Source organism: Zosterops lateralis (assembly GCF_965231275.1).
Source record: "Zosterops lateralis genome assembly, chromosome: 4".
Taxonomy (NCBI): Eukaryota; Metazoa; Chordata; class Aves; order Passeriformes; family Zosteropidae; genus Zosterops; species Zosterops lateralis.
Genome location: NC_139765.1, coordinates 12,482,832 through 13,059,547, shown reverse-complemented (window position 1 = coordinate 13,059,547; position 576,716 = coordinate 12,482,832). Strand labels below are relative to the sequence as shown.

Below are 576,716 nucleotides of genomic sequence, written 5' to 3'. Positions count from 1 at the left end.
AAATGTATATAAGCCTATTGGAGTCAGATAATAAAGAGCTTTCCATGATTCACCAAGCTGCTGCCTGCTGTCCTCTGTGAGGCTCCACTCCCACGTCACAACATGTTGCCCCTCTAAAGGGCAGGGGTAACATGTTTCTAAGTGCTGTATGCACATCTTTGTCCAAAATTTTTCTCTGTATCTGCTTAAGAGGGGAATTCTGGGAGCACTCTTCCTCCTCAGGGGCTGCAGGGGCACAGTTTGACCTCAGGCTCTGCAGAGCTGCAGCAGGTACTGCAGGGCCCTCACTGCTGCAGTGCACCTGGGACAAGAGCATCACACACGAGCACAAGGAGCGGACAGGTATCCAACCCTTCTGCTGCTTCGTTTCTTCCACTCCTTTAGGCACCTGTCCTGCTGTGTCCTCCCTGCTGCTGGAGAAGCATCACTGCCAAATGATGCCTTAAGTTTCAGCTTTCATATTTTTAGATGCTGTGCTGCCTAGGGATGTAGTTCTGAGCTTCATATTAAGTGCTGGTAAGCTCTCTTTGCAGAGTAGGGAGACAAAACAAATCCTTTTCCTGCTGGAGACCAAGGACATTTTTCAGGCCCAAAAGCACAAACAATGGTGGGCTGGAGGGAGGAAGAAGAAGGATGAGACCTCACAGCCTGAAGCTGCAATTAGACAATTAAACCCCAATACGCAAATGGACCAAAACTTATAAAAATATAAGACCTCATGACTAGTTAACCATTTTGTGACCATTCTTTCTTGGGTGTAGCCCTGGCCAGGCCCTGTCCTGCCCAGGGTGTATACTAAAGGCCTTTCAATAAATCCCTACTTTATTCTCCAGCTCTGTCCAGTCTCTGTTTCAGGTCAGCTTTCCCAAGGCATCAGTTTCACTTCCACAGCAAGTCCTTGAGTCAAAAATAGAACAGCCCCACGTGGCACCTGATGCCTCTCTTGATGTTGCTGTGCTCAGGACATCTCCCAAGCTGGTGTTCAAAACCAGGTGTTCCTTGCAACACCTGGGATCCTGGAAGGCAGGTCCCTTCCAGCTCAGCATGTTCTGTGATCCTGTGATTAATTAGCATTTAGGAGAGCCTCTTGCCAGCAGGTTCTCTGCAGCCACAGGCTATTTTCCACAGGAATATATGTGGGCTGTAAAGTATCTTGTGAGCTGGAGTCCAGCACTGTAAGTATTTAATTACTCTCAATGGTTTTACAGCCTGGGGCAGGCTTGTGGCTAGCTACACTGGTGTGGGAGGGCCTGAGAAACCTAGAGATATTGCATTTAAATGGAAGCAGTCCTTCCCTCACTTTTAAAATAGGTACATCTAACAAAGCATTTCAAGCGTTTCAAACTACATCTCCAGAACTGCAAACACACCCACATCCACTGGATGCTCACTTTGAGTCTTTATCAGAATAAACCTGAAATAAATCATATTTTATTACCTGACGAGTCACACAGTATAGCAAAATGTGTCAACTCCTCTCAGTCATTTCCCATAGCCATTAACATGTATATTACACACATACACATATAAATGCATGTATAAACACCCATACATACAAATTTCACTTTATTGTTGCTCTTAGAGCAGGTACAGTTGCACATGAGTAAACCCTGACTTAAATATAGGAATTAACTTCTCTGACAGTTTCTTGGGAAGTTCAGAAATATTTTTTTCCATAGCTCTTCTCTACAAGGCATAAATAGGATAAAAAAAAAAAAAAAAAAAAAAGAGCTGGTCTTGGCCAGACAAGCAACTCCCTTTGCCAAACTGTTTAACCTTTTCTCTTCATCCACCAGGATCCTCCTTTTCTTTCTCCAGGATCATTGCAACAGAAACTATTTCAAGCACACCCACTTAAATGGTTTGCAAAGTCCTCACAGTTGTCTGTGAAGGTGCTAATGTTGAAGGCAAATAGATTTTTTTTTCTCATTGAAATGGACTCAAAGAGTCACTTACTCTGTCTCAACTGGAAAAAAAATCATACCAGGAATGGGCAGAGAGAAGGGAGAAAAAGAAGAGAGGCCACTTTTTAAAATCTAATCCTTGGACCAGGAAATCAGGGTGGACACAGGGCTGCACCTCTGCTTGGCAAGCTCTGCTTTGACCCTGAATATGGATAAAACACACTTCATGTTACAAGCATATATTTTTATTTCAGGGGGCTGGGCTTGGTTTGGTTGATCCGATTTTTCTTCTTTCAGCTTCTTTCCAAGAATGCTGCAAGCCCACAAACTGACTTTTCAATCACTTTTTTGTGCTCTCCTCATTGAGGGTAACAGGATTGTGGAAAAGGCTGCTGACAACTGTTGTATTGCTGAGCCAAACCTATTCATGCCAAGATAGATTTGTTCATTTCTTCTCCCCCTCCTTCTTCTCCCAATATTCTCCTCTCTCAGACTTTTAATTGCAGAAAAGCAATGATGCAAATGAACAGAGCCTCAGTATGACCATATGCACATCACCCCCAGTTGCTGGATCCTGCAGAACAGCAGTTAATTTTGTGTGTTGTATTTTATGTCACACTTATTAGCCTGAAGTGCAGTAATGCATGTTTCCATTCACAGGAGAACCTCTTCTGAATAACAAGGCCATGAATGGGTAAAAATAAAAGTATATTCCATGTGCCAGGGACCATGCTAATTAGCAGACTTGGAAATCTCTGTCAAACACTATAAAATGTTATACTGTTTATATAAATGTTTAATAATGGAAATGATAACAAACTGAGTGGGGATGGCTTGGGGAAAACAGTCATTTGAGCAGTTTTCTGAGCATAAGTGTTGAAACAAAAAAAGAGTCTTTCAAGTCAATGTTCAATCTGGCTGACACATTTGAGTAAAGGCTTGTCCCAGTCGGCAGTTTAGCACACTCTAACAGGTACAGCAGAAACACTGTGAGCTTGGTCTCTTTTGGGGCCACAGACCCTACTTCCCAGAGGGATCAGCAGCCCCTGCACTGCAGCAGGGAGACAGCAGGCTCCAAAAGTGCCTTTTCAGCCTCGGTGCTGCTGATGGACACAGGACACTGTCCACCTCCCCAGGCATTGCTCTGAAACAAGAGCAGCAGATCAGGGAATTAAGAGCAGGATACAACAGCAGCAAAGCCTGCACACACTGACAAGGCTTCCAAAATCTCAGGTACAGTCTTATGGTTTGCCTTTTTTTAAACACTGGCAGGTAAGTACATGTTTTGATTTAAAAATATGATGAATACAAGTATTTTGACAAATGAAACTAAAATAGATTTCATTCCAGACAAACGAACTGCAGTGCTCATAAATAAGGATAAGGTGATAGGAACATCCTGCTCCCCAGTCCTAAAGGCGCTTTTCAGAAATACACCATTACTTCACCTCTTTCAAGTGGCACATCTGGGATGACCTCAGCAGCAGAGCTCCACTGACTGCAGCTCTGCTGAGTACCAGGTAGAAGTAATCTTGCCCCAGGCAGGGCTTTTTCATTATTGAACAATTTTTAGACTGTAATATTTAACATGTAAAACTTCTTCACTTGAAACTCCAAAGTCAAAATGAGAGTTTTGCACTAAACCAAAAGCAATTACATAATTCTTATGTACACACACAATAAATCCAAAACTCTCTGCTTTGGGGGAATGTCTAAGTTCTAAACATAAATGAAGGACAGCAGGCTTTCCTCTGGCACCATTTCCACTTTTAAAGCCCAAACTAATGCTGTAGACATGAGTATAGCAGAAAGCAAAGGATCTTGTAGCTCCTTGTGATCCCAAAAAGCTCCCTGACCAGCCAGCAGGTTGTGCCAGCATTCCTCAGCTGCAGGGATGAGGAGCTGCCCCCGCTCAGGCGTGAGCTGTCAGCGACTTTTACCTCCTGACTTGACTCCTTAGAGTCAAGACCCTTCCTCACAGCCCACTTTAGACAACTTCCCCACAAATCACTGAGCATTTTTGCTAAACGCAGTCCCAGCAAGACCTGTTTGGGGGGGAAACCCTTGCTCCCCACACTAGGTAGAGGAGAGCGTTTCACACAGTGGAGCACAGCTTCCAGGAGCCCATGGATGCTCTGAGAGTTTGCTCTTTTAAACACTGACAGCAGATACAAAATGCAGCTGGATCTGTCCTCAGGAAAGCTGAGACCAGAGAGCCTGCCCCATCACCTCCTATCCCCAGGAACAGATCTCAGCATGGGGAACAGCACGGGGGCTGCAGCCTTGGAAAGCAATAAGGAAATGAGTTACAGCAGCAAAGACCCCACCTCATCCCAAACTCTGCTCGTCACTGTGGCTCAGAAAGCCTGTTCTCTTGAGACACATGGGAAAGGTTATGGTGGAGAATTAGGGATCTCTCTTGATCCCTTTTCCCTGTGCTTTTTCAAAGCTGCATCCTGCTCAGGTTTTCCTGAGCCCTGGTCTATGGCTCACAAACCACAGTACATGGGGGAGGTGATTTGGTAGCTCAGTGACCTGTTCACATCCTCGCCTCCTACCATAAACTGAAAGAAATGTATAAATAGAAGTATTTGAAGGACAGACTCAGGAGGCTTCCCCAGGGTTGGAAACCAACATTCAGCTCTCCTGGAGTGCCTCATACACAGGGCTATTAGGACCAGCTGAATCCCAGGACTAATGATGGATTATGTCTGTGCTTTCCTCCAAAGCAGGCAAAGCATCGGAAAATGGAAATCTGAATCTTGACTGTCTCGCTGCAGTCAGCAAAGTGAGATCTGTCATAGAACTGACAGGAAATGGGGTATTAGCAGGGGGAAAATAAATGGAAGACATGTCCTTCAGCTTGGCCCCCTTTCAGGGGAACTGTAGGTTCTTTGCTTTGGTCTCTAGGTGAGCTTTAAACCTCTTGTTTGTGGCTGCTTCTTTAGGCTCAGCGTAGCTCAGCATCTCTGAGTTGCTACAGAGCCAAATGCCTGCAAATTTTGGGATTTTGCCTTCTAGTGCACCACTGTGTCCATGTTCCTGACTCAGGATCTGCATCTTTTGTTCAAACACCTATTATAACTAATTTTGGGAACATTTTATTTTTGTCTCTTCAGCATAAAGTGTTGTGGTTTGAAAGCAAAATGAATGAGAGGCTCCAAGTCAGAGATATAATTTAATAAGAAGAAAGGTAAAAAAGTAAAAGTAAAATAAAATAAATACAATAACACAAAGGATCACTGACAGAGTCAGAATACAACCTGAGCAGGATGGTGGAAGCAGTCCAGGTGAGGTGCTCTTCCTGAAGCAGTGATCCTGTAGAAAGGTCTGGGAGCTCTGGTCCTCTGGGAATCCAGTGGATAAGTGCTCTTGCACTGTCCCAAATCCCAGCTTATATCCAGGTGAGAATGCTTGGCTCCTCCCCCTGGGCAGAGCATCTCACAATAGCATGAGAAGTGTGAAATGGGTCCTTGATGGCCCATTAACAGAGATAACCCCTGGAGGGAGTTACCTGTGACTCATGGGCAAGTCGTTAATGGGCCATTAGCAGGAGACACCCCAAAAGTCATTAGCAGAAAACACCCCAAAGGCGTTAATGGGCCATTAGCAAAAGAGCAGGGGGCTTGGGAAAACACTAGGCCACCTGGTTTCAACACTTCATAAAGATGGTGATAGAATAAATACTTTGTGTACATCCTACACTACAACCCAGGACATAAAGTTATTCAATTAAATATAAAATGAGCATTTATTGCCACACAATTGGAGTATTTTTCCTTCATCATGTAGTTGGTTCCTTGGCCCATTAAAATGTGAATTCCATTAATTCCATATAATTTTTCCCCTCTATTTTGCTTGATTTATTTCAAAGTGCTCTATGAAAGATACTAACATCATGATTTCCATTCTTCACTGCCTACCTCAAGCACAGAATTGCTGCATACAGATTTCAAAAGACTCTGTTTCTTACTGAGTCCTGGTCCACCACAAAATAGTTCACAATTTCCTTTATTTTCATCACTGACAACTGTTTATTATTTCTCTGATTCCCACTGTACAGAGACCAGAAAGGACTCACTTGTTCTGGCAATAAAAAGGGCTCTTGAAGTGATCCCACAGCGTAATAATACACTGGTGGGTTTAGTACCTCTTTTTAAAGCCAGACCTAAATTTTAAGTCATAACTCATCTGTCAGTTTCTTTAAAACATCCTAGGGATAAAGAGAACAGTTTAGGCTTACAATACAATAGACTTGAGGAGTTTGGATCTGTAAATCTGAAGGAGAAAAAGAGAATAGAAGAAGAGTATCCAACCCCAGTATTGTGTGGTGAAGATATCCCACAGAGATATGTAAAAATTGAAGCATACAATTATTAATACTTTTCAAAGACGTGCTAAGATATACTTAATGACCATTTTTAAAGTACTTGGAAACCCTCAGAATGCAAATGAACCTAAATGCAAGACAGCAAATGGCGTACAACAAAATCCTGAGGAACAGAAAAGTAGGCGCCTCTAAAAAATACAAAGGAAAATATTACAAGAAACCAAAGTTGGATAAATCTTTAGTCCAGACACTCTAACCTTCTCTGTCCAGATGCATTAGATTATGAAACCTCTTCAGAGAGTTTATTTTTACTATGCTTCCAGCCCCTTTCTCCCATGTCTTAAAACCACATAGCTGCGTGCTCTGTGTTATCAGATCTGCTCTATTAGCAGTTAAGTCCGCCTGCACACCCCTCAGACAGGAAATCCCTTGCAGGGGTGCAGTGTGTGCTGGCAGCCAGAGGCAGCAGGGCTGGAAGCACAGTTGGATCCTTGTCACCTCAGCGCATCCACGGAATGTGACGGAGCGAAAACTGCGGCTATGGACGGTCCCGAGGGAGGACGAGGCCTCCTCGAGCTACCACAGCACAAATAATTAACAAACAACAACACCAAGGGCCCAGCTTTTTCCCCAGTAGGCCAAGAGCTGCTTCATGGGCAGAATTTGTTGCCTTTCCTGTTCAATGAACAGCCTGGGCACTGGAATAGCCTTGGGGTGTACTGCTTTCCACAGCCCATCAGGCAATGTCTCCGTATTCCCACTGCTCCCATGGCCTCAATTGTGCCAGTGGATGATGGAGCTTTGAGGGAGCAGCACAGTCTCAGACAAAGTTGGGGACTCACACGTTGACCAGGGCAGCCCCAGGCCCACAAAACTGCTCTGGGGCAAGGGCAAGACAAGAAATGACACTGACAGAACTCTGTTTCTGAAAACCACTCCCTCCCTTCCCCCAAGGGGAAGAAAAGCCGTGTGTTGACAACTGGCCCAAAGCTTTCCTCACGGAGATGCACTAAATAAGAAGGGTTTTAATGCCAGGTTGCTTGCAGAAGATTGCAAACCACAGAGCTAGAAGCCAAAAGGTGAAAGGCTGATGTCTCCTGAGTCCAAGAGTGCCTGAACCTGGTGTTTGTCCACTCCTGCAGCCATCTAAATGTCACAACAACAGCTTCCTTCTGCATCTTCATGTTCTTTTGCCATGAGCTGCAGATAGAAAGGGCTGGAAAAATGACCATGGAGGCTGGGGCAAAACTCAGCAAGGTGCAAAGAAGGTGAAGATATCCGAGCAATCCAAGGCAGAAGATTCCTGCTTAGTTTATAGAGTTCTGTTACGACTACAAAAGGCAATGCCCTTCTAAAAAGAGACTGTAATTAGCTCAAAAGCTGACAAGTACCAGAGATAAGTGTGAAAATAAAGCTCTTTACTGAGAAAAGCAAGATTCATAACTCACACACTGTGCAGGTAGTTGGCTCCTCTGCTAGAATTCAGCCCATGAAATTCACTTCCTGCCAATCTCAATTGTGCTGCTGCCCCTCGAGAAGTGCCAGCTGGAAGCTGAGACAGTTTTGCAGATAACATTACTTGGTTGCCACCAAACTCCAGTGGCTGTTTTATGTATTTACTCACTTAATTCAAGGTTAAACCAGCTAACTCTAGGACAAAAACCCTTCAGCAAGTGCTTGCCACATGTGAGACTGACAGCAGCTAACTGCACGGATGGAAAGACAATCAGTCTTCATTTTAACACTGTGCTAGTGGATGACAGCCACAGCTGTTCTGGGTAAGGCAGACTATACAGAGCACAGAATGCAGCCCACTGCAGGGAGAGACAGACCTGAACCAGATCTCCACAGAACCAGTTTTCTTCTCTTTCTGGGGGTGGGAGATCATCACCTAAAACTCAGATCTCCACCTGGGCTTCAGATCACGTTCAGTGAGAGGCAGACTAATTTTTTAAAATCTTATTTTCAGTCTGGAAAGGCCAGGGAGAATTTCACGAGATCAGTTTGTCTCAGTATTTTTTTTTTTTTCAATTTTAGCTGACCACATGAGTACAAACATATGAAGGCTCAGCAAAATCAGAACTGAATCCATATCTTAAACCTGGCTGTGTGTTGCCACTGAATTTTAACATCTCCTGGTCCAAGACCCTACCCTTGAAAGCTTTACTTTTTTCTGAAGGCCACAGTTATCATCCACTTAACTGGAGGGGCTGATGGGGAAATGGGGAAAAAAAATATCTAAACTTTTGCAGTTTATCAATGGAATGATTTCCATCTAGTTTGTACTATTAAAAATCTGGAGTAACTCCCTTTAAATCAAAGGAGGAGCACCAGGACAAGCTGCCAAAAGGAGTTATCAGATGGAAGATAAATTCAAGTTCCCCTAATTCAATGTCATCTTTATGTTTTCCTTTAAGACAAATTCTGGCTATTAAAATTCCATTAATTCTGAATTACTTAGATAGAAGGAATGGAAGAAACCTTCAGGTGTCCTAATGTGGCATTACTGACGCACAAAGAAATACTAATTCTAATCTCTTTTAGCAGATGTGAGCCAGGATAAAATGCTCTTCTGATTAAAGTCTTCCCCCTGAAAATTCTGGCTCGGACATGGGCCATCAGAAAGGCCTTGCTGAGGAACTATTTACAGGGAATCGTCAGCATTATTTTAAGGGAGTTCCTCAGTGGATATGGAGAGCAGCTTTGTTTCCAGTGTGTTGGTGGTCTCTGTAAAATTCCTTCAGAAAACTTCTCCTTCCTTTGGGACGTGCAAAAATTCATTGGTGAGATCAGCAGCATTCAATGAAGAGTGGCAAAGACAGACCAAGACTTACTTCAAGAGACTGCAAATCCATCTCTAGATTCAGAAAAGACTGAGCTGCTGATTCATGTTCAAGCGTAAACTGGGAAATTTAATCAGAGTCCTTCCATAATATTTATTTTTTTTTCTGTGAGATACCACAAACAAAAAGGGATACAGTGAAGTCAGCACATGTGACTCAGAAGGGGAACCTTGCAGAGTGGGAGTTTGGGCTGTGAGGCAACAGGTCATACAAACTGAGCTATCCCTGAACCACCCTGGATTTGCAGGACACCAATGCTGAAGAACAGATGTGCACTATTTTTTGCTTTAACGTGCAAGCCTGTGCAACACAGGTCAGGCTAGAAGAGAATGAAGGCTACTGTTTTGTGGGTAAGAAAAAGTAAAAAGTAGAATGAGGAAAGACAAGATTCAAGTTAAATTTTTAATAAGGAGCATTTAGAAGCATCTTCTGAAAAGCCAGTGAATCTTTAATGCAAAAATTGCTTCGAAAAGGCAATTATCCCAAAAAGAAATTACTCTGCTCTGCAGAGGGACAAAATTTAATAATTAAAGTGCACACTGAGAGATTTTACTGCTATTTTAAGTACTTTCCTAGTTCAGCCCAACTATGAAGATTCAATTGTTGCCTCCCTTACATAATGCCAGCAGGCAGTTCAAGCTAAACCTCGTGTAAACCAGGTTGTTGTAGAAATGTGACTGCCTTTGGCAGTCACAGATAGAAGCAGATTCTCTGGGAAGATGAGGGAGACTGTTTTTAGAGAGAATGATGTAAAGAAGTAACTTTTAAAAATAAAACCACCCAGGTAATCTACAGGATGAAGGCATTAGCGTGATGTAAACCCAGTTGCCTCACATTTCCTGATCTCAGGGCTTCACTTGCCATCTTTCAAGGGGCAGAGGGCCTGGCTATCTGTGGGGATGGTAACATGATGGTACCTAGAAAGAGATACTTCATTTGCAGTCTCAAAAACAAACAAATAGCAATGGAAGAGCCAAGAATCCAACACAGTGACCCCTCCTTCTCTTAGTCCTTTCACATGGCTCTCCTGAAGGTGTTAATAGACTATAAACATGTGCCTTAACATCCTCTTCTCCCTTATGGAATGACCTGGGGTAGGATGCCCTGGTAACATGCTGGAAAAGGAACTGACATTCATGCATGACAGAAGGATGCAGTGCAAGTACTCCTGACTCACCCAAGAGCGCTGCTGCACAGGCAGGAGGTGCAAAACAGCACCCACCGAGCCAATCAATGCCAAATATCACAGAGCTTTCCTGATGCATCCATGTTTCTGCTTGTTCCCCCCGCTCCTCTCATTCTGCCTCATCTGTGAGAGGGAAACCTAAGACCAAATGGCAGCAGAGGTTTGTGACTGGTGTAGAAAGCACTGAATGTATCTCAAATGGGACATTTTCAACCTAGCACGTGCCTGAAACAAGAAAAATGAGGGGTGCAGAGGTAATGCTGAATTTTAACTACAGCAAAGTGCCTCTAGGGCAGCAGAGGCTTCCAGACAGCACTGGGGACTCTCTGGCCCCTCAGGATATGGAGGAAAGAGGCTGAATTTATATATCTGTCCATGTAGACAAGGCCAGAAAGACTCCACAGCCGAGGATCTGCAAGGTTCTCTTAGGGTACAAGAGCTAAAAAACCTAATAGATGAAAAAACCCTAATAACTAAACTCCCTTTCCCTTCTCTGACTTGCAGGGTCCATTATGCTTCCAAAATTGCAGTAGAAATAGCTTCAGTTATATGCTCCAGTCCTTTTTTAAGTAATAAAAAAAAAGGTAATGCGATCTTGAAAATATATTTACAGTTGACCAAACTGAAAAATACTGTTCACATGTCCAGGCTTCTTTCCTTTCCCTTCTCCTTCCCCTGTCCTCCTTTTTACTTACATGTCCTACACAAATATCCATTCAATGCTGAAAATTCAGGAGGCTTTTCACTTATGCAGAAAAGAAGATTCATTGCTGTGCTTAGAGAGTGTTTTTGTGGTGATGTATTTTATTTTTGACAGTTTTGGTTTTTTTCACAGATGTTCAGTAAAGGGTTGCTGAGCATGACCATGGCTGTCCAAAGATTGGTGTCCATGTAAGATTTAACCAGCAGCAGTGAGAGCTCTAGGATTTTTTTCTGAGACATTCATAAGGTTGGTTGGACCTCTCAGGCTGCACCAGAATTCTGCAGTCCTCTCTAAACCTACTTATGAAACTTAAAAACCTTATGTTTATTTGAAATACAATTCAGTGCGTTCAGAAATTGAGGTAACTTTTCCTGTTCTCTCATCTGCTCAGCACAGTTCAGGTTGAGTGAAAAAGGACTGAGGAGAAGGAAAATATGTTTATTTTTAGCTGCATGTGACTGAGATGGTACTGCAAGAGAAATCAGAAAGACATACCAGGGGAACATATCAGGGAGTCATTTCTCCAAAATTTGGTGATTAAATCCAGGCAAGCAGACTTGTCCCCCACAAAAGGAGGGTGGAAGGAAGATCAAGAAAAAGAGCAAGACTGTCTGGAACCACAAGCAGCTGGTTTCCATTCCCTGAGGAAGAAGAAGCCACCCTAAGGGTGGCTCTAGGGGAGGGTCTGAAGTGGTGTAGTGGCTGTCAGTGCAAGAGTGAGAGGGGAGAGTGCTGCTAAAACACACTGTGGTTGCCATATCTGAGGCATCTTGTTTCCCTGACATCTGATTCTCAAATAGAAACCATCAAAAACATTGGAAACAAATGCAGAATAGATAGGGAACTGAAAGCAAACACTGAAGAAAAGCTTTAAATAGGAGAAAGAAAAATACTGAAGAGCACAAGAGTACACCTGTATTAACAAAAGACAGCAGCAATCATGTAGTTTCACACCATTTTCTCCACAAGGATTTTAGTTAAATTGCATTTGGTTTTGCTTTAGTCCGTGCTTTAAATTAATTCCAATCTTGCCAAGTATTTTTATCTTGTTTATTGAAGCAACCCACAACCCCAAAGCAGGGGAAAGCTGAGCAGATCAGTAATTAAAAGGAAAGGTGTATACTTGGGGCTAGACAGTGCCTGGAGGAGTAGACTCAGGTTGAAACTGTCTGCAGAAAGGAAGAGCAGAAGTGAGCTGACATTGTTTTGGACAATAGGTATAACCCAAGATGATCTGGAGCCAGTAGTAGAACCTCCTGCTGTGTACAGTAGGGTCAGGATTTCACTTTTTTGTTTTCAATATTGAGGGTTTTTTCCCACATACTGACATGGTGCTTCCTTCCCCTTAACGGTGAGTTGTTACACATCCTAACCTTCATTTTCGGCCACTATATAGCAAAGCAGCACTCTCAGAGCAGTGATATCAACGGCAAAAGAGAAAAACTCCCTGACAGCAGCTGGGCAGGGTCTGGGAGACTCCCAGCCATGGAAAGAATTCCTCTCTACAGGCAGCACTGGCAGGGCTTGTGCCACATCGAGCTGCAACTGGGCTTGTGCAAATCCCTGGCAGTACTGACCAAAAGGGACACCCAGATTCAGGTTCTGTCCCTGTTCCTGCTCCTTCTGAAAGCCAGATCAGCTGCTGCCCTCGCAGACAGGGAGTTAAGCCCGAGCTGTGCCTTCAGGAGAGCCACAAGCCACCAAGGCTTGTCACAAGTCAGCACGGTGAGCTGTCAGGCTCCAGGAGATTTCCCAGGGAAGAGAGGAGGGCAGGGGTGGCCTTCAGGCATCGCAGATTTCCCCATTCCCTCCAGCCAGGAGGAACAATCAGGACGTGCCACTGTTTCCCCTCTCACCCTGCACCTCAAAGCCCCTCTCAAGAGGGAAATCCTGCTCCTCACACCCAGAGCACATCTGTGCAAAGCACTGGGAGTGCAGGGAGGGGTCTGGGGCTGCCTCAGCTCCTGCAGATCTCTGGGGAAGGGGAAATGCTCCCATCCTCTCAGGGACAAGCCCACAGAGCGCTCCAATTAAATGTAAGTTGTTAAATTACTCCCATAGCTGGCCCTGCATTCTTCCCCCCTCAGCTCTCTGGGTATTGTTTAGCAGCCATCAGATAATTAAGCACAAAGGCTAAGATAATATAATTTGAATAACAGCTAATGAAACACGCTGCAATTATTTCTGAATGTGTTATCTGTCTTCCCTCTCTCACATGGTAACTGCAATTGCCTCTCACAGAAATCTCCAGGCAGGTGACTATACACCACAAGTGCACACTCTTCAATTCCATCTCTCCTTCTCCCACCCCAAAACCTCTCAATTCTCCTCTCATTCCCTCTGTCAGAGGGGATTTCTGCCCGTGTCTCCACACAGAGTCCAATCCCTGTGAGAGCAGCCTCTTCTTGCTCCCCTCTCACTTCCATTCCACACCTGCCCTGTACCACTGCGTGGGACTGATCAAATTTTGCATAGGAAATCCCTATGAGAAAGGAAAAGGAGAAAATATTAGGAAGCAGGAGCTGCCACTCTCACCTCATAATCTGTGGACATGCAGAAGAAGCAAAGCTGGCTCAAGGATTTATGGGAAGCAGCACAATTTGCTGCCTTAAGGATGAGGATGTGATCACAGAAGCCCATGGTCTCACACTTTTGTTCCCAGCCTTTTCCTTCAAGGATGCAGCAGCTCCAAAAAAATTCTGTGGGTAAAATCCCCTTTGCTGAAGCACCTGCACTCTTGTGCAAAGACAACAGTCCTTCCCCTGAAAAGGAGCTGTGATTTATAACTGCACTCCTGAATTTTTCACTGAATTTAATTTGAGCTCAGTGTGATAAAATCCTTGCCCACCGAGACAACAACATAATTTACAAAATATAACTTGGGTGTTTATTTATAACAGCTTCAAAAATGTTTCACCCACAGCTTTGTGGCTTGTCTGGCAAAATGAGGACTTGACCAGCTGGAAAAGGAATTATCAGGAAGCTCAGTATCAAACCACCTTCCTGATCTGCTTAAGGTATTCAAATATATTACTGATAGGAGTAATATATTTGAAGTAAAAGTTTGGACAGGTAACATGGGAACCATCAGCACAATAAACTAATCTCCAACCTGTCTGGATGCAGAGGGGTCGAGAAACACCCAGGAGAGGGTGATGTCCAGTGCCAGTTCAGTGGAAAGGCTGTGCTGTAAAAAAAGCAGGGACAGCACTGAGAGTTGCTGTGCTCGACACTTTCAAAAAGCAGGAGATGTTGCAGATACAATCCCAGCAAAAGAAAGTCACAGATCAGGGCAGAGTATTTTTAACTGAGCTTCTAAGTTATATTTGTGGGAGCTTTTTTTCTTTGGTGATGCCTTTTTTTTTTTTTTTTTTTTTTTTTTTTTTTTTTTTTTTTTTTTCTCCCAGAACTTACTACTCTCTAGAAGGCAAGAGAAGTGGGAAGTGTAGTAAGAGTGGTGGGAGAATGACAGGAGGCAGAAAGAACTGACATAAATTTCTGCTATCATCCTTGGAAACACAGGAGAGACTGACTGAAAAAGTAGTTGAATTTAAATGAGAGGTTATGTTGTAAGCTGACAACTCTAAAACAGAGTAGGAAGCATATCTGGAACTCCATATGAAGCAGAAGGGTTTAATTCTGTAGTATCCACTTTATTGGACTCTGCTGGGTCTCAAGTTCCAGCATGATCTACAGTTTATGTGGAGCTGTTAGATCCATCTTTATAGAGAGTTACCACCTGGTCTCCAGTCAATTGCCTGCAGTAAATGAAAGTATTGACAAAGGCTTCACTAGCCCTAGTTTCCTAGTACTTGACAGTATGTCAGGAAGGCATTTCTATTCCCATAAAGTGAATTTAGAACTGCTTGGATAATAAAGATTACATTTGAGCAATGGGCTCTCACAGGATGCAAGAGGATTCCATAGCACACACAGTCCAAATGATGGGATAATATCCCAAGTAATATAAAACAAAAGAGGGCCCACATGTCTGTGGTGTTTTGCTACAGGACCCTGAGAAACAGTTCTGGACAGATTCACAAACTCCCTAAAAAGCAGCTCAGTGTTCCCCTCCAAAACCATTCACTCAAGTGGAGAGAAAACTGTGCCTTGAGACTATAAACGCAGTCAAAAGCAGCAGAGTTTTCCACAAGGACTGCAAAATCAACCCATCCCAACCCCTTCCACATGTGGAAAATGACATATCTGTAAGCTGAATGGAGCAGTGGGACAATGTCCTGAGGAAGAGAGTTACCTTGGATGGATCTCAGTCAGCTGAAAAACAATCTGACCAGAGGGAAGGAACTGGCTTGGAGAGTCATCAGAAGTAAAACCTGGTTTACAGGAAGTTTGCAGGAAGCACGAGCTCATTGGGTGGTGCAAAATAATAAACCACAAATAATAAACCAGGTCTGCTAGAAGAAGGTATTGGGTGTGATAAATGCTCTCCAGGATCTCTACAACACTTGATGCCTTGTTCCTGCTGCCCTGTGCTGGAGCAAGGAATGAAACTGTGGATTTTTCCAGGCTAATCTGATACCTCTAGTGCACATTTGAAAAAAGCAATTGCCATTCATTAAAAAATGTTGTATCTTAACACTCACTTTTCAGTGTAAAGCAAAATTCAGAAAGTTATAATGTTAATACATTTCAAGTGGTCAAAAAAAAAAAAAAAAAAATCAACCTTCCTAGGCCACCACATCTGCATTATCAGCATCTCCTGCAATCTTCCTGGCTCTCCACCACCCAGCTCCCAAAGGCAAACCCTGGTCACACCTGGGATGCAAAGCATGCCAAGGATATACATTTAGAAGCTTCAAAGGAAAATGAAAGAGGTCCTAAGATGAAATAGAAACCCTTAAGAATGGATAATACATGCATAAAAAGCTGATAATTCACTGACTAGATAATTGGTTTCATTAAAAGATAAATATCCCTCTCTCCTAATGACATTACTGTTGATATTACTCCATTGTGTTGTGGTTTGAAAGCAAAATGAATGAGAGGCTCCAAGTCAGAGATATAATTTAATAAAAAAGAAAGGTAAAAAAGTAAAAGTAAAATAAAATAAATACAATAACACAAAGGATCACTGACAGAATCAGAATACAACCCGAGCAGGATGGTGGAAGCAGTCCAGATGAGGTGCTCTTCCTGAAGCAGTGATCCTGTAGAAAGGTCTGGGAGCTCTGGTCCTCTGGGAATCCAGTGGGTAAGTGCTCTTGCACTGTCCCACATACCAGCTTATATCCAGGTGAGAATGCTTGGCTCCTCCCCCTGGGCAGAGCATCTCACAAATAGCATAAGGAGTGTGAAGTGGGTCCTTGATGGCCCATTAAACAGAGATAACCCCTGGAGGGAGTTACCTGTGACTCATGGGCAAGTCGTTAATGGGCCATTAGCAGAAGACACCCCAAAGGCCATTAGCAGAAGAGGCAGGGGGCTTGGGAAAACACTAGCCCACCTGGTTTCAATGGTTCATGAAGATGGTGATAGAATAAATACTTTGTGTACATCCTACACTGCAACCCAGGACACATTGATAACATCCAGTCTAACACAACCCCTTTTTACAACTTCAGAGTCACTTTCTGCTTTCCAAAAGAGCCTCTGCCTTGAAGAAAGATCAAAGAACCTTGTTCGTGACCTGAGCTCTTCAGTGATCAGCCAGGATTTTCAGCATGGCCCCTAAGTGATAGATAGCTACATCCCATCACAATGAACTAGAAAAATAAACTGCATCAGAAAGAATAAGTGTTCAAAAATGGGCACATGTTTAAAAAGAATGGAAAGGCAAGAGTGTAAAATATTTATTTCCATGCTGCAATAACACTAGGCAGGAAAAATGGCTGAAAACCATTTCTTTATTTTATTTCCTAACTTCTCAAGTGGTGTGAAAAATCACTCCACTTCGGAAAAGAGCCCAAGATGTGCAGGCCATGGAATATTTTGGGAGAAGAATCCAAGCAGACCAATGTGTGTCTATGGAATTTTAAAGTCAAAGAAGAATACTTGTGATATCATGAACATATCAACTATTTTCAATACTGGGCAAATAGTAACTCTATTTTCATGAGATATGTTTTCTCTGCTATTATAAAAGGGGGATTACACCATAGTAATATGATATTCTCTTTATAACTACAATTGATCCTCCTTTTATCATAACTGAAAAATTATCTGTAATAAAAACATACACGATCTGTCTCTCGTGCATTAAGAAAGCTCGTTCACAATCATAATTTGAATCATAATTTAAATTGCACTCCTCCAGAAGATGGCTTTTTTGAGGGAGGTGAGCCAGCCCCAGGCAGAGAGCAGAACACACAGCACATACACAGAATTTTTATATCCATATTCTCCTGGACTCAAAACCCTGTGAGGAAAACAAGGCAGTACCCAGGGGCAGCATTTCATTCTGAAGGAGACTGACAGTCACAAGGCTGTGTTATCATCTTAACTGACTCTCCCAACTGAAAGTTTCCAGAAAGCTCACACAATACACCCTGGATTGACAGCTGCTGGGATGATGGACAGGAAAGGAGAAAGTCTCAATTCCAGTGCTGCAGAGCTGGGTACCTTTGCTACTTTGGGTGCACAAGAGCCCATAACAAAAGGTATTCTTCTTAACCACACTCCAAAGTCTCCCCTGATCAATACAAATATTTCCTCTGCTTTTACACAGCAACAACAGGACTAAAATGTGAGCTCAGTCTGTATTTTGTAAGGTGCTTGCTTTTCCTGAGGTTTTTTTCCCCCTCTTTTTCATCCCTATAAGAAAGCCTCCCAGCCTAATTCAGCCCTTATGTTTCCTGTCCTAAATTCATGCTTGACATGTTTCAAGATGAAGACATTAGTGCAGTGAGAGTGGAATTAGCATGGCTACATTATCATCAAATAATAACTTGATCAACATATGAGATAACCTAAAACCTAACTCATCTCCAGCCACAGAGGCTTGTGCTGTATTCTGTACAAACATTCGTGCCCCTCCAGCTGCTGAAGGATTGAATAATCACCAGAAAAGGCACATTTGCAAAAAGTTGGTTTCAGAAGCATCCTACAGCTTCTGGTTGTTGCAGCACTACTGCAGGTTGACCAGAAATCTGGTGTGCTCCAAGTTTGAATATTTTTGAAATGATCAGGATGTTCCAAGATTCCCACCCAAGAAGCCCCATGGGCCATTCCCAGCCTTTGCATAATTTAAGCAATCCACCTGCTGCACAGCCATTTCCTCGGCTCCAGAGCAGTACAGACACAGATGTGACATTTTCCTGCCAGAGCAGCCCTGTTTGGGGACAGTGTGGAGGCTGCCACACTCACTGCAGTTATCCTGCCCATGAAGTTCAGCAAAAAAAAAGGTTAGGCAGCAAAAAATTCCAGCAATTCTTTCTCCCAGTTACAATAAACTTGCTTCCAATCTGTTGTCCATCCGTTGCTAATTTCATTATCATTTTACACATGTTAATGAGACACATGCTGGTCACATGACCACCCCTTTCCCTCTGGGGCCTAATGAATTCTATATCATGAATAATTAAAGGCAGTTTGTTTTGGCATACAAATTCATTAGTGCTTTAATATAAAAAGGCACAAAAGGGGAATTAATGTTTCATGACAACTAAAATACCCCTTTCTGCTAAAAATGTGGTCACATTAAGACCATTAATTTGTGGAAGTTTTTTTTCTAATTAAGTCAGAATTTAAAGATCTCCAGACCACACCACTACAGAATAGCTGAGTATTTAAGAAGTGATAGTGTGCAGCTTTTGGCAGATTTTTTCCAGATCCCATAATGTTTCCTGATGCTCTGGCATGACTGACATGGGTTTCTTCCCCTATGAGAGCAGAGATTTCTCGACCTGCAACAATTCACTACCAACATTTGAAGAGGAAGCTGTAGCTTTCAGTTTGAATGCCACATCAAACAAGCTGATAAGGCTGTCATTTTTTATTTTTAAGCTGTAATTCAAGTGCAGACTTATATGGGTACAGCAAGAATCTCTTTTCATGGCATCTAAGAAATCAGCTGGGCTTCTCAGATTTTTCAGAGGAAAACAGAAAAGTGAGAAGTTCAACTGGAAATTTTTTGGTTTAGGTGCAGATGGTGACATTGCTTTTTTAACCTTTTCATGCCTGCTATGAGGACTTTTTAATATTCTTCTAAGGCATGGCACCCTTTGCTGGGACACACCCTGGTAACACTGTCAGCATTCTGCCAGCCCAACACACAATGATCAGCCCAAGTAGTTTGGATATGAACAACCCTGCAGCAAAGAGTGGCCAAAATTCAGCCTGACATATGACTGCAAAATGAGGAAAATGAGAAAGACTCAGATATTTTCCACGGAAATCAGGTGTAAAACCTAAATTTTTGGATTTTTTTCCCCTTATATACTCTTGAAGTGGACATCAATTCTGCAGCTTTGCTGGCCTTGAATTATAGGTATTTTAGCATTTTCAGAGAAACACAGAACCAGTGGGACTGAAAGGCACCTTAGAAGACCAGTGGTGAGGCCATATGTTCCCAGCCCTTGCCAGTCACCTGGAAGTGCTGAAGCACCAAAGTGGTTTAGGATATGGTTTTTGAAAGCATGAGCAGTGACAAGTTTTTGATACAGCTTTATGAAGACATACATTGTTGTTCAGTTTTAAAAGAGCCCTCATAACTGCTCTCCACAAAATTCAAATGCCTTCATACTCTGCACTGAGCAGATTAAATTTGGAAGGCTGGATTCAAGTGTGCAAGGCTTGTCCTTTGCTACCTCAGTAAAACATTACCTGGTTCTCACTGAATTCTGGCCTCATTCAAGGAAGGTTCAGCACTTTCAGGCCAGCAGCTGGGTTTTCCCTGGGCTCCCTGCACCCTGAGTGTCCTTGGATGTCTCTCCTGCCTATTTTCCCCCTGGGGCATTGGGACTGCTGCAGGATCATCCCTCTTTTGCTGTAGCGCCACTTGTAGAACAAGGAGGCTGGAAGAAGTGGCTCCCCACTTCAACCCAGGACAAACAAAACATAAAATCCTGGGTGACAAGAGTAGCAATAGAGGAAGCAATATAGGACAGAACTGAAGAAAGCTCTGACCTCTTCAGCTGGGGATAAGAGATCTTTGGGCATGAAGGCTGGAAATGGTATCAAAGCACATTAGGGAAAACTGCATCACCTTTTGTTTATTGAGGAAAAAATAAGGGTGGGTGAAGTTAACACTGAGTGCTCTAAGTAAAGTCAATACACATCTATCTTGGACTAGAATTCCCACAGAAGGATCCAGGTCCTGCCAGTAAATCTCATCTATCTAAAAGAAAACTGATGTAACTATGTTACAGCACAGAGCACGCCCTAACTTTGGCCAGCTATCCTAAAAGAAGCCACTCAGATTCCCTTTCATGGACAGTAGTGAAAAATATGGCCTGACCCTAATCCCAATTTTTCTCTTTATAAATGGAGGGAGGGAGAGAGAAAAAAAAAAAAAAAAAAATCAGAATAATCAATCACTAAATTGTCCCATTGACTGTAAAGGAAAAGAGGATGAATACCTAAAATATAATTGGTCTAGATTAAGTGAGAAATATTTTACTAACAACCACTCTAGAACCACTCTGTACTTTCATTTCCTTTTACTGTTTGGTTTCCCACCAAAATCACAGCATAAAGTTTGAAAACATGTTTTTAAATGATGGTATAACTTATGTAGAATCATGCATTCCCTAGCTACTTGTATGGTAAACTGTGAACAGAAAAGAATAAATTAATACTTTTGGACATACTGAGGAAAACAGAAATTAAGTTGAAACACAGAAAAAGCATCAAAATGTTCAGAGAAAAATTCTGCTACTTAAAAGTAACAGAAAATGGATGATAATGTTCAAGTCATATATTACTTACATAGCACAGAGGGACTGTGAAAATCAAGATGCTATTGGGATGTGCATAATAAATAAATAGAAGAGAGAACTTATAAAAAAACCCAAACAGCAATCACTTTAGGAAGTAAATGCAGTAAGCAAAAAAAGAATTGTCAGAAGCCTTTAATGGAATCTTTTACCTTATGCAAGTCCTTAGATATAAACCCTGATCTCTCAGTAAGTGCAAAGGAGACAGAAAGAAAAAGGCAGAGTAAAATAATCAGGTGGCCAGAGAAATAAAACTTTCAGACTTTTACATTTCTTATAATGGAAGAAAAAATCAGCTACCAAGTGGGGCTTGTGTCATGGAGGATGTGAATCCAGAGACAGAAATATTTGCTGTCAGTGTCCTCAGTGAGGACATTATGTTGGTCCTGCACACAGAGCAGCTGCCAATGAGCCTGAGCTAATTTTCACATCTGCAGTGGAAAGCCACAAATGCCAACAGGAGAGCAGGGACCCTGAACAGAAGACAAATTCAAGGTCATCCAAGTAGCAGAGCAGAAATAGTAAAGCTAAAATCCCTCATCTATTGACCAGCTCATCCACAAGGTTTATTTAATTGATAAACACTTAACACCTATGAAGTACATGCTAATGCACTGGTTTGTGAATTAATGAACCAGGGCATTCCTCTGGATAGACTCAGAACAAGCTGGCTGAGGTTCTTAAGCCACGATGGTTTTCTATGATTCATGTGCCAGATGCCTGTACTGTCAGGCCAGGTAATCTTGCTGGTTCTTTGGGCTTTTAAAAGCCTCATGTCTTTTGCATGGTGGCAATTTGTCATTTCTGAGAATCAACCTTTTTCTTTCCCATTTCTGATTCTGTGTAGCTGTTTAGCTCTGTTTTGGCTCAATACCTCATGGCCTTGCTTTGCTCAGATTTTTTTCTCTAATAAAAAAGCATCATTTTCAATAATGTACTATGTGCAGTTAGGGAGAGTGGTGCTGTACTGCAGTTTGTCTTTCAGATTTTGGTGTGGGTTTCTTTACATGCTTCTCTAAGCCTTTGCCTGCATGGATTTTAATTCAGCAAAGCTGAGAGCAGAGGGGCAGAATCCCCTCCCTCGACCTGCTTTCGGTGCAGCTTCCTGGAGTCCTTCAGAGCTCCTTCTGTATCCATGGATTTAAAGCTGCTGTGGAGAGGGAGGAAAGGCAAAATATTGCCCCACAACGTCAGAGATGGTACCTCCATCCTCACTCCTGTGCCAGATGTGGAAAATCTCCCAAGCACTCTTCTCAGCTCAGAGCACCAGCACCAGTCAGGACACATTGCCAGATGCAGAAAGTTTTAAGGCCAACTGATGGTGCTGGAAATGCTCCTGTTCTAATCTCAATTTAAATTAGTAACTAGAGGCAACACACTGGGAGCTTTTCTAATCTGCTTCCTGAAGAAGTAAATCGAATCCCAAATAAAATATTCAGCATTTGGAGGCTGAGCAGAGAATGCTGCGAGTCTGAGCATAGCCCTTAATGTGCACTGAGGAAGTATTTTTCCTAAGATACCAGAAGTGTTGGCAGCTCATTTTGGTAACACGTCCAGTTTTATTTGTTTTAGAATCTCTGCTCCTCTGGGGGCATGCAAAACGATCTGGGGTGCTCTGAGGAATTTCACCTCTACCTCTCTTTACCCTTGCACTTCTCTTCCTTTTGATCTATTGCTACCCACTGCCCAGGGCTGACTTATTTGCTTTTGTGCAAGCCACTATCTGATCCATTCTCTGCTATCCTGATGGTCAGAACCACCCTTCCCACCAAACTGCTGATATTGTGACAGGTTCTAAGTCAACACTTCATCAGCCAGGAGCTTTTATCAGCAGGAGAGAGGAACCTCAGCACTGACAGCCCTGGCCAGAAAAGATGTTTTTATTCTTGGCGTCTTGCAGCATCTTTAACAAAGCTGGCAGTGACTGCTGAAAACCTGCCAGGTAGATTTGCCCAGAAGAAGGAAATGGGATGTGGTAGGGTGTGGTGGTGAGGGGAAAAGAACATTTCAGAGCATATTCCCATTTTCTCACACATGTTTCTCACCCCTTAACTTGGGAAAGGAGAGACATTACTTTGAGGGGCGTGTCCCATCCAAATAAACAAGACAATGGGAACAGACCAAAGGGATCCATCAGCCTTGTAAAAACCACCTCTTTTCCAAGTCTGGCTTGACAGATCAACACAATACTTAGGAGGGCACAACCCTTGCCTGAATCAACACTCTGCTAAGCTTGTAGAAAGAACAAAATGAATTGTGCAGAAATGAAGGTTCACACAGAAGGTCTGGGTTTCATACCAAGATCTTCTGCTCACCAGCTGCACAGCTTCAGATACATATTTGTAATGCTCCATGCAAGTAACGCCAGAACACCTGCAAGATTAAAGCTCTATGATAGCCAAAAACCACAGGCTCAGCTCCAGTAAAGACCAAAATATAGAAGTGAAGTCTAAAGACCATCACCTACTTACTGAAACTCAGTAATGCTGAGACAAAAATCTATTAGACTTAAGAGGACGTATTCATACAACCATTAATTTCAGCTCCTGTTCAGTAAAATGTGAAGAAAAACTGCCTTCTCTCCTGGATACTGTAAAGTACAATGTTTTAACATTTGTCAAGTACTTTCTGGCCACAGGCATCAAGAAGTGCTGCTTTGGGTACTACGTCTATTCTGCAAGTCAAAATAGTTGGCTGCCTCTGCCAGAGTGGCTAAATTTCTTTGAGTTAAGTAAAAGCAACCATGAAAATTAAAATGGAAAACCAAGCTAGAGACTTACTTCAGGTGGGAAAAGAAATACAATCTTTTCAAGAAGATCAAAACCATCTTTGTAAAAAAAACCAACAAAAAAGCCTACAAACAAAAAACCAAACCTGCTCCTGATGCTGAAACATTTCCCTGAATTCCCTGGTTATAGCTGGTAGATTTACGGAAATACTTGGGAAAACAGCTGCTGTTGGTACTATTGACTGGACAAGACAAAAGGATGAAGGGCTGAACCACAAACCTTTTTGATGTGTTCTCCATGGCAAGGATGGCAGCCAAAGAAGTTTCCATAAAAGTCATTGAAGTTTTTCAATATTTATCACCACAGGGAAACTAAAACTAAATCTAGAGGTTGTTTTAGGTACAGAGCTAATTTCTTTAAATCCTGTGAAGTTTGTAGAACCCGGCACATCAAACACAGGCTTTGAGTTTATACTCTCTCTAGTCTCTCTGTGGAGATCCTCCATCTTTCTCCATCCATGCAGAAAAACCAATCATTGAACCAGTTACAATAAGGTTCTTTCTGACACTGACCCAGCAGAACTTTGTTCTGTGAAGGGAAGACTGTTCTATGTCTTTGCTTCTGGAAAATCCTTCCTCATGTACCACTTGCTCTTCAAGCCAAGGGCAGTAACATGAATTACAGCCATGGTTAGGCCATGGTTGTGCCTGTTCTGTAAAGTACTCCTAGTTTCTCAAATAGAAGGGATCAGGTCCAAAGGACACAGCTATTTACAGAACACCTTCTGCAGTTCCTAGTGGGCATGGTCATGGATTCAAACCCAATTAGCCAGACTTGGACCCAATTAGCACATCACATGTCATCCATGCTAGTCATCCTCTTTGCCTGTACTGTACCAAGGCAATTATGCCCAAAATCAGAGTTTGCTGATTCTGTTTCAAAACAACCCCATCAGGGACCAGCCAAGCTTGTGTTATTGTTTCCAGCCCAGGAGATGTCAGCATTTCAGAGAGGGTATCAAGAGCATCAGCTGTGAGTGCCTGCATTCCTGTGCCAGACTTGTTCTTTAATGTACCACACAAAAAACAGGGACATTCCAAGGATTTCACAAAGCCCTTCACAGAGGCCACATTTACATGTAAGGCAACTGAAAGTTTTGAATAATTTAGTTCACATCCCTGGGGATAAACCTATGGAAAGGGTCCAGGACCTGACTGTGCAGAGGCTGGGGAGGGTGGCTGCAGTGTCCGCATAGGGGTGAGTGACTCCTGGCCTGGCTGGTGGCATGTCAGTTCCCAGTGCCACCTTGCAGAGCACACTCGGTCACTGGCCTCTGTTGAGAGGAGCAAGGCAAAAGGACAGCTCTTTGAGAAAGAGAGGGAAAACACTCCACGAAAGAGGACGGAATGGAGTAATTAGCTTCTTCCTCTGCAGCCTCCAGCAGGCTGCCAAGCCTGGCTGCCGCGAGCCAGGCGGACAAAAGGCTTTTTCAGCTGTCACACGTTCCACAGCCTCAGCCAGGGACAGCAGCCACGTCCTCGTGCCTTTCAGGGATTTGCACACATGTGCTGCTCTGTCTGCAGGCCAAGGAAAAGCAGCCTTAGCCCTTACCAGACGTACAGATACAAAATGCTCCTTGCAGTGCTGCTGGCACTCAGTATATTGTTACCCTGATTTATTTCTGTTGAAAGAGAAGCCAGAGTTTCCTCCTGCGGAGGCTTTCCGTGATAGAAATAAGGGGCAGTCTGTGTCCTAGAGACCTTAATTCAGTGCTAAAATTTACATTTTGTCCTCACCCTTTGCCATCATTTCTGGATGTAGGCACTTGAATAGAAGGAAGCCAAAGGTACTGATATTGTGCTTCACGTATTTAATTTCCTAGGAACCAAGCGGTGAGTGTTGCTTATGCAACCTTAAAATGAAAGTGTGTTTCAGGAACAGACTGTCCTTTTTTGTGTTTATTCTGCTCAGAAAAAAACCCTCAATGACATTTAAAAGGATTCACCCAACAGCAAGATGGTTTTCCACCAGGACTACTGGAACATGAGTTTCTTTTCTGTCCATGTGCATATCTGTGTTTCTCACTGACACTCATGGGAGCCGTAGTTTTCAGCCATGTGCAGAGGCAACAAGGACAAATTAGCATAAAATTAACGTGCCCTACCTCTGATTGTAATCCACAAGAGGAAAATGACAAACCCCTACTCCCTCTCCAAACACTGACTAGATCCATGAGCCTGGCTTCATGTAACAGCAAGTTAAATGCCTGAGACCAATTGGGATATCAGACATTATAGCAATAGAGATTATTAATTGGATGATTTGTAAAATTCAGTGACTCATTGTCAGGGTGTCCCTCACAATACCAGTCAACTTATAAAATTCAGATGCAATTACATGCTAGCTGAATACATTTGCCTTATTTCACTATACTGTATATTGAACTTTCCCTTTCGTGTTTGCATAACAAATCTGAATGGAGCTTTTTATTGCATTCACACTTGGTTGATTGCTTTTGGTTATTTTATAGCATGTTATAGGGCAAAGGAGAAAAAACAAAGGTTTTATTGCAAAATTGTAAAACAAAACTAAATGCGAATGCCTGCTCTAGAGAGGTGATGAAGATACTTCATGTTAACTCAGAGGTACCACTTTTTATCACTGACATGTAATTGCTGATTATATTATTGTTATTATTTTGGGGGATGTCTCAGTACCAGAACATAGAATAAATAATGGTTCCTCAGTTTTATTTGTTGCAGATACAAGTGCCATGGGGAGGCAGACACAGCTGCAGGAACACCCTGAGACTTGTCCACAGAATTTTTGAAAGGAAACTTTCCTAGTGGCAGAAAGATAATACAGAGCCTGAGCAGGGAGTCAGCCTCCCACCAGCCCTGCAGAGCTTGAGTGGGTCTTACACAGCTCAGATGTGGTGGTAACTCTGAGGTGGGGTGAATTCTCACCTTCTAATTTCTGTTCCCAAAATGCCACACAGACAGAAGTGCATGAGGAAAGAAAGATTCGGGGATTTTCACTCTTGCAAAACAAGGGTGAAAGACCTGCTCTTTACTGAGTGTCAGACAGATCTTTCAAAGCCTTTTGGGATACCATGAATTAACAAACCCCAAATATACAATGGGAAAAAACCCAAACAACATTAAAACATCTCTCTTCCACCTCCCCCTCAATAAAAGCTGTCACAGTAAAATGCAGAATAAAGAAGGTATCAGTAGTAAAACGTTACACTTGAAAACACAGAAGTCTTGCACAAACAAGAAAACAGAAGAAAGTCTTATACAATGATAATAAGGTTGGGGGAAAAGATAATCTTAAAGAACCACTGAATAAAGACATAAAAGCTGATATAAACATTTTCAAGCATACGAAGAATAAGGAATGTGAAAGGCAATCTAGAGAACCACTAGGTGAAGAAATAGAGAACAATATGAAACTGGTACATTAGAAGCAATCCACAATCCCACAGCCCAGGTGAAGGTTCTGTCTGCAAGTGTTCAGTATTTGGTAATGTGAAAAACAGGCTAAAAGAAGGACTAGTGCATTTCTTCTCACCTTCTGGCAAGGTGCGATTTAGAGATTCTCTAAAGTAAACTTGCATCTGCATCTCCTCAGATTGACACACCTTTATTATATATCCTAGTCACCTTTTCTCCAGAATGAAAGCAACAAGGATGAGGAAAAGTATGCAAAGTGTGAGGATGAGGGATTCTTCAAGTAGAGAAAGAAAAAATTGGCCCATGGGCTGCTGGCAGAGAGGTCTATACAGACCCAGGTAGGATGGAGATAAACAAGCGATGATTAATCACTCACTGTTGCTTAGAATGCAAGAAGTAGGGAGCACTTGAAAAAAAGTAGCACATACATATTTCATAAGAAAGGAAAGGCAGTGAATTTTGAAGCCATGCACAGACTGGGGAACTCACTGCTACAGGACATGCAGATTTACAAGTGTTAACAGGTTCCACAAAGACTCACAAAAGAAAAGCCTGTCAATGACTAATAACCATCAAAGGCTCTGCTTCTCCAGAAAGTCCCAAAAGCCAGAGACAGCTAAAAGCAATAAACTTGTGCCTGGGGAGGTTTGTCTTTATGTACTCTGGGTTTACCGTTTTTTCCCCTAAACGACTACTACTGATGCTGGGCAGGAGAGCTCCTTGGCCTTCCCCAGATTCACATGGCAGTAAGACTGTGCCATTAAAACACACATTAATAAAGATCATGTTATGAAATGAGCCTGTGCTCATAGCTAGGTTATAACTAAGTCTCAGGCTCTGGTGCCTACATTCCAACTTTCATGCACCTATAAATATTAAAACACCAAACAGTGCACTTGAATTTGCAAAATGCAGGCTCATCACCATTCCAGTACCACGTTCTCTGACAAAACTAATTTATTTGCTCATCAGCCCATATTTTTTTCAAGTCCAGTATAAACTATCATTCCATTGTTCCAAACTAGCCCTAATCTCCATATGCAGCTCTCAGTTTTATACAGATGCTAATTACTATAACTGGAGGGCAAATCAGCACAATATGACCAAATAAATAAATTTGCTGAACACATAAAAGAAAACCCCCCACAACCCCGTCCTTGTTGGTTCTCCAGAATCACAGCTGTACAGTGTTAATACTGTACTCATGATCTTAATAGAAAATAATCCCTTGAAAATTAATTGCCACTAGACATTAATAAGCACTTTGTTAATTAAGCCAGTAAGCCAATTAGGCCCAAGGTGAACTCGAGGGCAATCAACTCTATAAACAGTGTGAGCTAAGTCTTAGAAGTACACCCTAATTTTTAAAAAGCTTGTTTTTGGAGACTGGATAGCTTGTGGGATTGCTCATTACAGAACAAAGCAACTGCCCAAAGGCAACCCAGGTCAGGAGCAGCCAAGAGCCACCATCACCCAGCAGCTTATCTGTGTCCTCAGAGCAGCTGGTCTAGACCTCATTTGAGACCTTACCAACTTGTAATTAATAGCGTCTCTAAGTAAACCAAATGAGAAACCCAGCAAAAAACAATTCAAAAGTGCCTCCTGGGAAAGAGCCTAAGCTGTAAGGCAGGGCAGGGTGTAGAGAGAGTAATTTACATTTGATTCCCTTTGACTACGGGTAAGCATCAGGCAGCTATCCCTGCCCTTTCTGCTAGGCTTTCACAGACCACGGGACGTTCACAAAAACTGCACAGAAATGGCTCAAGCCTTTCTAAGGAGATGCAAATATTTAGCAGCTCTCCCACCTCCAAAAGGCAGCATTGCATGGCCTTTTTTCTTATTCACTGTCCAGCAGCAGAGACAGCCCAAGGAGAAGTGCAGATACCTTAAAACCTTCATTTCTGCCTTTACATTACAGCTCAGAGGAGCAGATCCTTTCCTGACTTCTCATTCCTGAGGAGAACCTGTGTTTCTCAACACACTGCAAACAGGAAAGCTGTTAGGGAAGAACCTTGCTAAAATCACTCCTCTGTGGGCATGGCTGAAGTTCTCCCCAGGGCAGTGGTCACTGCCCCAAACCTGCCACAATTCAAGAAGCATTGAGTAGTGTGACTCTTGGGGCTCTGCTGTTTGGGGAGCTGGACTTAACAATCCCTGTAGGTTCCTTCCAGATCAGGATATTCTATGATTCCGTGATTTTTCTCCTCCTCCAATCCTCCTGTTCTGTGTTTTTTTGTTCTGTCTCTTCACAGGTCTCAGCAAGTTCAAATATTTCAAGCCAAAAGCATCCAACTTCCCCTTCTCTGCTTAAGTGAAAAGAGTTTGTCCATAGAGTGAATTTGGCACAGAATTGGAGAAAACTAATTTGTTTCTCTAATTGATTCTGTCTGAAAAAAGATGCCATTAGTCCTTGCACATCTGTTGGCATTGAAAAATGTGCAGTGTTTTGAATGTTTGTCCTGAGGTCTTGCAGGGTGGGGACTCAGCTCTACAATCACCTTCTCATCTGTTTTTTCCAGCAGTGTATGGACACTGAACCCACCAAACTGGAGGAATAGTGCCACTCCTCCCACTCTTTCCAGGGCTAGCCATTCCTTGTTACTCCACCTTTCCCATCACAAGCTTGGACTGCACAGTAACTTGTATGAGAAAGTAACACATGCGGCTAAAAGGTCTTAAAATTCACAGGATGCAAATGAGCAGACAATTATTCTGTGCATAATAATGAGCTGCTAAGTTGGAACATGTTCAGATATACAGTAAGTCTCTGTAATAATTTTTATTAATTTTTAAGAATGCTGCATCATCTCATCTGAAGCCAAATACATTAATATTTGCATTAATTAGTGCTCATAATACAGTATATCTTTTGAGTTTTGCTGCAGTCATTTGACTCTTTCCTTACATTGACTTACTAAAAAGGATCACCTTGATGAAGGGGGTTTAGGGAATTTTTTTCAGCCTGGTGAAAAATATTTTCCTGGAATAGTGGTCAGCTTTCTGCCTTCCTTTATCTTGTCTTTTTTTTCTGAGTGTTGGTTGTTTCCGGTTGGCTTTGGGGGTTTTTTTGTGTCTCTTCCTGCCTTAGTAGAATATGGGGATAATGATGTAGGCTTGACTATGCATATAAATTGAATAATTTGCAATAATGCTTTAAAGTGCCACCGGGATGGAATTCAAAAGGCTGTTTGCAGAAACAATTGCTTTTTTAAAAATTAATTTCTGAAGAGTAAATGTAGAAAATGGTGAGATGGCTCAGGGGATTGAAAATGGCAGAGAGATTTTCATCTCCTGGTCACTGCTTCAGATCCTAATCAGGCTGAAGAGCAACTAGAAAATATTACTGTGAGAAAAATACTTCGGGTCTGTGCAAATTTCAACAGAATAATCTGTGCTGAGGTTATGAATGAGATTGGTGTTCACTGAAAATAATAGCAGAGGGTCAATTCTACTACATATTTTAGAGAGGTTTGGGTTTTTTAAAGTCATTCTACTGATGGAATATAAATCTGTATTTTTTTTCATATAGCAATCATTTAATCACAGATATTGTAAAGCAAAACAGAATTCACATCCTTGGCCATAGGTAGAACTGGTTACGCTTCCTCAGGGTAGATAATGTATTATCATGATAGTAATCATGTGTGTCAAGTTGGTTATGTAAAAGGAGAAGACAAAAGGCATTTAAACCACTTAAATCAGACTGGAAGAAAAAGAAAATTATTTTTTCAGGATGGGGTGATGGCTCAGTGATTTTAAGAATCTCATGCAGTTTAAGATAAATGCACAATCACTTTACACTTTCCATCTATTTGTAAAAAGACATCAACAACCCATTTTCCTACATAAAACTGCCAAATATGTATATGTATTTCAGGCTGATGATTTCTGGTAAGGACCAGAACTAACCCTGGAAGTTTTAAAATTATCCACCTGGATTTCTGGTTGATCAGACACCAGGTTCATCCCTTCCACAGAAAGAATCAGATGTTTCACTAGAAGCAGGTTTGCCTGAGGATGGGAGGACACCTATTTGGATGGATAGGAGTGACAAACCATCACCTCAGCTCCACAATTAAACCCTGTGCTAATTTCCAAAGTTCCTTGCAAGCAGATTTAAAACATCTCCAGGAGCATGCACTTCAACATTCCCTAAGGTGCCTAGCAAGTTTCTCAAGAATGTAGTTATTGGCTTCTGACAATATCTATGGTATCTTAAGAGATTTCCAAACAGAAAAGGAGGAGCAGCCTGTGGCCTGAAGAGTAAACACTGAAGATTGAAAGGATGTGATGGCTGAGTGTTGAAAAGCTGCCAGCAGCAGCTTTCTAGCAGTGCAGGCACTATGAGTAGCTACTCCAATGTCAACACAGAAAAGGGTTAGAGAGTTGGTTTGATTTCAAGCTTGAACAAACCTGCTCCTAGAGTTATTCACCTAACTGTGGATATCTGCCTGCTCATTTCCCATACACATGTTCATCCTGAGGATGCAACTTTGGGGTGCCGATGAGGCAGCAGCCTCATGGAACAAGAATGTGAACATGTGAAAATGGATTAGCCTTCTAGAAAGGGCTGAGATAACTGGGTTGACCTTGAATTACATGAGATCTAGCTCTGAGCAAAGCCAGCACAATCCCAAGCACTGCTCTGTGGAAGGTGGATGTGGATGTACAGCCTTGTCGACCCACTGCTGCACACTAAGATGAAAGAGATGGTGGGGGAAACAATCACTGTCATTTCTTTCTAGAGAGGATATTTGCCTCTGCTGCTTCTGAGGGCAGCAAAGTCTTTTACATCAGCTTCATAAGGCACTTAAAAAGCAAGTTCCAGAGGCACAGGGCCTGGCTGCTGAGCACAGTCCTATCACTGGAGCTGATCTTTCTCCTGTGGGAACAGCAACGGGACATGAAAAGAACAGCAGAGGGTCAACTTTACTGTGGCTGTGACCACCCTCTGATACAGCAGTGCTCTGCTCCAAAGGTGGTTGAGCAAACAGAGAAACACATCTCTGCTCAGAGGCAGGCAGCAGAGAAGAGCTCAGTGATCTTTGCTGGATGCCCTTCACGATCAGGCAGTGAAACATTGTGTGTTTAATCATGGTGAAGGATAATAGAGAGCAGAGAACCAGGGAGGCAGCTCAGCTAACTCCAGGCATGCTCTGTTAAACCCTATATGATATAAAAATGGTTTATAGCCCATGCAGCATACTTCCCTTGGATAAGGACCATCGCACACTGAAATTAAAAGCAATTAGTGTCCCTTAAGTGCTTGAAGAGAATTGTTTTTACAAAGTGTTTCCTTCAATCTTTAGGGGGAAAAAAACATACAGGAAAAAGCATTTTTATGCAGAATGGCATTTGTTTACAACTAACGCCCTAAGAGATTAGAACTGGCTTTCAGACCTGTTATTACAGCTACAAAAAAGTTGCTGTTAAACTCCCATTGAGGCTGACTGATAGGTCCACTATGTGTGAATGTAAAACACATTGTTTCAGGATGCTACAGCATGTCCACATGTGCAGCATGGCACTTTTTATAAAACACTGGAATGCTCAGGAATTTCATGTTGTCTATTAACAAACTCCTTCCCCCACAGCCATCACAGACTTTGATTCAGCCAAACCCCACTATTTCATCCTCTGCTTTATTTGGTGATTAATCTGAAGGACTGATTTCCATACTAACATTTGAACTAGCAGCTTGATGCTGGGAACAAAATGGCCTACATTTTGAAACCCAAAGAATGGATGTTGTACTTTATTTTTGAGCTATTAGTTTAGCAACTTAGAAAACATCCATCAAAAGCCACAGACATTAAACAAAATTAAGAAATTAAATACAACTTAATAAAAACAAAAACACTGATAGATCCCCAGTCCTCATTAAACCTCACATCACCCCTGTAAAACTATGTCCTCAGACAAAGAGTGAAAAAGTACTGAAATTTCTTTGCCTTGTTTTTAATGCTTTATTAGTTTAGACTCAATCACAAATTGCAAGATTTATGACCAAATGCTCCAGTGCTGTATAACAATGTCTTGTAATGCTCTACTCTGACAGAAACAATTTCTAATTGCTGTGCTGTAAAACACTGCCCAAGAGCTGCAAAGAATGGAGCTGGACATCATCTTTCAAGGCTTTTCTCCAATCACAGTAACATTTACTGATCTTTAAAACTGTTCAACAGCCAGAAGATTCTCCAAGGTTAAACCTTCGGAGCTAGCCATGAAATAACAGAAATTAGCATTTCTATAAATGGCTCTAGGTTTGCCAGCATGGGAAATTGTACTTAATTACAAAATATCTCAAGGGCAGGTGTAATGATGTTTACTTTACTGTAAATAAACGTGCTTCAGCTTCATCTGATCAGCTTAGAAGCTTGTCTGATCACTGAGCCTGCTGTTGAGGAAGGCAATGCAGCTGCCAAGTGTGATGAGGCTTTTGAAGAAGCACACAGAGTCACAGTGTGGTCGAGAGGAGCCTGAGAGTTTGAATCTCCCACTTTTCCCCTCCAGGACACCATTGGCTGTGCCCAGGCTGCTCTCCAGGTGCTGGTCACCTCACTCCCCAGTAAGTGACAGGGCAAATGCCATCTCCCCTTGTCATCTGTTTTGCTATGTATAACCCTCATCACCCTTTTAAAACTTTCCACCCAACATCTAACTTTGATCTTGCCGTCTGCAGTTTCAGCTGTTAGTTTTTGCCTCACCAAGAGAAATACATCCACGTGTGCTTCTTTAGAATTGCCTTTACACAGAAATATCCATCTCAGGGCTTTGTGACTACAGCACTCTCTAATCTCCTAAACACTCCTTTGCCTCCTTCACACTACTGTGATTGAAGAGAACCCATTAGCTGAGTGCACACACAAATAAAGACAAGAAGAAAGGAAGAATTATAAGTACAATATCAAGCAGCATATGGCAAACCCATTTATGTCTTTCTACAGCATGTCAGGCACTGAATGGGACTCATTCCTCGGAGTCATTGTTGGCAGTGTGGAGACTACCTCGGTGGTAATGCCTGGAATACTGAGTGCCCTGGGACTAATTGCATATTTGATATTCATGTGACAAATTAATTAGCTGCTTATTTCCAATGAATGGCCTGGATTCAAAGAAAGCTGTCAGAGGTAAGGTATGGGAGATACACACATGTTAAAAATAGCTCCTGTGGGGTGTGTGTGTGTAAATATATATATGTATCAGCCTGCTACTACAATCATTTAATTTAGCTTTGGCCTCAGCCACGAGTTGCCTGGAGACTCGCTAATAACAGAAGCATTCAAGATACTTTTTCTTTTGTGTCCCCTTGCCTTTTTGAATAGATGTGTTTTACACCTTTAGCCTTGATGTAAAATACATAGAAAAGCTCTTAAACACGGCTTTCATTTATGAAAAACCTAATCTAAATAATGGATGAGATTAAAAAAAAAAAAAAAGAACTATGACTTTAAACTAGTGTAGGACTAAAACTGATCCTAGTTTTAGTCTTACTGGTGTGATTTAGCTGCCAGTATCTTCTAAGGATTTTACTCAGAATTAGCTCATCTGAAAGAGGATTACTAGTCCCAAAAATGAACTAAGATCTTATAATTTCATAAAGTAATAGCCAGGTAAAGGACAGATTTTATTAATATTCTCACCCATGCAAAAAAAATGCAGTTGCACTGTCTTGTTCCTGGTGAACACAGATGCAAGACAGACTGGTCAGCCTCTGCCAACCCAAAAAGAACAATCACAAACATTTTACTTTATATACAAAACCCTGTTGCAAAAAGATACAGAAGCTTAAAACTACCTAGGTTTTATTACTGCTGAAACCTGCTGATTTAGCAAGTGTTCTTGCAGATGAGACTCCACCACTGTTACCTACATTTGTCTTGTAGTACCTGCAGTTCACACCCTAGGGTGGTCACACCTCCAGGTTTGAGATTAGAGGTGAGGAAAGGTTAGGAATTCCACCCAGGAAAGGAGTTTGAGATATTAAATATGAAATTGTTTCAGTTGGAAAGGGGAAGATGTGGTCCCCTGAGGGACTACTGTGGACTGAAGTTTTCAGGTGATAGAAAGAAGTACTTTCAAAGACTTTTTCTTGAAAGAGGAATATTTCATCCTGAAAATGTGTCAGTAGAATACATCAAGATGGCATTGAGCATAGGCTTTTCCCTCTATAACTGATTTTCTGCACCACTGGTATAATTTCACAAAATATTTCAAGTTCAGATGTAATCTTTTCGCCATTCGAAAATATTCCTGGGACAGTTTTTCCCCAGCCCTGCCTGCCTGCATCACTGATGAGCTCTGTACTGCCTGCTATGGCTTCTCTTGGCTCCCACAGAGGAGGGAAACACTGAATGGAATAGCACACCTGGACTTCAGCTGTGCTGCTTTGTGAGGACCTGAAAACAGCTGGAAACATTTGCAATGCTTAAAAATACCTCTGAAACACGAAAGTATGGAGGCAGGAAAGAATAAAAACTAGTCTAGCTCTGCTCTGGCAGCCCTGGCTTCCCTGTTATGGATATTTTACACCAAATCCAGCAAACCATGTATGCGTGCAGGCCTAAATGTTGTCCTAACACCCAGCAACCTGATGTGCTCAAAGCAGAGGACACATGAAGAATAGAAAGTAGCTGCCAGAATCTCCTCAGTGTGCATGGATAGGAAGATGTCCTCAGAGCTGTGTCCCCAGGAAAATCCCCCTTGCACAATTCCCAAACTGTCAGGGAATATTACCTGGGCTAAGTGCCTTTCCCAGTGTTTAAACACATCCAAATGAAATAAAGATCGTTGTCACCACAACAAAGAGGAATTGTCAGCTCCATCTCCTGCCTCCCAGCCTCCAGGATGTGGGGAAGTGTAGGAAGTCTCACATCAAAGCAAAACCAATCCTACAGCTATTCCACCTTCTGAGAAGGATCAAAACACGAGAGGAGGAGGAAGGCAAAGGGATGCCATAAAATTACACTGACCGAAGGTCTCAAATATGAGAGAGGAAGTACAACCTCAGGTGTGAGGTCTGTGCTTTTGTTTGTGGGCAAAAAAAAGAGAAAAAACCCAACACACAACAAAAAAGCACCCCAAACATATTCACGACGTTAACTAAATCTTAAATTACATAGTTTAAATACTTTTTAAGGAGAACAAAGTTGAAAACAAAGGATTACTGATTATCTTTTTATCTCATTAAAGCTGCATCAATGATATACATTTTACTTCAGAAAATAGTTCCTCTCAAACTGATTATATTTGAGCACTTTTGTATGAAGTTCCTAGCTGCAGATATATTTGTCTTCAGCATTTACCAGGTGCAGTCAAAGAAAAGAAGAATTATTGGCTTCTGCCTCCTGTAGTAGTTTTACATTATATGAAAGCAGAAATCAACTTAGCCTTCACAAAACCCTCAGTCCAAACTCAGGGATTGGGGTTTTTCAAATTGTTAATCTACAGGTTGCTAAAATCAAAATATTATTCTATATTCATTGTTTGAGAATTATCTTTAGATTCTTATTTTCTTAATTTTTTTTAAATAGCAAATTAATATGCACAATATCTTTGTACATAGAGTGAATTTTTAAAACAATAATAAAACCACAAGGCTTCCCCAGAACATTAAATTGCATGACTAAGCACGGCAACATCCAAAGGATTGAATTTCAGGCTGTGCTCATATTTTAACTGAGCTTTCCCCTCTCTTCAGCAAGAATTACAGGATAGTGTCACAACCTGCTTTGGCATATAGGGACTGCTCGGCATTTGAGTGGTTTACAAACGACATTTAAACTCTAATCTTGAATATATAACTTGAAAGTTTCATTTCTTGTAGCCCTGGCCTCCACAAACACAAGTTCCACTCTATTCTTTGAAGTATAGGTGGCTCAATTCTTAAATCAGGGAGGCAGCAGAGTGGGTTTGGGTTGTTTTAATTTTTGTAACATTCCCAAAAGTCCCCTCTGATCACCTCCTCTTCTCTCCCAGCACAGCACCTACAGCACCTGCATAGGTAACAATTGTTCTGTATGTGGGAGGGGGAATCCCAACACTGAAATAAGCACAGATCAGGCCAGGAATGAAACAACAACTAGCAGAGCTCCACAAAGTCACATCACATTCTCTGTTTGATGAGCACCAAGCACAGAACAAAAGTGAAACCAACTCTTCTCCAGGGACTTGAGTCATCTGTGCAAGGAATGCTTGACTGGGAGCTTTGTGTTTCCATAAAAGCTAATAATGATGTCAGGAAGTTCTAAGAAATGTTTGGGAGAAGTCTTTCTGGCGAAAGAAATCCGTTATTGTCCAAAGATAGACTAATCCCATGGCACACACGAACAAAATAGGATTTTAGTATCTTTTATAAAATATCCTCCAACAGCATTTTCTGTTGTTGGTACTCTCCCAGATGCTTTCTCTGAACCAGAACTACATGAAACCTCTGCTCTTGCTAAAATCACAAGGACAGACCTGAAGTTTTTCTCTCTTTTGCAGTGTGTATCTACACTTTGGGCAGTGAGGTCTGTGAGGCAGAGAGGATCAGATGAGGCTTTGCAAAGAGACCCTGGATTATCATTATGATGTTTTTCTCTAATACAAGTAGATTTCCTGTGTAGCCCCATTTGTGCTGTCACCCCCCTGTCCTCATCAGTGTGAATAAAGCTGCTGTGTTACTCTATTACTCATGTACAGGGTTTTGTGACAGGCAGTCAATCAGTAGGTTATCCAGAAATAGCATAAACCATTCATTTTTGAGAAGGCAGAAACACAAAACAATGTTGCAGATATTGGCCAACTTTTTCTTTCTTTATATAATTTTTCCTAGTATTCTTTTCTTACTTTATTAAATACACTAATAAAAGTAACCTAGCCTCTTGTCAAATATATTGCTTTTATTATGCCAAGCAGAGAAATCAGCCCTTTTTACTTTTCCACTTTCCAACATCTTCATCTCCTAATTAATACACAAATCAGGGACAGAGACTGGTACGTCCAAAATAAAGCCAAAAAGTGGTTCCCATATTCAAACATCTGACAAAAAGGAGATTTGACACTCTGCTCAATGCACGTTTTTGGGTTTGTTACTTTTCAGGTGCTGACAGTAAATGCCACAGAACTCAGTTTTAATCAGCTCAATCTCCCATTATCAGTGTGAGCTCTGAGCAATTATATCTCATTTATCCCTGGAAAGCTGTGGGGCTACTGATTTCCAAAGGGGAACTTGTGGGGGAATGGTTTTTTGTGGACAGCTCTTTTGGAGGATTGGACTCAGTAGCAGAGGAAACAGGGGCCAGGACTAGAATTGTTTTTTTCTCCCACAGGAATTTTTTCTGAAATGTCCCTGCTAAAAGCACACACCTCATAATTTGCTCGCTACAGCAGGACTGTGTTCAGAGATAATGTCAGTGGCCACAAGAGCTGTGGGATTTGTTCAAGCTGAATGTGGAGAATTGGAAGATTTTTTATTTTTTTTTTGCAGTGTTGCTCTCCTCTCGAATCACCAAACTGGGTTATTTTCCACTATATTTACATCTATCAATCCATACTATAATTTGAACTGCTAAAATGAGGAGATCCTTAGGGCACAGACAGACTTGACATTGTTCAGCTCGATATCTTGGCTAATGAGCCAGGCTCCATGATATTCCAAATATACAAGTGCATAAATCAAAGTATTTTTTTCCTATTAGACAAAATCCAGTAAGCAAGTATGAAGAAGCACAGAAATATGGACAACCAGTGGCCCAGAGAATGAGTAGTTTAGCTGTGGAGGACTCGGTGCTCTGCTGGTTCTCACAGAGGATGGGAATGCAAGCATGCTTTTCCTAAGGGATGCACATGTGTATCTATAAATTCATATATGTGCACCTATAAATTCATATATGTGCACAAAAATAAACCTCCTAGACAAAAGGCAGCTACCTGGTGGATGTAACACTGACAGATACTACAGACCTTCTGCTTCTCCTCTGAAGAAGCAGGAACACCCAGGGTGCTCCTGCAGGGGCAGATCAAATGCTCCATGATTCAGGGACAAGGCTGTCCCTCTCCTCAATGGGACTATGAGGCAAAACTCCAACAAAAATATGAAAGAAATGGCTCCAAAGCCATTTCTGCCCAATGCAACCTACACTGAACTCCCTGTGACTCTGTGTGAGCCCCTGTAAGCATCATGGTGTTTTTCAGTGCTTGTACTGGCTGTTTTCCACCACAGTTCATTCAATACTTCAAATTACCAATGCAATAAAATCTGTTCGAGCAGCTTAAATGCCCACCTCAAACACATCTTTTAAAAACATAGGATTTCTACATAAACCCCTCCAACACATCCTGAAGTGAGGCGTAAGAAATGATCCAGTGATACAGATATGACATTCCTACCTCCCTAGGAACAGCTGTATGAAAGCCTGAAGGAACTTTTCTGGGAAAACACGGGAACTGTTACAGGGTATAAGCCTTTCCTTAGGCCTAAAGAAACTCACAGCACTAAAAATATTGTGAATAAATTCATGCCACTTTCATGGCCTCACTGGGACCCATTCAGCAGAGCCTGAGTCACAGTCACGGTGATTTCCAGGAGTTCTTCGCAGGATATCGGCGTGAGTGGGCTCAGAAAACTGAGTCACAGCTGAGTCACAGCTCCCAGCGGGTCAGGGGAACTGCCTTACCCCGGCAAGGAGCCCTTCCAGAGAGGGATCATTAACAAACAGCTATTCACACCTCCTATCTGAGCCATCGAGTCCGAGGGAAAAAGGACAGGGGCGAGTTTAATGTTCATTTTGTATGCAATCAAAGAAGAGTTAAAGAGGCACCTAAGGGGATGTCGCCAGATGCTAAACTCGATCTCACACACTACCCTGGTGATGATTTCACAAGCAGCAAATCTGTGGTTCTTGGACTGTCAGCCTTATCCTACTCCTGTTTATACCCCTCAACCAGCCCACATTAACCACCCCAACCTTTATGTTCAGTCACAGACACATAAAGGGTGGACACCTGGGTGGATTTTTATCATCTCACCTGTGCTACCCTTCAGCCTGTGCTGAGTGTTTTAACCAATGTCAGCGCACAAATCCACACCACTAAATCAAAACCTAATACAAATATATGGCCTGGGAGCCTAAGAAATACATCTTATGGCTGAAACTGCTGCTTAGCAGAGTTTACTGTTTCAGAAGAAAGCTTTCCTCTTTCCCCTGCTATCATGAGGTGGCATCCCGGGTATCTCAGCCACTTCCCTGCCTCTCAAAACAGGGAAAGTCTGTCTTGGCAAAGCAAGAGTGGTAACTGCTGAGTATTCCTACCCATCCCTTTTACTCACATTTTTGGTGATGCAAGTGTCTAGAAATTAAACATGAATATTGCATGAGCAAGCCAACATTTCAGAATCAGACCAACTGGTCCATGCAAACCTATTTGTCTTTGGCTTATGTGTTAACTATTAATAACCAAATTAACTATTAATATTATGTGTTAACTATTAATAACCAAATACACATATGGAAAAAGTCTAATAAAATAAAATCACTTGTTAAATCCACTAACTTAAGACCTCTATCAACCTGTGCTAAGTCCACTTTTTGTTAATCATGCACTTTTATTTTTTGCTCCTGGTCTAAAAATGGTATCTTTTTTTTCCCCCCAATACCTGAAAATATTGGTCTAGTTGGAAAAACAAAAATTGGGGATTCTTTTTTTCCAGGAACTTGCTGAGCTTTCCTGCTCATGGCTCTGATAAAGAACTATGTGCAACAAGCAGCGTGTGTTAAAATGTTAGCCTCAATAAGTTTCATTGAGAGTTTTTTTTAATAGTCTGTTGCCCTTTAGAATTGTTTTTGTCCTACATAAATAGGATCTGTGAAGGATTTTGAAACTTTAAGCATTCAAAACAAAAAGAAGAGTACAAGTGAGAGCTGCAGGATGTGAAAACTGCAGTAAAATCCCAGCAGCAATTATCTCCTCTCAATCATCATTGGAAAACAAAGAATTTTGTTTATGCACATATATATTTTTATATATAAAAAATTTGCATACACACACATCCCCCACAACTTTTATTATTATCACTGTCCTTTAAAATGTGATGCAAATGAATGCAAATTGCTGTTGTCTTCTAAGCACAGTAAAATAAACAGAACAAACAAATTATCAGAGGCTGTAAACGCTGCCTGCACAGAAAGAACAAATACATTTGTCAATAAATACAAAATTTTGTCTAAACTACAAAATAGTCACTATTTGAAGTTTTTTATCCATTTTTACCAATTCAGACACCTCTTGGAATGTGGATTCTTGTGAAACAAGCAATGTGAGAGTTAGATTTGCAGAACTAGGATGATTCCACTGTTTGCTGAGGTTGCTTAAGCTGCCACTGGGTGAGTTTTGTTCCTGAACTGGAGAAGGTCAAAATGTTTGGGAAGTGGGAAAAGTAGCGGTCAAACATACAAAGGAAAACTGAGAATTCATTTTGCCAGCATATGTGGAAACTGTATAAATCCTGCTTCTAAATTTGCTTTATGTGATTTCTCACACTGGTTGGATTTGATTGCTGAACAAAATATTAAAGGGTCAGAGGAGGATGAAAGCATAAATCTGTGTTTGCTCCCAGAAATTTGAGATCAGCACCACTGGAGTCTGGATGAGACTTTCTAAAGCACAGGGAGGTCCCTCCACCAACTTCAGTGCGTTTGAGGTCAAATCTTTCTGGAATACAAATGTTAAAGACTGCCCAATTAAATACAAACACTCTTCCTTGGGGCAACTCCACAAATCTGCTATTTACATAACGTGGCAAAGGCTGAGCCAGTTTTGCTTATCTGCATCAGCAGATTGTCCCTTCCTCCTGACAGAAAAGTGCTTGATACAGCCAGCATTAAACAAAAGCCACTTAAACCTAATTATGTGTTCAAGAAGATAACTGGGACAGTGAGGCTGAAGGAGTTTCTTGGGAAGGTGATTTGTACTCATAAGAAGTCTGGTAAACCCAAGCACACTTTGGCATTTTCCTTTCTCATGACCAGGCATTAAAATTACACCACCAGATTTGCGAGTTAAAGAAAGCTAGTGTTAAAAAATAACTACATTTTCTATAGGATAAATTAATTTAATGCTGTGCCAAATCAATTTGGTTTCCAATGCGATGTTTGGATGGAAACTTATAACAGGCTTTTGAAAAAGCAAAGTTGTGCAGACTTCCCTCCCTATGTGCTCCTTGTACAGCCTTTAGTGTGAACATGTATTGATCAATAGCTGGTCTGGCTGAGATGCTAGAACAGGATAAATTATTATGCTTACTGTAGTTAACTGCATTTCAATAATGCGATATAAACCACAGTGATAAATGGAAAGGATTTTCCCAGTTTTTAAGTTCCGGTGAAAATAAGGAACCACTCCCAGCAGCATCCTACACAAGTTCCGCTGTAGTTTCATCCCAGATTCCTGTGTGAGCTCCTAATGCTGCAATCTGCCTTGGAAGGAAGTACGTTTGGAAGTGTCTGCTCTCTTAATAGATGACAATATAAACAATGTCTATATACATCAATCAATATAATCTTCTCCTTTACACAGGTCATATGCAACAGTATCATACCCTGCTGCCTACAAGAGAAGGCAGCAGAGCACAATTCACAGAAGAAAATCTCTATTTTTCCATTATAAGAGTTGTGTTAGTTCCTATATTAACTTACAAAGAATACACTAGATGGGATCCATACATTTTTATACAGATCAAGGGCTAATAATAGGAAAAGTGCTATCTTAAACCTAATAATAATAATTTTCCTAAAAATAGGAAAAGTGCTTTTCTTAAAGTATATCTTTTTCTAGACATCATCAGTTAAACTGATCCCTAGGCAGATCAAAAGCCACAGCAGAAGGTAGTTTGGGACCTATTTTTGTAGCATAGATGCCAACATCGTAAGATTTTTCAGGACCAGAAGTGGCTAAACTGTGTCTCCTTGCCAGAATGGAGGGTAAACTATTTACCTAAACCAAGGAGCTCTTGTGAGTATTCTTTCAAAACCAAAACCAAGACCCATTGGCATCACAGAGTAGAGTAAGTTCTCAGCACCAGATCTACAGCCCATGTAAAAATCAGCCCCGGAGCCTCAAGCTCCCCTTCTGTTCCTAGAGTGTGAGACAAAGGAAACAAGAGGATTTAGACAAACACACTGACAAAATGCAGAGTATTTCTAATGCAGTGTCAAAATGCAGGGTATTTCTAATACTCACACACACAGAGGCATATGAGCTGTACATGCAGCAACCCATGTGTGCATAAAGCAAAACACAACTGGTGATTCCAGGCTCTCACTCTTTGCTGCTGGGACAGCATTTAGGAAGCTCCCAGGAAGACCCAATACAGAGTCCCTATGGAAAGGGCTGGACTGTTGGGAAACACTCTGGATACACTATTAAAACTCCTGCTTACACATGCAAGACCTTGGCCTAGCTCTCCAAGTGTTTATACTCTTCAAAGTGGGTTTCTAAGAGCAAGTGCAAGCTTATCTTCCATCATTTGCCCTACTAAGACACAACCTGGTCATGGAGACAAGAAAAGACTTTGCCACCTTCTTCAGGAACTCAGTTACCAAATTAACTGGTGCCTTCCAGGGGAGCACAGGTCATCCCCTTCCACAGAGGCAGCAGAACCATCTCCCCAAGCCCACAGTGCATTCATGACCAGGTCTTTAAAAGCTTGAGCTGTAACTGCATTTTCTAAAACACCCTGGTTCTGATTGATGGGGAAGAGCCCAAGTCACACACACAGCTCACAGCCTAGTTAACCCATCTGCCCTCGTACTGAGATTCATCCTGAAGATCTCACTGCAACTCTGGCTGCCCATTAACCCCTGCCCAAAAGCCCCGCGGGGTGCAAGGAGACTCCTCACACCCCACCCTGTGGCAGGAAGGTTGTGGGAAGTGCAGCAGCAAGGCTGGAGACCAGATCACCCCCGTGTCTATCTGCCACTGCAGCAACAACAGCAGTGTTATCGTGCTGGGGGTTTGCTTTGCATGATATCTGGAGGGAAAAGGGTGGGGATTACTAATTCTCTTTTAATCAGAAGCAGAGTTAAGACATCACTGCTCCAGCAGCATCTGAAAGTGCATCCAGCACGTGGTTTGGAGCAGAAAAGCCTGAGGGTGAAAACAGGACTGCACTTCCATCATTGCTGGGCTGTCCTGAGGAACTCAATGCTGTAGCAACCCCCAAGCAAATCTTTGGGTTATATTGAGATTAAGAGGACATTTGACTCTACACCAATACATACAAACCAACAGCTTGACCCTTCCTTCTCTCTGAGTGACTCACACACGAATATGTATCAAAACCTAAGCAATTCATTAGCAAATGAAACAGTGCCTAGAATAGCACTTCGGAGGCATAGCAGGGACTCCGCTGACAGCAAAAAAATAATGTTGTATTTTTCTACACAAACCCCATCCATGAGGTAAAGGAAAAGCAGGCAAATCAGTCCAATCACTGAGCTACTTGTCAAAACACATCTACTTGTTTCTTCACAAGAGAGCAGGTAGAGTTGAGTGGAAGCAATACGGATTCATCAGTTCCACCTCAGGAGGTGTTTGGCAGTGCAGCCATAAAGTTCTGCAGGACAACAACGCTACCATGTATTTCAGAGAAGAGTCTGTGGGTACTGGCATCAGCTTTGACACTGAAAGCAGAAACAGCAACCTGGCTGAGGTCGGAAATAAGCTAACTTCATGTCTCTTGGTCTCCTCATCCACAGGTTGTCCTTGCTGCACCATCCACATTTTCCCAGATTGTTCTCTCCCTTTCCCTTCTCCAATAAGTCTCACTTGCACAGGCTATCAGTGAGCAATTCATACAATCTCTTCCCACCCAGGGCCACATTCCCTTTCCTTGGGATGACTCCCCAGCTGGGGAACCCCACAACACTCTCTTTTTGTTCTTCCACTTCTGCCTTACAAACCAGACCAGCTCTGCTTGGCAGGCTGCCTTACAGGACTGTGGGCAGGGGGGAAGATTCAGGCAGATTTGTGCATATGCCACTTTTTCTGAAGCTGAGGTAAGTTTTTCCTCAGGTTTTTAAGCCCTATGGCTCAGCCAGCTTTAGGTTTGGTTTCCTCCCATCAGCCTTGAGACAGATCTTACAAAGGCAAATCAGAGCTGCTTCTACTATTGTATTTTTTATTGTGACATCAAAAGATAACTAGATTGTGACAGGGGGGCCCTGTTCTCCCATGTCCGGAGTCACCAATTGTTACCCCTGCACTTTGAGGGGTAACAAGTGGGGTAAGAAGTTGCGACATGGGTGTGGACACTTAGAGAGGACAGCAGGCAGCAGCAGGGTCAGACATGGAAGACTCTTTATTATCTGACTCCAATTCTACTTACATACATTTTGTACAGAGGGTCAAGATTGGCCCAAGGAGGCTACAACCTCCTCACCTGATTGGTCACTTTTACTTACAATCAAGTTCTCTCTCAGAGAACAACTACGCAAAACATACAGATAAGTTCTAAGAATACAATATTGTTTACGTGAAGCAGGGTGAGAATCAGGCTGCAAAGGTTCAAACACTTGAAAGAAAGAAATGCAGGGGCGACATCTCACCCTTTTACCTTTAAAAAAAAGAAAAAAGGAAAAAAGAAAATGAACATAGTTCAATTTCTGTTCCCATGGGAGGACCATCACAGTGATCCCCTGTGTCACTGACATCAGAATGATCTCTCAGTGTTTCCTCCACTGTTGACTTTCATACAGACACAGTTTCTTGCTTTTCACATTGCAGGGTTAGTGAAATTCTGTGGCACCTGTAAGGTGCTCAATGACATGCAAAGTCTTTGCCAATTAAATTTGTGGGGTTTCACCCTGCATTTCCCCGTTTTTGTTTTGAAGAACCAGGCCTCTGTGGCACAACAAAAGTTCTTCAGCAAATGGAACAAAACAACATTGCTGACTCCCTTTAAAATTGAACAACCCAACTGCTGTGCCATGTCGGCCACAGAAATTAAATCTGTGACTAAATGAAAAGGTTTCTGGAAAATCTGTGGAAATGCCATGATAGCAGCCTCAGTACAACCAAATGGGCTGCCCATCCTCAGGGGCTTCCAAAACTTGCCCCTCAAAACCATCCTTCCAAGCAACACTGGCCTACCTCGTCCTCCCCAAACCTTCTGTAAAGACAGTGGGTTCTTGCACAAACTTTGGACTATTTTTGGGCCGCAAAAAAAAAAAAAAATCCAAAGGATTTTTGCCACTCGCAACAGCTCATGGCTCCAGAGCATTTGGCAGAAAAACACTGCTTGCAAAGCTCCAATCAAATTCCTCCCACAATACTGAGAGTATGAATTTTACAAAAATCTGTACCCATCAAATTCGCAAGCATTGTTGCCTGCATTTATCAATCGAGCAATGAGCTCAAACAAAAATGATTGATTGCCATTTTTGTGGTTGAAATCGAGCAATTAGCACAAACAAAAAAAATTTTTGATTGTTTGTTTGTTTTTTCAAACAATATTTTTGCCGCCTTGTGGCAGATGGGCAAAAATGACCCATTCCAGAATGTGCAAGGAATTGGACATTCATCAGCCAGTGATACCTGCAGGATACAAATGAATCACAGAAAATAATCATCCAGATTCACAATTGAGGATTGGCTTTCTGGAGATCTTATAAAAACCTCCAGTCCCAGAGTTCTGTTTCGATGCAGAACACAGGAACTTCCCTGGACCAGGATCCTGGTCCAACAGCTCCCAAACCAAGTCACGAAGGGCGACAAATGGATCTTGAAAGACAGTCCATTCCAGCTGCCAAGCAGCAAAGGAGAAAATTGCAATGTCCATTCCAAATCGTTCCAGGACAGTCTCTGATCAGAGCAACAGTCCAGTGAAATCGAGGCAGTTCAGTAACTTCAGAGCAACTGCCTTCTCACCACCGACTCTTTGTCCTGTGAAAAGAACTCAAACACAAATTAAACAATTCTGGTCCCTTCAGGGACACTGACAGGGAGAGGTGGGTGTGGGACTGAACTTTCCCAACAGACCTCCATCGGCTGTGGAGATTGGGAAGACTCTTCTGTCCGAGCACACTTCCTCTTTGCACCCCACTGCCCGTTTGACGGAGGCTGGCCTGTCACATGGATTGCCTTACAAACATTTGCCATGTGACCCAGCCGTCCACACCTTCCACAAAGAAACAAAGGAGTGATTCCTCTTTTTTGCACTCTCGTTCTTTGTTTCTTGCTGGCCTGAGCATTAGTCTTGCCGACCTGAGCATTAGATGAGGCATCATGCACCTCTGAATCCTGTCCCGTGTGCTTCACAGAGACAGGGGTGAGAGCTTTTCTCACCGCACCTGCAGAGCTGGGGAATCCATCCCTGCCCTGCAGGGGGTGCCGTGCTGACCCACGGCTGCCCACAGCATCAGCCTCGGTTGGGACATCATCCGAGACTGAGGGGAATCCTGCATCCCGGGATCCTCTGCAGCAGGGGAACATCCGCTTGTGGCCAGCTGTGCCACGCTGTTCCTTTAAAATGAACAGCGCAGAGCCCGCAGTCGCCTTCAGCTCATCGGCAGCTGCCCTCGCTTCGCTGCTCCTGCTCAGCGTGGGGGGGGATTGCAGCACTGGGGGGGTAGGTGTCCCTCAGCGTCGCTTTCGGACCGGTGGCCACTGCCTGCTGCACGGACTGGGTGGGCCACATTGCCCGCCCCGGGCTGGCCCCGCCACTTCTCTGGGGCCACCCCGTCCCACGTGGGCTTGGCGGCCCCCCCTGCGCGGACTGGGCAGGCTTCATTGCCCGCCCCGGGCTGGCCCCTTCACTCCTTGGGGCTGCTCCACTCCGCCCTGCATGGACTGGGCAGGCCCCCGCCCCTGCTTTGGTGGGGCACTCGGCTTCTTGCCAAACTGCACTGAACTGCGCATCCTCTGCAAGTCCCCACCGCGGGGATCCAGGGCTGCCCTGCCCGGCGCCCAGGAACGGCGCAGCCTCGCGCTGTCCTGCTGCACGGAATATCTTATTGAAATTCCACAGTGCGGACAGTCCGCGAAAACCACCCCGCCTCCCCCGATCCAAGAGCGCTCTCGGCACTTCCAAGGCCAGGAAAGCACGGGGGGGGAAAGTGAGGGAGGCGATCTTTCACCTCTGCTGCCGCTTCTGAGGCTCAGAACTTGGGGGGGCTGATCCCGTGAGGCTTTTGCAAGCCCCAAATTTCTGCCACCGCTTCTGCGGCTCAGGACTCAGAGAGGGGTGTCACTCCGGTCCCGCAGGGCTCTGGCTAGCCCTGAATTTCTGCCGCCGCTTTTGCGGCTTGGGACTTGGAGGCGCTGATGGCGCTGGTCCCGCAGGGCTCTGGCTGGCCCCGAATTCTCCCCCACTCCATCACCGATGAGGCGTGGGTGGGGAAGGGGTCTGCTCTGCAGACTCCGTGCCCACCTGAGCAGGTGCGCTAAGGACAGGCAAGCTTCCCGCCACGCTGCTGCATTTCCAAGGAGCGGGGGTCAGTTTTTCTCCACCATCTTCCCTGGCACTCAGCCCGATGAGGCTGGAGCCGTCCTCAGAGCTGGAAGGCTGCAATTTATGCAGAACCTTCTCCACCCTGTTCCAGGTCGCTATGAGTTCCAATAGCTTTGCACTGCGATCTGCAAAGAAAACCTGGAACAGATGTTCACCCAGCGATTTCCACTCTGCTATACAAAAAACTTTTTGAAGGCTGCAAAAAACCCCATGAGTTCTTGCATAATAGAACAATTTCTGGAGAGCATCTCCAGGAAAGGAGACTTCTCTCCAGAGGACCTCAAGGCAAAGGTCCACCATGAGGGTTTCCTCATCTGAGGAGGGTTTGGAGACCATTATCTCTTACCACGATTACCTCAGGCAGAGCAGCTGCAGTCTCTCACTGGGCACAGAGGTCCACCAGTGTGCAGTTCAGACACGCAGTTGGAGGTCACCAGTGTGACCTGTTCTCCCACGTCAGGGGTCCGTTCTGACACGGAGTGGTCACCAGTTGTGATCCAGACATGAAGGGGTCACCAGATGTGACGGGGGACCCTGTTCTCACACGTCTGGGGTCACCAATTGTTACCCCCGCACTTTGAGAGGTAACAAGTTGTGACGTGGGTGTGGACCCTTAGAGAGGACAGCAGGCAGCAGCAGGGTCAAACATGGAAGACTCTTTATTATCTGACTCCAATTCTACTTACACACATTTTGTACAGAGGGCCAAGATTGGCCCAAGGAAGCTACAACCTCCTGACCTGATTGGTCACTTTTACTTACAATCAAGTTCTCTCTCAGAGAACAACTATGCAAAAAACATACAGATAAGTTCTAAGAATACAATACTGTTTACATGAAGCAGGGTGAGAATCAGGCTGCAAAGGTTCAAACACTTGAAAGCAAGAAATGCAGGGGCGACACTAGATCCCTGATGAAACTGCCTGGTTAAGTATTTTCCCTGTGGCATTGCATTTTCTAGGTTTGTTCTAATGGCATGAATCAAATATTGATTAAAAGAGGATATCCACCTGAAATGAAAACATACAGATGTATAAATATTCACACACTAATAAACATGCAGTGGGTATAAATCAGTCAGCAGGTCTGATGCCAAGAAGGTGAGTGTGAGTGTGTAATAGAGATTCTGTGTAGCCTGGATTGGACAGGGGTTGTGCAAGGACACTGAGGATTCATCCAGCCTGGACTTATTTAGCTATTGACATTAAGGATGCTCCAATAAAAGCACCTAGGCCAGAACCTACTGTACAAAATAAGCCTGTGAATTAATTTACACCCTCTCCCATGCTAACAAGCAAAAGTCACATCACTCACAGGCTTTGTCTAAAGGCAGTTTAGGTTAGAAAAAGGTTGGGCTAAAACCAAAGTACAAAGATGATGGATATAAACATAAGCCAGAATGAAACCAGCAGAGAGGTACCTGTAGGGACTGAAAACTCTCCAAATCCTTTCATCTCAGGCTACATCACAAAACTTCAGACATGAATTTATTCTGCCAGTAAATTTTAAAATATTCACAAGCATTTGTGGGATTAGGGCCTCAGAAAATCAAGATAAGGAATTGATGTAATTCATAATGTAATGCCACCAAGGAGCATGGTGCCATCAGCCATCGGGTCAGTGCAATGTGCTCAGCATATGATTCACTGAACAATAACCTAATCATATTTTATCACAGTGAGCTAGCTAAGGCTGGAAAAGAATAATTACATATTCTGCTACCAACCACCAACTCATAAATTACCACAATTATTGGATTAACTTTGCTTCGAGCCCTGAGAATTTTTTTCTTGCTTCCAACACTAGGGAGAAGAGGATGAACTAGTGTTAAAGAAGGAGGGAAAATAGGTATTAAACTCTACTCCAGTCATTAATAACTAACTGCAGGCAGACCTCTGGATACTGGTTTGACTGACTCTCTGGAAAGAGAAATGTAACCTGGAAAGGCCATTTGAACAAGTGGGAGGTGTACTTTGAGCATATATTTTTGGGAAAGGACACACTGTGCCACCAGACTGCTAAACCTTTGTAGAAAAGCCAAGTCAAGGAGCAATATTGAGTTCATTTAGTATGGCATGTAGGAAAAGGCTCAGCTAGGGATCCAGTCAAGGACCCAAAAGGCCTGTCCATAGCCCTATTTCAACAGCTTAATCCCCCCTGATAGTCCAAATTGCTTTGCCAAGAGGTTAATCACTCAGTTTTCAGTATAATGTGTAAGACTAGAGACTTTGACATATCCCAGGATTAGGCCCAGTAAAACTGATATTACTCAAAGGAAAAAAAAAAAATAAAAGAGCTCATTTCAATGTAAGTATAGAGATGTGAGCAATTGCTGTATTTATGTAAGGAGCATAAAAGGGAAAATTTCCTGGCAGTAGGAACTGTGATAGCTTAACTAGCACATGAAAAGAAAAAATCAGAACCCGCTTATAATGGATGCTTTGCATGCTCAGTCATACCTCTGGTCCAGCAGCATATATCTGCACACATTAAAGACAAACAGAGTGTGGTGGGAGCTGTGGGAGGTTGGTAAAAGCAACTGTCAGAGACATTTCAGGCACATTGTGGTTCTAGTTCTTGGCAAATCAAAATTCTCAGAGGAGAAGTGGTGAAACCTGGCTGATACAAATCAATAGGTAATTGGGATATTCTCATGGACTCACAGCAGAAACCTTGGCTGCAGAAAAATGTTGACTTCCAAGTCCATGGCACCCACTTCATAAAGCTTAATTTTTCATAGATGCAGAATGAAAGAAAATTAGACCATGAGAGACTTCTTATGCAAAGTAAACACACTCATTAGTGAAAGAGAGATTTATTACTATTCTAAGAGATTTATAGCTATTCTAAAAGAAACCAAAGAAAAAAGCACCACCAAACTGCAGGACACACCTACCATATCTCCACAAGTGGGAAGAGTTCCTATAGATTGTCACTGTGAGCCAGATAAAAATGGAAACCATGGGCAAAACCACTGAGCTCTGGTCCAGGTGAAAGGCAGCTGCACACTCTGGCATGTGCAAAGCCTGAATCTGGACTGGGGAAAGAATCCAAAGCCAAAACAGGCTGGTTTTACCCTAATGGATGTTGTGGCCAGCTCTTATTGAGAAGCAGAGGGACAAAACTGCACGAGCTATGTAATGCTGGGGCCAGGGAGGTGTACAGGTATAAAGAAGCAGTAGGAGGGCACAAAACCACCTCTCATGTACAACACTACCAGCAAGTTTTGTCTCCAAGATCAAAGACTTCACCTCTTTAATCTCTCACAGCCCAAACTCCAATGTGTTCATGAGGGGAGGCAGCCCCTCTGAGGCTCAGCTGGGAAGCAGGGATCTGGAATGGATTGCAAACCAAGATTTGTTGCTTGTCAACAATTCTGACATTATCCAGTACTTGCTTTGTAAATCCAAACCTGTCTCAAACAGACACTTGTTTGCTTCAGTGAAAGACAGTTTCTGGTTTTTATCCACCTTTGTTTATTTACAGTAGACATCCTGACCATCAACTTCTCCTCATAATGGGAAAAAACCAACAAGACAAACTAACAGAACAACAGGCTTTGGACAAAAAGGGACCATGGTATTCACTGACAATAGAAATGGAGTAAGCTGCATTTCAAAGGGGTAGCTGATACGACAAGAGACAGCACAGAGTGTGTTTTTCAGCTCTGACAGTGTGGAGACTTACAAAGGAAAAAAAAAAACAACACAAAATCAAAGTGCCTTTCCATACATTATCAGAAAGAGTAAACATATTAGCGCTGCTAATTTTAATTGCAAATAAAACAAACATCCCCAGGAAAAGTCCATTACTGTCATTGTTTTCCTAACTGCAGAGAAAAAACCACACATTTTGGGACTGAAGGGACAGAAAAGACAACATTCCCTCCTAGGACTGGGGATAACAGGGCTCCACAAGAAACTGCTGCCTCCCACCAACCTGCTGAGTGTGGATGCTTCTAGGTGGCAATGCCCAAAGGCAGGGCTGGAAAACACAAATCAGACTAATTTCCCAGTCTTCTTTAGGATTTACTGCAATGGAAAATAGAAACACAGAGATCCTGCTCTTCACTATGCCCACCTTCCCTTCAGGAAAGAAAAAAAAGGATAGGACTCTTCAGTATCAGCTTTAGTGAAACTAAAAAAAAAAAAAAAAAAAAAAAAAAAAAAAAAAAAGAGTTCTCTTTTACTTAATTTCTCCCTCATGGGTGGGAGAAATCAAGTGCAAGCCTATATAGTAATCAGTGGTGGTCCTTACTCAGTACTTGTTTGGGACACAAACCATAGGAAAGTGTTTTAGGAGACAGGACAAACATTCAATCACCTTTGGCTTAAAATAAATGAAAAAGAATGTGAGGGGAAAAGACCCAAAGAAACAAATAACATAACAGCCAGAAAAAACAGCCAGAAAAGAGCAAATCCATATTTAAACAGGAGTGACAGAGTCTAGCACCAACATTTGTATCAAATGCTTCATAAGCACATCAGGGAGTACATGCCCCTGCAGAGGGGATGGAGAACTTGATGTGGGAGAGAGGGAGGTGGAGACAGATCCAAGGGTCTCAGGGGTCTAGTGGAAGCTGCAAAGGCTGCCTGGGATGCTCAGATGGCACCACTGGCCAGGCTGGGCTCTTTGGGTGCAGTGAAGTTTTAAATAGAACGTGACTTGCCAGAGTCAGATTATAGTTGAATATTCTTTCCTTCCTCCCCTCTTCTTGCATAAAACCTTTCTCCTTGACTGGGCAGGGGGAGAGGGAGAGAGAGAACTCACAACTGGAGCAGCTATGTCGTGGAGTTTACAATTTCACATGGAACAGGCTTGCTCAGGATTGCAGCTGTAACATCCAAACTCGTCCTCCTCCCTGGTAAAGTCTAAACAACGGCTTGATGCAGCTCAGGAGCGCAGAGAAAGGGCCATGCCTCAGAGCCATTTGGGGAACAGTTGCTTTGCTTTGTCATAACAGCACAGGGACAAGATGTTCTCCACAGAGTCTCCTAAATCTGCCTTATTTCCAACTAATTCTGCACATATACAAACAGCCTATTGAAATTTGAGGGGAATGTGAAGCCATATTTGTTACAGTACAACATCTGTCTCTTTGAAATTTATGGGCAAGGATGGTAAACTGTTTAAAAAAAGGTTGCCAGTTGAAAGCCCCTGTAACAGCCTTAGTCCAAATCACTTCAGCCTCTTCTCACCTCTGACCTCTCCTTAGTAAAGTAACATAGTGCCTCCTTTTACAGCCCTTTGCAAACTAAACATAGTAAGTGCCATAAAGGATAAGAATCATTATAACTATTTTATTCCCTGTTAAAGTCCAGAATACAGGTATTTATATTAAAGACTGTAAAATACACATGTCATTGAAAAATGAGATGTGGCCAAGAGGATGTAAATCATAAATGCCTGTGCAAAGACAACACAGATTTTAGGGTTACGCAATTTACCCTCAGCTCCAGTTGCCTGCCTGAGGGATAGTATGAACAATTGGCACAGTACCTCAGGGCCACTGTGAAAAATATGCTGGAGAAGTTCTCTACCCACACATCCTCCCCTCTGATCTGATCCACTCCAAACTCTTTCTCAGCTTGGATCTATCACTTACATTGCTAGGGACAGGATGAATAAGAGCAGGGAGTAAAGTGCTACCATTTCTTTGACAGAGAAATGTCTATACAGACCTTAGGATGTAAAACCTCCTCAATTTAAGACTGAAGATAAATTTCACATACCTTGTTTTTAAAAAAGTCAAGGTATTATGCAATTATGCTATTTAATCATAGAACAGTTTGGGTTGAAAGGGACCTTAGAGCCCAACCAGTTCCAACTCCCTGCACGGGCAGGGACACCTGCCGCTATCCCAGCTTGCTCAGAGCCCTGTCCACCTTGGCCTTGGACACTGCCAGGGACGGGGCAGCCACGGCTGCTCTGGGCAACCTGTGCCAGAACCTCACCACCCTCACAGGGAAGAAATTCTTCCATATATCTAACCTAAATTTCCCCTCTTTCACTTTGAACCCATTATACCTTGTCCCCTCATTCCAGTTTCTGATGAAGAGCCCCTTCAGATACTGGAAGGTTGCTATGAGGCCTCCACACAAACTTTTCTTCTCAAAAGTAAACAGCCCCAACTTTCTCAGCCTGTCTTCATTGGGAAAGCGCAGAAATGGTATTATAATCTCTATTTAGAACCTCATTTTCAGTCCTAATTTTCAGAGGACCTTTAAAGTCAGATTTACCATTCTACCCTATTTGTAGAAACACAATTTTTCTAAGCACATGCTTGAAATATAGTAGAGAAGCTATAAATCAAACACCCCTAGGTGGGACTATGCCCCTGCACATCTACATCCCATAGCCTGGGAACTGCCCCTTTCTGGAGAACCTCCTGAATTTCCTGCCCATTCTGCCTTTGAAGATGAGGACAAAGGCAGAACAACACAAAAGGGAGGAAAGCTGATTTGAAAGTGCAGCTCTCTCCTTTCTGGGACCTGCTTGGCTGTGTGTCTTTTGTAGATGGCTCTGCTCAAGCACCATGATTTCCCTCACACTTCCACCTTCACAGGCTGTGTAGTGCTTTGTCCTCCCAGCCAGGCAGCAGCCTTTCCAAACAAACCCCTATTATTTCATGGGGTAAGTGAAACAGCTCATCTCATTTTCCATTGGGGATGAAAAGTAAAGGCTGCTGCTTATGCACCACACTTACCAGACCTTACATAACTGACAAAGACTGCCCTGGCTCTGGCTGAAAGGGAGCTGGGAGAAATCATCTGGCTGGGAGGAATTATCTATTATAAATAAATCACATGCGGGCACACAAAGAGCAGTTCTCACCCAGACTAAACACTTTTCTCCAAGTGAAGTATCTGCTTTGTGCTCTGTGAACAGGAAAATCACATGGCCCACACTTCAGATCAAAATGCTCTGCAGTAAAGGAGACAGGATAATCACTTACTCCAACTATCACAGCCAAAGCCTTGAAAATTCACCCAGTGGCTGAATTGGAATCTGCTCATGGACTTGGACATGAACAGAACAGGGTTTTGCAAAGGATCTTTTATGCTGTCTGTGCTTCATTTTGAAGGGCTCATTCACTCCAAATTATCTCACCACCATCGTGGAAGTTGCTATACAGCAGTCTCTGCAGCACACAAGGATCCCGATCCAGCACATGAATCCCACTGCAGCCAGAGGAGAGCTCCTCTCAGGATACTGAGGGTGCTCCTCAGCACTGTGACCCCTCCCACCTGGGCTGCCTATGAACTGTAGGAGGGACTAAACTCCTGTCAATTTCACCACTGTGATTTTACTGAAGCAGCATCAATTTGGCAGTGTCGACAAGAAGGAAATCCAACTGGCCACACAAGTTCCTTCCTACAGCCACACTCCATGGCACCATGTTTCAGCAGCTTGCTGCAAGCTCTTCCTGCAGGTTCACCTCCTGATTGTCAGCACAACATTTAATAATCATCCCACCACCTGCTAACTGGGTCCCTTACAAAGGACAGGTGCTTTTGGGTACAATCCACTCCACAGGTACAGAGATACACTAAGGAAAGGTTAGGTACAGTATGGCAGGGTTGCTATTTTAAATAAGTGTTGTTTAAGGAAAGAAATTCTTCATTGGAAGCCACAAGACTGCACCAAATGCACATATTTTAGCAGTCCATCAGCATTCCCCCCTCTCATGTGCCACCATTTCTACAACTCAAGGAATCAGCATCTTGGAGAAGTGTTTTAAATAGGGATCCAAAGAGAACGCACTGTATGGGGAAGAGTTTTCAACACACAGCCATAAGCCCTCCCATCTCCTCTGGGCACTTCTAAGCAAATAAAACCCAAAAGCAAGGAGCTGAAACCTCATTTTAACTTTTCCTTGTGACCATGTCATCCCAGGAAAAGTGAAGTTCTCTGGAAACAACTTTTTTCCACGCAAGCAGCTTTCAGAAATTAGTCACAAAGGCAACAGTGGTGTGATGGGAGCCATAAGGCCAAGCCTGTGCTAAGCAACCCTGAATTCCAGACCAGGGCTTTTGGTGAGCCAAGAGTTCTCTGCAAAGATGTTTTCAGGAAGAAAAGCCTCTAGGCAGGCAATGGGAAGGCTTTCCAAGAACTCAGGCACACTTTCAGTGACTGTTAACCTTATTGAGACATTACACTGAATTTTGCTGTGATTGTTACTGCTCTAACTTTGTGAGGACAAAATACACATTACAGTGTTATCCAGACCACATGAGTGTTTATCACTGTATTTTTATCTCTGAATTGCCTGGAGGAAAAAAAAAGAAAAAAAGAATCCTAGAAACAATAAAACAATACCCACCACGACTCAAGGAGGAAAGGGAAATAAGAGACATATTAGTATAAAAGGATATAATCTTTAAAACAAATGGCTTTATACATATAAAAAACATTTAGAAGCTTGAACAAGTAACAATATTCAAGTCAATGCTCAAAGCCATTTGGTTTCTATTTCTGTGTCCCCTCCTGTGGTGGAGAGGGTTTGCACTCCTGGCTATCAGTGTCTGATGCAGCCTCATTTCTAGACCATAGAGACATTTGGGATTTTATCATATATATTGGATCTTTACCCCAAATTAACTACTTGAAGTTGTTGGTTTCCGTCCTGGTGATAAAGCAGCCACAAAAATGGTGCCTAATGTTACTTCTTTAAACTAATTTACACTTGATTTAAAGTAACTCCAATTGTCATCATAATTACCTTGTTTGATGAAGGTCATGCTAATTATTAACTTCTTATCATCTTTAATTTCTTTCATTTCCTTAAGTACGGTGATGCCCTCATCTCTTTAAACACACTCTGGGATTTGCAGCCATAATTTCCCCTCACCTTCTCTAAAAGGCAATTTTACTGTCATTTTCAACATATTGGTCAGCTCAGGGGTCAGAAGAGAGACAAGCTGTTCTACTTGGAAGTAGTTAAATTGAAAAACTGCCTGAAGTTGAACTGCCAGGAGATGAATCAAAGAGATGCTGCTGCTCCTGGGGTAAATGTTACGGGTATTCCCTTCCTTGTAAATCAGGTACCCTACAAACAGTAGGTGCTAAAGGGATTGAAATATTTGATGGTGTCACAAAGTCCATTTTCCAACCCAAGCACCATGAGTGCCTCGTAGATTTTTTTTTTTTAAGTGGGGAAAGAGTAATGGAAAGTCCTCAACAAGAGTACAAGGAGAGGAGTTTACTAGGGGAAAGAAAAACAAAACAGCAGCTGGGGGGGTACTCTGACCCTTTTCTTCTTTGGTCTTTGCTGGGAAATTCCCCCTTTTATCATCCTCCATCGTGGAAGGAAGCAGAAGGAAGTTTTTGCTGGTCTCTTTTACCTTTTGCCCAGCTGCTGCTCCCATGACCCATTGATTTGTTCCTCGTGCAGCAGATGCCAGTCAGGTAAAAATGGAATATTTATCTCTGCTAGGCTTTATCTGAAAAATCTCATCAAACTCTGCCTTTCAGTAGGTGGCAAGGAAAAAACAGCTTCTCTTTCAAAAGTCACATTTCCATGCAGGATTTGGCTTTCCCTCTGCTATGTCCTCAGAAAATGTTGGGGTTTGTGACTGTTATGGCCTGGAAGGATTTTCAGTTCAGTTGCATGGACCAGATTCAATGCAGCAGCTGTTTCACATTGTCCAAATGGTGTTTAAAAAAAGAAAACAAGCAAATGAGTTACACTGATTTTACTTTATCATCACTTTGTATTAGTGGAGAAACAAAATTCATCTTGGAGGAGAGATATACAATGGAAAGGATGGGGAAAAGAATAGTTCAATAGCCGAATTGATAAAATGTGTCTGGGGGGGGTCTTTGTTGACTAAATATTTTTTTTCAGTCTGAAACAAAGTCTGCATTTCATTTTCATGTTTGCAAAACTTTTTGCCCAGTTTCAATTTTGAAAAAGCATTTTTTTTCACATAAAAGTGTTTCACTTTTAAAAATTTTTCACTTTTAAAAATCTTTCCAAATTTTTTTTTTGCCTCTAAAACAATTCTTACATCCCAGCCCAAGAAAAAAATCAGTTTTGAGCTAGACCCATAATCAGAAATGTTTGCAAAAATTCTGAAATGTGTAGCCTGAATTCCCTAGAAAGTGTCGCTTGTTCAACAAGAAAGAAACATTAGAAGAGAAGTGTCCTGGGATAAGTCTGAAACACAAAAACTGTGATTACCACAGAACCATTAGACTGGCAGGGATGGATTTAACTATTAAGTGAATATTACACAGAGTTTTTATTAGGCTGGCTATTTCTTTGTGCCCAGGGAAAACCAGGATACACAATCAATAAGGGAGATTTCAATGTCTTCTGAAATATATAAGGCAGGACCTGAACAAAAATGTCCCAGCACTGCTGGCAGCAACAATAGCTATTTATTTTGTAATGTTTTAAAAAAGGTGTCCAAGTAACTAAAAGCAGAGGACAAGATGAAAATGTGAGTGGCTGTAAATAGCAAACATCAGGAAATTGGCAACCACAGCATCTGAGGTAGCAGCCTTTATAAAGTGTTGGGAAATGAGGATGTAATGTCAGAGTTTATGGAATTATAATGCTCATTGCAAAGACTCAGTCCTTTCACAGCAATCTCTATATAGAAGGTGTCAACCACAGACTTAATTTTTAAGAGGACTAGATGATCATAGATCATGCTATTAGTTTACATTTTTCCAAAGACTTAGGCCCTCAAGAAAAGCACTGGGACCGACAGAGCCAGAAAGCAAACATCTTCCTCCCTTCCCTGAGGCTACCTACTGCAGCAATAAGCTGCTGCTGCTGCTGCAACCTAAGCAGAATTCCCTGCCTGTTATACCCTCCTCCCAGCTTTATGTTCAAGCTGCTCACATGGCACAAGTGCTATTTTATTACCTCATGGCTGCAGTGAGCTAAAAAAGACCAAGAATGGCTGCACAGATCAACCTTGCCCAGATCCTGGCTGCATCCTGCCTCAGCCTGCAGGGAGCTGCCTGTTCCCAAATGATTCTCACAATAAATGGGATTCTGTCCCCATTAATGATGTCCCCATCCTGAAGCAGGCATGTGTCACCTCACCCAGGAGCATCCCAGTAAGTGAAGGAAGACCTACCTCTGCTAATATCTCCAAAGTCAGGCAAAAGAAGAAAGGAGACTCCAAGAAAGATGGAGAGAGACAGTTTGCAAGCACCTGGACTGATGGGACAATGAGGAATGGCTTCACACAGACTGGATTGGATATTAGGAAAAATTCTTGACTATGAGAGTGGTGAAGCACTGGCATAGGTTGCTCTGAGAGCTGTGCCCCATTCCTAGCAGTTGTCAAGGCCACGTTGGATGGGGCTTAGAGCAACCTGGGATGGGGGAAAGCATCTCTGCCTGTGGAACTGGATGGCCTTTAAAGTCCCTTCCCACCCAAACCATTCCAGGATTCTACAGCTGGGTCAGACAGCACCACAAGACCCCTGTGCAGTTTTATTGGGCTGGCCACTGCTGGAATAGCCCTCACAGACCTTACATAAAACAACCACTGTCCGTATTGGAACACACAAATTGGTCACTGCCTCAGGCACAACACTGGATTTCCTATTCACACCCACAAAGGATTTAACTGAGGTCAATATTCACAATCACAAACAGTCTAACCCATCCAGCAGCTAAACTGAGAGCCCCAGGGCAAATCTGAGGGGTGTCAGCCCTGCTGGAACCCAGTGACACAGCATTCATCAGCCCCCAGAGCACAGATCACAATTCACCAGTAAGGAAACAAGATTCCTAAGTAATTGCATTAAGTGCAAATCATTTAAGAGATCAGATAATGCCTTGGCTGCTACTTTGCAATGCCAATGTTACCTTATTCATTTGCATTTTCAAAGCAATACATTCCTATTTAATGAATTACCAGATATTTCTCATCAAAATGAGTAAGGAAATTACAGTGGAGATTTTTTTCTTTATTATTTTATCGGGTTGGCAATATCAGAAGAGATAATGCAATGTTCCCTGGCACCATAAAATATTCAGCATTGTGAATAAAGTTCTTGATAAAAGAGCAGCAGAAAGCAGCATTTCATTAGGGCCCAATATTTTCAAACGACATGCTTTTAAATGATTTAATTTAAAAATTAAATCACACTTGAATCATTTGATTACTGTTTAATAACAATACATAATTCATATCTTTAAAAAATCAGATTCTGCTCTCTGTGGCTATATATATATAAGAAAAGGATTAATGATTAGAAATTTTCCCCTCCAACCAATTCTGATACTGCATCTTATCCTGGATAGTTCCTTTCTCAAGTTGCATCAAGGAGCAAGTCAGCCCTGGGCAACCAGAAAAAGTCAGAAAAATTGAAGGATGCTTTAAAACTGCCCTCTGTTTCCCTCCCTCTCATTCTTTATATAAAGTTCATCTGATGGCCACAAATGTGATATTTTAACCTATATTGAAAATAATTATTTTTCTTGTTTTTTGGGCACAGGAAAGATGAGCAGGTGGTGGGAAAAAGAGAAATATTTGGCACTCAAAGTAGACCAAGATGTTGACCCCTTGGTGCCTGTTTCCCAGAGGTAAGGAAGTGTCAGGTTTGCTTCTAAGAGCCATCCCAAGATTTCTGTCACACCCCTTCAAAGGGCAATTTGTACTCCTACATTATACTTAAAGCCAATCCAAAGCAGAGTGCTATGTGAAGAGTTTTTCTGATAAAATTTCATACAAAGTTTTGAAGTACCACCACCTTAAACAGAAAATAAACCCTGGATTTGTTATTTTCCCTCTACCAAAAAGCTGTCTCTTTTTTTCTCAGATTTCTAAAACTAAACAAGGAAAAAAAATGAGTGCTGGGAAAAGCAAGAGAAAAATATGATAAAAAATAAGAAGCTTGGTGTGAGTGGAAGAAATTTTTTTGAAAGTCCAGGTAGTTTCTAATGAAGAGAAAAATTAGAAAAACTCTCATGAATATTTTTGTTGGGAGGGATGATGATACATCCCCCCATTCAATCCTAGCAAACAAAAGCTGAACCACTTTTATCTGGATTAAATGAGACTAATTAAATTTTCTTTTGGACAGACATCGCCATCTTAATCTCCCCACCTGGAAGCTTCAGCAATATTTCATCTTTTAGAGGTAAAACCAGTACAGAACTTCAGAGCTCCCACCAAAGGGAACAACTCTCCCAAACCACATAATGCAGAAGCAGCTCTGCCTCCAGGCACTCCATAATAAGCATTGTTAAATATTAGCCAGCCAGGATTGTATAAAACCTCACATATTTCCTCCCCCCAACACTGAACTAAGCCATCTGTAATTCTGCAACTCCAAGTACAACTTGCCTCTCCTGCAGATGAACTAAAAGATTTGGTCTATATTCAGACCACCTGCCTCACAGTTAAATCTCTGTCCAGAAAAGTGCATAAACCTGTAGGGAAAAGCTGTCCCACAAAATAAAAACACATGCAACGAGCATTACTCAGCAGGCTGTCAAATCACAACAAATGCTTGGGAAGGGTTATGATTTAATCTACTACTTGTAAACACAGGCAGGCATTGAAAACATTGTAAACTCAAAGAATGAAATTTAATGCAAGCCTTTGACTGAAGGAGCTTCAGGCCACTGGGGATATTTGAAGACTAACGTCACCCACTCTCTTCAGCTTTTACAGCTGCTTGCTCTATACATTTAATCACATTTCTGGAAAAACTGAAAAGCACTAAATGGGATATATGCTATGCATTGCAGGCTTTCTTTCCCCTCCCTTCATAGAAAACAGCTTCTAGAGTTCAGTAGATGTGGGCTAATTTATGCCACTCAGGGTTCAGACTTTTCATACTTCTCTACCCAGAACACAATTGTACATTTAGAGAAGCTTTGTGCCATGTTATAAGCTCTTTAATTAATCAAAGTTTCTGATCTAGTCTCTTTATACTCTCCACTTGGGAACATTTTTTATGAAGGAAACATCATTTTACCTGGCTCCATATGATATTTAATTCTGCTTCTCAAATATCAGGTAATCTCATAAAGGCACACTGCTCGTAAGTGTTCCCTCCTCTCGTTTAATTAATTTTTAATGTTCAAAAAATTGCAGTTTTCAAAGAAGCCAATTAAAATGATTCATCCAAAAAAAAAAAATCCCCAGCAAATGCCCTTTCAGGATGACTCAACTGCTTGTATTTATCATATTTGCTCAAGTCAATGAGGGGAAACTATTTTTGAAGTTGGAAGACAGAGTTACGAAACAGAAAGGGGATTTATAACAAAACAGCCACGTTGCTCAGCATTTTTCCATCCAGGAGAAAGTAGCCAAGGCGTGACATCCAAATTACAAAGAAAGCTGAGGGATCACTGAGAAGGCAATAAGTAAGGACATAGATATGCAGGAGCCATAAGAGTGAGATAGGGCAAAGATTTATCAGTGTTTTGATACCTCCCCAGGCAAGTTGAGAGTAGGAAGTTTTCCTCATATATCCATCCGTATTAACCCTTTCTATAGCTTCTCTGGGACAGATGCTCACACTGACTCCTACTCTGCCTCAGGCACTGCAAAATCAAGTCCCCCTTGAGGCCATATCCTTTTTTTTCCTTCAAGGGCAAAAAGCACTGGGGGAAAAATGCCTGATTTAGGAAGTTCTTGGGTTGTGTCTTTCTTCTCCTTGCCATTTATTTCATCCCTCCTCCCCTTCCTTAGTCATTTTTAAAAATAGGATTGTCTGCTTGTACAGTTGTGCAGTTAATTGTAGCTAAGCAAGTGTGTGATAAGGATGCACTTGATGAAGGGGTTCCCTGAAGGTCAGCTAAACATGGTCCATATAAAACAACTCTGCACCCATGTGAATCCCTATAAAGTTAATCCAAGCAAACAGAGGTCATTTTAAATATCCAGACCTTGGCCAAAATCATGGGGTTGCACTGATTCAGTGCCAGCTTCAGGCAAAGCTTCCACCCTACTGAGTGATCAAACTCAGTTCTGGCATTTTCACCGTGTCTCCTTAAACACTCATCCCCTCAGTCTTCAAAGGGATGCCCAGAACAGAACTGAAAACAATCCCCAAAACTGCCATACATCCAATCTACAACCAGCAACTTGAATCCTTATATTTAGTAGAGAATAACTGCATTTTTATAGGCGCCTTTGGAACAGTAGGTTATCAAAAATCACTAGTGAAATCTTTCATTTGTGGTGGACTTGTTAGAATAAAATTACAGCACTACCTCTTCATAAAGAAAAAGCCCTAATATGTCTATGTAATTCCCCAAAGATAATAGGTAAAAATAGCTTAATGAGAAAGGAGTGACAGACACCAAAGGAAGGGTCACCTTCAAGGGAATGATTGGGACTGGCAGAGTCATCACAGTGAAAGACTAAGAGTGAACATCCTTTGCTAGTGGAAAACTAAAACACCTCACATGATGTCAATTCTTTTGAGCAAGCCAGCAAATCATGCTCCCCAAGAATTTACACCTACATGGCAATAAGTAGATTATAGCACATGACTAAACAGGACAAAATATCATGAAATGCTAAAAAGAACCTGCTGGAGACAGGAAAACAAAAGTCCAGATTTGTTTAGAAGAACAACAGTTCACTACTTCATTATCTCAAAGAGAAAGTGCAGCTAAGAAGATTCCATGTAGTGAAAGCTGAAAAAAGTCCATTGCACAAGGATGAAAGCAACCAAAGTCTTTTGAATTATTTAAAAAATATATCACTGATAAGTTCTTCTAGAGCAACATGCAGCAGATCTAATTCCAAGGTCTTTGTGAAGAAAACTAAGTGAATGCTCACTGCATTCATCATTATTTCTTCATCATTTTAAACAAGAACATCAAGTTAGTAAAGGCTGGAAGAATTAGTTTGGTTACTATGCACAACCATGGCAAAGTCTCTTAAGATTTGGTGTATGGCTAACAAGCTTTTTGGTCCTTATTTACTTCATAGTAACTTTTAGAAGAAAAAAGAACTTTATACTTAGCACATATTCAGGTGCAGAGCCTGGTACTATGCCAATGAAGTGAAAATAAGCCTTATTTTCCACAGCAAATGTTGTTAGTAAGCATTAAATTATCCTCTTAATTAATCAATTATTTTAATTGGAGTATGGATGTCAAATATCTTGGTGCTCATTAATATTCTACTTTTTAAATAAGTACCACTGTAAGGAAAGTAGAATTCAGTGGGGCACTGGAGTCATCAGAAGTATTTTCTAAATATAGGTATAGCTGCCACCTAAGTGGCCAAATTCCTACGTCAGTTCTAGCAGCATGATCCAAGATAGATCTGTAAGCTAAATATAGAAAGAGTGAAAAGAAATAATAGGAATGAGTAGGCTGCAATAAAGGTGGAAAGGGAAAGTGGCACAGCCATCCTTGAAGTGTCCAGTTCTCCTATAGTTTACTGAATGGGATATGTCAGGGAGGGGACCAGGTATGCAGTGCTGTTTTGTAAGTCATATATTCTCAAAGAAACCACATTCTTATAATGCACATCTATATAATAGGTGCTAACATGCAAAGGAAATATCTTCAGCAGCTGGACTTGAATGATCTTTGTGGGTCTCTTCCCAACTCAATCAATTCTATGATCATTTCATTTTTAGGTCCTCTCAGAGCTAAAGAATAGCACATAAAATACATAAGTGACAAAACACACAAATTCTCTGCAGTTTTGTAAGTCTATGAGAATTAAAGAGTAGATTTTTCCCCCTACACTTTTTTCCTCTAGTGTTGGCAATAGTTCCAAGATGGGAGCAGAGTCATCCACCTGGAAAAAAAAAAAAAAAAAGAAAAGGCTATTTTTTTCCCCTTATCCCAAGCTGTTATGATGTAGTTGCATTAAAACAAATCTAGAGGGATTTCAGGAGGGCCAGAGAGGATGAGGCGTAAACAGCCACCCTGTGATACAGCATCAGCACAAACCAACTGGGAACTAGGCAGGAAACCTGAGATGTACTTTTGGGATCTCATAAGTAACTGGCAGGCAAAAAGGACAACAGGTTTCTCAGCAGTTTATATCCAAGTGCTCATAATCTCTCTAGCTGTGTGTGTATTTAGCCTTCTAGTGGAAATTAGGAAATGCAGAAAGCTCCAATAATACGCATCCCAGTGCTTCATCACAGTACAAAATCCTAGGAAACCACTTGTGACAAACTGAGAGCTCAGGTACAGAGCAGCAGAAGCTGCCAATAACAGCACATCACAGGAAGATAAGAGACCATGAGAATCTCCAGAGATGCCTCACTCCCACACTCGAGCATTTCTGTGCACGTTGCCCACATGCCAGGAAGATATTTATTACCCATGTCACAGAAGTTGGCAGAAGTACCTCACAGCCTTTGGCAATCTGTAAATCTCTCCTTTGAACAAGAGTTGAGAGCAAAAATTAAGCTAAAACCTTGAAAGGATTAGAATTATTTCATTAATAATTCTAGGTCTGAATTTCAAAGTTAGTTCCAAACCTGAACTTCCCACTCTACCCATACTGGGAGTGCTTGGATTTCATGTTTCAAAGTCTAATTAGAAAACATGTTTGCTGTCCCATGGAATACCTATCACTTTGAGATTGCACTTCTGTGGCATCTGGCAAGAGGGAAGGAAAAAGGGAATATATCAATTTCAATTTCGAAGATTCAAGTATTTTGGTTCTGAGTACAAACTTGAAGATATTATCTTTTCCAATGATGTGCATTGTACAGTCATGTGAAGTCTCTCACAGTTAGTCAGCTCCTGACACACATTTGTTTTAGAGAAGCAGCAGCAGAGAAATCAGGGAATGAGAACTCCAGTGCTGCAGACACACTGCTTTACAAAACTGAGCATCAGGCAGGGTGAGAAATGAGAGCTGGTGTCACACACAAACCACTGACTGCTTATGGGGTCTACTCACGCCTTTCTGGCTCAATTTTAAAATTCAGAACCAGGTGCCAGTCTTAAACTCACTAACCTTTCCCCACCCGGCTCAATTGGACACTTTTTCCATTCTATACTAACTCAGCAACAGCCTCACTCACAGACACCTGCCCAAGAGCTGGTTTTTACCCATCAAGATATAAGAGTTGGTCCCCATATATTTTCCATTCATGAATTCATTATGCACACATATATATTACACAATGAATAGAGAACAGTTGAATCTGGATAATCTTTAAGGTCCCTTCCAATCCAAACCATTCTCTGACTCTGTAATTTTAAATGCAGTTTTCTTTCACAGTCTCCTGACAAGGTTGTGTGGCACTGGTACAGGAACAGTGATCAAGAGCTTGAAGCAAGCACCACAGAAATAATCTGTGGGAAATTCCCCATGAACTGGAGCCCATGGACTGCTCTGGACTCAGTCCTTATCAAAGACATCCCCATGGTGCTACACAAACAACACACAACTGTGTGGACAGCAGCCTGGTTACTAACAGAAAGCACAGAGAAATACTGCTGGGATTAACATAGCACAGGATAAAAGTCAGCTCCATTTCCTATCAAAGTCTTGATGCTATTTTGGATAACCTTTCTGACAGAAACTCTCCATTTCACAAGCCAACAGCAGACAACTACTTGCTGACTTGCTTCCTCACACACTAGCACCTGGCCACAACAGGAAAAACCCCAGCACGACCAGGCATGTCAGCAGCTTTGGGGACACAACACATTTTAGGACCTGTCCTAGTGCACACTGTCCAGTCAGACTCTCCCAATCAGCTCTGCAGACTCAAAGGAAAGCCTCCAAAACACTCATCATCCCCTCCTGGCACTCTGCAGCGCAGGATCTTTCATCTTCCTTTGGGCCAAGGTGTCAGTCACCACATGGACACTTAGTACAGCTGTGTCCAGGAGCTTCCTATCCCTCAATAAAGGGCACACCTGCAACACTAAGCACACCCTCAGCTGCCAGTGTGACTCCAGGAAAAGGTGTTTGTTTTAGTGGATCAGCTGGCACATGCCCAAACCCCAAGTAACATTCAGCAGCACCATTTTCCTGTGATGAAGCACCTGTAGATCCCAAAGTGCACAAAAAGAGACACTCTTTCCAGTTGCTGAGCTATCCCAGACAGTTACTGAGGCATAGGCAAGGGGAATATCTGAGATTATACCTCAGATTCCCCACCCCTCCTCCAACAACCAGGCATCACCATCCTCTTCATCTCTCAGCTACTGAAAGTTGGCACAGAAACATTTATTAGTGTGTGTGTGTGTGTGTGTGTATAGAGGCTCTGCCAAAGAAAAAATAGTGAACATAGCATATTTTTCTTGGCTCTGTATTTTGCTTACGTATATGTGTCTTCTTTATCTCTGATCTACAGATGCTCAGGACAGACAAGCTAATAGAGGAACTGTCTCCAAACTAATCCTGAGCTATCAAGATACACAACACAGAAAGGCTTGCAAGCTGCAGAAGAAATCATGCTAAGAAAGCAGGACTCTGTCCACAGTGGGGGCAAGAGTTGTCTGCATTTTATTTACAGCTTCTGCATCTGCTTTACAGGGCAGGAAAATAACTGTTCCCAGTGCTAAAACCCTCAAAGAAGATAAAACCTGTACTGCTGGCTTTTGTTTTTCTTTATAGATCAACTGCTGTAATGCTCCTTATTTAAATAAATTAAAATGGGAAAAAAGGTGAGGTTTCAAATAGAACTGAATGAACAAAGCACACAGCAGCCCCTGTAATCCCTCCTGCTGGAACTGCAATTTCTTTTTGTAAGAGAGAACTATGTGCATGTGTTTCCACATGAGCTATGCTGGCTGTCCTCACTTACAGGACTTGGCAAAGCATTGCCAAGGAAATACTGAAAGATAAAACTGCTCTGGCCTCTTGGTCCCCTGAGCTGTGTTGGCTGGCAGGACAACTTACAGATGCTGCTGGAAGGCAGCAGGCTTGGCACTGCCCTCCCATACTGTCCCCAGCTTGTCAGGAGGCTGAACACAGGTACATGCTCATGGCAACACTCCAGGCTTGCCAGGAGTTTGTCAGCTGCAGGACATCCCTGCATGGAGCTCCTTGGAAAGGGTTCCTTCAGGAGGCTACTTGTAGATCCAAACAGGGCCTTGCACTGCTGCTTCTTCTAGAAGTAAAGTGTTGAAGCAATAATTTACTAAATGTATCACACACACATTTATAGCTGTGTTGCCTGACCTCACAAGCCATGGGGGGGGGGGGGGGGGGGGGGGGGGCAGGGGGAAAGGAATAAAATCTTATTCTTTTCTTGGGAACAAGTAAAAGGTCAGTTGTCTTATCAAATTTCATCCCTTAATAATACGCCTCTTTCCTCAAGGAAATTTCTAATTGTTCCTCAATAATTTCAATCTTTGGCTTCTGCAACATTACTGAGTAATTATGCTTTAAATTTTAGGAGCTCCTTCAGGGAAGAGTCCCTAGTTTGCTCTGAAGAAATCCTGAGTAACCCAGACAAGAAGAGACTCTTATCATGCATCACTTGCCATTGAAATGCATGACAAACACCAGACTGACTGTGAAGACAGCACATGTGCAATGACACTACTGCCACTTGTGATGTTTCTCTCACAGCACAGGGAAAGGTTTGGATGATACATTGGTTAACAAAATTCATCACTTCTAGACAAAAGTCTCCTGATATCAAATTTGATTTTTTGGGGGGCCTCTGGCTCCACAAGTTCATCTTCTCCCTTACACATCAGCACCTACACTCCTCTACTCTACAGAGTCTAAACCCTGCAACCAAAGGAGAATTCGTGGGCTCAGCAACCACAAACAAGCACACCCCTCATCATCTCTTCTGTCTTTTTAGAGAGAGAGAATTTAGACTTATTGCATATCTCTGCCAAAGCCTTATCTCAGCTAAGAGCCCAGCACTCACAAAGCAAAGACAAGTACTCATTCTACAAATAGCCACACACTCAAGGGCTCCAATTCAGTGGAATACCACAAGCTGAGCTAAATAGTAAAATTACTTAAGTGTTGAGCTATTGGAAGAACTCTGTACAAGGCAAGAGTTTACAAGATGTAGTTTAATGTCTAATAAGATATCACAGCAAGTTATATCTGGTATTTTGCAGGCACTGTGTTGCAGAAATCTCTCTTTACTATTAAATTCAAAATTGTAAATAGGAGAAAATAATTTTTTTAAAGCAGAATAAGACTCCTGTGGTTGCCTGTCACAAGGATGCAACAGAGAGGTGTATGATCTGCAAAACAATTGATTAATTTTGCCCAGCAGTCAACTTTAATTATAGGACAGCCTTAAGACTAATATCAAATCCTTACTAGGCAGACTCTGGATAATCACAGGCTGTGTTCTGGGAGTTCTGCCTCTGCAGCAATGGGGACAGGAGCCATTTGAATGTCTCTCCTTTACATGTAGTACATGCCTATTTCACTGCCATGTAGGAGGTGCGGGGCTGCTGAACCTCGTGCATCTCTCCTGCCCTCCCACAGCTGAGCACTCGCTCTTTGAGGGAGCTCCTGAGGCTGAACAGCCACAGGCAGCAGAGGAGCTGGGTGGGAAGAGGTTAAACAGTCTACCCAAAGCTGGGGCTGTGGACACATTCCACGTTTGCTGCCAGCCCACTCCCCAGTGCCCACACTGATGCCTCCAGAAATTGCCTCCTTTCAACTGAATGATTTGACATTTATGCAAAACATGTGCTTGCCTTACCTGTAGGCACTTTCTGGTACATGGAAAGTTTTCTTCTTTGGAGAAGGCAGACTGGCCTTGTTCCAGCTCAGCATCCCCTGCTCCTCAGCCCCTTTGCTGCAAGAGCCCACTCACTGCCTCTGCACATGGACAACGCACACATCACAAGGATCTTAAATGTCAGTGCACATCTTTCGTAAGGACTTTCAGGCAAATTTATGATTAAAAGTAGATATTCAAGCAGAAGATGAATCTATTATGTCCTCAGGCTCCTTAAGTCATGATCCATATTTATAATGCAAGGCTAAGGCTTCTGTTGAATAATTACATCTTTTGCCTGCCCATTCTTCCCTCCCACCCCCATATGTACACACACAAATGCATATATAACATTTAAAGTGAGCAATTATTCAACACAAAGGCAGAATATCCTTGAATATGTGCATGCTAGAGAGGGAGCTTAATTCTGTAATTGTCATGCAAGGTCTGCAGTAGCAAACCTTGTTGAGATTAAAACACCTTACTCAGCACAAATAAAGGTGAGAACAGCATATTCCAAAGGGGCTGGAGCACACCATGACTAATGAATCTCAAGACTGTAGTAGCCACAATCATTCCAACTCCAACACTTTCCTTCCAAGCAGGAGTCTCTGATTTGAAGTTCCTGAACTTCTTACTTGGTCAGTTCTTCAGAGTAGAAGATGATGCTTTATAAATGAATGAAAGGCACTTTAAGACATTAGGCCAGCCACTGAATTCAGAAATCATACAAAAACTCCCCAACAGTATCACAGACATTGCTTTTCAACTAATGTTGGTCTCCCATCTCTTATTTGAGGTAATCTTTCTAAGCAACAAGCACTGCCACTGGCTGACTTGAAGTCAGAAGTTTGGTTAGAAGGAGCATTTTCACCAGTATTCTAGAAACATAAGCTTGTATTTCTTTCTGCACCCTTCTCAGAACAGCAGATTTCATTACAGAAGGAGGAGAGTACAGGTATCACTAAAAAGGATTCCACACAACCAAACACACAAGAACTGCATTCAATACAGCTGGGAAATGCAGCTTTTACACACAAGTATGTGTACATGCACATACATGCAGGCAAACACTTCTAATTCATCAGAAAATCAGAAGATTTTTCACTTAATTGAACACTCTCCATTTTTAGTAATCCAGTTCTGGAAGTGGAAATGCTGTCAGCAGCCTCGAAGTAATGTGCTGCAAACAAAAATGTTTCTTGACAGGATCCCATCTTGCCAAAAACTTTATTAAAAAATTCCTAGCAGGTCTCATCACTCTTTGTACCTCCCCTAGAATTTGCCCTCCAATACACAAAAGGAGCAGAAAGTGCTAGGAGCCTGCACACAGCATTGTCTCATGGGATCCACTAAACCAAGAACAACTTCCATGGCAAATTTATCACCACAGACCTAGTCCCAGGTAATCAGTGTCAATGAAATGCATTTAGCTAACTGGGATTACTCCCATGACATTATTTTAACATCCAATTCCCTTAGTCAGGCACAAATATAAATCACAGTGACACTGGTCCACTGAAGAAAAAAGTCACAGCTGCAAGCAACAATGGGTGTCACATATTCTGGGGGTTGGCAGAGCCAGACAAGAACACCTCCCATGGAGCTGACTATTTAAAAATTAAGTTCTTCAGCTCTGAGCAGGTCATTGAGACATCACTCAAAACAGAAGTATGGGAAATACTTCCCATAAAAGTGATATTACATTGCCAGACAGCAGGGGTGGGGGATTGTGAACAGGAATGGCAGAGCATTGTTGAAGAAGCTACTGACTTCTTGCTTTATTCATATCATCCCTCAAAAAGACAAATGGAAAATATTTCCTGCCTTGTCCTCATTGCTTGTGGCTTAGCAGAATCAGTGATTTGTCTTTCTTCTTTTTCCCATCCACCTCCAAAAGAAAGAAAAATCGTTTCCTCCTTTCATAAAGAATTTCACCACACGCCCTGATCAAGAAGCAAGGTGTAACCAAGCTCCCCCTGAGTTGTCTTCCCACCTCCCTTGTCCACAAAGAGAAGAGTAGAAAAACAAAGACTTATTGGTCTTGACCTGCAACAAATTAGCTCAGCTCTGAAACAGATAAAGTCAAGGCTACACCAACAGCCTCTGCAGAGGAAAGAGACAAAAAATTATATTCCTGAGGTTGTAGTCTAATCCCTCCCTGAAAGATCTTTTGCTAGTTCAGAATGGTTCCAATATTCCATCCAAACATTTCTGTCTGCCAGTAGGGCATGCAAGCCACAAAGAGAAGTCAAGCTGCTGAATTTTCACAGGGCAAAGTTAGGCCCCTGGAATTTTTAGTTCCTCACCACTAGAATTTCTATAAACACAGATGGATGGCAACATCCACAGATGGATGTATTGACTTGCTCTGCAATCCCAATACTACTGTGAGGTCTATCCTGCATCACTTCTTAGCACACTGCAGCATCTCACACCAGTGATGTCTCATTTCTACCACTCACTGCAATTGCAGCAGAAGAATTCAGTTCCCAAGCACAATTTAGAAGAAAATCAGCACAAAAAGTAAAAAATTATGTAACTCAGGCTAAATTTCTCATTTATAGTGATGCATTTTGCTGCTGGCAAAAACCCCACAACAAGATGCAGCCACTGTATTCCCATGACATGTGTCCTCTTGCTTAGTCCTAAAGAAGATTGCATTTGTCATCCCATGACACACAGGACATGTACTGTGCATTTCACTGGTTCTGCCAGCTACTCAAGAGTTTTATGCTGCAGGATTCCTTGCTGGTGTACCTCGTTCCTAGAGCATCACTTAAGCCTGCTCTTTATCTGGAGTGGCAGGCACAGGAAGCAGTCCTGCTGAGATACAGAAGAACATCTGCATCTGAGGCTTGCTCCTGCTTTGTCATTATGAATATATAATATCACAGCCCTGAGAAGGAAGGAGGCCAGAGCATCCTTGTAAGTGTGTTTGATGGGGTGGGCAAATCTTGCCTATAATAATAATTAAGAAGCTGATGTACTTATGACACACTAATAATTTTTGGAGACAGTTTAGTAAAAACTGATCTGAAAAGTCAGATCAGGTGGAGTAGAAGCTCACCTTAAAAAGCCAAGGGATGACACCTAACTTACAGTATGCCAAACTGAAGGAAGCAACTGCAAATCATTTCCTAACTTCACCCAGACTACCACGACAAAGCCATTAGCAATGACTGTGGACTCATTCTTGCCAAGGGGCTTGTCTGTGCATTCCACAGCATACCACTGCTCACAAACCAGCTCCATGTTGACTTCACTGTCTGCCAGTGATTTGCTTGGCTGAAATCTCCAGGATAGTCCTCAAAAAAGAGATTTTCCTGTGGTAAAGCCCTGGGCACCCTTGAAGAGGAGCTTCTCCTAAGGATGCCGCTGCTTTTTCCATCTGCTCCTGGGATCCCTGGTGCAACCTTGAACCTCCTGCTTTGCTCTCCACCTGGGGCAGGTGTCTTCACATCAAGTGCCAACCTGGGGGGTGAAAATGCCTGTGGCAGAGCCTCCAGGGGCTGCCAGCACCTTTGGTCTCATCAGGGTGACTCTGCTGCTCTGTGGGGCTCACACAGGCTCTACAAGAGGATGCAGAGGTACACATCCAGAATGATGCCACAGAAGAGTGAAAGCGTACACAGACAACTCACAGAACAGTCACCAGAATTCACATCAGACACCAACTCCTCACTTACATGGGGAGCTGTCAGACCACAAAACAACTGTGACTCTCTGCCACCAAGAGCCAAACCTAGGGCAGGGAAACAAATACAGAGTAGCAGAGATAACCCACACACACCAAGCCTACCAAGTGTCCACATCCTAAAGGAAAGCTTATGACAATTGTAAGGACTGTTTGACTTCAGATTCCAAAATAAAAATTAAATGAAAATAAACTTCAAAAGGTTACAAATGCACCTGGAAAAGTTTTAGCACCTCTTATATTGGCTTATATTTAGTAGCTCAGCTACAATAGAAACAAAGCTCCAAAAACCAGCCTGGGATTTAGGTCTTACAACCAGCTTTTACTCATGAAATATCCAGTTCTCTTCTGGCTGATTAGAGTAACAGGATACCCTGAGAAAGGCTGCTTTTTTATTTCCCGGACTTGACGGAGTCAAAATCATTTCAGAAGTTTTACTGGGATTTCATGCTTCTTCATTAAGTGAGGAGGTGAAATGCCTGTTAAAAAAATGCCCCAGCTACAAAGGAGATGAAACTCCAGTTAAAAAAAAACCTCCAAACTTTTCCCAAGTTATTATTTCAATACTTATATTAAACAATACAAACTGTATTTTGCTTTAGAAGCCTTATGTTTTTTGCCAGGACTGTAGAAAATATGGTTGCCTCCAGAGGCAAGATTTAGAGGAAGAAGAAATCCATTCCAGAGAGCTGATGGGGTTTTTTTGCCATACATCAAAATGTATGCACCTTCTGTGATGCCTACAATGCATTTTTAGCCAAAAACTGATCCAGGTGATGGAGCACACGATGACATTAGACCATCTTTGGGTTATTGCACCACACACTAATGATAGGTCAATATCCTAACCTATCACAGTCCTTTACCCATGAGAACAGCCTTTATCCTAACTCAAAAATAGCCTAACTTCTGATACACTGACTTAGAATGTTCTTCCCTTTGATTTTTAAGTCATTATTGGATTGTTTGGGCAGTTCTGCTCTAAGCACTGCTTCATAAAATTATTTTCCCTGATTCAATTATATATTCACCAAAACAAGCTGAAACATCATTTAGATTCAATTATTTTAGCAATCTATTGCTTCTCAGAGTTGAAAATATTATTTTAAGAGAATCTGAAGCACGAGGTTAGACCATTTTCTGAATCACATCAAGATGCAATCAGAAGACTCAAAGTTAACTTTTGAGAATATCTGGGTAAATCTCACTTGCTCTTTTTATGAGCTTACTCTTCACAATACCATTTAGCTAAAAATGCTCTAATCACTAGAAAAACTTGTCAGTGCAGTTTGTCAAGTTTCCTACAAGTCTCATTTATTTGTCTTAAACAGACATCAGCTAAGTGCCCCAGAGGCCTTCTCCCTGCATGCTGTGTCCTTTTTGCAGCTCCTTTCTTGCTGTGTTAACAAACATCCCCCAGGGAGGTGACTCCTCATCTCCTAAGCCAAAACTCATCAACACCCAGAGGGTTCAGGACAAGGCTCAGATGCATTTCTCAGGACTCACTTCCTTTCCTTGATGCTGGATGCCCCTGGAAGCAGGGATTTGCAGATTTGCAGGGCAAGGATGAAGTTCTGTCTAATCTCTCCTCCAAATGGACAGATTACACTAGAGGTGCCACTGTCTGACCATAAACTGTCTGAGGGGTGTTTCTGAGAGCAGTACAGTGTTTTCCAGGGACATAGTTTTAAAGGTCTGAGTTTGAAGATCTTTGAAACAGAGGGTTTGCTGTCCTTCCACAAGGAACTGCTTCTATATCTGTTCTTAATACACCTCTGCTATGAGGAAAGGCTGAGGGAATTGGGATTGTTCAGCCTGGAGAGGAAAAGGCTTTGGGGTGACCTCATTGTGGCCTTGCAGAGCCTGAAAAGAATCCACAGGAAAGATGGAGAGAGACTCTTGACAAGGGCCTGGAGTGACAGGACAAGGCAGAATGGCTTCTGACAGAGAGAATGTTTAGATGGGATATGAGGAAGAAATTGTTCCCTGTGAGGGTGGTGGAGTCCTGGCACAGGTTGCCCAGAGAAGCTGTGGCTGCCCCATCCCTGGAAATGCCCAAGGCCAGGCTGGATGGGGCTCTGAGCAACCTGGGATAGTGGAGAGTGTCCCTGCCCATGGCAGGGAGCTGGAACTGAATGATCTTTCAGGTCCCTTCCATCCCAAACATTCCATGTTTGTGCAATCAAACACCAGCTCCTGAGACAAAGTGCTGCCCTACTTGCAGGAAAAAAAGAAGAGCAGAACCACCCTGGAAAACACCAAGCACACGAATTTGCAAATGCCACTGGCATCACAGTTCTCTGAACATTCATCCCTTAAGCTGAAGCCCCCACACAGAAAACTAGTGGAAATTAGTACCTTTTTCTTGATACTTTTTCCAATAGCCTCTGCATTAGCCTTTGATTAGCACACCTATATTTTAATAAGTTACTACACCATCCAAGCTGAGCAGTCCAAAGGATCTACCTTTTATTCCTGGGGTTTTTCTAGCAGAAATTCAGGAAGTAGGTGTGCCTCAGCATCACCCTCAGGATGGAGGGAGCTCAGATTGTTCTTTTGAACTCTGGCCTACTCCAGTTGGAACATTTAAACATTTCTCATTAGTGGAAGTCTTATTTCCCAGCTACGAAACAAGCATAATGACATCAGGCTTGATGGGATCCAGGGAGCAGCTTCCTCTGAATTGAGAGTGCAACATGGAGAGACAGCAGCTGGCACTGCTACAGGGCTGCACTTGTAAACATGGGCAGCCAAAACCCTATGATTGTGCAAACATCACATTTCTAGTAAAAATGCATTTTTAAAACAGCACACAAACATTTTTTAGGTGCTGGGAGTACTTCAGGCATTTTTGATGAAGGAGGGGTTTTTTATTATTCAACAAACAGATGCAATAAGCTTGTACCAAGGTTGAGGAAATTATTTCAGTTCTTTTGCCATTTACCTGACTGGATTTTTCTGGGCTGCCAAACATATCTTTGTCTAAAATAAAGATGTTTAATGATCACCTTCTTTGTTTCTACCTTACTCTACAAAAATCCAGTATGTGCAGAACAACACTACTCATGTGGGACTCAATACCCTGAATAGAAAATGTTAGTCCAATAGGCTCAAAAGCTGTTTTTCAGTTCCATTATTGTGTCCAAAGAAACAAACATAACCTCATTTGTTCCACAAATACTAATGTAATTTGGCTTTGATCTTGTCTGGACCAAGATAAAAGGTATCCTTTAAACTATATTCATTAGGGTTTTAACCCACTTTTAAACAGAAGGCAGGTTTTGCACAACCTCATTTAAGCATTTTACACATCTAAATAAGGAGGACAACATCCTCAGCTATCTCCTCCAGAGGATATCTTCACCAGACTAGGGACACCAAGGACAAACATTTTGAACCCTCTGAGCATTTAGGCACCCTCTACAGACAAAGGGAAAATCCTATGGAGGATGAAATTATTCCTCTTAAATTACAACAGGTGTCTGTGAAATGACTTGTCACATTTACCATTCCAATGACTAATGAGAGGACAGAGAAAGCTCCAGGAATTTTAAGTTAGAATCGATTGCTCCCACTGTGTTGGTTACAGAACATAGACACACCTCCATCTAAGGACAACTTGATAACTTTTTAGCAAGCAAATTTAGGATTAAGTCAGTTCTGGCCTTTTAATACAGGCAATTACATACTTGACCAAAGTTGACTTGTCTCCTGCTTCCAGTAGTTGGTCTACACGTTTCAGGAGTTAAACATTAAGACCACGTTCAGTCAAGATTTCCCACCATCACCTCTACCTTCCCTTGCAATACACATGCTGCTTTTAAAAAAAAATTTTGAAAATAGTCCTTTGTTTTGGAGTCTACACAGATGTTTGACACAAGCCAAACAAGCTGCTGGAGTATTAAGAATTTAGATTGCTGAAACAGATGAAGAACAGCCTTTGGCTCTTCCCCTGTGCACTGAAAACTTCAATATTAAGCATTTGACACCAACTGCCTATTGGTACTCTGTCTCCAGAGCCATAGCAAGGCAGAATCCACAGCCTCTTGCTGCTTGGCCCAGTCCTGCATCCTGACCTCAGGCCCAGCACTTTGAGTTAAGCTCAACCTTCACTTGCAGTCATCAATGGATCCTCAAGGACAGAGCTACAAAAGAACTCTGAAATAAATCTAAACTGCACAGTATTTCATCTTTATAGACCATTCCATTGAGGATTCCACATGCAGCATGCCCTACCCATGCACTAATCTGACCAAACCCAGTCTTTTTTTTGAGTTGGGGGGAATAATTACTGTCATTTAATGCAACACAGCCAGGTTTCATACATTTCATAGCTCATCTGTGTCTAGAGATATAAACACTGTGGGCACCCATGTGCAACTACTGAAAAGTTAGGCACGGTGTTTGCATAGATTTATACTGTACCAAAAAATGTATTACACCATTCATGTGTAAAATCTACCAGAAAGCAATTTATTGGAGCAGTAGTCATAAAGAGCAGGGTGTGTCTTATTGCCTCCAGCAAAAGCCTTTTGCCCTCTCCAGCCATGAAAAGGTTGAGTGCCTCCCACATTTTAAATAATTGCTCAATAATCTCCCTTTAAAGCATGTAACTGTATCAGACTTCAACTCCTTTTAAAAGAAAAGAAAAAAAAAAAAAAAAAAAAAAAAAAAAAAAAAAAAAAAAAAAAAAAACCACAACCAAACCCACAATAGTTTTCCCTAAGTCTCCTCTGGGTTATTCTAGGTATGGAAATGCAAGGCAGTTACAGCAGTGTTGCATTTGGAAGCTTTCCAGAACCACGTGTGACTGAAAACACCAGGTTATCTTTTCATAATATCTCCAAGTAAACAGCATTGCCACATCACTCATGCAGTGAATTATGCTCTGAGGCACACAGAAGCAAACGTGCCCATGCAAAACCTCAACTGCAAAAAAAAAAAAAAATCTATGGTTTAATCTGCTCCAAAGGCTCAAACACTCCAACAGCCTCTATTATCCTCCTATTGATCTCACCCTTTTCTGCAGATCCATAAACTTAGCTGACAGACTGGCAACTTGCTGATCCAAGCACTGGCTCTCCTCTTGTTCTTGTTTCAGCATGACTTGGTCAGCGTGTGGCCTCATTTGTAGCTTGTGAAACTGCAATAACTAAACAAACATACGTACATGAGGGACTTGTCAAACAAGGCAGGCTGTAAAATTATCAGAGTGGAAATCAAGTGCCAACATTTATTACATGATGAGCCACACCTCAGCTGGCAACTTTCAGGCCCACAGCTTGATAAAAGGGAAGAAGTGGCTCCAAATTTTCTCTGTATTAGCTCTGACAAAAGTCTCATTAAAATCAAGCCTGGAAAGCATTTAAGGAGTAACACATGGGCACACATTCATTTGGATTTCCCTTAACCCTGCAGTGCATTTTATCAGAAATACTTTCTTTCAGCAATTTAATCCTCCTGATACAGCTCCTAGTTAAACAGTATTAGTACTACATTTCCATTAAAATGCATGAAACTTCTACACATGTAAAATTTATTTCACTTTTGCTTCTTTATCCAGTGCATTTTCCCACGAACACAAGACCTGAGCAGCTTAGTGATTTGTGCTGGTAGTAAAGCAACACACTGAGTATTAATTATGTCAGGTTACAACATTTTCGTCCTTCGTTTTTCAAGAGCAACTGCTAGCCTTGAAGATTTCTAGATTAAGGGCAAGGCCAGAGGAAATTAAGGCAAAGAAAGCAGGTGACAATAAAGTAAGCCTCTCATCAGCCAGGGAATTTGTTCTGCAGGTACAAATGCCACCCAGGGATAGGATGCAGAGGTAGACAGCAAACAAGTGCCAGGGAAGGGAGGAACAGTCCCAAGCAAATCCTTGGGAGGTAAATGGCAACCTAAGAAGAATGCATTTTTCAATTCCAGTCAGCAATACTGCTGGAGGAGTTGCCTGGGATGTTTGCCTTCTACAAATATTTGAGCTGGTAATTATTAATTTTAAGGCTTTTTTCCAACTCTAAGTGTGTGGATACATAGATAACTGAAAAATTACTTTTTAAAGGACTAACCAAACCCATAATACTCAGGCAATGTACCATTCAATTCACAAAAAAGTCTCAAGCCAGTACTGCTAACTTTTCTTTATATAGGTATACAAGCAAATATTAATCTTATTAATATGCTGGCAGTTTAAAAAAGCTTAATTTATTATTTCACCTGTGCAGGGATGATGAATGAAGTCAATGTCAGGCTTAAGAAGAGGGTATTAAGGGAAGGAGGTGGGCCAGGCTTTGCCTTTTCCTCCCAATAGATTAAACATTACACCTCAAATCTTTTGGTTAGAGTAGATTTCTTACAGAATCCTAGAAGTGTTTAGGTTGAAAAAGACCTCCAAGAACATTGAGGCCAGCCATCAACCAAACACTGCCAAGGCCACCACTAAATCATGGCCTCATTATGTCATTTCCAAGTAACATCCCTGCCTAGTTATATCAATTTTGTCCAGTGCTAATTAATGCAGTTAGACGATGACCCAAGAAATAGTAGAGAATCTGGATAACAACAACTCTAGGCTTTGTCTGCATAAACACTTGACCTCAAAAAGCAGAGCATCAGCTGACAAAACCAGGTGGGAAATAACCTTCAGATGTTGAATTCTTCAGACTTAACAGGGCTAGAATCTGAAGGTTTGGACAGTCAGGATTGCCATTGTGAGCACTAGAAACTTGGGGCTTGCTTCAGTTGGAGAAAAAGCACTGCCTGGAAAACAACAGAGCCAGAGCCATAACTGGAGCTGCAGGAACAAATTCAAGGAACACCAGTCCAGCAGCTCCAGAAACAAATTCAGGATAAAGTTAAGTCAGCTTCTTTCTGCTGCATTTTTGTAACTAAAAATAAAATGAGCCCTATTCTCAACTGTCCTACAGTCCCACCATAACATTTTTTCCTCTCCCACCAGAAAACAGATGGAATGGTGAAAAGAAGTGTCAAGGGGACTGTGGATGAATATAATTGCTGTGACTTAACTGGTTCCAAAGAGCCACAGGAACATTGGGGAAATAGAATCACAGAATCACTAGGTTGGAAGAGACCTTCAAGATCATCGAGTCAACTCACCTCAACCAAACCATGGCACCAAGTGCTACATCCAGTCTTTTTTTAAACACATCCAGGGATGCTGACTCCACCACCTCCCTGGGCAGACCATTCCAGTACTTTATCATTCTTTCAATGAAAAGTTTCTTCCTAATATCCAACCTATATTTCCCTTGACACAGGCTTGAGACTGTGTCCTCTTGTTCTGTCAGTGGCTGCCTGGAGAAAGAGACCAACCCCCAGCTGTCTACAACTACCCTTCAGGAAATTGTAGAGAGTGATAAGGTCACCTCTGAGTCTCCTTTTCTCCATGCTAAACAACCCCAGCTCCCTCAGCCATTCCTCACAGGGCTTGTGTTCCCTCACCAGCCTCGTTGCCTCCTCTGGATGTGCTCAAGCATCTCAATGTCCTTCCTAAACCGAGGGCCCAGAACTGGACACAGCACTCAAGGTGTGGCCTCACCAGTGCAGAGTACAGGGGAAGAATGACCTCCCTGCTCCTGCTGGCCACACCATTCCTGATCCAGGCCAGGATCCCACTGGCCCTCTTGGCCACCTGGGCACACCCTGGCTCCTGTTCAGCTGCTGTCACCAGCACCCCCAGGTCCCTTTCCTCCTGGGCACTGTCCAGCCACACTGTCCCCAGTCTATAACGCTGTAGAGGGTTATTGTGGCCAAAGTGCAGGACTCAACCCTTGGACTGATTAAAGTTCATTTTGTTAGACCCTGCCCATCCATCCAAAAGTTCCAGATCTCTCTGCAGAGCCATCCTATCTTCCAAGAGATCGACACACGCTCCCAGCTTAATGTCTGTCCTGGATTTGTGAGATAAGAATGTATTCTATTTGCCATCTGTTGGAGGTGGGGGGCAGTTATCTTATCTCTTCCAAGAACAATGTCTCCCTCCGGGGAGATGTCTCCTGCTAATGGGCCATTAAGTGACTCACTGCATGACTGATAAGGTACATCATCCCATTGTGAGATGCTCCACCCAGAAGGAGAAACCAAGCATTCCTACCTGCATAAAATAAGCTTGGTCTAAGCCATCGGCCCAGTTTTTCTTCACTGGATTCCCAGAGGAGCAGCCATCTTCGCTGGATTCCCAGAGAAGCAGCTTCTTCCCTGCTGGATTCCCAGAGGAGGACCAGGCCCATCTACTCTATCACCAGACCTTCACAGAGAACTATACCCTTCTACAGGATCTCTGCTTCAGCAGCATTTCATCTGCCACTGCAGGAGGCACAGCCACCATCCAACTGGACTTTTACCAACACCCTGACTCCTCAGGGTGTCAGGTTTTCTGACTGTATCAGTAGTTTTGTTTGTACTAATTACATTTGTTGTTCTTTTTTTCTATTTTATTTTTTTCTAGTAAATAACTATTATTCCCATTCCCATACCTTTGCCTGAGAGCTGTTTTTTTTATTTTGAAATTGTGGTAATTCGGAGGGAGGGAGGGGGTTTACCTTTTCCACTTCACAGGAGGCTTTTGCCTTCCTTTACAGACTCCTGTCTTTTCAAACTAAGACAGATCTTGGTGCCCAACGTGGGGCTCGAGGGCATTGAAAGGAAAAAGGGAATAATAGTTCTTAAGTAATCTAATTGTGTGTACTGATATAGAAAGATCTTTGAGTGTCACCATGTGGTCTAGCTTACCTTGGTTTGGGTGGCACGTGATCGTGGCTGTATTTCTCCCATTTGCAGGCCCTTATCTAGATATGGGTCCTATAACTAAGGCTACTGTGGCTGTTATCCAGTTTGGCTTATGGGTTAATAAGGTGAGGAATTCATGGATCTTTAACTTCCTCTGGAAGGCAGGTACATGGATTCAGAGCTATCATACACTAACTGTGTGTTTTTGGGGTTACCTTAATAATGGTACCTATTGTGAAGAAATGACACCAGGGGAGATTTTCTCCCAACCTTTTAACCATCTTTTTGGGTCTGCTCCACCAGTTTTTGAAGGGTTAAGATCCACTCTGAATGCTAATGATGTCATACAATGGGTGGTGTTGTTGATATGCCTGTTATATTTAGCACTCAGAGATAAGGGAAGATTAACATGGAGAACTACCCTGACACCTGCCCCAGAGACTAGAGATGCTGCTGTTCCAGAGCCTGACCCTGCCCCACAGTCTGTCTCAGAAATGAACCACCCAGATTGGGTGGGGGTTCTGGTTAAGGAGATACGTGAGATGAGTCAGATGCTGAAGGAGTGCATTTCCCCAGCTATTGAGAAACCCTCACTTTGCCTTCAAGAGGGACAGCCAAATAGTACAGCAGTGGAACCCACAGGTGTTACAACTGTCCAGGGTCCAGCCGAACCACAAAGGCAGTCACAGCCAGCAGCAGTTGCCCCGGTAGAAACAAGGAGGTCTAAGATGAAAGCTGAGCACCCAGATAAGGATAGGAATGGAGGAACCTCACAACCCACAGGGGAGCCAGAGGTTGCAATCATCACCGAGTCCCTGAGGTACGAAAGTCTCCGTAACCTGCACAAAGACATTGTGCGACGGGGACGTGAGGCTTATACTACCTGGTTACTCCGGGTCTGGGATCCTATGGGTACAGGCGTGCAGCTGGATGGTGGTGAGGCAAGGAACTTGGGACCCTTGACCCAGGACTCAGGTATGAATCAGATTTTTGTAAGGGAGCCAGGGTCTCTTTCTCTCTGGGAGCGGCTTTTAATGAGTGTCAGAGAGAGGTTTGTCCACAGGGAAAGAATGCAGGAGCACCACCATAGGATGCGCTGGAAGACCCTTGAGGAAGGGATCCAACAGCTGAGGGAAGTAGCAATATTGGAGGTACTCTTCGGGAGGGATGGACAGCATGACAATGACCCCGACAAAGTCAGGTGCACAGGGCAAATGCTGTGGAGCCTAGCAAACCTTGGGCCATCTCAATACACCACTTTTATTGCAACAATTGATGCAGATACTAACCGAGAGACCGTGGGTTCTGTTGCCAACAAGCTGAGGAATTATGAGAGCATGATCAATGGCCCAATGCAGGCTCATATCTCAGCTGTGATTAAGGAGTTCAAAGAGGAGATGAGGGAGATGAGGGAGGAGATGAAGAAAGTTAATGCAGCCCCTGTGCGAGTTACAGGCCCCAAATTCAGTGCCCAACATTCCCCAGCTAGAGACAGAGGGTACACCCCAAGGGCCAATTTGTGGTTCTTCCTGCGTGACCATGGGGAAGACATGGGTAGGTGGGATGGGAAACCCACTTCTGTCCTGGCAGCACGGGTGCGTCAGCTCAAAGAGGGAAACTCTAACCGAGGAACTTCCACCAAGGTGAAGGTAGCCTCGACCTCCCATGACCGAGTTGCCGGGTATGATGTGTCAGATCCCCTTGAAGGAACCTCTAGTATGTATGCCCAGGAAGGGAATAATAACCAGTGTTAGAGGTGCCCTGTCTCTAGCCAGGGAGAGGCACGGGAAAACCGGATCTTCTGGACAGTGTGGATCCGATGGCCTGGCACATCAGAGCCACAAAAATATGATGCTTTAGTTGATACTGGTGCGCAGTGTACTTTAATACCATCGGGACAGGTGGGGGCAGAGGCTGTTTCCATTGCTGGTGTGACAGGGGGATCTCAGCAACTGACCCTGGTGGAGGCCGAGGTGAGCCTGACCGGGAAGGAGTGGAAGAAACATTCTATTGTGACCGGCCCAGACGCTCCATGTATTCTAGGCATAGACTTTCTCCGGAACGGCTATTACAAAGACCCAAAGGGACTCAGGTGGGCTTTTGGAATAGCTGCTGTAGAGGCAGAGAACATTAAGCAGTTGAACACCTTGCCTGGATTATCAGAGAACCCGTCTGCAGTAGGACTCCTGAGGGTGGAAGAGCAACGTGTGCCAATTGCGACCTCGACAGTGCACCGCCGGCAATATCGGACAGATCGAGATGCTGTGATCCCCATCCACCGGATGATTCGTGAGCTGGAGAGCCAAGGGGTGGTCAGCAAAACTCACTCACCCTTCAACAGCCCCATCTGGCCTGTGCGCAAATCCGACAGAGAATGGAGATTGACTGTGGACTACCGTGGCTTGAATGAAGTGACTCCACCGCTGAGCGCTGCCGTGCCGGACATGCTGGAACTCCAGTACGAGCTGGAGTCCAAAGCAGCAAAGTGGTATGCCACTATTGACATTGCTAACGTGTTTTTCTCCATTCCTCTGGCAGCAGAATGCAGGCCTCAGTTTGCTTTCACGTGGAGAGGTGTGCAGTACACCTGGAACCGACTGCCCCAGGGGTGGAAACACAGCCCCACCATCTGCCATGGACTGATCCAGACTGCACTGGAAAAGGGTGAGGCTCCAGAACACCTGCAATACATCGATGACATCATTGTGTGGGGGAGCACAGTGGCAGAGGTGTTTGAGAAAGGAGAAAAAATCATCCAGATTCTCCTGAAAGCCGGTTTCGCCATTAAGAAGAGCAAAGTCAAAGGACCTGCCCGAGAGATCCAGTTCCTTGGAGTGAAATGGCAAGATGGACGCCGCCAGATTCCCACTGAGGTCATCAACAAGATCACGGCGATGTCTCCACCGACCAGCAAAAAGGAAACACAAGCTTTCCTGGGTGCCATAGGATTTTGGAGAATGCACATTCCCGAGTATAGCCAGATTGTGAGCCCTCTCTACCTAGTTACCCGCAAGAAGAACGATTTCCACTGGGGCCCTGAACAGCAGCAAGCCTTCACCCAGATCAAGCAGGAGATTGCTCATGCGGTAGCCCTTGGCCCAGTCAGGACGGGACCAGAGGTGAAGAACGTGCTCTACTCTGCAGCCGGGAACAATGGCTTGTCCTGGAGCCTTTGGCAGAAGGTGCCTGGTGAGACTTGAGGCCGACCCTTGGGATTCTGGAGCCGAGGTTACAGAGGGTCCGAAGCCAACTACACCCCAACAGAGAAAGAAATCTTGGCTGCCTATGAAGGAGTTCAAGCCGCCTCGGAGGTGATTGGCACGGAAGCACAACTCCTCCTGGCACCCCGACTCCCGGTGCTGGGCTGGATGTTCAAAGGAAAGGTTCCCACTACCCACCATGCCACTGATGCTACATGGAGCAAATGGATTGCCCTTATCACCCAGCGTGCCCGTATTGGAAATCCGAATCGCCCTGGGATTTTGGAGATAATTACGAACTGGCCGGAAGGTGAAAACTTCGGTCTCACTGATGATGAGGAACAGGAACAAGTGACAAGGGCTGAAGAAGCGCCACCATATAACCAACTACCAGCAGAGGAAACATGCTACGCTCTTTTCACTGACGGTTCTTGTCGCATCGTAGGGATAAACCGAAAGTGGAAAGCAGCCATATGGAGCCCCACACGACAGGTTGCACAGGCTACCGAAGGAGAAGGTGGATCGAGCCAACTCGCTGAGCTCAAGGCTGTTCAGCTGGCCCTGGACATTGCTGAAAGGGAGAAGTGGCCAAGGCTCTACCTTTACACCGATTCGTGGATGGTAGCCAATGCTCTGTGGGGGTGGCTGGGAAGGTGGAGAAAGGCCAACTGGCAGCGCAGAGGAAAACCCATCTGGGCTGCTGATATATGGAAAGACATTGCCTCTCGGGTGGAGAAACTAACAGTGAAAGTCCGTCATGTAGATGCCCATGTCCCCAAAAGTCGGGCTAATGAGGAGCACCGAAACAACGAGCAAGTAGATCAGGCAGCAAGAATAGAGGTGTCAAAGATAGACCTAGATTGGCACCATAAGGGGGAGTTGTTCCTGGCTCGATGGGCCCATGATGCGTCAGGTCATCAGGGCAGAGATGCCACCTACAAGTGGGCACGAGATCGAGGGGTGGACCTAACCATGGACAGCATTTCTCAGGTTATCCATGACTGTGAGACGTGTGCTGCCATCAAACAGGCCAAGCGGGTAAAGCCCCTATGGTATGGTGGACGGTGGTCCAAGTACAAGTATGGGGAGGCCTGGCAGATAGACTACATCACACTGCCCCAGACACGCCAAGGCAAGCGCTACGTGCTGACCATGGTGGAAGCCACCACTGGATGGCTGGAGACCTACCCTGTGCCTCATGCCACCGCCCGGAACACCATCTTAGGCCTGGAAAAGCAAGTCCTGTGGAGACATGGCACCCCTGAGAGAATAGAGTCGGACAACGGAACCCATTTCAAGAACGGCCTTATCAACACCTGGGCCAGAGAACATAGTATCAAATGGATATATCATATTCCCTATCATGCTCCAGCTGCCGGCAAAGTTGAACGGTGCAACGGACTCCTTAAGACCACCCTGAAGGCACTTGGTGGTGGAACTTTTAGAAACTGGGAAATGAACCTGGCAAAAGCAACCTGGATGGTCAACACCCGAGGGTCCATCAATCGAGCTGGTCCTGCCCAGTCTGAACCCGTGCACACAGTAGATGGAGATAAAGTCCCTGTGGTACATATGAAAGGTATTTTAGGAAAAACTGTTTGGATTAATCCCACCTCAGGCAAAGACAAACCCATCCGTGGGATTGTTTTTGCTCAAGGACCTGGTTATACTTGGTGGGTAATGCAGAAAGATGGAGAAACCCGTTGTGTACCACAAGGAAACCTAGTCTTAAGTGAGAAATGGGTGTAAGATTTCATTGTGATGCAGATGGAAATAGAATAAGGGGTGGATAATGTCCTGGATTTGTGAGATAAGAATGTATTCTATTTGCCATCTGTTGGAGGTGGGGGGCAGTTATCTTATCTCTTCCAAGAACAATGTCTCCCTCCGGGGAGATGTCTCCTGCTAATGGGCCATTAAGTGACTCACTGCATGACTGATAAGGTACATCATCCCATTGTGAGATGCTCCACCCAGAAGGAGGAACCAAGCATTCCTACCTGCATAAAATAAGCTTGGTCTAAGCCATCGGCCCAGTTTTTCTTCACTGGATTCCCAGAGGAGCAGCCATCTTCGCTGGATTCCCAGAGAAGCAGCTTCTTCCCTGCTGGATTCCCAGAGGAGGACCAGGCCCATCTACTCTATCACCAGACCTTCACAGAGAACTATACCCTTCTACAGGATCTCTGCTTCAGCAGCATTTCATCTGCCACTGCAGGAGGCACAGCCACCATCCAACTGGACTTTTACCAACACCCTGACTCCTCAGGGTGTCAGGTTTTCTGACTGTATCAGTAGTTTTGTTTGTACTAATTACATTTGTTGTTCTTTTTTTCTATTTTATTTTTTTCTAGTAAATAACTATTATTCCCATTCCCATACCTTTGCCTGAGAGCTGTTTTTTTATTTTGAAATTGTGGTAATTCGGAGGGAGGGAGGGGGTTTACCTTTCCCACTTCACAGGAGGCTTTTGCCTTCCTTTACAGACTCCTGTCTTTTCAAACTAAGACAATGTCATCTGCAAATTCACTAATGAAAGCCTCAATACCCTCATCCTTGTCATCAGTGAAAATATTGAACAGAACTGGTCCCAGCAGAGCCCCCTAAAGGACACCACTGGTGACTGTCCCCAGCTGGATACAGCACCATTCACCACCACTCTGGGCTCAGCTATGCAGCCAGTTCCTAACCCAGCAAAGAGTGCTCCTGTCCAAGCCCTGGGCTGCAGCTTATCCAGGAGAATGCTGTGGGAGACAGTGTCAAAGGCCTTCCTGAAGTCCAAATGGACAACAACCGCAGCCTTTCCTGCATCCACCAGGTGGGTCACCTGGTGGTGAACTCATAAAAGGAGACCAGGTTGGTCAAACACGACCCACCCCTCCTACAGCCATGCTGGCTGGTCTCATACCCTGGCCATCCTGTAAAGTGTGGTGTAACACTTAGAGGATGTAGAGAACAATCAGCTCTGAAATTGCTCTTTGAGCCATGCAAGCTCCTGGGTGTCCCCAGGGGCCACAGCAGATGGTTTAGGACCCTCTTCTGTCCCCTTGGCTCTTATTCCTGCTCCTCATACAAGAGAAGAATGGCAGAATTGGTGGCTTCAAGAGGACAAGACATGACCAGTCATTATATGAGTAGAAACCACACTAAAAATACCAAGGAACAGTTAGTCCCAGTAGGACCCAGGCTTGTGTTCAAACAGTGAATGAAGCTTCAAGTGAATTAAAATATAGTGAGAGATTGAGCATGCAGTCAAACTAGCATTTGTTTAGGACTTACTCTTAGGAGCAGAGGAGAGAAAAAGCACTGAGTGCTGTTTGGGAAAGTCAGCTTTTCCCCAGAAACAGAAAAGGCTACATGTTCTTTGAATGTTTGAATTTCTAGAGATTAGAAATATTTTTGCTGGTAGGTCTACTATTTTGGGGACTGTCTTACCACCAAGGTAAAATAAAAACCACAAATGTCAATATTAAGAGCATCAAAAATACTGAGACTTCCTTTTGTTCTGCAGTCTTGAGAAAGAAAAAAAAAAAAGCCAACAAAACAGGCATTAAAAAAAGACTTCAAATCAAATGATATATGTGTTTGAGAAAAGGTAAGCTGCCTGGGGGGGTTACAGCAACAGTCAACCCAGCCCAAAACATGATCCTGCTGGGTGAAGCCACTCCCAGCTGTGTATCCAGCAGGGATGTGATCACTGCAGAGCATGCAACAGGCTCTAGCTCAAATTAATGGTTTGAGCCAGAGGACCACACACTGTTACCTCTCCTGGAGGAGCTGGCTGTAATAACTGTGGTGCTCACACACCACCTTCATCCTTGCATTTAAAAACACAGGCAAAGTGGGAAGGTGTTATTATTCTTCAATGTCATAGCCAATAAATATTGCAGAGCTCAAAATTAAGGCATGGAGAGAAGCATCTACAGAACATTTTTCTCTCCATTAAAAATAAAGCATTGGTGCTTGTCAGATTTTAATTTACTAAGTCTTTCTCAGTCATGCATCCCGGTCAAAAATTTAAGATATTTTCTGTCTAAAAAGAGTCATTTACTGAACTTTATGAGCAGGAGAAAGCTGTTACTGACTGATTTTAGAAACTAATAAACAGTATTCTAAGTGATAGCCTGCTGGATTTATTGGGGGTGGGAATGTCCGTGGTGTGCAGTCTAGGGAAAAAAAAAGCTAAGTTATAGGAATAAAGTTGCTTATACTGCTGCTTAAAATAAATGAAAAGCCCTCCACAGTGGATCTTCTGCTGCATGCAAGATGTACATCAAGACTCTCCAGTCTTCCAATATTGCAATGGTCTCAGCCATGCCATGACCTGTTACACATCACCTCTGATTGCTTTGCATGATGTAAACTCACTCTGTACAAGGAATGTTACTCACATTAACTAGACAATGTATTTAAGAATTCACAGTTAAAAGCAGGGATGTTGTTGAAACAGCAAAATGAAGAGGAACACCTGGGTTCTGTTCCCATGCAGTACTGACTGAGCTCAAGCCTGCAAATCAAATTTAATCCTTCTCACCAGAATTGCTCTCAGACTTAGTACAGTCATTACGAAAATTAATGCTTCTCTATATAAAAATAAATACACACACATTTAGAGAAGTGAAAATATACATACAACTAAATTGCTTTCAAACCCGGAGCAATAATTTAGTTTTAATGATTAGCTATTGCTATTTAAAATGGAAACCTATACAGTAAATTTGAAACAACTAGCCCAATTCTACAGTTCATTCAAGGAACATTCCACACTAAAAAAAAAAAAAAAAAAAAAAAATAAACACCCCCCCCATGTTTTCTAAACAAGATCTTTGATTACAGAGTCTACCTGAGCTCTATATCTGTCCCTACTAAAATGCAGAGTAACTGATAGGCCCAAAGCAACCTGAAAATCCCAAGAAGGACGTGATCCTAAGAAGAAACTGATGCTGGATCTCTCACTGGGTTTATCTCTATGCTGACAGCTAGAGCTACCATGACAACCATCCCAGGCATAAGGTCCTCCAACACCAGGAGATACTCTCCAGTGATTACTTGATCTGCTATAAAGCCATTTTGTACTCTGAGAGTGCTAAAGAACAGCTTTAATATACTGGTGAATCAGACCGAGAAGCTATTTAGCTGCAGAGAGTACTGGCAAGCACATATAAATTATCTTTTCCCAGAGAAGCACACTCTCAAATTCTCTATTTTCCCCCACACAGAGGGATGCTTTCAATACTCTCTTGGTGGTTATTACACAAAAAGCTCCTGAGCACCATCAGCATTTCAGACAAGCACAAGGGTGATAAAACAAAGGACATAAAACAAAGACAACTCTAATAGACTGCTAGTGTACACATCAATAAAGTCTGTGGATAAGCTCCAAGCTGGCCAAGACCACACTGCTAAGGCTCAAACCAGTCCCAGCACAGCAGGGGAACTGGGTGAGGGATGGCAGAGCTGCTGACCCTTTCCTGGCTTAGGGAGAGGCCACACAGCTCTTCCCACATCTGCTTAGTCCTGTGTTGATAACATCACTGGTTGCTATGGAAGCAAGGCAACTGAACAGCTCGCAGTATGCAGGGCGCATCAAGCACTTCACAGACATCCTTACTAAGAGTTTATGGACTGGAGGAAGCACAGCCCTGGGAGCCTTTCTACCTTAAAGAAAGAAAAAAAAGGAGGTGGGTAGAGGGAGAAAACCTCAAACATGCTTGACCCTCCATTGCAATTCTCAGGGAACTTGAATTGATATCGGGAGTTCTCAGTCCCAGGCTAAGAGGTGGCACAGAGCCTTTCAACCCCAAAACTGCTTCCTGGGCAAGCCCCTGTGTTACTAGGAATGGGCAAACTGCCCCTCCTTTCTGCTTGCCCATCATCATGGCTAATCCTCTCCCCCAAGCAGCCCAGACAACCTTCACCTTGCAGGAAAAGGTGGCTGCAAAGCTCTCTTTTTCCTTGTCACAGGTGTGGTGGAGGGAGATGCTGCTGCTGCTGCACAGTTCACATGTGCCACAGCAGCAAGGGCAACCACACTCCAGAAATGTTCACAGCACCTCCAAAAGGAGCATTTGTCCTGAGTGTTTGCATCCTCAACAAGACCTCAATAAAAAGAAAACCAGCCTGACTTTCAACACCCAGGAAGAATCTACAGCGTCAGCAGTTAAGAGGAAAATATCTCTGCAGGTACGTGGAGTGATTTTGTTCTCCAAGTCCACAAAAGTCAACAAACACAGCACCCTGGGATGCTGTTTTCCAAAGAACTTCTCTTCAGGGGAGAGGGGAAGTGACTCACAAGCTCTGAAGTGTAGAAGCATTTGATATCGGGGACAAGGTACTCTGCAAACCTGAGATATTCTAGAATATGTGGTTTTATTGCAAGGGTCGTGGGTAGAAAGGGCCTTCCCTTCAGCCACCAGCCTCGGCTGAAGGGAAGTCCCAGAGAGAGAACGAGAGAGAGAGCAAGAGAGTAAGCTGGCAAGAAGAGGGGAGAGAGCTAGCGCAACGTGGCAGGAGTCAGAGTGCAGGGGGAAGAGAACAGAGGTAAAAGCAGGGAAAGGAGAGTGAGGTCCAGAGAGAAAGAGCAGAGGAGAGCCAAGAGAGCAGGGACCAGAGAGTGAAGAGGGCAAAGAGAGAAGAGAAGAGGGGCGAAAGGTAGGAGAGCCAAGACAAGAGAGCAGGGACCAGAGAGAGCGAGGTTCTGGTTACAATACATTATATCTCCTTTTCTGATGAATATTCTAATTTACAGTGACCAACCAATACAAGACACAAAACCCTATAGAATCTACATACAGCCTATAAGAACTACTACATTACCATGTGTTATATTTTAAACTCTAAAAACTACTCTTTAGACTTTTCTGTTTTGCTACATTGACCTTTGGATCCCTTAGCCAGCAGAAAGGTATTGTTCAATCAAAAGGGATTCTCCTTCAGCTGGCTAGGCTATTGTCTTTAGGTTATATAGTAACTAAGACTCGGTATCCTACCACTCAAAGTAAGCTTCCATTTCTATCTCAACTACAGGTTTCATATTTTCAGAATCTTTTACTAAGCAATCATATTTATAAGGTTTCCCTGATTAATCTTTCCCAACACTGAAGGAAGGGCCAGGAACAGACAGAGGCTTCAGAGCAAGCAGGCAGCAGGAGTTAAGCAGCTTATTGCTCATGTGTTCCTCACCAGGTACACAGATGTTAACAGCCAGCACCTCCCAGTCCTGCTATTGCTGTATGGTTTTGGCAGCACTCATGCTGACACTGTGTTGGTTACACTACAGGACGTGGAATTCCTGGACTTCTTGCTTAACAGTTACTTTATCTCCTTTACATTAGGTCTGTTTCAGTAAAGTTTTACATTTGGGGTTCCTCATGGCCTGGATAGTAGGGAAACAGTAAAGGTGGGGAATTGCACAAAATTATCACATATGAAGTATATGTCAGCCCAGGGTGAGTTGGGACAGAAATAAAGCAAGTTTCATTTAGAATTAATCAAAGAAATAAAATACCTAATTTTAAAGCCAACAAATCACTATTTCTCATGCATATACAAGCATCTGTTTTCATCCCAGCTCTAAGAGACTCACAAATATATGTATAATTCTGCTTACACAGCATTTTTGACCCCTTGCCACCACAGAGAAGATAAGAAAACATATTCCCCATGAAATGCAGTTCCCTACTGGCACATGTACACTGCCCAGCAAGGAAGCAGTGAGCTCTGAGGAACTCTGGGAGGTCTAGTCCTCACTGCTACAGGCAGAACATCACACTTAAATCCTAGGAGGAAAAACCACACCACAGACTTCACTGGCCCTGCCAGAGCATCCACTGACACAGCTCTTGGTGTCCAAGTCCTAACTCAAGTGCTTTCAGTTACTTACCAAGAAGCGCTTCCAAAGCAATCACTCCCTTTTGTTTGCCCCTCTGGATTCTCATCTTTAGTCTGAGAATGTTTAATGACCCATAGGATATCTTGCAAGCTCTCCCCATTTTTAGGAAACCACTGCATACATTCACTGAGATTAATTAATGGCTTACTGTGGTCTGGACAGTCACCATCAACTGGATTTACATCTTCCACTAATGCACTTTAAACATTTGGAGACTAACTTAGTACCTAAATCTTTACAACAGAGACACTTGGAAAGTGCTGCCAATATTGTCAAGTCAAAGCCAAGATGCAAAGGAAGGTGGGAGAATGGAAAACTCATTTAAAAACAAAAGATACATAAAGACATAAAAGATCTGTCTACTTTTGTTGCCAAATTGCAAATGAGGCCACCCGCTGAGACCGAAAAAGGCAGGCTACTTAAAACCTGTTGCATATTCACCTCCAGTGCACACTATTGCAGGTGACAATTAAGATAGAACAACCTGAAAGCAAAAGAAACACCTTCTTAAGTATAGAAGGGTTTAGATCCTCACATCTTAGCACAGAGCCCATCTCCAGCTATGAGAGAAGAGCTTGCCTGAGGAGGTTCATTCCTTCAGGGCCACCCAGAGGGTCTCTGCCTTTTCCCACTGAAGCAGCTGGTAAGGGCTGACCAAGAGGCCCAAGGGCAGCAGATTATTTTTCCAGCTAATTATGGAAAACCTTCCCCATCACAACAGAGAGATGCTGGTCACACAAATGTTTATTTCCTGAAAGAAGTTCCCTCACTTAAGAAAGCAGGAATCAAACTCCTGTCTCCTACACCAGTGTTACCTAAGAAAATCACTATTTTAAGTTCTTCTAGCTTAACACTCAGACAAACCTAACTGGATCAGAATAAGATGCTCTAGTGGAGAGTGATGAGGAGGAAAAAAGAAAAAGGAATTACTGAGTTGCAGTAACAAACCCATTGGAGTGCAAAACAGCCTCCCAGAGGAAGTCAAAAGCTCTATGTTGTAGATAAGAAGCAGGAATGAATCACTTTTCCTTATACATTTTCTTTGAAGGAGTAATTGGACAAAATTAAAGGGAAAAACAAGACCATAATCCTCCTGAATAATACTGGTAAAGGAATACACTGAGCTACATTATCTTCTGGATAGCAAAGCTACAAGTCACTGACACAGAGAGTGGGTTTAAGTATTTAGAACAAGAAAGAGCCCAAGTCTTACCCAGACTTCTTATGGTCTATCTGGGAATACAGTGGTGTAAACACAAAGTATTAAGTCTTCTTCTTGGAGATCCCTACTAGAAATATTTGGGGTAACATGTTGTTGTAAATATATCCTTCATATATCTCAAGCAGGGTGGGTAAAAGCCCAGGGTTTCCAACTCAGGAGATTATTTATCTTCCAAATATTGAGCATGCCAGTAATTTTGTCAAAGTCAGCTGGGATTACCCCCTAGCTCCAAGCAACACTGCCTTCCAACACCTCTCCAAACCAGAATTATTAGTTCAATAGCCTCATAAACAGAACACACAAAATATCCCCCATAACAGATTTCAAGAAAAATCTGGACAAGTGAAAAAATAATTAATCCATCCATCAGTGGTTTTCAAACACAGTGACCCAGAAACATCTTCTGCCTCAGGAAGGCCCAAAGTAGAAACAAGGAAGGTATTCAAGGGAATTCTTGCTTTAGCCTTTGCTGAGCATCTGCTTCTTGGCAACACCAGGAGAGAGTTCTGACATTTAATTTAATCTGAATCATTAAGCATCTCTCCAACATCTCTGGAAGAATTTATGGTCCATGTACCCTCTCTGCCCATCTCTCTCCATGGTCAGAAACCCTTACAAAAGCACCATGCAACACAAAGTTTGTGTTTCAGCAAACAGGTATTTTCCAACCAGATGTTCTGCTCAATGTGTGCTGACTTGTTCTGGTACAGAAAACAAAAAGCTCATCTTACTCCCATCACCCCTGTACTGATGGTGACAGGTGCCTCATCACAAACACAAGAAGGCAAACTAGAGCTGAACAATAATCAGCAGGCAATAAAGACAAGAAACAGCTGCATTTTCAGATTTTGTGACTAGCAGGGACAAATTAAAAGCAAAGGGGAAAAGGTTACCAGCTCCTGCCAAAATTGAGCCTTCAGCCACATGCCTGGATGGTGAAACACAGGAATAGGACCCTGCTACTTTTTCTTCTCTTCACTATTGCCTAGAGGTACTGGAAGCAGAAAAGATGGGAAATTCAAGAAAAAAACATGTGATTTTTTTTTCCCCATAATGTTTTTATGTCAAATCCTAGGTCTAACAAATAACTACTTATCTCTGACTTGGCTACAGGGGAAAGAAAAAAAAAATCACTTGTTATTCCTCAATGGAGTGCATTTCAATTATTTCTGCACTTCTTTCTTTACTTAACCTCTGTTAAATAAGGTGGATGCAAAGACAGACTATTGCTGAATGGAGCAAATTGACTATGGAAAAGAGAACTCCTTGAATGTTAAAGCCTTTTCATCTTGCTCTTAAGTCAATAATATAATGGAATTAAAAATCAAATGCAAGGTTGGTTTTTCTTTTTTGTTTGTTTGTTTTTTTCCCCTCTTTAAGCTTGCTCCATTCCAAGCTCCAATCAAGTATTTTTATTCAGAATTTCTGCCCTTTCCCTCCATCTCTCATAGGTATTTGACATTCAGGTACCTTCCTCTTCAGAATGAAGGGGGCCTAGTTTACCCCAGTAATAGCAGAGCACAATGGAAGTTAAACTGTATCCAGAACAAAAGAAATACACCCCAAACAAGCATAAAACAAATCTTCACATTTTTATGTTGAAAATAGGTCTAGTCTGTTTATAGTCATTAACACAGGATACACAAACCTATGGGCCTGAGGAGGTGCATCACTTTTGGAAACAGACCTGTGCATTTTTCCTTGCTGCCAGGAACATACTTAGAACAGAAAAAGTCAAACCACCTGGGAAGCAACTTGGGGAATATCCCAAGAGAATTTTGCTGCTTGTCTCATGGGTATTTCATCTCCCTTGCATCAAAGGCAGAGACAGAAGGCTCTTTAAATCACAGCCTCAAGGGTGGATTTCTTTACCTTTAATTTGTCTCACATTTTCCTGCTCTCCCACTTTCACCCCTCTCCTACTTCACACACTTTCCAGACACCTGAGACACTGAATATCCATACCTCTGCCACAAACCGCCCCTGGCGCTACTGTCCCCAGCACAGAGCATCTTTAGAGGCATGAGACAGCCTCAGAGCCATCTCAGCAGAAGTTAAGCAGTAGCAGAGCTTCTCTTCATCTCTGGAAAAAACTCTAGAGAGAATTCAGTGCTTTCTTGCTTCTCTCTCAGTTTAGTTCAATTGTTATGCCCCAGAGGAGCCTGGATGCTGAGGGATTTGCACTGGCAGCTTTCACCTGAAAGCTCAACAGCTCAGCCCAGCAGCAATTCCTTGCCCTCAGCAGCTGCATTGGAGCTGTTCTGGGGCAGCTGGTGCTCAGGCTTGTTGATACACATCCAAAAAAGGCCTTTACAAGTGGTACCCATTAGCGATTTTGCTCGTGGCCCCCACAAGGCCAGGGATTAAGCAGCGTTGGCAGCAGCCTGGTCCCATGGGAGGCCACCCTGCAGGGCAGGACTGAGCTGGAGCATTGAGAGACATTGGTGTTCTGCCTGGCTGTGGATTTAACACAACCTCAGAGCTGTCAAACCACCTCTCACCAGTGCTAAACCCACCTTTCGTGCAGCAGCTGGGAACATGAAATGGAAAAGGTGAATAAGAACTCTCTGGGGAATCCCCAACCTACAGCACTTGTAGGGTGGGCTGAAAACTGCTCCAAAAATCCATGTCACAAGGAAGAGCACACTCAGTGCTGCTTTACATGGCAGAAACTATCACACCTGCAAACACTGCAAGTGCATTCTTGTTTGAACTCACCTTCTCTCATTGTTCCTTTTATTCAGACCTATTTTGTGAGGCTTTCAGGGAGGTGAATTAAAATGCATCAGCAGAAGGAGGCTCCACTTGGGCCTCAGAGGCTGCATGGTATTTATCATCTGACTGCAGACAAGTCTCAGTCTGCCAGCCTGTAACTTCCAAAATACATTTCAAGTGTGCCAGAAATGAGACAAAGCATCACTTATTGCTTAGATAGCTCTCTCTCACTTTAATGAAGGATGAGTTATAGACTGCACCTTCGTGCTACCCGTTACACAACAGCATTTGCCACTCTGCACCCTTTACTATAAATATACCACCCACAGAGATACTACAGACCTAAATCTACTGCCTGGGTCCCTTCACATTAACAACTCAGGAGTTATTTTGTGATGAGGCGTAACTCCAGTGTATGATAATTGCAGACAGGAGTAGAATAATTTTTCCTTTCAACCTATATGACTAGGTTTAGAAATAACATTTCTGGTGTGTTGCTTAGTCTTAACCACTGACTGATTTATAGAACTATTAGTGAATATTTATTAGAAAGTCTAATGGGTCAGTAGTTAAACTAACCTATTAGTAATAGCTTTATAAAAACCCTCTGAATCATATAATCATCTTTTAATTTAAAGACCTTAACACACAGCATTCCTGTACCACTTTACAGATGTAATTACTGCATCACATTACCAAATTCTCAGAAATAACCCCTTTTCCTCTCTTGAGGCAGAATTAATCAGTCAGTGATTTCCTTTCACTCACACACACAAGTGTCCTGGGAAGCATTTTTATCTTCTTACACTGCTTGATATGGTTTGCAATTTCCCATTTTACCTACCTAAATGATCTTTCCACTGAGTATTAGTTTCTCAACAGGTCTGTTTCCAAAAATAAAACCCAAAACACAAGGACCTATTCCTGCCTGTGATGTCAAACAAACAAGTAGGGCTGACCATCATTTCTCAGTCTTTCAGGCATCACATCTGGCTCAGCAGCTTTTAGACATCCCTTGTGGGCAGCAGCCTGGGGTGGCAGAGAGAAGGACCAGCTGCAAACACCAAATGCAAAAATTGACCCTCTCCCAACCCCAGGTGCCCAGCCCCTACCATTAAATTCATGTAGACCTTTTCACACCAGTTTAAACATTTTCAGCCAGTAATTAAACCTGTTTGTACCCCTTTTACTCAGAGGGGAAAAAAAAAATCTACTGCAGACCTGGTGATTCTAGAGGCCTGAATCACACAGCCTAGAGCAGCCACATGGTTCAATGGCACAGAACTGGCTAAAGAAGTTGATGCTTTTTCCTTTCTCCTTCTCAACAAATGCTGTTCCAGCTACCGATTCTTACCCCTGTGCTTATTGTTTACAGCTTCCAAAATCAACAAACTACCAAAGTCAGAAAGAAGCTCAAAACTCCACAAATATCCCTTTTACATTATTAAAAAACACCAAACCAATAGGTCAGTGACACCACATTGGAGCAGGAACATTACAGACTCTCTGCAGGCTGTGCTGTACCTAAGCCCAAACAACCTGGCACCTCTTACCTTTCAGAACTCATCTGAAGACAAGACCCACCTTTTGGGACATACCAGCTCAAGTTTAACAGCACTGTCAGGGCCATCCTTCTTTCTACTCCCCTAAAAGCACCCAAGATCTGATCAAGTTTATGGCAGACCTCTAAACATCTGCTTTGGGGTCAGGACCCACCACTTAAGCTGCACACCATGGTCAGATCAAACAGCACAGGGCAGTGCCCTGGGGTGCTCAGAACAGCACAACAACTGCTCACTGAGTGCTTGCACATTCCCAAGACACAAATACACATCCATTTTCCTCCTGCTCACCATTTACCCTCCTCTTAGGCAGCAAAGACCCGTTTGACAACTTGTCATCTTCACACTTGCTCACAACACTCATTTGGTAAGCACACATTCTGCTCCCTTAGGGATATAAGAACTTGCCGCCAGCCTGGAATTTCAGTAAACACTATTTGCTTATAACTAATCTAATCCCTCCTGCAGCACTAGAACTGCTGACTGCTGCTTCAGAGGAGCTGACATTTACTTGGGAGGCTAATTCACAGCACAGTGAGGTCAACAAGGTCCCTGTAAAGTGGATCAGGCCCCTCATTCCCTACTGCAAGTGCCCTATCATGCCCACAGCAAGCTTGTGTCACTATCACAGGGACACCAGTGTCATTATCTGGATTCAAGAATTATGAATGAGTTTCATAAAAGTCCAAATCCAGATGTTACAAACCCATCAGCCCTGGCAGAGTCATTATTGCAAACCTCTTATGCTGTCACAGAGAGGATGAGAAGGGCGGCACACAAAAAGAGGTGTTCATTCTCTCCTGCTGAGGGGCTTAAGCAGGCTGGCAGCTACAGGAAGCACTGAGGGGTCTCTCCTCTTGGTATTCCACAGGCAGGAGGTGGGATATTCACATGAGAGTCCTCCTCACCCCATTGCAAGAAGACCACAGTGCCTCAAGAGTCTCTACATTTGCTTTAGGTCCCCAGGCTCCAATTCATGCTTGTAACAGAGCATTAAAAGTCTGGGCTTTCTCCAGATCCTGGAAAAGGAGAAACACTTTCTCCTCCTGAAGAGGAATTGGACCTACAGGGGGTGGAGAATGACGACAGACAAACATATCCATCACAGTTGATCACTGCTTTTGGAAAACAATACAGCATCACAAAAGTATCTGTAAATGTTTTAATAAGGCTTCTTTTACACTGAAAAATAAATACTTCTCTTTTTTAAAAATATGGAGTAATATTTTAAATGTTCTGAACTTACCAGGGAAACTGTTGACTTTGGGATTTAATAGCCAATATAATATTAAGTACACATTTGCAGCTCATCAGGAGAAGCATACCCGCTGATCAGAAACATGATGTGAAAGAGGAGTTGCTGATGAACTGTGGTCATTTACCTCCTCAAATTTCCCCACTGACGCACAGCATCAGAGCCCCTGCAAAGAGAGCTGAGGCTGTTTTCCCCAAATCAAATAGCAAGGGAGATGTTATTTGAGAAATTTAACCAACTTGGGAGCATATGCCTTGCAGACTATCCCCAGTGAGGAATTCATTTTACCCACGCCAGAGCTTTGCACCCTGGGATCCCCCTTCATGGCTAAAGCAGAGAATTAAGCTACAATCCCATCAGTTACACATTACTAGAAAAAGAGATACACTGATATTCCTCTTGGAGAAAAAAAACCCAGCCAAATAGTAACTATTCAAGTATAAGTAATTTAACAGATGATTTTATATGAGCAAGTCAAATATGGTTTTCATCTATAGTCATACATGAAAGGAAAAAAAATTGCTGAAATAACCCCAGTTCTATGGTCTGTTGGCAAAAAAAACACATTTGTTTGCAAACAATTTTACTCCACATGATGGTAAGTTTGGACATTAGAAGCAGAGTTTGCAATAATGGTTGTAGCAGTTCTCAGTCCATGACAGATTGGACAAAGGTCTGTAAATTTGGACAATATATAGTCAAAAAACCCCATCCAAACACCACTGGATGCTCCTATTAGAAGAAGAGGGCTCTGATGTATTCTCGACCATCCATCCTCTAATAAACAATCCTTCAAATAATCACAAGGATTTTATGATCTATGAAAAGCTCAGATATCATTACACATTTATGACTTGTAAGTTCTAAAAAAATATGGCAACTGCATGGGGGGCGGGGGGGGGGGGGCACCATAGGCTGCTTAATTGATCCAATGTCTGTTTCTACATCTATTCAATTAAAAAATTTAATTTTTAGTCTGAATTTCTCAGGTTGTTACTTTTGTTCCTTAGGGGAATGAAGCTTAAGCAGCTTATTAACACATCCACACATGTGGATGGGCACACACAGAGTCCCTCTCACCTCCAATAACTTTAGGACTTACTGGCTAATTCCAAAAAGGTTTTATAGGGCAGCAGAAATTAACCTCAGTGCTCAGGCACAGAAGAAAAAAGCAAAATGAATGCCTGTCTGGGGGAAGAACTATCATAATTAGAGAATCAGCTCAGGGGTACAAGACAAAAAACAAAACTAAGTTCTACTGCTGTCCCCATATGTAAATTATGACTGAGGATAAACTTAAGACATGATGAGTTCCTTGTAGGCAGTTATTTAAGGCACTCACTCAAAGGCTTTTTTTTTTTTTTTTTTTTTTTTTTTTTTTTTTGCATTTGTAGATCCTTATACTTTTTCCAGTGGAAGTGCAAATTTGTTTAGGGCACTTAAGCCTGATGATAATTATCTTTTATGACCTCTCAGAAAGAGTTCATGGATCCTCCAAGATTGATGTACTACAAAATTGTAAAATAACTCATCTCATGCAGACTTCTTGCATCTGCAGTTTGGGGCTAGAAGTCTCAGGAACACCCAAATAGATGTGCAGAATTTCCTAACTCTGGTTGAACTAGAAATAGGGCTGAGAAACCTCTTTAATGGTATTTTAGCATTTCTGATCGTGGCTGAAAAAATAAAACTGACAGCAGGAAGCAACCCTTGCTGACATCCTGTACAATTTTTCAAAGAGACATTAAAAATACCTGTGAAAAATTGTGTTTGAAAGCCCTTTCCTATATTTTGACCAGACATCCCAGTGCTCAGCTGTGGGATAGGTTAAAGCAAGGACTTACATTTTTGCAGTTCATCCCCTTCCCAGCTATCCCCAAAAAGTATTATAAGACTGGGCTAAAAAGAGTTCATATTGTGGTCCAATTCCAGTAGCATAGCTCTTCATACACTGGCAGCCCTAATGAAGTCCCTCCTTAAAAAGTCCTGTTTTGATCCCTTATATTTTTGCTAAGCTAAAACCAGAAGAATATAAAGATTTTTTTGGGGCAGCATTTCAAAAAGCAGAATGAATCATTTGTCAGTAACTCTCATTTTGATTTCCTTATTGAGGTTCTTTTGAGGAGAAATAATATTTCAAATGAAGATGTGTCTATTCACATTCAGAGGCATCACTTACTTGATAGCAGAATGGATGCTTTACTAATCAGCTGCTCACATAGGGATCTGAAGAGAAATCCCTGAGAACATGACAAGAATAAGTCAAGGGATGCATGGCTTGGAAAGATAGAATACCCTCCTGGGCCTTCTCAGACTTCTCCAATTTGTGTGTTTTGGAAGATGCATTTTCAGCCATCCTATAAAAAAGATCAACCAATTACTCACATCATTCTTTTGTTTCATTTCTCATACACACACACTTCACTGGTATATTATTTTCACTGGTTTCTGACCAACGCATTTTTGGTGCCATTTTTCAAAAAGGGTGTTGAATAGCAAGAAAATTATAACTATTCTCTTGGACAAGGAAACTGCAAACTATGCTTTATGACAGCATGCTGACCAGTAAGTGCTTTTTCATAAACACAAAACATCCCTCAATCCTGAGATGCATTAACAGAGCTCTGGCTCCCTGAGGACACCTGTGGCCTTAATGGCCTTGCCAGCCTCACCTAGGGGCCCAGAGCATGACTCCCTGTCCATGGGCCAGGACTCCAGCCCTTGCTGGAGCCATGTGCTGGCACACCTGTGTGCAGCCCCACCCTAGGTCCCAAAAAGGCCCCAGGCCTGTGCTGCAGATAATGTTGTTTCTGACCAGCTGACCATTCCAGGCCAGATAAGGTAATTTCTGATGCTGCACACTGGATAATTCTTCCGCCATCACTCAACGTAGCTCCATCTCCAGTCTGGTCTCCTGTTGTTTACACAGGACTCCCCTAGACCTGGTCCACCATCTCACCTTGTTTACGTCTGTCAGTGGATCTTACCAGTGTCACAGAATCATTTAGGCGGGAAAAGACCTCCAGGATCAATGAGTCCAACCTTTGAACAATTTCCACCTGGTCAATTAGATGGTGGCACTGAGTGTCACATCATTTCTTGAGCACCTCCAGGGATGGCAACTCCACCCCGCCCCAAGAAGCCAGTTCCTGACAGCTCTTTCAGTGAAGAAATTCCTCCAGACATCCAACCTCAATCTCCCCTAGTGCAGTTTGGGGCCACATCCTCTTGCCCTGTCACTGATTGCCTGGGAGAAGAGGACAACCTGTTGTCACCAGGTACTGTGACCTGGGTTCTGGGGACAGAGGGTCTTCCACAGTCTCTGTTGGCATCACCCCCATATCCAGCCCCTGTTGGGCTGCTCCATCACATCAGCTCAAGTCAAAACCCACAAGAATTTGTTCTGGCCTGAATTATAAGGTCATGTAGAACACCCAAAACATCTTTTCCCCTGACCTACTTGTGTGCTATGTATGGACACACATCCTGCCTGGCCACATCCAGTGCTATAGCAGGGAAAATGCTGCTCCTTCCAAACAGGCAAGAGAAGAGGTCAGGGACTTGCCTCAAAATACTTCACTGCTGCTTTTAAGGGCCAGCAGTCAGGAGCCAGGAAATACAGCACAAAGAGAGGCAGGTAGGGCACAGGCTACGGAAGTTCAGAGCAGAATTTCACTCCCTGAGTGCTGTCACCAATTAGGGATAAATGAGCAAATGAGCTGGGCAACACAAGACACGCACCAGCATACATGGAATAAGGGTTTTAGAGTGGGGGAAGAAAGAGGAGCTGATGTTTCAAAATATCTGCAGATAGTCAATTATTCATATGCCCTAATGGAGAGGGAAAAAGAGCAATATTTTCAGTTCAGCATCAGCACATACTGAAAGCACTGTGAAAAACCACCAGAGGTGTGAAACAGCTGTCAGTTCATGTGAAAGGCCAAGATTAAACACCTCCCTCACCCAGCAATCTTAGTCTAAGGATAGCAATCATGAATCAGCCACTCAAAACCCTCATAGGGCTTGTTCCAGGAAACTGCCCTTAGCAAGGGCCAGGATGGTTTGGAAATGCACACAGACAAAACCACACCAACAATCTGCCCACAAATGGATATTAATAATCTACAGACTGTACATGCACAGGCAGATTGCTCCAAGCCCCTCTGGATGTGGGGCTGGGAGCACATCCTCCCATTCTGCCCTCTCCAAAGGAGCAAACTGCGCTTACGGAGAGGAAGGAAACCTCCTCATACCTTCTCACAAAGGGCAAGTCCAAGAAAAGCAGGGGTCTATTTACAGTCCTCCAAAGTCCCTCCCTGCCAGATGGTCCCTTAGAGCTCCTTGGTGGGGTACAGCTTAGGGCTGGGATAAGCCCACAGCAGGAAGGAACCAGGGGATTGTGCCAAGTGCCACCAATACAAGACCACACTCTGTGAGGTGCAGATGACCTAATTTTCCATGGAAGATGACATTAAAAGAGAACCATGTGTTTTCAGGTGTGAGGTAAGGAAGAAGGAGATTATTTCTTATGAAAAAAAAAACAAAACAAAAACACAACTAAAACAACAACGCAAAAATAAAAACCAAACAAAAAACCACCAAAAAAATCAACACCAAAAAAACAATCCTGGGAAGTGACCCTAGAAGGTTGTAAAAGATAGAAGCCAAGCTAACAACCCTTTGTTCTTCTGGAAATACCTTCCTCTGCCCATAGCAACAGAACCAGGACCCCACATTACCATTCTAAGTTAAACATGGGCCCTATTGGCTCTCGGGAGGCCAGGATTCAAACTTCTTTGTTTTCATAAAGCAAAAAAATACACGCTTGCAGAAATCACTCTCTTCTGATTCATTTCCTCTGGCATTGTATTGTTAAGTTGCTTAAACAAAATACTCAGTTTTCTCCTCTTCCTCCCCCTTTCCTCTCCTTCAGGGCCACGTTTTCCCCCAGCTGGGAGAAAGTCTAACTTTCTAAATAAGCTGTTACTGTAGCTAATAGCCTAGAGGGAGAAAAGCCCCCTTGTGAACCCTGAAAACGCTGTATATTAACTCTCGTAAAGCAGACAAATGAAAGCAGGAACACATGTTATACATTAGAGGCTCAGATTTTGATGGTAGGCTGCTACAGCCCAACCTTCAATTAATTCTGCCCCTGCTCCCTTGGCTTCTCAGGTTTTCTGAACTTCAGCCATTAAATCCGGGTTTGCATCACTCAGGTCCTGATGGTTTCCTTCTGGGTGGAAGGAAAGAGCTTCTGACCACACAAGTCCCATTCCCACGCTGGCATCTTTAGTATTTCAAGAGATAAATAGAGAGAGTCTTGGGGACTGACTGGTAAAGAACATGGCCATATAGCATTTACTACCACAAAAAAACCCCACTCAGGTTCAGGAGCCGTGCATCTGCTGAAAGGAACCACTGATTTTTAGGCCTGGTTTTAAAAGAGGAACCTGTAATATACCTGTGTTCCTTGTTAGACTCAATTACAAATTGCTGTGGGCAAAAGAGTAGAAAGCAGGAGGAAAAAACATAGCAGTAAATTTACTATACTTTTCAAGTCAACAGAAGAAAAAAAATCTTTCAGTTGCAACCTACTGCTGCCCAAGGAGTAAATATAGATACATGAAAATTATGTAAAACTGTTCAGACTACACCCTTCAACTAATCACCTACAAGTCAGCAGTAGGCTTTCACCCCAGTCCTTAAAAATGCTTTTATCTCTCAGAGCCCTGTCCTGTGCAGCACCTCTTGTTTATAGTTGAAAGGATGGCTTGTCACCACACACAGACACACATACACCAGCCTTAATATTCCATTACTTTTTAAAGAATTATCCACATGCCACCCATCATCTCTGTACAGAGGTGCAAACTACACAGTCTCCTTTTCACAGTAGATTGTGGAAATGTGAAGAGAGGGAAAAAAAAACCAACAAAACAACCACCAAAATAGATGTAGGATTGAATTATAAAAACGACAACAAAAAAAAAGTGGAGGAAAATATTGAGTTGTTAAATAACCTTTCATTCTTGTAAAAACATCTTTGTTTATGCAACAATACCAGATATTATTACTCCAAGAATTATCTTTTAATAACAAGCAATGGTTATTTGTTTTACATAGAAAAAAAATCTATGTGATATTTATTGTTGCTGAAGAGTGGAAACTCCACTGAAAAGCAACTGTGCTCATTACTATGACACACAAATACATATGATATGAATTATATGGAGTAGCTGGCTGAGGTGAATCATTGCTCCTTCCTGCTGCCTCAGAGCTTTAGCTGGGGCTTAACTGCAGGTAACAGTTTATGCTTCAGATGGAAACACTCTTCTGGAGTGAGAGCAAGCACCAGCAGGGATTCAGAGACAGCCAAAATGGTCTGTGTAGTGTCAGAAGCTGATCCCACCCCTGCAAGGAAGGTCTAGGGGGAAAACACTTCTGGAGAGGGCATGCTCAAACTTTCTGGCTGATGAGATTCCCAGAGCTCCTCAACATGTGCTGGGCAGTTACATCATGCAGTCTGGTTCCAGCAGCCTGCTTAACACATCAAGAGCTGCTGTGAGGGGAAAGGAGGCAGAAGAGTGAGCAAACTCCTCATCAGAGTGACCTCAGTTAATACTGCAGCCAAGTCTACGAGGTTTGGATCCAGAACACCTCCCAGCATCCAGATCTAGAGCCCCAGGTGCTGCCATTACAGAATGGGGGGCAGAGGCAAAAAATATGTTTTTTTTTAAAAATCAAGTTTCAGTTCTGACCACGGCCCTCATGCACGAAACACGATATGCTTTTATCTGTATCCATCTCTGCTTGGTACAAGAACAGTTCAGCCAGCAGCACAGGACTTCAGGAAGATTGGCAAAAATCTTCCCCCTTGTGCCAAGGGCAACATTTCTTCCCTGTGGCATTTTCCACCCACACGTTAATTCACCTCACTTCACGTTTGAAAATAAAGAGGAAAAAGCCCCATCATCATTCAATAACAGCAGCAACATGAATTCACCAGGGGAAACAACAAAGGCAGGGGAACACAGGGAGGAAATGTTAACACATGCATAGGAACGGCCAAGAAAACCAACTGATGAAAAGACAGAAAATAAGCAAAGCCTACCCTGCCCTGCTCAACCCCCACCTCCAGCTGCAAACCAGCCTGGACTTTGTGTCAACCTGCTTCAGGTGCCAAAACTTTGTCCTGGCAGCCAACCAGGGGTTTTTGCTCCTCAGGACAGAGGGACAGCAGGGATGGTTAAAGCAGCCATGTTCTGCTCTTCACTTTGCCAGTGCTCCACTGGGCTTGCTGCTAATGGCCACAGTCCCAGTGCACCAGGCTGCTCTTCCTCTCAACTAATTTTGTTTCTGTCACTGGGAACCTTCCATTTCAAAAGGTTTTATCCTCCTCCACAGAGCAAGCACCTTGGATTTGGAGCACCTCCCACCTTGTTGGCACAACCACATCCTTGTTGACACCCATTCCAAGGTGGCAGGCAGTCCCCATCCTGACTCCCCTGAATGTTTCTACTGGGGAAGGATAAAACAACTATGCAGGTCATAAACAGCAGATTTTGTCATCTCAGAACCATACTTCTGCCTCCATGTAGAATGACAGACTCCAGGGACAAAACTGTGGGTTTGAGTTGTATTGTGGAAATGCCAAGAGGGGTGGAGAGGGAGGGGAAAGGGTCAGAGAGAAGTGAAACACCTTATGGAAACAGCCCTGTACTAGTGATGAAAGAAACCCTCTGGCCCTGCCAGAGTCAGCTCCTACCCAAGTCCACAACAGAAGGGGGGATAAAAGAAACAACCACAAAAAAACCCCATTGAACCCAAGCCCACCACCCCCTGCCGTTTTTCTGTGTTCCACTTTCACACACAGTGTATTGCAAAAGACCAATTCCATTTTATCTAGCAGCTTGCAATATTAGTGTTAACAATCTCTTTCCTTCAGATGTGCTGCTTCTTCACTCTGCACACAGCCTGTATCCTGTTCTCATTTGTTTCTACTCTTGAAGGTACCTGGAGTCAAACCAGTTACTGATGAGCACTGGGTTTTACCACAGATGTGGAAGAGCAGAATGAAGGTGTCCTATGTCCAGAAGAGCTGAACTAGTGACTTCCCAGAGCTGTTTATAGTGACAAGACTGCACAGAGGAACACTGAGACTCATCTTGTATCCCCTGTCCAAAGGAAGACTCCAGTACTCTTCTGTCTGCTTTGTTATTCTATGTATACTTTTAATATCCCTGTGTTTGTGCAAGATATTAAATCCAGCAAATGCTGATCACTGCCTTTGCTGCTCCCATTCAGATCGTTAAGTTAGAACTAACGCTCCTAATTTTGGCACTAACACAGCTCCTGTGCCTCTGAGGAGAGGCTGGAGCCTTCTCCTGCATCAGCTCCTTTGCAATGTGTATATAGAAACAGAATTCCTATCTGCCCATTACTAGAAAACAACAGGTTTCCTAATCAACAAGTTCAGCTCTTATCTCACCTTGTGCAATTTTAAGTGTTCTCAAACACAAAACAAACCACACAAGGAACCACCCCAAATCCCCACAGCAGTTACTGACTGAACTCCTACACTAGTCCCATGTGAATGACTACAAAAATGAAAATAAATAAAAGAAAATAGTGCATAAGCAGTGCCAGAGTAAGCTTAAAAGGCAAATGAACTTATTTTAAAATTAAAAGCCATCCCTGGCACAAGACGATCCTAAGAAATATTTACATTTTCTTCCCAGCAGTCTCTTGTTTGTCTACACAAGGAACCAAAGTGACAACCATTACCATTCAAATAACTTATTATTTTAGTTTGCAACCATTCAAGTCAAGGAGCAGCTCACTTTTAGGCAGAAAACAGAGCTATCCTAAATACAGGGCATAAGAATCCACATTGCCCTCTGGCTAAGTCAGTCCCTGCCACACATCCAGGCACAAAGGGAAAGCAAAGCCACTGTTGTTCCCAAGATGTCGATGATGTTTTAAAAACAGCTTACAAAACACTCGTGTGAGGACTTGGGTCAACACAGCTTTCCATGACCTTCATTTCTTGCAGAAGTCATCAATATTCACCTACTAATGAGAACTCATGGCCTCACAAATGGCTTTTCCCTTCCCAGCTGTACTCTAAAACTGTTCTTGCTTGCCCAAAGATAAAAGGATGGAGGGAAATACTCAGGTCTCTAGAGGGCAAAGTCAGAAACCTAAACATAGAACCATTCCTTCTCCTTTTGTTGGACTTTCATTGTCAGTGTCAAGAGTGTCTTATGGATCAGCAAGGTGACCACCAAAACACACACAGGGCTTTTTGTCTTGTGACTTTGATGCCATTCTCTCGAGTGTCTCTCTAATACAAATGCTAATTTATGCTTTGCTTGTTCTTTTTGAATTCATGCACAGGAATTATTTCTCTTGCCAAATTGTTATTTTAGTGGTTTCATCAGAAAAACAAATGCAGACTAAATGGAAAAGTTAACCCTGAGGTTTCAGGAGGAAGCATGGAAAACCTGAATCTGGTAATATTCATTCCTGCTAAAATAGTTCCAAGTACACAGCTTTTGTCATAGAATTTGCAGCTTGAATTAGTGACATTCCAAGGACCTCTCTTTCATTTCCCCTCGACCTCAGGATTTCATTCTTGTATGTCTTCTCTTAAAAACCTCCAAACACCAGTACTACATTATCTGAACTCTTTTCATCCTCTTCCATTGTCTCCCCACCTTCAGCTCCTGTGCCTCAGCTGTAGTAAATCAACTGATCACAACCAAAAATCACAGTAGGGAAGAAATTTTTCTCATTTACCAGAGTGATAAAGGCAGTTTCAGCACTAACACCCCTCAGTCCCATGGGGTGGGAAGTCGTCAGTCCAGGTGGATGCATTCCCACCATGATCACCAGGAACAAGAATTAATATTAAAACACTTTTCAATAACGTAAGTGCTGACAGACCCTTTAATGAAACAGCCCTAGCACTCAGTTTAAATAACAATCTAGCCCTGAAAGCTTACAGCATAAGGCCAACAGCAAGCTCAACAAATCTCAGGTAACTTCTTCACAGAATTTTAAAACGCTTAGCAAACACTAATTAATTAAGCATCACATCACCTTCCAAACTAAATGACTGAATTCACCATGATAATACATTGGATTTTCCTGCCTGCACTTCAGGTTGTTCAAACAATTTGCCTTCTCATTTTCCTCAGAGAGAACACTCGCTCTTCCCTTAGCAACCACTGCAGTCAAATATACTACAAATACAGGGGCCTGGATACATTTTGAATCAATGAGTGAAAGAGGGATTTCCAGCTTTTACCAGCTCTAAGTCCAGCATTATTTTACCCCCACCAGCAGGTGGGCTTCAGGGAAGCGATACTGTGTACTGGCCATAAAGGTCAATCTTTATTGGATGTGGTTAGAACAGAAGATATGCTCCCAAAAAAAGCAGGTTTCTTATCACCCCCCTCACTGTAGCATTAGCTGATAACACAGAGAGGCTGAGAGCACACAGAGAAGATTCCTTTCAAGTGCAGCTGAATAGAATGATCAACTCCATTTGCTAATGGACATTCAGCCTGCTAGATGAGGCTAAAAGTAGTCCAAAAATACATATACTGTGGATTTCAGGTCCTAAGCAACAGCTATTTAGTGCTGCAAGTCAGTTCCTATTAGGCCACTCGATTTATCAAAAGAAATAGAGGCACAAACAACCCGCTCCTGAGAAGAAGAAAGTACTAAGACTCTTTAAGTGCACATTTTAGCAGTGAAGGAACATCAAGGAATCAGAATGGAAGCTTCAGTTTCTTCCTTTCAGACAGCAAGGCACAGAGTAGAAGAGTTTGTTTAAATTCACACAGAGGCAGAGCTGCATACCTAGGGCAGCCACTGGAGCCACAGTTTCCTTAGCTCTTTGAGAACTCCAGGAAAAACATTTAGAGAAGTGCCCTTGGATGAAAGGGCTTGGATCTAGAGAGCAACACTTCCCCCAGACAAATTTCCTCCTTCCTGCATTAAAAGCACATGCACCCCAAGCAAAGCTAAATTCTATACAAATGGCATGTCATCTTGAACTATGGCTTTTCAAAAGATACTCAAAGCTTATTTATATCTTCTTCTTGTAAAGGACTTGTGACAAGTCACCCATGAACAAAATTCAGAAGTGTCAGCACTTGCCCTCCGACACAAGGCAACAGCACCTACTCACTACACAAATACACCTCTGAAAGTAAGTGCACAAAGTACAAGCAACTTTACACTCAGGCAAAATCATTCCATATCTTGTATCACCTGTGTTATTAAAGTATAACAAACTCACAGGGAAAGAATCCAAAAAAACACAGCTTCATATCACAACCGGCCCCAAGGACCAGACAAAAATTCCTGACTCTCTCTACCTCAAAGGCAACACTTGCCTGGCCACGCATAAGGAAGGAAAATTTAACCTCTACCAGGTGCCTCAATAGGTTTAGCAGTTAGGCACAACAACTGAATTTGGGCCAGTCAGCACCAAAGATGGCTTAGCAAGACCTGGTAGTGCAGAGATGCAGCTGACAGAAATTGTGAAGTGAAATTGTGCACTCTGAGGAGTGTCTTGTACCTCAGCATTTGTGTGGCCATTTAAACACTCTAGCAGCATTGCAGCAGTTTAGTTCCATTAGTCTATGCCCATCTGCTTTTGAAGGAAAGTCAGCTCTGGGGCAACAACAAGATCAGGAGGCACTGAAGATGTCTGTTTTAAGGGCAAGATTACTTTTTGGACCTGTAAGCAATAGTCTATTTGAATTTCCACTAGGTGCTGGAGTTGCAGTACTTGGTCCTGTAACTTCTTGGGCTTGATGTTTGGGGAGGGGGATTAAGAGAAATAAACTGATGTTGGTTTTGTTTGTGCGTGTGATTTGGGGTTGGGGGGTTTTTTTAAGCAATCAACTCTAGTGAAAAATGTAAAAAGCACAGCTCACTAGCATTGGGAAGTGGGGGTGGAGCAGGTATTGAAACTTCGTGCGACCAGTGTTTCTTTATCTCTCAGATACCCCGATTCTGGCCTGTCATGGTGGCAAGGGGCAGGGCAAGCAGCTCTGTCACCTTCCTGTGCCCCTGCTTGTCCCAGTGCCTTTTGCACCCCGTGTCGGTGAAAGCAGGATGTCACTCGACAAGGCTTTCCACCCCACCCCTCGGTGAGCCCAGAGCAGCTCTGTTAGCCTGCAGGTTGGTTTCGATGATTTATAAAATAAATGTGCTGCAAAAGCTGCAGTCTTTGCTGTTCTGTTAAAACGCAGCAATTTGTGCAAAGAGACAAAGAGACGAAAGAAAACAAAGTGGGTGCAAACAGACTTAGATCCTCCCTTCTTTGTTTCTTAACAAATCTTCTGGAAGCATTCACTTGGCTGAGAGGAAAATCGTTATTTGCATTAGGACCCTCTTAAGTCACTGCTCCTTTGCTCTGTAAAGATCATGAGCCATTGTTTTCCTGCTCTCTGAAACCAGTGCTGGGGGCAGAGTCCCTACAGTGAATCTGGAGGAGCCTTTTGACTTCCTGGTTCAACTTCTGGCCAGCAAACTACTTGCTGCAGGGTGGCAGCCCCAGTCTAAATTTCTGAAGAAATGTAGGTACACCGAACCTCAATTCAGCAAGGACTCAGTCCTCTCTTACCAGACTCAAGTTCTTCTTTTGGGGAGCAGCAGAGAGACAGTCACAGTATAAACAAGTTGCACATTGTCACTGAAGATTAAAATCTGCTGCTTGTTTAATTTTAATTTTAACGAATGGAAACTTTAGGAATTAAGGAAAAAAAAAAAAAAAAGCACCAAAAAACTATGTAAAATATTAGCCTGAGGATCACAGATTTTGGCCCAAGATCTTTCCCAATTTCAGTGGCATGGTTGAATACACACTACAAAAAGACAGCTGTGTCACATAACACAGCCCATTGCTATATGGAATATCTAACCAAAGGAATGATTCAGATTCTGGAGGTGCTACAGAAGCAAGTAAAGTTTACTTGGTAGGGTTTCTTTAAATCCTTATTATGCTTCTTTTTCTGAAGGGGAAAAGAAAGTGTTCTCAAATGAGACATTTTTCTCAGAAGTCATCTGGTTTCTTCAAACACTTTCAGGAAAACCCTCTGCTTTGTAATAGATAATCATAATTTATCTTCTACTGAGCTCTGCTGTAGGAGAATTTGTTTCTAGCCTTGTTCTTATACAGCAAATAATTCAGAATTCTTCATTTCTGTTATTCTTAAAACCGTCTGTGTACCAAACTAAATTCTTCATTTTCCTGGTACCCCTACCCTTAAGTACTCTTGGTAGGAGGTACAACTGCTTATCCACTCTGTGCCTAGCCCACAAAGCTTAAATATATTTGAAACTCCTTCAAGATTTCTAGGTGAAATGAAACATTGCCATTGTGAAAACAATTTTTTCCAAATGCTGCAGAGAGCCATCACACAGTGAAATTGCTGTTATTGCACACAAGCACCAGGGAATATTCACACCTGATGTCTACAGAAAGCTCAGGATGTGTAGAAATGCCCAGGGTTATGCTGATACTGGATACTTCAACATCCTGCTTGATGTTCTTCGAATCCCAGGACATTCAGCAAACCTGGGGGCAACTCTAGATGACTTATTGGCAAGGAAAAGCTTATGAGTTTCAAGAGGTTTTGCATTTCTATTTTTTTTTTTTTAATAAGTATGCAAAGAACAAAAAAACCAAGGTGTGAGAATTTCATATTTACCTAGAAAAGCACAGTAGGTATAAGGCAACTCCTAGATAAAACTGCTGGTGCCCCAGCCCAGGTCATGGCTGGAGTCTTAAATAAGTGACATTTTTGTACCACACCAGTGTTGTTGATTCTACAGGAGCTGAGCTAAATCCTTCATGTGCCACTCAAACAAAATGCCCCCTGACTCTGGAGCAAAACCTGCTTGGTCAGTGTCTGAAGGATGGAGCCCTGGGGTACATGGTTCACTGCTACTGCCAATTAACTGAGAAAAACATCCCCATCACTGACTGGGTTCCCATTGCATCTTTATTAACCTTTTCAGGCTTTGCCTGTGCCCAGAAGGCTTAACTGAGCTTGGAGAGGCAGTGTGCTAGGCAGGGTCTCAGCAGAGAGAGAGCATCTGTCTGCAGGAGGCAAAAGGCTCCTCAAGGAGCAGGGCAGAAAAAACCCATGCAAGTGTGTTAAGTTCTGCCCTGGGCCCTATCCATCAGAATGTGTTATCTTCCCCTGAACTCAAAGAATAAGGTGGCCAGGTTTATATCCCTCTGTTTCAACTGGAAACTGCTCAGGTCATCAAAGGCCAGCTAGCTGCAATCACAGAAGATACTTTTTACTCAAGCCTACAATATATGCAAAAGGTAAAAATCTTGTTGGCATCCCAGCCTAGAAAAGACAAAAAAAATCACAAATAGAAAGGGTGTAGAAAATTGCTGCATTTCTAAACCCTAATTTTTAAGAATTTGCTTCCAGCCCTGGAGAACTGCCAGGTTGCTTTACAATGCAGTTTTTTCCTTGGTGTTTTGCTTTTCTATTACCAGGTGCTAAACTTGCTGGGGTTCATGCTTGCCTCTCACACAACAATCTTGGATCTTTGAAGTAATGATACCTGCTCTCAGATGTTGTACAAATAACCATGTCGTGTTTGCCAATTACACTCTACTTGTCTGGTGTTAACAAACCATGCAATTTCCAGTTTCCTGCAATAAATTCAAGTATAATTATCTTGTAATCTTGCAGGTAGAAATGTAATTAAACCAGGGAATCATAGTAATAATTACCAGGTAGATACCAAAGACACTGTGCTGATCCCAAATCCTTCTGTATGACGCTAATCATGTCACATGGTATTTGTACTTCTTTGATACTTTCCTTAATATCTCTGAGAACAGCCATGTGAAACTGATTATCTTGTACATTATTAACTGGGGCCTCCGATTTAAATTGACTCTCCAGCTTGCAAGGCAATCACAAATCTTACATGGGACAAAGATGTGACAATTTCATTCCTAGATAACAATGCAAATGTGAGACCAAGCTATGAATAACAATTGGAGTCAATCGCACCAAAGTAGTTTCATGTTAAATTGCATTGCTTGGTGATTTTTCTGAGATAACAGAGATTCCTATGCCCTGCATCAGCTTCCTGTCAGGAAACGTCATCTGCCAAACTTCCTGCTTGCCACAGTGGGGAAGAAGAAGACAATATAACTTTTCCTTTACCGGGATCGTTGCATGGCAATGGACATCTGTGGGGAACTGCTTCCAGCTGGGCAGGAAAAACAGCGAACTAACAGCAAAAAGGGATCAGAAGAGACAAATACAATGAGGAGAACAAGTTCAAACACGTGAAACCTCTGAAAACAATTCACCTGGACACCCCTCCATTTTCTAGCACAGTATGAAACTGAGACCAGCATGACCTTGTGGATGCTCCTGTACTCTCTGAAGACATAGAACAGTTCAAGAAATAATTTGCTTTTTAAAGCCCACAGAAGTATTTGTGTTTTACAGGGGGAAAAAATGAGGATTTCTCAAACATATCCTAAGATACAGCAGTGAACATTCCTAACAGGCAAAGCCAAAAAGTCAGAGTTAGGTGACACACCTCTTGTGGAGGAAGGACAGAAGGTGAAGGCCTAGTGCATCTAAAAGCTTTTGCTCATGAAAATTCAACATAAAGGCAGCAGTTTTGCCTAATTGTTAACAGAAGTTCTGTTGGCTTTTCATCTCCCTGGGGCTCATTCCCACTTCATCTGCTAATATAGCAAGTTATATTGAATTGGTTGTCATCAAAGTTTGCTGATCAGGAACCCAGTCTTTCAAGCTGGCAGCAAGCCTGGAGTATGGATTTGTCACAATAATGAGCAAGGCTGGGATATTTTGAATAAACATGGGGTCCCTCAGTGCAGGGCCAATTTATCAGCTGAATATGAGAAGTGTGGTTATGGGTATTAAATGCCAGAACACTAAAATCTTGGAGATTCCTGAGAACCCTACTGTGAGCCAGCTCCCCTCTTCTGTATGCCTAAGCAACACAGGAGAGATAAAAAAACTAGCTGGCATTTGTATTTCCAAAGCATTTACATTTAATTTAATAATATTTGGCATGCTTTTGGCAAATAAGTTGTGGCGAATTCCAACAAACTCTCTTGTACCTAAGCAAACCTGAGCTCCCAAAGGGGCTGTAATTAAAGGCTGGAGCAAAGTAGAGGCTTACAGGGGAGCAATGGCACAGCCCTGCTGCCCGCTGCTTGTTTGCACTGCTAGGCTGCTGCCTGCACTTCCCACAGGGATAGAGGGCTCCAGGGACAGGGGCAGCTGTAATTGCCCTCTGGGAAGAGGCAGAGGAGGCTCATTCCTTCTTCAGGAGATCCAGACTGGTTGGAAACCTGACAACCAGCTGGATTTTGAGGGCAGCATGGCTGACTCAGGGTCTTGGTAAGAGCTGGCACAGGGCTCTTCAGCTGGCCAGTGGTTCTTGTTCTGTTTCAGCACTGAGAAGGTTGGTTTCTTACCTTCTTCAAGGCATCATGATGTCCTTATTTTGCTGCCTATGCTCTTTTCCTGGCAAAACCCAACAGCATGGAGGCTTCCCTTCAGTCCTTCAGCTTCCACAGGTTTCCTGCCAGCTGCCCTGAGAGAGGCTTCATTGCTCCTCCACCCTGCACAGGCACAAAATCCAACTTTATCCAGTGATGGGCTGGGATTTCTCTCCTGTAAGGACATGTGATTATCCCCTACAAGAAATCCCCCTCAGTCCCTGTGACTGCAGCCAGGCCACAGCTGCATTTATCACCTCGGAGTGCGCGTTCTCAGGGCCCTGGTATGGTTTGGGGAGGACCTGCCTTCAACATGCCTCTGCTTGGCTGAAAGACCTCTCTGTGGAGGGCAGAATGAAATGACAGTCTGTAGGAAACAGTGGGTTGTCCTCTGTAAAAGGCAGCAGAGAACAAAGCTGCTCTGGTACAGGTAATGGTTTTCTCCAGGGTTTTGTCATGGCTGCTGATGGCTTTTCTCCACTGGCCACCAGGGACTGCTTTTTGTCAGGACCCACAAACACCTCATTTTCTAAATGGTTTGAGTGCTGGATGAAGGACTCATCTGCCTGGGGAAAGTGAGGATGTGTGGCCACTTATCAGTCCTAGAGGATAACGCAGCAAAGTTAAGCTACCAGGACAACACCTGCTACCTTCACAGCTCCTCAGCCCTGGCCGTACCATGGCAACTCTGTGTGACGTAAGGTGGGATGTAAGGTCCAGCTCCTCTTTCTCTCCTGACATCACTTTTCTGCAGCCTTCCAGCTCTATGCCCCCTAATGCAGAGCTGCAGACTGGGCTGTGACCATGACAAAGGATGAGACTGCTTAGCTCAGCATAGAGGCTTCTGTGCTGTCCCCAAAGCAGCCCTCTCTTGTTCTTCCTTCCCATGTAGGGAAAAGCTAAGTCCCCCTTGTGCTTCAAAAGCTCACTTATTAAGCTCTCTGAACAGGCACAGCACAAATCCTGCAACATGAACTTTCACTGGTGTGATGCAATCAATTGCTAGCAGTAAGCAGCCAGGCCCAAAGCACATTGTGTTCCCCACAACCATCAAGCAAGAACTACTCTCTGCTGCAAGGTGGAGCCTTGTTTTGCTTTGAACAAAATCCTGCCTCACTTCTAATATGCTACTCTCCAGAGGAGAGAAGGCAGAGCTTCTTCTGATGTAGAACAGCTGCTCCAGCTCATTGATTCATGTGGGATACCCAGAAACCTGCACAATGCTGCTTTGTTGCAGATGCTGTAACACAGCCTGTTAAAAGCAGTCACAACACAACATTAGCACCTCAAAGCCTAGAGAATCAGGGCAGTGTAGAGAGCAGACTGGTAAAACACAGATTGAGAGAGAAACCCCTCTCTGAACAAATGACTTGCAAGGCAGAACATTACATGGAATTATCTTGATGTTTAAATGGAGGCCAGCTGAGATGGAGTGAAGAAAGGTTTTCCCCAGGAACACATGTAATGGATTTTGTTGCATGTGCTGGATCTTCAGCTAATGCTCAGTGATCTCTTGTGAATTAGATGTAAGATGCAAACTTACTCACACCTGAAAAATAAGAATATGGAACAAAACCTATGCCTTCAAGCACAGCCAGCAAGTGCTGCCACCCTGACATCCCTGACTTCAGTGCTGTAGCAAAACACACAAGGAACTGATGCCACTGCCTCATGTATTTGCAGAGAAGGTGAAATTCACCCTTAAGCAGAAGAGTCTGGGTATCACACCTCACTTAAGCCTTCAAAAGACTCTCCAACTGATACACAGAAGTCGATAATGAATTGTAGCCCAAGAGAGCAGAGCATCAATACCAAAATCTTGATCTACCAGCGTTGTTCCTCCAAGGGATCCCCAAAACCCCATGAGGTCAAGAAGCAGCTTTCATTCTTGGCAAGGTGTAGCTGTGAGGATTAGAACATGATGACAAATCTAAATCCTGATGAAAAACTGCCAGAGGCCCATAAGGCTGCCAAAGTACAGCAGGCAGGCTTTCACATAATTGTAAGTCTTCCTTTCTCAAATGCCCAACCTGATTGACCAATTAAAGTGTTTAATTCTCTGAGAAAGAGTCTATCATTAACTGTAATTTGTTCTAGTCTTACCAGTCCTTTCATGGCTGCCTCTGGTGAAAGAACCATTATGTATGATCCCAATCTCCATATTATAATATGGAATTTTTGATAGTTTGGTAGAAATAGGAATTGATTCATAAGGAGAATAATGAATTCATTGCTAGTCCTTTACCAACTACTTAATGACTGTCAAGATATATTAAACATCCTTAGCCCTACACTAGGACCTGAGTTTATTCTTGGCTAACACATCTGACTGTATTATGCACTCAGTGAATTAATGCCAGGTGAAAAATAGTCTCAGCGAAAACACATTTTAGAGTGCTTTATTTCATCATAATATTGACACTGATCATTATAAATGCCTTCCAGACAAGGCAAACAAATAGATAATCTATTGCCATTGAAAAGATTGAGAAAAAACATAACAAAACAAAACACCTGAACAAACAAACAAAACACACTCCTAAATCTAAAAAAAAAAAAAAATTAAAAATATTAAAAATCACGAAACTAATAAACAAAGCCACAAAAACTGAAACCAACCCAGCCCAGCATATCATGTTATCACCATGCTCTACTGGTTATTCTTACCTGAAAGACCCTGACACCATGCCAGGCCCTGTACAAGTTACAGGCACTTTTTAGGCTCTACTACTTGCTAGGGGATTAACAACATAGTATAAACCCACTGATATCTTTAATTTTCTCAATCCTCACTTCCAGGCCATGTCCATGCATCAGTATCATTCCCAAAGTGTACTGACAACTACAGTTAACTTCAAAATAACAGCAGGCATTGCTCAAGGCTCACAACTCCCTGCTCTTACCCAGCCTCTCCTCACAGAACCAGCTGCAAAGATTGAGCCCAGGCTCTGAGAGCACACCAAGCTCTGTATTTCCTGAGCTAGTCAGGGGTTCCCAGGGCTCACAGCTACTCATGGAAAGGTGTCCAAAAAAAAAGCTTAGGATCTTGTCATTGCAATAGGGAGAGCCCAAATGTACAGGAAAATTATTTTTGGAGGCTGTGTGTCTCTTACACCAGCGTTCACTTCCAGCTCTTGCATTTCCAAGGCCCAGGGAGGAGTGCCTGTTACACTACAAAAACATGAATCCATGCTTTGTACTTTTCAAGGAAACAGTAGAGCCAGGCACTGTGGTCCTACAGGGAAGGCCTGTGATGTACAATTACACCACAGAACATTCCCTGGCATGATGTATATTGGCACTGGGAACAACCTGGAGGCTCCTCTGCAATTGTTTGTGAATTCAGCATGAGCTCTCATTATTTGTTATATGCACTGGGTACACACAGTGAGTTAATTCAATAGCAAGGGAGGATGGATGACTGCAGTCCAGATTAGTCTCTCAATACACCTCCAGGATTACTAAATTGTTACCTTTTCTTTTTCTTTTCTCCAGTCCCTTTCAATAGGCTGAGAATGCACACAGGGATCATAAAGTTCATGGATACCTTCACAGACATTTCCTAAGAGAAAAGGAACATGCCCAAACTTCAGAGTCTAAACCAAATAGGAAGCTAAAATTAGCTAAAGAAGCCATTTTCTGAAGGAATTAAGGGACTGAGGAAAACTTTCCTGAGAGCACCTTGGTGTTTTCTGGTGGAAGTGACTGTTGCAGCCAGACAATTGCTCCAGGAAACTCTGCTTGGACCATTACTGTCTTTTCTTGCAGGAGTAGTGCCAACCCCACCCGACCTGCCTCCTGTCTGCTCATGTTCCAACAGGGCACCCTAAAACCACCTCTGGCCTGTGACTTCTTTTCTGGGAGCCAAGCACCTTCCCAGTTCCTAACAACACTGTGGAACCTGGTTCCTCACATTTCTTCTAAGGTCCCACTTCCTCAGGAAAAAACAGCCTCAAATCTGGGCAAAGAACATGTTTTTGTGACTCCCATATACTCATGCAAATCCTTGCAATACATTTTCTGCTGTGGCACCTGGTCTCCCACTGATCATATCAAATTAAACTTATCCTTGCAATTTTTAATGAAATTCATCCATAACCTGGTACAGACACTTGAAGCTTACATTGGTTCAATAAATTAGGAAGAGGGGGAATAACAAGCCTTGGAACCTGCAGAAGATATATGTAGAGATTACCAGTCAAAGAGAAAGGGAAGTCTTTAGTCAATATTCCTGAGGCAAAAGTACTAAGGTGTACATATATTACCATGTATATATCATATTATGTACAATAATGAGCTGGCACAGCTTGCTGGCAAGTCACACTAAAAACACACACGTTGAGAACAGATGTCTCAGTTTTTTGTTGCACTCATCTTTTCCCTGGATCTCCTCACTAACCAGCAACAATCCAAACCCTGTAATCCTTGTAAATTAATACTACTTGCTAAATTAGGGATTATCATATTCAAGATATGTTTTTTACCTAGCTATGGCAGGCTCTATGTCCTACAAAAGCTGCTTGCATATAACAGCAGTGCAAATAGGAAGAAAATATTGGAAATCCAATTATTTAAATCCTGATTCAAATGAGGCTGAGGAAGCCACAGCAATAAATCATCTCAAAGCACAAAACACACTTTTATGGAACACTCAGGGTGGGTAAAGCAGCAGGAGAGAGTATGAAAATAGACCCTTCCTGTGCCCCCAAAGAGGAAATTTATACAACAGGCAAATAGGGTCTAATGTTTACACAGGTCCTGGAGCATGATCCAGTTAAGCCTAACTGCTATTTAAAATGCCCAGTGACTGTTTGTGTTAAAAGGACTCTGATTGCCAAGTGCCATTTCTCTGATGGGAGACAGGAAGGCCTCGGTCACACAATTTACATTTCCTTCTCCTCTGCATCCCTTCTTAAAGGAAGTGTTCAGTAGGCAGCAGCAGAAGAAAGACATATGGTTAATAATAAATTATATTCCTCACAGTCTCAACAGCTTGGCCTGCAGCAGAATCTTTCCAGAGGATGTTTAAAACCAAAGAGCATCAGCACTTTTCTGCAGATATACCATTATCAGGCTGGTTCTCTATTCCAAGGATAAAGACTATTCCCAATATTGGAGGTGTCTTGGGAGCACTGATGAATGTCATTCTTCCTGCAGAGCTCAGTCATGAGAGTGGATGTCAGGGAATAGGACACTTTGGGGCTCTGTCACCAAACCTCATTTATCTGAGCCCCAGATGTCCTCTTTATATGGCAGAAATAAGAGTTAGAGCTGCCCTGAAAGCTTATGAAGGCTAAAAGAAACCTTGGGTAGAACAGATGCTGTTTACAAGAAAATGCCTATTTTTGTATAAACGTTTGGGCTGTTTTTAATAAAAAATCACACAAGACAGACTTTTATTATTATTATTATTTCTCATTTTTGGCAAGGAAAATCCAAAGCTTTTCAATGAAGTCCAAGGGAAAAATAAAAACTATCTTCCTTCCCTAAAGCCTTATTTTAGTTTTGTGGAATAAAGAATCGACAACAATAGGAAAGTAAGTCTTTGACTAACCCTAATGAATCTTACTGGTCATGGAGAAACACTTTGGCTGAAAGGCAGCATTTAAGAGCCAAATGCTGTTATGGATCAGCTCTCTCTTGATAGCACAGCTCTGCTGAAGTCGTGGTCTAGCTGACAGCATCCTGACTTTCACAGGTCACACAGGTGGAGACAAGGTCAAGTTGAGTTGAAAGCACAATAAAGTCCCCCGTTGAACCATTTTTCTCTCACTTACACAGAAAAGTTTAAACTGAGCTGTGTCAAGGTTAAATGACTATTTAGCTTGAGCTAGTGACTCAGACATTAAATCAAATGGAGAGCCTCTGGTACCTAAAATCTTTCTTCGTGATGGTCAAGGAAACCATGTCAGTCCCCTGTTTACTAAATATTTATTCAAACAAAATTCTCACTAGCTTCAGTTTCAGGCACAGGTTCAGGCAGTCTGAAAACATTGATGAACCTGGGGTTATCTTAACAGATCATTAAAACCAGACCAACATCACATTTTAAATCATTTTCCTATTCCAATACACCAAAGTAGCCTTACTAAATGAAACACCACAGCAGCAGCTACAACTACACAACACTAAGAACATCTAGTGCACGTTTGGGCACCCAGCAGCACTGAAAATATATCAGCAGCTCTGGGAAGGAGAGACAAAGGGATCTTCAGAACACAAACACATTTATTTCCTAACACTTTCCCAAAATAGTTCTAATGGATGTGGTGGTCACATATTCTTCCCCCTCAGGGCTTTCATTTGGATTGCCCAGGGTAAGTGATTTTGATAATGTTGCCTTGGCTTTCTGTGGTTGCAAATAGAGCTATTATTTCCAAATGGACTTTCTAAACAACAGTAGAGATGAGAGGCCATCAAACAAACATCTGCTGTGAGCCTTGGGGACGCTGACTGGAAACGGTGTCAGAGGTGTTGCTTGAATAGACAGTCAAGAAAATACCCATTTTGATTAATGTGTACAGGCATTAGTATCAATCATCATTTCCTTCCCAGAAAAAGACCTTGGAAATGCAGCACTTGAACCCAGCTGTAGACACTGCTTTGGACATGTTCATAATGTCTCTTTCAAAACAGAGCTTGCTGGGCTACTTTTCTTGACCTGTCAGGAGAATAGACAATAATCTGAAGTATCCTAAATGCAGCTAATTGCTCTAAACTGTATCTACATGCAGAACAGAAATAAAAGATATATCTCCTTCCCAGTAGAAATTAGCTACAGGAACTATTTATACAGGGGAGAAAAGTGGGTTGGTCATTTGACATAAATCAGTTCCCTTTGGTGTTTGCAAAACAGAGCAAGATCACAACACACGAGCAGACTGAAATTGCAGCTGAATAAATTTATAGACTTGTTTTCATTCATTTTAAAAATAGATTGTAACATCTAAAAGCAATCAACTGATGGTTTTGGTCCACTTCTGTCTAATCAGTGCTTCAATTGATGCATCCCCTAAAAATACTTGAAATTGAAACTGTCAGATGTTAACAATATCTCTTCTTCTGCCATTAGATAATATGCAATCAGTGATTATGGGCAGCAATGAAGCTCCTTAATTCAATGACTACACACCACCTACTTTCTCATTTTGCTGACGGAAGATCCAGCTGTTTCTGGTTTGTATCAATGCTCTTCAAAGATTGGCAAGTATAGCTACAAGACTAAAAATAGGAGTAATTCTGCATCCCACATCAGTCATCCTTTTGCAGCAAAAGAATTTCAGAAAGTTCTCGACTAGACCAGAAAGAATGGGATTTATTTTTAATAAGCACTAGACACTCATGTTGGTAATCACTGGGATATATTTTCTCCTAGTTACAAAAAATAACAACATTACTGGTGGATGAGTTGGCTCTTGGGTTGCTTTGCTTCCAATAAAATTATCCTATACGGAGAAACTTTTATCCTGCTATATCAGTCTTTGAGCCAATACCTGCCTGCAAAGTGTCTTAGAATTTGGTCCCTGGAGACATACAGTTCAGCTGTTTTCTCATCTGCTGTGCTGTGGCCTTTTCTGTGAGGTTATGTTCACTGTAAACATTTAAACTAATAAAGTATATGTGAAACTCAAACCAGAGAGGGCAGATTTGCCTTGAGTGATGCTGGAATCTGTGCCTTTCTTGATGTGAAAGGTGGTGGCATGTACCACATCAAACTCAGGCAATTATTCCTGTTACCAAAGACTGATCCCACCCCATGGATCCCACTGGTGGGAATGGGTGAAGATGAGTTAATGCATGCAGGTGTCAAAAATGATTGCACAGCAAAATCAAGTACTCCTACTTTGAGGATGAAGGACATCATTAACTTAAAAATGCTGCAAAGAACTGTTTGACCACTGAATTCCAAGAGCTGAAGACTCTTTCATCCATGGTGCATGCATGACAATGTTGAACACTGTCTCAACTCAAGGCAGTTTTCTTTAATCACTATTATTTTTAGATGCCTGTAAATATGGGTGTCTTGAAGCAGTGACTGTGATTATTTTATTCATTTATTCTGGGGTTGTGCAATACACTGAGCTCCATTGGTGCATGTGCTCCTAAGTCCCCAAGGCTGTCAGCCTTCCTGGGGTGCAGGTTTACAGTCTGTGCTGTGCCCAAGTCCTTCCCTCTCCTTCTCCCAGCCCTGCCATGCTGTCAAGGCAGCAAGGAAGCAGTGTGGAAAGCTGTGATGTGTTTTGGGGTGGGGGCATCTCCTCGTGTCCTCCCAGCCTCCTCACTGCCATCAACAGAGACCAAAAGGGCTGCAGTCTAGCCTGAGGTACTTTATCTGACTCGTCTCTAATAAATGCCACAGTCCCAACAGCAAATTCTTGCTGAGAACTATTTATGGTCAATTCACAGCCTGAAGAATAAATGCCATTACAAAATTAAAATACTTTTGAATTACAAAGCTGAAGAAACTGTGTTCAGCTTTCAGGGAGACTGCACTAAAAAAAGATGTTGCCTTCATCAACAGGGCCTTTACTTGCAAACTCTTTCAAGGGGAGGAAGCAAAAACAACACCAGCACTGCCCCCAGGGATCTGCTACAGGGTTTACCAGGTCAGCAGGGTCCATAAGATCCCCAGAGCCAGCCCAGGAGCATTAAATTTCCCAGAACTTACTTCTCCCTAGAACTGGCCTCAGTCACTTCTGTGCTGTTGGTTGTCTCTTGTGGTTGGTTTTCTTTCCTTCATCCCTGTTGGGTGTGTATTTACTACAAGGAGCAAATAGTACTGAGCAAGGAATGCACCCCAAAATAAAAAAGAGTCAGTTCAAAATACATTTAAATCTAAGTGCAAGTCACAGGTATCGATTATACTGCCCTTTAAATCTAGCATTGGTTTGTGCATTGTGTGTTCATCTACCACACTGGCACTGGACTAACAGGAACTACTTTCTAGTCTCTGTCCCAGGGACTGAGTGGCACAGAAATACAGGAGAAACCAGCAAAGAAACTGGCCTGTCCCAAACATGGCAGTGTCAACTCACAGAGATTACTACAGCTCAAAGCTCTGGTAAAAACAGAGCTGAAATGACTGAATTTACCATGGCATGGCAAGAGGGCTGTCCCCATGGATAGGTTCTCTTTTAGGGATGAAGTCCCCCCACATGAAGTAAAACCACATTTACTTCTGCTGGAAAGAGATGAATTCTCAGCACTAGGGCAATCAAATGGGAAATTGGTATTTGCTGAATTGGATTGGAGGCCTAAAGTTGCTTTAGCTTTGCCTGCTTCCTTGTTTACCTTTTACAGCAAAGTCCCTCCATCCTAAGCTCAGGTTTTGCCGAGGTCTAGTCCAGATGGATAATCTATATCTGACAGGCACCACTGTGTTCTTCCCTTCCAGCCACATTTGGAGCCTTTACACAGAACCAGATGAAGCTCCCTCTGCTCATTACTTAGCCTTTGCTCAAATGAGATTTTCCTCAATTATTAAACCTGCTTCCCTTTGCCCCTTCCCCATTTGATTATTTTCTATCTTTACGCTCTAGGGAGATTTTCAGAGGTCTTGTTGTGAGGATTACAAAGGCAATAAGCAGATTACAGAAAAGCAGCTTTTTGGTGTACCCAGCATAATACAAATTAGGATTGTTTATAATTTCATTCCCTTATCAGTTATTGCTGTGTGTATGCTGAGGTACTTTGAGGTCTCTAAATAAACTGAGAGGGCCAAAGGTAACTGAACTATTTTAACTGGCACATTAAGGAATACGCTTGCCAAAGAAAAGATCATGTGTACAATGCTTCTAATTAGTAAAGTTCATCTTATTTTTAAATGGAAATGGAAAAAGGAGTGACCTTGGGCAGAATGACACAGGACTTCTGCAGGTCGAATTTATCCATCTGTGAAAAGAGGACTGTGCCTGATTTTGAAGACTCTCTGGTTTCTTTAGGTTTTAAATTCTTCAAAGCAAGGAGTGCCTTCTCACCTAACCCAGCAGAGTGAAAGTCTGGGCTTGATGAAGAAACTGTTCATCTATTGCTAATTAAGAGTAACATTGTTTAATATTTCTCCCTTTATTTGTTGGGAAATTTGCTGCATGCATTCACTTCACAGTGAATCTAATTTAAATTAGATCACCAGGAAGTTCAAAGAATGCAAAACTGGGTATTTTATTTTAGTTTCTTCCACTTTTGCCTTTGTGGCCCCTGCCCAGACCTACCAAGGAATAGACCAGATACTCAGGGAACAGAACCTATTCTGCTAGGATATAGTTCTTCTGACTTCAGGCATTCCTGTTGCTTTTAGACAGCTGCAAAAAGAGAGGGGGAAAATTAAAAATTGATTGCTCTATCATTAAATAAATATATGCTCTAGCATTTGATTGTCTAGCATAAGTGGTCAGGCAGTTATTTATATCACTAAGAACATCAATAACAAGGTGCAGTGCATTGCAATAGGGGTTTGTTAATGAATTGATGAAAAGAAAGTTATTTTTAGGTTGTGAATAGGTCTGAGGAAGTGAGCTCTAAAACTCTCGAGGAGAAAACAAAATTCAATGTGTTCAGGTTTACCAGCATTGAAAGCCATTCCCCCGTCTTCTGATAAAAACACAAGTGTAAATGTCAAGCCAAGCCAGTGATGCCCTCTGATTTCTCTGAAAATGCCTCGATTCTTTCAAAAGAGCACTGGGAGAATAGGCTGAATGACTGACTAACTGGGAGATTGTGCTCTCTGGAAAATCCCAGAGATGGTGTTGAAATTAACTGAATTTCCCCAAAGGCAGAACGAGCAGAGATGCTGGGATCTGCACAACAACAGCTCTGCCTCACTCCAACACCACAACAGGCTCCTTCCCCACATCTGGGGCTTAGGGGAGGAGAGGAATAAGGAAATCCTCCTCTTAGGCTTTTTCCCCCTTGAAACGTGAGCTGATTTTTAAGTGTATGTTCGTGTTTTCCCTCCTTTTCCTCTCCACGTCCTGTTCCCAAGGGCACAGGTATTAGCAGGGACGGCTGCTGAAACCCACACAGCCCTGACCTAGGGAAACATTTTGAGTTGGAAAGGTCAGAATCCATAACCCCTGTGCTGATATCCACCCCCAGAGGCTGCTGCACTTTTTAAAGTCCCTCTCTGAGGAAGGCAGCACCTGGTCCCTGGATAAGGCTTACAAATTACTGTAATTCTGTTTGTGCATTCCTGTGTTCTATAACCTTGCAGCTCATGCTGTCTCATTTCTCTGTGCTGGGGAGGGATGGGAGGTGTTCCTAGGTGAGCCTGGAGACAGCACTGCACACCTGTGGGGTACCTGGGTAAAATATCCACAGGCAGATATGGTTTTTCAATACAAAAATATAAAGAGAGCACACACACCTATATCTTTTAATAATACATGTATCTTCCCCTGACAAGGTGTTTAAGGTTTTACAAAGCAAGTCAGCAATAAGAACATTAAAATATATTCTAATTCAGTCTATTAGAAAGTCTGACTGGGACATTTCCACCCCTGCAGATTTTTCAGGTCTTGTTGAGGACTGCAAGGCTACCTGATGGTGTTTCTAGCAACTGAGACAGGCACCTCATGGTCCTTTCCTTCCAAACTGGCTCAGCATCTCTTCCTGCTCTCAGTGACAGTGACTGGGGTGCAGCCAGGCTGGAGGAGCCTCCCATCACGCCCTGCAGACATTACTTAATACTTGCCCTCTGAAAGCTCCTACAGGTTAAGTCTTCCCGATGCCAGGAATTCTCAGCTGAACACCAACACAGTAATAACCACGTACTCCCCATCCCCGCGGTGAACTCGGGCAGGTTTGTTGTCGGTTGCTAAAGGCAACTCCTGATTGATGGTTTCCAGGAACTTTCCACCAGCAGGGTGGGGCCGCGGCCACGGTCTTTCCAGGGCTCTGCAGACAGGCAGAAGTTATAGGAAAAAAAGAGGGAAACTGGAAGACCAAAAAGGTACCAGAAGTCGTTCAGACTTCTGCCTGTGAGTGGCTTGTAACCGCAGCAGCAGCAAAGACTCTCTGTGGGAGTTTGTAAGTGATACCAGTTGCCTGATATATAACGTAAAAACAAAACAAAAAGTTCATAAAACTTTTTCAGATCCATCCATATTAAACTCGCTACTCACTTTCTCATAAGAAAGTAATCTTGGTGAGACAAATCTCTTTTTAAATATTTATCAGAAGAGAAAGGAAACGGTCTGAAAGAGATTTGCACAAAACCTGTTTATCAGTCCTGGGCATGCGAGCCAATCTATCAGCCCTGCCGTGACTCTGGGAGCAGTTTCCTCTGCCTGGCTCATATACTTCAGAAGATATGGAAGCATTTCTGTGTGCACTTGAAACGTTGTTCTCCAGATTTATTCCTCAAGTATTTTTCTCTAACATGCTTATTTGTCTCTTTTAAAGCCTGCTTTACATTACGTAGTCTCTTTTTGTTCCCTGCAGATGAAAAGCACATGCATTTCCACTCCTCCCTCATTATAAATGCTGCTTTCTGAAGAAAAGCATCTCATGTGTTCTAAAAAAACCATTGTTATTACAAAGTTTTTTAAAATCTGTTGATGACTCATTGGGAACAATAGTTAACAACATTATTTTCCCAGCTTTGCCTTATACCCATTCAATCTTAGATCTTTTTGCCAAAACGGTGCAAACCCCTTCTTGTAGGTGGGGCTGACAGTTCTATTGTTAAGACTGTTCAAGTACATTTACCAAACATTAGATATTTTAGCTAAAATTTCCATGCTGAACATTTACCTAAACCTGAACTACATGGGAAAATCCTAGCCAGAAGTTTCTCTTATCTCTAAGACCAGGACTAGGTTGTATTTTGCCTTGTCAAAATACTCTGGCTATCTTTTTCGGAGAAGCTTTAATGCCCTTAGCCTTTGGAAAAGGAACACGAAATTTGCCTTTGTGAAAGCTTGCCCCAATTTAATGACATTAGGAGGCTTTGAAAAACTGCAGGCACTATTTGGCCAGACCCAGAGACCACACCACTCTGACCTGCTGGGTTTGTTGAAGGGCTCTGGCATTAGAGAATGAGAAGGTCCCTGCCTGGCTCCTTCTCCTGGCCGGGTTGTCTCAGCCCCCTCAGTGTCACTTCTCTCTCTTACAAGGCCCCTTCACACACCTCACTAATCTCACAGAAAGGGACTGGATGAGCTCGGTGCCAGTAGTCAGAGGTAGGTCCAAGGGATGGAAGGCAGGGGGTTGGAACAAGAAGATTTTAAAAGTCTCTTCCAACACAAATCATTCCATGATTCTGTGATTCCTGCTCCTCTAGCCCATGGGGCACCAAAGCAAACAGCAAGCCCTCCTTCCCCCTGCTTTCCCAGGATTTCTCTCCTCCTGAACCACATGAAGAAGGAAGCTACCAGAACTGTACAGCAGTGTGAGGAGCAAGATAAGGAACAAAAAAAAAGAAGATTAGCTTGTGAGATAATACCTGAGGCAGAGAATGGAGATTTGAAGTTTACAGAGGTTACCTGGGGTGTGGAGAAGGAAGCTGGGCATGACATGGGGGTCAGGATGTGGCCTCTGGGACCTCCCTGTGGTTTACAAACCCACCCAAGGTGATGGGAGAACCCAGAGACAACACTTGGCTGAATAACACCCCAAGAATGAAGAGGAGAAGCTGGATACTTCAAACAAGCAGCCAGAAAACTGGTCACTAGAACACATCCCTCTCTGGAGCCTGGAGAAGAAATCAGGAGTCCACTGCATTTCTGCTGTTAGCAAATACCTGCTCCAAAGTGCATCTGGCCTTGCCAGTGGCAAGTTCACAGTCATATTTGGCATCCCATAACCCCAAAGAGAAGAATTGTCTCAGCAGGAGAAGGAGTCACTCTCCTGCTGCTGATGTTCTGTTAGCAAGACTTGGAAGGGAAGAAAGATGTTAATTCAGTGTAAAAATAGGTACTTGAAACTCAGAAAACTCCTGTTCTCAATATAGATAATCTTGCTTCATGTTCCTTATGCATATCACAAGGGTCACCAGAGTAATGGCTTTTTATTTCTGTCCTTGTGACCCTCGGCACACAGACAATGGGTGTGCAACAGGGACCTGTTTGGTCAGGTTTATTTAATGAGGCCATTGCTTTTCTCCAGCAAAAAGAAGTACAAGGTCATGGAAGTAAAGACATGTTCAGAGTGGCTCAGAGAACAAGGGACCAGATAAAGGTTTCAGTGACCGTGTAGCTTTTCCTGGCACTTAAAAAAACCTTCTCTTTTCAGAGCAGAAATGATCTTTTATAATATTAATGTTCAGTCACACCGTTATCCCATACCACCCTATAAGCAATATCCAAAGGTTTGAAAGCAAATTGGACCCCAAATCTGCCAGGTTGGCTGCATGTTCCCAAGATTTCTCTTCATTTAACAGCCATGAAAGGTTGCTTGAACTAAGCCATGGGACCAGCCACTGAAACAAATGAACAGATGAAACAGTTCTCAGGTTCCTGCAGTTCTGCTTACACTGCTAAGTTTCAGCTGTGAATGCCTCAGCATGGCTGTGGACCACAACAACTCAATCACTTTCAAAACTGACCAAAATAGTGAAAATCAAATGGCAGACCTTATCTGAGCAAGCCCAGCAACTTCATATAGGCTACCAAGCACTTTCCAAGAAGGAGCAATGTTGGATCTGTCCTCATTTAGAGTTGATTTTAACCTGTGGTTCAGACTTGAAAGCCTGTTTCATTTTATTAATATTTTCAGATATTTTATCTTGGAGTAATCTGTTTTTTCAAGCGGTAACAATTAACAATTCCTTTCCAGTGCCAAAATGTATCAGTAAACTTGTCTTTTTGCCCGCCAAACCAAACAGAGTAACCCAAACCTCTGGAAAAACAGCCAGGTCAAGTTCTTCAGGTCAACCCGTGGTGAGTTTGGGGCTGAGGGAGAAATCTGACCTGATACACAGAAGAACCTCAAGGTTTTTTTTAGTACTGCCTTCAGGCTGGATGTAGTTTTATGAAACACCTATCCACTGCCCCTCACTTGTGTCCCACACCCCCCGCCTCCCCCCCCATCACTCTGCATCAGAAAGAGCCTTGCTGCTTTCCCAAGTCATAAAATCCTGCTATTGCCCTGGCCTCAGGTGTGACTGCAGTGTGTAAGGATGGTGACAGTGCCCCAGTTGTGGTCAGGCTGGTTGTGCTGCAGGGACAACCCTGAGGCATTGATTTAGAAGAATTAAAGACTGTAGTCAAAATAGATAGTGCTGAGATAATGTAGCTAGGACTTCCCTTTTGCTAACATAAGCCAGACTGAAGGAACTGATAAATCTTGGAAGGAACTGATAAATCAGAGAAGCTGTCAAACTAGGCTTTTGCATCCTGAATAATCAATAGACCCCATGAATACAATACAATCATAAATCAAACAGTCCTGGAAAAAACAGGATTTAGCTGTCATGAACATTAAAGGTTAAAAAGTCAAGGGAGGAAGACCCATCTGACTTCATCATTTTGGGACCCCACCCTATAAAAAAGACCACCGACCCATTTTAAAGAACAAACTACGCATGCTTGGTGGCTTTTTGGGCTAATTACCATACGAAGCGGGGAATGGGAGGTACCAGAGTTATGGATATGCATTTGTAGTTTGTGTATTCAATACTCCTGTACATAAAAGACCCTGTGATGATCTGTAAATTGCGCGTGTGTTTTTGGGAGCTATCCTGCACGCTGCCTGGCCGTCGTAATAAATATACACTTTCTAACTTTGAACTGTTAGAGAGTCTTTGTCCGTCATAGTTGGATATTGGTATTAGATCAATATCCATAGTTTTTTAATAAATCAACCCTTGGCCTGTGATTTTCAGTTCCCATTGTATCCAGCTGGGATATCCCTCAACTTGGAAGAGATTACTGCAGTGTTCTGTCTCTTTGCATCACACAGCTCATCATCACTTCCAGCTGCTGCTCTTTACAGTCCTGCAGTGATTATTTCTCTTACAACCACATCAAGCACAGATCTTTCAGTCCAAACCCCTTCCTCATCGTCTCCCATTCCCTGCTAGGCCTCAGCAAGGCTAACACCTTTTCCCTGCACTGCCTCCCTTCATCACACAGCTCACCAAGTCCCTCCCTCCCGTTTTTCTCAGCCTTTCCCATGCTGTTTTATAGGCTAATATATCATGCTGCAGCTATAATATGCAGAGTAGCATTTCACTGCATAATTCCAGAACTGGGTGCATTCATCTCTTCCCCAGTCACAGCTCAGAAAGCTCCTCTGAACAGATGATTAGTGAGTCAAGAAGTTTATTAGAAGACAAACAACACACCAAGGTAAAAGCCATAAACACAAAACAAATTGCTCATGGCGGTGGTTCCTTCTGATGCCAAGAGGAGTATGACCTTTAAAGCTGTGCTCGATGGCCTGGTCCTGCCTCTCTGTGCTCTCCTCAGGTTGTCATTCTTGTAGGAGGCTTCAATACAGAGTAGAGTTCAGGTTTTTTATAATGTCCCCAAAGACAGAGTGGATCCGCACCTCAGTTTGCACAGGACACTCTGTAACACAATAATGTCACGTTCTGGTGGTCTGGACAAAATGCTTCCCCAGGTTTTCCAAGGTATTCAGCAGGAAACAAGTGTGGAGAGTGTCTCCTCCCCACCATATGTCAATACAAAGTTTTGGTTTTAACATGAGGCTTATACAATGCATAGAGGGCCAACACAAGGTGTGTTCTATCAGGAATACATCACTACCAACACCAAACATTCAAGAGTTGTAAGATAGATCTCAAAACATTATGCAATTGACACTCAAAAAAAAAATTTCAATACTAAACATTTAAAGTTGATGCTTTTCAGCTTTATCTAACCACAAGAACTAGACCCTGACTTCTGTATAATTGTTTGAATGACACCAGGACAAAGGGCTCTAGAGAAAACAATAAATATTTTGAGATATGTCAAAGTTACAGTTTTTAACCTGCAATCTGTGTGTTCAGAGTGTTTTTAAGGGGTCTGCAGTGGGTAACTAAGAAAAGCAAACCCATTTTATGCAGTATTAAATCACTATACAGGAACTGACACTTCCACTGGAAAAAGAAAGGTTTTAAGGTGCTGCAAATTGCAAAAGGTTGAAAAACACATTTCTGGTGATTCTGACTGGAGCTTTCAATTATTCAAGTGTGCAAGGGCCCCAGTTCTACTGAAGTTAACTGGGATTTGTTCTAAATCCCATAGGTACTTCGGAAAGTTCAAACCAGAGTTTCTGGATGAATGGTTCCAACTGCGTACAATGTGCAGAGCTCTGATTTCTTTTTTTTTTTTTTTTTTTTTTTCTTTTTTCTTTTTTTTTTTCTTTTTTATTTTTTTTTTCTGTGTGTGTCCAGTGGAGGTGTAAATTCCTGTGTATAGAATTTAGGCCCATGTATAGCAAAGCAGCATATTTTGATTTCGTTCTGCAGCCCCTTTCCTGACAGTCCCTGAGCCTTGGAATTTCCACACAGGCTGCCTGAGCTTTTATGGTGACTTGCTCCTGTCCTTCAGCTAATATTTCTGGGAGGGATTTCAGGGATCTTTTTTGGCTTGGGAGTAGTTAGTTAAACTGTCAAGGAAATGATGAATGGAATCTGCACCCATGTGTTAGGACAAAGATGCCTTGCAGACATTTCCTCAGATCTCAAGGCATCTGGCTGGGGCTGCCTTATGTCACTAAATACAATAGAAGAATAGTAATGATTAGCAGTTGTATAACAGCAGCACATTTCTCCAAGTTCTTTTTGCTTGGATGTTTATAAAGCTCTGCTGGAAGAGAAACAATAGTTCAAATAGGAAAACTAGGGAAAAGGCGAAGTTCCTTGCTTCAGCCACAAATCCATCTCAAGTCAGTGCCCAACACGCAATTCAGATTCTGTGCTCAGATCAAAACTTTCCAGTGAAGGCAGTTTCTTTTAAAAATGAGGAAAAGATATTTTAGTTTCAAAGCCCGAAGATTTATTGACAGTAGCACTGAAAAAAACTTGTTCAGTTCCTTTAAAAGCTGTCTTACAATTCAGAAATTATGTGTATTAACTTTTCTGGGTGTCTTTCTCACATTAAAAGTTGCTCAAACCAGAAAATGAGCAAGAAGAGTAATAAGGCTCATCCTTAAAAAAGAAAAAGAAAATTAAAAACCTGAAACTGTGCAAAAGGAAAACAAGTGATTCCTGAATTCCAGTGATTTCTTGGTGTTACAGTTTTGCTTAAGGCTAAATCACTCCTTTCAGGGAAACATCCACAGGAAGGGCAAGGTTGTTCACGCTCTGAGTCAGGGTCTGTCACTGTGTTCCTGGGCGAGCTGCCCAAATCCTGCCTCCCTGCTCCTACTGCTCCTGGACAGGGCAGGAGGAGACTTTGTGTCCTGTGCTGTGGGATGATGGAGCCTCGAGTAGATCTTGCATGAAAATGCCTTTGCTCTGGCCTCGGGAGCAAGCCTTTCCTGCCCCACGGCATTCCAGCTCTCAGTTCTAAGTGATGCCCATGTGATTTAGGGGAAAAGCAGATCGCATTCGAGTTTCCCGGGCCCTCTCAGGGGTTAAAAACAGAGAATGTCTGGGGGAAAAGTTTGTGCTGATGGTGCCTGTTAGAAGCCAAAGATCTGGAAATGATTTGTGATCTCAAAACAGGAGATATCAGGTAGGGCACTTAATGCTGAACTTTTAGAGTGTTATTATTAAATCCTGGGACTGACTTAGAATTGCAATAATTAACAAATAATTTCAGCATAAAGCATGGAGTTTTTATAGTCCTTCCCTCTGCCCTGTCCCTGTAGCCCAGTTTGGCATTCACAGGAGGGAAATCGTTGTACACATTTCCTGTCCATGAGAGAAACTCCTCTGGCACTGTGATGCCGTCCCTGCATCCCTGCCAGCCTCCACTCCCAGCCCCAGCCCGGAGCGAGGCACTGGCAGGAGCTTCCCTGCTTACAAAATCCTGCTGACAGGGGCCAAGTCCAAGCCCAGACCAACTTCCAGGGCCTCTCACGCTGCTTTTGCTCTTTCCTTCCCACTCTTAGCCGTGGGTTTTCCATCTTGGTTTGCTGCAGCAACCTCTGCAACTCAGCTTTGATTCTCACCGAGATTTTTTCCCCCTCCTTTTTCTAGTGAACAGGTCTGCTCTGAGTTTCTCAGTGACCTGCAGGGATTATCCCAGGGTGCTGAGTGAGGCTCCAGTTCACATCTGTCACTTTGTCCCTTTGCTGATGCTGGTGCTTCCCGCAGTGTTGTTCCTCCGGTGCTTGTTACACTGAAGCATCTCTCTCCCCAGTCAAGTTTTTAGCCTCAGTGGCTCAATCCCTCGCTGATGGAGTTTGTGTAGCCTTCGGGTCTGACTTCTGAAATTGCTGCTCATGCATTTTTCTTGCTGATATCACATGGGCTGGGAACATCACCGGGCTTCCTCCACCACAGGTGATCCGGGCACCTTTGTATCCCCACGGGGTCATTTTAGCTGCAAAATTCTACGCAGAGATAACTCAGGAAAGAGTTATTTACACTGCAAACCTTCCTGCACGTTTCCTGGCAGGCCGGTTGCTTGATGGGGCATCCACCCAGGCTTTTAGCACATTTTTTTTGTGATTGTGAAAGCTCTCCCGAAGAGGAGCTTTTTATTCGCACATGGCTGGACAGCACTTGGCACATGCTAAGCAGCGTTAGCGGCCGCTCCTAGGATGTGTCGCAGCGTTGCGCGGTAAATAAGATTTGATGCGTTTCATTTTTTTTTCCCGCTGTAGGCTCCACTGCTGTGTCTCTCCACGCCACCTTCCCAAAAGGATTATTGCCACCGCACTGCACCCCTGGTCCGTGAGGAACAGGCAGCTCTATTAACGCAGCTGTCTTGCCGTGTGCTCTTATTAGCTTGGCTCATCACAGCAAGACCTCTACAGCCTCCCTGGAATTTCTGGCAGATACTATCACTTCCTAGGTATAATACATTACCCTTTAATAAATTAGTATGTGCCTAACTTTAATGACCCAGGGAAAAGTAATCTTTAAATTGATGGTATCCTTTTAAAAGAATTTAACCAAAGATAAGTCTTATGTAAATTGTGCAGTGTGTTAGCTATATCCACCTTGAAATGACTGAACAGGCAGCCTCCAGCTTGTGGGAGATGCACATTTTTTAAAGACACAGCATAGAGAACAACAGTTCCAACCTTTCCCTTTCATTGCTCCATACACCATCAGGGGTGTTTGGGCCCACATCCCCTCTCTGGGCTCTTCTGCTGCTGTGTAATTTAAAAAAATGTAATTCTATAGTTTTGTACTGTAAATTCACTCACTGCACAAACAAGCACTGCCCATTTCAGGGCCATAAAACTGCCCTCAGTCCCAGCATGGGACTCACATGAGCCCTGCTCCTGGCACAGTTTGGCCCTGGCTGTGCAGGAAGCTCATTACAGATCCCATTCCACGTACCCACGTAAATTTGTCAACCAGTAACTGGCAGAACGGTGCTTCAGGAACAGAGCATTCACTCACTACGTCTGTTTAGCTCGCTGGAGCCTATGAAGGAGTTTAATTTTTCATACCCTTCATTAAAAGAGACCACAGGGAGGACAAATGAGCAAGCAGAGCCATAAATACATTACAGATGTGTGGAGTTTCCTTTGGGGGCTCAAGTCAGAACTGATTTGGCTGGAGCCGTGTGACACTTGCACTGTGCTGTGGCTGTCGCACAGAGGGATTTCTCCTGTGGCACAGAGGGAAGGGCACGGAGTGTGCAGGCCAAGGCACCTGATTGTGCCCTCAGACTTTTCCAGTGCCAGAGGAGAGCAGAGGTTTCTCTCAACAGCTTTGAAAACTAAGGCTGGTCTGGGGGATTTCTGTGTCTGCACAAATTAGGAAGCTGGAAACACATAAATTCACTTGGCAGGAAGCACAGGGTTTTGCTGACACTCCAGGAGTTTTCTCACACGATACTGAGTGAAAACCATTTCCATCACATTCCCAGGTGATGGCCTGCATTGGCCTGCCATGTAACAAAGCAAAATCGCGACTGCCTGGGCTCCAAAACCACTGCCAAGCCCTGAAGAAAGTAGAGGAGGTGAAATGGGCCCCTTAATTTCCTGAAGACCATTGTGATAATGACACAGAGCCCTCGGAAAAGAAGAGCTATCAGTGTCACACATTGGGCAGGGGCTCTCAGTTCAGGGCACACCTTCACGTCCCTCATCCCCTCAGCTTTTCTCTCACGTATTTACACCGCAGGTCCGTGACCTCTCCCCTTCTTTGGGCCTGTGCCAGGCACAGATGTTTGTCCTGATGTACAATCCCCCCTGTGGGCTGTGTTATAAATGGGCGGAGATAATATTTTTCTCCTTAAAACGCCTTTATTAATCAGCTCTTACAATGGTGGCTCAAGGGGTTTTGGCAGCCCGGTTCGCTCTTGAGGAGGAGGGTCCTTGTCAGCTCTGCAGCAGGAAGTTCAGCAGGGCTGGAGAACTCTTCCCTCGCTGGGAGTGTTCCAAAAGTTCTGAATTCTCTTTCTTTGCTTTGGGCTCTCACTCCTGGTTTGGTACTTTTAAGTTACAGTGAGTTACAAAAACTGGAAAAATCAGTTCCACTGATGCTCTAGGGTACACACGGCTCAGTATTGGTTCTTGTGGGTTTAAATTTTACTTAGGTTTATTTTTATAAGGGGTTTTTGGTGTTAAAAGGGTCTCGAGATGCACCTGGGATTTTTAATTTGCATGTACGGGGTCGCTCTGGGGCACAGGGGTTGCAGAGGCTCCAGCCGCCTCATGGCATGGCTGCGCTTGGGGAGCAGGTGTTTTGGAGGTCTCGATGGTGGCGGGGCTGTGAGGTGGGGACGGAGCGTGGCGGGCTGCTTTCATCGGCTGTGCCACGCCGGAGCGGCGGCGGGAGCGGGTTCTTTTTGGAGCGGGTTCTTTTTGGAGCGGGTTGGTGGTCTGGCGGCCGCCCGGCTGGTTGTGCCACATGGTGGTTTTGCGGGCTTTGGGGTTTTCCACACCAGGCTCGGGCCGGGGCGTGCTGCCGCGGCGGCGGTTTGGCGGCCCGGCGGCGGCCTGGGGACACGGCTCTTCACGGGAGCCCGGGGACGTGCCGTCTCGTCGGCACAGCCGTAGCGGCCGCGGCCGCCCAGGAGCGGTTTGGGAGCTGGGGTCGGTGGTGACCGCGGGAGCACACGGCATTGCTCCAGCAGCAGCGGCAGCAGCAGGGGTCGGGGCTGGGGCGGCCCCGCTCACTCTCGGCTTCCTTGGTGGCTGGGGTCCCCGCGGTGGGCAGTGCCGGGGAGCCAAGTGGGAGCTGTGCGGCACGCTTATCAGCCACGGGGGCTCTCCTGTGGCCTCGGTGGCGGGCGGGCAGGCTTCCCCGGCTCCGGCGGCGGGCGGCAGGAGCACCTGGCCCCGGCAGCGGGCGGCTCGCTCTGGCGTCGGGGGTGGGGGGGTGGGGGCTGGGAGCCGCGGTGCCGGCAGCTGTTTCGCAGCGGGCTTGGCAGCCAATACCACATGGCTGCGGGCGTTCACCTCCCCCTCCCGGCTTTCTGGCACTCACGGCAGGTGAACTCACTTTGGCATCGGGGGGGCTGCGTTTTTTTTTAAAGAGCTCCCTCCTTTTTGCTTACCAAGGTGGCTTCTCGTTGTTACATTACAAAATAAACATTCAAGATATTAATACACTTATTATGTAACAATCAAGGGTTTCAATTCTCCAAATTTCATTTCTTTCAGGCTGTACCTGGTTCAAGGGGCCACGGATCAGGGGAATGACCCACAGGACACCCACAAGGACAACTCTGCCCCAGAACATCCCCTTTGGCCGCAGTCTGTCCGGGCAGGCATCTCCCACGGGATGAACAGCAGCAGCGCTCTTTCACCCACATGGAGAGTAAATACTGATCATGAGAAAACAAATTTAAAAGGAATACTTGCTCAGATTTGAGACATACCCTCCCTCAGTGAAAGTTCATAGTAAATGAGACTCGTCTGAGAACTCAATTTCTTTTTTCATGAAAGAGAGTCCTGAGGGCACTGGGTCTTGTGGGTATCTACAAATTGCTTGCATAAGATGGGGAGGCAATGTGTTTAAAAAAAAAAATCAAAACCATCCCAGGTACTTCACGGTAGCACTTCTGAATTAAAGCATTGATTTTTCAAAGCATTCGGTTTTGTAATTTTTTTCAAGGTTATTATTACTTTGAAGTTTATAAACACTTAATACCGGAAGAGAGAAAAATAGCCCTCATTTATCCCAGAATTATTTAGATCCTTGTTTTCATGATGAGAGTCTTTGGCACAGCTTATGGAAGATGAAATATTCACAAAGTGCAAGGCATAAAGAGGTGCATGACTTTGGCAAACTTTCCCCAAAAGGGATGGGAACATTGTTTTAGGAAGGGTGCCTTTGGATGAAAGAAAAACAAGAAGAAATTATGACGAAAGAAAACAAGAACAGCTTCACAGCAGGATTTAACTGGCAAAACACAAACACCATCATCTTCTTAACCCTCTCACTACTAAGAAACAAAATTCTGTCTAAACCAAATTTTCCTTACAGTCAGCCTGTCCCTCTCTGTGTATTCCAAATAACAATATTTTGTTATTACCCTCCTTCATTTCTCAGTCTACAATAACTATTCTTGAACGCCCCAGATGCCTCTGACTTCATTGCCAGCCTCTAAAATATTCACAGGACCATCTGGAACACCATTTCTCACCTGAATGTAGGCAAGAGCCTCTTTTGAATTGGGAGATCTGCACAGCATCTCTGAGATATGCCCGGATCAGCTGCATTATCTGAGTGCAAAGGGCTTATCATTACTTTACAAGTGGTGTTTGTAGAGCGCTGATAAACAGAATGATTATCTTATAGCAGCTTGGCTCTTCTTTTGTTCCTGTCTTTGGCTGAAAGGCTGGGTAATTAGTTTGAGAAACCCTCTTCTGCTACAATACCTAAAAAGAGTCTTATTCAAGACTTTACAATACCTAAAACGAGAGTATTACCTGTTTTTCAGCTTTCCTTAGCATTTCAAAGCTCACACCTCTGCCGTTTGCACGTACAGGTAGTAGAAAACAAATTAAAACTGACCAGGAACAAAAGATCAGTCCATTGCTTTGTTTAGGCATGACACAAACCCAGTGACATGAAAAAGCAAACAAACAGTAGAAGTCAGGGACAGGTCAGAAAAACAAAGACATTAGAGGTTACTTGTTATTGCTTGAAAGAATAAAAATTGGCCTAAATCAATTTACTGCGTATTTGCAGCTTTCCTGCTTGCCTTTCCTTACGGAGCAGACCCTTGAAAGCAGCTTGGAGCTGTGATTTTACAGCAGAGAAGAAAAATACATCCAGTCAGTGTCAGAGGGCTGTGCCTGCATCACTTACACCTTCCGTGCCCACATTTACATTGAAAGTTTTAGTAAACAAATTAAATTATGTCTATGTGCTGGAAATTTCTACCGTGTCATGTTAACAGATCCCTTTTACAGCTGAATTCCTCAGAAAAACATCAATAATTTAACATTTTTGCTGGGTTTTTACCAACTATATTTGATGGTAATATTTTTCCTGCCATTTAGCATTACAGCTCTTACTCTGTTTTTACACCACTTTCATTCTCATTTGAGGAATTATAATGGTGGGCTGCCTGCCTGACATAAAAGATAAAATAAAAAAAATTGGTACATCAATAATCAGATTTCAAGGAAATTCACTTACATAGCAGACTACCAGGCAAATGTAGGTACTTAAAAAAACAAACAGAGCCATTCTCTCTAAAGCTATTACTTTCTCTCTTCCTCTGCTTCCTCTAATAAGAAATTAAAATCCATCATGTTCAGGTCATTGGAATATTCATCATTCTGTTCACTGGAGGGTCGTGCTTCAGGAGTAGTGGGGAAAAAAATAATGAAACCAGTGCTCATTTTTACTTGGTATACAAAATTAAAGACCAGATGGTCATTGAGTACAAATCATTATAGCTCTTTTTTGAAGCAATGCTGAGAATATGGCCTTGGACCCAAAATTGAAATTACCCTTCTCCAGGCATTATGGTTATAAGTATGGACATTTTCAGAGGTTTTGCAGTTATATTTTCACATAAGAGCACGATATTTTCTCTTGGGCAAAAATAGATTATTGCACACCAGAGCTCCCTCGTGGAGTTACAACTAGGAGAAGGTGCCACTTATTTGCCTTCAACCACCAGCAGACAGCCCCAGAAAGTTCCCTCCCAGCAGGACTCTGCTCCTGCTTCTTGCAGGAATGCCCTAGAGGATCTGTGTGCTCTGTAAGGTGACTTTTTCCCTTTCCTTCCTGCAAAGGGACCTTAGATAACCACCACCATGATGGAATATGAGCAGCAACAATCCCCCTTCTGACATCCTTCTGCAGCTCACCAATCCTTCCCAAGGGAACTGGCTGGGCCAGATTGGGCTTGGTACTCAGCAAAAGAGCAGCTCTAAATAAATAACTGCCCTAAAATACTTCCCTAATATAGAGAAGAGTACATTGCGTTGGGATTATTTACCAGAAAAGGAAATTAGCCTGGCCTGATCTCAGGTTAGGCCTGAGTTTACATCACACTGTTCCACCTATCTGGGACTGGTTTTGGTCCCTACACCACACTCCCGTTGCTCCTGTGGGCATATCCATACCCAAGGCTGGGGGAGAAGCTCTCCCTTGTATCAGGATGCTGGAAAATGCACCTCCCTTCTGCTCTCTGGAGACTGAGTGCTGGCTGTGCAGAAAACAGCTGGTGGGAAGGAATGGCAGCCTCTGCTCTCTCCTGGGCCAGCACACATCAGCTGAGATGTGGGCTACATGGAGGTACAGCCTGGTTGTGACCCCACTGCCATGACTGCTCAGATCCATTCACGCTCCCAGAGGACAAGGAACCAGGGTGTTGCCCAACAAATCTGCAGGACTTGTGGCTTGGGGGAAGAACAGGAGGTATGAAGCAATACTGAGACTCTCCAACCTTGATTCACCACTGCTCCCAACAGATATTAGAAGCCAACACACGTGACTGTTGAAGCTTAATACAGAAAACCCTAATCCAGCAAGGATGTGCACAGATCTGTAAATGAATGCGTGGTGGTGGACGCAGCATCACACAGGCTTACAAGACTTCTGAAGATTTTGGCCTTAAAAAAAAAGACACCATGTAAAAGAAAGAGAAGGGACAAGGAAAACAGAAGGAAGAAAATTTTAAACCCAGTAACAACCAATTGATAATGGAGATATCTGAAACTTAACTTTGCCAATTTCTTTGCTCTTTTTCAGTTTGAAGTAGACAATAAATGAAACCTCTAGAAAACAAAGGGCTCCATGAGGCACAACAACAGGTAAAGCCAGGAAAGAGCTTTTCACAGTTCTGATTTCCAATAACTTACTTGAAAGGTATAGAACTACCCAATTATCCTAAAACAGTCATCCAATTTGTTTCTCTATGGGGAAGCTTGGCTCACTCGGGTCATAAGGATCAGGAAATTAGTTCTTTGTTGAAAGAGGGTATCTTGCCCTCTCACGTTTCCCAACCTACCACAAAAGCACGGAGTGAGACTGGGAAAAAGACTTTATAGGACAACAGGGAAACTGTTTCTGACAAAGAAATGACTCTGCTGAGCTCAGGTTAAATACAGACCTTGCAGAGCAAAGCACCAATTTTTGCTGCAACAGATTTGTAGGACAGCCTAAAATTTCTATCACAAAGTTTCTGGAGGTGCGGTGAACTGTCAGTGTTTATTCCCAAGCTTTTCCAAAAATCCCTGAGAAGTAAAAAACTCTTTTTTTTTTTTTTTTTTTTTTTTTTTTTTTTTTTTCCATGCAAACTTCTTAAGATGGAAACCTCAGCAGCAATACTTTATTCTGTGGCTTTTTTTTTTTTCTTCTCCATTTTAATGTGTGTTTTGAAAGCCCTCTAGGCCTCTATTTGCATCTTCCAAAAGCTTTGGAGATCTGGCCCTAACTCACTTATGAAAATGGGGCTTAAGCTCAGGAACTACTGAAGTGTTTTTGAAATTTTGCACTCTTTGTATTTTAAAATATATTAGCCATGATTTTGCTGCTTCAGGGGACAGGTAATTCCTATAATTTTCAATAGAGATGAAATACTGTGCAGCAGGAAAAAATTGAAGGTCTAGAATTTATTGACAAGGTCAAAATATGAAAGGGGTTTGGTATTCCTTTTTATGTGCATGATAAAAATCTGTGCATAATAGGAAAGCAGGCATGTCTTTTGGCACACCTGCCAGCTTTTCAGAAGAATAACAACAAAACTGACTTATAAACTGAAAGTGAATATAGTTATAAATCTATTTCAATATATTGCTGATGAGCCATCTTACACTGGAAATGATAATTGTCCTAAATCAAAAGCAACAGTACCATGCTAGACCCTGGTTTTTGAATTCCATGGAAGAATATCCTACTATCCTAAAGTTTTGTATCACAGCTGGAGAGAGGGAGGATTCCACTATGTTTTACAGGAAAAACAAAACCAAAACACCCAACCCAAAGAAATATTGGAATTACAAAGGTTTTACAACTTTCCTGTGCATTATAAAAGAATATTCTGAAAAGAATGTCTAAATGTCCTTGATCAGAGAAGGGCACAGATTTCTAGTCACCCAGCAAATTAACTCCTGCATTAAATATTATACCCATTTCAAGGGCATATTTCCAGGTTCCTAAATTAAAATCTTCTCCTTGTCATTCTCTCCCAGTTAAGTCAACTATTTTTATCCCCATGATTGGATTTCTTCTAGGGTGTGAGGTTTTTTTCGCTGCAGAGTCAACTCTTCAAGAGAAGACTTGTTTTAGATAGTTTGATCTTCAGATGGTTTCTCAGTCCTTGCTTGTTGCAATGGTTCTGTCACCATCTAGGTCCTCCAGACAAGAGAGATGCAAGTCCCCACAGAGATATTAATTTGTTTTAGCTGATATCTGGTCACTTTATCAAAGCATATAATTTTCTCTCTTCTGAACTGCTTGAGATTTGTAGTGGTATTTCTTTCCAGGATTCAGCAAAAAGGTGATGCAAAGTACTTGCATGATACTTAACAGGCTGAGCATTTTTGTTGTCATTATGTTCAAATTAAGTATCTGAGGACTGATATATTACCATACAACATTTAGATTTCCTCTTATTTGCATTTTGGTTTCAGAATTGTCAAGGTTCACATCTTTCTTGCTTTTCTTTGTAACTATGGCAACTACAAACTTATTTTTTTCTCTAATGAAAGCCAAGACTCTTATGCAGTGATCTACAGAAGACAAAACTTGAAGAAAAATACTTTAAAAATTATGGTTTACTATCCACCATGTCAGATAACTGTTTTATTGATTTAAACAGGCCTTTAAAAACTGATTTAAGGGTGTTCATCCCAATCTTAGAATCTTACGGAATCTTAGTGCACAAGGGTGTGGTCTGCTAGTAATGTTGCACTCGTCTGTAACATTCCCCAATTTAGACTTCAACATGTTCTCCTAACTTAAGTGAACTGATCTATCTCTGGAGGAAGAAGATGACTTTCTATTAATCAAGAAAAATCAAAGGAAAAAAGCCACTTGTTGATGAACAGACAGAACTAGGCTCACCTGATTCCCATTCCTGTGCAATAAACAGAAGAGCCACACTCATGAATATTGAGTATCTTGCCTGCCAGAACTGTAACTATCCCTGAATATATTCATACTGTGCTTAGGCTGGACCCAGGAACTGGGAGAGTTACTGCTGGTACTGACAACAAAAATAAATTTGCTCTGGCTATTTATTCAAGGCTAATTCCCTAGTTAGTGTGAGTTAACATTCATGGCCAGGTCAGAAGGAAAGGGGAAGAATTTGGTTTGGGATTCTTTTTTGAGCTCATTTGGAGCTCTTCCACAGAGCTGAGTCTTGAAATCTGCAGTCTCTGTGAGTATCCAGAATCTGCTGTGTGAAACAGAAATAGAACCCATTTCCCATCTTAGAATATCTGTCTTTTGAATTTCAACCATTTGAAGACTGAGATTGCATTTTTCTCTATATCAAACACAGCAAATCACTCACACTCAATGCACAGCAAGGCAAGACCTAAAAAACACAGAGGAGAAACAACCAGGAATTATTGCTCCTCAGGCTCCAAGAAATAAATATTAACTGAAAAGAAAAACAAAACTAAGAAGAAAGAGTTTGAAGAATGCACTTAAATTTTAATCTGATGTTTGTTTGCTTCCCCTGAAAATCAGACAGCAACTCTATTTTAAAAGAAACCAGCCTCTTGAAATGTTCATTTCACAGTTAATCAAATACACCACTGGACATAAATTAACCCCACTCCAAATTAGCTTGTTTTTCTGCTTGCTGGGTATCAGTTCAGATTTATTTGCTATGGACCAAATTCAGCAGAGTACTTAAGCACATGCCTAGCTTTGATCATGCAAGCAGTCCCACTGAAACTATTCACATGCTTGGATATATGTACACAGTTAAATAATTTGCTGGATCCAGCCCCACTTTTCCTCAAGAAGGCATTTGCAGAGACAGAGTTTGTTCTGTTCTGACCATGAAGAACTTCCTGCAAACCCGTGACAGTGAAAGCAGCGTTGATCACTTGTAACTGGTCACACAGAGCTGTTTCTGTTCTCAATGAGACGGATTTTATATCTGGATTAAATTCGAAGAGCCCACCGAGACACTGCATTTCTCAAGGTGAAATTATGGTGGCAAGGGCAGTGGTAGATGCTGCTAGATCAAGGAGAGGAGGAAATTAAGGAACCTCATAAACATGCTCTGGTTTTGGTCAAAAAGGCATCATTCTTGGAAAACTTACATAACCAAAAGGCATGTGGGCCTATTTTCTCCTTTCTGTGTTCATTAAGAACATACGTGTAAGGCTCTGCATGTGTGTGGCTGTGTGGTGTAAGGAATTCCCTGTGCAATTAGAATCCTAAGGGTGTCTTACTCCTTTCCTGGGATACTTAAATAAGCCGTGGCAAAGCAGGATCTTTACAGGAAAACTGCTCTCCTACAGATCCGAAAACGTCTCTGTCTAGATCCTCATTACCCTCCTCCAGCAAAGTGTGGAAAAAGGATTGACTGAAGGTGAATGTGACACAAATGATTTGGGATTACATTAAAAGTAACAAAGTTAAGAAGAGATTGGGGTGGGCACCAGGAGTGAAGAATTGTCACAGCAGAGGTACCTCCCACCAGTACAAAGTCCTGCCCCTGGCTGGTACAATTTAGCATCACTCCATAACTTCTTAACCAATTTTCTGGGGAAACAAGGAATCTTGTTATTTCACAAAAGAGCAGCTGGACTGCTATGTTACATAAGAGAGGTATTTGTACAATTTTAGCCCCATTTCATGGCCGGATTTGAGCCCTTTTTGCTTAAATGACCACTGTCATCTAGTGCTAGATGCTGTGCTAGCCTTGGTCAAATTTTTGGTCAAATTTATGCAATCGAAGCAACACTGAAATTCCATTTTCTCTTTTTGCCACCACTTCGCGATCCAAAAGAGTCACATTTTTGAGGTAAAAAATCACTCTTGAAAATGTATTTGATGACTTTTCTGGATGTCCTGTCATATCAAGCTATGCAAAAATTGTTCTGAAAAATTCAGAACAGCTATTTTGAAGTAGCAGAAATGCATTCCCTTTGGTGATTTCATAACCAAATTGCAGAACGGAAGTAGGAAGAAATAAGACATTAGAATATGAAAAATGCCAGTCCTCAGCCAGCAAGTCAAAACACCACAACAACACTGAGCATAAACATTTTATGCCTTGTTGTGCATGTGCTGAACATTCAGAAATCTCTTAATCGTGGCCATTATGAAGGTGACCCTCTATGAAGGGGTGTTTTTCAATCACTAAACTTTCTCAGAGGAAATTACACAGAAAGTGTATAAAAATTATTTGTTGGTCTTGAGAAACTAATTGGTAGGTAAACTTTGAATAGAAAACACGATGTTTGATGTTGTGGCCCCGGTTTTGCTGAACACCTGGAGCGGGCAAACAACACAAACTCAATGACTTACCAAGTACTTGTTTTCAGTAAACCATTAACTCCTTCAAAAAGGCTTTTCTTCTTCTAACAATAATTTCCCAGGTCATATAGCGTCAATAGCTTCCCAGATCATTCACTCGGTTAGAGTCCCCGGGAAGCCTGAATTTTGGCAAAATTTCTTCCTTTAGTTTTACAGCTACTGCTGTGTTTACAGGCTTCATGAAAAACAAAAGGAAGCAGTGGTATATTCTGAGAACAGCAGCCCTCAGGATCTTGACAGGTATATTTGGTTAAATATTTTGCCACAAAGAATCTGCCTAGGGAATGCATCAAGCTTTTAGGATGTTGTCTGACATTTTTGAAAGTCATAGTAAAAAATGCCTAGTGCAAACAAGTCTCATCTAGTAGAATGCAGAATTGGTCACCAGCACCATTTCTTTTTCCTTTTATCCCTCAAGTGTTTTTCTAAAGCTTCTTAAACTGAAGGTGAGTGTGTGCATCTAACTGACCGCAAAAAGCACATGGTCCCCAACAGAATAATCTCATTTTTACAACACCTTCACTTCATGTTGTGCTTAAGGCTGTTCTCACAGACTGCTGAGCACCTCTTCCTGTAAAAGAGGATAAAAAGGCCAAGACAAAGAAATAAAAGTGATAGCCTTCTGAAGACTTTTTCAGCAGGAACTTTGGAGGTGTTCTTACAAAAAATCTGCTTGGCAAAATGAACCCACAAAGAAAGATGTGATCATAACCCAAGGTCCAGATCTACTAGGAATATTTGTACAAACACCCCCAACCCCAAATCTCACAAACATTTATCTGCTTGTATCTAAAACCGAAGTTATGCATGTAGTCTTGAAAATGTCCTCCGTGTAGCACACGCACATTGTTTGTCTGGAAGCAAAACCCTCCATGGACGCAAAGCCCTGCTGTCCTCTGAAGGATCAGGAATTAAAAAAAAACAAAAAACAAACACCTCTGTAAAAACACTTCGGGATGCTCAAAACCGGCAAGAGGAATAGTGATAACACAAACAAGAAAAAAAAGTTCTTTTGATGAGACTCTTCTTGAAGTGAGCAGCGTGTCCTGGGCAGGGCACAGGCAGTTTTGGGAAGGCCACTGGCCCAGGGAAGGGCCGGGAGTGACTGCTGGGGCTGCTGCAGCCGCTGCCACTGAGCGCGGACCCTGCGCCAGCCCTGCGGACGGCGAGAATGCCTGTGCAGCATCACCACAGCGCTCAACTTCAGTTCCACATAGATTCTGGATTGTTTTATATGATCATTTTCCCAAAACTGATTAAAACTTCATACTCAAAACTTTTTGCCCCGAACAGCCGCCTGCAGTCTTTGCTGCCCCGAGGTTTATAACTTTTTTTTCTGCGGGGAATTTTCCATCATCAAAATCCAGATCAGCAACACCACAGAACACTGCCTGCCGGCTTCCCGCATCCCGGTTCAAACAAGTACCAAAGGCATTCTTGTTCCTTCCAGAAACAACAGTGAGGGAAAAAAAAATAAATAAAATCTCGTGGCAAACAAGAGAGTAATGTGAGTTCTCCGGGGCTCGCCCTGCGCTCCGGGAGCGGGGTGTGGAGGGGGCGGGCGGCCCGAGCTGCGGCGGGGCCGGGCCCGGCTCTGAGGGCTCCGAGGGCTCCGCCGGGGCGAGGCCGCGGCGCCGCCGCCTCCCGAGGCCGCCGGGGCGGCGGGGGCGGCTGCGGCTTTAAGAGCTCCCACAATGCCGTGCTGGCGCCCCAGTTCCGTTACATGTCTCCCCCGGTGAAGGGGAGCGGGGAGCGGCAGGAAGGAGGCGGAGGACGCCCGCCCGCCCAGCCCCGCGGCGCGGCGGAGCCGGGGGAGGAGCGGGGCCGCAGCGGGGCAGGGCCGCGCCGAGCCGAGCCCCGGGCCCTGCTCGGGCCGCGCCGCCCCCCGCGGGCAGCGAGGCGGGGCCGGGGCCGCAGGCGCTGCCCGGGAGCCGCCGCGGGACGGGTGGCCCAGAGCCGCTGCCGGCGCGGCCAGCGAGGGGACGGGCGGTAAGTGCCGCTCCCCTGCCCCGCTCCCCTCGTCCCTCGCTCCCTCCCCGGCTCCGCGTCCCCTCTCCGGCAGCTCCCGGCTCGTCCCCGCTGCGGGGATTTGTGACCCTGCCCTGCCTCCTCCTCCCTCGCCAACTTTCCCGTCCCTCTCGCCCGTTTCCCACCTCCCCTCGGATTTTCATGGTTTTTTTTCTTGGTTTCTTTTCCTGTTTTTTGGGAGGGTTTTTTGCGTTTTCGACTCTGCCGTTCCCCCTCTCGCCTCTTCCCAGCCCTCTCGCGCTCGCCCCTGTCCTTTGGCTTCTTCCTTGGCTACTTCCCGGCTTCCTCCGGCTTTTCCTCTCTCCTGGCATTCTGTTTTTCTCCCTTGGGCATCGCGTGGAAAAGTAAGGCATATTTCTCGGTGTCCTTGAGGAAGGGAATTCAAAACCTACTTTTCTTACGCTGGGAAATCTTTGTAGCAGTTTTCTTTCTCCTTCTCTTCCTGTCACCGGAAAGAAAATTAAACCCATTTTTCTCCTTTTCATTTTTTTCCCCCCTTTTGCTACGTGGACAGTTTGTTTTGGTCTTTTTTCTTCTCCCCCTTCTCCGGGCAGTGCCGGTTTTTTCACGATTAATCTCTTTTATTCCTGCCCCAAGCCCTCCCTCTCTCTTCTTCTTTCCCCGTAAGAAGAAAGATTAGAAGACAATGTGTTTTGCCAGCAGGGAATGCATGACAATTTTTTTTTTTTTTTTTTTTTTTTTTTTTTTTTTTTCTCGTGGGGTACTACTGATGAGAAAAGCTTAAGGTAGTACAGTGCGGTAGGACAATACAGAGGCATGAATTTTAAAGGGTAAGGAAATGGATTCTGCCGCTTGGATTCTCCAGCTCTGAAGTGTTGGGGAGGTCTGCTCCAGGGTCTGGTTTGGGCTTGTGCTGGTTCGGTGTGTGCCAGCCTGTTCTCTGTCCTCCAGAATGGTGATTTAAATGCAGTCCTCAACTGCATTTCGGTGTTGCTCGTGCGTTTCGTCAGTGTGGAAAACCAGGAGGCGGGGGAAGGTTACAGATTTCCGTGACCCCTTCGGAATTACACCTGTCACACCTCCCATCCCCGGGCTGCAGGTGTGTCGGAGGTTGACACGTTTAACAAAATCGCTGGAAAGTGCTCACATCCGTGGCTAAAAGCGCTGGCGGGGGTTTAGGAAGTCTGACTCGGACCTGTGAGTTTCTGCCTCAGCTCTAGTCAGTATCACACGTTCAAACTGAGTGTTTGCCGGGCTGTGGAGAGCGAGCAAATCAATTGCCTAATGATTTCTGCGAAGACACCTGTTTAAGGGCTTCCAGGCTCCCAGCTAATTGTGTTTGGGAGCGGTGCGATTGTGTTAAGTGCTGTGAAAGTAAAGGGCTCTGTCTTTTTCAGTAGAGAATATGTAGCTTGTGAATGAACTGTCAACTCCTTTGATTGGAGGTGGTTCGTCTCTCTGTTACAGTGCCTCTTTTGATAGATACCGTGCCAAAAGTCCAAAACACAGTGTGGCTGAACTGCAAATAAAATCAGCCTTATTTTTTTTTTCCTGCTTTCTTTAAAGAAGAGAGAAAATTTAATTTCGGATTAACTTTCTGTTTGATTATATCTCATTGGAAAGCAGGCAAGACATGAAATTGGAAATACTTCTCTGAGTCTTAGAGCAGAAAATTTTTTTGATACTGTGTGAAACGCTGAGGGAACTGAAATGACTGCTTGAGATTCATCATATTTAGTTGTGTGCCCTTTAGGACAGCTGAGAGATAAAAGTACTTCACTTCTTACAGTTAAGTTATCTCTCCATCCTTTCCACCTTCACGACCCCAGCAGCATTTGATCCGTTGTTTGGATAAACCTTGTTTTTAATCTTTCCTGGAGATGAGAAAGTTTGGGGTAGTGGGAAATAGGAGGAGAAAAATACCAGGTCATATTTAGCAAGAAGTTAAAGTGTTTCAAAAGTACTTCGAGCTGTTACTGGAAACACTAGCAACAATTCTGAAGAGCCAAATTAAGTTGATTATTATAACTTCTTAAAATCTGTTTGAGGGAAGCTCTGAAAAGGAATGAAGGAGATTGAGTTGCTGGGAGCACGGAGCTGAACACTGGGGATGGAAGGTTCTGTTCCTGCTTCTGCCATCGCAGGGCAGTGTGACCCCCTGCCTGAGCTGCCTTCCTGCCTGCACCTCCCGGGATACCGAGACTTCCCCGATTCTCTGTGCTTTTTCACATGATTTGTAAGAATAATTGCATGTGAATGTTCAGCTGTGGTTTTGATTGCTGATCAGGTGGTAGTTTGGCTCCTGCTAATACTCTTTCTTGGAAAGTTGTAGGGATCATGAGCATCACCGTTTATTTTGAGTGACATTGGATTTTTACACTGCTGCAGAGGTTTTGAGACTGGAGTTATTTTTATCCCCTGAATACCTCTTACAGTATCAGTGTGTGCTTTTTCTATGGTCCCATAAGTCTGCCTCAAGCTGAATATGAAGCACAGCATTGACCTCTCCGGAAAGAAACTGTTAAATTGAATTACAGGGTGGAAAACTGTCCTGTGGGGACTGGGTTGAGGACCCCCCTCAGCGTGATGCTTGCTGTTCCTGGTAATTTTATTTTGTGAGGTCTTTCATTATGAACTTAGCTTAGTCCACCAGTGTGTTTGCTTTCTAATTTTAGGGTTTTTGCTTGGGTTTTTAAGTCTTTAAGACTTCTATATTGGCATTAAATGTAAATGTTTTAGGGTTTTCTGGGGCTTTTTTGAAAGCCTGAGTTTTCCTGTAATTTTTTTCATGGTGGGGTTGGGACTTTACAGTGTGATGACATTTATTATTATCTCAGTGCTTGCCTTCCTGTAATGTTTGAGACTGGGATACTTTGTAAATGCGAGGCTCTAACCTGTTGCTTGTCTCTCCTCAGTGAAAATGAGACTCGGCTCTGTAGAAAGTTCTTGCTAGACAAGTAGAGGTGTGTTTGTGTGTATGTATGTGCTGTGTGTCTAACTTGCTGTTCTTCTGCATGTGCACATAGCCAGCTCCATGCTTCTGAATCTGGACAGTGAATCTAATTTCAAATCCAGTTTCATAAATAACTAATTCTTCCTACCCTTCCCATTCCCCTTCAAAGTGTGTGGTGATCTCATGCCTTTGACAGGAGTGGTTTTCCTGGCTGATAAGGGGGATGCTCATGTTGTTTTCTCCCATGACTGTTCTGAGGGCTGTGTGTTATCTCTCTCTGTGCTGATAAAGTGTGGGGAGGGGGTTGACTGGTGTGTGTGTGCTGAGCAGTGCCATCCTGCTCCATCTCTCTCCAGTCAGTCACCTGTGAAGTTGAGATCACAGAGCTTGTCCTGCTTGGGAGAGGAAGGTGGGTTGGAGCTGTAGGTACAGGGGTTTGTCACACCTGCCAGGGGAACTGCAGACCTCTCTGGGTTGTTACTTGACTTGGCTCTCTGCAAGCATCTGGTCATCTTTGTGATGGCATAAATACAGAGAGTGTCAGTGTATTGAAGAGGACTGCAGGAGGCAGGGCACTGTGAGCTTTCCACTGGCAGGCGCTTGAGAAATCCGCTTAATTCACCTTTCTGCGTTTGAGTCGCTCCTTAAGGAGGGAGGAATCTGTTTACTTTCTTGTTGTGCTTGGAGAACGGGCTCACCCACAACAGAAGACCCTGTAACGCTTGCTGTAGTGCAGGATTATTGCACAAAAGCATCTCACTGTGCAGCGCTGTGGCTGCGCTCTGTGTTGTATGATAACACATGTTTCTCAGCTGTTGTTGATTCCTCAGTGGCACAGACTTCAAAGGAATGTGCTGAAAGAGAGCTGCAGCCAGGGAAAAACGGGGTTTGTTCCAGTGGCCTGTACCATCCATCTGTTTAAATACTTTGCTGAACTGCTCCAGCGTGTTCAGGCATCCAGTTAGGACTGGCAGGCAATTACACTGGGAGTAGAGCCTGCTGCAGAGACCACCTAGGGGAGGCTTAAGTGCTACCTCCCTTCTGTGGGTCAGAGCCCCCCTGCCCTCCCAGCCAGCCAGGAGAGATAAGGCTCCTCATTTCGGGTATCCTTCAACATGACATTGTCTAATTCCTAATGCTGTTGAGGATTTATTTATTTTTACTCACCATGCTATCTTTAGCACAAGAAGAGAAGAATGGTAATGAGGACAGACGGTCATCTCTGTAGTCTCCTCTGTGTGGGTAGCGAGCTAGGTCTGTACTTTAAATGAGTAAGTATTTATAACTAGATAATTCTTTTTTTGTTGTTCTCAAAACATGTGGTATAGTTCATAAAGAATGATCTGTTGGTCACTTGTGTCTCCAAAGGTAGTGATATGCATTACCGGATTAATTTTAGCTCTAAAACATAAGTAGTGAAGTTACATTGCAGCCAGTTATGTTATGCTCTTTGAAATTAAGTTTGGGGAAACACTTTCACAACTTCATCCATGGTAACTAAAAAATCTCCAGTGTACTGCATTATAATAAAGGAAGATGCTGCCAATTCCAGGTATTATAAGTTACGTTTTTATGTAAATTCCAGTATTGGAGTTTGCTGTGCAAGACAGTCTACACCTGTCGTTGCTGACTGAATTTTCATGTCATGGCCTGTGTGTTCTGTATAGTCCCAGATAGTGGAAGTCAGAGGAAATATTAGTAGAGAGGCTACAAGTAATCCATGGATAACCTGTGAAGATCCCTGAAGTTTTTCTATGTGGGACTGACATTAATTTTGAGGATTGGAATGAGCACTGTAGATAGAGCAATGTGTGTTTCAGCTAAGAGGGTTTAACCTTCTTTGTCAATGGAAAATGCTCATGCGGATGCACTAAGAGGATATTTGAGCTTGGAAAAATTGTGAGGCACTCCAGGATTTGTTTTTCACCTGCAAGCAAGCAGCACAGTTTTAAAGGTGAGCTTGAATGTTGTCCTCTGCTGTGGTATTGCTCTCTCCTTAGTAGTGTGATGTGACATCTGTGCCTTTGAAAGGAGAGTTCTTTCTCCCCATGTTGACAGTCATGATGGTTTCATGGTATTTTGAGATGTAACATTTTAATGCCTTACTACCCCTTTGAGCAGAAAGGGGAGGGAAACTTCTAGAAATGTGTAATGCAACTGGCTTCCAACTTCTGCCCTTGCTCCAGGCTTGACATTGGAGTTTGAATTTATTTACTTGCTTTGAAAGCTGTACTTGGGGTAACCTTGAGTTTTACTTCCCTTACTGCAACAGTACTTGACATTTCCAGCCTGAACCTCACTGTGCCTCTGCATTGTCCAGTTTTAACCTGGCCAGGCTGTCCATGCTTTCTTCGTATTGTGCTCTCCCCAGGAATCTTCGGAGCTGGAACTTCCTTTTGCTTCAAGTGAACTGGAAATATTTTGCCAAAATATTTTTTGGATTCCTGAAGTGTTTGTCAATGTTTCCAAGCTGTTGTTCAAAAGGAGTTTGGAGTATCCGGAAGAACCTTTGGAGACTTTAGGTTTTACTGTCAGTCAGCAGTTCCGTGAGCATGGATAAAGAGAGGCTGTAATTCCACTGGGCAGGCAGATGTTTTGTGTCTGTGCTGAAGGGGAGACAGCGTGGCTTTAGGGGTTGAAGGGTCTGCTATTCTTGTCATTGGGCTGTTTGGAGATCTTCAACAGATTGGATCTGCTTTCTCTCCTCTCCGCTCCTTCCTGCCATGCCTGTGCTGATGGTGATTACCTTCTTCTGAGCAAAGTGGGATTGAGAGCAAAGCATAATTTGCTGCATTCTAAAAGGTAGATATTTGCTTGTCAGTCTGTTTCTTAAATGCTAAATTTGAAGCCATATAAAAGCTTCATGTATCTTGACAATTAGTGACTTTATAGCAATTATCCAGTAGATTAATACTAACATTAATTCTGACTAGTGTGACATTAAGTGAACTTTATAAAGAAATCAGTTTTCCTTGCAAACAGCGGAGAGAGCACTCAATGATGGAAATCCCCCAGTTCCATATTAAATTGCATCTTTTTAGGCACTTAAACACTTGTAAAATCTGTGTCTGTCCTTGTCTTTCTTCTCCCTCTTCTATGTGACATGTAAGGGAAAGTTAAAAGGAACTCATCAGTGCCTGCATGTGTCAGTCTTCCTGGAGAAGAAAGTAGGAAGATGCCACAGCTGATAATATTTAGAAGTTGATATTGGGAATCAAAAGAGCAAATGCTTAAATGTGCCACTGCAGCTGTGTAGTTGGCAATATTAACTAGAAGTTGTACCTGGAATAATAATTCCCATTCGGAGAGAAACATATGGCAGTGGTTGAATGCCCTTGTCTTTGCCCACCAGGAAGTGATTGTGGTGGTTTTTTGATTATTTCTTTTTTTTGAGAACTTGCACTGGACTTCATCTGTGCCTCCAGGTCAATCCATGCATTTTCACTGTTTTCATTGGGAGCAAGGACAGAAACTTTGAATAAGCTGAGTTGGAGACTTTGTATTTTGAGCAGTGGAAGTGGCACAGAGGAGCACAGGAATAACAAAGAACAGTCATGCTGAATACAATGCAGTGTTTTCATGCAGTTAATGGGATTGGAATTGGTAACCTGATACTCCAGAGAGATAACAAAGGCTATTTAGCATACAAGGGAACATAGATTTATATATTTTTAAGGAGTTGGTAGAGTGTAGCAGAATCTTTTGTCAGAACTCATTCTAGTGAACGAGTTCTGGTAGAAAATTACTGAATTAACATGAGTTTATGAAATACCCTGAATAGAAAAGGAATTTTCTTTTTTACTGCTGCTGTTCTTTCACTGCAGTTCTTGTATTTGCTTAGCAGTTTACCTGCTTCCCTCATGTCCTGTGAACTTAGCCTTTGTTTAAAACTGAAATATACCATAAATTGGAAGTCTTTGGGCTTTTTTTCTTCCAAGAATGGAAGAGGGGAACAAAACAAAATGATATGTGCAAAGTTGTCTTAACAAATCGGGTACACTGCTGTTCTCTTATTTCCCAGAAACAGACCAGAAAGCGACCAGCTTGGTCCAGGCTGCAGCAGTGGTACTTGGAGTTAAGCTGTCCTGTGGGAGACCACAGAGAACTCTCTTTAGATGGCTTTTGATGTAGTGAGGATGGACATCTGTAATGGTGATCAGCTGTAAGAAAACCCAGTCTGACCTCATAACTCAAGAATTAAGATAATATTGTACTTTAGGCCTGCTGCTTGCCTCCCTTGTGGTTTTAGTAGAATCAAAGGAACTTGCAGTCCGTGTGGGCAAGGCTGGACCATGAGGGGCACATACCTTCAGGAAGCGGTGTGAGCTGCAGGAGGAGAGCTGGGTGTGAGTTTGCTCTTGGCAAGTTCTGTGTGCCATGGGTTGGTCATTTTTTCAGGCAGAAATTAAGGGAAGAGGATCGCCTTCCTTAGGCAGGGTGTGAGAGAGTCAGGCTCCTGCCAGCAGCCAGAAATTACAATTTAAAAAGTACTCTGGTGGTGGGTTGGGTTTTACTTAAACCCCTAGCAAGACAGAAGGGGGTTTGGGTGTATTAGGAGCTGCTGGTCTTCTGTTTGTAACTCACTGCAAAGCTCCTCATCAGCCTTGGTCACCAACCTGGGCTGGTGGAAGGCCCATGGCAGGGGGTTGGAATGAGATGGTCTTTAGGTCCCTTCCAACCCAGGCTATTCTATGATTCCAGGATTCTGTGTTGGATTTGCAGTATGCCTTTTGACACATGGGGCTCTTTCCCAACCCTTGCTGCTCTCCTGCTGCCATTCTTTTAGCACTTCCTGTTAGTGACTCATACCTGTGCTCCCTGTGCGTGCCTGATGGCACTGCCACCCCTTTCTGCCCTGCCACCAGGCTTCCTAAACACTCCCTCATGATTTTCCAGGTGCCCCTCTAGTTGCAGCACAGCTTTTGCGTTTGGATGGGAGGGAAAGACACCGGCACTTTCCCTTCACATCTCCCAACCACAGAACATTCTTCCAATTCCTCTGCTGCTGAGCTATTTGGAGCAGAGCGAGGGGAATGCTTGCCTTGCTGTTTCCTTGTCTGGGAGTTGGGTTTGACTTGCACGAAGCACCTGTCCTGTTGTGATCCTGACATCCTGTCAGTGCTCATTTCCCTTGCTCCTTCAGAGACGCGTTTTTGTTGCTGGCTGCTCTCTGCCTTAGCCTTCTAGGGAAGCCCAACCAGAAATTTTCTAGAATTCTTCCACTCTCTCCCTCCCCTTGTCCTTCACTGACCTCTAACCACATTTTTGTCTTTCTTGACAAGATGCTTAGTTTCATTTATCAGCTGCTTTTCTCTTCATTCTTCAACTTTGATTGTTTTTCCAGGAGATGCTTAGAAACATTAACCATAACAGATGTGCAGAACAGTCAAATACAGTCACATTCCTTTGTGTTTTGTTTTTTTTTATTGTACTCTAATACTAAAGTGCCTGGGGCAGGTAAGTATTTTTTATGTACACTACTTGTCATGGTGAAAATATCCACCCTCATCACAGGATAAGGAACTGCAGTTGGCTGTATTTTCATATTACAAGATACCAATATTACCAGCTGCAAGAGCCCTGTGTTTCCCTCCCTGAGCACAAACTAGTGTAGTAAGTTCTGACTTTTTTTCAAGTCACTAATGTTTTCTAAATTTGTATTTACACACTGTAAGATAAAAATGTGACATAAATAGAAGGAAATGGCAAATACACTTTCCTGTCTCAGTGTTGTAGCTTCCTAAGTGCTTGACAAATGCTGTTACCTCTAGATAGTATTATTTTGTTCTAAAAAACTTAAATATTGCCTCAACTTTCATAAAAATGTTTGCTTTAATTATGGATAGCAGAGCAGAGGATGACTGGGTTTATCTAAACATGTGCTGCAAGGGTATTTCTGTCCTGGGTTGCAGTGTAGGATGTACACAAAGTATTTATTCTATCACCATCTTCATGAACTGTTGAAACCAGGTGGGCTAGTGTTTTCCCAAGCCCCCTGCCTCTTCTGCTAATGGCCCATTAACGCCTTTGGGGTGTCTTCTGCTAATGACTTTTGGGGTGTCTCCTGCTAATGGCCCATGAGTCACAGGTAACTCCCTCCAGGGGTTATCTCTGTTAATGGGCCATCAAGGACCCATTTCACACTTGTCATGCTATTGTGAGATGCTCCGCCCAGGGGGAGGAGCCAAGCATTCTCACCTGGATATAAGCTGGTATGTGGGACAGTGCAAGGGCACTTATCCACTGGATTCCCAGAGGACCTGAGCTCCCAGACCTTTCTACAGGATCACTGCTTCAGGAAGAGCACCTCACCTAGACTGCTTCCACCATCCTGGTCAGGTTGTATTCTGACTCTGTCAGTGATCCTTTGTGTTATTGTATTTATTTTATTTTACTTTTACCTTTTTACCTTTCTTCTTATTAAATTATATCTCTGACTTGGAGCCTCTCATTCATTTTGCTTTCAAACCACAACAATTTCTTTCCTATTTTGCAGTGCCCAACATGGGGCAAGAGGCACTGAGAAAAGTCAGAACTACAGTTTTGCATTTGAGAAGACACCTGTTTGCTATGATGCTCAACATGCTTACATGTGTCTTATACTTATCTCTCTATATTTTTCCACACATGGGGCACTATCTGCCGGTCTTAATGCTCCTGTATAGACCAGGGTATGGTACCAAAAATTGCCTTATTGGTCTACTACGTCCATTGCTTGATAAACTCTGAGGCAATGAACAGCATTCAAAATATATACCCAGTTTTGGATTCGTGTCCTGGTCTAGGATGCTACATCTGGGGCCTCAACAATCTCACTCAGCCCCTGTGGGGAGGAGTAAAGAATGATTTTTTTTCCAGCTTTTTAGGCACCACACAGCAGTTTTTGAAAATATTGAGTACCCTCTGGATGCCAAGGACAGTATTATGTTATTGTCATCCCTGCTTTCTCTTCTCTGCACAGCCCTTTGTTTTTTCTGCACCATACTTAGTAACAAAACACTACCTGGTGTGATACAGCATGTTCCTAAGGAAGAGAAAGAGGGAAAGAGAAGCAAAGCAACATCATCAGCATCTACACAGACTATTGCAGAGGAGAAAGAAGCCAAAAGTGAATCAACAGTGTCCTCATCTACACAGACCATCGCAGAGGAGAAAGAAGCCAAAAATGAATCAACAGTGTCCGTGTCTACACAGACTGTCACAGAGGAAAACGGAACCAAAGACAAGGCAACAGTGTCCTCATCTACACAGACCACCCCAGAGGGGAAAGAAGCCAAAAGTGAGGCAACAGTGTCCACATCTTCGCAGACTGTCACAGAGGAGAAAGGAACCAAAGGTGCCGTCAGCATCTCCACACAAACCGTTACTGAACTGGAACAACCTAAACCAATAGCATTTGCCACCACTCAGAAGAAGTAGTCAAGGAGCAAATCAGTCTGTGTAGTGACTGACGAGGATGCAGCAGGGCCTTCGCAGCCAGCAGAGGAGACAGAGATAGAGATCATCACTCGCTCTCTATCCCTGGGTGAGTTGCATGACCTACGAAGGGAATTCACCCACCAGACCAACGAGTCCATCCTGACCTGGCTGCTCCGCATCTGGGATGCTGCAGCCAATGACACCATTCTGGATGGAATTGAGGCCAGGCAACTGGGATCGCTGTCCCGGGATGTGGTCATTGACCAGGGGATTGGGAAAACCCAAGAACCTCTCAGCCTCTGGCAGCGACCGCTGACAAGTGTGAAAGACAGATACCTTTGTAAAGAAGACCTCCAAGTGCACCAAGGCAAATGGAGCACAATAGAACAAGGTATCCAACGCCTGAGGGAATTGGCTGTGCTGGAGATCATTTTTTCAGAAAACGAGAGATTTCCTAAAAGCCCAGATGATGTCCAGTGCACATCACGGATGTGGCTGAGACTTGCACGGCTTGGACCAGAGATGCGCTCACGTTACCTGGCAACACTGCAATGGAGGGAAGGTGAGGACAAGGTGGGTGTCTTGGCTAATAAATTAAGAATTTACGAGGACACTGTCACCACCCCAGTTCGCACCCATGTCTCATCTGTGGAAACGCGACTGGCTGAGCAAGTCCGGAGCTTGATTGAAGAAGGCCATCAGAAATTAAAAGAACTTAAAGAAGAAATTTATCATATCTCACCAGAGCCGACGAGAGTCTCTGCCATTAGGAGCAGGCGTCCCCCAGCCAGGGAGAGAGGATACACACCACAAGGTAACCTCTGGTCTTTTCTTCGAGAGCATGGAGAAGACATGAAGAAGTGGGATGGAAAACCCACCTCCTCCTTAGCAGCCCGGGTACGTGAACTGAAAAGAGGAACACCTACCACAAGAAGCCCATCTAGAATCAAGGTTGCCCCAGTCTCTCAGAACTCCAGACAGTACAGGAATGATGATATGACTGATCCTCTGGAAGGGACCTCAGAAACATACATACAGGAGGAGAACAATGTATGCCATGACCAGGAATAGGGGTGCCCTGCCTCTAGCCAGGAAGAGGAAAGGGATAATCGGATCTACTGGACTGTGTGGATCCGATGGCCTGGCACATCTGACCCACAAGAATATACGGCATTGGTTGACACTGGGGCCCAAGATATCATGATGCCATCAAGGTATGTAGGAACAGAATCCATCTCTATTTCTGGGGTGACAGGAGGGTCCCAGGAACTGACTGTATTAGAGGCTAAAGTGAGTTTAACTGAGAACGAGTGGCAAAAACACCCCATTGCAACTGGTCCAGAGGCCCCATGCATTCTCGGCATAGACTATCTCAGGAATGGATATTTCAAAGACCCGAAGGGATATCGCTGGGCTTTTGGGATAGCCGCAGTTGAGAAAGAAAACATCAGACAGTTGAATACTTTGCCTGGTCTCTCAGATGACCCCTCTGCTGTGGACTGCTGAGAGTCGAAGAACAACAGGTACCAACTGCCACAACAACAGTACACCGCCGCCAATACCGCACTGACAGAGACTCTGTGATTCCCATACATGAAATGATCCGTAAACTGGAGAGCCAAGGGGTGGTCAGTAAGACTCATTCACCTTTCAACAGCCCAATATGGCCTGTGCGTAAGTCCAGTGGAGAATGGAGACTAATGGTGGATTACCGTGCTCTGAATGAAGTCACGCCGCCACTGAGCGCTGCTGTGCCAGACATGTTAGAGCTTCAATATGAGCTGGAGTCGAAGGCAGCAAAGTGGTATGCGACCATTGACATTGCCAATGCCTTCTTCTCCATTCCTTTGGCAGCACAGTGCAGGCCCCAGTTTGCTTTCACCTGGAGGGGCGTGCAGTACACCTGGAACCGACTGCCCCAGGCATGGAAACACAGCCCCACCATCTGCCCTGGGCTGATCCAGGCTGCACTGGAGAAAGGTGAGGCTCCGGAACATCTGCAGTACATCAACGACATCATCGTATGGGGGAAGGCCACAGGGGAGGTCTTTGAGAAAGGAGAGAAGATTATCCAAATTCTGTTGAAAGCTGGTTTTGCCATTAAACGAAGTAAGGTTAAGGGACCGGCTCAAGAAATCCAGTTCCTGGGAGTCAAGTGGCAAGATGGACGTCGCCAAATCCCCACAGAGATAATAAACAAGATCACTGCCATGTCCCCACCTACCAACAAGAAGGAAACACAAGCTTTCCTAGGTGCCATAGGCTTCTGGGGGATGCACATTCCTGAGTATAGTCAGATTGTGAGCCCTCTCTATCTGGTTACCCGCAAGAAGAACGATTTCCACTGGGGCCCTGAACAGCAACAAGCCTTTGTTCAGATCAAACAAGAGATTGCTCACGCAGTAGCCCTTGGCCCAGTCAGGACGAGACCAGATGTGAAGAATGTGCTTTACTCTGCAGCCGGGAACAACGGCCTGTCCTGGAGCCTGTGGCAGAAGGTGCCTGGGGAGACTCGAGGCCGACCATTGGGATTCTGGAGCCGAAGTTACAGAGGCTCCGAAGCCAACTACACTCCCACTGAGAAGGAGATCTTGGCCGCCTATGAAGGAGTTCAAGCTGCCTCAGAAGTGATTGGTACTGAAACACAGCTGCTTCTGGCACCCTGATTACCAGTGCTGGGGTGGATGTTTAAAGGAAAGGTTCCCTCCACACATCACGCCACATGGAGCAAATGGATTAATCTCATCACACAGCGCGCCCGTATTGGAAACCCAAATCGCCCTGGGATTCTGGAAGTTATAACAAACTGGCCAGAAGGTGAGAATTTTGGATTATCGTCTGAAGAAGAAGAAAAGCAAGTAACGCATGCCGAGGAAGCCCCACCATACAATGAGCTACCGGAGACTGAAAGACGATATGCTCTCTTCACTGATGGCTCCTGTCGAATTGTAGGCGCTAACCAGAAATGGAAAGCTGCAGTTTGGAGCCCCACACAACAAGTTGCACAGGCTACCGAGGGACAAGGTGGATCGAGTCAGGTTGCAGAGCTTAAAGCTGTCCAGCTGGCTTTGGATATTGCTGAACGAGAGAAATGGCCGAGGCTCTATCTCTACACTGACTCATGGATGGTAGCTAATGCTCTGTGGGGATGGCTGAATCGCTGGAAAAAGGCCAACTGGCAGCGCAGAGGAAAACCCATCTGGGCCGCTGACATTTGGCAGGACATCGCTGCCCGAGTAGAGAGACTGACCGTGAAAGTTCGACACGTGGACGCACACGTACCCAAGAGCCAGGCTAATGAGGAGCATCGCAACAATGAGCAGGTGGACAAAGCTGCCAAGGTGAAAGTATCACAGGTGGATCTGGACTGGCAGCACAAGGGAGAACTGTTCTTAGCTCGTTGGGCCCATGATGCCTCTGGTCATCAAGGAAGAGATGCGACATACCGATGGGCCCGTGACCGAGGGGTGGACCTTACTATGGACAGCATCTCCCAGGTCATCCACAACTGTGAGACCTGTGCTGCAATCAAACAGGCCAAGCGAGTGAAGCCTCTGTGGTATGGTGGACGATGGCTGAAGTACAGGTATGGGGAAGCCTGGCAAATTGACTACATCACCCTTCCCCAAACCTGCCAAAGAAAGCGCTACGTGCTGACCATGGTGGAAGCCACCACTGGATGGCTGGAAACCTACCCTGTGCCTCATGCCACTGCCCAGAACACCATCCTGGGCCTGGAAAAACAAGTCCTGTGGAGACACGGCACCCCCGAGAGAATTGAGTCGGACAATGAGACCCATTTCAAAAACAGCCTTATAAACACCTGGGCCAGAGAACACGGTATTGAATGGATATACCACATTCCTTATCACACATCAGCTGCCGGAAAAGTTGAACGGTGCAATGGACTACTAAAGACTACCCTGAAAGCACTTGGTGGGGGAACCTTCAAGAATTGGGAAATGAACTTAGCCAAAGCTACCTGGATGGTCAACACCCGAGGGTCTATTAATTGAGGTGGTCCTGCCCAGTCTGAACCCTTGCACACAGTGGATGGAGATAAAGTCCCTGCAGTGCATATGAAAGGCATTTTAGGGAAGACTGTTTGGATTAATCCCGCCTCAGGAAAAGGCAGACCCATCCGTGGGATTGTCTTTGCTCAAGGACCTGGTCACACTTGGTGGGTAATGCAGAAAGATGGGGAAACCCATTGTGTACCACAGGGAGACTTAATTTTAAGTGAGAACAGTGTGTAACATTTTATTCTCTATGTGTATGCATATCTTTGTAAGAATGTATTGATTTGGATATGATGTAGATGGTAATAGAATAAGGGGTGGATTATGTCCTGGGTTGCAGTGTAGGATGTACACAAAGTATTTATTCTATCACCATCTTCATGAACTGTTGAAACCAGGTGGGCTAGTGTTTTCCCAAGCCCCCTGCCTCTTCTGTTAATGGCCCATTAACGCCTTTGGGGTGTCTTCTGCTAATGACTTTTGGGGTGTCTCCTGCTAATGACCCATGAGTCACAGGTAACTCCCTCCAGGGGTTATCTCTGTTAATGGGCCATCAAGGACCCATTTCACACTTGTCATGCTATTGTGAGATGCTCCGCCCAGGGGGAGGAGCCAAGCATTCTCACCTGGATATAAGCTGGTATGTGGGACAGTGCAAGGGCACTTATCCACTGGATTCCCAGAGGACCTGAGCTCCCAGACCTTTCTACAGGATCACTGCTTCAGGAAGAGCACCTCACCTGGACTGCTTCCACCATCCTGGTCAGGTTGTATTCTGACTCTGTCAGTGATCCTTTGTGTTATTGTATTTATTTTATTTTACTTTTACCTTTTTACCTTTCTTCTTATTAAATTATATCTCTGACTTGGAGCCTCTCATTCATTTTGCTTTCAAACCACAACAATTTCTTTCCTATTTTGCAGTGCCCTTCATGCTTGTCATTGTAAATGTATATGCAAAAGCCTAAATAATTGGAAATCTATATCCTTCCTGGGCATGGTTTACTTTAATAGTCCACAATGATCTCTGGACAAACTGTATTTTATTTCAAAAGACCTCTATTATCCTCAGCTTGAGCAGTATGAATGACAATAGCATTCAATGTATACACCATTTTTAAGAATACACTTCTTTTTTTTGCTGATGTGGACATAAAGCATGTGGTAGGGTGAAGACAGCTCTGTAATACAGTAGGAAATTAAACAAGAGGGAAGAAGAGGGTATGGCTTCAAGTTTATAGAGGAAGTTTAAATTGGATGTTAGGAAGAAACTGTTTCCTGTGAGGGTGGTGAGGCACTGGAAGAGGTTGCCCAGAGAAGCTCTGGATGCCCCACCCCTGGAGGTGTTCAAGTTTCTCATGAAAAAAAGAATACTTAAATCTCTTGTGATGATAATACAATGTGTAGCTGTAATGTTGAGCCTCTTCATTTTGGGATTTCAAGCACAAGGCAGATGGGAATCTCTGGTCTGATTTTAATATTGGCAGGGGGAGTCATCTGAGTTGCTTCATTTGGAGTTCAAACCTTAGTACAAGATTACAAGATGAACTTCCTTTGGACATTGGACCACTACTGATCAGTGGCTTTTTTCCTGAAAAAATAAAAGTATGGGTACTAGATGAATAATTAGACCTTAAATCAGCAGTTGGTAGATGCATGTCCCATCCTCAGCAGGTGAGACTGTTGGCATTCTCAGGATAATGTCCCTGTAATGAAGTCCAGCTCTGGAACAAGTTCTTGATTAACTTGTACAGCAACATGACAGCCTCTGTTGCACCCTGAAATGCTCCTCAGGCAGGCTGGGATGGCAAAGTCTCTGATGTAGACTGGTGATGGCCAAACAATGCCACCTGAGCCACTCTGTGAGTCACCAGAGTCTCTGTGCTGTGACTGTCACATAACTAAGGAGAAATGCCTGTGAAGGATGTTAAGCTGATTTACCTGGCCCCTTGAGTGGGGTAACAGCAGGCACGTAGCTGGGGCACAGCTTCTCTGCTGGCAAGAAGCTCAAGCAAAGGGAAATGTAAACCGAGGGGTTCTTATGGAATACTGAACTTTTTAAGGGACAAGTATCAAGAAAGGTGTTTTTTTGTTTGTTTGTTTGTTTGTTTTTTTAATGAGAAGAGCTGACTGGAAGAGTCAGATTTGTTACAAGGTAATTGGTGGCACCATTAATTGTTACTGTACTCTGTGGATTCCAGGAGCTGGGAAGGGCGAAAGTGTAATTCAGCAGTTGGTACGCAGATACTGTGTGTCAAATAAACCACTGGCTATTCTTATCTTTTCTTACAGCTTCTACTTTAGTTTTCCTTTAGGATAGTAACTCTAATGCCAGTGCTCCAGTGCTGTTGGAGCATATGGAGCTTTCTGGGAGGGTTTGTATATTCTTCTGATGGAAGTTCAAAACAATCTTGCTGTATAACCACTGTTTTCATTTTGCTGTGTGTTGTGTTCTTCTTCTCCCTGTCTTCTGATTTCTGCAATGTTTTAATAAAGTCAGGCCTGTGCTTGTTGAACTAGGAAAAAGGAAATAACTATAGTGCTCCAACATCGATCTTTTCTACTACACCTGACATTCAAGTAAGACGTTAAATGCAAGGCAAGCCTTGAGTAGTTTGACTTGGTTCATTTTCATAGTCCTTTTCCAAAACATGTGTTTTTGTCATATGATTTCCTGCAGTGAATGTATTCCTGATGTTGAGAATTAATACAGACCTTCAAAAGAGATCAGAAAGTAAAGAATCAGTATTAGTTTAGAAGCTTTTTACTGTTTCTTTTCTTTTTTTTTTTTAATTCATACAGTAGCAAATAGATGGGAGTATCCTTTGAGAAATTCTTTACCACCGTTTCTATTAAAAAGAATAATAGGTTCTATTTTGCTGTGCTGAGCCCATCATGAGGGTTTCTGACGGGTTGCCTTGTACTTCTTAGCACTCTTGAGGTGCAAATGGTTTCTGTTCTTCTTCTGTTCACACTGAACCCCATGGATGTGTTGAGAGATGTTCTTTCTGTGCTTTGTTCATGACTTTATTTCATTAAAGGGAAGGCCAAGCATGTCCTGAAATTCCTGACAGTATTGTTTGCTCTCCTAGTACCTATTTGCTCATTGTCACTAATTTGACAATGTGTGAACCTGAGGCAGAGCTTGACTATGTGGGAATTCGTGATTTGTGCCTGCTTTTACCTCTTAGGAAAATTTCAGGGTTGTTTTGTGTTTTTTTCCTTTCCCATTAACATTTACCAGAGGTAGGTTTTATTTGAAAAGGAAGAAAAAAAAAAAAAAGCCTAAAGTATGGATTTAAGTAGGCCTGTAGAAATGTGTTCCTTTGTCATCTTATGCTATTAAAAGTATACTATATTTAGGAATTAATCTGTTGGTCTTTATGTAAAATGCTCTTACTCATTTAATAAATGCTGAAGCTTATTAGAAGCATTGGAAATATGTGTAGAGAGTGAGGTAAAGAGTGATTGGGAGCAAGTCAATTTGAGCCATCATTCCCTAACAAATATTATGACACAAATCACTTAGATAAGTTTGCTTTTATGTCTTTGCTTATTTGGGTTTGTCTCTGGGAATTTATTTGTATTGTGTCTTGGATGGAGGGGCAGCAAAGCAGTTGTGATGGCTGATACTAAAAACTAGTAGGCAAACTTACCTACATAGATTACTTCTATGAAATTCAAGTTGATTTATTCCGCCTTGTCCCAGGTTGGGAGAAAATGAGTTGCTTTCTTTGAGTTGTCCTCAGAGCTGATACTCCAGCTGCCTGTGTTGATGTAGTCATTTGGGGGTACAACTTGCTTAAAAATGTATTCAGCATCAGTAACAGGGGCTACTTTTTGTACTTTATTAAGAACTCTAGGAATGCATTGGGAAACTCTAATAATTTAGTGTATCTGAACTTCATTAACTGTAGAAGTATTTAAAGAAAGTGATTTAAGATTTGTCACTGGCTTAGGGCTAGTGGGAGGGCTCTGATCTATGTCATTATTAATGACCATATGGAAAAAGAAGGCTTTAATTTTCTAGGGAAGCATCTTTATCCTTTGACTCAGTTTTCAGACTCAGCTGGTGAAAGCAGCCTGATCTGAGTGGAGCACTGGTCTGGCTTTGAGCAGGAGGCTGGGCTCCACCAGCTCCTTCCAGCCTGAAGGGTTCTGGCTTTTGGTTTATTTTCTTTTTCTTTGAGAGGTGTTTGTACCACACAGCCACTGTCAGCTGTAATGGGATTGCCATGCTGATACTGCCAGCAGTTGAGCCAGAGGGGTAAATAAATCCTTGCTTGTAAGTAATTTTTTAAAAACCCTCTTTTTTTGCTTATCTTTACAGCACTTCTATTGGATAAATGCAGAACATGTAGGATTTTCTTTGCATCTTGTTTTCTGGCTGCTGCAGAATCTGTTTAAAGAGGTGGAGTAGGGCATGTTATTACGACCTTCCTCTAAACTGTAGGGTAAGTTCTCAGCTTTCCAGGAGCTGGATTTTTATACGGAATCTACTGATTCTGTACTTGAATGAAGCAGAAAAACAAACTGTGCTTTCGGGAAACTTGTCACAGATGTATAATATATTGAAATTATCCATGAATTACTGAGTTGGAAAGAAAAGCTATAAACATAGCAAATATTAGAGATGATAAAGAAGAGAAGGAAAAAATCTTTTATCCAAAGTACTTCTAACAGAATACAATGTATGCATTTATGTGATTAAACCTTTTATAAGGAGCTGAAAATACAGTTTTTTTCTATAGGAATATTTATGTACGTACTTGAGTAAGGTGATATGGGAAAAATCCATTCCTGATAGTGAATCCACGATTTCAGGGCTGCTTGTTCACACATTAGCTTGCTTTGTGGAAGGAATAGTAGAGTAGGTGCTCCTTTGTGTCTGGACTTGTGTCACAGAAGAGCCTGTTGCCTCCCTGGTGATAACTCTGAGATTTAAGAGAGCCATCCCACCCTGGACCCAATAGGACAAATCAAGCTTTCAGCTGCAAGCTTTGAAGTGAGAGCAGAAGAAGAGATTTTTAATGAAGTTGAAGGGGAATAAGTGATTAATATCCTGTGCTTCACTAGGTGCTACATCACTAAAAATTTTTCTTGAAATTAAATCTTTAATCAAACCATTTTGCTGTCTCTTTATTTGTTGAGTAAGAGTTCCCCTTTGGTTCAAGTACTGTCATATAATTTTTATATAGTTGATGCTGAGAGGTGGCTTGATGTACCTTTTTTGTGGAAATCTGATTTTCTTACTTTCAGTTGAATTTTTTTCTTTTCTGGTAAGGCAATGCTAGAACATGCTATGAAAAAGGGACAAATTAATTAATTCTTCACTATTTTTTTACTTCTAGGTGAAGTAATCTTGATAGAAGGCAATGATAGATGGAATAGAGAGAAATCAAACTTTGCAGGAGTAAGGACACAAAGGAAACTCATTGAGTTGTCACCTGTGCAAAAACTACAGCATCAGTTCTTAGAAATTTTGGCAAATACCTGAATGTCACAGCACGTGCTTAGTTATTTATGTAAAGACACCTGAATTGCAGAATCCTGAGTTTAGGTTAAGAACCAGTACAATAAAAGTTCTTTTAATAGAACTTGCACAGTGCTTCAGGTGAGGTTAAAAGGGAGATGTCAGGACAGTGGTGTGTTCTGGCATCATGTGCTGATTGTTCAGTTATAGTTATCTATGCTAATGATAACTTCTGTTTTCTAAATCAAGATTGGATAGAAATTTGGGGTCACTGTGGTATCTCTCAGGTGATTTCTTGAGAATTATTTTGGTATCTCTTCCTGGTTTTGGTAAATTATAAGACTTGATTTAACTGCTTGCTGGCTTGTCTTAGAAGCTTATGGTATAGCTCCTTAGTTTATCTACTAAAAAGTGATAATCAGTTGGAATTTGAGCATGGGGCTCTGAATATGCACATATTGCACTGATTCTGCAGCCAGTGGCCCAGTGCCAGCTGGGGTGGGCAGAGCTGGAACTGAGCCACTGCTAAACACCTCTGCAGTCACAATCATCTGTGCCATGGGACGCTGCTGTGCAGTGAGCACAGGGGGTTGTCTGCAGGAGTAACACATAAATTGGATTAGAACCAAATTTCTTTTTTGGAGAAAATAGATGGGAGTAGGAAGGTTAATTGCAGTAGGGGCTGTGTCTGTTGGGATGTAGAGCTGCAATGCTTTGGAATGGAAATAAACTCTGTAGCGTTTGGGTGCTGCCAGCCTTACGCCAAGGTGCAGGCTCATGGCCAGAGCTGTTGTAAAAGCAATTGTAGCAGCTCATGTAAGCAGGTCCTGGAGGTCACTGAAGTGGCAGAATGGGACTGGTAAGCCCTAATTACTGACCATGTGTGGGAGTAGGACCTGCTGGATCTTCCAGAGCCTCCTGCAGTGTATCAGCTGCAAACCATAATGTTGATGATACTATGTGGAAATGCGCTGGTGTTACTGGGAGCTTTTCTTTTTTTTTAATAGATGATGTTTGAAGATCTGGGAACTCTGAGCTCATCATGTGTTTCTGTAGCATGCTTTAGCCAACTTTCAGCCATTTGGGTTGGTAGCCTGCTGAAATAAATGGTTTTTTGATGATGTGATTCTCTTAAAGGGATCAGTTGATTAAAGTGTTTCTTTAGGTTCACCGGTCAAGCAACACTTACAAATCCTGTCTTTGTTTGATGGGACTTTAAATAGTAGAGCAACTGTGTACTTGCATCTATCTTTTTGAAAGGGGAAAAAGAAGCTTCCATATTTTCACAGCAATACTTTAAAAATACCAATCATTGCCTATGGAGCTTTTTCTAACTCTATATTTTCATGTGAGAATTTTGCATTTCCTTTGCAGTGACAATTTACAGTGGAAATGCATGTTTATTTTTGGCAATCTTCTCAAAAGAACACAGATTAAGATCTTTGACCTGCAGCTGCTGTAAATGTAAGTCTTTTTGTTCTAAAGCCTTGCAGAGTTGTTCCCTTTTTGTGTTAATTGATTAAAATGTGTGCCGGGTTGGCCCAAGTTCCTCTTGCTAATTGGGTAAAATGAAACCCCAGAATAGAGAGAAAAATCAACTCTAGATCTTCCTTTTGGAGGAAGTTGATTATTATTTTGATGGACTCTTTTTGCCTGTTGTGGGTACATATATATATGTATTTGTGTGTTTTAGCCTCAAGACCCCTCAAGACACTGCACTTCACCAGGTCTGTCTCAATGTTACAGAACAGATGGTTAATTCAAAACCAAGAGTATTAAAGCTGAGTAGCTAAATCTGATCTCCTAAAAACGAGATTGCCAAAACAAGCTGCTGTATTTGATGTAGCTGCTGAATTGGTCTTTTATTTGTTACAAAAGCAAACCTGAGTCTAGTGCCTAAATGCAACGAGGTTGGTAAATTCCAAATTTTTTTCAGCTTTCAGTTTCTTTCTGTAACTTGAAGCAGGAGGTTGCTTACATGTTGTAGGGGTTCTGGAAGAGAAAAAGGCTCATTTCAAATCCATTGTTTTTTCTGGGCTTATCGCCATGGTCCTGGGTTTTTGAAGTAACAGAGACAAATTGCAGCAGTGGAATAAAGCTAACGCCTGTTTTTCACGTGCTGTGATTTGCTTTTTTTCTTCTATTTAGGTGGTCAGTGAAATGAGAAGAAAAGGGCAAATTGTTAGAAGAAATGATTACCCTGTTTACAGGCAAATTCTTTTTCTGGTTGTCAGCAAATAGGATAGATAATTTGAGACAGGTGTTATGCTAGAAGAAACCTTCAGATGTGGAATCCAACCTGCATGCCACAGGTCCTGGTTATCTCTGCACAGGGCCTGATAAATATGTACTGATACAAAAGGGATTTATTTCCTGCATTTACCCTTTTGGATTATTTCTTAGGGACGCCATTTCACACCAACATACTTTCCTAATTTCAAACAAAACATGAGCAGGCTGATGCTCTTTTTATCTCTATTCTTGGGGGTTTAAATATTTACAATTCTTATGTGAGCTGCTGCAAGTCATAGTCACTTTTCAGGAATCTCTGACCTTGCAATCCATTTTCCTGTGGTGGATTCATCTTTAAAAGAGTGCTGTATGTGACTTTGAGGGGGTTATTTTTCACTTATATGATGCTGTAAGATGAGCTCTCACATTTTTAGGACTACTTTTTATTGAATGATAAGGCATGGCACCAAGGTAGTGTGATCATTGTATAAAAGTCAGATACAGCAGCCAAGTTATTTGTGTATGCTTCTGCCTTGATAAATGCCCCAAAGTTAAAAAAAAAAACAAACCAACAAACCAGGCTTCCAAATCTTTATTTGCTTTTGTTTCTTCTTTTAATGTTGAACTCTATGAAAGGTGCCAGGCAAATGGGTACAAACTGAATCCTCCCTTCCCTTTGATTTACACCACAAGTTTTGTGGGTAGAATTGCAATTGCTGCATAAGCATCAGAAATTTTTTATTTTGGGGGGGTAGGCCACTATTTGCCATATTGCTTTACTAGATTGCATTATTTAAATGGTAGGGAAAATCTTGATTGCTGTGGGACTTCTGAGCTTTTCTTGAAAGAATGAGTTTGTTTAGGTCCTTTTTAAATTCTGCTTATTCTCATTAGCCTGGACCCTTTTTTTTTTCAGGGATTTCCAGCTCTGTTAATGCCATCAGCCACATCCTCAGGCTTCTAGAGTGATGGTCTTAAGAGGGGGAGTTAATTTGAAATCTGTTTGCTGATCTGTGGGTTTGGACATGGGTTAGGTGTTCACATCTCAACTTGAAATGTTCCCTTCAAACATGGTGGAAGAAGTGCAGGAAGCAGAGAAGCCTTGGCAAAGCTTGGAGAAAGCACCACATTAGGGAAGAACTTGGCAGAGGCACTGAAGTGTCTGAGAGCAGATGGAGTGTTGTCATCAGCTGCAAAATCAATGTAAATACTTCCAGAAAATTACTCTTCCTCTGCTCTTGCCAAACAGAGAAGGAACAGGAGCCATAAAAACCACTGGCAAATTGTTTTAGCTGCCAGCGAGCACCCTTGCAGTTGGAATTCTCCTTTACAGTGCTGGGCAGCCACTGCTGCAGTAGTGTTGCATTAGTGGTGATGAAATATACTTTTTTTTTTCCTGCCTGGAGATTTACAGTTGGAAAATCCCACAGTTCTGTTGGGAAATTCTGTTGGGTCTTATCAACAATAAAAATGAGAATTTTGTTACTGATTGTGCTGTGTGGCACAACTTCCCTGTTCTGGGTGGCTCAGGATGGGACTGTAAAGCAGCTATTTCATGTGTATTAGCATCACATAACTGGGAACTAGTCTGTCCTCCCAAATGCACAGTTTTGGGATACTGTCGTGTTTATAAATGTGTCTGGCTGGCTGCTGCTGAATTGATGGCTCTGGTGCCTGGTTTAGAAGAGGCTGGCAACTTCTAAATGAAAATGGGGAGCCACAAGTCAGGGTGAGTTACTGGATCACAAATGTGTGTGGCATTTGTGCCTCTCTTGACCTCTTATTACCCAGGAAAATGAATGTCGAATTAAAGTGTGGAAGATGGAGAGTGTTGGGTTTTAAATTCTGAAGTCCCTGTTTGTACTGATCCAAATTCCATTTCCATGGAAACTGGAAGTTTAGTACTCTTGCTTGTCAACTTCAGCTTCTGGCTGGCTTTGGGGAGACTAAAATTGTTCACTTACACTAAACCAGAACTGAGAGTCATGTCAGGATACTATCACCACAGATTTTGTGGAGACTGAGAAATTATAACTATAATTACTTCATGCATTTATTTTCTGAGAGATGCTGAACTTCAGCTGCTTACAGAACAGAAACCTGAATGTTCAGAGCCTGTGGCATGTTATCTAATAGTGGAATTGTCATGTGCATAATGTGTAAGATGGCAGTTTCTGGTGGGGATGGTTTCTTCATTGCTGGTGTGGTTTTGCAGGTGCTGAAGCAAGCCCAGTTTATTTAATTAGCTGACTGCAGTAGTGCAGGTGTCCTCCCTTGCTGTGCACACACCATCTGCAGCAACAACTTTACCCCTAAAGACATCATCAATCCACACTCTTATAAGCAAGCCTGGGGCTCGTCAGGAAGATTTTCTGAGTTCTGGTGCTGTCCTTGCCAGCAAAACAGAGCTGCCAGGCCAGATCTGCCTGGAGTTTGTGCTGACAGAAGGGCTGTGCCAGGCCTGGGAGGGAAGCAGTGGAAGGCTGAACTTTTTTGGAGAGAAACCCTGAAGGACCTGATGGCTCTTCCTGCCTCTGTGTGGAATGGAATTGATGAGATTGTGAGACTCTAAAGAATGTACCATTATGATGTGGAGCTGAGAGCAGAAACCTGCAGTCCTTTGGTCAATCAGTAAGTGTGGGAAGGTAACTTTTCTGCTCTTGAAGTTTGGCTGGTGAAATGAAACTCTTGTTAATAGTTTAGACATACCTTTATCAGTGTTCCACTTTCACTTACAGTTGCTTTGGGAGCATTGAAATCACTGCAACCACTGTTTGAAAGCAAATATTCTTTATGGATTGGTGTTTCTGTGTTTCTGTAACTTTAATGTACAAGAACATGCCACAGTAACAGTATATTGTGTGGGGGGGGAAGCAGTGTTATGTTGGAGACTTGTAACCTGAAATTTTTTCACTTTTTTCTTGGTGTGGAATAGTAGTGTAAAAGTAGTGTAGTAGTGCCGTTGTGGACTATTAACTCTGTATGTTTGGGTGCCAATCCTGCGTGTAGCTTCACCAGAAACACTGATGCAAATTCAGCTTTCATCAGGTGCAATAAACTTCAAGTTCTCTTCTCTGGATCTTAAAATATGGTAGGTAAATAGGACTACTTTTAAAACAAATTTTTTTAAAAAAAACCAAAACCCTAAGCTTTCAGCTTCGTAAATAAGTTATAGCAAATGTGCCATTTTGATTTTGAAAAATGAGTGAGGTGATTCTGAAGCAGTGCCTGAGATCGAAGACATGTCTTCCAAACACTTAAGGAAAATATTGTTTACAGTTAAGAACTTAGATGTAATTTTGTGCATTTTAAGGTTTCTTTTATCTGGCAGAAGTATCAGTTTGATCATTAGTGTATCTTTTCCTCTAAAGATTATAAGGTGAGAAAGATAAGTAGTATCAGGAGTCAAAAGGGAAGATCATTTGATTTGCACATATTCCCATGAGCTGGAATTCACTGTAGATCCATCTTCCTGCCTGCATTTCTTTAATTCTAGCTGCTTTTTTAGGTGCAGTATGGCAGGCTTGTTTAAGGGGAGGAACGTGCAGCATCATTGTTCTGATGGCCTTGTTTATCTCCAGGTAGAAGGTTCCAGGTTCTTTCTAAAATACTCTCCTCTGCTGTGATGGCTGGAATTTGATTGGAATTTGCCAGGATAAACCAGGAGCTGGGAGAAAAAGGCTTGGATTTTTCTTGCAGCACAGATACAGGGTTATGAGAAACAGCCAGAAATGAACATAATTAAATAATTCTGATGCTACCTGTAAAGCCAAGAAATCTTATTTGTTTGTATTAAGAAATTTGCCTTATGTTTGAAAAGTGTTGCCATAATGATAATTTGGCAATGGCTTCTGTTCTCTGTTCCAGCAATCGGTAAGTCTAAAAGCTAAAGACAAGTTCTGAAGAGGTACATGTGCAAGGTAATAAACCTTTACTTAGGGAGAACATTCCCAAACTACCTGCAGCTAAATGCAGGAATGTCAAGTAATCCAGTGGAGCTTCTAATCTTCTTTGAAATGTTACCTGAGGAGGTGCTTTAACATGCAGAAATCCTTTTGTTGTGCTGGTGTTTGTGATCTTGTACATTAATTTAAATGGAGAAATATGAAAACCTGAATGAAACTTGAGCAGAGCTTCTCTTCCCATGTCATGGGTGTTATTTAAAGGATCAACATAGGATATCTGTGTGCCCAGCTGGGCAGTTATTCAGCTGCTTGTTTCATGCCTGGTGCTCAGTTCTCCTAAAATTTCTTCTCACCCCTTATATTGGTCACAGATTTAAAGGAAAAAAAAATAACAATAATAATGGAGAAGATGAGTATTAGTGCATGAAAACCTCATGTGGTGGAAGTGTGTCATTACTGACTAGCTCAAAATCCTGTGAGATTTCATTCTTTTCACAAGTGGGAGTTACCTTATGTTGTTCTCATTGAAAATGGTTTTCTGTCCATGCTGTTTAATGCAGTTAGAGCATAACAGATTTTTTACCAGGGATTTTGTTACCTAGGCTCTCTTCAGTGTATGTAGAAAGCCAAGATGCAGGTAAACAACTTCAGAAATACAGAAAGGCTGAACTCTTGTCCCCCTCCATGTAATATGTATGGATAACAGACATAAAAATAATCACATACAAACAAATAACAAAATCTGTTTTCTGGTGCTAGTAGTCAGTTGTTGATTGCTGCAAGGAGCTTCTTGTCCCACCCAGAATCTTAGAGCTGAGATTCTCATTCACGTCATTCTTGGATGCAGTTTGCTCACCAATAGTTACTCTCCTTCATTATACTCCTTATTTTTAGAAGGCTCAAGGAGTTATGTTGTAATTGAATTACTGTAAAGAGTGTTCTGATCCATTATCTAGCACACACTCAGTCCTCATGAAGTGGCTCTTAATGGCATTAAGAAATAACCTCATTACTACTCAGAATATACGTGTTTTCTCCAGAATTATTGTTTAAAGATGGAAAAAAACCAGCAGCATGTCAGTCTTGTGTTGTAACACAGTTCAGTGAAAAGGGAAGCACTCAGGATGCTCTGGGTTACAGATCATTATGGCCATTCTATGCATAAAATAGGTACAGGCTTGTACTTGAGTGTAACTGATTTTACTTTGTGTGAGGGTTTCATGTACAGTGCTGTGAGCAAAAGCAGACAAAACCTCTCCTCTGATGCCTCTCAAACCCACAGGGATGTTGGTAGGAGCAGATCTGTAGTTATATTTGCTTCCAGAAGAAGATGATGACTTTTAACTCTTGACTTGGAGGAAATGAAGAGCTCCCCTTGCTGATGACAACATCACCTTGGGTTAAAAAACTGGTTTTGACTTGTGACTTAGCTCTAAATCTTTTATTTCTAGGATTTATGTAGACTATAAACCATGCTATAAAAATAGCTTTTGGCCTTTCAACTAATATGCATAAGAAGTCAATTCTGAAGTCCTTAGAATAGTAATTATGGTTGGTTTATGAGCATATGTCTTAAACCGATGGATTTCCCCTACACCCCTTTATGGCAGTGTACACTGAGCATAGTTCCAGGTTTATTTTAGGCAGTATGTATTTAATTAATGTGGTTGGCTGAACACAATTAAACTCTGTGCTCCAAATGATTATTCCTTTTGGAGTCTAAACAGCAATTTGAGATATTGTGTCCTTTGATTTTAATGGGAAACATTCTTAGAGCTTAACAGTGGTATCAAGCCATTGCTCAGTCTGTTGTTTTCCTTCATATCGTGTATAAAAATGGGATTTTCCTTTCTGTAACTGCATTGTAACTTGCCTTTTGGGGTGTTTGGTATCTGCTTTGATTTGGCGCAGCCGTGCTGGTTCTGTATTGGATTTGCATCTGTTGTAGCTCTGAATTGGATTGCACGTGGGTTGCTTCTTGCTGCTGCAAATGGAGATAAAAGATTTGATCTTCCTCTCTCTTACACCAACAACAGCTAAAATAGTCTGAATGATGGTGAACAGATTTTAAGAGGAAATTGTTCCCTGTGAGAGTGATGAGGCCCTGGCACAGGTTGCCCAGAGAAGCTGTGGCTGCCCCATCCCTGGAAGTGTCCAAGGCCAGGTTGGATGGGACTCTGAGCAACTTAGGGTAGTGGAATGGGTTGGAACAAGATGAATTTTGGGGTCTCTTCCAACCCAAAGCACTCTAATTCTAATTGATGTAGTGTACCACAGGCATTCCTATGTGTTTCAGGTTTTCAGGTTAGTTTTGGGTGAGGCTTTTTGTAGCTGTGCATTGTTGCTGTGACTTTAGAGCACCACCTGTTCTGCTTTATACTTATGATGAACTTTCTGAACTCTCCATTCAGTCTAATTCTTGCTTCTTTTTTGATTAAAAAATGCATAAGAGAGGCTTATTTTCCAAATACACAGCTTTGTTTTGATGTATGAGCTTCCAGTTCTAAATGGTGCAATGGAAGCAATTGTTTGCATGGGGAAATGGTGGTTTGGCTGTGTTTTACCCTTCAGGTTTCCCTGTGGGGCTTCCATCTACACCTCAGACTTTATCTATGGCAAAACTGCTGCTGTGGGCAAGGGCTTTTCTAGGACATAGGACACTGCAATATTAAATATTACTGCATTTAAGTTATATTTTTGTTTCAGCTATGCAATAATATCCAATATATGAGACACTCTTACAGTCAAGTGACAGGAGTCTTGCATTTACTGCATTAGTCAAGTAATGTAAACCAATTTCACTTAATGTTAGTGAAACAAGTTTGAAATGGAATAACTTCTAAGTTGGATTGCTACCAGCTTGCTATACTGGCAGAAATGAAATAATTAATTGTTTGTTAATGGCAAACTGTCAAGAAAATGCTGATTCTGATTTTAATGTGCTTCCAAAACTTATTTATTAAGAATTGCATAACAGCATATTGGGATATTAACATTGCAGCTTTGGTGGCTTTGGAGGCTTCACTCTAAAAACTGATTTTTAATTTTTTTAAAATTGTGTTTCCAAGAATGAAACATAAAGAATATGTGGTTTGTGTTATATGGTGAGGTTTTTTAATTGTGAATATGATAGCTTGGTGAAATGTCTTACCTGTATGCACTCTTTTAATGAGTTCTTTTGGAAGTGACTGGACCAATGTTTTTGTCCTATCTTATATCCATCTTAAAAATATTTTGTGTAGCAAAGAAATAATTTCATGGTGCTGCCAGGTCACTTTTAGTAAGATATAGTAATTGCTCTCATATGGGGTATTATGTCCTATGCAAAGTATGTGCAAGGGCAAGAAGGACAAAAATTACTGAAATAAATAGTAGAGAAATACAATTTCTATTTTCAAATTTTTAAAAAAAAGTCCTTTCTAAAATGTAACTGAGAAAAAAGAGCAACAAGAGTGTCTAGTTGTATTAATGTTGGTGGAGTTTTATAATTTTGTTCCTCTGCTCCACATCAAATATAGATAACTCTTGTTACTCTTAATCCTCATCACTGTTGGGCAAGGCTTTAAAAAATTTAGCTCCCTCTGAGGATCAGGGCTAATTAAATTTTCATTCATCTTCTGAAACAAAAAAAGGAGTGTTTCACTCTGCTCTTGCCTTCTGCAGAGAAGGTACCATGAGCATTGGTGCATCCAGTGCCCGGGAACGTGCCACTCTTGGACTGTTTTGCTGAACATCTGGATTTCCAAAGCCTCTCTCCATCACTTGCAAAGTTGTTTCAGGTTGTATAATGCTTTTTTTGTCCTGCTGAACTCCTGTTCTGGCCATTAGTGGCTCTCCCGTTTTCCTGGTGAATGAATGCCTGAAGAACAGAGTGTCTAGCACCAGCACAGTGGGGTGAGGAGATCTTAATTCCTGAAGCACCATGTTTTCCTCGTGCTCTGTCAGATCCCTTTAAGGTTTGGTTCATGGCGTGGCTGTGCTTGGGATTTTTTTTTGTGTGTGTGTGGGTCAGCTATTAGATTTTTCTAGATTTAGATTTTTGTATCAGTTCTAGCAGGCTGTTACTTGTGGTCAGAGAGGGCTTGCTCCTAGAAATGCTGATAGGAGCCTGAGATAAGCAGTGAGTCATGTTTGATTGCTGTGTAGCACAGTGGTGAAAGTCTTGTGTTGCTTTGTTTCATGTTGGTTTTTCCCTTTGTTTCTGAATGCCTCCTGTGAATGTTTGAAAAATCTGATGGAATGCTTTGCCAACCACATTGTTGTAAGCCTCTTGCCAGAATTACTAACTTTCCTGTGATAATCATGTACATACAGAATTATTTTAATAAAACTGCTTAGCTGGCCTCCACATCTCTTCCTTGTTCCCTTGCAGACCTGGACTAACACAAAGAACAAGGAGCTACAGTGTTCCTGAAAGAAGTTTGGCAAAGGAAAATAGTACTAACCTAAGACTGGTAGATTTTGGGAGCAAAATAGGTCTTTTTGATGACAGGTTAGAAGTGCTTTTGCCTGGCACTGTTATCCCATTGCTCTGTGTTTTCTTTAGCATAGAACATCCACAGGGCAAGTCAAGATTAGGTTCTCATAACCAGTTTGTAGAAGGTTTGTTTTGTTTAGAGAACTCCAGGAGTTACCTAATTAGCAGTAGTTTCTGTTGGAAACTGTTATTGGAAATACAGAGAAGTCTCAACACAAGGAGTTGGTGCTGTGGCAGAGAACCAGTCTCCAGTATAGAATTATTTAGCTGTAATTGATCAGGTGAAAAATGAATTATTTTTTGAGCTTCTGTCAGCAAAGAGGATTCTCAATCACTGCAACTGAATTTAATATTGTGTGCAACTGATGTATTATGTTATAAAGAGGTGCTGTGGGTTGATACTTTTTTATGAAGCCGAATAAAATTTTCATTGCTGTAGATGTCTCTTCCAGCTGAAGAGATTGCCTGAACTCAGATGTTGTCCAGTGATTACAAACAGCAATGTCTAGTAAAAATATTTGAATGTGGCTTTTAACTAAAAAATAAAGATGTTGTTAAGATGTACTGAGAAGTGGCCTGTTTTCTCACCATAAAGTGGGATTTTCACTTAGTATTTGGCTAATCTTAGAAACTATGTAAGCGTCCTTTAGCTTTTGATCGTTTTAATGCATAACTATGCTAAGTCAACTGAGTTGGTGTGTTCTTAACATAATACTTAAGGTTTATTGTTAATAACTGAGTGTTCTTTGTGTTTTTTTTCATAAGGCATTAATTCAAAGAGTAAGCTGTGCAGATAGCACTTCATGATGCAGAAAGAAAGCACACAGTAGAAGAGATACAAGCACAGACCACCTGGTGATATTTCTTTCTGCCCAGTGGAATTTTAGGTGCCTATATGGCATTTCCATAAGGAAATACTTGCCTGCTTGAGGGCATCATGGAGGCACTTGAGGTAATTACTGGTTTGTACTGGGTTCTTTGGAGGTTGAATTGTCTTGTGTCCTTGTGGGAATTAGCAAAGAGTGAACAAACCAGGCAAATTCATGGTATGTATGTGTCTTGAGTAAATACAGAAAACTTAGTGAGGATTTTCTTGTTCAGCTCTCAGCTATCCTGTCATGGAATAAATACTTCCAAGACCTGAGCTTTTTTGTTCAGGTGGTTTCATCACTTGGTATCTTCTAAGGCTTTCATTAAGTGGTATGAAACATAAAGGAGAAAAATGGAAGTTTTCCTTCAATAATTTTCAGAGAGGTAGTGCTGTCCTGTAGGTTTGTGATGGAGTTTGGTCACTTGTGCTCACAGTTTGGTTGTTCATGTGTCTCAGCTCTCTGGTGTTGTCATGTACCCACCTGCTGTTTGGATGTAGTAGCAAGAGTATTTTTAAATGAGTTGGCATTAGACTTTTTATAGAAACAAGCTGTGCATCTCTTAGCCTCCAAAAGCCTTTAATTGTTAGTCTTTGTCATTTTCAAAGAAGGTTAAAACATTCTATTCAGCCTTTTTGTTGTATTTGCGGTTTCAAAAGCTGTTCCATTGATTTTGAGTGTTAGTTTCAGGCAATATTTACACTTTGCTATTGACTGTTTTGTAAGGTTAGTGTGTAGGTGGATTCCATTTGCCTTCAGGGAAGAAACTATCCTAGCTAAGGCATTAATTGGCTGTTTCTTGGTTTTCATTGAAATTCTGGAAATTGAAGGTGTGAGAGCTCATCAGAATTGGTGTAATTTGGATGGGATCTGAGTCAGTGTTAACTTAAATCATCTTCAGATCCCAGCATAGGAAGGACAGGGAGCTGCTGGAGCCAGGCCAGAGCAGGGACACCAAGGGCATCAGAGGGATGGAGCAGCTCTGCTGGGAGGAAAGGCTCAGGGAATTGGGATTGTTCAGCCTGGAGAGGAGAAGGCTTTGGGGTGACCTCATTGTGGCCCTGCAGTGCCTGAAGGGAACCCACAGGAAAGATGGAGAGAGACCCTGGACAAGGGGCTGGATCAACAGGACAAGGGGGAATGGCCTCACACTGACAGAAAGAGGAGGTTTAGATTGGCTGTGAGGAAGTTGTTTCCTGTGAGGTGGTGAGGCCCTGGCACAGGTTTCCCAGAGAAGCTGTGGGTGCCCCATCCCTGGAATTGTCCAAGGTCTGGTTGGATGGGGCTCTGAGTAAGCTGGGATAGTGGAAGGTGTCCCGGCCCGTGGCAGAGGGGTTGGGATGGGATGACCTTTAAGGTCCTTTCAATTCCGGGCCATTCTGTGATACTATGAATTAGATTTGTAATACCTTGTAACAAAATGTTTCCAGTTTTGCAAACAATTAGGTGTGGGGAAGAGAAGAATTTATAGAATTGTCTAGATGTAATTGAGAGAAGGGCTTTGATAAAAACACGTGAAAAAAACGGCACTCATCAAAAGAGCCAGACTCACCGTTGTGTATCAGCAGGTCAGGACAGCCTGTTTTTTGCCCACTTGCCTTCAGGTCTCCCTTGACTGCGCAGGACTCTAAAAGGTATCAGTACATCTTTACAACATGTTGGTCTCCTGTGTTTGCAGCTCTTTGGCTTTGAACTGCAGAAGTTTGGGCCTCGCACATGTTGTAACAGTGCTTGGGACCTTTTCAAAGGGAATTCGGGGGTTTGCTGGCCACTGCTCTAAATCAAGAGTGAGACAGTTCCACAGTAGTCTGAAAACAGTGTAACAGACACGATGGGCTTTATTGCTGCTGTTCTTTATCTTGATTCTTTTCCTGTTATTTCTGCTAATGGCAGCAGGATCTCAGTCCTGCTTTTGAACTCTGAAGAAATCTTTCCATTTCGTCTGGCTTGTGTTGAGCACTTAATTTTAGGTAATGAGTCTGAATAGTCCCCTACCAAAACCAAGCAAACAAAGCAAAAGTAAATAAGTAACTGGTTGTTCAGCTGTAAGGAAGGGTCTGGATAAAAGTGTTGACTTCTGCCTTGGTCTGAGTCTGGGGTTAATGTGAAGACTTCATTAGTCAGTTAGGAAAACTTAGCAGGAAATCTTTTTTTTTTTTTTTTTTTTTTTTTTTTTTTTTTTTTTTTTTTTAAGATCTTGTGAAGAAAAAGCTTTGGGAATGTGAAGATTTTCTCTCATTCCACTATTCCAGTGCTTGGAGAGTCTGGTTATGTAGAATCACAGACTGGTTTGGGTTGGAGGGGAGCTTAAAGATCATTTTGGTCTAAATCCCGTGCTGTGGGCAGAGATGCCAATAAGCTTTAAGGTGTTTATTTTCACTTTGCTATACAAGACATTTTTTAACCAGCCCATTATCTTCTTGGTTATGACAAACTTTCTTGTGGTTACTTTCCTTTTTTTATTTGACCTAGTAGATTTGAGACTATCTATTAAAGTAGCTTTTCCTTGTCTCTCATGTCATACCTTGCATCTCACCCACAAAAATGTACATTTTTCAGAGAATTCAAGTACTGACTGATAGGGGTCATGTTTGTATAAGGAAACTTGGTTTTAATGTTCACATTAAAATTAATTATTTACATTTAGCAACCCCATTGGTTTGAGATGTGAGGAGGTGGATTTAACAGTGACAGCACCAGCCTGTGCCATAATTTGAACAGTAGAACAAGACAATAAAATGTTGCTTTCTTCTTGATTAACAGTGACCTTTTAAGTGTTTACGTTGTTGTGTTCCCAATGACAAAAATTAAAATTTGTAGTAGATGAAGCAAGAACTTGTTATATGCCTTTATACTACCGAATAAATAAATAAATTTCAAAGACTTTAATGGCATAAATTGCATTTCCTGGTAGCTGATGATGAGTTGGCCCTTGTATCTCCCAGGTGCTAATTAACTACCAGTAAGTGTCCAACTAGAGATTGTAATTAGTTCTAAAACTGCTGTGCCTTGATCACTTTCTGCAGGGTTTCTCCGAAGTTAAATCTCAAGAGACACAAATGCTGTGGCTTTACTTCCTGCTGTTTGGGAAGGAGGCAGTGGATTGCTGTAGAGGAGTTAACTTCTCTCTCTCTTTCTCATTTGCCTTGCACTTGCACCTGTGTGAGGTCCAAGTGTACTTGGAATTTGTTGCACAGTGGGTTGATTAAATTTCCTTGGACAGAGTGCAGTAAATCCAGCAAAAATCAGCTCTGTGTTTGTCTTCCATTGACTCACGGGTAATTGCAAGGAAAGAAAAAGGATGTTTGGCATCTCTTGACTACATAATGAAGTGGGAGATTAAAGCTCCACATGAAAAGAAATCTGTGATTATATAATAGCATTAGCTGGTGTAAGATGTTTATTTCTTTGGTTAGTAACTGAGAAATGGTATATTATAATCCCAATAATATTTCCTCGCAAGCTCTGGGAGGGGAACGCGATGGCACAGGACAGGGATGTTTGATGAAGGACTGATGGAAGGTACTCATCTGCCCCAAGGACAAATGCTTGTGGAGGAAGCTGGAAACCTGCAAGCTTCCAGGCCTGGCTTTGCTCTCTGCAGGTGCCATCTGTGTTTTTTACAGTCGTGAAATACATAACAGCTGCACACTTCAGTATTTTACCTCTTATTAGCCAGTGTGTGCTTTCAGTTAAAGACATTTGAAGTTCATTAGATGGAAGCTATTTGCAGACACCAAGCTACCTGGAAGAAATTATTTCTTAACAAACTTACTGTATTATTCCTATACTGAAATTGAGTTACTTTTAGGGTGTTTCAACATGAACAAGAAAACAACATGCTGTTGTCCACTTTTCCATATTTCACATACATTAATGAAGTTTTTTTCAAGACATCATCTCAAATAAAGATCTGTTAATATATTGATGGTAATATGAAGTCTCTTTGGCCCTTGAGCACTTTAACTTTGCTTTGTATACAAAGGCAGAACCAAGAGAGGTGGGCTTTTGAGTGCTCTCATGAGTGAAAGTGTTTTGTCTTGGTGATGTCCTTTCCTTCTGGATGAGCATTGGAATGGCCAGGGAGGAATTCACTGGCTGCTTTTATCCTCTCAGCAGTGTAGTTTCATTGGCTCGTGCATGTTGCTGGACTCTTTGTGAGCTTCTGGCTCTTACAAGTGTGGGTTTGATTCCTGACCCAGTTCACTCAGAACTGAGGGGTGCCACGTGGGCCAGGCAGGAAGAATGTTACAATTCAGAATTCTGCTTTCAAGTGTCAGTGGAGCTGTGTGCTTTGGAAACAGGGAAAAGATGAGTTTGTGGAATCAAATGGAAGGCTGCAGCAGTGCACTGCCTGCAAGGTGGTAGTCACAAAAGAAAGCACTGCAGGCCTTTGGAACAGGGGCTGGATTTCTCTGTCACCTGCTAGGTTTTGCTGCTGCCGAAGGCACTGTCTTGAGTGCTTTGCTTTGTCCTGTGCAATTCTAAGAAGTCTGGAATCGAGGTTATTAGCAGTGGGTTATGACTCCTTGCCAAGAAAAGGGTAATTGAAGTTAACCTTTAAACCCTCTGGAAAATCACTGGTTTGGGTGAGAGCTGTCTTGTATTGAAAGGGTTATTTGGAAATGCAGAGTGATGTTGCATGTTCTGCTGATGTTACAGATGAAACTGACTTGACACTGGATATTTTTACTGGTTTGGGTTAATCCTAAACTGAACCAATTCGAATTTACAAACAGTGGCTGTTTAATCCTGATATTTTAATTATTTTATGCTACTGATCTGGGCTCTGCCGACTAACCTACCTTGGTGCTCATACAAAACCAGACTAAATCATAACATGAAGGGATGCAGTGTAAACAACCCAGAGAAGCACAAGAGTTTTTACTTGCAAAGATAGAAGCAGTCTTTCAATATTTTCAAAAATAGAACAGACTCTCAAGAATTGCCTGTAAATTGATGTCATGTGGAAATAGGAATTGTCTGGCAGTGCCTAGAAAGTGGAGCATTGTTTACTCAGGAATTGTAATGTCGACTGTGAGCAAACTGGAGGGGCTGATGGATTCTGGCTGTACTGCAGTCACAGGCTGCATGGTGAGCCACTGCTTTGCCACCAGTGTAGTCATTCTGCTGGCAGGGACACTTACTCAGTGATAAAGGAATCATAAAATCTGAATAGCTTGGGTTGGAAGGACTTTAAAGCTTATCCTGTTCCAACCCTTCTGCTATGGGCAGGGACACATTCCACTATCCCAGCTTGCTCAGAGCCCCAACCATCATGGCCTTGAACATTGCCAGGGATGGGGCAGCCACAGCTCCTCTGGAGATTTATTTTTCATTAGTTCTACATGGTTTTAACTTCACAAATGGAAATAAACCAGCATCTTACTCCATTTTTTTTTCAGTTACTGTTAAATAGACTTATCCTCAAGGAAAGAAATGAAAGCAAATGCCATTGTACTTCTGTTTTTATGTGCTACCCCTTCTGTGTTGCCTAAGTACTTGGATGACTTGCCCAAGTGTACTTTTTCGGAAATGGGCATGCTTAATGACATACATGTTTTAACTTGAATTGTTCCTTTAAAGTGCCTTCCTGTAGTTCTAACCACTAGGATTAATAACAAGAGCTAACCTCCAACACAGACAGGTCAGTGAGTGTGTGAATAGCCAGGCCTAATCCTGATTTCTGCTAAATGCTGCTTGACTGTATTACTCAGTCTCTTGCTCTTTTTCTTTAAATATGCTTTCTCATAAATGCTTTTCTGAGAACCAGTGCAAAATACTTAGTCATAGGTAGGTATGGCAAGAGTTTGCTTGTTTGAAGAATTAGTAGTCAAGTGTGAATTTGTGCAGGTAAGGTAGGAATGTAAAGTAAGGGAGCTGCTCTCTTTAAATCAGAGGGCAGACTTGGGTTGACTGTGAGTGAAAAAGAAGTTTTCAATAACAAAGCAAATTCTTGCCATGACTTTCTCTGTTGTTCTGTTGGATAATTACCTAATGAAGTGAGCCTGACTGTGTAGAACCACAGAGGTGTGGCTAGGGAAGTGTTTTGGGAGTCGTCTGATCAGCAGCTTATTGGAGCCATGGTGCTTCCAGGGCTGCTGAAGGAAGCAGAGGAAAGCATTCCTCCTGTCAGTGAGTGTGATACCTCAGTGCTCCTGTGTTGAAAAAAGTGAAGTCTTCTTGCTGATGAGAAGGGAAACTCCTGGTGTCTGTGCAATTCCCCCGGTATTTTCCAGGCACAGCCACAGGGATGGAGTAGAGTAGGATGTGCAGGCGAGTCTGTGGGTGAGCTGTGACGGTTCTCTGCTGTATCAGCACCCCCTTTTCATCCTGGAGTAATGGTTCCATGGGCTTTAATCACAGGGGTTGCAAAACAAAGTGTTAGTTTGGAGGAAGAGAAAGCAACCTGCTCTGCCTGTGGGTATTCTGTTCTGATGTCCTCTGAGCTCCTGTGCCGGGGCTCTCTTGGCTGTGTTGTTTAAACAAAAAGAAAATAAATCACTTCAAGTGTTTTTTGTCATCTTTGTTGTTTCTCAACAACTGCAACTCTAAAGGCTTAGAAATATATTAAATTAATTCAAGCCTCTTGTTGTTCCTGGAAAGCAAATGCCCTTCACGTACTTGCAAGGAGACAAATGACAGGCAGAACTCTGGAGATCTCAGTCAAGGCTTTTTTTTTACATCAAGCTACTTTATAATTTTAATTTCACTTTTCTTGGTTTATGTGTCAATATGGTTTTTTGTAGCACTTGCTTTTCAACACCACAATAGAGCTTAAAGAACTAGGATACAGTGTTGTGAGCAAATAAGGAGTAGTTTATGGCTGACTTTGAAAATAAGCAGGTGTTTTCTCTTCCTGAGAGGAGCTAAATAGCAGTAACAAAGAAGCTGCTTCTTTCCTGAGATGTAAATGGTGTTGCTTCTGGTAATACAAGGTATGGGATCTAGTGGTACAGTGAAGTCTGGGCTGGACAAGTCCTCTCTCAATTCTCTTTTAGGTGTTGGGTTGTTCAGGGAAGAGAGGCAATGAATGTTTTGGATCTTGTTATGACTGACCACCTTTGACAGTCAAGCAAGGACGTGAACAAGTGGCTGCAGTCAGTGAAGACATGAGGAGCTTGATGCTCTTTATAGTCTCCTAATAATGTGTCTTGTTTGCAGCTTGGATCAGTTTTGTTCCTGCAGGTAAGAGCAGTAGCCAAGGCAGGGCAATACAGATCCTGTTAGTTTGGGAGCACAGGCTGTCTACGACTAGGGTCAGAAAGGGCAGAAGAGTGAGCTGGCAGGAGGGAGAACTGCCTTCTCCTCCTCACTGGTGTGCCCCTAAATTGTCTTGTCAGCATTCTGTTTTCACACCAGATGTGAAGATACCGTCTTGTACCTGCAGAGCTTCATACCACAGACTTGTAAATGAGACTCCAAGCAAGGATACCGCCTGTACTGACTGACTCGTGACAGGCAAGCTCTCCTCTTGCGTGGAGCCAAACACTAGGCCCAGGTTTATTTTTACATGGGTTATTATATAGCTGCTGAAGGATGACTTCTGATGAGAAGATAATTGGGACCATCTGGCCCAGATGTGGTACAAGGCCTCTCTAGCTGGCAGCACTTGATCCTCCTCACCACCCTGTCCAGAGCAAACACCTTTCATCACTACCTCAAGGCATCCACAGATCCAGTTGTACTTCGGATACGATGTTGTATCTTTCTAGGCTGTGGCCTCGAGGCTAATAATTCATAGTGGTGCAGGCTCCAAGCGATATCTGCAGTCTTTCAGAGTTGTCATTGCCTTATAGGAACAGAAGCTAACATCTTGTATTTCCCATTACCCACAAGAACTGACTGAAATGTTCTGACCTTGTTAACATTACAGATGTGTCTCCTTGGAGATAATGACTCAAACTTTCTAAGCTATTCTTTCTGTATTTTTTTTTCTTCATTGTGGCTAATTGTTACTTAATTCAACAAAGACAGAAAGGGATGTAATTTTAAAGGTTTCCTTCTTTTAATCAAGAATGCTGCTTTCCTGTATTTAAAAAAATGCGAACGCCACCTTGCCCCCTCTCCCCTCCCAAAAAATCTGCCCCACTCCAAGTTTTGAAAAGTGAACTTCACACCATTTTTAATGCTCTCTTTGTAAGGTCTTTGTCAGTGTCATAAGCTGCTTTATATTTCCTGAACTTCATTTAAACAGAGGGTTGTTTTTGTTCACATGAATTGAGGAGCAGTTTTGATCACCCAGTAAGCTGTAGACCACCTGTGAAGAAAATAAAACATGATTTAAGGTAAAAAGATTTGTTACCATGCCAATCTTGTTTTCCTTCCATGTGAGTGGAAAGGTCACAGTTGCTTTAGAAGTGTGTGACTGAAAGAGACCACCTGAGTTGGAAAGTAATTTCTTTTTCTTTCTGATCCTCTTCCTGCACTGCAGACTATTGACTAATATAAGTGCAGTCAAAGAAGTTTTGGGAAAAGCCTCCATGGGAACAGATCATCAAAACAGACAGTTTGCATTTCTAGCAGTCCCTCTAATATATGTTTAGTTTGATGAAAGAATGAGCCTGGTTAGGTTTGGGTTTAGTGTTCTTCTCCCCTCTTTCAGAGGAGTGGGAGATTTTTCCACTTGCTGAAAGGGAGTTTCCCACCTACAAGAGGTAGAAATCTTGCTGCTCTCTGTGTTTCCTGCCTCCCACTGTATTTCCTCCTGATCTGAGATGCACATCATCACCATCACCATTTTACCAGTGTGGAGGTGGCAAAACAGATTGATTTGTAGCAGGTTGGTCATCTTGGTACACCTTAAAAAGAAACCTGACCTCTGGAGAAGTCCTTTTTTTGTGACATCTCTTAAAATAAGCTCTTCTTTTGAGCTATTTGTGGCATTTGCATGTCTGCATCTCCTCAGAGCCTTGTGGGAATAGCCCCTCTAATTTTACCTACTTCTGTTAATTATGTTTTCTTTGTAACTTCTGTTTTTTTGTTTTTTGAGACAGTATTGCCAGCAAACCTAGGCAGCAATTTATGCTGTATGCCTGCTAAGATCCAATTAGGCTGGACTCCTTTCTTGTTGGTTTGAGTGACTTCTCTCTATTCCTGTATCTCTTTGCATTTTATGTGAGAATCTCCTTTTACAAGTACAAACTGGAGCTGGGGCTGCAGTGTGAGAACAAAGACCACTTTAGCATTTTCCTTGGGACTTTCATAAAATACATAAAACATCTCCATTAAAATGTCTGGATTGATGAAGGGAAGGGGGGGAAAAAAAGTGCCTTTTCCTCCAGCAGTGGCTTGATTAATGGATTTATTGTTTGTACAGATTTTGTCAGGAAGCCATATGGCTTGAGGAAAACAAAGAGGAAGTGGCTGATGTTGGGAATCTGATTTAATAGGGGTCTCTAAAGACAGAATGTGGCTCTTATCCTTACTCCTTCCCACTCAGTTTGCAGAGTTGTCTGAGAAGAGCTTTAGGGTTTCAGTAGAGCTGCAGATAATGCTGCTCTGTTGCAGTGGAAGTGTCGGTCCCCACTGCTGGATCAGCATTGCGGCCACTCTGTTCTCAGGTTCAGAATCCACTGTTCTTCAGCTTTTATATAAAGTGTCCTGGGGTAATTAACAAACAGCTGTAATTGAAATATTTACTATTTGTGTATTGGCAGTTGATTGGTTTGCAGTAGATGAAGACAACTTTTAGCATCTCAAAACAGAGTTTTCATAGTTTAGGGTGAGATGATTGTTTCTCTCTTCTCTCTCTGCCTCCCCTAGCAAAATTCAAGCATCTGTGCCTCTGGATTAACTAATTCACCATCTATATCCTAAAACCAGATTTATTTTCCTAATCTCACATGTGTAAGTGGGGATTAGTAAGTAACTGGGGCTCAAGCACTGGTGATTTAACCTGATGTGGTGCAGTAGATGAGTGTTCTGCATTTTCTATGACTGTTTGACTCTACTTAGGACTATGGTGGTGAATAAACCTGAGTAGAGAACTTAAAGGAATGTTCTCTAATGGAATGGCAATCAAATATATTAAGGAAGTTTAACAAGCATATCTTCCTTCTGTTAAATTACAGCTTCTCGTCTGAGAGACATAAACTCACCAAAAATTACTCCATTCATTTTAGAGCTAGAGTAGAAGGCTCATGTGAACTGTTAGTAAATGTTAGTGGGTCTACAGAGTGGAAAGCAAAAAACATTGCAAAAAACATCACAAACATATTCTGGCAACCCAGGAATTTAATAAATTAGGTTTGTGAATGAAAGCTGCATATTCAGTCAGTCATGGTGGAAATGATTTGATGTGTGCCTGGGACTTTTGGAGCTCCTGAATGTCCTGTTGTGGACTTTCAGGCCATAATGAGAGGAGCAATTACTCCTGTAGGGCTTTGATGCATCTTCTGCAGACCTCCCTTCTTTCCAGATCTTTAAGAGGTTTTTGTTGTTTCTGAACTCTTATGATGTTCTTATGCTGGAGTTGGTGCTTATTACATCTTTCCATTGCAAAGATATTAGGAGACAAACATTTTGTCTGGACAAAACTCAGTGTCTGACAACAGTGGTAGAGGAGATGCTGAAATACCAGTGGAAAGTTTTTCTGATTTTAGAGGCTTTTTTTCATGCTGCACTCTATAAAGTTCCCGTGTAGAGTTACACATAATAGATAATAGTTACACGTAATAGCCATAATAGATATGTTCCTTTAAAATATTATTCAGTAAATAATATTGGTTGTGAAGACTTAAAAATAACCACATCTCACATGTTCTCCTTGGCTGTGCCATAATATTAGGCAATGTCTGTCACAATGATGCTGTTAAACATTGTTGTAGTAAGCGTGCCTTCCAAGCTGATTATTAGTCTTAATCAGCAGTTTGGGATTTGTTACCTTTTGCCCAGTTTGTTTGTGCATGCATTGCATGTGATTCACTGCTGCGAGGGAGTCAGGGTGTGCAGCTCCAGAGCACTTGGAGGGTTATACATCTGGAAGTGCTCCAGTCTGAGGATTGTTTTCCTTAAAAAGAAAATTGGGAAAGAAGATTATTTCACAATCTCTTGTATTTACAATTTACCAGTGGTAGATGCTCGTGACTACCTAATACAGTGCTTAGGGGTTGGTTTTTTTTTTTTTGAGGGGGTGGTTGTTTTTTTTTTTTTTCTCTAATGTTCTGGAAAGTTGTTGAAATGCTGTTTATCACACTTAGTTATTTATAGCAGGAACATGTCACACCAGGTATAAGAAGCAGCAAATTAAGAGCACTATTCCACATTTCTTTTCAACTAACTTTTCAAAAATAAAATACTGCTTGTGTGTACCAGGCTGTTGTAGATCTACAGGTGCCAGATGAACAGTTTTTTGAAAACATTAAAGGAAGGAGGAGGAATAGAACTTCATCCTCAAGAAGGTTGTTTCACGAATGTATAACAATGTTTCTCTTTTTTTTTTCCTTCTAGGAACTGCCCTCATCAGCAGAGTGGACACTGATGCCTGGAGTAGCAGATTGTACATAAGCAGACATCTGTCTTCATCTGCAAGTAAGAATTTAGCACCAAAACCCTCCAAGAGTTTCCTTGCTCCCTTCTGAAGGTACTTGCACATAAAGCATTCTGAAAACTCTAAAGCTTGAAGAATCACAGAATGGCCTGGGTTGGAGGGGACTTTAAAAGATCATCCTCTTCCACCCCCTGCCATGGGCAGGGACACCTTCCACTATCCCAGGTTGCTCAGAGCCCCATCCAGCCTGGCCCTGAACACTTCCAGCGATGAGGCAACTTCATAAGTTCATCACTCCCCCTTTCTTCCTGAGATGAGAAATTTGAGCAAAATCCCAGTTCCCCTGCTCTGTGCAGCATTTTCTCTAAACAGTTGTGTTCTGGGCAGACCTGCCCTGGCCCTGCTGAGTGTCTCTCTCCTGTGATGTTGTGATCTCCATGGATATGCACCTTCTTGCTGTATAAGAGGGAGGCCCACAGCTAACCTGTCACTGGGAGTGTGGAATGAGAGAATGCTTTTGTCCTTGGCTCCTCTGCTTTCAGATCATTCTGAGCAGCAGATCTTCACTTAAGAAAGAATTTCTTTACTGGAAGGTTTGTCAAGTGTTGGAATGGGGTGCCCAGGGAGGAGGAGTCACCATCCTTGGAGGTGTTCAAGAAACAACTGGTGTTTCCTCTTTGGTTTGGGTGACAAGGTGGTGTTTGATCAAAAGTTGGACTCTGTGATATTGGAGATCTTTTCCAACCTTAATGATTCTGTGGTTCACTGTAACGAGTTATCCCCAGCTTGGCCACTGAGACATTGTCAAAAATAAAAAAAAATTGTCATGAAAAGTAAACAGTTGCAGGTAGTGTTTTTCCTGACAACATGATGCATGCTCAATACAGGAAAAATATCAGAACTTAGGCTAGAATGTATACTTTCAGATTATGCATTGGTTTATTGTTCATATTGGTTTGATTTTTTGAGTCCCCTCTTTTATGATGTAGATGAGGCTGGTGGAGCAAGTGAGAAACTGAGAATGCATCTTCTTCTCTGGCTTGTCACCATTTGCAGGCCTTTGAAGCTGATTTGCCTTTTGTGCATACATCAGCTTCTCAGTGATAGACTGCATAGCAATCACACCACCTTTTCCATTTCTGTGTGTATATTGCCTTTTTACCACTCCTGTTGCAAATGCAGTATTTATAGCTGTGTTGTTGATAACTGAAGCAGCTGAGGGACCAACAGAGCTAAATAAATTTAAATGCTTTGTTCATTTGCCACAGTGACAGCTTGTCTCATGTTGTGTGTATCAGAGGTACAGATAAGGATAAAGGTGCAACAGCTTTATCTTACTGCAGGAAAAGCTGAAGCAAAGCAGCATTGGATGGATACTTCCATTATCCCTAATACAGTGTAGAACTAGTAGAAATATCAATGCACATGTATAAAATGCACTTGTGTTGAAGAGGAGCTTTGCTGAAGGGTGGTCCTTGTGTGTGGATGCATCTGTCCATATGTACAGCACTCAGAATGCTGTGTTAGCTAGAGTCTGGCTTCAGGCTTGTCTTAAGTTGCCTCATATTTGAGAGGTGTTTTGGGTTATTCATTAAAGCACTTTCAGCCCCACATTCCAGGCACCTTATGTGTCTCTTTAATGCACATCAGTGGATTGTTTCTAAAGCAAACATTTCCAGAGCATTAATTGCTGCCTTCAGCCAACAACATCATCTTGCTAAAGGGGTGCAATGGTTTGTGTGGGGAGTGGCACCAGCCATGGGACAGTCCTGCTGGCTGAACCAGCACACAGAATTTAGACACACAGGTCTCATTTTTCCCAGGTGACACTTAGCCACAGCGCATATACATATGTATGTTAACCTAGAACTCCAGGAAGCTTGGAATGTAGTGGTGTTGAGCCAGGTTTTCTTCTGCCAAGTTAAAATATTTAAGGATTTGTTGTTGACTCTATTTTGAATTAATTCCTTTCAGTGGAGCAAGTTTGTGGCCGGCTGCCAGGTGACTGCAGTGTCACTCCTTTATTTGTCACTTTGAAACAAGTCATGTGAGTTACTGTCTCTGAATGATTTTATTGTATGTGAGTAGAAGGTATTTGCCTGCTGGAAATTCATCAGGATGGTGCCTATCCTCGCACGGGGAGAATTAGTTATTTACCTTTGCTTGTTTTGAATAAACCAGTTTGTTTTTTTGCCTTAAGCATCACTAATGTAATTTGTTGTTGTTATGTGACTTTATTTTGCTGTCTGTTTTGGGGCACAAGACAGGGTCAGCTTGTAGTATGTGTTTTATTAAAACTTTTTTTCCCCAGCTGAAATAATGGACTATTAATAGATTTTTGTACATTTAAGAAATAAAAAAAATCAATCCCATTTTTTCCAGTAATAATCAATAAATAAAAGAATGAAGAAAAGGAGCAGAACTTATTCACTCTGGCAGCAAAAGTGGACACCAAATCAGAGCAGTAACTTTGGGAAATATTTCTCATTCAATACTTAAACTTTAAATATGAAAAGCAGAAAAAAATAGATTTTTTTTTTTTGAAGTTCGGAGTAGTTCTGATGCTTTACATTGAAGTCTTAACTATAGTTGACAAAAACATTCTTTTGAGACCCACTTCAGAAGCTTTCACTTGCAGAATGCTACTTCATGTTTCTCTGCATAGTGATATTGCATTTTCTGGGATGTTTGGTAAGCAACAAAACCAGACTTTGTTGGTTTGTGAGCACTGAGACTTAATTTGTATCCTCCAGCTGTTTTGTGGCCTGTGTTTGTCATGGTTGAGATATCTTTGACCTACCTGAGCTGGGCAGATACTTCTGCTGGTTGGGTTTTCTAGCCTCTTCCATGGAACCATGGAAGCAGAGTGCAATTCCTTTTTCATCTGAGTGCCCCAGGTCATGAATCAGAAAATACTTCCTTCATTGAGCTCATGATTTTCTGCCCTTCACCTCTGATTGGTATCCACTGAAAGGCATTAATAGGTGGGAGAAGTTCCTGGATGCTCTCTGAGAGGATTTCTGGCTCAGGGAGGGTTTTGCTCTGACGTGCTGGTGAGTTCTGGGTGAGGTGAGGAATAATCTCAAGGGAAAAGTGCTGCCTCTCAGGTTCTCATTGCGTTTCCTGCCTGTCTTAGCTTTGCTGGGTGCACACCTTTCTCTGGCTGCCTGAGCACTGAGTCACTGCAGGAAAAACCCAAGCTTTCTTTGACAGTGGTATTGCTGGGATCCATGAGTTTTGCTGCATTCTTTGCATTACAAGAGATACTTTTCATTTCTTGTCTCTCTTCCCCACTCCAGAGCTGCACATGGCACAAAGTGCCTCTTGTTTCCTTGCTGTCTGTGTTGCAGTTGTTCAGACTGGTGTGGCAGCAGAGCTGAAATTGAAGATACCATGGCACGTGCATCCATTTCTTTCCTCTTCCTCACTTGGTCGCATTTTTATTATGTGCAGCTTCTTGCTTTCTCATTTGAGGGCTTCTTTTCCTTTACTTTATAGTCCTGTGTAAATATGTCCTTACATAAAGCTTTTATCTTGTATCCACATCTGAATAGTTTCTTTGCATTTGGGGCAGTAGTACTTCGAGTATTTGAAATGCATTTCAGGTTGAATACTTTGAAAGTGTTTCTGAAGAAATACAGTGGTCTCATAGCTGGAAAAAAACCAGCTTCTTCCAGTGTTTTTTTTTAGAGTTGGGATTCATCTTGTGCTTGCCAGCTGAGGGCAAACTGAAAATGGAATGTAAGTGGAGACAAGATGTCTGGAAAGGACTGAAGTATTGATAATAAATGGCAGGGGGGATGGTGTGTGGAAATGCCACTTACATGAAGAGACAGTGGTCCCTGGCTTTTCTGCTTCAAAAATATTTGGTTCCTGAGACATGGGTTGCTGCATCCAAGTCCTGGGTGTTGCAGGCAAACCATTTCCTCCTTCTTTTTCATTAATTTATTAAGCTTTGGCAAGGTTTGCATCCTCTTACTGTAGAACAGTAGAAAAAACAGTTTTGCAGTTCCTATGGACTCAAGTTAAAATTACTTAGTTTGGGTTTTATTAATTTATCAATCACTAGGAAATTCTGCAATATTCTAATCTTCATAGTAGCAAAATGTGGAAGACCTCACCTCATGGGTGTTTAATGATTCACTGTTATTAAACATTTGAGAGAAAAAATGTGCTTATTACCCAATTCAAAAGTTTTCCCACTTTATTTACTGCTGTGTAAACATCAAACTGTAGTTTTTCTTAGTCTGGAACTGTAAAGATAGTATTGTTTTTTGCACTAATTGCCATGCACACTAGTCATTTCTCTCTCTGGCAGGAAAGAAACTCAGCTTTTTGGAGACATGTCATTTTGATACAATCTCTTCTCTTTGTTCTATGTAGGTTCTATGTAGTTCTGTAGACTGCTTCCTACAAAGAATAGTTGCACAATGTTTAAAAATGAAAATTTCTGGGCTTTAAAGAAATAAAGGTTTATATTTTGAATTGGAGTTGTTAAGGAAATATGCTTTAGTATTTGATATTTTGGAGTGAGGAAGAAAAAATAGCAGCTAAATGAAGTCAAATGTATCTCCTTTGTCAGATAGCAAAAATCTTAAAAATACCTACAAGTTAATATTCAGGTTATTCATAACTAAATAGGAAGAGAAATATTAATGCCTGCTCATCTCATTCTGTAAGCCTGGCTTTTTACTTTTATGTATAAGAATTTTATAAAGAATAATTTAGGATTTCTTTCATATAACCTTTGAGGCCTGAGGAGATTCATGTAGTTGGATTTTAATTTAAATGTTATGTTTTGCATATTTTTGTGATTTAAAGCATATCATGAATGCTTTAAATTTTGCGTGTACTATCTTATGATTAGCCCAAACTTTCTATGGGCACTTCCCCTTGAGTTCTTTCCAGAATTTAGGTTGCTTGCTAGGTAATTGTACTTAATTAGCCATTTTTGCCTCCTGATGTTACCTGGTATTTTACATTTCCATAGCTGCATATCAATAAAGATTAGAAATCCCAGCAGCCACTTTTTATTTAAAAAATAAAAAGGCCAGGCTCTTTTTATTAAGCTCCCTCACATAGTTCTAAATCCTAAACCCACTCAGTGCTGCCAGTGGCTCTCCAGACTGCACAGCCTCTCCTCTGTTTCTGTGGAGAAACTAATCCACAGATACAGGGGTGTTTTTAAGTAAGAAAGACCAGGGGAAACGAAAAATGTCCTAATCAGATGTCTTGTTTTTGGTTTGGGTTTTTTTTCTGCTTCCAAAGAGAAATGCAGGCTGAGCTTTGTCCTTCATAAGCAGTGTGATGATAACCCAGAGAGTTCATCACAGCAATTCATGCTGCAGTGCTGAGATGCTGTTTTGTTTAACTTGAGCTCTATGTCAGGAGGGCTTCAGGAAGAATTTCTTCATGGAAATGATAGTCAGGCATTGGAAGACGCTGCCCAGGGAGGTGGTGGGGTCACCATCTCTGGAGATCTTTAAGAAAAGACTGGATGTGGCATGTGGTTGACAAGGTGGTGATCAGTCAGAGGTTGGACTCAATGATCCTGGAGATCTTCTCCAATGTTAATAAATCTGTGTTCTTCAGTACCAGTGTCTGACATCTCAGGCATCTCATAAGTTCAGAAAAAATGGTATGAGATCCACCATGATAGGAGGAATGATGATACAATTCCTTCTGGAGGGACAAGTGTACTGCTAGAAGGGATTGATTACATTGCCCATCTTCTGGGTACTTTGCAGGAGCTCTTTAAAGCAGAACTGAGCTTGTCTTGGCCTCTCTGAAAGGCAGCAGAACCCCCAAAGAGAAGGTGCACCCTGCCCAAGGTGTGGAGGTGAATAGAGTAAGCTCAATCAGCCCAAAAAGCAGTAGGGTCTCAGCTGCTGATCCATTATGTTTTGGTAGGTGCTCTGCAGAAGTGGGTTAAGGGACAGCGTGAAGGAGGATAAAGAGATTTAAACAGTAACTTGGTGGAGTTGCACTTCCATGTGGTGACTCTGGCAAGTGACCTATAAAGAGTTCCCTGTGTATAAATGGATCAAGTGAAGAAAGGGGAGGGCTGCTTTGCCCTGCCTGCATTTGGCAAGTCCAACTCCAGAAGTCTGTCCTGACATCATTGTGCTTGGCAAACAGAGAGGATGGGGTTGCTGAGGGTGCAGTGAGGAGGAAGATGTAGCCATTAGGAGGTGAGATGAAAGCCTGTGACTGCATGGCCAGCAGTGAAAGGCTCTATCTCAGAAATTGCAAAATGTAGATGCTTTCTGAAAATATGGAGGGAAATCAATACATGGAAAGTTGTGTTGGTTTAAAAATTGTTGCCACAGACAAAGAAGGCAGGAGCAGGAAAATGCAAACTTCCCCCCCTTGCCATGTTAAATTTGACCCAACATCTATTTTCCACTGGCATTGCTGGCTGTGACTTCTGTTAATTGCTGTCAGTTTTTTGGCAGAGAATCATGTTTTTCCTGAAGAGCTCTTTGCTGGGTCCTTCTATGAATGCCATATGTGATCTTTATAAGACTTCCAAGGGGAAGTGTATTTAGTATGATGTTCGTATCTGCAGTTCTTGCTCCTCCCAGGGAGTTTTGGAGTTTAGGTGAATTTCAGCAAAACTTACGGAGAATTAGTGGTTTAGAAAGTTTGTAACAGTTTCCCTAAAAATATCAGCTGAATAGAGAACCTAGGCATCCTTACGTCCTGAAGTGAAATTTGCTTCCACATCTTTCTGTGCAGTGTGGCCAGTTGGCCAAAATGGTGTAGGCTTATCTTGGAGCTGCCTGTGGCACTGCCACAGAACTATGGGAATTCAGACTATGGGAATTTCAAACTGAAAGGGAGGGAAATTGTTCCTGGTTAGGCCCTGGCACAAGTTGCTCAGAGAAGCTGTAGCTGCCCTGGAAGTGTCCAGGGCCAGGCTGGATGGGGCTCTGGGCAGCCTGGGATAGTGGAAGGTGTCTCTGCCCATGACAGGGGGATGGGAATGAGATAAACTTTTTCCAGCCCAACCCATTCCATCAGTCCATGAATTAAGTAATGCACTTTTGAGTATTTCAGCCCATAAGCTATTGCTGTGTGTTATGATTACCTTGGATTTTGCTCTAATAAAATTAGCCAAGCTCACAATTGTCAAGAGAGGAGAAATACTTAAGTGATCCAGCTGAGTCCTATAAATAGAGACTAGAAGAAGCAAAGAAGTTCTTTTGTGCCTGGGGAAATATGGAAGTAAGCACAGCCAAGTGTAAATTTTAGAAAGTGATGGGTTCCCCCCACTCATTTATATTGCTTAACTGTTTAAAGGCTCCTCATAGTAATAAGTTCTGTTCTGTCTTGCAGACTTTTCTAAGTTGCCAGGAGAGCAACTTGACATTTCTTAGGTAATGTTTAATGAATAATGTAGCTGCTTACTGAATAAAGCTTTGATATTATAATTTTTTGGAACAGTTATGTTGATTAAGTTGAAAGTGCCTCACCTCATTTCTGTTTCAGAAATTGCATTTCATTAGTGAGATTTTGGTAGTCGTGTCATACCCTTGGCTGTAAACCATTCGCTTAACTGACTTTTAAAACGTCTGTTAATTCAAATTTAAGTAGATTTTAGTTGCAGAATGTATTTTATTTCCTGCATCCTTCAGTGCACACTTGGAAGAGGAGGAAGGGGCTCATTTGTATGCAAGGTACACCACAATATAGAGGAAGATGTTGTGTTTTGGTTCATATCTTGAAATGTAGAAAGTGTAACAAGTTTCTTGATATTTTTTTTTCCCTGAAATTTGCCCTCAGCTCACATTTGAGGTGCAAGGAACACCTCTCTGGCAGCTGGGACTTAGGGTGGCTGTAGTCAAATGACAAAGAAAATGCTGCACGTGGGCTTGACTGAAGTGTAAAGGACAGATTCAGCCCTACAAAACCAAGAGTTAATGCAGGTCTTGCCAAAAGGGAGCAGATGAGCTCATTGCCTCATTAGTGTAAATATTGGCAATTACACACGAATGTCTTCAGTCCCTCAGCTGGGTGTGAGTGTTTGTGGACAAGCCGTGAGGGGAGAGGGGAAGAGTTGAAAGGGTGGGGCTGTGTCTTCCTTGGAACCAGTTTGGTAAATGAGCTATTTTGTCTCCTTTGAAGCTAGGGCATCTCGAGGTCTAAGGCAACTTTGAAGTAAGGTGTGTGTATTGTAGCTTTTGTATAAATATTTCCCCTGCAATGAACTAGCTTCTCTGCTCTTTGTTTTCTTTCACTCCCACACATTACTTAGACCATATTAGAGATGTATAGATGTGACTTCCACCTAATGTTGCTGTTTATTAATAAAGTGGTGTGTAATAAAGCTGTTTTCTCAAATGCACTATATATTTGCTACTAATGAGGAACAAATACTTACACAGCTTAGGAAGACATTACAGTGCAGTAAATGTCTGCCTGTGACTGAGATGATGAATCAGGAGATGTTTATTTAATGCACATGTCTTTTTTTGAGCTGTTTGTCACAGCATTTATAATGCAATGCAGGCTCCTTGGCTAGCGTATCTGGAAAAGGATATTCCTCTGCCACAGAATAAATCCGTCCCAGCTGCTGTCTGAACCTCTGCTGTGCTGCCACCCGCTATCCTGCTCGAGCCAGGCCAGAGCAGGGACACCAAGGGGAGCACAGGGATGGAGCAGCTCTGCTGGGAGGAAAGGCTGAGGGGAATTGGGATTGTTCAGCCTGGAGAGGAGAAGCCTTTGGGGTGACCTCACTTTCAGGCCTTGCAGTGCCTGAAGGGAACCCACAGGAAAGATGGAGAGAGACTCTTGACCTGGAGTCAAGGGCCTGGAGTGACAGGACTAGGTGGAATGGCTCCAAAGTGACAGAGAAGAGGTTTACATTGGCTGTGAGGAAGAAATTGTTTCCTGTGAGGCTGTGGGTGCCCAAAGAAGCTGTGGCTGGCTCATCCCTGGCAGTGTCCAAGGCCAGGCTGGATGGGGCTCAGAAAACCTGCAATAGTGGAAGATGTCCCTGCCCATGGCAGGGCTTGGAATTGGATGGGCTTTAAGGTCCCTTCCAACTCAGACCATTGTGTAATTCTATGATGCAGCCCTTCCTAGAACAGTGGTTGCCAGTGAGGCTTTCCAGGATGAATCCACTCAATCCTGCCTCTCTAGGATTGTAATGTTTCATACTGACAATTTTTTTTAATAGCTAAACTAGAGAGTGAGGAAAAGGAGTGCTTCATGTAAAATGAAGGTGATACTTCAGTCCTAATTCTGAAACAGATTCAGGTTTGGGATTTAGTGAGTAAGCCTGCTTGAATTGAATTGAATTCACACTTGTATCACAGTAAATCTTGTCTCAAGAGCTGAAGAAAGTGCTTCATCAGATATTGTTTTCATTTGCTGGTACATATCTTAAATATGATGCTTTTAAGTTTTGAATTTTTTAAATTTCTGCTTTAAAAACTCTGTGATTGAAATCTAATAGAAGCAAGGATCCTTGGAACTCTAACTTGAGTGCTGTCACCATTTCCAAAAACCCCATGAGTTTTTGTACCACAGGTCCATATGGAGTTCAGATGCTTTTTGTATCTAATCTTAGGGAGAGTATTAATTTCAGAGTTGTTGTTCCTGTTGAATTAAATCAATTTCAAGAGTGTGAAAGCTACTGTTAAAAATGCAAGGTTATGCTCTCAGCAGTGACCAAATACAAAAGAACTTTAGTAAGCCATCTGTTTCCTTGGCTCACCTGCTGGCTTGTTTCCTTTCCAATATTTTGTGGGGATTTGAAAATGTTTTGCAGCACAGTTGGGTCAAGCCTGGTAGCTCCAAAGATACAAAGTGTTATAGGCTGTGATAAGAGTGCTATCACTCCAGCCATCAATCTGTGTTTGTGACAGCTGGTTGGAACTCACTTTCCTATGAAGGCCATGAGCACTTTAGACATGGTTCATAATCTTGAAGGTTTGTAGCTATGTCATCACTTGGATCCCAAGCTGGATGACTGTTTTGTGCTGTGCTGCAGTTAAATCTTTACTAAGTGGTGTGTCTGATTTCTTCAGACTGTCACATGTGATTTAGATTAAAAAACTGTGTAGGAAGATGTCCTAAAAGCTTAACACACTTGCTGAAGTCAGAGATCAGTCTTAGAATTAGAATACTGAAGACAAAAATAAAATTTTCAAAGTGGAAGAATTAGTTCAAGTAATAACTCAATAGTTGCCATTAACAAGAAGTGACAAGAAGTGTGGCTGATTGCTTTACCTCCTCCTATCACTCCTCCACCTCAAAAAACCACCAAGTTAATACCTTCTAGCTAATTCTCACCAATACAAAGAGAAGTGACAATTTGTTTTTTTCTGTGCTCTAAAGATTGCAGCTCAAGGAGAGATTGTGGCTCAGGGAGAGGTCGGGAATGTTCTGTAATTAGGCAAAATACCAGTTGTAGCATTCGTGCTTCAGAACAGTGTTTCTTTCCCTCATTTTTTCCCACCAAATTGTTAGCTGTATTGCAGCAGGAGAAACTGCAGTCCAAGCAGCAGTTTCTGTTCTAGGCAGCTGAGGGTTCCTGGATGGAAATCAACTGGTAATTTGTCTGGGAAACTGTGACTTGGGGAATTTTGGGTTATCCAGAGGCATGATTTTGTGCAGCCTTGGCTGCCAGAAACAACTGCCTGCACGTCAATGCTTGTACAAACTCCTGTGTTGGTGCTGTGCTGTCCTCTCACAGGTGAGGGTGTGTGTGTTTATATATCACTTGAGGCATCAGGATTTTGGCCAGTTTGACACAGATGTCAGACCGTCTTTTGGTCAGTCTCATGGAGCAAAATTCCTTGGTCTTAAACTCTCTCTCAAGCTTGTTCTCAACACTGTCATCTTCATGGTTGTGGGACCTCTGGTTTATTTGCTTCAAGCAGTGCTTATTATCTCAGAGCATTCTTCTGGAATAGCAAAATAACCTCCACGAGGGCTAGTCCCACAAAAAACTCACTGGATGCTACCTCTGAGTAAATACTCTCCTTTTCAAAGAGTCATAGGCTGATTTCAAACCCACAATCTGTTTCTTTCAAATGGAAGTTTTGCCTGCAGAAGACTTTCACTCGATATTTTGGACTTGAACCTGCCTTAAATATTTTTGCCCGTTTACTGACGGGAGGCCTACTGATGCATATCTTGTAGGATATTTCTTCTTCATCAGTCTAGGGGAGGAGGCTTTTTGTTAAATGCTAGGGAGCTTTATTTTTCCAGTATTCAATTCTGTATTTGTAGTTAATTTCATCTGGAACATGTTACTTGGCTCCCTACCAGGATTCTTCTGGTGGGGGAGACCTTCTAATGTATCCTTGTTCATGATCTTCTGGATGGTTTATGAACTCTTTCTGGGTAGCTGGACTGGCTTCTTTGTGCTTGTTTGTTTGGTATTTTCTAATCAAGCCTTACTAGCACTGACTAATTATTCTATTAATGACTTACAGGCAGCTTGTTCCATCCATGCTGTTTGTCCAGGATCCTACCTGGTGTCATAACAGGGAAAAACAAAGAGCACAACTTTTGGCCATAGTGCACAGGGACTGGAAAATAAAGGATAAATGCCAAACTCCAAATGATCTTTGACTATTGCTAATTACAAATGAAAGCAACCTGACTTTCAAGTGTACTGAATAACATGCTGGGGATTTGCTGGGTCTACAGAAAGTCACTGAAACAGTCAAAATTTTGCTGCAGCAGGGTTTTAGCTCTGATTTGAGGTGCATGATGTTTCCAAGCAGTGTGAACCTTCTAAAAAGTAGAAATAAGGTATCTTGATTTTAGCTCTCGTGTTTCCTTTGTGACTTAACGCTTGTGGCAAGCTGTCTTGCAAACATCTGCTTGGAATATTGTTTCTTCTTAAATGCTAGAAAAAAATCCTTTGCACTTAGTCTGATCTGCTTGTCTTCTGTGAAGCTGCAGGCTTTTCTATATTTTGTAAACAACTTGTGGAGAGGTAGCTAAATAGTAGCCCTTATATATGTTATATATATATTTGTGTGTGTATATATGCACATCTATATATATGGTGGCTTCTCTTTATGCTTAAAAAACTGAACAAATATCTGATAGAGTAAGATACCATCAGCCAATTAGGATAAAAGGAGAATTTAGGGAAAATGCTTAATGCATGGTAAACAAGGTAATTGAGGAGGCTTCAGGCAAGGTAATGGAGAAGTGGGGGAAGGAAGTAGCTGTGGAATGCCAGATTTCCAGTGCTTGGTTCCAAGCAGAACTGTGTGGCTGTGGAGCTGATGTCTGACAAACTGGGGAAAAGCTGTGATCACAGGCCTGTTTTGGCTTGTGTGCCTCTCAGTAAATTAGTTTTGCATTCCTATTCCCAGTCATTGCTGAAATAAATTATGCATAAGGTGAACTGGTTTTGACCTTATGGGATTGAGAAACCTGAAGTGAGATTTTTTTTTTTTAATTTTTTTTTTTTTTTTTTTTTTTTTTTTTTTTTTTTTTTTTTTTTACCCCCCAACCCTTCCATTGGCTTCAGAAATAAATTTGCACAGTACTAGAGGTAAGGCTTATTTTGCCTCCTTTAACATAAAAGCCCAATGTGAATTCTGGGCACAGATTTCAGGTCGAAAAAAATACTTGGGGTTGTCAGATGACCCTCAGTGGAGAGACAAATCATTTTTTACTGGTATGAAAGTTAACTAACAGCAAATAAAGGACTGAATACCTACGGAGGCAAACCAAAGGCTAATAAAAAGGTGCTACAGAGTTATATTTGGGAAGCAGAGATAAGCACATGGCCAGAAAATTTTCTGGTTTGCAGACCTCAACTTCTACTACACAATCTTAGAAACCAAACCAGTCCTAGATATATTTTTTCTAAACTTACTATAGATGAGCTTGGCTTAGAAACTCTAGTGGGACACAGTGATTTCAGCACAGAGAGCTTATGATTTCTGATGTGAGTGTATGTTCTTAGTGGCAGGTCGCCAAAGGAATCCTGTGAGCACTTGTGGGGCACATGGAATCCCAGAATCCACAGAGGAAAAGACCTCTGAGATCGTTAAATCCAACCTATAATTGATCCTCCCCTTATCAACTAAACCAGAGCACTGAGGTTCCAGTTGTTCCTTGAACACCTCCAGGAATGGGGACTCCACCTGGGCAGCTCTTTTATTAACACACTCCTTTAATTTAGCCCTGCCTATTGGTCTGAGTGTGCATGTACCACAAATTCTTTATCTTATTTAGTCTATTAAAACGATTTGTCCTGTAAGAAATGAATGGGAATTTTCCCCTGAGCTTGAACTGATTCAAAGGCACTTTGTTCAGATAATTTGCAGCTTTGGTGAATGCTTTCTTCAAACTTGGAAGTGTCAGCAAGTATTTCCTTATTGTATGATGCTTCTCTTTAGGCTTTGGTTTTTTAAAGATGGACTGTAGGAAAACAAATGACCAAACCTGATCTGCACTGAGCAAGGACTGTACATTGTGTGCTGACTGGGGAAAAAATGCATTTGCTGGCTTGCTAAATTGAGATAATACTTTGGATGTTGACAGACAGAAAAACAATTAGAGCTGTCGGATGCTTTGCTGACGTGTGCATTGTCACATGGAGAGACGGCTTGGTTGGTGCCAGAACAGCTGAACTCTTCAACCCTCAGCAAGTTATTAAGTTAATTAATAAAGTTCCTTACAGCTGGGCTTGGAATGTGAGGTCTGTTTATTTGTGAACTGGTCCAAGAATAAATAGTGGAGGTCACTGATGAGGCCTGCGAGGTGTTTTCTTCAGTCACTGCCATGTTACAGGCTGGTAAAAGATTTTCTTCTGCTTCGTTTATTGGTACATTAAAATGGTGTTAACCTGACTGAAGTGTTTCTGTGTTTGTACATGGTTAATGATTGTGGAGATAGAGGTTTTCTTTGAATTACCTAGCTTTATGTGAGAAAATGTTTATCAAAACCTCTTTGGGTTTTCAGGTGCTTGTTCATGTCTCAAAAGACTATTTCTGTATACACTGATATTCCTGAAAGTGATCACTTTTCTATTGAGTGTGCAAATCTATTTGAGATCTGGTTTTACTTACAAATTTTACCTATACTTCTGAACAGGTAGGTTTGAGCAGGGATTTTGGGGGTGTTTGCTGGCCTGACTTTACTTGTTGGTGCTTTTCTGCTAAAGCTCATCCTGTTGATGTGGTGGGACCCCTTTGGCTCTACCTGGTTCTCAGGTTGTTGCTGCTCCAGCCTGTCAGGTGAAGATCTTAAGCAGCCCAGCTGTCCCATTAGGTTTTCTTTTTTTGATTTGGATTTCTCCTTGTTGGTTGGTTTGTAGGTGGTTTTGGGGTGTTTGCTTTCTTTTTAGTTTCTGAGGATTTTTAAGACTTAATCATCATTATTGGTGGTTTGGTTTTTTGTTTCAGTTTTGAGGGAATGTTCTGTCTTTTTAAGACAACCATTTTTGTTGGGTTTGCTATGAAGTTTTTTTGCTTAGTATCACTGCAGTGCCCATGGAGAAACCTAGGAAAAGACATTAGACAAGGTTTGGTTCATCACAGAACCAGCACAGTGCTGGTAGGAGTTTAACAACTTCTACAACACTTTCCGTGATGCATCCCCTTGTTTTAGAGGGAGAGAGAAGCAGTGTGTCTGCTCGTTTTGCTTTCTGGGTTCTGGTACAAAATGCATGGGTTTGTTGGGAATAGAAACTTTTAGCTGCTCCCGCAGGGAGACAAAAATTGGACTCTCATGGATGGCTGTAATTGAAAATGTTTCCCCCTTGTTTTTCTACAGCTCCACCTGATAGAAATTATTGAACAAACACTGAAAGCATCCTTACTAGTCCCTGGAAACATTCAGGCAGCATATCAAGGAACAGGGGCACCTGTTACTAGAAACTGTTATGAGTTTAGTCTGGAGTTGTTTATTTCTCGGGGTGCTCTTTTTGTAACAACTCATAAAATTTTAGGAAATACACTGTAATAAAACTTTGGGTAAGTCTGAAGAAGAAACAGAAATTGTTAAAGCATGAGATGCTGGAATGGAATCATAGAATTATTGAGGTTGGACAAGAACACCAAATCCAACCTGTGCCCAATCCCCACCTTGTCACCCAGCCCAGAGCACTGAGTGCCACATCCAGTCCTTGCTTGGACATCTGCAGGGATGGGGACTCCAAACTTCCCTGTGCAGCCCCTTCCAATGCTTGACAAACATTTCATGATGAAAGTCCTCCAGATATCCAACCTGAACCTCCCCTGGCACAACTTGAGGCTGTTCCCTGGGAACAGAGCCCAACTTGTCCCTGGCTCTCCCCTCCTGTCAGAGAGTTGTGCAGAGCCAGAAGGTTCCCCCTGAGTCTCCTTTTTCTCAGGCTGAGCTCCTTTCCCAGCTCCCTCAGCTGCTTCTCATCAGACTTGTTCTCCTGCCCCTTCCCCAGCTCTGTTCCCTTCCCTGGACATGCTCCAGCCCCTCCATGTCCTTCCTGAAGTGAGAAGCCCAGAACTGGACACTGATTTGAGGTGTGGCCTCACCAGTGCCCATTGCTGACTCAGCCCAGGTGCCACAGACCTTCTTGCTCAGCTGGGCACAGCTGGCTCATGTTCAGCTGCTGCTGACCAGCACTTCCTGTCCTTTTCTGCTGAACACTTTCCAGCCACTCTGCTCCCAAGATGTGTGGATGGGTAGTTCCTGTTGTTGTTTTTAAAGAAATGAGGCTGTGTTGGCTGTCCCACCTGATAAATGTCAAGGTAAAATTATTAACTTTTCAAATTGGTGATTCCTTGCTCTAAACACCAGGATTTCTCTCTGTTCCAGGTACTGTGGAAGTCAGCTGCGTTGTCTCTGGTGCAGCTGCAAGAATGACTTGACTGATTTGCATTCATGGCTCTTGGATGATCTGGTGAACCATGGAGCTCAAAGTATGGGTGGATGGAGTGCAGAGAATCGTGTGTGGGGTCACCGAAGTCACAACATGCCAGGAAGTTGTAATAGCCCTTGCTCAGGCTATTGGTGAGTACTGCCAGGTGGGAAGTGGGGTAAAGCTTTTTTTGTGAAACTAAACCCAGGGGAGGTGGGGCAGCACTGGGTACCAGCAGAGCAGAAAATACTGTGCATAGTGGAATAATCTTGGAGTGTAAACTTGCAACCTTGTGTTTTTCACCTGCCAGAGAGAAAAGAAACATTTTGAAATCTATAACCTTTCCTTCAGTAGAAATTTATTCTCTAAGTAATAATAATTATGCTGCCATTGGTTGTTGTAAATAGAGTCTGGACTAAGGAAGGTGCTAAACTGTCAATATTCTGAGTACCAAAGAAAATATAAAAGCAGTGCAATATAATTGGTTGGCTAATGATGTTCATTGAAATTATACCCTTTGTAAGTATCTTTAGCTATATTGGGAATAGTATAGATCAATGAAATAGATCCTTCAGGGTCTCCTCTGACTCCTGCATGCCACATAACTCACTGCTCATAAAAGGGTAACTTGGAAGTCTCTACACTCTTAGCCCTTTGCTGAACAGTTTAGAAGAGAAAAATAAAATCTTTTAGGCTCCACCAAGGAAAGTCTTGTCAGATATTCCTCAGTGATTAAAGGCATCCTGAATAAGCCTCAGCCTCATCCCATCAGTATTTCCTATGCTGATAGTTGTTATTTGCTAAAATGTTATAATTGGCTTTATATACTATTTAAATTTAGGCATTAAAACCTATGTGTTACCTAAAAATTAATAATTTAAAGGTGAGCTTCTGCATTTTTCAGTATGCCAGATGTTTTTCAAGATTGTATTAGCAGTGTGACTCAATTTGAAAATAATAATTTTCTAATAAAAAGCAAGTTAGGCCTATGAATGGCAACAAGGTATTCTTCCTGTAAGCACAAAATCAGTTTCTCTGAAATTGATGTTTATTTATTTAAATGTTAAACTTCTAAACATAATTTCTATCTACTTATATCTGATGGAGTGGAAGACTGGGACTTACTTATTTTATACTTTAAGAGGATTGAACAAAATGCCAGCATGTGCTTATCATGCTTAGCAAATGCCATTTAAAACTTCATTTAAAAATTGTAGAAAGTCAGTTTGTCTCTCACATCTTGTAGCTGATGTTAAACTGTTAAATGTTTTACTGCTTTAGTTGCAGCTTTTTGTTTAATGGTAATTGGTTCATCAATTGCTTCCATGTCTCATTTTCTGCCTGCAGGTTTTTTGAGAAACAATTCTGCTAGCATGATCATTTTCTATTCATGATTAAGTGATGCATGTTTAGAAATAATAAACTGGTTGTGATACTTTTGTTCTTCACTTTGCTTTCAGTATCCCTTTCATTCTGTTTCCTTTGCCTTCTCCCACAGAAATGTCAGACTCTCAGTTCTAGACAGTAATTTAATGTTCTCCTGTGTAATTTCTCCTTGGGTTTTCTTCTGTATCCTCAGTTATTAGTCTGAACTCTGTAAAGACTCCCTCAGCCTTGGAAATATGCACAGGTTTTGTCAGCTCTGCAGACTTCCTTTTCTGTAACACGTCACCAGTTTGTCTGGGACAGGAGACTCTGCTTCCATGCTGAGATAAATTTCAGCTGCAACCAGAGCCAAATCAAGATAATCCTTTGGAAATTCCATCCCAAGGCAAATACCCTCTCTAGAAAACCCGCAGAACAATTCCCCACCCACTGGGGCAGCTAGGATAATATCAAGCACCATATAAATCAGACCTGTGTGTCTTTGGCAGGGAGAGCTTTCCCAGTCCTCCTGTCAGGCCATTCATCAGGACAGAACCATCTGGCTGCCCCTGTGATTTGGCTGTAGGTCCCAGCTTAGCAGGAGTAATTGTCACTTGAATTTGAATGGCAATCTATGAAAATGGATCACTCTAGCTCTCACCTGACATTTGGTGGTGAAAAGTAGCCAGTCTTAGTTGGCTTCCTCCTCGCTTGGCTCTGATGGGATTTTCCACTTCGCAGTCTGGCTCCTTCAGCAGTCACATAACTTGGCTGCACTCAGGACTATTTTGTCTGTCTGTAAAGCTTGTGAGATGTTCCTTTTGTTTTATTGTGCCTTACAGTTTATTATCAGGTCCTTGACTTAAAGCATACAACACACACAACACAGTCTTCACTGAGCCTGAAATGTGAATTGCAAGGAATATATTATTTTCTTGAAGTGCAGTGTCTGGAATATCTGCAAACTGGCTTGTTTTACAGCCATATCCACTGAGGAAAACACAAGACAAAGATACCTGGATTAAGACATCCATGGTTAAGAAGCTTCTCCTGGACAAATGAAGCTGCCTCTGTTCTAGGCATGTGAAAAATAAAGCTTTGTCCTGTATTTCAAAAATAGGAAAATCAAAATTGGTATAGAGCTGCAGTTAGAAGGCACCTTTGGGCAGTATCCAACTCTGCTGCTCAAAGCAGGGCCAGGCAGAGCAGGTTGCTCAGGACCAGGGGCAGTTGCGTTCTGAATGTGCACAAGTGTGGAGAGCTGACTTGTAGCACTGTTCGCTCACCCTGGCAGTCAGTGTGTTGTCCTTAAATGGAATTTCTTGTATTTTAAAAAGTGCCTTTTGCTGTCACTTGATCAAATGCAGGGCCCTGTCTCCTGATCTCCTGCTGTGATAAAAGCAACAAAAAGGTTTCCATCTATGCACTTTCCAACTCTTCCCCCATGTCATGAAAATTCAGTAACAACTTCTTGAGTATTTTTTGCTTTTTTTTTTTAATGTTCTAGAGGTATTTAGCATAAAAAATCAAGTTATACTGGGCTATGAGACTTTGTAAGAGGTTCTGTCCCTTATAAAGTGTCTAATCCTTTGGCCATGGCATCCTGTCACTTCACTTGCCCGGCTAATGCTCCTTGATTCCTTAGAAATTGGAGCTCTTCCAGTAAAAAAATCTCTCTCTGGGGCTGTACTCCTGATAAATAACATTTGTGTTACCTGTTTTTGCACCGTGAGCTCCTTCCCTTTCTGCTGCCCATCTCATGATTACTGCAGAACAGGAAATGACTACTCAAAGTAGGAATTTTAGGGTTTTTGGTTGGTTGTGCCTTTTTTTTTTTTTTTCTTTTTTTTTAAATTTGTTTGGATTGAAGTTAAATCTCAATCTCAAATGCCCCCTCATTCTTAAAAAAAAAAAGAAAAGAAAAGAAAAAAGAGAGTTGTCTTCTTCGGTGCCCCAACAAAGCTTATTTTTAATAATGTGTATGTAATTTATTGAATGCAAAAGAGAATATCAGTTTGATATAACTTTGGATATTAAAATTGTCTGTATCTGTAACTTAGAAGGAGTTGGAATTGCCTTAGCTGGAGGGCGGGTGGCTGGAATTCTGTTCAAGACAGACATAAAACTATTCAGTTACAAGTTTCCAGAGAGTGAAATCATCTCTCAGTGGGATCTTGAAGAACACTTGATACTACTTTTTATGAGTTTTTATCTAGGTCTGCTTTATTTTCTTTTTAACTTAAGCTGTTTGCAAGTGACAAAGAAGATTCTGCTTTTTAATACAAACAAGAGAAGTAATTGTTTCATTATGAGAAACAAAGCCCTCACCAAAACAAAAATACACCTCAGCACACAGTTTAACTAGAGAACCATGAGTCTTGTTTCAAAAATATTTTTGCCAGGAGAGATGAGCTTCTCCAAGATTCATCCTTGTCTCATTTAAAAATGTGCATTTGATAGTGCATTCTCCACTAAGTTTTCTGTGCGTTCTGTGGAAACCAGAGTGGCTTCATATAAACATTGCTTGGTCATTTTTATTCCTCTTCATAATTTAGACAACTGAAAAAAAGTAAAAACAGAGTTGTCAATGATTTTAAACTTTGTATGTGATGGTTGATGAATCCAGCCAAAGGTCTGTTTTGAATATGTGTGAGCATAGTGACTTCTCTCAAAAAATCATTGTAATAGTGAGGGGAAAAGCAGGTGTATCCTAAAGAAAGTGAGCTAATCATTTTGGCTAATGGTTTAGGCAAATGTACTTTAACTACAGATTTATTTTTTTTAATTGCCTTTAACTGGTTATTCTCCATTCAAATATGAAAAAGAAAAAAATCTTCCAAAGGAATGTGCTGACAAATAGTGCAGTCACAAATATACTTGTCCTGTTTCTTCAGAAGTGCTGCTCTCCCACTACCAACCCCATGAGGATTTTTATTGTAGTTGATGTGATTTCTTTTACCCCTGGAGCCTAGAACACATCTCCTCTACTCAGAATGACATGTTCATTTCCTAGAAAGAGAATATTTCAGTCTAGAGACAAGAAGCATGAATTTCTTACCAAAAGAAACCTCCTTCTCTCCTCCCTGTAATTTTCTGTGGGAAATAATTAAATTGGCAGACTTGCTTTAAATAGTGCTGTGGATTTTGGCCCTTCTGGCTGGAGAATATGAGTGGCAATTCACTGAACAAGAAATACATGTGTCTGTTTTTAAAATTAAACAAATGCAGTCATCAGGGTTCTTTTTTAAAATTATTATTCCAGTTGAGTATTTTTCTTTAAAGATAAATGGAGTGTATTTATTAAAATGTCAGGGCTGTCTCAACCACGTGTTAGAGAGTTTTAAGGCTCAGCCAGAGTTTTATCTGGAAAGATCAAACCACTTGTTTTACAAAACCATGTAAGGACAAGGGGCAATGGCTTCACACTGAGAGAGGAGGTTTAGGTTGGATATTAGGAAGAAATTGTTCCCTGTGAAGGTGATGAGGCCCTGGCACAGGTTGCCCAGAGCAGCTGTGGCTGCCCCATCCCTGGCAGTGTCCAAGGCCAGGCTGGATGGGGCTCTGAGCAACCTGGGATAGTGGAAAGTATCCTTGCTAAGGATCTGCTTAGAATTTGTGATTTTTCTACCCCAACATTTCATTCTCTGCCACTTCAAACAGTGACATTAAGAGGGATAATAAGTACAAAAAAAATCTGCATTTTGTGGTGATCCCATGATGTGATCATATAAACCTTCTGGTTCAGAAATCTGGTGACAGTAACCTCACCGGGAGGGACCTGAGCTCCTGGATGTGTTTTGCCACATGTTGCTGTGCGATCTTAGCCAAACTTGCCCATTGTTTCACCTATTTAGGACACAGCTTTAAAATAAGTGTGGTACCTCGGTGCTTGGACAAAAGGCAGTTGAAAATATGAAGTGATGACTGAGAGCTGTGTTCTGTTGGGTTGTGATAAACTCCTGCATACCCTTTTTTTGAGAGCGAGGATAATAGCAATGAACTAAGGCTTCAGTCCTGGTAAAGACGTGGAGAGATGGCTGTGCCTGGATAAATCAGCAGATTTATCCAGGAGCCTCTGTGGGTATTTCTTCCTAGGACTGGACTCCTCCTCTCACTCTTTATTTTCTTTTGTAGTTCATATCTGTGGTTGCAAAATATAGCATGAATTAAGAAATCTGAGTAATGCAAACTCTAACCTCTATTTTGAATGGGTTTTTGGTTTTTTTTTTTCCTCTTAACCTTGGGTATTTAATGAGTTCCCAGATAGCCAGAATGGTGTCCTCTTTTAATTGCTATGGATTATTAACTTAAGTATCACATAACAAATGAAATGCCAGCTTCATATTTCAAAGATACGGAGTTCAAATCATCCTGTGTTGATTAAAATTGCCAGCAGTTACTTTTCTGTCAGTGCTGTTAAAGATTCAGGAGTTAATGCTGTTGTCCCTTTGGTAAGGCAGAAAATTTGCACCCACATGTTCCACAAGCTGAGTTCTTAGAAGATTTTACCCACATGCAATTATATTTTCTTTGCATTGCCTTGTTAAGGAAGACAGCCTAGGGCTGGAAGGTTGTTTCTGGGAAACCAAATGGGTCAGAAAGCTGTATCCATGTTGTGGAGGGCGTGCATTTTTCAGCGCTCTGGGCAGTCTGGGTTTGGCTTGAGCCAGGTGTTGGCAGGTCTGGCTTTACCTCCACAGAGACCTGTGTGCAGACAGGTGACAGTGTGTTCATTATTTCTTATTATGCCCTGTGATAAGTCTGGGGTGCTCATTCAGATTCAGCTCAAGACTGAGACTAGTGCAACTTTCCTTTCAGTGTGGCTGTCATAAAATGTCTGTCTAAGGTGCAGGCTTTTTTTTTTTTTTTTTTTTTTTTTTTTTTACACCCTAAGACTGTCCAGAGTCCCACATTGCAGGGCAGGCTCTTGGCACAGCTGCTGTGCAGCAGAGGTAATGGGACCCCTGAGGAAAATGGGAGCTAGGAATGTGCCTGCCAGGGAACTTCTCAGGCACTGAGTGCATACTGGCAGTCTCAGGGAAAGAGGAGAAACTGAGAGCAAGACTGTATTGAAGGATTTGAGAGCAAGTCCTGTGAGGAGTGTCTGAAGGAACTGCTGTGAGGGTTCAGCCTGGAGAAAAGGGGGCTCAGGGGAGACCTCCAGGGTCTGCACAACTTCCTGACAGGAGGATGAAGCCTGGGGAATTTGGGCTCTGCTCTCAGGGAACAAGGGACAGGACAAGGGTGAACAGCCTCAAGCTGTGCCAGGGAAGGTTCAGGTTGGACATCAGCAGGAATTTCTTAATGGAAAATGTTGTTAAGCATTGGAAGGGGCTGCTCAGGGAAGTTTGGAGTCCCCATCCCTGCAGGTGTCCAAGCAAGGACTGGATGTGGCACTCAGTGCTCTGGGCTGGATGGCAAGGTGGGCATCAGGCACAGATTGGGCTCAATGATCTTGGAAGTCCTTTCCAGCCTAAATTATTCTATGACCTCTGGTGACAAAGACCTGCTCCTGCCCACCCTCATCCCCTTTTCTAGGGAAGAAGAGGTACCCTCATATTTAAGACTGCTTATCCCTCCACTTTTCCTAGAAATTACAAGACCAGGGCAATGAGTCACCTGCTTGCACTGATTCACTGCTGTACCGTAGAAGGGAATAAGGTGACCTTACCCCTGATAAGTCACTGCTGTGTTAATTAACCAATACAGCCTTGCCCCTGATGAGTAACAGTTATATCCAATAAGTATGAGTGAGATAAAAGAGGGAGTTGGCTAGTAAGAAGAGGATCATCAGGAGGAGAAACCTTGAGGAGCATGGAGAGAATCATGAGGCAGGATCCTGGAGAGAGAATCAATTGCTGCAAGATCAGTCTGGGTCTGCAGTTAGAGCCTGTTGTTGGAACCTACAGTCACAGTCTAGCTGGGTAAAAGCCTGCAGTCAGAGTCTGCAAACTAATATCTGCAGTTTAGCAGGAAATAACCAGCAGTCAGAGGCTGCAAGGGAAACCTACAGTAGGAGCTTGATGCAGCCAGAGTCAGTGAACAGTTGGAGTTAAAATGACTAAGCCATGAGGAAGAGGAATAAACCAGAACCCTTTCTATGCTGTGTTTAACAAGAAGTCTGTGCATTGGCTCTTTTTTACCCTCTGATAAGAGGGCTGCTGCAAAAATGTACATCCTGGATCTGAAGCATGGGAGACACTTAATGGAAAGATGGATCTTGCTTAGTGCTTGGCATATACTTAGCATATATACTTGGCATCTACTTATACGTACATATACGTATTTGTAGCCTGATGGGGAAGATAAGGCACAGATACTTTTTTTTTTTCATGGTGTATAATACTACCTGCATAGCAAAAAAATAACAATAAAAAAGTAGTGCCTGAAATGTTTTGCTTATAGAGTATGATGGACTTCTGGGTGGGAGTAATGGGATGAATCATTTCTGTCCTGATAAAGGGAATTGATGACCTCTCAGGTTACAGTCCTGCCAAGAGTATTGCTGCTGCTGCTTTCCTTTGGAGTTTCATTTTCACTTTTGGCAGCAGAAATGGTTGCTCTGTCTACTGTGTCAGCTGCAAATATTAAAGCATAAAGAGGAGCTTAAAGTGAGTAATGTTGCCCTACTACCTTCATGGAGTATAATTTTAAAATCTGCCTCTCGAGAGTCTAAAAAAATGTTAATTACCTTGTACCTGTATTTCATTAGTTTAATCACTGTTCATTGTGATGGAATCTGTGTTTAAATTAGCAAATTACATCAATCCCAAGCTAAGACTACAGTGGCAGGGCACTTGGGTCCAGAGCTTGTGTTTGGCTGTGCCGCAGAGGCAGATCTAGAACACTGAGTGCAGGCTGCCATTTAATGTCACAGGAAGTTGTTGCAGCATGCTGCAGCGAGGCCTGGGGAGTGACCTGTGCTTTTAGGGCCTGGAGCACACTGCTAAAATGGCTGATGACATTTGATGAAGGGACAGGTCCTCATGTGGTAATCCAACAACTGTTTATTAGCAGGAACAGGGTACAGCATCAAAGGGGTCCAGGGATGAGAACAGAACTGGTTTAAGGGCACAGAGTTAAATAAGGGGGGGAAAGGGGCGGATCTGAGGGTCGGGGGCCAATAGGGATAAAGGAAAATGGTGCAGGGGAGTTGCTGAGAGTTGGGAGAAGCAGTAGGGAAACAGGGGTGGAGCACTGTGGCAAAACTGAGCCAATGGGGGCCAAGGGAAGGAAGAACATTCTAGGGTAAATACATACATGGTAAATGGGGGCTGAACAGGAGTGACCTAAACTAACAGACCAATGAAGAAACAGAACTTATAAGTCATTAACATATTGCTGCAAAGGTGCATGGGAGGGAGGCTTTTCTCTCCCTAACCTAGAGGGGTGTTTCTCCCCATTTGCCCCTGCCTCTCTAGGGCTGGGGCATGAATGCCTTGGTGGCAGGCCCTATGGCCTCCACAGGAAGGTCAGGTTCAAACCACTCATGACAGGTATTTGCAGGCTGTCAGAACATCAACATTCTGGAGTCCATATATTTCCTTCTTTGATGTCTCTTATTAATTTGAAATAAATTATTCTTTTGAAGGTGTTCTTGTATTAATAGAACCTGTGATCAGTTTGTGTGCTTAGGGAGCTGTTAGGTGGAAACTTAACCTATTAACCTTGACACTGCTCTTTGTGCAGATGCAGTGTGCTTTAGGGATGTAAATATGTATCTGCTTCTGTTATTGCTTGTCATTCGCTGTCTGCAAAACAAATACAAGTTCTTGGTGATTGTTTTGAGATGATGATACCATATGGTACATCTAGGGTCTCCATTCTGGGGACCATGTAGTAATCATAGAATGGCCTGGGTTGGAAGGGACCCTAAAGATCATCCCATCCCAGTGCCCTACCATGAGCAGGGACACCTTCCACTATCCCAGGTCGCTCAGGCCTTGGACACTTCAGGGATGGGGCAGCCACAGCTTCTCTGGACAACCTGTGCCAGGGCCTCACCATCCTCACAGGGAACAATTTCTGCCTCATATCCAATCTAAACCTGCTCTCTGTCAGTGTGAAGCCATTGCCCCTGGTCCTGTTGATCCAGCCCCTTGTCCAGAGTCTCTCTCCATCTTTCCTGTGGGTTCCCTTCAGGCACTGCAAGGCCACAATGAGGTCACCCCAAGGCCTTCTCCTCTCCAGGCTGAACAATCCCAATTCCCTGAGCCTTTCCTCCCAGCAGAGCTGCTCCATCCCTCTGATGCCCTTGGTGTCCCTGCTCTGGCCTGGCTCCAGCAGCTCCGTGTCCTTCCTGTGCTGGGCCCAGGGCTGGATGCAGCCCTGCAGGGTAGTCTCAGCAGAATGGAGCAGAACCACCTTTCCCCTGCTGCCCATGAAGTAGCTGGACCTGAAATCGGTTGCAGAGGTTCTGTGCTTTCTCCAGCCCTCGAATTCCTGTTTTCTGAAGAGGAAACCAGAGAACACAGCACTGCTTGTGCTTTTTTGGGTCTGTCTGGATGGTTTTCTCTACAATTCCCATCAATACAAGGCTTTGGTAGAAGTTTTTTTTTTTAAAAAAAAAGTCCAATGTGTTTTAGTTGCAGTTAAAGAAAAGTTTTATTTCAGAAGTTTTAGGGGGATTCACTGCTGAACTGGTCACCGAACCTTCCCTGGAGATACTGCAAATTTTTGGGTGGGATTCAATATAATATTCAGCTGGGTAAAACATACTGTAATTTAAAGAATGCCATACATTGCTGGTACATGGCCATCACCTAAATGTGACTGTAACTTAATTTTTAAAATAATGAAGATGGACTGAGTTCTGCCAGGTGCTGTTTGTGTCCAGAAGCTTGTGGACAGCACACAGGGCAAGAAGCAGCATGCAGGTGTCAAACTGTTCCTTGTCAACAACCGAGGCAAGCTGCTTTCTCCATCTCAGTGGTGGCTGCACATCAAAACCAGCAGTTTGTTATAGGGACGCCTGCATTCTGCCTGTGTTCTGAAATACTCTGTCATTAGTTCTGAATTAACTCATTCACCCTTTCATTTGTGAATTAATCCCTTCTAATGGAGGCAAACATCACAGTTGTGGTTGTCTGGGTATTGTTAATCTGCGTCATGCACAGGCTGAGCACTACTCCTGGGTAATGATCTCAGAAGAGAACAGCTTTGTTTTAGAGCAGTCCTGAGCTCCAGGTGTGGTTGTTGAACTGTGCAAATATTACTTCTACAAAACACTTCCTTTTATGTGGATCTTGATTGCTGAGTTCATTATTTAGGACTGCATGTTGATTTGGAACCCTAAGCTAAGATGAAAATAGTTCTTGGCAAGTCTGTGCTTAATTCTTTAATTCACTTTTGGTCAAGGTTGTTAGAACTTTATTCTCCTCCTCCTTATTTTTTCTTTTTTTTTTTTTTTTTTTTTTTTTTTTTTTTTTTTTTTTTTTTTCTTTTGTCTCCTGTTACATTTCTTTTAAGTAATGAGTTTAATAGCAGAGTGAATAGAAATTGCACTCTGCTCACTCCCCTAGTGATACCTACTCTAGTTCGCAATTTCAGGACTTCTTTGAACTTGACTGATTCTGACACAACGTGAACATTAGTAGCACAACCATGATTACAAGCTGGAAACTTCTAAGATTAAAAAAAACAGAGCAGTGAAGTGCAGCCTTTGTCCTGGTGTATGTTTTTACTTAATTTTTCTTCTCCGGGATTTATTGTTCATATGCTATGGCAAACAGCAGTAGGCTTATTTTTCCTGTGACAACACAAATGCCTACTACAAACTATAAATCTTCATGGATCAATTAGGAATATTGTGAGTTAGCAAAAAGCTCTCACTTTATACCATATGCCTTTATAAACTTGATTTTGAAGAACTTTATTAGAACAAGCCTTAAATCTCTCTGAGAGTGTTAGCCAAGCATGTTAGCATGCTGACAGGTTTGGAGTTTTTTTTCCCCACTTTTTTTCCTCCTTCCCTACCCAGAGTCATTTATTTACACAGCATTTGGGGTGGTGGATTGCTGTTCTCATGCTGCCTGCCTTGTTTTGCTGACTTCCACCAGCCAAATCTTTCACCCCTCACTCACTTGGAAGTGAACATAGGCATTTTGGTCTCTGACTGGGCCAGCCAATCCCTCTGGGATAAGTCATGAGCCAAAGCCACCTGTTCTCCAGGTGGTGCCTCTGCAGACAATTTTTGTTCTTATTCTTTGCTTAAAGAGCTAATTGTGAGAAAATGAGAGCAGAGGAACATTTTCAATGCAGTAGTTGTAGCTCAGGAAGCTCTTCAGAAGGCAGTGTCTGATTTTAGAGGAGTGCACAGTGTATTAATGACCACAATGCAACTTGTTTCCTACAAATCTGAAGTGAGGAGTCCGTGTGAGTGTTGTGACTGGAGGTCAGGGGCAGATCTCCAGCCTGAGATTAGGAAATTTTTGTCCTTTTGAGAGAAGCGTGATGGTTGGGCAGGTAGTGTAAGGTAAGATAACATATCAAATGCATTACCACTGACAACTACGTTTCTTCCAACTACACCCCTCTGTAGTTGCGTATATGACAGGTATTTCAGGCTTTTATGTGCTGAAATAAATCATTTGAATGATCATTTCTCATGAAAATGAATGTACGTAATGCATTAAAGTAGTTAATGATGTTTTTAAGGTTAATGGCAATTGTGGAGCTGTTCAGAAATTCATTAGCATCAAATGCTTTTTAAAGCATTAAACTGCTTTTAAGCAGTTGATCTTCCCCATCTTTTTGTAAATAATGTTGTGGCTTTTAAGTGAGGTTACTTTGGAAGGAGAAACTCTTAGGGAGTGGGAGAATGCTATATTTCAGAGTAGTGAGAGTGCTTAGAAAAATATCCCATAAGGGGAGCTGGAAGAGGAAGACTGCAGAGCTGAAGCTAAGTGTTCTCGATAAAAACACAAATGAAGCCATGAACATAAGTTGTATTGTCAATAGAGTGCTCAGAAAAACTCTCAACACTTAGGAAAGGACTCAAGCTTCTTCTGAAGGCTGGGTTACCCCAGTGGAGATGTGGGAGCCACTGTTACAGACAAGAAGATTGTGCAGGGAGCCTGATTGCTCTTTCGCAGTTTAGGCAGCCTGTACTGCTCTTGTCCCTGTGCTCTCCTCAGTGAAGGTCTGTCACATCAGCAGCGCTATCACAGGCTGTGGCCCAGGCTGGATCAGTGTAAGAGCAAAGTGGAGGGCATCAACAGGGGAACTGAGGCTCTGTCAGTCATGAACAGCTGCCTCTGACTGATGAAAGTTTAACAGCAAGTTTAACACGCTGCCTCCACATTTTTTTGATATTTCTACGTGGCTGTATGAAAGATCTGGGACACCTGTTCTTGTTTTCTTGGTCTAGAGGTTTGCATGCGGTATATTTATGTGGTGGTTACCTACACTGCCGGGTCACTTACTTTATCTTCCCTGTGAGGTGGTGAGGCCCTGGCACAGGGCCCAGAGCAGCTGTGGCTGCCCCATCCCTGGCAGTGTCCAAGGCCAGGCTGGATGTGGCTCTGTGCAGCCGGAGATAGTGGAAGGTGTCCCTGCCCGCGGCAGGCTGTTGTAACTGGGTGATCTTTAGGTCCATTCCAACCCAACCTATTGTGCGATTCCCTGAATCCCAGTCCCTCCCAGCCTGCCGGCAGCCCCGGGCTTGTGCAGTTCCGCCGGTTCTCACGGTGTCAATCCCTCCTCGCTGCTGCCGCTCCCGCCCTGCGCGGAGAGGGTTTAGAGGTGAACTCGGTGATGTGCGGGCACCGTGAGTGAGGCGGCGTGTGCTGCGACAGGCGCAGGTGCGCTGAACCAGCCTGCGGGGGTCGGGAGGGTCCTGTCCCGGGGCTCTCCCGCCGTGTCCCGGGGCTCTCCCGCCGTGTCCCGGGGCTCTCCCGCCGTGTCCCGGGGCTCTCCCGCCGTGTCCCGGGGCTCTCCCGCCGTGTCCCGCTGCCGTTCCTGGCGGGCGGAGCGCGGCGCGGTGGCGCCCCCCCGCGGCCGCTCTGACGCTGTGCTCCCTTGCAGGGCGCACCGGGCGCTACACGCTGATCGAGAAGTGGCGGGACACGGAGCGGCACCTGGCGCCGCACGAGAACCCCATCGTGTCCCTCAACAAGTGGGGACAGTACGCCAGCGACGTGCAGCTGATCCTGCGGCGCACCGGGCCCTCCCTGAGCGAGCGGCCCACGTCGGACAGCGTGGCGCGCATCCCCGAGAGGACTCTGTACCGGCAGAGCTTGCCGCCCCTGGCCAAGCTGAGGCCGCCCGGGGACAAGGCCATGAAGAGGAGGGAGCCGAAAAGGAAATCCCTCACCTTCACTGGCGGCGCCAAGGGGCTCATGGACATCTTTGGGAAGAGCAAGGAATCTGAGTTCAAGCAAAAGGTGCTCAACAACTGTAAAACAACAGCGGATGAGTTGAAGAAACTGATCCACCTCCAGACGGAGAAGCTTCAGTGCATCGAGAAGCAGCTGGAGTCCAATGAAGCCGAGATACGCTACTGGGAGCAAAAGAACAATGCCAGCCTGGAAGAGGAAATCCTCAAACTGGAGCAGAAGATCAAACGGAACGAAGTGGAGATTGAGGAGGAAGAGTTCTGGGAAAACGAGCTGCAGATCGAACAGGAGAATGAAAAGCAGCTGACGGAGCAGCTGCAGGAGATGAGGCAGAGGATCCTGGAGTGCGAGAGCAAGCTCAAGGACTACGTGTCTCAGATCCACAACATGGAGAGTGGCCTCGAAGCAGAGAAGCTGCAGCGGGAAGTACAAGAATCCCAGGTGAATGAAGAAGAAGTCAAGGAAAAGATCGAGAAAGTGAAAGGAGAAATTGATATTCAGGGCCAGCAGAGTCTGAGATTGGAAAATGGCATTAAAGCGGTAGAAAGGTCTTTGGGCCAAGCTACCAAGCGATTACAGGTAAGAATGTCTTTTTATCCATAGCTAGAGAAAATCAAAGGCTGTGACTAATTTCTCTTACACAAATCTGAAGCCCATGAAAGACAACACAAGATAGTTTCCAAAGTGAATCAGGGTAAAAGAGGGGACGTGTTGCTTTCACTTTCAAATTGCATTTCAGTTTGTGTTTTGTTTTTGTTTTTGGTTTTGGTTTCTTTTTTTTAAAGAGCAGACTGTTTTTATTTCACCTGTGTTTAACTTGCTCATTCAAACTGTCTGAGAAGAAAAGCAGTAATTTGCACCATCATAGCCTTTTCTGAGGGTAAACTTCTGATCTTTGCTAGGTTTGTCTGCCACCAAAAGAGATGAATTATAAAGAACAGTCCAAAAGCAGCACCTGGAAAGGTACAGAGCTAAAGTAAAGTACCTGCAACCTTACAGGGCTTTGGTTTTAAAGAACAGCATCCCTCTTTTCCTGGCTGACTCACTGGTGTTCAGGATTTTATTTTTTCTACACCTCAGGCATTTGTGGCACATATGTCAAAAAATAATTCAGTCCCTGTTTCCTTGCTAAAGTTAATGATATCACTTGGAACTTAAAAGAGCATGAAAGAATTAAGGAACTCCAGCTGCTAGCTGGATGAGGTGGAGGAAAGATTGGAGCCCCTGGGATCTTTATGTGCCACATAAGGTAGTCCTAAGATACCACACATCAGTTGGCATTGTGGTTCTTGCTGATTCCCAGGATTCAGAGTTAGTATATTCTGCACCGCTGCAGTGGCATTAAGGTGATTCCACTGTGAATATGTAAAGGGATTTCGTATCCTTACTCCTGCCTTAGAACCATGTCAGTATGAGCTGTTTTTACTAGATGGTGAGGGAGGAAAAAAAAAATAATCTTTTCACCCAAAACAAAATGGATGAAAACTAAGCAATTTTGGCCATGTTTATCTATGCTAAGTTTCCAGACATGCTACACTTACGGATGTGCATGGATAGAAAGCTTCAAGTCCTCTTTATGTGTTTTATCTGTTCTCAGTCACATTTACTGAGGCTATGATGGAGTTCAAAATATTTATGGCTTGGTTCTTTTCATATTCCCATTCCATTCAGATCTTTCAATCTTGTTCTAAACCTAAAGGTGCACAAATCTGGAAGTCCACAAGAAAATAAACTGAGCTCTGCATTATGGAGCTTTGTGGGGGAGAAAATAAATAAGTATTTTATTGCATACCTAAAGATATCTGCTAAAGCAGCCCAACCTCTGTGTTGAATAATAATAGTCCAAGACTGTTGTAATCTATCAGAGCTGTAAGGTTTGCATATCATGACAGAAGTACAGTGAAAGATCCTAAATGATCATCTGTGCTTTGAAAGGGTGGGGAACCAGCCAGGCTTTGGCTTCATTGCACAAAACCCTCACAGAGTGAGAAGGTTCTGGCCAAAAAAGTTTAAATATAAAATGCAAAGGACAAGAAGAGAGAACAATTTTACTCCTTTTAAGATCAGAAGAATTAAATGAGCTGTCCAAGCCATGCTGGACACTTCAGGACGAAGTAAGACTTGGTGCCAGACTGCTGCTCCTTTGATTATTTTTTCAGCATTCACACTATTACCTTTATTTGCTGACATGCCAAAATTTTTCTCAGGTGGTATGAGAAACAGCTGCTAGTCATCTAAGAAGCAATATAAAAATAAAATACATTAAGAAAAACCCAATCAGGGTTTTGGGTTGGACTTAATGATCTCAGAGGTGTTTTCCAACCTAATTGATTCTGTGATTCTAGTAAGTGCTAGTGAGTGTTGACTTGCTTTTTAAATAACAAGATTAAAATACCTTTCAACTCTTCAATTTGCATTTGAGCTTTAAAAATTGGAGGCTTTCTCATCAAAAGGAGAAGCATTAGTTGCCCAACTGTAAAAATGGTCATGAAATGCTGCTTTATTTGCTCAACAGATGATTTCTGTCTCCTGGCAGGACAGGGAACAAGAACTGGAGCAACTGACCAAGGAGCTGCGCCAGGTGAACCTGCAGCAGTTCATCCAGCAAACAGGAACCAAGGTGACGGTGCTGCCAGCAGACCCCATGGAGGTGGAGGCCCCACATGTGGAGCTTGAGAGAGGTGCATCCCTCAGAATGCTTTGGGAGGGAGGGAAGGAGGGAGAAGGGGTGGGCAGTGCCTTTGCTGCTGCTTAATGCTGGCACTCCTACGTGAAGTGAATGCTCTCTTAGCAAAGACATCAGCAAAACACTACGAGAGCACATTGCTGAGTATTTCTTTTCATTCCAAGGGCTTAGCAGGCTCTAAATAAAGAGCAGTGTGTGGAGAACTTCTCTCCCACTGTGCCCGGGCATGCGTTTGTCCCATCAGCAATGCATTAAGCCTGCAGCTTTCAAGAGTGGCCGCCATGGCTGGCTGCCAGCACGGAACGTGACTGTACATCTGACATTGCTGTTCGTCTGGGTTCTTCCTCTTCTGGTGGGGGTGTTGCCAAAGCAGCAAAAGGAATGTGTCTGAATCCCAAGAAATCCCAGACAGCAGCCACACAGGAATAGGAGCCAATCCAGCTGGGCTGCCAGCCATGCAGAAGTCCCGCACAGATGGCTGTTAAGGCGGGTGTGAATTGACTTTGCCCCCAGTGAGATCAGTGCAGCCTGCACGTGCCCACATCTGGATTCACAATTTCCTAGGCAGAACTATGGGAGTATTTTGAATGCGTGTCAGAGCTGCGGCACCAGCACGGTCGCGTGCTTTTTCCAGCACTCTGCTTCCGAGGGACTCTTTACCAGGCTCTTTGTCTTGCCATTCTTTTGTGCTGGGTCTGTCCCTCTGCTCAGAAAACTTTATAACCAAAAGGCACTGGGAGGGCAAGCGGGTTGGGAGAGAGAAAAAGACAACCAGACCTTCAAATGCAGCACTTGTGTGAACTCTTTTAAGTGGGCAGAAAGCTGAAGCATCACCATATAAGTGTGTCTGTGACTGTGTACATGTTTCTCGTGGGAGGGTAATTATTTTGCATGGGTTTCACTCTGTTTTGAAATGAGTAGGAAGTGTGCACCTTAGATCTCCTCACTTCCTAGCCAGGCACTTCAGTAGTTTGTTACATGTGGAATTACTTTTTCTGTATTGCATTAAGCAGGAGGAGGAGAGGTGCGCCCCTACTGATGACTTTTCTAATTGCCCTTTTTCTCATGCAGAGCCAACCTTTCAGTCTGGGTCACTGAAGCGCCCTGGTTCATCGAGGCAACTCCCCAGTAACCTTCGGATCCTACAGAACCCCCTGTCATCTGGTTTTAACCCGGAGGGCATTTACGTATGACAGTACATACCTCTTCTAGAGAGGACCTAGCAAGGTACCCTGGACAAGATACACTTTATTTTATTCTGCCAATGATGAATGGAAGAAGTTTGTCTTGTTCTGGTTTTTTTGTTACACCACCGTGTTAGTTTTTCTTCTTCCTCCAACACCACTTGGAGCCATACCCTGTGCACTGATGCTAAAGAGACAGGAACTGTCTAGATTCATAATTGGCAAGGATGACCTTGCTGTCAACACAGCTTGAGTGCAAAAACCTTTATTGATTTTGCCACTTCAGAAGTGTTTGGGAAAGTATTGTTCCTTGTATAGGCATAAATGGAAGACTGAGGGTGAAGGAAACTATGTATGCAACTTATCTGAGGTTTAATTTATTCCCTTTAGTCAATGGACCTGTGAATGTTGACCTTTTATATTTTTATTTTTAACTTGTGAATTATCACGTATGGCTGTGTGTCAGTCTGACGAGGTGACTTTAATTTGTGTGTACCAACATCCCCCATCTGATCAAGTACAGCAACCTGCAATGCAGAGTTCTGAGGGGTGCTGAACCATTGCAGTGGTTTCTCACCACTAACTTTGTTCATTTCTGTTGTGGGTCATCATATGTCATGTTCCATCCATTGCTACCTTTTAAAGCTTGAAAAGTGAGCTTGTGGGATTTACTTGCTGTTGTATCTGCCTTGAATGAAGCACCTAGTGTTCAAAAGATTCATGGATTTTAAACTTGGCTTGGTAAAAATATTTCCAGCATATGATTGAGGATGCACTAGTTAGACGATATTTTATTATATAGAATGTATATTTGAAATATTTTGCCACATTGTATATGCCTTTTGAGAAAAGAACAATGTAAGAAGTTGTCTTCATATATCTTACCAAAAGAGAGTAGGAGGCTTTCACTGTGTGTGATTTTGTACTTCATTTTTTCCACTAGCCATTACAGTGTTCTTGTTTTGTTACAAATCTTGCTGTTGGAAGGGAAGAAAGACACAATACAAATTAGTATCCAATTCCAGCCTTCCAGAATCCACTCAAGTTTTGTGAAGGGAAGAAACCTGGCAGAGTCCTGTGAAGTCACTAGCAGAGTTCTTATTGATAGGAGTGAGGCCAGGATTTCATTCAGCTCCCTGCTGGACAGTTGGCCCCTTTGAAAGACAGTCACTTAGAAAATGTAAAGTGTCCAAGCAGAAAATTCACAGGTCATTTTTGAAAAATGACATTTGATGGTCATTTTTCATGAAACATATAAAAAGAGAACATTATCACATCTTGATGTTGCTCTAATGCAATCAAAGGTAAGAAAGAATTAGACAAAGAGGGTTTCCTGTAGAAAGTAGCCACTCCCAACTAGCTCATTGGTTCCAGGCTCTAAAGTGGGATTGCTGCAGGGGATACCAGGTTTGTGGAGAAAGGGACTGGCATCAGTGGGACACACTGTAAATGTTGGGGGCTGGCCTCATGGATGAGTTAGGGAAGGGATGGGCTTTCCCTGGTTTGGATTTCCTGTTCTAACAGCAACTCACTGCATCATCCCCACCTTGGAGATCCCCTGGGCATGAGGGGGGACACTGTGCCCTCACTGCAGTGCTGAAGACTTGGGCTTCTCATGTCCTCTTTGGGTCAGGATTTTACCACTGCTAGGAAACTCCAAGCTTTTGGCCACAGAAAAATACTTAACTCCTAGCATCCTCTTGTGTTGATTCACTGATGTGCAGATAAATGTTAATTTAAGTCTCCTTTTCTAAAAAAGGAGCTTCCTGACAAATGGAAGTTTTAAACAATATGGCAGAAGATGAAGGATTCTTGAGTGTTTAATGCATTTTTTTCCTTTCCACTTACTAATGGCATCATATATTCCAAAAATGCTGCTGTATTTAGACTAACAGCAACAGATAAGGCTGTGAATATATAAAGGACCTTTCCAAATGGACTATGAATCTTTACTGTTTAATTTATCAGGGGTTTTTTTTGTTGTTTGGTTGGTTGGTTTGTTTTTTGTCTTTTTTTTTTTTTTTTTTTTTTTTCATCTTCCCTTGTGAGCAAACTGGAAAATGAGATATTCCTACCTGAGGAACCTTTGCAGTGCTCACCCATTTTACTGTTAGTTTATCACAATTCTGTGCTCATGTTTACTGTGCCCATAACTTTGTATTAAAAAAAAAAAAAAAGAATGTGTGTGTGTATATATATATATATATTAAAAAAGTGTAAAATATACATAGTTTGGGGACAATATCTGTCCAAGGTACTTGAGCATATATGCCTTACATTCTGGGTTCAATTCACAGAAATGAAATGGCCCTCTCCAGTGGATATCTTGCATCTTCAGCACCTCTTGATGTTAGAGAACTGAGGCACTCAGCACCTTGCAAAGTCTGGCCCAAATTATGCTGCATGGGGGTGGGGGGAAACAGTCTTGTCCTGAGATGAAGTATTTTTAAGGTAGATCAGCATATTTACCCCAGCTAATGATTTTGTCATATCCTGTGACCGGTCCATCTCCCACAGATGTCAGTTTGAGCTGAATTGGGCTCTTGCATCATAAAACCTGCTCTCTTTCTCTGCCAGGTTATTCTGTAAGAAGGAGAGAGGAGGAAAAGGATTAAAAGGAAGAGTAAGAGCAGCTTTGGAGGGCTTGAATTACATTTTTGTCATAGAATCAAGGGAAGAATTTGGTGTTTGAGTTAAAAAGTAGCACCTGCTGACTGCAGCAGCTGTTGGGCACAGGGGCCAGCCTGGAGCTGGCTCAGGAGTGACCACTGCAGCACCCCTGAGTGGCTCCTCCTTGCCAGGGCTTTGGCACATGTCAAGGTGGCCTGAAAAACGTTGGCAGCTTCAGCCACTTCTGTAGCCGAGAGGCTTTGATATCCAGACCTGCCAGTTGTGAGACACTGACAAATTCCCCTGCCCCCACCATACTCCTCTTGCTTACTGAATTTCACCCAGGCTGAATTTCCGTAGCATTCTCACCCTCTCTGTAAATAAACCAAAAAGAAATGGCATGCCCTTGCATTAAATGTGAATTGACCCACGTGTAACAATTAGAAAAATTCCTCACACTACAGCGTTTAGAGTTCTGCTTCTGATCAACTGCGGAAACTCACTCTTTCTTCACAACTGTATAAAAAGTCCATTTTCAGAAGTGTTCCAAACCTCCTGGGGCATTAGCAGAAAGGAAGCTACACATACTAATTTTAACAAGTGCCATATTATTTACTGGGCAGCATGATAAAAATGGGGTTTTTTTGCTTGCATTAAATAGTTGAATACACAAGCACTATTTTCCAGTGCACAGGGAATTTATATGGAGAACTCCTGTAATTTATTACTAATGGCAATTAACTGTGTTACCTCTCTCATCCATGAGGATACAGTTTATTTTTGCTGGAGATGCTATGTTGTTAGGGGAAAAGAGGGAGGATGACCATTTGAAAAGCCAGTAGGTTAAAGCCAAGGTGAACATTCTGAATGCCTGAGCAAGGGAGAAACGAAGTCCCACTCTGAAAAGTCAGCTCTCAGTATCTTTCTGTGGGACTTAGGTTCCCAAGTGCCTGAATTGCTTCTGGAAATGGCATGTTAGCTTTGAGATTGCTTGCTTTTCTAAACCCTGGCAAGTTCAGAGGAAGTTCTTGAAGAAGAGAACTACCACTACTAGCATTAGCAATATGCAAACATATGAGGTAAGAGGGGAAAAAAGATCCTTTAGTGAAATAAAAATCTCCTCTTGGGGCAGCAGTTGCCTTGTTTTTAGCATGAAGAGTATTGCATTATTTTAGTGGACTGGGATCATATGAGTATGATCAAAGAAACATCAATCCTGTAATTTTTAGTGAGTTACCTTGAAGTATATAAATTCCTGATGTGCATTAACTTGAGTGAAATGGGCCTTAATGAAACATGTAAATAACAAAACTGTATTCAGATATTTTTTTCCAGAAAATAGTCTCTAATGGTCTGTACTGTATTAAAAAAGTGTCAAAGTGTTACTTTAATATTACACCTCCTTTTTTGGTTTGGTTTTTTGTTGTTGTTGTTGTTGGTTTTTTGTTTGTTGTTTGTTTTTTTTTTTTTTTAGAACATTGAAATGTGCATGTTTATTTGTTACAGTATTTTAATGTTTTGGATGAAGGCCATCAGTTGTATGGAGATGACAAAACAATCATTCTGTCTATTTATTCAGTATTGCTGCTTAAAGTTTTCAAAATAAAGCTTTCAATGCCAATATAGTGATTGATTGAAAGCTGTTCTAGCTCTCTTCAGGTGGTTTTTTTTTTCTATGTTTGTAGAAAACTAAATAAGTGAAACTTGGTGTATGAGCTGTTATACCAGCAAAGAATTATTGCAATAATATTGGAAGCTGGGTGTAAGTGTGTGTAGTAAATACCAATGTATGCATGCAGTGAATGTCTTTAGGTCTCTAAGTGGAGTGCTAAAGAATGTTAAATCCTTTGTGGTCTTGCAAGCACTTTACACATGTGACCAAGTACTGGTTAGAGCTTTGTGCTCATGTGTGGTGCTTGTGAGGGCAAAACAAGGGGGTCACAAAGGATCAGCCCAGAGCCCTTTGAACCAGATTGGATTTAAGCACATCCTTGAGTGTTCCACACGTGTTTCTGACTGGGGCCTAAAAAACATGTTCTGATACAAAACCCTTTCAGTTACAGCAAGGATGCCTCAAGTGTAGCTGGTACCGCTGAAAATTGTAGTAGTTCTGAAATGGATCAAGTGTGCCTGCTGTACTTGTGAAGTGTGTCAGAATGCTGAGAGTGTTCACCCTCACCATCACCCCATGAAACTGCTAACTCGAGGTTCTGACTGGAACACTTGAGTTTCTGATGCTTTAACCTAGAGAAGCAACACAAACTGTGAAAACACAAGTGAGCATTTTATTACTGCTCCACTTCAATGCAAGATGAAAATCTGTATTATATGTAACTATATTTTTTGTCATTTAAAAAGCTTCTATTTTTTATTATTCTCATGAATGGTTGACAAAAATACTGGATATGCTCCCATACAATAAATTCCCCTCTGAAACTTTGGGTCTTTACAGTTCATGGTTTGCTGGGATTGCATCGTTCATGTCGCACACATCTCACAACAGAGCTGCTGGGACTGTCACAGAACTGGGCCTGAAGGCAGGGCCAGGGCCAAGATTGGTGTGTCCAGCTCAAACAATTCCAGAAATGGCCCTGTGTTGAGCATTAGGCCACAGGAGCTCTCCTAAATGGTTATTTCCTTGGGGTGTGGGACACACAGCTGGTTGGTGTGAGGGCCTCTGTGGCAGACAAGAGAGCTCCTTTACTGTAAGTGTGCTGTAATCTTAATCAGATAAAGCCCAGGCGCTGCAAAAGGGAAGATGAGCTTGTTTTCAGCCGAAGAACTGTTATTAAAATTAACAGTAACCCTAAAATGACAGAATTGATCAGTGACTCAGGGGAAGTGTAACTTAAAGCAAAGAGGCAGAGGTTCACTTGGAGGTGATCAGGGAGAGGAACTGAATGTAGAGATATTTCCCACAATAAGTGCAGGGTGCTCTGATGCTTCAGGGAGCAGAAAGAAATAAATCTTTGAACAAAGAGTAGAAGGCTTTTTAGGCCAGATTCAGGTGTAGTTACTGTGCTGACACCAAGGCGGGTCTGAAGCTTGCTTGAGATCATTTGAGCTAATCAAGGCTGGGAACTTGATACAGCTGGAGACTTGTGATTTAAGCCATCCAAATGCAGTCCTTAGTCTAATATCCTAACAAATGGATTTTACTAAGCTAACTGGAGCCTAATCTCATTATATGTGAGGAGAAGTGAGCTAACAGTAGTGGCACTGTTGACTGGCAATAGGACAATGCCATGAACTCCACTGAAGCCCTAGCACATGGCACTTTTGTCAGGGCTGTGAAAGTTGTGGAGGCCCTGTGCTCTGAAAGGTGCCCTTTCCTGCTCCTGTGCCAGTCCAGCTGGCTGGATTCTGTGGTAACTAAAGTTTCCCAGCGTGCTCAGCAGAGCCAGGGCTACAGCTGATGGTTCTGATCTTTTGCTTTGCCTTTAAAGAACAAAGTGGTCTATTTGTATGTGGCTACTGCAGCACTAACTAGCTCAGTGTAACTGAACCACTAATGAGTTGCAAAACCAGACCAGATCAATGATCCATTTCATTTAGAAGCCGTACTGAATTCTTCTGCCTGTCATGTCTGTGTCAGCTAAGTAGTATTCCTTTATAACCCAAATGTTTAATGATTGTTTCAATTAAGATGTCTGGTGTCTGAAGTAGGGCACAATGAGCAATGGTCCCCATTATTGCCTTGCTTGAAAATTATATATTTGCTACCTTTGATATTGTAGCTAGTGTTAATGAGTATTTTCTGGGTCAGCCACTGCTTCATCCTTAACTTTCTCCAGAAATACTGGATGGAGACAATCTCAGTTGTTCTATTTTGTTCCCTTTTTCCAGGCGAGTATGTGATGTACTTTTTTCCCCATCCTTTCCAGTGAGCTCTTTGTACTGTCCAGGGCTGACTGGAAAGGAGCCTCTTTGGCATTTGCTAGTGCAACCAAACTGATGCAATCAGAGTTGATAAACTTCCCTGAGCAACCTCACTGCTTGTCTGAGCAATTCAGGCACTGCCAGTGTCCTCATGCCACATCTGGTGGCTCTGTGTTTGCCTCCCTCCTTGCTGAGACACAGGCAGCCCTGGAGCTTCTCCCCCATGGAATCTGAAGTTTGATTTCTAGAGGTTTTTTGGATCTGAATCCCTGGCTGTGGAAAGGCTACAGGGATCTCTGGAAGAGTGAGAGAGTGTCATCACAGTGTCATCACACTTCTGTTCAGACACCTGGAAGCTGATGGAGGTGAAATACCACTACACCAGACATGCTTACTGCTTATAGACATGCTTTGTCTTGTTCTACCCCTCTGCAAAAAGAGGAAGATAGTTGATAATTGGAAGACTTAGCAGGAAAATGCAGCATAAAAGATCTAATATTCAGTCCTGGGTCAAGTTGGAGGAAAGAAAAGTTTTCTATGATTTATTTTTAATGAGCAAAAGTTTGAAGAAAAAGTATTCAGAAGAGCTCCAGCTGGGCTTGTGGCAAGTGTGCTTAAAAACCTCACCTTATCCAATGCAACACAAGTGAGTGCCAATAATTACCTGCCTAGGTATTTTTAAAAGGAGGGCTTTTGATTAAAACAGAAACGAAAAACAACAACAACGAAAAAGGGAGGGTGATGGAAAGATGAGAGTGAGATGTAGACCAAGTAAAACACCTTTAACCTGATTACTATTGGCCCTGAAGTCCCTTCCAGTGCCAGTGTGATGGAAAGTGAATCATGCAGCTTTGGAGCCAGTGACATGGTATCACAGAAGTACCATCAGGAGCTATTGCTAAAATGAAATTCAGGCCAGCCTTTAAGAGGGAAATAACTGGAATTTCTTTGCGGTTGCCTGCGGAGCTTCTCCAAAATTACTACCTGTCACAACTTTTATTGTGTGTATCAAACTGCTGTTCGTGAAATGTTATGTGCTCAGAACAGATGATTTGGCTTTAGCAGTCCCAATCAGCCTGAGGTGAACTTTGATTGATGAGGTGGAACTGGCCCTCCTGGCACACTGAAGGGAAACCCAGAGTGCCAGCTGACCTTTGACAATGTTTTGTTGCTACAACGTTGTCTTAAGCGTTTCCTTGTCCCGGCAGATATGCAGCGTGGCTGCCAAGACTATGACCTGGATTCTCAATTGTCGTGTCACTTGTGTCACACACAAAAACGAGCGTGGAGGAGACAGTGACAGAGCAAATGAGAAAGGCAGCAGTGTCCATTAGCTGTAGGGCTGGGCTGAAAGGCGATGCCGGGGCAGGCACCAGATAATCGGATCTCCTCGGCTGTGCCAACGCTGCAGTTCCCAGCAGGCCCACACGAGAGGGCAGCAGTACATACAGCAGGCACGCACTGCAATGGGAAGCAGGTTTTCTAGGAATACACAGCACGTGGTAGGGAATCGCATACGGCACCCAGCATTCCAACTTCATGTTCTTTCAGAAAGGACGCGGTAATACTGACAAAGAGACGTGTCTTATTCACAGTGTCAGTGTAACTGATGCACAAATGATGCCATTCCTGCAGTTTCTGAGCAGTCCTAGAAGCTTTCTGAAACCTGTACAGATGTGGGTTGAAACATTCCATTTTAGATACTGTCCTTTGCTTGGTGTATTTGCCCATGCCTGGGAAGCTCTTGTTTCATTTCCCAGCTCTGCCACAGATTTCCTGTGAGTGACCTTGGGCAAGCTACTGTAATCCCTGTGGATTGGAGTCCCCCAGCTGTAAGCCTGAGATAATACTGCCTCATCCCCTTTGACTTTGTCTATATATATGGCAGGCCACGTGGGGAACAGTGTCTTGATTCCTATTTGTTTGGCAAACAATGTGGTCCTGAACTTGGCTGTGGCATCCAGATACTGCAGAATGAAGTGCATTTTGTATCCTACCAAGGTATAAGAGGGTGAAAAGAATTCACACAGTGAGAGCAAGATGCAGGTGTGTTGTGGTGAACTGAGGGTTTCTGAAGGTGAATTCTTGCTTAGCTTTATGTAGATTTCTTTTTCTAAAAGGGTAAAAAGGAAAGGCAAGTAAAGGAATAAAACCTCATTTTAACTTATTCTCAACTCTCTTCTTGCAAAGTGCTGCTATTACCAGAGGCAGCCTAAATCCTTTTGCAAGTGCTGCCTGGGAGTGTGTTGTACCTAATCAATAGAAACAATTGACTGAACAGGCTGAAATTTGCTTGGTGGTCCTAAATATTCCAGTGTTTCCACAAGTCTTAGCATGTTCTAGCAATGTGCACCATGACAGGCTGCCATTTCACAGTTTTCCATTCATACCCAAGTGCCCTTTGGTTTTAGTGGCTGAAGAGATAAAGCACACAAGAGTTAGAATTGTATGATGGTGCCATTTTTCGTTGTTTGCCAGCACTCCAAAGTGTTTCTACATGCTCCAAATAAATTTAATTAACTAAAAAACACCTCAGCTGCACTTACACCAGAGTCTTGGCCAGAATGAGCACCTTTCAGCATGTCTGAGTAGAGAGTCCCTACTGCTCAGTTCCGAGGTCAAAGATCATTTAAAGATGTTGCCATCTGAACACATTTCAGTAATAATTAATGCAGCTGCTGGCACCTGACAGGGCAATAAATAATCAGTCCTGCACTACCTTATCTCATGTCCTGCTCAATAAAGTTCTTGCTGCTACTTGTACATTATCTGAGGAACTTTACAGCAGGAGGCATCTACTTCTAGGAACATCTCCCTCATTTGGTGGGAAGAGTGGACTGCTGCCAAGGTGCAGCCACACAGGACATAGATCAGGTGTTGTAAGCAACTGCAAAAGCAGGAGCCTGGACAGTGTGAGTACCTTAACATCTTTGTTCAGTGGCAGAACACAGCCTAAAATTCCCAAAGAAAAGCTACTTTCTTATATGATTGTGACTTATAACAATTATCAAAATCATACAATTTTTATATATGCACCCACACATATATATACGTATATATACACGTATATGTACACACACATAAACATATATGTGTATGTAGTCAACTAATTAGATGTCATTATCCCTTTTATCAGCTTGGGAAAATAAAGCCCAGGGATGTGGAGGGCTTTCCCAGAAGGAGTACAAGCCCTTCATCTCCACGTACTGACTTTTGCACATGGGTCATTTGCTAAAAAGTCTATTCTGACAACACAGAGTTGTCCTGCAATGGTTCAGTCAGGCTGGGGGCCACCTGGCCAAACATTCTGTCTCAAGCTCCATAGAAAGAGCTGGCTGGGCACATGCAGCTCCCTACTACTACCTTTGGTGTGGTGTTACCAAAATAACCTACTTGCAGAAGAAGCTTTCCCTAGCCCTTCAGTCAGAGGTTAAACCTCTTCCTGGTAGCAGAGGACTTACATCCCTTCTAAAGTGAATAATGAGAGCTCTTCAAAAGAGGTGAGACTTATTCTCTCCTTTAGCAACTTTGCACCAGGTTCAACTAATAAAGATTTTAACTTTGAGATCTAATTGGTTAATCTGTTTCAAACTTAAAACTTTGCAAAATCACTGTCTTCATTTACTTCTTTGATTTTAGCATGCTGGTTTCAGCATATGCAGGAGTTCAGCTCCTTGCATGATTTGAGTCTCTTCTGGATTCCTCTTCAGATAACTCTGCCTGGTTATTATATTATTATATTAATGCTTCTCTTGTCAGCCAGAAGCTCACAAGACTCTCCTGCACTGTGGAGATGCCTTCAGTCAAGGAGTCAGGCTTGCATCCTGAAGGCACTGCTGTGTGGGTGCATCAGGAACATCTGGGGAAAGGAGGAGATCCCTCTTCACAGGCTTGTACAAGTAAAGATATGTTGATCTCATCGTGGCCTTGCAGTGCCTGAAGGGGCCCACAGGAAAGATGGAGAGAGACTATTTGCAAGGGCCTGGAGTGACAGAACAAGGGGGAATGGCTTCACACTGACAGAGAGGAGGTTTAGATTGGATATGAGGAAGAAATTGTTCCCTGTGAGGGTGGTGAGGCCCTGGCACAGGGTGTTCAGAGAAGCTGTGGCTGCCCCATCCCTGGCAGTGTCCAAGGCCAGGCTGGACAGGGCTCTGAACAGCCTGGGATAGTGGAAGATGTCCCTGCCCATGGCAGAGGGTGAAACTGGATGATCTTTAAGGTCCTTCCCAACCCAGGGCATTCTGTGATTCTCTTCTATTATGTGACTGTACCCACTAGGGAAAGTGCTAGGGTAGCACTAAACTACCATTATGCTGCCCCAGAGCAGGCAGCTTTGTTCCTGAAGGTACAGGTGGTGATCTCTGTGGAAAATAAAAGTCAGGGACATGCAGTACCTTCCCACTGGTCCTGCCAGGCAGCTGAATTGCCCTCTACTCCTTGGAATGCACTGCCCTGGGGTTACTAAACTCAAGCAAGCCTGTGACATTACTATGTACTTTTCAAAGCAGGTATTGCAGACTCTGCATGTTCAGCAATCATAGCAAACAGCTGGAGTCCTGGAAATACCTCCTGGGCCTGGCAGGACACGGATGGGAGTGTGCTTCCCACGGCTGGCTCCTGGGGCATGGCACACAGATTGCTCTCAAAGGTCATTTTAAATAACTGTATTTACCTCGTCATTTACAACACCACATTTAGCCCCGTGGTCAGTTAGGCTTTTTTCAAAGCCATTTCACGTTTTGCAGACATGGATGTATCTTTATGGTCTTGTTTCTGCACTCTGCAGAGCAAACTGCACTCCAGACACAACCTGTCTGCTGTGCCAAGGAGCAGGAACTCGTGCAGCCCAGGTTCACACAAACACATTTTCCTTTGCAGACAGACCAGGAGTGCCCAGGAGCATTATCTAATGCTGGCAGCTTGATAAGCAAAGATAGCTCCTCCTCTCTCAGAGAACAGAAGTCGAAGGGAACACAGACAGCCTTAACTCTGGCCCTTCTCCACACACATTCTCATACCCTTCAATTACCTCTGTAGCAGCTATGAATGAATTCTTGCTTATTCTACACACTTTTCTAATTTTAAAGCGTATTTTTCCTAGTCATGTTGGTCCATTTGCTTCTACATGATTAATTTCTGACTTTACTCTGGAAAATTAAGTCCTGATAGCAGTGCATTCTACATGACAGACCCTATGTCTGAACCCAGAGTACCTGTAAGAGTCTGCAGCACTGGAGAAAATAAACCCACCTCACACTGATGGTTTCAATTCCCTAACTCTCAGCAGATTCTCCCTGGAACAACAGAGGGCACCACTCCTCACACAAAGTGCTGGAAGAGGAGCAGCCCTGCCTTTGAGTCATGGTTTGGGACCTAGAGTATTTATTTCTCAGTAGGTGATTGGGATTGAATATTCTTCCTCCCAGGAGGTTCACCTCTGCATCTCCTGCTCCCTGTTCCAAAAGCTGCTGTCAGAGACAGGCACACTGTTCCTCTGGTGGATCTTGCCCTACTTTGCACAGAATGATTAAGCAGTTAGTTACTGAGAAATAGCTTTAGCCTGTTTGATTAGAATCTGCACTTGGGGAAGAGGAAACTGCAGTGCCAACTCCTGCTCCTGCTCCCATGAAGATCTGTTTTTATTACAGTGAATTTACAACATAAAATGCATAATCATGCAGCATATCAGGGCCAGAGCCTCATTTTCTCCTCTCAAGGTGGCTGTGTTATCTTTTGATCTTGCTGTTCTGTCCAACAGGTGCCACTGCATCAGTGCTGCCACCACCAACTTTTTTGAAATAAACCTACAAGAGGCTGCAAAGAAAGAGGGAGAGAGACTATTTGGAAGGGCTTGGAGTGACAGAACAAGGGGCAATGGCTTCACACTGACAGAGAGCAGGTTTAGATTAGATATGAGGAAGAAATTGTTCCCTGTGAGGGTGGTGAGGCCCTGGCACAGGTTGCCCAGAGAAGCTGTGGCTGCCCCATCCCTGGAAGTGTCCAAGGCCAGGCTGGATGGGGCTCTGAGCAACCTGGGATAGTGGCAGGTGTCCCTGCCCATGGCGGGGGAGAGGAACTGGATGGTGTTCAAAGTCCCTTCCAACCCAGGCCATTCTATGATTCCATATCACAGTAACAACATTGTTATTTCACAAGAATCTAAGTTTAAAAACAGCCTCTACTAAGGTTTTCCCTGATTTCCCTGATTTATTAACCCTCCAGCTGATGGCCTCAAGGGCTGTAAACCTCCTGGTTCTTATTATTTCCTGTAGAGATTTGGCTCTTACATGCATAAAGTTGCCTTTTGGTTGCTCAATGTGCACCGAGCAAAACTTCTGAATGCCAGGATTCTGAACCCCTTGCAGCCCTTTCTGAGAGGATGGGGAGGTTTAGGTTGGACATTACAGAATCATAGAATGATCTGAGTTGGAAAGAGACCCACAAGGATCATCGAGTCCAACTCCTGTCCCTGCACACACAATCCCTGAGTCACATCATGCGCCCAAGAGTTGTCCAAAACCTCCTGGAGACGTCACATTTGGGACTGTGACCGTCCCTGGGAAACCTGTTCAGTGCTTCTGGAGGAAGACCCTTTTCCTAATATCCACCCTGACAGAGCTCCAGCCGTTCCCTCAGGTGCTGTCCCTGGTCACGCAGAGCAGAGCTCAGGGCCTGCCCCTCCTCTTCCCCTCGTGAGGAAGCTGCAGAACTGCTGTGAGCTCTGACCTCAGTCTGCTCCAGCTGAACAGAACAAGTGCCCTCAGCTGCCTCTCATGTGGCTTCACCTCCAGGCCCTTCATCATCTCTATGTCCCTCCTCTGGCCACAGATTAATCTCTTTCCTACATTGCAGTGACCAAAACTGCACACAATAATCAAGGTGAGACTGCAAAAGTGCAGAGTAGGAACAATTTGTTCGCAGAAATAGTGATCATACATCGGAATGGGCTGCTCAGGGAGGCGGTGAAATCACCGTCCCTGGAGGTGTTTTAGCAAAGGCTGTAGGTCGCACTGGGTGCCACGATCCGGCTGACGCAGTGGTGTTCGGTCACAGGTTGGACTGGGAGATCACACAGGACCCTTCCAGCCTCATTGACCGTGTGACTCTGTCAGAGCAACCCCACCCCGCCCGCCTCAGGGGCGGCCATTCCTGAGGGGGAGTGCGGCCGCGCGGGGGGAGGCGGAGCGCGAGCCGCGCGCCGGCCAATCGCAGCTGCCGCCGCCGCCGGCTCCGCCCACTCCCCCTCCCGCCCACCCCGCAGCGGGCGCGGCCCCGCGCGCACGTGCCGGGCAGCGTGCGCGGCGTTCGCGCGGGCGCGCGCGTGACGGCGGCGGCCTGAGGGGCGGGCGTGCACTTCGGACCGCGGCGGGAACCGGGAGCGCCGGGCGGGGCCGGGGATGGATGGACGGCGGCAGGGGGAGGGGCGGGATCCCCAGGGAACCGGCCGGGGACTCTCCGGTAAATTCGCGGCCAGAGCAGCGGCCCCTTGGCCCCCTGCGGTGCATCCCGGGACGGCCTCGCGCACTGACGGGCCCGGTGTGTGCGCAGGGAGCGCTCCTGCCCCTCGGACAAACCCAGCGGGCACTAGTGGGACAGACCTCCTCTTTTCACAGCATCACAGAAGCGTTTAGGCTGGAAAAATCCTCTGAGATCATCGAGTCCAGCCTACGACCGAAGACCACCGTGTCAAGCAGACCATGGCACTGAGTGCCACATCCAGTCTTTCCTTAAAAACCTGCAGGATAGTGACTCCATCTCCCTGGGCAGCCAGTTCCAGTGTCTGATCACCCATTCAGTGAAAAAAATTTCCCTCATGTCCAACCTAAACCTCCCCCCGTGCAGCTTAAGACTGATGCCCTCTTGTTTCAAGGAAAGCATAAAAAGATTTTTCAACTTTAGTTCTTTTCGAGCCTCTCAGTCCCTTGCAGAACAAGTGAGTTCAACTGACATGTTAAAAGGAGACACTCAGTTTCTCCTACTGGTAGTCCTGCAAATGCTTCTGGAAGTCTTGCTGCCAAGAGAAGATGTGGAATCTCCCTCACTGGAGAGATTCCAGAACCACCTGGATGCAGTCCTGTGCCCTGTGCTCTGGGCTCTGGGATGGTCCTACTGGAGCAGGAAGGTGGGACCAGACGACCCACTGTGGTCCTTTGCAGCCTGACCCATTCTGGGATTCTGTGAAGAGAAGTGCCTTTTTTTTTTTTTTTTTTTTTTTTTTTTTTTTTTTATTTCAGGCTGCCTTATTGCTGCAGAGTCTGCACTTGGTGGTTTGTGACTGTTTTTGATGGACATGCTCTTATTCCAGGTCTTGCATCTGGAACCTAGGGCCCAGCCTTGTGAGCTTTGCTGGAAGCTGTGATCTCCATACCACAGAAAATCTCATTGTAGTTGCTACTCACAGGCTCCAGACCTAAAGCCAATGCAGTGCATTCCAACCGAGTCTATAATTATTAGGCCAATGCAGAGGGGCTTCTGCTCCCACCTAGATGGGCTCCTTTGCAAACAACATCATATATAAGGAAGGCTGTGGACCTGCCTGCCACCCACAGAAGGGCTGGAGCCTTGGCAACCTTCTACAGTGAGAATAGAATCCATTTCAGCATCTGTTGGCTCATCTGGCTCTGCGCTGCGGGTATTAATCCAAACACACTTGGGGAGACAATTTTCTGCCGAGGAAGAAGGTGCCATATTTATGTGGCTCTTTTCCTTAGGTTATTCTCCAGAAATTACTTAGTTATGAGAGTGCCTTGGTCACACCCTCAAAAAACATCTAGCAAAAAGCAAAGTAAAAAACCCAAACAACCGAGAGGGCTTTATGGGGGCAGGAGAAACAACTTCTCTTGATCCCTATGAGCCGGTAGAGCTGCCTTGGATCAAAGTCCCTGCTTGCTGAAACATAAGGGAATCTCTTCTCGCCTGTCCCAGGCACTGCCTCCATCCCCAGGGGCGCGGGGAGGGCGGCGCAGGGAGGGGAATGTTTGCAGCAGCAGCAGCAGCAGCAGGTGCGCTGCCACTGGGTGCCCCGTGAGTTCAGCGAGGCAGAACAGCCTGTCCCAGGCTGGGCAGCTCCCGCAGCCCGCGGCAGCGCCATCATCGAGGCTGCCGTGAATTCAGTGCTTGTGACAGATTGACAGCCCTGCAGGCTGAAATGCTGGAGCCACGGGAAGGATGCAGAGAGTGGAGCAGCTCGCCCTTGCTCACATCCAGCCCACACGTGGCCGGGGCTCACGCAGCTGCTGCTGGCGGCAGGTGAGCCACCGGCTTCTCTCTGTGGCTTCCAGAGAGCTGTGAGCCTGCAGGAGAACCAGAGACAGTCAGCAGAGATTCAGACTTTTCCTGAGTGAAACTGGCTTTAAAAAATCCAAGGCTTCAGAGAGGAAATTTGGTATTTTTGTTACTTTCTTTCTCCAAGGTTGTACTTACATGTTCATTCCTGCAACTAGAAGGCAAAAAACTTCTCCAAGAAGGCAGGGATCACATGATTCCAGGAGCTGAGGTTTGAAGGGAAGAGGAAATGCGTTGCAAGGCCCAGGTTACAGGGCAGGCTAGGAATTTAGAGGTGCTGAAACACACCTTGCACACAGACCCCAGCCTTGCTGGATGTCAGACATTCAGTCTGCCTCTACTGACGTGAAAATCAAACAAACAAGGCCCAAAACACAAACTCAGGACGTACCCCAAGGCCCATTGCGCTCCAGAAAAGGACTCACGTGGCTTAAATGGTAGGTCAGGTCTTTCTCAAGCAGGGCTGTTAGTCAAGTTCTGTAACTGTAACCCTTCCAAATATAAAAATTTCTTGTCCTTCAGTTGGAGGTACAGGATACTGCCTTCCATTGTCTTAACAATCCCAACCATCTTTTTTGATACACTCTAATGGAGCCTGTCATGCCACTGTAATGTACTGGATTATAAAATCTGTTTTCAATGTTTATTGCTTAAGAAACCAAGCTTGCATCACTTATCTTGTGGTTTATGGGACAGCAGAATATGGATTCAAGTGCAAACAGTAAATGTAGCACCTAGTCCTGCACTCTCAGCACTTCCATAAAGGAATGTATATTTCAAGATGGGAAGCTCTTGTCTAGTGTTTCTGTGATTGTTTTTAACCTCAAGAAAATTCAAGACATACAAATTAATTTAGGCTTCAAAAGGATCTGAGGAAGCCTGGAATTTAATAATTAAGGCTGACACTAGGGTCCCTCCTGTCATTTGCCTTTTGCCTCCAGCAGCAGTGGGTTATCAACCTCAATTACAAACCTTTTTTCCCCTGTGTTTGCTTTTGTTAGGCATTGGGATTATCTGAACACACATAATTTGTCTTTATGTTTTATGTCATAAAATGTAATAGATTTCAGTGATGCTGCAGCTTGGCGTGAAGTCATTTGGCACATTTGATTCAAAGCCTAATAAAAACAAGCCTTCCTGTTACTGTACATGGTAAATACTGAAACCGATAAAGCCCTCTAACGATCTAGGTTTATAGCTCAGTGAAACCTAAACCTATTCATATTCCCAAAGGAAAGAAATTTGAAGGAGACCTAAAGCCTTGCCCATGCTCAGGTTTCAAACTGTGCTCTTCAGGAGGGGCACAGATTTTTATGAAGTGCTTGTGGCTCCACCCTTTGTGTTTGTGCCCTGATCTGGCGGGAAGGGCTTTTTGCACTCAGTCAGGCCTTTTCCTTGGCTGGCAGGAGGAGTAGAAACACACCAGCACCTTCATCCCAGCCTAAATGCTGGCCTAACAAGTGTTAAGCTGTTCAAATATGCAGGTCAAAGTTACCAAGGGGAAGGGTTGAGCCCAGCTCACTTTCATTCCAGTGACAGCACAGGGAGCAGAACCAGATCCAAAGACAGATGGAGTCAGACAGAGATTTTTTTCCCCTTTTCCCTACCTAGTAACTTACTTCAGCAGGTAGAGTGGTGCACTGTAGCAGCCTTTGGTCCGTTATTTATGGAAAAAAACATGTTTATGTGTCTACTGGTATTTGTAGATAGCCTGCCTGTATTTCTAATTGGACTTAAATTTACTACAGCTTCCATGTGAAGATGCCTATTTCTCAACATTCCTACTCGAGTAACTTAAAAGAAGTCCTTATTTTTCATCCAATTTATAATTCTTCCTGTATTTTAAGGGATTGATGGAATCAATACGAGTCTTAGGAGCATTTTATTCCATTCCAACTTCATTCCTTGTCAGTGTAGTCACCGGTAGTGGAGAACCAGCAGAGGGAGCACGGAACGTTCCCTTCATCTCTCTCTTACATAATCACTGGCTACGGTTTGAGGGGTTTCTTTAATTTTATTTCCGTGCAAGAATTTTTGCAAGGGAAGGTGATCTACAGCTCTGCTATTCAATCTGTGGAAGTCTTTAGGGTGCTGCATTTCCATCCTAGGAATGATTTGCCTCTATTCCACCACTCTATTCCTCCTTTTCCTCTCCCCCCACCACAAAATACTCGGTTTTCCTAGAGTACTTCCAAGCTGGGACACCCATCATTCATTCCTGCAGAGATTATGATACGTCATTAGATTGTCAGGCAAATCATAAAGTTTGTTCCTTGTGAGGAAAGAGAGCTCCCATGCAGCACCAGGGCTGTCAAGTGTTAACTCTAAAGATTAGTATGTTGGAAAAAGAAGAGAGAAAAAAGTAGATGTCAGGAAGAAACCTGTGTGTTCCACACTTTGCTTCGTGAAATGTGCACATATTAAACAGAGTTTGCCAGAGAGAGTTAAAGGAAGCCCAGCAAATTCAAACTCAGATTAAAAATGTGAATTAAATAATCATCAGCCACACAATCATACAGTTCAAAGCTCAACGCACCAATTATCATGTCTTATCATTGCATTTTTAATTAGTAGACAGCCCCATTTTGTGTATTAAAGTTTTTATTCCTTAGTAAGAATTTTTTAAATCACAAAATAGTGTGGAAATATTTAGATAATAGAATTCATGGAGTGCTGGAAAATACTGAATATAAAGATTGATTTCTAATATATCACATACTAAACTGTTCTAAAACAGCTGGTTTCTTGCAGACAGGATTTATTTTTTTTTAATAATTTAAGACAGCATAAGCTTGTATCAAGCATAAGCATTGTAACAAAAGTGCAACTTTTCCGGCAAATCCTCCCAAAAGATATTTAACTCAAAATATCATTAACACATTTTTTTTTTCTCCCTACAAAAATAGCATGTCAGACATCATTAATTGGATGTATTAACAACTATTTACATACAGCCACTCTGTAGGCTAGTAAGATTTTTTTTTCTTTTTTTTTTTTTCTTTTTTTTTTTTTTTGTAACGTTGTTTAAACACAGCGTTTGAGGCAAACAGTAGCAACAGCAGCAGCAGATGCACCAAACGGACTGACGGACCCCGGACACGCACACACTCCTCGCCAGGCTGTGGTGTCTCACCTCTTACATAACATTCAAGTGAGATTTCTCACAGTGCTACCTTGGCAACAAACTAAAAATATCTAGGCAAGGTCTTGGTTTAAGCCTTATTATAAAAGCTTTATCTGTGTGATTATCTGGCGTCTGGTTTGTCTCCAGAAAGGGAAATCGCGGTATTTGAGCATGGGATGAGGGAAGAACCCATATGGGAAACTTACCCCAAACTGGTTTAATCGTTTCTGATTGCACAGCGAGGTGTTTACCTATGGCCTCCAGTTTGTGTCACTTGGAATTTAGGATAAAATGAGTTCAGGCTGACAAGCTGCTCTGTGTTTTCTTGGGGGAGAGAAGGGGGGTTCTTTTTGTAGTTCAGTGCAGTAACATTCATTTTATACAGCAAGGTTTGGGGTAAAAAAAAATATCTCGGGAACATACTGAATTAAATAAAGATGGGGTGAGAACAAATGCACTTGCCACACCTGTATACCTTAGCCAAAACAAAAAATAAACACAAGGTTATGTAATGGGTCTCACCCTCCTTCCCTTGCACACCCAAAACTTGCTGGAGCCAGCGGCATCCCCGGGTGCTCAAGGCACTGCAGGTTTGGGCTCAGGGCGCATCCTCCATGCTCCGGTTCTCCATAAAGTGCTAGCACAGGTGCTGGGCTCTGCCCTTCTGCCCTCGCCTCGCTCCCCGCCCTCACCCTGAACCCATCCAGGTCTCCCGGACAACAAGTGCAAGTTCCCATGTGGGACTTAGGGACACACTGTATAAACCAAATAAGGTGCCACATTTAATTACTCTATATAAAGAAAAAAAAAGTATCCTTACTATGTTTTCTTCCTTCTTCTTTTTTTTTTTTTTCTTTTGTTTTCCTTATTTATGCATTTATAAAGCCAAACATTAAAAAAATACTGAGTAGCAAATTTTATCCTCGACGGTCCTCTGCGGGGGCCGCTCCGGGAGCTGCCGCCCCGGCAGCGGGATTCCCCCGGGCCGGGCCCGGCACCCGCGCGGCCGCAGCTCCCGGCGATGGCCGGCCCCGGCGGCCCCTGCCCTCCGTAGGGCCCCGGGGCCGCGAGTGCCGGCCCGACGGCCCCTCAGTCCGAGGGCAGGGCAGCGGCGGCGGGGAGCCCCGGGGCGTCTCACGGGCCCTCGGCGCCGGGCTCCTCGGCAGCGGCGGGCTCGGGCTCCTCGCCGGGCTCGGCGGCGGCAGCGAAGGGGTGCGGGAGGTGGGGCGTCGGGGGCAGCCCGGCGGCGGCTGCCGCCACCTTCTCGGCGGGGCCGAGCACGGAGGACAGGCAGGGGAAGGAGGCGGCGGCGGCGGCGGCCGCGTGGGCCGGGATGCCCGGGTAGAGGAGCGGGATGGGGGCGGCGGGGTACAGATACTTCTCCAGGCTGCTTTTATCCAGGAAGGGCTGCATGTAGGCGGCGGCGGCGGCCGAGGGGGAGATGAAGTAGAAGGGCAGGCAGAAAGGGGCCGCCGCCGGCTGTCCGAAGGGGGCCCCGCCGCCGCCCGCCCCCAGGGCCATCAGCGAGCCCAGCAGGGCGGCGTCGGGTCTGACCAGCGCGGCGGCCGCCGCCGCCGCCGCCGCCTCGGCGCCCCGCGGGCCGGCCATGGGGCTCCCGCCGCGGTCCAGCTTCAGCCGCTTGGGCACGGGGGGCGCCTCGTCCCCCGACGGCTCCTGCTTGATGGGCAGCGCGGGCAGCGCTCCGCCGGCCGCCGCCGCGGGGCCGCGCTCGGGCCGCGCCTCGCCCTCCCCGCCGTAGCCGCTGTCCGTGTCCGTGTCGGTCTCGGCGCTGAGCTCGGCGGCGTGAGTCCGCTGGATGACGGGCACGCAGTTAGCCTGGCCCTCCGCCTTGTGGCCCGGCGCGCAGGGGGGGGCGGGCGGGGAGGAAGAGGAGGAGGATCCCTTGTTGAGGGGGCCTGGCGGCGGGGAGAGGAGCTGAGGACCCGGGAGGAACTGCGACGAAATGGAGTGCAGGTGGCCGAGGAGCTGCGCGCATCGCTGCTCGCGGGGGGTCCAGCTCTCGAAGCGGGAGAGGTACTGCAGCACTTCCTTGGCGCACGTCTGAAAGCCCGAGTGGAAGGCGTCCAGATCGGCCTGCACCGGAGACTTCATGGACCGCTCCCCTGCGGGGGAGACCGAGCGGGAACAGCGCTTACCCGAGGCTCCGGCCCGGGGTGCCCCGCTCTGCGCCCCGCGCCCCGCCCGCCCCCCGTGCGCCCCAGCGGCAGTGCCCCCCGGGCCCCGCTTACCATTCTGCAAAGCAATAATCTTCTGGTGCTGCTGCTCCGTTAAGGCTGTCAGCGCTTTCAAGTGCTTCAAAGTCAGTTCCAGCACCACCGCTTTCTCCAGGTGTCCCAGCGTCTGCAAAGGCAAGGGTAGGGGCGGCTTGGCTACCTCCCGGCACGTTTTGGCTACCGCCAAAGGCCGCCTCCGTTAAGTTCGGTGAGAGCGGTCCCCGAGGCGTTAGGGCCGGGACGGGCGGGCAGGGGGCAGCGGGCAGGGGACAGGCAGCCCGGCGTCTCGGGGGCTGCGCCGCGGGCCGGCTATGGGCGCCTGCATCCGCATGGCCATACACGCTCCTGGGCACCTTACCGTCAGTTTCAGATGCTCGGGCAGTAAATCCTTCAGCTGGGCGATGCATTCATTAATCCTGTCTCGCCGTTTCTTTTCTATCAGTCTATGTGGCAGTTTGTACGTTTCCTAATTAGCGAAACCCGGAAAAGCCAAGCGTTATAACGGCAGAGTCCCTCGGAACGCCGATCAAAACCAAAACAAATGTCATGCGGACCGCATGCCGCGCAAATTATCGTCAAGACACCGCTCTCCCAGCCGTGCCAGCTCCCTCGTAAAGCCACTTGCCATTCGGGGGACAAGTTGTGTGCGCAGCCCCCCGGGGGTGCTCTAGGGAGCGAAGCTACGCTGCAAAATTCAGCGAAGCCAAATTAAGCGGTTAAGCGAGAAGAGAGCCCCAGAAACTCACTCTTACCTTGCTCTCGTCCCTCTTCACGCCTCTTTTGGGTTTGCACATATACAGGGCAGGGTAGTCCAGCCTGGAGAAAAACACAAAGATCCAGCATCGGCAAGTGCAGCGACAGCTTGCCCGGCACCTCCTCGGGTGGGCACAGGGGCGCCGAGCGCTCTGCCCGAGGGGCCGGGCAAGGGCTGCCCGGCTCCGCCAGCGGAGGGAGGCGGCGAGCCCCGCGAGCCCCGGGGAGCCGGCGCCGCTCCCAGCGCTTCCCAGCACTTTCTCAGGAAGACGAAACGCCGTCGAGATAGGAGACGGAGATACTGCCCCGGCGCCTTACCCTATAAAATCCCTATGCTCCAGTAGCTGCCTCTCCGGCAAGCGGGAGATTCCTTCATCCATGTCTGGCAGCGGCTGATGTTTCGTCGCTGCTTTTGACTGAGCCTGCGGGATGCTGAGATCAGTCTCGGGAGATCCGCGAGCGACGCTGCGCACATGCAGCCTCCGTCCCCCCTCTCCCGTGCGGCGGCCAAAAGTGTGCGGCGGCTCGTCCCCCCTCCGCCCCGACACCCTCCGAGCGCCGCCGCCGCCGCCGCTCCCCCTGCCCGCCTTCGCCGCGCTCCCCCTGCCCGCCCGCAGCTCCCGCCGCCGCCTGCCCGCGGGGCACGCGCGCCGCCAGCCAGCCCCGCACCCGGCTCACGTGCGGCGCGGGCGGGGGCGGGACCGGGGAGGGGACGGGGGGGTCCCGGGGCCGCCCTGCGAGACAGCGGCTTCCCCCCGTGTTACTGCTGCCGCCGCTGTCATCGTCAGCCTTACCGCCGCGGTGACTGCCGCTCTCGCTGTGGCTTTATGAGTGTTACGATTTTCCTGAATATTAATAATTATGAAATAATTTTACTTTTATTACTGCATTTTTGATTTTTTTTTTTTTTTTTTTAATTTGTATACGGGGAGGAGACCCGCCAGTGGAAAACGTGCCCGGGGGGGGAATGGGGTAATAATCGAGCCCCTGTCTTGGGGGGGCCGGTTAGGGGGTCACGTTCGCCATAGGTTTTCTATAGATTTCTGTAGGATGCGTGGGCACGAACAGGCGCTCACGCGTGTCACACGCGGAGCGCTCCCTGGCCCGCCGCCGCCGTGCCGCAGTTCTCGTCCCCCGGTGCTCCCGCCCGGCCGCCGCTGCTCCCGGCAGCTCTCTCCCGACCTTTGGACGGGAGCCGGATCTGCGTGCAACGCCAGACAGCGGCAGAAGCGCTCCTTCCATACAGACGGACTCACGTATAGAGGCACACGTATATAAAAATATGTCTATCTCTAATGTAAACACATCTGCTGCTGACGCTGCCCTCGGGCAGCCCGCATCCCTGCGGGACGCAGGGGGTGACATTGGCGGAGGATTTGCACCGGTGCAGCGTGAGCGGCCGCAGCAGCCCCGGGACGGGGCGGGGCGGGAACACCCCCCCCCCCCCCCGCCCCCCTGGCCGCGTCCCCGGCCGCGTCCCTGCCCGCCGGGCGCGCCCGCGCAGCCCCCGCTCCCCGCCGGCGGCGGCGGCACCGACAGCCGCCTCCCTAATCCCGTCTCACACTGGTACGAGCACAGGGCCGGCAACGTGGCCCGACCTGCTGCCACATCACTGCCGCCGGCCTGCACCGGGCGGCCCTGCCCCTGCCCTGCCCCCGCTAGCGGGCGGCGGCACCGGGCACCCCCGGCTCGGGCTACCGTGGGCCGTGCCCCTCCAGCCCCGCGCCCCCCGCCCCTCGCCGGGCAGCCCGCCAGGACCCTCCCGCCGGTGTAAGGACGGGATGCCGGTGCCCGAGGGAACGGGACGCTCTTCTCTCCCGTGCCCCGGGCAAAGGCGCTGTCTGTGCGCGCGTGTGTGTCCCCGCGTGTCCCCGCGTGTGCCTGCCCGCCGGCGCGCCATGTGTGGCCCTGCAACGTGCGGGGTGTGCGGCGTGTGCGGGAGCGCAGCGCCCCGGCCCCACGTGCGGGGCGGGGGGAGCGGACACCCCCGGCACCAGCAGCCCCTCTCAGAGCCGGCCTGGCGGGCTTCTCTCCGGTATTCCCGGCGGGAACCGCAGGCGGGAAGCGTCAGCTGAGGCGATCCACAGCGATGTGTTTATCCCCGCCGCCAGAGCTGACCGCTTGCTTTTCATTTGGTTCAGTTTTGCTCCCTCCCTTCCGCGGGCTCCGGCTCCCGGCGGGGCGTGACCTCCAAACCCGGTCTCCCACAGAATCCGGCGGCTGGGGAAGGCGGGGGAATCACCCCAATAAACACCAAACACGCCCCCACCTGCCAAAACAGAGACGGGAAGCTCACATCATTCCTGTCTAACGACCGTGCTTTACAGGTAATCTGGCCAGGAGAGTAACTCGTGATTTGTGTGAGCGGGGGGGTGTGGGGGGGCGGGGGCTGCCGAACCGCGCTGCCCGTCTGTAAAGTGCCAATGAGGTTTTAGGAGCAGCCAAGGCTCTGATGAGGTGTTTGAGGCTCCCGCTTGGCAAGCAGCAAGCAGCACTGTGGGCTTGTACAGCTCTCTCCCTGTTAACTTGGTGGCATTTCTACACTGTCCGTGAAGAAAAAATAAATAACATACATGTGTGCCGTGTGCCTATAGGTTATAGGGATGGGGGTCAGACGGAGAGGCTCGTGGACTGCTACAGAGGTGTGTGGGAGAATCCTCTGCTGGTGAGGAAAGCAAATTGTTACATATATTCATGGAGTCAGAATATTCTGAGTTGAAAGGGACCCGCAAGGATCCTGGAGTCCAGCTCCAGACTCTGCACAGGGGACAATCCTACCAAGTGCCTGAGAGCATTGTCCAAATACTTCTTGAGCTCTGTGAGTCTTGAGGCCGTGGTTACTTTCTGGGGAGCCTGTTCCAGTGCTCAACCACCCTCTGGGGGAAGAACTTTTTCCTACTATCCAACCTAAATCTCCCCTGGAACGTTACCTCGGGTAAGCCTGGACTAAAAAGCAGCTCCCTCAGGAAGGAGGACCACAGACTGCAAGGGAAACTTACTCATCAAGGGCATCATCTGCTGCCCCGAGTCAGTCATCTGTGCTGGACATTTAAAGTAGAGCTCCAGGCTCTCTTGTTAGTCAGTGGAGAGAAACAAGCAGCTTCAGCATGAAATTCCTCTCCTCCTCATTGGACTGGTCCTTGAAAAAGCATCAAGAAAACAGCCCAAGTAAAAGGAGCTTAACCCTGAAATAAAGCACATAGAGACCTTTTGGGGGAGTGCTGACTCTAAGGGAACTTGAACTCTGAAAGAAAAGACAGTTCCCTGCAGGTGATTCCTCCCATGGGCAGGAAAGCAGGGCTTTGCATGGTTTCTGTAACTAACAGACAGGGTGGGGAGCAGGGGGGTGAGCATTTCTGGAGCAACCTTCTTGTGGAACACCTGGAGCATTTCTGGAGCACTTCTTTGCCAGCTTCATCCTCTCTGGAACAACCTGCAGATCTTCAAATTATGGAAAGAATGTCCAGGGTGAGACTCAGCTTCTAGCTGTAGTCCTGATTTTGGGATTTCTCTGGAACCAAGTGGGAACGGAAATTGAAAATTACCAAAGACTCAAAACATGAGCCAGGACAGCTGGAGACTTTGCAAAAGGAGTTCAAGCAACATCTGGAAACTTTCTAAGAGTTTTTTAAGAGGTCACCTGCAGACAAGGATAAAAGACTTCAGTGTCCAGAGAGAATGCAAAATTCTTCTGGAAGATTCCCAATTTAAAGAGGCAGGACGGATCAAAGAGGTGATCAACAGCATGAGTATCATGCAAAATAATGTTTTCCAGAAAATAAGAGGCACAACAAAAGCTTTGGCCAATTTATAAGCCAAGATGAACCACAGCAAAGAGTTAAGAAATTGAGAAAATCAGTGAGAAAAGGAAATAAAAGGCTTGCAGGTTACCACAGGAAAAAACAGCCTCCTGCTGCAGACAAGAGCTGGCCAGCACATAGCCTACCACCAACATCCACCAGCATTTCCAGTCTCTAGGAGGAAGGAATCAGACTACTTGCCCCAGCTCAATCAGTGCAAAAGCCACAATGTTTGAGGAAAATACATCTGAGAGATTTGTTCAGCTCTGTCCATAACCACAGCATGAGGGAATGGCTCTGAAATGGGAGGCCTAGAAGCCAATTTGATGGGGTCAGCTCTTATGTCAGTGAGCACTTGCCTTCAGGAAAAGAGATTAAATTATCTAGTCTGGCTGTATGACTAGAATCAACCACCAAATTAGAGAGAGCTGGTCATCTGTGTGCCACAAAGTGGGGGACGAAGATAATTCAGCTGAAGGATCTGGATTATTTTGGTTGAATAACAAGGTATTCAACCAGGGGAAATTGGACATTGACCTATTCATAGATTTTTTTTTCAGTAAGGGGATGACCAGATGAGATCAGGGAAAAAGGGAAATACAAGCACACAAAACCCTGAGCTGTGTCAGAGAAAAGGTCCTGTAGTCCTGGAGTCCAGGAGGAGATGCTTCAGGAGGAGCAGGCAAAACAGAGCATGGACATAATTCAAGCTCCCAATGCCGGTCTCCCAGATCCTGGTATGCAGGGCAGAGACTTCCTGAACCAGGAATGACATCTCCATGTTTAATGGGAAGCCAAAGATGCCCTAAGAGGCTGAGGAATATGCCAAGTATTTAAATCATGTGCTGCAGCAGAGCATTGGGTTAGGAAGCAGGCAGTGGTGAGAAGGTGGTCGGTCTTGTCAATGCTGCTCTGTGGCTCACATGGGGACAAGAAAAGAGAACTTCCACCTCAGGGAGTACCACACACACCCAATGTATGTAAAGCAAGAGGGATGGGGGCCATGCAAAAACAGAGCTGGGCTCAGAAGCAGAAATAAAATAACCTGAGCGTGGGAAGGTGGTGAGCCAAGACAAGACACAACATGCAGCGAGCCCTTTGTAAAGTTGCAAAATGAGGAAAAGAGGGGAGACCCAGCTAGGGGACAGAGTCAGGGCCGTGTTTTTGTGAAGGACTGGTGCAAAAACCTTACCAGGGGGACACTGGTCACAGCCTAGTATACTTTGGCCGGTCTTAGGCCATGTGAAATGGGTGTTTCAGAGATGGGCCAGTCTCCCAAACCAGCCTGTGGGCTAATGGTGACTGAGCTAATCAGGTTGTAGTGGATAGTGGTGACAGGAGAATGTAGACACTTCCAGACCTGGGAAGGTCAGAAACAAGGCACTGGAGCAGTAAGTGAGGCATGGTGATGTCCTGATAAACACCAGGAACTGTGCCTTATCCCATCAGTTTGGAAATTCCCTTTAAAGGTTTCCAGTGAAGCTAATTGTTTGCAGGTAGCTGAGGACCTGTCCTGCCTTTGGGGAGAGTAAAAAATAAGGGTGACTCTGCTATGAGGTCACTGCCAGCCCTGACCGATGGGAGAGTCTGAAGCCTGCCTAGAATCCTGGGACCTTCAGAGACTCTTCCCCAACAGGTCAGTGAGATCTTGGGTATGTGATACAGAAAGGATCTCCATCTGTCTGCTGGATACCTTCCAGGAGCATCAACCAGGAACAAATAAAATAACCTTCCCCCTAAGCTGCCCCTCTGAAGTCTCTGGAAAGAAGCTCTCTCTGAGCATGAAGGCCCCTTGGATGATGGGTTCAGTTTGGCCAGTCACAAGAGACCTAAAAGCTGTATATGAACAGGCAGAAAAGACAGAAAAAGAAAGATGGGAAAATTGCTTTCTCAGCAAAGGCTGACCTGGCAATTTAATGATGGTTGGGGGCTTATGTAAAGCCCCAGCTGCACTGGAGAGGCTGGTGAGGAAGGTAGGGCACATCATGCCAACAGGAGGCCTTGGATGGCCTCAACCTTCCAAGAGGTCTGTTGTGCTTAGGCTATTTATGGGTACACACCGAGACCTTTGAACGAGTGGTAGGTACATGGACAACATGGCCTGTGATAAGTTCAAGGCTGACAGTCTGTAACTGGTCCCAAAGGAAAGGGAGTTGTTCCAAGAGCAGGTAACTTCAGCCTGCTGCACAAACTGGTGATGGGGAATTTCCAATAAAAAAAGCAAAAGCAAGACTGCCCGGAGCTGGCCTGCTCCCCGGAGCTGCAGGTCCACAGGACTCTGCTCCTGTTACAGGAGGAGATGTTGTTGATTGTAGATGTGCTAACATTGCAAAACCTTGCCTGGGCACAGTGACAGAGGGAGACCATTTCAGAGGCCAGCAGGATGAGATTTAGCAGTTTCCACCTGTGCAATTCCTGCCAGTGGTTAAATTTACTGATGAGCTCTGCTGGTATTTGCACAGGAGGAACAGTGTAATCAGTGTACTGATTTGTACAGGATTGTAGGCCATGAATCCCTGCACTAGCTCATTCTGTGGGATTCCCAAATGCAATTTGCCCAAGTCTTTAGGAAAATGGCAATTTTGCAATTGTACAATTAACTACACCTCTGGTCATAACTGAAATAGCAGGGATGACTAATCCAAGCAGAACGTTTGGGATGTAGTGCAACAGTGTCATAGAGTTGACTCTTCAGAGGGATGAATACAGAGAGGGAGATGTTTCCTCTCAAACCACTTGTAGATGTGCAAATACTCTCAGTTCACTTCAAGAGAACCAAGGAAGGGAAGTGCCAAAGGAGAAATGTGAGCTCCTGAAGGTTCATCACAGCAAGAATGCCAGTAGGACACAGCTAGAAAATGAGCTGGGAAGCTCCACTGCCCTAGAGCGCAATATGCATACATTTGGAGCACAATGGAGTGTTGGATACCAAGGGAAAAGCATTCTGGTCATGGTGGAAAAGTCTGGAGTGAAAGGTCAAATAAGGCATAAAAGTTCTAGTGCACGGAAACAACATATAGAGCACATTGTTAGGTGATGTCTGGAGCAGAAAGTTCTGAGAATATTATTTTAATAGATAGCAAACATTTTAAACCACACTGTGTTTCTGTACATTTCCAACAAGCCTTAGCTAAGCTAAAGGAACAAGTCCTACACTGGTTAAGAATCAGGAAGGATGTAGAAAATGCATGCAGATGAATGCCCCTATTGCAAATAACAGTCCCACAGAAACACAGAGACATCCCATGAAACAGTATCTGACAGACTCATTCCATTAATGGTCTGCATTGCCTGGTGTCCTTGAGTTTCTGTCTGAAGCAGATTCTAAAGGCTGCAGACTATTTCACAAAATGCCCTGGAGCCCGTCTGTTAGGACACCAGTGCCAGATGTCCAAGTGAAAGATGTCTTCTCCCTCCAAGTCCTAGGGGGTATGGGAGGATTGCACAAAGCTTGAGGGGAGAAACTCTGAATCCAGAACTTTTCAGCAGATCTGCAGGGTGGTTGGGATCCCTAAAACAGCTCCATGTGACCACAGCCTGAAGGATTGGTGTGATTTTTTTTTTCAGACTCTTCCAGTCAAGCGTCTTGCTCCTCAGAAATGCCTCAAGTGGTAACACCCAGTATATTCCAGTCCTTTGGGAGGCCCCAGGAGAAGCAAAGCACTTCCTCACCATTTTAATGAAAACTCAAGGCCTTCTGCATGCCTTTTGATGGACTTCTGGGAGAAGAAGAAAGAGTTTTGGGTCATGCATAGAAGCACATGTTCCTTTTTTTTTTAATCAAGTGGAAATCTGGGATATTTTACAGTCTTAGAAGAAACAGTGTGAAAGCTTTTAAAAGGATAAACCTAGAGCAACACTGGTGGATTTGCTGTATAAGGCCATATGGTACTCACCTGGATATTTATGGTGGTTACACACACTACAGTGGGGTCCCAGGCTGTCACAAGGCCCATTAGAAAATGTAGTAGGAAAACAACACACTGGGCAAACAAAACTTGAGGGTTTCACTCCTCTATGTCCTTCCCTCACTGCAAATGGAAAGCTGCAAAAGCTGAGGCTGGAGAAACTGAAGCACAGGTTCCCTTCCTCCCTGCTAGCTCCAAAGGGGCAGAGATTTGCAGCAACACTGAATGCACCTTGAGAACACTCTGGGAGTGGCTGCCTGGGAGGAAATCAAGGAGCAGAAAACTACGAGAAAGGGGAGTGCAAATGTTTTGGATTAGTGATAGGAAAATACCTTCCTGAAGTACACTGTGTAATTACAGTAAATAAGAATGTGTCATTCATCACTTCTTAAATTATTTTCCCTCATTGACAAGATGGTGGGTTTATTAGAGCCTTGTCATTTTGAGCTCCTTCAGAATAAAGGAGGAGGCTGAGAGGTCAAGTGTGGGAGGGAAACCAAGTCCTTCTAAGTCCAAATGCACAAGACAGGCGGGACAGTCTCCCTCTTCTATGAAACAGAAACCATCTCGCTCCAGACTTGGCTGCAGACAGGTGAGTGCGGAGAAGATGTGAGAGAAGTCAGAGGAGAAGCCCAGTGTGTATTTTAGGATACAGGTGCTACTTGGAGGAGGCTGGCTCTGAGCAAAGAGCCTAGCTGCTGTGTGAATCCTCCCGGGTTCTGGTTGGGAAGAGTTGAGCTTTTTAGCTAGAAGGACAGGAGGAAAAATCATGGGATCTGTTAGTGCCTGTCTGCTTCAGTCACTACCCCAGATCTACCTGAAATGTGCAAGCAAGGAGAAGTCCTCTGCATTGTATAAACAGCACTGGACTGGAAAGCCAAAGTATTCCATAGTCATAGGCAGCAACTGTAGTCCAGCCCCAGACCACAAGCAGGACAGCACAGAGCTCAGCACAGACACTCAGGAGAAGGGACAGGCATGTGTGATGATCACTAAAACCCACTGTCCCAGAGGGAAGGGTAAGTCAGCCCTTAGATCCATCCTAGCTTGTCAGGACGTATCCAGGATACCTCTGGACCTTGTACCAGCTGGGAAATACCCCCTCAACCATTGTGCCTGAATTCCCTGCTCTCTCCAGCATGCCCTTTGCTCCCAGACCAGATGGCAGCATGGTCCTGTGTGCTGGCAGTGCTCCCTGGGGTGTGCAGTGCCACAGGGAGCTACCCCATGGTGTGTGGGGCTTTTGCAAATCCTGCTTGCAGGGTCACTTGCCCACAGTGTTATTCACCTCCCCCCCAGTGTTTTAGCACCTCCTCCGAGGCAGGAGCACTGTCTGCGTGCAAGCAGCGGTGGTGGCAGGCCTGGCAAGCCTCCCTTCTTCACAGGGAGACTCTCCTCCCCTCGATGAGCAGGTTTCCAGACAGCTGCCTTTTATGAGGGCAGATTTCAGGAAGGCTCTAAAACGCAGCCTTGTTTAACTCATCTCCCAGTCCTGTGCTCTGTGTCCTGCTGGGGAGGCATTGCATGACCCCTTCCAGCTGCCGGCAGCCAGGCTTTCAACGTGGCAAGGGGCCGGGCTGTGTCTGGGCAAATGTTTTCTTTGTGCGGTCAGAAAGCAGGGCTGGGCAGAGGCGCCGTGCCCGAGGCACATCCTGACAACGAGCCCCTGCCCACCCAGGCCACGCTGGGTCCCGATCTCCCACGTTGATGGCAGGGACAGCGAGGGTGGCAGTGGCCCTGGGTCTTCCCCAGGCACAGTGCTTTTATCTCAGGAGCAGCAGGGGCACTCACCCTGGTGGGAAGGGATGCAGAATGCCGGAAAAAGAGCCCGGGGTGCATCACAGGATGGGGACAGTGCCACCCAAACAGCCCACCTGTGGGATGTGCTGGCACCCACTGCCTCCATGGCTTGGCTTTAGTGTTGGCCCCTGGGCAGAAGGTGGTGTGCAGCAACCCAGCAGGGCCACCAGGGACCCCTGTCCACAGCCAGGCATTGCTGAGGTTGCTGTTCCATCATCCCCCCCCCCCACACACACACACGTGTACACACCTCAAAGCTTTTGAGGGTCCAAATCACATTTGCATAGAAATGCTTTGCATCTGAGACCCCAAGCACAAGCCTGCCATGCCTGCTGGTGGCCTTGGCAAAGAGAAAGGCATTAAATCACCAAACCCAAGGCTTCAGCATGTGGCCATTAAAGCTCATGAATTTATGTCAAAGTTGGAAAAAAGTTTGTGTAATGAAAAGGTCAGTGTTCTGTTTTATTGCCCTTTGCTTCCTTTGCTGCCCTAACAAGGTGTAAGGAGGAAGCCATAGGCTGGAGGGGTGCAGGACTCATGGAAGTGAGTGGATGAGGTGTGACATCCAAGCCAGGCAAAGCAGTGGGTGATGTTCACCCCACCCTCCCACTCAAAGCAGGGCAGGCAGCAGGTCCCCACAAATCTGCTCTGCTGCAAGGAGAAGAAGCCATGCAGCCATTTCAATACTCTCTTTGAACTTTACTTTGTGACTTTTCTAAAACAGCCGTGGCCAAAATTCAGCCTGAGGATCTTGGCACAGGGTCCAGGCCTTTGCAAGGAGGTCTCACTTGTGGGATTTCCTGTATGGTACAAACCACTCTTTAAAACCCCCAGTGCATAGACTTTAGCAAGGCAATAAGACCTTGACCAGCACAGTTTTTTTCCTGAAGATCAGAGGCACTGCAAGGTACAAACACCTGCACCTGCCCTTGGAGCTGAGGTGTGGGAGCTCAGCTGGGCAGAGTCAGGCAAAGCAGGACAATTATCACATCCCCATTCATACTCATCCATGGCAAGGAGATTGGAAATAGATGATTTTTAAGGTCCCTTCCAACTCAGGGCATTCTGTGGTTCCATGATTCCTCTGCCCCACAAACCTGAGGGAGACAAGAAAGCTTAGAATTTTTTATTACCTTCCCATTTTGCAGATTAGCATTATCATTCCTGTTATATTTTTAATTTTAAACACCTTTTTTTGGTGTAGCCAAAACCATTTAGAGGAGTTTCTTGAAGCTCTGCAGAAAAGGGAACAGCAGCTGGGTGTTGGCAAGTGCCTGCAGCAGGACACTGTGTCTCCTTTATGTCTCCATCTTCTGTGAGGCCAGTCCATCCACTCCCTGGTGCACTACTCTCAATAGCTGGGTATTTTAGCCTCCTTTCTGGGGTTGTCCACTGCAAGAGTCCCCTCAAAGCACTTGGATGCAGCTCAGTGGGGCGAAGTCCATGCTGGCAGTTCAAGATCCCCACTGACACCAGCAACGATACCAGAATCAGGCAAATTTCAGATCTGTATCTTCATGCCTGGAGAATTCAGGCCAGATGAGATAAGAAGCAGAGACCTTCTCCGTAGAGGGAGGAAAAAGACCCCAAGATGCCACATTGGTATAAGTCACCCTGCTTTTGCCACTATCCGGCAGCTGGAACCCTGGCAATAGGAGAGCTGGAGGCAGTTTCCAGCCTGGCCATGGTGCCTTAGGGACCTATAATCAAAGTTTTGATTATTAGCGTAACATGGATCATAAAGAGGAAATAGAATGAAATAAAATGAAAGTGCAGCTATCAGCTTCCCTTGAGTTTAGCTTGATCTATTTTAATTTAAATGGAAAACATCACAGAACTTATCTATAACACTCTAAAGCCCTAGTCAGGAACATATTGCCAGCACTAGATAGTGGCATGTTTTAGCAGCTATATGATGGACATAAAGCTCTTTAATACACACGGAAAACCAGACCTCAAATGCTCTGTGAGGAAAATCATTTGGGCCTTGTCAAGAAAGTAGGGAGCTTGGGGCAGGAAAAAATGCGCGGTAGCTGGCACAGAGTCCCAGCGTGTACCTTGGCATCATTTTATCTGTTTCTGGAAGTTCTGAATGGCAAGAATAGAAATCATCCACTGCAAAGGTGCTGTGAGGCAATTTTGTGCACGTGAAGTGGGTCGAAAGGCCCGGGAGCTTTGCCCAGCTGTCACACAATGACCTCAGGCAGGGGGTCATTGCAATGAGCTCCCCATGTCCCCTCACTCAGCAAAATGGCCGGAGGAGCCTCACGCCGCTGCAGTTTGCGCCACCCGTCCTGAGGGCAAAAGCTCTTGGCTTGATGGGCTCCTTCAAGATTGGTTTTATGTTCATAACAGATTGCAAGTGGAATAAAATTCCTCTTCCCCTCAGAAAAGGCTCTGGAGAGGTGTGCAAGGTTTGTCTGCTGGAAATGCACCCTCATGTGGAGCTGGCCCCCAGCTGGCAGGGGCCGTCCCCATGTCCTTGTGCCGCGGCCCTGGGAAGGCAAACCTCTTCCAGCTCCCAGCACACTCGAGTCCCCACTCGATGTGGAAAGCCCCAGGACGGTGCGGAGAGCGCTGCTCCAGTGGCCTGGCACGGATATCAAAGGCAGGTACGTGCCCGTATTTCCCACTCGAGGCAGCTGCGGGACGGCGCCGCTTCCCTCTGCAGGGGGAAGCTCATGCACGGGGCCGGAAGCCATCATGGAACAGGCAGCTCAGGAAGGGGCCAGGGCCAAGATTTTGTTTTTAACCTGTTTCTTGTTTATTTAAACCTTTGAGGAAGCCGAATAAAAGCGGCCAGTGAGCGAGGCGGGCTGTGTTGCAATCGGAGCTGCGTGTGCTGGCCGGGTCCAGCCTGGTGAAGGAGCCTGTGTGACAGTGGACACCGCCTGTCCGGCCCCACAGAGCCCCACAGAGCCAGCAGCGGCTTGCACAGCAGCCAGGCTGCTCACAGAAGGTGTCCTGAGCACATCCAGCAGCAGCTGGTGCTTTGGCTGGCTGCAGGAGAGCTGTGCTGCCTGCCAGGCACTGCCACGGCATCAGGGCGCTGGAGCTGCTGCTGCTGCTGAAGGAGGAATTAGAGGCACAGATGTTTTGCTTATTTTGTGCAGAACAAGTTAAAGTAACTCGTTCCCTTTTGCAGAGAGGCATCACTCCCATACGCCTGATCCCAACTAGTGCTGCCTGTGCCTCAGGGCTTGCTGCTTCCTGCCCCAAGAGCAGGGACGGGCCAGTCCTACAGAGCTTCTGCCCCTCTCTGCAGCACTAAGAGATGTTGCACTGCCACATATTTGATGCTGCAATGGAACAGCAGCAGATTTGCCATGATCGGCCAATTTTTGTTGCAGTTCACATCTCCCTTGCCTCATTCAAGCCCCCCCCCGCCCCCCCGCCTCAGTTCAGGATCCAGGTTTTGCTAAGGGCAAATTCATGTTCCATCAGAGCAATGCTTCCCAGTGAGAGCAGTGGTCCAGGTAAGGGCTGTGAGGGAATGTTTGCCCCCTCTTTCCCATCTGGTCTGGCTGCTACTTCCACTGTCCGCGATCTCACAGTGCACTGTTTTGGGAGAACACTGCTCTGGGAATCCCCAGCTATGTGGAGCTGGCAGCTGGGACCAGGACTGGGATTGCTGGGATAGAATTTGAACCAGAATTTGACTGTAGAACTGGGAGATAAACCCACAATTTCCTATTGCAGAAAATGTCAGGTAGGGGTATCTTGTTGTTTTTAACAGGCAGAGGATTAGTGCCTGTTTGAAGCCATCCTGCTTTTTAAAAGGGTAAATAAAATGTAAAAATTGGATTAAGTAAGAATGTCACCATGGGGAGGGTCTGACTAGCATTTGGGGTCAAAGTACAATATGTGGAATAAAGTGAGAGCATCGTGGGTTTGGATCCTCTAAGTTTCATCAGTAGGAGCTACCTTCACCTCTTAATGTAATTTTAAAAGTACCTATAAGGGGCACTTGGTTTAACCCATTTCAAAGAGCTCTAAGCCAATGTTAGGATGCTTTTCTGAAATGCTCCTTTCCCCTAAGAGAGTAGATGGACATGTCATAATCTAGTTGTAACTGTCCTTCCAAGTTTGCTTAAAAAATAAATGAAGCCATTTCAGAAATTCAGCTGACCAAAAAAACCCAGCTCTGGCCAGTCATTTCAGGCTAAGCTAATACAATTATCATTCTTATCCATATTGTCGTGCAGTTAGTCCCGCTGAGCCTAGCACTCAACTGTCCTGATTTTTCATCATAAATTCTCTTTGTTCCTCTTCAAGTATTCCTCCTGATTAAGGTCTGTGATTTGAGAAACTTAATGTCAGATTTTAAAGTGACAGCTGATTTTTCTTTGAGCGAGTTTGTTTTGTATGGATAAGCTTTTACACAGCATTGACATATTTTTGACTCCTCTTTACCTTTTGGTTTCCTTTGTAGATGCTGTTCTTAATGTCTCTGAAAAGATTGTTGAGCTTGTGCTCTCAGAGACGGTAACAAACCCTCTTGCAGGTGTTGTTGTGCAGCGGGGGGCAGACATGGAATGGAAGCAGGCACCAGGAATGCAAATTCCCGCTGCAATTTAGGTCACATGTCCAAAGGGAATTATAATTCCTCACATGCTTTCTCACGCAGCAGGACACAGGACCAGAGGGAGTGCTGCCTTGGACTGGGCTCTCAGCTCATCTATGCCACTCTCTTCTCTCTGAAGGTGCCCAGTTGCCAAGTCCTGTAAAGCCAGAATGAGAAACACCAGAATGGCCAATCCTAACTTGCTTATAGGAAAATATTTTTCCTAACCCTAGGCATATATCACTTGGCATGTCCCCTGAAGAGCTCTGGTTTATATTCCTTCTGCTTGATTATCTCCAATGAGGTAACCCTGGAGATATCCACAACCTTTATAAATGCCCAAGCATTTTTTTCAGACCTTCTGAGCTCTGCATCTCAGCAATCTCCGGTGGAAGTGAATCCCAATCTTGCAGTGCTCTGCTGAGCACATCCCCATTCCTCCTGCCATTCACTGCTCATTTTTAAAACCAAATCAAGCATTCCCATTCCCATTCCCATTCCCTGGACTCTCTTGCCCCAGCCTCCTTGGGCTTTGCTCTCTGCTCTCTGTCAGGACCACCTTTATTAATATTCTTTTCCATCCCATGATCCGTCTTTGCACAAGAGCTTTCCAGTCCTCTTGAGCAGGAGTCTCTTTGGCCCTTGAGACACAGAATTGCCTGCCCTCCTGGGCATCCCTCTCCCTCCTTTACTGCTTCTCACCAGGACTGCAGATGTGGTATGGATTATTTTGAGGCCTGGGCACAGGGACTTACACTATAGATAAAACTGTGCTGAAATCAGGAGCTGTCTCAGCCAAGTTACTGGTAAGATTTGCTTTTGTTACCCTGATCTGGGCCAAGACCTACAGCAGGGACATCAGCCAGGCAACTCCTTCCTGCAACTTTTATTTCACCCTGGCAAGCCAGACCTCCACCCTCACCTTCCCTGTGCCACTGAGGTCATCGACCTGCCCGTGGCCAAGACTCCTTACACAGCTGCACCAGAGACCTCATTTTGTGTAGGAAAATGTATGTCCATAATCCCTGGTTGGGATCCACAGTGCTGGCAGCGGGCAGTCTGCTTGCAGCCATGCTGGCGGATAGAACAGGTGTAAAGAGCATAAGAGAGGGATTATAAGAGCTACTACAGCTCTCAGAGAGACAAAAAAATGAATCTAGCACAGCCATGGTACTCACATGGCATATGGAGAGCCATCAGAGTGAGGGCCTGACTGGCAGCATCCCTTTGATAATGCCTGTGAGAGCAAAACAGATCCTTCAAGTGTTCCCAGTTCAGCTTTGGGCTGTGGCTGCCCAGAGGAGAGCTCCTGGGCTCTGGACACCAGGCAAAGCCAGCAAGGAGCTGCCAGAAAACACTGCTGTCACTGCAGAGAAGGGCCTCTTGTTGCCCATTTAAACTGCTTATGGATGCCTGAGACAAAAGGCTGTTTTTGTTTTTGCCTTGCAGTTTGAGCTCAAGGTTGGGCACTCCCGGAGCAGTGGATGTCCAAGGGCATGACTCCCCGTGACTGTGCCCATAGAGAGTATCCTGTGCTGGCAGGAGGTGGATGACAGTCACAGATACCACTGACATAATTTTAAGGGTGGGTGAACACACTGCAGCTGGAAAAACACTAAAAAAAATGCCCTTTACACACCTTGTACAGGCAACTGCACTATAGGCAGCTCTGGTAGGGATGTTTGCTTTTCAAGTTACTCAAGACATCCCATTATACAACCCCCTTTTCAGTCAACTAAAGCTTTGCCAAGCATTTTGAGGTGATTTTTTCCATGCTATATGGCTGCCTCTGACATCTTTGAGGGAAAGATCCAGCCAAATGGGCTGCGCCAACACCTGGCACCAAGCACAAGTGGAGAGGGCAGAAGAAACTGTTTTGCACCACATGAAGTGTTTCTGGTGACCTTTTTGCTGAATGGCTTGGGCATAGACTTGCTTTAGAGCAGGGGTTTGAAATTTGGCATGAGGGCTCAGTGTCATGTCAGGGGATTGCCATGGGTGTTTCCACTGCCTCCCATCCTGCACCACCTCCCTGCTGCTGCCAATCTCTGGATTGTCTGAGGTGTCTCACCTGGTACCTCCTGGTTTTAAAGCCCTGCTGATGTGCTATGGGACTGCCAGATAGGCATGAGACCATGGGATTTCTGCCCTTTTGTGATTTGAGAAGCTGCACTCAGAAAGTAGTTAGAAATTATCACAGCTGAATAGTGAATTATTGAGAGCTTTAGAAGTGTCAGGATTGAACTGTCCTGTGCAAATTCAATTCACTGTCCAGAGATAGTTTAAAAGAGATATCTGTTGCTGCTTTCTTCATCCCACACAGCTGGCCTTTCCATCTGAAGTTTCCTGTAGTTTTAGTTACAATATATTAATAACCCCCAACCTTTTGGTGCTTTTTTCAACATAGCTTGAACTGGAAGCTCCATATTTGAAACCAGTTGAGATTTCATAAATGTTGTTGTGTATCCTAAAAGAAATACTCTTCCTTGCCTCTTTTGCAGCAATGACATGGAAGAAATGTTTAGGAGAGGGCCTCACCATTTGCCATCAACTCACCAATTTTTGTCTGGACACCTGAGAATCCCCAGGCTAGCACTGAATGATGGGGCTGAATCACAGGATGGTCAGTGGGTTTTCAGCCACATGGACAACCCATTGTAATTGTCTCTCTCTGTTGTCTCATTGTTGTGTGTGAACTGATTTTTATAAATGACACTGTAACAGTGCTACATGAGCAAGCAACTGAAGTTTAAATTTCCCTAGGCATAGTGTTTCTAATATACAGCTAATAACTCCTCTGCAGCAGAGGAATTAGAGGCATGAGTGACCTTGTTGTAAAGGCACTTGCCTGGGCTCAGATGGCAGGAGGACCATTCCCATCCCTTCCACAGGCTGCCTGTGTGACTTCAGACAGGCCCCAACCCAACTCACCAGGCACATTTAGGGATGCACATCCCACTGGCATTACCTGAAGATAACCTGAGCACCCTGTGGACCTGCTACACTGAGGGTCCTCAAGAGAGCCTTTCTCTCATCATCTGGGCAGCCTCTGTCTCCTCCTACACTGCCAGTTCCCTGCACACCTTGCCAGGCTGGGCACTGAGGTGTGCTGCTTTGCTCTTCTCTTCTCACACCACGGGACTTAGCAAAGAAAGAGGAAGGGCCTGGAGAGAAGGACAAATCCACAACGGCAGAAGGAGATTTTCTGGAGTTAAGGACCATTACCAAATATTAGGAAGCCCATGGGTGCAGTGAGCTGGGATGAACTGGAATGGGGTAGAGGAGAATGCTGCTTCAACACAGGTTCTAAGGAATGGATAATAAGAAATTAATACTAAGAAACACAGAGGATCTCTGGCAGGAGGGAGTGACACAACAGGACAATTGCAACGGGATCTTTGACTCTGCTGTGCTTGTTAGAAGACTGTTCTTTCAGCATTGTTCCATTAACAGTTTCCCTTTCAGTTAGTGCACAGCTCCATGGATCTCAGTTATAACCTGTGGATTCCTGAGGGATTTGTGCAGGTGAGAAGCTTTACTGTCTTAGGCAAGGCCAATTTTGTGGGTAATACTGATGTGGAGCGAGCGGCATTCACAGCTAATTAAAAATGTTACACTTTAAAATAATTTCTGCTAATTACAAAATCTTTAGCAGCCCTATTTTAACTACATTTTCCAATTTCCATGGGGATTTGAACTCTGTTAATTTTGCACTGACTCTCTCTTGGCAGCACTTAGCATATTAAAATGGCCATGAAATTAAAAAAACTTAGCCATTTTTACTTCTCTAGGAATTAATGCTAGCAGGAACAGGAAAGAGTTTAGCTGCAGGAAAAATGTGACTAAATTCAGGCCCCTTCCCCTTTTTTTCCCCCACAAAAGGACATTATGTTATAGAGCTGACTGACCCAGAGGAGCACAGGAGCTGCTGTGATTGCTGCGCCAGGAGGAGGATGCACAGGGAGGATTCCTTGTCCCAAAAGGCTGGACAGTGAGTTGGTGCCAAATGCCATTCTCTTTGTCTCAAAATGAGTCAGTACCTGTCAAAATCAGTACCCTGGTGTTTTAACTCCCACTCTGGGCAGTGGCCACTGAGATGCAGCCATATCAGACACCAAACCAGCATCAGAATGAGCACTAGGCCTCAAGTGTGTTGTTCCCAGGTTCCTGTTCTGCCTCACGAACAACACCGTTTGCCCCTGTAAGACAGAAATGTTCTTTAAAAAGGGTGAAAAAGAAAGGAGGAATGTGACACTTCTCTTTGGAACAAGACAAAGTGCATTTGCAGTGTCCTGACATCGTCACAGCAGCCCAAACACACAAACAACATCACTCTGTGAATTTGCAAGAAAAATGGCTCTGTTATTTAGCAATGAAATCTCCAAATCAGACTCTGACAGTCACTCAGAAAAACGACGTAAACATTCAACACAAGAACAATCAAAAATACATCAGATGTTATTTTTTTTAACTGAGAGAGGAGACTCACATCATTCCACTGAGTGCATGTCTACACAGATCAATGTCAGCTCTTATTCATTTGCTACTTCTAACTATGTGCATTTATTCCTGTTCCTTGGGCTTTAGTCACCTAGCCACTGTGAGGGCTTTGTTCTGCATGCTCTGATGAAAATGAATTCTGGGTCTTTCTCCAGAGCACAGGGCACATCATTTTCTAGTCCTTCATCATCCATACAGCATCCTATGACTGGCCCTGCACACAGCCTTCGCTGGCAGCCTCACTGTCTTCTCTCTCTTTGGAACCAGGCGGTATCCAGGAGAGTTACCACCCTGCCTCCTCCACTGGATTGCCTGTGGACCCTGTGCACATCACGGAATCTTTCCTTGCCTTTTTGAGCCATGGAGCTGCATCAGTCCTGGTGGGATGAGCCTGGCAGCAAGGATTTGTTGTGTTTGCTTTCTCCACTTGTAAACTGAGCATCATAATACTTGCCTAGATCAAAGAGGGTACGGGGAGAATTAAATAATTAATGTATGTAAAGCACTTTGAAAGATGAAAGATGCTATATAAGTACAAAGTATTAACTACCAAAAAAAAAAAAAAAAAAAAAAAAAAGGAAGAAGAAGAAGAAACCAAACTGGTTACTGATGTAAGCCTCTAGTTTATTCTGTAAGAAATGCATGAAATCAAAATAGTTGCCACTAACAAATTAGGAGTTTGATTATGCCAAGCCCTAGCATAGCTAGTCAGGGGACTGACAGCCTTGCCTTCTCCTGTGGCCGAGTTAGGCCATCTGTATGAGCAAGAAGACTCCAAAAGTGTACCTGTAATGGGGATTTGGAAGGGAAGGCCCTTCCTGCATCACTGAATCATCTCAAGCCCCATGTCAAATGGTACAATTCAAAAACTGATGCTGCAGTGCCTTACAACAAGCTGTTCCTTGCTGTTCCTCCCCCTCACTGCTCCAGTGGCCAGAATGGTTCCTAGGCTAAACACACTCATGGCCATTTGTATCCATTTGTCCTTGTGCCAACATTGTTTTAAGTTTAACACAGGATATTTATAGATCAATCGTGTCCTCTCTAACCTCTAATGTTGTTGGGCAGAACCAGGCAATCCCTTCAAGTTTCCTATTTTAATAAGTAAGGTCTGCAGCCCTCACCTTACAAGAGCACCCTTAGTTACAGTTGGTCCTGTCGCAGTTCATCTCTCTCTAATAGAGATGAATAAAGCTGAGTGCAGCCATCTCACAGGGCCCACCAGTACTTGTTCTCCATCACCAATACTTTTCAGTCCCCTCTGAGAAATACCTGATTCATCCTCTCTCACATTTACTTTTTTCTATGGCCGTGCTGTGCTGCCATTTCAAGGCAATCTAGTGACCAGCCAAGGTGCCTGAGAGGTTTTATTTTCCCAGAGAAACTCTGGCCTTTCAGCCTTACGTGCCAAACCTTACATTTGGCACAATTGAATTTTGTCCTATTCCCATTGTTCCCACCCTCGAGGTCACACAGTTCTTCCTGTTTGATAGGCTGGGGCCTCTCTGTATTGACAAGCGCTTGCATGTCTGTGTCATCAGGAAATTTAACCGTGCACTCCTCCCTCTTTTGTGTGACAGAAAAATATGGACTAAAAGCAATCCCCAGGCAGCCCTCAGACAAATCCACCAGCAACTGCCTTCCAGATCTGCTTTCAGTTCATCTTGCTTTCACCTCCTACCCCACTATGCCTCACCTGTCTTGCAGAGATGGTTGAGGTTCTTCTGGAGGGAAAGATGGTGCAAGTCTGTAGGGCTTGCTGGACCCAACCAGTGCTTTGGAAGTGGCTGTGTTCCCTTGGGAACATTGCAAAAGAGAGTCAGACAAGTTGTGAAGCTCTGACATTTCATAACAATGTCAAGCCAGGGAAATATAATACCCAGAGTAACTTGGGACAGGAGGGAATATTCTTCAACATCTGGTGGAGCACATGCAGTAATTCTGGCAGCACAGAGAGCTCTGTGTCCTCAAGAACCCTTTTAAATTACAACATGAAGCCATGTTGGTAGTGCTGCTCAGAGGGAAACTGAGCCCAGGTGGAGGGCAGAGACAAGGGCCAGGGGGCTGTTCCAGAGAAGAGGTGGGCAGAGGCCGAGGGTACCAAATCTGTCACACAGTTCTAGCCCAGACCTCAGGCTTCTGTTTCACCTCAGATGAAGGCCAGGCAGCTTTGGTCATTTGTGGAGATGATTTATAGATGGTTTATATTGATGCTGCAATGCAGAAAGCAATGGGGTGCTGATTTTTGGGACTAACCAGCTCTTTGTGAGACAGAAGATTATGGCCCAGCATCTACTGGGCCCTGTAGTTGCTAAGGCAAGCTCAGGAGGAGACTGGAAAAGATGAACCCCAATATAGCCCTGTCTCCTGTCTCCAGGGAAGATCACGGGGTCCACCTTTGAACCAGCTATGAGGTAAAGGCAAATCTTGACCATGCCAAGGCTAGCAACCAGCTTCAATTGGGCTGAAGAAATCAGCTCTGGCACTCACGTGCTTCAGAGCTCCAAAGATGACTGAGAAAAGCCACCACTTATGGTGGACCCCTTGTTTGGATGAAAGTCACAGCAACTTGCTTTCAAAAGACTGATTTTTCCTCAGAAAATTCCAGCTGCTGTCTTCCAGAGGACCCAAAAGTGTATTTCAGGCAACTGCAGTGCTGTGAGTATGTCAGGCTTTGAAGTACTGCTGGAGCAGTAACACAGTGAGACTGCCTGAGTGCCAGTGTGAGACCTTGAGCCAGCTGCAGAAACAAAGCCCTGAGTGTCTTTGCGTTCCAGAAAGTGCAAGAAATGAGATACGTGTGAATATGTTCCACAAAGTTTGTCCTGGATCTTTGGAGAGAACACCTTATTAGAGCTGCTGGTAGCATTACACCAGCTCAGAAGCAGTTTTTTTCATGTGTCTCTTGAAAATAAGGCCTTTCTAATTTTATTACAAAACATCCACTTGCATGGGACAAGCTGAGCACATTTGGCACCCACTGCTATGAAGCTCCTTCATTTATCCCTCTCATTAATGAAAAGCAAGAGCAGGAGGCCTTGCCCTTCCCTCTGTTGCCCACAATGCCTATGTCCTGGTGTAAAGCCACAGGCAGATTTCCTGGAATTTCTGTATTTGGTTTAAGGCGGCATCTTGAACCCTGCATATGCACGAGGGTGTGTGAATGCATTCCTGTGAGCATAGACATAGAACAGACCTAATGGTTATCCTCAGCAAGAGCATGGCTGAGAGGATTTGCCTCTGTTTAACCAGGTAGTGATTAACACCTGGTGAGAAGATCTAACAGCCATAATATCTCATTAACATATTTTGATAGACGATAACCTCTTCAAATATGCATGGAGGAGAGAAAGGACCAGCTTTGGAAAGGGCACAGAGCATTTGGAAGCTGGTCATCCCTGGTTTTCAGACTCCTTAACCCTGCTCAGGAAGATGCAAAGGTCTCTGGGCTGGTATAAAATACTCACCAGAGCGTGGTGATGTGTAGAGCAAGCTGCAGCACTTAGCTTTGCTTTTGTGTAGCTTCGCAGCCTCTCGCTTCTTCCTTCTCCAGCCCAGTTTTGAGGGACTATCAGTTGTAGCCCTTAAGGATCCTCTCCAGGCCTCATGCAGAAATGTGATAATATATGCCTCCCACCCCAAAGAACCTGCCATAAAAGTAGAAGATGAGGCAGGAACAGTCAGATCATTATGGACAGCTTGAGCACTGTTAAGTTTTATACAGCAGACCCCACACATGTCTGGGCCACCATCTGGATTCAGTGGACCACAGCTGGAGGTGAGGAGCCCCAGGCACAAGACATCTAAGGGAGCTCTAGCAAAAGCAAAGGTCTAGGAATTTAAAATGGTGTAGTACAATCATTTTGGAGACTGCAAGGCACAATTTCTTCCCAAGCTGATTTTTTTTATATGCACAAATTTACTTCATGGTCAGAGACAACAGCGGGAGTAAGGTGGAGTAAGCTGCATTGTTAAATAAGTGGCCTCCAGGGGTGGAGTACAGGAGACATTAAATGACTCCTGTTCTCTATTTCTTTTGACATCTGTCCCCCCAACCAGCTAAACTGTATGCTCTGTACCCTGGTCTTACTCCTCGTGATGCCAAAAGGGCACATGGAGCACATGCATAATACTGTGGGATGGATGGCTCCTCTGGTGGTCACCTGGCACGACCCAGCTCTCACAGCAAAGCCTACAGACACTCAAAAGAACATGAAATGGCCTCAGAAGAGCCTGTCAAAAACAAGCCTTACCTCCAGATGACCTGAGCTTTAAAAGCGGCTGTGGCAGAAGCCAGCCTGGATTGCATGTGTTGGACCCATTTCTAATTTTCCCTTGTTTTTTATACAAATGTGCTTTCAAGAGCTACATCTTGTTATCTGTTGTCAATGGGTATGAGGTTTTAGAAATCACAACTTGACTTTAAACCTCTTTTCAGGGAGAACCTTCCATAATTTGCTTTAATGGGGAACCCCTCCCTCCCAGTCTTTGCACTTGGCCCAGTCTTTGCACTGAGCTTTGGCTACTTGGCAGTGCTTGGCCCAGCCCTGCAGTCCATGGCTTGCTGTGGGGTGAAGGGATCAGGGGAACACAAAGCAAGGGTTAGGCAGGGTCTTGGCTTCTCCTTAGTCCAGACTGGCTTGGAGAGTGGTGATCCTTTGGCCGCCTGTGGCACATTTGGCTCCCTCCCAACTCCAGCTGTCATGCTGGGGGTGGCATCTCTGAGGGCACCCCTGGGGCAGCAGCTTTTTGTGGAGTTGCTCCTTGGGCAAAGGGAGCCAAATGTCCCACAGTACTTGGGGCAACAAGGACAGCCCTGTCCAAGCTTTTGTTCCTTGTTAATTCTGCTGCTCTGGATTTTGTGCTTCAACCCTGCCACTGGCACTTGGCCGGGGTGCTGATGCCTGGGAAAAATATCTGTGTAAATGTGATTATGTGGGAGTGAGCGCCTGTGCGTCTCTGGCAGCCCAACCACGCCAATCCCCCTCTATTTCCAGGGCAAAGATGGCAGTGGGAAAAACATCCCAGCTTTCTGGAGTCCCATGCAGTGCTGTGTGTCCCCAGCCCTGGGAGAAGCAGTAGGAAAGGCTGTGTCACCACAAAGCTGCAGCCCAGACCTCGCCTTTTCCACGCCTGGCGCTGTGCGTGCTCTTTGACTTGTTGTCACCGTCACCCGGGCTGCGCTGCTTTCTGGCAAGGAGAGGAACAAGAACAGGCAATGTTTTACAGAGGATAGTGTCTGGCCATGGAAAAGCTGTGCAACATGACTCATTTTGTGTAAAGGACATGAAATTACAACTGCGTCCCACATGAGAGATGCTAGCTGGGCTTGAATAAAAAAAAAAAAAAAATCCTCATCCAGGAAGGGTATTCAAGCATGTGCTTAATTTAAGAACATACTTAATCAGGGCCTTTGGGCATAAAAGGGTAATGATTATTCTTGTGTTGCTGGGAAAATCCAAGTGACATCCGGAAGATGTATTACTCGAGAAAATGTAGTGTTATTTCAGTGTCCTCATTTAATCTTTCCATTTCCAAAAATGTAATTCTTTTAATTTGTCATTGCTATGAGTTCCTTCACAGCTGTTTTACACTCAATTGTTAATGCCAAGTGGAATCAGCAAACACAATCTGGTTCAGATAATAAGTACGGAAGATCAATCCTGCATCCGTCTCTTTTCTCCATCCCCATTAAACTTCCCAGCATGTAATATATCTGAGTGTGGCTTTGCAGGGACAGCTAGCAAAAGAACCTCTGGTACACCCTATTTAATCATTTAAAATCAACAATATCCCCGCCCAGAATTTTTTCGATGTATTTGACCCTAATTTTCTCTCTAAATAGCCATGTATTGCTGCAGAGATTCAAAATGGTGGGATTCTAAGATGGAGATGCCTTTAATTGTGCAAGGAGCCAAGGCGAGGCTCCCTGTGACCAGGGTAGATGGCAACTAATGTCTTTGTTTTCCTTGGAAAAACTATGTGACACAGCTACTCCAGACCCAACAACTGGGAGAAGGCAACTCTGCTCTACATTGACCACATTTATGGTTTCACACTCAAACCTTTCTGTTACTGCTCAAAAAATGTCCCCTGAGCTGGCCCAGACTTCTCCTGCCTTAAGGACTCTAGGCACCAGCTGGAATTTTCAAAAGGGCTGCAGGGGACCCAAGTGGACATCCCATATATACTGTGTAGGAGATTTTCCACCTGCTGCCCTTGAGCATGGCCTCATTTTTTTAGTTACTTGCTGTACAGCAAAGATATTTAGGCACCTGTTTTACCAGAGATTCTCCAGCCCAGAGATAAACAAGGGCTGTTATTGGCTGTAAGGTAATTTCTTGTACCTTGGGTTAAATCCTGTTCATCCTCCTCAGGCAATTGCTCCCATTGAAACCACTATGAATGTCGGCATGAGTAAAGAAATTGGATTTTGGCCTCTTTGAGAAGACAACAATCATAAATCTAGCTGCCAGCACAAATCCAGGTGCTAAACTAGGGATTTTCCTGGGGGAAAAACCACAGTAAAAATCCATGGGATAGAACCAGGGAAATGGATGGGCATAAAGGAAAATTCTAACTTCTTTTCACTGTAATTATTATTAGGGTAGATGTCAACTTGGCATAATTTAACCATGTGCTCAGCTTTGCCACTGCTTCCTGGTCTGACCTTGGTGATGATCCTTGAACACCCTGTCCTTCTCAGAGCTGTGGTTAAATATAATTGTGTGTGGCTTTGAGAGGCAAGATACACCACAGAGTGCAATTATTGTAAGGATATTTTAAAAAGTGAATGATAGTGACAAAACATCTTGGTGGGAAACTGTGAAAACAGAAACATGCAACATGACTCGAGGAGGATTTTTTTTCCCCAGTTTTTTCACCTCTTGTTTATTTTCCTCTTCCTTTTTGAACAATGCATTATCTTAATCTTGCTCAGTGGATGTAGCACGAGAGTTATGTGTGCAGAAAGCATCTGAAACCACTTTGTTTCTAGTTTTTCTTTCATCCGTTTGGTATTATAAATAACCAAACAGGATATTGCTTAATCCATAAAACAAAGTGACATCATAATTTATTAATACAGAAGACACAGTTCATTGCTGTTAAATGCCATAAAGAGGTGGAAATAGAGTAGTTTCTCAGAAGGCACTGCCAGTGTTTCAGAGGAAATATTTTCTCAATGCTATATCAGCATGTGTAAGATCCTCTCTGAGTACCTCACCATTTTGGCTAATCCCAGCTAAGCTGCTCTGCCACATCCAAAGGCAATTTTGGTGGAGATTTCTCCAGTCTCTGACATCTTCTTTCCACCTGCCCCACTCCTCCTAACGCTTTGCTCCTGCTGTCAGCTTCTATGGGAAAGGAAAAAAACCCTAAACAGCCCCGCGGTGGGGACAGAGCTGGCTGGACCATTTAAGGTTCTCTCACTGGTGTCTGTGGGGCAGCAGCACAAGCCCATGTGTCCTCAGGGCGTCCCTGTGCCAGCGGGGACACGGAGCTGCACGCATGGAGGAGCAATGCTGTACATCAGGCTGTACACACTCGGCCCCGGGCCAGCAAAGCATTTAAGCACCTGTTTACCCCTAAGCTTTTGAGTAATTCCTCTGGCCTGAGCTAAGCACAAGCTTCCCACAGCCTCTCTGCTTCCCCTGGTCTTCTCCTGCAGGATTTGTGCACCGTGGCCTGGCTGAACTCAGGGCTGCAGGCACAGCCCCGGCACGGGACCACTCAGCACCCACCTCTTCTTGCTCTCTCCTCTTCACAGGGCCAGAATTCAGTCTCTGCAGACCCCAGTCCTGCTGGTACCTACATGGGTGAGCCCCTTCAGCATCTGAGAGGCTCTGCCAGGGCTCCCAGCACTGGATTCACCCACAGAGTAGTTTTTGAGTATTTCAGGAGAAATTCCACCACTGCTGTTGCTGTGCTGTCTCCAAGCACCAGCCTGAGTCCACATATGGACGAAGTGCAGTGACCACATGCCCACCATAAGACATCCCTCTCTCCTTTAGGTAACATAAACAATCTTCCTGGTATGGATAACTTGCAGCCCTGGAAACACCCTCAGCAGATGTTTGCTTCACACTCTACCACTGGCTGCCCAGAAGCACCAGTCCTCACTGGCTGGTCCCTGTCTGCTTCATCATAAAAATGCCTAGTTGTGCTTTTGCCACTTTTGGGAAGAGACGGGATTCCTTCTGGCTCCCCAGGACGTTAACTTGTATTTTCATCTGTGTTAATTTCGCACTTCCCATACACGCAATCAGCTCCCTCCCACCGGGACGCACCAATTTGAAGCGGTTCGCCGGGTGTGTGGAATGGGCACGGTGCTGCGTGGGTGCCGCCAGCCACGCTCTGCCTGCCGGTCACCCCCGGGGCAGCCAGGAGCTCCCACCTGCCTGCTCCCTGCACGGGCACTGGAGCCCTCCCGGCTCCCTGGCCGGGGGCATTTCCCTGCGGTTCCCCGGCCGGCAGTGCGGAATTCCTGCCCTGCTGTTTGCGGCTCGTCCCTAAGCCCCAAAGGTGGGCTCACACCTGTGGAGCCGTGTGAGCGCTCACTCCCAGCCCCGTGTGTGTGTGTTTGTGTGTGTGTTTGTGTGTGTGCACAGCCGGCGCCCGCACGTTGGCAGTGCGCTACCCCCCTTGCATCCCCCCCTTCTCCGGGCTATATGTGGCATTTCGAAGCTCTGACAATCTGCTTCCAAATGTTTTCCATATTTGTTCAGCCTCCTTGATTCAAATACCAGGAACAACTCAGCCGGCACAAAGAGAAGCTTTGGGGGCAAGAAAACTCACACCCCCACCGGCGTGCGCACACACACAAGCACGTGAAAGCCCAAACTCCGCCGGAATGGGAAAGGAGGAGAAGAAAGCCCGGCACAGCAAGTCCCCGAATACCCAAAGCCAGACAGGGAATGCACCCGGAGGGGAGAAAAGCGCCGGCTCGACGCAGGAGTCCGCGATGAAGAAGAAGAAGAAGCAGAAGAAAGCCAAGGGGGATCCCAAAACTGGCCAGGAGGAGGAATCCCACACTTGTTGTGGCTGCCGTTTCCCGCTGCTGTTAGCGTTGCTGCAGCTGGCGTTAGGCACCTCTGTAACAGTGCTGGGCTTCCTTATGGCAGGCATCAGTTCCTCTCTGCTAGTCAGAGACACTCCATATTGGGCTGGGATAATTGTAAGCATAAAGTCTGTTTCTCCATAAAGTGCCTTTGCCAGCATTAATGCAAGCTGCATGACGCTCCACTTTAGACTAACCAACTGCATGCACAACACCATTTGAGTTATGCTAACTATAAGTATTCCTGGGATTAAGTGTCTGGCTGTACTTTCCCAAGGAAAACTGCTCCTGCAGAATAACACAGCCTTTCATATTCTCCCCTGCAATACCCAACAGACCTGAAATAAAATACAGGGTTGCTGTTCACTGGATGTACGTATTAGCTTGTGCTTTGCAGTGAACTCCTGCCGGGTGGTGCTGAAAAAAAATGTTAATTTCTTATGCTGCCTACCCTCTTTGCCCATCAAACCATAACCATCAGGTTTTGGAAGTGAGAGCATAACTCTATAACTCGCAACTTTTAGCTGGGCGAGAGGAGCAATGTCTGTCTCCGGAGCTCCCTCGCTGTGCTGTGCTGGAGAACCTCTGGGATTTAACCCTTTTCCTGCTGCTTTTCCTCACTGCACGTGGCCATAGGGAAGGGGATGGCACTGGTGGATGTGGCAGGGACAGGGAGCCCTTCCCAGGGCCTGCTGGTGGCTCCTGCCAAGTCACTTTGGAGTGACACACCAGCCTTACTGTGGGGCTGGGGGGACTGGGCAGAGGGCAGCATCCTGCAGGGTGTAAACCAGAGCCATCCCTGCTGGGGAAGCCTGGGTTATTCCCCAACAGCAGCCACCCCTGCAGAGGTGGGGATGGGGTGTATGGTGCCATCCGTGGTGTGACTCTGCTGGCTGTGGGCTTGGGGACGTGAGGTTTGCCTGTGGAGGGACAGGGCCAGTGATTATGAGACTGGGATAGGCCATGGATATAATTAAGCATGCAGGTTTCTTCTCTAGGCAACAGGTTTCAGGAAAATATGTCCTGAAAATATGCCCTGATGTGTTAGCTCAGTTCTGGGTGTTGTCAGACTCTAAGAATTCCCAGCAAATAAATTCATGTTTAGATACTTGGAGAAAAGATTTCTCAAAGCGCTGAACAGTTATGGGAGCATCTTCTGTGAATGTAATTCATTGTTAGAAGATTATCTGAGCATCTGAACTGATTGGGGTTTGCTGTGTTAATCCTGCTGGGCATCCCTTCAGAGGGTGGAAGGAGCAGGGCCTGAGCTCCCAGAGGAAGAGCTCCTCTGACTCATCTCTTCATGCTTCTCTTCTGACTGAAGCGGTATCCAAGAGTTTAGTGGTGTTTTGTGGAACAAGAGCCTGCCCTTGCTTGGAAGAGGAATTTCCTCTTGGGAGGTTTTGGCTGTTACAAACCAGGGGGGAATACAGATGATAAAATAGCAATATGTGGCATGTTCACTCCTCCTGTTTATTTTGACGATTATTGAGGTCTGATTATGTCTTTTCCAGACAGCACTGTTGCTATCACAGGTTTGAAATAGCTTTTTCACTAGAAAAAACTGGGGAAAGAGTGAGCTGGACTGAACTAATGTACAGCCAGGGATGTAAGAAAAGCCATGAAACAGCCCCTGGCTCATGTGAATGTCATCAGTGCCCAAGCAGCATTCATCTGAGACATTCACAAATGGCTGGCCTCCCTTGGGGAGGCCTGAAACCCCACCAAAGTCGCTGCTTTCTGAAAACAGAGCTCTAACCCCTGTTGTTTTTAGCAGCAGCTGCCAGCAGTAGTGACATTTAGATGCCCACATGAGGCAAAGCTCAGGCACTTTCAGAGCTCCCCCCTGAAAATCAGGAATAACTCTGTGTGTGTGTTCCTGAGCTAATTCCCGACTCGGAGCAAGACTCAGCTTTCAGCTGTGGTTGGTGGTCATGTTTTGCACCCACCAGCCAGGGCAATCCCTGGGGAAATATTTCCTGGGACTGTGGAGTTTTGGTTGATGTTGCAGGGTGCCCTGGCTGTCGGAGGAGCAGTGCAGGCTGTGGGCTGCCCCGTGGGGAAGGGTGACTGCACCTACGCTCTGAGTCACAGGGTGACTCTCACCTGGGAGACTCTGGTGAGATGTTGAGTCACCAGCACACTCGAGTGTGGTTTGATTCCTCCGTGGCTCAAAATGGCTTTTGGTGTCCCTCTGTTTACCCTCAGGGTGATGACAGGGACTGTCTGCTGGGGACACATGGCTGGGCAGGCTCCTGGGCAATCACACTGCTCTCCTGTACCCTCAGCCCAAAGCAGAAGGGAAGGAGGGATCTGGCACCTGATCAGAGGGAAGTGAAAAGGAAACTGGTGCTAGAAAGGAGAGGCTGAAGTGGTGGGGCAGCCCCAGACCTCCCAGTAGCAGAGCTTGTGTGTAGCATTGGCTGTGGTACCACAGGAGCAATGCAAAGCACATCTGAGGGGCAAAATGCAGGAGGTGCCACACGGTGCTGCATTTACTTTGTTCCTGTGCTGTGGTGTCTCCATGGAGGGACTTGGTGCTCACCAGTACATCAGGCAGAGATGGCTAGAAGCTGCTGAGCTGGAAATTCCAGGTGTGCAGTCACAGGGTGCTGCTGGTGAGATGTGTGGGGACTGAGCTGAGGACTGACCTCTGGAGAGCTGGGGAAAACTCTATGAAGGAGAACCCTTGCCTAGGATAGGACCTGCATGTGACTGGATGTCCTGTGGGCTGGTTTTTGGGCTGCATGGAAGGTGTTAGATAGGGGATGACCCATGTGCTGCTCGAGAACAAATCTCATGGCAGAAAGGGACTTCCCAAAACTCATATATTCACACAGAAATGAGCAACAGGACAGAAAGATGTGGTGTAAAATACCAGAGCATATTTGTTTTAGTAGCATCCCACTCAAGTGCTCTTTTTAAAGGACTTGATTAGTATTCTGAATCAAGAACTTAAAAAATCTATTATCGAGACCTTTTTAGCAACATTAGATATAATGGGTGAAGCTCATTCTTGGTGTTACTCCTTTGGAGTTACACCAGGCTGGATTTGACCCCACGGCTGTTAATGCAGGGTGACAGAAAAACGAAGGAAAATTGCTAACGTGTTAAATAGACCCTGATTGATTGAAAGTTGTTTTTTTTTTTTTTTCTTCTTTATTAGTGGCAAAATGGTGACACCATTCCTTGCTGAAAATCAAGTGTTTCAGTGCATTACCATGAATGGAAAGGAACTGTTTTTAGAGGAGCAGTCAGCAGAAAATGCTAGCGAGGAAAACTAGGCAGGGCAGTATGAATTAAATGGGTTCAAAACTTGACTGTGTAGGTTTGTGAGGCTGGAGCAGGCCAGGGATTGGGTTCAGCATCCTGGGGAATAAATGTGGCCAGTGGTCCTCTGACAGGGAGTGGAGGAAGGCTCCAAGCCTGTAGGGCTCCCTCCCCAGAGCATCAGCCCTTGCCTCCTGAGCCCCTGCAGAAGAAAACATTGCAACTTGCATTGCACCAAGAGCATTCCACCATGAAAACCAGTTAAAACCCAGTTAAAACCAAAATGCATTTAGTCCAAAATGCATGGGACATGGGTCAGAAACCAAAGGAAAATTTTATGGACAGAAACCACGGAGCCTGCGGGATTTACCACTTCTGCTTCAGCAACCTATTACCTGTAAAAAGCCTCTCCCCCATTGCTAAGGACAGGCAGATAAATGCAGTTAAAGTAGTGAGAGTAGTATTTGTTTCACTTGCCTGGAGCCAGTTACAGTGAAGGTGCCCAGGTCTGAAGCAGTTGTCCATGAGAGCTGAGCTCTCCAAACTGCAGGCGAGACCCCTGGCAGTCTCTTCCTTCTTGCTGCTTTGCAGGAGCTTGGACAAACTCTTCACAAACCCACTCATGAGTGCAGGGCTTTATTTTTTCCTGTGTCTTGCCACTGGCTTGGCGCATAGCTTTGGGCAAGTTACTTAACCTTGCTAAGACTTTGTTATTTCCCCTGCAAAGTGGGGTTAATAGTGGCCATCAGTCACCCCTTGCTTTGAGATGCTGGGATGAAAAGTGTTGCAGAGACAGTAGATATTAATGGTATCCTTTTCATTCTTTTTCATTAACTTGTGGCCTTTTGACACCAAGAAGAAGTAACGATGTATTTCTCCTTGAAAAACCTACTTTAGATTATTTCCACTGCGATCAAAAGTGGAGAGTATCAGAGTTTTCATGGGCAAGCTCCCTTTTCAGCCCTGTTTTGCAGACTCAGGGAGTTAAGAAAGTTACAGAAGTGCTCATCAGGAATGATTATCCAGGGTGTTTATTATTTCTGTCAGGAAGTTATTTTAAATTTATATGTATAGATGTTCATAAAATTAGGACTTTTAAAAACATTTAAAAAAAATCTGATTCACAAGCAGCTCAAGGCAGCAACTGTGGCTCCAGCTGTCACTGATTTTATTGCAAAAAACACTCCAAAAGATCTGCCATGGGCTGAGCCCCAGCCCAGAAGCTCTGACACTTCTCCCTGCTCCAGCCCTTCTCCATCTCCCCAGGTGTTTCCCCAGGCCAGAGGGTCCCTGAGCTTTACTCAAGGGGTGGCTGCAGCTTGTGGCTTTTTGGCATCAGCACTCAAGTGTTGGCTTCTCTGCCCAGGTGGAGGTGAGGCTGATGTGGGGCTGTGTGGTGCAAAAGGCAGGCAGGCTTTTAACTGAAAAAGCAGCTTAATTGACCTTCATTTACCTGGAGTCAGAAATGTTCATGACTCTATAACTTTTGCTTGTTTTTAGGGAAACAATTTTCAATTTCTAAGAGAAGGTGACTCTTAAAACCTGATGCCATCAAAGTAGCCATCAAAAAGTCATGCAGGCATCCATATTTTTTGGTACAGGCTAGCTTCAATTAGCCATGGGCAAACATCAAAAGGTTTGAGGGAGGACTGCCTTCAAGAAGAGGCTAGTTCTTTCTTAGAGCCATGTGTTGCTAGCACCATAGCAGGACTCTTCAGAACCCTCTGCTGTTAAATCTCATCCTCTTCCAAGAGTAACTATGCATTGGTTAACTGAAATTCACACTTTGGTTTTGCTCAGGTGTAGAGTGGGAAACTTTGATGAGGAGAAATGTTCAAACATTCTGAAGGAATGGTTTGAGAAGGTAGCTGCACACCTGAGGTGTGTCTGATACCTGGACAGGGGCTGGTCTAATCCTGGACTCCTCTGTGACTTAGCCCACAGTTTAAGTGCAGAATTCCTGGCTGGAATTTGTGCAAAAAGCCCAGGTAAAATTTGGAGAGGGATATCAAACAGGTTTCCTTAGCCTGAATAGTCTCATGACGATGGAGGTGGTGGCTTTCATAGTCACAGACACACCTCAAACCATGAGTGGTGTTCATGAGTACTCTCAGCCATGCTGCACTTCTCAGGCTGAAAATCACTGCTGGCTCTGTGAAGCCTTAATTTTGTTTTATTTTTTTGATCCCTCAGGCATTTGTTCAGCCAGGACTGTATTTCTGGTTTAACAGCAGCAATGGACTGCTGCTGCAGCTCCTGGCTGTGTAAGTGATTGTAGCCTTTGCTGGGGGAATTAAATCTTACCTTAGCACAAGTGATGAGCAACTGACCCAAACAGCAAAGATCATTATGGAAAAAAATAGCATTTCATTTGATTGTGGATGCTCTTGCAGGGTTTTGACTTTACAGGATTTAAGAGAAAGTTGTGGGTCTGCCAGGGGGTGTTACTGCATGGCTTGAAGGGACCTAGTAGTAAAAACATCATTATTTTATTCTGTAGGTGGGGCAGGGATGGGCAGTTATTGTGGGGTTTATGGCTGTCAAAACAATGATTTCCTAGATGATGAAGGTCTTTGCCTGCAACCACAATATACATGTTTGTCATTATTATTATTATAGCTATTATTTCTGGAAGTAATTTATATGCAACTAAACTTCCTTAAATTTAACAAGAAGTCTATAAGGGGATAAAAAAAAAAATATTAGGGCATAGTACCTCTGTGTTGCAGACTGGCTTCTTTCACATGTGACTGTGAGACCTGAGCTGACCTGAGGCTGATGAAAGCTGGCAGTGAAAGCTGCCTGCAGCACCCACTTTCATCACAGCTTCCTCAAACCTCATAAAACAAATGAACTTCAGTGCTGCTGTCTGCAACAGCCTGTAGAGATGTCTGGCACCAGAGGTGATCCAAGTTTATAATGGCAAAGCCAACAGGGACAGGTTCTTTTCTGCATCAGAATCTGTGTCCAGTGGGAGTGTTAGATTTGGTAGATAAAGTGGCTTCTCCAAAGGTGTAGATGGGAGCTGAGCCTTGCCATATCTGATACGGTGGAAGAACCATCAAGCCAAGTATCCCCTGTGAGAGAGAGCCAGAAACTCCAGAGATCATTCTTTATCTCTGTCACTAAAAACAGAAAGGTCCCCAGTGTCTCCAAGTGAGCAACTACAAAATAGCTTGTCCATAATGGAAATGTCTTCCTAATTCTATTAACAGCAATTTTCCTCCTGAAGTTTGAGTTCACATTCTTGTTAAATAGCAAGAGACCTCCTGTAGGTTTCAGCAGTGCTGTGGTATTTCAAGGTGCACCTGGGAGAGGTTTTGTCCTGCAGTATGTTTGCTTTCTGCCCCTAAAACTGATAGCAGGAGGTTCTTGCTAACAAAGCTCCCATATAAAGAGCTATACTGTGTCTTTGTGAGTGTTTGCAGCATTTGCTTTGTGATGTGGCACAGACCCAAGATGCTCCTTAGAGCCAGGTTTTTGTCACCTGCCTTCATTTCTTGGTGGATGTTCCCAACCCTCCTGCTTTACCAGACAAGATTTTCAGGATGCTCTGGGTAGGAGGTAGTTTGCTAGAGAAAACCACCTATTCTGCATTTGGGCTAAAATTGTAGCAATAACAAAAGGAAAACCAGTTTCACAAGCATACAAGTGAGAGATGGAGACAGATTAGAGCAATCTGTGGTTTTGAAATCTGTCGGAATAAAGAAAACCACATGAATATGTCAGCGTGCAAAGATAATGAGTGCAAACCACAGCGGAAATTTGTGCCCTACGTGTTCATATTCCCCCTAATTACACACAACCTTCCTCATCCCTGCCACGTGGTGTCCTTGTGCTGCTCACACAACTTGTGCTGAATCCTTGCAGTAGCAGCTGGGATAACGTGACAACAGGTTCCTGCCCTCTTTGGGGTGGGAGCAAGCTGGAAAATTTATTTTAGAAAGAAATTTTGATTGTATCTTAAAAAACCAATAATTCTTAAGTCACTTTTCAGCCCTGAGGTGTTTCTGCCCAATGGGATTAATGTCTACTGCTTCCCCCAAAAAAGAAATACTATTAAAATTTTTGTACAGCCTAAATATTGAAGTTCTTCAGCCAGTGTTAATAAATAGCTGTTCTCCTGGGTTGTGAACTAGGAGGATTTCACAGAGCATGCCTTAAGCAAAATGAAATCTTTACCTTTCCTAAGTACTTCTGTATCACATTTGGGTCTTTTTCTAGGCAGTGCTTTCCAAAATTAAATTCTTCCCTTGGATAACCTTTCACGTCACTACCTATTCAGCAAGGGGTGTGTTAGTCCATATGGAAATTTTGAAACAGGATCTTGAAATAAACTCGAGTTGAAATATGCACAGAAATGCAAATTCCTGGATTTCTGGATAACAGTTGACCAGAGCTGATCTAATTAAGTGCCATCCTGCAGGTCTCAGAGAATCTGTTTTATTTGTGTAAAAAATGCACATCGATTGGTGGCAAGCACGTGCTGAAGTGGGTTCAATTGCATTTTATGTTGTGTGCTCAGTCAATAAGGCATGGGAAATGTGTGCTTCACACTGGGATGTGGCAGTGGCTGTTGCAGCACCGGGATTCAGGATTACCTAATGCTGCTTAGCAATCAGCATCAACAGCACCTGTAACGTGCCTGCAGCTGTTATAGTTACTTAGAGGCCCCTAAAAAATACTTACTAGTGGATTTTTATAGTCTGTTACACTTCACAGGTGTAATTCAAGGCTGATCTATTAATAATGTATAAAATAGCAGCATAGAGCTGTTTCCTATATAAACGTTCCACGCTTTGGTTTCCTCCAAGGAGTGAATTTACCTTTAAAGAGCTGAAATGCTAAACATATGTAGGTCATAATTCTCAGCCATGATATTTTTTACTGCCACTTAGAAAAACACACATCTCTTGTTTAAAAAAAAAAAAAAAAAAAAAAAAAAAAAAAAGTTACTGTATTGTTATGAAAGAAATACTTAAGCTTTCCAAAATATCCTGGCCAAGACTTGCCGGAATCCTGACCCAGTGTAATCCTTTATAAATACCTCTCTACAAATGTGCCTCTTAAAGTGTCTCTGAGTATATTATTTAAATGCCAGAGGACCTTTAGAAAGTGTGTGCAGGAATGGAGCTCCTTTTAACTGATAGCCCTTTGTATGGGAAGCTTTCTGAAGAGGGAGGTCTGATCCTGCCATGTGTGAAGCCAGCAGGATTTTGCAAAAGTTGTCCAAGGCACTTGATGGCAGAGAGAAAATTCCAGCCTTGGTCTCTGCCCTTGGAAATGAATGCAGCTCTGTCAGCCTTCTGTGGTTAAATGGAAGGGGAAGGAGGGAGTGGGAACAGTCCCATGATGTCTCATGGCAGTCACCTGGAGGCAAATTTGGCTCTCAGTCCATGCAAGTGTAAATGCCCACTAGTGTAGCTGAAGCAAAGCAAATTTGATTTATTGCTCATAACAAGATCCTTCAGCACCAGATCCTGAAAATACTTAGGTCCAGCTTTGATATGAGGAGCTCCTATAATTTGTTGTTATTAAAACAGTGTGTTTGAGCATTTTTTTTTTCCTTGCTGCAGGTTTTCTCCTTCAGCCATTACTGGCAATGGGGGAGTTTATCATTTGGATATTATCAGCAATAGGATCTCTTAAGATTTAAGTTTTATGGGTGTGTTAATTGAATTAAAAGATTAATATACAGTGCAAGGGACCAAGGACATAGGTGATTAATCCTGAGAAATAAAACATGGTTGAGTCACACAGAAGCACTACAGGGCAAAAAAACCCCAGCACTGAAGGACCTTTGACAAGAAAGGTTGTTTTTTCCCCAGACAACCCTGTCAGCTATGGCTGTCAACAATAAAAAGAAAGAAACAAATAAATTGGAGGCCGTGTGTAAGTCACAGGATCAGAATATAAATACACATGACATGGAAAGGAGTAAATAATACTGATGCATTCTTTAGAAATATTCTCGGGCAATACTTCCTATTCATGTCCCAGTGAAATGACAGCAAATAAAACTTCATGGGGAAAAGTGTTACTAATCACCCAGGTTCTTGAGGGACATGGCTCTGTGTGTTTTGGGAGGCACTACTCCTTTGCAGGGCTGCTGTCTTGGGCCTTGCACCAGCAATGCAGATACAAAAAGTTTGACACTTTCTGCAAGAGATCATGAAAGGAACTTATTTATCCATTACTGTCCAAAAGGGCAGACAGGTTTCCCCAGCTGGGCATTTTTCACTGCAGGTCAAGCTCCCTGTGGAGCTGGAAATGTGGATGTGGCATGCAGGTGGGGATGGGGCTGTGACAGAGCCCCACATTCCTGCAGGCATCTCTATGGCATAGGCCCACCTTGGCAAAGGCAGCTCACACATGGCTCTGGCCAAAGAGGGCAAATCCCACTGCTCTGGGAAAGCAGAAAGCCTCAAATCAATGATAACTCTTCCAAAATTCAGAAGTAAAATGGAGAGGGTAAAAAAATATAGAATCTTGCTGTAGTCATCAAGAATTTAATAGCTGTCATTTATAACCAAGATGCTCCTAGCAGGGAGGTGAAGACTTGCTCCTGGTCCTGCCTGTACAGAGGACCTCTGAAAGGACAGTGCCTGATCCCCCTGACAGTGGTCTGACAGTGCCAAAGTCCCCACTAAGGCTCATCACACCTAAAATGGCTTTTAAACCTGTGATTTGAAAGGTCATTTAATAATATGTGCATGCCATCAACTTACCTGTTTTTCCAAGGCGGCTCAAACATGCACAGATTCCTCCAAGCACAGCTCCAGCTGCCAACAGCCTCTCCCATGCCCACATCAAGCCCCACAGGGAGCCCTCACCTGGTGCCTGGGTACCCAACTCCTCCATCCATGGGATGAACTGCCAAAAAGCAGCAGTCTCCTGCTCCTAAGTCCTCCTGTGAGGTTTGCTCACTGATCCTCCAAAGAGTGAGAGAGGAGGGCACTTGACTGGAGTATTTAGCACAGTGTGGGAACATACTGTGTTTTCTAAACACAAAAAAACAAATCACATTTATTGGGCTAGTTCCTCAGAGGAGGATCTTCCCTTCTTACCTGGAAAATGCCAACCTGTGAGAATCTGCTGCTGCAGATAAATCCAGAATTAATAATAAAGATGGCTAAATGAATAAACAAGTGTGCAAATACTTTTCCATTACTTTTAACCATCAGCAATTACTGCCACAGGGCTAAAACACAGTTTCATACTGCAGAAGATGTGGACATCTTCTTTAGTAAGGTGTCCACTCCAGAAGAGGGTGAAAGCCTCTGCAATAAACTCTGCTACTTCTTACCCAGTGGCAGCCATGGTTTAATGATTTAAAAAGTGCATGGGTGACATAAAACCCTGTCAGCACCCAGATCTACGTAGGATGGTGCTCTTTGGGCTTGCAAACCCAACTTCAGAAGCCTTCTGCTTTTTATTGATGGTTTTATGGGCAAAAACTCAACACACATCCTGGGGGCTGTTGCTGTGCTGTGTCTTTGATGACTTTGCTTCCACACTGCTTCTTGAGTTATGGTCCTGCAAACACAGAAAAGTGTCCTGGCTTGGGGGAAAAAAAAAAAAAAAATTGTGTTTTGTTGGGGGTTTTTTTAAACCTTGACACATTTTACATCTCTTCCCTTGCAGGTCTGTGTGGTGGCCTTAGTGGGATTTGTTATGCTTTGTATTTCGTACCAACCCGATGAGAAGACATGTGTGCAGTTCACAGTGAAGGTAACTTAACTTTTTAAATTTTTTTTTTCCTATGTAATTAAATATAATCAGAAGAGTTGATCCAGGGGATATTTTTAAGACCACGGGAAAAAAAGTGAAAATGAAAATACCCCTGAAATGCAGGAATGGTTTTCTGTTGCTTTCCAGGCAGCCAAGGAAGAAACTGTATCCTATAAACGGGAAACTCTATTTACATTTCAAATCAGAACAAGATACCATTTTATTCACCATGTTTTGGGAATATAGACAAAGCTGGAATAATTTGGGAAGTGTTCAGAGAATTTAAATAGATTAAGTGGAGATAGTGAGCAGGGTAAGAAGTAGGGTGGCATAAAATGGGTCCACTTAAACCAAGTTTTAATATTTAATGGGAGAGTATTCAGAAAGCACGGGGACATGCATTCTCCCACAAAGCAAATTCCCATCTGAGCAGGAACTGCACCATACCCCACTTCATCCCCAAAACTTCTAGTTGCTGGTAAGCAACTAGAGGAGCAAGGCTGAGAATGCTTGTTTTTAACACCATTTTTTCCTGGGCTATTTTTCCTTATTATTGTAATTTTCAGGGCTCTTAATATTTTGCAGACACATAATAACTGAGAAAAATACCGACGCAAGCAGCACAAAATAACAGTGATTATTAACTGGAAAAAGGCAAAAGGAAACAAAATGCAAGGAGCAGCTTTTCAAACCATCCATCCTCCCTTAGAAATTAGACCCCGGTGTGTCTTTTGTGTCTTTCTCGAGCTTCTCCCGTAGTTAAAGAAAGAAAGGGAGAAGAACAATTGTGTCTGCCCTGTAGCTGCCTCTACATTGTCCCCCGTCACTTTTCCATCCCCAAGGAGGGTTACTGGGCTGGGCGGGGGCTGCCACGCCAGGATTTTTACTGCCTGCCCCGCTGCCTTAAATTGAATTTGGCATCCAGGCAGGAAGGGAGTCATCCCTGGTGTTGGGAACGGCATGTCGGGCTGGGCAGCTCAGATGTCTCTGCCACCCACCCTGACGGTAAGGAATGTGAGCCATCGTTCCCCGCAGGAGAACAGACGTTTTGGAATTGCTCCTGAGGGGATGTAAAATGGGCCATTCCTTGGCACCTGGCAGAATTAGAGCTTAAACATCCCCGGTTCAGTCAATAGCCCATGGACTGTTGCTCACCCAAGGCACTCTCCTCCTCAAAATCCCTTTTCCCAGCATTTCCTGTTGCAGGATGCACAGAACTCCAGCATTGCCATGTTGTTCACCACTCCTGTCCCATGACCCTGCTGGGAGCTGTTATCTCACAGTTTGGGATAACAGGACCAATGGCTTCTGTCTGAAGGGCTCATACCTATTTTAACAAAGTAGGAGCTAAAACTCTCCTCCAGGGCTTCGATCACATAGGACTAATCTCCAGTATCACTTCTCAAAACTTTGAATTCCAATTAAAGGCTGTCTTTGAATTAAAACTGAGCATTAGCTATGACAAGGCTGGGGATGCAAGATTGCAGTCATGAGACAGATTGTTCAGAGAGTTGTTCTTTTCTCCTTGAGGGCCTGATGCTTCATCAAGCACTGCAGTTGGGTTCAGCCCAATCTGCTCTGACTGTCCTTACGGGGTCTGGCCCAGGTCCTGCCTTCACACCGGTGGCTGGTTCCCAGCAGCCAAGCATCATCCTATAGGAAAATCTTGGCTGAGCTTCCCTGGAGTGCATTAAGCACCCCAAGTTCCCTTGCACAGCCCAAGGATCACTGTGAGTGGAGGACCACACACACAGACACAGAGTCCTGGGGGATTTGGGTCAACCCCCAAGGTGACCCTCTGACCACTGTGAGTGATTCCCTCGGGGTGGAAAACAGGAGACCTGTGCAGTCCTCTCTGCCTTCTTCCCTCTTGGCAGCTGCTTCTTTCATTTCACACTTGCATGAGCCCTGGATCCTGTTAAAGAAGGAGGTGTGAGAACTGCTTTCGGCAGAAGTCCCTCCCCGAGACTGCTGTGGGTACCCACAGCACGCCATGTGTGCCTGAAAAGGGGAGGCCACCCAAAGGGAGGGTGGCTGTGCCCTTCAGGGGGGCAGCAACAGCCAGTGCCACACAGGAAAATCTTGAGCCATCCTGTGGACTTCCTGGGCTCTGTGCTGACATTTGTGCCTGAGGACCCTGTGGTCCTCCCCATGGCACGCCCAGCCCACACCGTGACACACCACGGTTCCTGTTCCCTGCAGGGGCTTGTGCCACCCTCAGAAAGGGCCTCCTGATCCACCTCTGCAAACCCCTCTGCTTTCGCCTCTGATAACTATGAGGAGCCTTTTCCATGAGGAACTTAATCCGTCTTCCTGTTATTTATTTCAATTTAGTCACAGAGGAAAACTGTTGCCAGTAAATATTGCTAAAATGTCTTTTCCTCATATGAGGAACATGAAGGAGGATGAGCTGCCATGGTCTGACCTCATTGTACACTGTCTCTCCCCACTTCCCTTTTCTCCTTCTATTTAAGCAGTAATTGCAGTGCCTATCTCTCTGAGGCTGTTAAGAAACAGTTTTCCAGTGGCAAGTCCTGGTTCCTGGGCACAGCCCACCACGCAGTTGTATTTGTGATGCTGAAGTTGCCTCCAGGTCTGGCATGTGATTAATCTGCTGATGGAATCTCAGCACTGTCTTGTGCTCCCTCAGAGACAGTGCTTGCATTTGGCTCACCTTTGATATTTGGAAACGTGTTCATTTTCAGCAGCTTGCAGAGAGATTCCTCTGCAAACATCTTGTGAGAATAATAAGCTTTTTCGAAATTGCCCTGTGTCCCCCATGCATCTCCCTTCACCTCCAAGGATTATCATAGGAGCTGCCTGTGTATTCAGATCCTGAGATTTTCTTCCCTTTAACACAACAGACAAATTCTCCTTTACTGTACCTGGAGCATAGATTAGGCTGTTGTGTCCTGACTTTGAATAGAAGCTGGCAGCTAAATAAATACCTGCCAAGGGAGAATCAGGCACGTGGTGTAGGCTTGGCTTAGTATCTCATCTATTAGGGAGGCCTGATTCTGTCTTCTGCTGGGCTGAATCCAGAGACTTCCACCAAGACTTCTATATCACACAACAAACCAGCATCTGTCCATTTTCAATTTTCCCCATCAAACACATTTGCACCATCTTTGAAAACAATGCTATTGGCCTATGAATTAGCACATCCTGGTGTGGAGGGGGTCCATCAGTCAGCAGCACTCCATCTCCTGTATGCTTCACATGAGGAGTGGCCCCAGCTTCACCTTTCCCACGGACCCTTCCCTTGAAAGCTGCGGGGGCAAAGTAATTGTGTTTAATATGAGCCACCCTCATTTTGAAGCTGCCCTTGGTTTAAGGCCACAGGGGAAGTCATTAAATTTAATAGCAGCCAAGTCTTGGAAACTAAGATCTTTCAGAAAGATTTTGGTGATATGAGGGGGAAAATGTACATAGTGCTTCAGGACCTGCAATAATCCCAATTTTTTTTTTTTCAAGCTGGCAACCAAACAGAAGATTGATTCGCACTGTAGATATAAGACAAATACACCAGGAGCGTGAATTTTATCAAGACATACATACTTGGAGTTTCAAGGTCATAAAAAATGCTTTTATATTGATATTTTACTTGCAGTATTGAGGTTAAGAGAGAGAAAGAGAGAGAGAAGCTGCTGTTTAAAATAACAGATTCCCAACCATTGCCATGTGTCTGACAGATAAGACGCCAAGGAAAATAAATGTTTTTACAGTGCTGAACAGAACCAAAAAATGTGATTTTGGCTAAACACAGAACATGATTTTAATATACATTCACACATATTTTGTAGGCAGTGCAGCAACTGCCAGTTCCAGCTATCAAAAGCAAAGGGAAGTCCATATGTGCTGGTATCCAAAGCTCTCAGGTGAATCCTGGAGTGTCAAAGGCTCTGACTTGCTGCCAGTTTCCATGTGTTTGTGGGGGTGGACTCTGCAGAGCTACCCTTGATAAAAGCCAGGCTATTTTTTAGCTGCCACTGTTGTGAGGAGCAGTGGAGGTGATGAGCAGACCCTTGTCCTTCTCACACTGTAGCACTGGGAAAAGAAAGGTGCTTGCTGCCCTTTCTTGCCAGTGAAAGACTTCCCCATGTTTATGGGACAGGTTTTAGAAGCAGATTGAGCACAGCACACATTTTTTTTGTGGTGATCTGCATTCCCATTCCACAGTGGGACCTGAGAGCAAACAGGCTGGCTTCATCCACAGGGCCACAAGAGATCAGCCACCCCACTGCCTGATTTGCAAGTATAAATCAGATTTATTTGGACATGCAAACTGAGCAAAGTCTCAAAACACATGAGCAAAGTCTCAAAACCACCTACAGCTCAGCACAGCCTGGGGTGAGATGGCAGCCCAAGGCTCAGTCTGCTCAGCTCTGTTTCCAGGCACTAATTTGTCTCAGCTGATGACCATGAGTCCTGTCAATGCAGGTAGGACTGGAGAGGAGAATGCTCCCTCACTCTCTATAAAGCTTCTTGATGTATAGACACTCCAGTTCCCTGGTACTCTCCCCAGGTCTCAAAACTGCAAGGCAGTGCTCTATATAAAACATGCAAGGCAAGTCCTTGAGATGACCTGCTGAACTTCTCATCATAATGAGCCTGGCAGTTGTTGAAGCCCCCAGTCTCCAGACAGTACATTGTGGGTACAAATTCCCTGCAAAGTACATGTGCTGCACTCCTTGTGTGTTCCTCAACCTCTATGAAGCTGGAAAAAGGGGGTTTATCTCTTTTTTTTTTCTCCCTTTCTTTCAGCTGCTGTATTTTCTCCTGAGTGCCCTGGCTCTGGTTGCCTGTGTTCTGGCGGTGGCTTTTGCTGCACACCACTACTTGCAGCTGACCAGGTTCACCTGTGACACCATGCAGGAGTCCTGCCAGTGCAAACTGGACACGGCGGACCCCCTGGGCCGGACCTTCGTGTACCGGGACGCGGGCGACTGCGGCAGCCTGAGCAGCACGCTCGGCCTGTACCTGCTCCTGCAGATGGCTCTCAACCTGGTGGCAGCCCTGGTGTGCCTCCTGACGTGCTTCGTGGTGTGGAAGCACCGCTACCAGGTCTTCTACGTGGGCGTTCGCTTCCAGCCTCTGCCGGCCGCTGAAGGCCACAGGGAGCCAGTGTAGGGGCTGGGCTGGCAGGGCTTGGGGCCGGAGGTGGGAGCTGCAGCCGCAGGCACGGCGGAGGGACGGGCGCTTGGACAGGTTCTGATGAAGGAAAAACGCTCACACGGCTTTAATGAATATATTTTTCCAATCGTTTCAGGAGTATTTTGTACGGCTGCTCTTGAGAAAAGGCCTCTTGTGAGATTAGCTAGAGGTCACAGTCCTAAAGATGCAGCTGTACAAATGCTCCCCAAAGAGGATCTTTAATAGCCATAGATAAAATCATTGGGAACTCATCTGCAGGGCTACAGCCATTACAAAATAGGGTCCATTTCCCTCTTGCCTTCAGAGAAGCTATGCCAATTTCTACCAGATAAGGATCCAAACTGCTTAATTATATCAGTGGGAACATGCTTCGGGAATATATCATATCTTGGTGCTCTGGGTGTAATCCATGCTAACCTGATGGGAATTTAACATTCAGGAAAGTAATGAGGAAGGTCAAGACCTCTTCCAATGCAGGTTGAGACCAACACCAAAGTGAATATATTGATGGCTGCCATATAAAATATACATATAACTTTTCAGAGTGATTAATGATATAGGCTACCTAACCCAATTACTAATAAACAACAAATATGAGTGAGTTCACTGAAGGTTCTTTGGTGGGCCCTCCTTGAGACCCCAGGCAGATATCTGCTATTTGGGAGAAAAGATCAGTGTGCAACCTTGAGTTGCACTCCTAAAGTAGAAGGACCCTAAATCACTAGTCATGCTGAAAACTACATCCATATTGCTCTAATTGCAGGCTGACAAACCTGGATTTTAGCCAGTTCCACCAATTATACTCCAAGCACAAAAGGCCAAATGCATTTTTGGTGTAACTCCTCTGAAGACAATCAGCCTTACACACCAGCAGTGGAGTTGGGCCAACAACCCTGAAAGATATATCCCTGCAACAATGAGTGTTTTTAAAATGGGGTGGAGGGAGGGAAGCAAGAAGAGACTGCCAGTCTCCCAAAGACACCTTTGATAATGATGAGGGCAACAGAATAATGATTTCTTAATGAGGATGGAAAAACAAAGCGTATTCAAGCAGTGCTTTTTCACCCTGAAAGTGTAGCTCTAGAAGTGCTTTATATCTTATTAGCCTTATACCAAGCCAACCACATTGGTTTGTCCCTTGAACTGCCATTTCCACTTGCACAGCATGGACATCTAAATTTAGCAGCAATTCCTAATTGGCAGCATTTGGCACTGCCTCCTGATCCATATCTGTGCAAGAGCAAGCCAGTTGGTGCTCACACCCTGCCATGACGAGGGATTTCCCGATCCCAGCCAGAACAAGGATGTCTCTGAGGTGGGGTGGAGCAATCACATGCCAGAAAAATTGTGCCATAATCATTAGCTAGGAGGAAGCAAATGAAATTTATGTAAGCCTTCAAAGAAAGAAACAGCCAACTTTCTGCAGCAAAAATAGTCATCAGAAAGTCAAAAACCCAGACTGGCAAACACCTAGTTGTCTAAGGAGCTCTAATACTACCAAAAAGACTGTCTTCCATATGGTGATCACACATCATCCAGGGACATCAAGCCTTCAGGGTAAGAAGATCACAGCATAGTGAGGTCTCCTGTGGCCCACCTAGAACACTGCTGGGTGTAGGGGCTGTAGTTTTAGTCATGGAAAGTGCCTCTGGTGTAGGCATAGCATCACCAAGGTGTTCTCTGCCAAGCCACAAAGCGAGGAGCTGCAGAACATCAAGGGGTTTGAGATCTGCTTCCAAATGACCTTTTTTGTTGCACCTAAAAATAACAACACTCCTAAGCCTGGCTGCAGGGCACATTTGCAAGGGTGCCCGTGTTACCACCCATCCAAAGACCTCAGTCTGCCTCCCAGGCACTGCTGGGGCAAGCTGAGACAGGAGAGGAGAGGGATGGAGGGCTAGTGATGTCAGACTCATCCTTGGGGCCATCCATGCAGATCTGGCAGGAACCAGCCCATCTCCCACAGCTCTGGTGGAACATGCTGCCAGCAGTTCTCACAGGCCTGTGCCAGGGCCATCCTGCCTGGAGATGAGTACCCAGGAGTGCCTCTCACCTTGTGATGTGCTCAGGTTTGTCCCCTACCCCACGCGTGCCTCCAGCTGTGCTCTCTGTGGAAGCTCAGGGCAGAAGATGGAGGATGTACCTGCACAGCCCTCCCTCCAGCCAAAAATGTGGGATCCTCTCTCCATATAAAAGATAACAAGAAGCAGGAAAGGGATCAAAGGGAGTCTGAATGACAGCTGAGCTTTGGGGCCTCCTCCCACCCTCCTCCCTACTGCACCCATGACTGGCACAACAAGAGGAAGGCTCTGCTGGCAGAGCAGGGTATGCTTCCCCCACCCATCCCAAACGTCCCTGTTGTTCAGGGGAACAACACAGTGTGCAGCGCTCCAGCCCTGCCCCAGCAGCATTTCCACCAGAGCTGCCCTTTGTCTCCTTAATCCTCTGACCTCTGCCTCACCCACGTTTTCCCTCCCCTCTCCCATGGCCTCCCAGGTGCCAGGCTCCCGGAGGCTGTGGGATGGGGCTGGGCAGGCGGTGCCTGGCCTCTGCCTGCTCACCCCTGGGCTCAGATTTGCTGGGGCTGCTCTGGAGCACGGCAGACCCAGCGGGGATGATCACAGAGCTGCTGTAAATGCCTTCGGCGTGTCGGCAGGGAGGAGAAGGGAGGTCTGGATAACAGAGCCTGCTCCACTTAACAAGCTGTGCACCTCCGTATCAGCTCACCCTCCACTTCCAGACACAAATTCGGTTTGCTAATCAGCACGATGCAGCTTAACCCTTTGCTCTGGAAGAAAGCAATATTCGTCATGTATTCTGTTGGTGGTTTATATACTTAATGAATAAATACGGGGCATTTTGATCTATTTCCTTTCCATGTATCTCAAGAGCATAAAACCAGAACAGGAGAGAGGGAGAAACAGACACAGAAGGTTTAGGAACTAGTTTCCCCCGAGTATGGTTTTACAATGTGTATTTTGCTTGGATTAAGAATTTTGGAAAGTATTAATTAAAGGATTTTCACCTACCACAGCATATCCAGACACCTCCCAGCTTTTTCCCAGTGTTAAGAGTCCACGTGGACTGCACCAGGAAAGATTGGGACTAAAAGCCTTGGAAAGGACAAAGGTGTTGAAGAAGAAAACAATTTTTTATAAGCCTGGGAAATTTATCTTTTAAGTGAATTCCACAGAAAGGGGTAGGATTAAACCTTTATGGACACACAGAATTTGCGAAGGGCTCGATGTAATTTACTCTCACAAACCCAGGTGTGATTCTCATTTGCAACCTGGCCACTTTACACTGTTTTTTTCAGTGTAAAGGGGTTGTAAAGACGGCATCAATCATCTTTACACCTACTTTATGGCCATTTTACACAGCTAAAAGGGCCCTTTGTGTAAATGAGAACTCAAGCCCTAGAGAATTTAATAGAGAGGAGATCCTTTCTATAGACTGTGCTAGACCCTCTAATAGGGTCTATTACTGGGATATAACTCTCCGCTGGATTTTATAGCTTGGCTTAGAGATCATCAGTCTCGATTAAATTCAGTTCTGCAGAACTTTTCCAAAGGCCGTAACCCTCTGGTGTCATGCCTGCTCCTCCACCCTGAACACACACAGAGCGATGGTGTTGCATGGATAACCGCTTGGCTTTTTAAAAGGAGAAGCAGCAGCTACCACTTTCCTCTGGCTCTGAGGCATTTTCATGTCGTGCTACGCAAATACCAAAGCAACAATAACGGCAGCGAAAAGGGAACCGAGACGCGGCGCCTCGCGGGGAACCAAAATGTCACATTCCCAGCCCCGCCAGGGCTTGTGCCCCTGTCCCTGCCCTGCTGGCCCTGGAGGGCCGGGGCTGCCGGGCGAGGGGAAGCCCCGGCAGGCGCTGGCCCCACGCTGGGGCTGCCCCCAGCCCGCAGTGAGGACCATCTGCGCCCGGCTGGCCCTGCCGCTCTGCGTGGGCACCGCCTGGAGCCCTGCCTAAAAAACAGCTCTGCGCAGGAACGCCGGGAGCTGCAATCGACTCGCAGCACTAATTTTTTTCTAGTTTTTTTTTTTTTTTTTTTTTTTTTTTTTTTTTTTTTTTTTTTTTTTTTTTTTCCCCTCTTTATTTTCACGCTCCCAGCCAGTGCAATATTTGCTCTGGGGGCCTTTCGAAAGAGAAAGCACGCTGCTAGCGTGTGAGAGAAGCCGCAGCTCAGGTCCTCTATATTTAGAAAGCCAGGATGTCATACCTCGCCTTGAAATTTTCATAGTCCCCTGCACCCCACCCACCCACACACGTACACATGCTTGCGTCTGGAAAATGTTTTTCGGTCTCAGCAAAGGGTGTTGGCTTAGGGGGATTCGAGGGAGGCGCAGAGGAACAACAGCAGCTCCGTCCCGGGCGCGAAGCTCGAGGCCTCCTTAAGGCAGCGGGCAGGGCGGGCACGGGGACCCGCCGCTCCCGTGGCCGCGGGGCAGGATCTCTGCTCCTCTCGGGCTGTAACACAAACCCCAGCGCAGGCCGGGCTGTTCCGAGGCGCAGGGAAGCCCTGTCCCGTGTCCCCTGTCCCCTGCCCCGTGTCACGTCAGGCAGTGCTGGGCCCTCAGCCAGGAACATCTTCGCCACTTCATTTCTCAGTGGCCGTGCACAGACTGCAGCACCCGTAGCAAGGGCTCCCAGAAGGTGAATTTTAGGGGTAGCTCATCCCAGGTCTCTGCAGATCCTCCTCTCCAGGGATTTTTGCTTTCTGCTAAATGGCTGCCTCTAGTAATCACTGCTCAGTAGCATTTATCCTCTGCAAAACTGCCTCTGTAGCCAGACATCATAAACAGTGATTGCAAAGACTGGGGTGCATTTTTCCTTTGGTTTTGGTACCTGGTCTCCATGCCTTTGTCCAAGCAAATGGTTGAAAGCCTCATCTAAACTTCAAACTTGTTGTGGGGGAGCTGGTGATTTCTTTTTTCCTTTCTTTTTAAAGAAGATATGGGCAATAGCTATTTCATTTGTTACCTCAATACTCCACAAAGGCATCTTTACATTGAAGTAAAGGTGTAGCAGTACCTAAGGCTTACAGTGATTGCCTGCAGAGAGAGCATGGAGCTGAGGCCACCCAAAGCCACCCGAGTGCAGCCAGGTATCCCTGCCTGGCACAGACATCTGAGAGTCAGCCACCAAGTGTGAGCAGCAGCCCAGTCTGAGAGAATAACCTGCAGAGGGTGATTTGAGTCCCTGCCTCTCTCCTTCAGTCAGATGGATTATGACTGATGAGTGCTGGGCTGACCTCAAGTTACAGGAAATATAGAGAGTGACACTGATTAAGGCAGCCCTCAGCTTTACGAGCTCTGATTCTCCTGGAAATGAGATATTTGACTGAGATAGGGTTTTAACCCCATTTCACTCTCATACCTGTGTAAGGAGAACTATTTTTAATTAGCCCAAAGCTAACTGAAGAGGGATTTCTCCTCACTTCAGTGTAGGATTTCTCTTTCACCGAAAACTATGGTGAGAGGAATCCTTTCCCTGATCTGTTCTCCATGAGGCTGGCTGGGAGCATCATTGCTGGAGCCAGAGCTGCACGCATGCAGAGGTGTGTGGAAACCATCGTCATATCTTTTTTGGGACATTTTCTTCCAGTTCCACAGCTGCCAGAGCAGACACGGGGAGGGCAGGGGAAACTGGTGTCCCAGATCCATAATGTGCCCGAGTCAACTGAGCCCTGCAGCGATCCCCATTTATAGTGACACTACTGGTCACCAGGGATTTGGTGGGATAGTTTAGGGAACAATCACACTGAAAAGGGAAGAAAATAGACATTTACACTTTCCCTTCCACCTTGTGAATCCAGGCAGGAGAGCAGCATGCGCATGAAGGGACCCAAGAGGAAATACAAAATCCTCCCACCCCGTTTTGCTGCCCAAACCTGCCAACGCGCTGAGAAACAGTGAAAACGTGCAGAAAATAAACCCCCAGAAATCAGGCACTTTGGGTTTTCAAAATCCAAAGTGTTATTAGGTTGAGAATGTGAAAATTAGTGTATTTTTATGGCTTGTCCAATTCTTCCAGACTGCCTCAGGTAGGGACCCAGGCAGCCAGGCTTCTTTGGTGTCACCAAAGGAAGGAAATTTTGTAACCTGACTGGGAGAGGGGAGGGATGGGAAAGGGCAGTTTATGGGATGTACTCATATATCTATATATATATTCTGGTAAGGCTATATTTTGCACAGATTCAGCTTTTTTTTTTCCTTGTGTACAAAAGGAAATTGTAGGATCTCAGCTAGTAATATTCTGTGCTTCTGAATTAACAGGAGTTGCATCTCTATTTCTAATAGAATTTTTCTGAGTCATCCCACCCAGGTTTCAGTGCTTCTCTTGCTTCTCCATTTTCCAGTGAGGCAGGACTTTTATGGCACATCCTCCCCTGACCCTACAAAAGGCACCAGGTCTGTGGGCTCCAAGTGAGCTGCCCCTGCTTAGCCAAGGCAGGGGTGGCACGATTTGCAAACTGGCTCCTGAGACTTCTGAGTTCTCCAGCCACTGATTATGCTGTTGCTTACAGGAAACTATCAAAAAATGGCAGAGATCTGGTGCTTGAAAATCCCACAGGATAATTGCCTGCTAATAGACAACAAGGGCATTTCATTAGCCCAGGAGGCAAGTGTGGCTACTGCGTGGTGGGAACAGCAGGCCCTGGTCTTAACTCCACCAAATTACACCTGAAAGGGAAAATTGAAAGAACCTGCAGACAACAACAGCAACCCCTCTGTGCTCAGGTGTTGCTCTCAGCAAGAGAGGCTTGCAGGGCATGCAGGATCATGGGGATCCTCATCCCTGAGGGAAGCTGACCCCATTTGAAAGGCGCACTCCAGCTGGGGCTCAGTGCTAGGCTTGCTCCACTCCTCATCCCCAGACAGCTTTGGGGCCACAAATCCTCATCCCTGGAGGGAAAAAGCAGGTAGAGGAGAAGAGGAATAAAGATTTGTTTGATTTGTCTTTGTCTGAGCAAGGCACATCTTACTGTAAGGCTTTCCCCACTAACAGGAGCATGTTGATTGGGGCTGGTATGGAGTTTGATGGGGTTTTTCTTTCAGTGGCTGTATGGGGATCTGATTCAAGGCACTGAAGTGGATGAAAAACTAACTCATATTTCCCATGCCACTGAAATGGATGAGAAACTAATTCATATTTCCCACACCTAATACAAAGCATCATTAGCCCTGCTGCAGCACACTAAGGGCAACACCAGCTATTAGAGAAAGCAGGTTGATTAAGGGACAACCTTGAAGACTAAAAATAGTCAGGGAAATAAGAATCAATGCCATATGAAAGCAAACACGCAGTCAGTTGTTATCACAGAGCTTTTCACGTGATGGTCTGTGCACTGATCTCACCCGGAGAGTGTTTGTTTTGGACAATCTTAAAGGGTCCAGCCCCACGAATTGGCAGCAACACGTATGGAGTGATCCGAGAACACAGACCTGACCCAAAGTCCATGGAAGTCAAGGCAGTGACTCCTCCAAGCACTCCCTGTGGGAATCGCTCTGGATTTGGAAAAAAATGTTGCAGTTAAAGACATTGGTCTGGGCTTAGGGAAAATGTACTGACACTGTCACTGTCAAATCCAGCCAGAGACAAGTGAAAAAGAGAGGGATTGTAGCTAATAAGTGCAACACAAAATAAAAATAAAGTGGCTGAAGGGAAACTTGAGCAGTCAAGGGGAAATGCAGCAAGTTCAAACAAACTGCCTTGGCCCAGACAGATTGCTCAGAACACGCAGTGATTTGAAGGGGAAGAGAAGAAGGATGGCAGGAACTCACATCCCACTTTTTCACAAGCCTCAAAAACATAGCAGGCGATGCGAGAAGAAAAAAAAAATACATGGCTTTAGTCCTGTCTGGAAACATGTGGCACAAACTGAGGCAGAGGAGATTAAACTTGGCTTTGCCCTATTTCCCCCTTCTTTTTTCACTCCCCTGCTCTTTGCTAGCATTATCTGGGCTGGTTGGTCCTCAGCAAACAACCGAGTAGCCAAAATATGGGCAGGATTCACGCCATAACCAAAGCGGCCAATGAATGAAATAAGGCACTTGTTTCCTGGGGCAGAGGGAGGGGAAGCGGAGGGATTTAAGCATTTCTGCGTGGTGTTGGAAACCCACCTTGAGTAGAAGCAGTCCCTCAGCTCACACAAACCACCGGTGCTCCTCTGACGTCAATTGGCAGCCGCTGGTTTGCACCATCCCAGGGCTGGCTGCAGCAGCACAAGCAAACAGCTCGCCCGGCCAGCGGGACACACGGCCAGAGGGACACACAGCCAGAGGCAAGCTGGAGTCCTGTACCCCTTCCCTCTGCCTCACTGCTTTCCAGCATTACCCACAGTGCTGTTTTCAGAAGCAAAAGGGTGCAGACCAGCTATGGCAGGCATATCTTGGGCAAGTGGCACGGCAGCAGGCAGTGGGTGGGTGACACGGAGTTGCAGGGGGATGGTAGATGCCAAAAACCTGAGGGTGCAGTGGGTCTCTGCTGCTGGGGCCCCCGGGACTCAGGGCCACCCCTGAGCTGTGGCAGTGCCTGGGCAGGCTGCCAGGGCAAGAGCAATGCTCATGCAGCTACGTGAGAGGCAGGACCTGCATCCACAGGGAGGTTGCTGAAAGGAATGGCTTGATGTCCCACAGCCTCCATCTGGAGATCCTGTGAGAGAAGATTTGGGAGAGCTTGTGAAAGAAGGATGAGAAAACTCCTGACCATGGGAAGCACCGCAGGCATTTACCTGCTCTCCCCTTTCACTTTTTCCACCAAACAGACTCCAGGCCTGAAGAGAGTGGGAGCAGGAGGAACTTGACTCCTCTCAGGGTGCTTCCTGCAGCACATGGCAGCAGGAAAAGCAGGGAGCAGCTGTTCAGCCCCTTCCCTGCCCTCCCTACACTGGGTTCCACCCTGCAGCCACGCATTCCAGCCAATGCCAACCCTGAATGCATCCCACAGGGGACACAGGGAGAGCTGCAACACAAGAACTGTGTCTCATCACTGCTGGAGGAGCTTGGCAGCCCTTGGTTTCAGGGGGATGCTGCTGAGCCAGCAGTGCAGGATGAGGCCAGCTGCAGCCTGGGGAGCCTCTGGGGACCATGCATGGCTGCGTTCCTGGGCTGCATTTTTCAGCAATGGCAGAGCAACCCACTCCCTTTTTTTCCCACCTGAAAGGCCTCCAAAGGCCATGACTTCCAGAATAGGAGGTAGCTACAGCCCCTGCAAGCCAGCTCAGCTGAAGCTGCCCTGAGATGAACCCACAATGAAGGCAGCCAGAATTGCTGATTGCCTCTGAAAATAAAAGCATCAGAGACCTTTAAGTCCCATATCTCCTCCCCTACCTGTGCTGAGGGCTGATCAGGGGCTTGCCTTGTGTGGTGCAGCACAGAACTGCCGCTGAAGTGTCTGCTCCATCATTTCCATGATCAGCACTTGTTCCTGAAAAAGCAATGCTGTATGGAACCACAGGCTGCAGCTCAAAGGCACAGTGGAGAAAGGAGGCTGGATATGAGCCATTCCCAAGCCAGAACCATTTTGCCCCCAGCACCTTTGCTGCTTCCAGAGACAAGAAGTGGGCTGAGAGGGTGTGTTGTTATGTCTCTCCACAACACACTTCCTTCTTGGCTGCTTCTTGGGGACCCCTTTGTGGAGTTCCTGGACCTAGCTTTTAAATGCTCCAAAGAAGTTGAAGCAAAGCATAAGCCTGCCCTGGGACTTCAGTTTGAGCCTGTTCATTTCATGGGAAAGGGGGAGAATGTGGGTCTCTTTTCCCAAACCTACTTTTATAAGTTTTGGTTGAAATGCTCACCAAGAAGGCAGAGGGCCCAGCTGATCTGCTGCAGTGACAAAGGGAGACCCAGTTTTGAGGCATGACAAATTTAGTGACCAGCTGAGGGCCATGGGCTTTGAGAAGAGGCAGAAGCCCTGCTGGACAGGGATACAGTGGGAGCACCAGCTGCTTGCAGAGCCCAGGGGCTGGCTGGGGCAAGCACAGCAGTGGGCAGGTGTTTCCATCAGCAAAACCTCTCGAGAGCAGCTTGCGCTTGCTTTAGCTACTTGCTAAAATAGATGCCACGCAATCAGCTGAAAAAGAAAGTCCCAGTGCCCAGCTGCCTGCTGCATGCACAGTACAGAGGCAAGTGGCTATTTTTATCAGGGGCAGCCAAAAGCTGTGGAAGGTGGTGGGGGCAGCTGAAAGAGGATTTCCCTCTGCACCATGACAGGGCTGCATCCCACCTGGGCATCCTGGCTGGCTGGAGAGCTTCTGCTCACCATCCTCCTGCAAGCCCCGTCACCATCAGCTGCACCTTGTCCTTCCAGGGATGCCCTCACTGGCAGTGTCCCAGAGGGGAGTTAAGAAACAGACCAAACCACCCACGCTGTGCTGGGTGCTGAGAGCAATGAATCAGCCCCTCCTGCCTTAAATCACGGAATCAGCCTCCGGGTGACCAGAGTGAACTTCTGTGTGTGTGGTACTTGGGAGTGGCCATTCCTCATCCCTGGGGCACCACAGGGCTGGGGGCACCTCCCTCAAGCACAAGGGTACGAGTTCTTGTGCAAAGCAGCACCCTGGGGGCTGAGGAGTCCAAGGAACCACCCCCCCCAGACATTGTGCAAGCAGTGGGAATGTGTGGTTCTGGGCACACTGGCTCTGGCAGCAGCACAGTGCATCCCACAGGCTCCTCTGAACAAGCTGTGGCAGCACAACCCCAAGACTTACAGCCCAACATATGGAATCCAACCCTCCAACAAATGTGACTCCCTGCCTCTACAGGCACCACCCAAACCCACCTTCTGCTCCAGTGAAAGCCTGAGCGTGGTTGTGTCAACTGCAAGGAGCAGGATGGCCCCAATCTTCCAGCCTTTCTGCTTGAAGCTGGTGGGGTTTTTCCCTATTTAGTGGGCTATGTGTGTTATGATAATTGTAGCAACTAGGGCAAGTAAAAAAGAAAAAAAAATCTACAAGGAAAAGAAGGAAAAAAGTAGAAATGTTGTTCTTCTTCCTCTTCTCCTTAAGATACCCTACAGCCTCCATCCAAAATGCCCTTGCTGTACCCTCACAAGCAGCACCATGGCTGGGAGAAGCTGGCACTCAGCAGTGCCACTAGATGTTGATAGGAGGACCACCTTCTCTGGGATTGAAGTCTGAAGTTCATCCTGTGGGATTAGAAGATTCACTGCTGATAGCTACTCATTCCATGGCGATTATTCCCTTCCACACACAGAGTAAATGGCCTGTGTGGCTCTGAGCACCACAGGAGGCAAAGCTCTTGTGGGAAAACCAGCCCCAAAACACTTGGAGAGAGGAGAGAAAACAGGGGTAATGATTTGCCCATCATGGCCCAAGCTCTCAGACTTGACAAATGCCCCTGCTGGGGGCTGTCAGCCCCTGAGCAGGCTGTCACAGCTTGGTACCACCAGCTGTCCTTTGGGTCATTTGGAGGCTGGCAGCACAATTCCATGCGTGCTAACAGCAGAGCACAAATCCGGGAAGCACAAACCCAATTCTGCTGCTGACCTCCAGCAAGGCCCCAGAGAACCATGGCATCTCTGTGCTCCTGCTCCCAGCCTTTTCCCTCCCCAGGCTGCAAACCTTTTGGCCAGGTTTTCATGTTTGCAAACAAGCGCGTGAATCATGCGGGGCAAACCTGCTGGGCTTGGGGCACCATTTCTGATTTACACCACTTTAAATCACTGCCTCTGCTTCCAAAGATGTTGTTATTTTGTTGGACAGGGTCCCGGTAGCTCTGCAAAGAAGAGAGCGGGAGAATTTCCTCATAGAGGAATAAATTCCCCATAGATAAATTTCTTGTGATTTATTTGCCGCCCAGCATCATGTAACCACTGGCCTTGTGCAAGGCTGTGCTCCCCATGAAGGGTGACAGAGGACACAACGGACCTGCAGCTCATCTGTCATCACCAGCTGCCACCAGGGCCATGCAGAGAACCAGGCATTGAACAAATGGAGGTCAGCCTCCTGCCCCAAGGTCCCAGCAGGCTGGCAGCAGCAGGACAGGGCTGGGCAAAGGGCTTGTCCTGACATCCTTGGGGAGAGGCCACAGGGGCCACCAGCACTGCTCTGTCCTCCAGGTGAGCAGGGGAGGGCTGCTGTGTGGTGCTGAACATTAGCTGCTGCTCTTTGGCCTCCAAAGCAAGCTCAGCACCTTGGCTCATTCTCTCCCTTGGGCAATCCCATGGAGCTGCTTGGGGAAGCTTCAGCAAAAGGATTTATCCAGGGGTTTGTGTGTGTTAATATTTGAGCTGTCTGCAGCTCACGTGCTATAAAAAACAATGTGCCACAGTAGATAATGGCTCCAGAGCACTTGGTGCTGTACAAATGAGGAATAAATTGGCTGCTTCTAGCTGAGAAGGAGCTCACAAGGTTGTTTTGCACCAGTGCAACAGGAAGATGGAAGAAATGAAAGGAGATACAGGAACAGCTCACCAGTAAAATGCACATTTTGTCCCAAGGTATTCATTCATCCTTTTAACATCCTTTTAAGTAGGTCCAGCCAAAGTCACTTTGATTAAGAAAATTTTCCAAACATAGATTAGGGGTCAAATAAGAAGCTCAGCCACCAAAATACTCATGCTGGGTGGAGGATGAGGAGGGAAGAAGAACATCCTGGGGGAGGCCAGTTGCTGAGAGCAGGGCTCGTGATGGAGGCATAAGCAGGAGTCTGAGGGCAGCCAGAGATGCAACACAGATGTCCATCAGGCAGGATGGTTCAGGAAGAGAGGTCACATCTCCATGGGATGACCCTCCTGCTGGAGCTGTCAGAGCTACCAGGAAGGCTCTGATTGCTTCTCTTTCTGAGAATTCATTTATTTGTGGGTAAAAACTAGGACCTAGTCTACATCAATCTGCCATCTCTCGTTATTTAATTCACAGAAAGTGGTCTGAAAAAATAGAGATAAAGAAAAAGACTTTCCCTTGTTAGTCACCTTCCAGTGATGTATAAATGCTCTGACAGACAATTATCAGTGATATTGATTCTAAGTAGGACAGAAAATGAACAGGTGAGAATAAAATAGAAAGTTATTTATAAAGATGCAATTGAAACAAAATCCATCCTGCAGGCCTGAGAGTTTAAGGAAAAAAATGCCTTTACTGTATGTCTTTGCTCTCTCTGCTGAGGTTTGGATGCTTCCTCAGGAGCGGGAAGGCCACATTCCTGGAATCAACAGGCTGAAATAAACTGGCAGCATGACAACAGCTGAAAAAAGGCAGGAAAAGCAGTCAGAGAGGGACCCTCAGCCCAAGGCAGAGGTGCAGCATCCATCACACTCAGCTGGTGCTCGCTCGAGTCTCCACAGCAGGACATCAATAGTAAATGCATTTTAAAATGAAAGCTAAATCTTAACTGTGGCAAATGTGGCTGTAGGTGCTTCTTGCAAGTGCTGGGACTTGGAAAAATGCCATCACCACTGGTGACTCTCCTCAGGGCAGTGGTGGTGACTCCATTTGCCTCTCCTGAGCTGGGGACCTGCTCCCTCTTAGCACTGTGCTTTTGGGTCCTTCAGCTTGGGAGCTGCAAACTCTCACTGTCACAACACTGTAGCCCTTTTGCAGGCTTGCCCTGTGCCAGAATCCCATGGGAGGCTGTGCTGTGGCTGCTGGCCCCCAGCACCAGGCTCACTTTCCCCAGCCACACATCCTCAAGCCAGGCCAAGACCTAATTCGCTGGCCACAGGCTGGCGGTGGCTCTCACTGGGGAGGGAAGGCTTCTGCCAATTTTTTATTAAATCACAGCACTATTCATGCCAGCATTAGGCTGTCTGGGACTAAATGCACAGAAACTACGTACCTGGGTTCTGCCAGGCAGCTCAGGGCAGTGATGCAGGCAGAGGTGAGTCTTTGAGCAGGACTCTCTTCCTGTGGCTGACTTGAATCCTTGCCCTGCTCAGCCTCTGTAGCTGCCAGATTCATGATTCTCACCCTGGAGGAACAGAAAGGACCTCTAGAGATGAGCTTTTGGATGTAGGAACCACTGCAGTGCTGAAGTCCTTTTGCTGCTTTATCCCTTGGTGTCCAAGTCACACATCCTCACCCCACCCAGAGCCACCACTCCTGGCAAAGCTGTGCCAGCACAGAGAATATCCAATGGACAACTGGTCGCAGGTTGGTTCCCAGGGCACCCCCAAGTTTCTGGGCTTGGAGGAGCTGAGTATCACAGGAGGTCACCTGGCAACAGTGAGGATATCTGTGTGGAGCCAATCCCCCAGCCCTGGTGTACCTGTCCTTGTGGAGAAAGGGATCTTCAGGGGCTGCCAGCCTTCCAGCAGCGGTTAAAACAAAACAGGAAGCTTATGAGCAGATGTGGTTGCTGCACCACCTCTGCCAAGGCTCTGCTCCACAGGCATCAGCTGTGAGGAGAGGTTTAAGCCGAGCTGCAGTGCCCATGTCTGGCATCTGTACATAAACAGACTCCAAAATCATGGGGAGGAGTGTGTAGCTCTTTCAGAGCCGACCGGATGGTTCCCTCACTTGACATGTCCTCGTCTTGAAACAACATCACTTTGTTGAATTTCGTGGCTTTCTATGTGGAACAACATTAGCTCATCCAAGTCTGTGGTTTATTTGAAAATGAAATTCCGGTAAAGCTTTTGTACCATCTGGCAGCGTCCAACCGAGTGGGGTTTAGCAAGAAACCGCTGCACACGTGTGCACAAACACACACACACACCAGAAACACTGTAATCATCATAATCAGTAGTTGCAGGAAGCCTGGCATCGTCAGGGCAAGGGGAAGAGGGAGAAAATCAGTGCCTGACTCCTCTCCCAGCCGATTGCCTTCCGTGAGGCTTGGCTCCTTCCAGCAGAGGGCATTTTTCAAGCCGTCCCTCTTGCGCCGCTTCTGCCCCTTCCTTCCTCTGACGTGAACTTCCAAGTGGCTCCAGATGTAAATCAAACACAGCTGGGTGAGCTGCGAGCCGCGTCCAATTCACAGCCGCTGCAGGTCACTGCGCAGGTTTCGGGGGAGAGGTTCTGATTTACACCAGCCCGGCCAGACACACTGAGGAGGGCCTGAAGCATGCAGGAGAGGTGCTGAGCCTTCTTGGTTGCTCCTTGCAATAGCTGAAGTGTCTCATTAGGTGGATTCCCTGCTGGCTCCTCTGGTCCAGGCAGGAAGCAGGACACATGGCAGACCCTTGATGTTTTGCACGGTTCATCACACCCTTTCCCTTCTCCTCCCACTTCTGTGTACAGAGAGACCTGCAGCTGGCAAAACTGAGAGAAGATGTGGCCATCACACAGGTACACAGAGACCACCAAGCATCCATCTGTCATCTTCTCCCCTGCACGAGGGCTTGATTATTTCTTCTCCTTGATATCCAGGGATAGGATGGATGGGAATGGCTCAAAGCTGTGCAGGAGAGGTTTAGACTGGATATTGGAAGCATTTCTTTACCAAGAGGGTGGGGAAACAATAGAACAGACTTCCTAAAGGGGTGGTCAATGCCCCGGGTGTGTTTGAGAGGCATTTGGACAATGCCCTTTACAACCTGCCTTAACCTTTGGTCAGCCCTGAAGTGCTCAGGCTGTTGGACTGGATGACCATGGTCGGTCCCTTCCAAGTGTAATATTCTGTTCTATTCTATTCCACTCTATTAAATTGATTTCCTTAATTTCTTTCAGGCTTCTCCCTTCTTTCACACTCAGCTGCTCATGAGTGTGTATTAAATGTGGGTGTGATGGAAAAGAAATGGTGTGGAACATGAGATGCTGGTTAGGACATGGAGGACAGTTTACTGGGTGAGCCAAATCCAGAGTCCCCTGGAGCTAGCAGGGAGGTTTCCAGTCATCCAGAAAACACAGGATGCCTACACACATTCACCTCTACAAACTGAGGGACAGAGGAAAATTGATGTAGCTGCTTTAAAACAACCTTAAATTATAGCAGAGATTTGCTTTTGGGAACAAGCAATGGGAATCTGAAGGATAAGCTCTGATGATAAGCCATCATCGCTGAAAAACTTCAGATCCATGGAGGTCATGCACTGTCGTGGTCTGAGGGGACATTTTCCAGCAGCAGCTCTGTTTTTGCATCACAGTTTACAACTGCATGAACAGGACTTTTGATGGAAATCATTATGGATCTCTCCATTCGGAACCGGCACTGCTGGATTTCAGTCAGAATGCATCACATGCATTTAAAACTTGTGCATGTACACCTGAGAGTATTTTTTCCCTGCACTGGACATGGGGAGAAACCTGTGACCCTGAGGCAGGTGGAGGGCAGCAGAGGAAGGCAGGGTGCCCTCAGCCCAAGCCTGACAGGGGCTGCTTTGGACTGACTGCTGCGTCCCAGCTACTTCTTCCACACCAGACCACTGGCACCAGCTGCCAACCAAAGCAGGCATTTGGATCACCTAAGAGCATCTCCTGTGATCCTGACCAGAGGAATAAAACAAAATCAATTCCATCCACAAAGGCTTTAAACCCAGGCAGCACAGCAGTCCCAAAATATGACCCTGGTGAGGTGCTGCACCGGCTGGGCTGCGGATGGGAGGCTGACACACTGTGATAATCCTGCTCTAATTCTTTTTTTACAAGGATTTTTTTTTTTTTTTTTTTTTAATATATATATAGTTTTGCCTCCGGCATATGCTGTACTAGTGTAGCAGCTCTTCAAGTACCATGTTTTCCAGCGAATGTGTGAGTGACAGCACCTAAAAACAGCAGCTGTTACATAAATAAGGCTGGCGCTTCCCTGCGAGCGCCACAGTGGCAGGGGGGACAGTGGCCAGCACAGCCCAGGGGATGACATCACTGCCCTGGACAGAAGGGGACAAAGTGGGGGACACCCCCCAGGGCATCCCTGGTGACCACTAACCTCCCCAACCCTCAGGGATTGTCACCTCCCCTGGGCAGAGGCTGCTGCGTGCCTGCTGTTTGTCACCAGTGACGTTCCTGCCACTGCCATCCTGTAAAAGAGCAAATGGATGAAAAAAACCCCTAAAAGATGTATTTGTGGCATCTCACAGTTTTTCTGCCAATGCTGTGTATAAAGGTTATTAAAGTGGCCATTGTTCCAGCATGATGTATGTTGTGTCTTAATGAGCAGCTTAATTATTTTACTTAGCAGGAGATGGCCAATGAAGTATTTAGAAGCCAAATTTGGGATTTGTTTTCCTTTCATATTAAGATGCAAAAATCTGATTTGTACTGCCTGTAAATTTGCCGTATCTCGGCATGCAAATACTCCTGAATAATTTAGGCTTTCTTTAAGAAAGCGTGCGATATACCCAGAAAAGATTAATATTCAACAGACGTCCATCATCTCAGCAAATACTTTTTTTTTTTCCTAAAACCGTACTGAGTTTCTCATAAATTCCCTTAATGGGACAGAAACCATCCTGGTCCTTCTTCATAAGGCTTGTCTGTTTGCCTCAGTTCATGAGTGTGACAGGAAAATTTGCCTGCATAAAACTTTAAAACGTTTGGCCCCTTGGAAGAACAAGAGAGGATGTTTTTTGAACACTCACCCAGACCCAAAAGAGGACAGCAGGAGGGAATCTGGGGTCTGAGGTCATGTTTGAGTTTGTAGGAAGAGGAGATGACAGAACCCTGTATGGACACAGCTTTGCTCACACAGCCCTTGCCCTGGTGGACAGGAGCGGGGTGAGGGTCACTGAGGCACTCCCAGGTGTGCATCCCACTCTTGTAACTTTTCTGTACATTGTAACGTGGCAGGCAGGAACCAGGACTCCCACGTTTCCATTTTGAAAGTAGAATTCACTGAAACATAAGCAGGAGAACTGAAATGTACTGTGCTTCAGGCTCAAGTATCAGCAAGAGAAGATTTTCTGTCTCTGACACACCTACTGCTGATACATCTGTGAGGAAAGTGGTGTGAGTGCATCAGCAAAGGTGTGTGATTCACCCATAAGTGGGCACAAAAAAAAATCACCTGGTTGGGATTATAAAACAAGCATTAGCTTTAAAATTTATGTCTCTGTTCATAAACCCAGGATTTCTGGTAGGAAACCTCTCCAGCAAAATATAAATGGGCATTGATTATGAATTTTGGCAGAAACTCAAGTTTTTCTGAAGTTTGAGGTGGTCTCAGGCAGCTCAGCCTCCTGGCAGGTGAGAACCAGGTTAGTGTTTTGAACCTGGAGCTCAACTGTCTGTGTGTCCAGAGGCATTTTTTTGGGCTTGGAACAGCTGGCAAAGGATGGATTTCAGATTGTGAAGTCACAGAGGCAGATATCAGTCACATCAGGGACGAACTGCTCTCTAAAAACGTTTGTTCTCAAACCAAATGCCCAAGACATTGATCATTACAGAGGGTAACTGTAAAGGCTGGAGGGAATGAATTGCTTCTTAGAGGTTATAGGGTCCCACAGAGGAATTCCAGGCAAGCAGCTCTGGAATAAATGATGCTGCTCAGTACTTTTTGGAGAAGCAAATGACTTCCCTTAACTACAGGCTAAGCCTCAGAGCATCTTTAGTTTCCCAGGATGTGCTTGTGGACACAATGCCTGTTTGGAAGGCCCAAATATCCATGTAAAAGCAATGGTCGAACCCCCTGCCTCATCCTGTCAATCCTTTGAGACATTTCTTGCCCAGGGCATGACTGCAGCCACAGCAAACCCTGTGTGCCCAGTGTCCCTGGTCTCAGTGGAGGAGGGCAGCCTGGCAGCAGGATCAACTGGGTGGGAGTTAGGAAGGACTTGAGGGATCAGAGAGAATCCTGCTCTGATCTCTTCTTTCTCTAAACCAACCACTAATGGAAGTTTAGAGAAAGGAGAATCTCTGGGAGCATTTTTGAAGCCAGGGCTTGGTGCTAATATTGAAGTCCTGCACCTGACAGAAAGGATATAAACACAGCCATAAAAGATATCCTAATGTCTAGTCCCTTCATGTCAAGTTGCAAAATCAGGTAAGATTATTTATTTCAATAAATAATCAAGAAGTGTCTTTAATCGAGTGACAGCTTGTTCCCATACTGTTATTAAGTTTGAAGCTCAATTACTATTGTCTAAGTAAATGGCACAGACAGGATTATTACAGGAAAATCCCCAGAGATGCAAGATCGGTACAGAGGGGTGAAAACAAGAGTTCAATGTAAAGCTGGGTGTAGCCCAGGCCAGATCCTGCTGCTAGGCTGGTCCTGGGCTGTACCCTGCAGGCACACATCAGTCATGGATTGCCAAAAAAATCCTTTCTCCAGCCTGCAAAGGGAGGTGCAAAGATGTGTGAAAGCAGGAGCTAGCCCTGAGAAGATCAATGCAAGCTGGACATCAGCTTCTGGATGGGCCAGCAGTGTGCACTGGCCCCCAAAACACCCCCTGTGCTGGGCTGCACCCAGAGCCCCAGGGCAGCAGGGGAGGGGGGATTCTGCCCCTCTGTCCCGCTCTGCTGAGACCCCCCTGCAGGGCTGCATCCAGCCCTGGGCCCAGCACAGGAAGGACAGGGAGCTGCTGGAGCCAGGCCAGAGCAGGGACACCAAGGGCATCAGAGGGATGGAGCAGCTCTGCTGGGAGGAAAGGCTCAGGGAATTGGGATTGTTCAGCCTGGAGAGGAGAAGGCTTTGGGGTGACCTCATTCCTGCTTGTTCAGCATTTAAAGGGAGCTTAATAAGAAAGATAGGGGCAGACTTTTAGCGGGACTTGTAGCAATAGGACAAGGGGTAATGGTTTTAAACTAAAAGAAAGTCAATTTAGATTAGTTATAAAGAAGAAGTATTCCACAGGGAGGGTGTTTTACATAGGAATAGGGTGCCCAAAGAGGCGGTGGATGCCCCAGCCTCAGAAACATTCAAGGTCAGGTTGGACGGGGCCCTGAGCAACCTGATCTAGTTGAAGATGTCCCTGCTCACTGCAGGGAGGTTGGGCTGGATGACCTTTCAAGCTGCCTCCCACCCCGAATTATTCGATGATTCTATGACTGCATATGTCTGTGTCTGGGCGCTGCCAGGCGGCCGCGGCTGTGGCAGCTCCAGCTCAGGCGTGCATTTGCATTCTGTGAGCTCATTGTCCTGCTGGGCTGCCGAGCTCCTCTCCTTCCTTCCCCACCTCCTCTTCCCCTCGAGGCTGTTTTCTCCAGCTGCAGCAGAACTGCACGGCCACACCGGGCGGTGCTGGAGGGGACAAATCCCGGCTCCGGCAGGGCCCAGGACCTCCTGAGGTGAAGGACCACCCCTCCCACCGCTCCCTGAGGACAGCACTGGACACTGCTGGTGTCCAGCTCGCAGCTGTTTTCCCTCAGCTCAGCTCTGGTTACTGCCTGAGAGCTCCACTTCATCCTTGCAGCTTCCAAGTCCTTCAGCTGCTTCTCCTGTTTGTGCTGAAGGATGAGGGAAGGCACCAAAGCCTAAACTGTGTGTTCCCACGCCAGGGGACAAACAAGGAGATCATCATTGCGTTCACTTGGCTTGAATTTCGTGAAATAATTTAAAAAGTATCTTTAGTTTTGGAGAACCTGGGTGGTAATCCTAAACACAGGGGTTCAGATGTCACACTGCTGGGATGCTGCTGCAACTGGCCCAGAGCCTCAGTGCAGCTTATGCTCAGGGCCCTTTTGACCATGGAAAACTTTTTGGAAAGTGAGGATGGTTTTTCTCCCCCTCCCCATTTGAATTGTTCACAAAGTTCAAAAGGAAATGGTGCCTCTGAGCTGCCAACAGATGTCTAAGATAATGAAAAAAAACAAAAAAACCAAAACCAAAACCAAAACCAAAACAAAAACAAAAAAAAACCAAACAAAAAAACCACCAAAAAAACCCCCAAAAACCCCATGGTGCTGATGGAATTACTGCTCATACACACAAAAATCCCTGTTATAATGCACTCCAGAAGTTACATGATAATTTCATTTCTTAAAAAAAAAAAAAAAAAAAGTTATGTTTCTTTTATCTCTCCTTGCCAAGTGATGTCCTGTTAGGAAGTTTCCTGCTCTTGCCTGTCCTTTCTAGCTGCCTGTTCATGTTCCAGGTGTCACAGCTTTACGTTTCTTCCCAGCTCTGCATGAAGCAGCACCACCACTGCACAGAGCTTTTCATAAGCCCTTTCCCCTCCTGCTGTGAGCTCCCAGCATGGGATCCTGCAGGAAGCCTGATGCTGAGTGTTTCACAGGCTTGACCAGGTGCTCAATGCCAGTGAAGGTGACCACGGGCTTTGCCACACCTCTGGTGCTCAGTGGTCAGCAGTGGGCCCTGCTGTCTCTTCACCTGTGCCCATGGGCTTGCCACACTGTGCCCTGGTTGTGGGCACGCCTCCTGTGCATGTGGATTGACACTCCAAACTTAAGTTTTTCTTCCCTGAGCAGAGCAGGCACTGCAGCTTCTCCTCGCTGTGCCCTCAGTGAGCTTTGGTCTCAGTGTTGGGGATCACCTCCAGGCATGAGGAACCAGCCCGGGCCCCATTGTCTCCTCCACACTTCATCTGCTGCCAAGGAAAGTGCCAATTAGTGCCAGCTGTCCTGGACTGCTCCTTGCAGGGCTGAGAAGGGGCCTGGAGCTGGGCCCCCTTTCTTCTCTTTGTAGCATCTGACTCCCTCAATTTGCCCATTGATGTCCAGGGATTTCCTAAAAAAAACAAAAAACCAAACAAACATAAAATCCTTATTCAGGCAGATTGAAGTTCAGTGCCCTGCTTTATTTCATATGTTTGAAGTGTAATAGATTATTATTAAAATAGAGTAATGTGGTAATAACTCCCCATACTGTGAGGATGCTCAGAAGCCAGAACAGCCTGGCCTGGGGCATTTGCAGCCCTCTCACCCATCTGCACTTACTAGTCTTTGGCTGCTATCTGAGTCTAGCACCACCAGCAAGAGGAAATCAAGAGGCATCTCCTAAAAGGAAATGTTTCTGGATTTCAGATGTTCACCAGCACCATGGTGCCACCAGAGTAAGCTGAGATGTCACCAAAGAACAGCAGCACCTTTCCCAGCACAGGGTAGTTCATTTAGCCATCATTCCCAAAGGCTGAGGATCTTAGCTGAAGTTCAAGCTGTCCCTCAGGGCTGAGTTTGTTATTCCATGCCTGCCCTGGGACATCTGTGCTGCTGGGAGGTGTCACTCAGCCCTGAGGGGCATCAGGGTGCCCTTTGGCCATGCTGCCCTGCTGAGGCTGCAAGACTCAGGCCGTGGCTTTGTCACCTGGGCTGGTTTGAGCTCAGGCCCTACAGACCAGCCCGAGTTCCAAGTAGCAGCTCCCTGCAGGGTCACAGCACTGGGCCCTGCATGGAGTCAGGCAGAAAACACAGAAGTGGAAAGATTTTGCCATAAGCTAGGAGGCAAGGCAAACAATTTTTTTTTGTCTGAAGCCATTGCTTCTTCAAACAACTCACATTCCTCACCCTGGCAGTAACTCCCAGCTACCAGCCTGCCCCTCTAGACTCACAAATGGCACGTGGAAAACACCGCAGCCAGTCATTTGGCCATAGCGTGTTTGCAATTTATAGCTGACTTCCTCAGAGCCCTGCTAAGTCACTAAGCAGCCTTGTGGTCTGAGCAAAGGTTTAGGAGCCAGGAAAATCTGGGCTGAATGATTTGCTCACGCACTGGTGACCTGAGAAAATCAGTTGACCTCCTTGTGCCCCGGCTGCAAGAGCGGCCACCAGGAGCCCTGCAGACGTCAGGGGCTTGCCTGGCTCCAGCCAAGAGCGAGTCTCTGGCCCTGGCAGCAATTGTGGAATGCATGGGGTGTGTCCCAGAGCCAGGATCCCACAGAGCTGCAGCCACTTGGGCTCCCTTGGTGGGGATGCCAGCCCCAAACCCTTTGAAACTGAAGGGAAGACTTTCAGAGATTTCTGTGTGTTGTAGCTCGGGACTCACTTGCTTCCCTCCAGTGCCTGTCTGGATTTTGAATAGCTCATATAATATGTTATAAATGACAATTAAAACATAAAATGAAGAGGGGAGCAGATGGCTTCAGGCAACATTTAAAAATACCGAGACTATTTCTAAATGCAGATCACCAGATCCAAAACAGCCCTGGGCAGACTTAGCTGAAGGTTATTTGCTGGCCCGGCTGAAAGGACATGTGTGGTCTCCAACAGTTCTCAGAAGATGCTGTTAATAGGACATTTTCGGGCAAAGGCAGGAGGGGACACCCGGGACATGGGCAGTGCTGAGGACACAGACCTTCACTCCTCTCTTTTGTGGGGGGAGCAGTGACAAAGGCAGGTTGGATCAATGTCCCTGTTTCACCCTGAGGAAGGTGCTGTGCTGGAGGTTGGATCAGAGGAGAGGAGCTGTGCAGTGCCCTAAATTCCCAGCCATCTTCTTAGGTGTGTGGCTGCTCACACCATGTGCATTATCTGCCACAGCAGTATCACAGCCACATCACACTGTCCCAGCAGTGACACAGCTTTGTTTCCTTCCCTGCCACCTTAGCTGAGATAACTTTTGCCTCTAAATATTTGGCCAGATAGGGAAAATTACAGGGACCCCATAAAATAACCTGTCACTTGCCTGGAGAAACTGTGTCTGTGAACCTCTGGCTGAGGAAAGGTCAAGAGGAAGGGAGTCCTCACCACTTAAACAAGGCAAAATAAAAGGCATCTGCAGGAAAAAAGAGGTCATCTGGCAGCACCATACCTGCCTAGATTTGGTGTGTGTGCAGAAGAACCACATTCACCCATGAGACAACTTCACATATGTGCTCCTTGCCTTGGAGGTGATGACCTGGAGCAGCAGGGTGGGCATGGCTCTGCCTCCACAGGCTCGGTGACCACATGCCCCAGCCACCACCCAAGGCCATGTGCTCAGACATGTGGGCTATTATTACAATGCCTGTGCTGCAGAACAAGCTTTGCATCCCGAGGTTGCATTAGACTGGATTTCCCTCTCCTGAGGAAATGGGAACCAGCATGGCGCATGGGGAACCAGGTTTGCGTGGCCAGGATGCAGCACTTGGGCTGAGGAGGAGTCAGAGGAGAACCAGCTGGCAGATACACCCCATGTCTTCTTCCCATGGAGACCTCCAGGCCAGGTTAGCTCCCTTTTCCTGCTCTGTGCCACAGAGTAGCAGATGGATAAAACTCTTCGCCCTGCACTACACGAGATGTTTGAGTAGATGATCACAGTGGCCACTTTGAGCATTCTAATTAAGAGTTTGATTTTGCCACATTAAAAATGAGCTTGATTATAATTTGCTTTTGCTTTTCTTTTTCCTCTCTTGAACATGTTTCCACCTCCCGCTTTGCGCTGAGCCCGGAAGCAGAAGTATCACGTTACTATGAGAGAAGAGAGTTTTGTGGTATTTCCGTCCCATCCAGAGCCAGGAAACACAGGCAATTTTGCAAGACAGCTTGTACTCAGTAAATTTCCAGCTCGGTTTATATTTCTTTATTTATTTCGATTTGTGCTAGCCATGTAAGAGAGTACTCATGCCAAGTGAGGTGCTGTGGACAAACTTGCAAAAAAATCCCCAGATTTCATAGACCAAGGATTCTGAGATTTCTGAGAATTTCTGAGATTTCAGTGGACTAGTGAATCCTCTCTTCTGAAAAGACACTCAAGATTGACAAAGACACAGAGAGCCAGCTTCTGGTAACACTAATTCTTCACAGTAACTCAAGAGCAAACTTTTAATAAATCCCACCAGTAAAATCACCATCCTTGACAACATTTTCTTGTACTCTTGAGACCTTTCCTTGAACTTTCTTCCTTCCCTTTCTTTCCCTGCACTGTAACACATCATGTTTACAGTTCTCACACTCTGGGGCTAGGTGCACAATACTCTGCTAGCATCTTCCCACATGCCAGCTGACAACCAGGAACCTGGACAGATGTTTACACCCGCATAGGAAGAGCCATAACAGCTCCAGGGACCAAAATCTCCTCTCCTGACTCCTTTGGTGGCAAAGTCCTGCCACAGGCAGCAGGATTTGCATTTCTTATGGGAGGGCAGTGCTCACACCAGCTTTGCTTGTTTAGGGCCACAGCCAACCCATCCTCATTCCCGTCCCCGTGTTCCCAAATACCCTCAGAGCAGGCTGTGTGTGCACACCCATGAACACCCTCAGCCCCTAGAACAGAAAGAAGAAAGGCTGGGAGGAGTTTTTGGAAGCACCAGGAATTCTGCTGGCTTTATCAAATTGGGGTGGAAGCGTTCATGCCAGACAAAGCTGCTGTTGCAGCTCCCTGGTGGGCTGCAAATGGGCCGGAACCAACCTCAAAGCCAGCAAACGTTGACTTGAAAAAAAAAAAAAATTACAAACTCTGAGCCAACTTCTATTATCCAACACCAACTCACTGAAAATGGATTTTTTTAAACCATATTTCAAAACTGTCCTGTGCTCTGCTGAACACAACCGTGGGTCTCTACAGCAGGGACTGAGTTAACACAGGTCTCTGGTGTTTCATCCTGTAATGCTGGTGAGGCAGGGAAGAAGAAGCAAGGAAAAATATCCTTATATCTTAGTGCTCCTAGGAGAAGATTGTGAAATGCAGATTGACATATCCTGGTTGAAGGCCATTACAGGGAACACTGAGGATGTGCCCAAAATCCAGTTTTTGTGACAGCTCAGTGTTATTGGGAACAAAGCCTATAAATGTTGCAGATTTTGGGGGCCAGAAGGGGGTAACTTATAAAGGGAATTGGAGCCTTTGGGCTGTAACTGGATCCCCACACTGCTCTTGGCATCTGGGTGAAATCTGAATGGTGACAGGGCCCACACAAAGCAGTGGCTGGGCTGACCCCACAGCCTTACACAGGGGTGTGTGTTGCCTTTGCAAAGGCCACACAGCTGCTCCATCAGGGGATTAAGACTGTGCAATAATTTACCACAAGAAGGGCTGCTAGGAAAACCTTCTGCTTACATTGAGTCAGATATTGGATGTTGATGACCTACAACATTTGAACAGAATTATTAAGTCATAAGAACACCATGCTCCTACACATTTTAGCTTATTGCTTTGGGTTATCAGTAAACCCCGTGGTCCAGGACATGCTCAGGTCTCACCTTACCTGAGTGGCAGCAGACAAAGGTGGAGACATGGAGAAAGAAACTTCCAGTACAAAAAGAAAGTTAATTCCTGGGTGTTTGCAGCAAGAGGAACATGTTGAAATAGCAAAGTTAGAAAGGCTGCTTGTCTTCTGCCTTGCAGCTTCCTGATCCAGCCTGAAAAAGTGCAGCATATAAATAGAGCGGGCAAGTGTGAGCTTATGATAGCAATACACCACTGCACATTTAAAACCCCACAGCTCGAGTTCCTTTTGAGGAGTTTTGAACGATTTTGTGCAAATTCAGGGTGTTCAGCACAGGCACCTGCAAGCAGGAGTTGTGCTCCTGCAGGCATCCCGGGCCAGCAGAGAGGTTAGCAGCCTTAAATCTCAGCTTTCTCCCCTCAAAAATAAATTTGGCAGCCTTCCCCAGAAAAGAAGCCTGTTCTTTCCAAAGAAAACATCCTCGCCTGCAGATGCTTTTGTCACAGCAGCAGCAGCAGCAGCAGCGGTGGTGGAAAGGGAGGAGCAGAATTCACTTGCAGGCCAGAATGGCGTGAGCCAGTGTGGAGGGAGAGGTTTGCTCCCTGAAACACCTCTTGAATTAAAATGTGCCTTGGGGGCAAATATTTTGGAAAAGAAAAGCCTTGGCATTAGGTTCTCAGCCCTGCATTCGAAGCTGCTCCCCTTTGGGCTTAGAAGCTTAATGCTGGTTTGGGGCTTTTTAAGTATGACTAATCTTAGGTTGAAAGCTTGCTGTATGGAACCCCGTTTTCTCTTAAGATATCCTTCTTGTAAAACCATCTAACAAATCTAGTAGTAAACAAGCTCCTTTCTTTTTAGCCTTAAAATCATACCAGAGAATAGAAAAAAGGACTTGATTCTACTCAAAACCTCAGTAAATTGGTGGAACAAGTGCACAAGAGAAACAGCATGCTCTATTTAATAGGATTTTTCTTACTAATTAATTAGCAGGTTTTTTCTCGCTAAGAAGGATCCTTATTCTTTTCCTCATTAATATTGACTATCTGTAAAAAAAACCTCAGCTGGTAAAAAAGAAAAAAAAGCCTTTGTATGGTGTAGTTTACCAGCCACAGGCTTGTAGGAAGGGCTCTCCTTTTTTTCTCCAAACCTCAGATTTTCCCAAGTTGTCTCAGTTGAGAGACACAATTTGTCTTTCTCAATTCTTTCATCCACAGGAATGGGGAAAGCCCTTGGCCTCTCTCTCAATGTGCTACCTGACAACAAAGAGTTACACTAAAAACATTAAAAAAAAAAAAAAAAAAAGTGTAAAAAAATCTCAGAGAAAAGCCTGCATCATAGTATCCTGGAATCCTAAAGGAAAAGATCAGGCAGCAGCAGAAACCCTGAGGCTGTTTGGCTTGAGCCTGCTCATCCCCACCTGTAACACTTGCCCCATCACAGTCCCGGCTCTGACCACCTTCACCCAGGGCTCCCCTGGCCTAAACCAAGAGCACTCAAACAAATCCTACACCCAGCTGCCACCCAATCTCCAGGAAAAGCATTCCTGGATCCATCATCCTGGACGGAACAATCTGTGCCTGAAATAAAACAAATTCTTGCTTTCCTTGCTGCATTCAGCCTCCGTTCATCCAGGGCTGAAGGAATGAGTGCACATCCACAGCCTGGTCCCCCCACCCACAACCCCCAGCCTGCTCTTCCCAAACCAGAACACACATTTCCCCCCAACTTTAGCACCAAGAATGAGACAGACGTATATAAAATGACACACTTTATTAAAAGTTACATTCAGCAGCAATGGACACATTTACTTAAGTAGATTTTAACTGTCAAGGAGCTTATAATTATGTATCTCTCTAAGGCATTAAAAGCTCTTAGATGTCTAACTTCTTTGCAATCATTTCACATAAATAGATAAGGTAAATGATACTTGCCTAGAAGGAAGTTACCCCAGCTGCATTAAATAAAGATATACACATAAATATATGTATAAAACAATGAATTTTGTTATAAACTCATTCATGGGGATATTTCACAATCTTTAAGTCTTGGGGCCTGGCCCTGCAACCATTACCCATACAAGAAGCCTCCTTGCAAGCCTTACCATGTGTGAGTGTACAGATTGCTCACATGGATGACAGCAGGGCAGGGCCTAAGTTTTGACAGAAACAGCAAAGATGTCGAAATTCTCAGTGACATGTATTTACAGTCTGTGCAAGTAGCATCACCTACTGTTACTGATCACGGAGATCTCTGGGAAGCTATGAACAGCAGAAAGGCATTGTGGCCAAGGCAAACCAGCATCTGTTCTCTGATTTTGATGCTGTAACTCTCCCTTCTGAAGAGCAGGAGCTGGGCTCCCAAGCCTGAGGGGATGTGATCTGGGGTGTGAGACAGAGGGAGCACCAGCAGCACCCAACTGCAGCCCTGAGCTCGGGGCACAAACCCATCCAGCCTCAAGTTCTTCCAGCTCCAGCAGCAGAACCCTCCCCTGATGTGCAGAGGTGCAGCTGCTTTTTCTGAGTGTAAACAAGAAAAGTGCCAACCAATTCCAGTATTAGCCAACCTCTCACCCCCCTATAAATAATGAGAGTCTAACTTATCTTATAAGTGAACTGTGCTTTGTGTTTGAGAACCACACATGTGAGGAAGAGGAAATTGCTGTTGCAACAGAAGCTGTGAATAGATCATACAGTAGATTAACTGTATGAATTAATATGAATTAATACAGCTACAGGGTCTGAGCCTCGACCAACTTACTGCTGTATTTATGTTTGTGGGCAACTCCTCTGGCCATCACATCTCACAATCAGGTTGCTCTCTGGACTAAGGCCAACAGAAAGACTTTCTTCCAGTAAAATACACAAACTTCTGATTTCTACACTTTTTTTTTTTAAGGACACAATTAAAGCCAACAGGAGATGTTTTAGTGGTAGAAGATATAAATATATTGCTAAAATATATTGCTTTTATCTCAGTCACATCACTGCCACAAAAAAAAAAAAAAAAAAAAAAAAAAAAAAAAAAAAAAAAAGAAAAAAATAGCTTAAAGAACTGGTTCGAATTTGGGACAAAGAGTGAAATACCCCTTCCTTCTCTTTACTCTAGGCCTGCTGGTTTGAATTGTGCCTTAACAAGGACAGATGCATTTCTCCAGGAAGAAACTGGAAAATATTTACACCAATAATATTTTTTCCTTCGATCTAAATGGTTTTTATAACAAAATGAAAATTTTCCAGGGGCAAATCATTGCAAGAATATTTTGGTTTAAAAAGTGACTCCATGTAACAAGAGGTGCATTTTCAAATGTGAGACAATCTGGTAACCAAAACCCACTGAAAATGAAAGTGAAGTGAGAACACAACTCCCATGTGTGCCCCTCAGTTTTTTTCCTAAAAGACACACGAGTCCCCTAAGGCTCTGTAGAAACCTTGTAACTTCTCTTTCAAGCCCTCTCAAAAAATACAGGATAGAGCAGAAACCTGCACTGGTGTCTCAGCTGCTGTCTTTTGTAGGGCTGAGAGATGGAAGGAGCTTCTCTGATACTGCCCCCGTGTTCCCCACCAGGCTTCCCAGCAAACCCCTGGAAGCAGGAAGGGCAGGCAAAACCATCAACCCATGATCTTTAGCTCAGAGGAAAGCTGGCAGAACACGGTGTTTATTTACTCAAGTCAACTCTTGCTGAAGATGAGTTTATGGAAGGTAATGACACCATTACAGTTCTGTACAGAAAGACATTTCTAAGCTTTTTTTAAAAATTAAAATCCCATACATGCTTCAAACTACAGGTATAATTTTTTCCCCCTGAATCCTCCATTGGAACTCGAATTTAATACACAGTTTAACTCCCCAGTATGTGAAACCTTCATGGCCACATTAATCGAGAACATCTGAAGCCAGGAGAAAGAAATCACTTCCAGTTATGTTGTCAGTGTTATGTGCATAACATTCCCACAGCTGTAGATCCATTGTGCTCCATGTTATAAATAAGAAATTGCATGGTGACAGCTAAAATTCAAAAGCGTTAATGTTTCTCTTCGCAACTCTTTTTCTATTTTTTCCTTTTTTTTTTTTCTTCTTCCCCCAGTCTTTTGAGGTTTCTCCCCTTTCCGTCCTAGTGGAAGTTACTTGAAGCAACATCACGGCTTACAGACTGACATATTTATGGTAATTAAAAAATAGTAAATGCCAAGCAAATATGACTAATGTTGCTGTTTGGCAAGTGAGCCAGAGACGACCTATTGATTCTGAGCCAGGCTGTCGTGTTTGCCTCAATAAACACCTCTCCTTCTTCTGCTCAGCTCCGTTCTCCAGGCGCTCTGGGGAGGAAGGGGCTCCCAGGATGTGGCCAAGCGCTGTCCCAGGCTCTGTCTCAGCCTGTGTGCCAGCCTGTGTGCCAGGCTCTGTCCCAGGCAGCCCTGGAGCTGTGGAGCCACAAAGCCGAGCGCAGCCGAGCCGGGCCAGGCAGGGAATACAAACGAGCTGCCTTATATCGCTCACATTCTAGGTTGTGGTCCCTCTCAGCCATGAAAAACAGCTACAAATTGTTCCCAGAGCTAAACCACTTAACATCTTGGCACTTGGTTGTTTTTAACTTTGTAACAATAGGTACTGTTCACTCCTCTCAATCTCAGTTTTTTATTCTATAATAAAGCAGGAATACTGATGAAAGGCTAGTCACGGCTTCTCCCCGTGGTATCAGGGTGGTGGCATGTGATGATTCACATGGGGTGTGTTTGATCCAAGAAAGCCCAGCCTCTGCTTATTCTTCCTTTGTTCTGTCATCTAAGGTGGAAGACAGAGAGAGACGAGTTGAGATTTTTTTTCCTTTTTTACTATTATTTAGCAGTCACAGAGCAAGATACATATAAGCAAAACAACAGGGAGTGGAATTCTTTTCTTCAGCATAGAAAATTACAAGTAAGGGATGCCTTTGAAGTAGGAGATCTGTTTCCTGCAAAGTATGGACATTTTATTCTCATTTATACATTATTCTTATCCCCCGGCAGGTCTTACAGAGTATTATTTGTGCTGCTATTGTGTTGTGTAGCCCTGCAGAGGGTCAGCATTTGCACTTGGTGCTGCAGAATTACAGAACTAAAGGATGGCCCCAGCCACACAGAGTTTAAATTTAAGCCAGGAAAGAACAGATTCAGCCAGAGGGGGATGAGAAAAATCCCACCAGGATGTTGTGGGTAAACACAATGAGCAATGGTCTCAGCACATCCAGGCTAAACTTTTGTTGGCTTTTTCACAGGGAAAAGTTTTAAGGAGGGATTTGAAGGGGAATAATTAGATAACTCTGTTGATGCCACTGAAGTGCTTCCCATAAAGAAAACACACAGATGCTTTTCTGAAACTGTAATGAGCAAAGCAGAGGTGACCAGCACCTGTAGCATAAAAGGAGCTGGCCTTTTGATCCTGAAGGGAGAGCAAACACACAAGGCAGGCAATGTGGGCAGGAGAAGGGCTTTAAGGGAGGCTTTAAGGGAGGCCAGCAGCTCGTGCTCCATACAGGAGAGCAGAGGGAGCTATGGGAGGGGCACCAGCACAAGGGTGACACAAGCAAAGCAACAGGCTCTGAAAATTGTTGTCACAGGCGCACTGTTGATGTTCTTGGTGGGGGAAAAACCCACGGGCTGGACACAGAATGCTTTTTTTCCTCCAGGCTCCCATCAGTATGCACTATTCCTGACATACTGCTTTCACTGCTGGATCATGCAGCCCCTCATCCCTTCTGCAGTTTCCCCTCTGTCCTTGTACACTCACCAGGAACATTTAATGACTAATTCCTCCTCAGAGTTTTCTCCTTACCTGATCTCTGCTGTTGCTAACAGAGTACAATTTCACTCCAAACCCTTATCAGTGTATCTACCCAGAAAGCTTGCTGGAGGGAAAGATAAAACCTTCCTTAGACAAAAGTCTCTTTTGTAACGCTGTCCTGACTGCAACTTGATGGAAGGCAGTGCCTTCTGCCACATGTGCTCACTTTTGCTCACACAGGGCACTTACCTGTTCCTTGAGCTCAGCCAGCTGACTGGAAAGCTGTTTTACAAGGCTCATGGTTGATTCCAGTCTCTCCTGCAGGTTCCTGATTTCATTTTGCTCACTGTCGCCTTCATTGCTAACCAGAGACATGGCTCTCATCCGAGGGAACCAGTCCAAATTCTTCTCCTACACGGGTATTAGAAAAATAAGGTGTGTTAGCAGGGGTTTATGCAGGGCTACTAAGCTGAGACTAGAGAATAAAAGCTCAGAAGGACTTCTGCTCAGTGGATGACACACAGCAAGTGAGCTTAAGCAGACAATTCAGAAAGTATTTCAAATGAGCAGTTTTATTCTTGGTTCTCCTTAGCTACAGAGAAGGTACCAGCTGGAAAATCTGGGTTCCCCACATCTGCACCTGTACTGCAGTGTGGGCAGTGTTGGCACATTCACCTGTGCCTCTGGCAGGCAGAAATGCCCCCACTGGGAAGGCTACTCTGGTACACCTGGAAAGCCTCAGTGCTCCCCGTGCTGTGCTCTTAAGTGTATGCAGGGACACATTTCCCCTCTGTCTTTCCAGCTTGGCTGGTCTCCATCTATTTCGGCTGTCCTTGCAGCAATGTCAGCAAGCCAACACCAGGAAAACAAGACAAGAGCTTTCCAGACCAGCCTCAAGCACTTCTCCTGGAAGAGCAGAAGGACCTGGATCCAGCTGCCCGCCACAGGAGATGTGGGGTCCTGGGAACAGCTTAGGCTTCAGTGTGCTGTTCAGGCTGTGTGTCTTGGATAAATGCAAGCACAACCCCACAGCCAAGGGCTAACCTGCACTGCATAGAACAGCTCTGAGCTGGTGTTTCTGTGTCCATGGACTCAGGCTATGAATTCAGCCATGACAAAACTGCTGTAAACAGACAATATGAGTCAGGAAGGTGCTGCCCAGCCACATGAGCCCGAACTGTCTCCATGGCTCAGGAGCACAGATATGTGTGTGCAGAGCTTAACAGATGGAGGAAATGAAAGGGTGCAAGACTAGGAGGAGTGGCAGCCACATGGAGAGCAACCTGCTTTGCCCTGAGACAAAGGGAAGTTGCAGATCCTGCAGCGGGCAGTGCGTTACATCCCCACACCTCTGCTCTGTGCCTTGTGGGGAGCAGGAGGATGACACACCCTGGACACCTGGAAGGCAGGAGCTCTGCTACTTATGTTGTCCAAGTATTTGGTAAAGTTTTAAGTCTATCAAACTGTTCATAATCTTAGACTTTGCCTCTTATTTTTCCTATGAAAATAGAGATGGCAGTGATGATTCTGCAGCATTTACAGCTGGGCAGCCCAGGGCAGCCATGCCTGAGCAGGGTCCAGAAAGGCTGGTCCAGCAGAGCTGTGAGCCTGGGGTACACTTTATCGGGCTTCCAGGAGGATTTCCTTTTACCTCTGTAGTGCTCTGCCCTGCTCACCAAACTCTCCCCTCCTTACAGCAGCATGATTTAGAAACAACCAAGCTAAGCCAGGGTGAGCATGGCAGCACTAACAGTATTCGTGTTGTACACTCTTTGTGTTAGCCCAGTCCCCTGTGTTGCTCTGGATAAGACTAAATGCAAAGCTGTATGAATTTTAGCTTTTTCTCTTCTTTTTAACTCAGAACTTCCAGTGAGTTTTTGTCTGACTGTGCAACCCCTGTTCCTGTCACTAAATCAACAGAGATGCCCAGGGAGCAGGAGCGTGTCCCCGGGTTGCATTTTGCAGCCCCGGGCTGGCAGCCGTGGGCGCCGGCAGAACGAGGCCTCTTTGCTCGCCGCTCACTTCCCGAGCCTCGTGATCTCATTATGACAATTTACTGTGGTTACGCATGATGCCATTTTCAATGGGTCATAACTCATTCAAATCAAAACCTGTTTTCACCAGCTCTGCTAGTGAGCTCGAGTGGAGCGCACGTGACCCTCCCTGTGGATATCCCCAGCTGACACGCGGAGCGGGAGGCTCCTGTTTCTGCCACATGTGGTCCTGCTTACAAGACCAGCATTCATCTTCCACCAGTACACGCCGATATTTATTTTAAATTTATTTTGGCTAGGATGTAGCAGAGCATTCATCACGTGCCTAGTGTCGAGCACAGGTGTACTCATTTACACTAAGCTTAGTTTGTGCACAGTGCCTTTCTGGATTGATGCTTGCTTTTTTTTTTTTTTTTTTTAATTTTTTTTTTCCAAATGTTTGCCAGCAAATTTGTCTGCCACTACAGGCACAGAACTTTAATTCAAGGCAGCTACAGTGAACAGAGCTGCACTTGTACCTGAATGTTTCCTGGAAAGCTCTGGTATCTGCACTCATTACAGCTCCTCCTGCTAGAAGCACCTGAAGATACCAAATGCAAGGCCATAGGAACCAGCGGAGGGAACAGGAGCCCTTTCAAGCCTCACAACAACGCCAAAGTTCCTAAAGCCAGGCTGCACAGGGAGAGCAATCTGAGACTCCATCATTGTGGTTCCTCTGTTTGCCGAGTACTGCTGCCAGGATTGTGAAACGCATTTTGCTAGTTTTGTTTTTTCCATCTGCCACTCCCTCACTCCTCCAGGACACAAGGCAGAGACCTCCGGCTGCTTTGGAAAGATTTTTGTGGACTGACCCTGCACCACACTGCAGCATCCAGAGGAATCTGTGCAGATGCCAGACACCCTGGCTCTCCTGAGGCTCCCAGTGTCACCTGCTTCTCTCCTCCTCAGTATGACATTACACTGCCTGGAGAGAGGGATAGAACAGGCAGCAGGCACCTCACCCGCTGCCACATGACACTGTGGAGCACACAGAGCAGATGTAGCGCCACAGCTGGAACCACCCTGCATCACATGCCAGCTCATCTTGGCCACCACGAGCCCCAGAGTCACGGGACTTCAGTGACAGACTCTGCTCATTCACGTGTGCCCAGATTTTGCCTACCTAGAAATGCTGTGGTAATCTCTTCCAGGAATGAAACCCAGGTGTGATTTAGTTACAGATTGGGAAATTCTGGGCCTTTTTTTCTACGAAGTATTGTGGTGGATCAAACAAAGACTTGCTCCAAGTTCTAAGATAAGCTGAAGGTTTGCATGGACTGGAGACCTCATGAAAAGATGCTGTTGACTTTTGTAGGTGGCAGAGAGGCAACAGGTCAAACACCTGCCCACAGGTCCCACTTGGAGTCCCAAGAGCTGTGTTAGGTGCAGGCCTCTTGGTTCTCAGCTGCAATACACATCTAATGAAGTCAGTCCAGCTGCGTACTTTTGTCATGCAAAGGATCAGAAAGATTCAAAATTCAGTAGGAGACACATTATAGCCTGCCAGGCTGTCTTTAGGTTAAAAATACTTACCTAGCTTTCACTGATAGTTCCTTTATAGTGCACACAGCAGGTACTTTCCCTTGCTGAACCGCACGCTTTTGCCAGTCAATATGATCTTACTTTTTCATTGCATTATGAACTGCAGAACTTTATTAAAGGGCAGCATGAAAATTAGCTTTGGCAGACAGCTCTGTTTGCTGAGTCTCTACCACAAACAAACAGCAGTTGGTGCTGGGGACAACAAACTTTTGATCACAAACCTGCCAGAATCCAGAAGGCAAGCTGGGCAAGGCTCCTTGGCCAAAAATTCAGTGTTCATAGGGGAACACGCACTCTTGTGACTGCTCAGCAATGGGAAAGCTATTTTTACTTCAAGGTAATTGCTTGCCAATTAACTGGAGGTCATTAACATGTTTGTACAACCCCAAACATTTGTTCTGGGACTTAAATGTTCATAGGCTCAGTCCAGGGTTCACCTTGACCAACATCTTCAAGCTGTAACACACAGGAGCACTCCTAGGGGTGTGCAGGATGTTATCTGTCACGCCTTACCTATTACTCTTAGAAATCCAACCATTTTGCCCAGGACAGCGTTCACTCAGAAATCTGAACCCTGCCTGGAACCAAGAGGCAATTTGGAGGAGGAAGGCAGGCTGCTGGCAGGGAGCAGGGCAAACCTCTGCGAACAGCTGTCACGGGACTCAATCAACAGCCACCAGGTTAGCCTGAGGTGACACAGCCTGAGCATTAATGAGCTCACAGAGGGGGAGCTGTGTGGACGGGACACTTTTAAATGAAGTAGCTGCCTGGACAAATAATTAATTGTGAAAATGTACCGGAATCTTCTTTCTAAACAACCACAGTTTCAGGCAGTATGTTGTTAGTTGTTATTGTTATTTCTTTCTTGCACAGGACGGCAGCAATTCACAGCCCACCTACGGATCACAGCATCTTCCTGCTCCACACTCTTCCCGCAAGCATAACTTGTGCCTCGCAGGATCCATATTTAAGCAGACATCTGTGTCCAGGGCACAGCATCAGCCAGACAGGAAAGCTGCAGGGACAGAAAGGAGCTGCAGCCTCCTCTCCGCCAGTTCAGCTGGGGGAAAGCAAAAAAAGGGAAAAAAGGCAGGTGGGGTGAGCCAAAAGGCTGCGGGCCAGAGACTGCACACGAGCAGAGCAGAGTAGAGCAGACATTTGGTGTGGCAATCCAGCTCCCTCCATCCTCCCCCTCAGCTAGCGGGGCTGCAGCTGCAGGCACGGCTCCCCCAGGGCCAGACCTCTGTGCAAGTGCTCTGGGTGCACGTACTCGAGGTGCCCACGGTGAGGGCACATGCCTGGGAAATCACAGGGCTTACAGGATCTGCTCCTTGTGCTCGCTGGAAAACCTCAAACCCTCTGTCTCGGAGAGGCCAGCTCAGAGCAAAAGTCTGTGTCTGCCTCCTGCAGTTTTCTGTGCAACTCTCTCCTTCCCTCCTGTGGGCTTTCCAGGGGGATGCCAGAGCTGTGGGATAAGTCCTCCCTTTGCTAAAATATTGCCATTTTTCTGACTTTGTTGGCTCTGGTTGAGCATGGATGGAGGAAAGACTGAAGAAATCTGTTGAAAGTTTCTATACTTTGTACAAAGCCTCTCTTGAGCCATCCCTGTCCCGTTGGCACAGCCAACTGGTTTCAATCAAGCTCTCATGCTGAGCTGAATCCATGCCTTCGGAGTAATTGGCAGAGGGATGTTTCTTTAGGAGGTGCTGGTTTCACAGGCTAGCAGCGAGATGGATCAGCTGCAATCAGCAGGAAAGACTCGGCTGAGCCTTTAAAAAATAGATTACTAGATAACAGTGAGAGAAAATAGGTCAAAGAGTAGGACAAGGGGGATGAAGTAGAGGAGCAAAGGCAGCCTAATGTATACTTTCAGCTGGTGCTACTGCCATGGGCTGTGAGTGCCACGCCACCGTCAGCTGTGCCAGACTCATTTCTCCAGCACGCTCTAATGCAGTGACTCTCAGCCCTTTCCACCCCATGACCCCTTGTTGCAACATGAAAACAAGCCCTTTCAGGACTTCCCTCCTATCTGTTCACCAAGAAAAGTGGTGATTACTGCTCATGACTCCTCCTGGGCTGTGACCTGCCCTGCTGCATGCACCAGGACAGGGGAGCAGCCTCTATGTCCCCCCCACCCAGAGTTCTGCAAGGATCCTTCTCTCCTCAGTGACTCAGCAAGGCTGTCATCAGGAGAGCAGTGCCCTAGCAGCAGGGCTGAGAAAATAGGGGTGCTGGAAGCTGTCTTGCTCCTCAGCTAGATGGTTGCAGAAGGGTGCACAAGAGAAGCGTGGACATCAATCACCAGGAAGGTTTGCTACCGGCACCTTCATGTGCTGTGCTGGGCTGGAACACACCTCAGCAATCACAGCAGCAGCCTCCCAAAAAAGCTCCTGCAGCTTCAGGAAGACTGAGCCTCTTCAGAGAGACTGTAGCCCCTCAAGTGCTCCTTTGGGGTGGTAAAATTCTGCTGCACTGATGCTGAGGAGAGACTCTGCTGGTCACCCCGTGGCCTCCAGGGCTGAGGAGTGGCACTGCCCGTCCTCTGTGCCCTCAGCATGAGGGCAAACAAACTGGGCATCACTGCTCTCCAGCAGGCAGCCCCTGCCCTTTCAGGCACGAGAAGGAACAGTTCACTACTCCCCTTTTCTGGGCCAGCACTTTGAATAAATACTTCAGTGCTGGGTACAAAGAGATCTATTTACCGAGAACTATTCTGTATGTCTGAAATGCAAATAAACCCATCCATTCCCTTCCCAAATGTGCTGCCCATATAAGCAGAGAGGGTTCAGTCCAAATGACCTTTTGAAAGCTTTTTTTTTTTTTTTTGGTCAAGGGACAGAGTCTGGTCCTAAAAGTCTGGAGTTATGTAGCTCCTACAGCCACCTTAAAAAGGGATTTTCAAGATTTATGCTATCGTGTGCTTTAGATGACACAGGGCAATAACCACTTTGTGATTTAATCACAGACAATAATAATTTGGTTCAGTGCATGATTCAGCTAATCCACAATTTGATAAACGTTCATCCTAAACTACAAACCCAAATAGCTTTCTGCAAATCTTGTTTGACACTTTAATGTTAAGACTGTATTTGATAAGCAATCTGTGCTGTACAAGAATATAGGGAGGGAAACTAGGAATTGTTATGCATCTATATGCATCTGGAACAGTAATTCAAAGAAAATAAAAATAAACCTTGGCAATTACAGATAAATCTTTATGCAACAAGAAAACTAATAGTTTTGGCTGGGTCTACACTGGATTGATACATGCTACAGCTTCCACAGCTCACAGAAAAATAGAAGAACCTGTTACCCCCTGAAAGAAGGTTGAAACCACAACACAGAGCCACTGTCTGCTTTAGCACTAATGCATTTACTTTCATTTTAACTTGGCTGAATATTTTTGAAGGCTGCAGCAGAATCTATCACCGTAATTCTGACTAACTGTTAGTTCTTCAAGACTGATATCCAGGCCAGGCAGTTATAAATGTCTCAGTGTTTCTGTATCAGCATTCCCACTTACGATACCCCTGCAAAAATTATGGTGAGGAATGATAATAAACCCCAAATTGCCAAGAATTTTCTCTGATGCTTTATGGGCCAGGTTTGACACTCAAAATTGAAGCTCTGTAAAGGACAAGCACCACAATATTTCTGCTTATCAAACACACCTAAGTGATTTTGCATTTACCTCCAAAAGATGAAAACGATCATGAAAGTAATTTTTTCCATAACTTTGAATGTGCTCTCACACTGCTGTTGTGGGCAAGCCACGTGCCAGCAGCAGGTCTGTGAGTCACAGCCTGTCCCTAGAGAGGAAAAGGCCACCCTGACCCAGGCTGCAGCAGCCGGAGAGGCACACAGGGAGGGATCCCACTTCAGCAACTCTGCCCTGGAAGGTGGCAAGTAGAAACCAAACTAAGCAGTTTTGCTTCTGAGATGGCACATTCCAGCCACTGTCCACGTGGAACCCAAGTGTGCAGGGACCACAGAGGACTCATGAGAGAGCCAGGGCACAGCTCCTGTGTGTGTGGAGAGCCTCAGCCTGTGTCCCAGCCCAGTGCTGCTCTCCTTGAAGACATGTTTGCTTCTGGTGTCATCCCTTCCCCATGGCACATTTCTGAACTCTTGCTTCCTTCTGCTGCATCAGTTGCTCTCTGCCACCTTATCTCTCTCATAACTCTGGTAATTGATATTGTCCTGTGCAAATCTTCCAGAAACCCAACACTAGTATCAAAAGCTAGGATTTGGTCCGTAATATTTGCACCCTTAAAATAGATACAATTATAGATTTGTGTAGAACATGAGTTTATTTTTCCACATTCCTATGTTTTCATGTTGTTAGTGGTTACGAGACATACTTTAGGAAAAACACTTCAGATTATTCATTTAAAATAATTAAATTATTTCTGATATAATCCCTGGATCTTGTGCATAACGAAACATCTGGTACAGGGGTTAGAAAATAAATATTCTTGGCTTTTTTTTTTTCTTCTTCTTCTTTTGTTAACCAGATGTTGTTGATACAAAACACAGAACTGTAAATTATAGCCTGCATGTGGACACAGACTGTCACTACTGAGCAGAAATTTACTGTGGCTAGATAGAGGTTTGAAACAGCAATGAATCACTGGCTTACTAACTTTGTTCACGTGGGTATGGTTTCAATATTCTGACATTAAGTGCACATGTCCTTAAAGAAAGGACCTTGTAATGGCAGCCTGGGAGGCTCTGGTTCAGTTCCAGCTGTCTCGGTGTGGGAAGCTCAGCACAATGCCAGGGCAGCCTGTGTGCAGGGGAATGTGGCAGGTCTCTGTCTGTGCCCTCCCAGCTGGGGCGCGCCCAGGGTGCTGCTGAAGAGTCCCACAGGCTCAGCTCCCCCAGTGCCACCCGGGGCAGCCCCAGCATAGCAGAGTGGCTGAGCTGCCCATGCAGCCCCAGCTCTGCCAACTCTAACCTGTTCCTCCCTCTGCTTCCCCTGCTGCTCCCCACAGCATTTCAGTGAGCTCACTGTTGGTTTGTGGGCCAGGACCCTGCTGAGCCCGGCAGCGGCATCGCTGCTTCCCGTTGGCTTTGTTTAGAGTGACCAGAATTCCAATGCCTCCCCTTGCCTTTCCCACTCCCATACACTGCTTGCACCAGCAAGCTGAAGCCCCCACTTCTCCCATTCCTCTTTTAGTATTGATTTTCCTTCACAAAACACGCCAGCAGCACACTCCAGATGCTGAACTCCAGACAAAAGCCAGAGGTATGAATCTCACTACAATGTAAACAATCCCTGCAGTTCCAGGCCAGAGATGATGTCTCCTCCTTAGACACATAGGTACTATCCAGCTGGTGAGGACACCACAAATTTTGACCTGTTTTTGTCAATGGGCCTGCTGATTTGATCCAATGGATCAGGGTCTAACTCCATGGTAAACTCCAAGTCATGACTTCTGCTTCCTAGCTTTTGAAGCACAGGATTCAGGAGCATATTTGTTGAAATTTATGTTTTGGGGTTTTTTTTCACATTTGGCTTTAATTCTCTGGTCCTGTCACCTTGTATTTTGCAAGTACTGTCCATTTCCTGGCTTTAGCTTCAATTTGGTGTAACAGAATCTTTGGGAAATACAAAGACTCAGCTGGAGACTCGTTTTTCAGAGGCTCAGGACTTGACCTTGTTCTCAGCTTTACAGAGGCAGAGCTCTGCTGATTGCAGTGCAATTGTTCTGGTTTAGGATACTGCCAGAGCAGAGGCATTTTGAGTCCTGATCTGAATGTTCCTGCTCCAAGCCCATTTTCACTCTGATGTATTTTGCACATGGGGCAGTATGAAAGGACAACTGAAAGAACAACTTTGAAAATTAGTAAGAATTATTGACTATCACCACACAGAACAGATTTTTGAGCAATGGTACAATCATCCATGCACCTTACACATGCACAAAATCATGGAATCATTAAGGTTGGAAAAGACCTGGAAGATCACAAGTGCACATACTTGAGTACCACTCAGAGGAGAGGAGATTAAGATCTAAGTTTCTCTATGAAGCATCTCTTGACAAAACACCAACCAATGGCCACCTTCCAGCCCAATGGGCCTGAACACCATCAGCCTGCTCTCTGACCCCCTGCTCTGCTCAAAGGCTTGCCTGTGGCTTCCTCTGCACTCCTTGAACAACCCTTCTGCACAAGAACAACTCCTTGCCCATGCAGATCCAATGGCCAAGGATTGGCCCCATTGCAGGTCTGGCTGCAGCACACAAGGTACCACCTACCCACTTGGATGGAAGCACAAAGCACTTTTATTCCCTTCAGGAAATAGGTAGGAACCAGCAAAACAGGGCCCTCTACTTGTCCAGGTTTGTGTCTACTGTGGGTTGTTTTCAAGGCTGTTGGCATAGAGGAATAAAAGAAAAAAACACCACAGTACTGCATGACCCTTTATCTGTCTATACTACATTTTCATTTAGTGCTTTTGCTAGGCAATATTAAAATGGATCCTCTGTACAGATCTGCTTTTTCTTTTATGTTTGGTTTTTTTTTTTTTTTTTTTTTCAGTCCAGCATTTTAAATGGTTTGCTGTGTTCAGTCAAACAGAATTTTCACTTGAGAACAAGCAGATGATCAGTTTCACAGGCCTGAACTTAGGATTTTTCTTCAGCATCACCCAGCAGAATGAAAAACAGAAACAAAACATTTTAATCAAATGTGTATAAAATACACAGGGTTCATTAAACATGATTTAAAGTTGCCTGTTTGTTTTGGAGGCTCTTTAGAGCTCCTACTACCCCAAACTCATGGAACTGTAATGTGATTCCTGATCTATTGAATTTTGGAGGGTGGCTGTAGTGGGTTCCATTATATATAAATTGGATGCAGCTACTTCACAATCTCCGATATATACTTTTATCTCAAAATGTCCTGCGAGGCAATTGTGTAAAGTACTTTATCAGGGATTGTTGTTGGTAATATTGCAAGAATTCATGATATAAAAAATACATCAATGCCATTTAAATTGAACAAAATGGTTCCCATTTTTTTTCTTGTAGAGCATTTTTAACCATCTTCTCAACAAATTTGTTCAATAAATACTGTATGAAACAAACATTTTGCACTTTGTCCCACAGATGCAATTTGCCAACCTGATTGATTTCTTTCTCTACAACTAATCTGATTTCTTTAGGCTATACATCTTCGCTTTTATTAAAGATGATGCAATCTTAGCTTTTTATCATACACACATCCACCACACAAACAAGAGAGAAGATTCTGCAGAGCAGCCTTGCAACCAAATAGAAAAGCCTGACACAAATCTCATAAAGCTGATTCCAAAAGATAAATGGCACAATGAGACTAAAGTTACACAAATTCAGAAACTTATCCATGCAGAGTAATACAGGCCAGTGGATTTTTCCTCCTGTGATAGATCCAGCAAACAAGTAACTTCATCATAGCTGTAGAACCTTGTAAATCAAGCTCATGCCAATGTTACACCAAATCCCCCCAAATCTTGCTGCCTCTGCACTGTGAGAGGTCAGAAACAGAACTGCATTTTTTGTAGCCTTTCCCGGTTTTGCATATTGCAGAATCTCACTGCTATGTTTTGAGTCCAAACAGCGTCGGGCCTATTTACTTTTAAATGGCGTTCCTGGTAAGGCAACAAATTCATCTCTCTGTTCTTTTACTGACTGCCCTCATGTTTTTGGGGAACCCCACAGTCCTTCCCTTCCTCAGCATCTGCAGTTATCTGCCTCGGCTGTAGACAATTTTTCAGTCTCTTTCCCATTCAAGCAGCCAGAGGCTTAGTACCAGTGTAATACAAAGAGCAATAATTGTTTTCAAATGTTGCAATAATATTCTCAAACAGCACTGAAGTGTTTTGTGTCTGTTGCTTCTCTCATCGAGCAAAATCAAATTAATTCAGTTGACACGTTTCAGGATCTGCTCATCACATTGTTCCTCTGGGGTTCAGCTTCTTATCACTAGCTGTGATCCCAGTTAAGGTCCAGCTTTCACTGGCAAAGCCCTGTGCAGCCAGTCCCAGGAGAATCAGGGCTCTGTCACTGCCAAGATTTTAAGTGCAACAATCAGTGCCTATGCAGTGCCCTGGAGAGCCTTTCCATCACTTGGAATCCCAGACTAAAGGTCTGCCCACACACAGATCCTTCTCAAGCCACAAGGCTTCTTTAACAAAGGGATAAAAGATGACTTTTGCAGGCTGCCTGGAAAGTTAGCGGCTCCAGTCTCTGGCAGGTGGAGGCGAGAGCAGATTCCAGCAGGGAACTGCAGCCCGTGTCCTGCCAGCTGCGCTGCTCGGCTCGAGGGAGCTCCAGCTGGAACACCTCCACTCCCTGTTCCTGGGGATCTGCAAGTTTCAAGGAACACAGCCTCGTGTCCAGACCCCTCCTCGAGTTTTAAAGGCCAGCAGCAAGCAAACAAACAGGAACCCAACTTGGCTCATTTATTTTAATTTGCAAATTGAATGAGTAGAAGTTGGAAGGAGGACAAGGAGGCTGTGACTGCACTGTATTATCAAGGCAGAACCCATCTTTGTAGCAAAATCTTTGAAGCCTAAACAGATAGGTGGCCAAATCTTAAAAATACAGAGGAAGTCAAGCTAAGCTTACAAGTGAGCCACAATATTACAGGAGTCAAAAAGACTAGCTCTGGGTAGCATCAAACTGCTGATTCTGGATCTCAGAGGGGAAAAAAACCCAAATATCAATGAATATACTTTTGAGGAGTTTCAGGCTCTGCTCTGTAACTTGAAATTACATCATAGGTGTGTACACAGAAGTGATTTCAAAGGAAAGAGGGAAATGGACAGGATTGTGCTTTAGAAGTTAAAAAGAATGTGAGGGGCTGAGCAGAGACAAGGGTTCTGTGCCATGGCCATTCCCTCCCCGAGACAGCTGGGGGATGAAGGTCATCACCATCCCCTCAACTGCACACAGCAAACCTGCCTGTGCTGCAGCACCTGCCCTGGATACCAAGCTTTCTCCTGCTCCAGCTAATGACTTCATTTCTAAGGAGGCAGGATCAGATCCATGTCTTCCTGTTCAAGCAGCAGCAGCATAATTAATTTTTGCCTGTCTGAAAAGGATATGTATAAAGATAAACACACTGAAACCTCAAGCTTTTGCAAGAAGGTACCAAATGAAGCTCACCTTTCCCTTTATTTACCCACATCTCATGCACCGCTGAGCCAAGCAGGCCAACTAAATTATTTATGGCAGACCAAAGAGACCATTGCTGGAAGATGCAGAACCCTTCAAGTAGAAAAGAAGATGCTCAGCTCTCTTGAAGAATAGGAGCTTTGTGAAAAGATGCAAAGTCCTCACGTGATGCTAACTTTTCATGCTTTGAGAAACACAAATGAGCAAGAAAGCAGCTAATTAGGCACATTACTGTGATTGCTTATTTTATGAAGTGGAGAGGGAGGTGTTCAGCACTTTAATGAGATAATAGCGTAGAGGCAAAATTGTACAGAGAAGCAAAAATAGCAATGGTCTTCCCACAGAAATGAAAATTATTTTTGAGCAACAAGAAAAGCAACAATAGAAAAATAACTCAATACCTAAAAGCAGAAAGAAAAGTGCCTCAATTTATTCTGTATATGTAAGACCTGGATAACACTCGGATATCTGAGGGTAGACAGACCTCCCCTATACACCCGAGTAGTGGCTGGACCTGTGTAAAGCTCAGTTTCAGCTGTATTTTAGTGATTGTATCACTCAATAGTGATCAACTCTGAGCTCCTCTGTGGACTTGGGGCAGGCCTTGATGCAGAAAAAGGACTTTCTCTGGGGCGTGGTGCACCTAATCCAAAGCCCTGGACTCCCCACAGGGCCCATGTCCATGTGGAAGGACACATAGAGCTGTGTTCTCACTTGCTCTCCTATTTTGAGCACAACAAAAAAATGGGAGCTGTAAATCATCTATTTAGGCGTATTTCTTTAATTGCTTGTTTTATGAAAACCCAACTGCAGACAAAACCAACACTCCATTTCCTAGGAAATGAGCCTTTCTCAGAGACCTTAGATCTTATTTAGCAGCCGGCTTTTGTGCTCTTGGTGTTACTGCCATGGTAAGTAATTACTCATAACGTGACATGCATCGTATCAGCCTTTTAAAAGTAATTAAGAAAAAGTTGCATTGCTTAATGATATGTACATACATCTCATCCTTGCAAGTTTGGCTTCGATAACATCTGCTAGTTTTTGGAGCAAAGCCAGTCTTAAAAAGTAAAATAACCCAGCCCTAACAATGGGAGTATTATTAGCTTCCCAAAAGCTCTAAACTCCGTGCCCCACTCAAGCACAACATTTGTGTGCACGAGTCCTGTAAGGATTTTCAGTCCTGTGAGTTGCCAGGTAAGAAAGTTCATGCTGAACTAGAATTTATGATAATGAAGAAACCTCAAAAATACAGTTTATTTATAGTGAGCCAGTTTAGGAGCTGCAGCTCACCGTCCCTGGCAGATTCAGCTGCAGCAGCTGAAGGGGTCACTCCAACCAGCTGGTGCCCCTTCTCCCTGCTGATATTATCCCACCTATACAGAGGCAGCAGAACCAGTGCCATCTCCTCTCCTCAACCAGTGCAGCTCAGACTGGCGTGACTTCAGTGGCCATCAGTTCTCACATTAGTACTCTGGGCTGTGAACTGCAGCAGCTCAGGAGTGAACAAACACATCCCTGGTCCTCCCACCTCTGCTCTCGCTGCAGCAGAAGGGTCTGGTGGACATTTGGGGGAGGCAACACCTGGAATTGTCTGGGATGAATCATCAGAGTGCATGTGAAAAGCACACAGAGTGTCTTCCCGAGATCCCAAGTGCCCGTTCTGTGGCATTTGTGCTACCTTGGATTGACATTTCTCTGTTTTAGGTCATTCTCTCTACCCACAGTGTTTTGTGATCCTTGGATGTAATAAGAATATCTACAGAACTAGCAGAGAAAACTTTTACCTCCAAAATTCAAAAGGGTGATGGATAACAGAATAGAACAATTTTGGATGTCAGAACTTTTTTCTTCCTTCTCCAAAGAAGCTTTATTTTAAGAGCAGAGGTCAACAGCCCTCTTAGTCCATATAATTTTATTACATTCTTTGACAAAAATCGACAGCAGTAAAGAACAGCTTGTTCCACAAACCCCCATGCTGTCAGCATGCCCTTCCCCTTTCTGTACAGCACTTTTTCACCGTACAGTGTTTTTTCACTGTACAGTGTACAGTACTTTTTCACCTCTCCTGCCTGAATTTCCCTTGGAGTTGCCTCCCCTAGAAGCTCCATGTGGTCTGCTCGGGGATGGCCACTGACTCTGTCAGACATCAGGGGAGCACACCAGGGTCTGGCATTGGTGAAATGCCTTTTACTCATTGAGTAACCCTGGAGCAACCTCTCCCAAGGTGTGAGGGGACAGGCAGGCAGCCTCCTGACCCACAGCTGTCGGGCTCTGTAGGCACCCTTGGCTCACACCTTGGCTGTTTTGCCAGTCAGCTACGTCTACTGGGGTTGGGTAAGATGAAAAAAAGCCCCTTTGCAAGGTGTGCCAGGGGCTGCACGCAAGCAGCTCTGGCTCCAGAAGGGAGCTTGTCCCCTCACCCTGCTCCTGAACCAGGGGGTCACAGCCTCATGGGGCAACTCTGGCCATGACCTGACCCCTGGGAGCAGCCAGGAGCTGCCATGGCTCACATCACACCTCCCCTTCTGAGGTGGGAACACAGCAAAGGCAGAGCAGCGAGGCAGGAGAGAGGAGGGTGCCAAGGGAAAAGGGCTGGTGCTGCCCAGCACACACCATAGGCAGAATGACAGCTATTGTGAGGCTTCTCAATGGCTCATTTGGCATTATTCCCAGCACTGCTTTTCAATCTAACACCCACTTCTGGGTATCTAATAGAAAAAGAAGGCAAAACCATGAGGCTGGAGGTAGGAAGAACAGAAACAACAGTATCAGCTCAAAGGAGCACTAAAATCAGCTGAATATTCAAAACTTCAGTATTTAAAAACAGCAAACAAAACAATAAGAATATTTCAAAAGGAGAATGCATTTTTCCTCTTGACATGGCTAAATACTTTTTAACTTAATAATTTAAAAGAAAAATAATAATGAAAAAAAAGCTGACACCTTCAAAATATTTAAAGTAAATCAGTCAAAATATTTGCCACACAGCCAATGCCAGGTCATTGCTGTGCCACAAAAGTGCTTTTAAAAGAACTGAATCAGAAGACAATTGTTCAGAATTTCAGGCTGGTGTTGCTCAACCTGTCTCTACTGCTTCCTCCCTGCCACATTGATGGGAATAAAAGGTTCATGGTCCCAATGACCGTAATGGAGAAAAGAACCTGTAATTTCCCAGAAAAGATTGCCTTGCTTTAGAGAGATGGTCCAATTCACGGCAGTATCCTTTACTCTTAGGAGCACAGGCTGGTTTTAGAGCATTTTTCAGCTGACTGAGGAGTTACATAATTGCACAATTACATCCAATTACATAACGAGGGTAAATAAGTAATAATATAATTAGGTGCTGTAATTATGTAGTTATGACAGGTAGCACTAATGCTGATAAAAGCCATTACAAAACTTGCTAAGAACTGTGGACAAAGCATGTAAGAATGAAACTTTCAGGGCTTCGTTTGCTAAAGTCTTTAATTCTTCCAATGGGCAAAACAATTAATTTAACTCCTAAGCCAATAACCTTTTATTTTTGCAAATGAATGGAGATGCAAATCATAGGCTAATTCATATCTCCGTTGAGCTGCAAAAAATTCAATAACTAATCATATCTTTTTTTTTTTAACCTCCATGTATCTATTTACAGCAACAAATGCTTGGGTGAAATATGTGTGCACAAATTACACCTCTGAAAAGCAAAATATAAAAGTTTAGACATTAACCTTCATTGTTCCAGTTATCACATTAAACTGTCTCCTCTGACAAATGGACACAAGGAACATTCAAAGATTGCTGTATTGATGTAATACAAGTTATGTGCATCTCTGGGTTGGCTAGGGGTAGTGTTTCTGGTCAAATGGGTCAGATAAACAGGGTTTTTTCTACAGGAATGAAAATTCAATAGGGGAATCATTCATGCAGGTTCTCAGTGCAAACACAAGGCATGCAGCCAGCTTTTCAAAGTTTGTCTCTTCAGATATTGTATAATACCTGTCTGACTTCATAAAAGAGGCCTGGAGAGCAAACAAATAAAACCTACTGCCCTGCTTTAATATTCATTAATATTTCACTAAATAACTGATAAAAGATAGTGTGCAAGAAGAAAGGGCAGCACTGGAAGAGCTGAAGTGCTTTATTCCCACCAACATCTCCATAAAGTTTGGGGTGTATAAACTGCGTGTTGCTTTAGAATACATTTTATGCTTGATGCTTTTTTCTAACAACAAAAAACCCCAGAAAAATTAATACCTTTCTTTATGAAAGCTGGATAACTCCTGACTACTTCAATCTCTGCTCAGAGCAGTATGCTAAGCACTGAAGCAAACACAGAGCTGCTGGGAAAATCAAAATCACAGGGAACATCAGGAGTTTGCAGGGACAATGTCCACAGTCCAGAGCAAGAAAGCAAAAGGAGTGCTCTACCCCAAGGTCTTCTGAGGCCAGAGACATGCAAGATAACAGGAATGCCTTGAAGCAAACCACTCCTGGAACAGAAATACAAGGGAATTTGGAAACTTGCAAGAATCTTGCATTTGAGTGAGGGGTGTGTACAACATCACCCACGTGTTTCTTTCCCCTTCTCGAGCTGGAAAACTGGAGAGGTGAACTATGATGTGTAAATAACTCCCATCCATTTTGGCACCTGGCCTTTCAAATAACATTCCAAAACAAGGAGACCACAGTATTCCTGTTTTTTTATCTGCTGTGCTATCAGCAAACCTTCAAACTAGATGCTTCGCTGTTTGGTGGACAAATGATACATAGAAAAGACTGAGAGTCACAAAGTAGACAGTCATACTTTTGGGCTCTGATGAGGTTGGGCAATATAGAAAAAGACTATCAGAAATTGTAGATGTTTTCTTGGTCCTTGGTTAATACTGATCATTATTCCAATGTTACTTTTTGCAATACTTTGCAAGACAGGAGTAGGCAAATGCAAATAATAATTGCTTCCTCACTGCAGTTGTAGGGATAGTGAGGATGATACTTGGAGCTAAATTCTACTTTCCATTAAAGTTACTGCAGCATATTCCAAGATTTTGACATATGTGTATTGAAGGACTTGGAGGACTGGATTTTGGTAGAAGTTCTCCTTAAGCGATCTGGCTGTGAAAACACAGAATTCCATTAAATTCCACAGAATCCATTAAAGCTACAGAAGCAGCCAATAGAAGGCATTCCTGATCATAACAAAAACTAATAAAATGAAGAGAGTTCTTCCAGAATGACTCACAGAGTTTTTTCAGCCATATTCTGTATAGTATGAAATATAAAATCTCATTCCACCTTGTCCTTTTCAAAGAGGTCCTGAGAGTACCCTGCTATCCCAACCACCCATATTTATAAATATTTCCTGCAATCCCATACATCCCCACAAGCCTTTTTCAGCAATGAGTCAATTCCATTGGCAAGTCTCTTGTGAAAGAGTGATTTCAAGTCTCTTTTCTGCCAGATCCTAACCAGGTGCTGTCCCACCTGGGACCTGGTCACCTCTCCCCAGCATCACAAGAATGGTTGCACAGTTTTCAGGCTGTCACAGAGTCTGAATCAGCTTCTCTCTCTGTTTTCATGGCAAAAGCCCTATTCAGGCTTAATTAGTGCATGGAACTTAGCACATTTCACATGCCTGTGGTGTAACTCATTACTATCAGGCTGTGTTTGGGACACACCAAACACATTTGCTACAGCAGCTCATACATTTGACAGCTGCAAAACTGCCTCTGAGAGTTTTCCTTTTGACTCTTCTTTTGGTCCTAAGCAAAGCTGTATCTCTAAATCTCTTCTTCCAGCAAAATACTATACTCCATTCCTCCAGTCAGATTACTTTCTTTAATTTCTTAGTATTCAGTGTAGCGTGTGGTATACAGTAAATTCTCTGGCTCCAAGAGAAAATGTCCTTTTTTTGTTCACTTAAGAAGTTCCAATTGCTTGTTCTATGCAGCACATCTTCCCTGGATTTTATACTAGGAATTTAAACTACACAAAGACACAACTACTGATCCCATACTAGATACCTGTAGTTTGTTCAAACATTTATTTCTCTTTTTTTCTCACACGCTGCCATTTATACTTTCATTCCATGTAAGCTTTACATTTCTAGGTCCATAGGTACCTCTCCATCATCCAAAATAACCTTTAACTTTATATACATTCATGGGAAAAGAGAGTTTAATAATCCCAAAATCTGGGTTACTGCTAACCACTTAAACAACCAATATTCTGCCACAGAGGAACAGGGGCTTTGAGAAATCAGTTCAGTGCTTAAGGTCACCTGAGTTTTTGGTGCTTTTCTGTTAGTATTTTAGATAGTCAAAGAGGAGTTTCAGCCATTAATACAGAAGTAAAATACATTAGTGAATTACACATCAGAAAAGTCAAATCACTGCTGCTATAGGATGAATATACTTACTATGAATATTAATACATCTCTTGGAATTAAACATTAATGCTTAACATACATACCACAAAGTTTAAAATCCTACAAACATTGCAGGGAGAGGTAGAGGAGGAATGAACAAATGAGACGGGCCCCAGAGTCTGATTCCACAAATTAAAATGTATTGCTGACATAAGCGAAAATATTTCCATGTGTAACAGGACAACTTGCCACTATGAATAATTTCTCGTAATGCAACAGAGTCTACAAGGATTTATTTTAGGTTTTCTACCTCACCCACCAAACTGCAGAAACGTAGATCCATCACTGCCTACAGTATAAACACCCTGAGCTGGGCAATGAGACTGATGGTTCAAAATTGAAGGAAATAAGCTGTTCCTCTGCACCTGAGTACTGAATTCCCATCACCTGCCACAGCACTTTCTCTTCTAGCAGCAATAGCACTAACAAAAGCTCCATTTAACAGCAGCGATCAAACATACACTTCTGTCTAAACACCACCATTTCCACTAACGTGAGGTCTTCAAGGTAAGCTCTGCTTAAGCCTGCACAGTGCTTGGGAGTCAGCTCTAATTTTAGCCTGCTCCCAATTAGGCATCTTGTCTAAACTAACAATTTTAGTGAGAGAGGTGAGCCAGCCCTGCCATCCTGGACACCCATCCAAAGGCAGGATAAATAACCCAGCTTTCTGCACTGACAAGGCAAAAAGGAGCTGGGATCGATTGAAACCTGGTGCCTAACCTGACAACAGCTGAAGTAAAAGGAGAAGAATCTTCCCCTTGGCAAAATTGGGGAGTAAAAGGCCACCCAGCGCCTCAGTAATGAGGCTGGGTAGTATGTCCAGTGAAAGGCTTGATGAGGGATAACAGAGAGATAGTCTTGATACGAAATGTGGCTCCAGAAATGCATAAACAGCGAAGCCTGATGCGCATTTGGTTACAGCCTCCTCCAGGATTCAGACATATGCCAGCTCTGCAACCACAGAGCCTGGCACAGGCCCTGAGCAGTGCAATACCTGCCAGCAAGTCCACAGCAAGAAAATGCTGCACCAGAATATCACAGCAGGCAGGCAGAATTCCTCAAAAATGGAGCCCCAAGCCAGGCAGCCTTGATAATCCACTCGTCTCACTCAGCGGAACGAACCCTCTTCGGCAGCAGGCTGGAAACAAAATGTAATCGAACACCTCTCTGGCCCAGCATCATCACATTTCTCTCTCTGAATCCAAGTACTCTCCCTGCTTCACAAGGCAGTTTCTGTGGCTCTTCAAATCTGTGGCTCTTCAAATCCCTGTGGCTGCTCTGCTTGGTCTTTTCACTAGCTTGTTCAGAGCAGCCATAGGAGAAAAGCACCAGCCCTGAGCACTGACCCCGCATTTCAGTGTGCAGCAGGAGATGTTATTTTTCTGGACAGCAGCCCAGAGACACTGGACAAAGCTGGAGCAGCAGCAGATGTTATGATGCATGCTATCCTGCCCCAGCTCTGGCTAATGAGGCAGCAGAACCCACAGAGCATGACAGCATTGACGCCAAACTGGAGACTGCGGCCCGCACCTTTTTCTTTTTCATTATGTTTAAGACTGGATTTTGCTGCAGACTAAGACACGTGAAAAGATCTCAAAAAATACAGATCGATGCCTCCCATTGTTCAGAGAGAGAGAGGAAAAGAAAGACATTCTCTGCCCTAGCTGCAAGGAGCATCTCTCTGTTGCATAAAGCACATGCCCAAATTGACTTACCACAATCATTTGTGCCACGTAGCTCTCCGGGCCAGTGTATTCAGTTGGATCTTTAACTTTGACAAGAACTATAAAGTACAAATAATGCCACATGTTGTGTTCTGCCTTTATATGCTCCTCAAATGAAACGGTCTTGTTATCAAATTTGTCTCTCTCCAGTCCTGCAAAAAGAGAAGAACATAAAGCCAAAAAATAAACTTCAACATAAAAATACGCAAATTTGTTAAATATGTTAGAGAAAGGAACCTAACTTAATTTAAAGGATCATAAATTTGAAAGATCTTAATTTAAAAGCCATAACTGCCAGGCAAGAAATACCAGGCCAGAAGGCATTCCTGACAGAAGTCTTTCAATGCAGCATTTATTATCTTTTGTGATATTTCCTCTTAATAACAATAACAATATAATAAATATGTTACAGTTTTACAGTTCCTTCCATGCTGACAGGGCCATAAAGTGTTTTACAAGTGTTGGCTCTGGCTCTTTCTAGATGTATACTGGGAAGCAAATAGTGTGCAGTCCAGGCCCTGATCTTCCAAAGATTTATGCACACTTTTACCATCAAGGATATAAAAAGTTCCATTTAAGCTTCAGTGAGATTGTGGGCTTAAACCTGGCAGAGAGGGTGAGTCCCTGCAGCTCTGTTGTCACATAGTCTTTATAGAACTGTAGTCATAAGAATTTTTTTTTTTATTTTTCCCTGTAATAGTCCAGATCTCTGAAGAAGAATATCAGAAGTGAGGAAGGAGAGGAATCACCAATGTTTGCCCCCATGTTTCTGCTCTCCTCCCTGGATTTCCTGTCCACAGACACTAAAGACATGTTGTGCTCTGCACAGCATTCATCCCTGTCAGTACAACCATGGAAACAGCACCCAGCCTACAAAAAAGCAGGTATTTGTGAAGTCTCCCAGGGAGTGAAGAAAGCTCCGTCCCTCTTTGTGAATGCACTTCAAAATAAGCGTGATTTTCCATGGGCTTTGTGGGGATGATTTCCACCGAATCCTTTTGTTCCCTGCTTCACATCACCTTCTGAAATCGGCAGTTCTTGCAGATGCTCCCTCTCTGGAATGCCCTGTGCTGTGAAATAGAAGCTGCACTTTCATCTGCAGCACGCTCTGTGAAACAGAGTCAGCAGCTGCCCCATCTCCATTAGTGGTGATGACGCAAGCGTGAGACACGGCTCTTCTGCCTCGGATTCTGGGTGGAGACTGTGAACCTCTCAGCAAAGCCAGCTTTTGATTCATAAACCAAATCTGTCTCCTACTGAGAGGGAATAAATTTGGAATCAACCTCTGGAATTTTTACAGACTTTCCTTGTAGAAGATAACCACGCCTGGAGTCCAAGCTTTATTTATTGAGGAATAGTTCATTTTCACTCCTTTCACCCTCAAATATCTCAAGAGATCACTAACACCTACCACAGATGAAACACGTGGTCTTTAATATCTCCTCCTTTTTCTGCTTTTCACTCCTGAGATCAGCAAACGTATCAATGATGACTCCAAAGATCAGGTTGAGAACAATAATTATGACAATGAAGTAAAACAGAAGATCATAAACAACTCGTGCAGCAAACAAAGGCTCCTGCAATAACAAGGTTGCAATAAGGTATAAAAATAGCACGCATCTAAAATAGTAACATTTTCACATTAGCACGAGCAAAGCTACATATCTTTCCTTTCATATGCCAAATTCTGCTAGCCTTACTCACAGGACTAGGGAGGGACTACGTAGTCCAAGTCCTTTTCTTCACCATGATAGAGACCTGAAGTCACCCAATTGCTCAGTTCCCACACATTCATGGGTATAATAGCATTACCCTTTGTGGAGTGCTTCAATATAATTAACATTAAAGAGCTGCTAAGTGGCAAGGATCAATTTCAAAGGGTCACTTTCAAAGTCTGTAAGTGCTTACAGACTCCACTGGGGATAAATTTCGGCTCCTCCAGAACCTCACAGTCTGTGAGATAGGCTACAGACTCCTACTACCAACACAGGGAGCTCTTCCATCCAGATTTGAGTTGCCTCTGGACTCTTGCAAGCCCTGATGAGATCTTACCTTATCCTGAGTTTATTTATAACACATATGGAGTGGCTCATCAAGCAAAGTAGATTGCCTTTATTTGTGATGTTCTTTTTGAACCTCAATAAAAATGCATGAAACCACCCAAATATTTAGGGAGGTCCTTTAATGAACTGCATTTTTAAAGAAATTTCTGGAAGAGAAAACATGCCACAATATATGAAATTCTGGTTTGATCTTCATGCTGGTTGAGTACAAGTAAACAACAGGACCTACTCCAGGGCAGATGCCATGCTGAATATAAGCTAGGATGTCCAGGTGGAACTTCCTGGGATCAGTCCCTGCCCGTTCCTCTGGTGCCATTGCTGGGCCCCCAGAGCAGAGCCTGGGCCCTGCTGGGAGCCCTCCCTGCAGACAGGGACACCCAGGGCTGAGGGCCCCTCTCAGCTGGGGCTCCTCTCGAGGCTGGACAGCCACAGCTCCCTCAGCCTTTCCCTGTCAGAGATGCTCCAGGCCCTAAATCATCTCTGCATCCTCTGCTGGCCCTGCTCCAGGAGCTCCCTGTCCCTCCTGTGCTGAGGAGCCCAGGACTGGACACAGCACTCCAGATGTGCCTCCCAGGGCTGGCTTCTTAGCAGTGCTTTGAAGGTTGTGATATTCTGCATTTTTCCAGAAGTGGTAAAACAACTACCTAGAGATCTTTTCTTCAAGTAAAATCATAGCACCAAGCTTAGCTCTTCCTATTAAATATCCCATCTGGGATCTAAAAATTACATGGATAAATCAACTGTGTGACATGAGATCAGACTAGATACAAACACTGTCTATAACCTCCAAAAATTGACTTTGGCATTCATGAGATGCACAGGGAGTAATGCATTTCCTGAGCCAAAACACTCACATCTTTGGAAGGCTTTCTGAGCACGTCTCCCACACCACCACCATTCCGCAGGCCTTGGTTTAACACGGTCACAATGCACATGAGCAGGGTGTCACAGGTCCTTTCTATTCCATCCTCCTCTTCTTCACCTGCAAACAGGAACCACAGCGTCAAGCAATCACTCATCAAACAAAGCCACAATTCTGTTAGAGAAAGCAACTTCAAGACACATCTGCCTCTCATATTTCTCATCCAGAACCTCATTGATCATCCCTACCCATGTGCACATCACTGCTGGTGACATACTTAGGCACATCAGGCACACTTAGCCTGAAGAGAGATGTAGAAAATCACAAGCAGGGCTCCCACCAGAGCTGTTAATGACCCAGAGCCACCATCTCTGTTCATAGGAGCACCCCTTCTCCTTGCAGTCCTCCCACTGCTTTTCCAGTGGGCCCCTTAAAAATGCAGCATAGACAAGAAGCAATATAAACAGAGAATTAGAAGCACATTTGTAAAAGGATTGTCTTCCTGTGAAATCATTCCTCTACCTACTCATGTACAAGCCAAGTCATGTTAGCATTTGAAACCACTAAAGAGGGGCTGGCTTTTTCTCAAGTCAGTCTGTCCATAATCTTTCCACCAGCACAAGTGCCCAAGCACAGGCCTGACAGACATTAAAGGAAAAGCTCTCCCTGACCTCAGCTCGAAAACTTGGATTCTGTTCTTATCTGTGCTGCAGAGCTGCTGCGTGGTTTTGGCTGAGCCACAGAGGGTACTATTGTACAGGAGATGTTTGAACGTGCAGAGGAGCTGGGCTGGAACACCAACCCCAGGGGGACTTTGTCCACCTTGGCCAGAGTCCCTCCCACCACACACTCACTGCATCCACAGCCTCCCTTGAAGAGCCCTGCTTGAGCTGTTCCCTGTGTCCTGCTGGCTTGGGCTGCAGAGTCAGGGCTGTGACTGCCATTCCTCCATTCCTGCTGCCTTCCTTTCTCTTTAGGGACCTGCTTGCTTAGGCGGGGAAGGCAGCCATTCACACTGGGTTTGCTCCCTGCACTCATTGTAACATGGTTTAATAAATAACAACATCCCGCTGGGAGAGTTGACTGAAACACATATTTAACAGCCCCAAACCACCACATCTGGGGCACTGAGATAGACTCTGATAAACTGAATTGACTGCAAACACTCACATTGCAGACAAGTAATTTGGATTTAAATTTAATTTTGGATGTGGGTTCCCAAATTGTGGTGCATGCATCCTGGCTGGGATGGGAGGACAACACTGGTGTCTGCTGCTTTTGCCACCACTGGTCTGTAGGCAAATTAAATGAGAAATGACTCCCTACTGAAGGAACTTTGAGCAAAAAGAAAAGCAAAATCAGACATCAGGACAGACTTCCCTATTAAACTGTATGGTCATTACAGACACTACTCCCACAAATAATCCTGGATTTAAAAATAACTGCTTGGATATTGAACTGAAAGGATTGAAACAAGAAATGTTTTTTATCTTGTAATACCTAGACTTTTTTACTATCACACTGATGTTATGCATACAACTACTCATTGCTGTTGTATCCTGCCATTATTCCCTTCTTCCCTTCTTTCAAACAATATTCCTTTTTTTTTTTTTTTGAGCTGTGCTTGAGAAGGGGACCATCCACAAAATTAATTAAAAGCCTTGAAAAAAGACACAGCTTCTATTTCCTTTAGGTAACTACAATATTTTTACTGTTCACAACACCAGAATCAGGTGCTGGAAGCAGCAGATGATCAGATTCTGGTGCACAGAGAGGATAATCTGGGACTGAGAACTGAAGAGGGAATTATCTACCAGCAGCCCTAACACCCAACTCTCCCTGTCCACTGAGATGCTAATTCAGAGCAAGCCAGGCTTCAGAGAAACAAGATACATCACCTTGCACATCTTGCAACACAGAGCATCAGCATCCCAGAAAAACAAGCTCAGGTTGCGAGATCTTTGCCAAAGAACCAGACAGCCCAAAGTTGGCAGAAACCTCTAGTGCAGCAATGTAGGCTGTGGGGAGTGTACAGACATAATTTTTGCTGTTTTAGTTCCACTTCCAGATGTGGAGCAACAAGAGCTGCCTTGAACTTGGGGGCCAGGCAACCCTACAGGCACATGTTCTGCCTCAGCTGTCTGTTTTCAATGCTCAACAGCATTCACAGTGCAGGCTCAGCCCCTCTAGGCACCAACTATGCCCATACTTAAAAGAAAGGAGTGGATCTGTACAGTGCACTGTTGTTAAGGTCCCAATATTGACTCTAATTGCAGTTCAGGGGATGTTTTTGCAAGCAGTTCTACCCTGGAAAGTGGCTCATGAGAGTCTGGATAGCATTAGGCAGGCCATCTTCTGATTAAATTTAACTCACAGGCAAAACAGGTTAAGTCCTAAGACCAGCCCAGAGTGTTAATCACTCTGGGGAAAGGGGAGGGATAATAGGGAGATCGACTTCAAAAATCCTCACCTGATGGCCCACAGCTTCTGGGTCACACGAGCACATCAGGTGAGACACACCTGTGCCCGTGTGGATCCAGCAGAACTTGCACAGAGCAGGACCTGGCCTGGCAGTGGAATGAGTCTTTAGAAACGTCCTCTTTTACAAACAGGTACCTGTGCACCATCCTAGCACAGGTCTTTATGGGCTACAGAGGATGAGGAGATATGTACTCTAGGATGTGAAGTTCCTTTAAGTGATTAGGCACTTCACGAGGCACAAACTGAAGTGATATGGAACTGTCTTTGGAGTGGAGAGAGGGAGACTCCAAGGCAGATGAGATGAAGTATTTTTATGCTGACAGCCCAGAGCAGCAGTGAGCAGCAGGCTGCAGAGAGGGAAGGCTCTCTGGGCACAGCACACTGGCTCCCAGGGAACCCCCTCACCAGTAAGAGCAATGACTGAGCACAGGCTCCACCAGTGAAACCCAATGAAGAAGCAGGGTCCCATCAGAAAAAATGATCAGCAGTGATCTGATCTGAAAAGCAACATAATTCATGTCTCACTTGAGACCTGAGATGCTGCTGAAAACATTTTCTCTTTTCCACACACTGCTGTGGGCTTCTCTGGTTCTGCAATGTGAAATTCCCCAAATCTCGTAGAATCACAGCACCACTGAAGTTGGAAAAGACCTCTGAGACTGAGTCCAACCACTCACCTAACCATGCCATGTCCTCCACTAAACCACATCCCAAGTTCCTCATCCTCACACCTTTTGAACGCTTCCAGGGATGGTGACCTCATGCCTTTGCATTCCACCATGCTCACACTTTTGCCACAGGGGAAATATGTCCCAGGAAAAGACAGAAAGTAGAACAATTCTTTTGACCAGGTGGCTAAGGTGAGCAAAACTGTTCTTGCTGAACGTTGGTGGGTTTTAGTGGTACTGGATAAATAAAATTTCTTCAAGATTAAGTAAGAGTGCACTTAGATGTTTTGTACAGCCCTGTTTCATTATGGTTTTATTTTAAAGGAGCAGTACCCAAACAATGAGAAATGTGAGATTTCTATCATTTAAAGAGCTTGGCAAAAGCCACATTGCATCTCTTTGACTGATAGATTACTCTTTGAATGCAGCAGCTTTGCCAATAGCTCTTAGACTGTTTTCTCTGTCTAGGCAGACAGCTTCTCATGTTGTTTATGAGGCCTGTTTACACACCAGCTGGGGAGAAAAAGCCTACTTTTATAGCCCTCTTCCTGAAGGCTTTGATCCTAAAAACTCAAAAATTAGTATTGGAAGAATAAAGCTTATGAAACAACATTATACTGGCACACAGGAAGGGACCATTTATGTCCTCACTTTCAGCCTCCAGCAACCACAGGCAACTGTGACAATAAATATTTTGAGCCTGCAGACCATCCACTGTGCAGACACCCCCACTGCAAAGGCCACAACACATCAAACCAAAGTTAATACCTGCAGTGAAAGACCAGCCACCTCAACTAGACTGTGTGTCTTTCCCATGGAAAGAGTAGGACACGTGGATCTGGGTTCTTAGGTCTTCTGGCTACAGTACAGCCTTGGCCCAGATGCATGTAGAAAAAATACACAAAAGCTTGCTGATAGATATTCTATGCCATGCAAATGAATTTCTGTGGCTCTAGTGGATCTGACAGTGGCTCAGAGTGTGCAGGTGAGGATGCTGCAGACAAGCAACAAGCAGCTTCTCTCAGCTGAGTCACTTGGCAAGAAGCAACCTGAACGTTCAAACATAATGATTCAGCAAGCTCTTTTAATAACAAAATTAATGTCAGTTCATTTGGAAATCAGGTGTGGGAAGAACTCCTATTAACAGCAAAGATGCCAACTAAGCTCCAAGCCTCGCAGAAGTTGAGCACTTCTGACTCACAACTGTCATTTCACTTCTCACACCAGCAGAAGTCTCTGCAACAGCCATACACAGATCAGAGAATCACAGAGTGGTTTGGGTTGGAAGGCAACTTAAAGATCATCTCATTCCAGCCCTGGGCAGGGACACCTTCCACTAGACCAGGTTCCTCCAAGCCCCATCCAACCTGGCCTTGGACATTTCCAGGGATCATCGGTCTCAGGGAACTTATGTACTGACCTGGGTTAAGAGCTGGGATGCTCGTGGAACAGTTCTCTTTTGCACAGGCTCCCATCATTGATGTCAGGGTTGTAGTGGGAACTTCACCAATACCTGTGGAAAAAGGGATATTGACAAAAAGACAGGTACAACGTTGATGTTAAGTTTTAAATCATTATTTTCTAGGAGCGAATCACTGGGTTGGAGAGTTAAGAAGAAAAAACAGAACAAATTACACCAGCAATTCCTCCCTCCTCAAAAGAGTCTGCCTCAACTGCTCAAAGGAATCACGATGAACAAAAACACAGTTTTATATTTACTGTATATCACAGCTATTCCCATTTCATCTCCTGAAATTAATGAATCTATATCAAATGCAGCTGCTTCTGGTGAGAACAAAATATATTCAAAGCAAGAAACAACTGTCAGATATGAAAATAATGTCAGTTTTTAAAACCATTAGATAAATTATTCACAAAGGCTGACAAGAGGGACACCAAGCTGACGTTCAGTTATCCTGAATGTAGAATATTTAAGGGTTTTCAAGGATTATAACACAGTTTGGCACTCATTTGTAAATATGTATGGGTTTGTGTAAAACACTAATTTAACATTCCCAACGTGGTAAATGTGTACATCAGCTTGATTTTATCAAACCAATTTTCTCTTGTGCACCTTCAACAATTTTCTGCATTTCAAATTAGAGATACAAAAAGGTTTAAGGAGAAAAAAAATGAAGGCAAAACTATACAACAAAAGAACAGGCTAAGACAGTATGTAATGCAGAAATGTGTAATGCAGAAAACATGCACTCTGACTTACTCTTTCTGCTACTTTATAAAGAAAAAATTTAAAGCACTTGTCCTGGGAAGCAGAATGTTCCATCAACATGCAGTCAGCATACTTTCTTGATGAGTTTTTGATCAGAAATGGCAATGCATGAAGCCAGCAAGAACATACCCACACCACAAAAATCTGCCAAGAACTCAACAGAAGCAACACAAACACACAGGAGCTGCTGCCCCAGATCAGATCAGATCAGATCAGATCAGATCAGATCAGAGCTGTGTGTAGCCTGTTTTATTAAGATGGACAGAGCTACCTTTCAAAGTGAGACTTCACACCCTAAGTTCTGTCCCAAAATGAATGGTAAGTCAAATATAAGCCAATTTAGCCCCAATGGATGATCAGTGGCAAAAAACCCCCAAAAACCCCAAGAAAACCAAAAAGAACCCCAAATCACAGTAGGGTAAAGAAATCTGTCAGGTTGTTGTTTTTTTTTTTAATATGGTTTTGAACCAGCTGCAGAAGTACACCAGGCCCATGAGTCTTGAATGACCTTTGCCTTGTTTGTGAGCTTTAAATCCTGAAAAAACAACTTCAGGAAAAGACTGGCAAACACTGAGTGCACACAGCCCCACCAGTTCTGTGCTTGTGTACAGGTCTGAAGAGCTCAGCATTTGGGAAAATCATGCCTCGAGGAATTTAATCACCAGCTATTCTCAAGTATTTCTCTGCAGCCAGTTACTCCCTGCCCATGCTCCCAGCAGGCTGGTTGGCAGCACATACAAAGCTCTCAAGAGACCAGACCTGGCTCTTTTCTAGCAAAGCAAACTTGTAACTCTCTGTGCACTTTGTTAAAGTCTCTCAGTCCAGAAATTTGAAATCCTGGCCTTTTTAAAGCTGGTTCCAAACCTCCCAATAACTTTACTGAAGTCAGGATTATAAAATACACACTGAGTTTAAAGGATGCTCCTATCAGTAGAAATGTGAATTCTGTAATAAATTTCTTCTGGATAAAGCTTAAAAAGCAATGAAATGAATACAGCTAATGAACATGTTAAGATCACATGCCTCATACAGTACACAGAAATTACTATGAGCTGCTTTTAAGGTGAGAGAGAACCAATACAATCCACTTTAAGATGCTTTTCACTTAGGAAAATACTTTGGGAAATACAGATTATTTTTTTAACATTATCACGAGTTTGTAAAGCAAATATAATAAATCAAATGTCTTAGATTTTAGCATTTCAACAAATAAGCCCAGACTAAAACAACCCTATACACATTAAATTTTACACAAAGGCTTAATTGAGTTCTAAGGTATATGGAATAAGTTCTGCTCTCATGCAGGCACAAATAAAGAAATTTGATGTCCTTAGATGAAATGTTAGGCTAGGCAGACAGAAAAAGGGATAAGTCGGAAGCAAATTTTAATATAAAAAACAATACCTGCAGCAGGGGTCCTGATTTTCAACCTGTCAACCTCCATGATAAAGTCATCCTTCAGGAAGAGGAAGCCAATGATGGAGAAGAGATAAACCAGGATGAGTGCTAGCACTGCAGTGAGGATAATTGAACGGCCATTCCGGGTAACACTTTTTATGACATTTAGCAATGTCTCCTCCCTGTACACCAGATCAAACAGCTGGGGAAGGTAGAGAGTAGAGGAAAAATGAATACAAATAAGGCAATATATAGATGCTACGTAGGAAAACAATCTGAACTATTGAAACACGCATTGAGCCACGTTCTACAGTCTCAGCTTTTACATAAACTCACGTTGCTTTCAGCTGGGAGCTGGGCATGCTTATGGAAGAGGAAATCTAGTACAGAAATATAAATTTTAAAATTAATTATAGCAAAATTCAAAGCCATAAAGTATATTTGAGCCTGATTCAGAGATGGACAACACCTACCATCAAGATCCATTGTTCCCCTATGTTTAAAACCAGGCTAGATTAAAATTCAAGATGCATCTTGTACTATGGATCTATATCTATAAAGTAATTTTTCATGTTATCTCTCATCTGATAAACATGCACATGCTGCAACTCAAAAATTCACTCATACATGGTAAGTAATTATGTATTTGTAAACTTTCTTTAAGCTCATGGCATCATGTAAATGTCACATGGACAAGGACTGGGACCACCTTTTCTTAGGACAAAGTTAAATTCATGGCGCTGTTTGTATAAGACTAGAAACTTCTATTCTTCTCGACCCTGCACTATATGCTTTCCTGGTATTTAACTTTAAAGAAAATTATATATTAAGATAATATTGCTTTAAATGTCAAAAGCCTAAACCAGCAATTAAATGTGACAGGAGCTTTACAAGAACTTGTAATTTTTTTCTCTTACAATTTTCTTGATGTTCTATAGTGCTTTGGACCTTATCTATAATGCATGTATTTCTACTTTAAAACACTCAGATTACAGATATAAAGAACACACTCTGATTTATCAAAATGCTCTACAGAAGAAGGTATTAGCCACAATTTATAAGATCTGAAATCCACGGCCTTGTGAAAGGATTAATAGTAAAGGAAGAAAGAGGGGAGACAGTTACGAACAAGTATTAGAGTTTAGACTACATCACTACTAAGTGAACACCTGGAAACAACCTGGGTACGTGGATAAAGTCCATGAATCATGAACATTGGTCAATAGCAGTCACTGAAAAAAAGGTAAGCACATAAAATGTTCCTTAAGCTGCTTTACAAAGTATTTTAAGATAGAGATCACCTAAGTCATTGAAGGAACAGCAGATAATTTGTGCATTTTTTAAGCAGGAGAGTTATATCCATTTGAAGAGGGTCCTGCAGCTACAGCCACAATCTTGGTTCCTTTGAAATCTGCCCAAACTTGGAAGCAGACTTTTATGTCAAAATCTGGAAAGACTGACTTCAACAGGAGCTCTACCTGAGTTAGTACTGAACCTCTGAAAATTTTAGTGTGCTTAACATGTCTTTGAAATGCTGGGAGTTCACCACTATTCAGGAAGCTGAGGAAAAAATACAACAGGAAAGTGAACCCATGTAAATGACCACAATTTACTCAGTCTCCCTACAAGTTTCATATGTTCCACTATAGAGCAAAAGGATTAGCAAACAAGAGCAGTGAAACACTTTTTACTGCTACTCAGCATGAAGGGAACAGTTACTGGAGTTTAGCATAATTTCATGTGATTCATTTTCACTGCACCTGTACCACATTATTAAAAGGCATTCCATCTGGGTAATGGCAACAAAAGAAAATGAAGTGGGATACATTTCAAGTGATGAATCTTCCTGCTGCACCAGAGGCATGCCATCCCCATTTCCCAAGTAATCTATTTAAAGTGTATTGGGGATGAGGGATGGGGTACTTTGGTACAGATGTGATGCACACACTCCTGGACAGCTGTTAGGACTGACAGAAGATACAGGAACGGTGGACACAGAATACAGAGGAAGCTGGGAAGGAGTGGATTGGGTGATGATTGTCTGAGAAGAAAGAAGCAAACTTCCAGGTCTAAAACAGATAGAGTAAGTCCTAACAGAAACAGGTTCTAATAAAAACAGCAGCTCCTAAGGGGCAGCAACACAACGGCATGCTAAAAATACACATGATTTGGCTTGATTGTCAGGAAGAAATTGAAGACAGCTGCACGGGTAACGGTGTTTTCTATTTTTGCAAAGTTTTCCCCTCCACAGCAGCACATACTTACCAGGAAGCTGTAGAAGAACTCGTGCACGCAGAGGCCCAGCATGCAGACCAGGACATAGGCCACGTGGTAGAGAAAAGCCATGTCCATGATAACCGCTCTGTAGCCACGGGTGAAAGTCCCACGGTTCCCAACAAAGCTCACCAGGAACACGATTTTGTTACAGAGCTGTGGGGGGTAACAAAGGCTAGGTTTATGCCATCAGAAAAATCCTGGTATTTGTTGTTTGGGTTGCTGTCTAGATAAGTTGGTTTTACTAAATGCACGACCTTTAGATAGCAGGAGTGAGGTGAAAGAAATCCAGCTCTGAGAGTGCACTGGGAATGAGCCCATGAAGGTGAGTGGAAGTACATCTCCTCTCCAACACTGCACTTTGCCTCATTACATTGTGATTTATTCCTATAAAATTAGTGAATTGGTGGGCAGGGTTAACGTCACGAGGTGTTAAAATCCACAGCTGGGGAGTGAACTCCCAACAATTTTGAGTTTAGACTCGAGACTATGTAAGAGCAGCTAGGCATGCTACTACCAAGAGAACAATAGTAACACAACAGAAAGTGTGTGTGGGGGTGTGTGAGATCTATTTCCTTCAGATTGTGTTCTTCAATTTAAAATCAAAAAAAACCCCCTCAGAACTGAGGACATCTTTGAAGCACAGCATTTAAACAACAGCATCAGATTCTCCATGGCTCCCGAGCTTTGCCTGCACACCAGCAGCAGTGCACAACAGGAAAGGGTCTTATCTCATCTCTCTGGCAATCCAGGACAAGGAATGAGGACTCAACACGACTCCTTTGTTCAAAAATTTATGTGGGCAAGCACTACTTAGTTGTCTTTACCTTTGACTATATGTCTGGGTATTTTTCAGTGTGTGAAATTCTCACATACAGAACTGGTGGCAAACAGCCCAATACTTCATGCTGGGGTGAATTAGAGCTGTAGCAGTCAGGCAGAAATTTAAATAGATGACTTGTGAGCACGACTGTGTATCTTACCAAGCTCAGTAAGCATGCAAACTTATTCATGTCTAAGTTAAGAGATCTGGCAAAGGGCTGAAAGAATTTTTAATTTTGAAAACTCTTTTCTTTCTGAAAATACATTTAAAGTCTCAGAAACATTTCACAAATTTGTGTCAATAATGCTGAGAGTACTGGTAGAGAAAATTATTCTTTTAACATGAGAAACTGTAGATTTGATTGCCCTTATGTAGCAAAATTTCGTTAAATTTCATATTGCTTTTGTTTTTAAAATATTTGCATATGTACAAAACTAAACCAGCTTTTTTCTTAGCTTCCCACTTTGCTGACAGTGCTGTTTCAGGATGACTTGAAATGATTTATTTTTTTGGCTTAACCAATGAACCAGAAAAAGAAGTTTTTGCACAGCTCTAATCAAAGGAGTTTTTTAATAGGAGACCCTTAATATCTTTCCTTCTGCTGAAAGGGAAGTTCTGGTTGCTTTTGAAGTACTTACATTAGCAGCACCAAGGAGTATCAAGGTAGGACCGAGCCCTATAGTATATATAGATCTGAGAATAACAGACACCAAAAAGGGTCGAATGCCAACAGGCTTGGAGATGAAGAACAGCATTGCTGTGCAGAAGGCCACTGCTATCCAGAGGAGCACGGAAAACAACGGGGAGAGCGTGCCTGTACAGAGGAGAAAGGGAGATCTGAGAAAGGCATCTTTGGAGACTCCATTTTTCACCAAGAAACGGATCCAAAAGATCAATTCCTTTGCCAGCAGAGCTAACAAAAGCGTGATTCATGCATCACAACTGCTGACCACGGCTTGCCCTAATTGCAGCAGGAGCTATTATTCTCAGAGTATTGTTGCTTTTTGCACAGGTAATAATACAAGCAGCTAATGAAATTTCCATTAAAATCCAGGGAGTGCCTCGGAGATGGAACAGTTTACCCTTCTACTGGAGCAAGCCACTAATCAGCTCCCTTCTGCAGGGATCATTAGGGCCCCTCCGGTGTGATTCCATGATTGCTCAGCTACAGGAATAGCCGGTCCTGGGGGCAGCACACAGCAAGTGGCAGCGCGCTGCAGTGGCACGTTTCCAGGCGCGGCTCCCGAAAAAGCAGCTCCCTCCCGAAGGGCCGCGGGTGTTCTGCGGGAGCCTCCGCCCCTGCAGGGGAGCGGGGCCCCGGGCAGGCCGGGCAGCACCTGCGGCACCCGCGGCGCGGAGCGGGGCGCTCGGCTCCGGGCAGGCAGCGGGGCCACAGCCGCCGCCTGCACAGCCAGTCCCCGCTGCTCTGCAAGATGCTGCCTCCGGGCGCTTCCCGAGTTTTTGAGCGATGCCCCTGTTTTCCCCCAGCCTTCTGCTTAAAGCCCTGGAAACACACCATGTGCTGTGATATAAAAAGCACATTCAGATCTCAGGGCGCTGTCACACTTGTACACTGACTTCTATTGTTATGGGATGAACTGAGAGGTCAGTGACGGGGGAGAAGGGAATAGAAAATTTAGCTAGACTCACAATAGGAATCATGCTATCTCTTTGGCAACAGATACACAGCTGAGCAGCATCACTGGGATTAGAAAACAATGAGACGAGGTCCTAGCCTCAACATTCAGATGGCATCTGAACTTTTCCAAAGTTCAGGAGTGTTTCTATCCCTGGTGGGAGGTTCAAGGTCAGCTCTGTCAGAAGAGTTTCTTCGCCAACAAGATCCGGAAACTTTTAATGGATCCTAAAAGATTACTTTCAAGCCCATCTGAAAGGTAAGGCCAAAGTTCTCTGTGGTTCTTTCACAGACCAGTTTTCCTCCTTCCCTACTGCAGGTCCAGCAATTTCATGTTGCAGGACCCACACCAAGTACCATGTGCAGACAGGCACCCTGGAGGCAAGGAGTCTTCTCACAATCATGGTTTGGCTTGGAAAAGACCTTGAAGATCATCAATTTCCAATCTCCCTGCCATGGGCAGAGACACCTTCCACTATCCCAGTTTGCTCAGAGCCACATCCAACCTGGTTTTGGAAACTTCCAGGGATGGGGCAGCCACAACTTCTCTGAGCAACCTGTTCTAGGGCCCCTCATCACCCTCACAGGGAAGTGTTTTTTCTATCTAAACTAAATGTACTTTCTGTAAGCTTGAAGCCATTCCCCCTCGTCCTGTCACCAAGTGCTCTTTTCCCTTTCCTTTTCCTTTTCCTTTTCCTTTTCCTTTTCCTTTTCCTTTTCTCCCTTCAGGAACAGTCTTCAGCTGGAGCTGTTTTGCTTACGTCACATTACATAAGAACTGCAAGTACCTACTAAAAGGCAGAATTTTAGGATGATCAGATCAGCCCAGGCACCTCAGACAGGTGAATAGAGGTGGATTTACACAGGGTGAAGGGTAAAAATGAGAGACAAACTCCAGCTGTTGGACCAGGCTTTGGTGGAGAGGGAGGCTGGAACTAAGGAGGATGCCTCATGACCTGCTAATCCGATTTGGCCACACCTATTCCTTATTGCTCGGGAGTCACTTTGGCTTCACAAGCACCAGGAGCTGGAATCCTGAAATACGCTATCACTGGATTACTGGGGCCACTTAAATTAATGCCATATAAATCTGCAGTTCAGAATAAGTATTAATACCTACTGATTGCAGACTAGAGGATTTCCATGAGTGTAGATTAGCTAAAATTTAGTAGCTTAAAAGGTTTATTTTTAACCCTTTATTTCTCCTCTCATCCTCTGGGAGCTGTAATGTGCTCTGAGTGACTCCTCAGTTTACAAAACACTGTTACTTCCCTACTCCAGGGCACAGCCCTGCAAACTCTGCCTCACTCCAGGAGGCTGTGGAGCTGCCTGAGCTGTGAGCTGCAGAGACCACCCCATGGGCTGCGAGGGCAGTGTGGTCCCCATGCCAATACATTTTAATCTGCTGCCTTTCTGTTCCACCAGCCAGCAGGAATGTTTGCCAGTGCCAGCTGTGGTGTTTGTGAAAAGCACATGTATCTACTAGAAGCTGGACTGCTTCCACCAGCCCAGTTCACATGCCATCAGACAGAGGTGACTTTCAGTCACATTACGGACTGGCCACGAATCAAAGGCCCAGAGGTGAATGGCTCTGCTCCCATTACCAGTATTCTGAACTATTTAGTCTCCTTTATCCCAATTAAGCTTGTTTGGGCTTCAAAGAGGCCTCCTGCTAGTCTGCTGCATTTATAGCAAATAAAAAATTTCATTAAATATTTCCTGTGACATGGGATGAAGCAGAGACAGAATCATAAGTTTTAAGAGTATTTTTACATAATGCATTTATCCTCTGCAACAGTTATGCCCTTTTATCCCAATAAACAACATAGTCAAAAGCCAACACGCTAGTTTTCAAATAATTCTCTTCCATATGTTTTCAAGACTGCAAGTCATTCAATTTGGTCAGGCTTTAGGAATCTCTGTCCCTCTGCTGCCAGGAATCCTCCTTCAGTTCAGAAGCTGCAGCTAAATGTGTGCAGTAGGACACCGCAATATGGCAATATAAAAAAATTAGCTGAGATCATCTAGATAATCTCCAGCTTATGCTCTGCTCATTCTATTCTGCATTGTGTGGGCCACGTGACACACAGATCAACCACTACATTTCAGACAACATCTGGTACATACTTAGGAGACGCTAAATGGCTTCCAGATATGACTGCACCTGAAAATGCAGCTTTATTTGTTACCTTAGAAATGAAAGCATCTAAAATTAAAACAAAAAATAAGACCAAACTCTACTTGCCTTCATCTCCATCATCTCCAAAAGGGTAGAACAGAGCAACTGCTAAATTGATGAACACAGCAAGATTGAAGGAAATGCTCCCCCAGAGAGAGATGTGTCTGGAGAACCAAAACAGGCATGGATTATCTAGAAAGGGGAGAAAAGCACCAATCAATAAGATGAAAGCAAGCAGAAACTCAATCATCAATAGCCTCAAGGGAATTAAATACAGATTAATGTAGAAAATATGCAGATCTTTAAAATTAACTAAAATAGACAAATATTAAACATAGGTTTGCCATAAAACAAAGTTTCAAGCAGAGTTTTTAATCCAAAGATCACAATACAGTTTATTATATACCGGAGTTTTGCCTCTGGTAAGATTTTAGGCCTGGATATTTTGCAAGGGAGTCTTTCCAGCTGCATCTGAATCTGCAGCTTCTGTGCATGTGGACATAAAATCAAGCAAACAAATAGATTTTAGCACTCTGAATGCCAGTCAACCAGAACACCCAGAATGTATCACCCAGATGACCTATTTGGACCAAGTACACCAATGACATAGGCAAAGAATGATGGGATAGGCATGGTTTCAGAACTGCAGTATTTTCCCCACTTCTGTCAAACTAAAAACATTTTGTTCTGCTTGGGAAGCAGGCAAAATTTGGTCTGCCTGGGTTTTGTTTCTACAAAAGCTGACTATTTCCTGTGTGATGCTCAGAAGCCCATGGTCACCTGCTGACAAACAGCTCTGTACTGCTGCTTAAAAGGCCTCAAACAAGCCATGATCTCCATATGTGAAGTGCTGTACAAACACACCAAAATAGACCATCCCAAAGATACTACAGCCTAGCTAGAAAAGACTAAAAAGGGAAACAGTGTAAAACAGGGTTGAATTTGTGTCCAGAGTCACATACATGGTTCAGCAAGAAGGCCAGGAACAAGATCAGAGGGTGCTAAGACTCAGGCAAGCACTTCATATGCATTAATACACTAAAATACATTTAAATGAACATTTGAAACAAGATCCTATGTGCAATAGTGTGAAAACATCTCTGGTCAGAGAGGTTTCAAATATGACACATCCCTATTAATTAGATTTTAAAGTACTGAAAACTTCCTGCAAGTATGCAAAGCACCCAGATAAGTTTTTATAAACAGCAGACTCCTTCAGCTGCATATGACTGTCACAGGTTTTAGTCTAAATAGTCTTTAACAGCAATCAGGTAAATATTCAGATTTCCCTGTGATAAACTTGTGCTGCTGACTGCTGAGATTTAAGCATTTGGAGCCATTGCAAAAACGAGTTCTGTCAATTTAAGCAGCACAGACTTCATGCTAACAGACACTTGGGTAAAGAAATAACTCAGCTTCAACCTGTATTATCTTTTCAACGCAATTGTGGGCAATTCCACTGATGAAAGGAATTGAGAAAATTCTGTTCTGAATAAAAATAAATCCATTCTTTTTGTTTATAGCATTAGGCAGGACTGGTCTATCTAATTGTTGGGTTGGCTCTTTTATTTGCGCTTCTAACACACAACCCCCAGATATGAATTTTTTTTACTGAAGTAATTTCTCTACAATACAATTACTTTTATTCCCAAATAGACTGCAGATTCTGGAATCATGTCTTTTTCAACTTCTATTATGGTCAGGTTGTCACTACTAAGTTTTTAGGGTGCCACCAAGAGAAGCAGACTTCGGCTGATGGGGTTCATGCTGAAGACTTGCTGCTGCTGAAAATTAAAGCCTGGGAATTGACATATAAAAAAATGCCTTCATGCAATTCTGCAATTTTGCAATTTTTGCATCCATAAATAACATCCATGTTTTCATCACATTCAGAATGCTCCCACATTACTCTGACTATCCTGCTGCTCTAGACCCTACTCCTTCCTTCCTTCCTGATCAATTGCTGTGAGCAGATGATGTGTGACACTCCAAGAGCATCTGCATTTTAGCAGTGAATGAAGTGATCACTTTTAGGCATTTTTATGTATGTTCAGCCTGAAGAGAAGGCTTTGGAGTGACCTAATTGCAGCCTTCCAGTGCCTGAAGGGAGCCTTCAGGAAAGACGGAGAGAGACTCTTGACAAGGGCCTGGGATGACAGGGCAAGAGGGAATGACTTCAAACTAAGGGTAGGTTTAGATTGGATATAAGGAAGAAATTGTTCCCTGTGAGGGTGGTGAGGCCCTGGCACAGGTTGCCCAGAGCAGCTGTGGGTGCTCCATCCCTGGCAGTGTCCAAGGCCAGGTTGGATGTGGCTCTGAGAAATCTGGGGTAGTGTGTCCCATGGCAGGGGAGTTGGAACGGTGTGATCTTTAAGGTCCCTCCCAACCCAAACCGTTCTGTGATTCTAGGATATATGAAATACACTTTCTGCTCCAAAAGCCAAGGGCAGAGTTGACAGTGGCTGAGCTGGAAGGAACCGTGTGATCTGGGATGTTGGCAATAGCCCCATTCCTGCCAAGGGCCAGCAGCTGTACTGCCCACCAGGGAGCTAAAGATATTCAGGGTCCCCTGCCCCTCCTCTTGGTGTCCCCCATGATCTTGAGCAAGCAGCTCAAGGCCACACGTGTGCCTCCCCAGTACCATGTCCATACTGGGACATGCACCAGTATGGGCCAGTTGGGACACCCTGCAGCCCAGTCATGCCAGGCTGATGTGGACTGGCAGAGGGGGATTGACTCCATGGAAGCTGGGCAGATTTAAAGCAGCTGACGTCCTGGTGAGAGATATTTTTAAGTGACTGACGTTTACGAGTCTTTTAACGGCCTTTCAGGAATCTGCAAACCTCAAATATGCAGCTACACATGTTTTTGTTAAATATTAGGGGCCTTGGCTTAATTAGGCACAGTGCTATTAAGATTAGTTGAACTACACCCAGTTCTTCCATCGCTCAATTTAACTTTTGGAGCCCAAAGCATCATCTTGAACACATTAATAACTGCTCCTTTTACACCTCTTTTATGGTGGCATGCAAGTGTCTCAGCTGGCCTACACTCTCAGGCCGAGAACAGTTTTGCCTGTTGTAGTGTCTGAGTGAACAGAGAAAAGTGTATCATTAAAATGAAAGTGTTTGAAGGTTTAAAAGCAAGGTTTTAGCATAATGAAACTATTTTTTTTAAAATTACAGTACTTACTCCTAATTTTCTTTTGCCATTTCATCTCGTTGTACAGATCCTCAGTCTGCTGGAAAAAGTCATTGACTTTGCTCCCTTGTTCATCTCTCTCTGTTGTATTGAATACCCGACTTTTGGATTCCTGAGTGAGGAATTCACAAATATTGGGGACAGGAAAGACAATCTTTTCCATTGTTCTATCATGGCGAACAATCTATGAACAAAACGCACATTTTTGTCAGTCAGTGACTATCCAATCATTTTGTCATATCTTTTTTTGTTCACAGCTCCCCTTTTATTTACAAACTAATGCATTAATTATTTGAACATTACAATAAAGTTGGACCAATCAATCTCAAAACAGAGTAAAGCTGTTTTTATTTTCAAAAGCCTGCCTGAATAAGGTGGCAAATAGAAGTCTCAAAAAAAGCCTAGGTTCGGACTTTCCCAAATATAAAAAATGCTGTAATTCAGAATGCTCCAATCTGTCAGCAAATTGAAACAAATTTCTCCCAGTAAAAAGTGGAGAAGTTCAGGGGCTTTCTGTTCTGATTACAAAATGCTTTTCTCATCTTGAGTCTATTTCTATGATGGGATAAGTTGAAAAGGTGAACATGCAGAAATAGCACCTTGTTACTCAGGCAGCACCTATATCTTGTCAGTCTTTATCTTTTTACTTGACAAAACCCAAGGTTTTGAATTGTTGGCATTTCAGCACCTACCCAGTTACTGGTCAGCAAGCTAGATTTTATTTCATCTCACTACACTGCCATCAAAATTGCTTCCCCATTCTGACCGTTGACTCTGTATTACTAAAAATACAGAAATGGATAGAAAACCCTTTTTGACTCCTACAACCATGCCTCTGTACAGCCACTGGTGAAAATAAAAAACCACCACTATTTGAATTTCAAATCAAACAAATGAGATGTGTTAATATAGGGGCGATAACATCTGAAACACCAAACAGGTCTAGGACTTTCAAAGACCAGCAATTATCTATTTTGTATAGCAGAAATGCTGGGTTGAGTTTCACTTTCACAGAATAAGCTTTTGGCCACATTAAAGTTGACAGGGCTTGTTTAATGCCTAAATTTACAAGCTATCCAGATAAAATGGTTGATAATTGCTAAGAGAGATCTCAGCAGCACCCAAAGTATTAAAATACGTTAAGAAGAGCACTGAGCTGCCCTCTGGACAACCAAGGCCATGGAGCTTCCACCTATCCTGTGATGGGATATCTCTGTGGACCTCCATCTAAGTCCAATCCATGGCAGGTGTAAAGTTTAAAATAGAGAACAGAACTGCTGAAACAGGCCAAGCCTTAATATTTTAAACAAAAGCCATATTGAATGTCTACACCACTTCAAAACCTCTTTGTACTCCAGCCAGAGTTTTAATTTGATCAGCCAGCATCAGTGGCTTTGAATCTCATTATTATTTATTTGAGTGATGTACCATACAAGATGATTCTTGACTTCATGACACAGCTCCTATCCACAGTCATTATTTCCCTAACAAAACATGTTTGGTAACATACAGGTAAGCTACTGTGAAACAGCTTTGGAGCCACTTCTAATACAGGTGTATTCCTTTACCTCCCACAGCCAAAAGCATATTATTCAACCTTCTCCTCATAAATAATCCACACCATTTGGAAGCTTAAAAAGAGGAGATACACCACATGCAAGATGCAGACTTGTCTCATAGTCATCTTCTGGAGAGCAATCCTTTACCTCTATCTGTGCCGTATGTTTGGCATAAAACCTCAAGGCTTCGTCTCCTTCATCTGGATCTGACCCTGGCTTCAGCATCTGTTGCAATGTTTTATTGTGACAAGCCAACTAGAAAAAAGAAGAAAAGTCTGATTTATGTCCTGCTGCTATGTTTTCAGCTTCATCATCTCCACGTAACTAACACAAATCCTCCTTCCCCCCATTCCCATATACTTACATGCTCAACCCAGTGGGGCTCTTTACACAGATAACAACAAAAATGTAATTACTTGAGAACAATAAAAACAATTTAGTTTCAAGAAGTCAGCAGAAAGTCTTCAGTTGAGATTTATGATAGGCAGTTTAGCCTGCAGCCTGGATGGTTTTTGGAGGGTTTTTGACAAATGCCAAAAAATTAGACTAAATGCTTCTTTTCATTTGAGTGTAGACATAAAATTTGCGTACCTCTGAGTACTAAATTACATTTACAATTAATTTTTCTCAGTGACTTCAAATGGCTAAACCAGGTTGTAGGTTGGTATTCCAGGACTGTAACTATTTCTAAGGGAGCTGGACTGTAGTGCCAGGCAAATACATCCTTAAGTGTGCAGTTTATATACACAGCAATTCAAAACATACACATATACACACAAATATGTATCTTCTATAAACTTTTACAAATTATACACTTCCCATGATTGATAAAAAACATCTGTTCTATGTTGAGTAGTAGATATTTTAAGTGCTCCATTGCCATACAAAGTTTATTAAGAAAAATGCTGGCAAATGCCTTCATGATGTCCTGTAGGTAAGTGAGAAACAAAGACCTAATTATAAGGCATAATTAAATTGCTAATTTTTTTTTTCCCTACATCATAGCAAGTGGTTTCCATCCAGAATAGCTGAGGCATTTCACCTGTTTTAAGATGGGGGCGGGGAAGGGGAAGGGGAAGGGGAAGGGGAAGGGGAAGGGGAAGGGGAAGGGGAAGGAAAGGAAAGGAAAGGAAAGGAAAGGAAAGGAAAGGAAAGGAAAGGAAAGGAAAGGAAAGGAAAGGAAAGGAAAGGAAAGGAAAGGAAAGGAAAGGAAAGGAAAGGAAAGGCCACCTTGCAGATGTGATCCAGGGCCAAATCATCACAGCTGACATTACCACAACACACCATTAGAAATGAGGCAGGCACGCACTCAAAATGACCACAGGAACTGGGGCTTTGAAGTGTTGATCACCACAGGTGGGCCAGGATTGTGCTACATGAAATAGCACAGCCTGGTGAGGAATTATAAAATAATTGCACAGCTACAAAAAGGCTGAAAGGGATTAAGTCTAAAAGTAACAATGGATCCAAACAGATACTGTAATAATCTAACCAGAACGTGATCTCACTCATCTGGAATTTGCATGTCTCATTATCTCCTTTTTTTTAACAATAATGCAGGGGAGAGGCGCATATACAATTTAGTCCATTTATTGAAACTCCCTAGAATCTACTGATCAAAATTAATTTTCTTCTGGATCTCAGTACAAACTTATTAAATAAAGATGACTAAAAAATGGAACATCCAAAAGTAAGAGAATATCATAAAGGGTTATTTAGGAAGAATAACTGTGCTTCCAACAACTTCCTTGAGGACAGAAATCTGCTTCGTCCTGACAGTAGAGCCCAAGCCAATGTGGCCCAACACCGGCATTTTATAAAAGTGTCATGAGCAGATATTCAGAGAGACCAGCAAAGAAAAGACATGGAGGTTAACTGCAGAGGAATATTCCTTCCATCAGTAGATTTGTGTCCTGAATAGTCACTTTTTTTACTCTATCTAGCAAATGTATGGATAGTATCATTACACACTTAAATTCTTTACCTAAACTCCCACTTATTTTTGAGACTAAACAGGTTCTTTAAGACTATCTGACAAGTTCTTCCCCTTCAACCAAACAACCTAATCCAACTAGCATCTTTTGCAGCATGACCACAACAACTACTTAGCAAGACAACTTGAATTCATCTCCTAGAGGTCTTTACATGCCCCTCAAGACATGCTCTAGAATCACGGAGAAAGAAGATGAGCCATTGGAAACAAGATAGTTACTGTTTAAAAATACCCTTTCAACAGTGTTATTACTTTTGCCTTTCTGCTTTATTGGATGTCCCTCTGCATCTGTACTTACTAAAGGGCAAGCAAGAGTGCCCCAGTTCACCTTCTCTGTATCATTCATCATTCTGTACACTTCTGTCACGTTCTCCTTTATTTGTCTCTTCTTTAAATTAAAACAATCCCTATCCTCCCCATCCCTCCTCAAACAGAAGACTCTCTGTGACTCAATTATTTTCCCTATCTCCAAGTGCCCTTTACTTTGGCTATATCTCTTCTTTAAGATACGAAGAAGAGCACTGACTAGACAGAATGCAATCACACCAAGCTTGGAGTGATGAATTAGCATATATTTGAAGGAGCAAATATACTTCCTTTTTATTGTCTTCTGTAATACAGAGGAACTTCGCCTGTATCTTGACCTTTATTTCTCCAATATAAACCATTAAGATTTTGAGGTTTTTAACAAATGACAAGTCAAGGACATATGGATAGTTCTTATTAAAACTATGCCAGTTTGGAGTAAGGGACCTGCTATAGACTCAGAAATTTCCATTAGTACCACAAAAAACTTTCTATATTCGTACTTGAAGTTGTATATAGAATTGAAAATTCCATTTGTTAACCATATAATACCTCTAGGTATTGCTTCCTAATATGCTTTGAAGTGTCCATAACTTTTTCTGTAGAGATCTCTCTTGATAAGTATCAGTAACAGCAATTCCCTTACTACATGGAGTAGAAGGGAAAACCATGTCAGCCTCTCATGCTCTAATGAGATTGCCTAGAACAGGGTGTTCAGAGCCTGCTGGGGATTTGAGATTGAGCATATTTGGCTATCAGGTTTCACATGAACAGCAGCCACACTCTTTAAAACAGTGTGCATTTAGTGATCTGCACAGTGCTCTCTGAGGCTGTGCTTTCAGGCTGGGACTGTCCCGTGCTGATCTGTGAACAGAGCCTAGCACTGCACAGCTGGGGCTTTCCAGCACAGCCACTGCACAAAGTGACCTGAAGAACAAGCCAGGATTTTCCATGCCAGCCTCTTGACTGCCAGAAAAGACACATCAGAAACAATGAGGGATTGCTGACCAAGCTGGAGGAGCTGCAGCACGTTTCAGATGAGGAACCTACCTAAAGGCACCGGCAATCTTCAGCTGGTGAAGCTGAATCTTCTTCACTCATAACTTCATTTCTCTCAGCTTCCAAATCTCTCAATACCCACTTACCTTCTGTGCACTCTAGACATTCAGACAGTAAGCTAAGGGCAAAGGGCCCATCAATTTTCTCCTCATATTGCAGTTCCTTCATGGGATGGATTTCTCTACGTCGACACAACAACTACTGCTAATATTTCTGTATTGCCACAGTCACACTGATAAAAGAACGTGGACAGCAATCTGAGAGGGCTCAGATCCAAAGCAGAGGCCCACAGTATGACACAGAACAGCTTTAGGAATGCTGTTATTTGGCAACCATGGTGTTTTCTGAAGCTCTGCTTTCATGATCCTTCTTTCCCCCCATAATGAGCTCAAAGGCCCACGTGGGCCAGGGGGACTGTGTCAACAGATGCCTTGACCAGGGCAGAGCTTTTTGTGAGATCAAAGGCACAGCAATGGAAATAACAATGCAGTGACAAACTGTGAACCTAGAATACAGAAAGCTTATCCAAGTTTATAATGCACCCTAGGTGACAGTTTGTGCGTGGCGGGTAAAGGCCGTGCAAGCCTTGAGTGATTTTTTTTGTCATATTTAACTGCTGTGATGCAGTAAAGTGTTATATCCACTGTGCTGCACAAATCTTTTGGGGCAGCTGGAGGACAAGACACAGGATGGACATGGCTGAGAGCAACTACAATGAGAAGAACAGTTCCATTTATGTTTGCAAAGCAAAGCTCAAAAATGCACCTCAAAAATGCACTGCAAGTGTAACTGATACAAAAAATAACCATCACTAGAGCCTGAATTTGCAAAGAGCCCCAGAAAAATCATCATTGTGGAGAAAACTCCCTCCCTCACTCACTCAAACATCAGCCATGCCAGTGACAATATTTTAAATGTCAACACTGCATTTTACTGCTCATCAAGGCATGTAGGGACAAGGAAGCAATAGCACATAATGGAAGAGTGATTTCCAAATAGGGGATGTGCAAGGCAATAGCTATATGAATAAAGATCATTTGGCTTTCAGTCAGCTCCCAAGGAAGGACTGCTGTTCATCTTGAAAGATTTTTACTTAAAAAAAATTTGGAAAACACTGTAATAAAGCATCAGTACAAAATGTGAAAGATTGAGGACAGAGCAAGAACACTGAAGACATTAATAAAGAAACAGTAAATGACAGAATTACAAGTAATACTCAGTCTAAACTCCTGACACAACATGACTATAAAATCAGATCTGCTACTCATCTGGGATGCCATATATGATCAGCAGTGTGGAAAACCACAGCACATCCAGCTTCTGCAATTAATATATGTGTTTCCTGCAGGCCTGTAGCTTTATGGTCAAGATTACCTTGAAGAAAAATGAAGTTATTTAAATGCTCCTAAAGAAAAGACTGATTTAAAGCTGTGAACATTCATTTCACCAGCCTGTCATTAACTCACTGACGTGGTATAGTAGATTGGTTTGCCAAAATACCAGTGTGTGAAAATATGTGTGCATGTGGAAAAAAGAAAGTTTTTCTCCACTTTTCAATATTTCTGTAAAACACAGAGCCCCTCCATATTTTAATAAGGATATGTCAGTCTCTGGTTGTAACTTGTAAACTGCAGGGGTCTCTCAAGTTCTCATCAAAGGCATGAGGTCTTACCCAGTACACAGCTGAGATGGTTGTCAAAATTCCTGCTGAGTACACCAGGCTTTGCTGAAGCCCCCAAAAGGACAAGAAATACAAGTAATGCAAGATACAGACACTAGGTTGGAGACCCCCAAATTCCAAGAGATTTATTTCATTCCCAAACATTTTAAAACTGCCAAACATGGGGGGGAGGTCGGGTGTAAAGGTGACTTTTTATGACTAGGATGGTATAAAGGGATCTAAATGAGTGAGATTTAGTGTCTGTAAGCAATCTGGGTTTTCATGGAAGAGTCAGTTCATAGGCTAAGTGTCAAACATGTTAAACTGATTTCTTAGGAAAGGTTGATGGAATAGTACAAAAAGCACTGGATAGCTGGCTGAGAAGCAGAAATAAAGACACAAATAAAGACACAAATGGCACAAATAGCTTCTGTGCCTTGATACAATTTACATTTACAATATTACTATTAAGAAGTATTACAAACATCCAGAAAAAAAATAGAAACAGAATTCTTGAAATAATTATTATCCTTGTTCCAATTCTCAGTTCTTGTCCCAGCTGTAAAGCAGCAGCAAGGCTGGCATGTGAGGGGAGATGCCTGGCACACAGGGCACTCATGGCAGGGAAAGGGCACTGGGTCAGCAGCAAAGGGACTGTGCTGGGGACTGGGTCTTGTTTTGGTGAAGGAACTGGGCGTGGACAAGCTTGTAAGCTGTCACACTGCACAGAGCCCTCTCTGCCCTTGCCTCACTCCCCCTCTGGGGTGCCAGCCAGCCCCCTCGAGCCTGTCAGGGCAGGGAGGCCACTCCACAGGCCTGCAAGTTAATGAACTACAGCCCTTGGGGGAAGTGAGTGTTTGTGCCTGATGCCCAAGGCGTGACATCTGAGAGGTCTGCTGTAAATTATCTTCATCCCTACCCTGTCAGTAACCAGACACCTGCAGTGTGGGTTGCCAGCCTGAAGGCCAGTGGTCTTTCACCAGGGGAAATTGTGACAAAATTTAACTTGCAGCAACAGCAAAATAATGCTCAGATGAGTCTCACCTTGCTGTGCCAACAGGCTCGTGCAACTGAGGCTCATTTACAGCCTCTGTCTCTTCCTCTTTTTTCCTCTTCAGTCCTCTTGGCTCCCAGAGCCAGGCAGTGTGAGATCGGGCACCACCAAACCCCCTCACCAAGGATAACCCAGTAAGCTCACCAAACACTTCATTTTCTGCTCAGAGAGAAAGAAAGGATAGAAGAGCTGGCTGGAGACTGACAAGAAAACCCCCAAGGACTGAGAAAAAACAGCCAAGAGAAAGTCAAGGGAGTAGCAAACAGGATGGGTGACAGACAGAGGAGCATAGGAGACAGAAAAGGAGCTCCTCTTCCTTGGCGTGCCAGGACCTTACCACACGCCAGCTCCCTGCCCAGGGCAATGGAGAACATTCCAACTCCACTGGTAAACAAGGACAGAAAAAAGCAGGGAAAAAGGAAATGTCATCTTAACCATAACTGAGCAGAAATTTTTATTCCAAGTAGCTGTACTAAAAGCAATAACAACTTCTCAGCTCCCTATGTTCCAATCAAAACTGAATGGTGCTTTCTGCAATACACAGGGCAACTTCCTTTCCAGAAGTCATTACAGTTTTATAGAGCGGCACCTTTGCACTCTGCCACAAAGCAGTCTGTTAACAAACATTAGGAACAGCAGGGATGGAGCAATGGGAGACTCTCAAATCAAGTATTCATTGATTTCATTTAGACAATTATACCGTACAGAGCAACCAAAAGGGTTTAGAGTTAATCTTTCCCTGATGGCTTGTGGTACATGAGCAGGTCCCTGGGTGGTCCAGACACTTTGGATTCTGTTGCTGGGTCTTCCACGGCCTCGTGTAACCTCTGAGGCACCAACTCTCCTCCCCAGCCTCCACATGGGGCACACTACAAATTGTGGCTAATAGTGATCTACCTCACAGGGGAGAAATAAAACACCTCAATATTATCACATAAAAGAAACCACCACAGCTAAGTGAACTCTATCACTATAATGTTTGCAGCCCCCCATAGTAATTTCATTGCTATTTTTGTTGTGGTTTTGCTGTTCTTTTTTACCCTGATGAAAACCAGAAGAAGACAAAATGACTTGTTATTATTTCAATGAACTTTATTTCCACTTGCGTCTTTTCTAATTTCTTTTGCAGGCAAAGCTGAGTTCCAAAAACATGAAGTGTACACATGTGTGGGGAAGTTCAGGTCAGACAAAACTTGCTGCAACCAAACTTATTAATCTGAGGTGGTGGATTTATTGATGTGGAACATCTCCACAGGCTACATGTAAATTGTCACGAGCAGCTGTGCCTGCTTGAGTCAAACCAACCCAATGCATACACTTGGATTGTGGTGTACACTGGCCATACTGGACAGCACTGGACATAGGTATGCAACCCAGAATATTCCAACAGGAGGACACAGCTACATTCAGTTGTGATTACTCCTCCCGTGATCACTGTAAGCAAAATTTTGCAGGATGGAAGGAAATCAGATGATGGAAGTGTCAGACATGATTATAGGGAGGCAACAAGAAAGTTCAGTGGAAAAGAAAGAAAAGAAGAGCAGAGTTTCTGCCATCAGTCTTCTTCAGAGCAGAAGGAGAAGATCCCAGCCACATGCTACTCCATATAAGGCAGACAAAAACACTGGCACCAATGTTGTATAGACACAGTCTGGGAAAGGCCCAAACCAGCAGGTATGTGGATCCTAAATCCACACAGCAAGAGAACCGTTCACCTCTAAAAGCCACCAACACTTTATACACATTCAAAATACATATATACCCCTGAGATAAGAGAGCTATGAAAGGCACATCCTCGTCAGGAACTCTTAAAATCCTTTTGCTCTCAAGCCCTTCACTTTCTATATTTCTCTTCTCTGCAGAACAGGACTCTCTGCCAGCTACCTTCTTCTGTCTACTATGTGGCTTCTCTAGAAAAGGCAGGCTAGCACAAACAAAAGGAGGAACTGCTGCTTACTCTTACTTTGGGGGCAATGTGGTGAGGGGAACCACAGTTTCAAGTTTTTAAGTACGGACAGACTTCCCTTTGTGAGCCGTAAGACCAGGAGACACTGACTGGCACTCAGCATCCCTTCCTCTGGCACCACAAGCGGAGAGTTCCTCATGGGTTTATCCTTTCAGAATAGACTCATCCTCTTCTTCAGGATCTACCCAAACTCATCTTCCCTCTTACATTTTCAGGATAGTACCATGGTTTCTTTGGCACACTGTGACTCCTTCAGCTGGATGCAGTTCACCAATCCAATCTGGCATCATTACCAGCCCTGCCACAGGCAGGTGTGGCTTTGGAGACAGCCCCAGCAAAAGCCTGGATAAACCATCTCACTGTCTTCAATGAGGCACATTAAAGGGGCTTAATCCTCAGTTGCAGCCTGGAATCATGGCTCAGACTCTGTGATTTGATGTTACATTGATGTCAAATTAAAAACCCTGTTCATAGCCAGTCCTGTTCACATCCTGCCTTCTCAACACATGGCTCCACAATACACAGAAAAGCATAACTTGCTCATTCAGAGTCAAAAACATACGAGACTGAAGCAGCAAGCAAACAACTGAAGCTGAAACCTGTTGAATTCACAGCAGACATGGATTTCCTACTATCTGCTGGGCCTGATGTATGTACATTGTAGAGTACAAAACACAGAGGGCAGTTTACAAGTGTGGAGGTGGACAGGAACTGAGAGATGATCCCTCAAACAATTAAAATGGTGAGATTTTCCAACATTTTCAACCACTCTGTTGAATCTCTGCCTCCTCCTCCAATTAGCAGAGCAAAACATCCCTAAAAAGAATAAGAGTAGCAGCATAGGACCAGAGAGAAGAGAATGTAAAATGATGAGTTGTTCTTTCTAACTCTGTATTATGGCTATTGTCCTCAGGAAAGCACTTTCACCTAGCATCTATGAAATAAGAATTCTTGGTGGGAGTAAAAATTTCATCTCTCCCCTTATCAGATACTCATAAATGATGCTGTTTTACCCAATCAATGAGCACTTAAATGGTGTTCCGCAGACTCAAAGACAGAAAAAGCTGGAAAGATTTTCCAAACAATGTTCATTTAAGGCTACCACAGACCACAATTTGTAAAGTAAACTCTGAAAATCCTTGTTCACAGAAAAAGGCAGAGAAAAGGCTTCTTTAACCCCAGATTGATTAGATGCTTATCTGTGTGCAGGTCTGAAGGTGATCATAAGTAACTGATCACCTCACTTTTGGTGCAGAAAAGCATAATCAGCTGTTAAAACTGAATTTCACAGCTGGACACTTTTATTCAGTATCTCATAAAGCTGCCTCAGAGAAAGTGCAAGGTGAACCTCATTTTCACTTTTCTGCACTGTGTTAAATGAATGAAATACAGAGGATGGCAACTGAGCTCTGGTGATTTGTAGATTACAAATTCAGATCTTGTCTGGAAAATTCTATGGTGACTGAGATACCTAATTAAATTGTGACATCACAGGAGATGAGAGTTAAAACGGAGCAACTGTGAGGAACAGACATATTTTGACATTCTGTTTAATGCTCTTTATTTTTGTTAACCTGTAATTACTTCAATGACTACTGAACATAAAAAAGTATGTCTTTGTTAGAGAAGATGCTCCCCCCAATTTTAATTAAGGTGCAGGATTTCACAATGCAGATATCTGAGGCCTATTAAAACAGTTCTGATACTATTAAGTGAGAACAGATTTCACTTCCACAATATTTCCAAGGTTACCCTCACTTCCCCTCAAACCAAATCCCAGCTTAGGGTAAAATGTTTTAGTTGGACTGCATGTAGAAGAAAAAGGTGCACCTTGGTTTATTTGAAGGTTACCTCCAATGGAAAAGCTCCAGCTCTGTCTCCAGAGCAAGAACTCAATACTTTTTGTAATTCAGCTTCTTTAATAAGGGGAGTTTGCAGCAATTTGAACAAAATGGCTACATTACATACATTTCTGAGCCAGTGAAATGTGCACACAGCACTCAGGGCTGGCTGGATGTGCAGTGTGCTTTGAAGGGTGGCTTTGGAAAGATAGCACTGTGTGGTCCCACATTTATTGCCTCTCAATAGCTTCTGGATTCAGTTTACTCAGTTTCCAAGGAAAATTGTGCTTAATTCTACTTAATGCTTCTCAAAGCAATTTCAATCTACAAGTTTAAAGTCAAGGCATCCTCCTGGTGGCCCCTATATCATCACTCCTAAAGCATGACAAGTGCCAGCAGGCAGCTCCAGGGTAAGAGTATGGTTTGAGGGCAACAGGGCAAGTTCTCGACTAGTATAAATCAGTATAAATCAGTGTGTAGTGGAGGCATTCCCACATAAACCAGCTGTGGACACAGCTAAATGAAGACCCATTCTTCAAGTGGGAAGAGAAGTAAATGCCTCACGGGTGTCACAGAACCAAAGCAGGACTGAAGTCCCTCTGTGCACCCCATGCTGCTTCAGACAGCAATAAAAAGGTAGTGTGGTTATTCCTAGGACAGGGCTGCAAACACAGCCTGAGAACAGAGAATCTCTTGAACAGTATTTCATTGTCCCACAGCCAATTTTCAGAGTAAAACCACAGACTAATGTGAAGATTTCACAATGCAGACTTTTTGACAAAGAAAGGATATTTCTTCTGGTGTAACATTTGGGTCCCAACACCAATTCAACATATTTCCCAATGACAAAAAATCTTGTAAACCACAAAACACAAGGATTACAGAAGTTAAAGATAGAAGAAGAAACCCACAAAGCAGAAATATTACGGCCACCTGTGCACTAGTGAAATGCACAGTTGCCACAGTCAAACAGGATATATCCCTCATTAACATTACATATAATAAATCACACACATATGTAGAATAGACACTTCATCTTATTCTAGAGAAGTAGAACCAGAAAAATTAAAATAAGCTAAAGCTTTTGGGGCCAACCTACAGTAAAAAGCTCTAGCTTGAATTCTAGGAGCTCTTAGCAGCCTAAATCAACACAACAGCAGATGGAAAACAGAGGTTCCCATATAGATCCCTATCAAAGCCAGAACAGGATTCTGAGGTGAATGCTTCTGAGGAGAAGGGGAGAAAAAGAAAACATCAAAGAACAAGTTGCCAAGGTTATAACCTGAGACCCAACATCAGCCACAGACGTTTATTTAACCTTTCAGGTGCTCATTAGTGTCAAGCCCTTGTGGCAGCCTCCATACTGTCTCTCCATCCTGCAGCTGGCTGAACATGGAGTTATATCCCATCCTAATGAGCCACAAGGAAGGTGATGTGTGTCACTGGCTTCTGTTTCAATCTTGGCAATCTCAGTGTAAAAGCCTTACAACATCTTCTGATTCTCCTGACATTTAATTAGCCGGTGTCATTTTGATGCCATAGCCTGTCTCATCAGGATGATAATGACAAAACAACATGAGGAGCATAAAAGTTCCATGAAAACTTTCAGGTCTGGCAGCCAAGCTTATGAGTCCCCTGACAGTCACAGTTTCTGGGACTGGTTCCCATTAGCCCTTTGTTTTGGCACTGGTATCAGCAAGAGCTTCTCTGCTAAGGACAGAGAAACAAAAAACCACCAAAAAACTGCAAAGCTCAGCATAGCCTTGCAAAAAATGACATCCTTTAGCTTGAAAAATTTTACCTGTCCTGCAGAAAGAGAGCATCCTCATCGCACAAACTCACAGCTATTCATCCTGAAGGACAGGTTTATCCTACAGGATAGAGTCCATCATCTTCTGGCCTCAGAAGGTAGTCCTATTTATTTAATTGTGTACAATGTTTTTCTCCATTTGTCATCTGGTACTTGGGAGGATAATCTCCAACAATACCTGCCAACTGCTTCTTGTCCACATCAGCTGCACAATTTGACAACAATACACAAAATGTGAGCCATCCACATTTGCACTCAATATAACCAGTGGTCCTTTTTCCAAAATCCTAGTCTCATACACTAAAACACTTTTTATTTTTTGAGAGTGTACCAGCCAGAGATATGTAAGAACTCAAACGAACCAAGACATTCCATTCACAAAACAGAATCAACTGAAAATCTTTGTCATCAGAACCAAGGCACAACCCAATGTTTTGTAAAAACAGACATGCAACTACCTGAGGCAGAGGATGAGAAGAAAGAACTCACCAAGCTTAAAAATTTTACTGAACCACTGTGGTCCCCAGACCTCAGGTCATCTGGAGGATCATTGCCTGAGATCAAAGTTGCTTCCCAATTGGATGAGCCTATCATTTAGAGCAAAATGCTCTGAGAACTCACAGCTCCCACAGGATCAGGGAGGTTTCTTTTAGGCAAACATTACGGACTGGTAATGGCAACACCTCTATCAAGGGTGAAGGTGCTCTTGCAAGACTTTTCCACTTGTCTTCTGTTTATCTTATTTCCATGGTAAAACCATGATATTAAAGTTCCAGCCAGTTCATGCCCACAGCAGACTACTGGGCTGTAACTGGTTCCACCAGTTCCCTCTCCAAAAAAGCCTTTCAGGTGCTTCTCTGCTGTGTCTTAGAGAATTCACTTGTCAATGCACATTACTGAGCAATTGATTTCTGCCTTCTTCAGCAACATTTATGTTTAAAAAGCCAAATTTCACCCTGAATTTATGCCTGACCACAACCACACTTCATGCAGAATAGTGTTTGGTGAGTCTGGCACACCCCACTCAGTTCAGAAAGCCTTGGAGGAGTTAGATGCAGTGATCCTGTTCCACAGTTGGAGGCCCACATTTACAGTGTTACTTCATGTTTCCTCACACATTAAACCATGGAAGATCTCTTGCCATGGAAACCCTTGATCTGGCTTGAATCATATTCAGGTCCAGACAAATGGATGAGTACAAGAATCCACATCTACCTTTTAGTGTAAGTTTTAATAATTGTTTTTATTTTATACATGCACACACATACTCAAGGGAAAAGAAGGATGAAGGTCTAAGTGAATCTGTCTAAAAGTTAAAATACAGCAAAGTGAAGGAAATCCAGGAACTGGTCCAAACTACAACACCAAAAATAACCACCCACAAAAAAACCCTTAAGCCTTACAATACCTCCCTCACACACATGAACACATTTGCATCCGTTACCTTATGAAAGCTTTTCTTGCCTCAGCAACCCATAATAGTAGCAGCACAGGAAAGTTTATTTGAAAAACACACCTTAGCATGTCTCTAAAAGACTTCTGAAGCACTAATGTGCTCAGTGATTATGCACTGCCCAATAAATGGCAACTTTCCACATTAGCAGAGTAGCTGGGATTGAGTGAGCACAGGAGAGAAGCCAACGTGGCAGTCAAAGCAAAGCAGTGGGGATCAAACAAGCCAGATTTGCTTCCCATGACAGCTCATGACTTGCTGTCTGCCCTGCTTCTGCCTTGGTGCCTTTATCTGTAACACCAAGTAATACCACCTACTTAAAAAGGGGCAAATAAAATTAATGAGAGCTTTTAAGTGCTCCAAAATCTTGTAAAAAGTAAAATTAATTCTTTAAAAAAATCTGAAGCGATTATTACTGTCATTTCTTTGTTCTACTGGAGCATGTAAGAGTCCCAGAATGATGCAACTGTAGGCACAGTACTGATGTGGAAAATAGAGGTGGTCCCAGTCCTGGGTGTACTCATATCTGATGAAAGCTACAGAAAGACAGACTAAAGAGAAACCCACAAAAACAAAAGGCTTTGTGCTTCTCAGAATTTTTCCTGTTTGGATAGCTTAATTTTTTTAAACTGATTTTACTTTATCCTTAATGAATGTATCATATCCAAGTCTCATTATCAAACCTCTTCTATTTCAAATGTCAAAGATAGTAACTTTTTAAAAATAGCTGGTAGTGTATCCCTACACCCAAACTATAAATCCATGCCATAAATTATTGCCATTTTAATTGCCTAGTTAGCAGATACCCTTCATCTGTCTACACTATTAAGCAATGAAATAAACATAGCAGTAAGACATCAGTTTGATAAAGCTTGCCAAGTTTTATAAAAAGTAATCTTGATTCTGTTATTAATATACTAATAAATATATAGGGCTGAATGTCTTATTTTGCTCAGCCCATTTAAAATTAGCACCAAAGAGGAAGATGTGTTCCTTAGCAGTACCTGCAGTGAGAACCTGACAGTTCACAGCAGATTTACCTTTTTCTTCAGTTTATTTTAAGAACTCAAAAATGGAAGGACACTTCCAACTATGTTAGTCTATCAGAAGATAGCCTGGTTCAAATCTGTCTTCACTGCACTGACATCAGACAGTGACAATTTTTCTAACCTTATGAGGTGAGGAAATATTTTTCATTAAGTCTTGGTGGCACCAGGTAATTGTATAATTTAGTGGTTTACAGTGTATAGTTTAGTAGTTTTTCCCAACTACTTAGTTTACTTGGTTGGGATTTAAATAATATTTTAGCTTAATCTCATTAAAAAAAAAAAAAACAACAACTAAACAAATAACCTTCTATTTACCTGGAAATGACAAAGGTATCATGGAGTTCCAACACCTATGCTCCATCTCCAACAGGGTATTTAAGCAGAAACTTAAAGCTGAGAAAACATTTTGCTAGTCTGAGAGCACTGAGTGCATCACAAAAGGGGTGACACCTGCATCAGTACCCCTACACTCCTGCCACAGCCTTGGGAACCAGGCAAAACCGTTTATAAGGCATTGAAAACCTTAAAGTTTTGCTACAGCTTGCTCCCTTACTCCCCCTTCCCCTCACATCCTTCCAGATCAAGGACGCCTCTCCACAGCTCTGCAGGCAGATGAAAGTGCACCCTTGCCATGCTGCAAGCTGACAAAAAGCTTTGTAAAGTTATTTCACATTGTTGTGACCCTCATGAATAAAGCTCCTGCTGAAAGGTACAGTGGATTAGCTTGGGCTCTGTGCCTGGTTTAGACAGTTTGCATGAGCTGAAAAACACAAACACTCCGAAGTATTTTCTGCTAACAGAAGCACATACACACACATATATATATATGTATGTGTGTGTGTGTGTGCAGACTACAGGAGCCTCTAGTTATAATCACTGCCTTATCTTGTTTCAGAGTATATCAAAGGGATCATGAACCTCATGGAAATACTGCCAATGAAGTACCATGTTTTAGTTTACAAACTTCTGAAGTACTTTGTTATGACAAACAGGCAGCCAGCTCAAGCAGTCATCTGAAAAGCCAGGGGATTTCTTTAGATTTTTCTAATTTCTTTCCTTGTGTAACCATTTAAAAACTTGACTGACCTACACTAATGCTTCTGCAGATAAGGAGCAAGAATGAAACATTTTTTTTTGTGCTGCTATGTCAAAAGCTTTTGTAATTTCCTACAGGGACATCACATTGAGACGAAGTCTCTTCATGGACAGCCTCACTAACTTTGCAAAACTAAGTGTGACCAGCTTTAACACAATCTCTTAAGAGGACAGCAGTAAAAATACCATACCTATTGACTGAGGTTGGAAGACAAAAGGTGTAAGAAGTGATGGAACTGTCCATAACACACCTCTGGCACTCAGCCAAGACTACTCCAAGGAATTAGCAAGGTCAAGGCTTGGCTCTGAGCCTGACATTTGAACCAGAGAAAGAAAACAAAATCTCCTCCATGGATTTCCAAGAAAATTGTGAACCCTTTCCACCTACCAATAAGAGGCTTATTTTTCCAGGATATGACCTCAAGCACCAGCTCGTGTCACTGCTCCAGAATCAGCTGTAGAAGAGCTGCATCTGGAAGGGGTCCCAAAATCAGGCTGCAGAGTAGAGCTGCAGCTCAGGGCAGCTCCTCATGGACAGCTCAGTTCTGCTTTCTCCCAGTGGCCTTCCCTTCTCCCCTCTGCTCATTGAGGAGCAGGAAAAGTGAGGAGCAGCAGTGCCCAGACAGCCCGGGGTCAGAGCAGGGGAAGCAGCACAGCCATGGCACGTGGCACGCTGGAGGAAGATGAAGAAATAAAGGAAAGAGAGGACAAAGAAACATGTGGAAGACATGTGCTCACAGGCATGACACAGCTGCTGTACCTACACTCCTCTATGTGTGCACAATGTGCAAGTGCACATTTAAGGCAGGGGCTGGGAGGCTGTGAGGAAGATTTACTAACAGAAATCTCAGCCTTGCTTGTGACACATGTACTTTGCTTGTACTTGTAACTTTCTATGCACTGTGGGTCAAGCATTTACAAAAATGCCTCTTGCTTCTGGTAAGATCAACCACAGGAAGGGCAAGGAAGGATGTAGTGGTGGCAAAATGCAGAACCCAGCATTGCCTTGAAGAGTGCAACGACAAAAACTGAAAGTCGGAGCTCCCCAAAATAAACTGTCTGTGTTTGAGGGCTGGAACAGCAAAAAGGGGAACTCTCAGTCTTGATTCTGCTATTATAGAGGGACCCAAAAGTTGTAACTAGAGCAAGTGGTCACCAGGAAGTGTAACGAAAGTGACTGAAGAGCCACACTAGTTGTAGAAAAAAGGTAAGTCAGATGAAGAGCCACAGCAAAGAAATATTTTGTAACTCAGGTCAGCTAAGCGCAGCAGAAGGCCCAGACACCAAAAAGCCACTCTGACAGCAAAGCAGAGGGTGTTTGGAGAGTGAAGCCAGCAAAGGAACACAGCAACAATGGCCCTACTGATGAGGGTCCATGCTTGTATCCTGCCCATCCCAGGGCGAGCACAAAGGGCACACATGGAAAAAGTTTGGGGTCAAAGATAAGCAGGTCTGTGCCAATAATTGTAGTATTTCATTAGCAGAGGACACAGAAAGGTCCCAGACTGCCTGCCCTTACATTGCTTTGTTTTGATATGGGGCTTGACATGGGTGCAAAGCTATTGTAAACACATGTACTATGTTACAGAAATGCAAGAAAAAGAAAACTGACTTTTTTTTTTTTTTTTTTTTTTTTTTTTTTTGTGAAAAGATGGATATTTTTACAGCATACAGAGCCAATCATGACATTTAATTTTACAGAACAGGAAGGAGCTCAGTAAGTTGCTGTAAAAATATCCACCCTTATGCAACGGAAACGCCAGCTATGGATCACGAATAGCTGTGGAGTGGCACCATGAACCTCTCCAGCACTGTGGATATGAATCTAGGGACAGAGCTTAACCTACACCTCAGCCAGCTGGTGTACCCCTGGCAGTGACCTCTTGTGTAAAATGACCCCAGCAGACACCTCATATCTAGCTTTAGGCCTATATTCCACCCCCCAAACCATATTTTCCATGTCACAGACCCTGTTAAGTAATTTAACACAAACTGTAGGCAGAAGACAGAAAATACCAGCATTTCGATTTGGCAGGCATTTAAATTTTCATCATAAGCATTCAGACAAGGAGTAAATTCAGACAAGGTAAGGAGCTGCAGATGCTTTCTAAAAATACTGTCATCTCTGATGGGCATCTTAGGTACAGCCCCACACACAGCAGGAGAGTAGAACATGGTCAACCACACCACCAGCAACATAATAACAATACCTACTTATTTAAATACGCTGCCAGCAAAGCAGCGTAACTCAGTAACTGTTTTTTTGCATTCCTTGCTTGAAAGAAACATTGCATAATACTACTGTAATTACAGATTGCTTTCTTTTATTTTCTTTCCACCAAGTGTTTAATTCCTAACAACACTTAATAAACATAACGAATGAGGAATGCTCCCTTATCCCTATCTGTTTATTCTTCTTACTTAGGGAAAAACATTTTTTTTTAAATTTGGCCCTTATATGAAATACCAAATGCTGTAATTTATGATATAACCAAGAAATTTGTGGTCCTTACTCTTTCAATTACAAAAAAACTTCTCAATACTCTGAATGTAATTGAAAGATAAACTATTTTTGACACCAGCTACTCTGAAGAATAAATAGCCCACTAAATAACAACCTTCAGTGTACATTCTACCTTTACCAGTAGAGAAGTAAAAGTGATCAGAAAAAGCTTGAGGGCACTACAGCATAATTCAAATGGAGAAAGCAGTGAAAAGGCCCAATTATTCTTATTGGCAAAGTAATAAATCTAAAATAATAGGAATCTTCTGAAATCAAGTTCACTTGGTATCACAACTGAAGGCACTATTTAAAATACACCAGTAATGGTAACACAATTTATGATTTGATTGGTATAAATGATCTGCTAATGTTAAAGAAGACAAAGCTAAATGGACAGTCACTGTTTTGCTCTCCATTGCTATTTCACACAAATAACAACTTGTGTGAAATTCCTCCTCAGTGGGAGGACCAACATATTCAGGATCTCCCCTTTGGGCAGGGGTTGGCTCTCAAGCTTGCTCATCAAGACTGAGGGATTCCTTACCACAAGAGACTCTTGGTAAGTGGTTAAATGGATGCTAAACTCTGAAATCTCGATGGCTAAATGATATAAAGAATTGATCATGTGCAGATAAACCTTTAGACATAAACTGCTGGGCAAAGCTGGTCTGGATCCAGCTGCACCTAAACTCCCCTCTGAGAAGGAGTTTAGAATGCAAGGGGATCCTTCCTTAACATCATGACTCAACAGGAGAGTCTCCCTTGACAGTGTTGGCTGAGCCTGTCCTGTGTGCAGCGAACAATCAAGAGTGCCTTGCCATTGAACCTTATAAACCCACTGTCACATCTGCTATCAAACTTTGGTTTTTATCAATAAACTCATTGTTACTTCTCTCTTTCTACTGAAGTGCATGACTCCACCTGTGACAATGTGGAGTTTAACCATGGCTTCTTCTGGAAGCTGTCACAAAACAAGACATACCTGATGTGCCAAAATATAGATATTGTGGCCAACATCTTTTGGGGAGATGCCATCATCTCCATTCTCTTCCTCGTGGTCACATTCCAGACCTTGGTTATAGGCATTCTTCATCACATCCACCTGCAACACAAACCCAGCCAGGGAGAGATGAAATAAATGTGGTTCTTGGGGAAAAAACACACTGTGTTTGAACACAGCCACTTTGTTCAGCTCCAGCCTGGATGGGTGCCCTGCAGTTCTGCAACAAGAGCGAGCAGCCTGAGAAACACTTTCTGAATAAAGACAAGCTTGAAGGACTTATGAAGCTCCAAACTGCTACATTTTTCATCAGCAACCATGAGAAAATAACAGGAATGCTGAGCCTTTGTGAGCAGGTATTTTCACAAATGCTTCTGAAACTGATCTAGGTATGGCAGGGAATGTTGTGCAGCACTTAGGAGTGCAGCCATGATCTTCCTCTGGCTAGAGCAGGTAGCAACATAATTTCACAGGAAAAAACCACACCTAAACCAAAAAGGAAAGGAAGATCTGGGCAGGGTGTTGGGGAAATTCCAAATATTCAAAAGCCTCTTACAGGACCACCATAGGGTTCCCCACACAAGGCCTGATCCTGCTGTTGTACCCCAGGGATGGCCTTGTTCTGCTGAGATGCCACCTTAGTGACAATTCCCTGAAACCAGCAGGCACTGGGCTCTGCCTAAGGGCAGGGATGATTCTCCCCCAGAATCCCTCAAGAATTTCCAGATCTCTCAGTCTCTGTTGTTACACAGCCAAATTATACTAGAAATTATTTCCCCGGATTTCCAACCCATTTGAAGTTCCTGGGGACCTCCATAATAATCAGGGTTGTTCCAAAACACAGCAACAACTGCTTGGAACTCTTTGTTCACGAGACATAAATAAATAACATACATGTATATTAAATATATTCTACGTCTACACACACGTTTCTGTTAGCACTGCTTCACAAACTGTACAAGCCTAATTTGCCAGCCCCTGACAAACTGCACTTGAAGACAGTCTACCAGAATATGATAATTTAGTTAGGAAACAATTACAGAAAAGTGCTTGGAACGGATAAAAATAATGAAGTCATAAAGACTGAAATCATGCATGCTTGATCCTTTTAAAGTACTTTTTGTGAATTAGTACTATCCTGATACATTGTGCCACCATACGCTGCCAACACTTCTCAGCTTAGATTCAGATAATTTTAAAAATGTTTTAATGACAGATTTTTTTTTCAGCCAAAAGATTTATGAATATTCACAAGTTTTCTCACCAGTTCTCTTGGTCTCATGTTGAAAAGGATTCTTTCTGCATTCTCACTGTCTTGCCTGCTTTCCATAATAGCCAGCAAAAGCTTGGAGGCATTGTTCTAGAGATAAAAAACCAAATTAATGCAAATTTTAACTCTCTTTCAGAGATTAATGACCCTTGCATTTGTTTTAATTGGGATTATGAGGACCACTTTTTAACTGGATAAGATTTTCAACCACTTGCATCTTTTATTTTACTGAAATATTTAATAGGGTTTTTAAAAAATGTCAGCATACCATAACACTAACTCTGCATGCTACATTTGAAGGAAAATTTTAAACACTGAAAAATATTTGACTTAAATACAGTGTTGCTGCAGACTGTGCACAAGAAATAAAATTCCGTTTCCTTTCCTTATTGCCCACCTAGCAATTTTTGCCTTGGGTTTCTGTTAAAATCAGACTCAACAGAGGTGATTACAAAACATATTACACAAAAGGTTTTATCATCCAGGCAGGTTTCCTTCCCCTTTGGTTCTTATGAAATCCAACTGGTTATTATTTGAAAAGCTGTAAAATAAACTGTTTTCATACACTCCTGAGATTTTGTTTCACTACTAAATATTCCTGGGGTAATATATAAAGACAACCTTTTTTTTGTCAACTGGCTGCTTTTCACCAAGACTGCTCCTCAGGATTACACAGCATGAGCTTTAGCCACAGTAGCCCAGTGGTGCCTCAGACTTCAGAGACCTGCCTGTCTTCCAGTTAAATCAGCTGAAGTGGAGAGGAAGAATGGTTCTGGAAGTTTGGCTGCTTTCTGGTAGAGCAGGGTTGCCTCAGCTGACCTGTCACAGCACTCCCATCATTCCCTGTTACTGACGGAGCTGTTGGAACACTTGGAAGCAGAACACAGTCCCAAGAGAAGACGTAGGGGCCAGGAAAATTGCCAGCCCACCCTACAACCTCATTCTCGGCTGCTTATTGCCATTATCGATAATTCCAGCTGAAATTTCTCCAGTGTGCCTCAGATAATTGGCACGGGCAGTTTCAGAGGAAAAGGGTTCAGCTGCTTTTGGGACCAGGGCAAAAAGAAAGATGTTATTCCCTACATGTTCAAGCAACTTGTTTTTAAAGCAGCCTTTGTATCTCCAAGTTTTGATAACAGAGCTGAAAATATGGAACACTAGAGGACAACAGAACAATCACACGAGTTGTGGTCTCTCAGAAGCATTTTGTGAATTACAATTTGAGTACTATAGAGCAGAAACACACTAATTTCACAGCTAAAAGTCCACAGGGGTTATTCTTGGTGAGCACAGAATCACAAAACTGCAGGTTTGATCATAAAACCACACACTAAAGGCTGCCCTCTGGACTAAGACTACAGCAGTCCAGCCCCTGCTCAAGGCAGCTTGCTCAGGACTGTGTTAGGCTGAGGATTAAACACCTCTGACTGGAGGACTGAGGAATGAGACTGAAGGTAAATGGAAGGAGAGGAAATTAGAATGAAGACTTGTACATAACTGGGAATTAGAAACTTTTGGGAGAAGAGACTGGGAGCTGATACAGAAGCCAGGACAGAGGAGCCTGGGCTGCCAACACAGGCACGAGATAAGGATAAAGAGCAAGAGATGAGAAGAAAAGACCTAGCTGGGACTGGCTCAAGGAGAACAGCACTCCATGTGAGTTTTGCCATGTCCCTTTCCTTTTGTCTCCAAACCAAATCAGGACCATCCATGGGAAAGATCTAGTCAGACTCTTCACCTTGCGACCAATGCTGCAGAAGTTTAATGTGCACAGTGAATGAGAACAGGCAGAGGGAGAAGACAGCATTTTGATGAAGATTCCTAACAGGATGCTGCTCAGAAAAGCAAGATGCTTCCTTTTCTGCTGCAGATTTCCCTTACAGTGGTGACCAAGTCAGTAATGGTAGGATCTCAAACTGAGGAGGAGGGGAGGGGCCATGACAGCCTCCCAGGCAGCTTGGTAAGGAAAGGCAGGAAACAGGAGGAGGGCATCAGTCCACTCCCTCACGGCTGAGGAGGACTTTGAAGCTCTTTCCCAGTGCAGACAACCCCAGGGAACAGACAGAAGCCTGCTGCAGCTTCCAGGAAGCTGGGAAAGGTAGCGGGTAGGTAGGACTTTGTGTCATCAACAGCCAGCTTCTTGCTACTGACTAAGCAAAAGTGCTTTGCCTTGGTCTAGAATTACAGCAGGTATTTGAGATGGTTATTTGGCTACTTTTTCCTCACTTTCTGCATATTTGGAGAGCTTAGGATCTGATTTCTAATCCCAAACATCAGTAAGGAAAAGATCCATCACTTGGAAAATACAGCACAAAGTTCATAAAACACTGGTAAGGTGAAAAATCAGTTTCCGGGTGCTAAAAAATAGCACAGCCCAAAGCACTTCTACTCCTCATTTCACTTTTACCTGGGCTCCCATCTCATCTCCTGATAAAAATTTTGGAAAAACAAATTAATGAGTGAAGCAACTAGATACAGCTATGAAGGAAAAAATGTAGGCACTTGTCTAAGAGTCTCTGTACCCTTTGACTGACAATGTCTCTTCATCCTGTCACAGATGCAGCAGATATTGAGCTCTCAGTGTGTGCCAGGGCTTACACACTGGCTCAGTAAGGTAGGTCAGGAGGTCACACTCAAAATAAAAAGAGGCAGAATAGAAGACTGAACATCTGTCCACTCAGTGAACACTGCTCTGCTCACTTAATGATTAGGGAGTCCACTGGAAAATATAATCCATGAAGATGTAATTAAATACCACATCAAAACCTACTAAACTAAGCAAAACAAGCTAAACTAAGATGGCATGGGAAAATATAACACTGCTTTGCCTTTCCTTTGGTTGGAGGGTGTAAGTTCAACATACAATGTTCCCTGAAAACAGTGTCTGAGCTTGTTTGCAAGTGTAAATATATGGGCCTGTATACTTTGAATTTTGTATTTTCACTGCAAAATTTATGTATTTGCAACTTCAAAGTTGCCTATGAACACTGACAGAGTGTCAATGTTAAACATTACTTGGTAAACTCATTGCTTTATTATTTCAATGTGTTGCCACTCAAAATCAAAACCAGCAGCTTCTTAATCTGGATCCAATTCTTGAGATCACATCTTGCCCAGCAACATGTCCAGTTCCAGTACAAAAGTGGTATGAACCTAATGGAATGGGTATAGCAAAAAGCCATAAAAATGATGAAGGGAATGAAGCATTTTTCATTTCAGGAGCTACTGAAAGTTGTGACTGTTCAGCCTGGAGTACAGATAGCTTAGATGGATCTTACCAATGTGTATAAATACTTGGTGAGAGAAAATGCAGAAGAGGGTGCCAGACCCCTCTCAGCAGTATCCAGTGAGAGGGCAAGAGACAAAATAAAACACCCATGACATTCCATCTATACACAAGAAAACACTTTTAAACTGTGAGAGGGATCAAACAGTGGGATAGGCTGCCCAAAATAGTTGTGGAGTCTCCAGTTGTGGAGATATTCCACCAGACATGGTCCTGAGAAACCTGTTCTAGCTGTTCCTGCTTGAGCAGGGAGCCTGGACAAGATGACCTCGAGACATCCCTACTAAAGCAAATAACTCTGTGATTCTGCAAAATCTGAATCATTTCCACAGTCTGCACCTCTGCAATCATTCATCACAATTTTTGCCAATTGAGTGAGTCTGAGCACAGCCAGCCTCCTGTAAGCAGGGTCACACTGGTCCTTGCAGAGGTGTGTCTAACTCTGCTTTTGGTTACTACACAGAAAAGCTGTTCTAAAAGCGTTTTCTAGCCTCATAACAATGATAAATCAAAATAGCACTGTAGTGAATGCAGCTACATCTTTACAGAGACTGAAATTTGGACTTCAAAAGAACTGTCTGCATGTTCAAAGTTAAATGTCTGCCTAAGTGTCTTGCTAGAGGGGGGCCTGAATTACATTGCCATTCAAAAATGTAATTACAGTTATTAAAATCATATGTAAGGCCCTGTTGATTCAATGTTTCATTGTACATGATATATAGCTGTATTAATTATTTTATTAGACATGTATAACGTTGCCAATATGATGCAATGCATCTACCACAAAGTATTTGCATGTTTGGGGAGGAAATAGACCATCTGCAATGGAAATACTTAATTTGGGAGGCAAGGAAAGGCAATAACCCAGGGCTCCTGCTGCACAGATTTTACCCTGCTTGGCAGACAGTACAAGTGCAGAGCTCCCCTCTGCATGCACTGGCACATGGACAGCAGAAACTTATCTACAAGCCTGTCTAACTCTACCCAGAATACAGAACAAAATTACATTACAAGCCCTCCTGCTCTAGGCTTTGCCCTCATACTCTACACTTTGTAGAGTTTCCCCTCAGAGGACACTGAGAAGGGAAATAAAGTACAATTTACTTGAACAATGTTTTCAACTTTATTTGACATTGCAGGTCATCTGATGTATTACTCTTTTTCACAGCATTTCCTTCTCAAATAATTTTTAAGAATTCAGTATTTAGCCTGACTTGTTGCATGCTGTACAGGGTGGCTATTTATCAATTTTGAGAGATTTTACATCCACAATACAGATTTTTCATGCTAGCTGTATTATGCCTGATTGATGGGATCTTTTTTTTAAAAATAGCTGAGGACATAGTCCCAAACACAGCAGTGGGTCAAAAGGCCTGTGGCAGAGGGCCTGATAAGGATTCAGAAGCTGAGATGAACTCTTTTGCAAGCTTTTTTTCCAAAGGCTTCTGAGTATATTGTGCTATGGTAAGATAAAGTAAATGTCAGGCTGCCTGGAGCTTTCACATAGGTATGTCTTCTGTTGCTACACAAATTCAAATAAACAAATTTACATATACTGTACCTTGAGCTGAAGCACCAAGTCCATGCAGTATTTGCCAAGAGGGTTTATGTCATTCAAGATGAGAGCAATTATAATATCAATCCCATTAGACTCATGGGTGGCTATGCATGTCTGCAAAATAAGAGAAGAGAAGGGAATGGGGCAGGGGCAGAAGAAAGGGTGGGGAGGAGTGGGAAAAAGAGGGAGACGATGCACCCAGAGAGAGGAAGAGAATATGCACATCAGGAAATTTACAAAAGAAGGACCCACAGCTTAAAACACCTTGCAACGGTGATAACCTTTCAGCCAAAGCAGAACAGCCTGAAATCACGCCACAAGAAATGCTGGGGGAGACTTGTGTGTACAGAACTAACCCAAACACTGCCAGCAGTGAAATACCCAACTGGAAAAAAGGTGGTGCAAAGTAAAATCTACTCCCAGAGAATCCTGCAGGGCTTGGCACCAAGAGGTACAACTTGCAGACAGCAGCCCTCAGGAGCACTGCCAGATTCAGCTGAGCACATGCCAGCCTCAGACATAAAAGACAAGCTCAACTGCAGGCACAACCAAATTTGCACGCTCAGATTCTTCATTTGCCCTCAGCAGGCAGCAATAATATTGCTGTTACAGCACAAAATGTTCATGAAAATCAAAGTTCTCTCCATACATCTGGACATGTGCTGCAAAGAAGGGTATTTCTGGATATGGAATTCAAAACTATGTATTTGTGACCAGTGGTACTTCCCAAATGCCTTTACAGCTGGAGTTCTGGACCTTCTAGGCCTTGTGCATAACAGCCAGTTATACAAGAGCCTATGGCACTTTTTCCTCTGGCAGGTTTATGGGACAATAGGAAAGGAAAAGTCTTCCAGAAAGACAGAGAGGGGAAAAATGAAAATGAGAGCATGAAGCATTTGCCCCTGAAATATATTGAATTAGACTTGCAGTTGGTGTAAACAAGTGTAACTCAGGTGTAGTCCTGAGTGACTTCCCAGCAGATAGGTCTAAGTAATAAAGTGTAATTCATCATTCCCTTCCATATCAGTGTTCCTCCAGTGCTTCTCACATAACTTTGTTGGAGAACACATTAACTTGTAACATTTTTTTTCATCTCCAGTCCTGTAGCTATACTTTTTTTTACAGTTGTTTTTCCCATTCATAATTGGATTAAATATGTCAGTTCAAAATTTATCCCACTAATGGATTTTTGTTTGTTTTTAAAGTGTTAAGTAACAGCAGCTGATTACCAGGAATGACAGTAATAGTACTTTACATTTCATTGGTGCACATTAATGAAGAAGCATTAATATTGCATGTATTTCTTCAGCTATTTCTAGCATAGAAAACAGATTGCTTCTGTAATTTTGCTCACCACAATCTTCCCAACTGCTAATCCATAGCAAAAATTCTGCAGTTTCATCCACTGTGACAACTTTACTGCAGTTCTCTTCAGATCAAATAAGGCAGCATGTAACCACATCCTTTACCTTCCTATGGTTCTTGAGCATGGCACTAAAGAAACTTTTACCAAAAGTCATAGCTGTGTCACTTCAAAAGGCTGCAGTGAGCAAGGCACAGGAGACCGGAAGTGTGGTCTTTAGTCTCATCCATTTCACTACTGATACCATAATTAAAGATGCTGTTAGGTGGTATGGCAGGAGGGCAAGTTAAACTTTGTGGCAGTTATGTGAAATAAGGAAAGTAAATGTTAACAAGGTGTATAAAAGACCAGCAAGGGCAAAATGTGTGAAAATGAAGAACACAAGTCTGTGTTTGCAATGCACTTCCAAAACTGTGACTCCAAATCCAGTCTCACAAAGTGAGGTTTAAGCCATGGACACAGCAACGTAAAACATGAAACTCTCTCCAAAAGAACTGCAAACCCTCAGAGGAAGAAGAGGTACTGCAGGAAGAGTCTGGATTGGTTTCTCAGTTAAAAGGGTCGCCCAGGCCTCATGAAAGCTTGAAGCATGTTAAGTCTAGTCATGGCAGCTCCAAGTGAATTTATGTCATCAGGAATACTGAAAGGTTTGTGTTAAGCACCCAGACACCAACATTCAGGTAGAGCCTTTTGCATCCAGAAGTTCTTGAGCCCTACCTGGTTTTCATGGCATGGGCCCTGGCAATATTCCGTCAAGCTTTCCAGCGTCTGGTTGACAAGAGCCACGTTCCTCTCATTGATGTAAAGCCCCAGTAAGCCCAGCCCACCAGTGGTGCTCCCACAGATGCAGTCCAAAAACTGAAGGGTCTCACAAACGAGGTTGTAATTTGTTTTATTGTTTTGATGTCTTAAAAAATTCTGGTGGGTGGAGGAATTAAAAAAAAAAACAAACAAACAAGAGACAGAGAGAGAGAGAGAGTGTCAAGGCAAACCAAGTCTTTTTTTTGTGAAAACATTGAAGGATACAATTTATAACCATATGCCCACGGTGTTTCAGGTACCAATGTACACCACACTACTATAGAAAATATATTACGCCTTAATGCAGCAATTGAGAACTATTATCTGATTAAAATCATAGAGCAAGGAGGGCTTAGGAAAGTGAACCTGGCAAACATCTGCACTGGCCTTAAATGTCTTTTATATGTCCTGCATCTCTGCTCTCACCCACTCATTACAACCTTTCTCTTGGAAGCTGTTGCCCCACAGCTGAGCAGGTCTGCTGGCACATTATGGAGCTCAGCTCAAACCACCCCAACCACAGCTGGAAGGGAGGCTCCTGGCCACGGCACTGAGGTATATTTGCAGAAAATACATTTTGCAGAGGTTGCTATGGGGACAGTAATTTCTACCAAAAGAACTGATAGCAGGGACACACAGAGCATCTCAAAGCCTTCAATTGTAATACCTTGGGAAAAGGGCAGTACCCAGAAATTTCCTGTGCTCTTCAAGTCTGTGGTAAGTGATCCGCCAGTTTTGCACAGGAACCTTACGAACAGGGACATATAGACCCTTCTTAGTGCCATGTGGCTGTGCTGGGATCCCCAAGCAATTCTGAGGATATAAATATGCACTCCTCCAACACAGAAACCAAATGGTTTTTGAGAAGGGTTATTTTATCCCTTGGACCAAAAAAACCCAACATTTCAGACAGCCCTGTTCTGTAACAGGGGCCAGGCACAGGCATGCTTTTCTCCCCTTACGAAGGTACATCCCTTCTAATAACACCCCTATAAAAGCTCAGCTCAAAACACTTTACCTGGAGCTCTCGGTTGTGGTTCTCACACAGCAGCTGAAGGAATCTCAGTATTGGCTGCATGATTGCAATGGCAGGGCTCATGATTGCTTCTTCTGCAGACTTCTCTTCTGCATTTGCAGCATCAGCTCCCGAGCCCATCAGATCTATTTCTGGGTCCATTTCTCTTCTGTACACAGAGTAAGCCTTGGAGGTTGCAGAAGATGCTTCTGTTAACTGTCCCTTCATTCCCTCTTTCAGATGCAAGGTTGAATCCTTAACTGAAAAAAAGATAATTCTCCTTCATTTTTTAAAGTTTTTCTCTCCATTTGATTAAACAATAAGAAAACAATAATAACGAATGCAACTTTTTCTTTGTTGGTGCCTAACTTTTCAAAGACCTCTAGGCAACTCACAAAGAATATCAAAGCAACATTCATGCAGGGATAGCACATTCCAAACAAACCACAAACCAGAGTGAAACAGAACATTAACACAAAAAGCCCTACTATTTCTCTCCTATATACAATAAATGATGAGAACAATGGGAAGACCACAGGGTGGGAAATCAGTTCCTGTGCTTGCTCTTGTGAAATATCCCCAATAGCAGCAGCCTCAGCTTCTACTCCTCTAAAAATACAGCTCAATATCTTTTATTGATGCAAACTGGCAGAGCTTCACTGATTTCATTAAAGCTAATTCCTTGTAGCCAACTTGAGATGGACTGTAATTCAGAGAAAAACAGGCAAAAGATGCAAATTGGCAATGATTAATATTAAAGCTTTTTGATCAACTTGGCAGAGCATCAGTGGTGCAGCACATGCAGTGTCAACACAGTGCCCCGATCCCCTCTTTCCCAGGGGTGCCTCCTTACCTCTCTTTTTGGGAACAGATATGGTGAGGTCACTGTCATCCTCCTTCTTTTTGCTCCCCAAATCAATAGTGTTCACTGTCACTGTGGATCGGATCTCCTGCTGAGCAGCTTTCATGCGATCGTACAGCACTTTAAAGAACCTTTCTGACTTCTTCTGCTCCTTTAGTTGCTGGTAAGTCGAATACTGCAAAAAAAAAAATCTTTAGATAGCAATCTTCTAGGAAGAAGGAATATAAAAATACACTTTTTTTTTTTTTTTTTTTCTGTGAAACAAATGATGAATAATGACTTACAGAGAACAAATGTTGGCCATTGCCTGGCCAGTTCTTTCATGAAGGGATATACAAGGCTGGTAACAAAGACTGATGATAATATTTTAAAATATGAGTAAAATGGTGAACAGTGCTGTTTGCAGTCTTTTAAATGTCACAATATTGTACTTGAAGTTAAATTACTTTGTGACATTCTCCATTTCTCCAGGCTTAGTAGTCATGATATTCTATCTACAAATAATAGTGAAAAGTAACTTACTACGTAACAACAAGAGTAAGCATGAAACATCTAATATGTGATATTATACCTTGGATTATGTTCATTTTTTTGCGCTACAGACAGAATTTATTGTTAAGTATTATTTTAGGTTATTAACCCCAGTCCCTTAGTATAACTGTCAAGCAGGTTGAGGACCATTTGCAACAGTTTATAAACAATCCCAATTCTCCCAACCTTCTCTTTTCATATCAATTCTCTCTCTCTCCTCAATCAACTGATTTGGCTAAATCTGGGTGAGAGGGATATAATTCACAAAAAACCCTAGAAAGCATAGTTTAAAGCAGATATTTTCTGTGAACTAGGATACTAGTCTTCTCAAATGATCTTTTTTTTTTTTTTTTTCTCTTTGGAGATTTTGATAAATGTCTCAGGTTTCCAGAAAATAATTTGTTATTATGAACTTAAAAGTATTATAATATTTAATTTTACAGAGTGACATAAAATAACTGGGGATAATGCTCACATGACAATGACCAGTTTAAAAGCAGCATGGTGCTACACAGAGAGGGACAGCTGAAACACATTTTCTCCTACTGAGGAGCTACTGCATAGTAATAGGGCATATTTACATTTGTATTACAGTGGCACATATTCTAGTGACAAACTTTTCACAGGACTCACAGCAAAAAGGTTCTCTTTATTTGTCTCCAGACCACATGTATCTGAGAATCAATATGTGAATAAGCAGATTAAACAAGTACCTGTGTTTGCGTATTTCCACCTTCAAGCAGCGCAATACCGAGCAGAATGCCTTCTGAGAAAATCCTGTCATTTCTGGTGTTCACTATCACATCTATGACCAGTTCTGAGGCCCCTTCTTTGTCCAGGAGGCACTGGATATCAAACATGGTCACCCCAGACTTATCTGGATCTTGTCCTGAAAATCCACCTGCAAATTAGACAAAAACACAAATACCATTCGTGTTTGCTCCACACACATATATGAAAATGAACCTATTAGTAGTGATAAAGCACACAATAGCCATGTAATAAATTTAATTTTGAAATTCTGTCAGACAAAATTCTCTTTGAAAGAAACAAGATTTTTGCATGAAACTGCAATGTTGGGCTCTAAGAATAAGAAATAAAACAAATCCCCAAGCCATTGTTTTGTCATGATATCCAGACAATAAATAAGTTGGAAGGGACACTGATTTGTTCACTGAAGCTTTTTTTAATTCCACTCCTGCATACCCTAAACTGTCAGCAGGGTCAGTGCTCTGAGACCCTTTTTAAATCTGCTCTTCAATCTCAGGCCTAATCTATACTAAAATTGTGTCCTGGTAAGTCCACCCTGGTTGTGGGTCTGACCTTCCAGTCAACTGCTTTTGCCAACTCCTAGGTCATCATCATCATCATCATTATCACCATCATCATCATGACATTTTCTTTAAGAACATAAACTTGAGTTAATCCAAATTAAAGGTGTGGGTTGAAGAATTTTTGCTAAATTGTATTAGCTCATTAAATCAACCACCTTTTATTATCACAGGTGATCATCTTTCCTGCTATACTTATTCCTCTAAAGATGTAACTGCACCTCCTTCATTAGTAAAAAATACGGTACTGCTTTAATCAGCCAGTACTACTTTGATTAAACTGATTAAAATGCTTCAGACTTTGTGATGAAGCCATACACACACACGCTTTTTAGAGAGAACTAAAAAAAATAATAAAACTTCAGTCTCTTGTTTGTTAGAGAGCCAAACTTGGCATATAGGATGTTAAGACTGCAAAGGTTCTCAGTGTCTACATTGAAATAGTTAAGGAGGAACAGCTGAGTAACATCTGCAAAAGTTGACAAATCTGGGCATGCCTTCAGTGTGCACTGAAAATGCAAAACGCACTTCTGACCTGGCTCTATACCTAGCTCCAGCCTCATTTCCTCACATCCATTATTATGGGTTCTCCTAGAAACCACCCTGCAGTAACTTCCTGTGGCTTCTACAGCAGAATGATGCAAAAAATAAGGTTGTAATGGACCTACAGAGATCATCTACTGAAACTTCTTGCCCACAGGAAGATAGGACAGGTTCATCAGAGTCTTGTTCAGTAAAGTTGTAACAGGAAAATCTGTTCCCTTGTCTAACCAGGATTTTTGAAAGAAGCTTTTCCTTAGATCTTATCTTTTTCATATATCAGTAAAGGATCTGGAACATCAAAAAATTCTTTAGTTTCCAGAAACAACATCCTCTCTCTTCAAAAGTTTTCTGCTTCACTGAATTTCTGGATTGGGATTTCCTGGTACCTACGAATGAACAATCACAGACAAGTGTATGCAACTTAAAAATAGAGGAGCCTGATACTACTTCTCTTCTAAGTGGTTACAGAACATGTTTGATTTATTTACCAACTGAATGCCTGGAGCACGTCCAATGTGCCTATTAGAAAAAATGGTGCTGCTAATTTTGCGCTCTTGAAATGATGTGAGTTGATTTACCTCCCACTTGTGCAGTTTTGCTGTAGCTGGCAGACAGGGGCCCATTCATACCACTTCCATATTCCCCTTTAAAGTACCGATACAGGAGGATTTTCCTTAAAGTGTTGCCCTTAAGAGAAAGAGGAAAATAGAAGAAATGAGAGTTGTGGCCAGTTTCCTTTGTTTGAAAAGCAAGCTGTTTAACACAGTTACATAATTTAGTAGGTCTTTCCATTATAATTAGCAAGCGCACAAATAGGAAGGTTGTTGAGGAAACAAATATCTAATGGTTTTATCTAAAAAGTCCCAAGGGAAAAAATTCTAAAATACTGTTGTATAAACTTTTTTTGAAGTTTGTTTTAAACTTATTGATTATAAATAAAACACCTCCACTACAGTAATTCTGACTGGCTATCTGTAAGATGTGTATATTGAAACAAGCTCCACAAATAGCCAGTGCTCTGCAGTCAGTGTGTCTGTGCCCTACCCTGCCATGGCAGCACTTTCATCCTATTTTCTGCAGCTGAGTAGTACCACTCCCTTTTCTCTGATCTCAGATAATCCAGCTGATCATCTGAAAGAAGCCACATCACATAAAATATTAAAACACAGATATGACATTTGATAGAACAGCTTAAAAAGCATTCTCTGTATCGCCTTGTTCCTTGACTTCCAAAACCACAACCAGTCAAAATTTGCATGCAGCTCTCTGAAGATCTTCCCTTTCATTTTACTTATGTTCTGCAACACAAGACACACTGGATTGAGAGTCAGGGGTACCAATTACTTGGCATTTTATTCTGCCTTCAGTCTCCACAGAACACCTGCAGTCAACACTCTGCTTTACAGAGGCAGAAGGTGACACAACAACTGTAGGCGTATGTGTAACCTCAGATTTCATAAAGAGGAATAAGTAAGGTCTCTTAACAGAAGGGGGAAATTGGTCACTTCAAGAGTTTGGCAGTAAAATTGAACAATTTTTCCCTACTTTTACTAAACTGCTGGGTTTGATGAAAAAAATTCAAAATAACATTTGCACTAGAAGCATTCTCAGCATTTAGCAGTTTGCCTGTGCCAGCACATTAGTGCAGCAGTCAAGTTTTCAACCAAAGCATCTCTGTGGCCACCACAGCAGGCAGTGGGGGAGCAAGTCCAAGGCACCCTTACACTCCCACTTCTCTGTTAACTTGGCAATATTTCCAGTGGCAACCACACACCACAGAGGGGCTTCACTGCTTCATGGGCCTTGAAGGCAATGGCCTTGTCCACCTGAAAGAAGTGCCAAAATGCAGGACTGTGTGCTGCCTGACAACATGAACCAGCCATTTTTTCCTAGTTCTCACATTTTGAGGTTTTTATTTGATAATAGTCTGTACAGAATTCCCTCAAACAGCCAAGCAAAGTACAGGGCCTAAAGTAAAACATCAAAAGCTATTAATATGATAGCTGCAAGAAAATAAGAAGCGTCATCTACAGGGAATTTACCGGGTGAATTTCCACATGAGGTTAATCCAGTGTCCTCTGCTCTACAGAGGAAGGTAAAGAACCAGAATCTCTGAGGAATTCACACAGAGACAGCCTGGTTGTGATGGGGTTTAACCTGGACTGGTACAGTAATGGACAAGGGACAGTAACCAAGCTCATTAGCAATTTTAAGAAGGGTAAGAGCACCAGCTCCTCCTCCTGCTCAACACCCTGTCTCTAGTGGGACTAAAATCCAGTGTCTCATGGGAAAGTGAACCTCATTTTCCTCGTCTCCTGAAGAAGAAAAACATATTATTGATGGGAAAAGAGTTCCCATCAGAACTGATAAACATGGACTGAGAAGAAGGCTAAAGCCCCTTTTCAAGCTTTCTCAGGCATAAATATCACAGAATCATAAAACTGTCACACAGATGGGATCACAGAGCAGAAACCCTTCCTAACTCCCAACTAGGACCCAATCCAGAATGGGCACTGCCTTGAGACACGATCTTTTAATCAGAAAGGCTGGCATTTGCCATAGCACTTGACTAACCACTCAGTTTGAGTCAACCTCCTCAACCAGCAACCTATGCAGTCTCTTGATGACTAATCGTAAATTATATAAACAGTCACAGTGCAGTCACGAGAAGAAACACCAAAAACCATCTATTTATAGTTAAGAATACTATCTGTGGTCACAAGCTTTATTGTTCAACCAAAACAGCCCTTATTTTATCAAGAAGAATGTTTAAAAGCATAAAATAGCTTTTGACTAATAAACTGAGTGATTAAGCACTGGGGTGTTATTACCTGGAAGCAAGTAACTAACAGCACATCTCAGATCTTTCTCCTGCCTCGTTACCTTCAAAGACAGTAGGGGATATGAAGATGTTTCTCCAGCTGGCTACAGAAAGGAGAATCCTGCTCCACCCATATCCAAACTAAGGAACAGATTTCATTTCTTCTTCCAAGAAAACTTAATTATTAGGATTCCTGCTCTCTCTCAACCTCCCATGAATCCAGACAGTAGTTATAGTTCCCAGAAGCCAAAGTGTCAAGAGTCAAGGATACTGTGTTTGAAAAGCGGAAATGCAGTGGAACCTCTGCTTTGCCTGACAGCTGTGTCAGAAATGTACCCCCAGGCTCAACCCACATATTTGCAAACTCAGGATCTTCATCTCCTCTGTGATGACCTCAAGCAGCCATATGACTTCCATGAGTCTTGTGAAATGAGTTGCCACTACAAAGAGCAGAAGAGCCCAGCTGCATGAACCGGGGCTGAGAAATGCACAGAAAAATGCCTGAGGAATGTACCAGAAACGCCTGTTGCCTCCAGCATGTGACTGTGAGGCATCATCCTAGAAAAAGCTGGAAAGACCCTGCTTCCAGAAAAAGTGCTGATCCCGCTGGCATAGGTCTGTGGGAATGCTTTTATAGGAATGCCAGCAAACACAGTCAGGAACAGCCCCGTCACACGGACGAGACCACTGCTGCCAGGACAGGCCAGACAGCCACGCCATTGATGTCCTTGGAAATGGATTCCTAACTTAGCACAGCCACAAAATTAATACTGCCCAAAAGCAAACGATCACAGCAGCAGCATAAATAAGCAGTTTGCTGCAGCTACTACTGACACTTGTGGCACTAAAGCAGAGGCCAAAAATAAAAGCATGCTAGGCAGTGCGGTGCCATCTTCCCCAACTGCATTTCTATACGAGGCAAAAGTCCCGGCCTTCCAAGCTGAATCTCTCCCTGCTGGCTACAATACACTTTCTTTTATACTCCTATTAGGGTATGGAAGTGACATGTAAACATCACTCAGCTGACTGCAACCCTTCCATAATGGCTAGAACATTGTATAGCTTTGGAAAAAACACAAGGAAACATAACAGTCTTATTGTTGCTGATGAATACCACTGCATTGTCCCTAACAAAAGCTAGGATAAAGACTGAGGACACAAGAAAGCAACAACTGGATATTGTTGTTGCAGTTTTAAATAGCTAGGGATTGACAGGCAAAAGTTTCCAATAGGGAATAATTATTCCAGTAGGAACATGTAGACACAAACAAATTCCATTTTCTCAGTCCATATTTCATTATACTCATTGGTCTTCAAACTTGATTTAAATGCCTTAATACAATGGTTTAATTGTCCTCTCTGAGCCTGGAAAAGGCTGGCTCCACATGAGGATGTGCCAGGAAGCAATGGCTGAGAGAGGTACCTAAGGCTTATCATGGATACCTCCATCAGCACCAGCTCTCCCTGTTACACCACCAAAACTTATCTGTCCTGCCTTATATAACTGCACACTTCTTAAGGAATTGGAATTATACATATGATGTTCTGGAGGCTGAAGTAGAGGGTCTGGTAATCTCCCCTGGTTCTCACTTTGTACTAAACTAATGAAGTGGAAATGCCCAGGTTATCAGTGGTTACACAGAACAGGCAGGTACATCCAACCAGTACTTCTGTGATACAGTGGATGATGTTGTGAGCATATTTCCGGATTAATCCAGGAAGCGGCATGAAAACCAGGCTTATTAAATCTTCGTATTTTACAAACCAAGTATAAAAGAGGAGCTGTTGGGGATCTCTAGTCTACGAATACATGTTTTCAGACAGTTTGGAAGAGACACAAAATTCTGGAGAGCTGTGAGACATGCAGTGATACTTTTCCAAAAGTACCAGGGAGTACTTCTTACACTTTTTAATGATATCCAACCCTGTGCCATGAGTTTGATATCAGTTCTGGGAGAGGCCAAGGAATGGCTGGTTTTGTATATTAACACAAAATTAAAGGAAGCTACTATATACTGATGGCAGTTTTAATATTGGTGTCATGTTGTAAAATAATTGCCTCAATACAGGTTTGCCAAAATAGACCTTCTGAAATTTCTGAAGATTATTCTCTGCTTTTGCTAATAACGAAAATATCATTCTGGTAAAGTTTGATAAACTGTGCAGTGTGACACAATCCTGTAAGGCAAAATTTTTGATTAAGTAAGCCCAGAAGGATAGTTATCAAATGGCCTAACAACTCAGTGACTGACAGAATTCAAAGTGCAATTTAAAGCAAGAAATAATAAACAAATGCATAGGCTTCTAATGGGCAAATTCATGTATTGTCTGCCTCATTTGGGACTTTTCTTAATGAAATGAAATAATACAGAAAATAATTATTAATTGTTTCTGGAAAGGACACACAAAAAAAGAGAGGATAAGGTCAAGTCACCGCTAACAATTAAGGCATCATTCATTAAACTGACTAGAAGTAAACAATATGAGTGTCATTATGTCCAAGTCTCTGTATGTCTTAATAACAATAAAATACAGAACACACATAAAAAAATGGAGGATTCTGTCGTAGGAGGTCATGACTTTGGGGAAGAATTAAAGGCCTAGGAGAAAAATCAGTGTAATGACAACTCCCCAGATCCCACAGTTCTGCAAAGGGTAACAAGAGCTGTTATGTGGGATTTGTGAGACTCTCTCACTTATTCACATGCAGGAGCACATTACTGTAACAAAACCACATCACAAGTTGGTGTCCACAGTTCAAGAAGAATGCTGACAAATTGGATCAGGTTTGGAGAAGCTCCATGAGAGTGATTAGAGAATAAAACAAGCCATTTCATCAGAAATTCAAGCCTTTCAATCTACTGAGTTTATCAGTCTAAGCATGAACTCTGTTTCCGACTATCTACATAAGAAATCTGATATAATGGATGACTTCAGTCTAAAGATAAAAGGTGCAAGACATACTGGTGAGAAGCTGAAAATGGAGAAATTCAGCTAGAAAAGAGGCAGAGGCAGCTGGGTTATTCAGTTTGTGGGTTATGAATTTTATTTTTATTTTATGTAACAGTAGTGGCATTTAGTTATTGGAACAGCTTAAGAAGAGGTGTGATAGTCTGCACTGCTGGCAGTTACTAAACCACGACTAGGTGGCTTCTCAGACAGAAACTATTTGAAGATCTTGTGGTCTGCATTAGGAGAACAAGCTGGGTGACAAAAATATGTCATCTAACATAATCTATGAAGACATCATGCCACCTTTTCCTGTAGTAAATATAGATGAGGCTAGAATCCTGGCTTTCTATGAAGGCTGTTTAAAAGGCACCTACTTCTACATGTTTCTTGTCATTATTTATAAATGAAATTTCTATTCTACTTGGTCTGAGTGCCTGCTTCAGGATGATTTTTTGGTTGTCGCTTTTGTTGTTGTTGTTGTTTTTCACCCATTTTGTTCCTTTATTTGTCTTGGAGACAAAACATGGTGGGAGAAGGCGTTTTGTGAAGATACCATACGTGGTTTTATAACCCTTTAAATTATGATTCAACCTCCTCTTGAAATGCAAGATGACACAGAAATCTCTCCATCTCCAAAAGGGATCAGCTGAGGCCACGGCTACCACACGCGTGGTGTTGCACAAGCACAGGCTTGGAAGAGAGCCCTGAAGCCTTGACTCCTATTATGTCCACAAAGTGGAAAATTTCTGTTTTCATCATGCCAGCAACTTCCAGGGGGCTCACGAATTGGGGGAAGTTGTTTGTTTTGGGGAGTTGTTTGTTTGTTTTTACACAGAGCGAGCTTTTTCTTGGTTTTGATCTTTTTCAACAAGATGTTTTTGTAGCCAACTGATAGTTGAAAATTATATATTTTCACCAATAAAATATGACACCCAACAGCACAGTTATTTTCACACTGGGGAAAAAAAGCACTTTTAAATATGAAGTTGGGTCCAGCTGGTGTCCAGTTCTGCGTCCACTAAAATCAACAGGAGATTTGCCAGCAACTTAAGTAGGAGAAGGAGCAGACACACACTTTGCCAGGCAAATGCCTTTTATCCAAGTCTAAAAAGAAAAAAAAAACAACCCAAAATATGCACCAGACTTCATGACACAGTTCTCTTAGGAGAGCAGAGCTGGCCACCCACACCTCTCAGCTGTCTCTCATTAAGCAGAGACACCCCACATTTAAAATGTGCCATTGTTCAATCCTACACAAAACTGGGAGGACTCCCACTTGTCTCAATACAAATTGCCTGCATCACAAATACTGATAAACTTGAGACTGTAACTAATGCAGAGATACATTAACAGGTTCAGATAAAAAAAACCCCAAGCACGACCTTCTTTAAAACCAAACTACAGTTGTTCTAAAAAGGAGTTCATTTTTAAAGTAGTCTTTTAATTCTTCTTTCCTTTGCAGTTCCATGTTCCATAGAAAGCTAGAAGCTTAAGTGCCAAACTATTGCAAAAACAACTGCTATTGCCAGTCCATTTTCAATATGGATAGAGAAAAGAATACTGGATACACAGCAAAAAAAACCCCACAGGTTTTGCCTGATAACTGTCCAATTTTGCACCCTGAAGAAACTCAGGAAAGCATCATATTAAGAGAAAGATTTTTTTGGCAGTAACTCTAAAAAGTGTCTCCACTAGGAATACAGCAGGAGAGAAAAATTGTTTGGGTTAGTGAAACCTCAGCATTGGGACGCTTAGACTTAGACCGAGAAGAAAACACTTCAAAAAACACAGTTTGATTTTGCAATTATATAATTTTTCTACTGGGCCTAAAGTCTTAGTAGCTGGTGACTGGTTTGGGGGGTTTTTTTGGTTCAAATATCAGATCACAAGATATGTATATATGCATTTATATAGAGAGTCTTTGCTGTGGGCAAATATTATTGTTTATATCTGTCACTTGTGCATATAAACTGTGCACTTACAAACCAGGTCATGTTTGCACCTCTGTAATTTTTCCTTTCATACTTCCTCCAGTGCAAGACAAAGCACTGAGACACACAATAACTCAAGTTCTCCACCACAGAAGGAAAACAATGTGAGATTTGATCACGATTATTCAGAAGCATTTATGAGTGCACCATCAATAACAGACTGTAGGAAAAGACCAGACCTGAGAAGCACAGTTTTCAAAGACTAAAATTATCTAACTCTTATGCTGCAGGGGGTAAACTTTCAAAGTGATGCACAGGGAGTTATGCACACAAATCCTATTATATTTTAACAGGATTTCTGTGTGGAACTCCTCATGCTCTGCAAGAAAAAAAAAAATTACTCCTAAGTGCCCTAATGTGAATATTTATCAAAACAGACAATTTCCAGATGCATGCTTATGAGCACTACTGTGCTTTGACATTTTACAAGCAATTTGCAACAGGTAGCAATGGAAAATAATGGAAGTGGCCAAACACCAATTTCATTACATTATTCTCTTTTGCCATGTTGCTATTATGTTGAACTTCAAAGCCAGAGCATTACAGATACCTGATTTACTAGCTAAGGGATGCTGTGCAGATGCAGTACCTGCCCTGGTTTGGATCAGATACAGCAGAATCCACCCATTGGCTCAGGGCTTTCAAATTGGCTCAGGAGGCACTTCTGTATTTCAGTTTTCTGCTTATTTTTACTTGCCAACAGTTCCACTGATTTCTTGACTTCTTCCTTGTCTACTAGTAAAGATCACAGAATCATGGAATGATAGATAGCCTGGTTTGGGTTGAAAGGGGCAAAGGTCAACCAGTTCCAATCCCTTCCATGGGCAGGGACACCTTTCACTATCCCAGGCTGCACAGAGCCACATCCAACCTGGCCTTGGACTCTTCCAGGGATCCAGGAGTGGCCACAGCTTCTCTGGGCAACCTGTGCCAGGGCCTCACCATCCTCACAGGGAACAATTTCTTCCTCACAGCCCATCTAAACCTCCTCTCTGTCAGTGTAAACCCATTGCCCCTTGTCCTGTCACTCCAGGTCCTTGTCAAGAGTCTCTCTCCATCTTTCCTGTGGGTTCCCTTCAGGCACTGCAAGGCCACAATGAGGTCACCCTGAACACTGATGATGACACTTCAGAAACTCACAATTTGTCCTTATGTCACTGCTTACCTTTGAAAGAACCTATGCACTTGCTAAACCAGGTTATTAGAATTATTTTACAATCCAGGTTATAGGCTTCTGGAAATTTTTCTTTGGATTCGACATGAGTTGTGGGTACTACTAATAGAAAACTAAATAAGTACTTCTCATTGGTTCTTGCAAAATAATCAAGGGGCATATGAATTGTCTCACAACAACCCCAAGACCAAGTCAAAACTGACCATTTTTTCCTCCAGTTCTACTCACCTCTGCCTGAACACCACTATATTCAACACACAAAGCTGCCAGATTCTGTCTTTCCATGATTTACAGACGTGCTTTGGACAATGATCAGCAACCCTGTATCCAAGTGCCCTGAGAGCCAGCCTGACAAAATCATCAACACACCTGACACTTCTGAGAAACGCCTCTTGCATTCTTAGATGGAAAGAGATACCAAATTGTTGCTGATTTCTTGGATTTCAGGCATTAAGGGGAAAAAAACAGGTGTGTATATGTGCTTGTGTCAGTCTCCAAATATTGTGGCTAATGCAGAGGAAAACAGCTGGTCAAAACATATTCCAGCAGCTTCTATCTGCACAGTAAAACAGGAACGGCAGCAGGGAACCAACCTTGCAGCAGTTCAGGGCAGCAGAAATATTTAAAGTGTTATCAGTGGTTTGTGGAAACATTGTCTTAGCATCCACCTTGCTGGAAAACCAACACAAATCAGCTCCAAAAAAAAAAAACTGGGTGTGGATACAGCAGGAGATGTCCTAAGTGGTGACTGCAGTGATGGGCAGATTGTCCCTTCACTCTGTGCTGCACAGCACTGCAGGGTAAACAAAGCATCCGCCTCCTTTTCTAAGCAGAGGAGAACAATTCCCACCTGGAACAAAGCCAGCTCCTGCACTGGTTTCACTACATCTATGAAATTAGGTGGCATTTCAGACTAAGAGAAAAGTAGAGCAAAGTTAGACAACACTACGAGTCTAGCACTTTATTAGCTATCCATTTTGACAGGGATAATTTGAAAATATTTATAATTCATGTTCCCCAGTTAAAAACAAAACAAAACAACAACAAAAAAAGTAGTAGTAGCAGCTTGAATAAATTTCCAGTAAACTTGATTGGGAATTTCTATTCATGTCAACTCTCCCAACTGTATAATCCTTTTCAGGATGATAGCTGGCACCTGAAGTTCAGCACCTAAATTTTTGTGCTTGTATGAGAATTCCAGTTTACATTAGAAAAAAAAAATCCAGAACAAAATCAACCATCCCACCACCATGCTAATTTCTACTGCTCATGGTCTTGGGAAATGAAATGTGGAAATGTGAAACCTGTGTGGCCAGAGGAAGAGGGCCAGGAAAAAAAAACAAAAACCCACCCTAAAATATGTGAATGGGGTTTTAATTGTTAAGAAACCAAACCAAAGTAATTTCATCATTTCTAGGAGCCTGACTCATGACTTTGATTGCCAGAGGTGGCAAATATCAAATAAATATTAAGCAATCTCCTCTGGTAGATTTGTTGATTTTTGTCAGATCCTTGCTGCTGACTCTCAGCAAGGCCATAGTTGCTGACACTTGGCTGCCACCACAAGGAGCCACATCTCCTCTTCCTCAAACAGCAAATCCATTCCCAAGTAGCTAAGAAATAATGGCAAATAGGATTAGGAGGCAAAGCCACACCCAAAGGAAAGGACTCCTTGATCAAGTATGAGAAGTAGATCATCTTGTGACTAAAACAACCTCATTCATGATCTGAGCTCTTGCTCCTGCCCTGGCAAAGGCTGTCCCGGCACAGAGAAGAGCTGGGCTCTACGATATCCCTGGTGCTGAATTCCTCAGGAGGCTGGAAAAGAGGCCTTTGTTGGTTTATTCCCCAGCAATGAGGAACCAGGTCCTGGCTCAGACCCTGGGCTAGGCCAGGCAACCTCATCTCCCATTAATGTCATTCATAAGTGAGCAGGCTAAGCACCTCTCCAGCCTCATTCAGGGATTATCCTGGATTTTACCCACTGATTCACAAGCCTGCAGTGACTCGGTGATGGAGCTGGTCTTTCCTGGCATATCTGAACTTTTTATGACAGAGCTTCTCTTCCAAAAGACAGACAGACATTCTGATTTTTGAAGGCAACTTTTGATAGGAAAAACCTCTCTGTTTCCAAAGCAGTTCTCAATCCTCCCTTTTAAATTAGAGGCCAATATTAGCTTTTCACTCTGAGAGTCTAAAATTTCATGAGTTCAAACAAATAAACCCAATAACATCCTTTGAACACTGCCATGGAAATAATTCTGACTTTGTGCAACACTGCAGCAGAAGGTTCATAAACTATTTCTGTTAGCCAAAGTCATTGCATGAAACTGAAACATTGTATTAAGAGAGTAACATTTTGTTTTTAATAACTTTCAGAGATATATTGGCTGTCACACCACAGCTCAATAGTTTCTTAGCTGTCATCTTATTTCAGGAGCAATAACAATTTCTAAATGCTAAATTTCCCAAAATCAGAAAAAAGTTCTTTCTATGCTGAACAGAAAAAAAAAATATAACATTGAACACACTCCATAACTGATTGAAAAAATGACCAAAATTTGCTTAAAATTAAATCAGCTGTTCAAAGGTATAGACAAGGGGGAGATGAAGTCACATTTTCATCAGCCTGTCTCAACTTTTCAAATGCATGTTTATATAAAATTTAATATGCAAGCTGCTCACCCATAATATCAATTTGCCCCTTTATATTTAATATTTGCTAAAATTGCAGAGTTATTTATATCTCAGATAAGACTGCAGCACATGTGCATTAGCTATTTCATCATACCAGGTTTTAGCATATATTTATTATGACGCTGTTGCCATTATAATGCCTAAATGTCTATTGCTTCCAAGGAGAAATATATTATCACTGGAATGTTCCTACATGCACAGCATGTAGCTATGGAAATACAATGTCATAGACTCCTTTAGAGGTGTTAAGTACAGCACAGATTGACTGGGAGCTGGCAGGAAACCTGCTCTGGAAGTCCTGTAACAGCTTTTTTTTTTTTTTTTTTTTCCTCATGTGTTTCAAGGGTACTGATATCCCCCATCCTGACATCTCTCTGATAAATGCCATGCAACATCCCAACATCAGGACTCAACAGCATTATGAAAACCAAGCAGAATTTTACAGTTCCAGTAACTAGAAATTAAACTGCACAGGCATGGCACCAAGTCAGTGCTTTTAATGAACACAAAACAAAACCCAGCAACAGTTTTAGGGGCTACAGAACTTACTGCTTTGACTATTCTGATTATTGGTAAAACCCTCTGTTCTGAATGCAGCACAAAACCTTGTGAAAACATGGAGTAGGGTGGGAAACGATATAGACAAAATTAGTGCTGTAAGTTGGATCAGTGATACATTTTCATCTAAGTCCTGTGTTTTTAACAGGTTGCCATTTCCTAAAAGGCTCAGAGGAGTGCTGGGAGCACACAAAGGTATGGAAAAGCTCTGGTATTACAGATTGAGATTTCTCACTTCAGAAAAGACACAGCAAAAGCACAGCAAAGCCTTAACGGGGAGGTTGGGAATTCCTGTCTCCCACCCAAAAAGTGGCCCCCAAGGGAATGTAAAGAGGGTCAAGGAAAAACTGATAAAGAAGTAATTGTTAGCCCACACATAATTAGATGGCCATGGGAAGTCACCAAGGCCAAGAATTCAGCAAGACTCAGAAAAGGATTTGGGCATTTCTATAGACAACAAGTAAAACCAGTTACAATAGCAAATGTTAAAAAAACAACTATGGGAAAGAAGACAAAATCTCTTGCTTTAGGGCCCACAGATTTATGATCTTACTGTTAAGGATTATCCCAAGACCTCAGGAAGAATAGAAAACTTGAAGTCTGCCTGCAGTGGGGGTTCTTAGACCTTCTGAAGCATCTGGTGATGGCCACACAGCAAGAAACACTCTTAATCCTCTGGTCTGACCCTCTTTAGCAATCCACATGTGTTTAAAAGAGACCATTAAGTGTACCAAGTCTATTTGTATTGGATCCAAAATACAGTGCAACCCAATGTAGATTCAAGAAGAAAATGGTTTTTATGAAATCTCTGATGAGGAGACATGCAGAGCACTACAGTGACCCAAAATATCAGCTGAAACCCTGATTTCAACAAGCTAAACCCAGAACTGCCACGGCAAGAAAACATGCTACCAAAATCCTAATGTGAAAAAGGTCTGCATTTCATCTATCTGATAAATACCCCTAGCAAAATACTACTGGTTTATACAAAAAACAATGGTAGAAACACTTCAGCTTTTGAACAAAAGGCAGCTCCTTAGAGAGAAGCTCCAGGCTCCCTTTCCCAGTGAGACCCGGGGACACACACACTTGCTCAGCCAGGTAACTCCAAATTCTCCTTCTCACTCCCACAGAAAACTCTTCTGTTTTGTACTAATGAAGTCCAAAGTATCTCATCCTCTAAGGCACTAAAGAATGTCTCTGCGTGGCAGAGACAGCCACAGCACCAGCCTTCTCAGTTCTGATGACAGCCTATGAACACCAGATCCCTCATTTAGCCCTAAATAACACTGACCAGAAAGTCACCATTATTTAGTTCCTTTAATTAATTACCACTTTGCAAAGGCATTGTTACATAAATTAGTTTCCTATACATATTAGTGCCTTTCTGTCTCCCTGTGGGTCCCACTTGATGATGAAACGGCTTTTTGACTGCAAAGGACTGAGTGTCACTTGATGCCTCCACCTACATACCTAATGTCTCTCTCTGGCCTAAAACTCCTTGTAAGTAGAAGCAAGTATTAGTATTCTAGCTGTGGCACCATGAGCTGCTGACACTCAGCCAAAAGCTTGACAGATTTATATAGTGCAGAAGGGATGATGCAGGAGACCAGGAGAGGATCTGGATTTTGTCTCTCCTGCTTTGCTCTCCTCCATCTTTTTTCTTCCTCCTCGTCCCCTCTGAATCTGCCTTTTCCTCCCTATCCCCTGGCTGTACCAAGGACATATTATAATCCATGTGACACTTGATTTGTAGCTTTTGCCCCTCAGTTACTGTGGTAATTGTGCCTCTTGATTAACTAAGCAGCTCTGGAGGAGACTGGGAAAGGGCAAGTGAACATTTGGGAAGGAAGCATCTGGTTAAAAGTTGAGCCTTTCCTTCTCCTCCACACTTGAGTCACCAAGCCAAACTCTCAGCAGAAACACACCTGATGATTCACTACAGCAAAAGCATTGGAACTGACAGAACAAACCAAGATGAAGCAAAATGATGTCCAAAAAAATTAGACAGGAAAACTTTAAGTTGGGAGCAAGCTGGCAGATGAAAAAGTTCCAAGCATAGCAGCTGGTTCTGCAGAGAATTTTCCTCAGGCTTTGGTATATGCAGATAAGTACCTCAGACAACTGAAAAAATCATTATAGATAAGAACAGAAACTCATCTTAATGAACATGTATTCTGCAAATCAACAAGGAGATGGGGAAGAAAGTAAGATAATTTTTGGAGTCTAATCTTGGACTCAACTACAAGAGAAGTCAAAGGAAATTGAGTATACCAAGTAGTGACAGAGGACCTAGATGAAAAAAATGCTATTCTAAACCTCACAGCAGAACGTTTTTGCAGTGTTAAGTAGAAACTTTAATTTGGAATTTGCTTGCTGCAAAGCCCTTAACATTTTTAGCACAAGACTTGGGTTTAATTTGAATAGGTCTGAGCAATAGACATATTTACAGTGGCAAAGGTTTTATTTTGTTTTCACTAGCAGAATGCTTGAATGGCTAATTAAAATGAAATTCTATTACAAAAAAAAAAAAAAAAAAAAAAAAGTCAAGAACCAGTGTCTTTTTAAAATTACCTGATGTTTAAGGCAGACTAAATTGAGTCAGTTTCTGGGAATGTGCGTGCTCTGACCTGTGTGAAAAGGCTGCTGAGGGACTGTGTACAGGCAAGACAGTTACCATGGATACCTCACTGCTTTAGGTGTAGAAGCTTAACATTACAAACAACTTTGCAGCATTAGGCTGCCGGCCTCATAAAAACACTGCACAACAACAATGAGCTCTGAGATAACCATTATGATCTGCTTTGTGACATGCAAATATAAATCTCCTATCCTAAGGCAAAAGACAAAAGTAGGATCGAGGGGACGTGGCCAGATCTTGCAAGCCTTAATTTACAGTCTGCTCCTGAAAGATGCTATGGTCTTCAGCTCACACTGATGATAATGGGACCTGCAAGTAGGCAGCTTGCCTCAGAATATTGTCCTCCTGCCTGAAGTTTTACCTAAATTAGGACTCCAAACTTGAGCCAACACAGCACAGGCAGAGGGAATTGCAGTCAGAGTCAAAAAAACCACAATTATTTTAAATTTTCCCTCTAACAGTGCAAGTTACTCTGTAAATAATATCACACGGTTTATGGTATCACCCACACTGATTACATCGAAGGACAGAGCTTTCACATGAGATATCACAACATATTCCCACATCCTTCCAAGAGCACTGGGTGTTTGTGGGGAGATGCTGACTGTGCCTGCTGGGCAGTGAGCTGTGTGCCTACTGAATGCCCTCAGCCTCAAGAGAGGCCAGAGATCTTTTAGCTTTACAAATGCAAGCCCATCTCTTGGCCTAACCACCAGTGCACCTATCAGACAGTCTCAAGGAGAAAAGAAAATCTGCTTCAGACCATTCTAATAGAGGCAAATTCACACCAAACCATCTGATCTATTGATTCAACAGCCAACCATTATTCAGACAGTGAATGCATCTGTCTCCTCCTTCACCTCGAGCAAAGGTTCACAGGAAATCACTTGAGATGTTTTCTCCTGCTTCTGGTATTAAATTACACACAAAAGAAAGTTCAGGTCCAAGTGAGGCTGGGGTTATGTTTCAGGGGATGAAAAATCTATCTCAAGGAGATTTATGATGATTTCAAGTATTCCACAGCCAGGAGCTCACACGGATCAAAAGCAGTGCTCATATCTGGCTCTTACGACGTTAATTAAGATGCTTCAACAACAAGATTATAGACATTTTTATTGCAAAGCTGTGATGGCCAAACCCTACCATGAGGCAGAACAGCAGAACATCGTGCTGGAGAGCTGCAAGTTACAGGCTGAGGAACAATCAAGAAGCTGGAACTGATGTGGGATGCAGAGAGGGGCATTCAGCTCATGAGACTCAGCTGAGCACAGATGTGCATACCTGCAATGTTTCATAAGCAAACAGCAGGTACCCCTCCAGTGTTTTGCAGACATACCTAACAGAGCAAACTGGACTCCTTTCATGCTCTGTCAAATATTTTTGGCTGTGGGTGCATTCCCCTACACTGTAATTAATTTTGCACTGAAGGCACCCTGAGTTTTCGCCAGCACAGAACCATCTTTCAGCTTTCATGGCACAAAAGGGGCTCATCCCAATGACTGAAACCTTAGACCTGTGCCCCAAGAGATCACTTTTTCAGTATCAGGCTTTGTGCCCATAGTTACAAGAAGGAATAATACAGATCACATAAATAGCAAAGTAATTGATTCTATCTGCAAACCAGGCAGGCAGATTTTAAATAATGCAGTGCCAAGGGGCCACTTGGTTCATTTGAGAGTACTGTGGGTGCTCAGGTCCCCTTGCAGCTCTCCCTATCAGCATTTCTGCTACAGCTACACAAGTTTTGTAATGCTCAGGAGCAGGTGCAATGACTGGGAAACCTTTAAACCAGTAAACACCAGTTTCCTGGTGGGCAAGGGTGCAAAACTTCCTGTTTGTTATGACTGATCCCACTGGGAGCACTGAGCAGGCAATGCTAGCAGCAAGGAACAATGAAAGTGCATCATGGCTCTAATAACATTAGAAATCTTTTTACTGGCTTTAATGGGATTGGGATCAGGTGCAAAGGAAGCCACCTTATATTCCCCTGATCTGTTACTTCTACCAGCAAAGCAAAACAACCAAATCCCAAGCATCCGTTTTTGCATGTCTGCACTCCATGAAGGATACAATCCCCCCACATCCACACACAATCAACCTCTGTAGTTGCAAGACAACTTGTTTCCTAATCTATTAATGAGAGGATTAGTAAAGTAGGTAAGAAAAGGAAGTAAAGAATTAAATACAAAATTTTAATTTGGCATTTTCCACTCTAACAACGTTGCTGTGTATTTTAAGCAACCAACCATCTACAAGAGGCCAGTAAGTGGCTGGAGCTATATTTGCAATATTATGAATTTTAGTATCCAGAGAGAGGGAAACAAAGTACTCAAAATGCACATTAAAGCCTCCCATGTAACAGAGCTGTGCTGCATGTCCAAAACCACTTCTAATGCTGTATGAGCCGCAAGAAACGCCACCTGATTTTTCTGGATTCTGCCTGTGCTCCAGCTTAGTATCAAAGGGAGTATTTAAAAAATGCTTCATTATGCACAGTGTTGGCTGAGGTTTGTCAGTATTCCTTGCCCTTCTAATGAAGAGATTAAGTGGATTTACAGAAAGACATGAACTCCTCGGTGTTTTTCTAGATAAAGAATCCCACTCCTCCTCATTTAAAAGCTGCTAGCCTTGCTGTAGGTGGTAATTATGTTGAGGGTGAATTGCTGTGGTTTCTGTCTGGCAACACCCAGCACTGGCACATGCAATCCCCACAGTGTCTGGAAACAGCATTACATCAAACCATCCAAGCTAGTGGCTTACACAACCAGCTACACCCCTTTGAAATCTGTCAGCTCCAGTGACTTGCTGTGTGCACTTCTGCTTCTCAGACATCAGCTTCGTCACACACACTTCTATCACACAGGTATCAGCCTCCTTTAAAAATAAAAGTTAACCTTTAGCCTAACTTAAAATCTTAGGATGAGGAAAAAAAATAAAAATGTACATATCAAACAACTTGATTTTAACACCAAATCTGACCTCAGTTCGTAAGAGGCTGTGGGTGCATCCATGCATCACCATGGAGAAAAACCTCAGAAAACAAAACAAGACAGCACCAGAAAGGGAATCTGCAAAATTCTGCTTGTGAAACTAATTCATAAAATGGGTTAATTTGGAACTAGTCTAGAGATCCCTAAGGCAGGGCAGCACTGCAGGCTGTAAGCAGGCACATCCCATCATTAAATCTAAGAGCTATGGATCACATTCTTAATTAAAATCAGTTCTGCTGGGATCTCTGCACCAAAATTAAAAATCACTGAGAAATCGCAAATCAAACAAGGCGTTCATGTCTCCAGTTCTCAGGCAGCCATGTCATATTATGTGAAGACCTGTGAATAAGAATTGTCTCGTGAAATCAGTGGGACCAGACATCAAGCAGGGACTGCTCAGCTCAGAACAGCTGTATCTGCAGCATAGCTGTGTGCTAAGTAGGCAACAGCCTAAGCCACAGAATCACTGCATTTTCTACAAATGAAAACAAACACGTTGTACTGTAACAAGAAATACTGTAACTATGTCCTTGGAGGATTCTTGTTCTGTACCAAAGAATTATTTCCCTTCCCTCTCCTCTCCTCCCCCACTTCCCTCCCCTATGAATTAGTAAATGAATTTCTGCCACAAACCCTCAAACCATATTCATCCCAATCAAAGAGTCAAACGATACCCAAGAGAGCAAGGCAGCACAGAACCAGTGAGATCCTGCAGACAGCCAGACTGGGTGGAAAGCTCCTGTCACTGCCACACACAGATGGGCACACACAGAAAGCCTATGGGGGGAAATCAGGACAATACCAGAAAGAGGATTACATCCAAACTACATTGCTGGAAAATGTTCTCCTGCAACTGGACAGCTGAATCATCTGCAACCAGACCAAGAAAAAGATGATACGTAACAAAAGACAGTCCATGTAATTTAATAAGTGAGCAGAGTTTTGGAGTTTTGTTGGTTGTTTTTGTTTGTTTGTTTGTTTGCTTGTTGGTGGGTGTGGGTTTTTTTTGTGTGTGTGTTTTTTTTTTTGTTTTTTTTTTTTTTTTTTTTTTTTTTTTTGTTTTTTTTTTTGTGGGTTTTTTTTTTTGTGGTGGTGGTTTTTTTTTGGGGTGTTTTTTTGTTTTTTTTTTTTTTAATTTGATCCTACACCATAAGTTGGGAAACAATTCCTTAAGGGCAAGGTCCATAATATGGGAGAATCCAGCATGGGCACTTATGGGCAAATCTATTACAATCAGCATATATTTCCAGGGGAAATGAAGCCTGCAGTTTAGCTCAGGGTCTGCACTTCGGTGTTTTAGCAAATGGGGGACATAATGTGTGCCTGTGAACTCAGACAGAATACAGATCCAAGAAGATGGGATTCTTATAATGTTTTTTTTTTTTGTAAGACGCAGTGCTACAGGGGCTAAATAAAAAGCTTTTGAAAAAGTCATTGCACATAGCATGAGAATAAAGGGCCAGTCCCAGCAATGGCCGCACAGCCGGAATCCACATTGTACAACAATCGCACAGCTCAAATCGTGACTATGAAAGGACAGCCCGAGCAGCAGGTGGGATGGGAGGATGGCGGGGGGCCATACCCCAGCACCTCTCTCTCCAATCTCTCTGTTCATCAGTCATGTCACACGGGCTGTTCCCCTGCAAGGAACATCCAGAGGAACAGAGAAACTAGAAATGCATGTCCCGGGCAGGGAAAGCAGCTGGCAGGCATCTGTAATTGAATTCCAGGAGGACTTGGGCTATTTTTAAAACTCTCTGTAGGTTGGCTTTCTTTTTCTTTCTTTTATTTTTTTTTTTTTTAACTGGTGAACATTTCCAAAACTCAACAAGGTTTTAAAGTTTCATTGCATACATCTCTGGGTTCCAGCACTGTGTAAAATTCAGGCAATAGCAGCAAAGCCCGAGCAATTAGAACCAGATTCTAAAAGTCTGCACCAAGGAGGAAAAAAAATTATCAGTTTTCTCTGCAACTGTATATTTTAAGGACAGAGAACTTTTGTCTTCAAGCACAAACACAAAACCCTCCTCTACTGTATTTACACCCTACGGGGACATTGATTTTCTAGCAACTTCAAAATAAAACAAATGTCATTATTTATGTGCTGTGCTTCTGCAGTATCTAGTAACCCACAACTCGGTGGGCACATTGGTATTTAAGGAATGAAGTCCCATAAAATGTAGGCTACAGAATAAGAAGAGTTTTGCTATTTTCTTTCCATGAGTGATACCTGAATAAGGTGATTCCATTCAACCAGTCAAACATATTTACCACTGGCAGAGTCCAGCAGGACTCCTGACATGCTTTTGTTCATAAGCAACCTGACCTGCTCAAGCTGTAGTAAGAGCTTTCCACACCTTTGGAGCTCCTTTATCTCCTGTAATGCCTGTTAGATGATAACCAGAGTCCTAATATTCCCTCTCCACACCTCAGATGAAGAATGGCCCTTTATTCTGAGAGGAGGCCTGCTGTTAATCTCCAGATGTCAAGAACTCTGAATCTGTTTACCTCTCTGAGCAGTCCCTCTGCTCATGAGGCAGGGTCTGGCATCACTTCCATACCCATCCTTGGAAGGATCAGCAACGGATGGTTAAAGGACCTGAAACACAGCTCAGCATGGCTGATATGAAGCAGGAAAAACCAAAGACTGCTAAAGCTGCAGAGAGGAAAAGGTCTCATTTCGCTCACAACACAGTCCAGTCTGAGCTGTACTCATTTATTTTCTGAGTTGCTGCAGCAAGTTAAATTCTCTGGTGATAATGAGCAGTCACCAACTGCATCACCAACTCATTAAATCAACTCAGTATCCACTCGTTAGCAAATGCATTCATACTCTCTGGTTTTAAGACTCACTGGCTAGTAAAAGCACAGCATATGATATTTGTTGGGATATAATTTCTATTATTTTTGTTCTGATTTGTGGAAAATGATCCTTATGTAGCAGCAGCATGCTTCCCTCTGTCTTTTGACTATGCTAGATTATACACAAAACCTGTTACTCTTAACAAGTACAAAGAAGATAAAGCCAGGGATCATTTTTCAGTACTTTGCAAGACAGGGTTATGTAACTATACATAACAATGTATATTTAAACATGGGTCTGCTGTATATAGAGAGGTGAAGTGAAAAAATAGAGGAAAAGCAACAGAAAGACAAAAACCTCTTAACCACCAAAACAAAATACCATTTTGTGATGCCTATTAATACAAAAACAACTCCAACAATAACTTCCTCTTGGAAATACAATAAATACAGGATAATAGAATCGGTATCGTATAAAGTGATATTATTTGTTGAATATTCCCCAGATGCACAACCAGTATACCTGATCTTATCAAACAGCACTGGAGCTTGTTGCAAGCACAGCTTTATAAATGGCTATTTTCTTATTGTAGTGGTGGCAGGGGAAATGTTTAAGAGGAAAATGTTTTGACTGCCATGCAATCAGGCTGCCTGAAAGCAGTATATTCTGGCCCTTAGAAAGTAGGGGAGATTTAACACAGCTCAAAATTTCGGAGTGTTTGGTTTCTTCACAGCTCCTGGGCAGCATTATTATTCTTTTCTAGGGCAAGACAATGAACTGATGGTAGCTTCCATCAGAGAAGGAAGGATGGGATTTCAAATGGTACTTTGGAGAAATGGTGAATGCTGCAGGATGGGGATGGGGGAAGCACTTCTCTGTCTTTCAGCTCTGTTATGTCAATTTGCTCCTCAGCTGGTTATCAATAAAAATTGTTACTTAAATTTAAAGCTGCCCCAGATGCTCCACATTTGGTGGGTTTTATTTTTCTTTTTGTCCCCACAGCCACGGGACCCCTTTTTTTTTTTTTTTTTTTTTTTTTTTTTTTCAGAGAACTGGATAAAAGGTGAGAGGTTGATGGCAAGAACATCTGCAGCTCCACACAGGCACCCCTGTGCAGTGCCACCGGGGAGTCACACACAACATAATTTATGGAAACTCCTCAGAGGCCATCTGCACGCCCAAACCTCAGTGCCTGCACTCCAACATCCTCTGCCAAATCCCGCATCCCCCAACACGGGGAGGCACCTCTGCTGCCTGCGGAACCTCTTTTCGAGGCGGCGGCAAAGCGGGAGAGGGGCAGAGAGTATAAAATATTAAATATTATTTAATTAATAAATAACACGCTGTTCCGTGCTCCTGTAGCGTGCGGGGGCAGAGGGGAAGGAGCGGGGGCTCTGTCTGTCCCCCGGTGCCGCTCCCGCCGCGTTACATAAGGCGCAATTCCCGGCTCCCTCGGGCGGCGCAGGGGATGCGCGCTCCATGCAAAGGCAGCCCCGCGGGAAGCTCCAGAGCCATTTCCCAGCTCCTGACGGCGGGGCCGCGCTCCCCGCGGGCTCGGGGCGCCGCACGGAGCCAGACATTGCGTCCATTACATAACACAGCCCGGCCGCGGCCCCGGCTGCGCCGCTCACATGCGCCGCGGTCACATGCTCACACAGCCCGTTAAATCGCTGCCCGGCCAAAGGCGATTACAGCACGGGGAGCAGTTCTAAAGGTGGAAGGCGCCTTGCACTCGCCCCATCCCTCGGCACAGCGGCTGCCCCCGGGAGCCGCCCTGGGCACCGCTCTGCCCCCTCCTGCTCCCAGCGCTCTCACCCAAATCACCCTCCTGGCACCTGGGAGGAAGCCTGGGGACCAATCTCTGCTGTCCAATGCGTGGTCACCGCAGTGATCGCAATCCCACACAATTCCAGGAGTGTTAAGGCTGGAAGGGACCTCTGGAGCTCGTCCAGTCCAACCCCCCCAGCCTTGGTGACAAAGGAACGCGTCCAGGTGAGTTTTGAAATGCCTCCAGTATCATCTGGAGGGATTTCCTGCAAACAAGGCAGGTGGTATTTGATAATGGATATATATTGGCTGTTGGGGATAAAACATGCTCCTCCTCTTGTCAAAGCCAGATGCCCTCCAGACAAGGGGATGCCCCTGCCAGTGTCACCGTCTGTTGGTTTGCATCCCCACAGGTATGACAGATATAAACATTTCCACAGGTATGACAGCCAGGGATCACAGGAGTGTGGGGTTAACACGTGGCCCAGGTCTCCTAACCAACACCCAGCTCACTGCCTCAGAAGGTGGTAGCCACTCCACCCACGCTGGGCAGCAGTGCCTGTGTGCCACAGGCACGTTTGACGGGGTGGGTGCTCCAGACAAGCCCTTCTGCTTTGTCTTTTGTTGGATGACCCCCTTGGGTTGCAGATTTTTGGAGCCACCTTGAACCAGAAATCCTCCTTCAGGAGAACAGGCATTGCAAATCAAGTTGGCCAACACAGCAGGAAGAGTCTCTGGAGTCTGTACAACTCAAGAAGTGGCTCCTTTCGTGTATGCCAACATTTCAGCAAATTTCTAAAAGCATTTTTTTCCAATAGAAGCCAACTTCAGAACAAGAATTTACACAGTAAGCCAAGCTTAATAAATTAATTTTATTTTTTTTTTAAGACTTCATGCCATTTTTTCCCCAACAAGTCTTCATTCACAAAGCCCAGGAGCACGCTCCTTGATTTAGGGAGGAGAAGACGGGCGCCCTGCCAACCTGCGAGGTTCTGCACTGTCATAATGCAAAGTCCTGCTTCCACTTTCAGAGAGACCTTCTCTCAAGGTGAATCACTCAGTCCTCTGGAGAGGAGCCCGAAACGGGAGTGAGCTTGTGCTACTTAAAAGTACCCTGTGCTGCACTGACACGTGCCCAGGGTGGTGGTACCTCCCTGTGCAGAGCAGCCTGTCAGGGGAAACCTCAGTTCCCTTCCCTTGTCCTTCAGCAACCCTCCTGACCACAAAAAAATCTAGAATTACCAAAGTTCTGGGCCTGAACACAGCGCTCACCCAGTCAGAAACAAGCATTAGGGCAATGTATCTGTTGACCCATCTCAGGAAGAAAAAAAAGCTCCCCCAGGATGGCTGTTGCTCAAGTCAGATGGGCAGTGAAACTTGTTTTAGCTGCACATGTGCATTCCTAGCAGGAACGTGTGTGAAAGAGCCCCTTTGTGCAGGGCTGCAGCTGCCTGGTGCTGTTTTGCCACCTCCTGTGGCTCTGGAGGCCCCTGCTGGAAGATGGAGCTGGACGGGCACGGCATCGGCAGGGGCAAGACAGCAGCCACTTTTCAGCTGTGAAATTAAGAGCTGACAATCGTGCAGAAGAGGCTTGAGAAAACTCTTTTAATTTACTCTGATTTTACTACCTCATGGTTCTTTCAGGGGGCAGAGCCCCAGCTGGCTCAATAGTAAAATCACACTGCACAGGGCTTAGCAGGAAAACAGACAGATAGTGATCAAAGTACTGAACTTAAGACACAGAAGCCATAAACTGTGGGGTAGATCAAAAGAAAACATTATTCCAGCAACATTTCCTTTCCTGCTCCCAAATAAAGTCTTTCTTCAGCTAAAAACTAGGAAAAAAAATAGAGAAAAAGGAAAAAAAATGTGCAAAAATAGGAGAGAGCTAGTTTAAAGAGACAAAGGAATTATTTCTTTAGTTTTAAATTGTTTATCATTTAAAAAATAGGTTAAATCCATGATGAATTAAAGTATATATCAAATAGTTGACTTTGTGGGAGTTTTTTTATTTTTTTATTTTTTTTAAGAAAAGGGAAGTAAAAGACCTGCATTTAGAGTACCCAGTATGCTAGAATTTGCTACTGAGTTAAAACAAGCTCTTTCAGTATCGCATGTATGGAAATAATCTTTTTATATAAACAATTTCATCTAAGTCAAGTGGCTCCCTGCAGACCACACTGGGGACAGCACACCCTTCTCAGCAGCCTGGCTGAGCATCAGGTGGGGCTCCAGGAGGAGCAAGTTCAGCTGCCACCCCCCCAGCCCTGTGCCCACACACAGCCAGCACTGCTCTCACCCGATGCCCTGCACAGGCAAAAATTGGTACCACTTTGCCCAGATTTCTGCAGTACAAATTACTCATTTAAGTCTAAGCACACCCCAACCCCAAGTAATCTCCGAAACTTGCTGCTCTGACTGATGTTTTGGGGGTTTTGGGTTTTTTTCTTCATGAAAACATTTCCCCACACAGAACAAAAGTCCAAACTCAAACAGTAAAATCTGAAGTTTTCACAGGCGTGGTGTTATTTGCTGTAAGAATACTTAAATACGATGGAAAAGAAGAAATGGTTCAACTTCCATTTTTAAAACAGCCCTTTCTAAGTTGTCATGGTTGGTTTTATTGTGAGAATTATCATTACTACAATGAAGTGCCAGGAACAACCAGGGCAAATTTAAGAAAGACTGTGACATATAACCAGAACAATCCTCTGTGCCATCCTCGGTGAATTTACTGACCAGCCCACACTTTATTGCTAGCGGTGAATTACTGCTGTTAACATCCTTTGCCTCACAAATGCAACCGAGTTAATGTGGGTCTCCCTGCAAAATTAAGAATACTCCGGCTGCACAGTCTGTTCTCCAGGAACATTTTTTTAGCCCCTTTGAAAAAACTGTAAAAAGAAGAACTTCCCAACGATGTGCAGGACTTCCAGCATTTGTTTAAATGCAAAGATTTTCATTTTTAGAGAGCCACAGTCAAATATTTGTATATTTAGAAGAGTCTGGTTTCTTAAAATGCTGAACTGCGCCCAGTAGAGCGGCCTGAGAGGAACCTTAGAGCTGGGAACCTCTAACTGGTCACAGCTGAGAAAACACCTGGTTCAAGGGAAGCTTGTTGTTCCTCTGGAAGCAGTAAGGAGTCTTAAAACTGAAAGACCTGAGAGTCAAGGTTATCTAAATTTCTTTTGCAGCAGAGACAGGCAGACTGGTATCCAGCCCTACTGGATAGAGGGCTAATGGGACACAAATGCTACTGTAGACAGCTAGAGTCAAAAAATCAAGTTTTTTGCAAGAAAGAGGAGAAAAGTAGTAAAAAATAAAGGCGGGGGCGGGGGGGGAGGCGTAAAAAGCTTGCAGGGGAAAGGAATATAAGGAGACTTTGCTGGTGTAACTGCTCAGCAATTGAGGACAAAATGTTTTGGACAAGTCTGCCAAAAGGAATTTGCAGAGTGACAAGGCCCTGTCCCCAACTCTCAGTGACAGCTCTGTACCTGGAGTTACCAACACCCATCCCACCCTGCTGAGCACATTGCCCTGTGCCCCAGCTGAGGGCCAGCAGTGCCTCTTGCTGGCACCCCTGGCAGCAGAAAGGATCCCCTCATGGGAGCTCTGAGTATTCTGGTCTTTTCCCCACAAACTCCGGAGGTCAGGTAATCATAAATGAACCTGGCTTTTATTTCAGTAAATAAACACATGTGTAATTCAACAAAACATATTTCAAACTCTAGGATTTGTACAATAAAACTGGAAGAACAGACACTCTAAATACTCAGAGTAATCCCAAATAAACTATTTGTAATTAAAAAATCTCATGATTTTCAAGCCAAATCTCGTGATTTGTTTGTGGCCTGACTCAGGGTTTTCAGTGCTTGGGGCTGGCAACTCTGACTAAGCAGGGATATGAAATAAGAGCGAGAGTGACTGCCTGCCAGGCTTCTGTTTTCCTGGGACACAAGACAAAGCAGCTCTGACAATTCCAGCTGGCAATACCATCCAGGCACTCCTCCAAGGCCAAACATGCTGGGTAAAATCCTCATCAGACCAAAAAAAAAAAAAAAAAATCCTATCAGAAGCAGTTTCTGTGGTTGCTTAATAGCTGTTTTCCAAAGTTCAATATAGCATATATTTTCTTTTTCTTGAAAGGGGGAGAAGGGGGAGACGGGCCACATTACAGACTAATCCCTTGCCAGATGTCATTAGTGATGAAGTCCCTTAGAAATTACATCAGTTTGAAACTAATCAGAAAACAGTGAGTTTCCATTTTCTCCTCCTGCCTGGCTAGACAGAGACCTTGGGATCAGCTTTCATCTACAGCCTGGAATCAGCCCTCCTCTGCCTCTTGCTTGGTGTGGCAGGGGTGTTAAGCAAGTAATTGCAACCATTAAAAAGAAAAATAGCTCACTCGCTCCTGCTCCCCGTCCCTGCCGAATACCAGCTCCTTCATTAGGCTTCCCAGGAGCACTCTGCAGGAGATTCTCCCTGCTCCTGGTGGAGGTGGGTGCATACAGCTGTGGCACACATCTCCAGCCACCACCCCTGCACGCTCCTGGTGATGCCAAACTGGAAGCTGTCTCTCTCTCCTGACGACCTCAAGTGTACCCTCACACCTGGTAGCTGCTAAGACAGCCTGCACAGGGAGTGGAATCTCATTTCCACCCCTCTGCAATGCCCAGCCCTCCCTCTACCTGCTCACAGGGTGATGGATGAGGATCAGAAGCACAGAAAGAGGTCGAGTAGAAGGGCCTTGCTGGTTCTTAGTGCTTTTGCTGTCGCTAGTAAGGCAAGAGCATGCCCCATCCTGGTATCTGAAAGGGATGTATCTTTAATTCTTCATGCTTGGACTGACTAGACCAAAACAATATCACAAACTGATGTTTTCTGTAGAAACTCAGTGCCTGAAATGCATTTCTGGATCGTAAATCTTGGACTAGAGCAGTTTATGTAATGCCACCTATTCACGCTGCCCTAAGTAACCATAACTAACCATTCCATTATAATGAGTCCATTATCCCCTGCTTTATTGTATTTTCTCTTAAAACAGAGATCAAAGGTTTGGATCTAGTGGCATCATGCCGATTTCATTTTTATTACTGGCTCCCTAGGTCTATCATAAATATTCATTTGCCATCCTTAATACAAGGCATTGAATTCTGCTCACTGCTATCTCTGGTGCAACTGCAAAGTACAAACAGGGCTGTTGCTCAAACATATTAAATAAAGCAGCAGCAAATTTGTGATAGTCAACAACAACAGCAGCAGCAACAACAACAACAACAACCCCACCCAGAAAACAAAAGAATCCTTTTTCCCCTTCCAAGGAAATTCAGACTCAAAGAAGACATTTTCTCTTGCCCCCTCCACGACTACTGCAGAGATTTGACTGCTGTGGGAATTGAGCTGTGCAGCAGCAGCAGCAGCTGACCTGCTCCCATAGACAGGAGATGTTTCTGAAAAGTCCACAGTTGCCACACTGTGGTCTCTGCGATACTGCAGCACTCTCTGTGCTTCCCAGTAAGAACTGTAACCATTACTTGGTAGTGGTAGTGAAACTGCTCATCAATGTGGCCTTTTCATACAGGAATTAATTCTGAAAAGAGAGTGGGAAGCATGTGGGGAGAAACATCTTCCAGAATCCTAGTCAGTAAAAAGGTTTATGCAGTTTTATTCTCCTAACTCTGAAAAAACCTCATAACCATCCTAAACTTCAGGGTGCCTGAAATTTGTTTCTCTCCTGTGTTCCTCTGTGTTCCTTTCCCCCTCAATGTAGCTGCTGTAGGTTTATGGAAACCCCCGTTGCATGCATGTCAATTGCTCCCGCTCTGCAAATAAGCACAAAGGCTCCTTGGGATGTCAACTGGGCACTTTGAACAACCAATAATCACTAAAATTAGGGTGGCCATGGGAATTATGTTTTTCCTCCTGTTAAGTAACTCTGAGAGCATTAACACATATTCTAAACAAGACCATCTACTCCACTAAGAACAAAACAATATGCTAAGACACTGAATGAACATTCTAATATTTATCTTCTAATATAACTCCACCATGGAGGTAAAAGGAAAAGAGAAGGAATAGGAATAAATAAACTAAAATAAATATTTTTATTTATGCACATGAATCTATCCTCACACAAAACTCCACACACCTGAAGACATGAACCATATGATAAAACTATTGATTCATTTTACATATTAACTTACAACATATCTTTGGTCATTTACCTAGTCCCTTGCCAATCTAGGATCTGTTAGAGCCTTCCACTAAATTCATAAAAATCTGCTTTATTCATAATTTAAAATATAGAAATAAAACAAGTCAGGGAGAAAACCTTGATCCTGATGTCTTCATGATGTAGAATTTGATTCAAAGAGCTATACTGAGCATGGAATTTAACTTCTGGATGTACTGAAGTCTTTACTGAAATTCATCTCACCTGTATTCAAAACAACAACAAAAGAAAATCTCGTTGCTGTTGTTCACAAAAAGGATCTGATCAGTTCCATAAATATTGCACCTGAGTAAGGTGAGATGAATCATTCTCAGAGCTTTAACAGTTTCATTTATTAAACAGCTCTCTTCTCTTGCACTCTTTTTTAATTTGTTTTTAACAAATAGTAATATCAATAGAGAAGGATGTCAAAGAGTTTGCAAGCAGTTAAGATTTTCTTGCTGGTCTGCTCCTCTTAAGAAGATCACATCCATAGGAAGGAGTTTATGTGAAATAAGAAGGGCAAACCCCCTTTGTCCCCTACACTGTGTAAAGGGGGAATTCCAGAGCAGAAATTGGTCATTTGAAGTTCAGAGCAAGGAAAAAGCTACTCCAATTTTATTGGTTTGGTTGATGCTGTTTAAATCAGTAGCTACAAAAAATATTTCACAGCATCAGCTGCTCCTTTAGAGGAGAGATGATGTGTGTGAGAAGGGCAGATGATACAAGTTCCAAAATAATTTATCAATCAGGATTTGGGGCTTAATATTTCTGAAAGAAAACTGGATAACAACATACCATATTCTCAAAATTTTATAAATATAAGCTGCTGAGAGACTACAATCTTTTGGATGAAATGTGTTAACAACCATGTGTTTTTACAGCCTGGGCATCCTGCCATTAGATTTGTTTGTGACTTGAAGAACAAACAAAGGAAAAATAACCAAGGTTTTGAAACAAAAAAGAATAAGTACCAGAGAGCAGTGAACACCACTGCTCACTGAACTATCACCTGAGACAGAAGTACCTTTGGATCTCTGGAGATACATTATTTGCATCATGGTGAGTTGACAAATATGCATATTAAAGAGAGGGCAAAATCATGACTGCAATGTAGTTAGGTCTGTGTTCACTGCCCCTGCAGCAGATTAAACTGCTCCTGCCTTTCACTAGATCAGGACCTGCATTTTGTAGGATGTCAGGAGGGCTGTCTCCTGAATTACTTGTCTTTGATACACAACTTTGATCTTGAACTAAAATTCTTGTCCAGATCAACAAGAGCAATGCACTCTGCCTGAAACTATCCATAGCAGAGACCTGTGTAAGTGCCTTACAACTGGCCCAAGCACAGTGGCTTTGAACAGGCTTCTGAAGGTGACACAAGCAGGTGACGTCCAAAGCTGGAGCAAATCTCTAGGACCTGTTATTACAGGAAAAAAAATCCCCTTAACAATAACTCACACTTCATATACCAAGTTCTCACAGGTTTTTGCATCAGCAACAAATGTGCGTGATCAAAAATCCAGCAAAATATCTGGAGGCTGTCCAGCAGCATTGTCCTTCAGTCCAGAACAATGCACATCACAGGAGGCGTAAGAGGTACCCCAAAGATGAGAGATGCTAATTCAGAATATTCTGGTGGATGCTGCCTGTCACAGCCCCAGAAATGTGCAGCAATAACAACACAACAGTGGCTGATGGCCCGAGGCTCTGAGCACTGTGTCTGACAACACCTGGCTAGAACAAACAACACCATCACATCCCTCCTGGTATCCCTTTGCTTAATTATCCCAGCTTGAAGCCTAGAGGGGGAAACGTGGAACTGTGCTCGTTTGTTTTCCTGTAGGTTTTCTCTCTTTTGTAAAATGTCAGTGCGTGGGTCTAATGAGAAATTACCACAGTTTAAGGTTCTGACCACATCCAGTGTTTAGTCTTGCATATCTGAAAGCTCTGATGCCCCTGCCACTGCAATTACTGGCTCAGAGGATTTAGGGCAATAGCAAAGCTTGAATCCTCTGCTGCAATGAATTCCTGGAGGCTTTGGTTCTGCAGCTGATCACCACCTTCACACAAAGCATCTCCACGACTGAGGGGTTTGTCCCATTTGTGTTTGAGTTTTTACTCATCATTTAACTCCCATGACAAAGCCAAACAGCAGTTTTTTGACCATACCAGAAGTGCTGGTCACAACCAGGCTGGCACTGCTGAAGGTAACCAAACATTCTTCCTCCCTGCACCTCCACTCCCTCCCTGTGAATTGGCTTTCGAAGAAGTGAGTTTTTAATGCAGGATCCTGCAAAAGTGTCTTTTATCAGCTAGAATAGATAAGTGATTTTTTAAAAAATTCAGTACAAATAGCACTGAGAGTACATGTTCTCTTATGGTGTTTCTGACCCCCTATCACCTTGCAGACACACCGAGCTTAGTGAGGAGAATGGCCTGTTGACAACAGGGAAAAACAGGCCAGTGCACAGGTATTTTTATATATCAGCACAAATAAAACTGACAGCAGAAACAGGGAAAAATTAAATGTAATTCTTCAAAATGCCTGCAGTCTCACTAACCCAAAATGTGAGTAGTAACACAAATAAAGGAATTTGGATCTCACTCTCCCATTTAAAATAAGCAATTTTTTTTGAGGTATGATGCATTCAGCAAGCAACACATTTTCGGAATTATTCTCTTTTTCCTCCCTCCTTTTTTTTTTTTTTTTTTTTTTTTTTTTTTTTTTTTTTTTTTTTTTTACCTACAAATGCTGTTTGTCTGAATGCTGCCTAATTTGCCCATGGAAATAAGTCAAATCATCTTGAAAAAATGAGGCTATAGAATAGAATGCAGTTTAAGCTGAGAATGTCTCTGATTCAACAAGCTGCAATGTTGAGACACTGTAGTGGTTCCCAACAAAATCTCCTGGCTTCTAAAACCCATTGAGGCCATTTACCCCAGCAGAAAAAGACCTGCAGCTCCCACGGGCCTCAGCTTGACTGGTAGATCAATACAATAATAAACTGGAACTATTGCTTTTGACAATCTCACTGGAGTTTTGTCAACAGCTCCACATGAAAAGATTCCATTTTTCTGGCACAAAATGACCAAGAGCCAGCAGTGGCCGCATTTGGGGCCAAATCTTACAGGAATAAAATACATTTATATTTCCACCAAAGCTGTACTGGTGTTTTCATATGTATATTTGGTGGTGTTCCTGCAAACAAAGGGGAGAGGACAGCTTACATTTCATAGCTTACATGTCATAGCTTACATTTCATATCTAAAGTGGAATGCAGAAACATTAACCCTGCAAAACAAAAGGCCACAAAACTACTACTATGATTTTAAATCATGAACTAGTGCCAGTGTCTGAGAGAAAACCAACATTTTTCCTGAGTTTTTCCAAAAAAGGCAAAAAGTGCAACTACTTATTTCTGACAATTAAGCAGCTTACAGAGTCTTTGTTCTACTGACACTTAAAAATGCAGTTCTCAATTATTTATACTGAAGTTCAACACCTAAAAGAGGAAAAAAATTACAAAGTGTGTGCTCTGCAGCACAGGCACCCATTCCTGAAGGGTTCCATTAATTTACAGCAGTGTTTCTAGAGGAGCTGCCTTAGGGAGGGGCACGCAGGCCTGGATTCTGCCACATTCTGTAATGCCCTATCATCCATTAGCACATCTGATCAGATGTAATATATACATGGTGGCAGAGAGGATATTTTTCCCCCAGAGGTGCTGACCTGATTTATGAACAGTTGGGAAATCAGAAGGTTGTCCATACCCAAGGCAGCTGGACTGAGGCAAGAAGTTGCTGTATGAGCACCATTGGGTCAAGAGTTCAACAACTTTATCCAATTCACTGAGGAGGGTTTAATTTAAGCTTCTGAATCCTCTTTGAAGCTGCTGGACCACCCTTCCTGGCCCACCAGCTCTATTGTATGGACAGACACTTTAAGCAGGGCAGCAAAGTGATGTAAGATTTTTAACTGCTCCAATCCTTTGCAAAAGTGAGCACACATCAGTCTACATCTCTCAAGTGCTTTTGGAAATGTTACTCAGATTCAAACTGAGGTGTATAAATAGGTCTAGAGGCAACATTCACAGAGAAATTAAATTGATATCAAGCACTACAGTGAAACACAAAAAAAAAAAAAAAAAAAAAAAAAAAAAAAAAAAAAAAAAAAAAAAAAAAAAAAAAGCCTAAATAAATTCAAAAATCCCAGTCCAGGACCCTTCTGGTTTTGCAAAATGGGTATATAAACAGACACCAATTCTAAACCCAAATAAAGATGGGGCAGATCTAGTCCAAGCATAGTCCTTTTCTGTCTCTCCTGCTTTTCTTCTCAAATAGTCAGTCTGAACCACACTTTAGATAAATACATTTAGATACTACAGTAGCTATCTGAACAGAGGCAATGTGAGCTCCCTCCACACACTGCTTTCCCCAAGTATTTTAACACGGTTCTGGAAGAGAGGGGCTGTAGATCAGGTTTCACTCCAGTTAGTGACCTGATCAATACAGCCTGGGCTAGGACTCAATGCAGAACTCCCAGGAGATTGCAATAATCACCCACAATTACTTATGAGAGCCAATCAATGGCCAGGAGGTTTTATGTGTCATTTATATACCTTAAATCAAACTTCTGAAATTGAACTTTGATTCCCAGTACAATTAGATGTGCGATGCTGCAAGACAAGGCACAAGTGAGTGCTGCCTCAGAGGCTGACTGCAAGGAAATCCAAGGAAGTGGAGCCAGGAGAGCACCAGAGACCTGAAACTCAGCACCAAGGGAAGCTGCAACAATAGAGTTGACATAGTGGATGCAGGAATAGGTATAAAATTCATTAAATAAGCCCCTACTCCTATTTTGCTTCCTGTTCCTTCAGCAAATAACAGAGGCTACGATCCAGTGCTCAAATGAAGGACAAAGACAGTAGAAGGTGCTCAGCAGTGGGAATTAATGTGGAGAGGAGGAAGTTTTATTTCATTATTTCATCCTTCTTTCTCACTGTGAGAAAGTCTGCAGAAACTGGAGGTTTACCATTTCTGTCAGGTTTATCACAGAAAATACAACTGGATGGGTGATTAGCAAACTCAGGCTTCCTGTGAAAATGTCTCACATCCCTCTGTAGCTTTGTTCTGGTTATGATCATTATGTGTGTACTACTATTTTTTATTTTTTTTAATATCTGCATACCATAGTTGAATAACTTTGCAGGCAGTGAGATCACAGCTCAAAAAAAGAAGGGAAACATGCACACGAGGCTATTCATTGTGCTATTTTTACTGTTCTGAAGTCCATGGCATTGAACAATGACTCATAAGAGTAGCAAGCCAGAGAAGCACTTGCAAAGCATATCCAAGCTTGTTTATTCATGTATTTGTTTGCACTGATTCATCACATTACTCAGTGTAAAACCAATGGGACTCCAGAGGAATCACGGTGGAGAAATTCTGTTTACAAAGAGCTTCTCCACCCACCATGCACCCCCAAGATGGGGGAGATAACAAGGGATTTGGGAATACACCTCCTTTACCCACTCCTGAAAAGCAGAGCCTTTACAGACTGATGGAGCACATTCCCTTTGATGGGAATTCCCTCCCTCAACTCTGTCTCCCTTTATCAGCACCTACGACAGGGTACAAGGAGCAACTAAAATAAGCAAATCTTCTTGCTTGTTTCAAGTCCTATATTAAAAGTGTTGCCTTTTTTCCTCCCCTGTAGTCCAGAGGTGAGGTTAACTTATGACGGGTCTGTGTAATTCTTTTGGAGAGGTTTGGCAAAGGTCAGTTACAAAAGCAAATTATTTTTCCCATGTGATGCAGTGGTGTTATGCACCCAGAATGCTATTAGAATAAATATGAATAATAATAAAGAATAATAATATCTGCTTCCCCTGTGAAATTCTTTTTATGACATTAAAAATAATTTGTCTGCCCAGGCCTAACCACAGTTTTCTTCGAGGAGGAGGTGAAGATGGGGCTGGTTTCCTCTGCTTACACTGGTTACTTTTGCATAGGACAGGTCTGATGTCAGCACTGAGAGATTAGATGATAGCTCCGTGATTCATATTTAAGAGTGAATAATGCTGAAAGGATTTGGGGAATACCCAGAAATATGGATAAGAGGAGACTAGACAAAAGACACTGGGATCAGGCTCAGAAAGAACAGGGACATCTGACATCTGAATCTACCTACTGATAGCCAAAGGAACAGGCAAAATGAACGAGGCATTTGAAAGTCTTGGTTTTGCAAGAGAAATCTGGGCAATGAAGGTAGAGAGTACTGCAAGAAATAATTAGACACTTACAGAGTACAGACTATGTCACTTCTTCCCCAAACTGGCAGCTCTGCTTAAACATTGCAGATTTCCTTTCACACATTAGTGAGCATTAAAAAGCACGTGGAGTACAAAAGTCTGGCACCACAGGCAGCAGGGAAAAAAACTGTACAATTGCAATTAAAAATCTCTATATTCCCATTGATTTTATGGTAAAGTCGGGTATGACAAATGAAGACCAATCTCCAGAAATAGAGACTATCCAATATATAATAATTACAGATAGTAATACTTGCTACTGCTAATTCACTTCATCTTCCTTGCCTTGAGTCTTATCAAGTCCCTCACACAAAACTATGTAGAGAGTTTCTTTTGTTCCAAACCAACTTCCTATCTTACCACAGTGTTCCTAAGGCACCAGGTTATCTCTAAAACATGCACAAAATAGAAATCATGTCAGATTCTGTTATGAATACTGTGCTGTTAGTTCTATATTTAATATTAAAGGGATAGCAGTACCTCTTCTGCAAAGTTGGTTTTCTTGTCAAGCATTTCTCGTAAAGTTTGAAGGATTTTAATGCAGAGCTTTTCTTCTTTCTCCATTAGCTTCTTTGTGTGATTAATCAACCTGAAAGTAAAATATTAAAACCTAAAGAGCCCTGCACATTGTTGCTAAGCCGTACTACAATTTCTTTATGTAAAAGTTGCCCATCACTATATTTTTCCTCAAGGATAGGAAATAAAAGTGGTCAAGAGAAATCATATTTAAAAAGGAAGTGGGACTTTCAAGGTGTTGGGAGATTTTTGTGTCAATTTGCCTAACTTATTGCCCATAGAGAAGGCAGAATTCTACATCCACTTTTTATGAGGACTTCCAGATTAAGATCCATACTTGCTATTTCATCCTTCCTTTATTTAAAGGTAACCAGTGTTCACCATGCATCTTTCAAACTTTAAAAGCTACAACCTTTACACCTTCCAACTTCTATGATGGTTATAATATATTTATGATATAATTAGCAAATGGTATTCAGCCAAAAGGATTTCCAAAAAACCATACATGGAAGTGTTCAGAAATACAGACATTTGGATGAAACATAATTGTTGTTTACATTCACACAACCACTTGACAAGCCAGAAAACAGGGTCCATTTCTGTCTCCAGCTATGATTGTGACAGGAGTTTGGATTTCAGTCAGCTGAAGCCAATACCAGAAACAGCCTTTCTGTCTTTGTGCAGAACAGATCTGTGCACGGGTCCTTGCACTGGTTCCCACATTGCTGGAGAAATATTTGTGAAAATAGGAAGGGAGGAAATCTGAAGGCCTTGTACAGATTTGAGTTTGTTTTTTTTTCTTTTTGATGCTGGCTTCAAGCAGGATTTTGGACAGAGGACATGGGATAATCTCAAAACAATTTTTAAAAATTTTTTTCCAAACATATAGAGTATATTGCTATAATGCTACCTCTGCAGAATATGCAAATAACCAAGGAATCAGGAGAGCTGCCAAATGCATTCATTTCCCCCAAGTTATCTCTGTTTAAATTATAGTTTCTCAAGGGCGGGGAGGGCATCTCACTTGAGGACTAATAAAAAATTTGCAAGACTCTATTCCAATGCACAGACTGCAGATAAAACATCTAATAATTCAAGATCAGACAGGGGTCCCAGTGAAATGTATTTTCAAAGAGCTGTTGGCAGTTTAAAATAAAAATATCAATTTGCTGTACCAAAAAAAAAAACAAAAAAAAAACAAAAAAAAAACAAAAAAAACCAAAAAAAAACCAAAAAAAAAACACCACACACAAAAAAAAACCCACCACAACCCACAAGCCTTCAGCAGCCCACTGCTTCATTATGAATTCTTGAAAATTCTGCTATGGAAAACCTAAGTTTCTGTTGTAGATTTGGTGAAATGTAGTAGCAAAAGTAGCCCATTGAGAAAACAGAAGTAGGTTGAGGCTGCCACAATTTTAACAAGCCACTAACATCCCATTTCTAGCAGGCAAGGCAAACAACCTCTCTCTGTGCTCTCCAGAAAACAAAACTGCTGAGAAATATAAAATATGGAGCAAAATACCTCCCTTCAAGCTTTCATCAGTGAACTTGGACACCTGCAAGCTGAAGTCTCTGCTGAAAACCAGAAGTAAGTGCTGTTGAAAATATTAAAACGCTGCCATACTTCCCAAAGAAGCAAATAGGCCCCTCTGCACACCACTTACTTGGACATGAAAGCGCCGCATCTTATCCTGGCATCGCTGCCCTCAGGGAACAGGAGCTCTGGGCTGTGCAGCACATCCACCAGCACTGAGAATTCAGCTTGCATCATGGGTGTGAACTGCTGCTCCAAGGAGGACACCACGTCCTGGGGAAGACAGAAGAACGTAACTGCAAGAGAATTCCAACAATTTCTCCTCTGCACTAGTGCTCACAAAACCTGTGGCAACAGTCAGGATGATGGTGTGCTGGAAAAGCAATGCTTATCACATACAGTTAATTTGTCATCTCAGGTGTTGTGTCCTTGGTGTTTAGGGCCCCTCCAATTGTCTGGGTCCTGCTGTTTTCTTGGGTCATAAACCCCTGATGCTGTTTAGACTCTACATGCACAAGGTGATCTCCAGGTCATGGCAACCTCCAGACGCAAACATGACCCAGAGCCTCCAGTATCTCCTCTGCAGCCAGAACAGGAGATGTGGCCATAGAAAGGCAGAAAGGAGATGCTGCTCTGTGGAGCACTTTGAAGAGAACAAACTTGAATATTGTGTGCAGTTTGGGGCACCACAATGTAAGTGTCCAAAGGAGGGACATGAAGATGCTGAAGGGTCTGGAGGTGAAGCCACATGAGGAGTGTCTGAGGGCACTTTGTTCAGCTGGAGAAGAGCAGACTGAGGTCAGAGCTCACAGCAGTTCTGCAGTTTCCTGACAAAGGGAAGAGGAGGGGCAGGCCCTGAGCTCTGCTGTGTGACCAGAGACAGGACCTGAGGGAACAACTGGAGCTGTGTCAGGGGAGTGTTGGGGTGGATATCAGGAAATGGTTCTTCCCCCAGAGGGCTGTGGGGCACTGGACAGGCTCCCCAGGGAATGGTCACAGCCCCAAGGCTCCAGGAGCATTTGGACAATGCTCTCAGGCACAGGATGGACTGTTGGAGTGTCCTGTGCAGGGCCAGGGGTTGGAGTCAATGATCCTTGTGGGACCCTTCCAGCTCAGCTCATTCTGTGATACCTCCTACTCCACTCTGACTTCTATAGGAACCAAATACTGATCTTGAAGAGCTGAGCCTTCAGCCACCCCCACACAGAAGTGCAGCAGCTCCTCTCACCCAGCACTAAAAATTCACTGGGCCCATCTCTGGTGTTTTCCACATCAGGCCCATGTGAGATAACTGCAGTCCCACTGCTGCCCAAGCCATTTGCTATTTCTGTACCTGTAGTTTCTCTATGATATTCCTGTAATCCCAGGCAGGCCCACCAAGAGCTTCTTTGAAGCGAGGTCCACTGCGGGCTGACATCCTCCACCCCATGGCTGCCCTCTGCACCATGTTGGAGTGACTCTTCATGAACAAGGTGTTCACCTGGCTGTCCAAATCCACTGGAATCGCAATCCCACGGTTCTTGGCTTTAATAGGAAGGAAAAACACAAGACATTTACAGTGGCAAAAACTGGAAAATCTTACAGAGATCATGGCATGCAAAAGCCTGATCCCGTTGAAGTTAAGGGGCAGGGTGATATCACTTCAACAGTTTTTAAAAATAAGGATCCTAAAAATAAAGCCCCTTAAAAATAAGCATACCTAAGTGCTAGAAATCAGCCATAATCTAGTTAAAGAAAACAAGATGTACTACTTTAAATGAGATGAGGATCATTTCCAGTATATACTTTCATAGACACAGACATTTATTTTTAAAAACAGAATAAGTTTTCTACTAACTTGAAAAAAATCGAGATATTAATGAGAGTAACAAAAGTAGTATGTGTTATTATTTCAACCGTTAGTTTCACTCTGTTCAGAAGGAAATTCTGAAATTTTTCTTTCTAGTGGACATATGCACATTTATCCATTTTATCACAAGGACTCTCTGTTGCTTTACTGTGTATTTCTCTTGTAAAGACCTTGAGGAACCAAGTGCATACAAATTAAACTTGAAAAAGACTGTCTTCTTTTCTCTCTGGGTTTCCTATACTGTTACGGTTGTAAACCCTGGATTCCTGGATGGTGCCTGGATGCCACTGCAAAATATCCAGTAGTTAATAAACATCTGTTAGTCTAACTGATAGTTAAAAAAATTAATCAATAGCTAAAAAATGCCTTTTTTTTTTCTTTTTTAGACTTAAGAGGCAGGAAATTACAGTAGAGAGAATAAAAAAAACAACAAGGAGAGACTTGCAGGAATTCTTACAGAGCATCCACTATTAAACTACTATTGCATCCTGAACTGTTGGTAGAAAAGGAAGTTTGAAAGACAATGTTAGAAGGTATGTGCCTTCTCCCCCAGTAAAATCTGTGTTAGCTGCTACTTTCCATTCTAGTGGAGATCAGAGTGACATTGTTCTCTGGCTCAGCATGAGTAGTCTGAAATTCAACCAATAAACAAGAGTTTGCCCATCCCTGGAAGTGTTCCAGGCCAGGCTGGATGGGGCTCTGAGCAACCTGGGATAGTGGAAAGTGTCCCTGCCCATGGCAGGGGGTGGAGCTGGATGCTATTTAAGGTTCTTTTCAACCCAAACCATTCTGTGAGTCTGTGATCAATATCTCTGAAAGATCGGGTCATGTTCCAGTGATTAGGCTCTGTATGTCATGTCATTTCACTTAATATCTGTGGCACACCTTATGTTTAATAAAAACTTAAAAGTAAAATGGGGTAGTTCTATCCACTTGTAATAATGACCAATAATAAGTAATTTTTCGGTTTTCCTTATTGAAACAAGCTGAATTTAAAAAAAAAAACTTAGCCCAAATTGCAGCTCTGCACAACGTTTCTCTGAGGCATTTCCCTACCATTCCACACTAATATGCTTTCCACAGTGGGGGAAGGCATCAGAAATATTTCACCTCTCCCTCCCAGCTCTAAAACTTATCTAGCTTTATGTCCTGAACCTGTGAAGTCAGAAGATGCCCTTCTGTCCCAAACAGCCCATGCCTCCAGCCCCACAGGAGGATGTGCAGGCAGAGGCACCACACAGCTCTGATGAATGAAGGATGCAGTGCTGCCAAGCACAGTGAGTCACAGATCCAAGGCACAAACTTTTTCTTCCCCTCAGGACTAGACTGAAATGACAGCTTTTATTACAAACCTAAATCTGGCTGTGACACCTCAACCCCCAGCCTCAGAGACTATGGCAAGGGAGCTCTGTCAGGGGGACTCTCTTTCCTTTAATGGATTCCACAGGTTCAGGCACCCTTCTCTCTTCCCAATGCAAGGCTGGATCCTGGTGCAGGACTGGGGCTTCCTTCTCCCCATGGATCAGGCTGTTCCATTGGGACGGAAGAGAATTCTCTAATTCCATTTCTGGTAGGCACTTTTTTTTTTAAATGGTTGGCCACAGGGAATTGCAAAAACAATTTAGGTTAAGCTGAGAAGACACAAATTGACTTTTCCTTTCCACTCTCCATTTGTTTTGAAGGCAGGTTCATGATTACATGTAGAAAATGCCATGTATGGCTGGCCATTATTTCTAATGATTGTTTTTCCATATAATTCAACTGGGCTGTTTTTCAAAACACATTTACCCTGTTGCTGCCTACTTTACTAGGGAAGTTCATTAAAGTTCTGCCAGTGTGGGTAGGGTGCTGCAGCCTATTAATCCAATTTATTGTGTCCTAATGTCAATCACTGGAATGCTACCGGACAATGCTCACTTCTCAATTAAGTGGAATGTATGCAGAATCCTGATATATCGAAGAATAAATTTAGCAATGGGGAGCACGCTGTTCAGAGGAAGACCCAGACTTCTGCAGTCCTACAGATGCCATTTGAAGTTAACAACTTCCATCAGTGTCTGAGGAGCAGTCAAGGACTATGATTGTTCAAAGAGTTGCAACTAATTAAAACTATCACAAAGAAAACCAGAGAGAGAAAAAAATACTCCTTTGTTTTGAGCAGTTCTTACATGTATAATTCCATTTGTAATTATGATTTGTATTAGTTGTCAAAGGGCACTGTTGAAGTCTAAGCTATAAACAAAGCCTTTGTCTTCTTATTTCTCTTCAGCTTGTAGAAAGTTTATCTTTCATTTGTTTCACATTTCATTATTTAAAACAACATGAAACATATTTTTACATTTTGGAAAGCTGATGAACAAATGTGAACATAAATATTTATTTTTAATTTAGGTGTTGTAGGCTGCTTTCCTCTTCAAAATGTGTCAATCTCCCTTAAAGTATCAACATCAAATATTTAAAAGCATGTTTATTTTTGTTCCACTTAGAAATACTTTTGGACAGCACTCAAACTTGCAAAGTATGTTTAGAGCTAGTAGACAAAGGAGCCAAGAGGGGGTAAAATTCTGTCTTGCATCTGACTGGTGAACCTGGAAAAAGCTACATGACTGTCTGTACATAAGTATCCAGCAGGATATTTACCAGGATGGACTCGATGATCCTTGTGGGTCCCTTCCAGCTCAGAATATTGTATGATTCTCTGATGTCTTCAGCACAGGTAAATTCTGCCCTGCTGTGGAGGGCACATTCCAGGCTTGTATAGTGCCCACATCCCACCTAGGGCACTGTGCACAGGGCTAATTACACCCTGAATAAACAACACCATTTTGCCAGTGTCAGAGGAGATGGAATTTCTGGGAAATCTTTTAGACAACTGACTCTCCATCTGCTGCTCCCAATTATCTCTCAGCAAGAGAGCCAAGACAAGCCAAGACAAGCGAGCAAACACAACCCATGGCAATGGTAAGAAATGCAGTGCCACAAATTCAGCCAGGTCACAGCAAAATGCCTGCCTTGTGCTGGATGGCTCTGTGGGCACTCAGTGATCAGTGGCTTTCCTTCCCCTCACTGCTTAAACAACATAACAGTACTTGAAAACTCAAAAGAAAAGGGCACCATCAATGCCAAGAATGAAGCAAGTAAAAATGGAGGCACTCTCAAGGAGCAAGCTCCAGCCAAGTCCCAGAAGCACAGTCCAGCTGCTCCCAGAGAGGCTGAAATGGGCACAGGTGTTATTTTATTGAATTACCTGCATGTAGGTCTCTTCACAGAGGCACAGCAATTGGACCTATTTCAGGAATGCCTCCTGGAGCACTGTCCTTTCACTGTGCTGCTGCCTGAGGACCAATTTAGTCCTGAGGATTTCCAGGAAGTGGCCCTTGCCTGTAATTTTCCTTGGATGCCCATTCTTCAGAATAATCTATCTTGCCATAAAGAACCTCGCCATTCTTGCTATTTCCACCTACTGCTCTCTGATTTTAAATGTCACTCCATTAGCTTTTGCAGTATATACAGAACACACCATTAGCTTTGTGGTGGCTTCACAGCTAATTAACCCTGAAGCATCCCTGGTGTGGGTTTTCACGGGGACGCGCAGGCATCTGATCCCTAAGAGCCCCTCGAGGAGGAGTGTGATGGGCAGTCTGGGCCAGGAAAAAACCCCAGCTGTACCTGGCTGTGAATCCTTTGCTCTGCTCACAGTTTCCACCCCCTGGTAGTCGCAGACAGCTCTATCATGTTCTCCCACACTTCCCAGTTGTCACGTAACCGAGTGATGCATATTTAGTTCAATTAATTTTGTTCCATAAATCAGTCCCTCCAGCTCCTTAATCATTTACTGACTGCTTAACAAATGCATTTGGATGGAGAGACACTAATGCTAGAACAGCAAGACTTTTTAAGGGAAATAAAAGCTTTGTGTAGACAAGACACAAGCCTGCCAATCTTGTATCCTTCACCTGATATTTTTTCCAACAGAAAATCTATGCTAAAATATTTATCAGCCTCTAAAAAGATCATCATTGAATTTTTCTTGCAATTAGGGAAACACAAACAGTTAAAATAGAATAAAATATGTGCTTCATCTGAAATGTATTCTTCTTGCTGTCAAAAAAATAACAACAGGATAATTATTTTATTTGAACTAAAAATTGAAAATGAAGGTATAGCTTTTTATGAAATGGAAAAAAGATTTTAAAATTCAAGTGGGAAGTGAAATAAATGTATTTTCAGAAATGAAAAAATTGTTATATGAAAATTAATCTATATGGACATTAAAATACACATAATAATTCCAAAGAAGCAACAAAATGTGACCTAGATTTTATGTTTAATGTTTCCTATTTGTAATTTGTCAGGGAAAAGTAAAGGGCTTTAGAAGGCATAAAAGTATGGTCAAGAAGAACCAGAGGAGAGATTTTTTGGATACTGTACAAGGAGGTATTGGTGACTTCAAATTAGGGAATAAATATTCAACCAGAAAGGATTTCACCACACCTTCAGACCATCTGCTCTCTGTTACAGACAGCCTATGCTCTTTAATATATTTGGAAAAATTTATTGAGCCCCATTTAAAATGATGGCAGCTTATCTGCTATTCCTCCTCCCTCCACTTTCTCTCAGCCCCCTGACCAAGGACATCCTTCCAAAGTTGATTCCAATCCTCTGATTTACAATCTAAATTTATTTAGGTTATTTACAACCTAGTGTAATTTATGTCTGGTTGGGTTTGGGTCAGCACTGTCCTTCAGCTTAAATGTCTCTGTGACTATTTATCTTCTTAAGTACTTTTAAAGAGCAACAACACAGGTCTGTGTTTTGCTAGGCAAAACATGTGGGGGTTCTGAATTCCCTTCCTGTAACACAGTTCTCCTTTCCCCTGACCACCATAGCAGTGCTTCTTCTGTACCTGTTCCAGCTTTAAACTTAGGAAATAGCAGTCTCACAGGGCTCACCTCAAATTCAGTAGGATGGAAATAAGAATTCTCCTTTTGCTTCTGCACAACATCCTAGAACATAATCTGACAGTGACTAATGCAATTTGGCTTGCTAACAGATTTTTTTTTTTAAGGGTCTGCCAAGAGACACAGTGTAACAAAATGCAGGTTCCTATCTGGCACTGTTAACTCATCTGGGAAATTCCAATTATTTCATTATTGGTGGTCACAGCATAGGCACAGACAGACCACGTCCTTGGGATAGACACAGTACCAGAGGAAAGATTCAATTTTTTAAAACATAAGCGAGAAAACTACTGGATACTACAGAGACAAGAGTGTAAGACAACTGAATTTGCCCTTGTAACAGAAAAGAAAGCTGATGCTCAGAGGTGAAGATACAAGAATTGCTGCCTTAATTAAGAAGCAAAGACAGTTCTTTACATGGGTCCTGAAGGACTGGTCAGGAAAGACCCTGCTGCAATGCCATTTAGGATATGTAATTTAAGATATACAATCTTTGGTTGTGAGGAGAGGTGATATTCCCCAATCTTTAGAGAAAGCTGGTTTAAAATGCAGACTTTGAGACTCGCCTCCACCCTTTTTAACCTTGCAAAGATCATAAAATGCATGAACTGAAAGTCCTTTGATAATGAATTCATTTGAAATAAATTAAATGTTTGGATGTCTTATCTCCTCTATTTTCACAAAGATCTGGGGACCTTTAAAATATTTTTCAGTGGTTGCTATTTTACCAGGGAGATGGGAGTTGTTTTGATTATTCATTTTTTGGACTGTCTTTTCAAGCAAAAGCTCAGTTCTATGTAATACAAGAGAAAAGGGCAAAGTGATATATGTATGTGTTCATTCTCACCAGTGTGATAACCTGCTTCAGAAATCCATGTGAACAAGTCACACGCACACACATATATATCTATATGTATGTGTATATAGAGATAGATAGATAGATAGATAGATAGATAGATAGATAGACAGACAGATGTAATTTCACAGGTGTTTTATTCATGCCAAGCAGCCAAATGTTTCCTGGGCAATAGAAACCTGGTGCACATTGGTATCTGTGTTCCAAGCCTCCTGGGGCCACAGAGGGGTCTGCTGAAGAAGGGGAACAAGTCTCTGTGCTTCCTGCTGAACTGGAGGCAGGAAAGTGCCTGGAGACAAAGCATCAAGTGAGGCTTGAAAAGCTTATGCATTTTTTTCCCTAGTGGTGGAGTTGAAGTACCAGGGTTATAAGAAATAAGCTTCTGCAAGATATCCTTTTGTTGACCTGGAAGGTAATGCACATTCTTACAGTGCTCATCAGAAAGCAGATGTAATGATCTTAAGCTCTTGAGGCAGTGCTTGCATCCACCTGCCAGCAACAAACCCGGAAGCACTGAGCAGAGTATATGTTGCCTAAACTTGCTCTGAAGTGGGTCTTTTAAAGAGTGGGTCTGTCATTATATGGATCTTTGATACCTTGGGAAATCTGTGTATGATCTTTCTTCCCCCTGAGATTCATTTGTAAATCCAGGGCAATGACACATCAACAAAAAAAAAAAAAAAAAAAAAAAAAAAAAAAAAAAAAAAAAAAAAAAAAAAAAAAAAAAAAAAAAAAAAAAATTGTTCTTTCAGGTCTATACTACACTTACTTTGCATCAGAAGTCTTTGGTTCCTGCTGTAAATCTATCCAATACTCCATCTCTCTGATATAGGCAAAATCTTAGAGGTTTTTTTAAAGTCTTGCTGTGAAACACGAAGGCCCTAACATTAAAGCTGTCATATTCTCAAGTCAGAAAAGGGAAAAAAAGGTCAATATATACAGCCAGCAAAAGAGGTACAAGAAGGTTGTTATGTTTGTCTTATGGAAGATGCCTCTGGCTTCTCAAAGTGAAGCATCATTTTGGGCAAAGGAACACCCGACAGAGAAAGGCACCAGGCACCCACTGTAATCACAGAAGGGCCTTGGCTGTAAAAGCCTCTGGTTTCCTCAGCTGGGACAGTTTTTCCAAATATTTCCACAGAGAAGAGCAGGTCTCCTCCATTAACCCGAGCAAGACATGTTTGCCACCGTGCCTAAATGCACTGAGTAACACCCGCAGTTAAAATCTCCCTGGCCAGGCAAATTTTGCACAGGGGTGTGTGTTAAAAACTCTGCTTCTACTTCTTCTCCAGCTAACTTGCTCTTTCAGGAAATCCCCCTCACCTCTTCCCTTGCTCTTCCCTTCTGCACTGCCAAAATAAAATAATCAGTACAAATGCAGCAATTGTCTGACACGACACAATTTTACCATGCTGGATATTGCTGTGAGTGATGAATCCCCGAACAGTTGTTATGATATGGGCAAGGAAATCAGCAATGGGGATGCTGTGTGATTTTAGGGAGCTGCTGTGAGGCTGCCAGCCCATGGCACCCCAGGGGCTCCCAGCCTGGTAGTTCCTGCTGCTGCTGCAGGGCAGTCCCAAAGGAGGACACGGAGTGATGCCCTTCACCAGTAGCTCAGCTCTGCTCTGCCACGCCTGAGAGTGCCCAAGGCATGGCTGGGGGCTCATGGGTGGGAAGTCAGAGAAGCAAGAAGAATCCTGGACCCATAGGACAGCACAGGAGCTTACTTTAAAAAAAAAATCAACAAAACAACTCTAAACCATCTCCAGAAAAAAGAAAACAGAATGAAAGAAAGGATTGTAGTAGAGGTAGAAATTGAATTCCACAAATAGGGAACAGAATCATGTATCTGAAGCAAACTCCAGACATCAGCCATTCCTGGACCCCCCAGAAACAAGAGGCACACAGAAGCCTGCCCAGCAAAACCCACCAGCCCTTTCATGAACTGGCACACCTGGCATGAAGCTGGATCTGCCATCCCTTTAGGGTGACCCATGGTTTCCCTCTCAAGCTGCTGTGCGGACAAGTTCAGCTTGGCTGTCTCAGCAGGGCAGAATCATAGAATCATTTAGGTTGGAAAAGACCTTCAAGATAGAGTCCAAGCAGTAACCTAACAGTGCCTCGTCCACCATCACACCAAGTATCTAAGTGCCACATCTACACATCTTTTAAACACCTCCAGGGATGATGACTCAACCACTTTCCAGGGCAGCATGTTCCAGTGCTTAACAACCCTTTCCATGAAGAAATTTTTCCTAACACCCAACCTAAACCTCCCCTGGTGCAACCTGAGACCTTTTCTTCTTATCCTAGCACAGGCTCCCTGGGAGCAGATAAAGCCCAGAGAGAGCCTGGCCTGACTCATCCAGCAATCAGCACAGCTCTGGATCGCTGGAAATTGCTGGGAATTTTTCATGCTAGAATCAGCAGTATGATGTGGGCACGTAGCCAAATGGAAAACAAACCCACACTCAGATGCCTCCAAACAGCCTCATCTTGATGAGATAACACAACGACCTCTCTCAACTAGAATTTGATTTTAGATGCAGCTCTACAGAAATGAAGAGATTGAGCTGTCTACAAGCACATAGAGGGCATGGTTGGTCTCAAATCTACTCTCACCTGCCCTATTTCTCCCCTTTTTCCCAGACTCCCAAAGGAAGTATTTTATTGATGACTGTTTCCAGAAATGCCAGAGAAGAGCAAGGACATAAGTGTTAAACACACAAACAAGAATTTGTAGAGATGGAGCTTTATGTGAGACTATAGTAGCTATAGAATAAAGGAAATAAAATGTCTTCAACTTCCAAAGTTCCTTTGCCAGATGGATGCATAATTAAATCATTTGCACAACAAATTAAACAATTGAAGGTTACTAAATTTTTAGGTAACTGCTTATTCACATTCACACAGAAAGTTAATGAGATGTTTTGGCTAAAATGTTAAATGATACTTCTGTAAGGCTATTCCAAAAATCTAAATTTAGAGTTGATTGTTACAGTGCTGCAGATGGCTCTGGGACCCTCTCATATTGTTTTACCATTATTTATTAATACTTTTTAATAAATGTATCAACACCAGAATTTAGCCAATTTCTATGTATCTCTGCCTATACTCAGCTTTCATTCACACTGAGCAGAATCTTACTCTACAAGCTATCAGCACCACTGACTTTTGGAAACTACATTGAATAATCCTTTATTCTGTCACAGCAGAAGGCTTTAAAATCATATTTACAGAAATTTAACTTAATAAACTTTCACCAGTCTTAGCTATGTTCTGGTGAAGAATCTTTTTTAATGTAGGATAAGAAATTTATAAAACATGCATTTGAACAGGGATGTTTTTGCTTATGTTGTGATTTAATATCATACCTTGTTTAAAAGTTAAAATAATCAAGAGTTTCAACCATCAAGTTAAAACTAATGGCTGAAAGCTCAATCATCACTCACTTAGCAAGCTCATCCCTCTGTCCTACCAGTTTCACCCTAACAACCCTATTTGATGGGGCAGGTTTGAATGGGTTATAAAATAAGGAAGAATTTAGCCTCAGAAAGTGGGATTTCTGAAATCACTACTGACACAATTTCAGAATGGTCAGAGTCAAATTAAAAACTGGTAAACTTCAAGTCTGATCCTTAAATATGAAGAGCAATAATCAAAGTAAAACCTGGCACCTACCCACTTCAGCCAAAGTCTTGATACAGGACTCCACTGAGGCTTTCTGTGTTGGGTTTGGCCAGGTACAGTTGTAAATTCTAAAAGCAGACTGCAGCAGCTGAATAAAAACAGGCTGGTGTGTCTGAAAACAAAAACAAACACAGAATTTTACCCTTAAGGATCTCCTCACAGCTGCCCTAGGGTTTGACACAATGTAAACCAAGGGGGATTTAGCTTGCAGACTCAAGTTATAGCTCCATTAAATTCTCTTTGATCTTTAGGTCTGGCAGGAGCAGAAATCAATGCTGCACCTCTAAAAAGGCCTAATCATGCAATTTTTCCTCAGATTGATACTGATTTCAAGCAAACACAGTATACACCAGAAGGACAGAGGAGTTTTTCCTGTTCTCAGGCATGTGTCCCTTCTGTCACAGGATACAGCATCTCCCTCACACAAAGATTTTTCTGCAAGGACACCCCCTGCAATGAATTCACAAGAGCCAGAAGTAACTCTGACCACATTGAGCTGTCTACTGGTTCAAGATGTAAGTGATTAAAATGAAGAATTAAGTGTTTTAAAGAGGGATTAAGCTGGTAGTCAGTGGCATGAGAGGGGACAGAGAAATTAAAGGAGGATGAAAAGAGACAGCATTCCTATGCAGGTAGCAGAAGGTATCTCATTAATGATCTGAATAACTTATTTGTCTGTGTTTCTTCTCCTTACCTGGAGGCTGGTGCTGTTATCTGAAAATGGTGAATTGAAGAAGCCACTCACAATGCTCATGACAGGCTCAGTGACATATTTCTCCAGAGATGTGTCTGCGTATTTACGATCCGTGGTTGTGTTACAAACCTGCAGGGAAGGAGGAGGAAACAATGAGATTTAGCTCTCCCCAATAAGCAAGCTTAATTATTTTGTATTTATTACAGCACATCTGATATTTCTTCTTAAAGTAAAACTAAAAGATTTTTATATAGTATCTATCAGAGACAACTATGTTAGAGTTGAAGCTGGATTATAGCTTATCTTTCTTCTTGGAGGTCCACTCTTCTCTTCTGAGCTAGTTCTTGCTGGCTGCCTGCCTCCTTTTTCCCACAACATGAAACAAAGATCCCCCTAAATCAGCACACTGCATGCCACTTACACATTTAGACAGATTCAAGAAGAAAATGGACCTTTCCTCCCATTGCAGTGCTGGTTGGAAGATGCTTCAGAGAGAGGTGAGACATAAACAACTGAGATTAGAAAGATTTCATACAACATTTAGCTTCTCTCAACAATTAATCACCACAACTGCGTGGCAAAGGTGAAGCCCATTTGCAGGAAAAATGTTTAAAAGGAGGGAAAGAAGGGAAGCAGCACATTCAATACCAACAGGCTTTAGGATGGTACTGGAAGAGAGGCAGCATTTCTTTGGGAAGCCACATGGGGAAAATACAGAAGCCAAGCTAAAATAATGAAAGAAGGGAATGGATGATACCAGAACAACTCTGGAGCACAGAAGGATGATTAAATGGTGAGAGGAAGTGGGAAGATTTGTACAAAAGGTTCCTGAAGACTCCCTTTGGTACGACACTTAAAGTTTGTTGCTGTGTAAAGATGTCACACTTAAAGAAAGGGAAAAATTACTGGTGTGGATTGCATCCTTCAGTATTTCCTTTATTTCTCTTCAACACTTGTGAACATCTATACAGAGGAATGTTGACTTTACATGTGTCAGTGTACACAGTACTGAAAGGAGTCTACAGTGAGAAAGGCAAGACTGGACAAATAAGTAGTACAGACTGTAGTCATACTACCTCTTCAACAGCCTTTAAATAAGCAGTTGTAGTCATGTTTAACAAGAAATGAAGGCAGAGTTGTTTTCTCTTTCACCTATGCAAGCCAGAGACTGCTGCAATGTTCCTAGGGAATCTACGCAAAAGCAGAATTTATTTTGAATACAAAAACTCCAGGGGTACCCTTTTCATTGCCATCTGTGCATTTAACACTTAAACCCAAACCTGACTGGCACACACTTACCATTACATCTCTTCAGGGATGGGGAGTCCAGAGAAGCTGACTGAATTGCTTAAGGTCACAGAGAAAAGTTGGTGACAGAAGCAGAGAGATAATCCACAGCACCTGAATCTCACACAGGGCAAAGATTCTCTCTAATTACACACTGCCACTGTCACTACAAGACAGCAATTTCACCAGGAATGTTTTAAGGAGGTTTACTGACATGACATCCAAAAGCACCTGTGCTCAGGGTGTGATGGAGCTCAGGGGAACACAGAAGCCCCTTGGGTCTAGCACACAAGCATTGTCATGTAGTAGGCAGAGGAATAACCAAAGATTACTTCAGACTTAGACAAATGAGGCATCTCGAGGAGTTTGTTTGTCTGCTTATCTAAAGTGTGTCAGATAAATCACTCATGCCTCCACAGAGTGCATTTTTTATCACCCCAGGAAAGATTCTGAAGGGAGGAGCAACAGTGGCTAAAATGAAACAGCAAACTCATCAGCCCTTCTATTTTGGGAAAAGTGTGACACCACCACCCCCAGTCCTCAAGAAGGTAAATGATTCAGTTAATAATCAAACTTGTTCAATTTTTGGGTTTTTTTTAAAGAGATCATGGAACTAAAAATCTCTGGAAGTTCTTTTGCTTTTAATTAATCTGCATGCCAGTTTTGGCTGGAACCAGTAGCTCTGAGCTCAGCACTTGCAATCCTAATAGGAAGACAGGGAGCTGTACAGTGCTAGCACAGTGAATGCAGAAATCACCAAAACTAAATTCCAGAACACTTTTAAGCTTTCCCCTTCAGCTGCTTGAAAAGCAGAGACATATGTGGGAATGCCACTCTGCTCCAACGCTGGTCTGAAAAATTCCCAGCACAGAAGGAATTTGGAAATCCTCTCATTTGTTCTTATCCCTCTGCCCTCTGGGGACTGAAATATCTTCCTCCGTTGAAGAAAAAAAAAAAAAAATGAAATGCATGAAATGGAGATGAGGATTGAGAAAGCAGTGTTTAAAAACCCCTTAAGAGGCTTTGGGACCAAAAACTCACATGAATAATACTTAAAAAATTCCGCAGAGAAAGCCAAGATGACTTTACAGCTGTCAGATCCCCAGCTCTTATCTTTAATCCTGCTCAGACTACAGCTGCTGACTTACACGGGCTGAGCCACACGCAGGAAAGGGAAGCCTTTCCTTCAGCAGCACCCACTTTGCTCAGCACAAGGCTGCAAGTCACACCCAGCAGAAAGTAGGTTGGCAGGAGCTGTAGAAACAGGGTGTCTTTGAAAGCCCGACACCTTTTGGCACACCCAGTTTATACACGGATCCGCCTCATGCCTGCTTTGCAATGTATCACGTTGTTGAAAGGAAAATGACAACTGGGGACTAAATATTTCCTTCCTCAATCCAGAAACAGATAAAAAAATCAGGTTGTTTTTTTGTTTGTTTGTTTGTTTGTTTGTTTTTAATATATATCTGTAGCAGAAGGAATCCAACCTGAGGATAACACTCTCCGTCTTTCACCTTGGTGCTCTCCAATAACAGACTCAAAGCTCACAAACTCACCCACTGACAGGCATTTGTAGCAGCTAAAAGAAAAGCGTTTCCCCTTCCCCCACACAAAAGCATCCCTTTTAGCTCACTGGAACACAGAGGATCAAAGGGCTCTTTTTCTAAATGCTTTGAAAGCTATTGTAACATCTTTCATGAGGCTGACAGCATTCTAACTGTCCTGATAGGTACAGAACGCTGATGTATTTATAACACATGGGGTCTGTTGGGACCCCAGAGCACCAAATCTGAACAAATACACTCCATAACCTGGAAAATACAGCTATCCATGGCTGGAGAGCAGGACAGGCCAGAGCACTTGTGACATGCTCACAGGAGAGCAGAATAAAGCTGCATTTTGCTGACAGCATCCTCACAAAAAATGCAGCATTTTCCCTCTTCACCTCTGGAGACCTGGAGTCTAATTTCTCTTAGGAGATGGGTGTGTGAAAACAAGCTTAATGGTCACCAGCATCAGGACAAGCCCCCAGCACAGTGCAGTTTGTCCCCAGGCTCATAAGAGGAAATTTGGATAGAGCCCTCTTTCTACTTGTCTGCTTCTAGCCCAGGGGCACAGAAAATTGGCCAAGGGTTCAAGGGCTGGGGAGGAGAGATAGTCTGTTTGGAAAGTCAGGGTCAGGACACGTCAGAAAAGGTCAACCCAGAAAGGGAATCAAATAGAAGGAAATACTTCTTGAAGTAAAACCAGTAAGGTTAAAAGTCAGAATGCTCCTCCAAGGATGTTTCTCATCTTAATTTTCAACCCAGGTTGTTTTGTCCAGGAGGGCTTTCACTGTGTAACACAACCACAGGGACAAAACGGCAAGAAAACAGGGTTTGTAGAGGACTAATTACTGCTGAAAATGGCCACCACCAATAAAAGAGAGCACAAACATCCCTGCCTTAACCTGCTCCCAGGGAAAAATAAAAAGGTTAAAAAAACCCCAAAAAAACAACCAGCAAAAAACCCCCAACCATGTATAAGGTTTCTGTTTCACAGAGAAATGAACAACTCCCAGTGCCTATTGTACAGCCCAAGTCTCTCCATTCTTTCTTTTAGCTAAAATCCATTATATTTTCTCCCAACAGGTCTCACAGGAATTATTTCATGGCACACTATTACTTTGGGGTCAATGTCTGCTGCAGGACCAAACTGAGATTCTTTACCTTTTTTCCTTCATTTCAATGAAATGAAGAATCCAAGGAGTGATAACTTAAGAATTATAAAATGTACTGGACCATGGACTGGAAAAAAACCCAAACCCCAAAGTTCTACTTCTTGAGGAGAAAGAGCAACACCACTGTTTGTCATTAATATCGTAATTATTTGTAATTACAAGAAGCATTAACCTCCTAGAAAAGGATGTGTAGTGCAGGCTGTAATCATCACATCACACTAGCTTCCCCTCGTGGCTCTACTATTGTATTTAATCCCTTTGGAAGTCATAAGATTGCTCTTGTTTTCTGCTTTCAAAATCCCTGGGAAAGGAAGCTTAATTCAACTTGTAACTTAAAATTTAATTCAAGAAGTACTGACACCATGAGGCTCACTGAGGACTACAGAAATGGCAGGCCTGTGGTACTGACTGTGCCCTGTCATCTTGCAGCTGTAATTTATATTTGAATTAGTATTCTGAGGGACCACAGCTCTACACCTGCCTTTCACATCAGCAATGCAGTGACAGGAGAATAAAATACAAAAATAGAGACTAAAGAAGAAACACAAGCCAGTGAAGATCTTGATCCCTGATCCTCATTATAACAGTGGAATAAAGGAAGAGATTACAGATGTGGGGCTTTTTTAGTCACCACCATAATGACATGTAATGCACGTTCCCAAAAGATGCACACAGGCTCTCAACCATGCACACTCACCCAATTTATTTCTCTGTAAGAAAAGAGAAAGGCACAGGTTCCAAGATGCCCTTTTAGAAAGAGAAGGCTGCTAGTAATTAGCAGGTTAAATGATGATAAAGAACATAGAAATGACTGTTAAGCAAACAAACAAACCAATCGCACCTATCCTATTGTCAACTTTGAACAAAAATAGTTAACAAAATAAAAGACGTTCACAAAAAAACCCATTACTGCCAGTTCAGTTGTCACCCATGACCATTCTGTAATATTTAAAAACTGGGGAAGCTTACCCTTGCCATATCAACAAGGAAGTTCTCAAAAAGTTTCCAGATATGGTTACTGGCATAGATTTCTTTCATTTCCACTTCAGTGTCCACATAACAGTGGTTAACAAAATTAACATAGGCAATTTTCACCTGCAGGAACAGCAAAAACACGATCACTACAGAATGGAACAGTAAAAACAATTAACGTAATGTTTTCTATCTGCAAAAATACTGAACAAAAAAGATGAGCCTTTATTAACAGTATTAACACAAATTCATAACCATAATAATGCATATGTTTGGTTCTGAAGATTTAGGGAGAAGCAGGGCAACAGATGCCTTAGTGTGTTTACTGAAAGACCACAAGAAGAAAAATGAAAAGGTTTTTCAACATCCTTATTCTAATGACAAAACCCCCACAAAGCAAACCAGTAATGATTCTGGTATTTAACTGACAATAAGACCAGCAAGGCCTGGCTCAAAAACCAGAGGCTGTCAAAATGCAGGACACCCCTGCACTTGCCAGTTGACTGCAGTAGGCTGAAGCCTTGTGACAGGCTTGCCAAATATAAAATAAAAAGTTTTTTGCAGAGCTGAGACTGAAATCCCTGTATTTCCACAATCCTAATGCAGCACTTGCATTTGGGATCTAAATGGCAGGGAAAGGTTGTGGCGCACGGGGACTGCAGCAATGGCAGCACAATGCTTAGGGGGAGGACTGCAGTTGCACTCCTCTCTGGCATGACAAGTCTGCATGTGCACAGCATAAAAATGGATATCCAGTGCCCAAAATGTATAGATTAAATATAAATATATGCAAATGCACTGAAAATTTCTTGTCACGGTCAAGGGAGATGAGATAGTTGCATATGTTTAACTCAGTGAAGAGAAAACTCAGATCAGACCTTTAGGTTTCTTTTGTTTGTGATTTTTTTTTTAATTACCATCTGTTGAAATTAATATTAAGGGGAACTTCCAGGCAAAGCAAACATATTCCTTTTTAGAAATAGGATCATTTGATCACAAGGGAAATTTCCATGGCACAGAGGGAGTTTTAACTCCTGCAGGCCCCAGTTCTGTTGTTTTGAGCCCCATTTTTCCACCAGATAATTTCACAGTCTTTCTTTAGCATGATATGCAGAATTGTGCCTTCATATACAGTGAATAAAAACATTTGCAGGACTGCAATTGAGTATAATAAAATGAGACTTCACCCAAATTCCCACTGTCTTCAGCATGGACAGAATTTTATCCATCATTTCCAAGAAATTCAGGCAGTGGCATAACATTGGCTTAACCCAACACTCAGCTGGGTCTTCACAGCTTCAGCTTCACAGAAGTTATGAGAGCATTAAACTGACAGTGGCTGGACAAAGCCAAAACAAAACAAGGTGTCTGAAAAGCTGATAAACAGAGCATTAAGGACAAGAAATTTTCTGTGGAATAAATACTGTCCGTCCTTTCTCACTTATTCACCTTCAGAAGCACCACCCATTTCCAGCCCATTTCCTGCGCAAACACTCAACTTGTCAGTACATTATAAAGAATAAAATATTGCCTGCATTTCTAAAAACGCTAAGTCTGCTTCCTCGTGCCACGAATCGCACCTCAGGAATGCAGTCATCGTGGGTCACCACTCTCACGATGTCATCCAGGGGCAGCAGTGAGTTGCACTTGATCTCCGTGTAGACGTTCTTGCCCTCGGTGCAGGCGGCCAGCAGCTCCACCAGGGTGATGTGATAGGCCAAGGGGCCGCTCTCGTCCGCTCGGTCTCGCTCCGAGCACATCATCTGCAGCAGCACCGGGAAGGACGCTCTGTCGTTGTAGAATATCAACACATCCTCACCGCCATTGATCAGCTGGCAAAGAGATCACAAGGTTCTGAGCGCCCTGCACTGCAATCGTTTCAGACTCAATGATTTTAAAGGCCTTTTCCAACTTAAATGATTCAATGATTTTCTTAATTTTTTACTTTATCTCTAAGTATGTGAAGACGCTCTAGCTAAAAAACAAACAACGAAACAAAATTTACTCTGATGTGGTTTGCCAAATGAACGTGTCAAAACAATATCCAAGGAAACTTCTGCTCTTATCAACATAACTGCAAATCTGGAATAACTCACACTAATGGAAGGTGAATTTGAGGTTTAATTTCTGTGTAGCTCTGTCTTTACTTAAGACAGCATGCCATCCTTATTATTCCTACCATCTCAATGTTTGTGTGAAGTTAATGAATTAACCTCACCTCCTGCTGGGAGGCCAGGATATATTATTATCTCTGTTTCATAGATAGGCACTTGAGGTGCAGTGAGATAAAATCTTCCACGCTGCCTCACACAAAAAGCCTGTAGCCCACCAGAAACTGAACCCATCTTTTCCCCACCCTTGCTCAGTACTGGAAACAAAGGGAGATTCTTCCCCCTCTGTGCAAATTTGGCAGGTGGGTCATGACTTTGTCAGTACCGTGTCAGTACTTTCATTTAACAGAGAACTTGTGTATGTGATAAATGTTTGATTCTGCTACAAGTGCTCTGCTCATCTCCGGAGGATCCAGAGCGGCGCTGGATGCCGGCAGCTCCATCTCAGCCCATCTCACTGCAGAGCTTTGCTCTAACCATGTTTGCTCTAATCCTCTCTCCATCACTGTCCTTTGAAGCTCAATCCACTCTTAATGTGGGTGAAGTAAGTTCCCACAAACCCCTACTAGTACAGAACACACCCTGGCAGCTCAAAAATCAAAATTATTTTGTGAATTAGGCACTTGACCTATTCCAGTCCATATTTGATATGAAATCCCAGCTTACTCAATTCAAGGGTAGTCATAAAGGTTGCAGGCGCTGCTAGAAATGGGAAAGCAGCAAGAACAAGAATTAAAATTAGTCTCCCAGAATGAAAAGTCAAGAAACATTTCATTATACTTTCCAGGGTTTCAACACTTCAGATTTTGAATTCACAGCTTTTCTGTTTGTGCTTTCCCTGCTCCTTGCTTATTTTTACTGTGACATTTGGCTGCAGTGAATTGTGAGTTCAGTCTTTCCTGCAATTCCTATTTCTCATTTATCTTTGGGTTTCTACAGTATTTCTATACCCACGACTTTTTAGACATTTTCTGGACAATCCACAGTACAGAAGAAAAAGATTAAAAGGGATGAGAGCTTAGGACAAAACCACCCAGCAGCATTTTCTGCCGTTAAAGTATATTTTCAGCAAATTTAGAACTCTATGATAATATAATAAAGGCTGTACAGTACCTTGGAGCAGCTGTTGATACCCTGCAAAATATTACTTCAGAATACTACAGGTAATAGAAAACTCTGCTACCACATTGATCTGGCCCAAAGTAAATTCTGCTTTCCCTTCTGTAATAGTGTTTGCACTGACAGGCAGGGTTTTGCTGGGAACCTCAAAGCCTGTTTGTAATGAGACAAAGTGCCCTAAGGAACCTTCCAGGTTGGTAAACATCATTGCAGACATGGAAACCAAGGAGATGAGAACAGGGAATCAGCCGGACTGGGGACGTCCAATGAATTTTATGCCAGCATTCTCTTGCCATGGTGCTTCTTCATTTGCATGCACTTTCTAGAACATGTAAATATGAGGATTATCCCTCATTCCCAGTAAACAGGAATAAGCTACAATATACTTCCTGTGCATGAAAGAATATGCAGGAGGAGCTGAGGCAAGCTGTACAGTCATATTCTATCTTGTCTTGTGGTAAATTGTTTATGTGCCCCATCTGGAGGCACAGGAAAAACTACAGCACTTGTTTAAGGTCACAAAGTACATCTCAGTTGTCTACAGAGAAACTGTCCCAGCTCTGTGGCAAGTTCCAACCATTTGTTCCCTTTAGAGTGGATTGCCAGTCAAGTGCCATTCAAGTTTCACAATTAGCATCCTTTTCTAAAAAATCATAATTAATGACCTGTTTTTGAAAAACTGATCATTATCTTACCCTATTTCATCAAAACTGGGTTGCTCCGTCACCCCAGGAAACTCCTGCAGGACTTAAAATGTGAATGCCATAGCCAAGTTCATTTCTACTTTCACCATGGAGTCAGCTTGAAAATGTAATATGACAGTTTATCTTTGTGCTGCTATAGGTCAGTAGCAAAATATATTGAAATTGAGAAAAATCTGAACATTTTATTTGATGATAACAAAAAAACCTCTACAAGAGCCTTCAGTGGAAGCAGAAAAATCTAAAATCACAAAGGCACAAGAAGTGTTTGAATTATGTAAATCAAAGGCTTGTAATTGATATTGCATGTTAAAATACTTCAGTCAAATTGAAAAGGTTGAGGTGAATTTCATTAAAGGTTATCCATGTAGGCAGGAGCTTTATTTTCTTAATTAGAAGTTTTTCCTCTTGTTGCTGTGGAATAAAATTTCAGTGGGATTTTGTTTTGTTCATACCACAAAAAAAACGAAAGCTTATCTCTGATTCCTTTGTGAAGACATCTTTTTAAAAAAACAAACCAAGCAAAAAAAAACCCCCACTTGGTAAAGCAAATAAAAAATGTTCCTTGGACTCTAATCCTACCATGACTTTTCACCATATTCAACTTTACCCACTTATTAATCTCAAGAAACTCTTAACATAATTACAGTTAAATGCACAAGTGTCTGGAAGTTGAAGACTGCATTTATCATGCTCACAATATATCAATTCCTAATTGCTGAGAAAGTCAATTAGGTATTTTCCTAGGAAATTTATTGGCATAAAGATTTTTCCAGAGACCACTTGGTTGAATTTACTGGGTCAGACTCTGAGTCCAGCTAGTTAAAGCTAGAGCAGCTCTACTGACCCTTACGGAAATGCTCTGAAATAAAACAAACCCCCCCCAAAAAAGCAGAAACTAGGATTTAGAATTGCTACATGATTAAAAAAATGGTCTCCAACACGATTTATACAAATCCATACAGGCAACAGCCTCTTCCTGTATTGCAAACCCATGCCACAAGAGTGGATAAAAGTGATCCTAAATTACATTACAGGAAAATGAAGGTTTATGTAACTCTGAGATTTCCATGCTACATCATCTACAAATAGACATCTCTGTATCACCATGCTAACACTCATGTTTTCTTTCTAGTAGTTATACAGATGGCCTTACAAAATTAGATCAAACTCCCCAAAACGTCTGCTAAAATATTCATTATTTGTGACGCTGTTTAAAATTCTAAAGTAAGGATGCCATTATATCTCATTGGTATCAAGAGCAGGAAAAACAGCCTCAAAATTCTCAAGTGATTAACACGTGAGGACTTTGCTTACCTCTGTCATTACCATGTCCTGGCACTTCTTCACATATTTGCCATCTGCCTTCACGATGGTCTGCAGGAATCGCAGGTACTCCACATGCCGGCCGTGGGTCTCAATGCAGTGTACAAAGTGCTGCACCACCCTCTCACTGATCTCGTTGCACAGCAGGTAATTATTCATGAAGATGTGCCTCATGGTCTCAGCTTCCAGGAGCTGAACAGATCGAAAACAGCCTCATGAGTGCGGCAGATCTGCTTTCAGATTGAGAGATGCACGGGATTCTCGAGTAGAGGAAGGCTCACTGGTAAAGGGAAACTGGAGAAATCCTTTTCAATGATCTCAGGGTGCAGCTTTGAGGGGATTTCTCCACACTTCCCTATGAGTACAAACAGTCCTAAAGTGGGCATAAGCCAAACCTTTGTCCATGTGGAAGGTGAGCACACACATACAGAACACTGGTAAAGCACTCTGCAGGTGCTTTGGAATATGAGACACCTGAGACCACTGTGGCCCCACACACCATCAAACCTTGCAATGAGGCCACCAAATGAGATGATGAGCTTCTCTGGCTCTCTCTAGGGCTCACAGAGGAGGAATTTCCAGCAGGCAAATCCCTGCATATGCAGCCTGATAGTCTCAAAAAGAATGTCTCTTTCCACATGAACTCCAGAGGGAGTCTAGGGCTGTGTATCCATGAGCAGCATGGAACAAGAGGAACAGATCTGGAGCAAGAAGGGATGCTGCTGAGGACACAGCAACCCCAGACTGTGCATTCTTGGGGCTTTTCTTTAGGTTGGTCCCTTGGACTAAAGGTTCCTGAGGGTCAGGTGTGCTCCTAAAGTATACGTGCTTGTTTAGTGTCATCTGATAGGAATCCACATCAAGTTTGCTCCACAATGTGCACAAAAGCACAAAAAGTGGGATGGATGATCAGGAAATCAGCTTCAAAAGAACAGAAATACAAGTGCCAGCCTGCTCCACACTTGGCACCCAAGCTGTCAGTGTGGGATGTGATGGAATCCAGGCTCTGGTTCCCACTGTGGTCAGCTCAGAGCTGTTCACTAATGTCACGAAAGAGCATAAATAAAAAAAACAGAACAATGGCTCTAATGGGCACAGGCCAGGGTCTGCCACCCTCATACTCACAACTCCTTCTAATAAAAGCATGTTTTGCTCAGTAGATCCACTGAGCAAGTGTCATTCTATATGAATATGTCTGTAAAAACCCAAAAACATATACAAAGGGATTGTGATAAAAAGGTGTATTGTAAAGATGATTCAATAGAAGGTCAGACTTTAGATCCGTTGAATCAAATGGGAGCATCATCAACAAAAATTTATGGGTATGACTCTGTTGTCACACAAGGTTTATGATAGCAGTCACAGTATCTTCTTCCTTGACTTTACAGTCCATCAGTGAGTGAGTCAGGATGAATAAAATCAGAGTCAAGTTCAACACAGTGATGTGACACGTATTCATAGATCCTTCCAGTAAACCCCACAGGTTTCTTGGTTTTTGTTTTCCACTTTTAAAATGGCAACATTAAAGCCAATGACATAAAAAGCAACACTAAGGGAAATGAGAGAGGAGAGGGGATGGGAAGCATAATTTGGTGAAATTATTTATTTAGCACTGGGATGTTTCAGCAAACCCAAATTTAATTCCAATTATCATATTCTATTTCAAATTAAATACTTACCCCTGGAGTTAAGAACAAGTTGAGATTTTTGTGGAGGAGAACTTGATTCTGAGGATTTCCTCGACAGAAATTCTGAAGGAAAGTGTGGGCTAGATTCATAACTTCATTCATCTTTTCATCACTCTGCAGGAAGAAAGGACAAACATAATCAGCTGGTTATACCTAAGCATACTTGTTAAAAACATACAACATCAATTCAGTCAGGAATAAACTAATTCTCCTGAGCCTTCATAGGGCAGGAATTCTCCCTCTGGCAAAAGTAACTGACATAGTTTCCTTGGGAGTCCATTAGCAGCTGTACCTTACTCTGAATCAACTCCATCACAGGGAATCACAGGTAGGAGCATAAATCAAAATAAGATTTCTTCATGTGTGGTTATAATTTCCTTGTTTAAAAAAGTGCTAAGGTGCTTGATTTAGAAAAAAAGCAAAACAAACCAAAAATGTCTCTCCACTTAGTTTTAAGCTTTGGCAAAGGTTTGGCTTTTCTATAGCTACATACAGAAACAGATGTACGTGTGCATGTGTTCATACACATACTCCCACACAAATATATCTCTAGTTTCATCCCCATTTTATATTCCTCTCATGTAGTATCCCAAGTATGATTTGATGAACCACCTCTATGGACAAGCACTATTTTACTGATGATAGCTAAACCCAATGTCTGTAATATAACATGCAGGAAAACATAGCCTAGCAGAGGTTTTACCTCCTCTCAGTAATTCCTAGAAGATCTAGAAATATGTGCTGTTTCAAAGCCTATCTAGTTCATTCATTTGTATGCTCAGTTCCACCAAATCAGTACCAAATAAGTTTCCCTTGTGAAAAAAAAATGGCAAGTGGACTTAGGTTAGAGACATCCACCATAAAAACAAAGAAGTTATTTCAGATTTCATCCATGAAAGCTTTTGGTCCTAAGGTTTGCCTGCTTCAGGAATGGGTACAGGAATGACAGCACTGTGACATCCAGGTACCCAAGGCAATAAATATTAAATTTAAAACAAAAACTGTGCAAGTAGCTGTATTTAAACTGAGTCCAAACTCACTATTCTTAAGGTAGAAAATGGCATCATCATTTCACATTTGTACCACAGCTAACAATTCAGTTTTTAAAAAATCTTTCCATTGATCCTTGGGCCTGCCGAGGCCTTTCCCTTCCCTGAGTTCATGTTCTCTACCACTAAAATCAGGAAAATAACCTTTTCATAGGGGATCTGCAGAAGGTCCAAGACTACCAAGTGGGCACCCATATTTTTCAGTAAACGCTGCTGTTGATTCCGACATTTTTTATTCTGAACACAAAGTTTGCTGAGTCGAATCAAAATCTATAAATTAAAAAAAAACAACAAAGCAAACAAATAAATAAGCATGCAAACAAGAAAAGAAACCAGTCAAGTCACACAAAACCAAACCAAGACACTTTCTTTCAAAATAATTACCAAATCTACTAATCAAACAGATATGTTAAGCAAGTTTCTTGGCTGATATACTAACCTCTTTAACAATATTGTAGTTATTGCTTTTGATGCTGTCTATCTGGGGTTTTTTGGTCCCATCCTGTATTGGGCTCAAAATGTTTGATTCCTGTAATAAAGAACACATGACAAGTGGAGATTTATTGCAATTTCCTCGGCATGAATTAATCGTATTTAATAGCAGCAAGTGACAAAATTTTAGAGCAGCTCATAAGGAACTGATATAACACAGATAATAAAGACTCGTTTAATCTTCATCTGGTCAATGACAAGTTTACAGTCAAGTCCTTCCTTTGTTTCAAATTTCCAATGTAATTTGAGGCAATTACTCTATGTCTTCATGCTTCTGATTGTTCTGAAATGTCCCTAAATGGCAGACTAGGTACACCAAGGAATTTAAATACTGTGAGGAGATGGACCAGAAGTGTATTTCAGTAGTGACCACATGTTCCAAAAATCTGTAAAACAGCTGGAGAGATTACAAAATTTGCATATGTGAACACTAAAATGTCTGGAGAAAGAGCTTAAGACAACCTCAACAGTTAAGCAGGGTGGAGTTCTCAACAGCACAGGAACAAGCAGCATGTGGAAATTAGAGATGTTCCTCCCATAAAAGAGATGCTTCTGCCTGTATCTCTGGATGATGCAGTAAAAGATTTAAAAACAAACAGGAACCATATGTTAAACTGCAGCATCAAGGCATGATGCTGTATGCTCTGGGCCCTGGCTCCTGGAAAGCCCCAGCTGGGTATGATAAATAAGAGAAATGAAGTCAGCAAGGAACTGCCAACACCCACGCACCTTTCCATGCATATCTCTCAATCAAAACATGGGAGAACATGTACACAAATACTGCCACTAAGAATACTGGCAGCGTTGGGGGTTTTTCTGCTGTCAGCTGTGGTAAGCCTTTCTTAACAGGAAACAAAATTAACTTGAAATATTTGATTTGGAATGCTGAAGTTATAAAGCATGAAGAAAAACTCTAACAGATCTTGAGATCGACTCACAGTATGACCACAAGGACGTAATCCAGTGTAACAGCATTAAAAAAAGAGAAGAAACAGGTGTACTTCTGAGTTTCATTGTGTCCTCAAACTACCTACTGTTTTAGAAAAGAAAAATACACTAAAACAAACATATGCACACCAAGCTGAATGTTTATACATCCTGAGACCTCTCTCTGAACTTTCTTAGCTAATGGTGAAGTTCAGGAGTTCTATAAACCCCATCTGGTCCTAATTTCTAGTGAGGTAAGAACAGCTGCACCATTTGGCCATGGAAGCTGTTTATAAGTGTCAGCACTGCTGTTCAGTGCTGATCTATGTAACAAGAGCAGATTTTATTTGTTTAGGTTTGTTAGTATGCAGGCTGCCATCTCTCTAGCTGTTTGAATCAATACTTTGGGAGATGTTTCAGGCTTTTTGCTATAATTAACCACCCTCCTCTGTTCTGGGATTGTGGCTTAACCAAGATTAATTTACCTGTTAGTTTTATCAGCATCCTTCCTTCATCAAAGTAGTTTTATAATCCATGTAAACTGTATGTCTTATCTGGAAGTACTGATCAGCATTAAACTGCTGACTCTATCCTTTCTCTTAATAAAATAAGCATTTGTTTATTGAACCCATAAGAGTATGCCAGGGATGTAGTTACCAAGAGATAATCACACCACTGGGACACCAAAGACTCTCAGTGGCATATCTGGCCTCGTTATGCCCCATGATAGACATTCCCTGTCACACTTTTCCACAGGGGACAGGCAGACATAGAGATCTCAGTGAGAAAGATTCTCACCTGAGTACCTCACCTTTAGGAAATTATATTTTCTGAAAGAGACTATTTCCTCTATCCATAAAATTCCTGCAATAACACTCTGCCATCAGTCTCAGATCCTTTCTTGCAAGCCACCAGTGGAGACCCAGATTCCACCATTCAGTCTGAGCAGTTCCCCACCACTGCCCAGTCTCCCTCACCCTAGCAGGACAGCAGTGCAAGGCACATCTCAGTGTCCCCATGGCACAGCTTTGCCTTCCACAGGCTGTATTTCCTTACCAAGGGAATGAGGGACACACACAGAATTCTCAGTTCACAGCCTCAACCTGTACATGATGTTTGTTCAAACATTCCCAGAACCAAAGCAAGGAGCCACAGACTAGGAAAGAAAGGAAGTAAGGGAACACTAGGTGTTTACAGGTGCTGAAAGGTTAGACCACTTGAAACCTCACTGAACTTTCTCAGCAGGTAGAGAAGATGAGGAACTTCCTAAATGCCATGGTACTCTATTCCAGCTTCACCTTAAAGTCCTTTCACTGAGCCTGTTTCTCTTCCTCAGAGCTGTGTTTCTGGTGCTACACCACTAAAGCATCCTCCAGGGACAAGACAATAAAAATCACACTTTCCATGGTCTGTGGTATCTACACAGACCCAGAACACCCTTCCTAGAGAGAAACAAATGATCAGACTTTATCTGATTTCCCCTTCTCAAGCAGGGCTTTTATGTGAGCTCAATTTCAGCAATTCTTCCTAACCCTACTGGTGTCTCATTTATGTCTGACCTAACTCCAAGTACTCTTTCCAACTCTGATCTCCAGTCCCTATCAAGACAGTCCTGCATGGGTGTAAGATTTGCCATTTTTCCTGTGGAGAACTCTGAATACTTTTATAAGAACTAGGTATTTTTTCCATAAATCCCATCTCTGGAGTCTTATGACTTAAAAAAATAAGAAAAAAAAAATCCACAGGTTATGATAGTGAGGTGAAAACAACTATCCAGGAAGACTCAGGCAAAAAATTCCTGAGTTTAAAAAATTATTTTTAAACTCTTATGCACATCTTTCAACAGGCTTCATGTGACAACAGAAACTTGGGCTTAATATAAGGATGTTCTGGAATGTCATTTATGTCCTTGTGCACACTTTAATGTTGTTTGGGAAAAATTAAACACAGGCAATTGAGGCATATTCCCTAAAGACCCAGAGGTTCATCCAGCTCTGAATACCTAGTATCCATTCCAAGGAAGAATGGATCTCATGGGATTTTTATCTGCTTAAAGCTAGCCACCTGCTTCACACATTGTAGATCATGCCCAGCATCACACCTCCTACATCTGATTTAAGACCTCAAAGAGAGTACTGACTATCTAATGTTATTTTTTTGCCAGGTAAAAACACCTCTTCACTGTTAAAGAAGAATTTAGCAGGGGCAAAAAAAAGATGGACAAGATTCTGAGCTATTGTAACTTGGCACAGCTCTCAGGGAATTAGCAGCAGATTACGTATTACTGCTCTGATACAATAATCTCTCTGATCTGCCAGAGATAATATTGTGCATCTACCAAAGCCCTGCTAATCCATACAGACCCACAGGTGCGTCATGTGAAAAAAACACTCAAAATATCCCATTGAGAGGTGCCTCTGGTTCAAACACATTGTTTTGCCCCCTTTTCCTGGAGTTTCCTTGCTATCAAGGCTAATTTATGGGAAATAAATTACACTCTATTTTAGCTAAAAAACTTTGTAATTCTGACACAATCCTGTTTTCTGTTTCCCTAATGTCTTTTCAATTCATTAAATATATAAAGGAATATTTTCTTTCCTACTAGAGCTGTGATTGAGGAAAGAAGGAAATACCACATACTTAAGCTCCAACTCCAGATTCCTCCCTAATTTTGACACCACTAAAGATGTGGTATCAGAAAATCAAGCTAAGATAGATCAGAGAAGGAGTAGGACCTACACTGCTGCAAGAATTTGGGATTTTTCCTCGAAGTGTTGGATTTGCCCCTGCATGAAGCCACCAAAAATCTGTATTCCCATCTAAAAGGCCATGTGTGTGTCACAGATATTTGCAAGCATCCTCTCTCTCCTCCATGGCTCCAGCTTTTTCCTAATGTGTGGCCTTCACAATGTTGTATAATCTCTACTTGGTTTTCTACTTGCCCTTCTTCCTTACCCATCTTTCTTGGCACCAGGAGAGAGAACAAGGAAAATGCTGGGTCAGAAATCACAGCTGTTCATTTCTCCCTACCTCCTCTGATGAAAAGGGAAAAGTGGGACTAAATGTTGGTGGAAAAGCTTGCTCTATCTACTCTTATGGCATAAACCTCAATCACAGCAAAACTTTGTGTTTTGTTAAAAGCTCATGCTGGAGTTAAATAATTAAACGGTGACCTCTGTTAGCACTGAAAAGCAAAATTTAAAAAATCCAAACAATGAAATCTAAAGAGAGAGAGAGGTCTTCATGGTCCTAGATTCAAGTTCTACATCAACTATTATAGAATGTACAAAGAGTATATCCTGAGAAAGTGGTAGGACAAGGGCCAAAGAAACTAAAACATTAGTTCACGTACAAAATCTCAACATTCTTAGGTCGTTCTCATGTGGTGAAGAGTGGAATTACTTGTGATGTTTGAAAGCATGGGTTTGATTGTGCTTCTCTCCCTTACTTGCAGGACACTGTCTAGTCCTCTTTTCTTCCAGCAAGTCAACCCAACTGCCAGCGTACAATTCCCAGATTATTTCCAGTGTGCTGCTGCACACTGTGACTTGCACCCAGAAATCCATACCATTGAATACATTGGTAACAGAGGTGTTATTTCCTTTTCTGTCAGTTCCTAAAGGTCAGCCAGAATACTTCACATTCTCACTTTGCCACTTTGCTTAACCAGACCACAATTTTGCAGTTGTTCATAAAACTACCTATCAATATTGAAACAATTCTGACAGCAAAGGCTTTAAACCCACCTCCATTGGCTCTTCTCCCCCTTTGGTTTGATTGTCGCCCACCTCTCCACTCTCATAATTGCTGCTTTTCTCAACCCACAATTCTGATTTTTCTACAGTCAAACGTAGCTGGTCAAGATCAGCCTTGATTTGCTTGTAGTTATCCACATCTTGATTGGACACCAGCAACTGAACCTGGAAATGGAGAAAATTGTAAAGCTGTTACAGCAGTAGCACCAGCACTTGTGGCTGGGTAATTTGTTTAACAGTTCCCATTCTAAGCCTTTCTCCAGGTGCCTTGTGCCACCTTCCCTGTGCAATTGAAACATGGCACACACAGGCTTTTAGCCCTCATTCCTCAAAAAGCTTTAGCAGAGCCAGAGACTGTAGTTACTCAAAACAGGATAATTACAACATTCACAACATCCTCTCAACCTTGAATACACTGCAAAACATTTTCAGCATGGGCAGATTTACAGGCTCTTGAGTTCTGTGCAGGGTGAGCTCTGATGCATTGATCATGATTCTCATGGCATTAAACAATACAGTTACACACTATTAAAGTAATAGTTAGAAATAGCTACTGCTTCTGCACTGTACTTCAGAAGAAAAAGGAAAAAAAGGATGGTATGACAAGGGATTGGGACATCCAAAGAAAAGTCAGAATGGCCAGCAATTTTAATTATCTCCTACACCACCATAATCAAATATTGAAAAATAACAGACTTTCACACTGTTAGGCTAGCTTAGAAAAACTTCTCTGAATAGCTGACAAACTGACTTTTGGGTTCATGCAATTTCTCACCATCTGAGTGGCTGCCACTTATTAAGATTAATCTCATTTTTTTCCTTTTTCTGTACTGCTCAAATTATCTGGGCTTTTTCACTGTTATGTGTAGTTCTTGATTTAGCACGACCTACACATTCTCTTTCTTTGTAATGCTCTCTGTTCTCCCAAGATTATTAATGAAGATAATATGCCAAAAAACTACCAGCAATCTTTACAGTAAATTAATAAACACTATTAAGAAATCATACTCATGTAAAAGATTACGGTCACTGACAACACTGATAGGGATGGTGTTTTTAAAACTACATTACATCCAGGCAAATATTCACTGTTTTGTAATATGAATTTTTAATCATAATCATCTCTCTTGGCTTAGCAAAACCTTGTTATTTTACAGAATTTATGAATGCTGCTCAACTGCAGGCATTCTTATTCCATGTGCTCTACAGTCTTTTTTGTTTATTTCTCCATTAGCCTTTTCCATCCTCCACAAAAACATGTTAAGCAAATCAGTCCTTGCTTACCTGGGAATAACAGCTATTTATGCAACTAACCAACACAGCCTAACTTTAAATACCTGGTGGGAGGCCATTATGCTGCACAACAAAAACATTAAACAAAAGCTTTTCAGGTCTTCATCATTCATCTGTTTGTACAGGAGAGAAACCTCCCCACCTTACATAAGGATGAGACAACACACTACCCAGCTCCTGAATTAAGCATCAGATGTTCTTATCAACATATGTTATGAAGGGTTACGTAACAGAGGCATCTCTGTGGTGCAGCCCCACGACATCAGATCTCCCCATCCTAATCCAGGGACACATGGAGCCTGCACATGCACTGCTACCAGAGGGACAGAATAAAAGCTGAAAACAGGCTTGGCTCTATCCCTGCCTTCCTGCTATTTGGGCATAGCTGTATCAGCCAGGAGAGCCCCGTGCAAAGACACCTGAATTAGAATTAGAAGCATCAGGTGAATAACAAAATAACAATACCCAGCCTGAGTTGCCCTGAAGACAGGGAAGTCTCACTGCTAGGACTTGCCAAACATGAGGCACTGGCTCTGTCCCTGAGGGATCCCTGTGAGAGGCTCACCACAGACTTCCATTTTCCCTAATGGATGCAGTGTCAGAAATAACAATTTCTGGGGGCACAGAACTATAATATACACCAGCACATACAGCCAAAGAAGTCTGCTGATACTTGACCTCTGAGGGGAGTAACACTGTCATGCAACAAACAGCAACTCAAGTAGCAGAGCAGCCTTTGGAAAGGCTCTCTGAGCTCAGTTCCCTGGGATAACCCTCAGCCCATCCATACCTGTTTGAATGCTTGCAGAACTTCTGCTCTCTGGCTAAAGTGTTTGAACAGCAGGTGCAGAGCCCCTGAGAGCAACGGGGGGTAGTCATGCATGATGAGGTGAATGAGGACCCGTAAAAAAGTCCTGCCCCCTTCATCATCCAGCTGAACTGCATTCTTCTCCTTTCTGCAACAGAAACAGGGAAAAAAAGGAGCAAATAAAGCAAAGTAAACAAGAAAAAATAAAAGGTCTTGAGATAAATATCCCTCTACACACAATCTTTAGTCAACAGAGCTCTTAAAATCAAATCAAATATGCTGCAGGAAGGAAATTATAAATATGACTTCAACATATTTTATAAGGATTTCTATACTACAATTTTTGCAGCAATCCTGTAGCAGAATGGACACCATGGAGGAGAGGTAAGTATATCTATGAAATGTGTCAAACGTTGTGATTAAAATCCATATTGTAAATCATTCATTTATGTCACGGATAAGTTGAGCCAGGCTCATCCTCAATCCAAAATAAAATAAGTAAACTGCATTTCATCACAGATTAATTTGACCCTTTCCTTTTCACTCCTTCCCTTTTCAGCTGCTATTAAAATTTCATTTAAGAAAAAGTAAGATCAAAAATAGCAAGAATTGCCAAAAGCATCATATTTCTGGAATCATATTCATAATGTGGAATGGCAGAAAGCAGATTTACACTTAACATATCAAAGCAGAAATAATGTTTCCAAGAAACCATTTGGTCTCTCTGTTAATTTTAAAGATGCAGATGCCAAGGGCTGTGTGTTGTTTTACATTATGGGAGTTCAGGAGAGGCCTGGAGGCATTGCTTGTGCTGGTGAAGATTCAGAATGCATGAGGGACTGAGAGAGGAAAGATCACAGTGCCCACATTGCAGATCCTTCTCCTTAGCTCCAAGAAAAAACTTTAAAGTCTATGAGCTTGTCTAAATGGAATTAATTTTTACTGGTATAATTATAATTACACCCATAAAATCGAACCAATATAGTGATAATGGCAATAACTCTCCAGTGTGAGTTTTTGCCATGGGTTATTTTTTTCTGTTCACAGCATAGCTGAAATCCTTTCCAAAACTCTGCAAGCATAAGCTGTGATCTACAGGCCTCTGGTGGACCAGGAGATCATGGCAAGTGGCCACTCCTGATTTAAGGAATCACAGGAGAGATTACTGTTGACACTGTTTTCTCAAGGAGTTTGAACACCAAGTGCAATGACAACAGGTCATTGAGAAATACTGAGGGTCAACAGCAAGCTGCTGATCCAGGAAATTTGGGGCTGTAGACATAAGACACACCAGAAAAAGAGTGTTTTTTTCAGCACCCATGTTAGGCATTATAAAATAAACAGAAAATTAGTGTGGTTTAGCCCAGTACACTTCTATACCATTCCCCAGCTGCCCTTGGGAACATGACAAAAACTTTCTACCAACTCTCTTACAACTAAAAGGGTGGTCATAGCCAATCCCACAGCCATCCGGGCCAGCTGGGCTGTTTGCTTGATTGAAATCCAGGTCTTTCCTGGCACGTTTCTGTTCAAATATGGCTTATGCCATTAGCAAGCAGGCAAAGGAAGAGAAAGGGCTATAAAAACAAGCACAGAATGAACAGAGATTGGCCATAAGAAATATTGATGTTATATATCAATATACATAGAGGTAAAACTTCAGAGAATATACCTGCCAGCAAACATGGTTTCAGCCTGAGCTGCAATTTCATCTATGTCAGGAACAATTGCTGGGAAAAAAAAGTTTAAAAAAATGAATTTAAAAAAAATTACAAAGTTAATGATCATCATTTAATCTGCACAGCAAAATGGAATTCTGTTCCTTTTTAAAGCAGATGGTATCAAGTAAAGGTCTAACTAGTCATTCCTCAACTACAGAAAATTTGCTTTCTGCAAGAGTAGCAGAGAGCAAACAGGTTATGGGGCAGAGTTAAATTGTGTATTACTATTCCTGAGGAAGAGAAATGTAGTGATGAACCAAAGCCACATGATGCAAGGAGCTGTGCTAGCCACCAGCAGTGACCTACAAATGACACAGATTCTCAAACTCTTATGTTTTTTCTTACATGAGTTGACCCCAACCAAGCATATACATTAACTTTAGAATATTTACCATAAACCCAGTTATTTATCACACCATCATTTTGCTTTAGAATGGCTTTAATATAACTTGTTACTTAAGATTTAGTACCCCTTAAGTTTTTTAGTACTATGTATTATACATATGCCCACCTCCAACTAGAGCAATTCTCCTCTACTTGCAGGTGTTCACACAGACCTTTTGAGCACTTCTGTGTGCATGGGAAGGCTCCCTGGAAAGCCAAATCATTCTTGTACCATGTTAACCTCACTTAAACCTGTTCTCATCCATCCCCAACCACTCTCCACTTGTCACCATTCAGTGTTTTGGAAAGAGCACAAATAAAAGAACAAAATATCATGGTGGGGAAAAAGGAGTCCCTTTTCTGTTAGGGGAGGACAGCCCAGCAAAAAAAAAAATTGTGGAATTCCTAAAAATGTTTATTTTTTCACTAGCTTTTCCACTTTCAGCAGCCTGTGTTTTCTGCTGCAGCTGAGCTCAGTGTCTGTAGTTGCCTACTCAGAATTTGCATTGAAAGAAAATAGCAAGGTTTACCTGAGGCAGTCCCTGGCGTGTCAGGTGGGGATGATGTAGAGCAGTCAACATTTTCAGTGTTTTCCCCAAACTCTCTCTTATAGATAGACAGCATGTAGGATATTCTGTAGTCCAGTCTAACACTGAGAATAAACTACAAGAAAAAAAAAGTGAAGTAAATTAATTCAAGTCTACTATGAAAAAACAATCCATTACATTCTCCAGTTTTCTGTGATTCCTTTCTTCACCCTGCCCATCCTGAGACATGTTGAACTCTGCTCTATGGATTGCTGAGCACCACTGGGTGTGTCCAGGGGCTCCAACATGCTGCCTTGTCCTCACTGCCTGCAAGCCAGATCAGAACCTTCAAACCCACACTGACATCAATTATTTCATATTTCAGCTGGAATTCCAATGCCCCATGGAGTGGAACAGAGAGCAAGCACAACAGGCTCAAGGCTCACGCTCTCAGATGCCTGAAAAATGCCTTTTCATTCCTCAGCTGTGAAACTGGAAATTCATAGAGGAAAAATTCTAATTCAGACCTGGAAGTGCTGCTTTTACATTGGAATAGTAAGGAAAATAACTAGGCTGGAAGCATTAGTACCAAATTAAGGGCTGACACTTATACACATGGATGCTTTTCACCCACAGGAAATGTAAGCACATAATCAAATATCTTTAAGATCATTTAACATATTTTACAATCAGTGGGGATGAAAGACATATGCTGAGTTTCCAAGGCTGAGGTGACAGGTGATTTGAAAAGTTAGCAAATGGTGGCAACCTGTTTCTTTGATCTACAGCTAAAGCCAAACATGCTTCCCAGACCCACTGCAACAGGACTGGTCTATTTTGGTTCCATGATTAAGTTGCCCCAGATCTATACAAGAAAGATTTTTAAAAATAAATATTTCCCAAGTCCATGCATGGTCAGCTAAGTCTATCAGAGCATCTGTTTAATTCTGGCTGAGGGCAGAATAGAAATCATAAGTTAAACAGTCTTTACTTAAAGCAATAGGGAGATATGTTGAGAATTAAATTACTATAAACTGAGAAATATTTCTGAGAACAGAATAGCTTTAATCACCATTGTACTTGCTATGCATGTTAATACAACAAATCTAAAATATTCTTACTCGCCGTTGAGGCTAATAACACAGTAATGAAAGGTAACATGATTTAAATTAATCCTTCTTCATTGCATTTTAAACGAAACTGAATTATTTTGTATTTCTTGTGAGCTAGGATCATATATATGCACATTTACTGGGATTCATCCAGCATATGACCACTTGCTTAGCTGAAGTAATTTGACCATGTGATTAATCCTTAACTAACAAACCACAGATTAAGTAAAAAATTAGGATTAAGTGCTCTTCAATCCTGAGTGCTCTTGCAATGAATGTGCTGTGAAAAAGAAAAGGATGAGACAAAACGTGATTCCCTCAGGGAATGCACAGGACAACGTCCTGGAATCATCCTCCTAGGCATCAACCAATAAAGCAGGACAGTATGGAGAGAAATTCAGTCAAAAAAACAAGGAAAATGAAAAGCAGTACATGTGAATGGTGTTATTTAGGTCATATAATTTCACAACACTCTGTCTTCCCCTGTAAGTTTTGAAGTAAAGGAGGCCTGGAACCAAAGAATGCAGTATTGAGTGTATTCTAACAATTGATAGTCCTTCTGATGACAAGTAATTAGAGTAATCTAAATAATTTATGAGCACTCAGAACAAATGGAATCCTCCAAAAGTGACACTGGTACCAACAAATCCAGAGAATTTATAGAAAACACTGAAACATTCCTTCAGGACCTTAGCATTGCAGAAACTGGGATTCAATACACAGGCCAAGTGTGTGCCACTTCACTTCTTAACAGCACAAAGTGAAAACTGCATCTCAGGAGGCAGGCTGGTGTCACACAGCTTGTCAGGTCAGCTGGGAGAAATCACAGCAGCCTACAGACTGTTATCCAAAATGCATTAAATGCACCACAGAAATGTGCAGCCTTGCACAACCTCAGTGGGGCCAGGGCCAATTCTGCCCTTCATCCAACTACTGCAACAGAGGGGTCAAATGCTGCAATCAAATTGAATGTGAAGGAAACTAGAAACAAACATGCTGTCTTCAGGAAACATTAGTGAGGCAGGTTAGAGGACAAGTTCTGTCATTGCAGTTACAGTGAGAAACTTTCTGCAGTGTCCTGTTCCTCCAAAGCTGAAGTTGGTACAACAGGTGAGGACCGCAACTATACAGCTGTTCACACAGAGGACTCCTCTTCTTCATATCAAGGAGTTACCTCTACCATGAGCAGCCCAGTGAATAGTGAGAATGTAGGTAACAGAACTGGCAATTATGTGAGTAAAGAACTGTGAAATGACTCCTATGTAATATGCCACCCCTCATTATTACCTGCAAAATCTCAATGATTTTCAGTTTGGTGTCCATTACGATCACATCTTCACTCTCTGCAGTGCTGGCTTGCTTGTTTGGGTGAATGCTTGGCTGTATGTCAGGGGTACTGAGAGGAAATACAGACCCTCTGCTCAGCACCATTTGGGTCATCATCTCTCCTACTCCATGGATGGTCCTCATGACATTGTTCCCTGTGCATTAAACAAAAATATAGACGTATTTCCTAGAATTAAAACACATTTACAAAACTATATATTACACTTACACCCATGATGCCAAATCCCTTTCCAGTCTCAAGAGGCATATTGAAAAAGAAGCCCTCAGTTCCTGAGTTCATTCAAATTACCCAATTAGGCAAAATTTTCCTACGCTGATTTTCCAAGATATCATTTCTTACAGGTCAACAGATGGTAAAAATGCCAAAATATTTCCAGAGTTCTGTTAACATGCTCAACAAATGATAAAAAGCAGATCTAAAGAAATCTCACCCATTCCTTTGCCTGAAGGTATATTATCCACATCTAAGATAATTTCTTAAACAGGTTTGTTTAACCCGTTTTTAAGAATATTTGCAAACTGAGTGTTGCATATCCAGTATTATAGAGCATCCCTAGGCAAGCAATTCCAGTACCTGACTATGTTTATCATTAGAAAACTTTTATTGATATTTTATTAATACCATATATTGCTGCAATTTTGAGACACATGGGAGGAGTTTTATATGTCACATTGAAAGACAGAAAAGAGATGAGGTTGTGCCAGTCTGATCAATTTCTTTGTGTGGTTCAAATGACAGGCCACAACCCAAACCCAACTGACACAACCAGCCAACCATCCCCCTTCAAAGAAGAGTCCCAGGAGAATGCCAGGCTTGAAGGCTGTCCTGAAGGTCAAACCAGTATCTGGAATCACAGTGCCTTTTGTAAGTTTTTCATGAGGGAAAGAATTATTTAACACTTACATGGTAAAACCTTTATCCAGGTTGCAATGGTACACTGCAAAATCTACCAAGAAAAAACATCTTGTTTCCATAGTTTTTACTGGTCTTTATAGTGAATTTTGATGGGAAAAATATCTTAGTGAATCAGTGACTTCCTTGCAAAAGTGGGACAAGAAAGTGAGAATATCGTGCTACCTACCTAAGTGAATCAGTTTCCTTTCTTGCAAAGCACAGAGAGGAATGAATGGAAGAAAGGAAAGGAATGACAGCATCCCTTCAGTGGAAGAGTGCCAGGACCTAGGCTACACTAAAGGCAAAGAAAAGACTAGGAAATATAGCTTTGCTGACAGAAGCCTGAATAGTTCTAGTCTGTCCTTTAGTACACTTTAATCACCATGCCATGGCCAAGCTTTACTCACACTGAAGAAACCCTCTTCCCAGACAATCTGCTGTAAAAAGCCAAGGCTGGATTTTATTTTGTTGGTAAAATCCTCCCCTTATTCCATTCTTTCTTCAATCCATATAGCTCAACTATAATGTGTATAGAAAGAGGATGCCTTTAGCCCTGACTTTAAAAGGGAAACACACAAAGAGGGTGCTTTTTCAAAGTGAACGAGGCAGATTAGTGTCAGGTTTGAGGTCCCATTCAGCATATGGTCTGGTGTGCAATCACTCTGAATCAATCTTTTGAAAATAATACTTCAAGTCCGTAAAAAAGAGAGGAGGGGGAAAATGTACTTCTGATTTTGCATGATGTTAGGGAAAAAAAACCTAGAAGTCAAACTGTGGGCTGGAACCTCACATTAGGCAGGCACAGAAAGTTCTAACTGCTTACACAGGCATAAAGCAAATAAAATCATCACTAATACCCTCTATGACACAAAATGAAAATGGTGTGTTTTCCTTTCCAGTCAAATAAAACAGTGTGGGAATAACATGGGATGGATATCTCTCTCCCACTCCCCAACTCCTTTCTCCCAGTGTGCTAAACAAGTATCTGTTTTGACCACCACTCTGTATCTGTGCAAAGCTACAGTACTACATGGAGGACCTTCAACCCTTAAAGTACCTTCAGTTAAACCAATATTTTGCATTTTCTTCATCTTCAAACCATGAAATAAATGAAATCCATTTCATTCTGTCGTAATGCTGGCAGATAAGCCCACAACAAGACCTGTAGCTTGGGCAGCTGCATCATGGCCATACACCTCAGTTGAGAAGTTATCATCATCTCTCTCATTGTTTCAAAATTCCTTTTGCTCAGTTGTGCAGAGGGAAATACAAATAGAAGGCATTTGTAAAGCTCAGGAATTCTTTAAAAACAAACTTCAGTCAGTGGGGTTAATGATAAGGAAACCACTTAGGTCTAAGACAAGTCCAGAAGATATTCTTCTCAAAAACAAGATATAACTGCAGTTTGTCCCAAATGAGGAAGAAGAATTCCACTTCATCTTAAAAAGTTCCTGCTCACCCTTGACTGAAATCTACCCGGTGTAAAGCTAACAAGAAAGTTAGTTAGTGTCTTTTGGACAAGATATCAGACAACATCTTAGGTGGACCTCATGTCCCTGGAGAAAGCAAGCTGGGATTTTGCCCAGACCATATCTTGCTTATTTGTCAGCTATTACTGCATAGGCATGGCAGGAAATGGGATTCAACTCCTTCCGTGAAAAATGAATTAGTCACTGTCTCTGCATTTTAGGACGACCTCCATAAATGAGTAAGCCACTCTTTTCACCTCTAGGAAAGACAGTGAAAGGTCTGCAAAGACTCTAAGGCACTCAGCTAATGTGATACTGGAGCCTAGAAAAGCACCTAGGAATAAAAAGAAATGAGGTGACTGCAGTCCTTTCCTGTTACCCACAGAACACCACTGGTCAAAGGTGGCACAGACCAGTGAGAGGCAGCTATGAAGCTACTTCCCAACAGCATCAGTAATAAAGATAAACCCTCTCTCCACAGCATTCCTTCACTATTGACCTTAATGCAACTGATCTCAAAAGATAAAGGTGGGAAAGTGAAGGAGGATTAAGGTGGTACTTATCATCCTTGCCATTTCAAACAGCATTTCATTAATGCATAGGAAAGGATTTTAGTAAGAGAAAAGTCTACATAATCCAGTTCAGTATTTACAGCTGAAATGGGTAGTGATTCAATACTGCATTATTTCTGTCAATAACAGCAGGGAGACAAGGTGTCGTACTGGAGAACTTTTTAACCAATTGCCTGATGCTGACTATAACTTTCAGTTAATTCAGAGAAGGCTTGAAGAAAACATTCCCAGAGCTAAAATGCTGCAGCAACTGGAGCAATTCAGCACTTCTTTTCAATAAAGGTATTTCAACAACTATGTTTTGCTGATGAAATGCAACCCTGTCCAAGGAGCAGACAGCAGTTGGGCAGCACTGCCATTCATGGATGGCAGTGAAGTAGCTGATGTGTCTCAACACTGAGAGGAGCTGCTCTACTTTGTGAAAGAAGCCATGGAGAACTTTCATGTACATAAGGAGTGGGCAACAGCTTCTCTTCCAAAAGATCCTCCAGTAATCAGCACTGGTGATGCTCAGCATTGTCTGTCCAGCCTTGGAAGCCTGGACCAAGTTAAGCATGGATTTAAATCTGTCAGTCACAAGCATGAGGGGCCAGCAGCAGTCTTGCCTCTCTACAGTTATCCCAGCAGGGAAGGGTGTGCTTCCCTGAGGTAAGGCATGCAGGAAGGTTACTGCAGCTTAAAAAGGGACTGCCTCTCTGTCAGCTAAGCCTGCAACAATGCAAGACAAAATACACTGGCTCAATAAAAGAGATTTAAGTTCTTAGCAATGTGCACACAATGACTAAAATAAGGGAGCTCTGATCTTAGTCACATCTCCAAAATGCTTCCTGAATACCAATGACCAAGGAAAAATTAACTTACTGCCTCAGCTAGATAACTGAGATAAATCAGGAGAGAGAGCAAGTAGATGTGAACCCTGATTACTTTTATGTGCACTTTCCTAGAGATAAGTGAAGAGAAGCCTGAGCTATGCCTCCATATGGTACTGCCACCCTTAACCTGCTGACCTCATCTTTGGCTGTTTTCTTTGAGGTCAAGGTACCAACATTTATATATGGCTGTGAAGCGTGGCAGGGAGAGAACAGTCCTTGCAATGTTGTGAGGTGCTAATGTGTGCAACCAACCACTTCTCTCAGCAGCAAACTGCTGCAGAAGTGCTCAGAGCCGTGACTGACCAACAGAGGAAAAGAACGCAAGCAAATCTCCTTGAATCTTTTTCCAATTTTCCCTTCTTCTCTGTTCCTCCCTCTGCCAAGATAAGTCAGATGCCAAAAGCCTTCCATAAGCAGTGGACCCATTAGAAATGTCTCCTATTGAATGTACAGTCTCAACAAAATTAGTCAATGGAAGAGTGAATTCACTATGCACGAGTGGTAATTTAAAGGAGCTGTAGATTGACAGACACTGAAAGAAGAGAAAAGAAGAGAATGCTTGTCATGTTTTGAATAGACAACTGCGCATCTCCTTTTCATTACTTTTTATTACAGTGATCACAACTTCCTAATGAGTATCAGTTTCTGTCACAAAACTGTAGCACATAATCTCATACAATTTGGCACGATTGACAACACAGCGGCCTCTCTGAGAAGAAAGGCTTTTCAGAGGAGTCAATTATGGGAAAAAAATAACAACCACCCAAGTAATCGAAACACTGGATAATTTGACACTTCATTTTCCACATAAACATATTTTCTTGATAAGTCATTTACTGGTTGCAAAAATTCTAAAAGCAGAATATAAAAGTAAACAACAATCTGCTATGCAATACAGTATGGATGATAAGTGACAAAATACCATATTCAGTAAGAAAAACAACTGTCAGAGGCAGCTGGCAATTCGTGCCTTTTCTTCCAATTGTTCCCAGCCCATTGCTATGGAGCATCCTCAATTTGCTCTTCAGGACCCACAGAATTTTGGATATTTCACACACAGTGCAGAGAACCGTGCAGAAGCTGAGTGTGAATAGTCGGGGGAAGCTTCAAAAGCTGGCAGATACCCTTAGAGCCAGCAGTCCTCTGCTCCACAGAAATCCCCAGGATGCAAGGGAAGCAACATGCAGCCTTGTTTAATTAAAAATTACCTACAGGCACCTGATCTGTCCCTCGTTGCCATGGGGGGACAGAGCTTGCTCTTACTATCATCACTGTTCAGTCTTCCTCAACACAGAGGGATGAAAGATGGATTCCTAGGACTCAGTTTTCAAAACTGCTCAGCTATATTTAGTTTGAACAGTTTCCCACATTGCTCATCTCTCTACACAGAAATTTTACAAGTGCCCATATTTTCAAAAGGATCTTAACACACAGCAGCTTTCATTAGGAACTGGACCAGTTGGATGCTTGATGCTTCTGGAAACTAAGTACCTAAATGGGAGCTGCCACATAGAACCATAGACTGTTTGGGTTGGAAGGGACCTTAAAGACCACCCAGTTCCAACCCCTTTGCCATGGAAAGGGACACCTTCCACCAGGTTTGTCAGATCCCTATCCAGCTTTGCCTTGCACAATTTCAGGGATGGGGCAGCCACAGCTTCTCTGGGCAACCTGTGCTAGGCTTCACCACCCTCACAGGGAACAATTTCTTCCTAATATCCCATCTGGACCTTCTCTCTGTCAGTCTGAAGCCATTCTTCTTGTCCTGTCACTTCATGCCCTTGGAGTTAACAGTCCCTCTCCATTTTTCTTGTAGGTTCCCTTCAGGTACTGAAAGACCTGAACAGATCTTCAGGAAATCTGTTAATGACCAGAAAAGACAAATGTACGTGCATCCACTGCCCCAACAACCTTCATTAACCTGCCCATAAAAATCAAATATATTATTCAATCTTGCTTACAAAAAAAAAAGAGGAGGCAAGAGGAAGAAATCAAAGGCTTTACAAAAATATGACAATTCTCACATAGTCTATGTAGCTATTAAGTTATAAAAACAACTCTCTGATGTCATCAAACCTGAGCATGCTTTTGATTAGGACACTGACACTTCAGCCAAAACCAGCACACAGGACCTTGTCTCAACCCATGTGTCAGTGCAGGTGTGTTCAACAGGTTTTAAGGCAGTATTCACAACAGCAGAACTCCAAATATCACTGGCTTTGGGGATTTCAGGGTGATTTACACTATTGCTCCACCAAAAACTTTCCAAAGAAAGCTTCAGTGCCATCTTAAAGCACACAACACCACCAGTCCTCGGGGATCCACTGTCAGGGAATCATGTGTGCAGCAGTGTTTAAATACCAAGGGCAAGATTAAGAATCCAATGGCAGCTTTAGCTCTAAATTTCTTTGCTGATTTGGCTGTATTGCTTCATGCAATTTAATTTTTCTGCATGAAAAGTTACAGCCATTTTAAGGACATATAATAACGACAGTTCACTACCTAAAGGAACACATTTTATTTCAAACTCTTTAGAGCTGTATATTATTTGCCAGAAGCATTAAAGCCTTACAGCTCTGTTTGTGAAAGAGGTATTAATTTTTACAGGTTTTCTACAGAATTTGTTCATAAAGACTTCAGAACCTACTATAAACAGGCCAAGAATCACACTTTATGTCTTCATTAAACCGTTTTTCATCCCCCAGTAACTAGCTGACCTCAGGTAAGGCTTACAGAAAACCTAATGCCTGGCATTAAGGACACATAGTGAGGCATGACTTCCATATTTTAGAGTCCTCAGAAGTAATGAGGCAAAACAAAGGAAAAAACTTACAATATGCCATGCATGTATATTTGCTACCCAGCCCCTGAGTGTATCTGGCCTCTCCAGCCTCCACTTCACCACAACATATCCACAAACCCTCCTTTTTTCATATACTAACTCTCAGCTGCCCAGCCATGGTGAAACTCCAGCAAACTTCACCCTCTCCTGACATTCTGCAGGTTCTGGGCTTTTTGCCTATCCCCAAAACCACAAAGCAGTGTCAAGCATGACTTTCATGCCACAGACATTAGTCCAAGGAAAAATTACATACATCAGCATGCTGGCCTTGAGGGTAAAAAACACCATGGGAATCAAGCCTCCTAGCTGAGTTACATCTGTAAGACAGATATTGATTCCTAAAGAGCAATGGTCCCGGGAATCCCATTAATGCACAGGTCTTATAATGAGGGAAAGAGTAAAGAGGAAAGAGAAATGGTTCATGCCACAGAATTAAGCTCTCAGACTGACCTACCCTTTGGTCTGGCAATACTCTGCACTGAACAGCAGTTTCTTCTCTGTAGATATCTGTGACTAACACAGTTAACTTTCCTTTTTCCTCTTGTAACCTTTCTTTTCTTGTAAACTGCTGGTATAAATTATTGCTCCAGTCTGCCAGGCAGCCACTGCCTCATTAGCCCTGCTAATCAAAGTATGCCTCAAAGAAGATACTGCAAATTGTTAACTAGACAAAAGTGCAGGTAGCAGACACAGATGCAGGGCTGAGAAACAGTGGAGTGATTTCTAATAGTCTTGGATGAAATCTGGTCCTTCTTGGACATAGAGGACCCATAGAGACCACAGAAAAGGCAGGTGCAGCCTTGTTCTCAACCCTCAGTGGCCTCACTGGTGCTTCCAGTCACTGTGTTACCTCTACTTGCAGCCAAAAGGGCTGGAAGGAAACGTGACCCAACTGGAGCTGGAGCTGAGGAGGTTCCTGGGCTGTGTCACAGTGACAGAAGTCTGGACAAGAGTCCCCTGACACACAGAACACAAGCACTCCTGTGCAGAGAGAACGCAGCAGACCTCACCTGCACTGAAGCCTCCAGGAGAAGGTGAGGTCTCCCCTGCTCTGGCCCCCGGCAGGATGGAATCTTGTGTTCCTTCAGTCTGCAGGAGGAACACACCACCAAGATACAGAGCCAGCCACAACGTGAAGCAGCTGGGATATCTGACCACAGTTTGAACAGGTAAAAAGAGGCATCTCCTTAGGCAGTTGTCGGCAACATATTTAACGTGAGAATCACAGAGGTAGGAGCAATTTAAGCTCATTATAGGCAGTTTTTAAAACTCGTTTTTTCAAAAAGAATGAGCAAAGGAAACCAGAATACTCTCACTGATGTCAGTGGACACTGGCTCAGGAGAACTGTAGAGCTCCTGATGGACAGACACTCTGCGGATAACCCAGGTTTGTACCACTGAGGGCTTTCTCAGCTCGTGTCCAGCGCTGTGAACGGCATCTCAGGATATAGGGAGCTCAGATTCAAGGATGTGTTTCCTGGCATGCCATTATTCTCATTCCCAAACAACAGTAACTAAACAGCACTGAGCTGCATGGTAAATGTGTAGCTTACCTGCTGCTACTACCACGTTGTTTCCTCTTTCAGACCTGACATATGCTGTAGTTGCATGGTTTGACTAAAATCAGCTATTTGAAAAAGCAAATAGCACCTAGAGAAGGATGTGCATTTTAATTCACAGAGAATAAATTAGCAGTATTGGACAAGGCAGATTGGCTCCTTACTCTGGAATGATACAGCAGGGTGCACTTACTAGGAAAGCAATGACTTTACCTTTTAATTAAAACTGCAAGAGATTATAATGTTCTTGAAAGGTGCCAGAATGACAGCACTACTAAATGAAAACCTCATTTTCTCCTTAAGAAAAAAAAAAAAAAAACTCTTTAGGATACAGGTAGTATATTTTTTATAATCCATATATATTTTTTAGAATTTAAAAGGAAAAAAAAAAAAAAGAAACAGAAAACAGCTTCAAATATCCACAAAAATAATCAAATTTAAGACACACTGACTGAAACAAAAAAAGAAGTTGGTTGCAAGATTTTCGAGTCAATTAGTTTTTAGGGTGCAATCTAGATAAGAAGCATTTCCAAAAATATACATCCTTACTTTTTACAGGATCTTGTCTCATAAATGTTTCTTAGCCAGCTTTCTCCAATCTGTCTTCATGAAATAAGGTCACACATGAAAATTACATGCACATTAAATTTAATTCTGGTTAAAATATCTGACAGTGGCATCAAAATTAAGCTTTCTAGAGGAAGTAAGGCTTAACATTTACAATAATGTAAGGCTCAACAGGACAAAGGGCAATGGCTTCACACTGACAAGAGTAGGTTTAGGTTGGATATGACGAAGAAATTGTTCCCCCTGAAGGTGGTGAGGGGTCCTGGCACAGGTTGCCCAGACAAGCTGTGGCTTCCCCTGGATCCCTGAAGTGTCCAAGGCCAGGCTGGATGGGGTTCTGAGCAACCTGGGATAGTGGAAGATGTCCCTGCCCATGGCAGGGAGTTTGAATGAGATGATTTTCAAGGTCCCTTCCAACCAAAGCCATGCTATGATTCTGTGTTTTTAGAATCTTTGCCAAACCAAGACAGAGAAACCCACAGAAAATGTCAAGGACTACCTCAGCCACCAAGGTGGCTCCAAATTCAAGCAAATGAGGGAAAAGGACTTCTTAAGGTAAAAGGTTAATTAAGTCTTCATGCAACTTCTACTAAGCCTAAAAATACATCCCATGTTGCAGATTTGCCTCAACAGTTCAGCACTTGTCATATATAATTCCTTACTTAACAACTAGTTATACTGAAGTAAGTGGGTGTGCTCAAGAAATAAATATTAAACAGAGAAGAAGACTCAAGACTGCTGGTTGAAAATTTGGTTCTTTCAATTCTGAGATGCACACCTCCAGGAAAGCCTTCCACAGCCAAGACTCACGACATTCTTCCACACATCATTAATGTATTTCCCAAAATCCTGACTACAGTTTTCACAATGTGGACTGGTCAAACCAGGCAGGAATCCAGCTCACCAGTTCCCAACAACTTCACATTACCAGAATCAGATGTTGGAAGCTTTTGTTGCTACTGACATGGAACAAGTCAATGGAAAGGCAGCTTAACCTACCTGTCCTCAGATTTATTCAGCACTGATTTTCCCACAGAAATCAATACATTTTAAGAAAACTAAAATATAAAACCTATCATGTAAAATACATAAATCCTGACCAAAATTCTTAACTTCTACAGAGATATCTTCTATCTCCTCAAGCTGTACAATAGGAATTATGTGACTTATCTATTTGGGCAAACCTCTTTTCAAGTCATTTTTCTTAGAATTTGAAAATTGCTGCATTTCTGAATCGGCAAAACTATTGACAAAATCTTGTAGTTAAATATAGATTTACTATCAATCTCTGTAAGTTTACACTTAAATAGTGATGAAAATTAAAATATACAGAACCTAAGCTGGTATTCAGTAGCACTTTTTCTACAAAAGATTTACAGGATCATGCCCCTAATGCTTGATAAAATTTAAACTTATTTGTTTATACCAATAAACTGTCACTCTCAGGCATCATGACTGGCTTTCAGTGTTTGTCAAAACTGGAGTTTAGAGCTACACTTCAAAGCCCTAAGCTCAAGGAATGAAATACATGTTCTTACTGAATTAAAGCTTATGCCTAGACATTTGTGATCCCTGACTGGAAGCTTTAAAAAACAAAAACACTCAACCAACAAACATTAAAAATCCAAACAAAGTCCCACAACTTCTATAAACTCCAAAATTTAAATTTCCATATATTCATAACATATACAAAAAATCACAACAAAAACAATCATATCTTTTCGATTGTTTGTTTAAAGAACATCAATGTAATGATTTTTGGAACTCAGGGAAGTTTTTTATTCTTTAAAAAGGAACTATGTTAACCTGCACATCCCTACAGTAATAATGTGTTGGAGGGACACCTACCTGCAATATTCTGCAAAGGCTTGGTATGACTGTTTTAAGTATTGGAGCTGCCAGAGAGGATGCTGCAGTCTGGAGATATATGGAAGAGTAGAGTCTGACCTCCTCTAAAGGCAAGAACTCACCCCCACCTGACTGGAGAGAGGGCTCCCACCACCCTGAAAAAGGGCAGGGAACAATCCATCTGTCTGTATTTTATGGAAATTATGAGTAAGAAAACACTTGCTGGAAAAAATCAACAGACCATTCTGATTTTAGAAACTTCCATCACATTTTCCAAAATCTAAAAGAGTCCAGACTGAGATAATTTCTACTTTAATCCTTTTTAATAGCCTAGGAGACCAGTATCATAAATTAAAAGAGAGAATAAAAAGCCAGGACAGGTAACTAATAAAACAACATGTTCTGGCAACACAGATTTATAAGAGAGGATATCTGTGTAAAATGGAGAAGGAAACCTTTGTTGTACAATCTTATAATTACTATAAAATTGAAAACCAATGTATACCTACAGCTTTGCATGGTGAACAGTCCTTCCTTTCAGAGTGAGGGGAGATCTACAAAAATTTCCCAAGACCAATTTCTACGCCTGCCTGTTCATTCCTCAGGATCCCTAGTGGATCCTGGACAAGATGGATCCAAACTCCACAGGACCTAGGGAACACCTGTACTTCTGGACACACCCTTGGGATCATCTACAGTCCAACACATGCAGAGGTTCCAGCCCTGCACCACCCCTCAGTGGTAAAATGTGCAACTAATGTGATGCTGGTTGATTCTTGCGTGGTTCTCCTTAAGGAAAAGTGCTCCCCTGTTTTGCTTGAGTCATGTGATTTTCAGACATGAAATGTGTCCTTTGAACATGAAGTTCTATGAGCTGGGTGCTCAAAAACAGTGAATAGGAGTTATTAAACTGCTTAAATGTCATCCCTGTGATACATCCATCTTTATAGCTCATGGCAGGTAAGTTTGTACGTCCAGAGTAAGCAGGAGGAAAGGGAAGATGCTTGGACACAGCAGTTATATGTTCAGGATCATTCTGTCTCAAGTACAAAGCGAAGGCAGGGTTTATGTGGTTTATAGCTTCTCAATCAGAAAGGAAGAGGGAGGTTGAAGAAAAGATCTGACCATCCAAAGACATCCTTTACTTTTACTAAGACTGTAGAAGGCCTCTCCATGAAGTCTTACAGCTGTTTCTAGATAAAGACACATTGTCTTGCCACAGCAAATTTTCAATGTCTGTTTTTAAGACTGCACAGCTCAGCCAGTATCTCCAGACTCCTGTAAGACTGCAGACAGGACTGACAACAGACCTCACCAGCAAAAAAAAAATCTCCAAAGCAATGGGCTTTCTAGACAGAGTTAGTAGAAAGAGGAGAAAAACCCCAACCAACCAAACAAAACCAACCCACAGGTAACTGCCAAAAGGACATTCATGGACTGTCACATCCTGACCTGAACTGGTCAGTGTTGGAAAGGCAAACAGCCATGGAGACAGCTACAGCAGGAAAGAAAATTAAATAATCTGTACAAAGGCCAAAGCAAAAAAAAAAAAAATCTTTGTTCTGCATCATTTTTGCTGAAACATCATGAGACAAAACCAGGTTTCTGCTAAAAAAATTTCCAACAAGGCTCCAGTACATGGTTGACCATTTCTAAAAAGGCTACTGAGCTTCTATTTGCATGGTGGTGTCATTTGCAGCATTCCTTCACACTCATTTTTTTCAAAGCAGATTTATTGATTTGCATGGAATTGCTAAAGAAATTCATATAACTGAGAGCAGGTCTGTTTGCACTTAGTGGGTGGTTCCTTCCTCTCTGACATAGCTTGAAAGCAAACCCTTTGACAGAAATAAAGGGGAATTAAGGATGAAACATGATTTTATGGGTAATGAATGTGAGTAAAAACACTGAACAAGATGTATAATCAGGATTAAAGGCTTGGGAAGAGTGAGAACTAAGCAGAAAAACCACATCTGCATGTCCCATGTTGCCAATATGCCAAGATTGTGTCTGGAGTCAAACTGTGTCCAGAGCCATTTAAGAAGAGAGTCTGCAATGCAGTCTTTCAGGGACAAAAAAAGGAAAACATAATTCCAAGTGTCTGGGCATACAGTCTTTTCTCTAGTGCTGAAAAGGGATTGCAGCCAGCTACAGCATGACTTGGTGTGCACTGCATTGCAGGAAAGACTTCCAGAGGGTTTCGGTAGTCTGCTGGCAGTGACAGAGAGAAGATCAAGAGAACCAACCATTTGACTTCTTGGTTCAGAGATGACAATGACAGTCTATACCTCTCCAGAGTGTATGAACCTCAAAGAAGAAAAAAAGTTGGGAAGAACAGCACACTCCTGCAGGGCATCTGTGGGAGTGACTGAGCAAACTGATGATTAGAAAAACTCAAGGCTGGGAAAAGGCCTCCCAGAGAAAACACAAAATAATTGTTTCCAACAGGACAGCTCATCCATTTTGGTGCTGTGAGCCAGCTGGCTGGCAACACCAGCTACATATTAAAACAGAATTTGCCATCATTTGGTTTTCTGGACCCTCAGCCCACACAACTGTCACACCTCTCTTCCACTCACACAGGAAAATTAAAGTGCTGTGTTTCAGCACCTTCCTGGCATGCTCATTCTTCAACCCAGTTTTAAACCATGGTAGGAAAGGCAGTGGGACATAAAGAATAGTTCCAGGGCTGTCAGAGGCATTGGGGTATGGGTTCACAAAAGAATATTGTAAGCTGACAAACACAGGCAGAGGATGGCCTCCTCTGGACTTCCATTGGGTACTTCTGCTATTGTGGGACCAGAATCATCTCATTCTCCCTTTCAGTGAAGTGCTAAGAAGATTATCAATCAGTTGTGCCACAGATGAGCCACCGTAATCCCTGTGCCCAGGCGAACACTGTTTGAACTCCCTCAGGATGTTCAAAGCAAGGGGCACTGAGGTTTAGAACAAAATTTGAAAGTTCCAAATAAGCAAAGGAGCAGCAACACCAAGGCAGTACCCACAAGTCATGAAGGATGCAGGTCTGTTCAAAAAGGTTCTTTTTTAGCTGATCATCTTAATATCCCCTGCAATGCATTCCTGTAGGTGGGCTGATGTGTGAATACAGAACCTTGAAAGAGTAATGAGATTTTCCATAAATTATTTCCAACTTAAAAAGCTAATTACCCACTGGAATACCAGTCTTTGCTGCTCATCTCACCTCCATCCTGAAACTTGCTCAGCCTTTCGAAGTATGACGAAATGGGAACTTGAACAATATCTAGAATTGCCAGCAGTGTCCGGGTCAGTCTGAGAAGCTCACTAAAACTATAAAAGCCAAAGTATATGAGGTTTCGAGCCAGATGTACCACCTATGAGAAAAAGAAATTAAAAATGAAGAAGTACTGACAGCCTTTGTGGTTTTCAGTTGTATTTCATACAGCAACTTCCACAGAGATCCAGATCTTGAGTGCATTCAAACTAGCACAAGTCTTCCCACTGATTTTTGGACTAAGGCCAGCAACATTAAATGTTTGTCAGGACTGGACAAAGCAATTGGTCAGTCAGGTTACAGCAGACAGCAAAACCAATGTGAGATTTAGGAAGTCTTGAGAAGATAAAATTGCATCTGTGAAAATATATAAGATCAAGAAGACTCTGGGAAATTATTTAGAGAGGCAGAAGCTTTGGGGAAGATGGAAGTCAGAAGAAAAGTAAGATGACTGTGATAAGTTCGCACAGAGGTGATTTCAGGTGACCAGAGGCAAAAGCAACAAAGAGAAGTAGGTTGGAGGAAGAATTACAAAAGCTGCAAACATTTCCCCTTTACTCTTTGCTATTTGAACCTAGAAAATCTAGGCCTATGTAAAGCTTCTGTCAGGAATTTCAAACAATGTTTAAACCACAGGATTAAGTTATTCAGAGTGTTTCATTGAAAACAGAACTAACTTATACTGAAGAATCCTTAAAAGTTACTTCACTAATGTAGAAAGAGCAGGAATATTCACCATTCACCCCCCTAGAAATCCTCTCTCCTCTCCACTGAAATGCAGCCACCTCAGGAGAAGGAAGGAAAGGTTGGAAAAACACAGCAGACAAGAATATTATTTTCTGTGGTACCAGTCATCACCAAGAGCAATGGCATTAGGAACAGGTGCTTCTTTAGGCTATTTTACACCTACATTTATTCTGCAAATGGCTTTATTTTGAAAGAAGCAACGTCAACTTATCTGAAATGAGGAATTCTGTAAGTAGGATGCAGATAGCTGAGAAGTACCTCAAATGTAAGTTTATTTTTCTCTTTGTCTCCAAATGGAAAGGGTTGATTCACAACTTCTTTCAAGTACTCTTCTACAAATTCCATTGTTAGTGCAAACTTTGTCTTCATTTCATTCCTTGAAGAGTCAGTGAAGGAATCATACCTACAATATAAGGCACAGAAAGAAGGAAAATTAAACACCTGTCATATCAGGATCAGTTGTCACTAAAGAAAAAAAAAAAAAAAAAAAAAAAACAACCTGATGATGATGTTCTGAAATTACTCAGTTCAGCTCTTTGGAGATAAGGAAAGTGGATGTACAAACCTTCCCTCCAACAGTACCAGGAAAGCTTGATGCGAATGGGAAGAACATAGACAGGATAATACCACTCTTGTGGCAGATAGGACTCTTAAATCCTGCTGTGGCAATTCAACAAGGTCATTAACAGAAACAACACTGCCTGCTGCACTGCTGTGCTTCCTCCTCTGTCTCTCCAGCCAGATACTCCCTGGCTGGGAGCATTCCAGTGCTGCTGCTTCAACAAATCAGTGGAGCCAGACAATGTTTCCACTGAAATCAGTGGTCCTTATTCTAAAATTAAATTTAACACATGCTTAAATACTTTACTAAGTGAAAACCAAAGCCTCTGTGAGCTGTTTCTGGACAACAGCGTTGTCTTAATTCTGGGTTCCCAGCTGTGGCTTTCTGTTGAACTTGGGGTATAAAACCAAGTTCCAGCCTAACAAACCTGCCATGTGAGACACAATTGGAATACTTGGAGTGCAGCTGGTCTGAGGAAAGGCCACTCCATCTTCCCCAGCTTGTCCAATAAAAGAACATAGTGAAAAATAAAATTTAAATATTTAATGACTGAAAGCTGCCCACAGACGTTTCCAAGAGTAACAATAATTAATAGTTCCATGCTCTGCAACAAAATACCTTTTCACACATATGTTTTCTGGGCATTGGACATCCATAATCATTTTGTTCTACGACTAACCCTACGAAGATCTTTTGTACTTTAGTTTGAAACACTTTCAACTCACTCATGAATCGTGATCTTGGTAGGAATTTCAGTCCACAATCTGGCATACTTGACAGGCACCACAGACTCCTGGGGGTCCCTGTCCACGTGCATGTGCAGCATCAGACGGCAAAAGGAAGCCCGCAGGTCATAGGGGAGGCTTTCATCAGACATACACCTGAGGATCAAGTCTACTGACAGCTGGGCAGAAATCTGGTTGATGGCAAGATACTGGCGGTCCAGGCACATTCTTGCAAAGAGGTTCAGTTGGTACCTTATTAAAAAAAAAAAAGGTAATAACGTGGTATTCAAGGAAATCGGTTGGAAAGGAAAGAACACATCTTGGAATCTCATGTTACAAGCCTGTGGTGAGTCTTTCTGATATAAATCCTAAAAAATAACAAGAGTGACTTTGTTAAGCAAGGGAATAACTTGACATTAAAAACTATTTCTTCAATTGTTGTTTCAATTTCATAAAACCTTATTCCATGATCCTATTTCTTCTCTAATCCTCAAGACACTCAGGACACTCTGTCCTCAGAGCGTGCCTTGCTTCCAGGGCAGTACAACCTAAAATTAAAGCCCAATAAATAGAAGGTTAGAGGCAAAATAAAAAAGACACACAAAGAAATGTGATAAGCAAAGGAAACTCGAGATTTGCCTGAAATAGGCAGCAGAGACTGTGATGACTCCCACAAGAAAAACTTGAAATGTACTTTTAATCTCAGTTCCTGGCATGACCTGGTTTCCTTTTTTGATATTGGCAAACGAACTGGATAAGAACAGCACTGGGGGTCTTCAGAGAGTTTATATTTTCTTGCCTTGAATAAACAGTTTTACCTGTAGTAGGTAAGAACTTCTAAATCAGCTTTTGTGCCCTCCTTTGCCTCCTGAGCCAGATGCCTGATGGCTTTGCCATGAGGCTCCTTGTTGCTGTCAATCCAATAAAGCCACACTTCCTCTTCATCAATGTCATCCGAGATAACTGGGCATTCCAAGGGATTGTCCATTTGGGTGGAAACCAGCCTGCAAACACAAATCATTCACAATGGAGCCATGAGCAAAATGCTGGGAATTTAAGAGAGCAGACAATAAAAAAGTGGCATGTTCTGATTACAGATACTCACTTGGTCTGGATGAGAATGTCAGCATTCCCTGGGCTCAGCATAAACTTGCAGATGAGTTCCTGAGTTACTGGTATTGCTGTGGTGTTAGATACACATAGGTCTGACAGATAATCCAAGAATCTGCAGTCAAAAACCCACAGATGCAGCAGAACATGAGACTTAAAGTACTATTGGGAACTGCAGTAGCACTCAGCACTAGAGTATGGGTAGACAAGAAGGACTCTGTATCATGATATTTATCAATATGTGATCTTTGCCAGTTCATACTCTTGCAACTCACAACACCTTCCACTAGATCAGGTTACTCCAAGCACCACCCAGCCTGGCCTTGAACACTGCCAGGGAATGCTGGACAACCAGACAAGAGTGCAGAGCTGTCAGGACCTGCAGATAGGACTCTGCATTCAAAGAGGTCATTCCATGTAAAGCAGAAAGAACAAAGCTTTGCAGGGAAATTAGTTTCCTGTGAATCTGTCTCTCAAATTTAGGTCTTCTGATGTTTAACAAGGTTCAGGCTGAGGCTTTCCTCACAGATGAGACATTCATTAGGTACCTGGGTTTGTCTCTTTCCAGGGATTCCTGTGTGTGCACTAACAATAGTAGATTTTGCAGCCTTTGACACACTGCAATATAAAAAGGGCCTCTACCTTCTATGTAGTTTCCACTTTTCATTATATTCATAGGAATTAAGTATCTCTGAGCCCACCACTCCTCTAGCAAATGTGGCTAAAACTGAGCAAGGTGCTCAAGAGCTGGTGGGGCAGCAGATGTGAGCAGACACACACACATGGATCATATATTCCACTTCCTTAGAAATCCAGGTGCAAACTGACCATCTGCTATCAGCCATTCAAGGAACACAGTTTGAACCTCTAGCACAGACTACAGTTCCCACTAAGGTCTGGGAACAGTAGTGGCTGAGTATAGACAGCATTTTTAGGGTAGACTTAGGACAAAATCCACCCATAACTGAAATGAAACTTTGTGGCAACTGCTAATTAAAAGTGCACAGCCATCACAAAGACAAAATTAAGCAAACAGCACATAATTGCATTGAATTCTGGAGAAGTCACCTGGTTGGAGCCAAAACTCAGGAAGGTTTTTAATTTTGTAGCTCATGTGTTTTAGAGCAGAACACCACAATTCTCATTCATCCCAACAGTGCTGCGAAAATCTACAAGGCTCTCCATGAAAATCAGTATCAAGATCAAGTCTTTACTGTTCAGATTAGACCATTCTGGCAAGGAGCAATTTTGAAACATTTATTGCTCCTGAACTCCTCAAAGAAGTGGATACACAGCAGTTACATGATGGGGTTATGGCATAAATTCCATTACATCCTCTACCACAAGAAAACGCAATGTGCAATTTTCAACAAACACAGACCCTGCAGAGACAGAGCTCATCTTGTGATTTCCTCTTCAAATTCACCAAGCCCAACACAGCTGAGCATGGGAGAAGCAATGAGATTACAGAGTGAGGCAAAACAGGCATATAGAAAATAATTGAGGCAGCGAAGCACCAAGGCCTTGAGCAATATCCTTAATGGCTACCTGGAAAATGGTATTCACAATTACAGAGGACAATATTTGGCCTCCAGTATGTTCATTTCTTATACTTGTATTACTTTGCTAATTTTACAACTGAAAATCCAATAATAAAGAGATTTTTCCATTTAAAAATAAATCCATTTCTTTTATATTATGACCTGAAGCTCATTTAAAAAAAATCAGCTGAGTGAAATTCAAGGCCAAAAATTTTAGTTTGGAACAAAATCTGGTCAAGGACACAGGTTTATGGAGTCTTGACTGTCCTAGGCCCTTTTCAGGTCTGACCTGGAATCAGAATCAGAACCTGCAGGAAAACTGATATTAACAAAAGCTTAGAAAAATTGACATGCGTTTATAATTTACACCAGGATTATAAGCAACACAAGTGGCAGTTTCACAGAAGAGCTGCAGAGCTAGGAGAAATTAAACTTTCTCTTCATTTCTTTTTGCTTCAGTCGGAACTGAGACCAAATTTTCAAAGTTGTCCTGTAAAGTGTAAGCCCTCTTTTCAGTAAGCACTAGTTTTAAAATGTGAGTATGGTTAAATTCCAAGAATTACAGATAGTTGTAATATTTCCTGTACAGGTGGGGTTTTTGGCTGCCAGGTCAAAACAGGGAGAAAAAGACATCAAAGCATGCAATTCACAGCTACAAATGCTAGGGGGACTGCTCCAAACCTCGGCTCTCGATTTCTCCTGAGTAAATTCACAAACGTCTCTATTTCTTTAGCTGTGATGTGTTTCTCTAGCAGTTTTCTGTTGTTGTGCAACAAAGCTGTGATGGTGTCTTCTGCCAGAATATCGTAACCAATCTGGGACTGCATGACGCAGAAGTTCTTAGCAATATATTCCTGAAAAAAAAGAAAAATTCCCATGATGACCTGCTGAGCAGTAATGTTTCCTCTTTTAGGACCAGAGGCATCCAGCTCAGTTAGCCATCAAAATAACGCTCAAAACTTTCCTCTCTGAACTGGCCTGAACAAAAGAACTTCTGAATACCTCAAATACGTACCCTGAGAAACAGATTCCATATTGGGGATGACTAACTCTTCTTATTCTTTCATAAACCAAAGGAATGAATCCATGAAAATATATACAAAATTCAAAAAATGGCAACTATTTTTTTTTTTAAAAAAGGAAAAACCGAAAGGTTTTTATAATGTTTAAGAAGCTTTTTGCCTGAGTCTTCCCTCCTCCTTTTCTCTCTGTTCAGGACAGAAATATTTCTGTAAAACACTGGAAAGAAAACAAAGAAGCCACACAGCAGTTCAGGCTTTTATCTCCAGTCTCTTTAGTCCATGATCTGAAATACCTCTTGCTTACAGGGAGTCTCCAGCAGTGGGAAATCAGGCTGCCTGATATAACAACCTCTGTTCTGACTCACTGCCATCTCTCTACAAATATTTAAGCAAAAGAAACAGCTTTGCAGATTTCCCACTTTACAATCCAGGCTCCAAGAACAAATTTTCAATAACAGAAAGCTCATGAATGAAGCAGTGAACCCCAGTCTCAGTCTGAGCCTGCAAAAGTACAAAGTGAACCTGTGATATTCGTTGCTGAACTTTCAATTCACACACTACTAAGCTACACACACACAAAAAAAGACATTTCCCCATTACCACAGAATCCCACTTGTAAGTGCAAAGAGCCATGTCAAACCCAGGACATAAAATTATAGAAATGAGGAGGAAAATTATCCCCCATACCACTGACCTGGTTCTTTCTATAGTCCTGTTGGGAGTGTCTGAGAACTCTGTAACATAATCTTAACATGTATTTGTAGGGAGCATATCTCTGGTCACCCAAGTCTTCGAGTCTCAGCATCGATCCTTCACCTTTGTCCTTAAAAGGAGCTTTGAGGATGCCAAATACCTGTTCAAAATCAAAATCCCTGAGAGTGAAAACCAAACCCAGATTTCTGCTGAACTTAGAGCAGTCAATGGAAATGTCCTCTGACAGGATCAGCACAACAGCCTTGCCTAAACACAAGTGAAGACACAATCTGAGACGTCACAGCTTTAAGTTTTTGGGGTTAGCTTTACATTTCCCACTAAGTTGATTGGCATTGCTTTCTCTTTACTAGCCCCAACTTTAAACAGTTTTAGTTACATGACTTAACTTTGGATAATTTAATGATGAACAATGAGGACAATGCTGGCTGCTGTCTAGTTTCATGCTTTTCCCCTACTTTTAATCTTTTTTCCCTTGACTTCTCAAAAAGGACACCATAATTTTATTTACTTGCAAGTTTGCCCTCATGCAAACAAAGTCAGAGTTCCATAGGGGGACTGTGTGGGGAACACTTGCAGGATTGGGACCATGTTCCATATTTGTCTCAAATTTTGTGAACAATTTGCTCAACATGTTCTTAAATCTTATCAGAATCACATGAAACTCTACAGCCCCTTGTGCTTGACTCTGATTTAGGGACCAAGAGATGAGCTTTGACCAAGTAGTGTCACTTCTACCCAATCCAACCAGACACAAACTCAACCTGGCACAAGCCAAGTTACCCAAAGAAACCTTTTTCTCACATCACTCTCTCCTGCAATCTGTTTGCAAATACAATTGAGTTATTAATTGTATTAATTAAGTTATTAACACAGTGGGACATACCTGAGCTAATATATTTTGCTCCCTCATTAATTTCTGTCGTTCCCGATTTGGCTTGGAAATTATCACGTCCAAAACTTCTTGCCCATTATTGGGCACATCAGCAACAAAGAAAATTAGATCTTCCAGTAGCTTGGTTACAAACCTAGAATGAATAGACAAATCATTATTATAAACAGTCACTCAACACTTCCTAGGATTCATTAAGAATGAAAATCACATTTATGCCAAGCTTTACCTGGCACAATGGAACTTCAATCACTGCAAAGTTAAGTTTGACATGTATTTAAGGATTCCAAGCCTTGGTTCAGCAGAAGCTTAAATCAATCACAGAGCTGTTTACCAAGGCATTAAACAACAACCAGAGGGAAAACAAGAGAAAAATACAGGCTGCTGGATTGATACACAGTATTTAGAGACCCAAAATCTATACCAGCTGGCCTCAAGGCCCAGGAGCAGTAAAAGGAAACTTCAACAGCCTAGCAAGGATTTTTATGGTTTATCATGGGCCCATGAAACAAGATGATGGACTCACCAGAGGAATAAAAACATTCTGCCACTAGATAATTTCCCTACTGACCCATAAAACTGTTTCATATATATGCATTTTCATATATATATTCATATATAACTGTTTTCCTATATATACTGACCTAAGAAACTGTATTTGTTTCACTCTTTGCTAAACAAAAGATTTGTCAGAAGCAGGTACTAAAAATGACAGAGGCAGTAGTATTTCCTTCTCTCCCACCTTCAGAAAATGCAAAAAGACAGAATATAAATAGGAAAAAAAAAGAAAACAAAGTCATCCTTGCCTCCTTGTTGCTAACACCTTGCCAGGCATGCAGTGAGAAACACAGATGTCCACAGATTTCAAAGAATATCCCTTAACAGCACCAGCAATCTTTTACATGAAAAACTCAGCATCATCTCAATTTGGTCAATGTCTAGTCTATAACTAACCAATCTGCCAGCTATGAAAGAGGCAGGAAGATTCCCAAGAGATTTTCTGTTATCTGTGGGAGTCAGACATAAAGTTCCCATTATCCACAAGTGAGCTGGGCTGCTCACCTAAACCCTCTGAGTGAGCTTTAGCCCTAAAAGCCTCAGCCCCTTGATAGAAAACAGCAAGGTCTGTGTCACACCCACAAAATAAAGTTACAAAAGGCTCCTGTAGGATGGACCAATGAGGAATTAACTGTTAGGACTCCTTCTTTATGCTAGAAGGTGATAAGACAGGAAAAAGATGGTTTGAGGGGTTTTCCAGAGGAAATCACAGGAACAAATAACGGCACTATTGTGAAACAACTCTAAAACGTTTTACATTTGTTGTACCAATCTGTCAACATCAAGACCTGATATTACTGACAGTGACACAAGGTTCATACAGAGACATCCCACCTAGACACTGTTTTATCCCTCTCAGGGTCAACTCAATCATGAAAGGGCCCCACAGCTTTTCAAGGCTGAGTCCCAACACCCAGGCCATTAAAAATCTGCCTGTTAGGATATTAAACCATCTGGTCTAATTGCTACTGGAAACTGACTGCAAAAATTCAGTTTCATCACCAAAAATTAACATTTTCAGAAAAGAAAATTGCGTATGATGTATTACAGTTATGAATTCATACTGCCAGAGATGCTGTCTTATATTCAGTTTAACCACAGGGAGCTGAAGACAAATAGTGAACTACATCAGGGCAGCAGAATATATCTGGCTACAATGTACAACAAATGTACAACAAAATCCCTTGATTCAGGGGAGAGTGTGAGGAACAGACATTCTAATAGTGCCACAGACAAAATGGGGATGAATACAAGGGGTAAACACCAAAATCATGTAAAATATAAAAAGAGAACGGGGGAAAATAGAAACAAGAAAGCAAAGGGACTATTGGAGCAGCTTCCCAGTCACACTGAGACCTCCTTCCAAGGCTTTTGCAGATTTGCAGTGTGGTGAACTTCACACAAGTCAAGAGCCCTGCAGTGCTGCTTTCCTGTACATGAGAATCAGATGCAATGCTCTCTCACATTACAGCTCAGAAGCAGATTATCAAAGGAAATCCAAAGACATTTTCCGACGGAACTACCCATTAAGTTATGTGGCCAGTGAGCTGGGGAAATGCTGTTTACCCCCCTTTTACACAGGAGATACACAGATCAGCCTGAGGTACAGCAAGGGTGCTCCAACAGAGGTGGAATCTGTTGGAGGCTGGCACTCTCAGAACTGGAGTGTCCTCTCCCAGTTGCCTCTGTGCACGTGGATATCACCTACTCATGACTGTTATCATGAGCAACCAAACACCAATTTAGCAGGGAAAAAAAAAAAACTCACTAACCTCCTTTCATTCTGGGTTATTGTTCCATTCTCCAGCTTTTTAACAGTTGATGCTAAAACCTTGTTGGCATCATTGGCAAAGTCCAAGTCTCTGACCTCAGAGAGAGGAACAGATACAATGGCAAAAGCTTCCTTGTCCTCTTTGGTTTGACACGTCCCAATCTGAAACAGTTTTTGGTTTAAAGTGGGTGAGCAATCCTCTTACCTTTATCCTAATTATTATGCACATTTCAGAGGTTAGAAGTGAGACAGGTTCAGGAATGAGTTTGGGATTTTCTTTACCTTTAACATCACTGGCCTCTCTTCCTCAGTGTCTATGGGGATGCTGGTGCTGGTGACCCAAGTGTTGGTGCACAAATGCCTCAGTCGGACATAGGAGTTCCTAAAGGGGCACAGAGCAAACAGCAGCTGAGATGGATCAGTCCTGAGCCCACGTCGGCAAGTGGGATGCCCTGCAACACCTGCCTGTGGCAGGAGGCTGGAGAGCAGGAGCCACACCAGCCACTGCAATAAAAGGGGGAGGTGGACCTAAAAGACATTGCAGTACCCCTTTCCCTTGACTTCTTCTTTCTCACCCAGAGCAGAGCTGCAACAAGAACAGCCAGCATCTTGGGATGATGCAGAATGCTGGGTTTAAGTATTTATATAAGTCCAGGAGTAAAATATTCTTTAAAGAAAAAAAAAAAAAAGAAAAAAAAAAAAAACACAACTAAAAGGAAGATGTTATAAAATCCCATCTGAACAGAAATACATTTTATGAATAAACCAAATTCTTTTATTATTTTTCTTCTGCAGAATAAAGAGCCCTTTTAAGCTGTCACAGCACAAAAGCCAGAAAGTAAAGCTGACCGTGGTTTCACAGCTTCATCATTATGATCTGCAAACCCTTGTTCCAGAGCAAGCATTTACAGTACCAGTTCTCAACTGAAAATCAAGTGAACAAAGAGCAGATATGAGATCCTTCTAAATTCTTTCCATATGATAATCTGTGGTATTATCAAAAAGCAGAGCTGAGAAATCAATTACAATTTCAACTCTGAATTTTACTTTTGAAATATATTCACTGTGGTCTCCATTCACGCTCTCCCTTTCACGCTGATGGGCTTTTGAGTATTCAAGTAAGCAAATTATCTGGCAGAACTTAGCATAGCAAACACACTTCAAAGTCACATACATCAGTATTTGTGGGTACCCAGCTTTAAAATCCACCCTCATAACAACCAGCCCCAAGTGTCTGTAAGCCCATTCAGTCACAACCAACACGGTGTGACTTATCTAACCAATCTCAGCTATGCTACACAGCTAAAATTTCAAATATTGCCAATCAAAACCAAGAAGCCACTTGCTGAATACATTAGAATAACAAATGTGCTCAGTGGCATGATGATCTGACAGGGAAACAGAAGCCCAGCTAACCGCACACATTATTTTGTTGGGAACAATTCAGTTAAATCTATTAAAAGTATATTTTTTTCAAACAGTGCACGGAGCTCAATTCTATCCTCACACAGATCTGTGCAATATTTAGACCATTATTTTTTCTCTTCACAGATTCTCTCTAAGTGTCACTTGTTTTATCCTTATAATTATTTTATCCAGTCACAGCAGCAGTATCATGTTTTATACATCCCTTATTTATCCATGAACACTCCTCAAAACTTCACAGAAGGATAATACTTGCTCATGTTTGATTTTTTTCTGCTTTACTCACCAGCATACAGCCAGGAAGAAACCCTGTCAATGCATCACTATTTTTTGCCCCTTTTTTAATTTCCTTTTTTTATTTTACCTTGGAACCAGGCAATCAGCTCTCTGAAGGGTGGTGGCATCCAGTTCAAAGAGAGATGCGATGTCATTTCCATGTGGCACAGAGACCAAAGTATACATAATCTTCTCCCCTGCCTGGCGTTTCTTCTTTGAAGCAGGAAGGTCGCCATCTCTCTGCTGATTAGGCACAAGGGTTATTTGCTTGCATCAGGGCCCATTAGAAATTCTTCAATTACCTTGCAGACAAGCAATACATCTGGATTGGATTTTTTTTCTTTTTTTTTTTTTTTTTTTTTTTATAACCTTCTAGCAAGAATCTACCATGACTGGCTTTGGAGTAACACAAAGGATGCACTTTGCTCCATGGGGTCTCTTAGAACAACAGCAGGTCACAAGCTACAGCGGCACTGCAGCACTGGATATGCTTCATTTGACACCTACAACTTCAAAAAACCTGAAGTAGTTGCAGACCCCTCACTTCCAGTTGATGCAACTACACAGTGCTGGTCTGGAAATGGCCATGTTTGAAAGAACAGAATTAATGAAAATCAGATTGATTTTTTTTTTTTTTTAAAGACAAGGAGGGGATTAAAAAAGTAAGCAATTTGCCTAAATCCATTGTTGTTTTATGTAAGTTTGATGGCTTTTTCCCCTCAGATGATAGATTCAGACCAGCACACTTTCAGGGAATCACAGAATCATTTAGGTTGGAAAAGACCTCCAAGATCATCGAGTCCAGCCTCCATCGAGATCACCACCTTGTCAACTAAATTACTAAACTCAAGCCATATCCAGTTGTTTCCTGAACACCTCCAGGGATGGGGACTCCATCACCTCCCTGGGCAGCTCCTTCTAATGCCTGTCAGACTCTTTTAATAAGAAATTATTCCTGATGCCCAATCTGAACCTTTCCTGGAGCATCTTGAGACTATTTCCTCTTGTTCTGTGGACACTATCCAACAGCAAGAGCCAGAACATCTGCTCCATTAGGACCAGCTTGTCATGGGAAGGAGGACAGGCAAAGCCCTAGCTGGATTGTATTACAAATCTCAGCACAGGCTGATAATGCACCCGAGGCTGGGTCCAACCCAGGTCTGATTTTACCCCCTGCAAGGGCAGGAGTTGTTCCCTTTGAGGGACAGAGTTAATCAAACCAGGCACATGAGCTAAGGTGGGATCTTCCTCCCACCACCTGCTGAGAGTCCACAGGAATTTTGTGACCCTGCAGCACCATCCTTGTATCTTTAGTCACCTACATACCTTTGCCTACACACTCCAAATGCCATCTTTCCTGTTCCTGAGAACATTTCTTGGCTTGAAGGAGCCATTTGGAATCTGTGCCCATATCCATGCAGCAACCAACAGAATTACTGGTGTGAGTAAAAGCTGCTTCTCTGGGGTGCTGAGTTACACATCTTACAAAAGACTGATAACCAATTAAGAGACTGGAAGCCCAGGGCCCTTCATGTACACAAAATACATCAAAGAGGGAGAGGAGAAGAGAAATGAGGAAAGCCAAAAGAGAAAAAAATCCAACTCTGGAAGCATGAAATGCAATTATAATGATTTACAACACACCACTAAGGAAGAGCTGTACAATGTAAAAGGCCAGGCTGTACTTGGTTTGCTTTAGCATCTTGATTAAAACCAAATTGCATGGGATAATCAAGGGCAAAGCTTTGATTATCCATATTGCCAATTGAGATTATCAACAAAATCAAGCATGAGCGAAATTAGGGAAGAAAGGGCTAGCTATCAACTCATTTCAAGGCACTTTTTGAATCCTTACAAAACATCCATATTTTCATTATTGAGCTTATGAAAGGCCAGCTTTCCATCTCTTGACTTCTATCAAGGATGGAGAGAGCAGGAAAATAATAAATAAATAAATAAATAAATAAATAAAAAACCACAGAAAAAATTTTTTCTTAGGCTCCTCTAGTCATTAGAGTATTGCCACAAGTGTTTGAGACGAAGGCTTGCTGAGACAAAGAGCAACCACCTCCAGTGACTTGCACAAGAGTAAACTCATCTGACAGTCCCTGCATCCTCTTGTATCTCATGCCTAAAAATATTACAGAAAAATGCACAAAAAATTTAACCTATATGCAAGGCTTGAGAAAACAGCAAATTGCTTTTGTGATTTCCATACATATTTTGTTTTACATACTTGTGATGAGACACAAACTGAAAAGGCACAGAAACAATAAAAAAATCCTTCCGAGAGCTTAACAGGTGTGAGTCAGAGTCTAATATTAAATGAAAAACTACTTCCTACACTTCATAACAAAACAGAAAACTGGAAATTCTGTTTAAAACTCAAGAGCTCTGTAAAGGAGTGAGTAGCACAGGACAATTTAGAATCGCATCTAAACTTTTTGATATTTTCCACAACTTATATTCAAATCTAGTTAGGGCTTCCCAGAAACTACCCACTTCACTATAATTTCCAAATTGAAATGACTGTAAACAAAAAAGCAGGACACTTCATAATTGTATGGTTTTCTTTTTATCCTGGGGCTCTGGTTAAAATACAGACCAAAATATGAAACTATACTGAGAGTGAACATGGACAGGACACCTGACCCAGGCTGGGCAAAGGGATATTCCTCACCACAGAACACCATGACCACTGTATAAACTGGGTGAGCTGGAATGAGGCAGAGTCAAAGGCAGGTCTCCTGTGCTTTAGCAGTTCACACCAACCATTAGCTCTGTGGAGAAGTTCACCCAGCAGTTTGGGGCTAACCCTGTCTATTCCCCTGCTCCCAATAGTTGCACAGATCCAGCTGAGCAATGGAATTGGCTCACCAGCCCTAAATCCCATCAACCAGGCTTAGCAGCTGGCAGACATGGGAACAAGATCTATTTTTCAGCCTAAAAAGAAATTCTACTTCAAGAGAGGGCAAGACAGTGCCTGCAACACTGCTAACTGCAATGCCAAGCTTAGCTGAGCAAAATCAGACCTGCACTAGAGCTGTGCAGCAGTTCCAGGCTGAACTCCCCCACAAACCTCAGAACTCTGCTTACAGCATTATTTTAGAGTCTGAATCTCACAACTCAACCTGGGTTATAGGAGTTAAGCACTACACATGTTAAAAAAAAAATCTAACAAGAAGTGACCCCCAACCTGACAAGTCGGAAAACAAGTTGCATACAAGGGGTACACGAGAGACAGCAATGCTGCTCTTACATAGGAACAAACATGGATTTGTATCTATGTCTCAGTTTATGTCCCAGTGCACGTGCACATGCCTGTGTGGGAGAGAGAGAATGCACAGACACTTGCACACAGAAAGCTTCTCACGATAAATTAAATTTAGTAAGCTGCCGTCAGAATCCGCACTTAACCCAGCCATTATTGAATCAGCAGATGAGTCCATGTGAGGATGTGGAAAGAAGTGAAAGTACTAGGCTAGTTTAAATTAATTAGACAATAGCTCAGTAGAAGCACTGCATGCCTAAGCAGATGAAAACAAGATGACATTTGCTCAGGTAGAAACTGGCATATGAGCAGATGCAGCCAGCAAAACTGGATTCAATTAAGAGAAAAGAAGAAAAGAACTGCAAAGTAACTCAAACACAGAGAGAAGAAAATTCAACTTAAAGTAGTGTGAAGAGAAAGCCAACAGAACAGATTCAGAGATGTTGGCAATGTGATCAGTGACAGCCAAGGAAAGCGCTCTCAAGACTTAACCAAAAAAAAAAAAAAAAAAAAACCAACAAAACAGAAAAAAAAAATAGGTGAATTACATGCCAGGAATATAGAGAACTGTGGGTAAAACAGTATTTCCAAATAGTACATTCCTGGAAAGAAAATGTATATAGCTTTGATTGTCCCAAACTACCACAACTAGCATCAAGTCACATCAGACACATATCCAAGGTGAGGAAGGTGCAGTCACTTCGCTCTCATGTGCTGGTTTCATCACTCACAAGGACACACATTCAGTTCTGCTTCTGCCCAGCAGGAGCTGGACCCATGCCTTTCAAACAGCCCAGTGTAAGTATCAGTGGTACAAAGAGCAGAGTCAGCTCCTTCACCCGAAGAAAACCTCAGTGTGCACTGACCCCAGCCTTGTTCTGCAGCAGCAAAGCTCAATAATCACACCCAGGAAGAGGAACTGACAAACCTCCACGACACAGCCAGGGCACTTCTCCAGGTGGGACCCACCTAGGGAAGCAAAGGCTGAACATTCAAAAAGAGTCTTAAGTAGTGAGAAAAAACACCATTTTGGTGAGAAGGGGAAAAACTGATCCAGGCCCACAGCAAAGTCTGTAACTACTGGGCTACCACCACTGATTTACAGTGCATCATGATTTTAAAAGAAGCTTAAAGAGAAAAAACAACACAGACATACTGATTGCCATGTGGAGGACAAACGCAAGGAGAGGCAAATCCCATGCTCAAATCAGTGACAAAATGATCAGGTCCAATCAGATTTGTCTTGAGACTTACAGCCCAGCAGATAACCCTGTTCACAGCTCTTAATAGAATTTGCTACTAATTGCTACCTGTCCCAAACCTTCCTTTATTTAACTCAACTTGGGCATCATACCTAAAATTCAAGAGATTCACATGGAGTTTTGCTTACAGAAGGGCCTTCATTTCAACTGCAAAAAGCAATACAGAAACATGACAGACCTAAAATACCTTTTCTTTTAGAAACCCGATCTACAATTCCAATTGGTGAAGACACCTCTTGTGGCATAGAGACAGACAGGGATAATGCCCTGCTCCTGAATGAATACATTAAGCTGCACCACAGATTTCAGCAGAAATTAAATTTAATAGCAGCCAGAGTTCTGAAAATGCCTGTTAAATCCAGAGTAATGTGGTATCTCAATATGTTAACCCAGTTTAGGAGGCTCTTACAAAGCCAGCATTTTCACAGAGCAGTAACGTGAGCAGAACTTCATAGGTTAGATTATTTTAAAAAAAAATTCTATGAGAAGAAAATGGAGTAAATTAATGGCCAGCCTTGCTCCTGCCTGCTAGGAGCCCTGGCAGACAGCACAGCAGTTAGCCTCCTGTAACACCTTCACTGTTGACTCATTTGTGAGTCATTGCATTTTTAGCAGAGACATCACGTTGCAATCCTGTTGTTAGGAGCCAGAGACATTCTGTAAGAAACAATGTATGCATTTCCAGAGCTGATTCAGACCCCTGTGCAACAGCAGAATAATAATAATGTGCCAGCATCCATGTCTCCCCTTCTCCCCCAGCCTCTCCAGTGGTCCGACTGCTGGCTTTATATAAGCTGCCATTTTTAAGGTGATGCTTTTTCTTTTCTCTTTTCTTTTCAATGTTTTTCAGATTGTCTATTCTACTTGTTTAAACGGCATCAACTATGTAAAATATATAATTCAATAAACATAGTTTCTGGAAGGGTTGTTTGTTTGTTTGTTTGTTTGTTTAATTTACAGTGCTTATCAGAAAAAATCTCCTGGGTTGGCAGCAAGAAGGAAAAGTTAGAATTGCAGAATGTTGGGATTTCATAAAAATAGATAAACAGAAGTCAAAGGAGACACATCAAATTGCACATGGCAGCCCATGGTAGAACTGCCCACTTCTTTACAAAGTGCATACTAGTCTCAAGCCTAAAAAAAATCTCAACAATAAAAGGCAAATTGGAACTGGTTAGAATTAGCCCTCTCATGAAAATGCAGACAAATGGAGATAAGGTACCAATCCAAAGTAAGCCTTTAACACAAAGGCACTAACAAATGCCAGGTTCCCAGCTGTTCCTGACATTTCCCTGATGTTTGTAACATTCTTCTTGATGCTGTACATTTCTCTCCTTAGAAAAAACATAGTAATTTGCAGCATAAAAAACACCAATTTTGGGTTTAGAGAGAGCTGTAACACAGAGCACTGCATTTTGATACATGATACGCTACAATCTCCTAGACTTTCAGAGATGAAAAAGTGTTTTTTTGGGCAGACCTTTAAATCACAAAAAGGTCTTCCCATTTCAAAAGAAAAAGTCTTCTGGAGCTTAGATGTGGGAATATTAATCAACTCATTGTAAGGCCAAATTTTGCCAGAATTAAAAGCAGTGCTTCACAAGACAATTTGGCTGGATTGTCAAGAAGCAGCTCATAAACAAGCAATGAACCTCAGTCCAAACGTACCTTTAATGCTTGGGAACAGAAATCCTGGTGACTTCCAGTAATATTTATGTTCTCTGGAGCCAAAACCCTTTCAGACTCTTGAGTCACTTAAGGTGAGGCAGAAAAGATGTGCTTAGGCAGAACCTTGGTGTCTTTGCCCACTGCTGCATCATGGAAAATCCTTCTCTATTGCTGCTTCCCAAAATTCAGTTGCCTGAGCAACTGGGATCAGGCCATGCAAACCAGGCTGTGAACATGCACAAGCAGCCCCAGCACACGCTGAGGAGTTCAGGGTTGGCCCAGAATGCACAGATGGCTGTGCTGCTTTTAAAACCCAGACAACAGAGAAGGAGCTGCTACCCTTTCATCCAACAGCCCACCAGAGAAAAGAAAGAGTCCCAGGATGGGTCAGGCTGAAGGTGCCAAAGTGGGTCAGCTGGTTCCATCTCTTCTCTATGCTCCAGCAGGGCCATCCCAGAGCACAGGGCACAGGATTGTGTCCAGATAGCTCTGGAATATCCCCAGTGAGAGAGACTCAACACCCTCTCTGGGTAACCTGTGGAAGAAGGTTTTCCTCATGTTCAGGTGGGACTTCCTGGGATCAATTCCTGTCCATTCTTCTCAGCTAGGTCTCCTCTCAAGGCTGGACAGCCCCAGCTCCCTCAGCCTTTCCCTGTCAGAGATGCTCCAGGCCCTAAATCATCTCTGCATCCTCCACTGGCCCTGCTCCAGGAGCTCCCTGTCCCTCCTGTCCTGAGGAGCCCAGAGCAGGATACAGCCTTCCAGATGTGCCTCCCAGGGCTGGGCAGAGGGGCAGGATCACTCCCTGACTTGCTGGTACTGCTCTTCCCAGTGCACCCCAGAACACCATTGGTCTTCTTGGCCTCAAGAGCACAGGCTATACAGATTCAGCCCTTCAGCCACAAGGGTTCTTTTATTCACACACACCCCTCCCCCCCCCCCATTTCCCTGCTACTCAGACTTCAATTTTTGCTGGGATAGGTCTACTTCAACCTCCCCCCTCCAGATTTACCTCATGGGCAGTACTTCAAAATTAATTGCTTCAAAATATGGAAAAGAAGATGCCTTTGCAGTGAGCCAGTTAGGCAGTGACCAGGCAGAGGAAACACTAGATGATAACTACAGAGCAAGGAAAGCCTGTGTGCTCCAAGTTATGTGCTCTTGGATACAAGACTGACATAGCTGACCCCCAAAGAACTCCAAATATTATATGATTCTTTTACTTTTGAGGGACAATTCAATACACTGCATCATTGTAACATAAAATAAATTCCTGCACAGGGATGTGTAGTTTCTCTATTTGGTTGCTCAATAGCAGAATGAAGGCTTAAATAGCCACTGCTGACTCATGGCATTTCCAACAAGATTATAAAGGGGTGAAGGATCCAAAGGGATTTCTACCACGCTAACAGAGCCTGTAGGCTTGGATTTACATGGAGGTGTTACCAAAAATTTCTCGAAGTTCCTTCACAAAACATCTTTAGCAGGAAAGTGCTGACTGCATAAATTAAAATTTCCACAGAGACATCAGTTTTGATCATCAACCAACTTTGATTACTTTTTAAATGGAAGTATTTCTCTAATGTGATTTATCTGGTCTGGGGTTTTAGCTGAAACCAATACCCAGAAGGAATAAGCCAAACTGATAGTGAAGCCACCTTTACATTCATGCTTAGATTACTCCTGTGCCTTTGTCATTATCCAGTCCAGGGAATATTTAAGTATTTAGATGAACTGAAATGGCTACAGAGGGAAGACTTACACCATATATAAGTACAGTGTCGTACAACAGGATTGGATCCTCAGTGACAACTGTCTAACACCTACTCACTGGGGAATTCTGGAACTGATCTTGATTTCCATTCCGAAATTCCAAAGGCCTCAAGTTTCATTCCGACACAAAAGAAAAATAACTGGTGGAACTTCAGTGCTTTCATAGGAAAGAATTCTCATTTCTCTAGATAGCTTAGCTGTTACTGCAATATCACCCCTAATGCCAGATATCAGTGAAGTTGGAAAACAAATGTTGCCAACTCCTATGAAAGTCTCCGTTTTTATTAAAATTTCAGTCCTCAAGGCATGTGATTATGTAAGAATCTTGGGTTTTATGTCATGAAAAATCAAAAATTTCTTCCCTGTGCAAAGAAAAACTTGAAAATGTGCCCCCCTAAGGAACAAAAGGCAGAAGGCAAGCAGAAAGAAATTAAATTGAATTTTTTTGAAGATCTCAGTCTTTTCAAGGCAATCTCATGAATTTGATGGAGGAATGATTCTTTTTGGGAATATTTGTTGACTTAGTAACAATAAGATTCCCCCAGGTTTTAACTCCACTTCTTTCACACACTATAATCTCCATGTCTGGCCTTGCTTCATTAGTCAGAATTAGCAAAAATGCTCTTGATACTGTACCAGACAAAGTCTGTTGCCATGAAGTAACACATCTGAGCTGAGAAGAATGAATACATTTCATACCTGCAGTCAGATAACAAGCACAACAGCTTCAACTAATGCCACTCTGATGCAGAATTTGAATAAGTTTCTTATCATTTGCCTCAATGTGCGGGGAACTTTCTGAATTGCCAGTTCTGAGATGCATCCTACCTTACACAGGATATGGAATACAATCCCAGCAGCTGGAACAGGTAAGGAAAAGGAAAGCTATGAAGGACTTCCATATGTCAGAACGTGCTGGGTTAAAGATACAGAATTCCTCAGAATATATGCAACATATAAATTCCACTTACCAAAGCTTTTCCTTCATTATTACCTTCTGGGTAGTGTGGGTTAAGCTGGAAAAGAAAAGAATTCAAATACTATCTCAATAGCTTTCAAACATTTCATAACTGGGGGAGAGGGTTTGGCTCAGTTCTCTGTTATGTTTCCACCCTGCAAAAGGAGAATGGAGTTTTAGAAGCAGCATGAGAGTAAAAGACTTACTGCTTCAATTTCTGGCTGACTTAGCTGGCCACGTCCTCACCTCTAGAAAGAGCATCTTGCAATCAAGCTTGTTAACTGAAGAGGAATCTCAAATAATGAAACCCGAAAAGGATGGTGAAGAAAGAACAGTTACTATTCTAAATGCAGCCAGTTACAGTCACCCACACACATGCACACTCAATCACTTCCAGGACTGACCCTGGGCAAATAGATTGAGATAAAAAACTAACATTCTCTGTGTCTACTGAGATTTTACAGGAGAAGACAGTGAACTCAGAATGAACACATCTTTGAAACAGGAGTGACAATGCCACTAGAGAAAATTATTTAACTGCACTATAGTCTTGTTTAATCATTATTAATAAGGATAATATTTTCTATGTCATATCAGAATTACCAAGCATTAATTAATACTAAAGTAAAATGCGAAGCTTGGATGAAAGATGCTATACAATAATAAAGTATTACTATTTAGCAGCTGTTTAATATCATTGTACTTTTGACAAGGGAAATATGTAACCTATAATATGAGGGATTATGTAGGCAGATATATTCACAAACAAACAAAAACACACACACCCACTCACTGGCTGCACATGAAACCTTTCAAGGTTTGATTTACATGAAGAAACAATTTTGCATCAATATTGACCAATATTCCCTGACAAAGGATATGCCATCAAAGCACTGAAAATGCTGAACTGAGATTGTAAGTTACATAAGACAATTTTGTTCTTCGGCAATTACAGTGTCTACACATCTTACAGATGAGTACTGTCATTTTCTTGGCTTGAATTTGGCATTACCAGTGTGGAAGAGTCAGAAGAAAATTGCACAGGGCAAGATGCATGAATCACAGTGGAACTTTTCAATATCACATTATCATATATCTAACATTACACAGACAACTGTTGTGAAGAGGCTTTGTTAAGTTGATAAGGCTTTTATTTAAAAAAACCATCATTTATATCTCTTTAATTCTTCAAAATTCCCACTCCTCTCCACAACATGAGCCTGAAGAAAGGGGGAAAACTTTCAAATCTTTGTCAAATGGCTGAAAATACCTTCCCTGTGTGTCACAACTTGATGTGCGAACACAGAAATAACCAAAGGTTTATTCTGTCTCCATTTCATTTTTTGCATTAGCCACTGTGTTACCCTTACAAACCTAATTTAGAGAGCCTGCTTTCCTCCTTGTGCTGACACCTGTCTCAAATCTTGCATTTTGCTCCGCCCTGACATTGTCAGTCTCCCAACTCCAAGTCCCTCTTGCTACTGCTAAGCAGCAACAGGAACAAGAGAAAAACACCAAAAAACTAGAACTTATACACATATGTAACTGTTTTCACATAGTTTGCGTTTCTTCTTAAGTTTCCACAGTTCTTTCAGCATGACAGTTAAGTTTCCACAGTTCTTTCAGCATATCTGACACCTTAAAATAATCCTGGTGTCCCATTTTTAGCAGCCAAGCTGAGCTCTTTGCCTTTGGTCTCCCAAAAAGAAGAGAGAAAATTAGCAGGCAATGCCCCTCAGCCCCAGGCCTTCCATACAGGTGCTGAGAAGGTACTGAAAGGATAAATTTCTATGCTACATTCAGATATTGCTGGTTGCAAGCAAGCAAGAAAAAGTCTGGGTCATCTCAGGTTCGTCACTAGAGCCAGCACAGAGAACTTGGCACTGAGGACTTGATCCTACAGGTTTTCATTGAAGGCCTCGAGTGAATACAGTTGTCTACCCAGTATGAACTGAATTCTCATATCCTTCAGCTGTTTGCTTTCAACATAATGGTGATTAAAAAAATAATAACATATATAGCAGTAAGAGAAGAAATTAGGAGAATCTCCCTCCCTCAACACTTCTTGTCTTCTTGAAAAGTGACTGAACAGACTGCCCTCAAACTTCCTAAACAGGTCACTTGTGGACTGAGGGTGGTGGAGACAGAAGGCTCAGATGAGTAATCAAGTACATTCTTAATGATGCTTTTTCTTACCATGAAGTTACAGAAATAATAAAACCATGAATACATTGTTTAGAGAAAGTTTTGAGATGCTGACATTAAACCATAAACACAATGGAACTCAGTTTTCAGGCTGACATCCATGGCCCCATTTTCAGCTCTGCTCGGCAGTTGCCACTTCCATTTTCATTTTGATTGAGATTGTTGGTGCTGAGAGTTTCTAAAAAATAGACCAGTAGCTATTACCCCATGCTACATTCTCCAGGTAGAAGGGGCATAAATCATCTAGTGCTGTGTGTCATATTACCCCTGTTCTGAGTCCCTTTCAATATCCCAGCCCAGAATGACCTAAGGACACAGTGACAGTCTCAGCACTCCAAAATCTATTGCTTTTTCTGATTTATATAAGATCACTTCCACATTCTTCAATAAACCACCAAAACAAAAGAAGACTTGAAAAGAACAACATTAATAGTTTTATCTTACTACTAATGAAATCAAGTAAAATGTTCTGCAAATGTTTAGAAAGTAAGAATGCTATGCTAAAATAGGCCTCAATAAAGCTGAACAGTTTTCAAGCTTTTTTGTGTCATTGGATGTCTTGAAATTGCAATTTATTGAATTGTAGCTGAAATACAGCAGTGAATATTCCTGCAAAATGCCACTGGAAGGTACATGCAGCCAATATCCACCATGATAAACTGCAAACTGCAGAGCTTAAGCGTAATTGTAAAATTTATTATTGTATAATTGTATAAATTTTTATTGTAATAGCTTCATTATATGGGGTTTTTTATAGAGCATATCTGCATCAACTTATTTTCCAGTAAAGAATAATCCTGAAATCCTAATCCTTTTCTGCTTGGTTTTCAACAACCGCAGGTACAGCCATTTTTTACCCTTTCATAAATGGGAAAGAACAAGGTACCAAAAAAGAGTTTTTCATTGACAGTTCTGGAGCTAAGAGACAGATTTGCAACCACAGAGAAGGCAATACCTTCTTTTAAATTGACATTTATATAGCATTTACTCACACTCCTCTACAAGAAGCCGAATTCCCAACATGTGATCCACACAGGGTATCTGAGAGAGCCTGAAGGTCAGGGTCAGTGCTGCAGGTGGTCCTCCTGAGTATAAAAATTGGTGTCTCTTGGACAGATTTCGGGCTCAGCCTTGGTACATGATGGTATGTAAAAAGACTAGACGCCTGAATGCATATAAATATCAACATCCTCATCCTGTGGGAGCAGCAGAAGGCCCCCAGGAGAGAGTGTGTATGACAAACTGATAATAGAAGTCAGATTTCATACATGGAAAACTGAGGTATAGACAAAGTTTTTAATTATTTCTGGTTAAAACTACTTGGAAGGGCAAGGAATCTAATTCCTGAATTTTCACCTAGTGACTTTACAAAATTTGCAAAGTCTGCATAGCAGGAAGACAACTTTCATCTCTGTGTGTCTGTGTGTTACTTCTGGTATTTGGTGCTCAGAGAATGCAAGTGCCCTGCTAACCCTGAGGGGGATTCCACTAGACTGAGCACCAGAAGTTCCAGGCTCTGTCATCTCTACTGATTAAAGCCACTCAAAGTTGTACCTCAAAGTTTCCAAACCTCACGAGTCCACACTGCATAATTTCCTGGGGTTCTGCTATTGTGCAGATCATCTCACAGGTTGTTCCTGGCTTTAATTTTACTTTTGCATCTTCACATAGTTAGAGATCCTTTCCAATCCAAGAAGTTTGAAATTCCACAATGCTACTGAATGTTGTTTTCTTGGAGGAATGCATGGAAAGTATCCAAACAAGCTATTTTTGGACACTCAATTAAGAAAGAGAGAGAGGAGTTTGGAGAAAGAAACATCCATGCTGATTTTAATCGAATTTTGTTGACTAGGTAAAGGATATTTAAAGCATCTTGTCAGGGGAAGAATTAGATTGCCAAATTTCAGCTAAATGAGCATTTTAATGACTTGGTAAAAACCTGCATTTATGAAGGAAACCCTGACAGATAAAGAATAAAAGGATCTAATTCAACACACTCAAACAGTCCCCATTTCATTTGATAACCAGCCTGTTAACACACCGCCTGTCACCCAGCCAACAAGGGCAAGTGTTTCGGGGAAGAAAAGCCAGGACAAAAGAAAAATAATCCACTTTTCAAATCTTTCATCTTCATTAGGCCTGCTTTGTTCTTTGTTAATGTCATACTGATTAGCTTTCGATAAATCCAAAGGACTTTTGCACGATTTCAAAGACTTTCAGTGGCATTCAAAGGACTTTTGCCACCTTATTAACTTGCCAGACAAAGACTGGCTACAACTCTACCTCGATAAACTGCATTCATCCTTCCTCAGCATCGGCACAGGGCTCCTGATAATCACCATCCGAGGAAAGTTTAAAAATCTTAAAAGGCCTTTTCTTTCAGGATTGTATTTTCCTCTTGAGCCATGTCTTAACAGATCAGACAAGTTTCCAGAGAGCATTGGGAAAGCTGAACCTTTTCGTCTGCATTAGGTCCCCCTGCTAGTCAAAAACAGGAATGAGAAACAGCCCCAACACCTTCCTGTCCCGATTTTTCACCCTCATTACCAGAAGAAAGATCATCTTGACAACATTTCCAGCTGCTGTGTAAGCAATGGCAGAGCAGCATTTTGCCATGCCTAAACAGCACAATTTAAAGGTCTCACACAAGCAGCACAAGCCAGAGTAGCTCCATGTTATGAGTGGTAACTGGGAAATCCTATTTCTTCTACTGGGATCAAGGGCAGAGAACCTGAAACCAGTGCTCAGCCCCACTCAGCCATATTCCATTCTGCAGAGGAAGTCAAAAGAAAGAAAAATGTCTAAGAGATCCTTTAGCGTAACTTGGATGCTGGACCATAACCTTAGTCTGAGCTTCAGCAGCTCTGTGTCAACCTCTGTCATATAAAAGAAAGCATCCTCATCTCTTCAAGATGAGTTCTAAATATTAATATCCCATATGCCTTTTAGTGGTCCTCACAGGAGTAACCAGGGATGATTGAATTAGACATGACTGACATTTCTACTGTTAAAAAAAAATCACCAAAAAAAACCAACCAAACACCACAGGCACACAAAACCCCAAAAATAATAAAAAATAAAGGAAGGAAGTCTTGGAAACCTCCATCAAGCATCACAAATAAAGAGGCACAAAGACAGGTGAATAAAAGCTTCTCAAGTGATCTTGAAAAAATAAACAAAAATAATGCACTTAAAAACACAAGACCACATGTCTACATTTGCTGTTTTGGAAGACATCAAAATGCAAGATGTATTTTTAATAGCAGAAGTAGGCCTTGCAATGACTAAATTACAATAAATGCTGCATTAATGTCCTTGTACTTCCTTACTCCTTAAGCTTGTGTATGTACAAACATGGCCCAAATGCAGTCAGCTTCAGGCAGGACTGAAAAAGCTGAACACTCTCTCAGGTCACAATTGCAAATTAGTTGGATGGGGGGAAAAACTTTCCTCTGAAATCCAGATTTCTGAAGGTATTTGCACACTGACAGATTCCACCAAAGTCAACACAAGTCAGATCAAGAAATTGAGCTGCATTCTCAAGATTCTTAAAAACCCTGGAGAAGCTAGCTCTGGGTTTTGCTAAATGGACATCTTCTAGATCTATCACTTTAAAAAGCCACATCCAAGTCTGCAGAACAGGTCAGGCTGGCTCTGTAAATCAGTAATCCATCCTCCTCCTCCTCTGGATCCCCTCTGGATCTCTTCCGTCTCTTCATGCATAGCTGTAAATTATCCATCACTCTTTATAGAGCTTTAAAACAAGCCCACACTCCTATAAGACAGTCAAAAACTGAAATAAGGCTTCCAGTGCTGAGTTCATCTGTCACCTTGGCAAACCCTTTTTCTTATGAGAACCTTTTATCACCGAGCCAAACAGACAGAAATTAATCAGAATGCTGTGTTAACATTTAGTGAAGAGACACTGGGAAAAACCAGCCCCAAAGGAAGATTTTAAAGCAATCTCCAGGTGAAGAGGTCCCATAGTACCAAGGAATGAGATCTGTGAGGAGATGTGTGAAGGCCTTGGTAGATGCTGCCATCTCCTGGCATCTTCTTCAGCTTACAAAACGTTCCCTGAGCAAAAGGTAGTTCACATCTCAGTTAAACAGAGCCTATTTTATTTTGTTTGATCTTTGCTTCACTCTTCTGAAGGCAGAAGGAACCACAGAGCATTTAACACTCTGTTCTCCCTCTCTTCATGACCAGGGCACAAACAAGTCCTTCTGCAAAGGTTTGTTTCCACACCACCCAAAACAGGAAAATAAAATTACACTGGCAAACAGTGGTTCCGTTGTTGCTCCCTACATAAAAAACATCTCTGCCATAGTCCAATTTCCAACAAGTGGGTAACAAAAGGCTTAAATTATGGGCTTCAAATAATCAATCTCAGATGCCTTAATAAAACATCCTATGTAGCACTCCATTTTCCAACAGTTTAAGGAAGTGGAAGAAAAGTCCATAAAACTACAGAGACAGTTTCTTCAGGGCTCCAGGAGCTTAATCCTGGTTTATAGCCTCAAGTTTAAGAACTGATTTCTCTTCTACATTTCTTTTATCTTAGCTAATGCTGAGTATTAACCACACAATTATGTAATCTTTCTTAAAATCTCATTAAATGCTTTGTTTTCTATTCTTGTGGGATTCTTGTGACAATCTTTACAATTCAGAAGGCAGGAGTGGATTATTTTCTCTCAATATTAACTTGAGCATGTACTCAGATACCTTCACCATGATCCAAATCAAGTGATTATTACCACAGGCTTAAATCTACTATGAAGGGTATGGCCCTGTCCATCTGCATAAATGCATACCATAACAATATCTATAACATGGCAGGCTATTACTTTTAATCATGGAATCATAAAATGGTTTGGGTTGGAAGGGACCTTAAAGATCCTCTAGTTCCAACCCCTCACAGTGGACTGTAAGAACAAAACAACAGCAATTCTCAATTTAAAGTGAATGACGTACATAAGCTTCTCTGAAAAGAAAGGGGCAGTTGGGGCAATTTTGACAGAAAAGTAGAGTGAGGTAATATGGGAAGAAATTATCAAGAAAGACAAGAAAAATATGAGTAACTTCTATTAGCCATTGATGCAAGAGTTCTCAGCAAGTGGTTTACACCACAGTGTGGTGAAAATCAGCTGACAGTCCTGCAAGGCTTCAGCAGCCCCTGTTAACCCACCCAAAACACTGGTGCTCTGCTGCCTTATCTCAGTGACCCTATTCCAGCACAGACTATTCCCTCTTCCCTGTTTCCTGGAGTCCATGCCAACACCAACTCAGGGACAGCACCTTGTGCCTGCACAGTCCAATACTTGAGAAAAAAGGACATTTCTGTTGCCCCTGCAGTGCTCCCCCACTGAACTATAGCCTTGGCAAGTTGGACTGGACTTCCTGTTCAACTAATATTCATCTAACTGTCATTTCATCTCTTGTGTGTGTAACTCTGTGCTGCACAGCCCAGCTGAATTCAATCATTCCCACCTTCAAAAGAAACTCCACTGAGTATTTACTGCTAAAATAATCCTAAAGCTAGAAGGATGTTTTATGTGGGATTTTAAGAACAGTGTTTAGAACAAAACTCTGATCAGAGTTGATCCATTTTAGAGCTTAACCCCTGGCCTTTCACTCTTACAGAGAGAGGAAGAATTCTCTAAGAAAGCCAGAGAAGTTTTCCACAGCAGTAATTGTTTATGGCCACAGGTCTGGAGAAGCATAGAACGTGAACCTTCAGGCTGCCATTTTACCTGCCTTATCTTAGTTCATTGAGTTTAGTATAGATAATTTGGTGTTAAAGGCCTCACCAGATTTGCTGCCATATTTTGGCCAAGGGCATCTAGTAATTCTAATCTATTCAAGTAAGTAAAACAGAATTATCACAGATTTTTCCTTACAAATTCTGCAATGTGATTATGCATATGCTCACAAGCAATACACTGTGGCTTATCTATTGTCTACTGCAATATCTGAGACCAGCATGTGATTTGAGAGATGCAGTTGTATTTTGTAATTATCTTAGCCACACCTGAGAAGTTTTATATGAAATGACAGACTTATCCTGCATTTCTTGTGTGTGGGCACACGTATCTGTTTAACAGCCTCATGAAACAAGTTTCAGTATGAATCGCCAGTTTAGAAATCACAGAACCAGAGCTGCTATATATGTGGAGAAGAATATTAAAAGTGCATGTTTTGGTTCAGCACAAATGATAAGCTGATACTCAGTTCAAAGAGACTTTTATCTTGGCAATTTAGAGTATTGAAAAGGTTATGTATGCTCATGAGAAAGGCACAGCTGTGTGGTCCCAACCTGCGGCATCTGCAAAGCTGTTCAAGCAACTGCAGCTCACTCCCACACACACACAGATAGCTTTGGGTGCCTTTTACATGGGCTACATGCACTGAAAAGACTTTTGGGAAAATCTTTGTAACTTTGAAACATCCAATTTTCACCTTACAGCCTCTCTTTATAAATGTAAAGCTTCGAAATAACTTGGGTCATTTTGTTGTAACCAGGGCTATAAAAAGAATCTTCTGCAGAACTTTTTCTAAAAGACTGCTGATTCTGTGAAGATGAGAATAAAACTCTGTCCTGAAAATGAAACTCAGCAGCCTGGATCTTAGCTGGTGGCTTAGTGCCTAAATCTCCTGCTGAAGATCTGGCTCAGCTCTTTTGGGTGAAAACAAGCCCTTATGACACTAACAGCAGAACTCCTGCTGCCTCCAAAGAAGACAATTTCTCTTTCCAATTTTTCAGCTGAGTATTTAGTTCCACTTTTTTGGGAATGTCTAAGCCTGTGGTTTAAGGTTTCCTAATGTCAGACATCATTACCATGTACCCAGATTTCCAATGCCCCAAATCTTATCACGAAACATCAAACCCTTTCTTCAGTATATTCCTCCTGTCTCTTAAGTAATTGTGTGAGAGCACACAGACACTCTGAGTGACCCAGGGTATGGACAGCAGCAGAGGAATGACAATGCAGATGTTTGGAAACACAAAGTGTCTCCCACTGTGACTCCTTCAGCAGTGGGTCTTTCAGGGTGGCTCACCTTCAGCCCAAAGTCTGGGAGAAGGATTTAGGTTGCTTTAAGGTATTAGTAGATCTTAAATAACTTCAAAGCACAATAATTAAAATTAGGCTAAATGATGCCAAGCGGAAAGAGGACTAAAGGAAACACTACTACTTGAGACTGTGTCAGAAGTCAGAGATATCAGAGGTCTTTGAAAGGTAACAAAAGTTGGATGACTGATTGTACTTCTAAGGAACGTGGAATTTAGGATTTACACATCCTGACTTTATCCTCTTGAGTTCATAACAATTAGATTTACAAGTACTCACCTATGGTTTGTTTTTTTTTTAACCAAACAACAATATTGCCTCACTTCTTTTTTTTATTTATTCGTTTACTGTAGTATTCAAACACCTATATCAGCTTTAAATTCCTTAGTTCTCTGAGGCAAGCATCTTCAATTTCCTTAGTCCCCCAAATCATCCCCTGGCCTTAACAAGCTGCAGGGGCATCCCTTCACAATGTGGCTCAGTAGTGAGCCACCAAATCCCAAACTAGACTGACCAGTTACATCTGGCACAGGATGATTCCAAGGAAAAGAGAAGGCACAGGCTGCTCACACAAGGTATGAGAGGAGAAAAGGAAGGCACCCAGGTAAGTGAAGGACACTTCTGCTCCTTGTCTGAGAGCTGACCTATGCAAGACTTCCCTGCAGAAGCCTCCATGGCACACATCAAGTTGAGGGAGGATAAAGTGAGAAGAAAGACAGTTATAAACAGTGATGAATCCTGATTTGCAACAGCTCAAACTGTGACAGAAATTGCATCATTAGCCAACAACAGAATGCTTAAAAGATTTGTGAATTTTCTTCTTGTGTTTGTACTTTTTATTCCAGTCTAGATACCTTTATCATGGAGGCTTAAACAAAATCAGGTCATGGCAATGTGTGACGCTGTTGATAATCCATACCATGAGTAATCTCCCTGTGCTGCCAGAGCACAGATAAGTGTTCAGTAGGCTTTGCCCAACTGATTTAAAGTTAGGTCACACACATGAGGTGTCTGCCTGCCTGTTCATAAATCTTTGACGTGTCTGGCTGGCTGACGTGTTGTGCCTGACATATGAACTGTGCAAAATACAGTTCACAGGGTTTTATTACAGTCCTACCTTTAATATATCCAGCACAGGTATTTTACACCTCACACAGTCACTAATGCACCTCTCCAGTCACTAATGCAGCTCTCCAGTCCCAGCAAATCACCTCTGTTCAACTCAAAAGCTTTTCCAGCTCTCACTCCAGTGTTGCCAATTATATTCTCCATATTACAAGTCTGCCTGATGGGGATTTCCTTTCCAGAGCTAGAAGGGACCTAGGCTCAGGTCTGACCTTCAGTGCAGCTTGGCACCTCTTCACCTGAAGATTTTTCACCTAAAAATCCCCCAGACAGATCACCTGGTGGAAGGAGGAAGCCCATCAGTATGCTCAATGCCTTTACTGACTCTCCATAAGCTCAGCTAGTAAAATCTTCCTACTGGGAGCATCCCTAGCTGTAAGCAGAAAGGAAAATACTCCCACTCACAGGTGGGAGTACTGGTTGCCTCTTGAAAATTAGCTATTATTAGCAGTCCACTGTTTATGTTTTGCTAATGGCCTTGACATAATTAGAAATAAATGAAGGTTTGATAGCTCCTGTTTGTTCTTCCTCTGAATTCAGTCCAGGCAGTTACAAGAGCTGGAAAATGAAAGCAGTACCCTGGGAATACCAAGGAGTTGTCTGCACACAGAAGTTGCACTGCTGTATATCTAACTCAACCCAGTGAGAGCAAGTCTTTTTTCAGGGGTTTCCTAAGATATAGTGATTTATAACTTTCTTCTTGCAGTAAATTTTTGCACTCATACTTCAAGGCATAAGTTAAAATAAGCAATCCTAACTAAATCAGTGGGAAAAAAATCTGGTTTTCACTCCATTGACAAAACCTGGACACAGACCTGTGGATATGGATTAGATATGACTCAAAAAGTTCACAGCTTCTTGCACCCATTAAAATATCCAAGGCCGTACCATTTCATACATTTCATATTATGTGCTGTATTCCAGCTTGTCAAGAGCCATATTTTATTTTTAAGGAGTCTTAAAAGATATTAAGCTGCTCTTTTGGAGAGTCACAATACTCTTTTGCCTTAATACAAAATACCAGAGAGTAACTAGACAAGTTGCAAGATCTTCCTTCTCCTCTGGGACCTTCCATTCCATCAAAAGGGGCAGAGACTTCCTCAGGTCTTTTTTTATTCAAATTTTAGTCAAAAGGCAAGAGTGCAATAGCAGAACCCTGCAGCCTATATAATCACAACGAACTCGCACAACACCAATGCACAGTCACAATACCACTCCAAAAATCAAGGGCAAACAGGAGCAGAGAGATGAATGAACCCAAGGGTTTTCAGTATAAACGTGGTGGATATTTAACAGTGGTGTTTGCCCTGCAATCCCTGGGTGCAGCAATACAGAATGATCCAGCAGGAGCCCAGTGTGAGATCTTTGTGAAGATCTACACTGCAGACCCACCTGCTACAGCAGTTCTGAACCAGCAGGACTTGGTTAGGCAGCACACAAACACTTGTTTAATTGGCATTCTTACCTCTGCAGCCAAGTAGTTTCCAGTTGCCAAATGCTTAAATCTAAACAAGCTATTCCACTGTCCTGCCCCTCCTCGACAAGGGTCATGATGGACAACCTAAAAGAAGAATTTAAATTTTAATCATGCCTCTCAAGATCATACTTCAGATCACTGACATTTCCTGCAGCTCACTCCTAACAAAAATATGCAAACTACATCATTACAGCCTGCCAAAGAGAGGAATTCTGTGCTTACACGAAGCTCATCGTAGATAAAAACTACTTACATTTACTTTTTGCCAAGTGCCAGGAAATACTCCTTCTATTACTCTCCATGCTTTCATTAATCTATTCCCTGCAAACATGATGAGCCAAATTTTGCTTTTAAGTGACATGGTGTGAATCTGCAGCTCAAGAAAGTAAGGAGAGCTGTTCTACGCTACTAGGCACTACTTAAAAGCAAAATTCAAACCATTCTTACATTATTTTACTGATTATACCAGCTCTATTTTTGACAATACTAGAGGCTTCTGAAAAATTTTCATTCAAGTGATATATCTTCATATCATCTGAAATATCCCAGCTTATTTCTTTTATCCCTTGACTGAGCTGTAGGTTATCTGATTTCTTCAAATCTAGCAGTGTCTGTCTCCTTTAAGGAGGAATCTCCATTAAGTACAAGTGCACTCTACTCCAGACAATCCTCACCCAGACAAAAATCAACCGTTTTTCTGAAGACTCTGTTCTACATGCACAAAGTTTGTTCATCACACAAGAACTTTTGGGTATAGGAGTTACATTATTGTAATAGCAAGGATTTGAGACCTACCAATTTCCAATGTTTCTTAGTTAACAAAAATGTTTGCTAGTTCCTTTCTCAATATCACCCCCATTCACAACACCACCTTTATTCAGGTTAACTTAAGATGAATGTTGATGTGTTGTGTGATGTTTGGGAGATTTCCTGTCAGCCATGGATTTCCATTTTTTATACTGCACATGAAGTTAAACGTAAACACTCAAAACTCAGGAGAAGTGAGTGTCCTTTGATTGGCTTTGATAAAATCACACCATTTACGTCAAGTCTGAATTTGAAATTTGACTCTTCCTCATTTTAGTACAGGTAAATATAGTAAGAAAGCCTCCTCTCTCCACACACACAGAGCAATAAAGCAGCTCCTCAGGGTTCATCCTACACAAACTGCTTCTTGAAATAATAATAGTTACAGGGAGGTGTGTGATGATATCAGGAGCCTATGGATGACTCATGTCGTGATGAAGTTTTTTACTGAACCCTGGCCTTCAGGTCCTAAAATATTTATAAAAAGAAGAAAAAAGTACCTCTATTTCCCACAGTGCTTTAGAACTTGTTGCAGACGTAGCTGACTGACGTAATGTAGTGCGGAGGAAAATGTGTTGTTTCTTCTCATATTCATCACAGGTCAGAAACTTCTCTTGCTCTGCATGAAACAGCCTCACAACATCTCCCTAAAGAAATATGAAAAAGAAGCACTGTTAAGTGGTAGGAAAAGCCACCAGACTCAGTTTCTATTTGTAACAGCTCCAGAGATGCCAGCAGAGCTGATCATAAGAAAATACTTCTGAGTTTCCTATTGCTGGAGCAGGTACCAAGTGAAGAGCATTCAATCCTAGCACCAAGTCTGGAAATCAGATGGGATAATTCAGTCCTGCAGGAAACTCATGGCCTTTGGGGAAAGCACCACAGCGAAGAGTGGGCAAAAATTAACCTAAAGGTGATTTTTAATTCTAGTTAACTTTACTAAATTAATTTTTTCATTTCTAATATCTCTTACTATTTAAGGGAAGTAAAGAGATTTTTTTAACATTTTATTATCTTATTTCTTCTACTCTGCAGTCAACGCTAACTCTCTCTCTCTATTTCTTCTGCTGGAATCATTGTTTCCTCCTGCCTCTCCCCAAGACTCGAAACACCATCCTTAAATGGGTCTACACAAATAAACCATTTTCTCTTTCAAATTCTTCCAAAACTGCTGGTACCTTGACACCTACTGAAAAATACCCAGTTGATAATGATTTATTAAGGTACATGTGAGAACAAATTAAACTTATCTTTTAAATGAAAATGTAAATTATCTCAGAGATTAATCTACAGGCATGAAACTGTGCAATACCTCAGCATGTAAAGATACATTGTCTTATTACAGCTATTGTCATCTATAAGCCTGTAATACCACTTTGAACATCTCCATAAAATCCTCATTTCTTCTTTTATTTATCAGGTAATATTTCTCTACAGTCAAATACAGTAAGACTTTTTGGATTCAAAAGCAATTTAAAAATCATACTTACTCCTTTCAGTACATCATCTCGGTAACTACTAAATTTCATGAACAAAGTTATTTTCCAGCTCGTGTTACAGTTGACAGCATTTACCTACAGAGAGAAAAAAAAAAAAAAAAAAAAAAAAGACACAATTATAGTATTAAGGGATGTTAATTTCTGAGACATTCCATTCTTCTGAAAGACCATACCACATCTAGGATTGCAGGGGACATGGCTTAGCTACATATCTGTACAGTTCCTGACACTGATCCTGAAGATCTCAAGTGTTAATGATCGTAATGTTGAAGACTGGGTGGGCAAATGTTGCTCTGTTTGCTGACAGCCCACCTAAGAACATCCCAAAGAGATGGTGAATGAGGATTTATTCTCACATCAGTTAAAGTTTGAGATACTCAAGGAAATCTCACAGAGTTTTCAGTGCCAGGGCATCACTGCAGTGAGAATATTTCATCTTGGGTTTTTGAGGCTAAGCTGGAACCAGTTTTTAATGCTGGCTTTGAGCCCATGGTGGGCTCATGGTGGGTTCTAGTTACCAGTAAAGAACATATCACAGAATCACAGAATGGCCTGGTTTGGAAGGGATGTAAAGATTGTCCAGTTCCAATCCCCTGCCATGGGCAGAGACACCTTCCACTATCCCAGCTTGCTCAGAGCCCCATCCAGCCTGGCCTTGGACACCTGCCACAGCTTCTCTGGGCAACCCATGTCAGGGCCTCACCACCCTCACAGGGAACATTTTCTTATATCCAATCTAAACCTACTCCTGTCAGTGTGAAGCCATTCCCCCTTGTCCTGTCACCCCAGGCCCTTGTCAAGAACCCAGTTCCTGTGGGTTTCCTTCAGGCACTGGAAGGCCACAATGATGTCACCCAAAGCCTTCTCTTCTCCAAGGTGAACAATCTCAATTTTTTCAGTCTTTCTATAACCATCTCAGATCAGCAGTTACCCCTCCTGCCCCCCTGAACTCACCTCTTTGCAGCCAGGGTTATCTAGAAGCTCAATGTTGCTGGCGTGCAGAGGCTGTCCTGCATTGACTGGCATGAGAACAACTTTATCTCCCACCACAACCTGGAAGTCAGAAATAAAATGCAATTAAGACCTATGTAGTTATCCAATAAAATGAAGTAGTGTAGCATATTTAGAAAATTACTCAAATGCATGCTCTAGGAATGGCACTCAGTGAATTCATTTGCAGACAAGTCACACAGCAGGTCTGTTCACTCACAGTCTGCAATCACTTGGGTCCAAGATTTCCCACTAATGAACCCTTGCATTCCCAATAAGCATGTCCCCTGGTTCAGCAGAAACTCCAGACCATGAAATAGATATGAATCTACAAATTCCAGGAGCAGCTCACTTCATCCAAAAGTTACATTTAGTTCTCTTTATTGCAGAGAAAGCTCAGAAAGTAATCATGAGCTCCCAGCTCTGTGGACCATCTGCTGGCGAATGTCCTGACAGACTCAAGAGTTCTGTGATTCAGACTGCTTGACTGCAACCTAGAAAGGCACAGAAATCACTGGAAATTCAGACAGAGGTAAGCACACTCCATCCCCTCTGCTGTTGCTCTGTAAATGGTTTTTGAACTCAGCACAGGCAGCAGGTACAACAGCTGAGAGACCTTCTCTCTGCAAGAGGAATTCCTGGCTGGCTTCTGGCAAGCAAATTCCCATGCCCTTGCAATTCTTTATGCTATACAAAATGATATACAAAAGTTTCATTAACCTAAAACCCGCTTGAGACATGCATATGGAGAATTCAATTCATGCCTGGAAGGGGGAAAAAATAAATAATAAAAAAAATCAATCCACATAGATTGGTTGGTACTGGGTCCTGCTTTGCTTATGTCATTCACAGCAATTTTGAGCACACACAGACATGAAGACAAGTGGCTACATGTGATTTTTTTACTACATGAAATGCTGCACAAGCCATGCTTTCTTTTGGAAGACAAATAAACAAAAACACTTTCTGCATTGATCAGCACTTTTCCTACGAAAAAGCTGAGCCCAGTTCAGCCTTGTGCAACTTCAATGCAGGCAAATTTGGCCCACTCACCCCAGAGGTGAAAAGGAAAGTTTGCCTGTTCTTTACCAACACAGCTAAAATAAACAGTAGCATAAGACAGTGTCACCATGCTCAGATCATACACAGAAATCCTACTGGGTCTAAGCCATGGGAACAAGTTCAATAAGAGAACCAAAGTAATGACAAGATGCCTGTAAGACACATTTCTTATGCAATACATTCCTGCATGCCATGCTTCACACAGACATTACTTACAGCCTGTTTTAAGAAGTTATGACCAGACAATTCATTAACCAAAATACCATCAGGTTTGCATCCTGCAAAGTGGAATCAGGACTTCAAAATTGTTGCATGTACACCAGGACTATCACAATTAAATCAGTAAGAAAGCACATCATTAAGCATCTTATTTTAAAAGGAAAAAAAAAAAAAAAAACCACACTAAAATGGCAGATAACTGCAGTGCAATCCACACAGCACCAATCATGCTATCAGGGCATATTTTGCTGTTCAGTCCATCTGGAACCAGCTCTAGCCTTAATCAGTCCTATCTTCCATTGAAGAGCAGCTACAAGAATGATGAAGACTTATTAAAAGTCTGCAGAAAATATTGTAGTTATGCCAATTACTGTAAAATTTCAGTCATATTCTTTCATTGCTTTCATTGACTTGCAAATTTTCAACAGTTGCTGGTGAAACTAAGCTAACCTTCTTTCAGAAAACTAAGTTCTAAAATATTTCACAAGGCTGAAAAACTGTAATCACTTACCAGAAGAGTCACACACATTACTTCCTGTATCAGATTCCCAGATTCCTTTTCTTTTACGACATACGGCATATTTAGCTCTTCTACCTTGCCTGCACTACCTGACACAGTAGCAGCCACCCAAGCAGTAATTCAATACTCACTTCTTTTGTTTAAAAGACTTTCTAAAACATGTTCTCTTAAGGAATTTCCTTATTATAGCACAGAAACAAAGTTTTAAAAAAATAAAGTTTCTAAGCAGAGTAAGGGCCTGATATACCAAGCTAACTCCATGAATTGAAATGTTTCCACATCTGGGAGTAACTGAAAAGGAAGGAGAGGGTACAAAGCTGGGGCCTCCCTCTATCTGCGAGAAGAAAATGAGGATTTCCCCCATCACTTGCTACTTCTGTCCTCTGTGAAACACCTGCCTGGTTTGTGTACCTGTTGAAGAGGTAGAAATTTACAAAAGCACTTATGTGAGAGGTACCAGAGGACTAGTGTTTATCACTGGAAATTTGCAAAGAAAATTGTCAAATCCATTTGGGCCTAGTAGAAACAAGAAACATCTTCCCTTTGTAAATTGGAACTGAGTCCATTGAGTCAGGAATAAGCCCAGGCCAGTCAGCTCAGAGCCTGTCAGATAAAACCCCACAGGGAACACATGGAAAGGGGTCTGTGGAATGGGGGTGCTGCCATCACTGCATTGACCTGCAGCCTGTAGATCAGCAAGTCTGCCTCCAAACCCTTATCTGTGCACAACAGTGGGAAATGGAATCAAATCTCTGTAGTACTGAGGATGATTTTGAAGGCCTAGGATGGTTGTGCTGCTCTCAGCTGTAAGGGCTCACAGTGGCTTGGCAGATGACAGCTGGGGATCCCAGGTCCTCCCTCTGGAGACCATGACACACATGCTTATTTTCCAGGTATCAGAAATTAAAAGATGCTGAACTGATGTTATTCCAAGGAACTAAACCAAAACAATTGGCCACCTTTTTTTCTTTCCAAAGAAGGAAAATAAATATCAGACTAATGTTTGAGCCACATTTGTTTTCCCCAGCTGAAAAGCCATGCAGAGGCCCCCCTGAGGGCTATATTTGCGGTATTTCTCTGAATTGGGCTTTGGGAAAAGGAAGATTTTTAACATATCCTTTTGATCACTACATGGAGCAGGGAAAGACTCTGACTTTAGGGATATTTGACCAGGAGCTGGGAATACAATCCTTCTCCTCTCCACAACAGACTGCAAAAGGAGTTGCAAGCAACCACACTCATCATCCTGGAGAGCATCCCAAGAGCTGGGTAACCACAAAATTAATGAGAGAAAATACATGAAAAAAGAGGCATTCCCTCCTACAATCCTAAGAAGGCTTTCACTGATTATGCCCAGGGGAAAGCAGCCAAACATTCCCAGCCATGTCTATAATATAAAACCACACAAGTTCACCATTGTGTGGCCTTCCCAGAGGTAGATCTGAATTCTCCACATCAGGCACTTAGCCAAGCCACAGAATGAAGAAGGGAGTTGTGATTTCACGGCACAGCTCTCAGACCTGCAGCAAACAGCTCTCCTGTGCATTCTTCCTCTCATCACTGTGCAAGACTCCTGCTGAAACCTACCCAGAAAAGACTTTCCAGACTATCCAACAAGATCCAATCACAGATATCATTTTCACATCAGAAGGGAATACAGATTTAGAGAAAGTTGATGTATTTCCTAAAGACATTCTCTACTGAGCTCTTGAAAAAAATCTTGCTTGTGAAACTTAAAAAAAGCAAAACTTTAAAAAAAATAGACTCTAGCATAAACTATGATTTATTGTCAGCTTTGCAAATCTGCACACAACAGCTAGACTTAGCAAAGATGCCCCAACAGAGAGCTCTTTTGAAGGTGGCAACACACCAGATTCTAGACCATATAACGTAGTAACATTTTCCAGTTATACATGAAAGGTAATAGTCCCAATCACTCTTCTAGTTTCTTCTCTCCTGAACTGAATCCATTATGAAATAGGCCTGCAGCAAAGAAATTGTATCTAGTGGAATTCTTCTCCCTTCTCTTTTCTTAACACATTCAGTATTTCCACTTACATTGTCACCTTCACTCCTGAGTTTCCAGAATGGCTGGATATAAAACCAGGAGCCCTCATTCCCTGCAGCATCCAGGGACACTCGCATAGCATTCTTCTCTAGCAGAGCTGGCAATCTCTTGTTCACTGTGAGGTACTTGTTGCTTTTTATGTGCAGTAGCTGGGAACAAAGAATAATAATAAAAAAAAAAAATTAGTACAGCTTTTAGTTGCTTTTTCTCCCTCCAGCCAAAAGAGGAGGCACAGCCTTTTACACTGCAGAGATTTTCTATAATAAATATAAATACAAAATAAAACTAGAGAGCACTTATCAAAGAATGCTGCACTTTAGGGAAACAGTTGATCTATCTCAGATTGAGAGAAATACGTCAGGGATCAATTTTACAGCAGGGCAAGGGTCCACTGCAGTGTTCCCTTCAGGAATTACATCCATTACAGAAAAGTTGTACTGCACTTAAGAACATAGCTCCTGTCCCATTTATATGTCATGAAATACAGATTACTTCAATGATTTAAAAGGAGTTGCACAGCACCTCTATAGCACAGTTTTGAAATAAGTCTTGAAAATAAAAGACACATATTTACATTCAGACTCTAAACTGCAGCACCAAGAAATACACATAGAATTTTTATTATGACATATTATTTAAACAGAAATAGGCAGCACTTCTGGTAGGCTTTGAAAAAGGCAGAAAAGCACAATATTGTAAACTTCACCAAGTTCTGTTTACCTGACCCTTGACAACCCAGATTACAGCAGGTAGTTAGTTTCATTTTCACTGTAACCTTGAAATGAAACAACTATTTCCTTTCCAACACTGAGAAGGCAGATGGATTTCAATAGGTTTACCTGGATGACGTTGCTGTATTTTACAATTTCACCCAACAGCTTTCTGTTCTCGCTTTCATTCTGCTTTTGTTCCAGTTCTGCTGCATGCTGCAAGAGAATGATTATTTTTTTAGACTCTACAAAAGAAGAACCTGAAACACACAGTGCAAAAAGGAAATGGCATCATATTTACATCCCACAACCTACAAGCATTACTGCACTGGAAATATTAGCATCCAAATCCTGACACTGATTCTGATTTTTTTATTACCCAAAATAGGGATTCTGTCACAGTTTACTGGTCATACCTGAGATGGATGCTATTTAAAAATTTTCAAGCCCAAAAAGTAATTCCAGGTGCTTTATTTCACCCTGAAGAGGATAAAAAAGGGCCTATGATTAGCTTTTCACTGTCACCACTCCTTTTACTTGTTGGGGTTTAATTGTGTATAAACACATGGACTTTATAACAAAACAAAAACAGGTCACACATGCCAACATCAAGGTTAAACACAATGGTCTGGGTCAAACACAGCCACAGAGCAAACTCGCAGCTTCTAGGACTAATTGCTGTGTAACTCTGGCCACACACCACACGCCTTTCTTGCTGTTTTTAACTGGAAGCACTGGTGATCTCTCCACTGCCCAAAAAAATGTCATCCAGGTTTGACAGGACCTTGTTTTCACTCAGTCTCATGCATTCAGTTATAAAATCAGGCCAGCTGTTTTTCAGAAACAGAGGAGTTGCTCTAGCCATACTGTATTTGAGGCAAAATAGAATCTGCAAAAGGGTTCACAAAAGAATCACCTAGATGGAAGGCAAGGACAAACACATTTCTGAGGAATTTCCTAGCTAAAGCCAGGAATTGAGGACTGGGGACATCTCTTTGTCCACTTTGTTCATTCTTCTGCCCAATTCCTGGTAAGGATTTTCAGCATTATTTAAACTAGAGCTCCATCCTGATTTTAACAACTCCATTTTTACTTTATAAAAGTTCTGAAAGCACTACCTTGCTTACAGCAAAGGCAAAACCCCAAGCCCAAAGTGAGGTAAACACCAGGCCAGGTCTTGGGCTTAAATGGTTTATTTTATTCCCGAGATTTCAAGGCTGGTGGTTCATGTGGATACGAGGGAGTGATTTTCCCTTCTGACCTCTGAAGGATTTAGGGTCTGACTTTGTGCTGAGTCTGGTATGGCGCGAGAAGATGAGGAGTCTCAAGGTCTTGGTTTTCTTGGTTTCTCGCGTTGTTTATTTGTTCTTATCTTACAATTCTCTGTGTCCAGCCAAGATGTTCACAGCAGCCTGGACACGAGGCGACTCCCCCTGTGATGGAAGATCGCTACCTCTTATACAGATAACTATGTACCCATTATTTACAATTCTATGCCAATGTGTATCACCTATACTAACAGGGTAATTTCTACTTTGATCCAATGCACTGAAACTACTTTGTGCCCACGTCACTGCAGAAGATGGATGCCAAGGGAGAAGAAGAAGAACCCAGGGCGCTGCCCTAAAATCTCCATCTTGTCCCTTTGCATCTACATTCTAAAAATCCAAAACTAAAAAAATCTTCTACCTGGTGATAACTACACTACTCTCTGTCACACATTTGTGACTTGCAATTCTTCTCTGTGTTGGATGTTTTTCTCATGGACCAAAATCAAAGATTGTGTTTTTCTGGGCTCTGTGCCAGGCAAACCCCTCTGCACAGATTCCAGACCCTGTTTCTTGGGTCCCAGGCCTCTCTACCGAAGTCTGTGACTTTCCAGGGCGCCCAGAGGGATGCCCTGGACTCCAACAGCCAGGGGCTATAAATGCCAGTCAGGAGGTAGGAGAGCTAAGGAGAATATAGAGTTGCTATGGTGGCATAATAATACCCATCAGAGTGGTTTCTAAGGCACTTGTTATTATCTTTCTGCTGCTATTGTAATTCTACAGCCTGCAGATTGAGATAAGATTACAAATACAGATGTCTCTTACTTGAAGTTTCTTCAACAGTGCTGCTTCAGTATGGTTTCCTTGTTTGGCTTGCTTGGCTTTCCAATACTGCTTCTGGGCTGAATATCTGTTCATAGGACACACCTTGAAAAGGCAGTCTGGGGAAAGATTGCAAGAAATACTCCTAAGCATGCTGAAAGACATTTCCTTCATTTGTAACTATGCTTTGGTTAGGGCTTTTTTCCAGAAATGTCCAGATACCAGTGTTTAAACACAGCCACCAAGTCAGCTTGGTGGCAATGACACCATAAACAGGGTGGCACAACATTAGAGCTGAACCTAAAGCCTTTGAAGCCCACCACATTCTCACTTTGTGCAATCTCTGTAAGAGCCCAGCTGTGATCCAGCCATATCTGCCTGCTGTTTTATTAGCACCACAGCATCACAAATGCACTGTTTGAAGGCATGTGAAACCTTGGAAGAATGGTCCTGCTCTCTGTATGCCACATCCCTGGCTTGCTCTGGCCCTGCTCAATCCAAGGGTGGCAGGGGCATTCAGCAGCCAGCCACCAAGCAGGTTCACACAGAGGTTGGGTCCCTATATGCCTTCAATGAGTTGTTTTTACTCTTAGGGTTTTTTAATCAAAGTGACACAAGCTGAACATCACCATTGTCCAACAGAGCAGGAAAAAAGCAGGTGAGGAGAGAGGAGCCATTTGAGCAGGGTGGCTATGCAAATGAGAGAAAAGGAGGAGGAGGAGAAGGAGACTGCCGCTAATGCTGAGATGTCAAATAAGAAATGAGGAGCAGCAAAGGAGAGAGAATCTCAATAAAACAAACCCTCATCCCATCCCCATGTGGAGTGAGGGGCCTGCAGATCAAGAAAGGGGAGAGATGTCTGGAATGAAGCCAAGGGGTTCTTCCCTAAATGCTTGCTCAATTGTTCGTCTTTATTTCCCAGTACCATAATCAATAATTGAAAGTTAATGTTAATTGGCAATAAACCGAATTTCGTGAAATTCCCGACTCCAGAGTTTTTGGTTTATTTTTTGGTTTTTGTCCAGTGGCAGTCCTATAAGCTGGAAATAGAGGCTCATGATTCATCCAAAGCCAATTACTTTTAGAATGATAAACAACATCAAGTCTTGCACAGTCACAATAAACAACTGCTCTAAAAACAGCAAGACTTGACAGACAATTCACATAGCAAACACTGGTAACTGTCCTTTCACATGCCACATGTATTAACAGGCAAAAAGAGAGAAGAGTTCTGCTGTAGGAGTAGTAAGGACACCCAGGACTGCCTGGGTGTTGCAGGGTGAAACTGTTCCCCAACATGGGCTGCAGCCTGTGGATGTCAAAGGAATGTCTGCCCCCAGCTATGAGGCTTCCATATTTCACTGGCACAGATGGCCAAGCACTGGCTGAGGGCTGATCCAGCCCCTCTTCAAGCAGCAAAGCTTGTTCACACAAAATTACCCCCAGGGGCAGAACTTTCCTTGGCACTGACCCAAAGTACTCACAGATTTGCTCCCTCCTTGCAGCCCTGAGTTGCTGTTCCAAGGAAAAAGTCCTACAAATCCTTCTCAAAGCAAACCCAGTCACTCTGCAAAGGTGTTTGCTTTAATTTTACATTTGTAATGGGAATTATATCACACAACCTAGAGTACACAGATCCCAGGTAATTTTTTCAACATCCTGGAAACCAAGAAGGTAGAGGGAAAAAAAACCCAAAGGGCTGTGTACCATTAAATTGCTTTGTATATTATAGGATCTTTTACCTAAGTATCAGCATTTCAGCTCATAAGACAAAAAGTCTGCTATTATTTTCTGTCATGATCTATAATTAACATGCCTTCTAAGAAGGCTTCATGAAACATTTATTTCTCTGAAGTAACAATACCTTCTTTTTATAGGACCAGTCTTCATTTCTCAGTTACTCCCCAGACATCCTGCTACTTTGAGTAAACACAGTGCTTCCCATCCTCCTGCAGAGTCTCGGGGCACAGTGCTACCACTCTGCAGAGGACCTTTTTCAAACCAGTATACTTCAATTGTATTTCCCTCAATTTATCAACCAAAAAAGTTAATATTATTTGTTTCCAGATGAGCTTTTTCCTATTTTATTTTTACTTTTTAGGATTCCAGATGCATTGAAACCAGGTCGTCTCATCATATTTCTCTGGGTTGGTTTTTGTTGGGGTTTTTTTCCCATTTATTTTTATTAGAGTAACAACACTATGTAAATTCAAGCTTCTTCATCTTAAACATTGCAAGGGGGTGGAACAGTGTCTGCCCTAGAGATGCTTCAGTTCAAATAAACAGGAAAAAAAGAGAAGCTGAAGCATAAGATTATAAAGCAACTTTTCACCACACAGCAGATCAAAAAGCCATTCCCTCCTGGAGGTCAGTCTAGCAACCCACTCATGAGACAGAACGTCTCTTCTGACTTCTCCAGACATTCCCAGATAGTCCCAGTTCCCAATCCATTACTTTATGGAGTTTTACATAAATGCTTCTCTTCCTGACGACTAATTAAGGATAGTATCAAAGGTAAGCAAATAGCGCCTTCACTCAGGAAGTCGCAAAATGAAAATAACTCCTATTATGCCCTTTAATTGTTTCTTGATATTGGATAAAGATGGTACAGAACAATATTTATGAGATGCCTTTTCTCCCTGCCCTCCCCTGGGCTTTCTTTTTCAGTGTTAGAAATCCAACTCTTGCCCACCATGGAAGATTTCTTTGGTTTGCAGAACTAGAGAAATTATCACATGGCTTTACTAAAACCAGAGAAATGGGTAAGTGGAAGTGACAGGGCTATAAAATCATAGTGTGTACAAATCTACTTGTTTTGGGGTGAAAAAAAATAGACAGATAAAAAAGAACTAATGTGAAAATGAAAGGGGAAAAATGTGGAGGAGCGAGGAGTGGGGCAATGAAGAGTCCTAGGCAGGACAACAACAAAAAGCTCTCAGGAATCTGAGAAGGAAATTAAAGCAATTATGGAACTGGGAGAAACAAGAAGAAAATAAAAGGATAAACCAAAATTATGTAGAAGGCAAGTAAGAAGAAAAATGGCAGATGGAAGAGAAGAGGGTGGGAGGAAGAAAGGAAAGAGTGCAGAGAAAGGTAATGGGAGGAAGAGAAGACAAAAGAACAATGTCAGAAAAACCTTAGATCATACTAAAACCTGAAAGGCAAAAGAGGGTATTTAGGAAACCAAGCATCACTTCCACTGCAGAAGCCTCAAGAAAAGAAAGGAATACAAGGTACAAGTAAGGAAGTTTAGGCCAGTTTAAAAACTTAGGTCATTTTACATTTAAAATAGAGAGAGACTCATGCTCCTTTTCCAGAGCTGCTAAATCTGACCCACAAGAAGATCTTATCTGTGCTATTTTACACCTTGGAAGCTGAAAGTGTTTCCCACTGGAGATAGGAGCATCAAGCTGAAGTGTGTTTATGGCCCCAGACTAAGGGAACCTGCAGCTGTGTGGCTGATGATGTGACTTTTTCTTCAGAGGTACACGACTCCTGGCACACACTGTTCTTCCCAATCTCTGTGAACCCAGCCCTGCAGCACAGTAAGAATTTCCATCACCACACTCAGTGCCTTGGATCTCACCAGCTTCAGCTGGAATTACGACATGAAGCACCTGGTTTGATCAGTTCCTCCAATTCCAGTAAATGTTTTGTGGTGTTTTTCCACCAGGCTTCAGGAAACAAGTGTGGGACCAAATTCCACCCTCCTTTGCACTGAGGCAAATCTGGATGTGCTCCCTGGTGAACACAGAGCCACTGCAGGCTCATCCCAGTGTGACTGGGGGAGGAATGGGGAGCACAGCTTCTTCATATGGACACAAAAGGAGAAGCAATCACATCTGTCCTTCGCTTAACAACACTCCATGCTGCAGGATGTTCTGAGATAACCAGAATAGCAACCACCCACTCAAAAAAAAAAAAAAAAAAAAAAAAAAAAAAAAAAAAAAAAAAAGAAAGTAAACACATAACAAAAATGAAACTGCTATTTTGAGATGCCTCTTTACACAGGCTTTCAGTTCAGGCCAACAGCTCAGTACCTTGATTTGATCTCTGAGTGAACCCTGTAGGGGAGATACAAGCAGTTCAAAACCACAATCTTTCTTTTTTGTCCCTCCCACTAGGGAAAGGGTTGATAAAATATTACCAAAAAAGAGCAAACACAGTCCTCTCTGATATTAATTTTCAGAGTCAGTCCTTGAAATCTAAACATCTTGTTAGAAACATGTTTTTCTCATACTTCTTTGACTCCCAGGTCATGCTCTAACCTCGAATCAACGCCAGTTCAGCTATCAGTGATAAAAACATTGTAAACCATACAGACAGCAGTTCCTATTAGTGAAGAGGCCCTACTTATCCTGCTCTTAGATGCTATTTTCAGTTGCTTATGTCTAATCATTCAATTAATCATTCATGCCTAAGTCTTCCTTTCATGTCAAGAACCTACTTAAAGCAGTTTTTGTTTGGTTTGTTAACTTTGCTGCTTTAAATGAAAGCTACTTCCCAGAAGATTCTTGGAGAGAAAAATATGGATTTTGCTTGGATTTTTGTTGACAAGAACAATATTTAGCAACTCTTTTGCCTCAGGGCTCTGAGCAGAGCTAAGAAATTAAGCAAAGCATGGCAGAGATGTGCTTTGGGTTGCTCTCATGGTAGAAATACCTTTGTGGTTCAAGGCACTAAATCTCAATTAGACAGGAAGTTTCTGCTGGGCTCTCAGCAATGTTCCTGCTATTCTCACACTTAGAATTTGACTTAAAGGATGAAGGAGAAAACATCCAAAGAAGGAGAAAACATCCAAATGACAGGTTTATCTTTCCTGCAGGCAACCTCCTGAACACACATTGATTATGGATACTTGAAGCAGCAGGAAAATTATATTTGGTGCCCCTAACACTATTACCATGCTGTTACAGAAGGGTGAGTTCCATAAATTAATGTGACAATTACTTTTTCACTAATTTAGTTTCTCCTGCAGGTATTTTAGAGACCTTATAGCATCTTTCAGTACCTTCAGGGGGCTTACAAGAAAGCTGGATGGAGAAGGATTTTTAAAAAGGGCATAGAGTGACAGAAGGGGGAATGGTTTCAAACTGAAAAAAGGTAGATTCAGATTGGATATTAGGAAGAAATTGTCCTCTGTGAGGGTGGGGAGGCCCTGGCACAGGTTGCCCAGAAGAGCTGTGGCTGCCCCATCCCTGACATTGTCCAAGGCCAGGCTGGATGGGGCTCTGAAAGTGTCCCTGTCCATGGCAGGGGGTGGGAATGAGATGGGCTTTAAAGTCCTTTCCAATCCAAATCATTCTACATTGCAGCTCATCTAAATTTGCATGCTACCACCATGCCAGCAGTCCCAAAATTAAGCTATGGTGCACTGCAAAGCAGAGAGAGCAAAGGAGTGACTGGAAGAAAGACTGCAAAGGGAGCTAAGCAGCACCAGGGCAGAGTAGAGTAGATACTAAAAGGTTTTGGGGCAGGGAGGGAGAGGGAGAAGAGGAAATTCCCAAAAAGAGGAGGATCTGAGTTAGAGGAAAGGAAAAGTTTGATGCTGTGGAGATGAGAGAGCAGAGGCAACTGGAGATAAAGGGATGTGTTATGCAAGCAACAGACAGAGGTTACAATAAGGAACAGAGCCAAAACTGTCCACAGCTAATGGAAACCACTCCCCTACAGAAGCTGGGATGTAACTCAGGAGCACATCCCTTGGTTTCCCCAGCAGCAGAAAACAGCTGTACATTTGTCAGTGTCCCATCCCCCCTGACATCTGCTCCACATGTGCTGCTACCACTGATGGCAAATCATTACTGCTGGGAGTTCAATCAGCTTTCACACTGCATCTAAGTGCCCAAACCATCAACACAGAAACCTATCAACTTTTGCTTTCTTTGCCTCTTAAAGTTAGAAATTAACAACACAGAGCTGCAGGAAAAGAACTCTCATGTACTGAAGTTATAAAATCAAGTCCTCAAACACTAGACAGTGAAGAAATTATGGTCTTTTTGAGCTCTGTTGAGATCCTTAGTTCGTAGGCATTAGGGTGTATTCAATTATCCTATCACAAATCTTTTCCAGTGACCTTGGTCTCATCTAGAAATCCGGATAGGCTCGATTTTAGAAATACATTGGGGTAGTCCAGTGACAGAAATACCGTCCAAAGAATCCCTACCTGATATTTTGTGCAACCTGGAAACTGTGAGTTAGACATGTACTTGCAGGCAGTGAGAGGGTGAAATCACATTTAAGTAGCCTGAAAGTCACACTGTATGTTACTCCCAGCTCTACTTTAAAGTTATTCAGTCACACAAGCAACTGAAATTTATTACTGTTAGTTTCTAAGTGTGTATCCTCACTTTCTCAGTTTCCAGTATCTGCCAGTGTGCTGCATGCTCACAGCTGGAACTGGAACAAACTGCTGATGTTTCCTGAATATATAATGGAAAAAAGTCTTGAATTCTCTGGGAAAGCAGAACTTCACTCTCTCGGTGTTTTAAACACTCTGGTTTTTTGCAATTGTAGTATACATATAAACACTACAAATAAAATACTGAGGTTAAGCATGTCAATGCAACTCTTGAAAATCATAAAATGGTTTGGGGTTGAAAGGGACCTTAAAGATCATTGAAAATAGATACAAACAGCCATGAAACATAATCCCCTTGCTCTAAGTCAGGCAGGTCATACTCTCTTTATCTCAGAACCAGTGTGAATCTAAGCCCTTTTAAGCCAAAAGAGGCTTGGATCAGGCTAGTAAGGCTCTGTTCTAGCACAGTTAAGAGTATTTTTTAGCAGTAAAGAAGTAAAAACTACACATTGTTAGTGCACTGTTATATTTTCCCAATAAGCAAAACAGCAGAATTATCCAAATTTACAAGGTCAAGTGGAAAAAATCAGATACAGTTTTAAGCAAAAGCAAAACAAAAAGCTGACAAAATATTTGGGGTACTCCTTAAAATGGTATCTTATCTTGAAAAAAAAAAAAAGCAATCCATCAGCTCAAGTAGCTTTGGACCTCACAAGTTTCTTTCTCTTTTACAGTGAGAGCAAGGCTGGAACAAAGAGTTTGTAACAGAGCAGGGGATCAGTGTTCAGTGTACAGAACAGAGCAAGCAACTTTTGGACTACAGGAAAATTCAGCCCCTTTCCCCATATTTTCCACGTGCCTCTCATGCCTTTGCAAATTTTGTATTTTGTTCTCAAAATCTGCCATTCATGTTCCAGTTTGAAACTTTGTGTCCACAAACCCTCTGGGAAATTACATGACAAAAGTACCCAAAGAGTTAGAACTGCATCAGTTGCTCATTAAAGAGAAATGATCCCCAGTTACTGACCTCTGAACTTCTTTGGAGGATTAGCAAGGTCACCTGCCTCTGGCTGGACCACACACCGGTCATCCACTAACCTAGAAAAGCAAAAGTTATCACACTCACTAAAACATGCCATCAATGTTTATAAATGCACAGACATGCCTGCCACAGCATAGACCCAAAAGCTTCCAGATTTCTCCAGTGTAATACAAAAAATACCTTAGAAACTCTGTTATTCAGTTACTAAGCATAACCAAGAAAGGCTACATTTTCCTTCCAGAGAGAGGATTTCTTCTACTGCACTAAATTATGGTCTGTGATTCAGATCATTTAAATCCAGTTAAAATCCTTTTTGTCACACCACATACATAGATGTTGCATGTAAAATTTATGTTTTCCTTCATCAGAGCCATTAACCCTCAATCAGAAACAGTTTGTTTCTCTGCAGCTGTCAGATTTTCTTCTTCACCATTTCCCATCTTTTTCCTCTGAGGAGGCATGTGGAATTAAGGCTCAGCTCTGATCAAAACTCCCAAGACCACATTTTCCTGTGCTAAAATGAATAAGCATTTCTTTCATCCACTAGAAAATCTAGATGATAAATCTAATATATTTCTTGCAATATTTTAGAAGTTAAATAAACAATAAAATTTAAAATATGAATTGTTAAACTTATCTCAGAACTTCCTAGACATAAATTCAGCTTCCTTTCAGGAAGCATCCTGTAAATAATTTGCCCATTCCAAACAATTATTCAGGAAAATCACGTTTAAGGACACACTACTGCCCTGCCACTTCACAGCAACATTCTTAGCAGCATTTTTGTTGGAAATTGCCAGAAAAAACACAAATTAGCTTCAGCCAAGTTACACAATAGATGCATTCAGCTTTCACTGAAGTTGGTGAAGGCTTTGCCTCCAACCACGAGTGCAGCGAGGCCGATCCCCCAGCACACCCATGAATTTTCTACCTCTAGCAAGATGACAAATGCACTGCGGCTGCAGCTCCCAAAAGGAAAAAATACAAAGAATTTTGGAAGCCAGCAGTTCCAATCTCAAAACAGACCAAACATGAGGTGTCAGTGAGGAAGAGGAATTGAAGAAAGAGCTTGAGGAGCAAGCAGGGGGCCTTAGGAAGTTGTGTTCTTCACAGTCTAGGTTAGGCCAGGCTTAACAAGAACAGAGTGAGGTTTGGAAAGCAGGACTCAGGAAGAGTCTTGCAGGCATCCTGCGCTCTGTCCATGTTCTAAGAAGCCAAAGCTTCCTACAAACAGCACCTAAAAACTGGAGTCACCAAGAGCTGACTGGAAAGGACTACCTTAACAGAACCTTTGCTAAAGGATTTTAATGCCAAGGGGTACTTCTCACTCTCAACAAAATCCCTCTAAGGTTTTTAAGGAGGAACCTACAAGGTTTGAGTTTAAGCACTGTCAGGATGGAGGCATATTGAAAAGCCAACCATAACTCACGAGGAACCTCCTGTGTTCCTTGGTGACAACTTGTGCACCCGGGTGACAACCACAACTGTGGGTGAAATGGCATATCACTGCAGCCAAAGCCAGAGAGAAAACAAGGTGTTGGTGCTGAGGAAAACAAATGGCATCCTGCACACTCTCTGAGCCAGCCAGCTGCAGTGCTCAAACACACCAGCCCAGCAGAGAACAGACATGCAACAATTAATATCAATCACTTGCCGTTGAGTATTCTCTAAAGGCACAAAGATAAGAGTTATGCTGAACTCATAAATGAGTCCAGCAGCATTCAGGAACCAAAGACATCAGAGATAACAAAGGAAAGAGGAAATGGTGCCGCATCCATCCTATGGACACAAAATCAGAGCACAGAAAGGTTGATTAACATGTGGCAGGGCAGTGGCATGACAGAGCAGGAACATCATCTCCTGAACCCTTGCTTAGCACCTCAGCTTCTGACACCTTTGCTTCTTATAACACAGGACAAAAATCTGAGGCAAGTATTGCTTTGTTTATTTAGCAGTTATTAAATTACCAATTTAATCCCCAGCATTTCCACATAATGCCATTCATCCTGTATTCCAGCTGCATGACCTTCAGGGAGTCCAACAGCTCCTTGTTTACTCTGGAGGTGCTTGTTACGGTACTGAAGGGAGAGCTGAGCTGCACATTGCACATGATGCAAGACTTCAGCCTGCCCTGCAGAGGGGAACACGAGGCTCTTCAAACACAGACCACTTCCTCTGATACGCAATTCAAAATATTCAAATCCCACTTTTATAGCGAGCCAAAAGCAGCTGCTGGTTTGTTACTGACACCTGCAAGGTGGCTGTGTTAAACAAGCAGCAATTCAAGACCTTTGTAACCTGCTAACAAATCCATTAGAGATGTATGAAATCAAACAACAGGCTTGGCTGCAAAAAGGTCCTGGGCACCTGCAGTGACTGTCAGACCACACCACAGCAGGTTTTAAGATCACTTGCTTGTAGGCTTGAATAGGAGGGCAAAGTGCACCAGACCAGGCTTTTCAGATAAAGGCAGAATTTATTGTATTATATTTATTGTATTATACCATAAAATGTGCAAGCTAGGTAAACACTGATCCAAATCACGGTGCCAATATTCAAGCCACTTAACCATGGTACTAGCAGAGAAGCTTTAACAAACTTCTAGGGGCTTAATTCCTCAGCTGGACCACAGACAATACTGCTTTGTGCTCTCTGCTGTCATTCAGCACCTGGCACAGGCAATGCAATTGCATTTCAGTTTTCCATACATTGGTAGCACATAAATGACAAAGGAGATCCCTGCACATACATGAAATGATCTCTAGCTGAGCTAGTTCTTCCCTGAACACAATAAATACCTGGGGTTTGCACAATCCCTCCAAGTAACTGCTGTAATTAAGCTGTACAGTTAGTTCATTGGTGGGGCCTAGGATAAATCATCAGGAAAGTCAAAACAGTAATTACACCCCTGGACTTTACGCATGAGCCTTTGTATTCAGTAATTGCAGAATTAGGGGCTGAAAGCAGCAATGCTCATGGGATTGCTCGTCACAGATGCCCAGTCATTCTCCCACTGAAGCCAGTGGAAGTTTTTCCACTCATTGCAGGCCAAGCAAGGGCAGTTCCTGATCATAGTGCCACAGGCAGCCAACCTCACAGACCAGCAGGTGTTTAAGCCATTAAGGCCTCACAGTGTACAGAAGTGTACACAGCTACAGTGTACAAAGGCTCATTAAACAAGAATTGGAGCTACCTAAAGCAACATCTAGGAGATATGGGGTGCTTCTCCACAGAGGCAGAAGGGGAAAGTAAAGGCAGTTTCAACTCTCCACTATCATCACAGAATCCCAGGATAGGTCAGGGTGGAAGGAGCCACAGCTGGTCCCACCTCCCCGTTCCAGCAGAGCCATCCCAGAGTACAGGGCACAGAATTGTGCCCAGACAGCTCTGGAATATCTCCAGTGAGGACACTTCGCACCCTCTCTGGACAATCTGCCCAGTCACTGCACAGGAAGAAAGTTCTGCCTCATGTCAAGTGGTCAAAGCATGAACCTATAGTGTTCTGCACCTCTCCTCCTCTCCTTTCATTCTCCCCAATCATCTGGTGGAGTTGAAGCTGTCCCTTCTCTGTTGAAATGGGAGGAAGGACACAGGGGTGGGAGGAGCAGCACTGAGCAGCAGCAGTATAACTGATAAGGAAGGTGTGTTGGCAGAAAAGTCTAGTGATGCCTGGGTTCATAGATAGGAATCATATATGCTCCATAAGTCTCTGTGTCCTGCAAGCTCCCCTGATTACCTAACACAGGCTAAAGGTAAATACATCAAAGGTTTCTAGGAACTTGTAGATGTAGTGCAAGAGTCAAGGAGCAGTTGTACAGCTGTAATCCTAGAAGGACTGTTCCCAGTGACTAGTTATTTTAGATTTACTACTGAGATACAGTTGCATTCTGAAAGAACAAAAACCAATATAAGAAAACAATAGGAAAATAATGATGATGGATATCATGAATTTTAGGTCTATTTCATAACATAAGATGCCTTTTAGATTGTCAAAGAAAGCAGCCATAATTTATCTTAGCTTTGTGCCTTGAGTTTCAAAAACATCATCCTGAAATGTATTGTACCTCTTCTCACCAACAGAGATTTCCACTCAATAATCATAGCCAATATTATTAAGTACAACAATACCTGAATAAACACATGAGCACACAGACTCTCTCATTCATAGAACTCTGTGTGTGTATGTGTGTGTAACTTGTTTAAAAATACAAGACCCAGCTGCTGATGTCTATCAATTACACACTTGGTACTATTTATACATCTATGGAGTGTTTTACTCCTCAAAAAGCTGAATAAAGTAAGCTAGAGGCAATGTCTTCAATCTAAGACACTCAAGTTTCTCAGCTTAATGTTATCATAATTTCACCGCCTTTTTGAGCAGCACAAGGCCTGGGGAGCAGCAGAAAGAGGGGCAAGGTTGGTGACAGGCATCAGCAAGAGAAGCTGGATATTTTAGCTGCCAGTGGAGCCCAGCAACCTATTTGTTCAGAAAGAATGCTGAGGTTCCATCCCAAAACCACATAACCTCAACATCCCTTCATGTATAAAGGAGCGGCCCCCAAAGCCTCCCTCACTTTGCTCCTCAGACGTCCCTTCACACAAGCTCCTCCACAGAACCGTTCCTCCAGAGAACCTGCCACCCAGGACACTTCTTTCCTCCCAAACTGCAGCACAAAGCCTCTCCTGTGCTCCACACATCCCAGCAACCACTTGGGAAGAGAGGTGCAAGTCATACCACCAAGAAACCGACCAATAACGAACAATAGGTGATTAAAATTTTGCTGCCCTGGAAATCAAACATCAAATACCCAAGTGCCAAAACAATCAGATCCACCCAGTTCTTCTCCAAGTCCACCCACTTTTCATTTCATTGAGCCTCTTATCAGGCATCTAGGTCAGCCCACTTCTTGTGTGCTTCAAGCGGTCTCCTGCCAAAAATCTACAGTCATCCTACCTCACCCTTCCCAAAATGTGAGTTCATACTCCTTTCTGACTACCAGTCTTGCTTCAAATGATTTACAGCTCTATGATTTAGCTGACCTATATGAAATGTGTCCTTTTTCCTGTCTCTTTCCAAAGCCAAATTTTTCACCATCGTATTTTAAAACATCTTTCAGGGTCGCCTAATTAATGCCAGCTTGCACAGAAAATAAGAAGGCTCTTACTTGCACTTATAGGAGGGCTATTAAATCTCAGTACCATTTAGGAGGATTCCATGCTAAAAAGCCCTTTTGACAAATAAGAGTGCATCAGAACACAATATTTAAAGAACTTCACTTCATACCAGTGAGGTACAGCAGCACAGAGACATGAAAGTCTGGCTCCTCCTGCCTGCCTCAAACCTTAGGAACTTTATACTTTCCTTTCTGAACAAATTTTAATTGCCACAAACACAAAGCATAAAATAGGTTGAAAGGAGCTGTTTAGTAAATAGCCTTATGCGGGGAAAGCAAAATTCTATGCATCGAAAACATTCCAAAGTCCTCAAAAACAGCAGGCAAATTTCATCATGAACAATCTTCAGTGTGAAATGAGGGTGTGGGAGCATATTATCTCAGCTACACAGAGTGGGAACACTCAGCCATTCCCACCATCCCAAAAAATGATTCTGTGGGTCACTTTGAATTGTATTATCCAATGATGTGGAGATACAAGGTCAGAAACCACAATCCTAAGCACATACTGGGAAACAAAAATACCATACAAGCAGGCAGCTCCATATTTGCAGTAATAACTGCACAAATAATTAGCCCTGAAGTTTTTCCCTTATCTGATAGGGCATTCATATACTCTTGTAACTGTACCTGCAGGCTTGCATGTCAAGGGAGAGGAGGGGTAGTAAAAGCAGAATTTTTTCTGCTCAATTAAGTAATCCAGCTATAAATCCTGAATGGCATTTTGTTATTCTATTGTACTGTGTTATAGCCAATCATGCTTTTAGCTTGCAAAAACTTCTGTTCAGTAGAACTTGTTTATCCCTTATTATAGCTATATTTACATTTAAAACATTGTGCAATTTCAATTAAATTCTAAGAACAGAGCTAAAATAAATTATTACAAAGGAATAAAATGTTATTTGGAGGTTAGGGGAAAGGAGAAAGCATGGTTCTTAGATTTTAGTCTCAGTTTTGCAATTTTCTTGGCCTGCATAATAGGTAAGCCATTAATGCACCAAGTAAATGGTACAGAGCTTTGTTTGGACATATTAATTTTTGCCAAGTAAATGAACATTTGCACAGTATTTCAAGATCCTCACATAAATACAACATACACCAAGTAATTTTTAGTGGTGCCAAGCACATCTATTTTCTGCTGTCAAAAGGGGATTGGGAATTGATCACAGTCCCAAGGCTCATAGAGCTCAAGAAGTGTTTAGACAGTGCACTCAGGCACAGGGTGTGATTCTTGAGGCTGTGCTGTGCAAGGCCAGGAGTTGGACTCAATGACCCTTGTGGATCCTTCCAGCTCAGGATATTCTGTGATTCCATGGAGAATTGGCAGTAGGAGGAGGTGTGCCAGCCTATCCCACCCAGCTCCCTCCCCAGGCACACCCAGTCCTGCTGTACTTCTCTGTAACACTGGTGCTCTGCTCCCAGGCAGGTTTTGGCTTCAGTCTGTCTCAGTGCCTTTGATAAACAAATTACACTCCCATAAACCCAAGGAAATGGTTGATTTCTTCCTTTGTTTCTTTTCTATTCTTTTTAATATAAAAAGTAAGAGTCTATCATACAAGGATGTTGCGACAGCCTAAAGGCATTTAATTGGAAAACACTTCCACAGGCAAACCCTCTTTTGGATGAAACTTGTATTAAAGCTAAAAAACCTGAAATGATAAAATGAGTATCAGGAAAGCTTTCTGAAGACTTTCTTTTGTGGCCTGCACAACACAGATGCACTAATAATGCATATCACCTGGGATTGGGCAATTTTTCCATTACTAATTTTTCCATTACATTTTCCTTTTAGGTGAAATCTTGGCTGTCTTTGAACAGACAAAGTTTCCACTAATGTCTCTGAGGCCAGGATTTCACCCCCATCATCACAGCTTCCCAGAAGTGCACTGAGGGATGAAGTTTAAAGAAGCAGCAGTGTCAGTACCTCACACTGAGGGTCATTCGTCAAATATTTAATTACAATCTAACCTCTGCAGCATTTCCACCTAATCCAGCTAACTACATATGGAATGCAAACACTGTGAGAAGTCCAGGATTTGGCCCAAACTTAACATTTACTTTCAGATTTACTTTACAGATTTACTTTCTGAAGTAAATCAGAAAATCAAGGTTACACACATGATTTAACTCTGTTTGCTCACACCTTAAAACTACCCGTAACAGGTCTGCAACCCAGCTCTCTCAATGTAAGAAAGCCCAAATAAAGTAGAATTATTAGGTATATCAACCTAACACACATTAGGAACACTGACACTAGGACCACTGTAAACTAAAAATGAGGGTGTCAGAGGCAACCCTGCATCTTTATGTGAATTTTAAGCATGTAGCTCGCTAACCAGTCCCTATCAGTTTAAATTTCCATGGTACACAGTGACTTCAGAAAAGAGATCCTAGTAACAGCATTACTGCTCCCCAAGCCAAGCAGAACTTGCTGCAGAGTTACCTATTCAGCCAGAAACAGCAAAGCTAAGCCAGCAGCATAGGGAAAATAATCCAAACCAAAAATCTACGTTTAGTTCCCAGCAGAAGAATTTGAGGGGTTTTGTCAGCTTTGCACATATTTGTTAATGGCCACTTGAAAGGACTGCTTTGAAGAACTATGTGCTAATAAAAAGAGTCAGAGAGACTGGATTGTTCACTGTTAACAGCATTTGATGAAAATGGAGAGATTTACCCAGAAAAATACTGTTGAGAAATGCCAATATCTGTCCAGTGATCAAAAAGTGACTTCATCCCCATAATGAAGGCAGTCACACCTACTCATCAAAATGGCAACACTTACTAGAAAGGAAGCATAAGCAAAGGAAGAAAATTAGGAAACTTTGCTGAAATAGCACAATGTAAAAATATTGTTGTTTAGGCAGACAAACCAGCCTCAGATGCTACTGTAAGGCCTATAATGAACCTCAGCATTTGGAATGACAACATATATATAGGCAAAAATATATACATACACAAATATACATTAAAAAAATATCAATCCTGCAAAAACAGGTTGGAATGTAAATCCTGGAAAATAGTCTGAGTTCTTTCTCCATTTTGTAACACAAACAGCAATAATCCAGCAGATCAAGCCACGTCACACTATGTAAAAACGTAAGTGGAAAACATTGCTCAACCAAAATGCTGACATTTTACACATTCTGCAATGCATTCCACCCAGGAGAGGTAAATTTTAGGCGCCTAATTTTTTGCTTAAGTTAAAAGAAACCAATTTTTCAGACAATACAGATAACAAGACCCTCTATGTTACAAAGTCTGTTATATGTCAGGATACCAAATGAAGAAAGGGCTGACATCATTTCAGAGACCAACAATGGGGACAAGTCCCAAGCTAGTGTGAAGATATGTAATTCCACTGAAATTAGTCAAACAGCCCTTTTCTGCAGCAACTCAGCACCTGACCAAGCACTTTTGATATCCTTCCTTTAATGCACCTTCCTTCAGCTGACCCAGAAGCTGCCTTCAAGGCCAAGCACACTCACACAAGACATCCTGAGTTCCCCCAGCCACAGCCCCTTTCCATGAGATGTGCAATATCCTGGAAGTGGGTGCAAACCTGGGCTCTACAGCAGGAACATGAACCTTTCCTGACCACCCCCTTGCCAAGACATTGCTCTGGAACTACAGTGCTGCCTGGTTTTGCTTTCAGATAAAAGGAGACAGCTCTCAGGTTGAACAGCATGACCACCAACAAGCTTGCAGCCAGTGCAATCCAGCTCCCAAAACCCCGCTGCTGGTTTCAGCCTCCATTTCTGCCCCTGGGGACAATGACTTTGGCTGGCAAGAATTCCCTGAAGGAGGACTGCTCACCCTTTGATGTGTCTAGCCCTCACCAGTGGCAATGAGAATTGTACACAGGAGAAATCTCCACATTAACACATGCTCCAATTCTCTCAACAAAGGATTGATTGATTTTTATTTTCACTTTGCAGCAATAAATGTTTACAAATTTTTGCAGCTGGGGCAGGTATTTTTGCATATTCTCTTTGGTCTTCTCTTTCCTCAGCAGCAAGTTAAAAAAAAAACCTCCAAACAAAAACAAGCTGAGAAATCACAGTGACTTTATTTACTTGTTTTAAAACCGAGAAGAGCCAGTTTCCTACGAGGAGAGATCATTTTGGGAGCTGATCCAGATTGTCTCAGAGCTGCTTTTCCAGTTGCTGAGAGCAGCTCTGGGAGCCCTTTGCCACACCTAGCCCCGACCTGTACACACTCGCTTGAGAGAGTCCCATGTGGCAGCACAGAGCAGAAACCTGAAGAGGAAATGCTCGGGAATGCTCCGGCCACAGCGGAAGGAGCTGGGAAGTAGGAAAGTCACGAAACAGCAGCCACAAGCTGGCAAGCAGGGTGGCAAAACAGTCACTTCTGTGCAAGGGGACAGGGATGAAGTTAAAGGTGCAAAAGGAGCCCATTCTACTTGTGGGAACTTTTCATAACTATAAAGCAGGAAAATTACATAACAAGCAGGTTCCCACCTCAAAACTGTTTCAAACTTTTCTCACACCAACCACCAGGCAGGCTGGCATCTCCCACAAGGAGGCTACACTCACAACAGCCAGTCTCACATGCCCAAGGACTCTCCCAGGCTCTGAGGCACAGAAAACCCCACATCAGCCCAGCAGAGCTCAGCATTCTAACCAGGGTGCCTGTGCACTGCAGGAGGAGCTCCCAGGACCCCTCCAGCCTCATCCTTGCACAGGGTCTGGGTTCAGCGTTAGTGGCAAAAATCACTCCAGGAAACACTTACAGCAGTACAGGCTATTGCATCCAGCACCCCAGAACACACAAGAGTTTATTTGTTTGTTTGTTTGTTTGTTTGTTTATACAGATTTTTTTTTTTGGTCCACCTGAGCTCTCAGCAATGACTCTGCTGAGCATCAAGGAGCTCTCAGACTCTCTGGCTATGCTGTCAGCTGTCAGTCAGTTCACCTTCTAAGGTGTGTCTTAACAACAAGCTCTGTTACAAAGAAATGAGTTTGGCCTTTTACCTTCAGGCCCTCCAGTTCGACAGCATTCTTTTCAGCTGAAGGAAATGCTTCCAGGTCTCCTTGCACAGCTTATCCTGACACCTTAACGGAGGAAAAACACCTGCAAATAATCACTCTCTACTGGGAAAACTGGAGTCTTTTATCACTTACATATATTTACTGGGAATTAACTGGCATAGAAACAAAGAAATCAAATTTTCTAGAAAAGCCTGCACTTGGTGATATGATAAGTGGAACAATGATATCCACTTCATTTTTCCTTTTTAAGTGCAATCCTGCTGTACACACATACACTTATCAACACTCATGCTACAAATCCCACAGAACCTATGGGTTTTAAAGACGCAGACTGTGTGTGACCTGGGAAAAAGGAGCATGGTTCCTCCTTCTGGATCAGTACCAAACACAATCCGGGCACACACAATGCACCTTCTCCCTCCTGTGCCAAAGTATATACCTCAGAAAGGAAAGGCAAACCAGCTCCAGGGTTACACCTAACCCCTGTTGCAAAAGCTCTTCAAGCCAAAGCAATCAACTCTAGAAGAAATGTGATGCTATCACAAATTTTATTCCAAACCATGCAATCTTTGGTATCTTTTTCTATTAGTCTCCTTCCTGATGCAGCATTGAGAGATATTAAAAACTCCTCTACTTTCACTGGAAAGGAAAAGAGTGTCTGTTCCTTGCTGTCACCACTGCCCCAAAAAATGTGAAAAATGGCCTCCAGCTCTGAGAGCTCAAAAACCAGAAGACCAAGAGAACAGATGCACATATGACTACTTTTTTTAAATCTCACCATTTTTCAAACCCCTCTCTTTTGTTTCTGGGGGATCTGACTCATAATTTTCAGAAGCAAACAGGAAGCACTGCAGACATCTCCAAGTATTTCCTCTCTCCACCCTCCCACCCACCCCTCTTGTCTTTTACATAATTTCTGGAAACTTTATTAATCCTTTTGCTATATTAGCAATGAAATAGCACCTCTCTACACCAGCTCCAGTGCACCAAGGTGCAAGAGACCCTCCTTTGCCCAGTTCCAAGGGAGAGACATTCTCATCCCCCTGACAGGACAAAGCAAGGCTTTCCCTGCTTGAGGAAGCCAGGCCTTGGGAGCTGGCAGGAGCCAGCTGTGGGGAATTCACTCCCAGTCCCCACAGCAGAGTGGGACCTGGAGCAGAGAAACAGGATGAAGAAGTGTTAGAAGGTAATGTGCCGGGAAAGCCTTTTTACCTCACTCCATTTATTACAGCGCTTCCTTTCATTGTATGCATGGGAAAAAAAATAACATTTCCCCTTCTCCACTCACCGGCAGAACCTGTCAGAGTGCTGGGCAAGCAGCTGCTTGGTGGGCTGGGCAGGAGGTGTGGCAGAGGGACAGCCTTGGGATGAGCTCCTCTGCACACAGAGCACAGCCCTGGCTGCAGCATATGGGGTTTTAGCTTGTCCTGCAAGAAGGTCTTGATGCCCTTAGGCAACAGGAGGTGGGAAAGGCTGGCAATGGGATGGCACAGGGCTCCAAGGCATGATTGAGGGGGACAGAAACAATATGAGAGATGATAGGAGAAAAGAAATGAGCTGGTTTGAAGAAGACCATGTAGCTCCCACAAGGAACTGGAGCAAGGTCAGAATGTGATGGGTGATGGACTAAGTAGTCACCATTCCTTACTCCTGCATGACCAACTCTCAACTATCATGGTGGGGACCATGCAGAAATGCAATGGAAAGCCACCTGTTTCCCTTTTTAGAGATGTCAGCTCTCTCTGGCTGGAGTAGACAAAGTAAATGGGATACATTTTAGCAGCTCTTCTCAGGAAAAACGCATTCTGCTTTTCAGGTGCTTTGTGTATTCCATCTCTTTATGTCAGTGCAAGGTCTTAAATGCAATTACAGGCAAGCCTGAGATCCTGAGGTTTATTTTCATGACACCCCTGTTCCCATAGAGACTTTGTAGCAGCAACTGCTACTGCACATTCTCCCTGCCAAGGGAACCTGGATGTAAAAGCAAGCACACCAAAGCTCACATCTAGTTTCAAGTTAAACTAATTGGTACAGACAACCTCCATTTTAAAAGTTCTAATCTAACATGGTGCAATAATATTTAGCACAGTAAAACTATTCTAACCTTTTCCTTATCACTCCACAAAGCTCTCGGACACATTATCTCAAGAGCTTAACCTGCTGCCTGGCACATTAAGATTAAAAACCTGCCCACTGCCTCAGCTACTATTCCCTATTCACTTGCGCATAGTAAATAATATTCCACAGCTATAAGCTGATCTGAAAAGATAGTAGAGCACCCCACCCAAAAATCAGCTCAATTTTTATCACCTCCCCAGATTTTATGACCTAATCAAAAAGCCAATCGTCTATCGCTGTGGTGCAGCTTTGCATACGGTTACACAATTCCTTCTCCAAGTCAAACATTGTCTGGGATAATCTCATCCATTCACATAAACAATTAGTCTGCTATATTTTGATTAACACTTCCGTTTAAGAGGACACTGAGATGCTTCAGCCCGAGTGGCAGAAGGTCTGGCCTTCTGCTAAAACAGACATGCTTTTCCCAAGCCTCCTCCCTGACTGGAAATCCCAGCTACCAGCCTTGCTGCAAGCACCTCTCTGGAGCAGAATTCTCCACTGTTTTCTGATTTGACAGATGGAAATAAAACAGCATACCTGACACTCCTTTGAGTTACAAGACCCGTAGATCACAACATTCAATAAAAGAATAAGTTGACCCAAACGCAGGCAAGGGCAAAAGTAAACATTAATCTGGGTAATTCATTTCACATTACAGCTTTTCAGAGCCTGAGGGTCTCTAAGCAACAGTCAACCCCGTTAGCACAAATCATCTACTAAATTGCTTAAGTATATGAGCTCATATTGCTTAGAGAGGGCTGAGAAACACTCACATAAACTGTTTTGATGGGGAGCAGAAATGGGAAGCCACTGATAAAAAACAGCTTGCAGAGTAAGTGTAGATCCACAGCCCCAGCAGCCTGAAGAACTATTCACCAAGGCAAAAGACACAACCATCTCAGAGTTTACACACACATAAATTCTTCCATCAGTATAGTGCCCTAAAATAAGACATCAGAAGTTAACTGCTCTCTTGTGATCCATTAAGATAGAAACAGATACTGGTTAAACCTAAATATTATCATATTTCTTAGAAAAACTGAAGTAGAGACAAGGATTTATTCCACTGCATGTATATGCTGCTTGCTACTCTAGTTACTTTAAAGGACTACAAATTATTCCTGTACCTCACAATGTGCTGTTCATCTGGCTGGACTGCAGCTTTGTGTCAGCAATTGTGTGAGCTGGAAGTGAGCTTGAGCCTTTGTTCTTTCTTTTTTCTAACCTTTAATCTGAAAAGGTTTTTTGAACATGTTTTTGTTTATTTTTACCTTTCAAGTTTAATTTTTGTCATAGGAAAAGAGCACCGAAAATAACTATTTGTTTGTGTTTAAAGCTCTGTGTTTACACAACAGAAAAGCTTGTCTCTAACTTGTCATCCTGAAATTTGAAAAAAGTATCACTCACCAAAGTCCAGCTAAATTCCTGCCAACTAACTTTGAAGAGATCCTATCATAGCTGTAGAGCAGATTTTCAATGGCATTTAAATCAGACATTCTGCTGACTTACTCTGGCAACACAGTGCCCAGAAAATAACCGACCAGCAAGTGCTCAGTTCTCTATCTGCAAAGGACGGCACAAATATCCAACTTCTCCTCCTCTCAGCACACTGTAGCCAAGGTTGAAGAAATAAAAAGAGACTTCACAGAACCCTTTGTAATTCCCTCTAGGCAAAACCCATTTGAAAGCAGTTGCTGCCACATTAGGGCTAATATGAATCAGAAATCCAGACACACAGAATTTCATCTGGACAACCAGGTGCCAGTTTAAAGTGGGAACAGCAGCCTCCAAAGAGAAAATCCCTCATCTCCAGACTAGGACCAGACCACATGGAAAGAGCTACCAGTATTCAACAATCCATAGAAAACAAGTACTCAGATTTGATCCCTCAAGCTACCAGTACATAAAAAGAACCAAAACCCAGCCAAAACATAGAAATTCCAAAGCTCCTATGGCTAACATCATCCACCAACACAGATAGCCACAGCCAAGGTGTAGAGACCAGTCTGACAGAACTGGAAGATACCTGAAGATATTTCATCACTCAGGCAACTCTGTAAATACAATATCTTCGTTATCCTCAGAGGACTGAAGTGACTGAAAAGAAGAGCTACAAGATATTTTCAGTCCTTTCAGGCTAAAGGTATAAAATTGCTTTAGTTCTTCTATGACCTCTACTAAACTGAGATAATAGATGAAAAGTAGCTACTGAAAAAATGCTTTCTTTCACCTCAGCTTGTTGGAAATCTTTATTCTTGATCTGGACATGAACTTGGTCTTCTTAGTCTATGCACTTGTCAGTACAAGGGTAGACTATTTTAACACCTATTTCAACTACATAGGAAAAAGAGGCACAAAGGGCAATTGGGACTGAATTCTCCTTGATTCATTACGTCTCTCTCACATCCAGTCAATCCCTGGACTCATAAGCTCTCCTGTAAAATTCCAACCAAGAGATGTTCATGTTACCAAACAGGCTGGAACAGGTTTTCCTAGTGTTTGATCTTCTACACAGTCCACATCACCCCAAAAGTTCTTAATAAGGTAGAGATTTGCTTTATATTGAAATAAAATGACTTCTGTAGTATAATTCATATTCTCATCCACTCCTGTTTTAAATTCCTCAAAAGCAGTGGGACACAGTGCCCTCATTTCCTTGAATCTATAAAATAAGAGAGTTGAAGTCCATAATGATCCTTTCTACTCACACCCATCAGCCTGTGCGCACACTGAGATTGGGTGTCTTTTCTGGAAGCCTGCAGTCTCAAAGACTTAGCAAAATACTTAGAATTCCAAGTTCTCCTTTGATCCACAGATGATTTACTCTTGTTTATATATCTACAAAATCATCCAGCCAAGTTTCTCCTCTTTGCAGTGCCCTTTGGTGCCTGACTTCACAAGCACTGGGTGATTTTGTGAAATAAATCAGGACTATGTCAGTGGGCAGTCATAACTACCAATTCTCTGGCAGAAAAAAACCCTCAGCTCCTCAGCCATCACCCCAGTGATGCCTCCATAAGACACTGTTGAGCTGGGCTCCCCCTCTTTTATCTGTCCTGCCAATGTCACATTTCCTGCACCATTTTCCCCTTTGTGCTTATATGCCACCAAATCACACATTTTGCAAATCAGTCATGACTCTTCCAGCACCCCCAGTTTCAGCAGTTTCAAAGCCATGATACAATTTCTGAATGAATATAACCACCTGTGAACTACCTCATTTCTAAATTTCAAATGTGCCTGATGAGATCAGAAAACTTTGATCATGCCACTTTGAGGTAATGCTGCGCTTTCAGATGATGGTTGGAGCCCAAATGGTCTCCTGTGGAAGTTTTTGGCTGATCTGAAATGTGTTCCAGGAGCAATACATTCATCAGGTGAATGTTCAGGAGGTTTTAACCTTATTCAGAAGGTTTTGCAAGTTATGAGAAGTAAAGAAAAAGTGATGCCTTTTTCAGCAGTCATTCCTTGAAATAGTTCCTTGATCTTCTGCCTAAGGCAATATTTGCAAAGAGTTAATTTGGGTGAGGCATCAAGGTGACCCTGCTGCTCCCAGATCTGTGAGCACTCATGAAAAGCACAGCCCTATTAATTCCTACAGTGAAATGTGTCAGCTGCTCTCAAGATGCCTCAGCATAGCACTGACCACATACTTCTTCCTCAGATAAATTAAAATGAAAACATCTGAAATTTTAACCACCAAGAGGAGATCTCCCCAAAGAGTTCAAAAATTTCTGTCCTACTTTCTCACCTTCTAAGCTGCCCCTTGCCCTCTCATACCTCTGCTTCCACAGCTGAGTAACTGATCTCTGAGGTCATTCCTAAAGTCAAGATTCCGCTGAGGCTCAAACACAAAGCAATCCAAAGCTCCCCTCACCTATATTTTGTGGAAAAATAAATCTGAACCACAGCAAATATATTTTTGACCAACTCAGTAACCCCACCCTGCTGTTTGAAAGTGGCTTTATTTGCCACTCATTTCCCTAACTTGCCTGGACAGTTTTTAATTGCTGCCCATAAAAGGTTTCACTTCCCCTGCAAATCATCACTCAAGGTGTCACTAGGAAACCTCTTTGCTTTGACTCCTATTGATGCGCCCAGCCCTTTTTCCAGATGGCATTTTTATTATTGCTTTAATTCCACCCTCAAGCCTTCCAGTTCTTGTATTAGAAATAATATAAATTCTCTCTGAAATATTTTCTTTTTTGTGATTGCTTCTTGCACCATGGACCACATGAATACCAGTCACAAATTTATACTTCGGAAGTTGGATCCATCCCATGATATCAGTTTACTGTTAGTCTGAAGCAATTATGTCAGTTCTGGAGACTTAAGGACTGTTTTCTCAAAATTATAAATTCCATGTCTTTAGACAAATACTTAAAATAAAACAACTTTTGACACATGGGAACCTTAGTGAACTAACTGGCTTTGTCACTACTGATGTAAGCCCAGTTACTGTGAGATAAACCAATACAAAACAATTTGAACAGCTTGCCAGATCAATGCTTACAAAAGAGCACTGGGCCAGAACTTGGAGTCTTTGGTTGTATTCCACAATTTGTCAACAACCTTGCACTAGTGGCTCCTCTGCTCATGTCCCAGCCCTTAACCCACAGTTTCCCTTGAAACAGACTTTAGATCCATGCTTGAAAACTCAATCTAGCACTGTCCCACTTCCAGCTGAAGGAAAACAGTTCCATTAAGAGCAGCCTAATCACAGGGACAGTTTAATCTGGCACAGAAAGGAAATGGATCAGATGAAATGGAGATTTTGACTCCACCAGCCCCATGCACAACACAGCCCCAAATGAGCTGTTATAACCAAACTTTACATACCATGGTTTTCCTGTATCCTAGATATTACAGGGGAGAAGGTGTGGGACATTCATTGGTCCTTGCCTTCAGTTACAGAAAAACCTGTTCAACTACAAAAGTTAATACAGACAAGACTTAATTGCCTGCCAGGTCCTGACCTTGTTTTGTTTCTGCAAGAGAAGTCACTGCTAACACAAACTGAGCAAACCTCTAACCTGGACCCTGCAGCTGCCCAGGGGCCACAGCAATGCCCTCTCTGAACAGCCAGGTATCTGCCTCTGAGGGATTTCTTGATCAAATCCTAATTTACTTTTTAATACTCCTGAAGATCTAGCCAGGGAAGTAAAAAATCTGAATTCGTATCCTATTCAACAGGTTCTTTTGAAAAATTGTCTTATGACAACTTTGTAGTTTAAGGCCACAAATTTGCAGGTATAGGACCTACATCTTAAATCACTTATACAGGGAATAATGCCATGAAGCTTTGCAACGATTTTGTGCCTTACTTTTTCTGAGGAAAAGAATATATAATATCATAGTGGGACACCTGCCACTATCTCAGGTTGCTCACAGCCTCATCCAGCCTGGCCCTGGACATTGCCAGGGATGGGGCAGCCACAGCTTCTCTGGAAAACCTGTGCCAGGGCCTCACCACTCTCACAGGAAGAATTTCTTCCTGATACACCATCTAAACCTCCTCTCTGTCAGTGTGAGGCCATTCCCCCTTGTCCTGTCACTCCAGGCCCTTGTCAAGAGTTTCTCCCCATCTTTTCTATAGGCTCCCTTCACGCTGAACAATTCCAGTTCTCTTAGCCTTTCCTCACAGGGGAGATGCTCCAATCCTTTAATCAGCCTGGCCAGCCTGACACAAATAAATTGTTACCTCCTCACCACCAAAACAAACAAAAAAAAATCATTAATTTTTCTGTATGTTATTTTGTACTTTTTTGATTTAAAGGCAATATTATTCTTTATAAATAACATGTTACAATGATAAGTAAGAATATCTACAGAGATACCTGAAAATCTTATTTGAAACTTGGACTTCCTGTATTTAGTGAAGGGATCAGCTTAACGGTTCTCACAGCAACACTAAAATTCAAAATACTTATACATCAGCTCAGGACTTAGGAAACCTGTTTGACAGAAAAGTTTGACTTACAAAGTTCTGTTTTCAACTTGGGAAGCATTATAGATGTTGCTCTACCTGATTTTTATGTGGGCAAGCCTGATGGAAAATCTCATTTTACTCCACTGAAATTCCACAAAACTCTCCACTAAACCCTGACTTTTCTGCTCTCTGTAAAGAGCCAAGCTCACTGAGCCCTGTCAAATTTGGAACAGGAATTTATGGATTGGCACCCTCAGTGCCAGACAGCAAAGCAAGGACAGTGCATTTAGCTGAAACAGAGACCACCTTAGCAAAAACTGATAACCTAAAAAAATTGTCCAAAATGTCAAAGAAAATGCCCCTAACAGGCAGCTAACCTTTTTCACTCCACATAGTTTGTTGATTTGTTTTTGTTTTCTTTTTTTAATAAAGGATTTTTTTAAACCCCAACTTTCTATGAAGACTGTAAAGTTTTATTCTTTGATCAGAAGAATGAAACTTGCTTAGTGATGCATTTGAACATTTTTTGGCATTCACAACTGAACAAAGATCTGCTCTCAGTGTTTTCAAAAGTGATATCCAGTCTTTCCTAATACATTGGTTTTGCTTCCTCTCTTTATTTATTGTTTCTGAACAGTAAAAAAATATTAGCCAAACTGAAAAGATGACTGAGAATATTTTAGCAAAACACACGAGGGAGAAGCTGAGGATATCCAAAAGTGAGAGAGCTGTAAGAGCTGGGATTTTACAAATCAAGTCAGGTATTGCGAAATTCAGGATAAAACTATACTGCTCACATCCAACTTTGCTGCCCTCTAAAGCTGCCAAGTTAAATTTTCCACATCACAGTGCTCAAAGTGACACAACTAACCAAAATTTACTCTTAAGAACTGGATTATTGTTTTTTAACTGTGGGAAGCAGGTATAAAAAGTCTGGGCTTACTAAGAATTTAAGCAGTTGTTTCCCTAATTCTGTGTGCTTTCAACTGCCCCTGCAGCACTGATTAACTTGTGTGTGTCAAGTGCAGGGAATAAAAAAGCTGTTTGAAATTCAAACAAGCCTCTAAGAGAAAATCAAGATAAGAAGCCCAAGCATTGAATCACAAGAAGTTTCTGTATTTTGAGTTTCAAATAAAGAGCCTAGTTTCAGGGTTTGTTTGTTGATTTTCCTTTTAAATGACATTGATTTTTATCTGTCAGAGGTCAAAGAACAAAAACTTGACTACTGTTTTAATATCATACAGAAAAGAGCTGGAGGAAGCTTAACTTGCTGTCAAATCACAGAATCACAGAGTGAGCTGAGTTGGAAGGCACCCACAGTGATAACCACGTCATTTGGATATGCTCTTCCATCCAGCCTCCTCCTGCCAAGTATTTTCATATAAATTTCAACCCAATATCTTCACATGCAGTAGCAATGACCTAAAGGGATATTTCAAATGAATTGCCCAGACTTTATTATAGAAGAAGATTACCGAGTACCACAATTCGTTATATCTAACTTTTTTTGTTACAAAAAGCATCAGAGGCAATCTTAAAGCTGCATTTTCTTTGTGAGGAACTGGCATTTTACCTCAGACATTCACTTGGAGAAGGTGATATAAAACATTTATTTTCCTGGACAAAGTCAAAAACCTTCAGAACAAAAAACAACTATTCAAGTATTTGAAACTTCAAAAGCCTTAGTATAGGCCTCAAACATTTGAAATATCAAAGTAAACAGGGGCAATGGCAAGCTGACTTCTTCCCTTTGAAAAGAACGAAGTTTGTCAGTAGCTTTCAGAGCTATTTTCTCTCAACAGGGGCTGCAGATCTCTTGGTAACTGCAGCTCCTGCTCCTCTTCAAGCCCCACTTCCCTTCTGACACTTGCTCTGCTCATTTGTTGTCCTAAATTCATCAACACACCTCTCTTCCTCCTTTTCATCATCCACCAAGAGAGCACTGGAAGGACAGTGGAAGCTGTTTTCCTCACATTCTTTTCTGCAGCCTATACCCCACTCCTCATGATCCTCATTCTTCTGTTACTAAGCAATGAGTAAGAATTGTTTTCAAGTTTTCAAGTCACATACTTTGGACAACGCTTTGTTTCTACTCAACAGCAATCAAAACATGCAAATGAATGAGGATAAGAGGTAGACAGAGACTGAGGCACAGAAAGAGTCACAAAACCAGCAACAAGAGCAACAAGACCATTCCTGACACAACCTTTTGGCTACCACAGAAAAAAAACAGCCCCTCAAAACTTCAAGCAGTACTTCATATCAGACGTGAATGAGTAGATTTAAACCCTGTGTTTTTCTTGTTTAACTCTGTTTCCAAAGCCTTAATTAGCAAGAATGTCATTCCTCGGTTTGTTTCGTATTTGAACTGAACTGAGGCACTAAAACCAGAAATAATTTTTACTTCTCCAGAGATAGGGAACACAAAGCAGTTGGACAGCTGAAGCTCTCCTGTGACCCTCAGGAAAAGAATCTGGAAATCATAAGAATCAGGATTCACCTTCCACGCAGATGCAGGTCAGGTTGAGGAGACTTGGTGCCCAGTGTCAGCAGAGAGAAGCTGCCCCTGCCAGGTAAAGCTGCTGCCCCCAGCAAGAGGCAGGTATCTCGACAGCCCATGAAGTCTTAGGGTGAAATCCTTCCTCAGCTTACACCTGCTAAACCTGGGCAAAACTCCAGAGGGGCAGAGAAAGACAAGCCGTCCATGCTGGAGAAGTGGCTGGAGAGAGCCCTGCAGCTCAGGAAGACTCCTGACACACATCTGCAAGACTCTTGGATTTTTTTAAAAAACAGGGATAACATGCTTTTTTTGTTTGGTTTGGTGGTTGTTTGGGGGGTTTTTTTGGCTAATTCTGTTCCCAGAAAGGTCATTTTACTTGAAACTTTCTACAGCAAACATCCAGGCATCTGCCCTGAGTCCCAAACATCAAGGTTTAGCACCATAAACAGCTGAAACGAGGACCCATGTCAGGAAGTGCTACACACCTACATAGTCGTGGAACTGCTGGTTCAAGTAATTAGATGGAATCAGATTTACAAATAACAAATGAAGATTTAAAGGAATCAATCATAAGGGAGATTATGTTCTTAATGGAATTAACATATCAATTAAAATATCTGATCAAGTGACAAAACACAGCACAGACAAGGTAAAAAGTAAACCTTGAACTACAGTTGGTTTTCTTTTCTCCATTTTGATGCCAACAGTATCAATGTGAAGGAGCTTCACCCACATCCCTTTTCTGCCACAAGAAGTAGCTGACCTTTCAAAGCAAGCAGAAACCAGACTTTAAAGTGCCGAGGACATGGCTTTGTGCTGTTGCCCAACAAACAGGCTCAGGCTCCAGCCGAGCAGCACCGGCAGTGGAGGGTTCCAAAGACCTTGCTGAGCTGTGAAGCACCTTGGCTGAGCCAAGGTCCACGTGCCCCTTGAGAAACAATCTTCCAGGCTGAGGAGGTCAGAGACTGACTGACTTCTTCCTCTGCAGTACTTTTAAAATACAGGGTAACCGTGGTTTCCAGTGACACCAAGAACCATGCAAAGGTGGTCTCATTTAATCCCCTCATTATGTAAAAGCGAGGTTAAAAAGACTTCAGGTCACACAGGGCAAACAATCTCCTCTCTATTTCCTGATTACTCCCCACACCACCTATAGCCCAGCTGAGAACCACAGAAGCTGTATGTCCTGTCTCCATCCAAAATCCAAGTCCTCTCTTATTTCCAGTTACCTCCACAGAGTTTATGGGTAAAACTCACTTCCACATCAATCTACCAGTTCTTTCCCTGACCCCCATTTTCTCTCCAATTCTGTTTGAGAATGAGCCCTTTGAACCAAGGATATTACATTTAATCATACAGCCTCATAAATCATACTGCTGTAATTAACTCTAATGTTATGTTCCCTCACACTGAGGCTGTGCTCTGTGAACAAGTAAAACTTCTGAAACAAACCAACTTCCCCTGGGGCTCATGGCCTGCTGCATTCCCCTGAGGCTGCTTTGTGGAAAGCTTTGTCTCATTGTTTATTTAAAGATGGCACTGCTGTTAGAGCATTTGAAACGAGCATCAAAATAAGGTTGTTATAAAAGCTGGAGCCGTGCCTAATTGCTGGTGAGAGTGGATAATTACAGAGGATATGAGCTTTGATATACGGATTGAATAGCAAGGTATGCAAGATACAGAGGTGTATTTATATACCTACATCTCCACTTACATGGCATTTATTGTAAGATCAATGAAAGTAGTTAATAATGCATCTAATAAAGCTTATTAGTTATCACAGAAAAGAAATACACTGTGCAGCTGAAAAGTGTACATCACCATATATTCAAAGCAGCTGCAGAATTCAGATCAGGGCTGCTGCAATAGAAAGACAACCAAGAGAACATATTCCTGAAAATGCCAATCCTACAGAGTATTAAAAAAAAAAATCAGAATCACATACTCAAAACTGTCAAATTTCATTGGTTCTATCAGTCTAGAGGATAAAATACCTAGGAAACAAAACACACAAGTACTTTTTCCCACAGAAAAACTGAAATTCATACTCCCTTTTAGGGAGTCTCTCTTTTAGGTATTATTTGATTCTTTATGAATCTTTATGAACCAAATTATGATTAATTCTAATTATACCACTCACTTTCTTCAGGCTTTTTATTCTTTTCTGAATAATTACCTTTTTCCAGCTGGCACATGAAAGAAAAATTTGCTATTAATTAAAGGACAGATAGTCTGTTCCTTAACCATAGGATGAAAACACTGCATTGATGTCCTGGACGCATCATCAATCACTAAATCTTTTCTCTTAGCACCATTCCTGAAGCCACCAAGATGACATATTTTAGCCTTTGTTATACTTGCAACATTTTGATTTATGCTGCTTCTTAAGTACTTTCTACTTAATCTTGTCTCTCCACAGAGTATGATTGACTCAACCCCTCTGTGAAGCCCAAGTTCCACAAGACAACTAATTCACAAAAACCCAGTGAAGAAGCCTGAATAAATCTGGGATATTTCGAGTAAGATAGTTCCAGCAAGCACTTCCACAAATTAAGAGAAGTTGTTTGAGAAAAATCAACATTATATCCATGGAAATGAGTCCAAAATATTTTACAACACAATTTTTGCTGCTAATTAGACATAAATCTCAGCACTCCTCGTCATCCAGGGCCATCTATCACAGAGCAGGTGGGTCCTGCTGCATGCTCCATTAATTATGTTCCAGGAGATCTCTCACTGCACATTTATGGAGGTGAGGCAGGAATGCAGCTCCCCATGGTGACTAACAGGCCCATCGTCAAACTTTCCTACAGCTGATCCTGGCCATTGTCATTACTTGTTTTTTTTTTTTTCCTCTCACCTCTCCAGGCAAGAATATTTTCTTTCCCTTATTGTACTGATAGGTGATTAATGCAGTTTTAATTGCCACCATGCATCATTGAGAGCATTCACAGCCAAAATACTGGGAAAGGTGGTCTCACCACCAGCCTAGGACAATGTGAGATCATGGGATTCATCACCTGGCCCTGCCACACATCTCCTGTGGGACATAAGGCCTCCAATGGGCAGAAGTGAAAACACACTACAAGCTAAAGAAATAAGGGAAAGCCCTACAGAATTAGCACAGTTCAATAATCCAGTACGAAACCTATCTTGCAATGACAGAATGGTACCAATGGATGTAATTGCTTTTCCCAAACACTTCCTCGACTATCAGCTCATACATCCAAAAGCATTCTCATTTTTTAAAAGGAAGGACAGCAGGTGAGGAAACCCACGTAGCCCTGAGGTTGGAAAAGCCAGACTACAAACCATCAGCACCTCAAAGCAGCATCCAAACCCAGAGGAAACCCAAAGCCAAGCAGAAAAAATTAGAGCAGGGAATTTCTTGGGCTCTCAGTACCTCAAGAATCCAAAGGTCTGCAGTAGCCAATGGGGAATGCTGAGGCCTGAAACTCTCTCCTTTACCATGATCCAGAGATGCCCCTCTCCTTGTGGGATCCACAGCCTGGAACATTCTCCTGGAGACAGATGGTTACACCTCTTCTCCCAAAACAGAGCAAAACTGCTCTCTTTTAAAATATAGACTGAGAAGCAAGAACTGGAGCAGCAGTGCCCAACTTCCTTGCTCCCATCCCACCCTACAGCACTAACCCCACATGCAGAAGAGAGGCTGAGTTTCCTCTTCTGACTAAGAGGGATCAAAGCTGAAAGCAGAGTCTTCATGCTCACATCCAACAGCTTTCCATAGCGTTGAAACTATTCACAGACAAGGAGGGTGAGAGCAAGGACACAGGCTTCTCCCACCTCCAAGAAGTGTTACAAGCTTTTGGGATCCACTTACAGGATGTACTGCCAAGCAATTCTCAAACCCTCTTTACAGAGAGAGGTGTGGAAAGGCATTCCTGCCCTCACCTAGCACCTCTCAGCATGCTCACCTGGACACAGGGCCACAGGTCCTCTGTCTCCTAAAAAGAGATGGTTTATACCTCCTAAACTACACCAGAGCAAAATTTCCACACTCAGGTTACAGTAGATATTAACCTGGCCCAACACATGATCTGGACAGCTCACCTACATCTTCCTCTTGGCTTTTAGTTTTCTGGGAACACTGAGCATGTGAAAATTTCTGCACTGGCAAGTGTGGAAAAAATACTCCAAAATTTAAGAAACAGCCTATGCTTCAAAATCTCCCTCAAAACTCATGTGTCAAGCTGGATCAACCCTTCAAGGAGTAATGTCCACTGATGTGACAGACTTGCCCTGCTTGGAGAGGTGCTGTGCACTTTTTTACCTTATTGGCCTTGCTCACGCTTTGTTTAAGAAACAATTAGCTTTTGACAGCTTAAAATAAACAGGACTCACTAGCCCTGAGCTGGATTTCAAGTTTTTGAAACAGCATGAGACTCCCAAGTGAGCTCAGTAGTGTAAGAGAGGTGCTGGGCAAACTAACCTTTCATAACAGCACCCTGAGCAACCTGAGCAAGAGTAATCAGACAAGGATTCACATAGGCCAAAGGAAGCAAGTGATCATTCCCAATCCTACCCCACTTCTCAGCCACTAGGGGCACCTTTGGAAGGTTACGCCTCCTCTTTGCAGAGATTTGCAGAGAACCTACAGGAATGCAGAAGGTGCAGGAGTTCAGCAATGCACACCAAAAGTGCGGCTGGACAAACTTTTTCCCTGAACATAAGAGGTTTTTCTGCCTCCTGTGTGCTGCAACCAGTCCAAAGGCAGCAATTGCAATAGCTGGGACAGATAACGTCACTTGGCATCACAATTTTAAATTTCAGTCCAAGCTCTTGTACCATCAGCAGAGGGGTCAGCATTCCCATTGAGTAGCCATGGAAGTTTTCCATTGGTGACTTCAAGCTTTCCAGAGCTCCTCCTCTCCAGCTTCCTGGTTCTGCAACTGCTTTTACCATACCAGGGAGCAGGGCACAAAAAAAAGCTGTGCTGAAAAGCCAACAGTGGGCACATCAGCAGTCACGAACTCCTGTCTCATCCCAGGTAGTTTTCTTGAGCTGGGTTTTCTGGCTAGAAGACAGCCTGGATAGAAAATGTTGGCTTGAGCTCACTTGTTTCTTCTAGTAAAGAGCTCCCATGTGCCCTAGGCAAGCCTGGATCTTGGCTTCTCTTCTATAAAACTGGGAGTAAATGTCCTGCCTTAACTCCAAGGGATCAGGGGAGGATCAGCACTCTGAATCCTGCGGCAGGGTGATGCCAACACATATTCAAGTGCGAGCTGTAGGAGCACCAGCCGCAGCCGGAACATCCATGACACGAGCAGGTGTTCTCAGAAAGGAGGAACACAATGAAAAGCAAAAGCACGGCACGCTCAGCTTCCTCCGGATAACAGAACCCAGCGATGAGACAAAACACCACCATCGACCAACAACAGACCGTGCCAGCAAAAAGGAAGTGCTGGGGAGAACAAGAATAAGAAACAATATCCAGCAATGAAAAGCTGCAGAAAGCAAAATTTTTCAGACAGAATTTAAACTTGTAAGAGTCAGCAAAACAAAAGATGTGAGACCACATGGGGAGTCACGGAGAGACGAGGCACCAAATTAACAAACAGAGGAACACACCATGGAAAAACACTTGTCAACAGATCAAGAGTGAACAGCAAGGATTGGATGCAATAATAAGATTTCAAAAAATATAAAAGACCTTGAAGACCAGCTCTTTTCCAGTAACAAGAGCACACCAAGTTAATTTAGACATCCGTTGTTTGCATTTTCACACCAACAGTCCCCCCCATGGCAGAGATCTCAGAACACAGGGAGCCCAACACAAACAGGAGCAATACCCAAGCACACATTAACTTGCCTTAGCAGGTTTCACTGCTACTCCGAGGGTACCAGTAACGTTTAAGCAGATATTTACTAGAGTCTGACCTGCCTTGCCAGATCACTTACAACCACGCAGCACAGGAGCTGCTTCCAGTGGCAAAGATTTCAGGACATGCCACAAAGCCACTGAAGCTCCTGCAGCGCTCCTGTAAACATCAGAGGGAATGACTGCACCCTCGGGACAGGCCACTGCAACCCGACTACAGGATGGTTATTAAAAATGTATCAATGTAAAGAAATGTATCGGTGTAGCTCAGTCATTCTGCTCCGAGGCTTTCCCTCCTGGATTCCAAAGGGTCATTTAAAGAGGTCACGGTTAATGAAAACTTGAAACAAGCAGCGTTTCAGTGAAGCAGCCACAGCTAAAATACATCTTTTCACCTCTCAAAGAGAAAGAGCTCACGGGAAGAGCATCCCCATGAAGCTAGATATCTGATTGTAAATATCTCATCACTGACAAGCAGACTGTGCTGGACACAAACCTCAAATAAAGGGATGCACATTTAGCGAGCTGATTACGACGATGAGCAAGAAATCAAAGGTTTTGCCTTTTACGTCTTTGTCAAAAATTCTCGGACGGCCAATTAAACTTAATGAATTAATAAATTAAAAGGTCGGCTATAGATAAAGACCGCAGAAGGCGTTTGAGCAGAGCAGAGAGCGGGCTCTGGTGCAGCGCCCGGGGCCGGCGCAGCCCGGCAGGAGCCCAGCGGGGATCCGGATCCGGCACCGGCACCGGCACCGCGGCCGCCTGGGCCCGGCTCGGGAACTTGTCTCATCCCCTGCCCTCCCCATCACTTCCTACTTTCCCCACTCCGCCGACAGCGCTGCCGCCCCTTCCTGTGCCGCCGCCGCCGGCGCTGCCCGCGGGCCGGCCCCACTCACCCCAGCGTGCTGATGAACCCATTGACGGAGCCCTCCGCGTACAGGGACACGATGTCCCCGATGTACAGAAAGCTGGACATGTTCTCAGACATTCTGGTTCATTTTCCAGCTGGGTTCCGCGCTCCTCCCCTTCGAGGTGGAAAAAAAAAATAAAATAAAAAATTAAAATGAAATGAAATGAGATGACAGCGATCCGTGGGGAGGCCGGGGGCTGAGGCGGGCGGCGGGGGGCTGATCGCGGCCCCGGAGGCGCCGAGCGGGCTGACAGGAGCGCGGTGCGCGGCTCGGCACGGCCCGGCCCCCGCCCGCCCCCCGCGCCTCCGCCCCGCCCGCCCGCCCGCCCCGCCCCGCGCCGGGAACCGGGAACCGGGAACCGAGCGAGCCCCGCGCCGGGAACCGGGCCGGGACCGAGCCCCGGGCGGGCCACCGAGCCCCGGGCGGGCTGCCCCGGGTTCCCCACCGGCCTGGAGAGGGGCTGCCGACACCCCCGTCAGTGATTCCTCCCGGGGCGGCGGCTGAGGGGGGCAGAGCCGGACCCGGGGCCGTGAGGGGACGGCGGCCTTTCCCGCCCCGCTGGGAGGGTGTGCTCGGCGTGGTCCCAACAGTGTCACCCTCTGCTTTATGGCTTGCAAGCTTCGGGAAGCACAACGCCTTTAGTTAATGTTTTTATGATAAGCAGACCGTGCCGCAGTGCTGTGCGGGAGTTCACCCAATCCCAGGGTGGGTCAGGCTGGAAGGAGCCCCAGTGGGTCCCCTGGTGCCATCCCCGTGCTCCGGCAGGGCCATCCCGGGCCACAGGGCACAGGACTGTGTCCAGATGACTCTGGAATATCCCCAGTGAGGAGACTCCACACCCTCTCTGGACAATCTGTTCAGGGTTCAGTCACTGCACAGGACAGAAGTTCTGCCTCATGTCCAGGTGGAACTTCCTGGGATCAGTCCCTGCCCGTTCCTCTGGTGCCATTGCTGGGCCCCCGGAGCAGAGCCTGGGCCCTGCTGGGAGCCCTCCCTGCAGACAGGGACACCCAGGGCTGAGGGCCCCTCTCACCCCGACAGCACACATTTCCGTAAGAAAATAACCACCGATTTAACAATAAAAAACCCCACCCTCAATGTAGGAAGCATTCTGAAAGCCTTTTCTGCCCAGGCCTTGTCTCCCCACGCTCACCAGAGTGGGGCTGCCAGGGCTCCTCCAGCACACCCAGCTGGAGGAGGCCATGGCTGCCACAGTGGCTGCAGCCCACGCCTTGGGGGCCAAAGGGGCTCAGGGGGATTTGGGCTACACAAACCCTCTCTGCTTCCGTTTACTGCCCAAAACCAAGGACCAGCCCACCAAACCATGCAACCAGTGTCAGACATTGGTGTTCAGTTCCAAGGTAAAGCTATCCCCAACAGGGAACACTTATTCTTAAAAATACTGTGCATTCTTTAAAGAAAAATGTGATTTTTCACTAACAGTTCTAAGAATCAAACTATTTCTACTTTTTATGATTTTTCAGGTGTAATTTACCTAATTGAGACAGCTCTCCTAGTTACAAGCAAACTCAGTGACAGTATTTGTTAAGCACTGTATTTTAAAAATATACTGTTTGGAATAAAAAGAAAAAAAAAAAGCCTGATCAAGTACTAACTCTGAAATTATAAGAATATTAATCTAGTTGCAGGAGTGTGCAGACTGCTGGTAGTGAGTAACAAGTTGAGAGTTTCATACTTAGATTTAATCTCTCAGATCTATAACTTCCAACCTTTTTGCACTTCTGAGCATAAATTTTTAAATCTGAAATTATGAGTCTCCAAATTATAAAAAAGGGTCTTGCCATTTAGATGTATGTTACGCCATTCTAGAGGTCCCTCTTTTGCTCTTTTATGGTGAATATATTGGATTTGCTTCTTTCTTTTGTACCTGCTGTGATATAAACACACCAGCAAAGACCCCTCCTATGGAGACAGCCTGAGAGAAACCTGTGAAGAAACCTTATAGCATCTTCCAGTACCTAAAAGGGGCTTACAAGAAAGATGGAGAGTGACTTTTTACAAGGGCATAGAGCAATAGGAGAAGGGAAAATGGCTTTAAACTGAAAAAGGATGGTTTTAGATTGGATATTAGGAATAATTTCTTCCCTGTGAGGGTGGTGAGGCCCTGGCAGTGTCTGGTTGCCCAGAGCAGCTGTGGCTGCCCCATCCCTGGCAGTGTCCAAGGCCAGGCTGGATGGGGCTCTGAGCAACTTGGGATAGTGGAAGGTGTCCCTGCCCATCGCAGGGGGTGGCACTGGATGGGCTTTGATGTCTCTTCCAACCCAATCCATCCTGGGATTCTGTGTACACACATACAGAGGCTCTAGATCTGACACTTCCCCACATTCTTCCAGCTCAGTCTCCCGGAGTCACCCCAGTTGTTAAATCCTCCCTGGAAAAGCCATATGAAGAAAGCAGGTGCCAGAGCCCTCATTCAGGAACCAGCCCTTGCACAGGAAGACCAAAGATGAGGCCCTTCAAACTGCCCCGAACACACAGAGCAACCCCCAAAGCTGGGCTAATTTAAAACACACCAGAATTAGAAACTGAAAGTCCAAGCAGCACAACGCAGCAGAGGGCAGAGAACCTCTGGCTCCCTGCCCACGTGCTGACTACGTGAAAAGCATTGAGCCAGGGGCCCTCCAGGAGCCACCACACAGAGGGCTCAGGTGTTTTATGTCGTGGAGATGTGGCTCTGGACAGCCTGAGCTGAGCAGCAAAGGCTTTACAATGCACTGACAATGCCCTTTACCCTCCTGACCCTGTTTATCTCAGCCATTTTATACCAGGCTCTAATGGCCTTATTAAGATACTTTAGCCAGGGTGGTTTCACATTTCCAAACAGTAAATGAAATCCTGGCATGCCTTAGATCAGTGGGAGTATTCCTGAGAATGAACTTCAGAATTTGGCCAAGCAGCAGGATTGTCTGTCCTTGGTGTGCCTGGGAGCAAAGCTCCATTTGGGACCATTCTGTCAGAAGGAGACAGCTCTGTTGCCTAAACACGGGTTATTTGGGCCGTTTGGAATGCCCTTTGGCACCTGAGACATCTCTGTGGGTTGTCAGCAGCGAGGCAGGGCTGCTGTGACCTTGACAGCTCTGCCTGCATGGGGAGAAAGGGCCCCACAGGTTTTGCCACTACAAGAAGGTTAATTCAGGTCACTTCAGAAAATATTTGGCATATACTTGCCATGGCAAAGCTGGAAACTGATAGGAGTCCTACACTTGCAGTCATCTTTGCTTCTTTCCCCTGCCCCCCAGGAAATCAAGGCACAGGCCTTCTCCTTCACTTCTAGGCTTGTTCATCTTGGCTCAGGCTGGATGGTACCAGCAGCTGATGGCTGCCACCTTGTAGCTCTCCACTGATACATATGGAATTAACTGGAAATCTGAATCCAAGCAGAGAAAGCTGTTAACTAAAAGTGAGTCCTATGAAATCAGCAGTTTTGCAGAAAAAGTCACATCCAGAAGGCAGTCAAGTGTTTAGGCTTCATTTTAAACTGTGTCATTGAAACATCCTGCTAATCTCACTGCAGTTACCAGGTGATTTGTATGCTCAAAATAAGCCAGCACTTACCCACTTTTGTAGGCCAGGTCTCAGACTGGTAGAAAGATCACCCTGGAAAAGCAGATCTGACCCTTGCTCTTTTTCTCCTTGCAGACAGGAAACATAAGTAGTGACAATCCTCCAGCATTTTTTACAAGCATTAACTCTCTTCTATTAAAAATAATGATTATGCCTGAGTGATAGTTTTATGAAGATGGTATCTGGAAAAATTTAATTAAAATGAAAGAGATTTTGTCACAAGTCTACATAGAAAATTATAAAACAGGGCCAGAGATTACAATGGAATATTTCTCCATTTATCTGGAGCAGAAATACACCAAATGGGTTATGTGGATAAATATGGATATTTTTACTAGTTTTAACCTTGTAATTAGCTGCAGAGTGAAGGTGAGGCTGCTTAGTCAATAACTGGGATATATTTTCCATCAGTTATCTCTGGTTCCAAAGCTGGGAATACAGGCTTTGCTGTGAAACAGGACCCAGATGCAGGAATCATCACCTGGTGCTGGCAGACTGCCCTGGTGCACATATTCCTCTGTGCATCGAAAAAGTGAGGAGACCTTCCTTTCTCAACTCTCATTTCTAGTCTATTACTTATTTTCAGAGAAGAAAATGTTCAAGCAGTTTCTGCAGTGATACTCTGACATTATGTCTCTTTATAGAAGTATTTGACTATATTTTAATGGAGGGAAATTTTACCTTGACGTCTAGGTCCAAGATTTTGATGTTCATTCCAGTGCTGAGGCATAGGAGAATCAGATTCTCCAGAGAGAGGTCAACACAAACACCCCACTGCAGCACTGAACATCCACCTTAAATGTGAAAATACACAATATTGGAAAGTCCTCAGACTCCAAAAACTCACTGAGTTAAATAGACCAATGTCATCCTATTCCTGCTCTTTTTCCACTCCTCATATCTTAGGAAGATGTCTGAATTTCCTGCTCACCTTGTCTAAACAGGGGAGGCTCCTGACAGAAGCTGAGCTTCTAATGCATTTGAAAATGGCCTGATTGGAAAGGTTTTAATCTCACACCTACACAGCCTCCCTGCTGGATGAAGTTATAGATATATGGGCCACTCCAGGGAAGCAAACTGAACCAACCAGAGCTTATACAACAGGCAGCATTCATGTTTGTTTTCTCGAGAGCAGAGGATAGTGCTTTCCAGCTGCAGGGGAAAAGGGGGAAGAGAAGAATGCCTTTAACTGTGTTAATACAATAGATGTAGATGGGAGCAGGCCAAAATCCAGGCAGGGACCCCAGAGCTTTAGCATGAAGCTATATGAAAGTTTGGACTCAAAGCTTTGGGGTTGTTTCTTATCTTTATAATAGGCAAGAAAAAAAAATCTAGACATTTTGATATTTAAAATCCAACTCTGATTTTAAAGCACATCTGTAGCTGGAGTATTTTTAATAAACTTATCTCAAGCAATGCACCATTAACAGCTTACTTGAGGAAGGCAACTTGGTTTTTCAAGGCACCCAATGAAGTTTCCCACAGCAGCTGAAGACACCCATTACCTTGTGGATATTCATGTTTGAGCCAGCCAAGCTCTTCCCTGAACACAATGGCATTTCAAAACACTGGGATATGTTAAATCAGCGTGACTTGGCCCACGGGTTGGATCACAGAGCTCCAGAACAGCTCATTTGACAGTACCCGCACACAGGAGTTGATTTACTGCTGGTAGAGCTTTGTTTTACTTTGCCTATAGCAAACGTCAGAGCAGGAGCTGATTTCTCGAGCGATAGCCAGCTGTGGGGACACATTTTGCCTTTTTTCTCCTTGTGGGAGTTAACTCCTTCTGATATTGTTTCAAACAATATGTTGGTATTGGAGTCATACAAAATATCAAACATCTGGTTAAAAAAAGTTGCAGCAACAGAATACCCCAGGGAAAAGGAGGCCGAACAGACATAAATGTGATTTAGTAACGTAATAAAGCAGTGCATCATGCAAAATAGGCGTCATTACTTGGTTGAGAATAATGAGAAAACCAGAATATGGAGCATTCAGTGCTGGTTTACCTACTTCATTCAACCTGGCTTAGATAGGAACAGGAAATTCCAGCTCAATTCCCAACACCTTGTCTTGTAAAGGACTTTCCCTTGGAGGGAAACACATTTTTCTTAACATTAGAAAATTAACAACTCTTGCAGGCGACCTCTTGGGGGTTTCACTAGGAAATGGGTGTGCATTTTGCATCCTCACTGCCCTGGGTCACTGATGCTGGGTCACATCATGGTGTGAATGAACAGACAGAGGCATTCTGACTTGCTCTCTGCTACATCTGAATTTACAAGAGCTTATATATGTATTAATTTGAGTATTTAAATTATCACTGCCTTGCCATAATAATCTCTTGAAAGAAACAGACCAAGAAATAAAGAAAACTGAAGCCATTTGTGAATTAATGCCTTAAGTAAAAGGAGTTTAGATTAAAGAGGAAGCTTGGCCACCCTTCTAGCTGTGGCACGACACAGCAGCTATGTAAACAAACTCCTGAGAGCAGCTCCAAGCCATCCCAGCGAAGATATTTCCCCTTGCCATACATTCGAGCCTCTCTGAAATCAGTTTCCAACTGCTCTGCCACCAAAGCTGTCCATTCAAAGAGCCAAACACGAAAATCTAACTAAAGCAGAAAGCACAATGTGCCTTTCTCTAAAAAAAAAAAAAAAAAAAGAAAACCAAACCAAGCCCTGCAGAAAGGATGCTTTATTTAGAGGGTTCAGGAAGTTGAAGTGCTGCCTTCTATCAGCTCCCGACCGCAGAGCGAGCATCAGGAAGCGCACAAAAATGAACTCACTATTCCTGCAGGGAGCAAGTGCCAGCGGCTACACCGGGTTTGCTTCCAACCTTGCCGCCCTCCCTGCCAGCCCCCACAGCCTTGTTAATCAGCCACTGTCTCCTGGGGCTGCTCTGCTGCTTGGCTGCTTCAAAACGAACTCTTTCCCTACCAGAGAAAGTGGGAGACACCTCGTTTGAATTTTCGCATTTGCCAGCTGCCCTGAGACTTCGGAAACCTGAAAACACAGGCAAAAAAAAAAAAAAAGTGAATCATCGTGATAAAAGGGGGAAGGGGAAAAAGCCTCCTGTAGAGGACGGCGACTGTAATTAAAAAGCAATTGTGTTTTAATTGTGTCATTAATACTGGCTGACCCAATGGCAGCAGTTACAGTGTGGATACAGCATCAGCAATATACCGCAGTTATTTAAAATAAATGTATTTTAAACCATGCAAGCAATCTTCCACATAAACTCAATGTTGCTATTTTTTTTTCCAACTCCAGAACTGAGAAAGCTTTGCAAAAAAATTTCCACAATAAAGTATAAGAAAAACGACAGTTCTAATAAGAAGTTTAAAAAAATGCATCTGTATTTCCAAGCTGGATAAAGTGGCAATTGTTATCAGCTAACTAAGAAAATGAAAAATATCTGCAATTGCTCTATGGCTACAGTTTAACTGCAGCTATGGAGCTTGGAAAAATACCTGAGGAATACCTCCCTACCTTTCCTAATTTTATCATGAAGAGCCTAAGGAAAGATGCTTTAAAACTGTGGAAGCTTTACACTTCAGGACTGCTTAAAAAGCCTTTGTGCTTTTGATGTTTTTTCTGATCAACAATTTTCATTTCCTCTCTGAAAAGCTTTTGCAACATAAATACAGCTCTATTTTTTTTGCCAGAACTGTCTCCTTTCAGCAGCATACTGGCCATGTTTAGAGTGAAAAAAGAGGGCTGTGGACAGCTTTTTTTCCTTTTGGGGGCATATTAAAAATTACCAGAGGGAAGGAAAAAGAATTGTGATTAGTTTTGGTCAAGCAGCTGCCACCAGGCCCATCCCTCCTGGGCCACACCAGCATTTCTGAACTTGGGATGAAGTGCATTTCTCTTTCTGATCCAGGTTCAGGCAAGGAAACATCAGAAAAAACAGCTTTTTTCAGGAGAACCAGTCTTCCTTCATGAGAGCAGGGGCCACAGATCTTCACCTTAGGCCCATCCTAGCCTTCAGATGGGTAAAATAAACTGAAAATACCATTTTAGGGAGGGGAACACAAGTCAACAGGCTTTGGGTCATTGGCGCTGCATTTCCAGAGAAGTCATTTAGGGAGGTCTGGAGTCATTAAAGCCCATTTAAAGCCATCACTCCTCTCCCTCACCACAAGAACTGGTGTTTCTCAGAAATGTGTTTGGAAGGGAAAATTAGAGATCAGGAATTCTATTGGTCACTGTGTCTAGAGATTTTTAGGATGGGGAGGTCCAAGAAATCCTCTTTGACAGTCTCGGCCTCCCACACCCTCACCTCTCATCTGTGCTGGCTCTTTCCAAGGTCATTTCTACTTTCACCTCTCCCAAATGCAGATTACTTTCCAGGACATTATGGAATTATTTAATTAGCACAGCCAAATGACTGGGCTGTGATTCCAAGTAGACAGAAAATGTCTTTGATGGCAAATATGGACCAAGATTAGAAGCTCACATCACCATTAATTCAAACTGATTTTATGCTTAGATGAAAGAAGTGCCCTATGTGGGAGATGTTCTCAAAAGATTTCTGTCACCTCAGCCCAGCTGTGCTCAGGAAATGAGAGCTTGAGTAAGAATAAGAAAAGAAAAGCAATTTTGATGGGTTTTTTAATAAATTAATATGGAATTATGGACATCATCAAAACATTACAGCACGCTAATTTGCTTCTTCATTTAGGAATGCCTTGTGCATTTGCCTCTGTCCCCTACCAGTATTTAACATTGTATTAAAGGTGTAAGATATGAATCAGAAAAATACTGCTTTATGTTCATGCCTTGTCCGTAAGAACTCACAGGGTTTTGTTTGCATTTATGTTGTGGGTACTTTTAAAATGTGTTCCTCATTTAGGTGTCTTCCTTAGCCACAACAAAATTTAGCAGAACAGCTGAATCCTGAAAAGCTGAGACATGCAATTTCATATCCTCCGGCATCATAAGATTTAAATAGATCCGTGAAGTGAATACTTGATAAAATAAATTCATATTTCAGTGGATTTCACCTAAATTGGTGAAATAACCTCCTGTTCCTCAGCAGCTCTTGCAAGATGTTTTGCATCTCTGCAGCAGTGGAATTTAGAAATATGAATGTGTTTAGGAAATTAGATTTTAACTAATCTGTAGGCAACCACAAACAAGTGCATTAAAAAAGCAGAACCATTTCTATTTTGTCAACCCAAGAAAGGAAAAGATAGCAGCAGACAGATTATTTTACCAGTGAAACTGGATTTTGCTTAAAAAGCACAGAAAAAAATGCATAATTTTACCATGTCAGGCAAAGAAACTGCTGGAGATAGCTAATAAACTCCAACATTTAAAATGCACATGGATACATTTAGCACTACACTTGACATTATCTCCTCAGTGATCTGCAGAGATATTAAAGTGCTGGTTGAAAACAGATGGGTAACATAGAAGTGAAGCCTGCCCTCTGACATCAGCACAATCAGCACCTCTGTTTCACAACCAGGCTGGGAACTGCCACCTCTTTGGTGGCAGGGACATAAAAACACCAGCAGGAGATGTCCTACTTGGTGCACACTCATTATTCAACAGCTGCAAGCACCAAGAACAAGCTCATGAGGTAGAGGACTGGATCACATCGGGGCAGACTGGATGGGCATTCACCTACATGTTTATTAGAGAGATTGTGAAATGTGAAAATGAGGGTGTAAAGGCAAAAAAATGCAGATTTTTTTTATGTTTTCCCCTCATGGTACAATTTGCTGTCTGACATCTAGGAGAAAAACAGACTTCACGTGGCAACCAGAGGCTGTAGAAACCCGCTGATCTGCCTCCCTGGCTGGTAGAGCAAAAGAGGGACAGGCAAATGCTTCCACAAGGACGCTGCTGAACCCCTCTCCAGGACAGGGAAGGGACAGAGGATGTGCTTGGTCCTCAGTGCCATTTCTGTGACAGTGAAAAGTGCCAGTAAGGCACCAGTCCTGCAGCATTTCTATGCTGGGATGAGCCCACTCCTGCTCCCAGAACATGCTGCCAAGCTCTCATTTAATCCTCACTCAGCTCTTCCTCCTCATCACCTCTGCACCTATTTTCAGTCTCTGCAACAGCCACAAGGCCAGTCCATCCTTCCCTGGCAGGGACCAGCCTGTCTGGCTGCTGCTGCTTCCTGATGTCTTCATTCCTCCTTTCCAGCCTCTGGATCATGGGCATGAGCTATGAACAGCAAGCACAGGGGATCTTGAAAACCATGGAGAAATGCAGCCTTCCCCCAGTACTAAGAATCTTCAGTTTATTTTGAGAGATAAAAGTTTCCTCTTGGCCATCTCATCTGAAAAACTGGTTAATCCTCTATTTCCACTGTACATAATTAATGAAACCTCATTAATGAACATATCTTGGCAACCCCCATATGAGAAAACAAAGTATTAATCACCTGAGTAGGGTACAGAGCGGGTGAGGAATGGAAGAACTGAGAGATCTGGGAAGATATTTATGAATTAAGCCACTGAGAAGCAGGCATATAGGAAGATTTATTTATTTTGTGATCCAACTGAAACACTTGCAGAGATCAGTGATAGACTGGCTCTTAACTTGCCTATCTGCCTTTGAAAAATCTGAGAGGCTGCTATCTGAATCTTAAATCTGAGAGGCTCCTCTCTGAATCTCAAGTGGTTTTGGAAAGAGACTTACATGATGAATCCAAAGGCACAGTGGTGATGTCTCCAAGTCCCAAGTTAGTGCTCGAACCACCAGGAAATCCTGGCACTAGGAAATCTGCTGGACCCCATACTTTAAATCCCAAGGATACAACAGGGCATGGAGAGAATGTTTGTTTTAAACCCATCCTGTACAAAAAGAGGATGCAGGCTTGACTGACTGGTGTAGTCCACTACAGACAAATTTGAATGAACAGAGCTCTTACCACAGATCATTCTCATCCAGCTGCAGTATCTGTTCATCAAAACAACTGCTCAGAAACGCCACAGAACTAGATGCAGAGAGCCCAGAGGGAGCAGGGTATGACAGGCACAGGATATTCCTCCATGGTGAATACTCCTCTAGCAAGTCCTGCACATGATGCAGAGCCCCAGGAGGGACTGCTGTGCTTTATTTTGTGTTACAAGTTTTCACTTCTATTTTCACAGCTAGCATGGAAGCATGATTTATTGATGCTTAAGTTGAGAGGGTTTATGCTGTAAGGTGACAACTCCTACTGAAAGGTTGTCATACACATGGCAGAGAGTGATCTCCTTCATGTGGGAGGTGTAGGACTTTGGGAAGGGCAGTGTTTGCTCCTTATTGGCAGGTACCCATCCCTCATCTCCCTCTAAAAGGAAACCACACATTACTCTGCAGAGAAAGGAGGCTTGTTGCTTTCCTTCAGATGCTGAACTAATAATTGGCATTTGTTCTTCACAGTGAATATTTATTCTTCTACTTTAGAGCCCTTGCCAGTGATTAAGACCTCAGTATGATGCACATCCTGTACACACCAGGCAGCAATTTCACCTTTATGTGTGACCTCAGGTGAGAGCTGTGAAAGAATAAGGAAAAATCAGCACACGTATTGTTCAGCCCCTGAAGTGCAGAAAAACCTTTACCTTTTTCAGTGGGTTTTTGTTCCAGTTTCTCACCTGGATGTGGTGCCCGCTGCTCTATCCCAGACTCCCATGTGTGTACACACACACAGCCTCAGCTGCTGACAAACTCCACATCATCACACAGGAGTTCAGTGTTGCAACAAGGATAATCTGTATTCCCTGAACAAAATCTATGAACTTGCTGCAAAATTCTTGCCACCCATTTCCAGAAAAGTACCACACAATACAATGTTAACAGCAAAGAGATATCCACAAAAAATGAAAAGTAGGATTCAAATGAAAGGGAACACCCAGCAAATAAAGGAGGCAGCATGTGTGTTTCTAAGATAAATGGGCATAAACAGAGAACACAAGGGGCCATGCATGGCTTGTTTGTGTGTGGAATTAGCTGACTGTGTATTGCATAAATCTCAGAGTAAATGAGATACACCAGGGAGCTCTTGGATGCTCTTTACTAGTAGTAAATCAGCTACTTTTCATTATTTCCCACTGATGCTGTTACTGGAAGTGTATTCAGCTAATTTTTAAACCAAGTACTTTCTGTACACAAATGGCAAACAAATAACTGATTAAATGGAGAGATAGCATACCCAGAAAATTTGCATCTATCTAACAGCACCTCAAGTCATATAATTATTCTTTGTAACACCACTGTGAAGGGCTTGAATGAAAATTTCCTGAAGACAAGGATAGTAATTGCCCCAACATGAGCTTACTAATTTTTTTTTAGTATCACACACAACCCCCCTTAGGGGTGTTGTGATGCCTGAAGGTCCCCCCAGTCTCCAAAACAGGAATAAGTTTAACTTTAGCCTTTTGCACAGTATTTTGTGTTTACTGATATGAAAGTGTTTTGTGCAGGGTTTTTTTTTTTCTCTTCCCTCCCAAATCTGTGTTCATGAAACCAAGGGCAGAACCAGAGTGATGTCCCACAAGTCATCAATGCTTCACCTTCACAGTGAGATGCAAGAAACAAACTGACAATTACACTCTTGGCACCCACTTTTCCATCCCAGCCCACCAGCTCCACAGCAGAGGTCCTTGCTTCTGGTCCTGCAGAACCATGAAAATTCCACATCCACAAAGAACCCATTTCTGTGCTTCCTCCAGGAGCACTGGGGGTAAGACAGCAGCTCCAAACCTGCAGGAAAGTGATGGCAGGCAGGATAGGCAAGCTGTGACTGCTCTGCAACAAGCTTAAACATTACAGTTATGTGACAGCTATTTAGGAGAGAGAAGCATTACTAGTCATGGCTTGGATTAGAGACAGGAAAAAAGGGAATCAAATATGACTTGGAGTGGAAAATAATTTGGCTTATGGTGCTTATTTTATTGATGATGGTTCAAAAACATTTGTTTCTAACAGCTGCATATCCTCTAACATGTGGCAAGTTAAGATGGTAAATAAGCTCTGTGGTAATTAAGTCTCCCCTGCTCCACCAAACACTTTGAGCACTGCATTTGAGGAGTCAGCTTCCAGCCTCTGCCTTGAATTTGCTGCCTCATCCATCCAAAACCACTTGGCCACAAGCACGGGAGAGGAAGGAGAGAAAGAAATCTTGAACACCTAGCTGGAGAATATTCCTAATGTAGACAAAGTCCAAATAATTGCATTCCTCATGCTCAATTACATTTATTTGCTACCTGCTCAACAGATGAGAATCCTACATATACAGACATACACAGGAAACCTCTTACAAAACAGATCCAAGGACTGCCTGAAAATGAAGCTCCCTCCTCCTTCCCAGCTCCCATAAACTGCTCTGTCTCTGACCAACCCAAAATTACACTGGCTGAGGTGTCTAGAATCAGAAACCCCCTCCAAATTATATTTGATCTGGGGGAATGAGACAGATGATGTTTCTTCCAGCCTTTCCTTAAATCCCTCCTTCCAGGGATCTCTCCTGAGCTGCAGCCAGCTAAACCCTTGGAAGAAGGGGAATGTTCTTTCCAGACTCCCTAACAGAATAGTCCCAGTGCTCAGCAACAAAGTGGTGCAGGGGTTGTTAAGGGGTAACACTTTTCTCCTGTGAGAAAAATAAGGAGCAAACTAGACAGAGGCTCTATTCCACCACATGAACTTAAAGTTGGCCCAGAGCTCATGCTAAAACCAACTCCAATTAAAAAATGAAACAAGCAAACAAACAAACAAAAAAACTCTACAACAATAAAACCCACTACATTAAGTGCACAAATATTCTCCAACAGTCTGCCACACCAGGGCAGGCATGTGGACGGTCTCCAGGGACTGATGCTTGTACATCTCTGATAATGCAGCTCAGAGGGTGCAGAGTGAAGCCACAGAGAGGAGCCACTCAGAGAACAGACCAAAGGCACGACAGGCAGCACATCCACATGGGCCCTTCCCCCAAGAAACTGCCAGAGCTTGTGGAACGTCATGGGTAGAGCAGAGACATCTTATCCAGTTCATGGATTCCCTGAATTGTCTGGAGGATTTCTCACTGCACACCTGCCTGGTTCTTGTCTCTCCTCAGGCACCCATCCCTGGCCACTGCTGTGGGAGAGGATTCTGAGCAAGGTGAATCACCAGGTGTGTCCCCATTCTTGCATTCCTGTCACTACTGAAAAAAGTGGCTAAACTTAGCTGGTTTTAATAATTCTGGTCTTAATTCCATTTAACTTCTTTAGAAAGTCTAAATTCATACGGCAGGCTACAACAAGTTTGGCAAGCAACTTGCAAAGTGTGGATCACCACCACCATCAGCTTACTTAAGGAAAAGCTAATCAAATTAAAACACACACACATCATATATATATAGAGAGAGAGAAAGAGAGAGAGAGAGATAGTCTCATTGCTACTAATGGACGGAATTCTCCTTGGGATTTGTCCTCAGTCACAGCTGAAGCCTGGGAGGAAACAGTCAGGCTCTGCAGTATTGTTGAACATTTTCACAGAGTGGGATTCAGACTGGTTTGTAATCTGCATGCCAAATTCCACTCTCCTTAATATCATGTCATCCTCTTAGTTTTCAGCTGGGCTGTCTCTTTGCTTAAAATTAAATTTGGGAAAATAAAATAGTAGAGCCTTCTCTGGGGCTTATTAAAGATGGTGTCCTATTCCAAGGGTTGGACCTTAACAAACACTGGAGCATCTCATAATTTTCTGTAACATCACAAGTGAGAACTGAAGTGATGCCAAGGGCTGGGGCCTGTGAGCTCCTGAAGCAAAGCTAGAGCCTGGGGAGAACCACCTCACAAATTTAGGATGTGTGTACCAAATGGATATCTGAAAGCACA

General features: G+C 43.2%; 4 protein-coding genes across 10 annotated transcripts; 2 read left to right on the top strand and 2 right to left on the bottom strand.

Moving 5' to 3' along the window:
- Nucleotides 1-149,889: 149,889 nt before the first annotated feature.
- Nucleotides 149,890-403,711, top strand: RASSF8 (Ras association domain family member 8). 4 transcript variants are annotated; one of them, XM_083859210.1, is made up of 6 exons: nt 149,890-149,958; nt 192,757-192,837; nt 208,577-208,771; nt 222,009-222,898; nt 224,856-225,000; nt 226,077-231,121. In XM_083859210.1, exons 3-6 carry the CDS (start codon nt 208,669-208,671, stop codon nt 226,196-226,198), a joined length of 1,260 nt encoding a protein of 419 aa, XP_083715336.1. In that variant the 5' UTR covers nt 149,890-149,958; nt 192,757-192,837; nt 208,577-208,668; the 3' UTR covers nt 226,199-231,121. The 4 variants fall into 4 exon arrangements, 2 of the variants coding, with proteins under 2 accessions (XP_083715336.1, XP_083715337.1); XM_083859211.1 differs by having other exon boundaries at nt 192,757-192,889; XR_014589832.1 differs by lacking the exons at nt 149,890-149,958; nt 192,757-192,837 and adding an exon at nt 403,701-403,711 and having other exon boundaries at nt 208,654-208,771; nt 226,077-228,171.
- BHLHE41 (basic helix-loop-helix family member e41) lies at nt 244,708-249,121 on the bottom strand. Its single transcript, XM_083859095.1, has 5 exons — nt 248,396-249,121; nt 248,077-248,140; nt 247,683-247,790; nt 247,340-247,451; nt 244,708-247,213 (listed from the first exon to the last, which is right to left on the bottom strand). The coding sequence occupies exons 1-5, from the start codon at nt 248,455-248,457 to the stop codon at nt 246,225-246,227; spliced, it is 1,335 nt and encodes a 444-aa protein (XP_083715221.1). The 5' UTR covers nt 248,458-249,121; the 3' UTR covers nt 244,708-246,224.
- Nucleotides 260,066-295,388, top strand: SSPN (sarcospan). Of its 2 annotated transcripts, XM_083858791.1 has the most exons (4): nt 260,066-260,197; nt 275,376-275,824; nt 286,622-286,708; nt 291,473-295,388. In XM_083858791.1, exons 1-4 carry the CDS (start codon nt 260,131-260,133, stop codon nt 291,836-291,838), a joined length of 969 nt encoding a protein of 322 aa, XP_083714917.1. In that variant the 5' UTR covers nt 260,066-260,130; the 3' UTR covers nt 291,839-295,388. The 2 variants fall into 2 exon arrangements, with proteins under 2 accessions (XP_083714917.1, XP_083714918.1); XM_083858792.1 differs by lacking the exon at nt 275,376-275,824 and having other exon boundaries at nt 260,094-260,197.
- On the bottom strand, nt 321,787-562,922 carry ITPR2 (inositol 1,4,5-trisphosphate receptor type 2). Of its 3 annotated transcripts, none has more exons than XM_083859206.1 (57): nt 562,286-562,922; nt 534,797-534,867; nt 527,472-527,587; nt 525,508-525,594; nt 524,659-524,817; nt 520,764-520,862; nt 519,801-519,884; nt 518,811-518,957; nt 517,492-517,587; nt 505,640-505,684; nt 496,783-496,937; nt 495,276-495,375; nt 494,995-495,155; nt 492,659-492,800; nt 491,756-491,914; nt 490,721-490,893; nt 488,494-488,613; nt 488,207-488,392; nt 487,389-487,640; nt 486,360-486,504; nt 485,304-485,454; nt 471,418-471,611; nt 469,022-469,154; nt 468,059-468,116; nt 466,369-466,534; nt 464,277-464,450; nt 459,551-459,640; nt 459,256-459,381; nt 458,054-458,176; nt 456,366-456,566; nt 452,698-452,949; nt 451,115-451,240; nt 446,140-446,268; nt 445,437-445,557; nt 435,420-435,610; nt 434,217-434,359; nt 432,514-432,622; nt 397,693-397,801; nt 395,954-396,141; nt 394,701-394,884; nt 393,851-394,107; nt 392,749-392,949; nt 390,672-390,782; nt 385,819-385,914; nt 384,537-384,656; nt 365,913-366,020; nt 364,198-364,390; nt 361,072-361,197; nt 357,829-358,004; nt 356,359-356,523; nt 354,100-354,295; nt 351,886-351,978; nt 347,309-347,436; nt 345,803-345,968; nt 344,383-344,543; nt 323,769-323,930; nt 321,787-322,541 (listed from the first exon to the last, which is right to left on the bottom strand). In XM_083859206.1, the coding sequence occupies exons 1-57, from the start codon at nt 562,375-562,377 to the stop codon at nt 322,455-322,457; spliced, it is 8,103 nt and encodes a 2,700-aa protein (XP_083715332.1). In that variant the 5' UTR covers nt 562,378-562,922; the 3' UTR covers nt 321,787-322,454. The 3 variants fall into 3 exon arrangements, with proteins under 3 accessions (XP_083715332.1, XP_083715334.1, XP_083715333.1); XM_083859208.1 differs by lacking the exon at nt 562,286-562,922 and adding an exon at nt 547,653-547,671; XM_083859207.1 differs by lacking the exon at nt 505,640-505,684 and having other exon boundaries at nt 562,286-562,921.
- Between the last annotated feature and the right edge of the window lie 13,794 nt (nt 562,923-576,716).

What these genes read in the sequence shown, in the direction of transcription:
- RASSF8 (XM_083859210.1), top strand. Translation starts at nt 208,669, where the DNA reads ATGGAGCTCAAAGTATGGGTGGATGGAGTGCAGAGAATCGTGTGTGGG. An exon ending in AAGCTACCAAGCGATTACAG is followed by an intron (nt 222,899 to 224,855) that starts GTAAGAATGTCT and finishes GTCTCCTGGCAG; the next exon opens with GACAGGGAACAAGAACTGGA. An exon ending in ACATGTGGAGCTTGAGAGAG is followed by an intron (nt 225,001 to 226,076) that starts GTGCATCCCTCA and finishes TTTCTCATGCAG; the next exon opens with AGCCAACCTTTCAGTCTGGG.
- BHLHE41 (XM_083859095.1), bottom strand. Translation starts at nt 248,457, where the DNA reads ATGGATGAAGGAATCTCCCGCTTGCCGGAGAGGCAGCTACTGGAGCAT. An exon ending in GAGCATAGGGATTTTATAGG is followed by an intron (nt 248,141 to 248,395) that starts GTAAGGCGCCGG and finishes GTTTTTCTCCAG; the next exon opens with GCTGGACTACCCTGCCCTGT. An exon ending in CCGAGCATCTGAAACTGACG is followed by an intron (nt 247,452 to 247,682) that starts GTAAGGTGCCCA and finishes TTGCCTTTGCAG; the next exon opens with ACGCTGGGACACCTGGAGAA.
- SSPN (XM_083858791.1), top strand. Translation starts at nt 260,131, where the DNA reads ATGTGGAAAGCCCCAGGACGGTGCGGAGAGCGCTGCTCCAGTGGCCTG. An exon ending in GGCACGGATATCAAAGGCAG is followed by an intron (nt 260,198 to 275,375) that starts GTACGTGCCCGT and finishes ATATTTGTTCAG; the next exon opens with CCTCCTTGATTCAAATACCA. An exon ending in GTGTGCAGTTCACAGTGAAG is followed by an intron (nt 286,709 to 291,472) that starts GTAACTTAACTT and finishes CCTTTCTTTCAG; the next exon opens with CTGCTGTATTTTCTCCTGAG.
- ITPR2 (XM_083859206.1), bottom strand. Translation starts at nt 562,377, where the DNA reads ATGTCTGAGAACATGTCCAGCTTTCTGTACATCGGGGACATCGTGTCC. An exon ending in CACTGTTGAAGAAACTTCAA is followed by an intron (nt 525,595 to 527,471) that starts GTAAGAGACATC and finishes ATTCTCTTGCAG; the next exon opens with CATGCAGCAGAACTGGAACA. An exon ending in ATCTGTTCCCAAAAAGAGAG is followed by an intron (nt 394,108 to 394,700) that starts GTAAGGAGGCAC and finishes TCTTTTTTTCAG; the next exon opens with TTAAGGATTCAACCTTGCAT.